The following is a 556,087-nucleotide window of genomic DNA, read 5'->3' on the forward strand; positions in this document are numbered from 1 at the left end:
TAAAAGCCTTTCCTTGTCTCTGCATACATCTCTGTAAATGCACACATAAAATGCTAAAACAAATAACAGTGTGTATTGTATTTTACTAAACTTCTGTTTGACTTGTTTTCATTTAGGCGATAGAAATCTTTTATAGTATGACTCATGAGAGGAAGGTAATCACAGGCAATGATGCAGGGCAAGCCCCGTTGTGGAGGAATACCCTTTATAAAGTCTACACCGTCTGAAAACGACTGCTCATATAGGTGTTGGGATCGCCCTGGTCTCATAGCAAATCCCAAAAGTCGTTTCATACTTTCTAAGTGACGCTCTCCAATGAGCGTTTGCGTTACATCAGCTACTTAGACACCATTGGTGCAGCCAGAACAGGGGGCGTAATTTACTTGCTCCAACAGCACCATCTCTGGCAGGTGGTGACTGCTTTAAAATCATATTGTAGGCTAATGTTTAGTACGGTAGATAGGTAGGTGTAGGGAAATAAACACACTTTAGGTTGCTCATTTGTCGTTTTTGGGTGATACGTTTGCGTAACGTTCCATTACGTTTCCTTTAAAGCCACCGGAATCGCAGTGAGTGAGAAGAACGTCGGGGTTCCCCTCTTTGAGCAAGACACTTTGTGCTTTACGGTCAGTGGTGAATTAGACAACTGCTCCTTCATCATGCAGCTTCTGAAAAAAGACGGAGAGGATCTATATTTTGACTATATTTCACCGCCGGTTTAAGTGTGAATGAGCGAAAACCTTCCGGTCAAGGCTGCCAAGGTCTACCCTGGCGCTGCCTCACTTCATCCGCCGGTGTTGCATACAATATGATATGTTGATGACATTTTTTGGAAGTGGTTGTGCCTTTGTTTTCATTTCAGGATATGTGATATGCGGATCTGTAAACGCAACGAAACGCAAATGAGCGGACGTTTTTTTCTGCTTTGAAAATGAGGAAGCGTTTTCACAAAGACCCAGAAAATGGCAAGAAGGTCTCATCGTCTGTGGGCCCGGATTTGACTAAAATGAGAAGGAAAGGAGCAAATGCAACGGCAGCATGAAAAATTTCCTTCACAATGACACCGAAGGAGGTAAAACGGTGGAGGTAGACGAGACGCAGCATCAATGAAGGCGATCTGGACAAGTTTTGAATCGCTCATAATGAACAGATATACTTTGCAGCTCGATAGCGGATCGTTTCCACGAAATTGAAAGATTTTTCGGCTCTGGGAAATTTTGTAATTTCACCAGTGATTTCTTTTCGCATTGCATTTGTTGTGATTATCATTAAATATTTGCTTTTTTATATTTTTGATCCGGATCCAGCCCCGACTATTCAATGGAAGTATGTTATCAGCTGCCGGTTTTGCCTCTAGACAGGCCGGTTCCCAAGCATGTCCTTAGCCGGAGGGGAGCCATTAGTTTCAGCTCCAGCTCTTCGCTCTTTGGGGCTCCAGACCCAAGACAGCTGTCACAGGTAAAAAAAAAAAATTCTAAACATCTTTTCTCAAACCTAATTCTTATAGTTTAGTAACAGAAAATTTGGGACTAGGGATTGCAGCGGCTCCAAAACCATCATCCTTTTAACAAATTATGATTATTGCACAGGACTCTTGCAGGTGGTTGTTGGATACATAGGCCCTAATACACCAAGTGAACAGTTACATGCAGAGACGCACAAAACATTTTCTTAACGCTTATCTCTAGACCTAAAACACACACCAGCTAGCCATCTCTCAAAACCACTTTGCATTTGTTTATGTTGCCCACAGATAAAGGCCCACTAGGCTTACACTACAACCAGCACTGACAGCGTGATGCCTGCACTTCAGTGCAAAACTTTGCATCCCCTTACTTTGAAATGGCAAACATAGTTGTTGTTTTCTTAATCAACATCGTATGTAATGCACATTCAGCAAGTAAAATGTTTTTAATCATCAGAAGTAATAAACATGGGCAAGGAACTTATAAGAAATGGTAAAATGGTGAAAATTATATAATTGCAAAAGTTTGCATTCCCCTGTATGAAATTGTCACACTTTGTATGTCCTCCCTTTGCATCTGTTAACTCCTCCAGTCTCTGAGTAGCTTCTGGACACTGTTTGCATCTTTTCAGGTGTCCCTTTCTTTATGATATAATTGATCCAAGTCTACCAAATTGCTTCGTTGACTGCCATGTACAGCCTTCTTTAAATGTATTCACAGGTTTTCAATTGATATTTCAGTCTGCAGACCTGAAAAACATTCACCTTATGGCAAAACATATACCTTATTCTTTTTAAACTTATTCCTAGTTGACTTTTCTTTGTGCTTTGGGTCATTGTCTTGTTGAAGGAACCACTGTCTTTGATTTCATCTTTTTCACTGATGGTAGGAGCCTTTGCTTTAACATCTTCTGATGTTGGCCTGCATTCATTCTTATTTTCACTCTGTGTAGAGCTCTGATGAAGACATACACCCCCAAAACATCAGAGAGCTTCCAACATGATTGGCTGTGGGAATGGTGTTCCTGTCTTCATGGCACCTTCAAACACCAGCAGTTTGTTTTGGATTCTTACATAGCTCTCCAACAATTTTCCTTGTACTTCTTTCAGTTACTTTTCTTGGTGAACAACTTCTAAGAAGAGTCTTAGTGTGTCCATGTTTTTGGATTGGAGTCTACACCTAGTGCTGGTATAACAAAAGCTTGAGAGATGGATTATCTCTCAAGCTTTATGAAAGTTGACCAGTTTTTATTTTCAGGTCTTCTGAAAGCTGCTTTCTGATTCCACTGTTACCCTGGAGACCTACCCACTAGCAGTTTTAAAGTGCAGGCCCAATTTAACACACTTGGTGCCACTCATCATGCAAAAAGTGTGTCCAACCAGATACCTGATTTTACATTAAAAGGTTAATTACCTGGAGGATTTATCAAGGGATTTATCATTGACTCTTTTTTTTTTTTTTTTTAAACTTCTGATAATGACGGGACACTTGAATGTTCATTAAACTTGCTGGGAAAAAAATAATTCTTTGTTTTACTAGTTTTGCCATTATAAAGTATATGGATGCAAACTTTGCACTCAACTGTAAGGATGTGCTACATTTAGAAGTAAGGGATTAACATCCCTTTGATAATTTGACAAAGAAATCATTGAGTCATGCTTGAACTTCCTGCTTTCTCAGTGTTTTGAACCCTTGAAAAGTGAGGCCACAGAAAGCCTTTCTTTATTTTTGCTCTGCGGTAACAGAAAAGGTAAGCCACTAAAGCAGTCTTTTATTTGACTCTCGGGTATACAGAAAAACTGACATAGTACTACAGTACATCTGCAATGCATTAGCTAAAAACGAAGTCATTGTGGTGTATGAGCTTGTGTGTCAGATGATAAATCATCAGTTAAGCTGTTGTCCAGTACACTTGCTTAACTAAGTGTAACACATGCAAAATCAAATGTCAGCTCAGAGAAAAGTGGCACATCAAGTCTTGAGACAGTGAACTCATTCCCAATACTGTTACATTTCCTTTTGCTGCAGTAGTTTCGCACGAGAGTGCAATGTATAAACATGTCTTTGGGTCATAACCCACTAGTTACTCGCGAGCCAATACTCCCACAGCATTGCATGGCATCTGCCAACAAATTAACTACTGTAAGCATGAAGTCACTATGTTTGAGTGTGTGAGCATCCTCTTCAATGGGCTGCCCATTAGTGCTTTGTGCAGGATCGTGCTCCACATAACCAGCCATGTGTGTCCGCTTTGAACTTGTCACGGGCAGCTCCCTCAAAAGACTAATGCATAACCTTGGCTATCAGCAACTCATTCAGTGTTGCTCAACCCTACTGGGTGTTTTTAACGGATGTGATAACATGTTGGATGAGTAAGATAGATAGTGTCTCTGTCCATCAGTTAAGGTTCATGTCCATCCATTTACTACATACTTGCATTCATTATTCTACCACTTTGTGATCACCATCATCCAGGGCATTAGTTGAAAAGAAAATTAATCCAAGGGCCTGGAATTGTGTTATGGTGTGGTGGTTGCTTGCTTGTCACACTGCAGTCCAAACAAGTGATACATGAAGGGGTCCCATACCTTGAAAAGAAGTCTGTCCCAGGATAATGCTAGATGGTTCATTTTCTTCATGTTGTAAAGGTATTGTGCTTCTTGGTCTTGTTCACCAGTTGACTTGTATGGCCCAGAGTTTTCAACCAGCTAGTGGGAGATGTTCAGTTATTGTGCTTCTTTGTAGTGAAACTTTGGGTAATTTATAACAAGGTAGTCTTTTATAGTGTTCAGTAATTAAAAAGATCCAGTGAGTCCAGTAATTAAAACTCTGCATTTTATTTTTATAGAGATATTCTTAATTCATACAGGGTTTACAAACACTTTAATTCTTTGTCGTGAGACAGTGAGAGATTCTGTATTTCAGCACAAAAATCTATTGACATCGTCTATTTGCCTCCTTTTTAATATTGGCAGAATTTGGTGAACATGCATGCCTGCATTTGGCATTGCCACTGAGCCTTTATCATAGAGCAATTACACTTGTACAAATATTGTGTTTTTGGGCGCTATTTATGACCATAAGGGTGCCTTTGTCCTTGGTGGCCGCTGTGTTTTTGTGTGTGGTTCCACAGGCCTGTTGTTTGTGGAAGCAGGGCTGGACTACCATTGCAGAAAGAGGCAGTTAGGCATGTGCTTGGGCTCTGTGGGCAGTGGTTTGGCATGCTGCCAGACTCACAGATGGCCAGAGACTCTTTTCTTTCTCTGGCTATCTTGTTCCGCTCACGCACAAGCTCCCTCTTTCTTTCTCATTCTCCTTTACCCCCCCCCCCCCCCCCCTTCTCTCTCCTCCCCTTACAGATAAAGACATTTCCTCTTGTAAACAGGGGACAAAAGAGTAGGGTTGAAGACAACAGAGTCTCAGTAGAATATGTCACTCTGTGGTTGTGGAATGCTTATGATTGGGTGTAAATATTCTATTGGAGAGGCGTTAAACAGCAATGGAATTATGTAAATAGGATTGTTTATCCAACGCGACGCCTCTTTTGTTTTTATTACAATGTATGTTAGCTGCCTGTTGGTTAATTCCTGCAAATGAGGTGGAAGATGATTTGACTTTTGTTTGTATGTAGTGAAGCATTCTGCTCCATAACATTGTATATGAGTTTGTTTCATAATTAAAGGGATAGGAGTACAAGATGAGGTAATGAAATAGCAAAAACTAATGTGGTCTGAAATACAAAGAATACATAAGGTACCTTGGCTTGTTTGCACACATCTCAGATTCGGTGGGCTGTCATATTTTGGTGCTTGTAACACAGTCACACGGTTCAGACTATGCTGTGTAACTTTAAAAAAAGAGCTCTAGCAGTGATACAGTGATCAATAAACAGATGTGGATATTGATGCATTCTAAGCAGACACAGGGTGGTCGATTTTATAAAGGTAGGAAAGGAGCTTAGACTGGAAACACTGATCTGTTGTCAGTTCAGTTCATATCACAGGAACAGAGATTAATCAAGAAAATGTTAGCCACCAAAGCCAAACCTAAATCAACTCCCTCTTACTTTAGATTTTTAGGCATGGAAGATGGTGATAGGACTCTGCATAAGTGTGTGTGAGATGGCGTTTCTTGTTTCATCAACTCTATGGATGTTGCTGTGCAGAGCATGATAAGGGAATGCTTCTTTCTGAAGGGAGCTACTTTGTTGATTTTAACTACTGATAATGTTTTCTGTGCAGTGCCATCAGATTGACGTCTTTTCAGGATGTGGTAAGAATGCTGAAGGAGCCGTTCAGACTCTGAGCCTGGTGTTTCACAACCTTTTACGCAAAAGTTAACCCTTGCACAGCCAAATGTTACTTTATTTTTTTCAAAGGCATGTGAAAAAGCAAAAAAAGCATGCATTTTGGTGAATAAGGCGGTTTATTATTTGGTATATAAATAGTAGTCCAACCTTACATTCTATCATTATTTTAACATACTCACTTTGTTTTTAAGTGCTGTAGTGACAAATGCAGTCTGCTATGAAAATGTCGGCCCACACATAAACATGCTGACACAAAATCAAGAACCAACTGTTCATGGTAATCATGTATTATATTTACTGTATCCCTACAGAAACATGAATTGATCTTATGCAGGATTGCGGTCCAAAGACAGATTTGTTGGAGATGTGTGGTTTTTTTTTTTGCTTCGTTCAGAAAGCTAGAACTTCTGAGGTGGAGGAGGATTAAGTAGGCCCAGAGAAGCAAATAGAGCCTGGGGATGATGTTTGAAGTTGGTGACATTCCTTTGCAGGGTAACATATGAGAATCCTTCCCCACCCCTTGTTTTATAGAGCACAGTTAAAACCACATTTATACAAGGCCCTCTGTATAAAGAGAGCGCAAATAATTTTCTGACACTTTACCTGCCTGTTTAAATAAGGAACACTGGTTGCAGCTGTATTACAGTGCAATGAGCAAGTTGCTCCGTTCTTTTGTTATAACACTGGCCTTTCATTGCGAGCTAACGATGCATACAGAATAATACACAGAAAAAAATAGTTTGTAGTAGGTGAGCTGTCGCAAATTTGTAGTTCTGTGGGTGTGTTGAGTCGATCATGTTTATTTACATGCTCTGCTTTGACAGGGTGTTTGTTGACTGACCTATCTGCCACTGACAGACACGCCTATGGTGTTAGTGATTTGTCGTACTCTTTACTGTAATGGTGAGTTAAATTTTGTAACGTGTTAACAACACATTGTAAATAATTGAGAAGCTGCGCAATTGCAGCAGTCAGCTTACGGTCTTGTCTGAAATTCCTTCACCTGGGATAATACACTGACTCTCTGCTTTAATTTGCACATGAATCAGGATGCTTCTGAGTGGCTCTTGTCCATCTGTAGCTGAACTTAATCATAGGATTTTTGTAAAAAGCTGATTGTTCCCTCGTCTGGTAGCTGGGTTCCTGTTAATCTGCTGTAATTTGTAGGGTATTCCCAGTGGCAAACCAACAATGCATTTACATGCACTTAAGTAACCAGGTTATAGTCAGCTTTCTAGGGAAAGCTGATTGGTTAACTGTTATTGTTAAAACCTGATTTCAATAATTGGGGTAGGGGATTAGGAAAACTGAATTTCCCAATGAATGCTGATTTTCTGCCATGTATATGCATAATTAGGTGTCTAATCAGCTTTCTACAACAGCACATGTGCATAAACAAAAGGCTCCCGACAGTACAAGCATCACATTAAAACTCTAAACAAAAAGAGTGCTCCTTAACAGAGGGATGCCTCTTCGTTTGTAAATCCAAGTCGACCCAATGTCCGACTGAAAATTAAACAAACACAATGTAGCAAGTACAAAACTAAATAAGGTGTTTATCAAACAGTTTTTACTATTTATCAGTTGTGCTACTCTCTCCTTTTTTTTCCCCGATTCTACAGAAACACCAACACAAAGCAACAGGTCAAACAGACATCAGTCAAAGGCAGAAATCAGGGAGAAATCAGATAACTTGTCAGCAGCATGCATATAAACATTTCCAGTAACCAGGTTTGTTATGTGCATTTTAAATTCTTTCCCCCATTACCTGAGAGATATGATTTCTCTGAGTAATCTTGTTAAGTGTATGTACACACAGTAAATGAGTGAGTGCCTGTCACTGACCAAGGCCTTTGGGAGGGGGGGCTTGTGGAGCTCGTCCACAACTACCTGGATCTACATACCTTCCATTAATTTTCTTTGCTGTAATCTCAACATTATCTCTTAAAGTGTTGCCATGGCTTCTGTTTAGATTTATGGTCATCAGAGATGATTACCTAAAAGTGTACCCTCCTGTAGCTAACTGTTGAAGCCTTGAACAAAGTTCACAAGAAAGTATGCCAACAGTGACATCAGTGATGCTACTGTCTACATATTTGCATTGGTAAACGGCGAGTCTGCCTGAGTCCTAAAGCTTTGGGCTAATGCACTCCATTGCTTTAGCTGCATTGGGCTGAATTGACCAATCCTCTCTGCATCCAGCAGCCCTCTCACTAAAACGCATTGCAGCTGGAGTGTCAGAGTGGGCAGTGTTGTAAAAGTTATTTACTGACAACAGGTAGAATCAATTTAGGTCTTTTGAGTACGCAGTGGCTACTGCAGAAACACATACTCACTACAAACCTGTTCGTGTTTAGCACTCAGTTACAGGAATGTGCCGCCCCATACAGCACAGCACTGCAAGAGGTCATATCTCAGAAGGAAGCTTTCATTTTATGAAACCATGCTGAGTCCAGCTGCTTTTATCTCGGGAATTTAAGTTTGTGTGTGTGGTGTGCGTGTGAACACTGCTTTGTTTCTGATATGTCAGTTTATAGGAATACTGCTGGCTTCCTCATTTGCTTGTCTCCAACCGACTTACTGTGAAACAGGCCTCTCTACAGCAAAAACCTAATTTTAAAACTAAAATTAAATAAAGGCAGGTTCGAAACAAGGAAGTACAAGAATGCTGCACCAGACTGCTGAACACCATTCATAGGACAATACACTGCTGTATAAGCGCAATCACCATGCTATGATAAGAAAAGAGTATGTGTGAATGAGCCACTGAGCTATATTTGAATTTGAGTTTGCAACCCAGTCAAAAGCTTTTGGTTTATACATGCACATGCAATTTGTTTGCTTTGAGGAAACCTAACCATAACTATAAAAATGGCTATTAATGGACATACAAGCAGATATTTTACACACCTTTTTGTAGCCTAAAAATAACCGTATCACTTAAGTCCACATCTTTGAAACTTTTTGCAAAGTTGTCAGCATTTATTTAACAGTGGGAGGTGAAAAACTCATGCATTGAGCCCTGGGGTTACTCACACAGTCAGAAGTTTAGACCTTATGTGTCCTCCTGACCTCAGTAGTGTGCCCCCAGGCAGAAACTAAGCTGCGATAAGAAACACAGCCAAATGTAAATGAGCTTACGTAGACTTGCAGGGAGCACAATGAGCAGACTGTTGTGCTAGTAGTAAACTCCAAACAAAACAGGGTTTGGCTTGTTCTCTGCTGTGAGCAAACACCAACTAACTGCATCTATAGGTGTTCAGTTAAGGGCAAAATATGTTAAAAACATGTTTTCTTTAATCAAATAGGTGCTTTCTGTAGTAAATGACATCTTTTTTTTCTTTTTTTTTATACCCCCAGTTAGGGCGTAGTCATTAGGTGGTGGGTTCAATTCCTGGTTAGGGCGTGGTCAATATCCAGTGTGGGCCCTTGGCAAGGCTCTTAATGCTACCTGCCTACCTCGTCGCTAATGAGGGTTCCAAAGAGGTGGATGTAGCCCAGGCCAACAAGTCAGCGATAGGAGTTTGGGAACCAGGGAAACCTGATCAGAAGCTACTGGAACAACAACAAGACATTCATAGACAAGAGATGAGAATAGGGAGCTATTTGACTGCGACTATACAAGTAACTCTAGTGAGAGGGGTTACATGCAGAGGATGTGGGATTTATTGATACTTTAAAACCTAACATCTAGACTAACTTAAACAAATAGTATATCAGTGTCCTAATATCTGCTAGAAATACCTGCTATCACAACTTGAGATTGAAAGGACGACATAAATGCTACGACAAAGGGAGCCAGGACAACAGGTCAGGGGGGAGATACTGTACCATCACCCCCACAATCAGAGATGGTGTTCCAAGCCCCAATAACAACAGACAAGCTTGATGCAAGAGCAGCTGACTTCAGATTGAAAATAGTGGCTATGATGAACACCTGGAACCTCAGTGGCCGGTTACTAAGAATAAGTGAACTGCCTTCTGAAAGTGTACTAGAGGATGTGAACGCAGCACTATGAAAAATCCCAACTAAGAACATCACTGAGACCAACAAGCTGATATACGCCACGGCATTGGTGATCCTTTAGATGCTTGACTATAATATCAACATAAGCCATAAGGAACAGTATCCTCCATGGAAACAGAGATTGGAATCTAAGATCAAGGCATGATGATGAAGAGGTAAAACCTACCTAAGAAGTACAACAAACTGTCTATACCTGAGTCCTTGGAGACTGCAAAGCAAAGGATCACAGCCCTGGCTACCTGACTGAAGTGGTACACCAGAGAAGTTGAGACCAAGAGAATAAACAGGATCATCTCCACTGAGCCATTCAAGGTGTACTCCCAGTGGCAGAGTAATAACATGAAAGAAGACCAACTAAGCCCGCAGACTGAAGAATAATGGAAAAGCAAATGAGAAGAAGGCCTCGCATAACAGCAATGCCCAGTGGCTGGTGGACTTGAGAGCAGACCACAGAAACCTTCTTAAACAAGATCCAGTAACAATCACAATAACAGACATGTAAGTGAGGGTTTCAAGAATGAAGAGTTGGACAGCACCAGACCCTGACATGATCCATGTCTAGAGGTTAAATACTCACTCTATGAGCACCTGGCAGCACAAATGACAACTTACTAGTGGATAGAACCCACCCTGAATGGTTAACTAAAGGCTTCACAGTCCTGATCCTGAAGGACCCCCAAAAGGGAGCAGTCCCATCCAACTACCACCCAAAAACCTGCCTCTGCAATGCTTGAAACTATCCAAGATCAACAGGTCTCTAAGAGCTTTCATTGAGAACTCAATGGGGAAGTGGGAAAACAACCCTGGAGGCCAAATTCAAGCCCCACATGTTAACATCCAGTGCGGCATATACCAACCCCTCAGCCAGTTAATCACCAAGAATGGTTACAGATATTGACTACAGAATGGAGCGACCATCAGCCACCTCCTCTACATGGATGACATCAAGCTGTATGCCAGTAGTGAACGAGATCGACTCACTGATCCCCATTTTTGTTTTTTTTATCCTTTCGGCTTATCCCTTGAGTTCAGGGTCGCCACATCGGATCATTGTACGCATGTTGATTTGACACAGTTGAAAAATAAATCAGAGCAGACTTTTCACCGCTGGAGAACATTCCTAATGTTTTATTCGATCGAAATCTGTGATAAGCAATCACCCATGACAAGACCATATGGGTGTGTTGGTATTACCAGTAAAGGGTGTGCGTTGTGGGCTGGCCATTTCAAGGGTAAAATGTGACTTTCCCCCCTGTTCACAGTGTGAATGTGACATTGACAAAGTGTTAGCCCTGCCGCCTCCTTCTTACCAGCTTGCACGGGAGCACATGCCAGTTTCCACTTAAGTGCCAACTGGTGCCTGGTCCTGTATAAGTGTGTGTGTGTGTGTGTGTGGGTTTGGGTGTGCAGGGGCATGTGTACATGTACTGTATTTGTTTGTGTTGCAGCGCTGGACAAAAGGTTAATTCGGTAAAGTGTAGCTGGTCACTCTTCCTTTCCCAAGGCTAGAGACAGCACTATACATTGCCCATGCATGATACAGCAGACATCAAAACCCTTAAACACACGAGGCAGACACCCACAGTCCATCCATGCATACATACAGATAATCTATAATGCTCACACTAAAGAGCAGTGCTGTGTGTAAACATAGAGGCCTGTTGACACTAAAATACAGCTTTGCAAATTACCCACCCTGAGTCAAGCTGTTTGCTAGCCAGTAAAATATTAGCTTTGGATTGCTGGCTGTCATGAGCTTAGAGGACAGACAGTGTCAGGTTTGTATGTGTGTGTGAAGGAGATTCACAGTAATGCAAAGGACATGAAGTAATGAGTATACAAGCACGTACATTTGTGTGTTGCATGTGTTTGTGTTTGTGGTGTGACCAGATGACTCTCTCATTAAATAGTCTCAGGCATGTTGATAGATATAGTATCTGCATCACTGTGCTCCAATTTAGTCTCTAAATTGATGGTTCATTACACTGACGCAATCGCGTTTTTACCAGTTTATTCATTATTTTTAGCTTCGCCAAAATACTTTTTAAGTTTTAAAAAGTAGGTGGGTAGAGTGATATACAGAGAGAGGGATACATACATACTTACTTTGTTCCTCCCAATGGGAAATTCACATTAAAGTATGCTGAGAAATTACTTCACAACGTTTTGGTTTTCTGCGAATAGTCAGGGTTCTCCTGCAGGATGATTGACTGTGAGTGTGGCCAGATGTCATCATCTCTCCATCCAGACTGTCACGTCAAATCTGTGCTTTGTTCATCCTTTTTATTATCTTTTTTGTTCTTTCAGCAAAAGTTTCGGATTTGCTTAACTGTCTAGTGGATTCATGAGAATTTAACTGTCCAGCAACTCATGCTAGAAGCAAAACAGTTTAGTACTCAGTAAGTACTTTGTATACTCAAATCTAAGTACTTGTACTAAGTCTGCATAAAAAAAGTGCTATCAGGACAATCCCTATTACCTAGCAAATCAGCACGCTATCAGTGGAGCAAAAATTAGCCTATTTTGAAAGGTCTCTGTACGTAGACAGCCATTTCAACTGTCTGGTGGTGAGTCAGCCAATGACCCAATCGGGCAGTCATGCAGTCCCAGTAGTGTAACTCTAGAGGAGGATAGCCAAAATAAAAATTGGAGAGTTGGATGTGTGTAGTACAAGGAGTTAGCCAGCACCTCAGTCCAGAGCAGCTGATAGAGCAAATATGCAGTTACCATAGTCATACTTTGTACAACTACCATCGTGCGTTTGACTGCTGCTGCAGCTGTGAATTTGTGAAGATTGCTGTTGCTCTGGATGATGTAGCACACAAGTAGTTAACATACAACATATCAAATTATTTGCGGGGGGTTTTAACCATATGTTTTCAACTTGTTCCCTTTTGTGAGGTTAACAGAAGCACTATTATTCAAACCAGATATCAGTGTTTTTATTTCACAGGAGGTAAGTGGTACCAGGGGTCTAGAAATTGAAAGAATTTTTTAAAATTTTCTTTTTTTTGATTTTTGTCAGTCCTCATGAGCCTTGTTTGTAAATCATATGTCTGAAATGGTTAATGCACCACTGGAAACACTGCTTTATATTTTTTTATGTTCTTTTTGACTGTTCCACAAGCTGGCCATCTTACATTTACATTTGGTCATTTTGCAGACTCTTCTATCTAAAGGAACTTACAAATGAAGTAAAAAGACACTTCAGCCACTTCTTTATATTTTGGTGTTTTCTGTGTAGCAATGAAAATGTAGCAAGAAAAAATAAATGAACTATATTCATATAAAAGCATTTTTTGAGTAAACAGTTTGTAGATAGTTACTAATCATTCTGGATTAATAAACATTTCCTGCAAATATTTTTGTTTTTTAGAAAAAAGGCTTTGTGTGATGCTCCCAGAAGTGTTGGCTTAAGATTAAGATGATATCAAACTATTTCAATTAATACTTTTTTAAAAACCAATTTATTTACATAAATTTATTGACCTGCTGTGTTATTGCTTATAATAAAACATCTATCAGTTTTACTAATGTTCATCAGAAAAAGATGAAATCACAGTTTATTTATCGACTTTAGATTGGGGAAGATAAGAAATTCAATACACTATATTCTATACTTTTACTCTACTTTTAATTTTTGAATTGTATTTTGAGCCATACTTATTAAGAGAAGGAAACATATCAAATATTATTGGGTGGGAGCAAATTCACTTCGAAGGGACCCAGCATAATTTGTACTTCTGGGAATTGCTGAGTGTGTGTATGTGTGTCCACATAACACGTGTGGGTCTCACATGACTGATAGCACCATATCAGGGCTGTATCAGCTCCATGATATGGAGCTGGAACATGTCTATCAGTGTAAGAGTTTACATAAACACACACAGCAGATTAAAACTCATTACACCACTCTCCGCTTTGTAGGAAGGTCTGTGTATGTTTTTTGAGGGTGTGTGTCATTTTTTAAAATTGTTTTATTTTTTATAAACAATATGGGTTTGTTATATTATCAGCATTAGTTTTGGGCATGAACAACCACGATGGAACTGTTTACATTCCAGTAATGTTGTAAATACGTAATTATATTTTCATAAAACTTAGGACAGCTGTTGATATTTCTTTTTGTTTGCTCAGAGACGAGGGGCCATCTCCTACGACAGCTCTGATCAGACAGCACTGTACATTCGTATGCTAGGTAAGTATTTCCCCATCACTGCATGCATCCAAGTATACATATTCAATAGGTAAACATGCACACACTTTCCAGACATCTGTAGGTCCATTTCTTAATATACAGGGGCTTAAAAAAAGAGATGGGAATTTAATATATCAGAATTTAAAAGGGTGATGCAGAGATTAGGAAGAGATGGGAATCCACTAGAGTGCATCCAGACTCTACTCAGTCCCTGGCCTTTGGTAATCTTTCTGTCACAATAGGCTAGATGTTTGTAGTATTGAGTGTTTTTAAAGTTTTATCAGATTTGTACAGGATTTCACTGGAACCCTAAACAGACTAAAGGTTCAGTTGCAGTGTGTGTATTTGTCTTTATGTACATATGTCTGTGTGTGTCTACTTGCCCAGTACTTCCCTAAGTGACCCTAAACAGAATAAGCAGTTTAGAAAATGGTTAGGAAGATGCAGAGCTTGTAGTTCTACAGTGCAAATGGAGTCTGATGCATCTATGTAGGAAGACCAGTCTCAGTTTGCTAATCAATAGGGTTCCTGTAGGTAGAGACTGGGTTTACCTTCGACAGCTGTTTAACATGCACAAATATGTCATCACGTGCAACTTTTGCCACCGAATTCATGGATCTGATGCTTTTGACTGAAAGCAACCAGCAAGAAAGGAGAATTACTCATGGTGTCATCCTGTCAGTCTCATTCTTAGATGTTGGCTGCCACTGTGAAGTGTAGTGAGTAAAAAGTGTGCATTAAACCTAACGGTAAATTTGGACATCACCCTGTTTGTTGTGGTTTTAACATAATATTGCTATACTTTGCTTCTCTCCCGTTCCCATGAGTTGACTGCTGTCACGTTTCTAGTCACAGTAACAGTAATTTATTGAGCTGACTGAAGGAGCTTTAGCCTTTTAATCACTTTTCTTGGCTAAGTATGATTGCAGTCTCATACGTCACTGGCATAAAGCATCTGTCCTTTTAGATTTTATATTAAATTGAGTGTGATGAGAGGCAGGCTAATGCAGACTAGTGTTTGCCTGGGCCTGGGGTCAGTCTGCCAAGTTAATACTGATGTGCTTTCAAATAGCAGGACTCAGAGCTTTCGCCACATCAGTTATAATGACATGACCTACATCTACCCCAGAGTGCCAGCACTAATGCACCACAGGGGGAACATGGACCCTGTGACTCTAAAAACACACTAATCACAAAAGCACACACACAAGTGCTGAACCCAACACATGTGTCTGCAGATGTGACAGATGTACTTTGTATAGATGTGGGCAAACACTCACTGCTTGAACTATAATGTTTTTGGTTATACTTTTGTTGTGCATGTGAAATTCCACTGATGTGGATTCATTCTCTTCTGTACATTCATACCAGCAACATTACAAACATCTTTTGAAAACATTGTTGAACATTATTATGGCTTGATTTGTAATTCCTAGTTTTTGGTATTTTGAGCTTGTGTAGTATTCAAACAGCTGTTTGCCAGTAAGTAACATTCTGATTGGGAAAGCACACGTGTGACTGCTTTGAATTTAATTCTAATGCACAGTCAAAGTGCCATCCAGGAAACATATTATTTTACTGTTTAGCACCTAGCATCAGTATTCTTCTGTACATAGTGTTGCCTGAAAAGCAACAATGGCATTTTACTGCATCGGTGTCTTAACCGCCATCTTGTCATCTCACTATGCTCTCACTGCTCCTGACTGCAGTCCATAAGCAGGCTGGCCTATCTGGCCTGTCCCTGTTCCTCTGTCTGACTACTAACAGTGTCATAGATGTACTATGGATCACTTTCAGTGGTTCTGAGTACTAATGGTAGAGCAGACTGTCCTGACATGGCATCACATGCTCAGCTGTTCAATTGAGTTGTCTGTCCACCGAATGTTCTCTTCTGGGATGAGGGAGTGTGTGTGCTTGTGTGGGAATGTGCCCACACATGAACAGTATACACCACACTGGGGTCAAATAGTATTTACAAAATTACATCCTTGCTGTTCTTTAGTTTGTTGTATCAAAAGAGTGGGTTTTACCACACTGAGACACGAGAGAGTAGAAGTCCTGTTTCACATTTAAAGCTTGGAGTAAAGATATATTATTTTCCAATTATGAAATATGATTGTGGTAGCTACCCACACTCCAAGTTACAACATACACAAATCCACTACCATATTAACTACATAATTGACACTTTGTCATTTTAAGATCAAAGCCCACACTTCCCCTGAAGATTTTTTTAAAAACCCATAAGATATATAACATTACTGAATTCAACTAAACGTCTGACTTGAATGACTTCATAATGTTTAGTTCCTCAAATTATAATAAGCTGGTTAATGTAAGCACGCAAAGATTTATTCACATAGCACTGCAGTAAGAGTTTTATACTAAACTGCTTCATACTAAACACATTTGCAAACCTATCAGCTTTATAGACTGGTAACAAACACAAAAGCAAATTTAGCACAAACAGTTTATATATAGAAATAACATTAGTAAAACTGGAAAATCAGTTCACTGAGGTCAATCTTAGGAGAGTAATACATTTACCATCTATCTTACAATATTACCAGAGTCATTTTAAGCTTTTTAGACGGATGAATAATATAAATATTCTCTGATGTAAAAAATGAATTGTCAGGCTAAGGCCACTTAAACAGGCTTTAAGAGGGGAAGTGTTTCAACTATTGGTGATTTCAAATAGACTTGCATTATACTGCTTTGTTCATTGTCTTTTGGTAAAGACCAGATTTGTGGCACTTAACCATGATAAATTCTTGTATGTAAAAACTGTAAATACTACTTTATCTAGCACTTTCAGACACTTTTATTTTCAGGCAAAATGAATCTTGAGGAAATAAGTGCTGATTTCTTCTAGGAGATGTGAGAGTCAGAAGTCAGGTTGGGTTTGAACCAGAACGAAGAAGCTCCCATCCATACCTGTGCATCGACTTCCGAACTCTCCACAGTGAGTATGAATCACAGCTGTGTGCATTGACTCACCAAACTGTAGTGCTACACACAGTTTATTCCTCTCCAGCAAGATTGGCTGGTCCTTGTTCACTGATTTTCTACACTATTTCACATGAGGATAAAGACCAAGGTGTGTCTTCGTGTAAACAGTGAAAGAGGCTTTTTGTCAAAGCTTTGTAAATAGGTGTATAATAATATACCCACTTTTACACTCACTGAAATAGTTCGAGAAGACCTGTGTGTGTGTGTGTGTGTGTGTGTGTGTGTGTGTTGACATCATGACCTAAAACTAATCCTACCTCTTGCTGACATGTTTCCGAATTGCAGCCATGGTTTATTCAGACATAGTGCTTTTGTGTGTGAGTGTGAGTGCATGTGTAAGAGACCACTGACAAAGCATGTCTGCTGTGTGATCCCAGACGACAGGCTTATGAGTGGGTGGCTGTGTCAGCAGCGACTGTTTGTATATCACTGTGGTGGTGTCAGATCGCCACAGAGTTTGCGTGAACTAAATGACTCCCTGAGCCTAATGAGCTATTGAAATAATTGTAAAAGTACAAATTTAACTACTGTCTTTTTTTTTTTACACATCACACTTTTTCATAAAATATTTGTGTTTGAATGTGTGTGTGTCTGTGTATACAGCACGAATAGGCTTTGGGTCCACATCAGCCAGTTCTGCTCCTGAAAGGAGGATCCACAGACTGCTCAGCTTCCAGAGGTACCTGCACTCATCCCGTCTGCTGCGAGGAGTCCCCCAGCAGATCCCTCTCCACATCCTCGATGAGGACTACACTGGACAGGCCAGAGTATGAAATCTAAGCTTTTTATAATGATACCACTTTAGGAAAAAGACATATGGAAAACAATATGATTCCCTGATCGCTAATTCTGTGCTTCTCTTTCTACTTCTCTTGTAGTGCATGCTGGAAAAAGTTGGGAACTGGAATTTTGATATTTTCCTTTTTGATAGGTTGACAAATGGTAGGTAAATACTTTATAATCTGAATGGCTTTTGATTAAAACAAAACAAAACAATGCAGCACTAACTGGGGAATCAATTCTCACTCAGGTTTTAGATTGTATGTGTTGGCAATAGTGCCATCTGTTGGATGACGAAAACAGAGGATGTACTAAATGAAAACAAACTGTTACTGAATCACTGCACATGACTTGGCAAAAGGAAAAAAGCCTGAATTTATTTCTCTCGAAACCTAGAAAGCATGAAAATGACAATAACCAAGAGACTGTATTTTGTGATTCAAAATTGTGCAAGTATAAGGCAGAATTGCGCCTTCTTCTGTGGTCTTGTCCAGGAAACAGCTTGATCACCCTGACATTTCACCTGCTGAACCAGTATGGCTTGGTGGAGCTCTTCCAGCTGGACATGGTCAAACTCTGGAGATTCCTGGTCATGGTTCAGGAGGACTACCACAGTGACAACCCCTATCACAATGCTGTCCATGCTGCTGATGTCACACAGGCCATGTATTGCTACTTGCAGGAACCTATGGTAAAATATGCAAATGACATTTTGGCATTTTTGGCTTGTGACATTTTAAACACGGCATTATGCTTCTCTGTGGATGCACATAAATGTCTATGCGGACCTCTGCAGAGATGGAAATTATGGGTAACCGCAGGTCACAGAAGCTAAGCAAATGCCCTAATCTCAATAAACATTGTGGAGAGATTAACATTACTGAGCTTGGTTAACATCATGAAGTCTTGACACAGGATTGAAACAAAAAGGAAATGATAACAAAAAAAAAAGAAGAAACAGAAAGATGCACCAGCTAGAGTAGCAGACGAGGTTCGAGTATATAAACACAACTTGCCCGTTTTGCACTTGTTTTCTTTATTCAACAATTTAGTGTAGTAATTTGTTTACGCTGGAGTAACTTAACTTTCCGCTTTAATTCTCCTTCTTCACTAAATAGTGGTTTGCTAATGGTGACAGTGCTCCGTTGTGGGCACGCTCATCTGCAGTGCAACTATAATAGAAACGCATATGCTAACGTCTTCGAATGTAATGCACATATCTTTTCATAAGTGTGGAACACAGAAGCATGAATCCAGCTTAAGTATAACTCGAATGTTAGCCAGCAGTCTTCTGTTATGCAAAACCTTATGCTTCAGCAGTAGGCAAATCACAATACAGAGTGTCTGTATATAATTTCAATATGTGACAGTTGTTTACAGGATCCTCTTCACAAGGTAGCAGTGAGCAAATGCCGTGTGCAGGTAGTGCTCATAGTAGTTATAGTATCACATTGCATTGGTTTCAGATGGCTTTTGAGACTTAAACGTTGGTGGGGCATGTGTTCATGTCAATCCCTGTTAACAGTGCCTCCGTGTAGGAGTACTTGCATTTGATTAATTAGTGATTGTTATTTTTGTGCCACTGTCCTTTTGTGAGTGCAGCTTGCAAAGTCTCTGACCTCCTATGACATTCTGCTGGGACTGCTAGCAGCTGCCACTCATGATCTGGACCATCCTGGCGTCAACCAGCCTTTCCTCATCAAGACTGACCACTATCTAGCTACACTCTATAGGGTAAAACCACCTAGCTGGCACTCTTTAGCCTGCCAAAACGTACATTTACATTAAAATTCATAAGTATGTGCACAATTTCTCATTTTTCCTAACTCACAGAATACCTCAGTTCTGGAAAATCACCACTGGAAGTCAGCAGTGGGCCTCCTCAGAGAGACTGGGTTGTTTTCCCACTTGCCTGCTGAGGACAGGTTAGTCTGTCCCTTTTATGTGCACTAAGAAAACTTTAAAATTGCAATCAACCTATAATCTCTAATTCATAATGACATTTCTTGTTTTTCCTGAAAAATCCTCTTCAACTTTATTAGACTCTTCTTATGAAAAAATAAAGAAAACAAAATGCACCTGACTACATTTTGTTCTTCCACAGCAAAGCTAAATACTTGTTGTAAATGACAGGTTTCAGTTTCTGATTGTTAGTAAACTGTCTTTTCTAAAAACATGAGTTATTGAGTGAGTGTCACGAATCAGCGTTTCCATTTTAAAACTGCTTTTATTATAAACTCTACAACACAAAGTTAAAAGGTGAAGGGGAAAAAACGCTAAGCAACTGTTGAGTACCTGTACTTCATGACCCCTTAGCCTTAACATGGAGAGGGAGTTGGGCTCCTTGATCCTGGCCACGGACATAAGCAGACAGAATGATTACCTGAGCAGGTTTCGAATGCACCTGGACCAGGAAAACCTGTGCTTGAGCAATGCCAGCCACCGACACTTCATCCTGCAGGTCAGTTACCTTCTTTGCTATCCAGACACTAGTTCTCCATCTTTAGCAAAACTTTGGGCTCTTATTTTATTTTTTTATTGCCAACCTGTGCAGATGGCTCTGAAATGTGCAGACATCTGTAACCCCTGCAGACCGTGGGAGCTGAGCAAACAGTGGAGTGAGAAAGTCACAGAGGAGTTCTTCCAGCAAGGTTAACTTGAATTTTGCTCTTTTAACTTGTCCCAATTACGTACCTCCTCCATTCCATATATTAATTGTACATGTGCAATTTAATTTGCTTGTGTAGGAGACATTGAGAAGAAGTACAGACTTGAAGTCAGTCCCCTTTGTGACAGAGAGACGAACACAGTTGGCAACATTCAAATAGGTAAGTAGCTGTGATGCATTATTGGTGCATTCACCTTTCACTTACAGAACATGTTGTATTTAATATTTATTCCTCAGTCTTTCTCTTCCTCTTCTCCCCCTTCAGGCTTTATGACGTATGTGGCAGAACCCCTGTTTGCAGAGTGGGCTCGTTTCTCTGACACACGTCTGTCTCAGGCCATGCTGGGCCACATGGGCCTCAACAAGGCCAGCTGGGGCGGACTACAGCAGGAACAAACCTCTGTATCAGAGGAGACAGAACCTGGCACAGCTGGCAATGACCCAGAAGACGTTGCGCCTCAAGGAGATGGAGCCAGCGCTACATCCGCAGGAGGAGCCAGCTCCAAAGAAACACCTCAGGGAAGCAGAGAATCCTGACACTACTAATGTGCCCTTTCACCTCAACCTCCTGACTCATGACCCCGGCCTCAGGGCCTCACCCCACTGGGGGCAGGCAGGGCATCCAACAGTCTGCAGCTCTGCTGCTGCCCTGTCTGATCTGAACATCTTGTTTATTTTTTAATTTTTGCCTCCCATCTTGATTAACCACTGATTTTATTTAATTTATTTAAATTTTACATTTTTTTTTTTGGCATAGAGCAATACATAGATACCTCATTTGGCTACTGCTGTATTTTCTTTTATTTGCTTTATTTATTTGTCCACTGTAGTTTTGGCATTACTGACTGAACACACCACTTTTGTGAACTTTAAGGAGAAAGCAGTATGAGAACTGAAAATGACATTTTTCTGGTATTTTGAAGTGCCATTTGATAACAAAGATTTTAAGAATGATCTGAACTGAATTGACTGAGACAACTGGAGTATTCCGCTCTGAGACCCTCCTAAGACTTTATAGTAATGCCGTGTTGCATTTGTATTGATGATTCTTCCTTATGTAACAACAAAAAATGTGACAAGCCCAGTCCTTTTGCTGCCTCTATGAAGACTGTTTACACATCTCCTTGTTGTCTCTTTCCCTTGAACTGAAGTGAATCATGTCAGCTACACGGTTTGCCTTCAAAGCACAGATGTGAAGAACCATTGTTTGAACTATCATCCCACTGTTGAAGCCATGAGCAGAACCTTATCAAACACACCAGATGCCATAAGTAACTCCACCTGTGCTAAAATGTGTTCATGCACTCCCAAATAATGATGGTGTTGGATGTGCAGCTTCATCTCTTTGACATCTTCAAGACACCATGTAAAGGTATTATAGAAATTAGCCCTTTTCTGATCTTTCTGATTCTTCCAGTGTTGGTTGAACTCAGAGTAGCTTCCCTCCCAGACTGGAGATCAGTTACTCACTGCACATGCATCTCACCTGGAACTCAACACGACTCGCTCAGGGTTTTGTCAGTTTCTTATGAAGAGGGGGAGGAGGTGACTAGGGGTGAGGCAAAGTTGTCTTTTATTCTGGCTAGAATCTACTGAAGGGGACTCTCCCTCTATGCAGAATGTCTCTCATAGCCACATGCAACCTAAAGGACTGCTCAATTGATGCCTTATAACTATGCACAAACTATGCTAAGTGACCAAACCTACTCCTGTTCTCATCAAGTGCATGGTGTGCTTGTCTTTGAATGCACTGTCCAATACCTTTTGCTTTTTTTGTTGTGAGGAACAACTCCAGCTGTCCTTTTTGTTTTTCCTTTTTTTTTTTCTTTTTGTACGGAAACAAAAGTCGAGTGACTTTGAACATTCCATTTCCTTGTTTGGTTTGTCTACTTTGATTCTGTATAGTGGCACAAATTGTGTTTGTGTTTAAACATTTTGAACGATAACAGGTGCTTTTCTTACTTTAGCTGATTTGTATTTTGCTGTAAGTGCTGTAAGACTGTTGATAAAATTGTTTACAATTTGTTGCAACAGCCATTTTGGGAAGACTTAAGTGTCGAGCCAGATTTTGTAAAGGCTTTGCTGTATTGACCTTTTTATACATGCCTGTTGCAGTTACAATTTGAATAATAAAACCTGTTGTTGCCAAATGTTTGTTATTCACACTGTTAATTTCAATAATAGCAGAACATACTAAGTCAAAGCAGAAAGGATTTTTTTTTTCCTTAATGTCCTTATCCTTTCAAAATTGTATCACTAATTGTCTACATTTTGGTTGAGTAAACAGATCCCATAAAAAGACTAAAGCTAAATTGCTTGCAGTAGAAGATACAACCTGAATTTAGGCTGTTTGTGCAATAGATTTTGTTGTCCAAAACCTTTAGAATCACAAATGTGAACTTCACTACGTGACGTCGTATAAATGTAACTCGTGTTTTTAAAAAAAGGCCCAAAGGCAAAGAATATAACTTTATACAGTCTCTGAAACGGATTTCCCCAAAAATCAAAGAGTGGTGCTTGTTGGCCTTTGAGCTCTAACATGTCGCCCAGTGCAGCAGCATTATTGTTTTTGACCAATGGAAGCCTGTGACGCACATCAATAAGCTAAAGTCAGGTTTTGGATTCAATCTTTACAATGAGTAGATGCAATAAATTGATTTTAATCTTTAGGTAAATAAAATTCCCTGCCTTACCCTAAAGGGCAGTTGACATTCACAAGAATGTTGAATTTTAACATACAACATTTGACATAAAAACAAGCCAATCCTTCCAGACAAACTTATTTATTTAAAATTTAAATATTTGACAATCCAATTAATTTAAATATACTACAAAATATTAAATAAAAATAAAAAAAGGGGTTTAACTTAAAATTATTACTGAAAATCTAGTCCACCTTGCCTTTTAAAAATGTTAGCAACTGTCAATACAGAGATAACTACAACAATGCAAGATTCCCTTTTTGATAAAATTTAAGACCAAGTTTCAATTCAGGGAACAATGAGATGAAAAGCAAATTTTATCCAAGGAGAAACTGGTGAGACAGCAAAATACTGTACACGTACCATCAGTGATCTAAAATTTGAACTTGCAGATACAGTAGGTTAATCTCACCTTTAAAGCAACATACTATGAGGAAAATAAACTTAAAAAAAAAAAAGTTTTCCAGTGAAAGGCAGAATTTTGCAAACCATCACTGGAATGTCTTTGGTTCAAGTGTGAGAGAAAAAAAAACTACAACCGGGGTCCATATGTTTGGAACTGCAAAACACAAAAAAATTGTAAGACTGGCAACTGGGATTTGACTTAAGACAGGCTCAAGAGAGCCAAACAATGAATAAATCCAAGACGTAATTAACTGTTAAAAACAAATTCATCTACAAAGCATAAAGATATGGATTGCAAACATAAATGAGTCTACAAGTCTGTTTTAGTGTTCCTTTAACATGCACTATTGTGACAGTTTAACACGCTCAAGACTGTGATGATCAGTTTTTAACAAAAAACATTTAGCTAAAGGAAAGAGAAAGTAATTTTCTATATTGTTATTGAAAAATTCCATAAAGAACAAACAATGAATTGCATCGACAGACAATAATATCTATATAGTTTAATACTTTTTAGATCTATAACACATACGAATACGCTAAAATCCATTGTTGGTTTTCATCTCCTTATACGATCTGTTAACATTAACAAATACAGAAAATCACCAGCTTCTTCCTTTAAACAATAAATGATTTCTAACACAGAAAGCTGACCGTATAATTCATAAAAGTGCAAAAACAGAATGTCAACATGATCACTGAACCAAACAAAATGAGATGAGTGGTACTTATAGCAGCGCATCACCTAACTTAGGCAGAGTCCCATGTCCTTCTGCAGAAACCACTGATAAAAGAAAGGTCAATAAGACACTTCAGAGTGTACACAGTGCATCTGAGTTGAGTTCTGAATCGACTGCTCAGAGCAGTTTTTTCTTCCCGGTTGATTTCAACATGTGCTGCCCAAACTGTAAAAACAGAAAAATTATAGACTCATTTTATATTTGCTTGATTCCAAAGATGAGACAAAGTCAGGTGAGAATAGACAGTGAAATTCTAACTTAAAATCTTATATGCTGTAAAGATGAATTAATGGCTAGGTTTGTGGTGACTGAAGATTTTTTTCCCCCCACACCTTTTGCTGAGAAAAAAAGTACAACAAGCATCTCTCACCAAAGGGGTTTCAGTTTGAGGTTTCACGTTTGGAACGGGAAGCTTAGGATCCCCCTTGTCCTCTTGTCCACTGTTGTGTCGATAACGATGGGCAAACTTGCGTTTCAGAGCCTCAGCAATGAGAGCTGCAGCATCTGCAGGCTTGCTAGAATTAGCTTTGGCATCAGCTTCTACGAAACGACTACAAAAAACAAAAACAAGGGCATTCACAAATTCTGATAATTACAATTTCATTACCTGCGCCATGTACAAACATATTTGTTCATTTATAGAATCTCCTTATAGAGATTCAAAAGTACATTTCTTGTTTTGAGCATGTTAAGTTAGCAACAGCACAAGTATATAAAGTCAAAGAAAGAAAACTCTTTCAAATGCAAATTAAAGCCCCAATATCTAACATTTTTCCAATGTTAAAATAGCATTTTCTAAATTATTGTGAGGATACAGTGACTAGTAACAAGGCAAATCGGATCCCTACTACTGCAACAGGGCACATGGACTGCCAGATAATCCTCTATGTCCCATCTCATGAAAACTACATATCACTTTGCAGCACAGCTAGTACGATGGTAACTCAGTATTCTCATAATACAATCATCTGCAGCAAGTAGAGAATGGATAAGAAAAATAATGAATCCATCAACAAGATCAACATCACACTCAACTTAATATTTTTTTTGTCTGAGTTTACTTGGTAAATGGTAAATGGTAAATAGTCGCTTATATAGTTACTTACCATATATAATCTGTAAGTCTGTATCAGTGTGTGAATTCACTTCTAAAATCAACGCCTACCTTTTGACTGATCGCAGCTTTACTTTGTTCATGTCTTTCAGGACGTCAAGCATGTTGGGGATTTCAGCTGGCCTTGAGTCCAAAATAGTCTGGCTCTCTGTCTTCTTTCCTCTGCGCTCTTTTATCAAATCAATGGCTGAAAATGTCCGCTGGAGACATGGAGGAAGAGGTGGTGGTGGAGGAGGAGGTGGTGGTGGTGGAGGAGGGGTAGAAAAAGGTACCCTTGTGGTAGCAACTGAGTCAACACAAGGGAAAAAGAAAAAGAAAATTAGAACTGATGAGCTGATGATCATCTGCTGCCATCTAGAGGACAGTTTACAAAATGAAGCAAAGTGAGAAAAACAAATCACTGAGCACTGACCAGGGTAAGTGTATGTTTTGTGTTAAGCAATACCTGGCTTTGCATGCTTTTCCTGAGCCAGTACAATCTGTGCTATCTGATCTCTAAGTTTGGCAAGTTCAGTCTCCAAGGCACTGATCTTCTGAATGGCCTCATCGTTGGCAATTGTTGGTCCCTGGGGATCCGGACCATCTTGATGCAAGCTGGGTAGAGATCTCTGGCGAGGTAAGGTTTTTCTCCGAGGATGAGGCTGGCAGGCACGAAAAATGAATCCAGGTGGTATAGCTGGCCTGTTTTATAAAGGCCTTTCATTATTACAGATAGTCAACATATTCAGAATTTTCAAGGCCACTACTAAATTATATACTGTAAATAAATTAAACATGACTTAATGCAGATATTTATATCCTTTTTACCTGGGCATGTCAAAGTATTCATTGTCATCCTCATCCCTGTCAATCCAGGCAATATCAGCCAGAGAGGCCACCAGACCGTTCTGCCTCCTGCTGCCAATCAAGACACCAGTGCCCTCAGTGTATGGATATAGCTGTTAGAAAGGCCAGTCAGGTTTATCATTTAGACAAAAAAAGCCCCACACAAACATGAGGAAAACATGCAAGAGGAGAACACACAAGGGCATAAATTACAACACTGCATTTGAAAAACTAAGACTTATTTGAAAGTTAAAATATAACTATAAATTAGTAAACTAGGTTTAAAAAAAAGGGGCTGTTTGGAAGGAGAAGGGCAAAGAGGGGCTGTTGGTAATGATAAATTCAGGTAGGTCAGAAACACTTTAATCAGCGCATGTTTGTTGAAAGTTGCTAAACAAACTGACCTAAAGCATACTGCATTCCTCATAGCTAGGGAGGGTAGCTGGAGACAGAAGAGAAGAGAAAGCACAGCACTGAAGGAGACAGGAAAGAAAAGCAGATCAAACCAGTTGTTTAACTTACACACCACTAATCTAAATAATACCAAAGATTGATTTTTGTTCTTTAAATATTAAGATCATCTGACAACAGTCAGTGTTGTGATGATGAGGGAATCTGTCTGTTCCAAAGACTTCATCCATTTTGTTTATGGTTCATAAATGAAAACAGACAAGCAGAAGTTATTTGGATATAAAATGTGAAAAACTACTGGTACACCTCCCTCACCTGAAAATGAACCCTGGGGCAAGGTTTAAGAGGAAGACCAGTAGCTATCCTTCTCACAATACTTCTGGAGGACCCATAGGGCTTGGATGATCCAAAAGCCTGCAAAATTACAGATGTAACTCATAAATAACATGACATCTTGAAAACCTAGCAAACTTAATGAGTTGAATTGATGAAAACTTGTAGATCTTGAGACTATAAACCCTAAATAATGGGAATCAGGTGAGAGTAGAAAGTGACAATGTGATGGTGTTTCATGGTTGTGTGGGACCACAAATCCAAAAATGAAAAGCACAGAAGCAGGAACTGTGTTTAGGATATGTATAAGGAGTTAGACATAAACTCCAACTCTCACGTACCAAGTCCATGTTGATGGGTGCATAGTCTTTACTCATTGCTGTCTATGTGTTTCATAAGGACAGATGAATACATGTTTCCCAACAGCAAGGGGATCATCACCAAAACATCTAGAAGCAACACAAAACAACTGTGAGGATTTCAGGTTCAATGACTTTGAAACAAAACAAGAACATAAGCCAATACAATATACGGTCATACTTTCTATATCATTCTCCAGTGGTAATGGCACTTTAACTTCCAAATTGTTGCCGATATTTGTAAGAACAGATAATATCTAATACAGCTATAGCCAATACAGTTTTCTAACAAAAAGGCCATGGAGCTATGAAAGCAGAAACTAGTAAATAAATAACATATTTATTAGATAAATTGCCCATAACGCTAAATAAAAGAATAAAGCGTCTTATTGTTACTATTTATGGCAATGGCACTGGATGCAAAACCCTCACTGTGCAAAACAAAAACAAAACAAAAAAAAAACACAGCAGGATGCTGGTCAAAGTCAGTTTTTAGCAACCGCTATCTGAGGCTAACAGCTACTGGCGTTTTAATCACGGCGGGCAAAGTTTTCCAGCTAATCCGTACTACTGCTTATTTATTCACAGTTTACAAACGTATAGAAGGACAAGCCGAACGAGTAACGTTATTGGGTCAGTCAAACTAGTGTTACTGACAGATGCTGGCACATTAGCCGCTCGTAATCATATGCGCTATGATACATTCAACTGGATGCTAACTGATGCTAAGAGCGGGCTGGCTAACTCGAACTAACTCTTAACAGAAGTTTCTTAAGAAGGGTCAAGGACGTTACGCTGTTACGTGCTAGCAACTAGCATTACAGGTGTTGACGTTGTAGATAAAAAAAAGAGAGATCGGCAATGTTGGTAACTTTGATAACAACTTACCGAACTTTATGATAACGCTAGCTGACAAATTCCTAAATATTCCCACTCGGAATCCGTTGGAACATTCGCTGTTCACAAGGTGAATACTGTGGCAACACGCATGGAACATTTTTGAGCCAATTGAATTACATGTGTCACTATGCTGCACCGACATTGGCTACCCAGAGTGATTGACAGACATAGTCACCAATTATATATAACATTAAACTAATTTAACCATATGATTGGATTTTATACGAGTCAATCAAAGTACACCGCCCAATCATGGGCCTCGGAGTTTGTGCGTTTGTTTTATATACCAACACTTTCCGGTGTAGTTTGTCTGTTTTAAACTGCAGGATCTTTATGGAAAACTGGGATATCCTAAGTAACAAAACAGCTGTACCCAATGATGTGCGATAAAACCCAAACAAGCACAGTAAAGAAAGCGGTGCAGGCCTAATGTTAGTGAAATAATTTTGTTAGATTTGTTTTTTAAAGTGGCATCGGAACGTAACGTTAGCATTTTCTTACTACGTCGTTTTTGCATTTGTTGTGACAGAAGTCTGTCGCCGTTGTCCCATGATTTTACGGAAAACTGAGAAAAAGGTATGCTATTATTGTCAAGCAACATTAGCTAGCATAGCCTAGCTTAGCTACCGAACAGCCCGTGCACCCAGGACGTGATTTGAGGTGAAGTTGGGGGTCGTAGGGAGTGTCTTTGACAAAAAAATGAGCAGTTATGTTTTTGCTTATGAAAATCACTTCAATCTGTTGCTCTTAAAATATGGAATTTGAGCGCATGCGTTTCAACATTACTTGCCAAAGCATGCTAAGCTTTTTGTTCTGCTTTATATGACAACTGACGCTACAGTTCTACTTAGTCTAAACAGTAAAACGTTACTCCGTAACATTAACGTTTTTTGATTTACAAATAACTCCGATTTTATAACAGTGGCACCAATATTAGAGGTTACTGCTGGTTTAAACACCAGAAACTTTAAATCTGGAAAACATAACCATAATTTAATAGTAATATTTTAACTTTGTCAGTTGCTAACATTTACGCTTTTGTGTTAACGTTAATGTATTAGTTGAGTTACAGAAACATTTGTTCATAATTGTAACAATTAATATATACATCATTCATAATAAAATGATCCCAAACATTCAATGTTTCAGTAATTTAAAATGTGAAGATTTGCAAAACTTTAATTTTGCAAATAGAGCTTTTGAATGTTTAAAAAAAAAAGAATTTGAAGGTGTCACTTTGGACTATGGGAAATTGTGATAATCTTTTTTTAAACTACTTTTTTGATTGTTAGTTTAGACAACTTAATAAAAGTTTGAGGTCACATTGACCTCAAATGCCCTGATTTGCAAGCTCCTTGATTTACCTCATTCTTTCAATTTCAGTAGATTGAAGAGGTTGGTTTGATGTGTGTTGCATCAAGACAAGTGGCACTATGAGTGCAGAGGTGGATGCACTGACTGTGGTGAACCAGCTGCGAGATCTTGCTGCAGACCCCCTGAACAGAAGAGCCATAGTTGAAGACCAAGGCTGTCTGCCAGGTCTCATTCTGTTTTTGGACCACCCCAACCCACAGGTCGTTTACTCTGCGCTATTGGTAAGCAGTATGCATCTACACAATGATGTTAAGATTCTGCAAAGTACAAATTGTAATTGTTGCATAAAGTAAACAAAGTTGGAATATACAGTAAATAAATTATGTCAGCATTCCAGCTGTAGAAATATTTATTGCAAAACAAAAACTGGATTAGAAATCTGTTGCTTTAATTGTTGAATTCCCTGCTGGGTCTGTAGCTCATGTCATAATTTGTCTAATCTGTGTCTAATTTGTCACCAGTGCCCCAATCTCACAGTTTCTTTTTTTTTTTTTTTTTTTTTGCATATGCACACATATTTTAAAAGCTTACACCATGTAATATCACAGTGGTTCTGTCTTCGTTTAGAGTTGGATAGATAACAATTGCCCTTGTCCCTGCAGGCTGTTCGCTACCTGGCAGAATGTCGAGCGAACAGGGAGAAGATGAAGGCCGAGCTGGGCATGATGCTGAGTTTGCAGAATGTCATGCAGAAGCAAGTCCCTGTCACCACTACACACACACACACACACACACACACACACACACACGCTCACTGAGCACTTTCTTTACATAAAACTGTAACCTAGGATTTCTTTAGTTTTGCATGTTCAGTATGTGCATGTCTGCAAATTTTCCAGACAGAATGATGTCCTTCCATTTGACATGTTGGGTGAAAATGATTAAAGTTGAAGTAGAACAGGGTGGTAACTGGTTAAATAGCTTTTTCTGCATGTCATGGATTTTAATGCATCCTGCCCCCCCTCTACAGTTTCTGTCTCCAAGTCCAATTGCAATTTTTTTCTTGTGTGGGGTTATATTTGCTCTTCTTTTTTAGTGGAGTTGCCAGGTTGTGCATATGGTATATGTAAGAATTTTCCTCTATTGCACTGGGTTTAGTATAATGTACATTGTTGGCTTTTGTAGAAACACTGCACGTTGTGTAATATTTGTAAAAGAACAAGCTAAACCCATTTTGGGCACACACAGATAGGAAGTGTTGTCCTACAGATCATAGGTATTACCGAGGGGTTGGTGCAGTTTATTAAGTGACTGCTGTTAATCATTAGCACCCTGAAAGGAATAGACCTATGTTGAAATGATTTGTTTATCTCCACCTTCCCGTCCTGGGGTAAAGCTGTTCCTTACCCTGGAGAAAGCTCGTCACTTAAGCTAATAAGGGAGGTCATCATGAAGAGCCCTTCAGTAACTGCATCAGCTTTCCCTGCTCACAGTTCAGTCAACAGTTTTTGTGTAGAGGTCAAACATAGCTGGGCTCAATGGAAACACATACCTGAGGGAAAAGATCCAGCATAGTTTCACGAAGCAAGTGTGAATAACATTTTTATTCCTTCGACTTATTACGAGCTCAAGCTCAAGACGACATTGCTTCTTGTTTAGGGCTTGAAGTGATGAGTTGTCAAACAAAGCAATTTAAGACAATGCTAGATTGGCTAATAGACTGATAGCCAGAGTAGGAATGCATTTTACAGTCTTGAGCATCAGGTTCCAGAGGGCAGCTACCTCAGACAGCAGAACAAACGATAAAAGCTTTGTTTTTTTTTGGTACATGACATGGCTGAAACATTATTAACATTAAATGAACTCAAAGATTTATGGTATTTTTGACATTTATAATTAAGAGTTTGCAAAATGGGAGATTCACTTACTTCAGTGTCAGACATGAACTACACTTTTTATCAGAAGTATTTCACAGTAAAATGGATATTTACAAGTGCCCAAGATTCAATTAACGCATTCATACCTGCACTTAACTGCAATCTACCTTTTAATATTGTTACACATTAACTTACACTATTTTTGCACATCAGAATATTTTTAACTGAGTAGCACTCAACACGTGTTAAGTAAAATGCCTTAAAAAGAAAGCTTACTTGGGACATTAATTATAGTAATATTCTCTTCCCTTCTTTTTTCTCTCCCACCCTGAAGGAGTACATCACCTGGGGAGACCAAGTTGCTGGCCTCTGAGATCTATGAGATTCTGCAGTCAGCGGGTAAGGAAGAGGCCGAACAGGCAGAGGCAGCCGCTGCCTCCTGCCGGCGTAAAGCTCAGTTCTTCCTGGGTTCCAACAACAAGAGGGCCAAAACTGTGGTGCTGCACATTGATGGACTGGATGACTCTGTAAGTGTGCAAAGTGTGCAGACAGAAATCAGAGCAACACATGCCCAAAAATCTCCTTTTGGGGCATTGCTGCTGTCATAATCTCGGTACATCATAAGAGTGTCTATCTGGTACAGGATTGGAGGGTGGAGGGGCACGTTGTAAATGTCAGACATTGAACTGCAGGATTCAGATTCAACCTGAATGCTGCTCTGCAGGAAGCTTACACCTAGCCAGATTACATTACAGCAGACAGACAGCCTCTGCTGGGCTGCATTGCTATCATTAGAGCAGAAACACACGTCACTGTGGCAGCTGGGAACAGGAGCCATGTAAACTGTAATACTGAATAATATTTTGTATATAGCAGTTACATGTTTTCAATATTACATATCTGTCATGTCTTAGCTTAGGACATATCGGCCTTATTTCACACATCACATTAATACCCTTCACTCGGTTCATGTATGTTGTCAGACTCGAAGGAGTCTTTGTGAGGAGGCGTTGCTAAAGATCCGAGGGGTCATCAGCTTCACCTTCCAGATGGCTGTCAAGAGATGTGTGGTCAGGATCCGCTCTGACCTTAAAGCTGAGGTACGTCTCTGTCCAGATGCAGAAAACCACCCAGGAATTTAGGGGTAGACTCTATATATTTCTTACCATTTCATTATGGAAATTTTCCGAATAACCATTGCTTCATCGTGTGTCCAATTTCAGTTCTCCAGAAAAAAACACAGATTTATCAGTACTTGTCCTATCTGATAAAGAAAATATGCCTGTAATGTATTGGAAGTGGGTAAATCTGCTTCCTTCAGTCATTGTGTAGGTTTTAAAATGAAATATTTTAGTTAGCCTTTAAGAGATGAGAATGCCTGTTCAGCTCATCTCAATACTAAAACAAAAATTGCTCCACAGAAGTTGATGAAACGCCATTGTCTTCCATGCAGCTTGTGATGATTAACTGTCATTTTGAAATCAAAATGCTTTCTTTATGTTGGAGTTGAAGACATATGGTGATTTTCATGAATCAAAATGCAAGTCACTTTTTTTTCCATCAGGCATTGGGCACAGCGATCAACTCAACCAAAGTAATGAAGGCTCAGCAAGTGGTGAAGACAGAGGATGGAGAAGAGGTAAGGCTGTATACTTGTAACTGCTGTAACATAAAGAGAAAATCTCGGTACGTCATGTATTTGTGTTTGTAAAAGGTTTAGTCTGCTTAATGTAGCTGAGACATGCTAGTTGATTTTTCTTTTTTTTTTTTTTAATTGGCAACTTGCAGCAGATTTTAACTAAATGTAAGATTATTTTCTAATAATCTTCAAGAAATTCTAATAGTTGTTTCTCAAATAATTCAAAGTAACTGGCAAAGTTTGCAGTAGTAGCCATATACAGTGTCGCCAGCAGGGGTCAGGCTGGACAAAGTCATGAAGTTTTAAGTGTTTTATATTATTCCTGGAATCATAAATTGGTGTTGCATGCTCCATGGTGAAAATAACAGGTTATCGTCTTTGCTGATTTATTTTTAAATGCCTCGTGTGTCTTTGCAGCTGGTGGTGCCATTCCAGGAAGACTCCCAGGTGCTGGTAGAGGAGAACACAGACATCCCAGACTACCTGCCAGAGGAAGAGAGTCCGTCCCAGGAGCAGGACAAGGCAGTCACACGTGTAGGCTCTATCACAGATGGCATGGGCTGGCTCAGCACAGCTGCCAACTTCCTGTCCCGCTCCTTTTACTGGTGACCACTTCCTTTCTTTTTTTTCTCTGCTCCCTATTTACCTACAAAGTACCATCCAGCTGCAGCCTTAGCATCTCTCAGCCTGATTCCAGATGAAACCCAGTCTCTCAGCCCCACAGTCTATTGTTCCCTCTGAAAAGCTCACAGAGCCTGGTTACATGTACGCAAGTGTTGAACGGCCAAGCAGAACCTACAGTAACTTTATCGTGTGCATATAATGCGCTACAGATCCCACTACTGCCTATTTCTGGTCTATATAGTAGCTGCATACATGTCTCAACAAACATAGCCAGAGGACTTTTAATCAGCCAAAACCAAATAGCAGTCTGGAAGTGGTTATCATTGTGAGTTAGACTTGACATGTGGCAGGATAACTTTATGAACGTTGGAAATTGGGAGTTCTTTTATTGTGCATGACTTTCCTCCTGGTATTTTTCTCAATCATGGCCATTTTACTATAAATATTTCATATTTTTCATTATATAATTTGTTTATTAAGATTTTTTCTTCTCACTGGAGTTTTGTTTTTTTTAGCATGCTGCAGATCCTTTGTGCCAATCTCAGTTATGGTTATTGTGTGTGCCTTTTATGATATTTCACTGTAATTGTTATTTATTTTGCATTTATTCAAATGATTTGAGAGCTCCAAGCATGTCAAAAGTAACGTTTGTGCTTCCCTAGCTGCAGCAGGCAACCCACTTAGCTTTTTTGCTTGCTGGGGGATGTTACTTCAGTAGAAGTGGTAAACTAGACACCAGCGAGAGCCAGCAACCCAATTCAGCCACAGGACTCACAAGCAAATGATTATCATTCAGTCCTTCACTGCTATTAGTTGATTCTGCCACAAATCAGGCCTCCTCTGATGGCACTATATTGCAGGAAAAGATAAATTGTGAATCCTGCAGCGGCAGTGAATTGACTGACCGCTAATGTGTCAATTGCACAGACGTTTAGGCTACCTCTGCTTTCAGTTTCTGTCTCACATGAGCATCATTGTCTTCTGTAGTTTTAGTAAAAACCTACATCTGCATGGTGAAGACAAACTTTTTAGCTGCCTGCTTGTATATCTGGACTCCCACTGACAATTTTACAGTATTGTAGCCACACTTCTTCAGTGTAATTTTCAGTTTAGCCAGCAGTGTCCTTAAAGCAAAGATCATTTTGGTGTGCGCTTACACATACACTCACATATAGTGGATTGCTAATGCTCATATATGAACAGTAGTGCTAAACTGCAACAAGGGTGTGCATATGTACATTTTGTAAATGGTGCTTGATTCCCTAAGATCTCAGACCTGACATGTAAAGAATTGTTTTCTTATGATACCAATTTGCATTTTATGTTCATAAGTAACAATTAGGATAAGAATTTGTAGCAGCTATTGCAAACAGGCTTACTGACTTTTTTTCCTTATTATTTTAGCCCCTACAATTCTGTGACTCGCACGGAGTTTAATCATCTTAAATATTGTGTGTGAGTGTCATTATTAATTATTATATCCGATGGTGGCCAAGCAATTTTTCATGGTCGCAGTTGGTTGAGGTCAGTCCAATAGAGGAATGGCACTGAATAGCCTGAAAAACCTAATGTCATTGTGGCTATTCGTTGGAAAAGCAATAATACGTTTTTGCATGAAATGTAGTGGCTGTTGTTCAGCAACAGCCTTCAAAATAATGATTATTAACTAAAGTTATAATTATCACCAGTATTAAACATTTGTTTGTGTCCATTTTGCACAGAAATATTTACAGTGTTACATCATGTAATTTAATTTTATTATTTGATTTCTCGGCTCATTCTGCAGAGAATAAATACTTGAACTTTTTTTAGAACTGTGCTCATGTGTTGATCAAATAAATACATTTACCACATCTTTAAGGTTGACTAAGAATCACAATCTAGGTTCTCACAAATGTAACTTCATGTGTACAGACTCCATCTGTCATCAAATGTAATATACTGTAATGCAGAATTTAAAATGTAAATTCCCGTAAACGGTTAATCGAAAATTATAAGCCTAAAATCCAAAATTGTCTTGCAATGTTTTTTTTGTTCTTTTTTGATTCTCAGAATATTTTGTGCGCTGGTTTCTAGGGAATTGAGTAAGGATTGGCGTATGTCTTTAAAGTCATTAAACTCACTAACCTTCAAAGCATGTGCATTGGTCCCACCAGTTCTTCAGACCGCACTTTGTCATATCAAATTGCTGGGGGCAGCAGCCATTCTTAGCAGAGAGATATGGGAAATCCAGTTTTCTATTGGTGTAAGAGTGAGGTGCCCCAGGGCAATCCTTTGGCCTGACCACCACCTCCCCAGCCCCAGTGCTGGTAGGCAAGTAGAGGCAGCAACCGACCCCAGCTGGAGGCCCTGGAGCCACTGCTGCTGTTGCTGCTGTGCCTCCGCCTCCAAAGGGATGCTGTGCCAAGCTGGAGAGGCCTTCACTGCCCTGCTGCATCATCTGGGAGGATAGTGATTGAAAAAAAGATGTAAATTTTACACAACAGCTTTAAATTTGACCAGGCCATTTAAAATTAAACTTTTACATATGTCCTGCAAAGAAACATGAAATACATACCTCAAAAATAAATAGCTCACATATTTTATGTAGACTCTTGAGACAATGAATTTGAAATAATATGTCTACTTTAGGTAAAGTTTCTAAAGAAACAAGAATGGCAAGTGTTAGCAGCTCAGGCATACTTTAACTAGAGATTACAGTGAAACAACAATTTTGTTCACTTTGGAGACAATCATGTTAGTGTTACAAATCTCACCACACGGTCTGTTCAGTAACATGGCCATATACCTCAGTGGTCAACTTTAAGGACTTCTCTTACATTTTGCCTTTAAACCTCGCATTTAGCTTTATATGTAAGGACAGAGCTTTGTAAGGTTTTCTGTCGAGGCTTTAACAAGTACAGTAGGAATATCCCTAAAATAAATGTAACAGACTGAACACTATACATTCATATGTATCCAGTCAAACAGCTTTGTAGACCAATATCCACTTTTGTGCGTGTGTGTGGCCTGTGAGGCCTCTGAGCTATTATTTCTCACAAATCACCACTAGAGAGAGACAGTTAGCCTGACAAAGTGAACCAATGAAGACGTGTGAGGTCCAGAGTATAATGTCATAAACTTATGATGAAAACACTTGTTTGTAATTACATGGACTCAGATTCCTAAACCCATAGAGCTGTGCTGAAAACAAAAATTTCATCTTGTCTGAGTTTAGCTTGAACCACTCACCTTAACCATTAACATACTGAACCCATTAATTTGCCTTGTTTACCTCAGATTATGTCTAATGCAGCCATACAGTTGTTTTTACTAGTTAATATAGTGTGCACCTATATGCACAAGGCCTAAGCACTAATGTTATGTAATTTTTGTTTTAAATTATTTTCTTCAAGGGGTCATATGCTGACGTCATATTACTTTTTTCAGAAGTTTTTGCAAATTTGAAGATATCCTCCAGAGAACATAAAGTAGCACTCACCTCTCAATTTCAAATTAAAGCCACAGATAATTTCACTTTGACTCCTTCTTGAGTTATTTGGATAAGCCACCTGACAATTTCCTTTTGTTTTAAACCCCATCAGATAAAACATAATCAGACTGCTTCGTGCACAGTTTTCCTCCCCTCATGGCCATATCTGCCCAGATGCATACATGTGCATAAATGTGTTGTCAGTATCACCCTCCCACCTGTGCGTATTTGCATGGTTAATCTGCACAGGAGGAGAGGGCCTGATGGAGGGTAGATAGGTGCGTCTCATGGCCCTGTGGGCTCTTGAAGAATTTTATTGGAGGTTTAGCTCCCAGTCAATGGGATCAGCTGTAAATCCCGCTCAGAATGTGGCAGGAAATGATGTGACTCTTGCAATTTATGTCAAATAACTTTTGAGGATGTGTGAGTCTGGCGATCAGCGCTACAGTGGCAGCGATAACTCTTTGGCAGGGGGCCCCGGTGAAGATTTAATTGAGACATTTTTCTTTATCTGGAATGAAACACCAGAGCTGTGTTGTTGTGTAACGAGATCTAATGTCTCTCTTTATACGGGGGTCAACATCCAAGATGAGGGAAGGTCAGGGACTGACTGTTTGAGCATCCAATTTGCTCTGGTAATACGCAGGGAGCTGAGTATAGACACTGAGTATTAAGTTACACAGTCTACATATCACAGACAGACACAGGGCTCTGTAATACATCTGTGTAGGTTCATGTGTAGCCTGTACTGAAAGACGTAGGTATGGCAACAAACTTCAAGCCTTAGAAGGCACCCTTGAAACATTGTAGCTAGTTTTAGTAACACTAAAAATACATACTGATTTTTCATAAATAAGTTATCAGCCATTATTAATATATTTTCAAGGTGAATTTTAACTATTGGTGGAGAAAATATTAATTCTATCACATTTTATAAGCTGAATATGCGACCAATATATGACCACCTGTGCAATTTAATGCAATTCAATATAGTGGCTTTCACAAATTCTACTTTTACAAGGTTATAATTTCTCAGTTTTTAGGTTGAAACTGTCAAAAAGGTGTTCATTCTACAACCCCAATTCCAAAAAAGTTAGGGAGATTTGTAAAACATAAATAAAAACAGAATGCAATGATTTGCAAATCTCATCAACTCATATTTTATTGTAAATAAAACATAAACAACATATCAGATGAAACAGTAATTTTAACATTTCATGGAAAATTTTAGCTCATTTTGAATTTGATGGCAGCAACACATCTCAACAAAGTTGGAACAGGGTGATGTTTACCATTGTGTAGCATCCCCTCTACTTTTAACAATTGTCTGTAAATGTCTGGGAAGTGAGGAGTGTCGCTTTAGTTTAGGAGTGGAAGGTTGTCCCATTCTAATCTGATGCAGGATTCTAGCTGCTCAAAAGTCCTGGGCCTTTTATTGCCAGATCTTTCATTTTATGATGCGCCAAATGTTTTCTATTAGTGAAAGGTCTGGACTGCAGGCAGGCTAGTTCAGTACCAGGCTCTTCTCCTGTGAAGCCATGCTGTTGTGATGGATGCAGCATGTGGTTTAGCATTGTCTTGGTGAAATATGCAAAGCCTTCCTTGAAAGAGATGTTATCTGGATGGGAGCATATTTTGCTCTTAAACCTCCATGTACTTTTCAGCAGTGATGGTTTCCTTTCCACATGTGTAAGCTGCACTCGCCATAGGCACTAATGCAGCTCCATACCATCAGAGATGCAGGCTTTTGAACTGTCCACTGTCCTCTTTAGTCCACAGGACACGGCATCCATGATTTCCAAAACGAATTTCAAATTTTGATTCATCTGACCACAGAACAGTTTTCCGTTTTGCCTCAGACTATTTTAAAGAAACTTTGGCCCAGAGAACACGGCAGCATTTCTGGATCATGTTCACATATGGCATGTTCACAAATTACATTTGTGGACTGCACGACGAACCATGTTCACAGACAGTGATTTCTGGAAGTGTTCCTGAGCCCATGCAGTGATGTCCAGTAGAGAATCATGTCTGTTTTTAATGTAGTGCTGCCTGAGGGGCCAAAAGATCACATGCATCCAGTTTTGACCTTTGGCCTTGTCCCTTGTGCACAGAGATTCGTTCTGATTCTCTGAATGTTTTGATGGTATTATGTACTGTAGAATTATGTTCTGTAGAAGGTGGGATTTGCAAAGTCTTTGCAATTTTATGTTGAGGAACATTTTTCTGAAATTCTTTTGGTTTTTGGATCCAGTTTGTCTCAGATTGGTGAACCTCTGCCCATCTTTACATTTGAGAGGCTCATGTTATTTTGCTAATTAATGTCATCATGTCATCATGCTAATCAACCTAATTAGTTGTCAAATGGTGCTGAATTTGTTTTTAATTTGCAGCAATTACTTTTTTCAACTTTTTGTTGCCCCTCTTCCAACTTTTTTGAGATGTGTTGCTACCATCAAACTCAAAATGAGCTAATATTTTCCATGTTATAATATTTTCTATAGTGAATAAAATATGGGTTGATGATATTTGCACATCATTGCATTCAGTGTTTATTTACGTTGTCATATCTTCCCAAAATTTTTAGAATTGGGGTTGTACTATGTGTTTATTATTGAGGTCAAAGTGCGTAGTGGAGCCATACTGGAGTGCAATATAAGAAGAGGTGATTCTAATGTTTTGGCTACTCTATTTAAAATGAGGCAGCCAAAACATTATAACCTTGTAAAAGTAGAATTCACTGTAATGGATTAAATTAAATTGCAGAGGTGGTCACAATGTTATACCTGATCAGTGTATGGTTTGAGTCTACAATATTACTTTGCATGGAGTAAGAAAAGGATCCACTGTGATGTTCAAAGGACAATTGTAAAAAGTATTTAATTATGTAAGTAAAAGTGGATAAACATTTTTTCTTAGACGTATTTAATGTTTATGCACTTTTACTTGTAATTTAATGAACATTAGGCAATATTATTAAATATTCATTAACATATTCAGCAGTTTAATGTTGAAAGTTTAGACTATATTTATCCAATAAATGTGCAGTATTTCCAATTTAAGTGTATGGTGCATCCCTCAAGCAACATTAAAGAAGTAGTAAAAAGTAGCCTTCTCCAGCAAGCGATGTACTCAGTTACAATACCAACGGCCAAACAAGTCTGAGTAAAATGCACAGAGCCTACTTCAGTGGACATTGTATAAGGCCAAACAAGAGCATTATGTTTTATTATGTAAATTAAATCTTTGATGTATATTTCTTGCATTGTATATCCATATGTGTGCTCCTCCTTTTTTCTGCAGCAGCTTGCATGGGGCCTTAATCAGATGCATGCACACACAGGCAGCTCATAATTGTGGCCATAGCTCATTACTGTCTCCCCGGATGATTTGGATCCTCAGGGGGGGAGCCTCGTCCTCTGACACCGCCACGTCCGCTCACCGACAACGACTCTAGGCACTGATTGGTGGGATGAAATATTGCTGGCGAAAATTAAAAGGTCCTAGTGTCAAAATAATTCATGATATGCATATCTTCCCGGCTTGATGAAATCGCTGATATCTGGATTAAGAAGATAATAAAAGCGATCAGGCTGCAGTTAAACAGTTTCCTCAGCAGCAGCAGAGGGAGGAGGAGGTGGCTTCTTTATGTATCACGAGAGGTCAAGACACAACAGGTGTGTGTAGATGTGCACACCAATTGTTGGTCTATCCCTGTCAGACTATGTGTGGTACCACACACACACACACACAAACCTGTGATTTGAATATCTGCTGTAATTGTCCCAAAACGGCTCATCAGTGGATCTGCCTGCTGCCATTAGGGTCCAACAATATGGTGTGACATTCAAATTCCCCTCAATGACAGGTTATTAGGAGCCCCAAGCAGCCTGCACATAATTAAGCACCGTAACGTTGACCTGTAATATGAAGTGATGGCTCAGTCTTAGTGGGCAAAGATGAAATAGGTGCTTTGTTAAAACACTGGAGAACTGGAGGCTTTTTCACACATGGAACAAAGCGATCCTAAAAAGACGAAAAATTATAGCGGCAAATACCACAGACGAGGATTTTATAACTGGTAAAAAGCTACATTGCAGCTGCCATGAAAACTGCTGACAGATTAAGGAGTGAGATAATGTCACTAGGTAGGCTACTGTTAAATACCACCAAGTTTGAGGACTCTTTGCCTGAGTTATGTGCTGCCACAAGATCATGTTTGTCGTATATGTTCTCCAACTTTTTTGTAGTCCATTTTTATCCACAAGGATGTTGAGCAGTGTGAACAAATTTTCCAGTCCAAAAAAAGGGAAAACGACTTGAGAGAAAAAAAAAAATCCATGTGCGATTTTCATTTGTGACACTAAAAAAGCCTATTACACAACTTAAGGCATGCTGTCTGAGGCCCCCGCTTTCCCCTTCAGAACAAGTGGACATTGTGATGAGCAATGGACCCATCTGCTGTGCCCTCTCCTCCAACTGGTGTGTGAATATGATGTAGTCTGTAGGTGCCGTTTCCAAGTTGGAACATAAAAAAATATGATACAAAATCATATAGTTTGATCTGAACATGCTGAGTCGAACAGCTTTCATCAACCTGTGTGCAGCATTAAAGATGGGAATAATGTAAAACAACAATAAGTTCACAAGTTTTATGGAACATTTCAGTTTTTCTTTTTCAATGGACCCTAAACTCACCTCCAGATACTGGGGCAAAGCAAGTCTGCATGTTAGGCCAGAGGCCTGTGTAATGGTGGGTTTGTGGCAGCGTTGTTGAACAGAAGGTCTGCACTTCCCTCCTCTCTCCCTCCTTTCCTCCCTCCATCTCTCTCCCTTTCTCTCTCTATCTCTCTGCTATCCCCCCCACCCCCCACCCCCCACACACAGCCCCCACCCCCCCCTTTCATAACAGTGGCAGATGGCTGCAGATGAATCCCTCATAATCATGTCAGGACGGCTCCTCCGATCCCAGTTCATCTCTTTAAACACATTTCATCAGACGGAGAATTACACAAAGATAAAGGCGGCCGGCAGACAACAAAAGCACACAAAGATTGTCCTTGCAAACAAGTGTTCTTAGTCCCTAACACCGCTTAATCATTTGTGCTCCTGTTATTGCTCCTCAACCCCTGTGCAATCAACTCAACCCCATTTTCCTCCTGTGTCTCACTCTTTATTTATGCTTTTCCATACCATTAATTGTCTCTATCCGCTGCCACTGTCTGTCCTTATTAAGCATAAATCTTTTTAACAAGCTTTCCTTTCACCCCTGTCGTTATTCCCTTTTTTTTTAAGACAGGTGTATAAAATCCTCTCCTCTCCTCACTGACTCTCAGATTCTGATGGCTGCCTTTTTTGGAGGGGTAATAATTTGCCACAAAGTGAATTTGTGATCCCCCCACCTCCCATCCTTCCCCTCCCATACTGTGACCCTGTGTCACCCCTTCGCATTATGCCGTTAATTGTGGATCAGGTGAAGTTTGTCTCACCTCATTTCAGGGCCATGCTCTGCTAGGGCCATTCTCCCCACTCAAAGGCCACATAATTTCACAGCCTCCTACTTCTCATTAATCCCTCTTGAGTGGCTGCTCTCTGAGTTCCAGATCACAGATTTGTTTTGCTCTTGTTTTCTGACTTGCTGCCCTCTCTGCCCCACCCACTCCTGTTCTCCGCCTTCCTATTATCCCCTTTAGTGGGACCCCTCCCAGCTCTCCAGTGTGCCAGTTTTCACTGTACACTCATTCTCAGATTTCCTCCAACTCCTCTCTCCTGTAATTTATTTATTTATTTTTACATTTTACCAGTGTTTAACAGCCAGTTTCCCTCATTTATTTACTTTTCTCACATTCTCTCCCTTCCAAGGCCTCTTAGTTCTCTACCTTTAAGACAAAAGCTTCTAAAATTCTGCGTTTAAAAAAATAAAATAAAGTAGATATGAAAAGACATTTGTGGTGTCTCCTTGTGATGCCAGTATCACCTCTCCTTCCAAAACAGCTCTACAGCCGGCTGCATTGTACATCTCCTCATAAATATCAAGTGATAAATTGAACCAAACAATAGTAACTGGAGGAAAGCTGCGTGATTGTGTGTCTCTGCACATGTGCGTGATTTCCTCAATCCTTCCCCACTAAACTTTTTTGTTGATTCATAAATTATTCATGAGAAAAAGCTGAAGATCTCTCATTAACATAAAATAACAATTTGCTAATTTATGGAAACTCCTAATTACTTGCCTTATTTGCCATGACCATATTAAATATTCATAAATATGTGATTATTTCTTTGATTTGACTGTCGTTGAGTTTAATCTACTTTTTTGCTCGACAATAGCAGCGTGCCATGTGTGTGTGATGCGTATAACAAACCAGAACATAAACCCAGGAGAGTGCAATAAACAATACTGAGCATTCATAGCAGAAGCCTTTCATACCAATTCACCTTCATTTTACATTATTCAGGTACTAATTTGATGCAGTTACAGTCCTTGATGATTTTAAACCCATATGTAGGGGGGGTCTGTAGCTGCTAATGACACTGGTCAGATTGTGAACTGAATCTTCTTCAGAGCAGTGAATGTGCAAAAAACAAGGTAGGGACATTCAGTTCCGCTGTTAATTTAATAAACTTTATTTTTGGAATGATTTGCACACATTTGACCTAAAGAGGCTCAGTGACAGATTTTCCTCAAAGGAAAAGCTGATATTTGCCAGGCTGTGTGAACAGCAGCAAGTTGTGTGACCTACCAAATGTACTTACAAATAAAGTATGTATAGTAAACTGTTATTTTTTAATAGCCCAGACATGTTACGGAGGAGCCCAAAATCAGACTATACAAGCTTGTAAATTGTGTGGCTGCAACTTCCTTGCAAGTCAAAATCAAAAATGCATTCATTCATTTGGCTTCCATCCAGAACTAATCATGTCATTTTCCGTTCTGTAGCCTGGAAGTCAGTTTTCACTCCAGTTCATTTTGATTTTCTCAAAATTGAAAAAAAAAAAAGGAGAGGAAGCAGTGCAGGAAAAGATGAGTCTATCTTTGTATATCTCCTCTTATCTTTATAGAAACAAACAGTTGTTAGAAGAAATCTCAGCCAAGTTCTTGGGAGAACACAGAGTCTTGGATCCCATCTGGAACGGCTAGATGAGGTCTCTTGCTGTCATCGCGTCTGTTGTCAAGGCTGCGTTTAACCTCAAATTTATGACTTTGTTATATCAGAATTAATTACAGATATTTCCCCCCAAAGTGAGTGACGTTGACAAAAACGCTAAGCACAGGCAATTTAGCTCTATTTGCAGATTAATTTGGGCCCACCTGTGATGCTTGGTGTGCTAAGTAGGTACATCAGTTTTAATTACAGACCTCGCAGAGTGGGTTTAGTTAAATTACAGTATTAATTATCACATTTACCAGATATCAGAGTGACAAACGGTTTTGGAGAAGCACTTCCCTCAAACCTCCTGTTTCTCCAGACGATGGCTTCACTTCTGTCCTTTAAACAACCTTCAGACAGGTGCATATGATGGAAGACTTTGTTTCTGAAAGAGAAGCATCGATTAACAACCTCCCACTGACTGCCAAAGATGTCACTTCTGGAGCTCAAAACTAAAATGCAATGATGTAATGGGTTTTGACATTTCGTGCATCGAAACAGAGCATAGACTAATGAAAAGTTTTCTTGCCACAATGTAAAATTAAGCAGAATATGTGAAAAACACAACACAGAAATCAAAGGGAAAATAAGTGGCCTTGGTCTACATCATTACCCTCTTCATTCAGTCAGCTTCAAGGATAATATGATTCATGCTTGACTGCCATCTGAAAGAGAAAATAGTAACCTTTGGCCCATGGGATCATTACAAATGAAAGCACGAGTGCTCATTTTCTGACATAAATCTCCTACATGTGGGGTTGACATAACAGTTGACAATGCAAAAATGAAAAAAGATGCAGCTTTTGGAGATGGATTTAGTCATATCAGTTTATTAAAGACAAAAAAATATTGACCCCTTTCATCAAAATGATAGGGAAGCTACAGTATACGTATGTTTGTAATTTAAGAGAAGCTCTTCATTCTGAGGAATCTGCTTATTTCTTGGGGAGTATTAGATTCCAAGATTAATACCACTCTCATCTAAAAGTTGTTTTCCCATAACATTAAACTATTCCTTTAAAAATGACTTAGGCAAAGTAAAGCACATGCTATTCAGTAATTTCCACATTTACTATCTAAGCTAAGAGACAGCCACAGCTGTTCAGAGGTCCAAAGCAGAGCTGAAATGTGTCCAGGCCGGGATCTGGAGAGAGAGGGTCCTCATTTAGCCCTTGGCTGATGTTCACTCCCGCCAAAGTACTGTATTAATCATAATCACGCAACACCATTAGACTATGTCATTCTATTAAAGAAATCACATTATCATACATTTCATTAATTAAACTCAAACCCAGTCCATCCACTCTGAAGAGCTTCTCAACTTGTAAGACGGAGGTGGGCTAGGAAGAAGGAGGAGGGGTAGGGGTAGGGGTGAGGGGTGGCCGAGGGCAGGACACTTCACCAAAATTAGGGGACAGATTTGCATGGGCTCCTGGGATGGGGCAGAACTTTGACAATAGCAACTGATGATGGAGGTGAAGTGGGGAGTCTGGAAAGCAGAAAAATCACACGATGGAGAAAAGCAGGAGGAGGAGATGGAGAACATGAGAGGCAGTACTGACTCCGTCCCTAAATGTTCATCACTGGCTGGGTCATTGGGTGATGATGAGCATGCAGAAGATCTGGTGCCTGCTCCCTGGTTCAAACACACGTCAAGTGGCTGTGAAGAGACACTAGTGTTACTGATACGGTACCTCTTGGAGAAGAAAAGTGCACTTCATGTCTAGAATATAATATTAAAAAATTTTTTTCACCCACTGCAAATAAAATCTAATTTTACTCATAAACATGTACAATTAGGTCGTAATTAAACAAAGTTACTGTAATGAGAGATACCTCACCTAGATGTGTCTTAGTGCAGAAGTTGAAGTCGATCATATAATAAACATAACCACTTTAAATAGACAGAGATCCTTTGTTAAGTAAATTCATGAATTTTAATTTTATTAAAATGTTATTGTATAAGTTTGCTGCAAACAAAACAGTTCTTTGAACAAAGTGCACTCCCCTTCTCAAAGTCACTCTAAATGTGCAGATTTTACTAAACACAAATAAGTCAGCCAGATGAACTGTCATATTTCTGCCCCTCTTTTCCTCCTATTTATATGATGTTTTTTTATCTCTAAGTCTGTTTTGTTTATTTTCACTTTCTCGGGATCCCAGTGACTCTTCATATTCCATCTCTCCATCCCTCCCTCCACCTGCCCGTCTCTCCCGCTCCCTCTCTTCGTCTCTGTGGGTCTGATTAGCATGTGTAGTGTATGTTCCGTCATGCTGTAGTGTTGACCTGTGCTGTCATCTCCGTGATTACCTCCCTGATTCACTTTCCTTTTTTAGTAATGTGCAATCAATCATAATCAATTAGCCAAAATGTTGAATCATTAAAACCATTATCATTAATTAAAATAATTATCACTTTCTGCCAATGCTTCATTACCAGTGTTGTCTAACGTGTCTGCCACACACCAGACTTTCCTGCTTTTTTTCCCCTCAGAAGTCAATTTCATAAAGTTCTTTTAAAAGCTCTGTTGATGATGTGTCCATGCAAACAATCACTGATTGCCTTACTTTGGTTAATAATAATTATTGTACATTTTTTTCTAATATACACATTTGAAAAAGTGGTAAATGATTAGTAGCTGATCCAAAAGAAAAAAAACATTATGTCATAAAAGTTTTGATTGTAAAATATATAGGAGGATTTCTGAGATTCTGAAACTCCCCATCAGTACATAAGCAGCTCCTCTTGTCTTTTGTCACTGTCTGTAGGATTTGCTGCCTAATCTGCAGCACTGCTTTCCTTCCCTCACGCTTGGCCAGAAACTGTCTTTTCTTCCACCTCAGACCCTTGTTCTTTAAAGGACAGAGCAGAGATGAGACAGGGGCACCTTAATGATGTGTAAACATCCAGGGAGAGACAAAGTGCTTGTCTAAAAAGCCCTGGGGGAGAAAAAGAGAGGCAGACAGACATGCAGCTCACTTAGTCCGGCACACTGCCTCAGCCCGCGTGGTAATTCCAGGCGATTGTCAACCCACTTCTCTTCTGTGCGCCTGTTGAAACCTGGAATAGACCTGTCACTCCTTAACCCTCAATAATTGCTCACGCCAAAATTTACTTGAAAGCGGGCTGGACCCCCACCCCCCCACCCCCCCACCCCCCGAGGGTGTGAAGGGTGCAACTGAGTGCATGTGTGCGCAAGAGATGTGTGAGTCTGTGTGGGCGTCTGTTTTTCCAGCCCAACCCACTGGGCAAAGAAGGGTCTCCTCGCTCCCATGCCCCCACACTGTGGAGAAACATTGCTCACTGCCACCTGGGGAAAGCAGACGTCTCATTGGGGTCATGCCACCCCAGTGGAATGTGAGTCAAAAGGAAATGGGCCTGAACATTGCACAGTATCCCCAGTCTGAGCACCATTAAGCTAGGCATCCTCGCTCAAGAATGGATGTCCATTATTACGGAGAGCACAAGGACCATTCATTGGGCTCATAGTCACTCTGCATCACTACACTAAGGCTAGAGATGAGAATAATAAACTTCTAGCTAGGCATATTTGGGCAAATACAAATTGTTAAACCAATATATCTCAAACACTTATTTTTAGGTTTTATCCATATGAGATCTGGCAATGCATATCTTAATATGTAGAAGATTGTGGAGCCTTATAGAAATACAAAAGTATTTTGGGAAATTAGATCTAACACTGAAATCAGGATGAAACTACATTTACATGTTTAGAATTTGGTTTTCCACGATTGCCTCGATGTAAGCACTAAGCACTGTACATGACAATTGATGAAAGAGTTTTGTAAGAACAAGTGTCCGGAATAAGGGAAACAACCATCCCACTCAGTTCTGGTTGCCTCCACCTCTGCCTGTTTATGATGAAGGACTCTTTTTGGTATTAGAGTGAAAGAGACAGGCAGGGCTGGCTGTCATGTCATAAAGGATGCAGTCAGAGAGAGCAGACATGATTTCATGGCTAATGATTCCCACACTGATATCAGTGAGGGCTGCAGAGGGGATAACCAAGTTGAGCTGTCTTAGCTCAAATGATTCAATTAGGCCAGCTGTCCCTATTTGTCATGGCTCAACTGGCTTCTAGATTACCTTTCCAGAGTGCACACGTGGCTCTGCATTGAACTTACCAGCTCAACAGTTTCAGAAAAAAAAAAAAACACAGAGAAAAGGAAAGAAATGGAATGAAATGAAGAATCAGTGGATGGGAAGAAATGAAACAAAGAATGCAGTAATAACTGCATTATCCACTTAAGTGCTGAAGCCAATTACAGGGATAAATGTGACTTTTTGTTGGTGAAATCAGAGGAAAGCCTCGGAGCGTACTAAAGTGACTGCGGAGACGCTAAACATGGAAATCTGATCAGTAAAACGGCATAAAAGACAACAGCAGAGGAAATGTGAAGGTCAAGAAATAAACAGGCAGTGAAAAGAGAAGAGAATAGAAAATAAAGACTGCATGAATAATGTCACTGTAATTATTTACTTGCCTTTCTCTGTTTTTTACTCTGACATAATGTCTGGACATGTGGCATTATTCTTAAGTTGTATCAATTATAAAAAACATGAAAATTGAAGAAGAAATCCTGTCCACACATTCCTCCTGCTTCTTCAACGTCCCTTGTTCGGGCTTCAATTAAGTGTGTGATCAGTATTAAATTCAAGAAAGTGTTAGAGTCATTAGTGTTGATTGAGTTGATGACTCCAAGGGCAGTGTCTTCTTCCTTTCACTTTAATGTGGTTAAAGGTAGATTTGTGTCAACTAACCTCATCAGATCTAATTAACACAATTGTCAGTTTTGGGTCAGGGAGTACAAGATGGGGATTGGCACATTAAAATGGCTAAATATCTCATTTATTATAGATAATTAGTTATTATAGCACTTTTAGTGCTGTCAGTTTTACATTAGCACCTGTAAAGTAAGTTAATTGTATCTCTGTGTAATGCCAGGAATAGCTCAATTAGATATGTCTTCTAACAGCCCAAATAACAACATCCCATTAAAATCGGGAACATAACATGCTTTGTGGACAGTGGCCTCCATGTTTAGGTGACCGTAGAAACACAAATGATGTTTTATTTTTCACTCACGGCCAAACATCAACACATTACTGCACTCCACACGAGCCAACATTAATACCAGAAATAAAAGGCTTTATTGACAAGTGAGAAGCCTAATGGGGCAATTTCCCTTAAAGATGCTCCGTGTACTGCTGATAGTCTAATAACAATGTGAGAGGAGATAATGACATGACTCTGATATCAGGGCAGCTTCTCATCCCCGAAACGTAAATGATGTGGTTCATTCATAGAAAAACAAGGCACACTGCCCAATGTCATATCATAACTAAAAATATTTAGTTATTTATTTTTTATATATATATATATATATATATATATATATATATATATATATATGAAATGGATTTGAAGTTTGAATAACTTTATTCTAGATGTCTACTGTTACCAATATATGTTTATCCCTTTTATAGTCTGATATATTTTTGTGTTTTATTGAAACGAATGTACAGATGACAGCTGTTTGATTAAGTCTAGAGTCCAAATATGCAGCTAAAATGTTTCCCATGCTATGTGCTTAACGTTGTTTTGTCGATTCTAGTCTTGTTCGCCTGTGAAAAAAAAGAAAAAATTTTGATCTTTCAGCTATGTTCAGTATATTCAAATTTATGTTACGGTTACTTTTTTCAATGATGCTGCTCATGGCTGTTTAATTTTCACTTTAAAAAAAAACAAATTAAATACACAAAGTGCTTGTATACAGCCAATGGTGCATTCAAACATAAACGAAAGATCTGTGTTTGTCAGTCCAGTCACTTTGTTTCCTCTTGTGCCAAAATGAGCACTGTGTAGAACGAGGGCAGCCTCATCTCTGAGCTGTCAAAGCTCTGACTGGGATCACTGTTATTACAATGATTGAGAGAAAAGGCCGCTGCAACAGAGAAAAAAAAACATCCAAAAGGACTTTAAAGGTTCACACATTTGTCTTCATTAATACAATTCTCTTGTGTTTTGTCAGTTTTGCTACCAAACAGTTATACAGTCGTATAGTCAGTGAGGAGATAAAAGAATCAGATATTTACAGAGGTCAGAGAATCAATACTCTAAATTGCAATGCTTCATGGGGCAGTCTGTCTTGTTAGCTAAGAAGCTCCACAGGCTGTGGAGTGTGATAATAGTGACATGTAATGCAATCAATCACCCACTAATCACTGCAGAAACAGTGAGCATTTTTGTGTTTTTGCCATAGCACAGCATTCGTGAGCTGAAACACACTTTATCTATTATCTGCTTAACCTTCAAATAGTAGATTGAGAAATTGTCAGGATGCTAATGTACAGTACTGTATTTGGCGTTGAGATCTTTAACACCTGGGCCAAATAGTGACTAACACCCAGACTTGACAGGCCCAGGAATACAGAACGTCATTACTGCCTTATCTTTAGAGATGGAGGGAGGTGTCAATGACACTTCTGCTGCATGCAAGCAGCAGCTGAGCTGTGAGATTTCCTGGCACACAGCACTGTCTTCCTGGCCAGAGCTTTGTCGTTGAACACAGAATCTTTACCTTTTAATTACAGGAATATTTATTGCTTATTGAATCTACATATAATGTGGAATCGTTTTATTATCACATTATTGAGAGTTTAGCGCAAAAAAACCTGTCCAGACAGCACTTTCTTATTTCTTAAAAGAAGAGCAAAAACTAAACATTTCCTGCAAAAGTAAAGTCGTAAAGTAACTAATGGCTAAGGCTGGTTATTAAATGTAAAGTAGTAAAAGTGAAATATTATTGTAGTACAACTACATTTAATTATTTCACAGAAACTCTGGTTTTTACTGTAATTTTTGCATGCAATCATGGCACCTCTTAAGTTTCTAACACACAGTCAGAAAAAAGGAAACAAGTGTGATTCCCAAAATGTATTACTTTCTTAAAGATGATCTGGTTCTGACCAGTGACTAAACTCACATTACTTACAATAGTTTTAATTGGCTAATAATTCAAAAACTATTTAGCCAACTTAACTAGCTCAGGAATAGTTGTACATGAATCACATTTTTTAAATCAAAACATCACTTGTGCCACATTGCTACCAAACTTTTCATGTGTTGTTAAGGAAGAATGAAGCACCAGATGTTGCAACTTCATACCATTAATCTTACAACAACAGGTGTTATTATATTATTTTTGTCTCCTCCTTGTTCACACAGTGTGTATGCTCTCCCAGTATTCATCCACTGTCAGAGTGCTGTGCCTGGTTGGAGAGCAGAGAGACAGAGGGCTCATAGAAAACCTCTTCACCTGCTACCTTCGCCCTTCCTCTGCTCCTCCATGTGTACCTGCAACACTGGGCTGCACTGCATCATGGGTGCAGCTGAGGCCATGCCAAAACACAATTTGGAACGTGTCCAGCACTTCATTGGAAAGTAATGGTTTTCACTGAACTGAGTTATGACCAGCTGTTTGCAGACAGTCTGTGACATACTGATGGAGCAGAACACCGTATGTTGCTTTCCAAATCAAATGATACAAGGAGTGTGACAGTGTGGAGAAACATCTGTCATTAGCAATTTTCAGCACGCTCCACTAATTCTGGACAAAATACGCCTAATGAAGTTACTGCAGGAAACTTCAAATATTGTCAGTGCAACGAGGCCATAAGAAGCCAATGCTCACCAAGGCCTGTAATCTGATTCATTTGTTGTGAGAAAAATACAGAAGGAGGAGGGTAATTGCTTTTGATCAGGATTTTTTAAAATGCAAATCACAAATGTTCGTCTTTAATCCAAGAACAAAACCCCAAGAAATCAAGGACGAGAGTGTGACTGGCTCTTCTTTATTGATGTCCCCTCCCTTGTAGTGGTGCTTCATGGATGGAGTTTCCGTGGGAGATGCAGGCTTTGATGGGCCTTGTTATCAGGTTCAATCACCACATATACATGAGACTGATAACGTGTCTTGAATTCTGTTGTCTGCGGGTGAAACCCATCTGTTCACACTACAGAGGATCTAGTTTTGACATCTTACAGGTTGTTCCTTCAGGTAACTCAAAATCACGATTGGAATAACCTCATATTTACTATATAATAATAGGTAACCATATTTTGGGGGTTTTGCACTAAATAGCATTGCTTTGTCAGTACCTTTATTTAAATATGGACTATAAGTCTAACACTAATAATATTCATTTGGCTACTCTGTGTTTGTAATCTGCCAGCTTCCAGGAACTGTCCTCAATTTATTCAGACTCTGCTGTTGAAGATGAGAGGGTTTGTGACAGGCAGCTCTGCTGAAAGTGGTTCTCTCCTCCAGAACAGTTGTTGTAGTGAGAAGTGTTAGAGACGGGTGGGCGTCTGGACCCAAGTATCCTGCTCAAACACAAGGCCTGTGTCTATCTGGCAGCCATCTCCAGGCGGCAGAAGGGCCATAAACCCGTCTGTGTTAATTCTGCCGTAATTATCATGGGTGCCACATGTTATGCAGGATGTCCTACCACTGCAGATCCACTTAAAAGTTTGCAGTGAAATCCTTCCACACTGCTGCTTAAAGCTGTGGCATACAAGTGTGTGCAGAGGGTGACAGTTGGCCATTGTGATTAGAAAGGGCTGCTCCTGGAGCCCTGCCCCACGTCTCATTTCCTGTCGTGGTCCTTTGTAATGATGTGTTTTATGCAGTGCATGTTGGTGAATAACTGGCTTCACTGAGATGACAATAATCACCCATAATGCCCCTAGGGAGGGGCGGCCGCTCTCAGGGACAACAGTAGTCATAAATATGTAAAACGGCTGCTGTCCTAACTGTGTGCAATTCCACAAACACACTTTGTCTCAGTTCAAGGTTGCTCAGACTATATAGTTAAATTTGTTTTATTTTTTAAAGTAATTTATGAATTTGATGCAAAACGACACCCTTCAAGCATTTGTGCCTTACGCTTAAACCAGACATCCTTTTAAAAAGATGCACAAAACTAAACCAAGCTCAAGCAGAATTAGAATGTTTACTTGGTTGAGCAATTTATCATTTGCCCTATAATCCATCCGCTCATAAAGCTGTAATATTACTATTAACCGTCAGTCTCAGTCGTCCTGTTGCTATCAGGGCTAATACGCAGTCTTCTCTACTGCCTAATCTTGAGTTTCGGTTTCCCACAGGAGAGCCACATGCAGCCCCTCTTAGCCTGGCTTTGCCGTGCTTTGGCAGGACTTCTCAGTTTAGCACCCTGAGAAATTGTACACTCTCTCCCAATCAGTGTGGAAGGCTTTGTGTGTCTCCCTTCTTGACCTTCTCCCACTCCTGCGCGCCTGTCCTCCATCTGTCGGAGAATGCTTTCTTCCTGTTGTCCTGTGATTTTGACAAGATCACCCACAAGCTCCCTTCTTGTTGTCTGTTCACAGTGAGACAAACTGTACACACAGACATTGCTTCTTACACTATGTAGTAAACTGATTGTCAGCATTCTTTCACAAATTTGCACACACATACACACATGAATATATGCACACAATCATACCTGTGCGGAAATGTGATACTGTACATCCTGAACTATCTATTTTGGTAAAACCAAACCGCTGCATTACAGTCCTCTCACCAGTATTAGCATGCCCTCCTGTTTCGTGGGTTCTAGGCAGTTAGAGCAGGACACTGACATCTCAACATGTCTGTCAGGTTAGTGGATGTCTCCCTGCTTAAATCTGCTGAAGTTGATTTGTGAGCATAATGCCTGATTATAGGATGGGTGACAGATAAATTTTATCAAAATTAAGGCACAATTAAACATTTCATCTCCACTAATTACTGGCTGTAGATTTGGCATGATGACCATGTGCTGTAGGAAATCAGCAACCATAACACATTTTAATGGGACACAGCTGTCTTACAGCTTGGTAATATTTGCACAGTGCACCAGAACTGTAATTTATGAGACAGAAAGAGAGAGAAAATCCGCACTAGATTGAGTGCCAGAATAGATTTTGAATTTATATTCTTTAATGAGGTTTAGATTTGTTGCTGGTGGTTGCTCCTTATTAAAGATCACTGTGGATGTTATGGTGTCTTGGTGCATCTGGAAAGAGATTGCTATTGTTTGTATGTGTGTGCAGTTTTTGTAAATGTTTGCTAAACTAATGTTAACATTTTATCTTATATCATCGCACACTGCATTTCTTTGAGAGGCTCGTTGCACGAAGACAGAGGGAATAGTAGTTGTTTTTTTTTTTTGTGAGCGTGCACGCTCTGCAGGCACTGGGCAGACTTGATGGGTTCATGCTAAAGTAATCAGCCCCAGTATCCACTTGTGCCAAGGAATAAGCCTGGGAAATTCACCAAAATGTGGCAACAGCTTGGGAACAGATTGATGCAGAAGGGTGAAAAAGGCTGAGGGAGAGTGTATGTGTGTGCTGAAATGACTGTGTATGTGTGTGTGTGCTCTCAGAGCTAATTCCAAGCCAAACAAGAGGAAGCTTCTTCTTAGTAACTCAGCTCTGGTGTGCTCTGATGGTATGTCTCTGGTGGGGTCTAGCATAGCCTCTTCATTTATATGGAAGTTTGGCCACCAAATCCACTTTAAAACAGACGCACTGTGAAGAATGTGAATTTTATCTTTCTTTCCTTTTTGACTGGATCCTATTTAACTAACAACGGCGATTACTGGATCTTTTAGGCACAAATTATAAACGTCAACATGGCTTGGTAAAATAATAAAGGTGACCTCTGAAGTAGACTGTGCAGTCTTGTTGAAGTTCTCTTGAGAAGCATTGTGACTGATTAAAAACATTAATGCTGCTAAAGCTTGTCCTCACCCTGTACTCAAACTCTCAACAATATACCCATATGCAAATGAACCAGCACACACTTTTCGTTGGATGCTGATAGGTGGGCTTCCAAAACCAAATAATGTGACCAACTAAGATATTTTCAGACTCATTCTATATTATACCAAGTTTGCTGTACTGATATCATCCCAGCATTATTTCAGCATTGCGTCAGTGGACCGGGCAGAAGAGAAAAAGGGCTTGGTTGGACTGTGCACACAGGCTGAAGGCTATGTTTTGTTGGAGCCCATCGAGGTTAATTTAACTGCTGTTTTCTGGGTGACACCTTCAGTCTGTGACAGGTCTGTGAGGGCTTGGTGCTTGTGGCACTTTGCATGATACCCCACCAGCCTGCAGTTGGGTCCGGTTCAGGTGCAGCTCAGTACAGTACACCCCCTGAAGGTCCTGTTGACCTTCTTTCATGAGTGGTTATGTTCTTGTTTATTATGGACACATTATGATCACTACGCTAAACATGAATGTCTGACAGACGCAGGTCATGGTTGCTGTTTATTTTGAGCTTTTTGTTAAACTGCAACAGCTCATTACTAAGACTAAAACAGAGAAGAAATAATTAAAAATCTAGATCCTCTCGATGATACGCACATCTTTAGGTGAAGCAACACTTGTCTTTTTAAACCTTATTTATCTACATGTATTTGCTGTGGTTGTTCAGGTTGCCTTGGCTGAGTTTGACTACACTGATGCTGCAGTCTGTGGCCACAGAGCGTTTCCGCTTTGCCCTGAAAACAAATGTGACCACAGGCTGGCGTACAGTATGTCAGTTTGTGCACCGTGCTGGAGACTGACGTGGGGGCTCACCCTCGCAGATAGCAGGCTGTTGTCCTAAAAGTGCAGCACATTGCTGTATCACCCCGGGATAGAAAATCAGGGACAGTAAAGGACAATAGAGTGCATACTGAATCCTGGCATCCAACCTCTCTTTTAGCAAACAAGCAGCAATTTAATAGGTTTCTGGTACATACACAAGACATTTTTTTCTATTGGTTAAGCTACAGTGAAGGTTTTGAGACATTAATTATGCAAGCAAGTGTTTCTTCACTCATTAGGTCAGCTATGCGCTTGAATAGTGCATCTTTGCTGAGGGAGTCCAAACATTAGTTTAGTTGTAATTGAGAGAAATTAAGCCACGCTTCAAGCAGTTAAGCTCTTTGCATTAAAGTGTGCACTGCAATGCTCTTTGTTAATCTCTGATCAAGTGGGATATTACCTCTCATCACCAGCTTAATAAATGCCCATTAAAGCGATGCACCGTAAATGCCTGAAAAATTATGGATTCCATTTCGCCTCCCTATAAAATAATACAGTTTACCAAACAGTGAACAGCATCAAAGACAATGAACTTTAGCATTTTAAAGGAACATGACAAATGTGTGGCGACGTTACACATGTCAGTTTTTAATCCTGAACATACTCTTCACCCTCCTGGTCATGCAGTGCATATGTCATGGAGAGGGACAACAGCCTCCTGCCAATGTTTCATACCAGGCTGAATCTGTTTGAATCAGACTCTGCATGAATGGATGTTTGTGCTTTTTAAAATGTATTGGGATGTTCTAATGATTTTATCATGACATTTTATAGGCAAATACACTGAAGGAACTTATTAGTTTCGCTCAATGAGCCAATGGAGGCTGTCAACATATTTTAAGGTGTGACACTGAAAGCAAAAATTAATAATCCCAGATGTCACATATGAAAACACGATGACTATGTTTACAGAGACAATAAATATCACTACCATCTATGCCTGGTGAACATTTTGCCACTAAATTCCTCATATTTCAGGAAAAGAAACAGGTGTTAATGTATGCGTTTGCATGTGTAGATGTATTAACAGAACCGTCACAAGCCCTGTGTAGATCTGTGTTTGATTTTTGACAAGTGGTCCTGTGTGCTTTGTGTGCGCCTGTCTGTGTATTGTAGTAGGCCAGTGACAGAAGAAGAGGACTGTATTTGTGGAGGAACAGCATGGCTGCAGAGAGGAGTGGAGATCCTGAGGGAGGCCTAATGGTTCCACTCCTTCCTGCACAGAGATAAAGACTCATAATAAGCATGTATGCTCACCATCTGGCCCTGTGCATGTGGCCCTTATGGAGGCGAAAGCAGCGCAATCTGTAAACGATCAGGAGCCATGGCGCTCCCCCTAGAGAGGCCGCCATGCAATCAAGGTGACAGATGGCAGCACCACTGCTGTGGCCTCATGGAGGAGATCAAAATCACCTTCAATAAACTCTGACTGGAATGGGCACAGGCCCCTCAAAAAGTCAGTTTGTCAGTCAAACTGTGGCAGCTTGCTGAAACAGGGGGAACACACAGCGGTCCATCCGTGCACCGCCCGATTTCCATATTTTCCGACTGACTGAGCCTGAACTGTGATCTTTCTCCAGTTGTCCTCTCGACTCATGCCGGCGTGGGTGAGCTGGCTGCCAGGACTAGCAATGCTACTGGGGGGAAAATTGAGAACATGATGCTGCTAATGTGGGGCAATAGGAGCGGATGGTGGTAGAGGGACATTAAATAACTGACTGGTATTCCACGTTTGATACGACAGGACCCCCATGATTCTCCATGTTTATTAAATTACACACAGTCACATACAACCAAACACGACATCATCATCATTATACATTAAATAATTCAACTTATCGCCAAAATATAGCTTTACATTCAGTACTTATTTCCTTGCCTCTGATATTTTTTTGTTTTAACATCTGATGGAGCAGCATGGTTCGGCCTCCGCACCGTGTCTGTATCGGAGTGTTTGTGTCCCGAGCATGGAGACAGAAATGCTTGGGAATGCTATTTCACACATCCCCTTCATCTGATGCGCAGCTTCTGTCACTGATGTGAGAAAAACAGCCTGACTCTCCAAGATTTTTTTTTTTGCACCAGTGCAAAAGTTCAAAATTGAAACGCCATCTGTTCAATAAAACTAATCTAGGCAGGGAGAGCTGCTTCCAAGGCTGTCCTGATTGGATATGTTATTTGTCTTTGAACTCTGCCACAAGGTTCAGAATCAGCCCAGGATATTGTCATTTGCAAGAGAAGATTTGTGTTGGCATTGGCCAAAAGCAACCCAATCAGTGTTTCCAAAAGTTGTAAATATTTTCATTTTATATTTCATGTTTCCAAGTTGTGCTTTTAAAATATTAATTCTGCTGCAGACACTTTTATCGTACATTGTATATCTGAATTCAGCCTCTTGACCATCTACACCCTAAAGTTGTAATGAAATGAGAGGCAAAGAGTACTTTCAGGGAAAATCAACCCTTGTGCACTAATTTAGGTAATTGCAACACTTCTTTGATTAATTGGACTAAGTCCTATTGTAGTGTCTTATTTCCTCCCACGTTTTATAGAGGTGTCCTGTAGTGCTCTTAATCATCCACTTTTAAACATTCTTACAAATGTTAAATATGTGCACTTTAACTAATAATTAGATCAATTACATTAATTAGTATCATAAGGGAAATTAAAAACAATAAAGTGGCTTTTAGGTTTCATATCTATATTGAGCTGTCGTTTTTTACTCTAGTCTTAAATCTGAGACAAGTGGCTGCTGAGATGTACTACAAGGACACCGGAGCTCAGGTCATTCTTCTTAAGGTTAAAATAATAATACTTAAAAATTCAGCCAAATTAAACTTGTTTTGTTTGATCAACATGCTAACTGAACAGGGACAAACATTTAAATCCATGATTTAAGCTTTAAATAGTCCATTATAGTTCATAATCAAACATCCATTAGAGATGTGTTATTCAACTGTTAGGTCCTAAATGTTTGTGTTATTAAGAGAATATGCTTTTTTAGTGTTTTTAGTGTTTAGTTATTTAAATATACAAATTAAATAATGTATTTGTTGTGAAGCCATGGTGATTTCTTTCTAAATACACTGATCAGCCATAATTTATGACCACCTGTGCAATTTAATGCAATCCAATACAGTAGCTCTGCCATGAATTCTACTTTTACAAGGTTATAATTTCTCAGTTTTTAGGTTGAAACTGTCAGAAAATCATTCTACTACCTGTTTACTATTGAGGTCAAAGTGGGTAATGGAGTCGTACTGGAGTGCATTATAGGAAGAGGTGCTAATGTTTTGGCCACCTCACTCATTTCAAATAGGATGCTTTTGGCTGTGTTCAAAATCATGCTCTGCTCAACATATAGCATACTGTATTTAGTGTCTGGCCATTTTTTAGTAGTGCCCAGCTGCTGAGTGTGTAAATTTATCCACCATATAGTGCACTCCCACAATGTATTGCTGCCTGTTTTAGACATGAGAAATGTACTATTACTGCAGCTATATGTCATAACAAACAGCGGCTGGTGATGCAATTGGACAATAGTTAGCAAGTGTGGGAAATCTCTATTGATTTGTCATCGAGTAAACTACTTAGTATGCATTATATAGGGAGTAGTGAGTCAGTGAATACAGAGGGATTTCAAACATTCACCCTCAAGGACCCCTGCCGTGCTTGTTGTCCAACTACACTATAAAAAACAAAAATAAAAAAATGTTCAAATGACTGCAGCAGCTGCCGAACTAAAACCATAAAATTAAAGCAAAATATCCTAATTTAAGTGAATTGCAAAACCCAAAGGTTTACAGAAAACTTTCTTCAATAATTTATAGTTCACTAGCAAAATGCTGTTATTTTACAGATTTTTCTTATATCATTACGATTAAACGCCTTCAGTAAAGTTCAAAAAGTTCAGAGGCAAAACATTGTTTTACAGATTTATAAGATTACAATCAAACACCTTCAATCAAATTTTAACACATGCTCAAGATTTTAAAATAAACAGATGAAAATCATGCCAGACTTTAAACTTCACTAAATACATAATGCTAAAAAAAAAACAAAACAATAAACATGCAATGTTTTCAACTTAAAACAAAATGTAATTATTCTGTTTTTGTAGAATTAGAGCACAACATTGTATATTTAAACTAACAGTAATTAACAGTAGAAATTCTCATATTCTCATAACATGAATTTTAAAAATGCTGTGAGATATCCTGAACTGAAAACATCCAGAAGAACTAGAAAATAAATTGATCTACAAGATTTTTATTCTTTCAATTGAAGTGGTGTGGGAAGCTTATATGCAAATAAAGAACACACCACTAGGTTCTAAAGCTGTGTCACCACAGAAAGCGTAACATCAGCAGCACATTCAGAAAGCAACAGGAGTCTCCAAGTGTGTCTACACAGGAGATGTTCGGCTCCAATACAAAGTGAAGTTCACTCACATTTTAGAAGCACTCAGACCTCAATACACCATCACTTGCTACATGCATAAACACAGGCAAAGTACTACAGGTTGTGTGTAAGCATGTTTGGTTGCGTAAGATAGACATGACACAAAGTTGAAAGGAAAGACAAAGCACGGCATTTTTACAGTCCCCTTCAAAAGTACTGGGACTACAAAGCCAATTAATTTGTATTTGCTGTAAAATAAAGACATTAAGGACATACAGTATAGCGAGAAATGCATGGTATTGTTCCAATAGTTTTATGCATATAAAATGTGATTCATTTGATAATAAAAAAGGTGCTATCTTCTATTCTGTTAAACATATTAAGGTATAAATATATTTTTCAATTATTTTTGCCATCAGGAGACATTTTGGCATCACGCTACCGGGGAAAAAAATCTTACAAATACACTTATCAATAAAGCACTGAAAGGAGTCACACCTTATACGACAGTAAAAAGTTTACACGGTAGTCAATTTGCTTTTAAAATGAACTAAACCTATACTGCAGTTGAGATTTACTAGTGATGGAGCTGGCTCTCTGTTGGGTGCCTGTTGTCCCTTATAAACTTTGTTCCACTGTTTGATCTAAAAATATAGTCAAGACTTTTGTCATTAGCACTTATCAAGAACAAGTACACAATAGTTTTCTCAGTCAAATACTCATTCCAGAGCTGTCTTACTTATCATTTTAAGTTTGTTTGTGTTTTAGGCTAACATTAGCCGACTGGCTAACTATTAAGCTCATGTTAACATAAACACAAGCTAGCAACCAACTGTAACTGTAACTTCCAAGAAACAAACTGTCACATGTTAGGAGCTGCAATCTGAGGATTTTAAACATTTTGAATTTAAATCTTCTTAAAATTTGTAGTCCAACAACTGACTAATGTGTCAGTCCCAGCATAAATTAAGTTATCTACTTCTTCTTCTATAGGAAATAAATCATTTTACTGTGGTGCAGTATTTGTGTCTCAATAGTGTTGTTTACACTTGTTATAACCCGCTCATTTCTTTGGTTTGACATAGTTTTAAATGTGTACTTTTTAGGCATTTAGGTGAAAATGTATTTTGTGGCTTTACTGTCTGATTATGGTTTTGAACTGTAATCTAGAAATATTCATTAATAATTCTAAATTGTCCACTGTTTAATTGGTTCCTTACTGCCCACTCGAAGGAACAAGTAGCCTGTCACTGTAAAAGTTCATGCAGAAATTTGCAGGCAAAGCAATGTTTGATGAAATGTGAGGAACGTTCTTTCAGAGCAGACAAGTTGAGTATGAGTGAAAAACAAGAGCGATAAAGTGAAGATCTGGTGTAGGGTTAGGATGACATGAGATGATCTGATGATCATTTGGTTTCTTTGACCTTGTTGAAATTCACACTGGTCTGATGAGGTGGGAGAAAAAAAAAACATGATGATAAGTTCAAACACAGTTGAACCTCAGTAGCAAATGTTCTCTTTAAACCTTAATGAAGGAAATGTTAAGAAGGACAATTAGGTTGATCCTGAGTGGAAATTTTGGCTTTGGGGTCTTCTATGATTGGATTAAATCATACTGATTCATGAGTGAGCTCACACAGTTCCCATTGCTTTGTCAGATGAGGATTTTAATTTGAGCCTCACCTGATGGATGCTGGTAATTTATGCTGATTAGAAATAAAGCATCATATTTTCCTTCGTCTTCTCTCACCCATCTGAACAGAGCAAGATTCTTCTAGAAGGGTATAAGGAGTAGAGTTGATTAGTTGTAATGTGAGCGCACTACCCCACAGGCTTAAATTTATGTCCTCGTTTTGAACTGTGGCTGCGTGTGCTGTATACATCAGGTTTGTTAATGAAATTTGTCGCCAGGAGGGAGTCGGTGGCTGCGGTCGTTCAGCACCTTGACACATAATTGTGTGAAATCTAACCTTTCAAACTTGAAGTCAGCACTACTTTAATTTAATTATTATTCCCCACATCACAACATAATACATTGTGTTTCTTTATGGATTATTGCTTGCTCAGACTGTTGGAAAACTATTAGAAATAATGAAATTACAAGAGTTTTTATTTAATTATTGTGAATATTGTCTTCCCATTGTAAATGTATGGTAAACAAACAGGTAGGTGTGTGTGTGTGTGTGTGGGGGGTGGGGGGTGGGGGTGGGGGGTGGGGGGGGGGGGGGGGGTACGCTGACTTCAGTGCTTTTCTGCAGTAACATGTGGAGCTGTGTATGCTGCTGTCCTCTCATTCCCATCTGAAAGAATGACTGACAGGTGTCAGGCTTGTCATGGTTTCCCAGGCTGCTGTGGGTGAAATGTGTGGGGACAGGAAGAGATGAAGGAGAGGGATGGTGCAAGAGTCTGTCATTTCATTCAGGCTTTTCTCTTTCTGACATGCATCCTCACCCCCGTATTGTCTATCAGCATCAGCAGATGACTGACAAAGGCACTGCTCAGATGCAGACAGGTCCACATCAGGCCCGCGTGTGTGTCTTTTAACACGTAAAATTATGCTGGCCACTAGTTTGCTTTGATCAGCACATCCTCTAGTGATGATAAGACTCTTATCCAGACCTTGCAGCATGAGCATACAACACAGTATAACTAAGCTTGGTGCCTCCTCTCTACCCTCTTCCCACTACACCAACTGTTTGACTCAACTCTGGCTATCAAATGCTGACTGCTTTCCAAAAACTTGATTTTACAAATGAAAAAACAGCATCTGCTTTCCTACAGCTTCACATATGGCAGCCATAGTAGATGCTCATATGAACTGAAGCAGGTAAGCAGGGTCAGGGGTTGGCCCCTGGGGACCTCGAACAGAGGGCCTGGCCCTGGGGACTCTGCTGTGCCACTCTGCAGCGAGGGCCACGCTGTCCCATGCCAGATGAAGCTGCATATGAAATGAGGACACAGAGCCCAGAGAGAGGGGGACCATGAACACGGAAAAAAAATCATGCATTTGTTATGTAATTTTTGCTCGTGAAAGTAGCTTTGGTAATATTCCCCCCTTCTTTCTTAATAAAAACAAAGTAAGGACTGACAAACTGACAAACCTGTTAAGTTAACTTTTTGTTATGTTTTAGGGCATTTAAAAAATGAATCCAAGTGCCTCTTTAAAAGCTTTCTTAACACTGTATGGTGGAATTTTCAAACATTTTAACTTAAATTATTTACTAATTGTATAGAAAAAGTTTAAAGGTCTCACTGCGTCTATCCGTAATGGTGTATCCACAAAGTTGACTTCTTAGTGACTTCTGCTCCCTGAGTTGTAACTTTTTCTTTTTTAGATGTGGTCATGTTGTTGTTCGTTTTATGATCTCTCCTCTCTCATTCCTCTGGTCTCACTCACCTAGTGGTGTTACCAGTGATCACTGTGACAGACCGTCCTTCGGAAGCCAGCAGCTTCATTTACAGTTCTTTTAGAATCAGCACCTTCTCTCGGCTCCAATTTCCACCTCCCTCCTCTAACTCTCTCATTTGCCCTGCCCTTGTCCCTGGACATACATGCCTGTTATGCACTATTACACAGCGGGGAAGATGGGTCAGAGCGAATGTTGGCAGACAAATACACTGTTAGCCCAGAATTTTAACCTTAATGTGATATGTAGTCTTTTAAACAAACATACAGATGTGCATGCGCACAGATCTGCATAAATTAGATCAACCATCAGTTAGTTAAGTCATTACCAATAACCGCCTGTAGGCAACCCAGATTAGAAATGTGTAATGACTGCTAATTGCCTTGTTAGTATGAAAACAAAGCAGTGTTTTTTTCCTGTGCTGAAGGGCTAAATTACCAGGAAACAAACAAGTGGAGGGGAACATGTGAATAAGGATGTTTTTACATGAGCATCTGTGAGTACAGCTGCTGCTCACTCTGACCATCCTGCCTTCTCGTCTCTGTTTCTTTCAGACTCAAACAAGCAAAGCCAAGCAAGACAGTAGCCTCATGTGCAAGCGTTATCATCTACAGGCCCAGTTGTTCGTGACATCAGTTCAGTTCAGACAGTTCACACAACTTAAGCATTCACGCTGATTATTAAACCCACACTCATTTGTTTCCTTTATCTTTTACTCCATCTCCTCCTCAAGCCCCCCTCTTCATCCCCAGAGAGATGTGTTTACCTCAGCAGTCACCCGCCACTGTAGGAGCCAGAATGAAATTCAGGGGCCTTTTGTCCCAATCAGCTTTTTCTATCAGACTAAATGCTCTCTGGAGAAGGGGCTTATTACATGACACGATCCTCAGAGTAGATAAATGGCCATCCATGTCACAAGCCAGACCCCACTTGTGGGGGGGTTGAAGGGGGTGAGGAAACAGACAGCTTGGGGCCCAAGAGATGAAAGGAGCCCACACCCTTACTGACGTTTTAATCAAAAACAGTTAGCACTGAATCAGTCTGTTTGCAGGCAGAGATGCAGGAAGGTTTTTCATCTGTGCCTATTGAAAATATGCAAAGATTGAAATACAGACATTTTTGACATATAATTTACCAGCTGTCATGGGCCTGTTTTATTACAGGTACTTGTTGTGGACCCCCCACGCCCCCATCACACACACACACACACACACACACACACACACACCATGCACCTGTTACACTCCTTTGTCAAACTCTCAGGTACGTATTGAAAATTGTGAAAAGCAATATATGCTGGTAATCAAAGGTTAAATTTAAAAGAATAGTCTTTTGCGGCAAGAAGTCCATATGTCCCTAGCCTCTCATGTGACCCTTCCGGCCATGATACACCAAGCCAGTGGCAAAGTAGTAGTGCTGATGAAGACCAACTGCTGTGTTGGCTCACGTTACCTTCTTCTGGGCTGACAAGTGGTGCTTGAACACACAGCAAACACAAGAGCCAAATGAGCATGAAGTGCTGCACATTCTGGACTCTGCATGAGAGGAAGAGAAAGAAGACGATGTGAGACAATGTATGTACAAACTGTAAACAAAGCAGCATTACCTTTCCATTTTCACCCCACTCTGGCTCACCTCAGAAAGTTTTTGACTGCGCCTAACCCAGGATGTGTCTGATAACAAGTTACAAATTGTAACAAATTGTAACAATTCACAATAGTCCAAAAAGGTGGGGTCTGAGGAGTGCCGATGGTGTGGGACACACTGCAAAGACATGGCCAGTGATAACAATGATAACCACAGTTTCAATAGGAACCATCATGTTTTGGTTGCATAAACAGTTTGGTTATATTTAGGCATAAAAACTACTTGGATACATTTTGTAAAAAGATAATAGGTTGACTTTAAATATGTACTTTATTATGTTACATGACCTTTGTCATAATAATAAACAAGCTGTGTGGAAAGGTCATCCATAAAGTACAACATTCCACACTGTAATAAAATGTCCATTTCCTCCGGGAAAGTCCCTTTTTGGGGGGGGGGGGTAGCCTATCCTTTTACTTCTAATATAAAATGTGTCTCTCACACTCCATGCTGCTTTTCACGCCTTCATGACATACAGTCTTCTTTTTAATTATAAAGAGTGTTTAATTTCAGGGGAGATGTCATGTTCACGAGAAGAGCATAGACAGACATACAACCAAAAAACCTCTCAATACCTAAAATTTATTTTTATTCAGATGTGGCATGAGCTACTTAGACTCAGGGACAACCTGAGTTGACGGTCAAAGATCAACGTCACTATGACCTCCCGTCTACCCCATTCTTTTGAACATATCTAAAGGGACTCCTTTCTTCTTTGGCACCGATTGAGCCACTTTGTTTCAAGAATGAACTGATTAACTTTTGTTGCTAATGATCCTGATTAGACCATGGGTGTGCCCAGACATGCAGCTTGACTGGTTGGCGGAGGCACAGATTGAATATTATAGTTTCCATTTTAACGTGTGATGGCAGCTAGGTGAGAGCTTCAAACACTAACAGGGTACATTGTTTAAAGTCAAATTCAGAATGGGATTATAGTAAACCAAAGATTGTTAGCAGTGTTTGGATGTATGGATGATAATGTGCTGTATATATTTCATGTGCATTGTATGTTTATTTTATAGTACATATTCGATTTCTCTCTCTGTATTAGAATGTTAAGAAAATGTAATTCTGTGGGAATTACAAACATGAGCATTTCTGTTAAGTTATTCATTTTACATGCTTTAATCTGAGTCTGGGAAAGCAAACTATTTTCAACACTCAGAGCTACACAACTAATTGTTAACCACACTCCACTGGGTTTTAAAGATCTTGTCACAGACCTTTCATCAAACATTAATGCGTGGTATCAATGATTTCATGCAGTTCATTCTTAACTTGCGTTAATGATGCTTTGGGAAAAAAAAATAGGCAGTAAAAATAATCATAAATTACAAAACGAGAATGGGAGGTGGGAGAGAGAAAAAAGGCTCCCTCCTTCCTCCCCAATGGTCATAAGTTGATCATCTTAAGCTGGGAGCCGCAGGTAGGCGATGACAGCTGCTTAATTTGGTTTTGTCGCCGGGGTGACTTAATCCTGTAACGGGCCCCAGTGACAGCAGCCTCACAGACGACTGAGAGACGGAATAGCACTCTGGTTGCCCGTTTGCAGATGCAGCAATAGAAACCAAGGTCACTTTAATTTACTGCCAAATTACAATTTAAACGATAATACTAATCACTCACTTTTGCGGTAGCAAGAAGCTACTAGCTGTCATGTTAATTTAAAGCTGTGGGGGAAATGGATGTTTCCACCTCTGCCTCACAGTAGGGTCTGAGTCTGTGCTGCCCTGTTTTCATTACTGCTGCACCCTACCACTTTCACCAATTGGTGTTCTCACTGTTTTCTACAGTTTTTCTTTAACATAGATTCGTTCTCCATCCCAGCCAAATCACCTTCTCTATCTGTCAGTGTGTGTTTTCCCTCCCATTGTATTCTCTCTCCTCTTCTTCACTTTTGTTGAAGCATTTCAATTACATGCCACTAATGCGTTTGTCTGTGTGTATTCCCTGTAGATGGGCTGTAGAGACAAAAGGACCTTCTTTCTCCTCTTCTCTGTTAAGTGTTTTACATTGAAATGAATGAGCTCTAAAACCTACAGAGACAAGCTAATGCTGAAAATCTTTTATTTCTTATTTTTTTCAAAGCCTGCAAGCTGCATGCATGACATATTCTGACACCTGTCGATCAAGAACAACATGGAATTTTTGCCATGCTGACCGTCCACAACCACATTAAAACCACTAAGTGATATTACTGTTGTGGCTAATTGATGTAAATGCCTAACTATAATTTTTTTTAGTGGGTAGTACCACAGAAAAGGCTTGGATGGCAACTATCATTTTTGATGTGGACCTTAAGGTTTTGATTAGTGCAGTCATCGGAATTTTTTTAAATCTATATTTTTAAGATCAATAGTGAACAAAACCCACAGCTGCAATTATCAGTCAATCAGCTTAAATGTACTGAATTATTTGAAATAATTTTTTAAGCAAAACAGATAGAGATTTCTAAATTGCAGCATCTCATTTGTGAGGATTGGTAATGCAATGCATATACAATGCAATGTTTTTTGTTTGTTTTTTGTTCACCCAACTGTCCAAAAACCAAAGACACTTTATCATTTGCTCTCATTGTGGACACCTAGAAGCACGAACCAATAAATGGTTTAAGGAATTAGTTAAAAAGATAAACTCACATCACAAACATTTCATTTTCCCCTTTTTTGACTAATTGCTTAATTGACTGGTAGTTTCTACTATGCGCTTCCCGCTTTGATTCGTGGATGTTAACCTTTCTTTTGTTATGGACTCTGTCATGGAGCCTAGTTGGACGCTGCAGAGGATAAGTTCCAGACCATGGGATATTTATTCAAGCCAACCTCCACCCCATTATAGTTACTGCCCATCTGCCACTGCTGCCACTCGGAGCCCTCCTAAAGGTTACTCATTTACATATGCAGGGAAAAAAGCATCCACTGATGACAGTGCTTCAATCAATCAATGCTTCATGATTAGTCTCATGTAAAATCCCTGCAGTTAGTTAAAACTCTGCTTTCTTGCCTCGTTGCCACTTTTAAAATGAGGTCCTGTCATGCCCTGACAACTATCTGGAAACAACTGAATGGAAAAACTGAAAAACAAAATCACAATTTCTCATATAAATTATGACTGGGTGCCTAAATTGATTTATTGTTGTGATCATTAGCCATATGGCACAGACTGCCTTCCCCCACCTAACATTCAAAAATCTGTGATTACAGGGCTAGGTCAGTACAACCTTTACCACTGTATAAATGAATCAGTCTAATGGGCAGTAAAGGACAACAAAGAAATTGCCATGTATTTGTTAAAGATACTTTCACAGAGTAACAATGGGTATATAAATAAGAGACATACTCTACGTGGGGTCTTGATAAGTCCTAATGATGGGGATAACACAATCTTGGTATTTTTCTGATCTTTGTAACCTGAATGAACCATTTGAGGAAAAACATTCATGACCAGTACTGTAGCATCTCTTCTAGTCACACAGTCGCTCTCAGGAGATGGATATCGCAGTTGTTAGGGAATTTGGGTCAAATATATATACGCATTTTTAATACATGCATTTAAGGTCCATTAAATTGTCGTGGGATTTCTTCTACAGAAGGAGATCCCGATCAGGGTGGCTGGAGCTGGAACCTATCCCAACTGTTATTGGGCGAGAGGCAGTGTACCACCTGGGAGAGATTGCCAGTCTGTCTCAGAGATGTTGTCAGAAATCATCAAACTAAAACAACAAATTTACCAGAGTCAGCAAGTTGCAGTAGGAGACTCTAAACATTTAGGAAATGTTAACCTGTCAGTGACATGTGGTCCTGGCAGCACTGTACTGTGGCAGAAATACAATGGGAATTTCTCAGGAGCAAGAAATTATATGCTATAAGCATCTTTCCAAAGCAAAGTTTTTCATGACTTATATGCAATGCAGTCAAGGGGATGTCAATCATAGAGAATTGTCCAGCTCTAGTAATTGATGTAAAACTATTGAGTGAACATCAGAGGACACGGACCTGCATTAAAACTTCCTCTGCATTTTAAAGCTACATTACAACATTTTTCATGTATATTTAGAACACAAAGTTAAGCTCTAACTAATTTCTGATTGATTGAGGTGTTTATTAACATTCTTATTTGGTGGAGCCAAGCATAGCTGTTTCAGAGCAGAGAGGGAGGACCACGCCGAGTACATTTGAGCGTTTAAATTCAAAATTCCCACTACATGTTTAAAGGGATGCCAAACCAAAGTATGTCCACATGAAATAGAGACACATCAAGTCAAGGCAGCTGAAAGTTACTGTCCTACTGTACCTATCTACTGTAGCTTCACTGCCATCAGTGCAACTGGTGAATATAGTTTACAGTCATTTTATAGCTGTGTTCGTTCTGCCTTTTTAAACCATGTTTTCAGGATCTAATAAATAACGAGAGATCTTTGTTTTTGTTTTCTCTTATCTAAAGCTTTCCTATAAGATCCTCTCTGTGCTCTTTGTAAACAAATAGTGCTCCCAGTGCAGGAGTGAACATGTGCCTGGTATAGACACAAAAATTAGGTTCATGCAAGATCCCCAGTTTGTGTGTAGACACAGTGTTAGTTTAACTGCTCATCACCAGATCAACCCCCTAACCACAATATGTTACAATTATAGTAGGATGTAAATTTCTCACTTCCATAAAAATACTAAGAAAGAAGACTTTGAAATGAGAATTCAGACTGACAACTTTCTACATGTTCTTTCTCTTTATAAGGGGATGAATGGACAACCTTACATGAAAGTTCATTAATGCATTTCTTTTGGTATTGTCATAGACTGTCTTTACAGCAATATGCCCTCTTGAGCATTTGCACCTATTTCATATTGCACAAGCAATTATAGCAAAACTTAAATCTTTAGGAGGAAATATACTATTTGTAATTATTTTCATGTGCCCTGCCAACATTTACATTACATTCTCTGTCTCATAATAATTGCCTGGTCCTCCCATTGGCTCAGGGCAGTGTTGTTAGATTGTAATCTCCAACACTGTTTCCTGACACAAACTTGATGTGTCACTGTGATTGGCACAGAGGAGATGACATGACAGAGCTGGTTTTGGGGGAATGACAGATAGTTGGCAGGTTAAGGCTCCCCTATTGGGTGCTGCACTGCCTCAGGACAGTCACCTGTCAACTCAGGTGAAGGCTCGTCATAGCTGATGACCAGGAGCAGCAGAGTGGATATAATGGGACGAGCAGACTGACATGGACGTAGTGCAGGACTCCCTTTGTCTGTGGGCAAAAGAGTAGACCTTGCTTTAGTCAAGTGTGCCGTCATGCTGAATAAAGAGCATAAAGAGTTTTTAGGACTGTGAGTGATGTGCTTGCATTTCTATTGGACGCCACAATTGATCAAGTAGTGGTCACGCTTGTGATCAAATATTTTTCAGCTGCTGTTCACTTTAACTAACTATACAGTTAGTGTAGTATATATGACTTTTCTTTGCATGTGATATGAAACATAATATCCATAAAGACCGTACTATATTTTTGAATTTTTTTAAATGAATAAATGTTTATTTATTTAGGACAGTTAGACATATCACATACGCAATAATTACCCAAGGCACCCAGATGCTTGCTGCATAAGATATTATCCCCAAAGGATTCAGCTTTGTCACGAGTTCAGAGTTCATTATTAAAATAAATGTCTGTGCATGTGTGTTTGTGCATGGAAGTACTCTGTGGATTTGTTTGTTAAGTGGGCTCTGGGGGCATTGGGGTGTGTCGACCCAATCACTGTTGCCATTTTTGTTAAGTTTCCTCAAAAGAAAGTCCTGCCAAGCACAGAGAGAGCATGTGTCTATCAAAGTCAGGCTGATATGAGGCGTGAGGGCTGAGTCCTGCTCAAGAGATGGAAGGGTGGGGACTGACTCACAGAGTAGCTCGGGAATCAGCATGTCACTCTGAACATTCAGTAACACACTGCCACAGTACATCAATACACTGACTTTATTGAGATGCTTCAAGCAACTGGATCATATTCAGACACAATATGGAGCAAGGAATGATGAGCAGGAGAATTTTTTTATTTCAAACAATGAGGTTGACTTTTCTTAAAAAAAGAGTTTTTGCCTTGCCATTGATCAATAAAGGGTCGTATGATAAGGGAAAAATTTAAACAGTTTAAACAGCTCCTTTTTTCAGCTCTGTGATGATAATTTTAGATCGTAACCCATAATCATGTGATTCATTCAGCTTATGAATTATGGATTGTTTCACTCTGAAAGATTAGTTTGGGTGGGTGTACTGTTGGTAGTAGACACAGTGGACTGACATTAATGATGTGCCACTATTTTGAGATGTGAGTACAGGTGTTATCTGTAAGCAATGACTCAGAAAAGTCTTTTTGAGTGAGCTTTTACTGGTGCTCACAGATCTTTTTAATGCAGCAGTAACTAAAAATGGCTGTAATGAAAGTCATCCCTGAATTACTTTTTTCTTGTTTTCATCTTGTCTGAGTACTGCAGGTACTTTCTAGCCCCACTTTCTGCATCTGTGTTTTAAAATTTCACAGATATATTTTCTTTATTTGGATATTATTTTATTTGCTATTTCATCTGCAACAAGGCCTCAGCAAACATAAGCGAACAGAAAAATGATGGATGTGTGTAGTGTACATTCCTTCAAATGAGCGTGTGGTTGAGAAGACCTCTCATTAAGTAAGCATGGGCATTTAAGATACTAAATTCTTGCAGGTTGAGAACTAAAAAGTGAAATCATGGTCATCACTTGTCGCCTCAACCCTGCATTGAGAACATGTTTTCTTTTTCATCTTGATTGCAGGCCCAACTGGGGGCATCTTAATTCTCTAAATGACTTTTTAAGTAGTGCCTCTGCTCTGCGTGACCCTGCTGAGTGACAGGCCATTCTAATCCTTTTTCACAAGGGGAAGCAGTCTTTATTGCAGTCTCTGGTCAGTTTGTTGTGCCCTAGCCCACAACATACGGCATTTAACACTCTCATAATTAAGTAGCTGAAGCCAAAGTGCTCTGCCCAATCTGAGAACATTAGCTGGTGCTGATTGACAGATTAGAGGGAGAGTTGAAGTCCTCCTAACATTATAAATTGTCTTCTTATTTTGTGTGTGTGCAGAGAGAGAGTGAAAGAGAGAGAGAGAGAGAGAAAGATTATACATATAATAATACATATAAGATTGGGCAGAGCACTATGGCTTCAGCTACTTAATTATGAGGGTGTTAAATCTCATGAAATCTCATGAACCCTTTTCTGATAGGACTTTGCTTTGATGTTTTCTCCTTGACTTTTGTTTGCCTCCTACCTCACTTGTAAGTCGCTTTGGATAAAAGCGTCTGCTAAATGACTAAATGTAAATGTAAGATTTATTAAAACAGGTGCAGACAATCCTGCAATGGCTGACAATTCTATGTAAAAACCTTTTTATTTACATTGCAGTTTTTATCAAACAGTAAAAATTAATCTATTTGACAAAGATGAGCTCTTGAACACAAAATTACATGCAATATTGGGAACTCCTGACAGCGTTCCTGCTTGCCGTTTATCCTGGTCTTTTCTAGCCAAATGGGTGAAGGATACTCTGCCGGTTTCCCCACCCAAACTCTAGGTCCCATCTGCTCAGAGAAAGGCACAACATTTGTCAAAGTAGACTGGATAATGGCTTTGGCATCCTTATTATAATCTCAGCATAATCTTCATTTGTCCACTTTTGGCATCGGGACACTTCTGGTTTTGGAAAATTGGTCAGGACTCTTTAAGTTTCCTTGTTTCTTTTCCATTAGCTCAAATCTATGCATGAAAGCTCATTTAATTCCAATTTAAAACATGATGGTTCTGTGTTTTTAGAGGCACACAGAGAGCCGCGGTTGTTTCCATCCTGCTACGATTAGCCTAAATACAATTCCCCAAATTAAAGCAGCTGTAGAAGTAAAGCCTTATCAATCTGTGAGTCTGACTATACTTCATGTTGAATGGTTGTGCGTTCTAAATCAGGCTTCTCTCTGACACATTTTCGGCATCTAGTGTAACATGAGGTGTTAGATTAAAATCAGATTCCTTCATCATTAATAATTATTGCAACAGGAACTAGTACAGGGGTCATGGCGACCCTGGAAAATGTTCCTGTTATCAGTTTAATTATTAGTGAATAATCATTGAACGGTACAAAGAGAAATGGAATACAAGCTAAAAATTTAGTTATACAGACATTATCTTTTGCTTTGAGCATGTAAAGGCAATAAAGGGACAAACTTGTTATCATCCCTGTTAGCCATTATGGTTGTGGCTCTCAGTTGACTACTGCTCCCCCTGTATGTGGGTCACACACACCGTTACCAGCTGTGCAGCCCAGTCAGCTGTGCCTTTTGCCATGCCTGCCAACATCTGCTCCACAAAAACAATATCCAGCTTTTAGCACTCAAATGGAGGTTACACCATATGCCAGCAAGCCACTTAGTTTCTGCCAGGGGAGCTGGGGCCTGGCTGTACTCATCGAGGTAACAACGAAGGAGAGCGGCGCTGGGATGTGAAGGAGAGCTCATATTCCTACTTTTTCTTTCTTTTCTCTTTTAATTGTAGTGCTTATTTTTGTTCTTACTCCAGAGTTTGAATATGATCTTCTTTGTATTTTTTTAAATGTATTTTTACTTTCCTTGTTCCAATCTCTCACGTGCACCATTTTCTCTGCAGCTCTTCATTCGGGCCATCGAAGTGTGCCAGTGTGCATCTGCTCAAGGTGCTTTGGCGGCCTCACCTTTTGAATATTAATGCAGCACCTAAACAACAATTTATTTGCAAGATCTGCCACAGGGTCTGGTGAAGTGTGTGAACACACTTTAATGTTTGAGAATTTGCTGTAACAATAGAACTATTCAGTGTAAATTTTGCAGATGAAAAGAATCATTGCACTACTTGCATCTTTTTTTTTTAACAGCTTTTAGAGAACTGGGAGACTGATTGCATGAAATGCCATTTAGGAATTTAAGACCAATTAAGGGTGCAGATCTGGACGGTCTGGGCTCAAGTGCTGCTCACTATGCTGAGAGGTGATAATGGATTTTTAATTAAATATGGGAACCAAAGGTCCCAAAATGGAACTTACAGCTAACCAAGCAGTAGCCATTTGGTGACTGTACAGACAAGGTCCATTATTGTCTCTTTGGCCTTGAATCTCTCTTCACTTTTCAGTGGTCCAGCCACTGTCTGGCCCCTCCTAGCTGTCACAACAGCTCTTTGTTATTAAGAAGAAGTGTACAGTGAAAGACAATGAGGATTTAATGAGACAATCTACGATTATAAAATATAACTGGGAAATATTTTTACAAGATAGTGGTTTGTTAATTGTCTTGATTTTTAAAGTCTGATGCAGTATTTCAGGAGAAAAACTATTCACTGTTACACACAAACCTCCACTTTGAAATACAGCACCAGTGAGGATCTTAATCCTGTGCTAAAAGTTCTTGTCTTTGTTTGATATTTGGGCATGGGAGAGTGGAGAGCCACATGTTTGGGGGTGGGTCCGCTGAGATTCTCTCGGCTGACAGGGCGGGGCTGCCTATTGCAGGTCATGGTTTCACTTGTGGGTATTAATTTGGGTGAGACTAGCTCACAGCTGTGTGATGTGTGTGTGTGTGCGTGTGTGTGTGTGTATTAGTGTGATGGCCACGGTGAGAGAAGAGAGAAATCACCTTGACAGGGTCTGTACTGTATATCAAACTGGGATGTTATGCCACTCATGAATGCTGATTAGAGTCTACAGGGAGTCTAATTACTTTCTGCTTAGTTGCTGTTGCTGTTAAGTCTCACCGAGATGCTTAGTTTATCAGTGAGCTGTACAGTTTTTTTTTGTTTTGTTTTTTTGGCTTGAAAACAACTTTAAGTACCATCTAGTTACCAGCTGGTTGAGCTTAAAATTACAACACCACTAAAAATCTAACCAAAAAGCTATGCTGGCAACAGAAATATATTTTTACTGTTGAAAGATAATTTTGTTTGTAACATAGCAACACGCAGTTATTTTCCAAGTTGTTTATACCCACCTCTAGCTTGTATTTATTTAATCCGATTGCTATTTTTTGCCTTAATTCACACATTTGTCACATGTATTTGATCAGATCACATCCGTCTCAGAGTCACTGCTTGTGTCGTAGAAATGCCAGTGCTTTTGGCAACGGCAGCAGATTTCTGTCAGCATCTATCTTTGAACACCTCCCACATCATGTTCTGAGGAAGTGATTGCTGTCTGTTGCCAAAGGGTGTGCAGTCCAACAACAAATGGCACTGGATAGGGGGCTGGAGCAGGATGGGATGGGTGCTCTCATCCACAGACTCTGCACTCTAATAAATACTAAAACTAATCTTGAAGTCATCTTTGCTTTGGAGGATGAAATAATGTGATGCACTGACGAGGAGTAGATGCATTGCTCAATTGATTCTATACACTTCCCTGGACAGTCAGAGGAGGGCAGTGCTTAAGTGGAAACAAAGCAGAAGCTGTCAGGCTACAGTCAGCTTCATACTTATGTTTGTGTGAAGCTGTGTGTGTCTGCACGCACAAAGGTGTCGCGTGTGTTTATACTCTGCGTGGATCTCTAAAGGTCAATAAGACTGTCTTGTTTGCTGTTATCTGAAATGGCTAATATGCTGTTGGGTGTCTCTGTTGTGTTATAAATTACAGTAAGTAACACAGACAAAGTAGCACAGAAATTATGCTAATGATGACAATGATTATGTTAATTTGACTGTATCAGTCCAGTACAATAATGCTGAGCTTACATTATTATTAATAAGATCACAACATGTTGGGTCACATAATGATTCAGATATGGTTGCAGTCTTAATGTGAAATATGAATGTTATCATTTTATTGAAGATGTGAAAAATTCAGCATTGTCAAAGATATAATTGCATTTTTGCTGGTGGAATGAGTATTCATTTTCATCAATCTGTTACAGATTATGTTTTGATTTAGATATTTTTAGATGTTTTAGCAAACTTTACCTCCTGATGAATTTACAACTTGTGTCTCTGTCACTTTTACATATGAAGTAAGTAGCTTTTATCTCTGCTCCAGCTGTGATGATGTTTTAAGACAACCTCTTAGAGCTGTTGCATGACTACTCAGAATGAGAGTGAGACCTCAACAAATGCATTCAGTCAGCTACCACATCTGGGTGTGATGCATCATGAAGACCTGTCAAAAAACTCCTGATCAGTGTGAAAAGTGTAGACAAGGATGTAATATTGAACGTCCAGATGGTTTCCAAGCAGAGACAGATGTGCAGTGGCTTGGCGTTATTTTTAATTCATATCTGCTCAGCCGTTCTTCCTCCATTGTTAGGCCCTGTCTCTGAGCACTGAGAGATGTGCAACTAATTTAATATGGGGGAACAAACAAACTAAGTTTAGTCAGTGTCACTATGGCTGGCACTCCAGTTAATTTGTATGAACAGTATTGTGTATGATATAGTGCAACGTGGTGAATGCTTTCTCGTACAATTGGAAATGACTTTTTTGGGGTGTGTTGCCAACAGCTTGATGATGATGCTCTGAAGCCCAGTATGGTTCACGCCTCACTGCTTCAAAGCAACTGCTAAGCTCTTTTTACTGATATGACACACACCATTATTGTGGTTGACTTGGTCTCATATACCTATTTATGTTTTGTTTAATTACATTATTAATATCACTTCTTTATTTTTAACACAGAATAATGTTTTGAAAATATAGTTTCCACCATGTATATTTTATAACTTAAAATTAAAGGCCTCATATATAAGTGATACAACTTTGTACACCCAGGAGAGAGAGACCCTAAGTGGACAAGGGCCAGGGCGTTCCCACCTCCTCTGGTCCCTGATTTAATGATTTTGATCATTAAGGGATCATTAAGAGTAGACGTGATGAAAGATTTAGATAGATCCACTCATCTGCTGTCAGATATGGTCTGTGATTGAGAGAGAGACACTGTTATTGACACTTGATAGTCCCAAAAACAGCAAAGCACTATTCAACATGTAGATTGGTGCAAAATCCTGACCAAATATATTCTAGTTGCATGTTGTAACATGTCCTAATTGAATTATTAAGGGTTTTATTAGTAAAAAATATTGATACAGTATACTGATATAGTATACTTATTCGCCTAATTTTCTCTTAGGTTTACGATTTTTTTGCCAATATTGATCAGATGTTGAGAGTTCTTTCCTTAGAGGCTCATTGGCTTCCAAAATTCAATGCATCTGCTTTTCAGAAGCAACTGACAAATGTATGTTAATGTGTTGGCAGGATTTAAAAAGTGAAATGAGGCAGCCCATCTTTTCAGATCAGTCATGTGTCACAGAGCCAGAGCCTCAGCTCTTTCCTCTCTCCTCCTTGGGACCAGGGTGACCTCAATAATTAAGGGACAATTTTAAAATGCATTTCTAATTTTCCATCAGACTGAAAAGCTTTATTATGGAATAGCTGACAAAAACCCTCCCCTTGAATAGGGGTGACTCCTGGGCTTCCACTAAACTGGTCATGAATGCACAAACCATCTGTTTTTCTGGCCGTTTGTCAGTGTGAGCGTGGCGGAGGCAGCTGTCGGAGTGGCCCCGGTTTGAATGATGGAGCACACAACCTTTGTTTCGCTCTGCAGTGGCTTTGTGAGCCCTGGCTCGTCCCGCTCATGCTGCCCTGCACCGGAATAAGGCAGGAGACGGTTTCTGTTGTCGGCCCACCAGTCACCACCAAGTTGCCAGAAAAAGCGGTGAGAGATAGACTTGGAGGAGAGCTTGAGGAAATTAAATGAACGAAGAGAATGAATGAGAGGGAAAGAAAAATGAGAAATGGACAGAAGGGATGTGTTAAGAGTGTTACAGAGAAGGGAAGGTGTACGGCCGGTGACTGCATTGTGTTGGTGAATGAGGATCTGGGGCATTGTGTGCTGGCCAATCTGTAGCTCAGTGGGTGAGGTTGTCAGGAGCTAGAGCCAAGGATGAGGGCCAGAGGGCCAGGAGAGAGAGGTGAGAGTAGCCAGCCGGGCTGAGGTACTGAAAGTGTGGAAAAAAAATGTGACAGCAACAATGTTGGCTGATGGAGTTAAAAGGAGCAGAAAAATGTACATTTTCTTTGTTTTCGTATTAATGGCATACATTCTGGAGAAATTCTAGCTTAAACTGTAAAAAAAAAAACGAAAAAAAAAAACCACTGAATGCAAATTGAGGTTCACAAGGGGATGGGTGTTGGGGACAGTGTCGGAAAGGGGCCTTCAGGTTATTACGCAGTTAAAATATAATTTACTGGCCACCCTAAGCTTTTGTGTTCCCAATTTAAGAACCAGCACTGGGTAAGCACAGCATATTGGAGGATAATTAAATTCCTATAATACACTGCATGTGATCATGTTCTCTCTCTTTTTTTTTCAAATTTAATTCAAAACAACTTTATTAATCCCTTTAGGAGCAATTTGTTTGGAGCAGCTCATAATACTGTACACACACGGAATACATGCAGAACCATGAAGCTGGAATAAAAACAATTAAAGAGTAAAAAATAGAATAAATACCTAAAAACGCAAAATAGAATAAGAACATAAGAAAACATTAAACAGTATGTGCTACAGAGATCTACTTAGAATTTAACAGTGGAAGTGCAGTGAGGATAAAATTCATTGTTCAATAGATTTTACGAGCAGTTCGAACATGGTAACAGCAAATTACTTTGCTTAAATATGTCTATGTCCATGAGAAAACAAATCTCGCTCTTTAAATCCAGTAATTTTTTATAACAAATGTTAAAATATTGTTCATTGTTCTTTTACCATGAGGCTATAAAACCAGCAGATAAAAGACTAACAAAGACTCTGAATAAATAACTGATGAAATGAAACAAAAAAGCAGGACTGACAAAAAAAAGAACTGCGTTTACAAAGAACTGTTATCCCTGTCTCACAAAAGCATCTGTGTTCATGTCAAATTTAAAATGATCTATGCCAAATTCAATAAACCTTCCTTGGCTTTAGATGCATATAAATTCAAAAAATTCTTGCTCCACCAAATATATAAAGTCAAGAGCATTCTGCCGTGATTTGGTTGAGGCCCCTGAAGAAGGGACAGCGGTGCAGAATGAAAAAATTAGTATAGATAGTTTCCCCTTTTTAGAGCTCCAGCATCTATCAGTAATAAAAAGTAAGGGTGAAACGGTGCAGCCTTGTGGGGAGTCAGTGGATATGATTATGGTGTCTAAGAAGAAACCATTTACAAAGACTATTTGTAAATGAAAAAGACTGTTCTATGTCAGTCTTAAAATCCAGAATCCATATTACAAGCTGATAAGACAAATACAATTTCTGTGCAGTCAAAAGTTGAGGCTGCATTATTTAAATGCTGAGGAATATCTGCAAACAAAAGACTTGTGTGAGCACTCTGCCTGTAAAGACTATTAAGTAGAAGAAGCATCTTTTTCATCAATAGGGGCAAAGGTCGCAAAGGTCTTCAAAATCCATTGTCTTATTTATTATCAAAATTCTGTTAGACAGTTTTACTCCTTCTGCCCTGATAGAATTTTACTTTTATTTAATACTGACAATGACTGTTATCCTGTGAGTGGGTCACAGTGGCCAACATGACCTAATTGCATACATTTGCCTGGCTGATGCACTTGACCGGAACAGAGAGGCTGCGATTTTTAGGATACAGGGTCATCTCGTGGGGGGAGTCGACAATGTGCAATGTGTGTGTCTTATATTACCCGACACCAGACCAACTTTGATAAACTGAAGAAAAAACCAGAGCTGAAAAATATAATGAATGATTCCACACAGGTCAACTAACATCCAAATGTACTCTTTGGCTGTGCTCATGGTTTCTGAATTTGGATCAAAATTCCAAAAACCTTAAAAACATAAACATACCTTAAAACCTTAAACATAGAGATCATCAATGGTGCACCAATGAAGGGAACTTCAATGACAAAATGCTCAACTGGCTAACAACTTGATAAGTGAAGAAAACCGAAGAGGTGACCTCAGGTGACTCTGAATGTCAATGCAGGGTGCGATCAAACCGTGTCATCAAGAACAGTGTGTCGACAGTTGCGTAGAGGTTTATAGTAGGGTTGCGGTGCATAAACCTCTCATTATGAAGATGAATACACATTTGAGTGCTCAATGGAACAAAAACCACAGGCACTGCTCTACAGAGATTTTAGGAAAAGCCCATGTTCACATGAGTCGTACTTCACCATGTTCTTGAAGTGGGTGAGTGACTGTGTGGCATCCACAGAGGAGGGTTAAGGCCTGAATGCTTGACATCAGAAGTGAGGGATCCAGCGGATTTGTTGTGGTTTAGGTTAACTTGTGATCCGAGAGGGAAGGGTCACTGCAAATCAAAACAAAGTTATAACCTTTATCTTGTGATGAATCATTTCTACCCTGATGGGAGGGGTCTCTTCCAGGATGTTGATGCCCCCATTAATAGGACATGAAGGGTCACTCAATGGTTTTAGTGGGAATCTTATGCGATGCCCTTGCAGTTAGCTAAGCATTTAGGAGATGTTGAAACAACATTTTAGACGACGCTCCCCAATACAGACATCAAATCACTAAAAGAGAAGATATTGTTTTTGTTTTGCATTTGTTTTATTTTTACATTGTGCTTCATCCCTGGAGACTTGTAGAATCCCACTGAAGTTGTACTGGTGGCATGTGGTGGTGCACAAGGACACTTCATGTGGGGTTATTACTTAATTTGCACCCTAGTGGATGTTTTTTCCCGTAGAGATTTTGTGTAAAGACTGATGTTGCATTAACTATCACTAAGCTGCATCATGTTGGCAAATTTAAAAGACTTTATTTTCTTCTACAAAAGATTTTCTATTAAACTTGTGAAACATCAAGCTATTGTCAGTGAGTTAATAACAATAGTTGCTGGGAGGCTCAAAGCCAGCTCTTGTGTAATGCCCTATAGCTGAATGGGCAAGGGGCTGATGTGGCCTGTTCTTTGTGTCACAATGCAAAACTTTTTTTTCACATGATTTGCTGTTTTATTCACAACATTATATTGCCTGTGTGGTTAAAAAGACTTTTATTGCTGCAAATAGTTTATTAAAGTGGCATCAGTTAGCCTTTATAGTGCATTTCTATTTCTAACAACAGATGGACAGTTAAGAAAGTTTTGTACATATGGCAATCAGTTGAAAACGTTTTTTTTTTATTTTATTGGATTGAAACACAACAGTTTGAAAAACAATATGTTGGTATGACAAAAAAAAAAAGATCAAACATCTTACAATGAAATTATTGCAGTGCTGAGTGTTTAAATCCAGTTGTCTGTATATACACAGTAATTAAAACCATTCCTTTTCTGCTCTAACATGATATTTGCTTGTTCGGCCCAGTGATGGTGGCTGTTGTCTGGTAGAGCTTATGGTGGTAAAGCAGAGCTTAGCAGTAAGCAGTTGTGCTCTCTCACACGGCAGTCTGAGCATGGCGTTTTTCTGTAGCCCCAGGGCGATCGAGCAGGCAGGCACCCAACTCCAGGACTGCCCATGCCCAGCCCCTCCCTATCTGTGTGTCACAAGTCAGATCTCATTAGGGATGATGGGTCTCTGAGGTGGACAAATTCTCACTAAGCGGGGACCTTGAGACTGAGAGACATAGATTTGAATACTTTGAGGGTAGCGATTGTGAGGGGAAATGCATGTTCAGAGGAGGCCATCAGAGATAGTGGAGGGGTAATCCTGAGGCCTACTGCATGAGGTTAAGGCTGGGTAGGTAGGTGCATTCTCTGTAAGACAGCAGGGGAAAAAAGACTCAAAAATCCTTTATGTCCTTAGCACCATAATGAGTTTCTTCCCTTTCAGAAATCTTGAGAATCAGTGGGCCAATTGCTTTTATTTAATGGGGCAAACAAAGTGACTGCTTTCTCTTTTAAAATGCCCGATTGAATTGCATCAGGTGCAGGTCCTCAGTTTAATTGTGTGGATGGAAACCTCCAATAGACTGCCAACCACTCATTCATGATCTCACACTTTTGTTTCCCAACCTCAAAGTCCCACAATAGGCAGTGTAGTGACAGAATGGCCCCTTTTTTGATGGTTAACGGGCCAAAAAAAGACCGAGCATCAACGCCAGTCTTTGAGCGTAGGTTGGAGAAGCATATGGGGCTCTAAATAAAATTCAGATCAAGCACAATGATAGCCGAGGTCTGCTTTGTGTCAGGGCGGCATGGTGAAAAAAGGGGGTGGAGTGGAAAGTTAGATCACCATAATAAGCTTGTGAAGCATGAGCAAATGAATGTAAGACTCTACAATGTGGCGTGGTTTTGAATCAAAATTTTAGCAGCAGTGTTACTGTCAGGGACAAATTCTTCAAGCTCGGTCCTTTATTACTCTTCAACCGTTGGCTTTAATGAAGCCTCATCATCCGCCCAGAGTTCTGCTCCATATCAATGACACTGACAGTTGACAGATTTTCCAGGCTTGCAGTCTTTGTTAGAGACTGATGACCCGAAAGGGCTTGGGTGGTAGGGCAATGAATAAGATGTTTAAAGCCAATAAATAAACCCTGCAATAGCTGCGCTGGTGCGTGTTTCTGTGTGTCTATTGCAGTATAATGGGTGTGGGGGGGAGTTTTTTTTTCTCTTTTTCGCTTTTCCTTTTTTCCTCCCTCTTTTTCACACTTGCAGAATCTGCGGCCTTTGAAGGACTTGTGAAGCCGAAGGCGTCCCATTGCTCAATCAAACAGATTAAGTCAGTCAGACAAGCAGCGATCTGTCCTATTCGATAAAGTTAGTTTTGTCATGCTGGATCTCAGAGGCCCTCATATATGCATAACACCAGGCATGGACATGTCACTATTTTATTACACTGTGCGTAGGCTTTGACTCAATTTTTCTACCTGCATTACATTACTGTACATTTAAATATATATTTATATATTTTTGTATCACTGATTTTATAGTAAATAATATGTTATTTTTACACCCTGTACCACTAACCTGCTCCAAAGATTTAACATGAAACATGAAATGCATTTTGTAATGTTTTTAAATCCTCTGATCTGCAAAAAATGGTTAATGGGTTCTAAAATCTAAAAAGCAGTTCTAAATCACGGACAACCCACTAATGAGGACATCTGTTTTCATATGGTCCTTGACACGCAGCACCAGAAATTTGATGTCATCCTGTCCAAACTGGTACATGGCTGGCAGACAGCATGGCATCCTGTGATTGGTTCTGACAAGCCAGTGACAGCTCTGGAGGTGAGGAGGGTGCATGACAAAGGGCAAGCAGTAGATGGGGGGGAACGGCTATAGGTCTGTTTATCTGTCTGCCTTTCTTTCTGCCCCCCCCAACCAAATCTCCATCTTTCAAAATATAACATGCTACCACTCTCAAACCAATCAAAGCCGTAGCTATAGCTTCTTAGCTTCATTTTATATGGAAATGTATTGCATGTTTATGTTTTATCAATTGATATGTCATGTGTACTTAGTCTTTACTGTTTAATTAGAGCTTGTCAGTATTTGGACCCAAAGTGGAGCAGTGCCAGATGTAACATTCTCTTATCAGTCATGTTAGTAAATGTGCCAGCCACTGTGGTTTATGGCTACTATTGTATGTAGATCTCTTATTTAAAGATGGCCACCTGCCATTATGAAAATGAGGGGCCGCTATGGTTCTGCACACAGCTGAGCACCGTGTGAGCCAATGAAGCCTCCTTGACATTGAGTGTACAACAGATTTTTGGCAGTGATATCCCTTTATCATTTTCTCTTCTCCCAGACATAAAAGGGAATCCTCTGTTTAATAGAAGTGATATTTATTAGAGCAGCTAATGGAAAAAAAAGGCCCTGTTTAACATACTGACATTTTATTGCAGGGCATGATGACTACATCAGTAGTTTGTCTGTGTTGGGCTCACGCGGCAAATGGGATGGCTGCTTTCTCCTCATGTGGCCACTCTCCAGTGTGACCTTGCATTAGTGCATATGCTCACAGCAGGGTCACTGGTTGAGGGCATGATCTGTCAGCCTTTGTTTATGAAAGGCAGACAGCACAGGCCTGTAAGATAACATATTCAGTGCAATTAGTGGACTGCTGTACTGCATTACCATTTCTGTTTAACTGCGGTAAACAGTATCGATTAAAGTGTTTTTTTGTTGTTGTGTGTGTTCATAGCTAATGCTACAGCTGTGTTTCCTTTAAAAGTCCTTCTCTTTAAAGAGAATTCTCAAAGCACCAACTATATCTTGCATGGAATTTACACAAATCTGTAGTATAAACAAAATGTAGTTGCATTTAATGATTCTTTTCATTAACATTAAATCTACAGATTGTTTTTAGAGTTGATTAGTCATTTGGTCTTGAGAATATAAACCAGAGCATTTTGTAGTTTAGTAAATTACTTAAAATATTTTTTTGCAGATTCTCTGGACTTCTTATTAACATTATTGTGTTGTGTGTCATCAATCTCACACTAACTATTGTAGCTCTGCTTGCCACGGCTTAGATCCTTTGAAAATGTCATTTTTAGACATCAACCATATGTTGGCGTTATGGAAGCAATAATGACTCGGTGCTCTGCATGCAGTTTGGATCCTTCTACTTCCTGGATGAGTTTGTTGTTCACACGATAGAAATGTTTTTGATATGATAGAGAGAGGTTGACGGAGTCAGCAGTGGCTCTGACAACAAGCGCCCTCTGACAGTGGCTCTATAAGGCTTGGTAACCAGCCTTTTTCCTCAGAGGTGTTTACTGTCACTGTGTGTTGCGGGTGCCTGGCAGCAGTATTTCTCCAGGCTGTCAATCTCCACAGACACTAACCTGCCATGTTAGATTTGACCTCCACAGGGGAGATTACTGTCTCCAAGCTTTGGAGGCATCCTTCATTTTTCCTCTGCTCTGTAGGGATACCTGTGAAAGATGAGACAGGGTTGCACGCAATACCCACACAATTTAGATGAGACGAAAAAAATATAATTTGAAAATAATCTCATCACTACTACATAGTTATTTGATTTACCACATGTTTAATTTTAGCTTTAATGAACACAGTTTTATAAAGAATATATCCGAGAATACATTTCAGTAACATTCATTAGGCTACATGTTATGGGACTATTGCTTGTATAGTTGCTCTACATATCCTTGTTTTTGATGAACAGAGATGAGTTTTGGATAAAGACACTGGCTGTGATTTAGATGCAGTATGTGTGTGGGAGGTCTTAGAAATGCCTGTTAATTAATGGTGTTACATGATTACTCTCAGCACAACCAGACTGAATTAACCATCACTAGATAGTATTTTGGGATTTGTTTTTTTTTTATTTTGTATGTAACTCTTTTATGTTTATATTTGTAAGATGTGGGGGAAGTTTCAAATAATGGTGTCAAATCTACAAAAATAAGAACGATAAATTCTTAATTCTGTAACTATCTATGTTGCTGCTGAGGAGATTTGTGGTTTTTACCTTGGATTTAAGATTTGAGATTGCCCTGATCTGCCAGGTGATCAGTGTAATGCCGATTTTAATAGTGCTGTGAATTGCATATCCATAGGCTGACACAGCATGTACCAATTAAAGTGATTAAAATATAGTGTGGATTTGAGATTTGTTGTGTTGCAGGGCAGTGAGAACAGTAAAAATGTCAATACCACCTCCATGTCTGCCTGGTAAATATAAAGCTATCTCCACTGTCCAGATTACTTTTTCTTAGCATAATGGCCATACGCCATGCATGTTTTTTATTTTAAAGAAATAGCCAATGCACCGTTTCAAAATGGCACCACAATCCATCTTTTATTTTATTTTCCAGACTTTTGGCGACTTCCTGCAGCTGAGCTCCCTCACTTCCTGTATATAATAATTAGATGTCACAGCTCTGGTGCCTTGTGTAACGTTTGGTGTTGTATTATTGAGCACTGAATTTTTGAACATCCTCTTTAAGTAGAGTGTCTAGAATGTCTGTGGGCACAACTGTCCTATCTGTGGTTAGTTTGGCACATAATGATGTTGTTTGAGATGGTCCATCACACATAAATTTACAGCTTTCTCTATTCTTATCATAAATTGACTGGTGCACTAAGATCAGGTAGTTATACACTCACATAAAACCTCCAGTTATGGCCTGTGTTCTGTTTAGCCGTTGACATAAACGCGGCGTTGATTCCTGGTGTATTTCTGACCATGAAAATTATAATATGGAACAAAGATTAGAATGAAATTATCGTGGCTGGAAGGCATTTACCCACCATGCTGAGACACACTACGCAGGGTTAGGGGATGGAAAAAAAACCCTGGTCCCCAAGAATAATGATAATACATTAGGCTGTGAGCACGCTGGTATTATTGCTGTACATTATGTATGTTCCATTTATACTACCTCACACAGCCCAACCGCTGCTTGACAGATAGGTCATTACTCCCCGCACCGATGAACACTTATCAGGCCCCACTGCTGTTTATGGCCAGAATGAAGAGCACTTGTCAGTCAAGGTCACTGCTTTGTGTGTCCTCTTTAATAGTTCCTTCTTCACAGTTGTTGAACTTTGTATGCTAGCTCGGGCCCCCTATCCTAAGTGGTGATGGAGATGAGCCGCTTGCTTTAAAGGGAAGATTCCGCTTTTTACACACTGTAGAGAGATGACCCTGCTGCTACTGTGACTAGTTATTGTGTGTGCCCAGTGGAGATTTAGGAAAGGTTTCAGTGGCCTGAGGAGGGTCATAATACCTTTCCTGTGTTAGTGAGTAGCATTCGTGCTTGTGTGTGTGCTTCAGAGATGAGAAGAGACTTAGATAGAAAGAGCTCAGTTTGTTCTGTGATGATCTGTGCATGCTCGCTGCAGAAAATCAGATACTTTTTACATCTTTGCATTTTTTTCAAGCATGTGTCTAGGCGTGTGTGTATGTGTGTAGGAGTATATGGTAAGTTTGGGTGACAGTATCCTAAGAGCCTGCTCTAACTGGAGGGCCAATGCTAATGCATGGCTGGTTGCGTTACACCAGCTAGTACTGAAATCAGAAGTGGCCCACAGTGCAGTTCAGGGTTTGACCCTGGGACAAAAACAGATTTCGGTTGCCTTGGATTCTTTTTAGCTTCAAGCCTCGAATATTTGTCATCGCTGCACAAGTCTTATCTGCGTATCTTACAGCACTGTAGGACACACAATGTTGTTTATCTAGACTGCTTAGGTAAAAAGGCTTTGCCCATGGTAACTGTCGATGTTATTTTGTGTTAAGCTCTTGGCGCGTTTTTGCTTACCATATTTGTTTAGTTTGGCACAAAAAACCATTACATGTTCATCTTATTTAGAAATCCCTTTTAATTTGTAGTGTCATATCTGCAGCAGACATTAAATCATTAAAAATTTCTTTACCTCAGAAGATATGAGATGAAATCACAGGTGTTGCCACTGTGTTGCACCATGCAGGCAACAGTGCTACTGGCAGAGTCACAGTCTCACGTGAGGTGCGTGTGAACCTCGTTGGCTTATGTGTAAAGAAAGTCGATTTCTGAAAAACAATCGCTTATCTTTGTCTCAGAAGTCTCAGTTCAACTTCACCCTCTGTCACAGTCTTATTTTGACTCTGCTGTCATAAATCTAAAAGAGTGATGGTTGACAATTTCCTTCTAATTGTCATCATTTTGCCTGCTATTTGCCCAGTATAATTTACGACGCCCACCTTCTCAGCCTGTTTCCCCAGAACACCCCCTCACACAGTCCCACTCTCTGCTGTAAAAATGAACAGTTCCCGTTTCTCGGCTTTGATGCGATGCTGACAGGAGTCACTTTAATATACTTGGTAGTATGAAATTTCGATCCGTCCTGTTTCTTTCTTTCCCTCCCGAGGCTTCATCTTTGCAGACATTGGGAGCTGTCATTGCTCGACACCCTGTGATGTCGGTGACACTCAGCCAATATGACAAGTGCTGGACAGCAAACACACTCCCAGGCAAGCTGGCAATATTTCTTCAGGTAAAGGGTTGAAATGTGTAAACGAATTATCACAGTAAATTTTAAAAAGGAAATCTCCAATAAAATACCACAAGTTTAAAATTCTTCTTTGTTAAACACTCAGAAATCCTTTAAACAACATGGCATTTACAATAACTGCGTTTGAATTGTTGGCTTCTGTTACCATTTGCAAATATTGGAATACTAAATAATGCAGCCTATTTCAACACCTGTAATATAACTAATACTAACTAATACAAGCATTAGAACAGACAAAGACATTTAAAATGTACAATACAAGTGCAAATATTCACTTCGGTACCTATGCAGAGATAACAGCCATTTCTTTATGTAGCATTGTCTCTGTTTAACTGCAAAATCAATTAATTTGCTCTCAGATGCAGATGTAAAATGTTGATGCAAATTAAGCTACATTTTAAACTTCTGTGCCATCACTATAAAGAAACAGACTTGTTGACGGAAAAGATTTGCAGTGTGTTTTGGGGTGTAGGCTTTGCAAAGCTCTGTGGGAGCCTTCACAGCATTTCTTGGATTAGACACCTTGGTATGGCCTGTGGAGAGATGTTCATAGTCCACTGTTCACACAGTGTGTCTGCTACAGCTGAGCTGCCCTTTGCCAACAGGCCTAGAAACAGGACAGACAGATTTAGATCCACATGTCACAGTTCTGTTTTGGAGAAGCTCACCATAATTTAATAGTTATGCTGCTGTAGAGGAGGGTAATTATTATGACAAATAGAGAGATCTTATATATTTGCTTATGAATGAGTCTTGGAATTTGCAGTCCACCACAATGTTTATATAACCATTTTTTCAGTAACTAATTACAACAAGGGAGTGTTAGTCCATCTGTGTGAGGCCATGTACTGTGTACCACAGTCTGTTAAAAAGCAGTGTTTCAGAAGGCACTACACTACTTCTGTTTGTTTGTGCACATATGAGTACATATAAAATCTAACTTTATGAAATGTTTATTATTTGCAAGCAAGTTACTGCTGCCTATATGTTTGTGGATTGGTTACTGAATAACCTGGCTGTTTGGTTTATAATAGCACAATTACACACACACACACACACACACACACACACACACACACATGATGACATGCTCATCTGTCACTAGGAAAACCGTCACAGGCTGTGGCCTTGGCACAAAGACATTCTCTGAGCTGAGTGACAGTGCTTGGAGCCAAGATGCACCCAGTCAAAATGTTAAGATTTTCAGTTGCCAGAATAGACAAGTGCATCCACTGATTTGAAGAGAAATGATGTTAAGCAACTGCATCATAGTAGATATATATTTCCATTATGCTTTGTTTTAGTCTTTTGTTATAACTCCAAAAAGAAAGAAAAGTATTAATTGTTGCATGTTTACTTTTCTATGATTGCACTTGGAGCGCAAATACAATTTTAAATTAGTACTTTTACTTTGACAATGCCTGCCAGAAACACTCTCAGTCTCTAAAATTAAATTTCCAAAAGAGCTACAGCAATGTAGAGCTAATGAGACACCCATGTGCACAGGGTGTGGGCAAGAAGGGTTGTTTACTTCTAAGCAGGAACTGTAAGTAGGCATTATTATCATTATTTTGCATCTGCATCCATTCAAGAAACAGCTGTTGAATTTTGAGCGAGATTTAAAGTGGCAGGGCCTGGAGTTGTTCTTGTTCATTCAGCTAACTTAGCTGTGACACGATGGCTCCTGGCAGAGTTTTATGCTGAACTCAACATCTGTGACAACCGTCAGCACCACTGACCAGTGCTCCCTCCCTCTCTCTGTCTCTATTTCTTTTCTGTGTTTATATCTTTATCTTCGTCCATCGTCCATCTTTCCCTGCCTTCCAGGATTGCCCAGTTTTGGGGGTAATGACCAACACAGAAAAAAGTGGGAAAAATGAGGACCTTGATGTCACCAGATCAGTTTCTTCTGCCAGTGCCCATCTCCATCACTGCCACATCAGCTGGTCCCAAGGTTGTGAGGTCATTTGAACATCTGGACCCTCCGCCATGTTTTCTGAGGTCAGTGCATAGCATCTGTTTATAAACCCGGCCACCTTCAGTGTCTCTGACAAAGAGGATGATGCTGAGAGAACTAGACAAAATGATTTGATCAGACATAAATGTTGCCAGAACCTGCACTGCCATACCTCTATATATGGTCTAGAAGCTAGAGCAACACTTTTTTTTCTTTATGTACAAAATCCTACTACAAAAATTAGTAATCAATTTTTTCATGATGTCAGGAAATCCCTAGACAACACAAAAACCGGATGTCATCGATTATTGCATATGTAGCTGCTGTCTGATATCTTAATCTTCTGTGCCACAGAGCTTCAGTGTTGCCCAAAAACTGTTAAAAACACTCTTGACATGTACAGTCATTAACATGGGCACTGTAGTTTGTTTTGAATCAATCTCACACACACCATCCGGCTGCTGTAAATATTCATTTTGTGCGCCAACTGTTTATTAATCCACAGCTGAAAAAAGTCCCCAACACTATTTCCTCTTGTTTAAGTGAATTTCAATGAAAAGGACAGTGCTCAAGAAATTGATAGTCTCCGTGTTTGTGACCCATTGAGAGATGGATTTTGAGATCTGTTGGCAGAAAATATTATCATTGAAAATCCGGGGGTCCTAAATATTAAATCACAATAGCAAATACTGCTCCTGAGGTAAGTAATATTAGTTCAATACCATTTTAAATGATACCTCTACAGATTGAGCTTATGTCACTTGACATTTCGGTTGTTTGTTGAAATCTTTTGTACATTAAACACAACAATTTTGCAGATATTTACAAAAACTCAGCAACATTGAATTGCATGATTTATAATGTAAGTGATGATAGAATATCTTGCAGCATTGACTTGGCATCAACAAAACCACTGATCTACTGCACGTAGGTGGAGCAGGTTTGTGAGCCTGATGATTTAGTAGTGGGCACCTGTCCCTTTGTGTCTGGTCCCAGTGGATTTTGAGCAGCCACCGGTGCTGTGATGTTGGTGACTCTTGGGGGTCAAGAAAGGAATTTTTGAACAGAGGGTGGCTGACAGAGGGAGCTGGCACAGTGACCAAACAGATGTTGCAATCATAAAAAAAATACACAACCTCTGAATAAAATATGAACTGTGGAGGGAGCAGGAAAGGAGGGTGGTCTGGACTTTGTATTTGCCTCTTGGCTTGCATTAGTTGTGAGCATGAGCACCACAGATTGGTCAGACAGTGTGATGAGAACCAGGTGAATTGTCGAAAATGTTTGCTGGTTTCTTAGTGTGATGCCACCATAAACCTTCTTTTGCAAGAATAGAAAGGAAAAAACTTCTTGCAAGAAGACAGCTGTTGGGAACATACTGTAGATTAATTATTCACAAGCAGAGGGTCTCCGGACGCAGCATGTTATGTCAAAGTGTTTTAAAGCATTTACGCCACAGCGGCTTAGTGATGAAATCTGTAAAAAAAGACAGGAATCTGACAGAATGTCCTCAGAACATTGTTTTACCACAAGTGTTTTGTTTCCCAGTCATTTTACAGGGCTTTTCTCTCAGAAGGAATTACAAGTCTGAATATTTGATGGAAGAAAAATCCTGTGTTTACTGAAAGACTTTAAAGTTAAAGTAAATGTTAAAGCAAAATGTCTGATGATAAAACAATTTCACAGAGCTGCTACTCACTATTTGTGTTTATTTCTATTAGTCAGCTGAATTAGCCCCAGTCCCATGGTGGAATCTTCTAAAACTCATCTGTCTTCTGTACACTACAACACAGAGACAGCAAATATTCATATTTTTGAACCCGGAGTCCTTTTTCATTTAAAAAGACTTTACGATGTGCCAGCTCCTTAAGTTGCTGCTGTTATGACAAATGAAATCACCAATCCCAAGTCTGAACTTTAATCATGTTCAACCCTGAGATTGTTCATGGTTCCTTTGTTTTTACACTGAAAATGTTGTCACCCAACAGCAGTTGGTTTAGAAACATGATGTATCTGAGCTTTAAATCCACTGCTGCATATCTCTGTCTGCTTATCTCTAAAATGAATAGCCCTGTGGATATGGCAGTGTCAACACTGAAAATCACCCAGGGGGGTGATGTAAGTATTGATACACTCCTTGAAACTTTGTCACCTCCAGAGATGCTGCAGCAACACAATAACTGGAAGATGATTGTGAATTCTTGGCAGGGGGTTGAGGGACGCCATTAAAAAGGCAAATGTGATGAATTTTTAGTGAGAATGCCCTCATTGTTGCGATTGTCAGCGAGGATGGGCTAAAGGGATGTGACACAGAAATTACTCTTCCTCCTGGCATCTAATCTAACTCGTCACTCTGACGAAATATCTGGGAGACAGTGAAACTGACAAAGTGCTCTCATCTAATAGACTGTTTGTCCAGGGCTCATGCAGCACCAGTCTGGCTCAGCAGCGCTAAGTGACCTATTGCTTGAACACCATAGATCACTCATGATTCAATGCAAAAAATTGCTTTTTATCTCAAATCATCACTGAGACCTTGATCACATCAGTTTGAATGAGGGGAAAAAAAGCCATATAAAACGAACAGGAAGGCATAAAATAAAGATACATTCTTGTCATCATGATACTTAGCCCCCCCACGGAGTGACATTTTCCAGGCATCACAGTAGCACAGGCCACACTTTATCCTCACCCAGTCATAAACACGGCAGGGCTGCCTCTGACTCCCCTGTAGAAGTGCTAACGACAGAAGACAGCACACAGGTCGCACTAAAGGTTATGTCTTTATCTATTTCGTGCAGTTTCATTTTTTTTTCATTAAACAATTGAAACGTATAATTACCAGTATATGTTTGCTACTTACTATACTTAACGCGTAGCTTTAAGGAAGAGACATTTTCAATTATTTTTCAGCCCATTGAGTGACCACTTTTCTTTCTTTTTTTTCTTCCCCCCACTGGTGCATCCCTCCGTGGCATTAGTATATAACTGATAGTAAAATCCTTTTTAAAATTCCCAACCACTTAATTATTACTAGAAATTAGTGCTAAATCAATTATAAATTATAATCCTTCAGAGATGGATGTGTCTTAATCCCATCTTTCTTCTGTGGTTTATACTGTATCTTCTCCTCAGGAAATAACTAGCCCGCTGCTACAGACTGGCAGGACAGGCTACTCCACACATTGCTGTAGTCTATTTACCTGGAAAACTGCTCACGTTCTTGTATCCCATTACCATGACCACCTTCAGATAAATAGCTCTTTCCCCCCTCTGCCATAAGGTTTTATATCAAACGACATGTGTTGAGCATCTGACTGCAGGTTATATTGTTTCAGCAGAAATAAAACAATCACTTCTGGAGCTATTTCAGGGCGCTTGCCTGCAGTGTTTAACTGCTAGTCAACCTATACACACAGTGTTTATAGATGTAAGGAGGAGGACAGTGGCAGGTGACAGGTTAACTCTGCTGTGTAAATTCCTGGGCCGTGTATGATGTAGCCTGTGATCCCGCGGTCCTTGATTAGATCTGAGCTAGTAAATATCCTGTGATTAATCAAAAAGGCTTGTTCTGCGTGTAGCATCCCAGTGTCACCTTCACAGCTGGGCAGCAGGGCTGCCTTGTTTACCACACCTCCGTCTCCTCAGACCCCATCTTCATTTCATCGCAGCTCACAGAGGGCTTCTTTAAAGGGTCCTGTTAACCTACTGCTCTCGCCATCAGTGGGATTATAAACTGAGATTAAAAGGATAATTGATGTTGTGTCAGAATTTTAGTTTATATTGAAGCAAAATAATGACCCAATAGAAAATATTAAATAGAAATTATTTTCTCACTTTTGGTAGTTTGTACCAAAATCTCTTTTTGGTGTTTTTAAATAAATGATTCTTCCAAACCCTGATGTGCTTAGGATAGAACCAGTGCATTTCTGTTTTAAATTTTTGTATTGTTCATTTAGTTTTGGGGTGGTCTTTATGGATTATGTTTCAATGCAACATACAGTATGTTTTGAATAAATGAACCACTTAACTTATTAATCGAACTGGAGCAGTGTGGGCCAGATGCCCCCGCAACAATGCAGACTACAGCTCAACCTTAACCACATGCTTAAAATAACCATAACAAACCCTAATAATAAACCCTAGAGTTACTGGAACCTGATGTTTTAGAGCAGAATATTGAAAAAAACATCTGGGAAACATGTGACTTCCCAATTCTGTTAATTGTCAATATACCTTCATTAACTTAAGAGAAACATTCTATGCATTACTATAGAGTAGATACAGTTCTAATGCATTTCAGTTCTAATGTTGGATGTTAGTTAGTTTCGATTGGCATGGTTGAATTAACAAAGGTATCGTTTTGGAGGCAATGTCACAAATAGCATTTGTCTGCTGCGAATACTCGATGTGTATTAATACATGGCTGAAAATATTACTAAATAAAAGCACAGTTTATGCCAGTTTGTGTTTAATTTGTAGTAAAAACAAAATGTCAACAAAAAGTTTTACAACAGAAGTAGCTGGAAGAGTTCCTTTGATAAAGCCCATTGTTTTGCAGTTCATGTGAGGGCTGCATGTTCAGCTGTTTATGAACTGTGGAGCTTCTTCAAAAAAGAAATCATATTTGTTAGACTTTTCAAAGCTTTAACTTCATTAGGAGCAAAGGTGTTTTATGCGATAGAGAGGAAAGGGATTAGACCTTTTAAGGCAAGTTTTGGTGTTTTTATAGGATTTGTTGACAACCAGAGATGTGGAATAACAGCAGCCCTATCCTTTAATTACAAAAATAATTAGCACTCAGACAGAGAGTGTCCCCTGGAAACAGCATTGCTACAGGCTTGTTACATTCATGAAACATGTTAAAATGAAGGCCAACATGATAATGGGTGATTATAGTAATTAATAGACTGAACTAATTACTTTAGCCAGTTGAGATTAATTTAATGAAGAGTAAGCGGTGTGTGTTTGAGCTGAGCTTGTTCGACTGAAACTGACTCATTTCTAATTAAACATTCTGCTCTGCTTCCTTACAGTAGACATGACTGGTGTCATTTCACTGTTCACTGTTACAAAATGCTCTATGTAATATTATATTTTTTTAATAGTTTTTTTTAATCCAGTTCACTTGGAAAATGCATTGTGATGTGCTAAATTGTCAACAAAGTCTTGTCCGCACATTATGATTTCACTAATTGTTGGATCTTTTTTCATAATCATCCTTTGATTGTCATTTGAATAAGGTGTAAGGGACATGGTTGTCATGTTAATAAAGACATTTAACTGCATGTATTTCTCCAGTATAGTACAAAGTCTAAACCTGTCTTGGAATATAGATCTCTAATTGCTTTTGTGTGGTGGTGCAGCAGAATTGGGCTTCCCAGATGTCACCTTTGCCAAACACCAGTGCACGTCACTGTCAACAGGCCTGAGAAATCTCCCTAACAAGCTTGTGATTACATAAATCTATAGCTGCACTGGCACCAGATCGGAACAACTTTCAAGGAGACTTCATTTTTGATGTTCAAGGGCTTGATTGTGCTTTGTAAAAAAAAGAAAGAAAGAAAGAAGTCCACTGTACTGCTGTCCAAACAGTCTAGTGCTGCTAATTTTGTCAGAGTCAATTTTGCAGTGCGGCCATGAGAACGGGCATCAATGGAATGAAGTTCCTGAATGCTTTGCAGAGGGGCGTGAGTGGCTTTGACAGGCCCAGTGAAATATGCTCCGCTCTACCTTTTTTCATTACACCAGCAGGGACCAAAAATGCAAATCTGTGTTCGTATCTCGAGAGGTCATTAGAAAAGTGACATATCACACAAATGGCTTCAAGTGGCAGACCAAATCTTACATTAGTGCTACATCAGTGTTTTCTTATTTTAATTTCTGATATGATTGCTGTGGCTTTTCAAACTTATTCTTTCAATAGAGCACTGTTTCAATTTGGGCAGCTCTCTATTGTGTTACATGGCCTCAGCATTCACTTCATGTTTAATATGGCAGAAATCCTTGATCATCAGAATGGTAACCACATCATAAAGAGAGTGGCTGATAGACTGGATCTGTCTCATGGCCTTCTCTGAAGAGGTGATGAATTGGGTTAATGGTGAGTAGACCACAGAGCCATGCTGAGGGGGAGCCAGAGGGGGCATTAAATGACATGGTTTTATAGCCTATCAGCACAGGCCTGTAATTTTAGCCTCTTTTTTTTCTGCACAATAAGGCAGGTTGAATGTTAGGCCCTAAGCTCCGTTAAACACACAACTCTGTCATTGCTGGTGCCTCATGGTGCCATGTGTCACCCACAAAGCAGGTTTACAAACTGTCATGAGAACTACATGAGAACTGACTGTCAAAGATGTAGCCAATTAGTATTTTAACTTTCTTGTTGTAATGATTTTTAGATGCATGCAAATTTATACATACATTCATTCATAGTTCCCAGATTAGAAATGCACCATAATCAGGTCAAATTGTATTTTTTTTTTATTTTGATCGTGATCAGATACTGTACCTAATTTATAAACTACTAAAACACTAATAGAAACAAGTAGCCTTTTGTCTCGGCTATGCTTTATCAGTGCAGGCAAATGACGGAAATTTGATGAAGTACAAGCTTAACATCACCAGCATGTAAGCCTTAAAGTTGACTGATAGTTAGCCAAATGGTTCAAGCAATGAGATTTCTACATGTAAACTGTGAAGATGCAGATAATACAGTCATGTTTATATAAATCTGCTCCTGTATGCACACCTGAAGCCATAAACAGTGGCAGCCATTAGGCTGATTTTTACCAGCCTGTTATCAACACAACTCATTATTTGTGATAAATTAGCAGGATGATTATAGGGATATGCTTTAATTTGTAAATGAGTAGGATGCACCTGTCAGTAAGACTCATTTGCTAATAGCTGTTTTTCACTGAATAAGTAACTACCTTTCAAATTTCAGTTGACTCCTCAGCCATAGATTATTATTATTCTGCCATTTAGTTTTGTTGCATATTGACTCCTTCTTTTATTCTGTTTCTAGTCAGACCTTAAACTACTGATGGATTTATTGGTTGTTTGACAGACATAACTAGTAATAGTTATAGTTAGAAGTAATAGTTAACTATTTTTAAACTGATAGATGTAATAGGTTATAAGCAGATACCATCAATTTCCTGGTTCCAGTATTTCAAATATGAGGACTTGCTGTTTTTTTTTTAAAATAAGCTCAATGTCCTTGGAATTTGAGAAACAAATGTCCAATAAATGAGAAAGAAATTCTTTATGCCTGAGAGTTATTTGACCAAAATTTTATATTCTTCCATCCCAAACATTAAAACTGTGGAAATAATTAAACCTGAGGGAACAGAAGGAGAGCAGGAGCAGTGGGGGTGAATAAGTGGTTTCACATTAAAAGAAATTGCCCAGACTTATTGTAATACAAGTCAAAGGGGGTATGTGACCTTCAGCCATTGCACCATCCTGTTAATTGTCTAATAATAAAATGTTTTTATTGTGCAAAATCCCTTTAGTATAATTGAATTTGTCTTTGCTTTTGCTCATCTTATTTTTATTTCTCTCTCTTTGCTGAGGCTGCGAATCCTCACAATTACTGGTTATAATGATGGTATGGGATTGGTTTTTCAGGATTGCTTCTCCATCCCCACATACAGCCACCAACCTGCCCACTCTTCTCCCTGCAAACTTTACATTTTAACCGCTCTCATTACGGCACAGATTATAGAGGCCTATTGGTCCTCATTAGCGCCCACTGATCCTTGGCTAGGCCCATGTCCTAACATCTTTTAATTAGCATTCTGGAAATCCAATCAATGTAATAACTCTGATTAATCTTCTCTTTTGCACTTATTTTCACCCACTCTTTTGTTCCAGGATGTTCTTGGCTTGAAGGCTCAAAGGCTGACAGAACGTGGGCTGTTTTCCGATCCTGCCAGGTAAGTGACATGAGAGGTGAGGAGACCTTGAAGTGCTCGTAGTTGAAGGGCAAACTGGAACACTGGGCGGGCTTGACTGCACTCGATGAACAGTAGTCAAAGTAATTAGTTCTACATTGCAAAATGTACTGTGCCTGTATAGTGCAGTAATATTTAAACATAACTTCAAAAATATGAGTTTTGGAAAAACACAAAACCTTCATATACCTGCTAGTGACAGATGTTGACAGAGGGCTGCACATTTTTTTTTCTCTAAATGCCCTGTAAAGCTTTCAGCTCACAGCCAGGCCCTGCGGGGTGATATGAAGTGAAAGCCAAGGCGGGGCTTGGCACTGGACGGCCATTTTGTGTCTGGTCTGATGCATTGTTTCACTGTGTGTCACTTTGGCTACATATCAGAGTCAGTGGTGGTGGCGAGCGAAGCAGGTCTCATTAGAGCATGTTTACTGCAACTGGATGAGCTAAGAAACCAGGACTATATACAAAAGACGTTTACAGAGGTGATTGGGCAAAATTAATTTTAGTTTATTAAATGCTATTGCTCCGATGATAGGTGCAATATCTTGAAAGGACAGACACCAGCATCCATATGTCCACTTGTGATAAAGTGTGTAAGGACAGCTGCTATTAAGCCATGGTAACTAGCATCCATGGGAGAGAAATCTAGTTTCTGCCAGCTCAATATTTCTACACCTTTGAGTACAGTACAGCACTGTGTCTATGCCAGGTATCCAGGGCAGACATTTTGGCACAGCTTCGGCACTAAAGACAAAGACGCCAGGGTGTGTGATGGGATACAGACCTGCCATTCCCCACCAGCATTGGCATGTCTTGCACTGTACAATGATGAATGATTGCACATGCATGCCACATATTTGTTCCTGCACATGTAAAAAACACACAATCACAACTCTCGTTTACACACATTCACACACTTGCAAAACATACAACCTGCCTGGTCAGGTCAACCAGGCTTTAGCATTGCATCACAGACACAGACAGGCGTTCTTACTGTAGCGCTGCAATATTATACAGAGCCAGGTGTAGGAAGAAGGGGGAATAAGGTTGTGTTTATTAGCTGCTCCCTTGGTGTTCTCCAAATTGCTTTGTTTGCTCTGCACAAGCACACAAACAGATGCTGTCCTCTCTGCTCTGGGTAATTCTCAGGGTCTCTGGGTATTTAGTGAAAGGCCTACCATACCCCACGCATGGGCTCGTTTCTCAGCAACACAATTTCACTCCTATTAAAAAAATCTGCATTTAGGAGGGACCAATGCTATCAGTTGAAATTAATCTGTTTTGACTGATCCCTAATGTGACCACAGTCATTGAGTAATTATTGTCTGGATGGCTGTGCACCACCCTCATAACCACTCTTCACCTCCACCCCCACCCCTCAAAATGGGCTAGTCTTGGTGTGTGAATCTCTCTGCAGCCGGGTGGTTACAGTGGGTATGGCAGACATGTCATTTAGCGCTTGATCAGTGAGTCGTGATTAGCCTGCCCTGTATTATTGTGATTAACGTCCACTCGGTGGACGACTGTCCTGTTGTCACCAGTGATACCATTTGAGATCTTGAGACTCTGGGCTGAGGGCCAGTGGAAGAACCCGCTAGTATGGCGACACAACACTGCTCACCGCTATGATGTCTACTTCTGTAAAATGCACACACACACACACACACACACACACACACACACACAGACACAAGCACACACACTTCCACTTCTTTACCGTCAGTCACAAAATCTAATGCATGTAACGAGCACAGTGCTCTTTCCCTGTGCAGCTATTTTTTGTCTTTCTGTCTGCTCTGATTAGTTAACCTACTCCCTCCTTATGCAGCTTGCATGTTGTGTAGTATTTCCATCAGGCTGTGTGCCTTGTGTCTTCCTATGCAGTGAAATCTACAACCTCATCTTTCTACAGTGCACCATTTCCCCGCTTTCATCTCACACCTCCTCGATCAACAAAGTCGACTTGACCAAGGCTGATTATAGTAACAAAGACAGTCCAAGAGAATATGCACATTCTCACTCTACGTCAAATTAAATCACAGCAAGGGAGGGATGCCGTGCACTGACCCCCGTCTCTTCTCCTCAGACAATTGGTCGCGTACACAGAGGGAGACTTTGAAAACAGGCCTGAGAACCAAACTGTGGTTGATGGCTCACTGCTGTAACACAGTCCAAAAACAATATCCAGAGGAAATTAAGACCATGTCATTAAATATAAAACTTGATCCTAATGTATGTTGTGGAGAAAAGAGGACCTACTGTACTTTGAGAGGACAAATTTCAAATTTTAAAAACAGAGAAGGCACCATTTGTCTCTGTTTTTCACATCTAAACTTATATCAATTTCTTGCTCTACAATATCTTGATACTTCATCCTGCAGATCAAAGTTTGTTTTATCAAAAGTATTTTTTATTCAGAAAGCTTTTTGGCACTATTTTCTGAATGTGTATATCATTCCTTTGTAATTACCCGGCTAAACTCCGACCCCCTTCCCGCGGCTCTTGTGCATCCGCCGGTGGAAAAGAGTCAGTTTTGATTACAAAATAAACGCTGCAGCATCAGACGGGGGGTTACATGCTGATATGCATTCTATCAGGATGATTTATGCAAATTATGCACATTATTCCCACAGGAATCTCTCCTCTGAAAGTGCCAGGATAAATTGCCGGAAATTAGCCATAAAATTCACTGTGCAGGGAGTGTGAGGTGAAGGCCGCTGAGGAGCCAAGGACATTGGGCCGCCGTGGTTACGCTTGGCCTGGCCTGCCTCCCCCATTCTTGGCATTCATGGCTGTTAAAGACCTCTGCTCAGACAGATACACTGAAGGCTTCAAGTATCGCTCAACACATCAGGAAGATCAGCCAAGCAAGTGTTACACTAACGGCCGGGGTGTCATGCTCTGTAGCAGAGATTGAGAGTAACAGATTATCTGTTTTTTTTCTTTTCCACATTTTGGATTGAAATTCACTTTATAAATTCTTCCACATTCCTTGAATGGATGCAGTTGATTGTAATCCAGTCAATAACCTCAGTGTTTTGACTGCTTTTATGACTTTGTTTACTGTACAGTTGACCTTGTTTATAGTACATCTTAATCTTCAGATTACACTTTAATCAGAAACCTGTCCAGCAATGAGGTAATGAATAGTTGTTTGAACAACGCATAAACAAGTAGCTGTCAGCACCACAATACACAGATCAGGCTGAATTTGACAGTAGCTTCTTTATAGCTTTACCAACAACTGTCCAATGGTCAAATCTTTCATCTGCCTCAAGGTGTGTTTGTGAAAGTGTTTGTGTGTGTGTGTGTGAGTGAAATGAGCAGTGAGTGATCTGCACTGTTATTGTGTCATCCTCATGTCTATAATGTAGAAGCCAGAGTTAATGAATATCAGAGACTGGAGATGAAATCCACCTTGCCTTGGCTTTAATGAACCTTGAGAGGATCAGGATCTGCATGTTGATCAGGACAAGTGATCGCTCAAACACTGTGTACAGGCACATTCACAGCAGATAGCAAGTTCAAATTCACCTTAAATTGTGTTTGTTTAAGTGTAGTGTAGTGATTATTGCTGAGTATTGTGTTGTTTACATGATTCGTTGAGGGTGCTGGGTGACTGTGAGCTGTGCATCCACTCTAATCAAACAGTAGCACATAATGCGAATGAAATGTCCACAGTAAATGAAAGTTCATAGCTGTTTGAGAAGCTTAACATGAAATACAATCATAAGTTATTTTTGTGTTGTTGTGACTTTAAAAATATAATGTAAACAAACAATTTACGATGTAATAAAAGTGTGATCATTCTCAAATCTCTGTGTTTGATCTAAGTGAGTGATCAACTAAGCAAGTTCTCAACACACTAATTTCCAATTTAAGAAACCAAATATAGGCAACAGGATCATGAAAGTACAGCAAATCAAGCGAATTGTCTCCCGACAGCATTCATAATTTGATTTATTTGCCACAAATTTTTCCACAATGAGAGCACATTACTCCATTGCACCTGTTTTTGTTTGCTCAAATCCAGAGAGAGATGTTGTGGACTGTAGGGCAACAAAGCCTGCTCTGTCCACAACACCACCACAAATTACTGTGCTCTGTCATGACATGTTTTAATCCCTGGGAAATAAAAGAACATCAGATTATGGCACAAAGACTCAGCCATCGGTAAACAGGGATTAGGGGATTTGGGACTTTAATCTGATTATTATGGAGGCAGTTTGAATATTAGAGATGTTACTCGACAATTGTATTTCAGATGAGAAGATAATCGCACATTACTATGTCATTTATTGTACCCTGTTAGAGTTTTCAGAGCTGAACGCACCACCATATGTTTACCTGACCTCAATGCTGCCTGAGAGGAAAAAAAGCAAAACATTGCCATTATAATGAATTAGCAAGCTCATTAGGCAACTAATAAAACATACAGTTAGAAATGTCATTGATTGTTGTTGTTAGTATTCATGGGAAATTGTACTGAATAAGTGAACTGATAGAAGCAGTTCAAGACATACAGTGATCAGAGCACTGTATCTCAAAACACACTTAAAACTTTAAATTAAAAGTACTGTGTAACTTCCTTCAAACCCCACTTGGAAATGATTAAATTAAGTATTTAATCGTTTTTCTTACAGCTGAAAATGAGAATTAAAAAGTTTACTTAACAAAACCAGGATCGACCACTTGAGCTGTATACTTCTATTGGTCTACATTTTTATGTTCACATCACTATGCATTGTTATCGGTGCCCTGACAAAAATGAATTACCACCCAGTAGTTGATTTGATGCCTCAGCCAGTGCAGCACATATATCTTCTAACGGAGTCCAGAATCCATTGTCAGTTTTGCGTGTTACTGATATGAAGGGGGCATTTCAATTCAACACGCTTATGTATATTTTGACTTTTCATGTTTATCATACTTAGCATACATCACATCCACGTTATGAATAGGCACCCTGCTGGCCCTTGATATGGTAAATTGGACATTTTATGGTTTATGAAAAGAGGTGTTTTTTATCTTCCATTTTTATTCATGAACCCCGAATCTCTGTGTAAATGCCTTTAAGACAGATTCAGCTTTATTAGACTCATGAATAAAAACGATGATGCCTATTATGACTAGCTTGAGCCTCCTGGTTTTCACTTTCATGAGACTTCTGAGTGCTCTGTTTTGGCACAGTACAGTACATGACATTTCACCAGCTTGCAACAATGGCAAAAATACCACACTGAGTTTCTAGCAATTCCCAAAGCAAGAGGACTGTGATGGCTTTTGATCCTGGACACAAAAATATTGTTTTCCCCTCAGTAGTTGTAAAATTTGCTCTGCCTTTGAACAGATTTTTGTGTTGTTCTCTGCTTTGCTTTGGATGCTGTGTTCTGTTTTCCACACACATATGGCTCTGTCTCACCCCTGGGGAATTTACTCTTCTAGGCTAATGTGAATATTAGTATGGGTTAAATGGTCCAGTCATTTGTGCATTAATGCATATTGCATAATTAATGTTTTTTAAAGTCTCGATTTCTAACAGCAGGAGAAAAAAGCACGTCTGTTTTGTGATACAACATAAAATATCTCAATTAAATCCTGATATGAGATGATATCCAACATGAAGTACTGAGATGACTTGAATTCACAAGTCAGAAGGGTTGTGATGTCTTCTGGTTATATTCCATTCTTGAATAAGAGTTGGTCTGTGAAGATTCAAGGCATTCCAGAGTATGATGGGATTAAATGGGACACTGTAATGACCCTGTTGTCTGATATACAGACACAAAGCTGAACTTGGAAACTAGTGAAAATCATGGACCACAGTTGAAACTAACACTGTTGGTCACTTTCCCAAGGAAAACAAGATCAAGTTTTTTAATTACTCAAAAGAAGCTTTTATCAAATGTTGAATTTATTTATCAAAATACTGCTTTTTGCATGTACAGATATCATCTTAAACCCAGTTTAAATCACTGAAATCATTTAAGTGTTTTGTATTCCACATTATATTCAATAAAGGAATGCTATAAGGGTATAAGATATTAGCTGATAATCATTTTGGCTTCAGAAAGTGCCATAATGCACCCCCTCAATACAATTATTTTTTAGATATTCACTGCACACAGTAAAGCTATTTACTGGTTCAAAATGTACAAAAAATTAGCAGTAAATGATCTTTATTTCTTCTGGTGGGAAGAAAAAAGTGTATATTTCCTTTAAATTCTGCCGCCTCTGTCCATGGTGCTGAAATCGCAGAGAAGCGCAAACATGGGCTTCACTTTTTATGGTACAAAGTGTGAGTAAGTAGTAGTGAGTAACAATGCAATATATCTTATACAAACATCACTTAGATTGTGTTTTACCACGTTGTCCAGCTTTCGTGCGTAAATTAAAATACAGTGTTGTTATTTTTCGGCCTAAGTGTTTCAAGCTTACATCCAAAGCAAAATGTCCAAATTCACCTTTTCTTGAAATTTAGAAGATTAAACTGAATGTTGAAAAGATCCCTTTACAGATTGTGATAATGTGAGATGTTAATTTTTTTCAGACTTCTGATGTTTGGTGGTCATTAACATTTTTGATATGGACAGCAGAGTGAGGAAGACAAAGGGTGAGTCGATGGGAGTGCAGCTGATGGCTGCGTTGTGATTAAAGACACCAAATTACGGCAATGAACAGTGTCGTAATTACATTGCTTAATCACATTCTGGAGGTCTAATTGCCTTAACGATGTGTTCCATTATGTGAAGCCAGGTATTACAGTCGACATTTTTCATACACACTTGTTTTCGAATTAACATATACCCACACCGCTATGAAAATTGTTTTAATAATCAAAATAAAGGTCGTCAGTTTTTGGTTTTTTTCCTTAGTTGTTCTTTCCGTGGAGAACAAACATCTTCTTACTGCCTTTGGCCAATAATCGCCTTTTGGCCTTCACTTGCTGGAAAAGCAAAACAGATTTTTTTCTTTGTACTTGACACCTGATGGAAATCCGAGACTTCCAAATAACAGCTACAACACCCCCAGACAAGACGGTCTTATTTTTAAAAAGGACAAAAAAAAACATCATTAAAATGTAAAATTTATATTGAAAAAATTGGGATAGCAAACAGAAGTTAAAGGGGGTTCACTCTGATTCCTCTACACTTCACATTAGAATAATCGGAAGCGTTTCTGTTGTTCAAAATATTTTAATAAAGCTTTTCAACACTGAAATACATACAAATGGCCCTCTTTGCTCTTATAATAACTAAGGTATCTACAATAATCCACAACCTGGCCTGACAACGCGATTAACTGAAGACCTCGATCACTGTGTGAGAGATAAAACGTAACAAATACAACAACTAAAAAAGGACAACAATGTGCAATGCAAGCAAAATATCCGATTAAAATATCCAAATTAATACATTACAGAAGACACATGGAAACGCCTGGTAATGCTTGATTTACGTTGTCAATTTTTTATTCTAAATTCTTATGTCACAACCCCCCTTGATAGAACTGTAGGCGTGCACAACTATTACCAACTGTCTGGATGAGCACACAAGTATCTGAACGATTGAACTACTTAACTAATAATCTATTTCATTTAACTTTTGCGTGTTTATGACACCGTGTGATCAATAGAGAGCTCAAGAATGCCGGCCTACACCAGGAAGCAATCTGCAAAAAAAAAAAAAAAGTCTCTTAGGTGAATCGACGAAAACCCGCAAATCAATGGGGAAGCAGCAGAAAGAGAGGCTGGACTAACGCTCCAGGAAGGTGTCCATCTATTCAAGTCAAAAGGTCGCAGGTTGTCAGGTCACCAAAACCTCCAAAAGGGTCCATAACAGAGCAAGTGATCAACAACTCACTCAGCACTTGCAGCCACTCACACAGGCCTACTGTACTTGTGTTTGGTCTTCACTGCCATTCATACCAGCACTTTAAGGATGATTTTATATACACAATCAAGTATTGTTTGAACAAAAAAACGTGTTTTGAATGCATTTAGTAAATATTATAAAAGTATTCATCGGCATTACTTCATTGTCTCTAGCCTACTGACCGAAACAACAGTAGCTTCACAGGTTTTTCCTCCCGAAAGTGTCCCTAAAAGTGGTGTCTGTTCACTCATGTGCTTCTTTTAAGTCTTTGTCAGACGCAGTTAAGGCTTGTCAGTGCACTGTTTGCAGAGGCTGGAGGTGGCGTTGTTGAATAGGGCACATTTATCGGGGCAGGAGGACGCAGCCACTCCGGTGGGGAAGGGATATCCAGGCGGTTGCTCGTACGCGCCCAAGCCCGGAGCAGCAAGGGCTGTAGTGGCCGGTATCGACGCCGCAGAGATGGCTTGGCCCTGGTTGAGATACGCCACTAGCCTCCTCATCTCTTCCAGTGCCTGTGCCTGCATGAGGATGTAGTTTTTGGCGAGCAGCAAAGTGGCAATTTTGGAGAGTTTCCGTACTGACGGGCTGTGCGCGTAGGGGATGACCGCCCTGAGCTCATCCAGCGCGTCGTTTAGATCGTGCATCCGTCGTCTTTCTCTGGCATTGATGTTTAGCCTCAGTAATTTCTGCTCTTTGGTTTTCTTACCTCCCTCTCCTTTCCCCGCGGGCACCGTCCGTCCGTCTGTCAGAAGGACCATGTCGCACCTGCCGTCACTGTCATCGTCGGGACTTTGCTCTCCGCCGCTGCTTTCCGCTGCCGAGGTCCTGCTGGCGCTTTCTCCGTACTTGACGCACAAAGATCCGGTCGGCAGACCCAGTGGTCCCCCTCTAACTCCTGCCAGTCCTCCTGGCTGAATGGGGTCTGGGTCGTTCTGGTCAAAACAGCTGATTGGTGACTGACGGTCTCTGGCTGGTAGTTCGATGCCGGCCGACGATCTGAAAGGGTCCATTTTTTTAGTAGACACGGCGCTGAGAGTTTTGTGAAAAATGTCCCCTGCGCCGTTCAAGTTCATCCTCCTGTCCATAACCGTGTGGATTGCGCGTTATTGTAGGCTATGGCACCTTGTGAAAACTCTTGAAGCGTCTCTGCGAGTTTCTTCCTCTGTTTGTCCTGACGGGTTTAGTTGTGTGTCAGCGGCGAAGTTGCAGCCTCGCTCGATTTGTCAGCTGAGGTGTGGAGACGAGGAGGAGACTCATGTAATAAGCGCTGCTCTCTCCTGCCTCTCTCTCTCTCTTTCGGTCTGTGGTTCACCTTCACCGGATCTCCACGATGATCCTCGTTACGCACAAGACGCCAGAGTCTTTTTACATCATTATCTCGAGGCGAGTTATTAAAAAGGATTCGCCCATTGGGACAGAGACGCCCTCTCCCCCTCTCTATCCAATCAGGTTAACTGTTTAATTAATGACATTTAAACGATGACAAGGAATACCGAGAGCACGCTGTCTGTTCCTGTTTCACCATGAGGATCCTCTTTATACCGGTGTTTTCACAAAGCTCTGTGATGAAGAAATTACCTGCTGCAGTATCTTTGCGCTTGTGCGTGTTTAAAGAGAAAAGTTGATATTCAAAGTAACATTTGTCTTGAACCAAACTCTTATTTCATATTGGAGCATTTTATTGCAATTGTCACAGGTCAAATCATAGAGATTATTTGTTTAGCGTGTTTGGGAATCTTCACGCAGCCACTATTGGTCAGTATTTAGATGGCTCTATTTTTTATGCGTGACACCAAAACCAGTTTGATTCTGAAAAAGCCCAAACTTTCAAAGCTGACATGACAGACTTTCAGTTATTTCTGAAACCACCCATAGTGAATACCATCTTCTACTGCCTGCATGCACCTCTTCAGTCTGACGATTGTTGCTCCAAATGAACATTAATTTTATTTTCACTGTTGTTGTATCCATCTCAGTTTGTCAGGTTAGCACATGACAATTCTGTGCTCTGACAAACATTTACTTGTGCTCATACTGCCATCTACTGGGTTGTGTAGTATAATACAACCCGAATGAAAGTCACCAAGACCAGCAATTTTCCATAACTTCCCTATTACTGTTCTTTCTTTAACACTATGAACTCCTTTGGCAAACTATCGTTAGGAAACACATGTTATGGAATTAATAAAGTTAAGTTTCTGTTTGATTCCAGTCGACACTCTAAGACTTGCTGTTTCTGAATGTGGCAAACATTTAAGATAAATCTTAATTTTTCTATAATGAAGTGACCAGAAACAACAGTAGGTTCGAATATTTTATTCGATATTGTCTGTACACCGCCATCTTCGGGACCCTCCCCAGATTTACAATGGAATTTAAGTCTCGGTTTTAACTAGGCCACTTAGGGACCGTCAATGACTTATCCTGAAGCCACTCTTGCATTGTCTTGGCTGTGTGCTTTAGGATTTGTTGTGCTGAAAGGTGAAGTGTCACCATTTCATGCACTCTGGAGCAGGCTTTTGGTGTCTATTTGGCTGCTTTCATCCTTTGCTCAATACTGACCAGTCTCCCTGTCACCGTTGCTGAGATGCACTCACATAGTATGATGCTTCTACCACCATGTGCACGTGTCACCGTAGGGATGACATTAGTCCGGTGATGATCAGTGCATGGTGTTCGCCAGACAGTATTTGGAGGTCTGCTTAAAGAGATTGCTATGCGAGACTGGAAGAGTCCAGTGAAAAATGTATTAATTTAGCCTGTATTTCTTTAGACTATTCATTTTTTTATTTTCATAATCCATCTCTTCTATGTTCCTCTAAGTCTCTCAGTACAGCTCTGAATTATGGGAAAACAAGCATTAGAGAATTACGAAAGATTTGTGGGCTATTTGGTTGAACGAGGGGGGGTAGGCAATGAGCAGTGGAGTTGTCCATGGTGCTGAACACATTGATGGCTGTTTATGCCTGAACTATTTTCTCTTCCAGACAGGTTATGTCACCCAGGCATCAACACAGTGTATTTTACCAACTCTTGAACAGAGAAAGCATTGTTTTTCACCTCAACATTTTGTACGAAAAATGTAGCACATGCTCCGCCACCAAACATATTTGTAGTTGCTCCGCATTAAGGTCCAAATCTCCCTCTACTTCATCTGAGGTTACCATGGCAAGTCACCATAGTGTGTGTGCTGCCTTTACTGGTGATTACAATTAACCTCTGCATTTGAAACCAGAGTGAAGTGGTGGATTTTTGTCAAACTCTGAATTGGTACCTTGGCACCTACATTTGGTTTTGTTTGAATTATTTTTTGTAAAGAATACTCTGGTCTGTGCACTCCAATGCATCAGCAACAAGACAGTTGTCTTGTTCAGAATCAGTATATCTTTTAATCATATAGAGAAAGTGAGTTTACAGAACGAACATGTATCAGTAGAAATATTCACTAAGTTATTATGCTATTTTAGCATGAGGAGTTAAATAACTGTTGGCCATGATCAGTTTATGTGTTTGTAAGTTTTTGCTTAACATTTCACCATGCTGTCATGATTTTTTACTTCCTATGGTTCAAAAAGAAAAATTCAACTCCCTGGAGAATGACAAGTCCTTCCCGTGGAAAATTAAAATGTAGCCATATCAAAAACACCCACAACCATATTGATTTCTAGCAGTGATTTAATATCCCCTTTTTGGTAAGTACCATCAGTGCTAAATTTTAACATTAGATATATTTGACAGTAAGATTTAAGCTGCTTGTTGTATTGTTAAAAGAATAAATGTAGAACGTGCATCAACTTTTGCCTGTAATGACCTTAATTTCTACATGAAATGTGTTAATTAAGTGGTAAATTTTGAGGTTTTCTTTTATACCAGTATAAATAACAAATAAAACTATTTGTATCATTTAAAGTATGGGGTACCTTAAAATCTAGGTGGTGTAATCTTAGTAATCATTTGTAGTTGCATCTTAAACATTCAAGACCAACACTTTGTTCCACACCCTCAAGGTCAATGTTTTTCCCCTTTTCTAGCATATTTCAATTAACGTATGTTCAGGCTCCCTGCTCTGGCTCAATAAGAGGCCATCAGGGGCAGGATACCTGAAGAGTTATGATGTAAGGAGTGGCAGAGACAGACTCTTTATCCTGAGACAGCAAAAGAACACCTTCATGGCCAATCGGGTCCAACTAATGAGACAAGATGGGGCAGGAGGGTGCCACAGCCATTACAGCTACAGACCGTCAGCAATTTGGTAATGAAGAGACCACAAAGACAAAACTGTGTAAGAAAAGAGAACAAGCATCACTTTAAACCAAGATGGAACACGGTGTAACTTAAATGTTGTGAACTCTTGCATATTTTCTACATTTGTTAATGAATATGACATACAATGTAATCAGATTTTTACACAGGATCTTAAACTAGCTAAAAAGAAACAATATGTATATTAATAAAGTTTGTGAACCTCTAGGAATATTACATTTGTTTGGAGGGGAAATTAAGTCATGTGGGATAATAATATGGTGTGAGTCTAAAGTCTGATCTGGACAAGTTTGTAAAAATGTGTCGAAACTCAAAAAGAGGACACTTCTCAAGACCTTTAGAAGAAGAGTGTTGGACCTATGCTGTATAAGGGTTATAGAACAACTTCTGAAAAGTTTAGACTCCACCAGTCGACTGTCGGGCAGATTAGGGCAAATGCAGATTAATAAAAACCACTGTTACCCTCACCCTTAGAGGTCCACTGACATGAATCTAACCAAGACCAAAGTGTGTAATAGTCCAAGAGGTCACAAGGAACCCCAGGTTTAAATTTAGGAAACCAATACCACTGACATCAGATCAGATCAGTGAAAATTCACAAGAGGTTCAAAAATTCCACTGTACGCAGGAGCCTGACAGAAAGTACAATAACCACGAATTAAACTTGCAAAACACAACTGGATTTATTGACTTAAAAAATATATAAATGTGAAACTGCTATTAATTAAAAAAGTAAAAAATATATTGTACTTTATTCATTTTGCAAGTTGTAAGTCAAACAGAATTAAATAATCACAGTGTAATTTACCTGAATGTTTCCACATTCCCACCTTGCATCCACCCTCGTCTTTCTGCTTTTTACCACAAGAGGACAGTCAATGTTTTCTGATGTGAAAACTCAGAGCAGGAGCATGATGAACATGCTCTATGCCTTGCAGATTTCATTCAACTTTGAAGATTTTGGTTATCAGTGGAAACCAGACTGTAAGGCTGTGGAGTCCTGATATGACATTTTCAATTTTGTCATGTGGGTCCCTCCCTCGATCAAGACACACCAATGTATAACATTCATGACATGGCATGCACCCTTCTCTATTTTTTTTTCTAAATGCTGCCAAGTTGTAGTTTTATCTTTGAAAAGTCGGCCACAACCTGATAGTAAGATGTTAGGTTTTTGGATCATGCTTGTAGTTTTTTGGACAAGGTGTGAATAATTTTATTTACTTACTTTAGGAAAACGGTTGGGGCTGGATTGTTTTTTCCACTGTATTTGGATTATATAAAGACTTAAAACACTGAGGAGTTGCTGATATTATTGGATAAGGCAGAACTTCTGCCCCTACCCTCACCCGATCCCTTTTTTTTATCCATCCTAACGTTATATATGCAGATCGGATTGTCTGCTGTAAACTGTGCAAGATGGAACACGAGTCTTTATGCAAAAAACAAACAAACAAACAAACAAAAATATTGCAGCGATTAAAAACCATTTGAGCTTAGATATTTTTATTCGTACAAATATATTTAAAAATTCTGTTCGTCAGGCCAAGAGGAGGCATTAGTGTTCATCGGGGCTTGGTGTTGAGTGCGGCGCCGCTGAACACCACTAGGCGACAGACTAAGATGAGAAGATTTTTATTTCATCCGGCGTAAATGCCAGAAGTCTTTTTCAGCCACTGGGCTTTGTTCAACGTTTCAAAACCTCTGAATTTTCATTTATTTGGACGCTCAAATTCGTCTCCATATGGTCCTCTGTTTTCAAAGCGTGCACCGTGCTTATCGAAATTAAAAGGTGCAGCTGCACTAAATCATAGTTTAATATCCTTGTCATGCAGTGGCTTTTAGGATTATTGCAGGAAGGCGAACGTGGACCTGCTTCACCACGAAAAATGACCATTTCAAAAAGTTATTTTGTCACAACTGGAAGACAAAAACATCCAGGACCCTGCGTTCACTTTTTTTTAGACGAGATCTGCTCCACTGGTCTTTCAAATCAAGCCAGTGATTTAGATGTAATTGGTGAAATCTTGATCACATTAATTATTTTGATTTGTTTTTGTAGAAATACGTGAAACAGGCTCAACCGCAGCAGAAAAATGTGACACAAATGTCACTGAGTTTGCAAATGATCTCCACGTTAATCTTAGAAATAAAGTTTTGGTCTAAATACAATTAGGATTTTTGAAAAAAACTTTTGTTTTTGTGTGTATCTTTCTGAGTGAACACAATTTGTACGGTATGTCGCCTGCACCAGTGCTGCATCCTTGTACCACAGTAAAATAGCTGGACTATCTCCGCTTCTGCACGGCAGGCTACTGGAACAAAAGACTGATGGGTACTGCGCAGATTTCAGCACCACTGAAGGTGGACAGCGCTCTCAGGCAGCCTGTGTGTTTGTGTATGGACAGCTCCCACCGACACACACACTCTCTCACACACGTCAACACTTCAGCATAAACAAGAACCGTGTTCACATAAAGAGAAAATCGTTTTGTTGTATGAATTTTATTTTCTTAAATAAAGAAAACAAACATTACAGGATTATTGCATTACAGTCTGAGAAACAGAAGCAAACCCTCACTTTAGTTTTTCTTGAGCAGTGTAAGTAGTAGAAAAATCAGTTTCTTCACTGCAGACATCAGAAGAATGAATTATCATCTCTTGGCATTCACCGCGTGCCTTAATTGTAAGACATTAAATCAAGGTCCGCTGTGAACACGGAGAGACACAACCCGGTCGTCTGTGTGTGTGTGTGTCCGTCCACCAGCTGCATTCGCTCTACTGTAGGAAATGTAGGGCAGACAACTCGAATCTTTCCTTAATTAAAAATGTTATCAAATTAATTTGCAGCCTTTCAGGCCTTTCTAGTGCGTCTAAAAACGGCATCTGTATGTCAAAGGATCAAAAAAGGGTTAAAAAAAAAAAACTCCCAAGCATCACCCACAGGTCCAGAGATCAAATCCTCTTCTGGTCGTTGTGCAGGCCTACCTTAAATTGTACAAAAATAAAAATAAAATCAGTTGGAGAAAAAGGGTGTTAGAGGATTGATTTAAACTCAAAACAGCCAGCAGGTAGGTTAACAAGCGAAACGAATATACATCCCACGTCGTTTAGGGCGAAAAAGGACTCTGTTTGATGCGTTTCCGTTGACTGCTTTTTCCAAAACTGCAGAAAGCGTAAAAGTCCTCCATTGTCCCATAATGCACCTACAAGAAAGGAAAACAAAATGCGTCATGAACTTCAGAATTGCAGACGTCAAAATCCGATATTCCACATTGACCTATTTAAAAAGGTTTTGCTGGTATCCATAAAACTGAAAAAAGGCAGTGTCCATGTCCAGAAAATTGATTTCCTAGTCACATAACGCTGGCATATTTTCTCCCAGCACTCACACACAAACCTGCAGACTCTACTTGCGGGGTCACACGTTAAAACTGCCGCAAATTACATACAGGGAAGCAGAAGAGCCTTGGTAACTGCGGGTGTCCTAAACACAGCAGTATGTGTGTGCGTCCATGCGCGCGTCTCTCCTAACAGCAAACTGACCGGGACACCGTGCAGCACCGACACCGCCTAAATGGGACTGATCTCTCTCCGTCCGGTCTTTTTCTCTGACTTTGGGATTAATGGTGCTCCAGCCAAACAAATGAGGCATCTGCCTTCGGCACAAGAGGATTGGGATGAGGGGGGGTTGGGAAGGGGGGGGGGGGGGGGGTGTTGACGTCACCGGGCAAACAGATGTTCCTCTGAATTACCCAGCGTCCTCCTCACCACTACCCTGTGTCCTTGAAACTGGGAGGATTATTGACGACTTCCCATTCGTAGTATTAACGTTTATCACCGAGATGTGTTAATAGCAATTGGTCGTTGTGCTGCGTGTGTCCGTGTTTGCGCGTTGCGCGTGTGTGTACGGGCCGGCAGAGGAAATGCCAACAATGGTCCCGCAAACTGTGAAGCCCTAAATCTGGAATTGGCTGTGAACGGTTATGCAACACTGCACTGTTAAAAATGAGAACACACGTGTACGTACACACACGCAGACTCACACTCATGTACAAGCATGCGCACATGCACTCTAATGCAGACACACACATGCACAGGGATGAGGGAGGGATGCTCGTATCATCTAGTGTTTGGTGTGAGTTTAGTTTAGTTTAACAAATGCTCGATGAGATGAGAAGCAGCCTGTTTGTTAGATTTAAAATTCGACTTCAAATCTATGACACTCAACAAACTGATTGTCATGATGGGATTATATAACCAGCACACACTCTGTAATGGGAACACTACATTCTAAATTTAGATATGCATATTGCATATTTTAGGTTACATTACTTTCATGGTGAATACCCTGTTAAATGGGCGGGTAACCCATTCCCACATCCATGAAATTATGATCCTGTTTAATCTGCAGTGAGGCAGACTAGTGAGAGCCTATTGATTTGCATATATGGCTGAATTTAAATGATGTCAGTGCTGTCTGATCACAGTCAGGAGGCGCATACCTGCCTTCCAATCTGAGCTTGTCTGAGCTCCTCACCATATCTGGGACCAATTGTACACATGACAGCGACTGTTTTACCATGAAAGAACAAAGCCTGCTGTGTAAAACACGCAGCGTAGTGAAGATGAGGAAGCGTAGGCTCGCAGATATGGTAATTGGAATGCATAGCCTCCCGACTGGAATAGAGAGGAGAGGGATGCAGAAACAAAGGGAATCGCCATTTTAGACGGAAACGTCCCCAATCCCCAGTAAACCGGGCGACTCTCGCGGCTGCCATCGTTTGGAGCTTCCTCGGCACGTTATCACATTTCCAGTCCCTCTGTTTCTGTCTGGACACCGACCGGAACACGACCCTATTGTCCCTAAGCACCGCGCAGTGAGCAAACGCTGTGGCTCAGAAACCCACCGACGTCTTTATGCTTCTTATTGATAATGCGACCGTCGACATAAAATGCACCATTCGCGGGCTGTGTGGTGTGTGTTGTCGCTTTTTGTTGTTAGCTCTCTTCCTAAAGTGGTTTATTCCCTAAAGCCCGCAATAACAATGGCAAGTGCGACGTGCACGGGGAAGCGTACTGGACCGCTGTGTGTTTACAGATGCAGCCTCCCTCTTCAGTGTCTTCAAATATCAGGTTTTACCCACGAATTAGCCAAAATACACTTTGGCTCTAACAACATATGTGCAAAGGCTCGAACCTGGAGCAAACTAAGGCAATTAGATACTCACCCTAATACGGTGCACGCCATATGGTGGATCCTAGCACACAGCTGCTAATATTTATCCGCACTCTGCTGTTTTCACTTCATTTTAGCTTCGTCGCTGCACCGGAGATCTTTACATGATGCAGCCAGTCGCTTGTATTCCCGGTTCTATTCTGTGCAGCGGCGGAGAAGCAGACTCCGTTAGGGCAGAAGCTGATAGTACCAATGAGGGAGAAGCTGTAGCCTCTGCAAAGCATGGCTGCGCTCTCTCTCTCTCTCTCTCTCTCTCTCTCTCTCTCTCTCTCTCTCTCTCTGTCTCTTTTTTTTTCAAAAAAGGGCAGGTCGTTCTGTGCATTACAATGAGTAAAATATCTCTCTCTCACACACACACACGCTCTCTCTCCTCTCACGTGCACACCCGCGCACTGGCTTTTATACATGCAAATGTGCGCTCCCTTATACTGACACGAAAATGTATCACGCGCGCGCTCGAGAAACCGCTATATGTTGTAAATGTGTGATTTATTATTATTTTCATGCATGTTGTGGTCGTGTAACTGATTCTCCGTGTTCAGTAGAGCACTATATATACTACAGATCTGTTGTGGTTTATATGTGCAGCAATAAGTATTCTATAATCTAGGAAAGCTCTACACTGGGAGTGTGTATACTCAGATCTTTGCCTTGCCGGCCACAATTAATCACTTTTAATGCCGTTTGTCTTGAGAGGTCCATTAGTGCGCTGCAGTTTCACGCATCATGCCGCTGGATTGCAACTCTATTTCTATAGGCTATGTTAGTCCAGTTGTGTGTGAAGCTTGCCCATATCAACCGAGGAGTCTTTTACACCAATAACTGTGTTTCTGTCCGGTTTACAATGCACCATAGACCTGACAATGCAAATGTTTAAACACAGGGAAGGGTCAGTTGAAAATGAAATGTTTGTGTGATTTTTTGGCTCTTTCTGTACCACCAGCTCCGTAGTCTAAAGAGTCTTGGTCATTTAACACTAAGGCAGTAATTGATTAAAGCAAGTGGCCGCCCTGCACTTGTTTCTACCCCCTTTGCTTCCTGCCGTGATTGACTCCCAGGCAAAGATCCAATCGAAACCAGGGACCCATGGATGATGTCATTTGAGTAGCCTCACTAACCCTGTAGCCAAGGCGGAACGCAGAGGCCTGCTAATGCTCCTACCTCCAGTCTATTAATATAGGCTGTATCTGATTCCAGCATTCGGAATAGCCTGTAGGTGTTATTCACGGTCTATTTCTTCGAGTTCTCTCCTTCTGTCATCTCATCCTCAGTACATCCATTCTCCTTTTTCACAGTTACACGCAGTTACTGTTTTATTGTTTCACTCGCTTACAGCTTTGGCCTTTGACGGCTGCAAGAACCCAGTCAGTGCAGTGATGCAACACTGGCGTGTGATGCAACATGGGTGAACATACTACTAACAGCCTTAACGTTTTGTCAACATTTTTATTCTTTATTTCAAGAGAGGAGACGTCAGGCGGGACTTGCATCAGGCTACCTATAGAGGGAAGTTTGAAAGCTGCTTTTTCTCTAACAGAGAGGGGGGTGAAGCTATTGTTCCCGCTGAAACAATGGGAGCTGCGGGGCGACATGCAGCGGTGCTCGCATGAATGGCAGGGCTCTGGGATGTGTGTGGGTCAGTGGCCTGGGGTCTCCGTCCAAAAGCCTTTCCCAGCCCCTCACAATGAACCTGCACAAGGTCGGGGCTCCTAGGGGTCACAGGCCACCCGCTTTTGTCCCGCACTTCAAAACACAAAAACATTTATTAATCAAGAGGCAGGCAGTGGGCCCGCTGTTGGGGAAAAGGGGGTGAAAGAGGGGCGGGAAAGGGGAAAAGTAGTCGGAGAGGAAAAAGAAAAAGAAACAAGTAGTTGCCGCAGAAGCAAATTCCAGCATTTGGACAGTGGTGGAACTTTGAAAAAGTTGGAGCCTGATTGTGGAAGTTGTGGTCAATGCAGTACTCAGTCGGCGGATGGAAACACCCGGCCAAGTAGAGCTGGATTTGGAGTTATTATTAAAGCATACCGCGGCCATGTGTTTCACTCCTCTGGATATGCGTTCACGCTCTCTGAAGTGGGATTTCTGCTGTTCTCCACACCAGACGACTCAAAGGACAAAAGGGGGTATAACCGGCTGCACAGCACTGAACCGATCTGACGAAATTGCATAAAATAATGTAGTCAGGGGCAGTGCACTATCATAGCGAAAACTCGTGGTTTGCATCAAAACACTCGGAGACTGCAGGATCGAAGCGACGTGCATATGCACAGATTTCTGCACAGGGAATCCATGTAAACAAGTACAATCCTACAACTGTAGGCGACATGTTGTCGAAATGTTGTTTTGTGTCTACCAAAGATATTTTGTTTTTTTTGTTTTTTTTTGGCATGGCATTAAAAAGAAGGCCTCCCTCAGCAGCATGGCCACATGATACGCAATACTTCAATATTGACTTATATTCAACATTAAATAACACTTAGAACCGGGCCAAAATAACCTGGATTAATTTCACTTATGGGCTTAAAAGCTTCCTAATCGGCAACGATGTTTTTTCAGAAGCAACATAACGAATTGGGAACCAAATGGGAACGAAAATGTTTCTGTCGGTGGGAAAATGTCCGGGCAGCTGCAGACTGTGCTCTGCAGAAGCAAACGCTGTAGTTGCATGAATTTCAGCACCGGGATGTCTTTAATTAACGCTATGTTGATCATTTATTTTGCTTTTTAAGCTGATCAGTAATTAGTTAAAAAAAGGTAGTATGGTTATTCTATAATTAGCATGTTAATTTTTTTTAAATTTCTGATTATTGGGTATTTGATTTGAATCAATAATAACAATAGTTCATTTGATATTGGGTTTGTTTTTGCTTTGTAATAATTATTATTAATATTGTTTTCCTTTCAAATCTGTAAAAATGCCTTGCTGATAGCGGTGAAGTAGCAACTTAGAAATATTAGTACCCAAAATATTCCCTAAGGTCTAATGCATTTTTTGTTTTCTTTTGTTGACATACTTAAGCTTAAAAGCGGTTTGATGAAGCTCTGTCAATAGTAAAAAATCATGTTGGAAGTTTCAAATAAGTAATTTGATAAAATCAAAACATGCTATGTTTATAGATCCCGAACGCAGACAGGAAGCACCTGCAACTTCCTCAGAAAGAAGGGGAATACTAGATATTTCCAAAGATTTTTACATTTTATTTTAGAAAATTTTATTATAGAATTGTGTCCCCAAAATAATCAGAATGTGATGCTGTTATTTTACTTCCACATCCAGATTATGCCAGTGTAACTTCAACATGTATCATCTGCTCCCTGTTTGTGCTGACAGTGATTCCTATTCCTAAGAATTAAACTGATTAGAAATTAAATGTATTCATTCTGTTAGTATTGTCATGTTTTCTATTTTAGAACCCCAAATTAATTTGAAACATACATCAATTTGTAAAAACATTAAAGGTTGCTTGTATAGCAAAGCCTATGTGGTTGTTATGGAAACCATGATGGTACAGTATCATTAAATCTGCCATCAATAGGTTGGTATGAAAGTAAGTATGAGTTTTTTATTTTTTATTTTATTTTTTTCATCTCAAGTCATTGTATTTCACTCCTTTCTGTAAACATGCAACATGTTTTCTAAAATCTCTACATAAAAAAGCATCTGGAATATCAGTTTTTAGGCATCCAATATTAAGATGAGCTCTTGTGTAATCTTGATTTCTAAAACAGATAATTATGTGGGCTACAGTGCACTGTGTTGACTTGCAATGGATAGACGCCAGAATTTGAGATCAACATAGTAGATGTAGATCCTGCTTTGTTTCGGGACATGACCTCATTTAATTTTTTTCCTTTCTGTTTTTTTCCCCAAACAAATCCTGACGGTAACATGTGCCTGCATAGCTCGAGCAGGGACAGTACGCTCCCCAAGCTAACATCAAACACCAAACAGCAGTTGTTATTTTATGGTTGCGTGCAAGCAGAACCAGGTCATCTGCACTGGGTTACAGGCCTGCTGGCTGTGTTTGTAGTGTCCTCCAAAGTCTGCATCTTCCTTTATTCTACAGACATTGTGTTCTTCACTCAGTATAAACTCCTTTTTTGTTTAATACAGCTTTGCCTTATTGGTGTTAAAATATATACATTTAAAAATGTTTGTATTGTCAGAGGAGATATTTTTAGAGCTTTAGTGCACTTTTTTATCTCTAGTGTATCAAAAAGGAATCTCTGGAGATGTCATTTTGTGTAGGCAGTATTTTGTCTTAGTTACGGTACATTTAAAAGACATTGCAAACACAATGTCACATGATTTTTTTGAGCTACCTAGCATATATTGGCCACATATTTTGCAGTGAAGACCTTAAAAAAGGATTTACAGTATGATATCTTGGATGGATTTAACCTCTCTCCACATAAAGATTTCTAACAGGAAACTGAATCCTGCCAGTAATTACTAATACTTTGTACTATGTGCCCTTGTGGTGTTTTGTTTGAGTGAAACGAGGATGGGTGTGTGGGGCCTTCCCCCTCTGACATTAGCAGGGGGTCAAATGTGCTTGTAGGGCACCTGGCTCTCCACCTCCCCTCTCCCTGTGATGTTAAATGTCAACCAGCAGCATCCAGAGAAAGCAAGGTGAGCTTCCATTCTAATACTTACGCTAGGAGACATCACATCTGACTCCTAAAGCCATGTCTCCCTTCTATAGGCCAATTAAAGGGAAAACTAACTGAATCATTAACTCAAGATTTTCTTTTGAGTGAAGATTTTCCCCTGAGGGTTGGTGTGCTGAAAGGAGAAACTTGGGCTTTAACATAAATTTAAAAAAGGAAGCATCATCTTGATATATTTCAGGAAGATACATGTTTTTAAATTCATACTCTGAACACTGCTGAAGCATTAATCACATTAAATAAGTGGATACATTTAATCTGGACACAGATGCCCATGCTTCTGGAAATTGTGTTGCTCTATTTACTTGTTTTCCAGCACTGTTGCCTTGCAAAGCTTTGCCAGATGCAGCAGGAGTGATTTGATCAGATCACTGATTTTACAAGGGCCAGTGTAGATTAATGTATAGTTCAATAACTGCATTCCACGCTTATCCAATTGTCTCTCTAATTTGAGATACAGTTTAGCACTGTCGTCTCACTCAAGATGCACAAGAGGTTAGATGTAAATCTGCACCATCAGTTAGAGAAGCATCCTTGCTCAGAAATGGCAGTAGTCAGGACCTTCCGCTGCACTTCCACTAATAGAGAGCCTATTGAGGCCCAATCAGCAGGTCTGTTGCAGCCTTGTAAGTGGATTTCTCCCATACCCCCAAGGTTTGTGAAATGGGGGTCAATGGGTCTGTTATTGTTTTTCTCTGTCTCTTTATCCCCACATAGCTCTGTGTTGTCAACAGTGAAGTGACAGAGAGAGCTGGGCCCTGCACGGAAAAAAATGCAGAGAGGAAATAGCTACTTTATGATTTCTGTACATGTCTACTCTCAGCAGGACTGCAATTGTTCCAGTGGGCATGGACGCATGCCCGCATGAAGAATGGGAAGAGGTAAATATCACTTATCCCCCAACAGGTTGAAATGAAACGGCAGCAGCTAACAAAGAGCTACTGAAAATATTGAGGTTAGTCTGAAAATCCTCACCAAGCATAACCCTTCCCGTCTCAGATTGTGCATAGTGTCCAATACAGTGTCAAATGTGCAATTTTTATATGCTGTGCATGCATTTCACAGCAGGGACACTGTGTTTTTCTTAATAACATTTACAAAAGCAAAGTATGAGTAGCTTTTCACATTTTGTCCCCTTGATGCTTTCAAAGAAAAATAGAATATTCAATATCTAATCTGTAATGTGACTCTAAATAGAAGCATTTTTTAACAGATACGTTTATGTCAGAGACAAAATGACATTGTTTTCAATTGTGTTACAGCCTGCTGCCATTTATTAAATGAAAGTGGGGATCTGTGATGAGGTGGAATTTTATGCCTCAGCCTGCAATGTGATCATTGCACCAAAGCACAGCCATAAATTTCTTTTAGATATAATTGTATTAATGCAGCGAGTAATGGATGAGCATATGTTTCACACAGATTACTATCCCTCTCTGACTGTGTGTCCTAGTTGCCTTCCCATTGCCTGACTATCGGAATGAGAATATGTGCCTTGAGTTAATGCTGATTGCAGCAGCTGCCAACACATGAATCTCCATGGCAACAATAATGGTTGCCAGGCAACCATGCTCTTTTTAGGGACACTGAAAGGAGCCCAAAGGCTTACTAAAAATATATATGGGTATAGTACTTCCTCAATGCCTCAACCATATGCACCTTATGCACGGAGCGACAAGCAGGTAAATGCTTAAATCCCTGCGTGGTATTTCTTCCTATTTAGCTGCAGCGTGCGGTTACCCTGATGCTACCCTACTTTGGCATGAGCCTTCAGCTCTAGATGGCAGCCACAAATACCAATACCATTTATGACATTACCACACAGAACCATGACAGAGAAATCAACGCTTCTGTAGGTTTATGCAGTGTAGCTGAGGCCAGTGAAAGGCTGGCTCAATGAGATAGTGATGTTTTTTTTATTTTTTATTTTTTTTAATCTTTTAAAAAATGGGGCAACTGTCAGCCATCTTGGCTTCCGCATCGAGCTTCCCCTCGCAGCTCGCACAGACCCAGGTGGCATGCGCACACGCTGTGGAACAAAGCATTCCATCAGCACAAGTGACATCACTGCAGTCAGCTCAGCTGTTTCTGCCTGCGCTATAAATAGTGAGGCGGAAAGAACGGATTGCCTATGCAGAAAATATTTAACTCCTGACCCCAAGCCTAGGGAGAAATAGATTTTTTCCCCTCTATGGATGTGGTGGACTGGATCTTTGCCAGTGCATCAAAGATGACATATGGGTGTTTGTTTCTGCTTCGGTTATGGTTGTATGTCTAAGTTCATTTCTTGTGCTCTGTGTTGAATTTATAAGCACTGACTCACTAAGCCTCAAAATAGAGGGATAGGCATTTGGTGAGATACAATAAAAAATGGCTCAGTGTATTTTCAGATACAGCAATGTTAAACATAAGATTAGAACATAAGATGGTTTTGTGTGACACTGAATTGATAGTTTATTGTATTTATTGTGTACATTACTTAATTGCTCTTTTACATTGTGTTTTTTTTATATCAAAGATTTTCCACTTAGTTTCAGCCAAAAGCAAAGTAAAACAAAATACTACATGTGTTTACTTATAATGAAAATCTTTTGTATTTCAAAGAAATATATATTCGTTAAAGCTCGATAAAGCTTCTAGTTGTTAGCATAAAATTGCACAGAGCAGTGACATTTGAAAACCTTATTAAACAGGTGGGTCCTTAATAAAGTGGTGTGTATCAGAGCAAGGGATCATCCTTTTGTTGTTGCAGCCTAGAGTTACTGCATTTCATTTACTGTGTATCAGACTGAGTACCTTTTGGTCAGGCCAGCTGTTGTGTTTGAGAATGTATTATAGGTTTAGCTTTGTTGCTGTAAGTTGTTTGAAAAAAAGGTGGTTTCCTTGGACAGTGAAGAATATTCAGGTAAAGCCTGAAGGCAAATGCAAAGATAAAGTGAGGAAGAAAGCAGAGGAGATGCTCAGGCACACACATCCCTAGGAGCAGGAGAACCAGTTGCAGTCATCGATAATGCAGCATGTCCGCTGGCTTCCTGCAGTGGCTCTTGCGTACGATTTCCTCCCTTCAAAACACACACACACTCATACACACACTGACATACACTAGGCTGCAGCTGGTGAAGTTCTTCTTCATCCCAACTCTTGCCCCAGCAGCCTGCGAGTCCAGCCAGCCACGCTGAGGGTCGTGGTGTGGCTGGCTGGCCGCCAGGACGTGTGCAGGTGGCTATATGCCATGGTGTTGGCCTTCGTAGGTTGGCAGCATTGAGGAGCGTAAAGGCATTCAGTAGCGTGAATGTCCCTTTGTCTCAGAGCAGCATGCCAGGCTAGCTCTAATGAGGCAGCTCTTTGTGGCAGGCCTCTCAACATCAAGTGGGCTGGTGGACTCATTAACCTGACTACTGCAAATAAAGCAGGCAGGCACAAGAGACGCCTATGATAGCACACTTAAGGCCCCCACTGAATCCCCCTCCGCTGCCACCATCCCTCCACCTCCTACCTCTCTGCTTTTCCCTGTAGTCTCCCAGGCTTCCCAGGGCTCCTCTGATAGGAGGAAATCAGCCTCTGGCCTATTTCAGGTGTCCCAAATAAGGGATGGGGGGTGATTTCCACGTTCCTTATTCTGTCTCCTTCATACCATGAGCTTTAATCAGTTTTGGCTCTGTACTGTAACCTGGATTGTGCTGAAAAATGAATGAACGGGGTGTGCTCACTTCTGTGTAACAGATGTAGTCAGTTGGTGCAAGTGACTACATACAAAGTGTTTCAGAAAATGCGGTGCCACTTCACATATTTATTTATGACAACGTTTCTTTGTGTTAGATAGATATATCGCAGTAAATTGGTTGAACCTTTTCTGTTGTGGTAGAGAACAAATACTTCCTGTTTGCCTATAAATTATGTGTTAAAGGCTTGGATAGAGTTAAAGAATGCAGCTAATGTGCAGACCTTTGGACGTGCTTGATGTTATGTCCAAAAATATTTTGGGAGCTTAAATGCAAGTCAGTATGCATTTGTATGTTAGTCACAATGTCCTCCCAACAGTCTATTATTGTTTGTTGCACTGGGTCAACATTTAATTGGTGTTCATTTAGTTTTATGAGTAACAGGAGCACAGCCTGACAAACCACTGTATAATCTGTGCTTTCTTTTTTTCACAAAAGGAAAAGAAAGATACTAATAAAAGAGAAAGTGACATATAAGAAGAAATACAATATGTCTATCTGCCTTTTAATTATCGTATATATATATATATATATATATATATATATATATATATATATATATATATATATGTGTGTGTGTGTGTGTGTGTGTGTGTGTGTGTTTGTAGTTTTCTATTCTTCTTGATCTGTGATTTCATTTTTGATTGATGTGTTTTAGGTGAAATATTTCTCCCTAAAAACATTTCAGCTGTCAAGGTACTCTCTTGCTGTTATATTACTTTCTGTATTAGCTGTCAGTCTGATTTTAGTTTCATGTTTAATGAGTCAGGTCTTTTTATACCATCTTAAATCTTTTAAACTTATCAACTTGGGTAATGCGTTGATCAACTTGACTTATTTAGGTCACTAAAGCCTTTATGAGTTGTTCTGCCAACTAATGAAGCAGCTGTAATGTTGAAACCAGGGATTGTATGTGATTCTGCTGAAATAGATTCATAAACTGTTTTGATGAATATTTTTATGATAGTTCAGAAGTTGTATGGCTCCACACTGAATTATGTATCCATATAAAATTGGGTCATGAGCAGCTGTTCTCTGCACGTTGACAAGGACAGGTCAGGTATTCATCTCATGTTATAATGGTATGTTGTTTTATATTTTTCCTTATTATTTATCTCTCATATCTCTGCTGGTTATTAACACTCAGTGTTATTGCTTATGGGTGTGGACCTCCCTGATTTTGATCCGATGTTAATGTCATGTACTGTTTGATATATAGGCTTTGAAATTGCTCAAGCATTTGATCAGGTTGCTTGTATGTAGATTAGATTCATTAGATATTCCACTCTCTATTTTTCATGATGGTTCCGCACATTCATTTTACGGCCCCTCATTGTCCTCCCTGCGCAGTAAATGATTTTAATCTGGTGATGCCGGGTAACTCTTGATAAGCTCCGCTCACATACTGGCTGCAGCGCAGAAGGAAGGAAGGAAGGAAGGGTCTGACACTGCAATAAGCACTAATGGTGCGAGAGCCTCATTTTCTGAAAAGGAATATTCATAGAAACATCAAAGGGGTTAGCACTCCTGACTCTGACAAATTGCAGATGAGGTTTCATTAATTAAGTAGGCCACTAATGTTTATTTAAATGAAATTTACGATTGCATTATTGATTTGCCAGCACAAAATTATCTGACAGGACGAACAAGCAGTGTCTCTTCGCAGGCACAAACAGACAGCAGCAGTGTGAAGCGGGATGGATGGAAATTCAAAGAGGGTCTAGGTAAGATTGAAGCCTAAAGATTAAGAAGGGAAAGGGAGTGTGTTTAAGAGTCTTTATATTTGCCTGCATGAAGATTCCCTTATTCAGTATATCCTGGGAATGAAGCCAGAGCCTGTGGAGCAAAGTATGTTTTTGTTTGCAATTAACCTGCAGAGAATTTGAACGTAAAGCACAAGAATGAAGAGGAATCGCTGCTACGAGTTTTTCTTTATTTTATTTATTTTTTTAGAACGTGTGGCAAATGAAGGAGTACACATCGAATTGACTTGAGATAATGGGAGTAGATAATAATAATAATAATCTCCTGCCACACATCAGTGGTGACTTGTCACATTTAAATCATTTAAATTTTCTATAATTTACTAATGATATAAAAGAAGTCGACACCGCGTCTTTTAAGAAAATACAAACATTTAGGAAATCTTTAAGATGAAGCAAACAGTCCTCAGTGTCTGTATTTCTAAAACATTTCCATACACTTTTCCCCCATTGTTTTCGAGGCCAGGATCAAGGAGACAAGTCCAACCAATGTGGGTGTGTTTCTACACGCGCGCCCGGTGCTGTTTGTCAACACAACACGTGCAGACGAATAGCTATTGACAAGTATACACAATACACCAAGGACTACTGAGAAGACTCAATAAAATTGAAGGATAGGCTTGTTGAGATCCAAGGCCTTTCTAATTTCCTGTAATAGACTCCTCCATGCTTTGAAATGTGATTTAGGCGGGAGTAGTGGGTTTTGGTAGTCTGTTAGCCACTCTATCCATCGCTCCTCCTTATAATAGACAGCATCAGAGTTACAGGCAGGTTTTTACCAGCCAGAGACACACACCGCAGCAGTCCTGCAGTAACCACAGCCTCCTGTCTAACCCACAGTGAAACATTTGACTAAACAAATCAATCATAATTAGATTGCATGAAATTAATCCAGGTGTCAGAGTTCAGGCTGATACTAATAAACCAAAGTGTCGGCTCCTTGGATTTGCAACGTGATTTATTTGGGGCACTAAACAAAATAATGTTACAACAATTCCTGCACATAAGTAATGTCATGGTGTGAATAGTCAAATGTAGGTTTGACTCATTCTTTTAATCTCTCAGTGCTATCATACAGTGTAAACTGGTTTATTTTACAGACTACAGAATGGTAGAGTAGCTGTGCAGTCAATGTTCACATACATATATTATACAAACATGTGCTCTCCTGTGGTTTTTTATTTATTCAATGCTTTAACACAGATAAGAATAGACACACATGCTCATTTCAGGATCCATACGGCGTGTGTTTAATGTAGAAGCAGCTCTTCTGTGTGTGTGTGTGTGTGTGTGTGTGTGTGTGTGTGTGTGTGTGTGTGTGAGAGAGAGAGAGAGAGAGAGAGAGAGAGAGAGAGAGAGAGAGTGCAAGTGTCTTCTCTTCCTCTCGGGCAGTGCTCTGATGGCAGGTCCAACGGGATGACTGCCTGCCATCTGTCCAGGTATCCTGCTTCGCATGCCTTCGCCCCACAGCCCTGACGAAGTGTCAGAATTTATGTGCAAGCCTATGTGTGTCTGCTTATCCATGCTTTATGTTTTGTTTTTGTATCTGTGCCTTCTGTTTTCAGAAATATAACGCAGTGACACCCAAGTGAGCCTAACTTCTTTCCACAATTATGGCTTTCACTTTTTTCTTAATTATTTGGTATGTCGATAAGGATGTACAGCACTAGTTGTTCACAGAGTTACCCTATAGCATACACTCAGTACTGAGGGTGTTTGTGTGTGTGGCAGGTGGTAAATGACATTGCGAGCCAACAGGCTGAGGTCAACCTTACTGGGCATAAGACCAAGTTACATTATCAACTGGGTAGCTGGCAGCTTGCTCTGCAGTACTGATGCTACTGCCCACACCCACCTAGTTGATCACACACACACACACACACACACACACACACACACACACACACACACACAGACAAGTTGCTAAAATATAGATTTTTAACGGTATGAAATTCAAAAGAAATGTAACAGTTTTATTGGTGGTAGCAGCAGCATTGCATTCCAACTGTAGCACCAATTTAAACACTAAAAACTGCTCTGAAAATGTCAATATGTTCTCTCCATTTGATTTGTGTGGATATTTAGAGATAAAGGCTAACCAGGAGATGAGTTTCCTTTTTTTTTATTGTGGCATTTAAATTTTCAAAAGTAACAAACTGTATGTTACCTCTGTATATCTCGTGGCGTGTCAAATACATAAGATGGATACATGATTATTGTTTTCATCGAACGTTGATGCAAAAACTTGCTATCATACAATATAGTGTAAAAACAGAAAGAAATAAAAATTACAATTAAATTGCTTTTTTTATGATCCCGTATCTACATCAGCCTTTTTCTCATTTTTTCTTCTTTTTTTGCAGCAAGTCATGCTTCATCAGAGTTGTGTGCTGTTTGACCCACTTTACTCTCACATTGTATCCTCTGTTGTCTTGAAAGAAAACCAAATGCCACACTGCATTTACAGTGGACAGGAAAGGACAGTTAACAAAACAGTAAATAGCTACATAAGTACATTTATTTTAAAAGATATATTTATTACTTGACTTCTTTTTAGTTGCATGATAATTCAGGATCCTTACTCAGATATTTGCCATTGGACATGAGGAAATATGTGTGTTGCGTGTGATAAAATACTTCCATCATGGCAATGATAAAGGAAGATACAGGAGTAAATATAGGTAGAAGGTGGTCACAAAGTGTGACATTTTGCGATTTAGTTTTTTAACCCCTGCTGACATCTCTTCTGTACATACCAATGGCTTGTTGGCCAGAGGAAATATCCCGATTTTACATCTTAGGTTAGGAGGCAGGGATGGATAGAGAGATGCTGAGGAGAGGGGGGAAGGGGTGGGATGGAGAGAGAGAGAGAGGATGGGAGGGGGGGCACAGCAGCTGGCTCCTTTTTTTTTCTGTCAATATCCCTGGTCACTGTTTTAGTCAGCCCCATTTGATGAAAGTCAAATAATACACTAGCTCTGATTATGTGACAACTGGAATTCACCTACTTAGTTAATGCTGCGTCGGGGTTTAGATTTCAATTAATTTCTCTGTGGTTGCTCTATTCTCCCAAGGGGTGTTGAGAGCAGCGTGGGGGAGGGGAGCCTGCTGTGTGGGTGAGGAGGATACAGTATGAAGGAGAAGGTGGGGGGAGGGGTAGCCAGAAATGGAGGACAGTGATGGCAAAAATGCCTGCACAGCACATTCAGATATGCCACACATGGCAAAGAGATACCTTTCTGATTTCCTTACTTTAACTGTAGATTCAGGAAGCCATCAGCTGGACATTTTTAGAGCTGTTTCTCTCTTTGGAATGGAGTCATGGCGTGTGTATGCCTGCTCATAAATGTCTGTGTATACACGCACGGCATTCAGTGAGATGTCGAATTTATCTACATGCGGCGTGTTCTCTGCTTTTGTTCACGTCTGCCTGTCTGAATCCGAGCACCCGTAACTCACATTTCAGAGCATGTATTTACATCTGTGTTTCGCACAAAAACGCTGCATATTAATCAGGTCTCAGAGGCCCTTTAGAGGATCAAACCCCCCAGGTTGTGATTTTCCGCCATTAGTCTTACGAGGCTGAGGGGACTGGGACTGTTTAGGCCAGCTGAGCCTGCTGCGCTGAGGGAACAATGCTACTGTAGCTCCTGTCTCCTTCCCTCTCCTCCTCTTGTTGTCTTCTCCCTTTTCTTAGTGTCTGACATTCCTTGACATTCTGATGAAGGTTTGAATTATAGCCTCCTGGCCTTGTCGCCATAGTAAATCTTTCGCCATATGGCGTCCAGTCACAGTGAGCGTCTGTGATGGGGGAGGGAGGCAGAGTGCCTGGTGTGATGCTGCCGCACATCCATTTAAGAAATAAGCAGGTAAACCTCAAAATGCAATATGGGCTGAATCTGCTGCCTGTGTGGGTTTATGAGAATGTGTGTTTAAAAGGAAAATACTGATTCCAGTTTTCTGTTAAATTAAATATTATGTTAAAACAGCAGCAATAAATGGATGGGATTTAACATACCTTTTTACTTATTCCATTAATTTGTTTGAATAAAGTCTTTGGTATACGATACAAGTGCCAATCTTAAATTATTTCAGGTTTACAGTTTATTCACCTGTTTAAAACAACCAACACAGCATTTTGCTTTGAGTATGTGAAATGTTGTTAGTTTTCCCTAGTACTTACTGACATAATTCACAACGCTCTTTACAAAAAGGCTAGATGTGAATAATTTAAAAGACTCTGCTCAAAATGCAAGAACTTTTTAAATTTTTTATGTATTTATTTTATTATTTTAACTGATTCCACATAAACAACATAGTTTTATTTCAGACTCTTAAACTCTGTTAGAAAGCCCATGAAACCGTTGTCCAAAAGTCAGTTAATATTCTGCTAATGCGTGTGTTACAGCAGCCTTTAATACTGAATTTTAATCTTTTTACTACAGTCAAGTCTCAGAAACTTGCTAAGTGTGTTCTGCTCATCCTTCACAAACACATTTCTTTTCATGCCATTATTTTATTCTTTCTAACCAACACTTAATTTCATCTGTAGTGTAAAGAAGAAGCTATTTGTTATTTTTCGTATTTAATGGCATCACAAAGGATCCAAGCAGTTTTCCAGGACCCTCTGCTAATGTGAGATCTAATGGCAAAGCTAATGAGAAAGCTAATGTGAGGAGGAGGAGGTGGTGGGGTGGTGGGGTGGTGGTGGCTGCTGGAGATAATGCCATGTAGAGCTCTTGCAGGAAGTCCTTGTCTCATTAATAGAGATGGTGTTGTGGTGTGAAAGGAGGCTGACCCTTAATACACTGCCAACTGGCTGTAATCTTCTTTTACCAGCACAACTCGACACTGTAGGTGGAGAGTTAACCGCCTCTCCTTACCTTACCTCCACTGGGGCTACATCTATCCTTAAGCTGTCCAATCCCTGTGCAGTTCTGTTCTGATGTGTCCTCCATGCCAAGCTGAAGACCTCAAAACAGTGCATGCTGGGACACTAATGGTGCTTGGCATCCAACCTCACTAACAACATCTCTAGACTATGGAGGATATCAGTGTAAAAAAGCAGAACCACTATGGCACATGAAGCCAAAGTAAAATGAGGACATTAACAGTACATCCTGAAAACATACTTTCCATATTCTCATATTCTTTTTATTTTGGCTCCAGGCACCAGTATCATCTCAGTCCATTAAATACAAAAGAAAAACTGGGAGAAAATTTGCTTAGCTTAGCACAAGCACAGGAAAGTGAAGAAACTGCTAGGTTGACTCTGTCTAAAAGTAAATGCAATGCAAAGCTCCTCATCTCTCAGCTGTAGTGTGAGCCCTGAGAGCAGTATTTAGCTCCGCATCAAACTCTCACCAAGAAGGCAAATATGTAGATCTCTTAAAAAAGATGTCAAACTGCACCTTTAATGTGTGCACATTTGGGTACTTGAAAGGAAAACTTACAGACACAACAACAAACATTGTGTGTGGAGTGTATATATGTCTTTGACGTATACATTATTTTCATGGCTCTGTAATGGCTGCCATCATCTTTCTCTCTAACACACCCCTTTCATCCCCCCCATGGCTGCAGCTCTGTGGATCCTGTGCCCAGGCATGCTGTACTGAACATGAATGGCAGCATGTCTCCTCCTGTAGCTAGTTTCCTCCTGCACCATTCATCTCCGTATTTCAAGGAAAGTGCAACCTTTGCCTTGGGCCTTAATTATGTTCAATTTGCCAAGCTGGGCCTGAAACCATTGGGGGGTGGAAAAGCTCTCTGACCTATTTATCAATGCAGCGTTTTCCTTCTACTGACAGACCGAACCAAAAAGACGTAGAGACAGGCGGAGAAAGAGAGAGTGAGAGAGAGAGAGAGAGAGAGAGAGAGAGAGAGAGAGAGAGAGAGAGGCAGAGAGAGACAGAGAGTGGGAGACTTTAATTCACATAAGCAGATACATGACTAGCATGGAAAAAAAAACTGTTAACAATTGTACAATGTATATTTATTTGCCATATTCATAAATGGTGAGTGCTCATTGTGTCTACTGTGCCTGTCACTCTGCTCTTACTCTTTTTTGCCTTTCTTACCCTTTAGATTAACACGCTTCACAGCACTGTACAGTCTGATTGGTTGAGCTTTTATTTTTACTTCCTAATAATTAATACTCAAGTCAAACCAAATATTTTCCTTGGTTTACAAAAAAATGTCTGTTAGTGTTTGTGTCACCTGCAGACCTCAGTGCTGTGCTATCTCCCAATCAGACAACTGCTTTTTCAATAGAGACTGAAGAAGATTCTTCAGACCACATTATTGGAGGTAAACACTGAGGAGGCCATTGACCTTTCATTATAGCTTCTGATAAGGCCAACTATCTCCCCTTTCTACACACTGCCCTAAATGTCAAGTCACTGTATGTGTTATAATTACCTTGAGTTGTTATTTTCCTCCTCTTTATGTTTCAATGCATGGAGCAAACCACTAGTTGAGGTTGGTTGAGGACATGTCAAACTACAGAAGTGTGCGGTTAATTTAGCTGTTCATGGTACAATACATTTCCTGTCTTTTTCCAACGTAGCATTTCGAGAAGATGGAAGGTATTCCTAACGCTTAGAATTTACATCCCCAGAGTCAAGAGCTTGTTAATACATTCTCATTAGGAGGTTTTATGCATGGACAAACAAACAAATGCTAATAAACTCCTAATTATTTTGTTATAGCAAATTCAAGGGATTTGAATATTCAAGTTTGACCAAAAAGTTGTCACATTATTTTCCTTTGCCTGAATTTTTCCAAGAGTAGTAGCAGTTTTTGAAAAGGCTTGTTTATGGAACAAGTTGAGAGTAATTTATTTCAAGAAGCAAGACAAAGAGGTAACTCTTGAAGTCACGAGTTGTATGTTTAACAAAGACAACTGAGCAGCTGTTGAAAGAATATTTTTATTATCAAACTGAAGAATAGATTCCAAGATCAGACCGTGCTTTTCTTGCAATTTATATTTAATTGGTCGATTATAAAATTTTTATTCCTGCAAATTATTACTGTCAAGTTTCGGGCCTGCAGCAGTATTGTTGACTTCATTCTGTTGTGAAAGATAATGTCAGAGTCCTGCAGTATTTTCCAACAATAGAGGAGGGCCCTCCAAACATTGACTCAGTACAATGCACCATATTTCCGTTCTATTGTGATATTTTGTCCTGGGAAAACATTGTGCATCACTAATACAATTTGACTTGCCGGTGCAATTGTGTGGAAGAAGGTAGGCCCATTTCACTGAGTGTCAAGAAAGGCTTTTAAACTGTCACCTCACTCTCTCCTGCCTTCATACAGAAACTTTTTAGAGGTCCTCTTTGCTGTCCTCTTGGACAATGGAGTGTGAACGTTGTTCCCCATTTAAATTTGTGTTGGAGAGATTTTCAGTAGTCTAATAGCTGAATGGTTTTTGGAAATGACGTCAGTTTTCAAAGGTGTTTGTCAGTGTCTGTATGCATATGAGCATGGTGGGTTTTGACATCACTCAAGCAATTTGGCCTATACAGAAATACCATATCAGGAGTCCAAGTCTGGCCTAGCAAACTGCCATGATTCAAGATGGCACCTGTCTCACTGATGTCTTTACTGCTGCTGCCCTGTGCCCTCTGCAGCTGTAGCCCTCTCTGAGTCCTCACTGGCATGAAAACCTATGGAGAAGTAGAGACAATGTCGTTGTAAACATTAACAAGCACGGTGTTCAGCACTATATTTAAAAACGGCACGGTGTTAAAGAGTCAGACTCATTCCACGCGGTGGTTCGCTACATACTTTTAACAAGTGCAGCCATCACTTGCACCTGGCAGAAAATGAAGTGAGGAGAAAATGAAATAATGATTTGCATGACAAAACTGAGAAGTGTGCGTGCTACCACAAAAAGCTGCAACAACTGATGAATAATGCATGGTTGCCGTGGGCTATAGATTAAGTGTGAATATTCATTAATTTGCTTGCCCTTTGGGAGGTGCAAATTCTTGCAAAGGCATGTTGGGAACTGGGTTATCCACCACTCATATGAGTAAATAAGGCTAACTATGAATGGCACTGGTTATTTCTCTGAAAAGATCTAAGCTGCATGCAAACTGAAGGACAGCACCTGATCCGTTAAGAAGTTTTAAGAGGGTTTTTCCTGAAGTAGTGACCCCCCACAGCTCTTAAGTGCGAAGTCACTAGAGCAGGGAAAGCCCATTAACATAAAGAAGGTGGGGGAAGGCAAGAGTTTGAGTGATTAGGCTGATTGGATATAGCAGCACTAGGTTGCTCAGGTCAAGACTAATCAGCTTCAGAATAGAAGGAAGGTCCCTTATGAGTAAACCAGAGAAGATGGAGCGATGTGACTGCTGTCCAGTGTAAAGAGGATTTTAGTCTCACACACACAAACACTAACACTTATATTATAGAGCTCCAAGCAAGCACAGTGCACTTACTGAGTCAGCATGGAGAAAGATAATCCACCGATGAAAATAGAATAAAATAAGTAATATTATTGTTTTCTGTGGACATTCCCATTTAGGCTTTTTAGTCCAAATCAGATTTTGTTCAAACCTCCTGAAAATATAGAAAGACTAGATAAAGTTGGGTCTGCAGGTGTTCAGTCTACACCAGGCAGTTTTCACTGAAAAGCCATTTCAAACACAAAGTAACAACTGCACTAGTACATTTGTAAATTTTGCCTGGAACAACCAACAACAGTCGCATCGCTCCATTTTCCTGCTTCTGTGGCACATAGATGCTCGTCACTGACAGTGTATTCTAATCATTTACCACAGACTTTACTTGCACAGTGTTTGGTTCTCGTTTCTCCTCTATACTCACTGTCTCAAGCATAAAAAAAATGAATGTGCAGGATAAATAGATTTTTTTTAGGGGATCATTTGCACATTTATTCACTGTGTATCGAGGATTTCAGCATGTGTACTGCCCCAGCAGCACGGCACTGATTGGATGAAGAGCAGGGATTGGATGGAGATAAACGACTCATTAAGCCCAAATTGATCATGAGCTACACACTTGTGAGGACATTTGATCATTAATATTTCACCTTAATTATTTGTGTGCGTGTTTTGACTCTGAGGTCCTAATTTACACGTCGCTATATGATGTATGAATTATTATAATTAACAATATTTGAGCAGTTATTTCTTCCCTCTGCCACCATTTTTCTTTTTCCCGTCCTCTTTATACTCACCATCCCTTTCTCTCTTTCTCTTTCTTCCCCCCCGATATATCTCTATGTGCAGAAATAATTTAGCCTAGTGGTAAACCTATGTAGAGGGGGCTTAAAATTTAACGTTTGTCACTTATAAATCAGACTCGACCGGCTGAGGGAATTCTGCTACAGTACATACAGACGTCTCTCTGAACTGCTGCCAAAAAGTTTCTGATTTATTCAATGCTCAAAAGCATTTTTGGTGCGGAGGAACACTTTTGAGAAATCCTGTCAGCAGAGATTGAATTTCTTATGAGTGGCAAAACATTTTCATGAAGTTTTGTGTTCTTCTCGCCTGAGCTGGTTCCTGTTGTCCCCACTTTAAGTCTGCATGACATGCAGTAGCATGGTGATTGGCTATCCCATAGAGGTAGACTGTCTACCTTGCTTTGTTTACCTCCCTCTCTTATGTCCCAGTCATTTGTGCTCAGACAAATAGCAACGACAGAGAGAGACTTTCATTTCCGCTAACTCATTGCCTTCAGTGCGTTGACAATTTAGAGCATTCGCACACCACAACACATCCTGTACACATGCACTACAATAACAACCATCTACAGCCAGACAGCAGTTGAGCTCTGAATCGCTGAGAGTAATTCACCAGCACCTTTAACCAAACATCTCATTTCAAATGTCAGTTAATAAAATTTAATGGGTAAGGTTTGAGGTTTAGAGAAGCCAGATTGAGAGGTTTGGGGATTGGATGTGAATGCAAACCTGTACATCAGCATGTCTTAATCCCAGAGATCCATAATCTGGGATTAGTGCTCTTCTTTTCACTGGATCCAGATTATAGCATCCGCTCATACAGCAGGATCTGCACTAACAGCTGGCACAACCTCCTCAAGCCCTATGGGAGGAGTCACAGCAGCCGTGGTGCTCCCTGATTGGAGGACACTCAGGATAAAATATGCGGTGACAGGGGTTGCCAGGGCGATCACGCTGGCTTTGTGATGATTGGTTGTGTCAGAGCTAAGGATGGGTGGCTGTCCTAGTGCTTGCATTAGATCACTTGTCAGAGAGGCACTTTAATGCATCTACATCCACACATACATACTGTTGACATGTATGTAAACTGAATGATTGAAAGCTTTTCACTCTGCATACCAACAAATTTTACAAATACTCATTAATGAGGAATTGATTTATGGATGTAAAAGTGGACAGTGCAAGCAATATATCACGTGTGTGTGTGTGTGTGTGTGTGTGTGTGTGTGTGTGTGTGTGTATGTGTGTGTGGGGGTACATATCTTTAAATACATGTACATTTGAACATATTGTAGTTCAGTACGATTGTGCAATTATGAAGATTTGGCCAATCCTCAGGTATTTAAAGGACTGTGTGATCGTTTTATAGTTCAGGCTAGAATTAGGCATTTAACAGTGTAGGTTAAGTGGTTAGGGAATGGATTGTGACCTCACAACTATGGTAAAACAAGTGAGTGTGAGTTGGTAGGTGGATGTGTGCTGTCAGATATTAGTAATACACACACAGGAGCAGCAGCACACACAGGTCAATCTCATCACCCTGCTCACTGGCACATGGTGGGACCATAATCCTAAAGGTCAGAGGTCAGTTTCATGCTGCTTGCCCAGCTAAAAGGGCAGATGGGACACACACGCATGCACATGCACACACAGGTCAGCCTCATGCTGCCGGTTTGGTTTGAAGGGCGGATGGGTGTCATTATGGCAGCCAGGCTACAGCTTATGGGGGCAGCCATATTGTCATTGAGAGGACACACACTGGGGCAGGTGTACAGATGCAGACACTAAAAGTACCTGCAGGTCTTGTAAATACCATTTTTTACCATTTTTTTTCTTTCTCTTTTGGTCAATGTGCATGAGCCTCTTTATTTTAAAGCCATTAATGGTAACTGATTTAGACTATGTGCTTGAAGCCTGTAAGGCAGAAGCTGTTGTGTGGCTATTTTCATGTTCTCAGTTGGAGGCAATCCACCCAAGGGTTTTTATGAGATGGAGAAAACTGTAAGCAGGAAAGAAAACAACAGAAATGGCAAAATGATACACTGATTTGAAAAGTAAAGTTGAGTAAAGTTGGAAAGTACAGGTCAGCAGTCTTTGGAGTCACTATTTTTTCTCTACCTTTACAGTGGATGGGCATGTTTTTCTTACTTTCTATAAATATCTAAATATAACAATGTAGCAATATCTCTTTAAAAACGTAATTTACATGCTTCATTTTGTCTCAATCCCTTTGTTGCGTCAGAAACACAGTTTTTGTTTTGTAAGCAGCTTCCATTGCATTTCCACTGCAAATGTGGTATTAAAATACTGCAGTTTTAAGGAATTTAATACATGTATAATCTCCTTTTGCCGGATTAGGCTCCCACATTAGAACAAATCAGGAAGACACAAAGGGCAGGGACTGGGGCGCTAAATATATTCCTTTTTATCTGTCACTGCATCAACCCCATTTTTGCGAGAAGCGCCTCTGATGATGAGCACTGGTACTTTGCTTTTACGTGAGAAGCATTAGTGTCTCTAAAATAGGCGGTTCTGTCATTTCACTGTGTTTCTATAAAACATTCTAGTGCCCTGATATCGTAAAAGGCCATGTGGAGGTAATAGATGTTAAAATACATATATCGAGACTTGTTGAGTAGAATAAAATTGAAGTCATTTCAGTGTACAGGACATTGTAATCATGCCTGTCATCTTGGCAGATTTAAATTCTACTGTACTTCCCAAAAGACTAATTTGCAGCATAGTGTCAATTTGGGTATGTAGGGAACCTGCAGGAAGAAGCCAAAAGACTCTTCAAAATTGTCGCACCTTTCTCTGCCAGTCTCTTTAGATCAGTTATTAAAATAATATTGATTACTCTGTGTATTTACTGGAATCCCGGGAACCACATTCTGGATGTGTGAGATATGCTCTCTCTCCAACCTTCAATATTAATCTCTAAGTGCTAAGGCTAACAGGTTAACATTATATTGGCAATTGTTTATATTGATTCCTTTTGAGATTGTGATCACAGTATCCTGGTTATTTTTAGACAGAGTCCAGTATCCCAGGCTTAGAGATGCAATGTTTAATATGGCATCCATTCTGATTCATGCATCAGAAATTAAAAATGCAAAAATGTGTATGACTCATTTATGACATGACTTATGACATGAATGTTTTCGTTGTACAATTGTAATTTATGCAAGCAAAATGTTTGCAACCATGGAAAAACAACCATGGAGGTGGGTCGCCAGTATAACATCATAACATTGCACCCCTTCACCCCCTGGCGCCTGCTCCACATGTTTGCTGCTGTCAAGCCAGCACAGATGTGCCAGTTTCACTGCTTCTGTGTGAGCAAAGTGCAGGGTCAACAATGCTCTGCCCAATCCCTTTATACACCAAAATTCCATCACCCTCCTTGAACCTGTAGTGTAAACAGGAGGCCTCCTAATATTCATCCCTGCGTGTGTTTGTGTGAACTTCCAGCTGGCCTTCCTAAAATTAATGGATGACAATTAACTTCTATCGGGAGATTTAATTATCTATTCACAGAGCTCTGTCAATGGCAGGCCAAGTATGTATGCTACCCAAGTCCTCAGCCTTGGTCTTAGACTTGAAACCCTCAATGTCTTTGTCTAATTCAGCTATTGTTGAGGCTAAGCCAGTCTCGCCAGGTACTGGGGATAATCCGCCCCTGTCTGGTGATGTATGTGACCTGGCCTTGTTTGGGCCATACACAAATTATAAAAATAAATGGCCTAAAGAACAAACCAAGCCTTGGACTTTTTTGAATATTTAGTTGCTAAGATATAATGTTCCACCAGATAGTACTTAGCTACTTTAGTAGCTTAAGTTGGCTCAACTCTACTCTGCTTGCTTTTGGTACCGGACAGTACCCTTCAATGAAGCTGGTTGTTATAGTGATGCCACATAAAAACACAGTGATATCATTGTCAACACTATGCAGGCTCTTGAACAAAGGCTGATATCGAAGGATTGTTGGTCTTGATTCTCAGTGTGTGGCTGTTTCTTGCAAGGAGACAATTTTTGTTTAAACAGAGACCAAAAACAGCAAGACAAAAAAACTACTGAAAAAAATTAAGAAAGTTCTTTTTCGGAGTACAGCAGACAGGATGACAGTGGACTGCATCATTTCCACTCAACTATTGAGTATCACCTCAGCTCACTTAAAACCTCAACAAAGGTGATACCAAAAAAGTACCATGTACCAGGTACTATCTAAAAATTTTTAAATGGAAAACTGAGTGGAGTCAGGCTGGTACTCTGTGGTAGAGAGGTGCTCTAGGGAAAGGGATGGATGGGCGGATGGACCGAGTGTTAAGCTACCTACACCTTCATTCCCAAAAGTGTATATTGTGTGTATAACTCTAAAGGCACCAACAAAGGTCCAGTCATTTTCCAAAGCAGTCACCCTAGTTTTTTGTTTGGAGAATGCTTTTCTTCATCTCTCCTGTTTTCAGCCCAGTCACTTTCTGTGACAAATTTAATTTTCTCTCCAGCTTATCTGGTCGACTTCCTCCAATGACTTCTTTAACTGCTCAGAGTTTTGCAGAGAAGAACATCCAGGAGACACATGCAGTTACCAACACATGTGCAGCCCATTGCTTTAACAGACCTTTACATCGGGACTGTCCACAGTGCTTGTGGTGGCCACCTCCAGGGTACTTTACACTGAGATGGACAAAGCCCACACCTTCTACAGGAGTGTCTGATGAAGTCTCAGCTATTCAACTGCTATAAAACATAACCATAACTTCACTGAAGTTGTGCAAGCAGGAACAAATGTTATTAAAGATCTGCAGACAGAGAAGGGTTGAATTGAGATCACGATGGTCTACTTGACTTTGATAAGCAAAGTACAACTTCCAACTTCCTTTGCTTACACCAGCTACATACAGTGTCTGGCTCAGTCTCTACTGCTGAATTGGAGGGATTCCCTATGACAGTCTTCAACAGGCCACTTCTGTTCAGATGTGATGGTCCACCCCAGTTATGCTGGATTACAATGCTTGGCAATACATTTTGTTCTAATAATTACTTTTGGGTGTACTGAGGATCTTTGATGGCAGGACGGTAGTTGAATGGTTAGAGCTGCCACCTCACAGGCAGAAGGTTTTTGGTTTGAATCTACCTACTGGCTGCAGCCTTTCTATGTGGAGTTTGTATGTTCTCCCGATGCTTGTGTGGGTTTCTTCTGGGTACTATGGTTTCCTCCCACAGTCGTTATTGTTGACTCTAATTTGCTTGCAGGTGTAAATGTGAGTGTGAAGAGTTGTCTGCCTGTGTATGTCTCTTTGGGTTGGCCCTGAGATAGACTGGAGACCTGTCCAGGGTGGACACCTCCTCTCACCCAGTGACAGCTGGGACAAGCTTCAGTTCCCCGTGGCCCTGAACAGTATAAACGGTTAAGGTAATGCATGGATGAATGGCTGAGTCCTTTTAACATGGTAGACTTTAGCTCCCATTCTCTGTCTGATCCTACTGGTTGCCCACAATGTCTTACCAAACTAGAAGCACCCCAGCGTCTTTTGGGCCGTTACAAAAATTCTAGACATAAAATTTTAATATTTAGAGCAAGAAGACCGTATGATGTTGTGAAAAATTCTGGATCACTTTTAGGAAATGTTAAATGAGCAACAAGAAGGTGTAGTTTGCGTCACATGCCAAAAATACACCAACCATGCTTTCATCTTCAAAACAATCACTAAAATAAAACCCATGTTCTCTTCCTTACCTGTTAAAATGTATCCAAATGAGCATCTTCTCTAGGTCACATTATTGTCACCCATTACTTGTAGGAATCAGCAAAAACCTTGTTTGTTCAAAATTATTTTGTTATTATTTTTGATAGATGTGCTTATGTAATGTTTTCTTTTATGGTTTTGTTTTAGCACCTATCATTTTAATTTTTCTTAGATATTCTCTTTACCTCATTATTTTAAATATTGTCTTTTGTTTTAATGCTTTAAGTAAAACATTGTATTCAATCACATATGTACTTATTATGTATTTTGCTTATTATGTATTTATTTATTTTTCACATTTCAGTGAAAAGTGCTATTTAAAAGTTATATTTATTATTTAGTCTCAAGCTTGTGTGTGCATATTACTGTACGTGCATGTGTGAATAAAACAAGCTAGAAATGGGTGTTGTGTGCTATGAGAGAAGTGTGCAGAAGGTGACAGCCTTCAGTTCGGTCTGTCAGACCTGGGACTCTGCAGGCTGTCAGTCCCAGGAATAGCAAAGAGAAAATGGAAAACACTTTATCCCTGGTCTCTTGCAGGTCAACTGTGACAGGGTTGCCCCTCAATTACTGAGTATCAGCACCTCTTCTCTCCTCCCCTCTTTCCTTTTTTTTCCTCTTTTTCTCCTGCTCACTGCTGTATGTCTGCATGTGCTCTGCAAGAAGCATGCAGAGAAGAAAAATAGAGAGGATGAGTGGGGGCAGGGTACCAAGTGCCTACAATACAATAGGCTTCCTGGAGATTGCCTAGAGCACAATGAATTTCCAGAGGCGTTTATCCTTCAGTTTATTGTTTGAATATATCACCTCAACTACACCAAAAATTTGTTTGCTATCAAGCAAAATAATGATAGAGGTTTTGGTTTGATAGTGCAGTGAATACTAAGCATCCCCTTAGCTGTCACAGCTATATTTGCCGTCGACAGTCATCCCCTTTAAGTGAATCACATATCTAATCATCCTAAACATGTCTTTTTGTTTTTGCCCTAAAGATATAGAATGAACCTTTGCTAGACATACGCCCCAACATTACTGCCAGAAGTGCGGAGATGTTTGCTTCAAAAAAGTTAAGTGAAGCTTGTCCCAACCCAACCAGACAATTTTAAGCATTTCAGTTTGATTATTAAACTTTGGAATATTCTCATTTATTCTAATTATGTAAAATACAAATACTACCAAAAAGGCTTGTCAGAGTGATATGGAGTGAGGGAAGGCTGGGCGGAGCAGCGTGGATTGATTTTGAGTTTTGTGGTAGCTAAAGTTGCACATTGCATCTTGAAGTGATGTGCTCAATGAGCAGTGAAACGGCTGACAATAATCTATACATTTAAATGCTGCTGCCGAACAATGGACACGTGCCGAACACAGTAGTAGAGATGTGGAATCAGTCAATGAGAAGGTAGTGTGACCAGCTGGAGCCCTCTACCCCCTGACCCTGAGGTCACCAACTGCTACCGTTCTCTTTTATCCACCCCTCGTGGCCGTCTCATGAAAATGCAAAGAATAGGAAAGTTGCTTTGTCATACAGATAACCCTGACGCGTTGTGGTCTTAAAGGGCATCATTATGAAATCACTTCCCATTATTTGCAGGGGGTGATTGCTCAGAGTCCCGTTGACATGTCATCATCTGTGTGTTTCTGATGGAAAGCAAGGTGTGACCTTAAGCACATGGACTTTGTTGTGCCGAAAGGTTGAACAGTACAACTGGGACCCCTCACTTTATCTGGACCACATAAAAACCCAGTCTTCATTTTTAAGTAAGCATTAGAAACGAGGTGGCGACACCCATAAAGCAGACCAGCCTTAAAACTTTCTACTATTCTCTTTTTTCCAGGCCTCTGAAAAACTGCATGCAAAACAGGAAGCGGCTCTAACTGGTTCTGTGTGTATCAGTCCCTTTCAAAGCAGCGACTTACATTTTGTGTTGGGAAACTAAAGAGCTCTCTTGTACCCCTCTGTCCTCTTTAGCAACATGGCGAACAGACCTCACCGCCTCCAGCGCTCAGCTTGGAAACCAAACAGTGAAACAATCCAACCTGCACAGCAACTGATCTGCTACCCTTGTCCCTCTGCACTATAATGGCTATGTGACCCATTAGCAGATGGGCCTGTCACAGACTTTGGGCCTTGAAGCTTTTGAGTACAGGGGCACACTGTCAGCCTGGAAGGAGTGAGGTTGTTAACAGTAGAGGTGAAAGCTTGAACCTAAATTTAGACTCCACTTAGGTGGCCCCTGACAGGTGTATGAGCCTGCTCCAATCTTTTATTTTATTTGTGTTTCTTGAGCAGTGATCAGGTTTGACATGAAAAGCTTTTGAATGCAAGTTAAACCATCACTTTCAACAAGCATGTCAGGAGATGTCAGTGTAGACTTTGTTGGCTTTGTGTTTGATTGTACTGAAACCAGTGCCTACAACAGAAATATTGAGTTTTCCCAGCACTGAATTTAACGTTTGTCTTTTCAATCAAGCTTCAGGTCTATAAAGTTCAGCCTTAGTATTAACTAAGTATTGTCAGATAATTGAGAGAGCACAGGTTTGCTCACACTTCAATGAAAGAGACAGAGACAAGGGAAAGGTACAGATAACCAACCCAAACATCCATGGATATCTCTGTGCCCGACTTTCCTGGTCTTATATTTCCAGGGATAAAAATCAATAGGGCTACTGCTGATGAAATTTGCCGCATGACTGCACACTGAGGTCTGCAAAGTAGACATGGACCAAGGCATTTCTCTGCACCCACTCTTCTTCACTTTTGTTCCATTCTGTTTTTAAATGCAAAGGGGATTTCATTTCATTCTCCTTTTGCCATTTTTCCTATTTTTTCTCTAAATCCATCTTTTGGAAGGCCCAGGGGCTGAGTAAATGTGATCGATTTCTAGAGAGTGTGTCATCTAGGCCGCCTTTTTAGGAGTGATTTTGTAACAGAGGCACAAAGGCGCGTGGAGCCATCATTCAGCTGGCTCTTCCATTGTTCACTTAATTCATGCTAAGGATTCAGGTCAGGCCAGCAAGCACCCTTCACAGGTTAGAAGTCAGCGCGCCTCTCCCATAAACCACGGGCAGGAACAAAACCACAGGTCCAGGGGCGTGATGTATTATTATCCCCTAGATATATATTTCCACAGCTGTTTCTCTTGTATTTATAATGTGACTGTGTAACTAATGAGAACAGAATATGTCTAAAATTATATTTTCTCATCAGGGTTTGCAGAACAAAGCGCTGACGAGATGAGATAGGATGAGAACATCAAGCATGGTTATTAGTTTGACTGTTCACTGGAGGAGCTGATTTTAGATGATTTGGGAGCTGCACTGGCCTATTTGTCTAACACGGTTGTCTTTTGTGAGATGAGGATAATACCAACTTGAGTCAGTCTGAATTAACCGTAGCAGCATGCCATTACTGTATGTTAGATATGGACATAGCTATTTTATCTAGCTATTCTCTCTTTCACAAAGTATCCTCCAGCCTGGCTAAGTCTATAACAATGAGCTCCTCCCGTCTTAGAATTTCCAAAAGAAGCTATCTTTTCTCCGTCACTGAGGAAAGAATGGACATGGCAGCTATGCAGCCGGGCTCTCCTGTGAAGGAGAATTAATCTTCTCCAAACAACCTTTTATTTTCTCTACACAACTACTTGTCAGCCTCCACTAAAAGCAATTTGTTTTTGGCCCGGTTCTTCAGGCTCATGTTGCAGGACTGAGAGAGCAGTGTGGCATGTTGTTTCAAAAAGGAGAAGAGGGGGGGAAATAGTGTTTTAATCTGATTAGACCTGGCTAAAATCCCAAACCGGGGCTGAAGTGCAGTGCTTGTGGTTTCTGAACGGCTTACGCTAAGTCTGTACCATGGAAATAATCTACTCTTAAAACCCAGGAAACAAATCCACTATGGTAAGGACATAAGTCACTGTCATTACAGAATCATTAGGAGGAACATATTCATACAGCATGCAAGCCAGTAGTGTTGACAGAAGGGGTCAGTGTATGTGTGTGTCTGTGTGTGTGTGCCTCTGTGATCATGTCAAATGTGTCTCTTCATGTTTTAAACGTACAATGTAAGATTGATGCTTATTCATATTTGAATGAATTTCTGCATTGTACAAAGAACCTGTTTGTGTGTTTGCACACACTTTCTGCGCAGCGCTATCTTCAGTCCATGTCTATATGTATGCGTATGCCTGTTTCTCTGTGCTGCTGTGGGATTGCAGGACGACTTCTCGGGTGCTGAATAATGAATCAAAGCATTGGAGAGGAGCAAAGTCACACTGCAGCAGCTTGTCTCTTTCAGCTTTAACTTCAGCAGAGCTAGATGACTGGAGTCTGAAAGGAGCTCTCTCTAAAAGGGCCAAGACACTGCTATCACCTCCAGAACCATGCAGCGTTAAGCCACCATACTCTCTTTGATATGCGCTTAAACACAAGCTAGGTCACAAACTCCAGATCGTCAATGAATATTTATAGGAGAAATATTACCATTTGTTTTATAAGTAGTATTTGTTGATCGAAAATATATTCAGTACAACAAGACAAAGAGGCCTTTTAGGAAGATCAGTAGAAAAGCCTCATAAACATGCATGCCAACTCTATTGATATATAGAATTAATAGAAGCAGTTAGTGATCAATAATTTTACCTTTTAAACTTGGAGGGTTACAAAATATACCATGTTATCAGCCACAGTATTTTATTGTCTTAACACAGTTTGCGCTCATTATCCCTCTTCTCTGATATCGTTTCATTTTGCATGGACTAAATTAAATGTAAAAACCATAATGCAATTTTGCTGGAGGAGAACATGGCGGCTAATTGCATTAAGCTAAACTGTGGGTGGCATCTGCAGCAGCAAGGCTCACATCACTCTCCTGCAATTAGCGCTGGATACTCCCCTCATCAGCAAGGTGCCAGCACTCCAGCCGATTACCTAAGCCATGCTCTCCATCCATATAGGTTACCGCATCACCACAGCTCTGTGCAAATACTCTGAAAGCCACAATTGCATTACTATAGAGCCCAAGGATACAGATGGTGGGCTACATACACCACTCGGTCACACTAGAAGCAGGGAAGGCTGCTGAGTTGCAGAAAGACCACTATGATGCTGTCATGTTGTAGGTGGAGTGGCCTGGTTACCTGCAACCTTTGGCTTTAAAGGGGTTTTGGTGTAATGACATGAGAAACCATGCAGGAGGATGAAGTAGAGAAGGTGATAGAGGCTAAGAGCAGTAGTATCGGCAAAGAAAACACACACACACACACACACACACACACACACACACACACACGCTAAGCATGAGGTTGGCAGCAATCCAACAGACTCTGAGAGCATTTGGCCTAACCAAATTATAGATTTACAAGGACTAAATTACATAGCTGGTGTACACACATACTGTCACATCAGAGACACAGCCACAGGCATATATGCACTCCATCTTCTCTGCCTGTTTCCCTTCTCCCTCACATACACAGATATACACACCTGCACACACACTAGGGACACAGAGACAGCCAGCCTCAAACAACTGAACTTGAACTTTGGACAGGTAAGTGAAGGTCCTGTGCATGAGATGACTGAAAAAGTACAAGTGGGGAAGTCCACAGTTTTTTTGATTCCTCTTCATTCACTGGTGATTCTAACATCAAATTTACAACATTAAATAGTTAGTGTTAGTTATGGGAGTTTCTCTTGGCGTTTTTCCATGTCAGGTAGTAATGAACACTTGATCACTAAAGCTGGATTCATACTTGAAGCAAGGAGTTACCAGCACTTGCATTATAGATACTTATGGCGTGGGCTTTGATTTATAGTTCAGCGTCAGATTTCACCCACTGATAACGACACTGCGACACTGTACATCATACATGAATAGATCATATTGTGCTTTGTTTGATGTGTTTTATGTGCCGCACAGAAAGTTTGTGTTTACATACTCCCCTCATTTGGTGGTAAGAGCAAGGAGGGAAGTACTTTTTATTATTCATTTTAGTGTGAGAAAGTTGTGATTGCAGCAAGCTATTGGTTTACAATGCAACAAAAATTCTTCAAAATAACTGTACAATCTTCGAACCAATTTGGAAAACTACCTTACATCCAACGATTACTGAATGTTTACTAAAAGGGCAATCCCACAACCAGGCTATCACATCATTTAATTTCCCAGGTTTCCAAACTTTAAGTCCAAAGCAAACCATAACAAACCAAACCAAATGGACAATTGTAATTTGGGCTGTTTGTTATGTTTGATCCTCATTACTGACACCCAGAAAGGTGTTGTTCTGGCTGGCACAGTGGTCGTGCTGTGCCATTGCTCTCAGCCTCCAGCATTAAAGAGACACTGCATTGTAGCCATGACTCACTCATTGAATTCCCCCACTCACTGCATCTCGAATCCACCAGAGACATTACGTAAGTTAGAGGCAACTTCACTTAATCTATTAGAAGAGGAAATAAAATGAATAGCGTTTTTAATCGCTGTCAATTTTCATTCCGCCCCTTCACAGAGCGGTGCTTTTACATTTAGGGTGTTTTTTTGTTTTGTTTTCTTTTTTTTTTCCCTTTTTTGAATTTTTTTTTGGAGAATTAAATGTTACCCTGGAATCTCTGAATCACTCCAAGTACCAACATTAGCAGCAGGCCACACAGTTCAAGAATGGCCCTGCCACGCCTGCTGCCAATTACCAAGAGAACAAGAACAGTAGAGCAAACATACAAACACTTCCACATAGTGTGCACACTTCCACAAATATACACACACCTTCTTTCTTTCCCCACTCTTTCTTTCTTTCCCTCTTTGTGGTCTAAGCAGTGAGCACAAAGAGCCAATTGACTCCCCCAAGTCCCATTAAGTCTGCAGGCTGTTTGTGAAGATCACTGGCATTAGGTTAGATGTTAGTGAGCCACAATGTGAAGCCCTGAACTTGTCAATTCTGAATGGGATACACTGACTCCAAGTCAAACATTAAAGTAACATATGTAAGTGTACTTCACTATTTGTTACACAAACTTTAGCAGTCATCAGAATGTTTTTTTTTCTTAGCAATATAATAAATAAAAAGATCATAAAGTAAAACACTTTATGATAAAAACATTTTTCCAAAACTTAAGTTTAATAGAAAAAAACTTCAAATATATTCTTTACAATTCCTAACACCAATCTCTCCAGTTAAAAATCCAAAATGGCCGTAGTCTAAACTTGCCCTTTTCATGTTGTTTGGCCTATTTTGATGGAAATATTGTGATCGTCAGAGCACACATCCTTGGAAACAATGTGTACTCACCTCTCCCATACGTAACTGCCATTCACGATACTCCAAGTAAAGCACCCCCTCCCCTGTATCAATCCTCAGCCAATTTACATCTTATTATGTCTATCTGTAGTCAGACCTAGTATCTCAAATAGAGAGAAAATTACTCTCCATTTCTGGGGGAAATGGTGACTCATTCTAGTCGCCCCAGCGTTGATGCTTCCTGTCACTGTGTCAGAGGTGCCTGCGAAGACATTGTATAAATTCGGACCATGCTCTGTGGCCATCGCTCCATATTCTCCCTCTATTATTAAAAACCTGATGTCATTATTAACTCCTCCTATAAATGGATGGTTTCCAATGTAACGAAATGATCCAGGCTGAATTTGACTAACACATTCAAAAACCTGCATTCAAATTGCCGTAGGTATGTTAATGTAAATATTTAACTCTAATTTGCTTGGCTATATTTGATTCTGTGCTGAGATTGCACATTAAATTTGTGAAGTTGTGTGGGGGGGGGGGGGCTCTCTCTTTTATTGTAATAAAGTATAAAAAATTAAAGTGCACTCACATGCATAATGTCAGGTAATTATCTCTGCACTACATTTTCACAACAGTGTTTGCATTTACTCTCAGAAAATATTGACATCCTTTTGATTTTTCCATCCTTTATTTGGCGTAGCTTTAATTTAAACTAATACAATTGCAATTTTTACCTGTCAGTCTATAACCAGTAACTCAAGATTCCAAACTAAAAAATATGGTTTAAATTTATTTTTAATTTTATTTTTGAATGGTAGGCCAGTCAGATTATATTTGAATGTCTGTATAACTTAGCCTACCTGTGGCAAATTGAGTCCAAAGAACTCTCTGTAGAGATCCATCATAGGAGATGCACAGATCAGGGCAAAGGGCTTAAAACCATCAGGCCAAACCTATTATTAACTGGGCAAGAAGAGCCTTGGGTCAGAGAGGTGACTAAGAACCCAACAGTCACTCCTACAGAGCTTCAGAAGTCCTCTGCAGAGATGGGACAACGTGCCACCTCCATCAGAACTTTAAGGTAGAGCAAAGCCACTTTGTGTAAAGGGGATGTATAAGAGGTTTCTCAAACAGTATTTGAGAATATTAGGAGACATTCTCAGCTCTGTTGAGACAAAACGTTAACTTCTTGGGCAGAAATCCAAGTACTATGGGTCATCACCTGCTAATGACATTATCTACACCTATAACGAAGCACAGTGGAGGCAGCATCATGCTATGAGGGCACTTCTTAACAGTGGGGACTGATCACACTGTGAAAGGCTACACCTAAAACTCACAGGACTTCGGTGATGAGTAATTACTGTCAAAGTAACCTCTGCAAAACATTCAATTTATGATTTTTTATACATTTGCAAGCATTTCTGTTTTCATATTGTCAGTATGAGCTACTGAATGTAGTATTTTGGGCAGAAATAGCAGTTTTATCTAATGGAAAGTAAACCCACAACTGTACAAAGTTTAAAGAAGGTGATGGTGGCTGAATACTCTCTAAAACAATCATGCTTTATGTTTTTCAAAAACAAATAAAATTTGTCATACATTTAATTACTCTTATCATTGTATAGCATGTGTTAGCTGAATGCGCACACAGAAAAAAAAACTTCCACATGTTAACATTTGCCTCTTTGTAGGTGTCTAAATAAACAGCGATCATGTAAAGGTATTTGTAGATGAGTTAGATCTATCACTGTTTGATTTTTAAATCCTGCTTCATCCTGTGATGTTTAAATCCTGTGATGAAGTGCTATTCTAAAAACCTGTCTGAGAGAGGAAACACCCTGTGATTGCACAATTATTTTTGTTATAAGCAGCCTGCATATGGGAGGACAGCCTCATCCCCTAGATTTTCATTTACCAGTAGTGAGTGACAAAGCCTATCTATTACAGCAGCTACAATTTTGCCAGCGTTCACAATCGATTCTCTGCCCTGTGCAGCCTATAAAATAATGCATGGTAATGAGCGGGTGAGCCTTTGATGAATGACAGATGATGTCTAAGTGGCATCTCAAAGTTGTTGGCTGTTTCCATTTGATTATCAATTTTAGTCGTCCCCCCTTCCAAACAAATTCATTGATTTATAAATCCATCTAAATATAATTTACATCAAACTGCTGTGTACACATGACTGTCAGTGACATCTCAGTGTTTTAAGGCTGACATTGTGTTGAAGTAAAGGTTTCTGACAACGTGATTATAAACATTAGAACATAAACACATAAATCAGGCGGAGATCATAACATATAGGAGACAGAAGAGCGGATAGAGAATTTAGACATTTTGAAGGTTGCAGTGGCACCAACTGTGATCATTAAAATGGTGATTAATGGACATACAGTAAGTACACATTTGAGTATTTTGGCCTTGTTCTCATTCATCTGAATTCATCCCAACCACAAATGTCCTTTAATAGTTTTCTGTTGAAATTGAATCTGTGAAAAAAAACATACTGTAGCTGTGTTGACTTTATAGGGAGCCCTTACATTGGATGTATTCACTCTGTCTCTGCCCCATCTACATGTTGACACACACACACACACACACACACACACACACACACACACACACACACACACACACACACACACACACACACACACACACACACACACACACACACAGAAAGTGGTGGTGAGACGGGATCCTCTGATTCAGCAAATCAAAGGCCTCTCCTCCTGTCCATATTATCGATGCTGCTGGAGGGCCGTAGAGGATGCCGGGGCATAAGGCAGGGTGGGGGTGGGAAGAGCTGGCGGATCTGTGGGGGGCAGGGCAGGCAGGGCAGGAGCTGCAGATTATTCTGGAAATTGCCAGCTGCAGTGTCTGCAATCAGGATCAAACCGGTTCCGGGTGGGGGAGGAGGAAGTCACTGTCGATTTTTGTCAAGCCAGCCTGTGCCCGCGTGTCTCCCGGCTGAGTGGGATGACACTCGAGAGGGCGACGGTAGAAATGTCCCACCACCTCATCCTCTCCTTAATAATTCATCTGCCTGCCTGGGATCTCGGCAGGTCTGTGGCTGTGCCCGTGCTGCTTGCCTTTTAATGGAGCCAGTGATTACCAACACTGACATCTTAACATTTAAATAATACACAGACACTGGGCTGGAGCACAATCAATAGCACATAGAACGAGTGTAATGAAGAGGATAGTACATCCAGCAGCCATCTTGCCTACTACACGATATATATCAGGCACTTCTTGCTCTGCACATCACCTCCCCCACATTGTTCCCAATAATACTAAAGGGTCTTCCTCTCTTCTCGTTATACTTATTCTTCCTTCCCTAAACCATCCCTCTTTTGCACTTCTTCTACTTGTTTCTTCCTCTCTCTCTAGCTCAGCTTCCTCTAGTCTCTGAGGATGGTAAGGGCTCCTGAGGCAAGCAGCAGAGCCTTGGGACAGACCCTGATTAAAACAGCCTGTTAATGACAGAGACCCCAGCACTGCAGCTCACACTCTAATCCTAATCTGTATGCATCCGCAGCCGCACATATTTCCTCTCTTGCTGAGTCCTCTGACACCAGACAAATGGAAACACCGAGGCAGCCATTTTGGTACAGCTGCGTAGAGCTTCATGTAATGGAGGTGCTCTGCCTGGGACAACAACAGGGACAAAACCGTTCTCACAAAACCAGTTGTATTTGTCCGTGACCATCTTATGCTCTTCTCATCCTTGCTGGTCTATATGGGCAACATATAGCTCACTATAACAAGGTGCATAATGCGAGCCTGCAGTTTTTAGCTAAAAACAAAATTTTCAGTTGTTTAAATTCAAGTAAATTAAATGAAACCTTGAGATGACATTTTATTTGTGCAGATTTTAAATAATCCACAGGGGAAGTTTACAAGCAAAGGTGAAGCAGCCTGCTCACCTGAAAGCAAAACTGAGGGCTAATAATGCAAGGGGAAGGTGAGCAGTTTATTTCAGAGGTGACGGGGTGGGGGGTTAGTCTGCATCTCTCCAGTGATGCGGGGGTGATTTCTTTCGGCAGGCCTGCAAGTGCCCCGAGGTGAGAGGGATAAGGGCCGTACAGGAGAGAGGAATAGAGAGAATCAGGCCTGGAGAGACTTTGCAACATGAGTGCACTGGAGCCATTAAAATATAACAAGAGATGAGTGCAACAGTGTATATTTAGCTGCAGAGAAAGAGCCTGCTAAAATGCACTGTGAGCTTCTGCACTGGTCGCCGGTATCTTTTGGTCACTGCTGGAGCTCAAAATCAAAGTAGGAATACAGAGAAAGATGAAAAACCTTTAAGAAGCAAACTGAGGTGCTTATCAGTTTTTGTTGCTGCTGCTGCTGTGTATAAAAGGACAACACATCTGTGCAGCAACCACTTTCAGTGTGTGATAAACAATGGAGTTTTAAAATGAACAAGCGGATTGGTTCAGTTCTTGGAATTATGGATGCTGTGAAAAGATGTAGAGAGCGGATTATGAATTTTGGCAAATCAGAGAAAACTCTGTGGAGGAATGTCCCTGTCCCTCCCTTCTTCTTCAGTCCCCCACCTCATCTTTCTATCATCACATGTTTTTCTATTAATTGTGCCTGTAGCTACCCTGTGCACCCTTCCTTTATTGTCTAAATTGCTTGCAGAACTGAACTGTATAAGCAGCTTTTTAAGACATCATCATAGCAGAGGTGCACATTTTTTCAAACTTTCTGATAATGATATTTAATTAAGTTTTTATTTATGTATTGTCCTTCAACCACTATAATCAGATCCCTAACATCCACTGAGCATTTGTTCTCTTCTTTTATTTTGACATTTGTAGAAATATAAACATTTGCTTTTATGAAAAGATTATATATGAGAAGAATAATAAAACTCCCATAACCTTAGCTGATGATTTGTTTAATAGAATAGAATAGAACTGTCAGGGAGCACAACAAAATTGTTGGTACTCTGCCCAACAATAGAGCATTATAAGTAAATAAATTTAACAAAATGCAGTAAGGTAAAACTGATGAAAAATAATTAGCACAACCATAGCTCATTAATTAACATATGTTTTTTCATAACCCGATAACCTGAACCTGTAGAGTTATGAACACTGTAAGGGCTAATGAATGTCAAAGAGCAGTGACAAAGTATGTTGTGAAATCCCTACAACACAGTATTATGTCCATGGTTAAGGTCTAATTACTGTAGTTTCTGTTGGTGTCAGTGTCATGCTTGTTTTGTAATTGGTCCCTAAATCCCATTTAAAATTATTAATTGTAAAAATGATGTGTAGAGACTAGATTGATCAAGTGTCAGTGAGAGCAAGTTGATCAAGTTTCTTGATATGTCCCTCCAAAATTAAATAACCCCCTTTTGGATTATAAAGCTAAGGTCTACACTTTCAAGGGAAATTGTTTTGTGCTCTATAAATTGTTTGGTGATCTAGAAAGGAGGTGAAAAAAATGAAAGAGTATAGCATCTCTAATCCATGCCATTAGCAACCTCTGCACAAGTGTTTGGAGAATTGAGCAGGTTGGGTTGAAGTAAAAGACATGTTACTGTGTCAGCCAACACAAGCCGGGATCTTACTCTCAGATTTGGCAAAGAGGCTCAGTAAGTGAGAAAAGCTTTTGCCATGAACCATGTAGTAGTTTAACCCATTTAATCCCAAATTTTCCCAGGCATGAAAATGTTCTATAACCATTCTATGAACACAAGTTGAATAAATGCTAATGCCTCTATCAATACAAGGCCCCCCTTAAAAATGATTTGTACCAAAATGTCCCATTTATTTTTTTTTTTTGGCGCTTAGGTATAGCCGTCCTTATATTGCACTTTGGAAATAAACAGCTCTCATCATATGACAATTTCAACTAAGAAAGTGATATTACATATGTGTCATTGAGAGCCTTTGTTATTTCAATACTTGCTCAAAATGCAGTGATTCATCATTCAGTAGCATAACATAAAACCCTAATAACTACGTTTTTTATAGTCATTATTGTGGCCGATGAGATTAGTGTGTGGAGCACGACATATTCGCTAAAAGGAAGACTTCTTACTCTAAGAGCTAAAGTATTCCGCTCACTTAAATGAAGCTAATGGTTGTCCTTGCAATCTTTCCCTGCTCATCACTAAAATTACTCGACAGTTAGCACCGTAATAATACAAGGGACTTTAGTGCATACTGGAATCTCCATTTTACAACAAAGCACAAGTGGATCTCCAGTCCACCTCTTAACAGCAATAGTGGAAACATCAAACAATGAACTTGATAATTTGGTGTTCAAATGACATGAACTTTTAGGTGACAACAGACGACAAGCCCTCATGCCTACCTCTTCATGTATAATTTAAATCAGTGGTCGCCATTCTCTGACTCTCAATTTGCAATCAAGAATGAGGGTTGTGAAATATTTTCAGCTCAAACCTGTCCATTTGAATATGAATAATACGCAAGGTAGAGTGCATTATGATAATAGCCTTCAATTACAAGAGATATATGCATATCTATTTCCTTTACTTCTTGAACGCTGTGAAGAGGAGAATTAAACCTGTGACTACACTCTGTCCATGAGAACAGCATGAATGTTGGGTCGACATGTCTCTCCTGCCTCTTATGGCTTCTCGCTTAATATCAACATTCAGAGCTCACTTTAATCGATATCAATTAATTATCACAAGTACTCCAAAATGATAAATCCTTTTAATCTATCTGTTTACAAATCAGTGGCTTCACTGTTGCCGTGCTAACATTTCTCTCATCATCCAGTTCGATCAATTGAAAAGTCGCAGTGGACAATTTACATTCAAGATGTAGAATGAAGGGGAATCAATATTATTAGTGGTGTGAGTGAAGAGGAGTGAGATATCTGGGTCAAAGAATTCAAACCAAATTATAATACAAACAACTGTCACACAGCATCACAGTAGATGAAAAATAGTGACCTGTATTGATTACAATACACCAAGTCCATCCATATCTTCTGTACTGCCGTAAATCAGAGCTACTCAAATTCTTAGACTTAGTTCAGGTAAAGCATCTGACTGGATGTTAAGTCAGAGGTTAATCTTTACACGCTGGCCATGTTTTCCTGTCATGGAGTGGTTGTAGCTCATCTCGAAAGGAGTCTCCACACCACGAATCCAGTGACCTGTTGTGGATGGTGTCTGACCCCTGAGGTCAGGGTGTACAGGGTGAGTGTGACAGGCGACGCCTCTCCTTGACGATATACTGCTGACCCTTGACACTAGTTTGAAAGCATGGCTTTTAGAGTAGCTGCATAAATCTTTAGAAGAGATGCTAACATTCACTCTAACATACAGTATAATCTTTGCCTTGATTTGATAAGAAGGAGCATTGCCCAAGTTAATTATTTTTGTGCATGGATGTTTATGGATGTACCATAAGCAAATGAGTATGTTTAAAATGTCACCCATCGGCTCAAGTATAGTCTGTTCCTTGTTTTTAGGTAAAAGCACCAACACAACAATGTCAAAATGCAACTAAAAAGTAGTCCTTTATTTACAGGTATTTAAAAGCCCATTAGTCAAAAAAACAGTACAAAAATAAAGGTATTTCTTTAGCAGGTTGTACAGAAAAATAAATCTGTTATTAATTAAATGTGACAATTATTGATTGTTATATTTGTGTTTATTATTGTTTTTAGCTAGTATCTGAGAGAGGGTTACTTTAGCCCAGTGATCCCAAGCTAGGGGTTGTGTCTACAATTCACTTAAGATGAATTTGAGGAGGTGATGAGATGATTAATAATGTAGGAAAGAAAAAAGAAATCATTTTACAAGACCTTTTTTTATTTATATTTTGCACCTTTCTTCTCTAATCTCGTCCTTCTCTAATATGTGTTCCTTTATATATTATATATACATTATATATATAATATTTCTACTAAAGAAATATTTCTACTATGTTTTAATTCATCTGAAACTACTAACAGGTGCGAGCTATATATATCTTATTTTGTATTTATTTATAGATAATTTTATTTATGTAAAAGCAATTGTTTTGTTTCTACGCATCTAGAGGAATAAACCAGAGAAAAAAATGTCCAGCGTGACACAGATCCATTTAACATTGTTACACTATCATTTTGATCACTTTGATGTTAAGATCTTTATTTGGTCTGCACAGTGCTGTGATTTAGAACAGTTTAAAGTTTAGTTTCATTAAGAAAAAAATTTAAGAGAACAAAAAATGAGACACACATAAATATATATGTATCAAATATAGCATGTGATGAGGAAGGTTTTTTATAATTAACCCTTCTATTGTATTTTTCCCTCTTACTTTAGGATCTTTAGAGAAGAACAGCACTCCATCCTCATAAGAAAATTAAATGTCATTACACCTGGAGGTGCAAAACATTTCCCTTTTTACTTTTAATGTCAAGAGCAGAGGTGTTTTTACACTTTCATTGACAGAGCATGTTAAGGTCTCTGTGCCTATTTACTTAATTTGGACAGAAGAGATTGTTCACAGTGGTCTAATTACCATATACAGGTTTCTATGGAAACCCACAAGTCCAGGTTTGATTCATTACGTTTTACTTTCCAGACAGTTTTAATTGTTGTAATGCAAGATAAAAAATGGCTGTTGGCATTTTCAAATCAACCCCACAATTGGCTTTTAATAGCTGCCTCAAAGTTTAACTTTGTGTTGGCCAGAGCCTTGTTCGCTGCACACTGTAACACCCACACACCTGTCGAGGAAGCAGTTGGTTGTGTTTCCAGCAGCAGGGAGGATGTAAACTTCACTTGAAGGTATTTAACTTTGTGATGAAACCTTCATTTCAACAACGTTTGATTAAGGTAAATGCTACTGATGTGATGATGGGCAAATATATAATATGTTTACCATTGTCCAAATTAAATATAAATTGTTTTCATTATATGCTCCATATATATAATTTAACTGAAGCTTTGTGGTACATGAAATGTTCTTTTTTGAAGCTATAATGCCAGAGTAGCCTTGGTAATAAAGTCACCAAGCCTTGATATCTTTTGAAATAATTAAAATGTAACAAGAATGAACTATGTTTCCAGTTATAGCAGTTTTGTATTGAAATTGGAAAAAAAGTCATTTGAAATGGTCAAATTGAAAATATATCTCCATTCTGCATAATAATTGTTTGTGTTCCTGAACTTTCTGCAAAAGTAATCACACCATGTGACTCCCAAGCGCTTTCCATCACAGAACTGCACTGATTTTTCTGCCTGTAGGTCCACAGAGGACACGATTCAAAAATCAAACATCTAAGACAACAGATCTCAATCAGTCATGGTCGCTGGAGTTTGGTTCTGGACACGTCCCTCGCTATTACAGCACTATTGATCGTTTAATTACACAATATGGGTCAAATTTCCCATGACAGATAGATGACACTATATGAGAGAAATAATAAGGGAGTGAGGCAAAACCATTAAATAGCAGGAGAGATTTAGAGGCGAAGTGGAGACCATATAGAGTATAATAATGTGTTATTGTAAAAACGTATTGGTTGTTGATTTAGTAACGCATCTTATCTGGGCAATATTAAATATGTTACATGAAAAATGTGATACTATATCTTTAAAATTTGGAATTCCCTGCATTTAATATTAATACAATTCACCAACAATAAAATTTACCAAATTGCAAATTTTATTTTAGTATAAAACAGACATTTGTGATACCATGCAGCAAATACCACATGACTTTCAAATATAATGGATGCATCCAGTAATGTGATGAGTAAACAAATGTAACTTTGTGTAATGTTACTGCTCTGCAACTCATCAAGCTTATTATGTAAACCCCTGTCTGTTTGTGTGTGTGTGTGTGTGTGTGTGTGTGTGTGTGTGTTTGTGTGTGTGTGTGTGTGTGTGTGTGTGTGTGTGTGTGTGTGTGTGTGTGTGTGTGTGTGTGTGTGTGTGCTGGAATCACTGTAGGCCTTCACAGACCACGCTCCAAAGCCCTTATCATGTGGACTGCTGGTGAAAGGCTTTCGAGCAGAACAAATTTGTGGTTACTCTGCACAGTGTGCTACCCGTTAAGTTAATGTGACGGAGTATGAAGAGAATAGTGAAATCCTAGCTGTGTTATTTACTTGCTCTGTCTCTCTTTCTACCTAAGCTGTGCTATTTTCTGCTCTCCCTCGCACAGGCAGGCTCAGGCTCCCAGCTCTAATTCTGCGCCACTCGCTGACGTCCTTCAGTTGACCTTGGCGCACCATGTTGCCCTTTGTCACCGTGCAGCAAGCTTCGCCATGCCCCCTGTGGCTCACCAACGCATCATTACAGACACACACACACATATTGCCATAATCAATAGTGCATTGGGCTCTGGGTCAACAGAGGGAATTAACTGAGCGTGCCCAATCACCTACCGGGGGCCTGTGGGAAAAATCACTGGGTTTGCAGCATTAAAACTGGTCACACATGTAGGGAGACATGTATGCGGGCCCATGTGTGCTTATATCTGCTTGTGCTTCAGTAAAGAGTTGGGTGCAAAGGCTAAAAGCAGTCTTTCGATGATGATTTGGTGCCGCACAGGGTTGTGTTTGTGTATGTGGGTTGTTTGATCATATGCAGAGTTTGCTGAGTGTGTTAGCACTATGTAGGCTCCTAAGCCATCTCTACAGAGGTTACACTTGTATCGTCTCGTCCTCCCCCTCCACCTCGCTTTGCCATTCTGCTGAAAAGGGGCACTTAACACCCATGTGTGTGTTTCTACCTACCTTAACTGCAAAAACAAAACCACCTTTTCTTTGCTGTGACTCAAAACTTTGGGAAGCTGCCTGCAACATTGCACTCTGGTTATTTCTGTCTTTTCAAGAATTAACACCCTCTCATACTTAAATAGTATAAGTCTTTGCCTCTGTACTGGCAGTTATAGTAGATAGAATCATAATTTTTTTTTTATTTTCTTGTGCATTAAATTTTGCTTGTCAAGCTGCATTAATCTGTTGTAATGCTTGTTTGATTGTAGAAAGTACCCATACTTCCATGTACACGGATGCAGCCAGTTATGCAGAGCATTAAAATGTGGGAGATTAATGTAAAAGAACATGAGTCTACATTTTAACAGTACTCATCCTAGACCTGGATTTTTATAAAAGGCTGACCACTGAGATAGAAAAGACCGTGTGGCATTCTGCTCTATATCTACTGCTCCATTCCACTCATCTGTCCCCAGGGCCAGAGTCAGAGCGGCGGGATCAAAAGTAAAATCAGAGCGGAGAGCTGTATCCAATCATGTCAGTCGGAGAGGTCTCTCCCTCTACTGTAGTCTGGCAACGTCCAGGGCTGAGGGCACTGATCTCTATCAACGAGGATAAATTCAGTCAAGCCTCTAAAATTTGTGGCGGTGGACCTCAAGTGATTTAAATCATTAAAATGAGGCAGCTGCATCATGCACTCAGAGCACGCAGTGGGGGCATCCAGCAGGCTGGTACAGAGAGAAGAGTGCCATCATCTGGCCCCCGCTGATACATCCATCCCACTGCAGAGAGCCTGTGTATCGAGAGATGCAACAGCAGATCTGTGTGTGGTTCTGTGTAGGTATTTCCGCGTGTGAATGGACATAAAACAGTGAGTCCAGAATGACATTGTTGACAATCTTGAGCCATTTAGACCTGCCTCAAAGGTACAATCCACATCTCAGATGTGGAAACTTGTAATGTGTACAGTGCTGCACAATAAAGAATATACCTCTGTCGACAAAGTGTTTGCTTTTTCATGTCTGTACATTCCTTGTAATCTGTGTAATAACATGATTGTGTGTGCGAGTTGAGTGTGGACTTGGTGTTTTGGAGAAAAGGCATAACAGCCTCACGGTATCTTAAGGACGAATCACAGCTTTTACCAGAGACAGACAACAATCACATGTCAACCATTCTATTTCACAAATAATAGAGAAGTGTCTCTTGCAATCATAATATGGGCCTATGGGAGTGAGTGCCTGGGTACCTTGTATAATTGTAGAGTTATAGGCATACAGTATGTTTGTATTCATTCTGCTCACTGTAAAAAGGTTGGAAGGTGCTTATTTACCTTTCAGCATATAATTGAAAAAGAAAATAATTTCAAATCACTCATGTATGTGATCTTAAGAAAAAAAGTGTTTTGGGGAAGTGAAATCACTTGCATTAGTTTTTTTATTCAGCTTTATCAGACTTTTGTGCCCATGGTTGACATTCACTATGAAGCTGCAGGACCTTTATGAAATGTAAAATGATTTTGACTTATACATATACATACTCAAATTTTTAATTTATAAAACATTAGAGTGTGATTAAGGTGGAATATGTTCTGAAATAGCAAAAACCTTCAGAATCACATTCTTTGGTTTCATGAAATGCTAGCGAAACCTGATTTTCCACTAAAATAAACGGGTGGAATTATCTGTGAAACATTCCAGGAAGAAAAAAACACACAGTGGCATCTCAGTCAATCACTAATCACACCTGTACCAGCATAAACACACCTATTATAAACGCCAAGCTATGTCAATGTAAACAATGCAGAACAATATGCTCTGCATTTCTAGCTGCAGTGGCTCCTCTGATTGGCTGTATTGATCGTCAGAGGCATTTGATGTTATAGGAGGAGAGGCAAGGCTTATTGATCGGAGGATAATCAGAGTCAAGCTAGCATGGTCCTCTTCAATAATTCAAAGGAAGGATTTGGGGTGAAATTCCCTTAGATCGGAGGTGTGATGTACATTTCATAGCCTGAGAGCTGGAGAGGGAGGGGAGTGTGTGTGTGTATGTGTGTGTGAATGGGCGGGGTAAGGTGGCGAGGGCTGTCATGTGGCTTTAAACATGAGACACCTTTAAACAAATTTGCACCATAAGTAGCATTAAAATAATGCTGCTCCCTTTACAAAAACCACAGAAACAACCAAAAACATTGTGAAAATACTATTAATAGGTTGCTTGTTATGTCATGTACTGTATATGTGTGTGTGGGTGTGTGTGTGTGCGTGTGTGTGTGTGTTCGTGCATGTTCATGTACTTCACGCACATACTTCCCTGATTGGAGGCTTTTTGCAACATTTCTGAGCCAGACACTATAGCAAACTGTGTTTACCTCACCCAGAGGAACTTACACTGCAATCCACCCATTGATTTTCCTCTAACACCTTCATCTCTGTGTATGTGACTAAACCATTTTTACCAGCTGTGACACTGCCCTGAAAGAACAGAACAAGCATAAACATTTTACCATCTTTCTTTCTATCTTCACTACCTTCACTATCTTTATCTTCACTGTCTTTTGAACCTGAATGGAATTATTGTTGAACTTGTTAGTACATTGGTTCTCTACAGATCAGGGAGCATCTTGAGTGAAATAAACTTGGTCTGACTCTTTTCATGTGACGTTTGGTGATTTAGTCACTGTGGTACTTTGATTAAGTCATACAATGATTCTGACAACTTTCTGTTGAGTCAGGTTGAGTCTGTCTGTCTGTGTCTGCAATACACTACAAAATAAGTTTAAAGAAATGTCCATTGAATTGTCTCCTGTGCATTAAAATGTCATCAGTGTTTTTTCATGATAAAACATGTGTTACCTTGTTACTCTCTGTTTAAACTGTATTGTACATCACTACAGTACAATCACATGCATTGGGTTTTAATTTTTATGCTGTAATGTACACAACTGTGCCCAGATTAAATGTTAAAATAATTCTAACCAAATCCAGAATGCAATGCAGCATAACTCATTTAAACATCTCAAAGTTTTCCCAAATTTTAAACCTGCATGTTTACGGTAAAATTCCTAAATCAATAATAAAATCTGTACCATGAATTCACAATAATGGTGGGGAAATTAGCAAATTATCTTTTTCACTTTTCCTTCTTTTCCAGGCTTTTGAGACAACTGTAACATTTACATTTCACTTAATTAATTTCAATGATAGCTTGTGACTCATGGCTAAATGCCTAACCTATGACCTATTTATTAGATTATAATCAAGGTAAATTGCAGATACAATGTGAATTGTTATAATCCCATAATGTGATCACACTGCGTATTACTATGCACAAATACAGCATTTAGCGTAACACAATAAACATACAACATTAAAAACAAGAAGCATATTTTCCCAGCAGCCACTGTGTGGATTAATGTGAAACCAAGTAGAAGATTCTGGGAGAGAGTTGACCCTATAAAGAACAGACATGATTTATGGAAAATAAAATTTAGGGTGGGTTGATAACACCTATGTTTAAACTGTGGACCACCCTCTTCTAAGATTCTTGCAAATATCAGGCTTGTGTCCCAATATGGTTGTAAAAATACCAGTTTCATACTGCTACTTGCAGATGCCTATTGAAAGGCAAGCCAAAGGTACTGTTTGAGGTGTGGGCCTGCAGAGACTGTGGATGCATATTTTATACCACCATGACCTGCAGTGTGTGGATCTATGTGGTGCATCTCATACGTGTCTGGAATGAGACTGCAGCACTCGTTCTGCAGCCTGGCAAAAGGTCACACAGGGGGCTCCCTGCAAAACACGTGGTTTTCAACGGACACTGGTCTTCTTATTTTGATCTTCACAATTACCACACCACCTAGAAAGAAGTGTTGTAGTATTTGTATCCCACTGCAGTTAAAGACAATGCTGACTGAAGATGTGGAATCTAGATAGAGTAGCTGCTACCATCATCACCTCATCTTAAACATTCTCATCATGATCTTGTTCATGCGTCTCACTCACTGTTTCTGTCTTCCTCACTTACTCAAAATGAAGCAAACAAACAGAAGAACTGCTGCATCAGGTCATCTGTCAGTGTCTCCATACTGCACCACACCCTATACACTAAGATGCTCCCTTAAGTGTATTGAGCTGTTGAGCTTATGCACTAATATGTTATGTCTACCCTTTACTCTTCATCCCTCCTCTTTACTGTGCATTTTATGACAACTACTAAGTGTAGAATTCTGTGTTCTTCTCATGTGAAAATGTTTAATCTATACTGGATTCTACTCCTGCTGCTGCGTCTTTTTCAGTCTCTGACACTAGTTCTAATCCATTTGCTATTTGACAACAGGAGGTGAACATGAAGCTAAACGTCCTCTCCCATGCTCTCTGTCACCTCCTACCTAGAATCACATATCCATACACACTCTAATTATCCTACTTGATGAGAAATGGAGCTTCTCCAATGCGCCTGCCGATGCTGCACCAGAGCAGTCTTTAGCTTTAGCAGGTACATGCAGGGCTTCTTTCCCACTCATTAGTACTGCAGGAGATACCTGGCTAATTTTAGCACAGTGCTGCTGTAATATAGACAGACCTGGATACCAGGGTGACTGGGAGGAGCACACATTGGTGGAGAAGAAGTATTTCAAAGCGAGAGGATTAACAAAGACAACTGACTGCTTTTCAGACTGTGTATGAGGCATAAGATCCACAACAAAATAGAATTTAGTGAAGGAAGCATTTTACTGTCATTTGTAGACTGTACATTTATCTTTCCCAAAAAAATGTTTTTTGGCAGTTTATTTTTCTATATTATTTGCAATAAAATATAAAATATGTTCCATCTGTGTGAAGTAAAAATTCCAAAGTAGCATCCATAGCTTTTGGATGGAAGACGTTGTGTCCAATATTGGCTTCAGCATTTCTCTATTCCAGCCTACACAGAGCAAAGCATCTCTGTTTAATATAGCTTGACCTTGATCAGAAAGCTGTAGGTGAGCTGTACAACAAGCACAACACACACACTGCACAGTGTGTGTCTATGGGATTGTGTGTGTGTACATCCTCTCTGACCCAGCATGTCCTCTTTCCATCAATTCCACTTTTTTTTTCTCCCATCATCGTAATGGTTCTCTGTGCCGCCTCTTTCGTTTTATACAGCATCATTCACAAACATCATCCAGTCCTTCTCCTCATCCTTCCCCTCGCTCATGCTCCTGTCCTCTTGTTCTTTTGAAGTCCTTGATTCACGTATATTCTGCTGAAGAGCTCCTATATGTCAGCCAACCAGCCAGCGAGACAAAGACAGGCCTGAGTTAATTACATATCATTTAGAGCAGATGGCTGCAGATGATATGTAAATGGATGTGCGTGTATGTGAATGCACATAAAAATGTGTGTGTATCTGTTTGTGTGTGTATGTGTTTATGTGTGAGTATGGCTGCATGTGTGTCTATGTTTGCATTTACAATACATTTGTCAATCTTTTATTGTTGTGTACCAAAAACATATATTCACACTCATGGACGGGGAGGCATAAAGATTTCTTTAAAGCAATTTACAATTTAAACTGTGATATGAATAGTTTTATTCCACCCATGCAAAGTGTTAATGACTGAGATGATAATTATGGGTTGCACTTTTTCTGCAATTACTTGCAGCCTCCTTTAGGCTGCCTGCATATTCATTGAAATGTATGTTTAACAACCTGTTTCTTCATCTCAGAATTAAACTATTCTGTTGTAAAGTACCCTCTTTTACATACAACAGATAAAACTCAATTTTTTTAGCAACTATGTGCTCTGAATTCCTTTGCTTAGAGCCAACAGAGCAGAAAGTTGAATCTAGGCCATAGTAAGTCAATAGAGACATTAGTTTTTTAGTCTGTGTTTGTTTGATGGCTTCTCAAAAGTATCCTCTCAAAGTCTAAAGAGATATTTTTTGAGAAGCTCACTTGACGCCAAACATAAGCTGGTGTGTTCTGTTTCTTACCATGAAGCAAGAGGCACGGTAAATCAATGATGAATGTGCAATGAATCCAAGATATATGTTACAGTGCACTCCATGACACAGGAAGAAACGTAACCACAGAGGGAGGGCATGGGGGGAGAGTGGCGGTGGTGGTGAGGGGCGGTGAGGATGAGCAGCCAGATCAATAGTACTGCTAGAAAGACCTGTCCATTTTTGAATTCACACTGTAAATTAAGCCTTCTCTCTGCCAACATCTTCTCGGCAGCAAATGTGTGAACTACACTGTATATGCAAGCTATGCACCGTTTTGTGCATTGTAGTGTAGCTGCAGTAATGTGTGTGAAATAATATGTGTATGTTTATTCTCCACCAACACACCCAGCAGGAGTCTGTGAATATAGTCAGCATGTGCAACTGTAAATTTGCAATGCCACAGATGGAGACCCACTAATTTACTCATTATGGTGATTTAATATGAGAGAATGCTGCAATGATCAGATGTAACTAATACACAGAATCATCATTCAGTGTTTTTCATTTTGTCATTCAATTTGAGCTTGATTTGTATTCAGATCCCTCCGCACTTTGCTACATTTCACTTATTTTATTCAATTCCAAATGGCAAAAATTAAATATATCTTTTTTTTAACACAAATTTATTTTTTATGCTCAGGCATGAGACAAGTGGAGTAACAGCAGCATCAAATGGAGCCAATTTATATTATCGTTAGTGTCCTGTTGACTCCGCTGTGAGCAAAACCCTTTCACAGCTGTGAGAAGTTAACACTGCTTCAGGCATTTTATGGCATGACGATAAATAGGGCAGTTTGAATATATACATAATGATTCAGTTTCTATGTCAGCAAGTATTCACCTTGTGGATTATGTTCCATTACACTCTCATGTTAAACTAAATTATACTAAGATTTAGCAGAAGATGCTTCATTAGGACAAGATAATTCTGTAAATATGAATTGCCTTAAATTACATTAATTCAGAGGCATTGAATCAGTGTTGTCTCTGCTCAGGAATCAAATCAGTGTGTGGATGCTAGAAAATGGAACCGACCAGCTCGGAGCTTTATGTTATAACAACAAGGCCCTCTACTGGTAACAAGGGTCTCTGCATCAGTACCAACATGACATGGGAAATAAGAGCAGGGTCCCCTCTGTTCTTTTCACTGGTTTTCTTTAAGAGGTTTTTTGTTTTAGTTTAGTTTAGTTTTAGCCCAAGCCATTGTAATCAAGTAGAACAAAGGGTGAAGAAAACACTGGTGCAATTTAAATGTTACTTTCTGGAGACATTCCATTGTGGTTGTGCACCACTGCTGAATGAATTCAGAGGAAACACTGGGAAACACCCAGGACGCTCCGGTAATTAGCAGCATCATTTAATCTTAATATATCTGCTCCAGAATAAAATGTCCTATTGTGTTAAAATTATGGCGACCTCATTAACCAAATAATAGGAGCATAAAATGAGATAAAAGAAGAGTGTGATTAACCTTTGTAACTAACTTTGTGTGCTAGCCAGCAAGCTACTATTTACAGAGTTTTCTGTCATAATTTGTTGTTACATTCTCTGTGTTATAGCACACAGGATCTCTATCATCCTCCTGCAGTAAGAAGTGTGTGCACCTTTGATCTGGTCTTGCTTCTGTTCTATACATCTCCTGAAGCAGAAAGCCATTACATGCACTGTGTGCCCAGATACACTTGTCATGCAATGGCAAATTAGATCCCAGGGAATCAAAGGTGTGGGTGATGCCTCCAGAATCTCTATTTGGTGTGAGAGCGGGAGCTGCCCTATGATGTAATTGCAGTAGCGGCAAAGGACAGTGCCTTTACTCAATCTGTGCACAATATCAAAGCTGAGATGTACACACTCCACTTAGGTTTCTTTACGGTAATGTCCATGCATTTTTGAAGACGGAGGATAGCATTGCTCATAGATGTGTGCAAATAGATAAAAATGTGCTTCTAATTGTGTTATTGCCTGGGTATTTTTTTATGTTCTCAGGGGTCTGAGTCTCACATTACAATGCTGCATTTTCGTGTTCTCTCCTTGGACACGCATCACAGTGAGCCCTTCAACCAGGGAGTAAAGCTGTTAACAAGCCTCCCATCTACCGCTGTGGTCTTATTCTGAAGACCTATACCTTTTTACTCATACTCCAGCTTGGCTCTGGTCTGTCCCTAACAATTCAGCTGTATATCAGAGTAAGACATTCAATTGTTTAATGAGAGAAAAAAATCTGTTTCTTAAATATACTGAAGATCCCTTGCTACATTATTAAGTATATAATATGCATTAAAAGTGAAATCCAGCATGTTTGCCTTTGTAGCGAGTGATTCATTCTTTGGTGACTTGATGTACTTTCAGTTGTTCTCTCTGTATTGTTTCCTTGTTGTTTTGGGTCCTGTGAATCCCTCACTGCCGCAGCTGATTGATAGAACCAGGACAGAGAACAACTCCTATTGCAGCTGTGACTGCTCTCAGACCCAATTCTGTCACTACATATATACATCCGCCACAACATTAAAACCACACAGTGTTTTTAATGTTGTGCTCAGGGGTCAGCATTGGGCACTCTGACCAATGTGCAGCTACCTACCCACATACACAGGAAGTTGCAACATACTGTTTGTTCCGCAACCAGCCAACAATATCCATTCATTAATTTCTCCCCTGTCCACTAAAACATTGAACCCACCAGGTAGAAATTATATTGATGCTAATCAGTGCATTGCTTGCCTTAAAAAATAACGATATGTATTATAGTATTTACAATGAAATAAAAGTTGTCCTTGAAGCATTTAATAAGTTTGGCTCCATCTCAAAAACATATTGAAAAATACTCTATAAAGCCCAAATCTTCATTTGATGGCCACCATAAAACAGTACCCAGCTGTAGCTCTGGACTCAAATATGTTTGGTGCAAACTTTTATCTACATTTTTTTCTTGTGTGCCAAATCAGTTATAGCAGAGGCCTAACACCAGGACTAGAGAGTCTACAGCTTTGCAAGCCACATTGTAAAGCTGTACATAAACTAAACTGAAATAAAACTAAACACTCGTGCCAACTTGCTTATTAGCATCATTTTGCTTATAAATTTATATTATTCATTTTGTGGCAATATATCCTATAATTATCAATGTATTCCACTGAAAAGGTAGAAAGGTTTACTTACACATGGGAGGAAAGGAAAAGTAGACACAAAATCCAAACCTACAGTTGTCAAAATATTTGAGTCTAGATAAAATGATGGACCAACTTGCCCAATGCCATACAAATGCTAGTTTGGCTAATAATGTCACCCACAAACATTCGAAGTGCCAGAGGGTTCTAAGATAAGGAGTTTCTGAGAGGGAACATTGTGACTGCCTCCTGGCTCCTATGCTCATTTAAACCAGTCATGATAATAGGTTGCCAGTTATGTGAGAATTCCTTGCATTAGCAGCATAGTTGGACACTTCATGTACAGTAGAAACCAAGAAGATTTCCATGAGCCTCTGTCAATGCTAATAATCACAGGGGTCTCACAGAGAGCTCCCCCAGGGCTATTTGACTGTGCAAGCAATGGGAGGGGGTGTTGTTCAGAGCGGTGGGCGTCGGGAGGGTTTTAGCTGATGCCTCTCAGACTGTCTCCACTCATTTAGCTCTTTGGGGCACAGCTGATCCACGATCATGTAGAAATAAGGTTCATCATAACCCCGCTGTGTTTGAGGATGACTGGAGCTGGTGAGAGCACATGAGAAAGGAATGGGTAAAATGCACCAGCGAACAATGAGGTTGAAAGAGAGAAAAGGGAAAACTACAGGCACATACACAACCAAATATTAAGAAGCTTTCCATGCGGGGGTACTCAGGCCTTCTGGGCATGCCCCAGTGCTGACATCAGCAGAGGAAGGGACAACCCAACAGAGAAATTTGAACCACAAAAGGTGGGCGAGTCGAAGAACAGCATGCTGGTACAACACTTGGAATCGGATCATTGGCTACAGTGGTTAAGTCGATGTGATCAATGGAAACTGCACATGCAGCAGAGAGCCTTTAATGGCCCTTAATCGCCATCAGACCCAAACAGGAGGGTGGAAGTGGAAGTCACAGGAGCAAAGGCAGCCTGCATCACATTTCACATTCAACCTATATATGATGCTGCCACATATATATATACAGTTGAATATAGAATCCCAACTGGTGGCTCCAGGCCTCAGCAGCCAGCATGTCATATTTCATTCCTTGGCGCCCTGTCATTTCATTTCAAATGCATTACATTTCAGACCTTTCCATTCTGAGCTACCCCCTGTGATGCAAAACCTTGGCTTGAACACATCATCCCAGCACAGGACACATTCCAACCTTTGAATTCAATAAGCAGCCTGGCTGCAGCTAGTGTGTCTACAGTCATCAACTCTGCAGTACAAAAGAGGTTGTGATCCTGTTATGAAGTATAGATGTGGTACAAAAGCTCTAGAATTCTCCCATTGCTCACCTTTTTTACTCATCGGCTCCATAGATTAAAGATTCATATTTATGATACCAGCTGGTGAGTGTAGCCAAGTGTCCTAAAAAGGCAGTGCACGGTAATAAACATACAGATAGAAATTAGTGAAAAAAAACACAGCATCGGTTCTCTCAGTCTTCTTGTACTATCCCTCGCTCTAATGTTTTTTGTTACTTAATATTTGTCTCTTCCTCTTTTTGCCCTTTCTTCCTTCTCGCTGCTCTCACTTACCCATGAATTAAAGAGTGGACTGACAATAACCTGAAACCTCAGGGCAGAAGCAGGACCATGAATGTAAAATGAATAATGATGGCCTAGATATGCTCAGATGATCTCAGATAAGAGACCTTTGGAATCTGCACTAGGTATAGTTTCTTTTGTTTGCCTTCTCTCATGTCTTTGCCATGAGCATGCACACTCCAGTAGATTATAAAGCATCCTTTTTTTTTATGTGTGTACTTTTTAGATCTCTGAAGGACAGCAGAAAATGTGGTATTTTAACTGTTGTGTGACACACATGGACTCCTCTTTACACCCATTCACAGCCAGACTTGTATTTTACTGATAAACAGAGAAAATTATTTCTTGTACAATGAATTGCATCAGTGAAGATTTGATGTTTCTTGTTGCCAGGGAACATTTGAACAGATTAATGACCATAGGCCTTGAATTATTCCCCATTGCTTTGAATGCTGCATATACATTACATAAACATTTCATTTGACCAACAAATACAGAGTGCTCTTACAGATTGCTGACTAACACACTGCATTAGTTTTTCCTACTACAGGAGTAGCTTCATAAATCATTTGGAGATAATGGACTTGGAAGGTGAACAGTTGCCATGTATTTACAGCATCAGTAGAAATTTTAATAAATATCAGCCTTAACCACGTTCATAATATCGTGTACCCATGTGTGCCACAGAGTAATGCTAACAATCATTACCCAAATATAGTTTAAGGGCTCTACATTCTATCTATTTTTAGAATAAAACATTTTTCATTAGTAAAGTTCAGGTGCAGTACATTCATACTATAGTGAAGCTTTATTATTAATGGGACTTAATCCACATAAGGAATGAATTATGATGTCGCTACATGAGTTCAATTTGACCTTTTCTTTAAGGAGTATTCGACAGGTTTTACCGATGAAAATCTGTTTATTCAAGTGAGAAATGTAACCCTGATGCTCTCACAGCAGGGTAAGCCTCTATTAAAAGATGCAATTCAGTTCATCAGTGAATAGAATATTGTGTTTTGGGGGCCTGTGCACATTTTGAGCGAAAGCTTGAGAATGACTCGGTATCTGTTGCTTTCAATGTTCTATGTTTTATTCTATCATTAGTACGCCAAATAATAGAAGTGTAAATTCCTAGATTTCCCCTTTAAGTGAAAATTAGCTTGCCACCTGGTACTTGCCAGCTTTATTTCTAGTTTCTTACATTTCCAAAGTTGAAGAAAATAGCGAAGTAAAGGTGTTGCCAAAAATGGTGAATTCCTTCATTGTTGTTGGGGTATAAGCTGCACATTTATTTGACAGAATCCAAATGTGTGGAGAGGTACATCTACATGTTACAGTAAGACTTTGTAGGAGTCGGTTTTAATCTTGTGTGTAAGTGTGGTACACTCCACATTTATTATGGTAACCATGACGATGAAGGTCCGGCACATGATAATGGCTCACTGAGCTGACAAGGAGGTGGAGTAGGGGCCTGGTAGCCCACATCTATGACAAACTGGTAACAGCCATTTAATGGGGTAATAACATTTGACGTGGGTGTCATACCATTGTGTTTAGCAAAATGCTCAGCCTCTACTTTCAATTCACAGATAATGATATAACCATGGCAACAGAGACACCTTAGTAAAAGGGCAGGAAGAAAACTTCGAGCTTTTCAAATGAAAAATAAAACTGCTGATTATTTTACTTGACTTGTTGAATAACACCTTGAATCTTTAAAGTGACTTTGAATCCCGGACTCGGTGAATAGTTCTGTCACATTTATTATTGTTTATGCCTTCTTATTTGTTGCCTTTTGCTCACCTTCCACTGGCAGCATCAAACACTGCTAATGAGAAAAGTGGAAATTTATAATCAGAAGAATTTCATGTTCCTCTGATCAACCAGATGTCAGTTAACATAGTCATCAGTAGGACTAATGTTCTGTGAGGACGTATAGAGTGACACGCCATGGCCCAGAGTGTGAAAACCTTCAAAACATCGAGGCAGTGCCAACCCTTAGACTTGCCCTAACCTTGCCTTGAGCCATGTGTTGATGAGTGTTCAGTGGGACTGAAACTTCAAAGGCATTTTAGCTCACTAAGCAGAGGATGCTAGTCCTCTCTTATCTTCACTCACCCGAATCCCTCCTCAAGAAGGACATTCTGATAGTTCCTAAAAAAGAAAAGTTTGCTTGGCACTTTCTTGGAACGGCTTTGACCACTGTGGATTGGGTGGCAGAAAAACTGGCTGGCTAAGTCATTAGTCAGTTAGTTTGATCCCTAAATCATGAAAACAACATGACAGGCCAATGAAACTGGAGGAAGGCAGGGAGTGGGTTTGCAGTGCATACTACCCTGAGTGCACTTCTTACGAAACGGTAAAAAGACTTGAGATTAAATGTTATCATACTTTTTATTGGTTCAATAAACAAGGTTAAAACAACATCACATTTGAGATTTTTTACATCTCAGCACCATCAAGCACAACCAGTAATTGTGAGGGCATTGTGAGGTGAATAAATAGCTTAGTTTGTCTGTTGTGTTTACAGAAACATGGAGGCAGAAAGAGTGTGGTCTTTTCAAAGGCTGCCTGCGAAAACCCGATGGATGCACAAATTAACACACAGAGGAGATAAGTTGCAATCCACAGCCTCCAATGTTATAATTATAGGTGTTTCTTCCTCCTTGACGAATATAAAGGGGGAATTTTCTCACTCTGCGCTCTCATCTTCTTTCTCCCTCTCATCCCCACCTCTCACTGCACAGCTTTGCGAGCTGGCATTAATTGCTCCAAGAAGCTGTGGAAGCACAACAAGTGCTTGGTATAATTGTGTCTGTTAGTGTTGGAGGGCTTGAGAAGGAGAAGGGCTTTGCTGCTTCCAGTAAAGACTTTGTAGTACATCTTGGGAGCTGAGGACATTTGACAGAAAGTGATATAATGGCGCACTCTGGTGGTCAGGCAATGAAAAGAGTGACTTACATCAGGGGGAAATAACTATACAAATAAATTATTGTAAATAACAATAATAATAAATAACCAAAAATAAATGACATACATTTTATCCACAATGACATAAAGTTTATAATGATGTCAATTTAGGTGCAGAAAATCAGTAATTATATGAGACCATTATTTCAGGGATGTTAAATTATGTTTTTTTTTGTATATTAAGAAAATATAAGAAAATATTTAACAAAATATTTATACAAAATAAAGGGGAATTCCTAGAAACAGACACCATAAATTGTCTATAGAGATGAACATGTGAACCGCCTGTAAAACCCATAATTGAAATTTATTTATTGTAATTGAAATCTTCTTATTTCTTTTTTGTGGTCATTTCGTATGAATATATATTCATTTTCTAGCTCTGCATGATGGTTTGCTTCTCTTTATGGTCATTTTGTCTGGGACTTTCAATCAAGTAAATATTAACACTCACTTCATAAACTCTCTCTGGCTCAGTCATAGGCCACTGCGCTTGTGCCCTGTAGGCTTGATCATTAATCCATCCATGTTGTGAAATTATAGTACCTGTAGACTTGTCAAAAACCTGGTCATTATTTATAGATGTATTCACATTCTCTGTGTAATTGAAGAGGTCCACAATCTCAATACTCATGTAAAAGAGTAAATATTGGCCTACAAATATTCCCCAATGCAAGAATCACTTCGAATTGTTCACTCAAGTAAAAGTACTTTGGATTTTCTAAATTCTACCTAAAACATAAAAAATTAAAAGTACCTTACAAAAGAAACAATGTATATTAAACAATATGGATTTTGGTGATAATGGCAAAACCTGTTATTAATATAAAAAAGTAAGGGTCTATGATCACTGTTGGTAAAGATGGAGCCCACTTTAACCACTTTATGTGTTAATGTATAGTGGCTGATCAGTTTATGTTCTCTGGTTTCCACATTTTTAATTTATGCTAAAACAAACATTTTTGGTTGTTCAGTAGATTTATTGTCTATTTCAAAGTCTGTAAATTATTGTGAGTGTATTGCAATGGAAGAATTAATAAAATAGTGGTGGTAAGGCTAACATTTGAATTATCAATTTTGTAAGTGCATCAGTGCATGGATAACGCCCTAAAGTTATTCTGTCTTGTAGCAGCCAAGGGAATGACTTATAGCTGACAGTTGCTTGTACCATTCCTAATAATTTTTGCAGTATGAAATCAGGGTTTCCCTTACTGATCTGTGTTGTGACCTTGAACAATAGAAGTAGATTATTGCTTATTTGCTAAATAAAATATTAAAGGGAAATGTTTTCTTATGCAGAATTACATCTGCAAATTACATTAAAGTATTATAAATGGCATTAGTATATCAGGATGTTAGTATATCAATATGTAATCTGCATTTGGGTCAACTACTTTCTATATACAAGATAAATATTAAATAATGTAATACTACTTAACCTATTTGACAGGTATAGAGTATAGGGTATTTGCTTGTGAATTGTAGCACAGCAGAAACAAAAACAAATTACCAAAATAAAGTATTTAAGTACAAACATTTTTGTTCTAATTGTGTAATTGGGCTTTGTTACTTTCCACCTCTGTCTGCATGGTCATGTCCTTAATGTTATACTCCCTACAAACAGTAACATGTGCACTGCCTTATCAACTGTATTTACAGTATTGTATTCACTTACACTGCCTCCACAAAGCAGACGTCACTAATTATTCTCAGAAAGATGCTGAAATGCTAAGCAAATGTGAAAAGTGTTGTTACTACTCTAAATAAATTACAGTATCCATACACACAGAGGCACACATAAATAAGAAGGAGAATCTTCTTGTGCTATACAATAAGAGTTTATGTGTTTATTATCACCACCTGTGTGCCATATTGTGATGTGAAGCATCATAGTAATCCAAGCATTAAAAGGTAAAACTAGGAGTAAAAACACAAAACAACATTTGCGCTAAACATGGGTAATTTTTATTTATCTAGTGAGTTACCTAGAGGAGAAAACTGCCACATCCTTTCAGTTGATGTCTCGCTGTTTTGGGGAATCCCAGTTGCCAAGCAGAAGGCGTGATGTGTGTGTATGTGTTTGTGGGGGGGGGTGTCCCAAAAGTGCTAAGTTTTTGAGGACAGAGTCTCACTGAGCCTGAGGTACAGTACAGTACAGTACATCAACATCAGAGCAAAAACAGTCACCCCCAGGACCCAAGTAGGCCACTGCTAGTTCTACGAGAGCAGCAGGTTTCTCCTCAGACAAATGCACTTCAGAATGACAGAACCACAAGAGAGAGAAGAAGAAGAAGAAGAAGAAAAAAACTAAGATGTGCACTCCCTGGCACTTGTCAACCTGCCGCATAACTGTAATCTTTTGGTACACAGAAACAGATGCAGAAATAAAGGGAACAAGTAGAGGAAAGATACATCCAATGATTGGCATGATTGTGGCTGTTTCCCAATTATTTCACCCCTCCTGTCAATCATCCGCAGCCTCTGTCTGAGGAGGTTCAGATGACTGAATACAGATTCAAGTACAAGATCAATTCATACATATAATCTTTAATTCTCTTCAGGAGCTGATTGAGCTTAACAATTTCCCAAACATTTGAGGCATTACAAAATTACAAATAAGCCCAGTGAAATCTTCTGACTACTGTGGTCAGTCAGTTAGTTGCTCACAAACAAAAATCAAAGAACACAGTTAGAGAGTTAAGGGTATTGGTAGAGGCTGTTTAGAAGGACTGAAAGTGCTTTAGAGATTTTTCAAAGTGGGTTATGCTCTTTTATTTGTGAGTCGGGAACACAGGGTTTGATGCACCAGTCAACGCATACAGATGAGTCTATTGTCATGTTCAAGTGTTCAGATACATTGTCATCTTCTGCGAAAGATTGAGAGCCTTTCCTCTTTGTGGTTAGGCAAATTTCATTTAAGGTCCTACATCATTAGTGTTGCAGTTCTAGCAGAGTGCTTGCTTGAAGGCTACTGTTTATTTCGATTACGTTCCTGGAAAAAGAAAAAAAGAAACAACAGAAAGAGATAGTCAGTGGATGGTGTCAGCTCTCTGTTGGTAGCTGAAATAAATTCAGACAGCAAGAGCAAATCTTCTGTAAGAAGACAGAGGGAAAGTTATTTAGTAGAGCTCAGGTAGCAATAGTACAAATGAAAATGTTTCTTGTTTTGTTCATGCTAGAGACATGAGACCACTACACTCAGTTTTTGGTAGCAAGTCTCACTTGGCCATGAATAAGCAGAAGATTGTCAGTATCCATAATCAAAAACATGAGTTATCACAACACACCAAAAACATCAAATATTCCAGGGTGTGTCAGGGATTACAAAAAAAGAGGAATAGTGGAAAACAGTAAGGTCATTATTAAAGATACAGTGATGCGGTTATAATCCTAGAGGGGAAAAAAAGACACCTGGAAGACAAATAACCAGGCATCTTCATTGGCTAGGTTTCAGGTTCACTCTTTGAGTCATTCACGTGAAACTGTGTCCTCTTTGAAGAGTGGGCAGGAGTGGTTATGAAATAAGCCCTGTGAGACCCAAGCCCCCAGTGTAACTCAATCCCCCTGGGGCTGAGGCACTGAGAACAGAAGCCTTCACAGAAGTCTGTCTGTATGAGACTCTACAACTTAACAAGACATTTAAACAATTTCATTAAGTAATCCTGAGACTTTTAACCAAAGTATTATAACCCTAAAGGCGATGTCATAATGAAAGAAATATGTATTTCCTGATTTTCAGGTAATAAAACCTCGTGCCAAAAATCCACCTAATTAATATTTTCTGTAGACTGTTGTTCACTCAGCTTTGCCACCATTTTCCGTATTATTATACAAGGGGATAACCTCTATGTATTAATTGTCTGTACTTATAAAGTCCTGCAACAACATTTATATCCAAAGTTATTAAAAAAAAACGCACTGGGATGGTGTTATAGTGGAAGTAGCTGTGCTGGTTTGACACCTCTCAAAGTTCAGGAAGGACAGGCCAAACAATAGAGAACAATTAACCTTGTCAGGCGATGGAGGATGAGGCCTCCGTCGGGCCGATCCTGTCATGTAGGAGGTCATGGCTACAAAAGCAGCACAGTGCAACGTCTGCACAGCACAGGATGAAACAGGCTTTCAACTGACAGGTTGTTTTCAGAAGCCTGAAAACACTGACTTGAAATATTTATGAGAAAGTAACCCAGCGCATATTAACAAGGTCGGCATCGAGGAGTCAATATAGCCTCAATGGAGCACCAGCAGTGGGAGAGTGGGAGAAAAGAAGGGAGTCATGGAGGTTTTCTAAATGCAATTAGATTAGCATACTGTGGAATCTAAGAATGGATGCAGCAGAATGCTACCAATGATAACATGTTATTCACTTCTGGTTGCTATTTTTCCACAGCGGTAGCATCCCACAGAGCTTTTACTACTTAGACTAACACTGGTGGAACACCACTGTTATTACCACTGCAACATATTTTAGTTTTTCCTCTTAGAGCATACGATTACACAGTGTATGTGCACAGATAATATCATCATGTATTTTTATCATGTAGTGTGCTGGGAAAACCTTTTCTTTTCGTTTTTTTTCTACAACATCTCAGGCGAACATTGCTAACTCTGAGGCACATTGCAGCCAGTTTGCAGGCCAGGGGCTTATATTAAAGACTAATAAAGCATGAGGAGCCTGTGGAGAGCAGAGTGGCTTGGCATTCAAAGAGAGATCAGAGCCTACATCTGCCTTTGTCTGGGAGAAGGAATGTCAGGAATGTTGGCTATTTCAGGAAACCTCTATGCATCTAACTCCACTTGGCCAGATCAACACAGTCTCGACTGGAGAAGATGGCTGATAAAACAAAAAAAATTAATAAAATCGCATTTCCTGAACCTGCTCACCATTAATGGTAATATGTCAAATCGGCTGTCATTCAGGATGTTCATTCATCAAGATTTTCAAACCTCAGCATGTAGCAGTTACTCAGAGAAAGTTTGCCTCCATTTGAATCAGAGGGAGACTAAACTATACTGTGTCGTGCATACTAGTTATTTATAGAAGACAGGGCTCTTTAAACATGTGTTTCTCTCACCTTCCTTAGAGCCTCTTCTTCTTCCTGACGTTTCTCATAATGTGCAAAGTCATCAAAGATTGAGGTGGTATGCTTATAAGTGGCGATAATTTTAAGCACTTGTTTGGCCTTCTCCAGAGGCACTTCCTGAGTGTCCCTGGAGTTGGTCACTGGCTTGTTGTCATTGTTCTCCAGCCGAATGTGTCGCAGCTGGTTGTTGGGCACGTCTTTGATGAAAACCCACTTTACCTCAAACTTGCCCTTCCACTTATCCTGAGACCAGACGCCTGCATAGGCATTGTAGTCCACTGGTGAGCGCATCTCGGCCATGCCACAGAAGTGGCCACTGCCGTTGACACTAAACAACAGGTACAGGGGTCCCTTGTTGCCCAGAGACCGGTAGGCGCCATCCAGGCGCTTGTTGCCATGTTCTGTACTGCACCAGATAGAATACTTGATTGATCGGTGGATGTCATCTTCTGAATAGCTCTTGATAATGAAAATACGTCCATTTTTCAAGTTCCAGTCAAAGTCTTTGGGGTTGTAGTTGTTGAGCGCACGAAGTTTCTCCAGCACTGGATGCACTTCTCCAGAGCAAGGGGAGGCACTGAGTGGGATTCCCCCACCCAGACCGAAGCCCTCACCCCGATTCCTGGGAGCCACCCAACGGTTGGGAGGAGGGCCAGGCTGCTGGGGTTGTTGCTGATGAAGGGGCTGTGGGGGGCCAGGTTGGGAAGGGAGGTGCAGATGCAAAGGGCCAGGGGGCAGAGGTTGGGGGTGCTGGGGGGACTGTAGCTGGAAGGGTTGGTGTTGGTGCTGGGGCTGGTGCTGGTGCTGGTGTTGAGGCTGAGGGGGCAAAGGGTTCTGCAGTAAGGGCTGAGGCTGAGCAAGGAGAGGCTGCTGCACCAGAGGCTGTGGGGGCATCATAGTCTGAGCTAATGGGGGCTTGTTCAGAGAGCCCTTATCGTCCCAAGTACCAATGTTCATATTGTGCTTTATGGGGGGTGGAGGAATGGTGGCTCCTCCACCCATCACCATGTTGGCTTTGGGTTTGACCTTGGGCTGTGGCTTGGCTGGCTTCTTGGCAATGGCTGCCCAGGAGGCAGGTTTAGGTGCGGACGAGCTGACAGACGGAGGAAAGCTATTGGCTGCCATACTGCTCATACCTGCTGTGCCTCCTAAGGGTGAGCCCACAGTTTTAGTGACAGCTGCCACCATGTCTGTACCCAATTTTAACCCTGTCATTCCTTGCTCTATGCTGTTCAGTACCGGCACCTTACTGAGCTGGGTGTCGCTTCCAAAGCCTGCTTGTCCATCCGCAATAGCCCGACCCAGTGAGCTGGGGGCATACCCATAGCTGTTGCTGTAGACTGAGCTCTGTGTGGACTGTCCCTGAGAGACACTCGTACCCCAGGTGGAAAAGTCAGCATTGCCAGGGAAGAAGTTAAAACCATGTTGGCTTAGGAAGGGAGGGGTATTTCCCAGGGCACCTGGCTGGCTGAACACACCATCAGGGATGAAGTGGGGCTCGCCATTGCTCATCTGTCCGTAGGTAGTTAGGTAGGGCATAGGAGGGTCTCCTCCTGTGGACCAAGCAGCCTCTCCCAGAGAGTAAGGGAAACCAATAGATGGAGCATAGTAGCTGGGCATGTAGGGGTCAGACATTGGTGGATAGCTGTTACTCTGTATGGAACAGAAGGACATGCTGTTACTGTACTGTACACAATTGCAGGCAGTAATAGAAATCGGCAACATAGTTTAAGAACATCTAAAATCATAAGGATCTGCCAAGAAGTGCTCAAGTAAACTGGAATAAAATTAGCAATATATTAGATGACTGAGGCAACTAACTTGCCTATAGCAAGAGGCAATCCTCTGAGTACTGACTATAACTACAAACAGGCACTCTGAACAGGCTACATCATATAGTGTTACCTGATTTGTCTGGCCGCTTAAGTAAGGCTCAAAATCATCATCATTCACACCATCCTTTTGATGCATTGATCCGTTTTGCACTGAGGGTGGAAAGAGAGCAAACTGATTCACTATTATAGTATTTTATTGTGATTGTCAAGTGGATGAAATTCAACATGTCGGGTTGTAACATTTGACACATAAATGAAGAAGTCTAAACATGACAAGATCTCATGAGGTGAATAATAATAATAAAAACCACAAAAAGCAATAACAAATTCAGAAATATGCACAGTTAACAATACCAATATAAGCAACTGTATACAAGATGTAGATTCAGTTTAGGCTACACTATCAGTAAGTAACTGATAGCATGTTAGCCAATTATAACTGACAGCTATAACGTTAGATTTCAGAAAGGTGGACGTCTGCACCTTTTAAGATGGACTGTTAGCATCCTTACCTTTATTTCCTTGTCCTTTGGGTCTCTGAAATAACGTGCAGCAAGGGAAAAAGAGATGAGACTGTTGTCATATCACGACAGGAAATAAGATTCATACAGATCCTACATGGCTAGTTAAATACAACAGCCGAGCGTAAAGTAGTAACCTGAGGCTGAAGCTAAGGAGCCCGGATGTTAACATTTACAGGTTGCTTCGCGCTATTGACCGGATGTCAAACGCTGTGACATCCAGTAAACGGTGCCGCATTGGCAACCGGCTACAGCTACAGTTGTCGGCCTATCGCTACATTAACGTTACAGCTAATAGCTATCAAATATCAGACAACTTTAGCCTGTTTGATCCCACGTACCAAACCAGACAAAACTATTGTCGGCAAAGTTTTAATTTGCCGCACATCTAACGTGTGACACCATTTAGCTGTCAATGCACGGACCTGATCGACTGTGGTCGCAGACATCCTCCAGGAACCGAAACTGATGGCTGTTTTAGAGACTGTCCACGACTTCCCCCTGCCTCTCTCTGCACTTCGGTGCTTTCCTGGCTCGTCTCTCGGTTTGTCCAAACACTCTGTTAACGTTACAAGGCGACGTTTTCCTCCTGCGGTTGGTTCTCTACGACGATCTGGATCTTTCGGCTGCTACAAACGGCGACTGTGTGTCCGCGGAGAAGGTGTCAGTGAATGTGTGCGATCCTGCCACAGATGGTTTTTATCAGTCAATCTGAAACTGACTAGCGTCTTACTGGAATATCCCTAAGCATATTCCACAATGGCGGACAGGCTTTTCACTCCCGCTTCCGTTCCGTTCTGCTGCTCCGTGACCTTCCGCCTGTGACGCTCTGAGTCATGTTAAAAACCAACACTTCACATGATGCTCACATACACACAAGTGCCTTACTTATTCCTCACCTATTTTGATACAAGACTGATATCAAAATAAGTGTCACCACCAAGTTGTGAATCCCACCTGTCAGACCCAGTAATGATGGACGACTGTATTTCCATAATACACAGTAGAAATAATACAGCGTAAAAATAGTACAATCGGTACAGTTAGATTAGCTGAAGCTGTTTGTAGGCAACTTCATTTTCTACTGCGTATATGGTTCTTTTTTCAGAGGAAAATGATAATACAAAATTCTACTAAAACAGATGAAATCCTGATGAATGATTATCATGGTGGATTATTACAGTTCTTAGTATCAACAATGTCAACAATGTCAACACATAGAAACTGTAATTGTACTTTGCTATTCAATTTTATATATAGACCACATTGCTGCCCTTGTCGGAAAGATGCATAGGGGTTTGTTTTGCTGATCATCTGAGATCATATGTTTCATACAAAGCATAGGGTTAAGACTTGAAATTGATATGTTTCTACTCCGTCATGTTGATAATTTTATACTACATAAAATACCAGAATACTTGACACACTGCTCCACAGCTCTGTACTGTGTATTTGTGATGTAAACTCGGGAGGACTACAACTGTTGTGCACTGAGAGTAACGAGATAAACTGCTGCTACTCTCGCGATACTTCCTCAGTGGTTCAGTAGCAGTATGGCAGCCGTCTCGCTGAGGTTCTGCCGCAGAGGACTTTCACAGATTTTAAGTAATGGAGGGCTCGCAACTTTGTCTTCGAAGCGTCTGGAAGGTTTGTTTTAGTGTTCGCAGTTGGCGGAGTCTGTCTGACAACGCTGGTGTTTTATACAACGTTATTTAAACGGAGGAGGGGGGTGTGGTGCGCACATTTTGCGCCGTCGTAAAACTGTAGACATGTAAACCGCAGCGTTTGCGCCTCCGAGTATTCTATTGGAATTGAAAAACGTTGATTAACTTAATTTGTGTCTTTAAATATGTTACCGTTTTGTGTATAACTTATTCGCTTATTCAGCGAACTTCTGATGTTCTGAACATTGAGTCACTTGCATGTTTTTACAAAGGAATATATTCTGTTTTTTTTATTGTTCCAGGAGAAAAAAGACACAAGTCCACAGTGCAGTTTGCTTCACGACCAGACCTTCCAAAGTTGGCCTACAGAGCAGTGAAGGGGAAAAGCCCAGGTGTGGTCTACCTCCCAGGGTATGGCTCCAACATGAATGGGCAGAAGGCTGAGGCTTTGGAAGAATTCTGTAGGTCACTAGGCCACTCGTACCTCAGGTAAGACATTTTGATTCTTCATGTTCAGTTACATCACGTCAATATAAATGTTGTTTTAAGTAAATTTATGGTAGTAAAACGTTCTTCTATATTTAGCAAGTGTAAATATTGGTTAAACTGTAGACACATTAACACAATATAAAACCGTAGACCAATGGTTGAGACTAAATAACAAAATGTAATTTATTTATACTGTTTTTAAAAACACATGTGTGTATTAAAATAGAGAAGGCAGCGGGTTCAACTCCCACCCAACCTTGTTTGAGAGTTTTGTTAGTTTGTTGAATTTATTCATCCAGATGAGATCTGGAAGGTTCTTCACAACACAGCAGAGATAGATCAATCTATCTCTGTGTAACATAGAGATAAATAAATTGATATGGAGAGAGAGAGATATTTTTTAAATACACACCTATTCATTAAAATATATGCATAATTTTGTAGTATGGGCTTTCATTATTAAAAAAATGTGAGACACCTGGAAAAAAAACACAGTTTGAACACATCAGTAAATCTAATTTAACTTTATTTATATCTACACAAAACCTAGTATGGCTCTTCTAAAGTGTGTCGCAAGGTTACAAAGAGCAAAAGTAAAATACATAAAGTAGAAAGGGTGCATGCACTAACCACAGTTACACTGCTATCAGTCAAAGGAAAAAGTCAAGCACAAGTTGCAGGTAAGTCATTTGTTTTATTGAATGACTGAAATAATAGAATAGGATATTAATTTTATAGGACAGCAACTGAAGGATGATAGGGTTAAATGGAGGCAGATTATTCACTGTGGTGACCCCTGAAAAGGAACATTCGAAAGGAAAAGCAGGACAGCAACTGAAAAGGCCTTGTCACTTTAGGATGAAGATTTAGTTTTACTTATCCATAATTAAACATCAAAAGATGTGACCAAACAAATACAGACAAGAAAGGGTTGTGTATCATTTGATGTGCTACACACATAATTGTAAAAAGAAAAAGAAAAAATAGCCTTGTCTGTGGCTTCTCATGGCTTGTGGCCATGTTTTACCCTGTGATACTCGTGTCCTTGGACTTTAATGTTTATGTTTTCCCAGGTTTGACTACACAGGACACGGGGCCTCTGAAGGGGTGCTGGCAGAAGGAACTATTGGTACCTGGAAAAAAGATGTCCTTTTTGTGTTGGATGAGTTAGCAGAGGGGCCACAGGTAAATATTTCTCGTGTTTGTGTTTGTATGCGTGGCTGCCCCACCCTCCATTATACAGAGAAGCAGACAACGGAGAAATTGCATCAGAAATACCAGGACACTAACTTCACGTGTAATAATCTAAATCTGTGAAATCTTCAAGTGCAAGTATAATGCAAAGAGTCGGTCACCATTGCTACTTGGACTCATTCTCACTGTCGAACCCTGTACCAGTGAGGCAATGAGGTATAGCAGTACTTGCATTAACTGCTTTAAAAATCTATGCAATTAAAAAGAATTTATATTAACATGTTAACAATGACGACCCTACTGCAAACATCCTGATTTGGACTTAGCATTGTAGTTCCACACCAGCAATGAATTGTTATAGAAATTAAGCACTATACATAAAATTAACACTTCTATCTCTGTTTGACTTTAAAAAAAAAAATCAAAGAAGGTATTGGTAAGCATGTCACTAAAGTAATGCATTCATCAGTACAGAGTAACCGATACAGAATTTGATCCAAAATCTTTTCAGCTTTCCACATTATTTTGTGTATTCTACCATTTTTCCAGAAGGTGGCATAATGTTACCACATTTATTGTTGTTTTTTTCCCCCACCACTATGATATAAAGTTTTGCTTTTTTAAATTGATTTCTTAATCAGTTGAATTTCATTTCTTTTCTTTTTTTTTAAACTTGTAGATATTGGTGGGTTCCAGTATAGGTGGCTGGCTCATGCTGTTGGCAGCCATTGCAAGACCAGAGAAGACCGCTGCCTTAGTGGGCATATCCACTGCTGCTGACCACATCGTTACATCTTTCAACTCTCTTCCTCTGGAGGTGTGAACATTTAATATTAACATGTACATCTAACAGCGTATGTACTTTATTTATAAGATTGAAGGAATTTTCATTGTCTGATTTGTACCCTGTTAATATTTATAGGCACGTAAGGAGTTTGAGGAAAAGGGGGAGTGGGCAATACCCACCAAACACTCAGAGGAAGGTGTTTACAAGTTTAGCATGGACTTTTTGCGTGAGGCGGAAAATCACTGCGTTCTCCAGAGTCCCATTCCCATCACCTGTCCTGTACGGCTCATTCATGGGCTTAAAGACCAGGACGTCCCCTGGCACATCTCTATGCAGGTTGCAGAACGCATCCTCAGCCCTGATGTGGATGTCATCCTACGGCGTCATGGCCAGCACCGTATGTCTGACAAAGATGACATCAAGCTCATGGTCTACACTATTGACGATCTCATAGACAAGTTGACTACTTTGGTTTGAGTAAGGGCAGGGGGAGTGAGGTTGAGAGATTGCTGAGATAATTACTGAAAAGCCAACCCTGAGTAAAGTTTCCAAACAATGGCATGCTTCTCTGCCAAATATGAACCTTTACCCATCTTTGCCTTGTTCCCATTATATCATATGTAATTTCAACATTTTGTAATGAAAGGGAGCTCTTCCCCTAGTTCTTCCCTTATAACTTCAGGTTGCATTTGTGTGTTCAAAGTTATATCGTTTTTTTATGTTGGTCAGTTATTGTTAGGTCTGCCATTGCTGCTGTCTCTGCCTCTGTCCTTACTGTTTCACTCTGTCCTCTTCCTCTTTAAATAGATGTATAGTTTTCCCGTGCCTTTTTTATTCACTTTTCAGCCATTTTGGCCAATAAAACCTCTGCACATAACACTTTTCTGTTACCATACATAACACAATGTGATCAGCTGTCTCTCAGCAATTACAGTAGAGTGCAGTTGATACAGATGAAATGCTGGGCTAAATATATAAAATTACAGTTGTATTACAAAAATGTTAACTACCATTTGGAAAATGTCAACAGAAAATGGTTGTATAGTCAAAGTCATTAAGGGCTGTAGATTACAGCATTGTGACGTTTATTTTTTGTTAGCAGAGCAATACGTTATGAGTCCTTATACCTGTTGGCCTTTAGAAATAGTGTGGACTGCTGAATGGAGCCATTGGACTGTTGATTATTAACATGTAATTGCCCACTAGCTGCACTATGCTCAATGGGGCAAGACCAACCACTTCACTCTCATGTCTGCTGAACTGCAGCTATGACCTTTAACTGGAGCTGTGTAGGCAGTCATTTTTGGTATCAAAACTAAGGTCAAACATATTTATGGCATCAAGAGCATGTAAATATATGCAGAAGAGGCAATGCTATATGTTCTTTTTTGCTATAGTTTTGGATAGAGTAAATCTCTTAAACTCCCATCTTTTTTACTGGGAAAAGTATCCCACATTTTTTAGTTGCTTAAAATAAAGCAACATGCCTTCTCTGCTTAGCCACAGCACTCTGCAATCCCCAGAACATTTATCCACCACATAAAAACTAATGAAGAGAAATGGTTGTCATAAACTAAGAGACAGATGGTGTAACAAATACCAATCCTCATTCTGTGATAAATCAGGAAGGAGCCTGACTGGTAAAAGCAACTATTACAGTAGCACAACATGCAACCTTGGTCCCCACTCCATTCCACAAGTTACCAGTGTGAGGGAAAAAGGAGACCTTTATATTATGCAGTAGATTAATGTCCAGGAGCTTCAGATTCGAGTATCAAAAGCAATTAAATTTATTTGGCACCATGTGGGATTATTGCATATTGCCTTTAGATGAGTGTGCACTATGTTGCCCGCTATCCGGGAGCGGTGTCAGGTCGCATTCTGCGTTAAGAGTCTCTCTGTACCCCTCCCGGAGGAACTGGCATATAAAACGAGTCACTCGCCCCTCCCGGACAAAGTGAGATTCAGTCTGGCCTGACGCCCCTGTGCTGCGCTTCATGGATGCTTCAGCAGTTCAGCATCCTCAGCCCTGCCCAGCTCAGCGGAATTAATACTGAGACGGGACGAATCTTAGCGCTGTCTTTGCTTTGGTAAGTGCACGTACTCTTTTTTTTTTTATTTGTTTGTTTGTTTGTTTTTGTTTTTAAATAAAACTGCTTTTAGTCTCTGACATATTGGGTATAATGTTTGTGTAGTCGTTTCAGTGGCAAGGTAGGTGTGTGAGCTTTGCGTAGTTGCTTTGGGGTTTGTAAAATGTTAAAGCTGCAAAGTGCGTGGCGATGTGGTGTCATAACATTAGATGGCGGCACTTTATTTGAATTACGTGAATTTTGCTTGCAGATATGCGCCCTGCAAGACAAACAACTGAAAAATAACGCAAAGCTTTTATATGCGGCAAAACTGACGTAATTTAATTAAAATGCGCTGCAGGCTAAATATAGACTGCATCCTAAATGCATGTTTTGTATGAGGGCATACGGTTTGAAAATCCATGTGATTATTTAATTGCGTCATCATGGCAGCCTCCTGGAGGTCATAGTTGGACCATCATCCGCTACAGCCCATCAATGCACTGAGCGTGCCGGAAACGGGTTTGATTGTTACCATAGTGATGGGTTATCCCTGTGCGGGACAGCTGCCAGCGACCACACCCTTCCCTGCTACAGCATCCAGAAAAGCAAGAGTTGGACTGCTGAGCTGTCCTGCTAAGGACAGAAAAATCTGTCTTTTTGGGTTCTCTTCAAGAACTAATATGGTTTATTATGTTTTAATGCTACAGAATTGTATTGTGGTCAACAGGAAACAATTTCATAAAATATAACACAACTCATTTAAAACTCAGAATTATACTAAAACAAGTTACACATGATGTGTTTTGTTTGTTTCTCTTCAGGTTAAGACAACATACAGACTACTAGAGTGTTGAAATAGCTGCCATGGCAAACAGAGGGCCCAGCTATGGACTTAGCCGGGAGGTGCAGGAGAAGATTGAGCAGAAGTATGACCCAGACCTGGAGCAGAAGTTGGTGGACTGGATATTTGCACAGTGTGGAGGGAACCTGGACAGGCCGCAGCCAGGCAAACAGAACTTCCAGAAATGGCTGATGGATGGAACAGTGAGTGACTGCAGCACTTAAAATAGAAGTCAACAATGAATTATTTAAGCAACGACAAAACAGAGACATTTAAAGAAAAATAGACTATTTAAAATGGTTTGACTTACGTGTATTGCTCTAGAAGTATAGCAATTACATTTGGCTATTGCAATTAGTAAACCAGTGATGGGTGCAACTAATGAGTAGCCTATGGTTTAATGCCATGGTGGCTTAAGACTACTTGTTTTGTGCACACTTTGTTGTGTTGTAGATTGTGTATTAAAATTATACATAATGACATGAATACATGTTTTTGGAAATGTGCTGATCAATGTAGCCTTGCATTGGTCTAAAGTGGATTTCACTTTGAAAGAAGCCTTCTCACCCAAAGTATTTGGTTCCTTAACACCTAATTAACATCCAAATATAATGTCCACTTGCTTGACATTCCAGCTGAATCAAATGTTAAAAATCATTTAGAGTAAGGCGACATATAAGGCAGTGACATGTGTTTCAGCACTCGCAATTAACTCAACAGAGAGGAATGCAATGGAGTAAAAAGACATTGGATTTTCATTACAAACTGACTCACACATTTTGTCAATTAGAAAAACCCAGCATTTACAACTAACTGCAGATGCATTTTGTTACCCCTCTCTAGAGAAACGCCACAACAGTAATACTTAAAATGTTAATCTAAGCACATCAAAAAGCAGTGTTAGAAAGAACTATTCCCTTGAGAACCTGGTTACTTCACAATTGTATTCAACCAAGCCAGTTTTCTGATCTCCTTTGTCCCAGATCCTTTGTAGACTCATCAACAGCCTTTATCCACGGGGGAAGGAGCCCATCAAGAAGATTCCAGAGACACAGATGGCCTTTAAACAAATGGAGAAGATCTCCCAGTTCCTGCAAGCAGCAGAAGCATATGGAGTGACAACCACTGACATCTTTCAAACTGTGGACCTCTGGGAAGGTAAAAGTGTCTCCTATACCAAGATGGTTCCTACTGTTTCTGATATTATTATTTTGTGTTCCATTTACTGCTTGGAATATATTAGCGTATGTCTGTCTTTGCAAGTGGTTGTCTTAATAAAATGACTCTGTTGTTTTTGGCAACAGGAAAGGATATGGCAGCAGTACAAAGGACCCTAATGGCACTGGGGAGTGTGGCTATAACTAAGGATGACGGTCATTACAAAGGTGACCATGAGTGGTTCCACAGGTAAAGAGAAAGATCACTGTCACACCATATCAGGATTTTATAATATTCTTGAAAGATGTGTACTCTTACCATTTCCATATAACTTTTTATGTTTGTAGGAAAGCCCAGGGGTATCGACGAGAGTTTACTGAAGAGCAGCTACGCCAAGGCCAGAGTCTAATCGGCTTGCAAATGGGCAGCAACCGAGGTGCTTCCCAGGCTGGTATGACGGGCTATGGTATGCACCGTCAGATCATGTAGACCACTTAATACCTAATCCATTCCTGATCTGACCTCCAGATCCTATTTTCTACTAATACTAGAAATGTCATAGCCCCTTCCTGTCCTTTGTAGAACCTGCTTAACCTCAATCTCCCTGGAGCTGCTGCTTTTCCCAGAAAGAGTGTAAAAAATGATGTCAAATGCTGGAAATCGCTCTTCCCTTTTACCATGTGCTGTTCCCTCCCTAGCTTTATTAATTCAGTTTTCATATTATCAATGTCTCAATGATGATTTAATATGGAACTTCAAGTCATTCATCATTAATTTAGTCTGATAAAGAAGTAAAGATTGAAATCTCTATTTAAAACGTGACATCAGTGTTACATAAAGTTTACATCTGAAATACTGTACACCACTGTTAAAGCATGTTGTGTGTTATTTATTTGTATGAATGTGTCCTTTCAACTACAGTTATCATCAGTAATTGTTTTAGGAGGCTCCGTGACTGTGTAATTATTTAGCCTTAAGCCTAATGGAAGTCAGCAGCACATGCGTCTGCTCTGTTCTCTGAATACTTGTTGCAGAATCATCTGTAACCAAATTGTGCCTGGGTATGGGAGTGCAGAGAGATGAGTCCTGATATACTGGCCTCAAATTATAACTGAGTTTCATACCTTCTAGACTATGTCTTTGTTATTTGTTTGCTACATCTTTGTCAGTTTGTTCATATTGTGTTAAAGAAAGTAAATGTGCAGTATCCATTATGGAATGTGTAAAAGTGAAGTTTCCATTTTTGGTGCAAGGTGAAGACATTGTTCAAATGTCCACTATTACGTGCTGTCATGTTTATTTTTTTAAATGTATTTATATCTGGAGGCTTACCAGAAGAATTATTGAAAATAAAAAATGTCAATATATGTTGGTGTCTGTGTAACACACAAGCTGTGTATCTTGATAGCTAAGAAATTAAGGGTGTTTGCAGTGTTTATCTTCATTTAAGTTCCTCCCTTGGACCCAGCCCTCCTGATCTCCTCACTGTACACAATGTGACAGTGGGGAAAAGGGGGCGGCTTAACAGCATATTGGTGGTTCCTCTGCCAGATGGTTTTAATTAAAACCTAGTTTAAAAAAATGAAGAGTCACTAAAACTAACATAAAATGTTTCGAGAGTTGGGTGTGAATCATTTTCTTTTATGTTTTTAAGTGATTAGTATGCATGCCCTGCACAGGGTTAACACGCGGATATAAAATCTATATAGCATCTAGCTGGTGAATGTGGAGAAAAATAATTGTCTTAGGTGATCTAGTGATGACATTCTAGTGGTGATAGACTTTGGACTACTAAAGGTCACATTTGATGTCTGTTATCTAGTTTGAGGGGTCAGTTGTTATTAACTGTTGCCATATTAAAAAGCACATTTGAAAAAAAGCATGCATGACTTAACATTTTAGTCTTTTATTAGAAACCAGTGACTAGAGTCCATTAAAGTGAAGATAAACCTTTATTTGTCCCACAGTGGGGAAATTTCCAGAGTGCTGTCCTTTAAATCAAGGATAATCACATACCAGCTTTCACTGTTCTAAAGTGTCAATTTCTATCATTGGCTAATTAAATATAAGACACATACCCCACTAAAATGTGTAATGACACAATGTAATCACTTTCCAACATTTATGATTCTGTTTACCTTACCTGTATAGGCGGGTTGTTCATGTGGAATGGTGGCATACCTGGCCCTCACATACTCTGAGTAAGTTTATCATTAGCCTCAACTAAACTGGTGACACATCTAGAGGGGGAGGTGATGTCTAAGAGACTCAATAAGTAAGCCAAAAACACAGTCCGACCAATGAAATTACTTTGACATGACTGAAGTCACTTGTGTCAAAGTTCCTGTTTTGTGTTTTCCCTGGTTGCTGTCCTGTCGTTTGTTCTACTGTGCTCTTGTTACATATACTTCTTTGCAGACAGTTTGAAGAGTCTTGCTTCATGTGTACACGTACATTGGACTTGTGCTTATGAGACTAACTGTGCACTTACTTGAATGTCTTTAAGTCTAAAAGGGTCTGCATTGTGGGATATTCCCTTTTGGAGACAGGTGCATTAAAGATAATGTTTCAGTTGGGGTTAAAGGTTACTTTTTTGCTCCTTCTATTGGCGGTCAGGTGTGTTGCACTGGAAGAAACCCCAACTAAAGGCTGTGTTTGTGGATACCCTGGAATACCAGGCGACCCTGGGCACAATGGAACCCCTGGCAGAGATGGCAGAGATGGACTTCGAGGGGACAAAGGTGATCGAGGTAAGTTTAAAAGAAAAACTCCTACAGATTGCCTCCATGCCAATCTCCCTTTATGTTTTAAGCTTAAACTTCACAATCTGTAATGACATTATCATTTGTCAATCGTTTATGAAAAGGTGAAATTGGCCCTGTTGGAGCAACAGGTAATGATGGCCACAAAGGAGTCAGAGGGGATCCTGGTATGTACTTTTTTGAGTAAAACACTAAAAACAAACATATTTAGAATAAAATGTTTGAGAACATTCACCCATTTTTACCAGCTTTATATCCAAATTGATTTATTTGTATTTGCAACCTCTCTGGCTGGCACACAGAAACATATATGTACTGAAAAGTAAACACTAAGTATACAAAGACAGGGAAGTTTATCGTGTGGTTGTCATCTACAGGTGCTGTTGGCCCTGCAGGGCTAAAAGGTAAAAGGGGAGATAATGGAGAACGAGGGCCTCCTGGCAAAATGGGGCCCCAAGGAGTCCAAGGGCCCTTAGGCTTAAAAGGAAATAAGGGAGAGCTTGGGATCCCTGGACCCAAAGGACCTAAAGGTGATTTAGGGCTTCCTGGACCAGATGGTCCTAAGGGGGAAATTGGTCTTCAAGGTGACAGAGGCATTCAAGGACCAATGGGACCCCCTGGCAGGCCAGGCCCAAAGGGGGACATTGGTGTTCCAGGTCACAAAGGCAACATTGGTTATCGTGGAGACAAAGGAACTCGGGGAGAGAAGGGTGAGAGGGGTGAGAAGGGAGATGGACTTATTATCTCTAAAAGCGCCTTCTCTGTTGGACTCACAGCACTAACAAAAATTCCAGCAACCAATGCACCTATCCGGTTTGACAAGATTATTTACAATCAACAGAATCACTACGATCAACAAACAGGCAGATTCACTTGCGCTGTAGCAGGAGCCTATTTCTTCACCTACCATATCACTGTCTTCTCCAGAAACGTCAAAGTTGTTCTCATGAAGAATGGCGAAAAGATCATTCACACAATGGACAACTATCAAAGCAGTGAGGACCAGGCAGCAGGGGGCACTGTGCTGCACCTGGAAGTGGGGGATAAGGTGTGGCTGCAGGTGGCTGGAGGAGAGCTCTTCAATGGGCTCTACGCTGATGAAGATGATGACACCACTTTCTCTGGATTCCTAATCTTTGAAGCTTGATTTTGACATCATTATTTTATTATGACTGGTATTAGAAACAGTAAAATACTTAAATAAATCAGTCAGCAGAAAAACTAAAATATAACTAAAACTAAACTCTACTCTATTTTGAATTAAAAAAATATACTATTTACTCCTACTCCTAGTAATTGCTGTAATACATTGTATTTTGTTAAATACACATTGCTAATAAAAGTCTTCAAATGGGGTCATCTTGTAATTTGTACTCCTTTTCTGTTATCTCATCTCTCTTCTAAATCATTTTTTTTGTTGTTTTTTTCGGGGGGGGGGGGCGGCATATAGTTTAACATGTAGTGGAACAAGTATATTAGCCTTTGAAAAACGTATATTTTTAGCTGTTCTGTTTTCCTTGTTCCCGGTTATTGTCTAACAACGCAGAGCAGCATTCTCTAAGTCATTATGTTTTGTTTTGTGGTATGTGGGGATAGGTACACACAACAGAAATACCACAGAGCATCAATTGTCTTGGCATGATACATAGACATGACAGTAAAACAACAACTGGGAGGTTCAGTATTTTTTTTTTTTCTTCTGTCTTCAAACAGCCTTAGGATATAAAAGGGCAACGTTGTCTTTCCTCGTTTTTTTCAATGAAGCGCGTTCCACGGTGGGCGTGTCCTTGTGGTCTGGGACTCTTGTTCTGATTTATGATTGGCTGTCAGCAGGACGGTTACGCTGCGGTCAACCATTAGCCGCCATCGTAACCTCTCGAAGCCCCGCCCTCTGCAAACACTGCAACAAGTGCAATAATGTGATTCTAGGCAGCTCAAGCCTCAAAGAAAGCCCACTTGTAACTGGAATTATCACCGAAAAAAATCGGTCTTTATGCTGCAACTTCCGAGGATATTTTATAATTGAGCATCTATCTTCTGCTTGTACTTGACTGATAACAAGTTTTGCCGGTTGCTAAAAGGGAGTGTGTAAATCGGAGAGGTTGCGCAATTTAGAAGAAGTTTATCAAGTGAGCCTGTGTGCTAGCTTAAGTTGCTAACCTAAGAAGTCAGTCAGCCATTCGTCCAAAAATGTTGCAGGGTAGCTAGTGAGCAACACTTATCGTGCCTTTTGTATCCGACATGTTTTCTGTGTGAGGATAAGGAGTGCCAGGCGGAAAACCTATTTGTCCTCCGAGAAACTACTTCACTATGGATAAACAGCTGCTGTGTTGATGTGAGTAAAAGGTCAGGAGGACCACACCAGCGACTATGAACAGGGTGAGCAAAAGGTTTTTTTTTTTGTTTTGTTTTGTTTTTTTTTCTGTTATCAAATTCACAGCCCATATAGGTGATCAAACAGTTTCCTTTAAACGAAGTGTAGTGTTCGTGATACACACGACAGTTGCTCTGATTTTGTCCGTTGGGTTTTTGGCTAAAATGGGACCGGAGGGGGTTATTGTAGTGCATTACAGCCGTGGTTGTTATAGTGATCTGGGAGATGCCAGTTTGTGCAGAGGGTGGGTGAAGGAGGGGTTGGGAGTGCAGCAACTACAAAGAGCTTTATGCTCAAAGAAAGTTAATTAATGCAGAAATAAATAAGCAGTTTGGCCCCGACTTCTTTATAGGTTTAGAAACCTACTCAGCATAATCCCCTTTCATACCTCCTTCTTTTCATTTTATTCTTAGCAGGTACTAACTCAGCTACATTTCTTGTAGGAGTCTGCAGTCCCCAGTACAGTTTACTCCCAATTAATTAACTTGGTTCTTCTATGCTGGAGTTAAAATGTATTCTCCAGATCCTTCAATGTCAAATACTCATCTACAGGTCAGAGTCCTCTGCTTTATACTGCCCACAAACTTTTGACATGATTATTTGTTACAACAGGACTAAGCAACTGCTATATAACTGTTTTCATGTATAGCTGTAATAATTTGTCATGGGAAATTTAACTCTGAGATCCTTAATGTGATTTAGTTTTCTTTCTTTTTAAAAAACAAAATTATTTGCAATTTCAACCAACAATTTTCAGTGTGGTGACTCAGTGAAGTGAATAGGGGCATATGCACTAGGGAGGGAATACTGTGTTCATGATTTGAAAAGTGCTTTTAGATGTGGAGCATAAACTTTTTTTCTAATTTTTCTAAGATCACAGGCCAATGAGGAACACATTGTATCAGATTCCTACATCATATTGGGTTGATTTGAACTCTTTCGAAACTTTTGTTTTTATGGTCTTTGAATGTTTATGGAGCAATATGTTGGCAATTGATATACCACTGTCAGGTTACACTGTTGACTGTTGACAACGGGGCTCTGTGGTGTTTTGTCCTTGTAAAGCCTTGTACACTGTGTGGTATTAAATTTCTGGTTGTCTGTCTCTATGACAGCAGATCAGGTGAGTAAGTAGCTGCCTGTGTCTGAATGGTGACACTCCCTAGTTTGCCTGTACCTGTACTTCCCACGCCCAATAGAAATTGTTCTCCTTTTTCTTCTGCCATACCAAAAAATGAGGAACTAGGGCATGCCTAAATATGAGACTTTAACCAGGAAACTAAACTAATAGTTTGTCTGCTTGTTGATGCTACACAAGATATTCTGTGCAAACCTATGTCATAAAGAACCATAAAGATAGTTAATTGTTTTTATTTGATGCTAGAAGACATGGTGTCCTCCTTATAAGCACTTTTCAGGACTTTATTCTCTTGTTTTTGTCTTTAAATCATAGAACACATCTAGATGATGGTACCCCTGACGTCAATTCGTGGTGGGCTTTTTACAAGCCTTTGAGTGTCACTCAGTCAGATGTGAATAGCCTACTTGTCTTCCTGATTACACTATAATGTGTAGATGAAACCAGTCCTGAACACAGACTGGTAAAGCTCCTCTAATCAGATTATTACTGGGATGGAAGAGGAATAAGCTATACACACAAATATACACTCTCACACACTGTTCTCTCATAAAGTACTTTTTCTTCAGCTTGCTGGAGCTTTTCGTCTTTGCTTGGAGACAGGCTGTAAGGTTGGCTTAAGGCCAAAAAGATTTTTGAAATAGATTGAAATATTTAAAACAGATTACTGTTAAGTGTTGCATAATCTTGACAGAAGCTTATACAACCAAAAACATGAACTTAATTGAAGGACAAAATACAGTGAACATTTTCCTATAATATTTAGCATATGTTCAGCTTAGGTTTTAAACAACCCTAGTGTGATTACAATTACACTAATCAGCCAATCTGTTCTTTAAAACACTATGGTCTTGTATTAGGACAACCTAAACATGCTTCATCCTCACATTTTTTCATATGTTTGGTCATAACAAATAGATGACCAGTAAAATGATGATGCTGCTCAAAGACTGTTATGTCTGTCTCAAAGTTAAACCAGACTGGAAAAAAATAAAATCTTACTTTCTCTTCATAATCCCTGTCTGGTTCTTTTAATGCTCTGTTCATTTTGGTCTAAAGAGTTTTATCCTAGCCTCAGGAAGGACATACCTTTGCAGAGGTAAACTATGGGCTGTAGGTCGGTCATCACTATGCATTTATGACTCTTATGTAACCTGCTGGGTTTGCTAGCCAAACAGGATGGGAGTCAATAATTTAAGGTCTTTCCTCCCTAGTCATTTCTGAACATCCGTGTATGTGAGTGCACATGCTCACACACAGAGAAGGGATGTGCACTATGTGAAAGGATGCCCAAACTAATTGTGGATGTGTTTTTGAAGACCATGCTTTTAGCTATTGTGTACATGTTTATGTATCTTGCTGTGAGTTCATCCTTGTTTTTGAGTCTAATCTAAGGCTGGCTCCAGCTGGCTGCCATGTGTGTGGGGGGGACTCCTCCCTGAGCTCTTAATTAACTCTGGACCAGGGCCCCAGTGTGCCGCTCCCATCGACAGCTTAGCAGGAGGAAGCTGAAGAGCGGCAGTGATCTTGGTGCAAAGGCAACGCAAAGACTATACAGGAAAGTTTACCATAGTAAAAGTGATCTACATTTACAGAGAGTAGGGTGTGATATTATCGTATACGTAAGTAATCTTTTTCTGGATGCTGCAATATTCACAGCTGTAGACATGTTAATAGTTGTATTTACACATTACTTGCTTTCTTGTGTCATTTTAGAAACTTTAAAAAAAAGTAAATGCCGTGTTTAAAAAAATGTTAACTTTTGATCTTTTGAGACAGTGGAAGAAAATGTAAGGTTTTGTTAGAAGTGCGTTGCAGTAAAATGAACCTCGTAAAATAAAAATAAAATAGAGGAACTGCAGTTGCCAGCGTTGATTTTATTTTGTAAAATTGGCAGCTAACGGGTCAGTTGAACAAGTGTGTCAACCATGAACCGGAAAGCTGTTGACAATTTGGCTCGTAAATCTGTAGCTAAGAGTAATTGAATCACAAATATAGTGAAGTTGTTAGCATATAAATAATTATCCATCATGTAAGTCGTTGATGATATCTATCAGTGTTGCATTTGTTTAAATAGAGTGGTAACCACCTGTATCAGCTTGGTTCAGAATTAAATCACTGCCAAGTATTAGTATACAGCACCTGGCGTGTGACAGTTGGCACCAAGTGTGGGGTAAAGACAGAAAGCTGTTGAAGGATAGTTCTACAGTTGATGGAACAAGAGATATCAAAATGTTATTGTAATATTCAAAACAAAATCAAGCTACCCAAAAAGCAGACACATTTCCTCCTATATTTCTGCTTTAAAACTAGATGAAATGCTTTATCCTATTTTCCTAGTTGCTACTCAAAGTTATTCCTACATAACTGAGCACGAGAAACTACAAGAGGACAATTCAGCATTGCCTTGAAAGCAGCACATTGTTATGAGGCGTGTTTACTGTCTGTCAGCAGCGGTGCTTGGCAGCGGTGGCTCTGTGTATACATAAGTGTTTAGTGTGATGGAGCGAGCTGGTTCAAGTGAAAGCAGATTCCATAGAGAGTTTGACTGAGAAAGCCCATCTGCTGCTGAACATGCATGGTGACGGGAGGTGTGGGAGCATTCCAGGATCACTGCAACTCCCTGTAGAGTATATGAACATGGCAGTTGCCCAACCTAAAAATGCATTCAGTCTGTGTTGGGACTGAATGTTACTGATAAAATCACAGTATTCCAATTGAATACCTGAATAATATAAACAATGTTTCTGTGGTGGCCATGGTGTTAAGAAACATTTCCTGGACAAAATGTTATAACCCTTTATTTAAGCATAATGTCATTTGTGATGGATTTGTAAGCAGATGTTTTTTATTGATGATGCCAAATGAATATGTGGACAAATGATCCACAGTGGCGACCCTGAAACAACAACTTCTTTATAGTTATATGATAAAGGTGGCATGGGTAAAAATGTATTACTGTGAATTGAAGTGTTCTGTTACTAGCCCTTAAACAATATGAAAAAGCTTAGAAAATTAAAAACCAAAATGTCAATGTCTGGTTGAATACCCCGATCCTATTATTACAAGCCTATATTATCTATGACAGAGGCAGGTAGAGTAGATACATATTCAGCAAACTTGTGGGAAGCAAAATAGAAAAGTAGTTAGACTATGTACTGTATGTCTCTTGATGCAGGGGCATCATGATGGTAAACTTGCATGTAAACCATGTACGTAATTCCTTAATTTCTTTGAGGGTGTGTAAAGTGTGGAAAACAGAATTTTAGAAGGTACATTCAACTGATGAATTATGTGCATTGTCCCTATATATATATATATATATATATATATATATATATATATATATATATATATATATATATATATATATATATATATATATATATATATATATATATATATATATATATATATATATATATATATATATATATATATATATATACATACACACACACACACACACACACACACACACACACACACACACACACACTGTCTCTAGCCATTTTTTGGTAAAGGTTGTGTTGGCTTATTGTTATTTAAGACTATTTGTACATCCATTTCCAACTATAAAATAGATAAGGTGTGTCACTGTGTAGCCTTTTGAACACATAACAAAAGTCAATTCCAGTAATAATAAAGATCTAAAGGAGATTTAACTTTTTGAACTACACAATGGGCTCAGCAGACACTTGTGACACTAATATGTCACTGTAGGGAAAACACAGGTAGAAATATTAAATTGGAATAGTAACTTCAGTTTCTGGGTCTGGGATCTGTCTATGCTGGCTCACTGTCACACTTTCATCGCTCACTGGGACACTTGAATAGAACAGAGCCATCATTAATTTAAGTAACACCTTTAATGTCATCTTAAAAATGTTTGCAGTGAAAAGTACCTGTTTGAAGCAATTCCTTAAAATAAGACAATGACAACTGTCGCTGTATTACAGTAAACGGTTGAACAGTGTCATTGTTTGAGGACAAAACAAGCCTCCCCCTCACCATCACCTCATCCTCGACGTAATCTGGAGAAAAATGGGCAATTTGTTGCATTAATCACAATGGATTAGCAAGTTTCATTGCTTAGTCACGCTCACAAGGCCCCACTTCAAAGACTCAGCTGCATTAGCTACCCTGAATCACACACACACAGAGCTGAACTTAGTACAGCTCCACCCCAACCTGGGCCTCAGCTCTCCTTGGACGTTAAAATAAGGCACCCAGGACTGGTTTCAGTAAAAGATGTCTCCTCTGGACCCTAAGCACACTGATGGATCCAATTTGTTTATCTGTGTCCCCATCTTTTCTTACCTCTATTCCTCCTCTTAGTTACTAATGCGGAGGACACTACTGTAAACACACACATGCTTTTCATGCTTATGTTCTGCTCAGCAATTAAATTTCACAGCCTTTCTTAAAAAAAGGATCAGTCTTGAATTTGTAGCAAATTCAGCTGCTCCATTTCAACCTTTGAATGGGACCATTAATCGTGACATGGAAAGACCCATAACATGATTCTCTGTTTTGTTTTGCAGGCAGAACAAAAGGACAGAGTCTTGTCCACAAGTGAAGACTCTCTCGCGTACCACAACTGCTCTAATGCAGACCCATTAATCAGGAGCCGACCCCTCAGTGATATCTACCCTTTTTCAAGTCAGAGTGATAGAACTGCAGTCCCATATCTGCTGTCTGCTTGCAGTGCACAGGTACAGCCAAGGATTTTAGGCCCTGATGAGAGCCGATTGAATGGCATCAACTCCTCTGCGTGGTCCAACGGTGTTATAGTTCACCCTGAAGGAAACCATCAGTCATCACGGATAATGCGGCTTTTTTCTAACTCGAGGAAGGGACCCATCCCGGCTCATAGTCCATCCACAGATAGTCCCACCTCAGTCCAAAGCAACAACAGCAACAATGGCCCCCAGTCCTGGTCAGGACTTTCAGGACTGGGTGTGGTGGATTCCTTTAAAAAGCTCCGCTCTTCGGTCCTTCAGAGCATTCAGAATAGAAACCAAGATGGAGCACATGTCCCTTCATCATATCAGGAAATGGCTAATGGCAAAATTGTGGCCAACTCTGACCTTGGCATAGATGATACAACAAATCACTTAAATATTGCAGAGGCGCATCATGTGTCTAATGGAAATTCTACTGACCAGACGTTAGCAATGATTGGCCAGCGTAGCTCAGATACTGAGGACTACGATGATGAGGAAAATGATGGAGATGGTCTCACTCGAAACTCACGATTCTCAAGAAGCATCAGAAGAGCTTATGGAGCAGGACGCATCTCATTACTTGACTTAGGCAATGGGAGAATTACAGGAGACAATGGAAATGAATCAAAAGATACTCAAAGACCAGATCAGACATCCAGGGTCAGTGGCCAATCAGAACATATAATTGAGAGCACGCATGTGAAGGTCCCTAGCAGACTAAGCAGAAGTGCAGAAAATCTAAATATTTTTAAAGCACCTTTCAGACGCAAAGCCCCATCTCCAGGTACTACTTCTCCACAGGAAGGACCCCAGAAGACTAGCACATCGACCAGGGAGCCGAACATCCAGAGAACAGCCAGTGCCTCTTCAGTGGACCTCCAGGGCCACAAGAAATCCCCTGTGAAGACCAAGAGACCAATGCTGAAGCTAGTAGGCAGTATGACGGATCTTACTGTCAGACGAAGGCGAAGTCCCCCCCGTAGCCCCACCTCTCCATCTCCGATGTCACCCCTAAGCCTTCTCCATGACGACTACTCCAGACGTGTGCCTTGCCTACAAACCAATGAACGAAAGCGCCGGCCATCGCCTGTCAGAGCCAGGGTTATGTCTGTTGAACATACCCCTCTTGTTCATCACCAGCCTGTATACGACATCAGCTCACAGCAGCATCAGGTCCTTATCAGCCCAGCTTTTCTGGATCCCCCAGAGAGAGCAGAACAAACCTCACCTGGAATTTCTGCTCATTATAAATCACAAACTGTAGCCACAGCAAGTGGACAGCAGACAGCAGAATCCCATACATCTACACTCATCCAAAAAGAGCCTTTACAAAAACAAGAACAGACTGAGATCAAGTCACTAACTAATGAGGTAAGGGAGTAAGTTGGCAAAGGATGTGCTCAAATAAATAAAAGGAGTCTTAACTAATTTAAACTAATAAATCTTTCCCTTTTTTGGCACATACAATATTGCAGCAGTATTGCACCACATGCATTGGCTCAGATGTTCTGACAGACCACCATCAAGTTAGGTTATTGTCATCTTATTCAGCTGACCTGTTTAGTTTTTACTGCCTACAGAGGCATTAAGTATACAACAACTAAGATCTAGCAAAGCTGCAATATGCTTCCCACTTTGACAGACCAGAAGCTCTTTTTATCATTAAAAGAGACATTTGGTCTAAAATAAGCATATTGTCCTTAATCACCAAACAGACTCCACTCATGTTTGGTTAGTAGCATGTCACCCAGTGGAGTGGTGTGTTTGGCTAATGTGATTTTAATAGTTATTATAGAAGAGAATCCAGGCTGCCGACTGACAAACACTTAACATGAGTAGAGAAGATTAGTGTTTTTAGTTAGTTTTATACATCTGTATGCTGACTGGAGACAATTATTACAATTGCAATTAATTAAAAAAATGACATCATGAGGTTACATGTTATACATATTTCAACTTTCAAAGAGAAAGGAAGTACGGAGACAGGTTTGAAAATACAGCGTCACAATTATGTTGGTTTGGATGCTGATATTCCAGCTGTCTTAGGAAATCAAACTTCACTCTTTTCAATCGTGATTTTATGAAGTGATCTTTGAGTCTGGCACCATCCTAATCCACTGAGATAAGTTCTTGTGTCAGCGTGATACTTGTCAGTATGGTGCTCGTATGCCAAAAAACAAACAAACTGAGCTCCAAAGTCCGCATTAGTGACAAACTGATAATGACATAGGCATTACGTTGCTTCACCCTATTTTTCTGGTCAGTTGTGTTTAATATGCTGACTTCTGCTGCAGCAGGATCACATGCCAAAGCCAGCTGTTCTGTGCTACCAGGTACACTAAAGGAGCAGGCTGAGTTAATAATTAGGCTTTATTTATGATTACTGGCCCTTGCGCAAAACAGCTCCATAGTCCTTTTTGCTGTGGGTGGGTAGGCAGCTATGAGTGCCTCACTTCTCTGCCTTCCTTTAAGCTGCAGTCCAGTGGATCAAAGTCCAGCACCATGAACACTAGGCCTGTGGCTGATAGCAGCACCACTGGTTAGACCAAACACATTTCATTATAGAAGTGTCTTTATGGTGTTGAGAGTAAAATATTACCTTTGAAGATGAACAAGTAAAATCAGATTTGTTTACTTAAGAAAAACAATAGAGACTTGGCCAGGGAGACAAAGGGTAGTCTGTGTGTTTGTATTTTTTCCACAATGATGCTAGTGACCTGTGTGCCTTTCCACTGTTTATGCTGGGGATCAGAACCTGATCAAGAAAACCATGAGGTGAGATTTAAAATCACTGGGTGACTAACTGACAGCGGTATGCAAAATGAGTAATCGTTTGGTAATATTTAATAATTTGTACTTTCTAACAAACCTACAGTTTGATAGCATTTACTTGCGAAATATTTGTGCTATTTCTGTTGCAGTTTTTGTTTGAACTTGATAAGCATGGGGGTCTATTGTGTTCCGTATGTGGAGCCAATCACTGTGTGAATTCTTTCATGTGATAATCAACTTTCTTACAAGAATCCCGATAACAGTGATAGCATTATTTCTTGTGCCTCCACTCTGGAGTTTTTAGTTTGGTATTTTATGACTTTTAATACCATCTTACTTGGCTTCTGATTAACAGATGTTCTCCCCAGCAGACATTACGTCTCTGTTCATTGCAAGTCATTGTACAAGAGAAAGTCAGTATCATCACTTATGTCTTGTTCTGAACACTTTTGTCCAGGAGATAGCAGAACAATTGAGTGAAGTGCTACTCCAAACACAGGAGGTCTCTCCCACAACCAGCAGCAGCACATCTCCAGTCTCCCCAACATGCCCCTCTGTATCATCCTCATCGCCTACATCACCTACAGATGCAGCTGTCACTCCCACAGAAACTTCTTCTGTCAAGCATAGACGAAGGACTGGCCGCCCAAGACCTCGGCCCATCTCTGACTATGGGCAACTAATTTCCAGGAAGCACTCCATTCCTGAAGAAGTGTCAGAACTGCATGTTGAGGACGGGACAGGAAATACACCATTGCATAATGGCTACAGTAATAATAACACATATGGGAATGAAGAGAGCCCCCCAACTTCCAGCATGAATGGCGATGTTCAGGGCAGGAGGCAGAGGCCCATTTCAGTGATAGGAGGCATGGATCTTTTTCCTCCTGATTCTGAGCAGAAAGAAGAATGTCGTCCTTCTGTAAGCTTCTATGTGCAGATTAATCCCAGTAATACTATACTGTATACTACATAATTACATTTCCAAGTGTATTTGTTTTTCATCACAATTTATCTGGATATTTTAAAAAAGCATTTTAAACAGTTTTTGTCTGTATTTAATTAGCTGTTCCTTCTACAAAAAGCATGATTTGTAAGGGGGATAATTGAGGAAGTGCAGTAGAAGAACACAAATCTTGTACAATGTATAGTATATGTAAAGTATAAAGTTATGCTATTTATAGTAGTAGCATAATTTGATTTGACCCAAATAAATACTGAAGTAAAAAAATTAAGGGGAAAAAAAAGATCTCAGAGGTTAAAGATGTCAATAATCTGTAATACAGGTTTAAAATATCCAGAGAAGCATTTTACAAAGAAAAATGAGCACTACATAAGCAGTTCTAAATGCATCTGTTGCATTCCTCTGTGATATAGAGTCATCGAGTAGGTAGAAAGCCAGCTCTTTATAAATCCCAGGATGTTTTCTTTTGTCTTTCCTTCAGCTCCTGTCACGGCCACCCATCCCCTCTCATCAAGTGCCCCCCTACAGAGCAGTGTCTGCCAGGTTTCGCCCCACCGCCCTCTCCCAGAGCACCCCCATCGGACTCGACCGTGTGGGAAGGCGAAAACTCCACAGAGTGCTCAGTGGTAAGAACTGGAGTTGTTGCTGTGTGAGAAGAGATCACAAATTTTAGTCTGTGGGTAAAGTGGAGTCTGGGAAATGTTAGTGTGTTGAAACAAAATGTTGGTATAAAGCCAGGTGTGGGGTGTGCCTCCATCTTTCTCTGGGCATTTTTACAACGTAGTGAGGAGAATTTTAGCTCCTCGCAGTTCTTTAACGTCTGTATATATGTTATAGATGGTGTGTCTGAGTGCTCAGCGGCACTTGATGACAGCGTGAGTGAGGAGGATGAGAGCAGCTTTGATGAGCTCACTGATGTCACGCCCTACCTCCAGCCAGGGGTGGAGATCTCCGTGCTCAACGAGGTGAGGCTGAGGACGTTACTTATAACACTCACAAGCATCTTCAAAAATGTGAATTTAATGTAAAATGCTGAATTTATCTTATTGTATATTCGCCTTGGGTCTACTTCTGAACTGAGTTGTGTGTTTAAGATGTTTGGCCACAGTTCAGCACCACAAACAGTCTTAATATAATCTTGAATGTCCAACATAGGTTTGGCCTGCATGTAATTGTATTTCTATGATCTGTGTGTGTGTATACTCAGTGGATAAGCTCAGGGCACACAGTGTATGCTGAAGCTCTTTGGGACCATGTGACTATGGAGGAGCAGGAGCTGGCCTTCAAGGCTGGAGATGTTATCCATGTCCTGGATGCTTCCCATAATGACTGGTGGTGGGGCAGGGGTGCTGACAAGGAGGCCTGGTTCCCCTCCAGCTTTGTGAGAGTAAGTAGACTTCCTGACCTGTGTGTGTGATGCTTGTTTGCATAACAGCGGCAGAGAAAAGACTGGCAAACTGGCTTAGCTCCAAACAAACTTCATCAGCCCTGGTAACAGTGTGAGTGGAAGAGTTCAACTGGTTTCTAAGGTGACCAGTGCTGATTGTTCAGTCTTAATTAGGTGGCTGTGGTAACCATGGTGAAGTTATTTGATTGGCAGATGGGCATCTGCTCTGTGAATGCTTGTAGCTGAATCAGTGTTGCTCAATAGGAGCTTGTTAAACTTGGGCATGTTATTTCTATTATCATGTCTACTAGGTCATATTTATTTTAGGTAGTTATTGTAATTTCACAAAACATTTCTCAAACATCGCAAACTATGTTTTGGAAATCTAATCCTGACTTTGTGTTACACTTAAGCAAATATAAATGTTTTCTTGGTTTAAACTCTACTCAGAAGGTGCCATTGTGAATGTGTCTCAGGTGCGAGTGAACCAGGAGGACTCAAGTGCAGAGAGTGTGGAGAGTGTAGCCGACCAGGAAGATCCAACTCCCAGGGATACACACGGTGCTCAGCACAGGGAGCAGATGAGAACCAATGTGGTTCAAGAAATCATGAATACAGAATGCATCTACATCAAGCACTTGAAAGACATCTGTGAGGTACTTTTGCAGACCAGGGACATTAAGGGTAGAGCTGCTGCTGGTTTATTCTGCATATGCATTATTCATACCTCTGCTAAGATGCTAAGCAGTTCATCATAGTACCACTTGAAAACAAAAGCGTATGTCCATCACCCCCTATTGGCCAGTTTTATAAAATGAACTATATTCTGTCTATTTTGTGTATCTTTCAGGGTTACATCCGCCAGTGCCGTAAACACCCAGACATGTTTACTGAGCCGCAGTTGCAGACCATCTTTAGTAACATAGAAGACATCTACAGATTTCAAAGGCAGTTTCTTAAAGATCTGGAAAAGAAGTACAACAAAGAACAACCACATCTCAGTGAAATAGGCTCGTGTTTTCTTTTACAGGTAACCATACATTGTCTTCAGTGGACCACTCTTTTGTTTTTATTTTATTTTTCCCGTATATACTGGTTTCATTGAAACAGATTTTTTGGGTCTAAATGATGATTCTGTACCTATTTTTCACCAGGGGGAGGGCTTCTCTATCTACTCAGAGTACTGTAACACTCATCCAGCAGCCTGTACTGAGCTGCAGCGCCTCATGAAGTTTGGCAAATACAAACATTTTTTTGAAGCATGCCGACTCCTCCAGCAGATGATTGACATCTCTATCGCTGGTTTCTTGCTCACACCCGTCCAGAAGATCTGTAAATATCCCCTGCAGCTGGGAGAACTGCTAAAGTACACCCCTAAGGACCACAGGTACATTTAGAACTTTTTATTACACTATTTGGCCTTTCTTGTCTCTTTAGCTAGACTTGACATTGGGTGCTCATTAAAAGCTATAAGCAAGGAGGTGCTTGATATTTCTCAATGTAGCCTAACATCAACTACTCTTAACTATAAATTGTTCATTGGTCTGCATGATGTTCAACCATTTTGTGTTGAAAAAACAAACAATTCCTACAGGTTTTATTAGTTCATTTTTTCATTTATAAATGACGAAGTGTGTATATACAAATGTCCTTTCTTATAATTTTGTATAGGTAGGCCGTGTTTTCACCATTTCTTTGCTGAATTTTTGCAGTGACTACTCCGGAGTGAGCAAAGCATACGAGGCTATGAAGAATGTGGCCAGTCTGATAAATGAAAGGAAGAGACGGCTGGAGAGTATTGATACAATTGCTCACTGGCAGGTCGCAATTCTCCATTGGGAGGTAAGAATGATTATTGAATATTAATCAGGTTTTTATTTTGATTGTTAATTATAGGTTGTACGTGTGCTTTGCCAGCCTCACGTACAGAATGTTTCTATTTAATCATGTGTAACATGACAGTGTCCTCCTTTGTGTTACTGTAGGGACCTGATGTGCTGGAACGCAGCTCAGAGCTGATCCACTCTGGTGAGCTAACTCGAATCATCCGACAAGGCAAAATGCAGCAACGCAGCTTCTTCCTGTTTGACCACCAGTTGGTCTTCTGTAAAAAAGACGTCCTACGCAGAGACCTGCTCCACTACCGTGGTCGACTGGATATGGACCAGACCGAGGTGGTGGACTTGCAGGATGGGCGGGACCCAGACCTGGGCTTAACCCTGAGGAATGGTCTGCGTCTGCGCCACGCCTCCACTTTGGAGTTTGTGTGTGTGCTATGCTGCAAGAAGACCCAGGACAAGCAGAGGTGGTTAGAGGCTTTTGCCAAAGAGAGACACAGAGTCAAGGAAGACCAAGAGATGGGTGAGTTGAGCTGGATTCTTTGCACTGATTATATAAAACTGTGGGCAGTTGTCTAATAAAAGGTGCTCAGAATACAAAATTGTTAAAGATGGGGGATTTGGAAATATTTTGACCTGAAGGTGCAGTGTCTTTGTTTCTTGGCAGGAATGGAGATCAGTAAAGAACAAAGAAAACAAGCAATTTTAAATGCCAGAAGAGTCAAACAGGGGAAGATTAAACGTATGGAAAATGTATTTCTAAATACTATAAATGTCTCTTTATTTTCAATCAAGTTGAATCCACATTTGTAATTTTTATTTGTGTTTTGCCCTTTTCACCTTTTAGCCAGTGGTTACTCTGGTTCTGTCCCTCTCCACCACCAAAACCTTCACCCACTTCACCAGCGTCACATCACCATTCCCACCAGCGTGCCTCAGCAGCAGGTCTTTTCACTCGCCGAGCCCCCAAAGCGAAAGCCTTATCACCTGTTATACAGTATCACCCGCAATGCCTTTTTTAGGAAATGAGGCTACTCACCTTCAGCCCTGTTTTTTTCCCCTCTGTACGTTGGATGAGCGGTACGCATCCTATCGGTGCTGAAGTCTCAAAGAACAGTTTATTTTCCTGTTTGATTTCCTGTGAATGTACTGAAGTTTTGTTTTGTACCACATGTGTCTTTCTTTATGTATCTGTTTTTGTTGCATAATGAAGTTCAATGCCTACATTCAGAAAGGGCATGTCAAAAGTGTTAAAATAGTGACTCTGTCCATTTTGTTGGTTTGTTAAAGATGCTGCTCACTAAAGCTTATGAAACCCCACCCCTTTGTCTTATTAATTCCAGTTATGTTTTTGTTTTTCATTTTAAATACGACTAAATGTATATTCTGCTATTATGTTGACAAACATAGTTTCAGTTTATTTCATAAAGGCTGGACCCTTTTTGCTGAGCACAAAGCAGCCAGAGGATAAATTAACTGGCCCATTCATTAGCTCTGTTAACACTGTAAATAAACCTTGCACAAACATACAAAATGAGAAGTTGTCACAAATAAGTGTTTGCTTATGAAACTGGCCACTAACAAATTCACTTTGTGGCTGTTAGCTAATGTTTCACTCATTAACTATAGAACCGGAGGAGGTACACTACCATCAGAGATCTCCCTGTTTCTCCACTGCTCACCTGTGCTGAAGGATCTGGTTTCACACACCTGTGTTTTGTGCTTGCAAACAGTGTGCTGTGTGGATCTACACTGTGCCTGTGTCTGCTGCTCTTCTTATAAGACAGTTTTTGTTCTAAAGAAAAATAAAATGGATCTTAAAAACCAGGAATCAGGAGCTCGATGATAGAGTCTTGAAGAGATGCCTGTGTCATGGGCACAGAAGACGAGGAGAACGAGCAGAAGAGCGGAGATGATGATTCATCTCAGCAAGACTATGCTAGTGTAAGTAAGATCCTTAATGTAATAATTGTCTACAGGCTCAGAGACTTATCATTTGAATCATTAAGCTAATTTTAGAGCAAGAGTCCCAGGATGTTAAACCAAGATGATGTGTTTTCATGACGTTTTTAAGCCTGCTGCAATGTTATTTCATTAAATATGTGCAATATATTAAAATGTTTTTTATCATATTTATTTTCTGTGAGCATCTATACCCTACGACCTGCGCCGTATGGGATGACACTAAATGAATAATACATGTGCACTGGGTAACTCTATGAGGGCCAAGTGTTACATCTGATGGAGCCTACTGGGTTTCCTTCACAAGCCGAAGTGACCAGTAATGGAGCTTGATTACCAGTTGTTTGACATCAGATGTTAAATGTTAAATCCTCTGTTAAATCCTCCAAAAGAGCCAATGTGGCTCTCTGGTGTCCCTTTATCCCAGCGTTGAGTCCTAAGAGCTCTAACAGACTTGCTGAGGGAAATAACAGTATGAAGACACTTCACATTCACATAATTTCAGCATCATTGACCTCATCCCAACAGGAGCCAATATGGCAGGACTGACATATATGTCAATATGTCAGGACTGACATATTGGAGTAACTATTTGAAAGGGCGAGTGAAATTTAGTGCTTGTGTGATGGCACTTAACATGAATAGGAATGTGTCCAACTCCCTGGCTGCAGATTGCAGATGTGTCTGTGGAGGTGGCCACAGTGGACCACACTCTGCAAAAGCTCCGCAGGAAGTACAGAAAGACTAGACGGAAGCCCAAGGGTCTCAAGAGGCTGTGGGCGTATCTGTTGAACATCCCATACCTTGCTGTCATCATCGCAGCGGTGGTGTTTGTGCTGGTTGTGGTCATATGGTCACTGCTGTGGGTCTTCATATGTAAGTGGAAGCAATCTCTCATCCCAAAAATGCAATTCTTGGATATCCTTGAAGAGTGTTTATTAATAAAGTTATATAAACCATTTAGCAGATTTGCTTAATCCTGTCTATTCAGATTTACTTTTAATCAAATTTTAACTTAATTTACCTAGTCCACAGAGAAAGCAACAGTGGAGTGTATTTTGCCGGGATGTTCCGTGTTGCAAATGTGGAGTTTATCCCTGAGTACCGCCAGGAAGACTCCACTGAGTTTGTGACCATGGCAAACAAAATACAAGATGTTGTATGTATCAGTTTAACCATGTTATTTACACAATGGTTAGTGCTGATCTAAGGGAGTCCAGTGCTTAATTACTGCTGTGTTGTAGGTGAGCAATGTGTACATGATGTCCTCAGTAGCCAAACTCTACAAGCAAGCTGTCATTTCAGACCTCAGGTACAGTGGGCCTGCTTGTCAAAATATAACAGGGATATCAAATGCTGGGCCTTGAGACCCACAGCCCGGTTTGTTTTTCAACTATCCCTGCACAACCATTTTCTGCCAGCTTCTGGTTGATTGAAAACATCAGATAAAGGTATTCAATTGGAAAATGAACAGGCTGCGGCCCTCAAGGCACCGCTGTCCTATAGCAATAAGTGGTTCAGCTGATTATTATGATTCATTGTATTTTGTGTTCGGGTTTATTTTTTTAAATTTTTTTAATATTTAAATTTTTTTGTCTCTCGCAGTACCAACAATAAGGGTGGGGTGTTGGTGCATTTATGGATGGTGTTTGTGGTCCCTCATCTAAAGAGTCCAGCAATGTGTGAGGAGTGTATAGGAGCCATTTTAAGAGACTCTGTGTACACAAGGAACAGGTCCTCAGTAGGCTACTTGCTGGATCTCCCTGTTGACATCGACTCAATCCTCATCAACAGTATGTATTTGTATTTGTAGTTGCATCCAATCTTTTTAAATCAGTGCAGAGACTGATGAGTGTGTCCTCCTGCAGCTGTTCAGCGCTCAGATTATACATCAAATGTAGCAGGTATTTCAAAACAAATAAGATGGATATAAATTACTGTATATTGTATGTCGTATTGTGCTTCCCTAAGTTCTTTGTGTTTCCAGGCTCACAGTGTGTAGATAAGATGTATGCCAACCTTCAAGGGGCAAAGGTCCCTTTAAACATCTTCTCAGCATGGGGTGGTGTGAGCTGCCACGTAAAGCTCACTGCTGCTCCTGGATCCTTGATCCGTCTGACTGTAACCTCATTCCACATCGAGCCCAGCGACTGTGTGAATGATGCTCTGATTGTGTATGATGCTCTGCTGCCCATGAGAGGGCGCATTCTGCACAGGTGTGTTGTGTGCACTTTGCTCCTCTTTAGTTGTCTACAAGAATACTCAATGTTTCAGCACCTAGTATATCTGCCAAAAATGGCATTTATCTAAGTCATCTCACATAACCATTACATGTTATGAAGTACAGTGTACCTCTGTGCTGCAGGCTGTGTGAGCCAGTGTTCAGCACCTTTTCCCTTGTCTCTACCTCCAATGTCATGTTGCTGTCGTTTACAATGACGAATGACAAGAGCTTCAGAGGACACTTTGAGGCAATAGCTGAAGAAGGTATGGCACACTTACCTGGCTATTTTGTATGTCAGTGGTTCCCAAAATTTATAGTATGTCTCTACATAAAAGCAAGCAACGTTGATGAGCCGTGTACAATTCAAAGTCATTGTCATTATTTTTTTATAACATATATAGACTCCTTGGCAATTTTTGATACTTCTAACAAAAGAACACTTGTACTATTTAAATTTTTATTAAATATGACGTTGATGAAAACAATTCTCTGTTTTACTCTTTTTGCCCTTGTGTCTCTGCCAGTGTGTATGTCTCAAATAAAGATTCCCTTAGAGCCTGACATCACCCATCAGATATTTAGTCCTTTCTACCCCAGCCTGCTGCCGCCTCAGTGTTCCTGCACCTGGACGTTTGTGGTAGAGCTCACACTTACAGTACATATACACTTGTTAGCCAGTGTGTGTGTGAGTTTGTCTTAAAATAGATCTTATTGATTGTATACTGTGTTTATATTTTATTCTAGGCCCCTACCAAAGCTTTAGGAGTTGCTCTGCAGTTTCAGAGCTATGTACTAAAACCAAAAGACATGAAGGGGTGTGAAAACGGCTGGTGGAAGGTCAATGAAATCACGTATGTGTGTACAGCAACGTGCTAAAGTGTTGCAACATTTATAGATATCTAAGTACAACCATAAATAAACTGGGAAAACATGGATTCTTCACATTCTATTAAATTATTAGGTTATTTTTACTTTGTATTCTATTACGCATTTACTCCTCACACAACATCCTGTGATGTTTGCTCATGATTTCCTTCCACAGATTCTGTGGCAGCTACGTGGGACACAGCACAGTGTTTCGGATCGCCGACCACAGCCCAGAGGTGGAGTTTCGCTGCAGCTCACGCACCTCAGCTCAGCCATTTCAAGCTTCTTACAGCAGCTATAATATCAGTCAACGTAAGCAATGCAAGGGTAGAGCATGACTCATTATAGCAGCCAGGATGCAGTGTAGGACATGACTGATCATTGATGTCCATTGTATTTATCTGTGGATGTAAGTTAATGAGTTTGCTTTGAAGCAAATTCTCTGTAAGTCAATTTTTTTCATTTTCTTTCTTTTTTTTAGCAGCACATTTAGCAGCTAAAAAAGTTCAAATATAATCTGTTTTAGATTTAAAATACAGTAAAAAGGAAACAGGAAGCCAATCTTTTGTTAATGCACTTTAATTCAAATGATTTAGGTCTGTTCTCATGTTGCTTCTTTAAGCCTGTCCAGGGAGCCACTTCCTGTGCTCCACTGGACTATGTGTGGAGAAAAGTCGACGCTGTGACGGCTTGGATGACTGCCAAGATGAGAGTGACGAAGTGTTTTGCTGTAAGCTGTTCTTCAAGTTAAAATCGGGTTGAGGTTATCTGTGTTTTTTTTACCATTTGATTAGTGTTGTCTGATTTTCTGCTTTTTAACAAGTAGCGCTATAAGAAAAACTTTGGATTGTAGTCAACAGTTTCAGAATATTTGCCTGAAGAATCATTTACACATTGTGAAATTGTTGCATATTCTTACAGCGAGGCCCACAATGAACTGTGGTGGTAACAGCCCTCTGCATCCTTTGTTTGTGTGCAACGGAGAGACAGATTGCACTGATGGAAAAGACGAGATCAACTGCACTCAGGGTATGCATTTTTTAAATTTCTTTTTCTACACTACTGAATGTGTGTGTGCCCTTTAACCCTTTGGCCACTAATACTGACAGTATTGTCTCTGCTTTTGCTAGAAATAACCTGCTCTGCAATCAGGTATCAGTGCAGCAGTGGCTCCTGCATCCTGAAAAAGAACGCAAAGTGTGACGGTGTTCATGACTGTGAGGACCACAGTGATGAGGTGGACTGTGGTGAGAATAACAGACTTTTTCAAACTTTCCCCCTTTTATAACTTGCATATATATAGCATGTTGTAACATTGTTGCCATTCTCTACCAGAATATTCCAAATGTTAAAGATTTATTTCAAAACTGTAGATTTCTATGACAATTAATAATTCTTTTCAAATGAAGCCACTTAATGACTTTGATTTGCTAAGCATTATTCCACATTTGCAGATCCTGACATATTCTCAGTTTATCCCATAAAGTTATTTATTTCCTTGAACTAAACTATGATCACACTACCTGCCTGAGTTGTTTTCCAAAGAAAACAATTGGCACATAGAGATCATGATGCCACTACTTTGCCAATTCTCTGTCAGATTCTTAATGATTTCATGAAACCTGCTGAACTGCAGCAGATGGGCTGAACTCACGGTAAAAGCTCTCTGTGTTTGTTATTTTATCTCTTGAGATGGTGGGAACAGGACTGTCTTTGATCACACATGTACACTTGTGCGTGTGCGTGCACATAAACTCACGCTACAGCTCTAACTTTTAATAAGATGGCAACAGATTTGAGTGCTATGTTGATGAGTCAGCGTTTCAGGTTAGTGTAGGTGGAGAACACACTCCTACTGTGCTCATACTCCCACTTTGCAAAACTAACCTCTTAGCTGTACACAGTGTAGCATGCAATGTTTTATCTCTCACTGTGGTACATGTCATTAGTGGCAGTCATTTCCTGCATTTTAACTGAAGATATGCGATATACTGTCCCACTTTTTCATTTATTTTGAACAACCTTCAAGCCCAGCAGGAGCTTTTTCTACATGCACAAACTGTATGCTCCTCTACTTAAAAAAATATAACCAGTATAACAAGAAAATCAATCACTATGTGCTCCTCAGCCTGTGGTCGTCCCTCCCCGGTGAAGAAGGTGGGTTCATCCACAGGCCAGGAACGTATCATAGGTGGAGTTAACTCTGTGGAGGGGGAGTGGCCGTGGCAGGTCAGCCTCCACTTCTCTGGCAACCTGTACTGTGGTGCTTCTATCCTTTCCTCTGATTGGCTCATCTCAGCTGCACACTGCTTCAGCAAGGAAAGGTTAGTCAACTTGAATATGAACTGTTATGGCAACTGGCCTGCAGCTACTGATAATAGAGTGGCTCACTGTATTTCTGACTTACACCCCCATTAAAACAACCAGTATCTTTGTTTAAATGGCTAGTTTAAGTCGTGACGATTCCAACCAAAGAGGCTGCTGTGCTACACACCGTTTCATTTTAATGGTTTTCAGAGAATTTCAAAGTCTGCAATATTTCCAAAGGAAAAAGAAACATAATTTTGTGTAACAGAAATACATTTTTTTTTCATTCATTTTCTGACCCCTCAAGTTTGTATTGACTTTATAAATAGGTTATGTTATGTAATATAACGCCATTAAGTTAAAATTGTACATGTTAAATCTCACTTAGCAGAAAAAGTAATAAAATCCGTTTTTGCATTGCCTAAATACTCAAATAATTATGTATATTGTTATACCCGATAATCTGATACATTTAATGGTCCTAATTTATAACCTCACATTTATGTGCGTTACACTTAATATCATAACCACCAGTAATAATGAGGTATTGATTATTTGGTAATTTATTACATGAAGAATTATTTATCAGATCTATTTGTACTATTGTATTGTGCTATGACAAGCTATTGCTTTACTAATCAATCATAATCACAGACTGGAGAAGAAAGACTATTATCTTATATGTTAACATATTCTGACTCATATTGATTTTATGAACAAACTATCACTTACTGTAAATATGATCTTGCATGTTTTCAAGTTATATTACAGTTGGATCCATGAAAGTCATTGACCTCTGACTCTGCAGGCTGTCTGACCCCCGCTACTGGAACGCTCACCTCGGCATGTTGACGCAGGGCAGAGCCAAATATGTGGCAGAGATCCAGCGGATAGTGGTGCACGAGTACTATAACGTGTACACATTTGACTATGACATTGCCCTGTTGCGGCTCAAGAAGCCCTGGCCTTCCTCCCTCATTCCACTGGTCCAGCCTGTGTGCCTCCCACCCTTCTCCCACACTGTCACCAACAGCCACCACTGCTGGGTCACTGGATGGGGATACCGCTCTGAGGAGGGTACGTAATATCTCACATAGAACTCAGAGACTTTTATACTTTAATATAACTTTAATAAATTTGAGGAGATCGCTAATCCTTATAAATTAAAGCTGTATTATACTGTATATTTGACTTGCAGACAAGGTATTGCCCTCAGTGCTGCAGAAAGCAGAGGTTTCCATACTGAGCCAGACTGAGTGTAAGAAGAGCTATGGCCCTGTCTCACCTCGCATGCTCTGTGCCGGGGTCCCTTCTGGAGAACGAGATGCTTGTAGAGTGAGTTCATCTGACTCGATCATCTGTATTTTGATTAAGTGTAAGTAGGAGTAAAAGATACCTTGTGTTATTTCTGTGTCAGCTGTAGTCTTTCTTTTGCAGGGGGATTCAGGGGGTCCATTGTCCTGTCAGGCACCAGGAGGAGGTCGCTGGTTCCTAATTGGCATTGTCAGCTGGGGTTCAGGCTGCGGCAGACCAAACCTGCCTGGGGTCTACACCAGGGTCAACAAGTTCACCTCCTGGATCTACAGCCATATCAGCTGACAGTAAACTGTCAGTAACCCATTGCCAGCTGATGATAAAATCTTCCAAATAAACAAATCCCTTAAGACACTGTAACGTGTGTTGTGCTGTGTTTTATTTATTTATTAAACAAAATGCCTTATCGTGACATTAGGTTGCAATTAAGTGTGACTTGATATATTTGTATTTCTCCTACACTCCCTCTTCAAAGACTGACACTGTAACAAAATATGCTAACAAAGTACAAGTTTCATGCCAGATGTAATTGCAGGTTGTGTCTTGCGTTGCGCTCCGTGGATCCCCCAAGAGCGCAGCAGCCAAGCTTCATTTGTAGGACCTCGCACACGTTTCCCTCAAACGCCTTTTTGTCCCTTCAGGCTAAACTCCCACATACACAGCAAGCACGTTTGATCACTGAATCTGTCGCACGGGTGGTTGTGCGGATTGTACCCTTTTATAGTGCTTCCATTGTCCCCGCATTGCATCATGGTCCGTGTGACACCTGCTGCCCAGTTCAGGTAAACGGGAGGCGGAGAATGTCCGCCGCATCCGAGCCGCTCAGGTCGGATTTCTGTGCTTTTTTTCAAAGGGAGCGACAGTGGGGGTTTCCTTTCTCCCCATCGTTTTTATGCCTGGGGTAGTGTTGCATATCGCCGATCCTGAGCTAAACGGGACATTGCTATGAGGACTCTCTCCAAAAGCCAAACTTGCGAAGTATACTGCGTCTCGGGGCATGGACACTCAGGCTGCTCCCCTGCACAGGTAAGCCACCACTGTGCTCTTGTCTTCGCGCGTAAAAGACTGTGCCAAAATTTACGCTGCTTTCTGCAAAACGGTTGCAAACTCAAAATCTATTTATTGAACTTTTACATGCACCAAGTGCAGACTTAATCATCAAATCTTGTCATCCATGGTTCATCTTAATAGCAAAATCTGTCTCCAGGAATTTTGGATGTGTTTCTCATGAATGTCTATGCCAGTTGATTAAGTATTGACACTGCAGAGTTAGGCCGTGGGAAAGCAGACCCCTCCAGCCACGCTTTGTCTGCTCCCCCGGGGATCCTGCCAAACCCCTTACATGTTTTAGGAGCTCTTTTCAGCTCAAAGATGTTCACCGTTGCTCCCAGTAAATCAGTGTTTGCTCAGCCATAAAATCAGTGTCTCATTGATTTTGGTGTATAGGCTGCATTTCCTTTGGTCACATGACAATAAACTCCTAACAATCGCCTCAACCCAGTCAGAAGCAACTTAAGCAGATACATAAAAAGCCAGTATGATATTTTAGTCATGTTCTTGTTTTTGGAAGGGAGAGGGGGAGTTAAAGGAGCCCACCCATTCATTGAGCCCCCCCAAGACGCTTGAGGATCAGGCCCAGCAGAGAGCGGAGGGGGGACGAGTTCCTACCAGTGGCTCCTGGAGGAGGTGGATGTTGGGGCTCTTATCTTTGTTTCCCTTAACTGCAGCCATTGCACTGACTCTTCACTACTTAACATGTGAGTACAGACCTACTTTGGTCTTTTAGATTGTTGTTAGAACTGTGTCTTTGTGTTTATTTTGACTTTCACAGTCATAAACTGCATCTGTCTAAAACCTCTACTCCATCCTCCTCCTCCCCAGCTCCACCTTCCTCAGTGTTCTTCCTCGGAGGCAGCGTGGAGTTCCCAAACTTGAGCTTCTCCTCAGAGCTGACTGATCCCACCTCCCCACGGTTCCGCTTGCAGGCTCAGGCGTTGAACCATTATGTAAGGTGCAACGGTGGACTTGTCAGTCACTGCCCTCCGTCTGCATGACATTTTAGAGCGCTGCTCGAACTTCTTAAGATCTTGCTGCTCAGACTTTTATCAGTTCAATACAGCAGACTAGTAGTGTAAATGTCACTGCTCTTTTCTCTTTTGTTTTCTGTCTTTGCACTTTGATTTGTTTGACTTTTCCTACTTTGTCCTCTTTTCTTACTTTGTTTTTTTTTTTTTTTTGTCTGCACACCACTTACCTCTCTTCTGTCCCTCTCTGTGGTGGTGTTAAATGTAAAGCTGAAACAGGAACCGGGCACAGTGTGTGTGTGAGTTCTCCAGACCCCGAGGGACAGGCCCCTTTCAGGGCTGAGGACAAGTCCGGCATTTGTGAGCCCAGCTACACCTAAGCAGCAAGAGTGAGAGGAAGAGCAGGCCTTCAATAAAAACATTGTCTCTTTAGCTTTCACATAATCAGCCACTCTATGCAGAGGAGAACCTTAGTTTGATGCTGGGACTGGGAGCTAGAGAGAGGGCACTAGGGCAGGCTGAGATGAGAGAAGGATTGGAGCTGGGCCGAGATATGAGAGGGGGAATTTGGAGTTTTGGAGCGAAAGGTTAAATGCAGGCTCTTTGGTCTTGTTCGGTGCTGAAGGGATAAAGAGAAAGGTCTAATAATCTGCAGTGACATGGTCTGATGTCTTTGTAATCAACTGTGAGGGTCAGGTAGCACTTATAAGTAAACTTATGAGTTTAAGTGCTCATACTATCTGTCCTGCCATCTCTTCGTTAAGGAACAGGTGAACCCCATATCAGGAGTCCATACCACTGATGGTCCTACCTGTATACTGATGGCAGGTAGAGCCACAATGGAGCTCTGTGCTGCTCACAGCCAATACACACATGCAGAGTTTGATACACACACACACACACACACACACACACACACACACACACACACACACACACACAAGCAAAAACAAGGCTTTTGTTGGATTCCAGCTGCATGGTCACCCAGGTGTTTTCATGTGTCGCTTACTCAGGAACAGTGACCTTTCTTGCCCTGCTTTGATGTCATGGTCAGCCATCTTTGTCCTTTTCTGTTTTGAAACAGTTCTCAGATCTCTATGAGTCCGATCCATGGAGCTCCTACTACCTGTGCTCAGGAATTACTGCCTTCAGGTATGAAACACTAGCACAGCACACAGATAAGAGAAATAAGAGAAATATGAGAAATAAATATGCAGCTCATACGTATAAATAATATCCTGACAAAAACACACTCAGCTGTATGTCCCCTGCAGAATAGCAACATTGTAAACCTTTCATCTGACAGTGAAGGATCCAAAGGGCTCAATGTCTTCTACTGGAGTAAATTCTCCTCTCCGGACAACGTTGCCATGGCTATCAGGAAGTCCATCCCAGAGAGGCTGCAGCGCAGGCTACCCGGCAGCAACAAGGTGCAGCGGGAGAGCTGCAACGAGGAGCGCTACTACATTGAGGAAGATGACGATATGCTCCACCTACTGGGTAGAGAGTGTAACTGTTGTCTGCGCACATACAATACATGCACATTATCTCCACATGTGTACTTATATACTGTAATTTCTTCTGTCTAACAGTTCTACAGTTTCAGCAATATGCAGCTGTTACCATTATACATACACATTATTGCATTTTAAGTAGAAACATCTAATTTAGCAACTATAATTAATAACCGGTCCTTTGTAAATGCTTTATGAATATTTTACCCCACTTTGCTAAAATATTGCTAAATAAGTGTATACTGGATCTCATAAAGTATTTTGACATGGTTTTACATGTTCTTAGGTTTAGACCCTAATGACTTTGAATCTGAAGAAAAAAATGACAAAATAAAAAATCCAAATAGTATCCAGAGTGGGAAATGGCAGCTTGGCTTCCAAGGTGAGAACATCGCCCCTAAGAGTTGAATCTTTCTCAAATTTCCTTGAATTCATGTTAGAAGCAGGCCCTTCATGCTTTGACTGATGTCTGTACAACTGACTGTGAAGAGTCAGTGTGGTTCATTTGGTTCACGTGTGGTTCATATTAAATTTTCTTCAGACTGTAATTCAATCTCTTCCTCTGTGTAGCAATATCTTTTGACCTGTATGCCAAGTATGGCAGCAATCGTACCCTGAGTCTTGTTAATCCCAAGAAGCCTTATTACCAGTGGCGTCTCCGCGTGCCGTCGGGTCACGTGGTTCGACTGGTCATCCTCACCCTACATGGTGCCACACCAGGAAGCTGCACTTCCCACAAACTCTCAGCTTACGACTTCCTGCTTCCATTACAGAACAAGATAATTGCCAGGTAAAGACATTATGTGACTTTCTGTTGTTTTCACTTGTTTTAATAGCTATAACTAACCTTCTTTAGGAGTCAGAGGGAAGGACATTTTATGGCTGTCTCAGTGCAAAGCAGAATGTTTTTCATGTTCTCACATGAAAACATACAAATTTGATTTATATGTTTATATGTGGGTATCCTTGCATGTACCTCTCTCAGGTGGTGTGGTCTTCCTGTCTCAGGCTCTTCTCCAGTCATGAAGCTGACATCCTCTGGGAATGTGATGTTGGTCACTTTCTCCTTCAGCAGACAGAGGGAGGGGGCGATCTTCAAAGCATATTTCCAGGCCATCCCAAAAGCAGGTAGTGATTGAACAAAACATATAATATTACCTCTTTCTGCTACTCATGTGTCATATATCCAACTCACTGCCTTCTTTGCACAAGCAAAACAAAGTTGGTTTAGGGTTATTTTGTGATCTATGTCAACATGTCCCCAACCAGTTTGTGGAGGGTCAATTTCTTCCTGGAATGGCTCTATCACCTCACCCTACTACCCTTCCTATTACCCTCCTAACATAGACTGCACCTGGACAATACAGGTGAGCCACAAGGTCGTGTACAGTGTGTGGGTGTGTGTTAGTGACAGTGGAATAAGAAAGAGATAAATACTCAGCAACAGAATGAAAATGTGAATCACCTGTTTGTTATTTAGTCTGTCCACATTCCTGCATGTGAACTCTTTCCTTAGTCATATTCGGTTTCTTTATCAGGTGCCGTTGCCAGGATACTTGATCTCCATGACGATTGTGACAATGGACATTCAGGATTCCTCGTCATCAGACAGCTGTGAGAAAGACTGGCTGGACATTGGAGGGGTCAAGTAAGTCATGAAACTCAACCGGTTTTCCACCAACCAAGGTCCAAGGTTGCCCATAAGCAAGTGTTAGCGCTAGCATTTCATTGCATTTCTTTACTTAAAAAAATGTATTTTAAAAAATGTCACTGTGTCCTAGCTCATAGTTGTTTGAGACATCCAAAGTATTTGTGCATGCATGACAGTTTGACCTTTTCTGCTCTAGACTGTGTAACCCAGTGTCAGACAGCAGCAAAAAGCGAGTCTACTCCTCTCCTCTCACTCTTCACTTCCACTCTGATGAGTCTCTCACTCACAAGGGCTTCTACTTGCTCTACCGAGCCTTCTCCCCTGAGGGAAGTAAGTAAGATCAGATGTTTTCACTTCACCGTGATGATTTTGCAGTGAAAGTGAAGGTGTTGTGAAATTTTCAAAGAGACAAACAGAGTCTTCAGAAAATTAGAATTTTCTCTTGCTGCTACCTGCTTGCTTGCTCTTTACCTCTAGCTTGTCCTCGCCAATTTCGCTGTGGAGATGGACGCTGCATCCCTCTACGGAAAGTTTGTGATGGAGTTAAGGATTGCTCTGATGGACGGGATGAGGCAAAATGCAGTAAGAGCTGTACAGATCTATGAAATGTTGTGTTTTGTAAATCTCTCTTTTTTCCCGGTAAATTGATTTTAAACGCATACTTACATACTTTGCGTGAGACTCAGATTTGTGAACGTTTTGTGTTTCTGTGTGCATGTTTATGCACATGTATGTAAAACATGTAGCATCCTGCAGGCCAGGGGAAGTGTTGTGTGGCAACGGTCAGTGCAAACCTCAAAGCAGCCAGTGTGTGAGTCAGAGCACCTGTGCTGACAGCGGTGAAGAGGGCAAATGTGGTAAGTATGACTGACTCATTGTCAACATACTACCACATATTTTTGTAGGTATTTGAATCATGCATTTAATTGGAAATTCTGTTTCAGGAGGTAAATGCTACCACGTGTGTCCTAACAAGGTGTGTTTGCCAAAGTCTTCTGTGTGTGATGGCGTCATTGACTGTAAAGATCGCAGTGATGAACTCAACTGTACCAGAGCATGTGAGCAGTCATTTTCAGTCATGTTTGTATAATGTTGTATATGTATTAAGTTGTTTATTTATATTCTTAAATCCGCTTTAATTGTTTTCGGCTAAGAATGTATTTAATTCTCTTTAGACCTTAAAGGCTGCTCCTTGTCCACCTACAAATGTGCCAATGGAAAGTGTGTTAGTAAGGTAAACCCTGAGTGTGATGGAATGAAAGACTGCTTTGATGGCTCCGATGAACTGCGCTGTGGTAAATGCTCCCAATAGTGAACCTCAGACTGCTGTACACTTTAACTGGAGACAAAATGAAACTCCTACAACTCTTCAAATTGGAATGTCATGTTGTTCTGTCTCTTTATCTGTCTCCATAATAGTAATAATTATAACAAATATAATTAAGAATTTTATGTATACAGAGCTTCTAAAGGCACTGAGAGATGCTTTAAAAATATTAATGATCAGCAAAATAGTTTACAAGTTGGAAATGCTGTCTGGGCACATACTGGAATAGACAAAACATGTCTCATTTGTCAAAATCACACACAGTCTCTCTCTCTCTCTCTCTCTCTCTCTCTCTCTTTCTCTCTCTCTCTCTCACACACACACATACACACAAACACACATTTGTATGCTAATCAAAGTGAGGGCATTCATAGCCCCTAACCCTACCCTAAATCTAATTCCTACCCCAACCCTAAAATCAAAAAGGCAGTGAGAATGTATTGTTCTTACTTAGTCAAAATGTCCTCACTTCAATGGGAAAAAATTCAAACTGGTCCTCACTCTTCTGTTCATATAAACCTGCACACACAACACACAGGAACAGGTGACTGAAAAGGAACAAATACAGTAAAAAAGAAAGAGATCATATAGGTAATTTCCATCTCTTTCTCCAAGGTTGTGGCACCAGGCCCAAGAAGCGTACTAAAATAGTGGGTGGCTCTGATGCTGGAGCGGGGTCATGGCCATGGCAGGTCAGCCTCCAGATGGATCGCTACGGCCACGTTTGTGGAGCCACATTGATCTCGAGTCGCTGGCTCATCTCTGCAGCTCACTGCTTCCAGGACTCTGATGCCATTAAGTAAGAAAGATGCCTGACAACCTCATGTTTATAGTCTTAATCCATATGGACATACTGTGTTCATGCATAGTGCATCTGCAGATACTCAGATTCTCGGGCATGGCGGGCCTACATGGGAATGCGCGTGATGACCACGGGGAACAATGGAGGAGCCATGAGACCAATTCGGCGGATTGTCCTCCACCCACAATATGACCAGTTCACCTCTGACTACGACATCGCCCTTCTCGAGCTCAGCGCTCCCGTCTTCTTCAATGAATTGGTGCAACCAGTGTGCATCCCTGCGTCGTCTCACACCTTCACCACAGGGACCAGCTGCTATGTCACAGGCTGGGGCGTCCTGATTGAGGATGGTAGGAGTATCTATCGCAAAAAGGACACTTTAATGCAAAGCAGGGTGTTGCTAAAATTTGAAAACTATCTTAGGACAGTTCATTATCAAGGAGGGTCAGATATTTCCTAATCACTTACAATATCCCCATGTTTGTTGCATCTCTAGGTGAGCTGGCCTCTCGTTTACAAGAGGCCTCAGTAAAGATCATCAACAGAAATACCTGTAACAAGCTGTATGATGATGCCGTCACTCCCAGGATGCTGTGTGCTGGGAATCTGCAGGGAGGCGTTGACGCCTGCCAGGTGCGATTGTTTATATAAGCATTGCTGTAATTTTGCAAAGGTATGAATTTTACAGTAAAAAAGCAAATAATGTTAACACTTATTCCCAGAATTATTGTGTAATTAAATGTTGTAATTTACCTTTAGTCACAACCACACAATGCACAGCTACCCTCTTTAAAATGCCTGTCAGTTAGCTTGGTCACACAGATTTTTATCTAAACCACAACACATGTTCTGATTAACCATCATTTTGTGCAGAAACCTTAACACATTTCCACTAAAGGTTGAAGACAGGTGGGGGTGGTGATTTTAGAGGTTTTTAACTGAAAGCATTGTGAAACAGTGAAACAGTATTGTACAAATACCACTAAAAATGATAAGTTTCCATAGAAAATAGTTACACTAAATATGTAAAAACAAAAATTAGTACAAAAACCATGGACCAGTAAGATGTAGTTAGTGAACATGTTCCTCATGCTGGGATGAAACAAAATATCACCAGTGAAAATATTTTTTTCTTAAAGCCAGTATAACAAAGCCACTTATCTAATAATATATATACATAGAGTTATGAATAGTAAACAGTAACTCAGGTGACAGATCTGACAAAATGTTCTAAGAGAGTAAAATATGCAACTGAAGTAAAGCTGTGTCCAAAATCCCTCTTCTTTATTATAGTGTACTACTGTGTGTCCACTGTCCACACACACAAGTGATGTGTGATAAAATATAGAACATATAACATAACAAAATGATAACATAAAATGTGAGAATAATAGTGTTGAGCAGCTCTACAGCAACCAATGCTGACTACTGTCTGTGGTGACCGTCATGTGATAAAACCTCCCTCTCACTCCTGTGAGAATATTTTCTCAAGATATGAAGTCAACTTATGGTGAATCATCCAGAGCTGCCAACAGATGTAGCCAAAGTTTTCAAAAGAAAATCAGGGTTTGCATGCATCTTCATTATGAGTTCAAGTTTTCTGACTATCAGTGTATACGCCTGTGCTCTCAGGGTGACTCAGGAGGTCCGTTGATGTGTCTGGAACGTGGGAAACGGTGGTTCCTGGCAGGGATCGTAAGCTGGGGCGAAGGCTGTGCAAGGCAGAATCGTCCTGGCGTCTACACACAGGTGGTTAAGTTCACTGACTGGATCCATCAGCAGACTAAAGGACAGGTGTGACTGAACACCAGACTGACATGAGCAAAATGACAGACATAACACACAGAAGGAAGCTTTGAGACCTGGAGTCTATCTTCAAACTATTGTCATGACTGCATGACAATATGTTGAGTCAGTTTTTGGAAGCGTGTCAGTGTCAACAGGCTAGCGGGGTAAATATCCCTGCTCCACGCCAGCTTCCTCGTAACTTTCTCTAGCTCAGATTTGGTCTTAAAACATGAGAATTGAATACGTATAAAAAATTAGCACGTAACCAGATATTAAAATTAACTTTGTTGTACTGCAGTTACTGCATTTGTTTGGAATGTCTAAAAAAAAAAAATGACAAAATGACCAAAATATGATGCAAGACTTGCTCCACAATTACACAGGATCCAGTAGCTGCTCAAAAATAAAATTTTGCCACAATTACAAAAACAGGCCAAGAAGGAGTACTCTACTTGTATGCCCTTTAGTCTAGTTTATTCTACTCTCGTCTTTTATGTTTTGGTTTTCACTGTTTGCACACATGTAGATTAACCTGTTGGTCAATATTTAGTGGATTCAGAGCAAATATTGGTTAAGTGATACCAATCTGTTTTTTCCAAACATTGTTCTTCCTCTTCGTTAGATAAACTTTACTTGGCATTTAATGTTCAAAGAAATTGGAATCAAAAAAATGATCATATTTAAGACTGGCGTGAGGATCCGGTGCTTTGAATGACTCATAAATGCTTAAGCAACGGGTTATTTCCGTTTCTGCGTGTGCTCGCTCTTAACTTTGTGTTAAGTTTTTATCCCTCATTTTACACACGGCACAACTCTCCTCCAATGTACCGAACTTTATCTGCTAAATGTTTTTTTTGGCAGATGAAGTTTGCCTTCATCAAGGTGGCGTCTTGAGGTCGTTTCTGGTTTCCTTGTACACAATAATGTAATAAACATGTTGGCATAGGCGCCGTGCTTTGGAATCAACCCCCTAGGAAGACAACTCAGACTGGGTGTATATTAACAGCAACTATGTTAAAGCTGTTGTCTTACAATAAAAGTTCTGGTCAATTGAACACGCTTAAACAACTTCCTCTCTTTGCTGAGAAAATGTTATTGTTAATGTGTCATTTCTTTATACTCACACACCCAATTAGGTGGTTTGAATAACCCAACAATAGTTTCTCAGAGATACTGTGGACATGAAACGTTACCCTTAAATCAGTCAGTTCAGGAAATGGCTCACTGAGTGTAAAGGTTCATTGACCAACCTATTTATAATTTTTAAGGACACCGATCTTCAACCAGAGGAATTTAATCAGTTCTTTATTTAAAACAATTGACAGCTTATCTTATAGTCAACACCCATGAGAGTAATAGATCCTTGGATTGTCTTCTTTTTGTTAGCATGTCTTTCAGGAAAATGACATATAGGAAAATCACCAGAGGGAACTAAGAAGAAGAGATCTGTATAGTTGCATCAGATTTGATTGAAATGAATCATCTCGTCTCTTCCCAGAAATATGTGGTAGCTAAGAATGTACTTGCATTATTTGTCAAAGGGAGTGGGAGATTTAGAGAAGTGGCTTCTGAAGTCAGAGGCTCTACAGATTTTTAATGTCACTGTACACTAAGAGCAATTAACAGGGTTCCTCATTTAACCTCAAGGAGGGTGATACACACAGTAACTTATCTGAGTATAGTGGAGGTTAAAAATGTGCATAAAATAATACTTAACCTGTTTTTACTACAGAAGGATAAATGAGTATTGTAATTGTGTTAAGCACACCATGGATATATATGTATTGTACACTAACGTTATCAAATATTTTAACATACTTGTAATGTCTGGAGTCAGTGATGTAATGCTTTCCACAAGGTATATCACCTAATTGGAATTAAGGAAGCTGGAAATTATGTTGCCACACTGACCCGGCCAAAGGTGAACACATTTGGTGTAAAGTATGCACTGGAGAAGAGTTGTGCAACATTCTTTAATAAATAAATTGCTCTGCCTTAAAAAATAATTATTGTCCACAACCTTGACAGAGCATTAGATTGTTTACATTTTCTGCACCAAAGATCAGCTGATGGCAGATGGATTGGTCAATACCCACTATCATCTGTAGACATCAGGCTTTAGGATGAATTTTAAGTTGGCCAAATCAAAGTCACTCCCCAGGTTATACTATGCATGCCAAGTACTTCCTGTTTTCCTAAAGTTTCTACCTTTTCGTCTTTTTCCTGTCAGAGCCACGTTGTTCACAACTGAATTTGTGACCATGTTGCCAACAACAGTCTGATCCTTTTTATTGTAGAAAGTGTTCTCTACCCAAGCATTTAAAGCTGTGTTGTTGTTTTTCCCCTCATCTACATTTGTCTATGTACTGTATATGTGTGTTCATGACTCACTGTATGTGTTGGTTTTGTGCTGTGCATGTGTATATCATGTGTTTACCAGATTCATAGCCTTATGTTACATATATTCAACAGTGGAGTGAATAATCCCTCAGTAGGAGGTGATAATATATTCTGCATTTTATTTTTACTGTGAGTTTTAATATATCTTTATGGTGCCTCCTTTTTACTTAATGCTCCGCAAAAAGCATAATCCCAACTCCTCTTTAAACCATATGCAGATGATGCTGGTTTACGGTAAAATACGATTCTCAGTTTTCTCAATTATCTCAATCCTCCTGCTCTTGCTTCTCATTCAGCTCACATTCACCACCAAGTGGACAATCTGTACTATTACTGTGCCTGGAGAAATGCACCTTGCGCTCAAAAGATTAACACACACAAAACGAAGTTAGAAAACGTGGAATTTGTATCATTGTTGAATGGCCTGTGATTATATCCGTTAATATTAAATGCACCATGTCCAAAGCAGCAGGTCACACACGTGGTCCTCGACAAGTGGTTTACTAAATGCTGTGGCCTGATTTAACGAGGCAATTGACCTGTTTGTTAACTTGTGGTTGGGAAGCCTCTCGTGTTGTACTTTATTGCACTTCTCTCTTAAATAATCTGGTGGTGTTGTGGATGATAGATTGAGCAATGGGTTATCCATAAGCGCGTTTGATCACTATTTTAGTTATGGAATGTGTGACATGCTTTATGAGCAGTTGTTTATTCTTTGAAGAACGAATGCCAGTTTGAAATGTGAAAAACGCGACTGCCAAGTTGACACCACCCGTTTCCCCGGTGCCTACGTGCGGATCATCCCGTACTAATCCAGAGTACAACATCTGAGAACAGTGCTGTTATGTGCGCATCAACCGTGACACTGAGTAGGGTTGTGTAGCCATAGCTTATGAGATAGCTGACTTTTTAATGATTTGGGAAGGACATTTTCATGTATAAAATATTTTTAAAGGATTTTTAAAAAGAGTTATTTTTGATAGTACAACATTCCCTCATTAAGACTTAGCGGGTGAATTGGTTGGTCATTTGGAAGAACTGGAGGGGGGCAGCTGTTACGCGTCTTGGGTGTGTCGATGGACGTCACGGAAGTCCGCTATCCGGTGGCCACACTGTGGGAATTGTATAAATCAGCTCCACTATCCAACAGGATGGGAAAAGTTGCTCTGGAGTTCAAGCTCGTGGTCCTGGTGCGTGATCTCCCGCAGCTGTCCTCAGGAACCTCGCCATCACTGGCTGATCATCAGCTCTGAGTGCGCTGTGCTGTCTGTAGTCTACGCTTTGGACAAACTGCAGGAATAAGTCTCTTATTGTATATTCGAAAACCTTTTGCTGCATCGGAGTCGCCAGACATGATGAACTATATTCTCATCTGCATGCTTTGTGGATTGTATGGTGTTCATGCAAAAGGTGAGTAACAGGTTTGCTATTGTTTCAGTACCACTGCAGGGTGCAGCGTGCACCTGCTGCAATTATCGGGGCTTATGTTCGCGTATTTAATAACCTGTTTGTGCATTTAAGAGCTCTGTTCTCACAGCGCACGTTTTATTTAACAGTTTTAGTGGTATGTACCGAAGAGAAAAACTATTTGTACAAGTTGTAGCCTGTAGGAAACGTATTTTACGCACAAGCTTTATTAGACTAAAGAATATTTCTGATCACTTCGAACTTCTGTTTGCGTTGCTGCTTTTTCGCGCAGGTAAAAAAGGGATTCCCATCTCTAACTAGACAGAACAATCATACGCTGGAAGAAAACAAAAGATCACTGTACCTCACCTGTCTGCGATGTTTGCGCTCATTTGTCGGCAAGGTAAAGTTGCGGCCGTGTCAATGAAGGTGTAGAGTTTGTAAACCTTCATAGCACCGGGGGCAGTGAAGGAGACAGGCGCTATCCTTCGGGATACTTGTTTGGATAAAGTAGAGCTCTGTGGCCGGGCTCCTTGTGCCCTTGGCTCCTGTTGAATGGACACACGCAGGGCGTTGTTTCCTGAGGCTGATGAGTTCGTCAAATGGAACTTCTATAATAAACGGACGAGGGGTCATGACCAAGCTGAAGGAAAATATCTGCTGAGCGGGACCCATTGTTAATCTGTGCTTATTGGTAAAACAGGCAGCAAGTTGCTGAGTGGGCTCCGCTGATCTGTGGCGTTACTGGTCATTTGTTGCTCAGAAAGAGACGAGTTTCGTTTTCACTGCAAAATTAAACAAGCACATGACTTTTTATTTATTTATTAGGTAATTTTTACATTCAAAACCTTTTAATGCAAAAAAGATGTTAGTACTTGTGCCAACATTGGCTGAACTCAAACTAAAGTTATTTACCTAATAGTTTAAAAAGAATTGTTTTGGTTGTGTTGTTTTAACACATTTTTCCTCTTATAGTTTACAAAAAGTGGCTGAATTAGCTCGTCCTGGTTATATAATTAGGGCTGTACTGATGAAGAATTTCTCTCTATATTTTTTAACAATGCTGCCACGTTATAACAAATAAAATAAATTGCAATATAAATATGAGAAATTAGTAAACCTACAATAAATATGTCTTGGAAACGGAGCGTTTTTATATGTAATCCAGATCATTAATGCACATTATGCCTATAGGCATTTATACATGTAGTAAATTCTATTCCAGTGTCACTATCAAACATCTTATAAGTAACGTTATCATAATAAAATCACATTTCTAAGATAAGTAATTGATTGTCTTTATTTTGTTCATCAGATAACAAATTCCATAAACATACACTGTCAATTCCATAATATATTATAGCTTGTTTGTTTGTTGCTTTCCAGTAATGGAATACCATTGGTATTTCATTCCTGGAGAACTGATGGTATTTCATTACTGATGAACTAAAGTGGTAGAATTACACAAACTCAATACTCATATGTGTGAGTGTTTGCCTAAAAAGAACTCCCTTCATGTTGAAGTAACACTTCACATTCTTTTCCCAAGTTGAAGCACTAACCATACAAACTAAACTGAAGATCAAAAGAAGATCAAGTATTTCAGAAAGAAAACTATACTATAAGCAGTGTGTTCATGCTCTTTATAGCATATTTTTGAAAGTCTTGTCCAGGTTGGTTCAGCAGTATTTTAAACGTAAAATGTATGACAAAGAACACTTCATTCAGAAACGTGGTTAAGATGATGTACTTTATTCATTTATTAGTTTATGTTCATTTCCTTTGAGATTCTACATCTTAAAAGTCATTACAGCTGTCAAATAAATATAATGAACAAAAAATAACAAATTCTCCCTCTACTGTAATGGAGTATAAGTAAACTAGTATAAACGTACTCTATTGAAGTACAAGTACTTCACTGTGCTTAAGACAAAATTGCACTTAATCACTATACTTAAATAAATGGGGTTAATTATCATGTCTGCTGATGGAAATTGAGCATATCACGTATGAACACTTGTTGCCAAATGTTTCTTCCGAATTTCCTGATTTGCCACTTCAAGGGATTTTCCTGGGGAATGAAAGTATGTGGAAGTATGTGGAAACCTGCCATGAAAATACAACTATCCACATGATGAGTGTTTTACTTTTCTATGATTGGCACTGTGACATTCAGAACGCATAAACAAGAACTGTCTAGTGTGGATGAAATAGAAGAAACAATGTACTGAAGAATTTGGCATGTGGGCTTTTAGCCATTTCACAGCCCCACAAGGCCTGAGGAGATTCCTTACTTCCCCTCGTCTTCCCGTTCCCTCCATGTGTGTGTTTCTCGCCTATTCACAAACGGTGAAATCCAAGGAAATAGTATAGGAAGTGCTAGCAGTGTGAGTAATGCTAGATCTACTCAATGGGGCATCTACTGGGAACAATGATGCTGACAGCAAATGGTAATAATGGTCTAGTGAAAAACTCACTAACTGCCTTACATGTGATTTAACTACACAGAGCAGTAGGATGGATGTTAACCAATGTTTTGAGCTGTGTAGTTTACACTGTGTGTAATAACAAAGCAATCAGAGTGAAGGACAGACTTCCCTGAATGATGTTTCCACTGTGGTTGTGAGGAAGGAAGGGTGGACAGACAGCCGTCTTTATCGCTCATTAATAAACCTCAGCGATGGAGTGGAGAAATGCCTGTATCTAATAAACAAGAGGGACACTGCTTACGCATTTCCACTCAAGTTGTCAAGTGGCCTGAGTGAGGAGAAGGGTCAAAGATACAGATGGATGGAGGACAAGCTATGGAGCTGGGACTCATCCAGAACAGTCCTGCAATCAGTAAAAAGTCTGGTTTTATTTGCTGTAGTTAAAACTGGTCTCAGCTGGGTCAAATTGCATTATGTCAACCGAATAAGTCCCAGTCAAGTAGTATATACATTCAAAGATACATCGTCACTGTGTAACGATGTTGGTTCATTGACAGACAAGACTTTGTCCTAGAATTACTGTTAGACGACCTGGACAAACACATTTTCAATGCACTTGCTTAGCGAAGTTGTTTGTGTTCTCATCCTCTCGTCTGTTTCTGCAGATAAAGAACCAAAGGGGAAGTACAGCGTTCCTTTGCTGGATGTGAAAACTCAGCAATTAGTCCTGCATACCAACCAGCCGTTACTGCTCAGCTGCAGGTGAGTGACTCCTAACCGGACTGGAGCTGTGGTGGGATGAGCGAGTGACAAACCTAGAAAAACCCATGTTTAAGTAGCACTTTTTTGTTTTGATACTGTTTTCTGTCTATTTATTGTCCATGCAAGATAAAAAAGAATACAATATCAGAAACAGAATCCAAAAGACATTTTTAAAATTAAAAAAATGGCATTTATAGCACCCTCAGTTGGCCACTCAGTAAAGTACATTTTAATGAAGCTTAACTTTTTTTTCCTTCTTCCTTCATGTGATGAGACAGTAAGAGTTTCACCAACACAGTAAAAAGACACAGATTCAGTGATGAAAGCAGTGAATGTGCAGGCAAACTTTTAACCCACTGTGTCTGCTGAACAGGGGCCGAAAGGAGCTCAAATGGGTGCTCCCATCAGGTTTGGCCACAGATCAGGTGCAAGTGGAGGAATCTCGCTGTGGGAAGAAGAACCAGCAGTACTGCAGCCACATAACGGTCAACAACAGCCAGGCTGAGCACACCGGATCGTTCCGCTGCCGGTACCGGCATCGCCCCCAAAATCAAACCTCAGTTTATGTGTATGTCACAGGTAAGACACTACAGGACATTTTTCATCCTTTTTCTGTCTTTTTACTCTCTCCCACTCATCAAGAAGGCGCCCTCTTCTTCACCCCATCACGCTTATTGTTTGTATCCACAGGTCAAACTGCATTCACTGGATGCTAAATACAGACCAATGCCACAGAGCCAATTATATCTAAACACCACTTTTCCCAACAACACATCCTTCTAGATGACTCTGGCACAGTTTCACCTCCTCACCCTCCACACACACACACACACACACACACCTCTCTGTTCTCAGTGCTGGCCTACCTCCCTGCTGTCTATATTTAAAACCTTTTTTACTTTCGTTTACGTGCGACCTCGGGGACAGGAATAGCCCAGCTGCTGAAAGGCTCAGGCCCGGGCAGAGTTTCCCAGGGCATCAGCCTTATCTGCTCTGCTCAGCCTTGCTCAAAGCATCCTGTGCTTGGGGGAGGAGGGGAAGGGCTTGAAGGGGGTGTGCTGAGAGGGGATGTCGCTGTCTCTCTGCAAGGTGGTGGTGGGAGGTGTGTGGATGTCTGTGTATGTGTGTGTAAGGGAGCTGAGAAGAATAAGATGAACACCTGCGGCTCAGTGGGCAGAGAAGGCACGTCGTCTGCCCACCCAGTCCCTCCTTGTCCTTGAGGGTGCGGCTGTTTGGGCTGGGCTGTCCCGGGCATGGAGCTGGGCTGGAGGCCAGGGTCACAGGGCATGCTACTGTATGGCCAACAGGACCCTCGGGGGCCATCAATCGCTCAGGTTGCCATGTTCATTAAGCATCAGACTTGGCCTGCAGCTCTGCTCAGACTTTGCCTTCCTCCCTGAGTCTTCTATTAGGAATCAAAGCAAGAGAAGGAAACCCTCAGTCCGCTAGTCCTTGGGGTACTTTTGTTCGAATGTTCAGAGATTTGCTTTCCTAGAATAACACCCTACTGCAACAAACAATACAGAGAGCAACACCCACACCTTTGAATGGCACAGAACTTTAACAGTAGTTGAGCTGGGAGGAGAAAGCACAGAGAGCTTGTTTGATTGCGTCTAAACAATCTGTGTGTTTATTGTTGACTGCAGGCAGTCATTTGCTGAATGGGTATTCAATGAATGGGTGTGGGGGGCAGTGTATGTTTAGGAGTGTGTGTCTGTTTGTTTTTGTTTATAGTTGAGATTGATACTTGGAAGTGTGTGTGTTTGTGCATATAGGCAAGTGATTGTTTTCTTTCCTTTCTATGCATACATGAAATTAAAGGGTCAGCTCACAGTGGAGATGCATAAAACGTTCAGTTGAAATACTCTCTGCTGAAGAAATATTTCATGTGCACAATTTGTGGATTATTAACCAGGACTCACTTTCCATAACATATGTTCCTGCTGAGTGTTTTTGGGGTTTTTTTGTTACTTCCATCCCTTTTCAAGCCAATATGTCTTGATATTTGCTGCTCACTTTTTTATATCATTTATCATTTGATATCTTTGTTGCTCTTCCAACATCCCAACTCTGAGAAGCTTCTTTTACATTGATTTGACATTGCATAGCAGAAGCTGTTTCTTGAAAATTAAATTAGGTTATCATGAATTGCAACTCAAGTATAATGTACTTATATATACTTAAAGAGCAGGAAAATATGTCTCTTATTTGAGTGAATACAGTTGAATAATCTGAATTCTGTAATTTCTATTGAAAGAAAGAAAGGATTTTGCATTTATATTGCATGCTTATTATCTGTACCATATGTGTCCCTGACCGCAGTGTTTGGGTTTCAGACAGCCAGCGGCCATTTGTGGAAGATCCAGGTAAGAGCCCAGATGTGTTGTACCTGAAGAAGAACCAGCCCCTGGTCATCCCCTGCCGGGTTACACACCCCAATGTCACCACCACACTAGAAAAGGTCAGTAGAAACTATATATTCATGAAATGACTGTGCCTTTTTATTCATGTCTGGGTGCAGAAATCTGCTCTCCCTCATGAATCACACCGTTTTTCTTCACTCAACCACACCACACTCACAATTTCTACACATCATCGCTTGTCCTAGTTTTTCCTTCAAGGCTCACAAATGCACACAATACATCTTCCCGTTATTTTTCCCGTCCTTCTCCAGATCACTTGCCACATTGTTCTTATCTTGGCAACCATTCCACTGTGGTGTGTGTGTGTGCCAGTGTGTGTGTGTGTACATTTGTTTGTGTCCACTTGCGGATATGTGTGAAAGTGTTTGCGGATGTGTTTGTGAGTGTTAGTGCATGAGTGCTAGGTGAGTGCTAAGGAGCAGAGCGTACAGAGTTATTAAGAGGAGCTGTAGAGTGCTCGCTGTCTGCATGTGGGTGTGTGTTTGCATGACTTCACACATGTCTGCTGTACATTCCCTTGTAAGTTAGAAAAGGTTGTGTCTGTTTGTTCATGTCTTCAACACCTAGAAATCAAAGATGACCCTTTCTTTACAATTGAGCTGCACCCACTACGTCCTGCATTGTCTTAACCTTAGACATGGGGGTCTGGAGTGGCACCCAGCCAGCACTGCTTCCCACATCTCACCCTCAACCTTCTCTAGGAGAAATCCTAGCTGCCTACTTCCCTCAACTGATGCTTTAAACAGCTGGTTTACGTGGTGGAGGAAGCAGAAGTAGTTATTGATCAAAGACCAACAAGTTCTCTCTAATCAGCAATGCCGATCATTAATATCAAGTCTTGTGCGTCATTGTAAGAGTGTTGCCGTGGTAAAATAGAGCAGTTATAAAACGCTCAGAAGACGCTGAACCAGACATTTCAATCAAAGAATGAGAAGTAGGTGCTGCTTAAAGTTGTGTTTTGTTTTTTCACGTTTTCTCTTTAGAAATTTTGAAAACATAAAGAATAAAGTGAATTAAAGGGAAACTTGCAAGAGACAGAAAAGAGACACAAAACTAAAAACTGTTGCAGCTAGAAATGTCCTGACTTTTATTGCAAAGGTATTATGACAGGAGACAACAAATGTCTACATCAAATTCAATGGAAATTCAACCAAACATTACTGAGATTATTTACTCTGTAGCCAAGTGACCAGGACATTGCCACCCAGAGGAAAGAAATAAAAGAGAAGTCTTATTAATGGAAATTCCCAGGAATTGGGATCTGGGAGGAGCACAAGAGGTGAAGATTTGGCTCTGCATGTCATAACAACAACTTCTCAAAAACTACAAATCAAATCCTGAAAGAGACATTGCTGGAAACCAACTCACATGTGTTTTTCTAGTGCTTCCATCACTTCAAAGATACTTGGAACCAATGATGTAACTACTCTAAAAATAGCTCTCCTCCTCTTCCTTCGTCTCCCTTTCCCTATTCGAAACATGCGCTGACCGGTCTAAACCAGGAATTCACTAACAGCCTCACCGAAACCTCTGGAGTGTTTTTTTCCTGGAAGGTCCGTGCACTTTGCTTGGATCTTTAATATGACCCTTGTCAATGGGGAAAAATACCCAGGAGGCTCTGCTCTCTCTCACTCCAGCTGTGAAAGTGAGTAGCAGATGCCGGAGGTCTGGGATGACAAGGTCGACCTAAGGTTCTAGTCAAAATGTCTATATCCTGTAGTAACAGGATGCGAAGAGATGGACTGGAGTCACGTTTCTCATATCCTGACGCCTCTTACTTCTTCGCTCCTCCTCCTGTCTCTCTAACTCCATTTCTACCTTGTCTCTATGTACAGTTAAAGGGTGGGGTTAAGAGCAGGACAGGGCACTCAAATGGGGCGACAGTGAGTTCAGGAGGAGTGAAGGGTGGGAAGCATCTGAGAGTGGACTGAGAGTGGAGGGGGAGCTCACTGGTGTCTCAGAGGGTCACCTCACTCTGGGAGGGGGAGTATCAGCCAGTTCACAGTGGGGGTGCAGAAGTGGGGGGAAATGTGTATGTAATGTTGGTGGTGGTCTACCTGTTCCCTTGAGAGTGGGTGGGAGGCCTCCACTGTCTCATAGATTTTCAGTAAACATTTCCTTGAGGCTGGCTCCAAGAAAACAACACAACTAGGGTAGACAGTTACACAAGTGTTCTTGTAGAGATCATAAAACCGTCACTGTGAAAACATTCGTGTTGACTTTCAACTTATCTTATTTGTAGAACACACTATTTTTAATTATTACTATTTTAATGTGGCCAAACCTTGGACCATTACCCAAAAGTACTTTTTTCTTTGTTTCCCTTTCTTAATACTTAAAATGTAAAAGAAAAAAACATTTATGTGTTAAAAATTAAAAAACATTCACGTATCATAAATCTGTAATATAGCAATTATCCTGTTATAGGGATAGGGATGATATAGGGATGATACATCTTTTTGATACAGTAACCTGTGGTCTAGAATGTTCCATCCATCCATCCATAATCTCAACTGCTTATCCTGTTCAGGGTCACAGGGGCAGGAGCCTATCCCTGCTGTCTTGGGGAGAGAGGCAGGGTCCACCCTGGACAGGTCACCAGTCTATCTCAGGGACAACACAGAGAGACATACAGAGACAGACAAGCATTCAGTCTCATGTTCACACCTTTAGATTCACCACTTATCCTAACATGCATGTCTTTGTGCTATGGGAGGGAAAAGGAGTAACCAGAGGAAACCCATTCAAGCATGAGGAGAACAAGCAAACCTCACACAGAAAGGGCACAGCTGGCTGGTAGATTCAAATTAGGGACCTTCTATCCATAAGGTGGCAGCGCTAACCACTCCACCACCCTGCTGCCCCTAGAATGATTTCATTATATTTATCATGATATGTAATAAGCAGTAAAAGAGCATAAGTTAAACCAGAATCAATTCCTGACATGGGCAGTAGCTCTAAGGGGTGTGAAGTCGCATGATAATGAGTCTTTTTTTTTCTGTGAATTTCTACTGTTTTCACAGAATTATTAGTGTTCCTTAGCAAGAATTCACTGATTTAGGGCTTGTTGGTTTAGGTTTTAGTTTTGAAAACTGAGAAAATCTTTTTTTTTTCAGTTTAAGGAGTAGTATTTGTGTTAATTCACATGATACAATTTCCATTTTTCTGGTGTGTTTTATCAGGGTGTATGCCTTTGCAGCTGACCACATTCCTGCCTTATTCACTTCCAGAGATTTAGTTTTATTACTGCTTGTCCCATTTCTGCAGTACAGTAAAACATTTCATGTTGTGTTGTCCTCTCCTCCCTTTTTCAGCAGTTCCCAAACCAAAGCTTGAAACCAGACCAGAGGAACATTATCTGGAACAGCAAGCGTGGATTCATTATCCGAGCTCCCACCCTTTTTGACACCGGCCTCTTCTGCTGCCAGACTATCAGGCATGGTGTCACGTACATGTCACCTAAATACTTTGTTTACAGACCAGGTCAGCAGGCTCTTTGTAGCTGCACATACATCACATGCAAATCACATTTAAACATGTATGTTTATCTAAGTGATTTCTCTATGTTTTGGCACAGTGAATAACATCATGGAGGTGCGTCTGAACGTCAGTGGACCAGTGCAGGCTCTAAAAGGACAGAGACTTGTCCTGAACTGCACTGCATCTGCGGAGTTGAACACCAGAGTGAACTTCACCTGGGACTACCCCGGAAAGGTCCGACCGATTTTCAGATGACAGATGATCATTGACAGAATCTATTAGCACATTAAAATGAAATGAGCTGGCAAGTAAACAGACTGGTGCCTTAATTTGAAGCTCCAGACTTGACAAATAATACCAAGGACAGACTTTTTCTCTTATGTATTGAGTGAGTTAACAATAAATGTGATTTCTGGGTTTCTCAATGACTAATAGACAAATCTTGAGTTAAATTAAATAAAATGAAAAGCATTAAGACTAATGAATTCTCCAAAACAAACAATTATTTTAATCATGTAACAAGAAGTATCTCCAGTATATAAACACGGTGCTGCTACTAACTGAATGAAGAAATTCTAAATTCTGTGTTTACTAAGTTTTAAAGACCAGTTGAGAGTCAGTGTAACTTCTGTGGCTTTTCTCCCTCCCATCCTTCAGATTGTCAACACTGGCTCCTTTACCAATAGGCTTCTGAAACACCAGACGCACATGTTTTTCTACAGTATTCTGACACTCCCCAAGCTCCAGCGGTCAGACCGAGGCATATACACATGCCGTGTTGCCAGCGGTGAACAAACCAAACAGCAGAGAGTCACAGTTACTGTCTATGGTGGGTGCCTTCCTATGAATTATGATTACTCAATGTGTTTTCATAGTGAAAGTAAGTTTCATTATGTATTTTTCTGTGTGATTCTCTCTCTGACTCACAAGGGTGTTGTCACAACAATTATTATACTTTACATTCCAAAATCTGACATGAATGTGTTTATATGAATTTTAGACCGTCCATTTATCCGTCTGAAGCCCAGGCATGGTTCTGTGATGGAGGTGCAGGCAGGACAGAAATCCTATCGAATCTCTCCTAAACTAAAAGCATTTCCTGTCCCTGAAGTGCTCTGGTAAGAGATCCTGAGATGATCCTGTGCTCTCAGGTGCCTCTGAATTAACACCAAATCACTACTGTTTTTAGAGTTTTCTCTTTATTGTCAGTATTGAAATGACATTAACTCTGTAACTGCAAATTCCACTAATTTTTCTCTTTAAAACTCTCACTAATGTTAACAGTCACTAAAACTGAGCTGACGCAATGTTTTTCTGACAGGTTGAAGGATGGCATGAAGGCAGCAGACCAGTGCTCCCGATACGTCATGGATGGGAATTCCCTAGTCATCCGGGATGTTGCAGAGGAGGATGCTGGGCAATACACTGTCCTTGTACGAATCCAGGAACACAGACTCTACCAGAATCTCACACTTACACTTACAGTCAATGGTGAGAAAACAGAGATATATTTTTCACCCAACAGCCAGCAGTATGTAGGTTTGACTGGGTGCCACATTCGGTGACTAAACATTCCTCTGTGTGTTTGTGTTTGTGTGCGCCTTGTGCTGGCAGTGAGTCCTCAGATAGGGGAGAAAGAGGTGTCGTTGCAGGACCCAGGCACTGTCCCACAGGGCAGCAGAAAAACCATTCATTGCACATCCCATGGAGTCCCTCCTCCACACATCCAATGGCTCTGGCATGCCTGTCCACCAAAAGGCCCGTAAGTAGCCCAGAAAATACAAACACTGCACTTCAGTGTGCAAACCAAACATTTAGCCTCCGAAATGTGCAGTTAAAATCTGAAAAAGCTGATATCATGCATTTTGGAAAGCACCAGTTTATTTCACTATTTAATAGTAAAATTTTCAACAAAAAAAGCACATTTCTAATTTTTTGCAATATGCAAAAAGAGCAAAAAATATGTTCATTTAAAAAAGGTAGAGTACAAAGAGACAACTGTTTTATGTATTTTCAGGTGTGTGTGTGTGTGTGTGTGTGTGTGTGTGTGTGTGTGTGTGTGTGTGTGTGTGTGACATTTTAAAAACGAGACATGTTTTGTCTAATCCAGTATGTACTCAGACAGCGTTTCCTTCTTGTAACCAGAACAGATGCCTTTAGGGGCCTTTCATGTGCAGGAATGTGTGAAAATGTATCTTTGTTTATTTGTGTGTGTATGCTTATATGTGTGTGTGTGTGTGTGTGGGGGGGGGGGGGTCTGTGTAACTCTGGTTGTGTGATGTGTTGTCCTAATGTCCATGTGTCTTTCTCCATATTTGTAAATGCATGCCGATGTACAGCCTGTGTGTGTGTGTATGTGTGTGTGTGTGTGTGTGCCTGGTACAATCACAGACACAGTACACAGTGTATCTCAGACTTGAAAGGACAGAGAAAAAACACACTTCAATGGAACCCAGTTCCGTGCTCTCAGTCACGATTTGTTGGTTTCCAAATCAAAAGCTATGATTTAATGAATTTCCTGTCCAGGACACAGGGTGAGAGGCCTGTTTATTATTGTGATTGCACACTGCATCCTGTGATGCTTTTTCTAATATCTGACACACACACACATACACACACTATGTATAAAGTTCTCATGAGAAATTGCCCAACCCAGAGATGCAGAGGGACAGTCATCTCACACACATTCAAACTCACATGAGTATTTAAGCACTTGGCAGAAACATTGACTAAGGTGTTCTTAGAGGTCAGACACTCATTGTGTTGCTTATGACCAAGTCAGGAAGGTTAAGTATTACCTGAGAGCAGTGAACCATATTCTATTCCCCCTGTGAGACACACTGACATCATGAGCGTACTTGACCGTTAACCCTGGCACTCTCACATGGCGCCATGGCGCGGTGCCTCCTGTGTGATTTCATACGCCTGTCTCTGCCAAATGTCATTTACATAATGTACATAAGCATGTTCTGGACCCACTGCCACTTTACACTGTAACTGGACAGAACTATAAAAACTGTTCATCCTGAACAAAGTTACCCTTTTTCCCAGAACATCAGCTGCATATTCAAACAATACATGTAGATCTCATACTAAAATGAGTTTTTGTATCTCAGCACTCTATTGATAAGTGCACATAGTCTAAGGTCTATGAGCGTAGATTTGATCATAATTATGATGAAAATGATTTTTGCAACAAATCCATATAACAGGAAACACATCATCAATTTCTGCAAACGTTTAAGGTGAAGCTGCAATTTCTTGCACTTATTCTTAAAAAATGTATGTGTAAGTGCACAATTATGTCTGAGCAGATTAAATTTGGCTGACAAGAATATTTTACTTTAGGTCCCCTCGTTTAGCATTCAGAAGCAGAATATAAACGTTTAATAAATGATTTAAAATACAGCATATTGTAGCTGTAATCTGAAATGTTTATTAATACTCATGGCAACTATACCTCCTCATGTGCTATACCTCCTAAAATATTTAGACGTAAACATGCCCCTATAACTGTGTACAACTACAAGATGGTGCTTTAGAAACCATGTGCAAAAGGTTTACATTCTGCTCATTAATGCTAAACATTGTCTGACCTCAGGTAAAGTGTCACCCTGACAGACTTATGGTCTTTGGTAAAGCTCTGTTCTGGTTCTGCTTCAGTGTCTATATTGAGTGTGTTTCATTAGACCAGTTTTTGGCTGGATCCTCACTAGGCCCTTGTTCTTTGCAGCCCGGCTGCACCACAGGCCTGACGCCATGCTGGAGGGAGCTCAGGGACAGTGGACCAGGCTGGGCCAGGGTGATGGGGGGCCTCACGCCTGGGTCCTGGGTCCACTCCTGGGTCTGGCCCTGGGAACCACTGCGCTCTTATCTGGCCCAGGCAGGAGGCGCACTGGGCTTCCTGTGCGAAAATCAGAGCGCTTTTCCTCTCGTTGTTTGGCTTCCTCTCCGATGCGAGACGCTTCCCAGCAGCGTGATTGTCCCTTCGTCTTCAAACGTGGCACAGTCCACTTCCTCAAGAGCTTGATCTATTCTGGAGAGCCCCCTCCCTACCCCAGCACACCCCACACCTCTCTCCCCACTCACAAATCACTCCAACCCCTTCCCTCATCAGCTTTGCCCTCCACCCAAACACAGTATCCTCCACCTTTACAGAAGCACAACTCCTCATCACCTCCCACCCTGGAGTCCAGACCCTCCACCATCACCTCCACACACTCATCAGTGCTTCTACACAGCAGCCAGACCCCTCAGTGGCATTTCCAGTGATCCTAAGTGGTAAACCAGTGCTTTCTCAACTGGTGTGGAAAGTGACAGAACACTGCTGAGCAGTGAAGACGCAGGACCCAATGAGGAATATTAGCCACATCACTGAGGATATAAAGACACCTGCTTTACTGATTATTTATTTATTTCCTTAATTTTCCCAGTTTCACTCCTCTGCCCCACAATCAGCCTTCCTCTAGTATGCTTTTTCACAGACATTTTGAGCCAGAATAAGTGCAATTCCATCTATCCACCAGCCATATTTCTGGAGCTGCTTTGCTTGTTTTTGTGTCCTAGAGTGGTACTATAATGGGTGCATGAACCCTGCCTGTCCCAAGCCCTGATCTGCTTCTGACATCCACAAAAGCTGTGAGTTTCTGTAGCGATTTTTAGTCACTGATAAAAGGTCAAATGTGCTCACGAAGGACGGGCGAAACTAGACAGAGGAAAGGTTTTGTGTTGTTCACTATGGGATGCCTACAGTTCTCTCTTAACAGACTGAAGGTCAGGAGATGCCTACCATGTAGGAAGTCTCCACAGACAAGAGACTATGACCGCCCTCTGTCATATTATGTCATTCTGTGTCGTCCAGTGTCGTGCCATGTCAAAATGTCTTCTGTCTGTTTGTCATAGCTCTTGTGTCTTTGTATTAAAAGTTAACGAAAATGTAAATGTATGTGTGACACTACAAGTCATTGTAAGAGAATGAATGCTATAAGTCCTTATGTGTGTGTAAAGCAAGTGTAAGAGTGCACGCTTGTGCAGTGCTTGTGTGTGGGCGTTTGTGTGCGTCTGTGTATGTGTGTGTGTGTGTGTCCCATTCTACGGGTGTCTCCCAATGTGATTTATTCCTTGTATACAGATGTTCTATGAGTAATATATGAATCTAATATTTAATAATTTTATACAACTAACTTACATATGACGAAGGACAATATTTGCCATCTTTGTATGAATCTGTAAAAATGTATTGAAGTGTTATATGAGTTGTTTGTGTTTTTTGCATTAAACTTTACTTATATTTGTGTATTGCTTCATGCGGCTCTGGTTATTGTGGGGTTGAGACGGGAACGGTCAGGGTAGTAGGCAACAAAATAGGGCAGGAAGAATTGTTAGCAGAAAACATCCACTGATGCACAACTTGGAAAAGCTTATTCATATTTCCAGGCAGCTACTCACCCTGTTTGCAGGCACACACTGTGTGAATGTGGTATGACTGCATAGGTGCATGTGTTCATCTTCTGTTTCTAACCACATTTATTTCCGCACATCTGTCTTATTAATCATATTTGTTTGTCACTTTGAGAAAGCTTTTCCTGATAAACCCGGGGAGCTTTAGCTTGTTTAATTTGTGCCTCTGTGTACGTATGTTATACATACATATACATTATGTGCATTTCTGCAACTTGGGTGTGTGTCAGACTCAGGAGTGTCATGCACAGGGCGGGTCACACATTTTCTAGATACCCAGAGGAAGAGCAATCAAGAGCAGAGAGGAACCGACCTCAGGAAGGAGCTCAGGACAGACAAGGAAGGATGACGGCAGACAGACAGAGACAGGGAACAGAAAGGACCCGTCACACATCCATAAACAGGCAGAGGATCAATGGACTCTGTGAAAATGATATTTGAGAAAAAAAGGATAGAGATATAGGGAGATTATACATCGTATTCCAATAGTATGATATACACGTATTTATAAAATGAAACCACTTAGTTGTGACAGTATTTTGTAGAGAAGGATGCTACATTTTCTTAAGCAATACGACTTCTTCTAGCACTGTATACTGAACACAGTGACAAAACACAAAATAACCTATAACCTGAAGTACAAATTTAAAAAAAAAGGATCTGCAACCTCAGTCATCATCAGGCTAAAATTAACCGTAGCTTACTTTACACATGCTGAGTTAATCTGTTAAAGGTATAGTGCTCTTTACCCAGCATAGAAGTTTGTTTGTTTTTTCAGAAATAAAAAGGCCATCAGGAAGCTGAAACAAAAAGCTAGTTAATAATTAGCTTTTCCATTATGAAGATGTAGGTTTCTATTTTACATCACTGTCAATTAAATATATTGCAGGGTTTTGGACTGTTGACGGGACAAAACACTAGACCATTCCTTTGACTTATATATTTACTGCCAAGAATAAAATAATTTACTATTTACAAATAACACATGCTAATTATCTGTTGCAGCCCTCTCTCGAGCTTCTAAATTAAATGTATTAAACAATAGGCTATTAAGCAACTAATTCTCAGTGTTTTTTGCAATAATTATTGTTGTGAAAGTGTGTTAGACCGGCAAGACCTGATGCTGTTTGATAGCTGTAGTCCTTGTTGCAATCCTGGATCTCTTTAAACAATGTCCAGATCAAAAATTAAAAAAATAGAGTATGTTAATCTAGTCGACATTTGAAAAGTGACCCGAGAAAAAAAGAACACAATACTTTATATAACATGATATTTCAATTAACCCAGTGATATGTCACACAAGTAAAGTCTGCACCAATGTGTCGTCTATGGTTGTTGACATTATCGGGCTAATTTTAAACAGAGTAGTGCCACTTGTGGTCAGGTGCATCCTATATGCTTTAATGTTATATACTTTAGTTTCAATGAGGCTGCCTGGGTCAGAATGGCAGACTGTACTGAGACTACATCAGGTCTGTCTAATGTATCGACCATGTGTATCGAGTTGGGGTTCTAAGACTGGCCATGCAGCATTATGGAGTCAAACAGGGGCCATTTAAATAGACAAAACATATGGCCCTGATATGGCTCCATACAGCACCAACATCCAACCCACACTGACATTTTACTTCTGTATGGTGTTAGTAATCTTGATTCACTTGCGATCTAACCAATAAATATCAGAATTTGTGAAATGTTTTGATTTGCACTTCAGGCCGCACTAAAGACATTAAGAAACCGGACTACATTATTGTGATTTTTGTTCTATACCCGGACGTACTTATTATTTGGTTTAGATGTGAAGAGAGCAGTGAAATTCCCCCATTTGAAATGTCATATATGGAATAAAGGTTCATAAACTTAACTAACTGGACATATTAAAACAAAAACCTATTACATTTTAAATATTTTAATGTTTTTCTCAAAGCTATGGATGTGCCCCCTTAAATTTTTTTAATGGTTTAAAACAGTGAAATACACTAAAGATAATTTTACAGCATGTGTAACAAAACTCAGTTTTACTTTCCTGCTGCAATCAACACATTGGGGTATTTGACATCAAATGCAACCCTACCTTTTCCATTGTTTTATTATCAAACAAGCATGACAAAAAGCATGACAAAAATAATGTAATTAATTTATTCAAACATTTACTCCGCAGCGTTGCATAAGCTCCTGTTCCGACAGGGTGTGTGATCTATTGGTTCAGACTTGCGAGAGTCATTGACTGTGACAGGAACAGTTCTGTAAATGTTGGATGATTTGCTAAGAATGGAAGGAAGCTGATCCACAGGATGACAATGCCACCTCTGCATCCTTCATACTTGAACAATCCAGCATTGCACTCCAAAGATCCGCTATTGTCAGCCTGCAGGACAGGGAAAGGATGTGATGCTGTTATAAAAATGGTTTGATGATGATTATAATAATCATGTGAATCACACTAAAGACAACATCAGACAGTTACAATCAAGGCGTTTCTCTGATGTTCCAATCTTCCTCCTGCTGAGCACGGCTGCAAAAAACACACACACACGCAGCTGGAATCAACGTAAAATGACTTGTGTCAACACAGCTGAGTCCATGTCCTCCTCCTCCTCCTTCAAGGTGTGTGTGTCCGTCATCCTCCTCGCTATGGATCCCTGTGACAGCGAGTCTTCCACCCACATCCACATACAACCACATCCTGAGTGTTACTCACAGAGAGGAAGTGCTTCAGGGGAAGAAAAAGGTATGTGAAAGACACTGTGTAACCGCATTCGGATATGGATCAACTCAAATGTGCAACTGCAATACAAATTGCACATTCTGAACATAAGTTGGGTCATACAACTTTCTCAACATCTATATTAATACTTATCAATTGCTAGCTTGTTAAGCTGCCCACTGGGTTGGAAGTGGGCAGGAGGGATGTGTCAGGGACTGCTCACTGGGCCAATGGAAAGTATGATTCCTGCCATCAGTGGCAGAGGTAATGAGCCTGACCCTTATGACTATCTGTGATATCTGAGTGTGTGTGTGTGTGTGTGTGTGTGTGTGTGTGTGTGTGTGTGTGTGTGTGTGTGTGTGTGTGTGTGTGTGTGTGTGTGTGTGTTTTAGTGTGCTAAGTGCCTGTTTGTTCATGCGGATGTTTTTTTTTTCTCCACAGACTGTGGGGGTCCTGACTGTGGCTGAGGCCTTTGTGTCTGGAGTGTATCGCTGTGTTGCCTCCAACCTTGCAGGCACTGACCAGCTAGACATCCACTTCTACATAACAGGTGATTGCAAAAAGACATCTTCCCTTATACTTTATGACTCATAGGCTTTTTTTTTCTTCTGGAAATTGTTGCCAAACATTTTAACACAAATTAATGTGAAATATCTATTTAGAGTTACTGAGTCAAACTTTCTCTTCTCCTTTTCATTCACTGGAATTCCACTACTTAAAATAACTTTTTTTTTTGCCATCTCTGTGTCACTTTCACAACATACAGTATGATAACTAGAACAACAAATGAGGCAGTAAAAATAAGCTCCATCGGACGGAGCTACAACATTAAAGGAATTAACATTTCAATTCATCAATAATTATAATCCGATGAGATAATGTTCTGTATAGCTAGTACTTTTGATACTATAAGTATTCTGTATTAGGCTTTAGAAAGTAAACACTTTTCTACACTTGAGGAACATTTTGAATGCAGAACTTCTACTTGTAACAATATTTCTACACTGTAGCAATTAAACTGTATTTATTAATAATAATAATAATAGTGTTTGTATTACTATTATTTTTATTGTTATTTTAGGTAGTTATCCAGAATAAACAGTATTTTTAAAATGTACTTGATAAACACTTCATATTTCACGTAATACTTTAAGAATATATTTTTAAAAATAGATATGCTCAAACTTCCCCAGAGAAGTACCCCTGCAGCACTGACAAGGGGAAAACTGTCCGATTTAAATACTCCATGACATTGCAGCATGTCATCAGTTTATCATTCATCTTATCATTTGCTGTAACACACGAATACATTTTTATACGCTTATTGGTGCAAAGACGCATTATTTTTCCATTGTTTATTTCAATCATATTTCACAGACTGAACATACTGCTTTATTATCATATGTGATGTTGCTCAAAGAAAGGGCCCTTTCAGCAATGTCGACAAAAAGTGAAGAAGTTATCTTGGATTTAAATACTAATATGAGAAAGAGAAGAAGAAAGACAAAAGGCTAAAGGAAAAGGATGAGAAAAGATTTTTCAAGCTTATAGGAGAGTCATGGGTACCTGTATGTAAAGCTAATTTTACTATGAGGGAGACAGTGTGAAAGAATATAGAGATGCTGCAGAAATGCTACTGTACTGCTGTGACATCATTTCAGAGTGACAGAGAAGGAGCCCCAACTGAATTATATTAAGGAATTGCAAATTTATTCAAAGAGAAATTTGTTTTGTTGGAGCTGTTTTGACACTATTTGTTTCCAAATTTGATCATTATATTGAGGATAGATGAGTAGTACTAAATGGGTCATCAGCTACAATACTAGAACGAAACTGAATGTTTTTGAATGTTGTATGATGATAATATAATATAAAGTTTCTGCACATACATAATGAAAAAACTGTACCGAGAAATATAAAGGGATTGTGCATGCAAATGGACTCACACACATTAATGGAGGTTGAAATACTTGGCAGAGCAAGGTAGTGTACGTGTGCACTTAATGTATCTTGCAGTTGTGTGCGTGTGATGAGGGGTTGGATGTGTTACCAAGCGTACAGGTTACAAGTTTTTTAAGTGTATGTGTTTTTAAACATATGCACAAGGCCGCACTGAGCTGTTAGGGTGTGAGCAAGAGCGAAACAGGAACCTGAAGCTCTTATCGGTCCACTTCCCTGTGCGGTCCACTTCCTTGGACTGGCAGGTCCGCTTTATTTTGGGAGGCCTTGGGGTGTTCAGGAAAGATAAACACTATCTGCCATCAGGAAACTCTCGAGCCATTTCCACAGGAAGTTTCAAATGGCTAAAGTAAATAAAAAGCATTTTTACTGTATTCCACTCGTTGCCTTTACCCACAATAGCCATTCAACATTATCATCAAAGCTTACACAAATGGAGGTTTGGTGGAATCAGCTCCAAAAGTGTATATTTCAGGCATCAGGTTCCTGACTCACATTTTAAGAAATGGAGAAGGCATATCAGCAGATAGGAGGTTTATATTTTGTTCTATACTTCCGCTTTTCTCTCAGTGCATCTTTACACCTCTTCTGTGTTTCCATCAGACATACCAAGGGGCTTTAGCATAAAGCAGCAGGAGGAACCTAGAGAAGGCGGGAACCTCCATCTCACCTGTATAGCCAATAGGTACCTTTACACTTTGTTGTCATGGCAACGTGTGAACAACACAGAGAACGCCTCAGTGTGGAGCCCTTCCATGAGCGATCAGCAACTCATATCAGGGGAGTTCTCCAACTCTCTGGTCCTGTTGCTAAGCAACCTGACAGCCAGAGACTCTGGAGCCTACCGATGCTCTGCCCACCACCCATTCACTGGACAGAAAACCCACCTGGACACACACGTGGCTGTCACAAGTGAGTAGCCTCGACTTTATAATCTCTTTATAAACTGAATATTGAACACTACTAAAGAAAGGTACTTTAAACATTAAATGAAAAACTTAAATATAATTAATAATATGGTTTGAAATAAAACCATTTAGCACAAAATATCAAAAAGAATGATTTACAGTAACATTATGTCAATTACGGGTCAGTGGTTCGATCCCCGGTCACAGTTATGTGTCAAAATGTCCCTGGGCAAGACACTGAACCCCCAACAGCCCATTCCCCTTCCCAGCTGAGCGGTCCAAGCCCAGTAGAAATTGGGGAGGGTTGCGTCAGGAACAGCATCCAGCGTAAAAACTGTGCCAAACCAACATGCGGACAATGATCCGCTGTGACGACTCTGAACTCACAGTGTAAGCCGAAAGGACAAAAATAAATTTAAAAAATAAATTAAAAATAATCTATGAGTTTAGTAAAACATATAAAATGAATAAACTTTAGAATGTAATTTAAATCAGCAAAATTCAGATGAACTGCTATTTAAATATTATTAAAGACATTAAATTAAAGACATTAAAATGTCTTTAATTCTGACACTGTTTTGCCTCCATATTTATCCTGGTACGCAATCACTTGATGTTTCTAGCGATTGAATGAATCAGATGACCCTGTGCTAAACAGGGTCCCTGAATGAAGCCACAGACTGGTGATATTTATTGTCTGGGAGCCCCACGTTTTTTGTTGTTGGTTGTTGTGAATGTGTAGATGTGTATGCACACATTCACATAGCTTATTTCAGAACCTGTTTTCTTCCTAATATCGACCTTTAAAAGCAAGTTAAACACACCATACTCGTGTTTTCTGTGCCCATACATGCAAACAAACAAACATACACCTACACTTTCTCACCAAGGTCTTGTTGCTTGGGAATTGGGTCCCCTTGACATCCTGGGGCCCCACCCCGCCTTTGCTCCTACACTCCAGCTCAGCACCTCTTTCACGTGGGAAGAACACACAATGGCACTTCCCACAATGCCACATTTACAGGCCCCTACACGGGGCCAGAGGAACAATCAGCCAATCAGACATTGTCAGGCACCAGCTCCTGCAGACAATCATCAATTGTTGTCCAGGAGGAAGATAGGGGAAACAACAATCAGTCCCCTTGGTTAAGTGACATTTCTTCGTGTGTTTTACTGCTGTTCTTAATACAATCAGGGTTTAACACATCAGCTTCCTCCCTGAGGACCCCCAGATAATAATTACTAGAGAAAGCAAGGAGGAATAAGAGAGTTTGCAAAGAGATGACAAAACAGGGGAGAATGGACCAAAATCGGGGAACAATGAGTCATCTGCTGTAATCATAGTGCATGAGAATCTTAGTGTAATTATAGCGCAAAAGAAGGAAACAAAAAAAAAAGGAACTCATTGTGTGCACACATAAGTCAAAACTGTCCAATTGATGAAATACTACATTGTTGTAGCTCTTTATAATTGGAATTGCATTGTGCGGTGTCATGGTGAGTAAGTGGCCCAGGAGAACTTAAATGCCAGCTGACTCACAGGTTGAAACCAAGGCCAATCGTTTGCAGAAATGTGTAACTACCAGCGCACAGTTATTGTCCAAATGTGGCACTCGTCCAACAGACTGCGGCAGAAAATAGCACTGGTTTCACTTCAACCAAAACCTGCTGTAGTAATAAAAATAAAACTGCACTGAGATAAAGGGGAAAACTGATATGTTATGGATCATTTCCAGTGGTTATAGATTATTATAAAAAAACAAAAATTAAAAGTGGAGCTACCCCAATGGATGTATTATGTGAGGTAATATTATTTTTTTATATTGGATCAAATTTGTAATGCGATACTGTTATGACACAAATACACACAACAAACCACTGCTCATAGTGACTTTGCATCTCTCCCTACAGTTCTCAAGCCTCCAGTGCTGCTTAATAATTTGACAGATTGTACCGTCAACATTAGCAGCTCAGTGACGCTCAGCTGTACTTCTGATGGCGTCCCTCCCCCAGTCATCACATGGTACAAAGACGAACGTGCTTTGTCACAGGGATCAGGTAAAAAAAAAGGCTATAAACATGGAAATATTAGATATAAACAGGTGTCTAAATGTTTTTTTTTCCTTTTGCTACATCTTTAGGTGTTGTCATATCACCAGAAGATGGGATGCTCCATATTGACCGGATCACGGAAGAGGACCAGGGTCTATATACATGCCAGGCTACCAATGAGAGGGGATCTGCAGAGAGCTCTGCATATATAAAGGTCAACAGTAAGTATTTGTCAAATATTTTTATTTTTCAAGCATCTCTGCTATTAATTGGCTGTGTTTACCTCAGAGATGAGAACTGAACACCGTATGTCTAATTGTCCATTGTTTCCAATTCTGTAAATAGAAATATTTCCTGGATGTACAGATGTGTAGTTTATTAAATTGTTTTTCTTTTATGGATGTAGTATTTGTACTGTATTAATGGAAGATGATTAATGTGTTTTTTGAGTAATCATGAAACGCAATCACAGCGTAGGGCCCACTCAGCCTTTTGTTCAGTTTTCCTCATTCACACACCCACACACATTCATGTCCGGTGGTGACAGAGGCAGCAGGTCCCATAGGGTTCTGCTACCCTAAACTTTAAGCACTGTTCCCTGGCTGCCGTGTTGGACGCACTTCCCAGTCCGGTTCTGCAGAGGGGAGTGGTTAAGTGCGTGTTGTTGTGTTCTGATCAGTCAGGAAGGAAACCGTCTCCCATTTTGATTTCCTCCAGAAAGGCCTGGCCTGCATCTCAGAGAGGCTCTGTGCAGCAGTGAGCAGCGCATTCTTACATCTTTTCATTAAAAAAATAAATAAATCAACTTTGGATTTAATGAGCAGGATGGATATGTGTTTAGGGACCATGGTGTAACCGTGTCAATGGAGTGCCCCCATTTGGAGGCATGGAGAAAGTTTGATCAACTATATTTTTTGTGAAATATCTGAAGTATTTCTCATTTTCTTTGTAATTTCCATATTGGTATCATATGTGTATCGTGGAATAAAATGTCATAGATAAATGAAAAAAAAATTAATTAACCATATCTAATAAAATATTAAAGTTAATTCTGGTTTAATGAGTGAGCTTGTTGTTTGTATATGTGCGTTTTTCTGCAGGTACTTCAAAGGCTTCATTTCTGGAAGTTCCTACTCTCACCTGCACCTGTGTGGTGGCCACTCTCTTCTGGCTTTTGTTGACGCTCTTCATACGGAAACTGAAGCAGGTGAGAGAAAACCAGAACAAGTTATTTTGTGGTTTGAAACAAATTTTCCATTTGCCATTTCCATGGCAAACTTTCCATTTTTTGACTGTTAGGCATTCCAGCTTTTATTTGAACTAATAACAAAAGTTTTTTCAAGGTGGTGCTAGACGTTTGCAATTTGCCACATATATACTTTGTTTAACATGACCTAGAATAATTATTATGGAAATCATAATAATGATAACTGTAAATAATTCAGGATATGAGGCTTAAAACATTTTATTACACACATATTTGCTTTGTCTCATAATTAAAATAAAAAAAATTAAGTAAGATAATTTAAAATCTTTTTTAGCAAATGTTGCACTCTACTAATGGTGTATTTTTCATGTTATGCTCATTGATGGCAGCTGCAGCTCAGTGGGAGCAGCTGTAGCTCAGTTGGTAAAGACAGTCGTCCACGGACCACAGGGTCAGTGGTTTGATCCCCCGGTCCCGGCTATATGTCGAAGTGTCTCTGGGCAAGAGACTAACTAACAGCCCATTCCCCTCCCCAGCTGTGCAGTGCCGGTCCAAGCCGGGTAGAAACTGGGGAGGGTTGCGTGAGGAAGGGAACTGGTGAACAATGATCTGCTGTAGTGACCCTGAACTCACGGGATAAGCCGAAAGGACAAACAAAATAAATAAAAATAAAAATACAGTGCTTGCCATACAATCTTCTACTATTTACTTATTTCTATACTCTTGCTTCTCTGAAGCCCAACACTCAGAACACCAAGCCGAAGTACCTGTCAATCATTCTGGACACAGGAGAGAGGCCGATAGAGGAGCAGTGTAAAAGGCTACAATATGACCCCAACCGATGGGAGTTTCCTCGAGAGCGTCTCAAACTAGGTAATTTTCTATTCCTGCAAAAAATTTGTGTTAATAGCATAGACTAACACAAGATATGAAGGATTTCTGGGAATGTAAGGCTAATGATGGGAGAGACACGAGGTGTTTAAGATCACATAATAGATACAAGGACTTTCTCATAGCTCTTATCAAACTTCATTCCATTAATCAGACTTTGTGTCTGTGTTTGTCAGTGGGGAGCTAATCAGCTCCAGCAGGGGGTGTGTAAACTGTGTTTACTGGAACTAATCAGCTCTCACTCTCATCAGAGTGGGATATTGTTAGATGAACTGTTGATGTGATCCTCTCTTATCAAAATCTCATGTCTGGGATGGATGATGATAGTAATTTTAAAAAGTTGTTCAATTACTTAATTTGACTTAAAAAAAAAAACACTCTTCACCACCCTCTTTCTTTCAGGGAAGCCTCTGGGCCGTGGAGCCTTTGGAAAAGTGATGCAGGCATCTGCTTTTGGTATAGACAACACCACTACCTGCAGGACTGTGGCCGTTAAGATGCTCAAAGGTACAAAATTAGGCTACTGTGGGTGCCTGGTGTTCTGATAGAAAATACAGTTACAATGATTTGCAAGAGAATCTGCAACCTGCTTTTTTCTGCATTTCGTCCACCAGAGGGAGCTACAGCCAGCGAACACAAAGCCCTGATGACTGAGCTGAAGATCCTCAGCCACATTGGACACCATCTGAATGTTGTGAACCTCCTGGGAGCCTGCACCAAGCCGGGAGGTGTGCACATTTCCATGCCTTGGGTGCTCTAAACATGCTTGTTCATATATGCGCCAGATAATGTGCAAGCATGTACAGACATACCGTGAGAGTTTCAGTGGTTATGACGCTGGTGCTTTTATAGCTGTTACCCACAACACTAAAAGCCCTGGTGGTTTTGAAGTTGTGGCAAGCCATGGTCAGATTGGGATAAATATAAAGCTGACCATGTATGACAGGGTTCAGAGCACTCGGTGCATCACAGCTGAGTAGCTCCAGACTGTTCAGACCCCTGCACCCTATAACACCACCTGGTGGTTTTAAAGTTGTGGCTCATCATTGTTTATATATCATACTTCTAACATGCAATTGTGTTTTCTGTTTGTGCAGGACCACTTATGGTCATTGTCGAGTACTGTTGCTATGGAAATCTCTCCAACTTCCTAAAAAGCAAGAGAGAAGTGTTCGAGCACAACAAGGTGATCTCAGCAGCTAAAACAGTTGTCTACAAGTGCAGTTAAAGATGGAGTCATGATATTCATATTTCACAGTAAACCACGCAGAAACATTTCACACAACACTGTTTACCCAAGCTACAGCTCGTGCTTGAGATAAACAACATCACCTTTTTGTGCTACAGACAATTACAAAACCATACATTCATAAACTCACTTCTGCAATCTGTCTGAGTTTCAACGATGTTATCAGTTCTTCAGCAGGACGTTTACTTCCTTATTTTCAAGCTTGCACATAACTAAAGTCTGCGGCCTCAAAAGCCATTTACACAGAAACTTCTGACATTCTCTCTTTTAGCAATCAACATATCAACCTAAATTACATTTAAGCAAATCCCATTTGACAAGAAAAGAATTTATTAACCAGTGTGCATCTGTCCATTACCTTTCACTGGCATTTTCATTCTCCTTCATAACATATTAATAAAATCTTTCCCTGTCTTAGTTATCCAGAGATGAGGGGCTGAGTTGTGTCAGCAGCATGTCTGACAACCACAGCAAAAGGACAGAGGTTGATCATAGAGGCAAGAAAGAGAAAGGCTTTGGTAAGAAAGGAGCTTACAGAACATTTTCCAACATTTTCTAAACAGCTGCTTTTGAATCCTTCTCTCTATTTATTCTTCTAGATCCCAACTCTGCTTCCAACTCTCCTTTATTTTTGGAGGATCTTATCTCTTTCAGCTTCCAGGTAGCACGAGGAATGGAGTTTCTGGCCTCTCGCAAGGTCTGGTAGTTCTCTGCAAACATGCACTTGTGCGTGTTTTAATTACGTTGTTAACCATGTTGTCTCTGTGCCTCCATCAGTGTATCCACAGAGATCTGGCAGCCAGGAATGTTTTGCTCTCTGACAATAAAGTGGTCAAGATCTGTGACTTTGGCCTGGCCCGAGATATCTACAAAGACCCAGACTACGTCCGCAAAGGAGATGTGTGTATACATAAAAACACCGACTCTGAACATTTTACAAGTGACACATATTTGAGGGATGTTCCAACAAAAATGACACTAAAAGATGTGACTGTAATTAAACGTACGAGGAAAAATGTTCTTACTTAATATGTTAATTTTCAATATTTGAATCCATGATTGGTCCTTGGGTCCTTTAGCTTCAATAGCAATTCATAATACTACTAAAAACGTCTTGATAAGAACTTTTTAACAATTTATACTTGCTACACTAAGTACTTTTACTAAATTAATAATCTTTGCAGATACTCTCAATACAGGGAAAGAGTATAATTTCTAGTTTTATTGAAACCCCTGTGCGAATGTTAAAATATGTCGCTACACCCTATGTTGTGACTGAAAGAGACAAACTGAAATTAAAGAAACCACTGTGAACCACAGTTCAGGTCAAACACTTTTAGGTGTAGAGCCTGAGGAAGTCTGAGGAATTGCTTCTTGTCACTGTCAGTTTGTGATTTAGCGACATTAAGCAACCTGGGATCAACTTTACAAATATATATATATATATATATGACATTTTTTAATCCCAGTTCTTGTTCTCTGATTCTGCAACAGGCCCGACTCCCTCTGAAGTGGATGTCTCCTGAGTCCATCTTTGACAAGGTGTTTACCACCCAGAGTGACGTGTGGTCCTACGGCATCCTGCTGTGGGAGATCTTCTCTTTGGGTAACAGCCAGCTTATTTTTGTCCTAAAAATATACCATCATGGATAAAAGTAAGTACCTTCTCTTTTTGTTCTATATAATTTATCTAAAAACAGAAAAACAAAATCAACTCATTGTAGCGGGTCTTAGTCTTACAAATACAACCTTAGATGAACAACAACATATCATTTGTTAAAAATTTTCAATTATTTGTGCAACAAAACTGTGGGCAATACGAAATACCCGCCTATTGGTTCCATAGGATTTAAGAGAGCAAGTTTCAGCCAGGTGCTGCTAATCATCAGCCTTTGATCAATTGATCATCAGCAGGTCTGCAGACATCTATAAAAGCAGAAGTTTTGGCAACTGGTCTGGAGCATTGTGGTATGTGTTAACACAATTCCAAGAAGGAAGAAATTTGCAACTGCTACTGCACATCAAAATTGTAAAAGGTTAGAAAACCAGTTCCAAACGATTTAGTTGTGCTACAATGAGAACAATTATTCACAAGTGGAAAACATTCAAGAAACTTGCCAATCTTCCCAGGAGTGGACGTCCCACCAGGTTTACACAAAGGTCAGACTGTGCAATGCCCAGAGAAATACAATACAACCTAAGAGCTACATCTCAGACCCTACAGGCCGCACTCAGCATGATAAATGTTAACATCCATGGCAGCACAATTAAAAAAAACACTGAGCATGTACGGTTTGGAAGGGTGTTTTGTTTAAAAAGAACATGAAAGGATGACTGAGGTTTGCACAACTGCATCTGAACAAACCATAAGACTAAGACATAAGATAAGCTGTGCATAAGCAAATGCCCAAAAACCTCAATGAATTATAGCAATGCTGTAAAGAAAAATGGGCCAAAATTCCTCAGTAATGATGTGAGTGACTGACAGTCATACAGGAAATGATAACTTCAAGTTTTTACTGCTAAGGGTGGATGTAAAAGCTATTGAATCATGGGGGGTACTTAGTATTGCCCACTCATTTTGGATGTTGTTCTTCGGAGTTTGTAATTTCCTTATACTAAGGTGATGATTTTGTTTTTATCCCAAAAAGGGGGGGGGGGTACTTATTTTTTAACATGACTGTGCAGAGGTTGGACAAAATGTGAAAAACACCTCACATTAAATTGCCGCCCAATGAAAAAGCTGTTGTTTGTCCAACAGGAGCCTCCCCATACCCTGGTCTTCAAATAGATGAGGAGTTCTGCCACAGACTGAAGGGAGGAACAAGGATGCGAGCGCCAGAGTACAGCACACCTGAGATGTAGGTCGATTTATTTTCATAAAAACAATGTAAGACACAGCCAGAAACAAAAGGATGCTGTGATGAGGGGCCCTCAGATTTAACTTCATTCACAAACCAAAAGAAACCTCCCTTACAGCCAAAAATCCGACCCAGAAAACTATATTGTAGGTCACCTGCAAGTGGAGGAGGACCTTGAAATGTTTATTTTTTTTTTACATTATTAGTGACACCTTTGCAGACTGTAAATAATACACCTGGATGTGTGTGTACAGTTACAGCACGATGCTGGCATGTTGGGAGGCCAGTCCCTCAGACCGACCCACCTTCACTAACCTGGTGGAGACACTGGGAGACCTGCTGCAATCCAGGGTTCAGCAGGTCATTTTTTTTATAGATCTTACTTCTTCACACTTGTGATTTGACTGAGAAACACAAATATAGGTGTTACAAGTATCCTATATTGTTCCATCATTCTGGCAGGAGGGGAAACATTATATTCCTCTGGGATCTTTCATAACTGGAGACAGAAATCACAGTGAGACCTTCAAAGAAAATCCACTTGCAGTCACAAACCTGAGGTAAGAGGGCATGAAAAAACAAAGCATTATGTAAAGCATTATCTTTTCTTATTTAGTGCACAGCATGGGGAGTCAGGGCACGTTGATTTGAGATGATCACCAGTGGTAGGAAAAAGAATGACATAGTTGTGATAGTGATGGAAGAGAGCCTAAACTAACCTAAAACTAGCCTAAACTAACTGAAACTATTTACAGAAACATAAATCAGGTTGCGAAAGTAGAGAAATTTCCTACTTTTGCTTTGACTCTATATCTAACAGTTACATGAGGGGTATGGCCACTCTTCAGACATTTGAGGAACTGCCCTGCAAGGAGACAGACAAGCGTGATGTAAGCAAACACCTTCACTTCTGCTTGCACAAACACACACACACACACACACACACACACAAGCTATAAGATAAAAATGAATCCTTATTTTTGTCAGAATTAAATCATTGTAGAGAAAGCAGTAACTCTCAGATTTTTGAATCCTCTCTGCTTCAGGATGAGCAAAGTGACAGCGGCATGGTCCTTCCATCTGAGGAGATGAAACATGTGACTTGGAATAACAGCATTAACAACAAAAAACTCAGCAGGTGGTGACCTTTAATTTCCAACTTTATAAACCCGTGATTTAGGAATGTAAGTCGCTCCCATGACAAGGTCTTTAAGACCCAGCGTGACATGTCAGACGACCATCACTGTGATTGTGTTGATGTATTGTAGAAAAACGTCACTTCATTAAATCCAGCCCCCTTCATTCTGGAAAATATTTAGTATACAGACATCTTGTGAAAAAGATGAGTGAACACTTTTGTATATCTGCGATTTTATAAACAATCATTTCATGCACTAATACAGATTGTTTCCTTATTGCAAAATAAATTTGATTATTCTTAATCTGTAGATATTTTTATTCTTAGATTCTTTACCACCAAGTGCCGGGACAACCAGATGCCCTTCCTGTGCAATGATGAAGTGCCTTCTTATCTGCCATGCGATTGTGAGTCTGATGATTGTGGCTCGCCACCTCCAGACTACAGCTCTGCCTTCCTCTATCCCTCCATTTAGCATCTGCTCTTCTCTCTTTAAACAGGGTAAATGCCGTATATACAGTGCTTTCCTGCTCATCATTCAAAACATATTACTCTTTTTTTAAATGCTTGCTGTTTGCATCTGCTACCTCACAATAATACTTTCAGGTGTTTTCTGTCCTCCTCTGACATCAACTCTAATTTAGATTCACCTAACTGATACTCATCAGCTTCCAAAGTTACGTTGTTGTACAACAAAGTTTTTTCACAATTATCAAGTACCCCTTCCAAGAGCAGCTAAGTATTACCTGACAGTACTTATCACATGCAACTATGCAGAATGTATTTAGCAACCTATTAAAGCTTATATATTGGTACCTCATGCTCTGAGCTTCGTGAAGAGGAATACTGCTGTAGGAAATAACCGTTCCTCTTACACAGCAACTATATGCTGGAAAAAGTTACTATTCATTGAATTTTAGTATGTGCTAGACAGAATGTATCTATATTTATTTTAATGCTGTAATCATGTAATGGGTAAATATCTTCTTAATTCTGTGCCTTAAATTTCACGTTTGTATCTGACCTGTGGTGAATGTAAATTACACTCATTTAAAAGTTTATCAGGTAACCCCAGCTAGATTTATTAAATTCACACACATCCCTTTGATAAAATAATTCATGAATGTTACACTGTTATTGAAAGCTGCTGATTAATTATGCAATTTAATAAACAAACCCAGTATAAATTAATGCAGCTGCCAAATAAGTTAGAATCATCACTTCTATTGTTTCAACACAAACACAATGTGGACACAGGATCAATGCTGGACTGACCTAACAAACTTGCACCTGAGTCTATATTCAGGTATATATGAAGTATACTTTGATACAAAACAAAACAGAATTTATTCTGTGTATTTTTTTTTTAAATGGTGAAGATATGAAGATTAATTTTGTCATATGTAGTGTTTATCCCCTCCATCCATGTATTCTCCCTTGAAGCGAAAAGGATTAGTTGATTGAACATTTATTGGCTGTTTAATTACTTTTAAAAGCAACTAAAACCAAACATTCCCTCTTTCCAACTTCTAAGTTGCAAAGACTTTTTGTTATTTATAGTACTGCCTTTTACATGTCAGTAAAACTACTAATCTATAACATTTTCAATAGATAAACCTATAATGAAAATAATTGTTGTTGTACCCCAGAACCAAAAGGGATGCCCACTTCAACTTTGGAATTTAACCTAGTATTACAAAAATATTTGCTTGTATTAAAAAAAAAATAAAATCTTTAAAAAGAAATGTTATTGTTCATATAGTAAAATCCACATTTGTGTTCTTGTATAAATATGGTGTGAAATATTTGAAATTTAGATTTGCAGTTGTTACAGTTTTTATTATGAACATGAACACAACATCCCTCATGTATCAGTCTTGTATTCTTTATTAAAATACTGCTGTACAGACAAATATTGCAAAATTGAGACAATGAACACAAGAGGGGCGTAAAACATACTAAGATGGTGATTGTAGATGTGATGATGTGGGAGCGAGAAGAACATTATCACTAATATTAACTGGAGTGTGTGCATGTGTGTTTTTGTGATGTGTTAGATGATATGAGCACTGACATTGTGTAGACTGAGTTTGGGGCATATGTGTGTTGAGGGATTTCTAAAGCACCACATTCACCAAAAATGTTTTTGTCTGTTCCTTTCACTAAAACAGAGGAAGTAGTACATGATCTAACAAAGACAGCTCCCTGCAGGTTTGTTGCCCCAAAGAACAGATTGACAGCTTCGAGGTTTAGTTAAACCCGGCTGCAGACCAGAAACTGTGCTCGATTTTGTTGTTCACCTTGACCTGTCTTACATTAAAATGTGTGATTTGCTGCTCAAAATGTCTGGCATTTGTGCACATTTAGCAACAGTTACCAAGAACAAATGAAATCAGTGAACTCAAGAACAGCAGTTTGACAGAGATTCGATTGTGGGGGGGGGGGTTAAAGCAGGTTTGCACCAAATGAATTAGTCAAAATCTTCAATTTAAACTGTCAACAGCATATTACTGTACTTAGGGGCAACATGAAATCCCTCACTAAATGATATCCACAAAGCTATTAACTTACTAAAACCGCCATCTGAAGACGCCCCGCCCACTCCACTGTAGCTCATCTATCTGACTGGACAAGGGGTGGCCAATGACAGCCTAAACACATTCAGTCATTGGGTCCCTCCAGCTGTTTGTCATCCTGAGAGAAATCCAAGCCATCCGAATGAGTGCAACAACCAAAGCCACCGCTCTGTCTCCAGCACATTTGTATTTCATGATCTTAAAAATGTAAAACAGAAACTGCCCTGTTCCGTTCCCTTCCCCTGCTGGAATTGGTCCACAGAATAATAAACTGAGGCAAAAATGAACTGCCCTCCCATTTCCCATCATGTATTCCTGCACAAAAGCTGAGCAAAGAGAAAAAAACTGCTAGAAAAATCACAAAAAAGCATCACTTTTTTTTCTCAAATATTGAGGGGCCCAGACCCCCTGAGGGGAAGGGAGATTTGGGATAAAAGGAGGTAGAAGAGGGAAGAGTAAAAGAGAGACAGAAAAGGGGGTGTAGGGGGTGGGAGGACAAGTGGGGGACAAATAAGAACATTCCACAAAGAGGCAGCTGTGGCTCCACCTCAACAGAAGCCCCACCTACAGGCTACACCCAAGTGCTGGACAGTTAATCCAAAATAACCTTTCCATGGGTTTTTCATGTCATTGTCCATTAACCAATGGGTGTTTCTGCATATGTAACAAAGACTTAGGTGGCAACAGGAGAAGACACCCCTTCCTCAGTGCCTACAGAAACCAGAGTCAATACCCCAAAACCCCAATCCATGCTAGCCCACCTGCCCACCCACACATCCTGATCCATTGATTTTTTCCAGTTTTAAGAACCCTTCCCATCCACGCAAGTGGTCTGTCCTGTATGTGTTGGGGTGATTCCAACATCCAAGGCTATGGTAAACTTGCCCATTTTACTGAAAAGGTGCCATCCTTCCCAACAAAAGCCTCGAGTGGTGTGTCCCATCTCCTAGTGCGTCACAATGAAGGGGTGTAATCTCCAGGTGGAAGAGAGATACAGTCAATGGAAAGCTGGATTTCTTTTTTGTTGTTTTTTAATTATGAGTCTGCTCTGATGTTTATGTCCGTGTGTGTGACTTTACCTCCCTCTGTACACCCTGTAGGCCACTCACACATATTGATAAAAAACAAAAATTAACAAAAAAATTAAAATCTTAGTGCATTCTCCTCAGAAAAATAAACCCCGACTGTAGAAATAAACAATAAAAGCAGGAAAAAAGTTCAAACCTCATGGTTTGTTTTCAGGTTGTTCCCCAAATCTAAAAAAATGTCATACTTGTTTGTCACAGCTTCCATATTTGTCTTTTTTTCCTTATGTTTTTGATTTTCAGCTGCGGGGTTTACAAAACTTAAAAAAAAAAGAAAAGAAAAGAAAAGAAAAAATACACTTTAGAAAAAGCCTTCCTGGTGGACAGGGTCAGTGTATGTGACTGAGATTCACGAAGCCCTGCCCCGCTGTCTTCGCTAGCTGATGTCATCTCCATGATCCTGGTCCTCCTCTGTAGTGCAATAGTATGCTTCAGGTCCGGGCAGTCCCACCCCAGGCCCGAAGTGGGCGCTACAGAGAGCCAGAGGCAGCAGCCAGCAGCTCCTGGAAGGTACTGTCAAAACAGCGCTTCAGGTCTGAGTAGGTCACAACCAGGACGCTTTTCTCATCCCGAGACACTAGGCTGATCTTCTCAGGAATGCCTGCGTCCAGCTGAGGAAGATACACAATAAACCCAGTAAATGTACATTACATGAACAAGACATTTTAGGAAGTTAATACTTAGATGAACATTAAGACTTAATGCTTCTCTGTATTCCGGTGCACCCAGATAAACTTGTACTTCAAAGCATGTGTGCATTCATTAAGAGTGTGAAGTTGTATACTGTAGATATTAATATATTTCTGTCAAAGGCTTGTGAAGTAAAAAAAAAAAAGGCACAGTTTCAACTAAATTTAAAACCGTAAAAAAAAAAAAGGAACAAGAGAAGTGAGAAAAGAAAAAAAACTGAGATGCCTTTAAGAACGTTAAGCCGGGGATTGATAAGAGGTACTGTTACTTCTGCAAAGCAAGTAGAAAGTCACCTAACAAACTTGGTCAAAAATGTTTAAAGAGCAGCATCATCGCTACTTTTAAAATATCCTTTCTGTAATCTGTTTAAGTTTAGTGCATATGAAACATTTAAAAAATGCAAGTTCAATTAAGGGGCAGGGTACACCCTGGTCAGGTCACTAGTCTGTCTTGGAGAGACAGGCACTTCTGAACTCCTTACAGTGTCCACATGGTCTGGAGTTGTTGGTTGTTGTTTCACACATGCAACAGACAGAAGAACACTGTCTGAGTCAAACACGTGTCACATTTCATTGAAACACTGCTCAATTTTAGCAAGGGAAGAAAAAAGCTGCGGGGAAACAACTATGTTTACAAGTTCCCTTTTGCACACATTTTAATCTGACACTCACACCAACTTTTGTTTTTTTATTTTTACAAGCAAAGCCTAAATAACAAGCATTTTTTCCTCTCATTATTGTATGAAAAATGAACCCAACCATGACTTCAAAACTGAAACGGAAAATAAATCGTAACAGAAAGCTCACTGACTTTGTTGAGGCAGGAAACAATGTGACTGAGGTCGATCCAGGGTGTCCCAGCTTCAGTGACCTGGTGAAACAGGTGATCTCGGAAAAGCTTCAAAAGGTAGCGGTCACCTGTCTCTGACCATGTTGGGTCCTTTTGAAACCTGATTCACACAACACAAGGTCAAAAGAGGAAGACACAAATCCCACACTTAACGATCTTTACACAAGTGTGACTTACTCTGGCCGCTCGTTGATAGTGCCCAGTTTGGCCAACAGACGGAAGAGACGGCCATTTTGCACCTCCTGGAATTGTGCAATATATACATTAGAGCGAGTTTTTTTAAGAGTTTGCGCAGGATTAATACTGGTACAACTAAAAGATAAAAGCAAAGCAACACGCAAAGAATTTAACAGTGGTTTTGGGTTGTTGGGCCGATTGTTGCAGCCATACAGCACAAGAGGGAATGGAGACAGAGAGAAATGGCAATACCGTGAAAAGCATAGGTGTAACGTGACAATGCCTTTCCTACATACAGTGTGCCCTTATAATAAAGGAGAGTACTCAATCTTGCAAGGAACTGAGTCAGAAACCAAAACCCCTTGACTTTCTGTCCACACTCACTACTGGACGCTGTTTTTTCAGAGGTTCCATAAAACACTTCCTCCTTACTAAGTGTCAAGCATGCGAAGCTGCATTTTCTTCTCAGTACACCTTTTTTCTGCTGATATAACTTACTCCTGCCTCTCTTTTCTCTTCCACATTTTGGTTTTGCCTCACCCTGTCAAATACTTACAGCACTTTTAGACAAAGTGAAAATGATAGCAAACTAAACATCAGATCACACCAGTGTCCTCCAATGTGTATTCAGGAATGTACCTTCTTAACTCTTGTGGCTACAACCACAGTGGTTGCAAATTAGTTATACACTAAACAATGTTCATTAGTGTAGGAACAAATGTTCTTTAGGGTTTCAATCTTTTTTACTCTTCCTGCATATACGATTTGGGGAGGAAAAAAAATGAAAATTAAGTTTTGACCCCACCACCTAGCCGTATTTTACAATATGTAGATGTATTTTAATCAATAAATTTCTTTGGAAAGTTTAAGTTTTCTTACTATTGAGAATTAAGGGGAAAAAAACAACCTAAATACTAAACTGCCCACCACAGCCTATAGCTTGACACAACCATGGTTATGTAATGGCATAGCTACACAGATATGCAAACACAGATGCAGGCATGGCAAGAAAAACAGGAAACAATTTACACACACACACACACACACACACACACACCCATAGTTATGGTTGGCCAGAAATGCTGCATTTTCTTAAAATGATGTTTTCTTGCTTTACATCTACAGTTTTTTTGTGAACTTATATTGCTAAAATCTTCCCATTTGAATTAAGCATTTGTACTATATTGTAGAATGCACTTTTTGACCTGAATTTAATAAAGTCAATCTGCACTTTGAAGTGACAATTAACACTAACTTTTGGATTGGTTGATGTTTAGAGGCCAGATGTAAAGGAGAAGTTGGGGTATGAATGAGAAAGAAAGATGAGGTGAGGGCTGGTTGTTTCACACATTCACACTCTAACATGAGGAAACTAAATTCAAGCCGAGACGGCAAAGCCTAAATGGTTCAACACACATTCTGCACACAACTTCCCTTTGGTGAAACCAATGTCCTACTTGTGACCACCACCCAACAATATCAGCCTGAAATGAACAAGACTGAAACATACATACTCACACATGGCTTCTGTTTATGCGTTTTCTAAAAGCTTCTGAGCATAAACGTAACACATTTCACTTACCTTGGCCAGGTCCTCCTCAATGACATCATTCCTCATCTGCGATGCATCCAGTTGTGTGTAGAACCGGGCTCCAATCATTGGCATAATGTCATTGACGCTCCGCAGGCGCGACTGTTCAGTGAGCAGATACCTTCATGTATACAAAACAAGTCAATGTACCTTCAGATTAATTAGAAAAGTCAGATACAGTTGAGAAAAGTCAATGTACAAAAGGCAATGATATAAACTCCAGACCACAATTCAAATCCAAACCACCTTCAGAGTAAGTAAAAAGTATATGCCAATGCCATCAAGCAATTTAGGTAAATTCTCAGCTCCTTTTCTGCAGTATCTAAAAATGCAAAGCCAAAAGCACCTAAACGTCCTATATTTATAATTTAACAATTTTGACAAATCCAGAAAGAAACCTAATTTGACAAGACAGAAAATTAGATAATGGACGTAGAGCACAGATGTTTTTGTACTGACTGATTCCTATTAAGTCCTTTCTTTTTGCATTAGTGCAGTGAGCAACTAATCATGGGTATCAGCTTCATCATCACGAAATGCCAGAAAAAGTTAGTACAGTTAGTTTATCAAGGTAACCCACAGGATATTAGGGTCACTGTCTGCAAACTGAAGCTCAGAAAAATCTGGGTGATGGAACAGGACAATGAGCCTAAATATTGATGTAAATCTACACAGTGGCTTCAGAGACAGCACCTTTTTAAGTGGCTCAGTGTTTGCTCAGACCTCAGCACAATAGAGATGCTATGGAAAGACCAAGCTGTTCACACAAGGATAGGAACGGCACTAGAAATGCGGTTCAACCAGTTATTAAAACACTGTTGGCAATACCATTTTCAGCATCACCTAGTATGCTTGATGCGTGTGTTCAATAAATACATAGAAAGACTGTTTCTGTTTAATCAGCTCTGAAATGCTGTTTGTTCAAATTTGTGACTTTGGTAAAAATCAGATCACATTTCAGGACGAATTTATGTACAAAGCCAGAAAATGGCAAACTGCCAAGCTTTTCTTGTGACCGTATTTAGCTTGGCTACAATAAATTTTGATTAAGAATTTATCAGGTACACCTTTTTTAGAAGCTACTTGATCCAAATAGTTGAGGCCCCGGTTCAAAAATAGTAAGTTTATAAGCCGACATTACTGAAATAAATCCCAGAATGACTGAGGGAATGTGACTTTTTTGACTATCAAGACAAAATCTGAGCGGAATCCCTGCTGGATCTTCTAGAGCTCTGGAGAAACAACTTTTTGTCTGACATACAATCTTCGTTTGGCTTCATAGCTCTGTGAAGACACCAGCTACAGAAATCCTGTTGAACCAGAACTTACTGACATGCATTACTGACAACTGAAAAAAACCTGCTGCTGTTAGTGACATTTGTAATTTTAATGAGTACAGCTAAAGAAAAATGGAAGCTGCCAGCTGAACGAATAAACACTGCCATTTCCTAATGACTGGGTAACTGGTATCAAAGTTTATCTAATTATTTTTGTTGAATTTTCTGCCACGTTGCCAACTTGTTGCTCTTTAAAGTCAGCATGTCTGTTGGCAAAGTGATTTGCAAAGTTTGATATGTTGCCTGTCATGGTTTGCAATGGTTTAAAACACACTGTTTAAAAAACCTTTCACAGGTTTTGTGGTGTCTGTGGGCTTCCCGACTGTCAGCTACACAAACAAAATAAAGCTATAGTTGCTTTGCGAGGCAACTTTGTCATGTATAGTAAAGAAGGGCTCTAACACACACACACACACACTCACACACACTGTTTTTTTTTTTTTTTTCAAAAAAAGGCATGCCAACAAACAAAGTGGACATGTTGCTCACACAAAACCAAAATAAGACACAACTCAGGCTTTTCGTTCTATAACAAACACTAATAAAACAGTATAGTTTTTTTTAACAGCAGGGTACTGTGTATTGCAGTATTTGTATACAATGCAACACCAGTAAGGACTTTGATTTCCCCTGAACACAGTGAAATCATTTCAATCCATTCATGGATTTATACTGGCTGCAATACATCACATGAACAATAGAGCTGCGGTCAGCTAGAACATTTTTGCTACACAACTACTATCACATACAATGTGGATGGCAACATGGTTCAATCAAACACTGATATCAGTCTTTACTTATTCTTACTTAAGAATGCTTAAGTTCTTAAGTCACTATTCTTGAGAAATCTTGGTCTAAAACCTTTCCTCTCAGATATCATCTTGAGGTGACATCTCAGAGGCATGAGATAATTTGTGGCAAAGTTACTGCCACGAGATGGAATGACAGCCATGCAAACTTGGGACTATATCTTGTGGCCAGAAGAGAAGTTTGTCCATAGGCAAAAAGGATAAATTATGTCTTCAAACAGCAACAAGAGAAAATGGGGGAGCTAGCAAAACATTGTTGTTACTAATAAAAGGTTGCTGTCTAAACCATAAGCTATATTCTAACTTCTTTATGGGATGTGTCCAACTTTATTTACGGTAAGAGCATGCAACTTTACCAGAACAAAACAGAAGTGTGATTTTTACATGTCGCTTTGTGCCACACCCCCTCCCTTTCTTACAGAATGAGGTTCTTGAGGTCTGAAGAGTAGTTGATAGACACCAGCTCCATAGCCTTCTGCAGATTCTCCCTTTGAATTCCAGCCAGGGAGTTACATGCCAGTGCCAGCACCACCTTGCCCAGGGACACTAGGTCTGCTTGCTACACAACAAAACACAAACAATACAAAATTAAACCTATTTTTAAAAGAAGTTCAGCCATACACAACCACAAGCAAGCAACATCAGAATGAGTACCTGGTATTGTGGCATTAGAGCAAGATGATTGGTCTGGCTGTTATCAAAGGTTAAGACGTCAAACACCCCAACACAGTTCACCCGTAACCTGCAGAAATAAGTCAACATTAGGGCAAGTTTCTATGCATTGCACACGTGAGCACATACACATGGTCGTGAAAAGGAAGCAACGCTGAAAATACTTACCTGCTTTTATGGTTATGTATTTATGGTTAAGTTATATCTACATCTAATGATCTAGAAACTGTTTCTGTTCTGTACACCTCCATTTATGGTCATGAAGGAAAAAAGATTTGATTACACATATAAATGTATCCTGAATAATGAATTCAAGTGTGTGTGTATACCTGGTCTTGCCAGTAATGAGAATCTTGCTGGGGTCCATGACACGACAGGCCAGTCCAGCTGTGTGGATAGTGCGCAAGGCTGAGCTGAGCTGGACAATGTAGGCCCAGATAAGAGACTCAGGGAGCAAACCTGCATGCTGCCGTGGTGGAGGAGGCTCATGTTGTCCTGTACACAGACAGAGATGCTTTATCAAACAAGCACTGCCTGAAGGGTTAGAATTATAAACTAACCTCAAACTGCCAACAACTTCCTCAGCATTCTAATCTTTCATCTAAATGTTTCAAAGTTGTAATGTCAAACATCATAACAGCAATTGTAATGAAAAATACTGTGAAGGGCTTATTAGATTTTCTAATAACTAAAGTATTCAGTTTACAAACATAAAAAAACCCTCAGACTGAGAAGCTGGGTCATTGGAACACTGCTTAAAAAAAACACAACAAAACAAATTAAAACAAAACAAATAAAAACAAAACACATAATAAAAACAAATACATTAAATATTTGGTCATCATTTCAGTTGATCATTAGTCAAATCACTAGTCAAATCCGGAAATGTATCTTACTGTTCCTGTAACTGTTTACTGTCTGTGCAGAGCCTTGTATTTTTTGTTGCAGGCTTTCATGCTTACCATTTACAAAGGTAATTCTAGAGAGATACGTGTTGGATATTTGGTCCAGTTCATTTGTGTAATATTTAGTATGTTATACCGGACAACAGCATTACATAAATGCTTTTTAATGCAGTTCCTACATTATGGTCTGAATAGTTTTGATTCTGTTTTTGCATTCTTGTAAGCAGGACACCTGCCCTAGGATCAGTTTCAGCCACAGTTTCCTTTAAGTACCTATGTCTTTCTTATACAGATCATACATGCTAACTGTCCAACACTTTAAGGAGTGCACACGTGAATTCTCGTTGAGGCTTAAATGCACAAGAGAGTCGCTTCAGAGTTTTATGCTTCTTTTAAACAGTGACTATTTTAAATCAAGTGAGTGGTTTGATATGTATGCTGCGCATAAGAACAACCGCATATACTGCTAACATGCACATCCAAAATAGACCAAGGCTAGTGACCTCATTGCTAAACAAGTAAACAAACTCAAAATGTGTGAAGTGTGTGGGTGGGGTAATGTTCAGTCTATGTAAATGTCAAGGAATCAGCAAGGAAGACTAACTCACCCCACTTCCTTTTGGTAAAATACGAGTCTGCTGCTGGGTCATTGAAATGTCTGCTGAACATGGTTTCTGCACCCGCATGGAAGTCATAAGAAAACACCAATGCTAGGGCAAAGAGGTCAAGAATTAGAGCTCAAAACAATGATGCATATTTATATTCATCCAAATATTGCCAGTATACTACACTATTCACAAAAAGTAAGGGATATTTGACTTTCGGGTGAAATTTCAAAATGCACCTAAAATGCACTATAACCTTTACAGGTGAACTTAATTTGGCATTCTCTGAACTTTTGAATGCATACATCCAGCTGTTCAACATTTCAGTCTTTATGGCATAACATGATGTTCTGTAATAAGGTGATAAACCGCAAAAATCACAACGTAATTCATGGATCATGTCTGAGCTGTTCACATCCTGAGACCAAGACAACACCTAACAATTGAAAGAAAAAGTTATCTAGACATTGACATTTTGTGATATACCCAGCACTGTCATTTGCTTTTATTTCAATAACATTTTGGAAATTAAGAAATTACAATTGCATGCTTCTACTTAAATGCCCTACTTTAATGATAGAATATCACTGTTGCATGAATGTTTTACATTTTCCATAAATTTCACTCAAACGCATATCCTTAACTTTTTCTGAGTAGTGTATACTGCTTAAATAGTTTTTCTTCGAGAGACCATCAAATGTGAGAAATAAGAAATCTGTCTGTAGCTCGTATGAAAAAGTAAAGATAGTAGGAGTGGGGCGATGCATCGGCGTAATCGACAAATTGTCGACTTATATAATTAATCAACTAATGTAAGATGCCTTTATTCGTCGTAAATAGGAAGTAAGATGGCTGTATCTGGAATGTTGAGCATACTGCGTCTGATGAGTGTGCTGCCCCATATTCATAGTGAAATAGGCACAACTTACATTCACAGATTGCCTTCAAATTATTCATCCCCAAAACCGTTATTTCAGTGGCTACACCGTCATCATAGGGAACGCACAACATTAGTTGGCTGTAACAGATGAGAATTGTTCTACCACCAAGTTAAGTTGTGCATTATTCTCAGCGGTTTTGACTGGTTTACAGGATCACTGAAAGCACAATCCTTGTCAAAGATGCTTGTTCTTAAATCAGTTTATATCACGTGAGCTTTTCTGCTTTCTAACAGGGTATAGTTTGTTCAGTTTGGTTCTGGATAGACTGGTGCGATTTTGAAATACTTCAGGTGATTATGTCTTTGCCCCACGGGTGACCCAGTAATGGGTGGGAAAATAATCTATAGATTAAATTGACAAATAATAAAATAAAAAAACCATTAGGTGCTGCCCTAAAAGATACATATCTATCTTAATCTATTGTAAAAACACCTATAATCATAAATTTAGGGAAAAGGTAGAAAATTTAATCGGAAATGTAATTTAATTCTAGGTCTGAGAAGTGTTTTCACAAAAAAGACAAACTAACCATATATAAGAAACAAAACAAATTCAAATAAAATAATGTACACACTCACAGTGGTCTCCAAAGGCCTTCGTGGTGAAGACCTCCCTCAGTGTTACACAGTTTGAATGTTGGATCTTCTTCCACATGTCAACAAGCATCATGCACTTGGTGTTAACAAGGCGGAAAGCTGGACATATTTCAAAAATAAACAACACATATAGGCATTTAGACATAATTAATATATTTTATGCTCACACAACTTTGTGTGTCAACTTTAGCAAGGCCATAACAAAAGCATTTCACGTCAATCCTAAGGAAGGTGAGAAGACAGCACACCTGCACTGCCTACACCAAACAACAAATAAGAGCTAGAATTAATTTTGTGTTATGTTATTGAAACATTTTGTGCTGCTTGAAAGCCAGAAATTATCTCAGTGAGCTGGTTATTTTTGTTATTCCTTAACATTCAACACAATTACAGTACTTGCCAAAGTCGCTATTTTTGTTTTTTGTTTTTCTGGGTTATGCGTCTTTGAAAAATAATTTATCATCACCGTGTATCCTCCTCAGGCAGTAAGGCAGGTCATCCTTGCTGTTGACAGCCTTGTAGCAGGAGGTGATGTAACTGAAGTTGCTGGTCTTCTGCATGCGATTTGGTGGGAGGAGAGGCTCAAGGGGGAACAGGCTGTGGTAGCTATCCACTTCAGATGGTACATCTGACAAAAAGAGAAGCAGTTTCACCAACTTTATTTTTATATATATTTTTTAAACATCCAACCACTTTAAATAGGTTCTAGGTCACAGTCTCTAAAAACAGTAACTTCTCGAGTCAAACTAAATCATAACTTTAATAATATTTATAATTTGTTTTCACGCTTGTAACATTATGTAATTTGATGGTTCACATTTTTAGACTTCATAACTAGAAGCTAAACCCACAGAGGCTACAAAAAATATTTCAACACACTAAAATTATGAAATCAACTTCACAACATAATTGAAATTTGTTTAGCAAACTTTGCTGGTTTGTGTGCTTGTGAACATCAACAAGTGAACACTGAAATGGTCTCTTGGTCAAATATACACATATTTAATGCAACCCCTCCTAATCGGTAAATTACCCCATTAATAACAGTTTGTTGTGACAAAGTACCCTCTACCTGGGTTCTCTGAGTGGTCAATCTGGGCCATGGTTATGAGATGTCTGTTTATCAACTCCTAAAAGCAAGACAAAAGAACATCAGATCAGACAAGAACACAGCAGGGATAATTGGCAAAAAAAACATAAGGACTGCTTGATACCTGTCGGAGTTCATCAGCCATGAAGAAGGATGGGGCATTAGCTTTCGGCTGCATGTAAGCCACATGGGGTACAGTAGGAGGATAGATATGGTAGGTAGGAAACACCTGCAATGAAACCAAAAAAAATAAAGCTTCCTATTTATTGAGAAATGAAAACTAGTGTGATACAACTATTATTCGTTCACCTTGTAGTCTATTGGATAAAGCTTTTATCGGGGTCTGAAGGTTTAGGTGGGTAACAATGCCATTAAAAGCCAAATAAATGACTTAACCCTTAACAACTGTTTTTAAGATTATGGGATGTCGTATCACAGCATAAGAGGGTTGTGCAAGAACTGCTCCACGAAGAACCTCAAATCTAAAGGCAGTTTTGCTTGTTTACAAACAGGGCAGGGGTACCCGAGGACCAGGATTGAGAACCACTTTTCTAGTGCATTGCCAACTCTACTAGAGAAGCACATACCATCCCAGCCATTGGTGCTGGGGTGTTATCTGTGTAGAAGTAGGTGGTCCCTCCTACAGTCTCTTTCTGGATAATGTGTGTCCCCTGGTCGGAAGCAGGGTTGGGCACCATGTAGTTGGCAGGGTTTGGGGTGTGACTGCGCCGACGAGGAGCAGGTGAGGTGTGTGGTGTAATTTTTGGGGAGTGGAGAGGAGAAGAACCTGCAGATAAAGACATCCCTTCGAAAAGAAAAAGTAAATTTCTTTTAAAAATTAACTTTAACTTTTAAAAATACATATTACTTAAAAGAAAATGCTCCTAGCATTTACTCCCTGAAATTATATAAAATGTCTGATCACTAAAGCAAAAGAGACCTGCTTTAGTTAAAACAGTAGCACAAGACAATTCCCAAAATTGCTGAAATAAGCAAATTTAAAGCTAAAGATGGAAAACAAAACTGAGCAATGTAGAAAAATTGATCAAAGTAGATATAACAGTGGTTGTTCACTTGTTCTCACCCACCTGGAGCAAGTGCAGCAGCTGTAGAGCTGCTGAGGCCAGGATGTGGGCAGAGAGGCAAGGGGAAGGCCTGGACAGTGGACTGAGCCATGGTTGCCATACGTGGAGCTCCCTTAGGGATAAACTCACTTGCTGCTGGGTTAGGAGTCTGGTGACACACAGGGGAAAATGTGAAAAAAGTCTGTCTACCGCTTCACCTCTCCACCACTGTCTACCACTTCTATAAGAAGTGATAAAGACAAACATACATTTAGCCTTCTTTAGTTTCAAGCGACCGCTTATACAAAACATGTCATTAAAAGTTCTAAAAAAAATCCAAAGCACTGGACAAGAGAACTGTGTGCTCACCTTCCTCCTTTGGGAAATGCTAAGAGCACCAAAATCACTGAACAATGAGGATGTTGGGGAGTTCACTGGATCTGCAGAGGATCGGAGTATAGAATGTTAACAGTGGTGCTTTCAGTATGTTGTGGAGTAACTATTGCTCCATAGAGCTTTTAAGGAGTCTTACCATGAGTGCTGTGGCTGAAGTTCTTGGCACCATCATTGAGGAGACTGGGAGAGCTGCTGCTGGTTGTCATTCGCTAATAAGAGTGGCATCAAGAACAGAAGACACAATATTGTGCACATAACTGTCAATAAATATGAACCAAATATTATTGTGCTAAAATATAGCTAATGTGTGGACTCACTTAAACACATTAAGCTACTTACTAACTAACCACATGTAAAACCTTTACATACATATTGTAGTTTTTTCTGCAAAAAGCAATGAAAACACAAAAATCAATAAATAAGAGTTCTTTTTGCCACCTATGATGACAATATATCTACATTCATCCTTTTTTACCTGCATCATTGAATATTTAGACTCAGCTGGGCTCCCAAACCCATTGACTCCAATAAAGCTGCTGCTGAAGTAAGAGTTGGTAAGAGTGGCATCGCTCATGCTTGCGCCCTCCATCCCCGGGACTGCGGATGACAGAAATTAAAGTCTATTAAATACTCCCCAACCTAATATAACAAACATGTCCTAAGGGAGGCCAGAAAGAAAAGTTACATTAATAGTGCTAACGTTAACTCGATTAAGAGTTTGCTGGGCCAATCAAACATGTAATAAGACGGCATGCAAACAGTTTCTCAACTGCTTAGTGAAATTAATTTCTTTCGATAACTAATGTCGGACGAAAATGAGCAATCTCCTGTGTTGCATGGAACACTGCTTATGTATGTAGCTTAAGTTGTGTGTGAATGCTAGTGATTTACAGTTTGTTTACGTCGGGGAAACGCGACAACGCAAAGCAAAACAATGCCCCGTGAACAGTTAGCCTAGCTAAGTTAATGTTAGCAAACAAAACCACCAAACAACGCTACTTTTGAGATAAACAACATTTGAGTGAAGTAAAGCTAACGGAATGGATACTAAACCAGGTAATGCTTCTCCGAAGGCAAAGCGATGCGCCTTAATGTTTGTAAAGTAAGTTAATTTAGTGTTGTTTCAGCCAAACGTTAGCTGGCTAATGGCGGCACTAGCTAATATTATTGGTGGGTCGCGCATTTCTGCCCACTCACAGCTGTCATACAATAACAGGCTTCCTCCGTGAAAGCTGCACACCGTGGCTCATATATGTTGTCAACATGCACGTCTAACAACCACCTGAAGATAAGACTTTTCAAAGTATAGCTAAAGAGAATACGTTGCAGCTACGTGCGGCGAGGTTTGGATCATGTTTGGCATTTGACCGTTTCCCACGTTGTTTTGAGGCAATAAGGCCTTGGTGAATCCTCGGGCTAAATTTTAACAAAGCCACGCTAGGCCCAAAAGTAAAGTCATAATCTGCCACTCCGTGTGAGGCCTTGCGTTACTTTATTTTTTACTCACTGGCTAACAGCTGCCCATCAAGAGACGTGCCGGCAGGCCCCAGTGTTTCGCTCTTCTTGGGCACACCGGTCCCCGTGCCTCCCGGGCAGGCCGCCGCCGAGCCACCGAGAGAATACACCGCTGGCGTCCCGCCACCCCCGGCCATGGACAACGGGACGGGACTACCACCGCCGTGCAGCGGCAGGCTTGCCATGGACGGATCCTCATGCAGGAACTGACACTCGTCTCCATAAAAGCACGTTTTGTCTTTCGCGTAATACCGGCAAAACTTCGCCTTGGGTATTCCGGCACCCCCGAGCGGAGCGGCTGAAGCTGGGAGTCCACTGTTCATGGCACCGCTGCTGCCGCCGCCGCTGCCGGAAGACTCTCAAACATAGATACACAGATAGCTAGCCAGCTAGCTTGCAAATACTTTCCCCTTAAAGCAACGGATTACTATCACATCAGCTGGTGAAGAACAAAAAAGACGCCACAGTAGTTACATTATAAGGCTAGGGTGCATTTTGGTTTAAGAAAATATCATTGCATGTATGAAATCCTGGTCCTCGTTGTTGTCGCTATCCATGCAGCTGCCTTCCTGACAAAGTAGCCTGTTGTTTTTTCAGGCTGCTCTGCTAGGGACGAGCTAGCATAGCTTTGCATTGTGGGTACAGCGTTTGGGTTTACCTGCTTGCAAATACAAGCTGCAAAGTGAACTTGCAGCCTTTGGAGATTCTGAATGCACACACATAGTGTAGCTGTAGGAGCAAAGGTCGTTTGAGTCAGGCTTGTCGGATCAGTGCCGTTCAGTGTTGTTCTGCTTTCAGCTGTCAACCGGGTCAACATTAAACTACACAGTTGCCCCCGAAGCAGAATATTGAAATATAAAAGTAAAAGTTGCCCCACTAATAAATATGTTTGAAATGAAAAATGAAAAAATAATAACCAATAAATACAACACTTTATTTCTTTATCAGAAGCGTTTGATTTTAAATATTTGAGACGTGAAATGTAAAAATTTAACTTCAGTATATAAAGCACATTTCTCTGATGTGCTATCAGAATACTTCTTTATATCTAATATGAATGTGTAAAATGTGAAAATACACACCAGATAAATTAATTAACCAGGTACATGCCAGGTTCATCTGGGCTTCCCTGGTACCGAAGTTGCACGAATAGATGCGCAACATCTCCAACAGACGGTCGACTTCAGCGGTGTCGTCACAATGCACATCCCTCCTCCGTTTAAAAGGTTTTTGCTCTTTGCTGTACATCAATGTGTGGCAGTCTGATCTGGAAATGAGTACTATGTGTCGCTAAACAAAAGAGCGTCGACGCACAGGCAGAGAAATATGATTGTCGGTAGGCTGTTTTTGTTCTTGACTGTTAGAATAAATGGCGCTGCAGAACCATTTGTCAAAATGACAAATTTAAATGTTTGTAAGCGAGTCTTCGCGTGTGTCTTACAATTTTGCCAAGCATGCGCCAATATAGCCAAGTGTTTTATAATTTCTATGAATTTTATTTTTTATTGTTTAAAATGTTTTAATAATATTTCTCACTTCCGGTTATTCTGAAACCATTCAAACATTTCAAATAAAGTTTAAATTTTTAATTTTAAGGTCTTCTCCTGCTGGGAGCTGTTGGGGTGCTCCGTTCCCCCGGGGCGGTAGCAGAGAATCACTCTTGTGTACCCAGTCATGAGGTAAAAGCTGTTTTATGCTTTATATATATATATATATATATATATATATATATATATATATATATATATATATATATATATATATATATATATATATATATATATATATGTGTGTATGTGTGTTTGTGTGTGTATATATTGCGGTTTTTAGTAGTGTGTGTGTGTGTATGTATATATATGTATATGTGTGTGTATATATATATTATATATATATATTGCGGTTTTTATTAATATGTGTGTATGTGTGCGTTTAGTGAAACGTTGGGCAAACGGTAAATTTTGACTGTAGGCTTTACAAAATATACTGCTATTTTAGGCTTAAGTCTGTTGTGAAAGCACATGTTGTATACACAATAAACAGGGTAGGGCAGCAAGTTGTTGTGAAACATCATACTAAGAAATAACACAAATTTTGATTAGTTTCATTCCTGTTTATCAGATAATCTGTCTGCTGGTGTGTTATTTTAGTCTAACATATGAAAAGAAAAAAGAAAGATTATAATTTTGCCCAAATTTAAAGCACATAAAGTTTATAGCGACGGACATGAGTTTTAAGCTACCATGTAATATGTCACAGTAGGGAAAACACAGGTGTAGACAATATAATTATTGCCAACTTAATTCCATTTATTTTACATTAGTTTCAAGATTCTGGTATATTGTTCATGCCGTCAGCGGAGGTTGCACCATCGTAACATCACCAAAGCTTTATTATAGTCATCAGTAAAACGTGTGCTTTTGTTGTTTTTTTAAAGGTAAAATGCCTGTTTAAAATATTAAATACGACAACATCTGCTGAACAGTTGGTTAGCATTAATAGAAAATGTGAAGTTTCTCATAAATTAAATATTGAAAATACAGTTTACCTGTGGATATTTTTATTCACCACTGATGTAAAATTCTTCATCATGGGTATGTGCTTTTATTAAGTAGAAAATGGTTCGAACAATGACGTGCTACCACACTGAATGCTACTTAATGTGAAAGATTAAATTGTTATCTCTGTCTATCAGGTGGCTTGTTTTATGCCAGCCAAGTATGTAAATGCATCGAAACCAGTCAGCGTAGAGGTGACTGTCCATAAGAAACTCTTTATCTCCCTGGAGGGCCTCAGTGGATACCCTGTCTGTCACTGGATCAGGGGAAAAGACATAATAATGACAATGTAAGTAAATATCATTACATGTACTGCATGTGTGTTTCCTCTTTTTATGCACATATGATTGACATATAAGGGCCGTTTTGCTTTAAACTTTGCCAGAAAAGGGAATCGCTCCGTAGAGCTACTGCCACCTTCTCAAACAGATTCTGGCGAGTATGTGATGAACTGTGAAACTAGCAGTGGGAACAGATCCTTTATGAATGTGTCTCTTCATGTAATTAGTGAGTAACAGCACATGCCATCTCCTCTCTACAAAGTGCAGTGCACAATTAAAATGGCTTTGTCATGCAATTTCACAAAATCTGTATTTTGTATTTTTGCCAGAGCGTCCCACAAAACCACATTTGATGCTGACAGGTGGTACTGTGAGGTCATCTCCCAAATTTAAATGCATTTCAGATGGCAACCCAAGTCCAGTGATTACATTGCATATGTAAGATGTTATCTATTACACTTGTATGCAAATTCCTGTATGATTATCTGGTAACAGCATAGTTTGCTGACACTAACATTACTAAAACAGCATTTCATTAAAGTCCAATTTTTTGGAATAGAGACGTTTCTCTTCCTTTTAAACAGAAAGAATGACATGAATACCTACAGTGGAGATGGTACATTATCAAGTTCAAGATGCTATGACAAAGGACTGATGTGCTGCGCGACTAACAGTGACGGAGAAGAATGTTCTCAACTGTATGACTATGGTAATTCCACATTTCAACAAATCACTTAAATACACTGTGCAGGCAATTTGTTTAATTTTGGATATTCGAGAAAAAGTAGTTGTAGCACTGTATTCAAACATTCTTCTACTTCCTCCTGATAAAAAGGAGCATAATGACCAAAACTTAACTCTCTGTAGCATAAGAAACTAAATGGCAACATCAGAACGTAAACAAATTCCTTCAGAAGATGTCATCTGGAGGGTATTTCAGCGAGAAGCTGTGGTATATTTTAATACATGGAAGGCATAAGGGAGTGTAAAACCATACATAAACATGCACTTCTAACTAGAATTAACAGGATGCCCTGAAAATCCGTGATGTAGCCCACTAATCCTACCATAGAAAACATTTCAACTTATTTAAATAGAGTGATTTCTTTTAAAAATGTGTTTCAGACCTAGACAGTAACTTCATGAAAAGTGATGAGGTTTCTAATGTGACCGTGAGCCCTGGTCTGGCTTTACTGCTACGATGCCGATTTGAGCGAAAACCGCCAAAACAAAGCTTTCCGAATCCTGTGTGGAGCAAAGACAATTCCAACATTTTACAATGCAAATCTAATGAGGAGGTACAGTAAATCATATTAAGACACCTCACTTTTTTATTTTAGAATTAAACAAATTTTAATTCTTTTTATTTGTCTTACAACTAACCCACTCTATGTTAATACTACTTATTCTGGGACAGGAATTCCTTTGTTGACCTTCTCGTGCAGGTCATAAAAACACTTTATTTTTCTTACAGATGTGTTTTGTAAATGATCAACATGATAACAGTCGCATGGCCTACCTGGTCATCAAATCAATCAGTGTGAACCACAGTGGCATCTACACCTGCAGGAATCTGAATAAAAACACAACAAAGTCTCTTTACATTCACGTCCAGGGTTAGTAGAGCCAGTTTTCCATATGCAACTGTCGGTCAATAAATAATTTAAAACGATTATTGTTCTTTCTAATATTTACATCTGTTTGTACCAACTGAACATGTAATGTTTTATTCTTGTGTTACTTCAGCTGAAGGTTTCGTCTCTGTCCAGCTGGATAAGAACAAGATTATACCAGAACAGAAAGCATCCAATTCCTGTTTGGAAGCCAGTGTTAACTACCACCCTGTGCTCGAGCTTTGTTCATGGGAGGCCCCTGATAAAACTTTTACTAAATGCGAAAGGGAATCTAGGGTAACAAAACACAGGTATTTCCATGCTCTGGTGTTTCTAAAGTGTTCTTTAAATTAATTTTGATGTCAAAATCTTACTACAAAACAATAGGATATTTTTTGAAGTGATGCAAGTTGTATAATTAAAGATACAAGTCTTTTGGATAGTTTAACATAAAGCTTTCGGTGTAACATTGTTTTTACAGGAGTGTAAAAGTGTGTGGTCAACTCGTGTCAGGAGATTATAAATTACACTTGGAGGCTGGAGGACAAAAGCAAACAAATACTATATCAGTGTGTGTTGCAGGTAAGAGGAATTTAGTGTGTTTCTGCTATTTTATTATGTGCACAGTGGCATCACTTTTACACCTTTTTTTTGGTGATTTTTTTGTTATTGCACAAAACTTATCTAATGGTTTTCTTTCAGGTAAACCACTAGTCAAATTGTCGGCTGATGAAAATACCTTCCTCTTTGAAACTGTGAGTCCTGTGCCAGCATCCTATGAGTGGTTTTCTTGTTCTTCATCCAATAGCAGGTATGATCACTATCAGAGGTGACATTAACATGAAATCACACACAAACTCAGACTGATCTTTCCTTAAGTTTCCACTCTTTTGTCATTGCAGTTGTGAAACAGACTCTGACTATATTAAGATCCCAGGCACCTTTCAAACAGACTCTGATGTCTTTTGTAACAAGACAATCAATGGTTCCCTGAGCAAAGAATTAGTGAATGGGGATAAATTGCAAGTTTGTCTAACAAACTCTGTTGGCTCCTGGTGTTACCAGTTACACTATTTCACCTCAGCCCAGCCCAACAAAGGTATTAGGATCTCCTTTACGTTCCAAAATGACTGAATTAATTTGATATTTTTATGAGATCCATGTGATTAATTACTATTCTCATCCAATACCTTTTTTAGGTCTTTTAAAAAATGAGGACAGCACTGTGGTGCTAAGAATTGGTAGCTTTCTTCTGCTTCTGGCTTTGGCAGTAGTCAGCATGGTGCTTATTTACTTTATCAAAAAGAAGGTATACATTTCACATCACACACACTAATAAAAACTAATACATGCCAGCACAGGCACATTAAGACAACTGCAAGCCTTTGTTTTCAATAGAAACCCCAGTATCAGCCTCAGCTTCAGATGATCCAGATGGTTGGACCTAATGACAATGATTATATCTACATCAACTTCAAAGACTTTGAATATGACCGGAAATGGGAGTTTCCCAGGGAGAATCTAGAGCTGGGTATGAATTACACTGAACATGAGACATTGTGATTTATTAAGATTAACAACACAACAATGTAGAAATAGATCATTACAAGTAAAAACAATGAATTTAAAATAAAAAAGTAAAAGCATAACAGCATTATCAGCTAAAACTAGTTTAACTAGTGGGTCCTAACCAAGGGGCCATTTAAAATTTCACAGGTAAATCTGAAGGGTTCTAAGAATATTGATTGGACAAAAAACATTATTAATTTTTCAGACTTTTCTAATTATTACCCTACAGTTTGTATATTTTATTTTTGTCCTTTTGGCTTATCCGGTGAGTTCAGGGTCGCCACAGCGGATCATTTTCCGCATGTTTTGGCACAGTTTTTATGCCGGATGCCTTTCAAGATGCAACTCTCCCAAATTTCTACCGTGCTTGGACTGGCACTGCACAGCTAGGGAGAGGAATGGGCTGTTGGGGGTTCAGTGTCTTGCCAAAACAATTCGACTTATAGCCGGGACCGGGGATTGAACTACTGACCCTGTGGTCCGTGAGATATCTGAGGATATCTGAAGAGTGACTTTTTGGGAAGGGTGTTTTTTCTAAGGGGTCACAAGCCAACAAATGTTGGGAATCACAATTAAATTAAAAGCGTATTTAAAATTTTAAGACTATAAAAATTTTACTATGGACAGTCTTAATCTCAGTACAAGTACAATCTTAGTACAAGATTAGTAATAATTCTCAAGTGCCTCAAAATACTACCTAAGTATAGTACTTCCAGATCTTTATTGTTTCAGGTTCATTACAATGTGCCAATAAAGCTAGACCTGCCTGTAACGATTAAATTAGCAAAAATCATTGTATAAGCATAATTGGTGTTTTTTCTTCAGGTGAAGAACTGGGCTCTGGGGCTTTTGGCATGGTGGTCCAGGCTACAGCGTATGGAATCCACAAGCCTGGTGTCTTACAACAAGTGGCTGTGAAGATGCTTAAAGGTCAATGTTTACTGTATTTATTCTGCGCAAACTGCAAAATGAAACAGTGGTTATTCAATTCGCTGATGTCATGCTTAACTGTGCAGAAAAACACCAGACAGTGGAGAAGGATGCACTGATGTCAGAGCTCAAAATGCTGACTCACATCGGTCACCACGCTAACATTGTTAACCTGCTTGGAGCATGCACAGAGACAGGTACATCAGCTACTGCTAAGTAAAAAAAATAATAATAATTGTAGTCACTCATTGCAGCTAATTTTGTTGTTGGCTGGTAGCTGCAAGGTTTGGCAATTTTGGTCAGATCCCATGCTTTAGATGAGCTTAACAGTTGACTTAGTGCATCGTACATGTGTTTAAGTTAGGATGTAGTCCCTTTGCAGTGATTAAGTGAATCTTCAGTATTATCTGTTTTCCTCGTGCAGGGCCGATTTACCTGATTTTCCAGTACTGCTGTTATGGAGACCTGCTGAACTACCTAAAAACCAACTGCAAGCGCTATCACAAGTCTGTGACCGACGCTTTCATCAAGGATCGTTTCAGGAGCCTTTACCACAACCTGCAATACAAGAAAAGGTCAGACAACAAATAAAAAAGGAGAACCAAATTGGCAATAGTTGACCAAGAAGACTTCTGTTTTAAGTCTGTTTTAACGTAACCATATAACTCAATGTTTTCTCAGTGAGTCAGAGATAGCAGACAACTATGTGCCCATGTATGGCTCCACCACAAGGGGGCAGGAGGATATTGCGCTTCTTAACCTCAGTTCTTCTGACCTGAACACCTACGAAGGTCAGAAAATAGTGGATCTGTGCGAGCAGAAAACAGCCGATCCTTCTAAGCTGTGTTGATTCTTACTGATTCCAGTTTATCTGCAGAACCAGAAATCTATGAAAACCTAGACAATGAGACTGAAGATGTTCAAGCCTTGACGTTTGATGACCTCCTGAGCTTTGCTTTCCAAGTGGCTAAAGGCATGGAGTTCCTGTCCTCTAAGAATGTAAGAAACAAAAGAGCCACACTGTAGGTCATTTAAATCTGTCAGCTAGTTTTTACCTTATTTTAACGAAAATTAACATCACCCGACATTAAATAACTATTGATTAAAACCTATTTTATATTTTTAATGGATAATATTTTAAGAAGAATGCCAATTGTTTTGCAAGTACATATACTGATGATTGGTCCTGTCTGTCGGCAGTGTATCCACCGGGACCTGGCAGCACGAAATGTGTTAGTGACAAAAGGCAGACTGGTGAAAATTGGTGACTTTGGACTGGCTCGGGACATTGACAATGACTCCAACTATGTTGTGAGAGGAAATGTATGCGAGAGGATGCCACTTAAAATAGCTTACTTTATGCTTTGTTGCTACATCCTGTGTATTTTGTATCTTTTCTCACCCCTCATGTGGGTGGACGTGGCTTTGCTGTCTTCTAGGTTCGTTTACCAGTGAAGTGGATGGCACCAGAGAGCATCTTTCAGGGGATGTACACCATGAAGAGTGATGTCTGGGCTTACGGCATCCTGCTATGGGAAATCTTCTCACTTGGTAGCCGTTACAGACAAGAACTCTCCATGAGTAATAAATTTAAGTCATGCACAATGTTAAAAGTGGTGTCTCTTTTCACTTAGGTGTCACTCCGTATCCAGGGATAAAGGTGGATCACACATTTTATTCAATGATTGAAAGAGGATTTAAGATGGAGTGCCCATACTATGCCAACGAGTCTGTGTAAGTCTTCAGTCTGTATACAAACCCTCTGCTTCTCCTGTAATCGTAAAGTGTTTGAGCAGAAGTTGATAATTTAATAACATGCATAACGATTATAATGAGGGATGATAAGGATGAAAAAACATGAATATAAATATGCAAAGTTTTAGATGCAGATATGTTTTAAAGATGTAGATGTTACCTTTACGTATGTACAGTTTTGAGGTAGTTGAACATTACTCATCTATTACATATTTCTGCGCTGAAATGTTTACTTTACTGCAGGACAAAGAGAAATATTGAACTTTTTGTTGTTGTTCAATTATTTAAGAGCTTTGGCAACATGTTTACTTTTAAACAAAAAATCCACTAAGGAAATATTTCAGCTTGATTTTGAAGCAAACAACTATCAACAATGAACCTAAGACTTTATTCCTTTGAGAGAAAGTTATTTAAACAGGTTTATAGTAATTTGAAAACAGGTCAAACTAAATGCAACTAAGTAATATTTGAACTGTTAGAGACTGAACTGACTAACTATATACAAGTAGTTAAGTATAAGTAGTTAAACTATTTCCACCACCAGATAAAATCATATATCAGCAAGTCATCTAATAACATAACCTTCATATGCAATAACACTGAAATTAACCATTCATAGTACAGTTATCTTTTATTACAGTTGTCTGAAAATCCTTCCAGAGCCATGTAGTATAAATATTAATCTCTGCTCGGCTCATCTTTCTTTTCCAGATATGGGATGATGTGTAAGTGTTGGGCCCTTGATCCCAATGGGCGCCCTTCTTTCTCCAAACTGGTGTCGTTCATGTGTTGCCAGCTGACAGACAGAGCAGAGATGGTAAGCATCTTGACTAGGGTCAACATTCAGTTCTTCAAGTAGTTCATTTCAAGCACAATTTTAGTGTCTCTACACCGTCTACTTGACAGAGAACATACATAAATCTATAAGATCATTCTTTACATATACATGACTTTATTTCTCTTCATGACCAAACTTCCTTTTCAGCTCTACCATAACATGCTCGACCAGACCTCCAGCGACTACCAGAATCCACCAACCATTTTGGACATATCCGCCTTGACAAAGCAGGACGAGAACAAGGCCCAGTCAGCCAACGACTACTGTCAAACCACAGCGACCGAAGTAAGCAAAGCAGAAGTGTGTGACTCAGACAGTGTGGCAGCTGAGGAGAAGCTTCTGAAGCCTTGTGATGGGGAGTAAGCGCTTATTCCTGGAAGCATGTTAACGTTCAATCCATTTTATCTAGAAATTCTGTCATAAGTGTAGTCTCAGAATCTATAGTATGGACGTGCTTTATATCGTATTAAAATATTATAGGTGCTTTTGATTTTATACAGTATGTTGCATACATTCAAAATATTTTTACATTACCTAAGAGCACATCTTTATTATCCACATGGCTGGGATTTAAGCAAACTATAATATTCCAATAAAAATACAGTCTGAATGTAAATATGGTACTATTATATCAGTTGTTATTAAGCAATTAAAAAAGGGAACAAGTTTTGTAAAAAGATCTTAAAAATTCTCAGGACTACACAGTTACATGTAAGTTATATCTTGTAACTTGTTTTTTACATTAGCCAAATGCTGAATCAACTTTTGGTTATACATTTGTTTTGTCATATGGTAACAACTTTTGTCTAAAGATATTTTTTAAATTGCAGTGACATATTTTTCATGTGTTCTTTTTTTATATAAGCAGCTATTAAAAGCTGTTTACGCCTAATGTTTGTATACTTTTTATATTCAAGCTATTTGTATTTTTCAATTAAACTGAAAGTTTTAACAATACTGTGCCTGCAAAAAATTTACTTTACATAACCCATTAAAAACTGGTGATCTCTATATAGCTCCGTCGTTTTCAAACACTTTTTTTTTTTTGGTGACCCCTTTAAATGAAGCCATTAATATATTTTAGCAGTTAACAATTCACCTAAACAATTAATTTTCCCATCTCAGATTGTGTTGAGTAAGAACTACCGAAATAGCTAAAGTTTAAATATGTATAATGTTATTCTTGCTCGGTTGTCTTATCTCCCCTTCGTCGAGTTAAGATTCACTGCTACATAACTGTGGTCTGCAGTACAACTGTAATTACTGTCTTTATGCGCTAGGCGGCGTGAGAGCTCACAGCTTCCACAGTAAATATTCACCTGTAACTCTAATGTGCAGGACGCTAAATTGTTCAATATCCTCCTGTCCTCTGAGCATCCGATGATTGACGGATGACAAATTATTAGGGACAGACAGGCTTTGGATGAGGGTGAGGAGGGAGAGTGGAGGTTGTGTCCACCAGTGCATTAACCCTTGTTGCAGAGTCTTGTCCGAAGGTCAACAGAGTGAGAGTCCCGACTCGAACATGGACATCGGCACAGTAAATGCTCTTCCTTACGAGGATTTTGTGAATATTTTCGGCAATGTGGTGGAGAAATGTCCCATTATAACAGCTCACGTGTGGTCGCGGCGCCCATTTGCGAACTTAGCTGCTTTGGAGGCTGCAATTAGTGACTTCATCGAAGCTTTACCAGATTCAGGTGAAAACAGCTTTGCTTATTGATTTGATCTGATTTATTTATTTTACCAACAAGCAAAGCATGGTGCGATAATTCTGTGTTTAGGTAAAGAGGGGATCCTCAGGTGCCACCCAGACCTCGCGGGCAGGGACCTCCAGAGCGGCATGTTGACTAAGGAGTCCCGCGAGGAGCAGGCACGAGCCGGACCGGACGCGCTGAGCTCCGCGGAGGTCTGGCGCATAACCCGTCTCAACGAGGAGTACAAGAGGCGATTCGGGTCCCGTTTGTCGTCTGTGCTCGGATGAACGACAAGGAGGAAATCTTAAAGCAGCTGTCCGAGCGCTGTGTGAACGAGCCCGCGGTGGAGAAGGCGCGCGGAATCGAGGAAGTGAATACTTAAGTGAATACATAAGATACTGTATGTCGTCTGCGTCTCCAAGGTGTCGTGCTCACTGACGTCCACAACAAGTTATGATTTTTAATAAGCAACGTTTACATAGGTTTTAACCGCCTGGATATAAGGACCCAGAAGCCATTCTTATGACACCTATATGTGCTATGTGCTTCTCCGTCTCTGTCTCCCTCTCTCTGTCCCTTACTGCAGGTGTCCCCGGATTTGGAGCTGTGCGCTTCCAGTGTCCAGCTACTGGTCCTACCAACATGCTCAGTGCTTTTTGTTTCTCTTTTTTTTCTCTGTCTTCACTTTCCACTCACCCCAACCGGTCAAGGCAGATGGCCGTCCAACCTGAGCCTGGTTCTGCGGGGGGGGGGGGGTTTCCGTTAAAGGGAGTTTTTCCTCTCCATTGTTAATTAGGGCTTGTTCGATGGGGATTTGTTGGGTTTCCTCTACATGTCTGTATATTCTTGATTTTGTTATGTTAAGTACCTTGAGATGACTTTGTTGTCAATTGGCGCTATACAAATAAAACTGAATTTAATTGAATATATAAAGTGTGATGTTTTTCTCCAAATTTAATGTGTGTGCTTATCATCCATCATAAAGTATAATGAATATGTCAAGTAATAAACTATGTGCATCATTGATTATAGTTTTAGATCTTACATGATGCAGGCTTAGGCACATCTGATCATACATATTCTGAACTAGTCATCTGCATATGTGACCTTGGGCATCTTGAAATACCCAGCCAATAATAAACGTGTAAATTAGTATATCTTGCACTTTAATGGGTAGTAGTCACTCAATAGTTTTTAGATACCTTCCAACTGCACACTGGGACAAGGCTATTTGATATCAATGTTAGACTAAGTACTGACTCCTCTTCCTGTACCAATATCAATCTTTATTGGCCCCACATCATTTGCACAAACTAACTTTTTGTCATCCAGTAAATCTTCCTTCACTTGTCCATTACTGTCTGTTCACTTCCCTAGAGCATATTATTTGCTCTGAAGCCACCGCACAACACATTTCCTCTATTTTGCCCTTCTACCTCTTCCAGTTTATTCAGCCCTAAATTTTTACATGGATTATAATAGATAATAATCACTTCTTACTCTCTTACCTGTCTTGCCTAAGTGGAAATATACCAAGAGTGAATAAAATGTATCTTAGGCTTTAACAAAATGTCCGGTGTACACAGGATGCCTGTTTTTTCCTACCTACTGGCTGTACATTGTTGCATATCCTGTACATTTGCAATAACACTTCCTGCATTTCACTGAAATGTTGGAATAGCTAATACTAATATCCACACAATATATTTCTTGACAGTACACCTAATTCTTCAGCTCCCTTGACCCAAAAAGGACTCATGTCACACCATAGGTTAAAAACTGTCTTAATATGAACAAGTTCAAATCTCCTCTATATGTTTTAATGAGTACTTGTAAGTTGCCTCCCACAAATTACACCACTGAATCTGAAATCAAAGGCGAAAGTCATGACAGGAAGACACCGAACCAGGCTCAGCCTGCAGCTGAGCCATCTCAGTGCGTAAAATTTAGCCATTAATGCCGGTTTTACTTGACTGAATGATGTTTTTGCCCTTTACACTGGACATTCATTCTTACAGTTCCCTCTTGCTTGTGTCAGTGTTTACTGCAACCAAATGCTTACTATTACCAAATTTTGGACAGCAGTGTCACATAGTACACTTGACCTTACTGGGTTAGGATAAGTATCATTTTTACAGCAAACAGCAATTAAATGAAAGTAACTCTTCCAGGTTACAACATATTCATCATCCAAGACAGTTGCCTTACAAGAGTTTTTACTTTGTGATCATTACTGTAGGTACATGCTCAGGCACTGAATTCTTAAATTGTTCTGAAAACTATCATATCAGATGCTGTACACCAGCTAAAGTGTAGGGCCAAATCACATGGAAAATTCAGTACTACTACTAGCACAAAAATGCAGGCGATGTGCCTCAGGCACCAACTCCTAAATCTTTAACACAGCAGACTCTACCCTTTCGCACGCTTTACTGTCAGCTACACTTAAAGCAGAATAGGCCTCTTGTGTCTTACCAGTTAAAATGCAAAGCAGTAACATAGTTCTGTTTGAAACACCCAAACCTCTAGAATCTGCTATGTGTTTAAACAAAGAAATTAATATGTCTGAATCTGACTCACTAGACTTAGACAGCAAGCAAAGATCCTTATCTGGATCAAATGAATGAACCTTCATGTGTGCTGGTCAAAACCCTTCCCCAGCGCTTCACCCTTCAACATACTTTCCCTTGTTCCAAAAAAGCCAAACAAAACCTGTATTCTTGCCTATATTTTCTGTTTGAATGCTTCTAGTTCCATACTTTATTAATCCAAGCCCCAACTGCTGTTTAAATAGTAACCGCTACAATTCCCTCTGCTGTTTGAAGGTTAAAGGTAAAGCTGGGCCACTGATAGGCTGCACCTAAAGCGCTCCAGCCTCAAACAAGCCCTATTGCAAAACATCTTCAGTCATTTTATTTCTTTTCTGTAAATAAACTATAGTCCTCTACAAGCTTCAGTTCGGTTTTTTAGTGGATGCTTCAAGATGGACTCCAAGGGGATTCTGAATAAAGCTTTCCACAGAAGAATCGGTCATTACAAAACATGCAATGCATTTCACCAAAAGGGGACACAGCCTCTCAAATTCTTGACATGGCTAAAAGTCTACCAAACACATCAAAATGTGGCTCACAAACTGGCTCAAATCTTGTAATAAAGGAGGGGAACAACAAACGTAAATGCCAATCGTAATATTTATTTGGGGGCTCTTTTAGATTGTGGTACTGTGTAAGTATATATACTTTAACATCCTAACATCTAATTCCTTATGGAAAATCTCCACCACTTTTAGTAAGTTTGGCTTAAATCAGTGTCCATTTGTGCCTTCAGATCAGAAATAGGAAAATGGAAAATTAGTTTATGCTTCAATTTTCAATCTCATATACTCAAATACAAAATTTAGAAACGTCATTTTTGCCTATTTACCTATGTGTATACTTGACAAAATGGCATTTCTTCCTGTTGCTAATTTAAAATTACTTTAAATTAGGAGAGAAGGTTTAAAATGGCCGTGCTTATAAATGGGTATGGCTAGGAATTGTTCACAGTAAAAGCTCCCCATTTCAGGATGATAACCCTGGATGTATAAAGGAGAAAATAATTTAGTTCTCAGTTCCCCCTATTAATCATATCGGGCTACTTTCTTTTGTGCTTTTTTTTCTTTTACATTTGTTGCCACTATTGCTTTCTTCTCCCCCAACTCCTAAGCCCCATCCTCACAAACGTCTATACTAATGGTGGAGAAACCGAGGCAAGAAGCACTTAATCAATATGAAGTGTTTTAAAAATGATTTAGTGTTGTTAAGATCTGGTGCCCAAGGTAACCAAGTCATCACAGTATTCAGAGTATTCCAGATGGTACTTTCATCTCCAGATGATTCTTTCACATTTGGGAAGAATATGATGGGTCATATCCCCTTGCACACATTTCAACTCATCAGTCCAAAAGACTTCACTGAGACTGATCCAGTCATCTTAAGTCCAGTGTTTGTGCATCTTGACTTACTGCAACCTTTTCTTCAAATAGGCTATTCTTAGTTTGGGGTTTTTTCTTGGCAACTCTGCCTATGAGGCCAGCTGCAATGACTAACAATGTTCACTATGGAGAAGAGGTTTAGTGGACATTAACTTATTTTAAGATGTTTTGTAAGGGACATACATGATCAATTACAAAGCATCCATACTTGAATTTATGGAAAAACTGATCAGTAGCGTGCCACAGATTTGTCAGGCAGTATTGCTGCAATGTTTTTTTTTTTTTAAATTGAGGTAATGTTTAACCTGGTAATTTGATTAGACCAGTATTTCCGTGCTCAGATGTGTTTAATATGAATTAATTTATTTGTGTTTTGTGATCCCTTTACAACTATTTGATTGGTTTTACAGTAAATCGATGACATTGGATGGTTGATAAAACACAAATCTGAAGGTGTTTTTACAGTTTTACTTTACGTGACTTTGGTATTATGGCTCAACAGCTTTCGGCTTGTCTCTTCAGGGACCGCCACAGCGGAACGTGTTTCATAAATTGTTTTGGTATGAGTTTTTACGCTCGATGCCCTTCCTCCTTCCACAACCCTCCCATTTTATCCAGACTCGGGACTGGCAACAGGGTGGCCCTTGGTGGCTGGGCGGGGCCACACCTGGTAGAGTGGGATTCGAGTCTTCTGCATCCTAACCCAATGCTGTACCAATCAACCACCAGGCCCCCTACCACCAGTACCCCCTGTCACTTCGGTATTGTGGCTACAACAACATTTTGTTTATGCCCACAAATCTCACTGAGAATCGAAATTAGGATTTTTGGTTATAATAATTTTAGGAGAGAGGATTCTAACTTGTTGAGATTAATCTCATTTCGCTCTTAGCCCATTTTCATGTACAGTAAGTCCATATTTAGAAGCAAACCCTCTGCCAGAGACTATATAAAAAGATTATTATTCATATAGTAGTTTGTGTTACTTAACTTTTACTTATATTTCTCTATTTCTTTATGTTTAATATTGTCACTTTTTACAGACTGATTTTTATAATCGTATGTCGGTGTCTAAATAAAGTTTTTTTTCAAATGCGCCACTATCATCCCCGCCTCCTCCGTCATTTTGAGTTCAGTGGAGAATAGAGACAGGAATGTTGAGACCGAGCATACGAACAGATGCGGACCGTCTTGTCTCGAAAAATGATTGATGGTAGGTTATTTTTGTCAGTTATTTAGTCAGTTCTTGCCTTTTGAGTTAATGGCGCTTAATAATTCCAGTGTGACTTTGGTGAATTCACAAAATCTTTGTCTTCCAAGGGCGTAACTGCCCCTGGGATCGGAGGGCGTGTGTCCCCTCTCCCCAAATTAGAAAACATGAAAGTTGTACAGCAGGGTCTGATGTCGTTTGAAACTATATATGGAAAGGGAAAGAGTAACACCTTCGTCTTTGAAACTGAGAGTCATGTCACAGCCATGGCTTAGCCGGTATCTGCGGTTTACATTGCTGTCCAGGGGATTGGCTTTATTATATAACTATATTTCAAAGTAATTTTGTTGTACCAGAAGGGCGGGTTAGTAATTGCACACAGAACTAAAATAAAGTTACATTTTTTCTTCTTTCAAGCTCTTCTCCTGCTGGGTGCTGTTGGGATGCTCTGTTCCCCTGGTGTGGCAGCACAGAATCAGGCTTGTGTACCCAGTCATGAGGTAAAAGCTGCCATGATTATTAATAACCACTACATTAGTTACCTCTAGAATAAAGTATATCAATATTTTCCTAGATTTCAGCACAATTATGAAGAATTTGGAAAAGGAAATTGTTTGTTAGCCTACAGTGCATGTTAAGGAAATGTGCACTTCAAAATTTTAAAAACATTTGATGTGGTTTAGGCAAGTGTTGCACAAATGGTAAATTTTGACTGCTAGCTTTAAAATATACTGCTATTTTATGTGTTAAATATGTTGTGAAAGGCTGACAGCACATATGTACACACAAACAGAAATAGCAAATGTAACTTTTTCATTAAATTAATTTCTGTTTACCAGTTTATCTGTCTGTTAGTGTAATATTTTAGTGTAACATTTAAAAAGATGACAGAATGTAGAAGACTACGCTGCAGAAAGATTATAATTTAGCAAAAAGTAAATGTGGACACAAAGTATATTGTGATGGGCATAAGTTTCAAGTTATTATATAACATGTCACACTAGGAAAAAATTATTGAAAGAAAAAAATTGAACTTTCTCATAAATAAATAATTACTATTAAACAAATGTGGACTGTCACATACGGTTTTCCTGTGGATGATTTTAAATTATTTTTTTTATTCACCACTGATGTAAAATTCTTCATCATGGGTATGTGCTTTTATTAAGTAGAAAATGGTTCGAACAATGACGTGCTACCACACTGAATGCTACTTAATGTGAAAGATTAAATTGTTATCTCTGTCTATCAGGTGGCTTGTTTTATGCCAGCCAAGTATGTAAATGCATCGAAACCAGTCAGCGTAGAGGTGACTGTCCATAAGAAACTCTTTATCTCCCTGGAGGGCCTCAGTGGATACCCTGTCTGTCACTGGATCAGGGGAAAAGACATAATAATGACAATGTAAGTAAATATCATTACATGTACTGCATGTGTGTTTCCTCTTTTTATGCACATATGATTGACATATAAGGGCCGTTTTGCTTTAAACTTTGCCAGAAAAGGGAATCGCTCCGTAGAGCTACTGCCACCTTCTCAAACAGATTCTGGCGAGTATGTGATGAACTGTGAAACTAGCAGTGGGAACAGATCCTTTATGAATGTGTCTCTTCATGTAATTAGTGAGTAACAGCACATGCCATCTCCTCTCTACAAAGTGCAGTGCACAATTAAAATGGCTTTGTCATGCAATTTCACAAAATCTGTATTTTGTATTTTTGCCAGAGCGTCCCACAAAACCACATTTGATGCTGACAGGTGGTACTGTGAGGTCATCTCCCAAATTTAAATGCATTTCAGATGGCAACCCAAGTCCAGTGATTACATTGCATATGTAAGATGTTATCTATTACACTTGTATGCAAATTCCTGTATGATTATCTGGTAACAGCATAGTTTGCTGACACTAACATTACTAAAACAGCATTTCATTAAAGTCCAATTTTTTGGAATAGAGACGTTTCTCTTCCTTTTAAACAGAAAGAATGACATGAATACCTACAGTGGAGATGGTACATTATCAAGTTCAAGATGCTATGACAAAGGACTGATGTGCTGCGCGACTAACAGTGACGGAGAAGAATGTTCTCAACTGTATGACTATGGTAATTCCACATTTCAACAAATCACTTAAATACACTGTGCAGGCAATTTGTTTAATTTTGGATATTCGAGAAAAAGTAGTTGTAGCACTGTATTCAAACATTCTTCTACTTCCTCCTGATAAAAAGGAGCATAATGACCAAAACTTAACTCTCTGTAGCATAAGAAACTAAATGGCAACATCAGAACGTAAACAAATTCCTTCAGAAGATGTCATCTGGAGGGTATTTCAGCGAGAAGCTGTGGTATATTTTAATACATGGAAGGCATAAGGGAGTGTAAAACCATACATAAACATGCACTTCTAACTAGAATTAACAGGATGCCCTGAAAATCCGTGATGTAGCCCACTAATCCTACCATAGAAAACATTTCAACTTATTTAAATAGAGTGATTTCTTTTAAAAATGTGTTTCAGACCTAGACAGTAACTTCATGAAAAGTGATGAGGTTTCTAATGTGACCGTGAGCCCTGGTCTGGCTTTACTGCTACGATGCCGATTTGAGCGAAAACCGCCAAAACAAAGCTTTCCGAATCCTGTGTGGAGCAAAGACAATTCCAACATTTTACAATGCAAATCTAATGAGGAGGTACAGTAAATCATATTAAGACACCTCACTTTTTTATTTTAGAATTAAACAAATTTTAATTCTTTTTATTTGTCTTACAACTAACCCACTCTATGTTAATACTACTTATTCTGGGACAGGAATTCCTTTGTTGACCTTCTCGTGCAGGTCATAAAAACACTTTATTTTTCTTACAGATGTGTTTTGTAAATGATCAACATGATAACAGTCGCATGGCCTACCTGGTCATCAAATCAATCAGTGTGAACCACAGTGGCATCTACACCTGCAGGAATCTGAATAAAAACACAACAAAGTCTCTTTACATTCACGTCCAGGGTTAGTAGAGCCAGTTTTCCATATGCAACTGTCGGTCAATAAATAATTTAAAACGATTATTGTTCTTTCTAATATTTACATCTGTTTGTACCAACTGAACATGTAATGTTTTATTCTTGTGTTACTTCAGCTGAAGGTTTCGTCTCTGTCCAGCTGGATAAGAACAAGATTATACCAGAACAGAAAGCATCCAATTCCTGTTTGGAAGCCAGTGTTAACTACCACCCTGTGCTCGAGCTTTGTTCATGGGAGGCCCCTGATAAAACTTTTACTAAATGCGAAAGGGAATCTAGGGTAACAAAACACAGGTATTTCCATGCTCTGGTGTTTCTAAAGTGTTCTTTAAATTAATTTGGTGTCAACATCTTACTACAAAACAATAGGATCTTTTCTTGAAGTGATGCAAGATGTATAATTAAAGACACAGGTCTTTTGGATAGTTTAACATAAAGCTTTTGGTGTAACATTGTTTTTATAGGAGTGTAAAAGTGTGTGGTCAACTCGTGTCAGGAGATTATAAATTACACTTGGAGGCTGGAGGACAAAAGCAAACAAATACTATATCAGTGTGTGTTGCAGGTAAGAGGAATTTAGTGTGTTTCTGCTATTTTATTATGTGCACAGTAGCATCACTTTTAGAACATTTTTTGGTGATTTTGGCACAAAACCTATCTAATGGTTTTCTTTCAGGCAAACCACTGTTCACATTTGCAGATGATGAAAATACCTTCCTCTTTGAAACTGAGAGTCTTGTGCCAGCATCCTATGAGTGGTTTTCTTGTTCTTTATCCAATAGCAGGTATAATCACTATCAGAGGTGACATTAACATGAATACACACACACACACACTCAGATTGATCTTTCCTTACTTTCCACTCTTTTGTCATTGCAGTTGTGAAACAGACTCTGACTACATTACGATCCCAGGCACCTTTCAAACAGACTCTGATGTCCTGTGTAACAAGACAATCAATGGTTCCCTGAGCAAACAATTAGTGAATGGGGATAAATTGCAAGTTTGTGTAACAAACTCTGTTGGCTCCTGGTGTTACCAGTTAAACAATTTAACCTCAGCCCAGCCCAACAAAGGTAACAGGATCTCTTTACGTTCCAAAATGAATGAATTAATTTGCTTGGCTTTTTTTTAATGACATACATGTCAATAATCACTGTTCTCATCTGTTAATGTTTTCAGGTGCTTTAAGTACTGATGACAACACTTTGGCGCTAAAAATTGGAAAATTGGTTTTCCTCTGCCTATGGCTTTGGCAGTAGTCAGTGTGGTGCTTATTTACTTCCTAAAAATGTGATGGTTGTATCTACAGCCGGACAATGAAAGGATTAAAGTTTCCACACTCATTAACAGCATTATCACATTTGGATTTTTATTCACTTTTTTTTTTGTTTGTTTTTGTATTTTGAACACTTTTTTTTTTACATTGATTAATTTCTCTATGATTTTTGTAGTTACCTGTTTGAGGTTTAACTTGTCAGTCAGCTATATTTCCTTGCTAAGTTATAGTGTTTTTAGTATAGTTTGGTTTTATGGACCTCTTTTATAACCCCTCTATATTTTGTATTGTTGGTTTTTAAATGTTGGGTAAATAAAAACCTCTTTTTTTGAAAATCTACTTGTTGCTCTTCTTGCCTGTTAGCTCAGTCCATTACAAAAAAGAAGGTATATATATTACACATCATACACAAAAAACAAATAACACATGCCAGCCTACGAATATAAAGACAAAAGTGCAACTGTATTTGTTTCCAATAGAAACCCCAGTATCAGCTCTTTGGATGATCCAGAGTTGGACCCAATGACAATGATTATATGTAATTTCAAGGTTTTTGAATATGGGACTGGAAATGTCAGTCTCCCAGGGAGAACCTAGAGTTTGGCATGAATTAGACTGAACGTTATGTATATGGCACCTAAATATACTGTATATACTTTCAGATCTTTTTGTATTATTGTTTTAGGTTCATTATAATGTGCCAGTTAAGCTACAGCTGCCTGTAACTGGGCTCTGGGGCTTTTGGCATGGTGGCCCAGGCTACAGCATATGGAAAAAAAGCCTGGCATCTTAAAGCAGGTGGATGTAAAGATGCTTAAAGGTCAGTGTTTATTGCATTAATTCTGTGAGTAAAAGACAAAACCATGTGACAGTTATTTCATTGGTTGAAGTCATGCTGCAGACAATGGAGAGGGATGCACTGATGTCAGAGACCAAAATGCTGGCTCATATCGGTCTCCACGCCAACATTGTGAACCTGCTTGGAGCGTGCACATAGACAGGTACATCTGCTACTGCTAATAATAAAAATTTGCACGTAATTTTGTCATTAATTAGCCGATAGGTTTGGTTAGATCTTATGCTTTAGGTGATTTTAACAGTGAGTTTAGATCAATGGCTTTCAGCTTGTTCCTTCAGGGGTCATCTCAGCAGAATGTGTTCCACACATTCATCTGGCCGAATGCCCTACCTGCAGCAACCCTAACCTCCATTTTATCTAGGCTCGCGATTGGCACCAAGGTGGATCTTGGTGGTTGGCCTACACCTGGTGAGATGGGATTCATGTATCCATGGCATCCAGAATCTAATAGAACAGTTCTTCAAGTAGATCATTTGAAGCACAATCTTAGTCTTTCTCACCCCCTACTGGACTGACAATATACATAAATCTATAAGATCATTCTTAACATATACATGACTTTATTTCTCTTCATGACCAAACTTCCTTTTCAGCTCTACCATAACATGCTCAACCAGACCTCAAGCGACTACCAGAATCCACCAACCATTTTAGACATATCCGCCTTGACAAAGCAGGACGAGAACAAGAAGACCCAGTCAGCCAACGACTTCTGTCAAACCACAGTGACTGAAGTAAGCAAAGCAGAAGTGTGTGACTCAGACAGTTGTTATTGAGCAACTAAAATTAGGGAAAGTTTTGTAAAAAGATCTTAAAATTTCTCAGTTTATATCTTGTAACTTGTTTTTTTACATTAGACAAATGCTGAATGAACTTTTGGTTATACATTTGGTTTGTTATATGGCAACAACTTTCGTCTAAAGATATTTTTTTGAATTGCAGTGACATATTTTTCATGTGTTCTTTTTTATACAAGCAGCTATTAAAAACTGTTTACGCCTAATGTTTGTATACTTATATTTTTTATAGTCAAGCTATTTGTTTTTTTAATTAAACTGAAAGTTTTAACAATACTGTGGCTGCTAAAAATTTTCTTTACATAACCCATTAAAACCTGGTGATCTCTATATAGCTCCGTCGTTTTCAAACACTTTTTTTTTTGGGTGACCCCTTTAAATGAAGCCATTAATATATTTTAGCAGTTAACAATTTACCTAAAGAATTAATTTTACAACTGTAACTACTGTCGTTATGCACTAGGCGGCGTGAGAGCTCACAGCTTCCACAGTAAATATTCACCTGTAACTCTAATGTGCAGGACGCTAAATTGTTCAATATCCTCCTGTCCTCTGAGCATCCGATGATTGACGGATGACAAATTATTAGGGACAGACAGGCTTTAGATAAGGGTGAGGAGAGAGAGTGGAGGTTGTGTCCACCAGTGCATTAACCCTTGTTGCAGAGTCTTGTCCGAAGGTCAACAGAGTGAGAGTCCCGACTCGAACATGGACATCGGCACAGTAAATGCTCTTCCTTACGAGGATTTTGTGAATATTTTCGGCAATGTGGTGGAGAAATGTCCCATTATAACAGCTGCTGTGTGGTCGCGGCGCCCATTTGCGAACTTAGCTGCTTTGGAGGCTGCAATTAGTGACTTCATCGAAGGTTTACCAGATTCAGGTGAAAACAGCTTTGCTTATTGATTTGATCTGATTTATTTATTTTACCAACAAGCAAAGCATGGTGCGATAATTCTGTGTTTAGGTAAAGAGGGGATCCTCAGGTGCCACCCAGACCTCGCGGGCAGGGACCTCCAGAGCGGCATGTTGACTAAGGAGTCCCGCGAGGAGCAGGCACGAGCCGGACTGGACGCGCTGAGCTCCGCGGAGGCCTGGCGCATAACCCGTCTCAACGAGGAGTACAAGAGGCGATTCGGGTTCCCGTTTGTCGTCTGTGCTCGGATGAACGACAAGGAGGAAATCTTAAAGCAGCTGTCCGAGCGCTGTGTGAACGAGCCCGCGGTGGAGAAGGCGCGAGGAATCGAGGAAGTCAAGAAGATATGTCGTCTTCGTCTCCAAGGTCTCGTGCTCACTGACGCCCACAACAAGTTATGATTTTTAATAAGCAAACATAGTTTTTAACCTCCTGGATATAAGGACACAGAAGCCATTCTTATGAGACCTTCTTAGGTTGTGACGTTTTAGTCCAAATTTATTATGTGTGCTTTTCATCCATCATACAATATAACGAATATCTCAAATAATAAACTATGTGGATCACTGAATATAGTCTTAAACTTTACATTTTTTCAGGCGTATACACCTGACCATCGTAAGTACATATTCTGAAAAGTCATGTGCATATTTACATTCACATGCAGCCCTTCTCACTTCTTTGAGGCGAAAAACTTGCACCCATGTGCCGCTGAATCCATGTTGCTGGGGGAAAAGAACGTGGTCCTCTGTGGTTTGGTTTATTTATCTGGTGCCCAGAAATCTCAGATGCATGGAGAATTAGACCGTTTCAGCCCAGGAACGAGGAGATACTGGTCTGTTATGGAGTTCAAAGAGATGTCTACTTAAAGAAAAACAAGACAGAGCGGCCTGTTTGTTGTAAAGGCCACCGCTTTAAGGAGAAACTATTTTAGCCTAAATCTCTTCTTCCTAATGAGTTTCCATTTCGTAGGATAAAAGTCCGAGTCCAGAGAAAAAATGTTTTCTGCGGGTCTATGCGGACTCTCTGCACCCAGAAGCAGAGAGAGAATGACCATGTAGCGGGGATACAGGCGGTGTACTGGTATGAGGTCCATTTGTGGATGAGACCCCCCCTGCGGCTTCCCCCTGGTCTCCAGAGGAGATGGAGGAGTCCTGATCAGGTTCGCCCCCCCTGGCCCTCCTCCGGTCCTCCTCCTTCTTCCACTTCATGCGCCGGTTCTGAAACCAGATCTTGATGTGGCGCTCGGTGAGACTCAGGGTCAGCGCCAGCTCCACGCGGCGCGGCCTCGAGATGTAGCGGTTGAACAGGAACTCCTTCTCGAGCTCCAGCAGCTGGGCGCGCGTGTAGGCAGTCCTCGTGCGTTTGTTTTCCTCACTCTCAGCCATCATATATGGCCCTGAAGACAGAGATTTAGTAGCATTTGAGACACGTCATTTTAAGTCTTTGATTATTCTAATAAGTTGGACTAAATCTTTTAGTCCCTGTTTTAATTGGGCCTGTTGTGATAAAAAATAAAATGACCTACTGGGCTTTATTTTTTATTAGACAGGGCATATATATAAATTGAAATATTCACTTCACATATTTACAATCATAATACCACTGCAAATCTGGGAAGCAGCAGTTACTATGGGGATTCTTTAAAGCTTCAGCCTATTAGGTTCTTAGAAAAATATATTATTTTCAAATAATTAAATTTAGGTTTAATGGCTACACTAATGCCTCACAAATTATTTGGCTGGATTGCTGATACGTTTATAGAGGTCAAAGGTCAGAGACAGTAACATCAAATAATCAAATAAATAAATGAATATTTAATTGGATTCCTTCCTGCAGGAAGGACCAAATGCAGTTTAGTGAAAAGAGTCAGATCAGGAATTACCTCGTGTTGCTTACCGCTACAGAACATGTACAAATGTCAAATCAGTAAACTGCTCTCACTACCACTGCAATTTTATTTCATTTAAATATTCAGTTATCTATCAAATTATATGTGACACTGAATATTTTTCCCTCTAGAAGTCGGTTTTTTTTTTATTCAAAGAGAAAACAGGACTATGTGTAGACTACACTGTATTTTGAATTGTCACATCTAAGTGAATAACTAAATAACGTTTTATGCAAATGAAAGAATCGGTGACGGTTCGCATTAACTTCTTGCTATTTGCATTTTTTATTTATTACTTTTCACCAACTTCGTTTTCACAACAGCATCTATATCTATCTATTTTAATGTCCTCTTATGTGCTTCATAAATTCTCAGCTTTTTTGCTAAAACTACTTCAACTAATACTAATTAACAGAACCTATAGTGTGTGCTATAATTATCATAACATTTTAACACAAAAGTCGTGGGGAAAAGTCAACCAAATGCAAATGTCACGGATTAGATGTTCCTAATCTAAAGAGACAAGTAATAACATGTTCGATTTTTAATACGTTTCTCAGATGTAAAAAAAAAAAAAAAAAAAAGTCTAAGAACTAGTTTATGGGTTTATTTTAGTAGGGAAAAAAGATTACGGTACTTATCTCTCTGCTCGTTACTATACATTTGTTAAATAGATAATTTTCATTAACAATAAATACATTTAATACATTACATTTAACAATAAATACATTTAATTAACAATAGACAGAATAGAAACAGAAAAAAATGTATTCTGAAAATTAATTTGATCTCCAAACTTGTGACAATTACTGTTAATATAAAACCGGCACTGAAATATTTTTTCATGTCGAAAACCCGCGTCAATAAATGGCAACGTTTTTAACCGTCCTACTATACCCTACATGATCCAGCCGTTGATGAATAGAAATGGATATCTGTGAAAATGTTTTGTACAGACAAAACCCCACTTTTCTGACGATAACATTTGATAAAAGCCGAGGTTGCCCTTCCGGGCCTTTTACAAATTGAGTGACAAGGTAAACTGAAACACCCAGGATCATATTGTTGGGAGCATGGGCCATTGTGTCCTAGAATTATTGTTTGAAACACATTCGCTAGTGCTATGACTACAAGTAGGTAAATATTGTAAACAAAACTGTATTTTAATTTGAAGCCTTGTTTGATAACTACTTACAATGGAAATCAATGGAAGACCGGCACTGAGAAATCTCCTATTCAGATTGAGTTGGTCTCCATTCAGTGATTCTTTTTGTTATCGTGAGCATGAACAAATTGCATTTGCTGTAGCGGTTTGTGGTTTACCTGTCCACTGTCCCTTCCAGGTGTGCGAGTGAGATTTAGTGGTTTTCATCCAAGGGAAAGGGAGGTGATATCTGCTCTGCTCTCCCGTTTCTCCATACCCTGTGCTGGGTTGGAGAGGCTGCTGGAGACCCTGTGGGTGATGGAGTTGAGGCACAGCTGGATCCTCCCGCATGCTGGGTAGACTATAAGTGGTTACAATGTCAGGAAGGCTGGCCTGCTCCAAGGCACCAATGGACGGTGGTGTGTAGACTGAATGAACCTGTCTGTTCATGTAGAGGCAGGGCGGCGGGCTGTGGTTGTAGTCCTCACCCTGTGACCTCTGGTAGGCACAAGAGTCTTTAAAAACCGGAGAGGCGTAGTACTGTTCTTCACGATTCATGGCTGCAGAGGTCCCGAGGCTGCGGGGCCGTTTGCGCGCACATGCACCGTACCTACGGCCTGCCTCGGCGTGGATCTTTTACTCTACCTGCCTCTGGCGCTACTGCGAAGTCCCTCACGGCTCCACGCAGGTGTGTCACTCTGTCACCATGTGACTCTGGAGCGCTCAAGGTATTGGTTTCACTGTTTGCTCAAAACGCCAGACCTGTAGCCCCTCAGTTTCCAGGATATATTACAGCGTGTGGGGCTTTTCAGCAAACTGAACAGAACACCATCCAGTGCGTAAATCAATGCCACTCTGTAAATACCGCTACGTTTGAGCGATCTGGCACGCAGCTGTGTTTACGCCCACAGCAGCAGATAGGTGTGCAGGTGAATCTGTGGGACTCTGCCTTCAGACAAAGGATAAAGGAGAAACGTTTTTCTCGCATAGGACCTGTAGAGTTGTTCTCAAACAATGCAGCCATCGACAAGTTATCCGGATATATCTCTGTCTGCACTTTGTGGCTGACAGATCGATATGTATGGGCGCAAACATTGGTTGACCTGCCAGATAAGAGACCTGGATGGAAAGGGAGTCGTCTTGGAAACTCGAGAGAAATGCCTCAGACACGAGACCCATTTCCACAAGCTTTTTTTTTTTTTTCCAAAGGCCTACACTTTTCTGAGTTTAAAAATGTACCCATTACACTTCTGTAAATGCATCATTTAACACCATTTAGCGCGTGTGGGCCCTCTTTCCCTGTACGAAGGGCCCTTGATGATGACAAACACAGAGCCGCTGCACTCTCACGGTGTTTGCTGCCCATTAGCCTTTAGCGGGTGGGTGTTCGCCCCATTAAACAGCAGCTCTCGTGGTAAACTAATTAGGTTGGAGTGACCAACACAACTCAATTAACCTGCGAGGTGTAGAGCTTCTCTCCACACTCACACGAGCCTTTATGCAACATTTTCAGCCTCTGCTATATGATAGGTGTGATTTACCTATTTTCCATGTAAATTGTACAGGGCGACGGGGCTTTTACCTTGATAGTGTGTATCAATAGACTATTTGCCTTGAGTTCTTCAAAAGCAATTATGGCCCTTTACACGGTATCTTAATGGGGCACTCAGCAATGCAATAAAGTTCAAGTAAACCAATTCTATACAAATCACCCCCTGTACTATGGCTTAATGGTGTTTATATTTGATCACCGTTTTAAAGAGGAAGGAAACAGTTAACCGAAGCCATTCGTGGATACGGACAATGTGATTTATGAAGCATGAGGGGCGTTAAACGCACTTTAGCAGAGTTTCCAGGCAGAATTTCTAGCGTAATGGCTTAAACGAAGAGTACAGCAGGTCAAGTTTGCTTTAATAGACAAATGGGTTATGGTGACCAAAGAGACTGACAGCTGCCATGTATATTAAAACGACCTGACTGGGTGCGGAACAATAAAAAGAGTGCAAGCTTAAAGACACAGAGCCGGACCAAATGGATAGGAAAGGTATAAACAGGACTACGACGTTTTCAACGCTTGAGCAAATGTCCATCTGTTGTCCCACATCTCCAACAGTTCCGCAGACACACGTGAAAAGGCTAAAGAGTTATACACGGTTTTAGCCATGTGTTTATCATTCGTTATTGTTACCGCAGCCTTAATGTGTTGCTCGTTGTAGACAACGTAATTCAGAGACAAGGAGTGTCAGGAAAACGCGTTTTTCTCCTTTGACAAATAAAACTGTTTCTGATTACCGGGGTATACATGTCAAAAGTTGGAAACGCGATAAAACGTGCTTACCTAGTGGCGACAGCCGCATGGCTTATGTAAATATTATGACCACTGAATAATGACAGAGGAAAGGTGAGGACATTACCTCCTGTACAAAACCATGAGTCATGTGAGAGGTGGGGGGGGGGGGGGGGGGGCATACAAATGTTTTTAAAAATCTATAAAGATAATTTTTGAAAAGTTTTAATAAGCTAGTGGCTGTTATAATGGCCACTCGATAGTTTAAAAAGTCCAGTTTTTGTTAGTTCACAGTTAACTTACATAAGATATCTTGTCTCTGTGTGTGGGAAAAAACAGTCGTATATATCACCAGACATTAAAGGATAGATCAGGGTTTCTTCTGGCTCCTTGGAGGTATGTTGGCTGCTCAGAAGGCAGTTTTAGAAATGTCCTCACCTGTGCTCCTATCCAGGTAGCACAGGTGTGGAAAAGTGGCGTTATTCATGAAGTCTGCCTGTTTTTTTCTCTATCCTGTTTATCTTCTTCACGTGTCCGCTGTCTCTTGTTGCTGTGGCTGTAATTCCTTTCTTTATCTCCATCATGTCTCTTGTATTTGTTATTGCGACTTTCCCTGTGATGGTGTTTATGGTGCATGGGGTCTCCAGGACTCCTACGACCTCTGGAAGATGTTCTGCTGCGGTCGCGGCTTCTGTCTGGGGACTCGCTCCTCAGGCGCCCTCTTGTGGGCGATGACTCTGCGGCTCTGGGCTCTCCGCTGCGCCGCTGCAAGCCGGTAGAGCGCAGAGTGTTGAGGAGGAAGCGCTTGTTAGTGGTCTGGAGGGGACATTTCAACCTGTAAGAGAAGTGAGCGGATACAGTTTTTAACTGACATCTGACACACCAGGTTACATTCGAGGGACCAAGAAATGTGATCACATGTATCAGTATATTATGCTAAGTTGCCAAGATTTAAGTATTTTTCTGGAAATCTGTGGTTGAACCAAACTAAGCTACAGAATTAGTCTCTTTACCCTATGGTGCACACGCATGACTCATGCACCCGATCGGTAAAAACACTCACAGAGGTGTTTTTGATATATCTAGAGTGGTGTCATAATCTTATAGACCTTAACAAACCCATCAATGGTCCTCCAAAAGAGCTCAAGCATAATTCAGTTCTGACATATTAACTCCAATAAAACATGTTTTATTATAATGCCAAGTTTATTTACAGAAAATTGGCTTAGCTAAATATTTTGGTTTTGTTTCTTAAAAATATTATGAATTGTTTATCTTCTTTGAGAGGTGACAGTAGTCAGTATGGAATTGTTTTTAGTTATCTGTGTTTTGGTCAATAGTATATATTATTTTAGTTTAGATTATATTATTATGTGGATCATTGTGGTATAGCAAAAAAATTAATGTGGAGGCAACTGTGGCACAGGAAGGTAGAGGGGTTGTCCACCAATCTCACAGTTGTTGGTTCAATCCCCGCCTCCTCTGGTCACATGTCGAATTGTCCTTGAGCAAGACACTGAACCTGACACTGAATTCCGGTGAGTGTTGGCCAGCTGCATAGCAGCTCCCTCATCAGTGTATGTGAGTGCGTGTGGTTGTGAGTGCGAATGGGTGATTGAGAAGCAGTGTAAAGCGCTTTGAGAGCCAATAGGTAGAAAAGTGCTATATAAGTGCAGATCTTTTACCATTTACTTATACTGTAATGGGACAGACTACTTGTGATTAAAGGACGCCTTCACTGATTTTGAATGCATTTCTTTTAGTTCTAGTTTTGGTAGTACATGTACCTAAATGCAATAAAATTCACCTTTGACTTCACTATATTAAAATATCTATCTACTTCTAGCTGAAAAATGCCTCCAGGTGACATCACTTGGAAGAACCATCACTTGAGTTTATTATATTACTTCATTGCTCATACTTTTGCATGATGCTCAACCTGCGTTTACAGATCTACCCCAGATGACATCACTCTTAATGATAAAAAAACTCCTCTGGGGGATGTCATCTGGAGGAGTAGTTCAGCTAGAAGTGGATCAATATTTTAATATAGGAAAGAGAGAAGTTTATAAGCATTTATGTACATTTACATCCTGAAAGAATACCATAAAAGGCAAGTTGAAAATTGGTGAAGTCGCCTTTTAGAGCATACATACAACACAGACTGAACCTAAACACACCCAACATCGTCTCTATAGAATAATCTGTCCCAATGCAAGTACAGCAGACGTAATAAGTATCAGTTAAATAATAGTTGTTTGCAGGATGATACAGGTGGGATTTTAAAGATATTGCTCACCATCCTGTAGGGCCCATGGTCTCTGCTCTCACCCGAGCCCTGTCCGTCTCTCTGAGTAGCTCCTCTATCGCGCGCCTAGACCGATAAATCAAGAAAAATGTCAACATGAGTCATGTAAAACGAAGGAAATGAGCAGGGGTTGAGGACAAAGACGCACAAACCTAAATGGGAAGAATAATTTCATTAGGGGAAACAGAGTGACTGGGGGAGCAGGAGGAGAAATGAATCATTACTGAGTGAATGAGAAGGAGCAGTAATGTCCTGGTTTGACCCGAGCTTCTGAATCCGCTCAGTCCCAACAGAGGGAACTCGCTGATTTAGCTGACATTTAACGACACATCACTGAACAGCTGAAGGCATCTTCTATCGCGGCAACGTTTCCTTACAAGCAATACACACAATAAATATGTAACAGCTGACATCCATAAATATCACCCTTCTGATGAATGGGTGGAAAACTAGCGTTGTGTGCAACAGTAACTTAGCTGAGTATAAATAACAAGATAGTGACATACTTTTCCAGTTCATTGTCTTCTGCCATCGCGTCTTATTAAAGTATGAATTATAGCAAAATATAATTTAACTAAACACAGTGATTACAAGTTAATTAATGTAACATCTTTTTTGTTTACTTGGCTTTTAGGTCCTACAACCGTGGACCCCGGGTTTTGGGCTGTCCTTGGTGATGCCTAATTCAATTTGAGACAAAACCATGCCTGAAAATCCATGCACAGTATGGATAAGGCTAAAACGCTTTAAAATATACTTCAAAACTTTAGTTAAAAAAAATTATATTAGTATCCCTAAACTTTACAGTTTATTAGAAATTGAGAAAGTGGGAATTCAAGAATTTATGGCCATTTGTGACTATACTCATAATAACTCACCAACTGCAGGGATGTTTTTACATTTTCAACACACAGATAAATCCACTGAAAGAGTAGTATGGAAACATGTAATGAGCTGAGACTCCTGAATATATGATATTTGCTTTGATTAGAATTTAAATGGGTTCCAGCTTAAACAAAAGTTCATAATTTACTGAGCAGTTAGAAAATACGTTTGCCTACACTATGTTTTAGTATAAGACTTGAAGTAAGACTTGTTGACCTACAAAATAACTTTAAAAAATTATTATATTAATTTCAAAAAGATTACTTTCTTTTTAACCTGGCTGTTACGAGGCCATCCATGCTTCTTCTCCTGATTGACTTCCCCTGGCCCCGCCTCTTCAGTTGACGGACAGCAGTGGGCGGGGCCTAGTCCGCCAAAGGCACGGGGACGTTTTCGTGCGGGTTTGCGGAACAGTCTTTTGCGTGATTGAGGCTCAGCAGCAGATAATCGTCCCCGTTTTTGGGGCCGGAGTGCACGGCGCGGAAGAGCAGCCGGAAAAGGTAACAATGCATCTGCATATATCAGTGTGTGGCTGGATTTGCATTGATATTACCATAGTAGTCTGCCCTAGCTTTTCCCCTTGTGGAGGGTGGGATGGAGTCAGACAGATGGGGCAATAATTAAAAATGATATTGTTTTGTCAAATGCTTACGGGATAATAGATCATGACACTGCAATCTTGACTATTGTAATAGAAAAATGTCATTTTCTGTTAAATCTGTCAGTTTTTGTAGCTTGTCTTTTTGACTGTTGTGATGTGTGAACAGACTCTGCAGAATAGAAGCAGGCCTATTTTATCAGGTGGCTAACAGCCTTTTCTGGATTTATAAGTTAGGAAATAATGAGGTAGGGTTTTGTGAAAATGTAGGCTAAGCTGTCAGTGCTTTTTATATTTATTGTAAAATTTAATTTCTAAAAGGGAGGTATTATTCTTTAGATAAGACTGTCATCTCTGCAAAATAAAAATTAGCACAGACAGGTGCAGGGTCAAGACTGTTTAGTAATACAGAATGTAGTGTGATTAAATAACAGCATGGCCTTGGACTCTCACACTGACACATAGTGGGATTAAAAAGAGAGCTATTTCACAAGCAATTGTGTGCATTTGACATGTGCAGAGGAATCTTTTGCTACAAGTGCTTTTCATTAATGAGCCTGTGAACTGCTGCCACTGTGAAAATCGGAAGACTTGTTGAAAATTTGCAAAATCTGTTACCCAAAAGATAATGTGCATGATGTAGGTGTGGATGTGTTTGTGCATGTTTACGTGTGTGTGTGTGATGTGGTGATGTCACAGCTTTGTTATACAAACAGAGAAGCCTTGTGTCCTAATGATTAATTCATGTCCAGCTGCGGGATAGAGACAGACGCAGCCAGTCACACACAGACAGGAGCAAATACTTAAAGGAGGCAGAAATAAGTAACTATCAGTCCGGTAGCCAAGGAGACAAGAGACAGGTTGTCACAGAAATGGGTAACCATGGAGACCAGACGAAAAAAGCAGCAAAAAAAAAACAACAAAAAAAGGGGTGGCTCTAATGATCGTCGCTGTCTGACAAGCTTTCAGGCTGTACCAGGGAGGAGCAGAGCATCCTGCTGAGAGAAGTGCATCTGTTGTGTGGCTTCTCTGCATCTTTCTCCGACTACACTCTGAATGTCAAGCCCCACTGAACAGAACAGGCTCCAGGTCGTCATGGAGACAGGAGCAGACTCTGGCTGGAACAGAGGCAGGTAGTTACTGTGGCTTGGCTGGCCTGCTCTGTGCTGAGGCACGCCCTCTGCTGTTTGCTGATTGCATCAGGCTGACTTGGCCCCAGTTAATAGAGCGGCTGAAGGTCTGAGTGCCATTGGAGGTGAAACACAGTGGAAATGATCAGCACATACTCTGAGAACACACTCTGCACACCTCCACAGAGTGGAGTGCTATATTTTTAAGATATTGCTTTAGGCATGTTCTGTTTCTGTTGAAGAAGAGGCTGAGTACATCTGCCGTACATGACCCGATCCAAAAATATCAAGTTTGCTGTGGGGAACATTTACAGAAATGCTACTTTCTTGTGTCTTTGTTTTCATCTCTTTCATAGGCTTTACCCCCTTTCTACCCTTTCACATTATTTCTCCAATCTCATTTTTCTTGTTCTGTGCCTTTTTAGGTTATTTGTGTCATTAATTTCTTCCACCTCACTTCCTTTTGCATTCTTTTCTTCTTCACTTTGTCCCTGCACTTTTTACCTCTTGCTGGCACTGCTTTCCCTCTCTGTTGGCTTCACAATCCCACTTCCTCTGATCTGTGTCCTCTCTCTGCCTCAATCCCAGATAATTCCCTCTCTGTGGAATTGGAAGATTGCAGCAGGCGAGAGCAAAAGAGAGATTATACTGACAGATTAGAGGACAGGAGCAGCAATACATAATCTCAGCACACTAACTGGCACACACCCAGACACAGTGCCACTCTCGATCTCATGCAGACACGTGGGCTCACGTGCACAAAGCATTTGCCACATGAATAAATGCACAAGCACATAAACAGACACTTGTTTTTATAAAACAACCCCCTTGCTGTGCCCTCTGACCTGCAGGGTGATGTGCCATCAACCACTTTGGGGCATCTGTCCTCTCTACCACCTATTCATCCTCTGAAGCTTATGGGATAGGAGTGTGTGTGCCCCTTCCCTACACTGCAGCCCCTCTGGAGTCATTTGTGCCAAATTCGCGTTGCTTTAAAGAAGCAGAGATGGGCAGCCCAGGCTGTGAGGTGAGTGTAGCTGTGCCAGTGGAGCCAGCACTGGAGTCTCTGTGTCCCGAGTGTGGCCAGATCCACCGCAGCTGGGAGAACCACCTTTACAACTATCGTCTTGAAGTAGATGATGACCTGGTGTGCCACATCTGCCTGCAACCACTGGTGCAGCCTCTCGACACACCATGCGGACACACCTTCTGCGCCCGTTGCCTTCGTAGCTTCCTGCAGGAGAGGGACTTCTGCCCACTGGACAGGACGCGCCTGCAGCTGCAAGCGTGCCGCAGATCCAGCATACTGGTTCACAAGCTGCTGGACAAGCTGTCTGTGTCCTGCCCTTTAACGCCAGTCTGCTCCCTCAGCATGCCACGATGTGACCTGGAGGCACATCTCAAACATAGGTAATATATGCTCACATATAGAAATAACACATAAATGTTTGCATGGGAGAGTAAACTGTGGGCAAACACAGGTCAAACACTATGCATGACAAGTTAAATTTTACACATGTAATCCATCTTTATTGGGCCAAAATGATTATAGAAAAAGGGTTATTTACAGTACATTACAAGTGTATACATAATCTATCACAAATTCTATACATTCACTGCTTTGGAGTTTGCAGGAGTGAATATCTGCTGGCATATTTTGTTCTTTACAGCTGTACACTAATACAGCTAATTTTGAATGGTTGGTCAGACTTTGGAAGCAATTTGAAGACATCACTTTGTCATCAGGGAAAGTGTAAAACATGTATTCTCATTTTTCTGACTATTTATAGACTAAACTATTAATATTTTCAATGGAAAATGTAATTCTTAAATATAAAAAATAATGAGACTAACTCTTGGTTGCAAACCTAGTTGCATTTGTATAGCTTTTAAATACCGATTATACCCGTTATAGTTGGCTCGTTTCTGGTAAGAATATTAGGAGATGTCCTGAGTCAGATGATTGGACTTTCCCCGCCATCCTTAACTTTAAATATTTCCTCCGCCCACACGCTTTGGCTTGAGGCCCATTTGGACCGGGTGCTGTGAGATCCTGAAGGGATTATTTGGCTGTAGGTCATGTGACGGGGGATTAGTGATTCCCTTCTACAGTCATGGGTTGGCTGACCAGGAGCTCCATGTTCTCATTCTGCAATAATGCTGAGCAACTTCAACACCAGGGATCTTTTCAACCATTTCTTCTGTGAGACAGCCAAGGGCAACCCTGGCTTGTGGTGAGTCAAAAATGGTGATGTGTGAGGTCATCGTAACTTGGGATGGCAAAAGGGCAAGTTTCTGCCTCTAATATCCTCGAGCTTTCCTTCTCACTGCCTTTCAATTTTGTGCACTTTCTTTCGTGCTCCCTCTTTCTTCTTCTGTCACATACAATTGTAATGTAGTATGTGTGTTTATGGAAACTAGAAAAGGATGTTGTTGGTGGTGGTTATTTGAAAATTTAACACTATTTGGAGTGTTTACATTGTAGAACTGTTTTCTTTGCTATAGTGAAATATTTGGTCAGAGCAAAGCTGTCTCATGGAATCAGGAGCAGACAGCTACATGACGGAATTCTTTAAGACGGTTAGGGATCCTCCCACTGGTGTTTTGACACTTGCTTATTGACTGGTTGTCCACTGACCACCTCATTTAAGTTGAGGGGATTTTCTTTAACAAGCTCACACTGACAAGCTTCTGCTAACAAGCTTTTCTCAGTTAGCTGTTTATACAGGGGGCTTTAGTCATAGATGGTCAATTTGATGCCTTTAAGGCAAGACCAGGTAACTTTTGCTTATCATTTGAACTTTTCGTTTATGAATAAAAAAATACTATTGCATCTTCCAAATTTACACAAATGTGCTTTAAATGTAGTAAAACAAACAAAAAAAGATGGAAAGTTCCTGAGTTCCCTTGTATCCTTTCTCAGACGGTTCAGGATTTCACAGCTGCAAACTATTTATACTGTACAGTCTCCCTATCAATCACTGCAATAGAGAGAGACATCTCAGCAAATGTTGCACATATCAGATCATGTCAAGTAAACAATAAAACTTGACAGATCACACAAGGTCATATTGAGGACTAACGTGATATTCCTCTGTAAAGATTAAACCTTCGGCCCCCATCGGCTCGCCGCACCCTTGCCCTGTAGACTTGGGTCTAAGATAGTTACAAGTGCCAAAAGTCGGCTGTCGCTGTGTCAGTCAACCTTCTTTATGAGATTAGGACACACTGGACACTAGATTTACAGAGGAAAGTTCTGTAACAACTATGTACCGCGCAGATTGATAGTGAAATTACAGCTATATATTGTTACAGCACCTGTAGTTAAATGCAGAAAATTGTACAATGTTTGAAAAGTGATGGGGGTTTGAATACTTTTAGAAGCCACCATTCGTGTCTCACTTCTGAAGCATACAGATGCATGGAGTGCACACAATATAATACACAAATACATTTACTTTTATTCCTTTATTGTCCTCTTGTATTTTCTCTCTAATCAGTGAGAGATTAGAGTTGGGAGCTCCTTTTTCACCAAATCCCTCCCAACTACATGGGACTCTCCATTCTGAGCTCCTTTAAGAAGGAGACAAACAAAATGACAAAATGTCCTAATGGGATCAGTTGCATCACATTCCTTGAACTGATGCTGAACCTGGTTTTCTTTATACGTCAGATGGACTAACAAACTGACGCCTGTTGCTTGGTGAAAGGTGTCCTGGAATGCGGTGTCAGCAGATGAGTGTGGATGCACTGAGATGTGAGAGTGGGGATGAGCGAGCGATGGTGACTAGCCCCCCCAGGTCACCCCACTCCCCACAGACCGACTTGAGAGACCGCACACCTTCGCCGCCCCCTGGACCTAACAATGCCTGCAGCAATGGGCCTGTATGGACAGATGACGCCGGCCTCGATAACCCTGCTTTTGAGGAGAGCACGGAGGAAGACAGTGAGTCCATCTACTGGTGTTGTGCAATGTGAAGAGATTTTAGAAGAAGAGATAAAAGTGTTGTTCATCTCCTCATGTCCCTCTGTCTTTTAAGGTGTGGTAGGGTTGGAGTGTGTGGTCCCCAGAGTGAAGCGGCCCCTGAGTAATCCCTGCATCCACCTCCTCCGCTCTTTTAGCTCCACATCCTCTGGTTGGGACTGCCCTGAGTCCCCACCTCTCTCTGCTGAAGAGGGTATGACATCACTTCCTCCATCAAAAGGCTGAACACTAAAGACATGAGATATGAATTACTGCAGATTATTTGTGTAATGGGATTTGTGTGTCCATTAGGCTGTGTCAAGTTACCCTCCCTTCCTGAAGGCGAGATAACTGCCATAGAGGTTCACCGGGCCAACCCATATATTGAGCTGGGCATCAGCATTGTTGGAGGAAACGAGACGCCTCTCATCAACATTGTGATTCAGGAAGTGTACCGGGACGGGGTCATTGCACGAGATGGGAGGCTCCTGGCTGGAGATCAAATACTGCAGGCAAGAGCCTTAGCCATTTCAGGGAGGATTTGTTGATAACAATATTTTAAAAACATTTTAGATTCTTTTTCCTCATAGTTTTGGTTTGGCCCGCATCGTTACTGTTTCGATTCACTGTCGCAGCTGCTGTTTCCAGCAGTAGCATCTGGCAGCTGTTTTTAGAGAGAAAGTTCTTTAAAATGCACACAAATACACATAAACAAAGTTAACTAATAGCCGGCAACGAAAGCGTAGCATTTACCAGCTAAATAGACTCCTTTGTCTTAGGAGTTGGTAGAGACCAAAACAGAACACAAAAGGGAATAAATGTTAGACTTCCATTTGTCAAATGGCCAGACATATGGTAAATGGTAAATGGCCACTTATATGACTAAAAGTTATACAAATGAAACTTAATGTTGCTCTGTGTCACCTGGACATGAAAATATGCAGCTCATATTAATGCATCATAGCAATATGCATCATAGCAATATTATAAGTCTATAGTAGGTCATTGTTGTATTTACAGGTGCCCAACATGGCCAAAAACGTTTTAAAAGTTTTTTAAACTGTAATTACCTTTTGCTTTTTTCTCTTTTAAGGTGAACAATGTGGACATCAGTAATGTCCCCCACAGTTTTGCCCGCTCTACACTGGCTCGTCCCTGCACCACCCTGCAGCTGACTGTGCTGAGGGAGCGTCGCTGTGCGTCCCGGGCTCCTCCCTCTTCCTCTTCCACCCCAGCTGTGCCCCATGCCCCCTGCTCCACCCCTGAGGCCACCCCATCCAGCCCAGCCACCCTAAGAATCACCCTGCACAAGCGCGACTCGACAGAGCAGCTCGGCATCAAGCTGGTACGAAGAACGGATGAGTCAGGAGTGTTTGTGTTGGATCTGTTGGAGCGAGGCCTAGCAGCAAAGGATGGCAGACTGCGGAGTAATGACCGCGTTTTAGCAGTCAACGACCAGGACCTGCGCCATGGCACCCCCGAGCAGGCTGCACAGATCATACAGGTTCATTCATACTACATATCATTTATTAATATTTGCATTTGGATTAGGAAATAGGCTAAAAAATATCAATCCAAATGTGTTTCTAAAGCACTGACTATGACTTTCTAGGCTAGTGGAGAACGAGTCCACCTTTTGATTGGCCGGTCCAGCAAACCAACTCCACCCCCACCACCAAAATCAAGCTCCACCAGAGACCTCTATTGCCTTGATCACTTCCTGCCTAACCATAGCTCTACACTGAGTCCTGTGCCCATACACCTGTCCCGCACCAGCAACCACAGAGTAAGGAGAAAACTCTATTGGTGTGTTTGCAGAGATGGGTTGAATTCTCTGTGCAGGTGCATTTGAACATTTTCAGTGTGTATTTGGATCCTCACTGTGCATGTGCTCAGTCCTATTTGCAATAAAAGTATACAGTACGACAATTACTTTTTTTTTATTCAACAGGTGAAAATAAAGGATGTTTATTTTGCATACTTTTCTATCAATGGAGACATTTTTCAAGCTATTTAGCTACAGTAACACCGTGTGTGAAGTTGCAGTCTAGGTGACATTTGTTTATATTTATCTCTTGTTTTTAAAAGTCCTTTTCTTGGAGGGGTCAGAATCATAAATTAGACATTTTTGACTGTTGGTTGTTGACACAAAGAGAGAGTGGACTGACTGTGTGTTTTTGTGGGTGTTTGCTCTATTCCCAGGACCTTTCCCAATGTGTGAGCTGTAAAGAGAAAACTATTACAGTGAAGAAGGAACCCCATGAGTCTCTGGGCATGACTGTTGCAGGAGGGAGGGGCAGTAAAAGCGGCGAGCTGCCGATTTTTGTGACCAGCGTGCAACCGCATGGCTGCTTGTCGAGGGATGGACGAATCAAACGAGGTGAGTTCTTCCCTAGAAACGACAACAATAGTGCCAGTTCAGTTAACCCAACACCTTACATCAGAAACTACTGAATTGTCACCCTTCACTCCTCAGGTGATGTCCTGCTGAGCATCAATGGGCAGGACTTGACATACCTAAGTCACAGTGAAGCTGTCGGCACCTTGAAGGCCAGTGCTGCTTCACCCTCAGTCCAGCTCCGAGTGCTTGAGGTCACCATGGTGGAAGAACATGACCACGACGAGTTGCTGCCTCATACTCATGACAGCGATTTTGATGCCAACTGGTCGCCCTCGTGGGTGATGTGGCTGGGTTTACCCAGGTAGGTTCACAGAGAAGAAAAACAAAAATCACATAAAGAAACCACCTTAGATGTATGATGAGCTATGAAAATGATGCTGTGCTAAATCTGCGAATACTTTTGCAAACCAGTTCTGAAAAGTAACCAAGTACACCAAGTTTGAGGTGTCTGTCATTTACTTCAGTGATTCTATTTTCTTCTACATCTTACTAAATATCTTAATTTACTCTACTACATTTTTTTCATTACTTAGGTTTCTAGTTACTTTTCAGATTCAGATTAATAAAAAAATACAGGAATTCCAGAATATTTACAATATCCTGTACAATAATTACAGGACTAGATTGCCAGGGTGACATATTGTTATTAGTAATGAATGATGTATCAATAATTATGATCCAATAATATAATCGATGTAAAACTAGTCCCTTTGTGTTATTAGCAGGATTAACTAAAATGCTACTTTAAATCAACTGATTTTTTAGGTAATTATAACAGTAGGAATAACTTTAATTTTTATGTTGATTTATTTGTTTTTCATAGTTAATACTTTGGTTCTGTCTAAGTCCACAGTGTTACTAGATTGGAAGTTGGTGAAAATGATTGAAAAAGATAACTGTAGTTATTTAGAAGTACAAATGTTTAGAGGTATTAAATATATTTTGGTAAGTGGGAAAGTAAGTAATTAATTTCTTGTATCTACTTTCTATACACTGTTGAAAAAAACACTTTCATCACATTCAATTCAAGTTTTGTGAAAGTGATTATTAATGTATATTGTGTGTTTTGCTCAGTTTTTGCTCAGAAGAGTTGTATTCAAAATCAGACTGTAAATCAAAGTGAATTTCAGAAGACACTGGCTCAATCAAGCTGCATGAATTTCAGCACAGCAACTGTGACTCAGAAGTGTGTCTCTGAGGATTTCATCCCAGTCATCACAGCAGCAAGGATATCGTCAGCGGACTTTTTAATGCCTGTCACATGTGTTTCCCTAATTGTTTTGAGTAGTGTATCTTTCCAGCCCTCCTTCATACTGCTCCTTTCCCTGCAGCTATCTGCACAGTAGTCATGAGATTGTACTGCGGAGGAGCCACCCCGGCAGTTGGGGCTTCAGCATAGTTGGGGGATACGAGGAGAGCCATGGGAACCAGGCATTCTTTATCAAGACCATTGTCCTCGGCACACCTGCATACTATGACGGCCGCCTCAAGTGAGTGATCCGTTGTTCCTGACTCTCTGTGGTTTACGTTAACAGTTGCATAGTGGTAAAATTACAAGGTAGATAATCTCTGACCTCCAGCTGGTGATAGATAAGTGGTGAAATGATGGATCACACATACCGAGCCTTGTACAAGAAGATAAACAAAACATTTTCACTTCACTTTTGTTTTAGAAACCATATATTAATTTAAATTTAATGTAGGGAATTTTCCACATCCCTTTAAATAAGAACATTCAGGCTAGAGACTTTTTACTCGAGCATGTTGAGACTTTAAGTCTTGCCATTTTGCATGTCAATGGGAATTGTTGTATGTACATTACATACTTAATTTGTGTGTGTCCTGTTAATATTTATACCAAACTTAATAGGCCTGGGCTTTTTTTGCTGCTTCAACACTATCTTATCTATGACCATGATGCAACCAACTACCAGTAAATCACAATCAATTCTGTTTGGCCACATCTTACACATAAATTGGAAAGAATTCAAAAGTAATGCTGGAAAACTAATTTAATAGACATCTCTGCTATCTGGAGAATTCATCTGAAATCTTCAGACTATGTTCTGAAGATACGCTTTCTATTCAGTTTAATTTCCACAACTCTTTAAAGTTTAAAAAATTAAAGAATAGATCTTGTGGTATTATAGAAATTTCCTTTTGGCAACAAATCAAGTGCTAAGACCACCAATAAAGTGATCATTGTAAAATGTATTATCTTTGTAGCCAAAGCCTGATCATCCTGTGTGTCATAGAGCCCCATCGGTGTCTGAAAACCTTTAAAACACCAGTGAGTCACATCATTTGATTATGATTGGATATGTTGCTTCATCAAGATGACATGTTAGTATGAGTTCATTTTGCCTGGAATGTCTGCTGCTATTAAAACAGATATCAAATGTTTAATAATGCATTTCTGAAAACAGTTCCCAACAGAACTGTTTAATTTTCTGCAATTTTCAGTTGTAACTGAATATTAAGATTTTTAGTTACTATGCCACCAAGAAAACCAGCGAAAGAAGCAACTGATCATTTCGGCTCTAGGATTGCTCTTCTCATGATAATTTCCATTACCATTTTTACAGTCTATGTAAATCTCTGAGACACTCCAAGCCGTCAGCTCTTCTTTACGTTCCAGGTGTGGAGACATGATCGTGGCAGTCAATGGCCTTTCGACAGCAGGAATGAGCCACTCTGCTCTGGTGCCCATGCTGAAAGAGCAGCGCAGCCAGGTGGCTCTCACTGTGGTCTCCTGGCCTGGCAGCCTAGTATAACTGGGCCAGATCATAAGCAGGCTGCGCACCACACCGAGTCCTCCTAGAATGTTCTATATTGGGAATGACCTTGACCAAAGTGAAGTGGTACACACTACTGTACATCGCTCCATACCAGGCTTAAACCAGGACCAAAAGCACTCAGAACTGTAGTATACACAGCAGGCCCAAGTCTGTCCTGACCAGATGGGAACTGATCCAGATTGTGCCACGTCACTCGACAGTCTGCACTCAAACCCACTGCTGTGTTCATATGGTCATGTTGTCTTCACTCCTGCAGGAAGAATTTTACTGCAACTGTTAACAGGCAATCTGTGCTGTATTTACCACACCAGGCAGTTGTAGATTCCAGGGCTGTATTCAGGTGGATGCATCGATGCAGGCAGATAGAGTATTTAAAAGGAAAAAAAATAAAAAGTAGCCTATGATCCTCCTGTCATTTAGGATAATGACCTGTTATCACTTTAAATCAATATGTTCTGCAACACCAGCGCTGTATCCAGCTGAATAAGCCTCAGGCCTTATTAGAAATCCTGCCGCACCCTGGGGGCTCAACTGCCCTTAGGCCTCATCACTATGACAAACAGCTGTCCCATCAGCTGGAGTTTTATACATGGGTGAATGCGTGTTTTGTTTGTATAATAAACATTTCTGTCAAAGATTGGGTCGATAGACTGCTTTTTCATATTAACACAAACTTAAATGCAGTTTAGTACAAATTATAATTGAGCGTACAGAGTCAGCAGAAACAGCTGGTGAAAGACTGCAGGTATAGTGCTGTTTCAATGAGGCTTTATTTTGCATTTACATAAAAAGAAAGTAACAGAAATGTGATGTTTCATTATGAACACACCCAAGCAGATATTTATATAATGTTGCCTCAAGATTTGTTCTCCTCTAAAGTTGTGTTGCGTAGCTTTGCAGCAAGATTGTTGGTTTCAGTTTGAGCAGCTACAGCTGCCACGGCAACCTGCTGTGCCTTTCTCCAGGGTCGATACTTTTTAGCATGGAGTTTCTTGAAGGAAAGAGATAAATACACATAGGGACAAGACAGTCAAGTTAAATTTAATTGAAAAAGAAAAAAAAAAAAAGTTAATGCATATTACCTTTAGCTTTCCCTTTGATGGGTCATGCACCACTCCGTGTCGCCACAGGCTTTCCTGATTAAGAATTAGGCCAGTGAGTAGCTATACTATAAGTTTCAGTATTAAAAAAAAAAAGGCTCAGAAACAGCTGCCTCTTTGCATAGAAAGACAATGTAACACTTAGTTCTGTCATCATGTTTCCCCTCCATAAGCCTCAATAGAAGGGATAAGCATAATCTTTAAATTATATAAATATCTAAACTAAAAATAAATTTTTAAAAAAGCCAGAATCTTAGAAGTTATGATTTATAAAAAGAAACTTTTGTCTCTGAAGTTTTAATTTTAGTATCAGATTTACATAAAAAATATTAAAGATTTCAATTAACCTTGCCACGGACCATGCACAAAATGCTGAAAACATGATAATGGAAAGTTAAAATTAGTGCCAAGTTAAAGTACTTTGAGTGTAGTTTTACCTTCATGGCAAAGCTCTTCCCACAGCCAGCATAGGCACAGCTGAAAGGCTTCTTGCCTTCATGGTCTCCCAGTAAATGACTCTCCAAGTTGAAGCGACGAGTAAACTTCTTATCACACCCTTCTCTGGGGCACGAAAACATCCTCTTCTCCCCAGAGTGGACATGCAGCTTATGCTGATGTAAGAACCAGGTGTTGCTGAACTGCTTCTTACACTCTCCGCATGGCAACTTCACTGCAGACACACAAGTCAAAAGCAATGGAACACATTTATATGTAGTTTACTACACAACAAATGCAGGGAATTGATGCCCCTAAAGTCATACCTTTGTGTTCTTTTCTGTGCTTCAGATATTCTGTCCATGTTTTTCCCTGGAAAGGACATGCTTCAGTCTTACAAGGGTATCCTGCAGCAGAGACCCAAACAAGTTTTGTTTTAGTAAAAAATTACGAAATCTAAAAAAGTAAAAAGCTTAGCAACCAACCTTCATGCACTTTTTCATGATGCTTCAATTTTCCCTCAGAGGGAAATTCTTTTGTGCAGCCACTGAAAGTACAACTATGAAAAGGATATAGTTTAGACATGAGTTTGCCAGGAATCTCGAAAACAAAAAGAAACAGTCTTATTCCATATTTACAGCCACTTACTGAAAAGCCAAAAGCTGCTGGTGCTCATACTTATGGGTTTTAAGTTGGTTCTTCTTACTGAAATCCTTTCCACAGCCCTGGTGATTGCACTGAAAAAAAAAAAAAAAAACAAGAGTCAAGGCAAAAACAGTGAACCGCTACATACTAATTACAAAATAAGATAAGAAATTTTAAGATCACTCCACTTGATATCGCTTCCCCTGGTGGAGATGCACCCGAGCCATGTGGTTCTTCATGCTGGCATGTGTAACAAAGGCCTCAGAGCACCCATCAGCCAGACACCTGCAGTGACAGTTCGGAGCATTCAAAAGCAGCCAGAGAAACAGTCAGATTACGGATCACAATCGCTGATTTCAACGGGTCTTACTTGTGTGGCTTTTCCCCACTGTGACTGAACTCATGTCTGGTGAGTTGGTAGCGAGTGCAGAAGCTCTTACTGCAGTTCTCACACGAGAATGGTTTCTGATGTTAGGGAAACAAGTCATTTGCAGTCAAGCAAACAGTATCAGTTGTTATTTGTTACTTGTTCTTGATCATCTTTTCCAGCAGTTTAGAGCCACTTACCAATCCTGTGTGTTCACAAAGATGAGCCTCTAGCTTCCATGATTTACTGAATGTAGCCTTACAGTCAAAGAAAGAGCAAACATAGCTTTTTTGACTTTGCAACCTCTCCCCCATCTTTAATTGTATATGTCAGATGCAGTTTTTGTGGTCACAGACAAACTTTACATCAAAGGCAGGACACTGACCTACCACTGTCTGCTCACCTGTGCCCAATTTATTTTATTGGAATGAACCAATTGAAGGCACAATGGGGGGGTCCTATCTCTTTGGAATTGGAAATAAAACTGTAAAAAAACATTCTTTAACAAAACAAAACATTTAAAAACCATTTTACTACAACAAATTAAAACCTTTTTAAAACCTTGCACACTTATATAATCAACCACTGCTTATATTGCTATGCTCAGAGGCCAGCTGAACTTTGCAGGATTGAATATGATCCAGCATGAAAGATAGAAAAGTTAGAAAATTATTTTGGTCCCCGTGTTTAATAATAATTCCACTTATACTTAAACTATAAATGTCCATGACTTTTACTACCAATTGATTGATACAGGCTTTAAAAATGTCACCCAGGCTCCATGCAGTATGTGTCCCTATCTGCTGATCTGCTGTGTGTGTGTGCGTGCGTGTGTGTGTGTGTGTGTGTGTGTGTGTGTGTCACGGTAGAGAGGCGTCTGTCTGTCTCTATTAATCACACACACATAGAATTTACTGCTCTAATCTTAATCTTATCAACCCTCCAATATTGTTTTCTGATAGGCATGATTTATTGTTGTCAGAAAGTAGTCTTCCGTGAGATCCTACAAACCAGAAACTAATTTTTTATCAGCCTTTAAGGGCTGCAATTTAACTAAATGTGGCATTAAGTGACATTGCAGCAACAGACTGTTGTTCAGCCAAGGCTGCATTTTGAAGCTATAGACGAATTTTAACTGAACATTTACACATATAAACATCATTGTAGGAGAACAAAAATATTGTTTTAAATAAATCTCATATAGTCTCTATTTAAGGGGATATACAGAGACTCTGCCAAACCAACAACACTATCTGCTTGTCCAAACATGAGAGATCACCCTCAGTGCCCATGCCGTGCTCTTATGTGAAACCTTTGACTGACTTTTGTGAATAAGGCCTATTGAGAGCCTGTTGGGTGTTACTTCAGTGCCCTCCCACGCTTCAGGTGAGCAAGCAGGTCACTGTTGTCAGACTCCTCCTCCTCTTCTCATCCGGTGCCCCTCTCAGCCTTCTCTTTAGCTGTCAGGGCCAGGATCAATACAGCTGGCCCAATATCCACATATAGCACCATACCTCCGCCCCATCTCTGATAACCACACGCACTCTATCACCCCACTAATCACACACAGAGGTACAGCATGCACCCTGTTTGGCCTGACGAGGGATTTCCCTGTGGCCTTGTCAAACCCTTAGGCCTACGCAGATCATGTAGACGAACACTGTCACACCCATATATTTATACCTTATACCTTATAGGGCCTTTTTTTTTGAGAAGTGTGTGTGTAGGTGGTAATGACGCATTTAAAGGATAGATTCACCATTTTTCACCTCTAATCTTCTCTTTTAAACTGGGTATGAATTGGCCCTTGTCTAAAGGCCTTTTGGATAGATAGATAGATAAATAGATAGATAGATAGATAGATAGATAGATAGATAGATAGATAGATAGATAGGTAGGTACAGTTCTATACAAAGATACTCTGAAGTGTTAATCTAAAGGTAACAAGTTAATTTTTTTTGCATAAAATTGTTTTCTTATATTATATTTAAATAAACATTTAAATTCTTTTGCATGGACTATGAATTGTGTCCCCCGTCACTTACATAGGAAGCATCTCATGCACAGATACAGGCTTCAATAGCCTGTATTAAATGGAGTAACCATTAAAGCAAGTCAGATCTGTTTCGTTGTTCATGTAGACCCCTGACACATTTAAAAACATTGTAAACATATGCGCGGATGTTTTAACATAGTTTCACAGAAAAATCCTGTCTTTTACTCAATGCAGTATAATTGTTAAATATAACACACTAAAAGGATAAAGTTGTTAGAACAGTTTTTTCTTTTAATAGTTTTGTCGCTTTATTCACATACAAGTTTTAAATGCATTACTTTACACTAATCACTTTTTTCACTTTTAACCCTTTTAATCAATTTTATATGTCTGTCTTTATTACACACATTATATAACTTATACAGGATTGACATATCAAAGTCCATATCCATCATTGACTTTATTAGAGAATTACACTTGGATGCATATTGAACCATCTAGAAAAACATAAAAAATGTAAATGTACAGGGGTGTGCAGTGCTACTCCAAATTAAGTGACGTGAGGCTGCAAATAATTCTGAAATTTCCTATTGCACATTTCCTCACATGACTCCTCTTGCATCAGTGGTGCAAGCCCATGTATGTCCATATCTAATTATCTACTGTTTGTGTATGTGTGTGTATGTGGTTAATATGTAACGCCACAGGTCGATACAGCTGCTCTGAGCTGCTGGCTGTGCTGACAGACTCAATCTGTGTGTGTCAAACATGTGTGATTAAGGAGTTCATAGTGCTCCACAGCTTTTATCCGCAAGCCTCGTCTTTCTGCCCTCCTCCCTCTCTGTTTGCTTTTTGTTCCTTCAATCAGTAACTTCCATGAGTCAGTGCCACACAAGGGACTGTGGTGTATCTGTGAGAACACATGCACAAAGGACCTACTGTAGGTGGTATGGATATCATGGCATATTATAGGGAGAAAGCTTCCATCAGTGTGCAGTAGATTCAGAAAAATTATAAAATCCTAAAGGGGAGAGAAAGAACAAGGAATGCACCATGAATGATTTTCAAAACCCATTTGTTCAACCAACAAGCAGCCTTGGGAAAAGCTACAAAAGAACAAACATAGACACCATTTCCCTTGTCCAACTACTACAAGAAAAATCTAGATCTTGCCAAACAATACCAAAAGCTTGGCTGCCGACCTCCTCAATGATTTGACTGTGCTGTATTCTGTATCCATTCTTCTTGGTTTTATCTCTTCAGGCTGTTGCATATTAATTCCTCTGTTGTGTTTAGACCTGCGTCTGAATTCCCTGACCTCAGGCCTATAGGGTTGTAAAGGTGAGGAAAGACAATCTTCACAGGTTTAAGCCACTGCAGTCTATTCTTGGTTTATCACACCTAATTCTACCTAATATTCTATTACAGGAAAGTTTAAATGATGCACTTACAGAAATAACATTTAATCCTTGCACTGATTTGTTGTCTGATCTCCTGATCTCTCTCACACACACACTTAATCCTTTCCTCCTGTGCCCCTATCTCTGTAAACTGGTACTAATTCGTGTAAATATTAGGTAAAGTACTAAGGTGGGATGAGATAACCTATTTGTCACATAACCAGTCAGCCATTCAGCCTCCACTGATTAAACAGCACACATCAAGTGCTACAAAGACAGATATACAAAATTACCAAAATGTGTCGTGTGTGTGTGTATATACATACATACATACATACATATATATATATATATATATATATATATATATATATATAGTATAATATATAAAAGTGAACCGCTATAAACCTAAAAAAAATAAAATCATTGATTCTGTGTTCATGCAGCCACTATATCACTTTAGACAAAAAAGTTTACTCAGACATTCCTGTGCTGCTTGTAACAGTTAATTGTAGCCAATTTTTTAATTGAAGCACTTAAATACAAAAAATACTGTTGTATTTCGCCTTGTTAGAAGGCAGAAGGATTTTGAGCATGTATATCCAAAACTTCAAACACTAAAAAATGTACCACTCTGTTTAAAGGTATTTATTTCTAATACTCATCAAAGAAAATATCGATCAACCAAATTTCTTTATCTCAGCAAGACAGTGCTTACAACAGTACAAGTATGAACACATTTTAACTGAATGCCCGATTGAGTCAGTCTGACATCAGAACATATCATGGTGCACTCTGCCACCTACTGCACTTACACAGTAGACTACAGAGTAGCACCCTGTATGCAAGCACACAAAAAACCACCTGACTGCTGATATACTTTGACACGTTGCTCACATCAAGCAAAATACTATTTTTGGCTGCACCTTGCTAAAATTGTAAGATTATAAACGTCTTGCACATTTTATCAGACAGGTCTCCATAAGTTTAAATGTGCAACATGGTAAACACCCTGTACTACCACACATGTATCAGAAGTTACTTTAAATAATTATAGCTCCGTCTGCTTCTGCAGCATTGTGAAACACACGCAGCCAACACTCATTTGATTTGTCAAAAATAAAGTTGTACTGTCATTTAAGATATCACAAATGTTTATTACAAAGACCAACATGGAGCAATATAACCATTGCAGTCAAGTCTAACTGGAAATTTAAAGTGAAAATATCAGTGCATACTTTTAAGCAGTGGAGAGGACTCAATGACCCTGGAACTAACTAATCACGAACAATGCTACTTTAATAATAATTAGGTATAGGTGCATAGATGTGAAATGCTTGTGACATGTGTGCCAGTCACTCTCAGTTCGCCGGTGAAATGAAGTGCTTTTTATTTCATCTTAAGCAATCAAAGGAGGAGAATCATCACTGAGTGACAGCACATCATGATACAAACTCACTGTATTGTTAAAGATTGTATAGATAGATTGTTTGAACAAATGACAACATGACAAGCAGCATGTGTACAAACAACTTTATTTTGGTGAGCACTTTATGCAATGAACTCGTAGGGGATGGGCTCCAGCAGCTGTGGCTCATTTTTCTTGGTGCTGACAAAGTGAGCATCACGAGGAGGGGCAGGCTGAAGAGACAAGCAAAACATTTATTAGTGCAATAAAGAGAAGAGAAACCTAAATAAAAGGTAAAATAATGCATATTTTTGTACCAAGGATATGAAATGTTAAGTTTTAAAATACTATTTGGATTTAATGTGATGTGTAACAGATGCATTGGTAAGATCATTTATTTAATGCGTGGTAAACATTTCTATTCTCTTTATTTAAAATTTATAACAAAAATTCATTATGAACCAGTTTATACCTGACGCTTCAGTTCCACCCAGGCGCCTTTCTGCTTGGCCTCCAGCTTCTTGCTTTCATTCGCTTTGACACGCTGCAGGAAACTGTCTCTGCTCTTTGAGTGCTTTACATGCTCAATGCGCACATTTATCCTCTTAGCCAGGATCTTGCCCCTGTGAGAGCCAAATGTATGGATGAGTTCAAAGCAAAAATACATAAATCTGAGCATTTTGTTTTAGCAATGCTAATTCAATATTTTGATCCATCCATTTATTGTCTCCTTAATAACAACCCCAGGCCAAACAGGAGTTAGGCTAGGGTTCTCAAGGATTAAATATTTTTCCCCACTTGAATGACCACTGAAGACATTATGAATCCTAGTGGTAAAGTGAAGATGGGGCGACATCTTTCCTTCTACATTAACTCTATAACTAAAAGCAAAAACCAAAAATTGATGCCAGGTTCAAGATAACACCTCAATATTTAAATATAAATGCTTTATGATCAAGTCCTAAACTATCAAAAACTTAAACATTAAAAGTTCCACTTTAAGACATAATAGTTAACACCTTTCAGTTCCTGGTCATGACACATCACATGTATGTGACTTTACAGGGTTCAACAACTGATGTACAATTCAATAAGTTTATAAACACTGGACACCATTAGCTTTGGTGAGTTTAGGTTAATTTAGTATGTGATCCCACCCAAACTTTAATAGGCATAGAAATCACACTTACTTGACCTGCTTGTTGACAATAATGCCAACAGCATGTTGGGTTACATTGTAGACACGTCCTGTCTTGCCGTGGTAGCATTTATGAGGCATACCTTTCTGAATGGTACCTGTGCCCTGAAAACAAATGAAATTTTTTTTTATGACATTCTCACTATTAGTTGCCAAAGCATGAAACCAACAAGCACATAATTTTTTCTCCCACTGGCTCAAGTCTGACAATACAAAGAGATTTTTTTTCCTACAAAACAATACCATGTTTACTTTTTAAATCAGTTGCCTAGAATTTGCTCTGGTAAAGCCCAGTGTATGTTCAACATTGTAGTTTAACATTTTATCAGCAATTTGACTAAAATTTGGATACAGCAATAATCTATGATTGAAAGAAAATAAATACATTTTTGGGGATGTACATTATGCAAAGATGAATACTGAAGCATACTTGTACCGCATCTTACCTTGATATCAACTATGTCCCCCTTTTTGTAGATGCGCATGTATGTTGACAGGGGAACTGGGCCTGTGAAGTAAATGCAGCCGATTAATTCATGTTATACTGCACAAAACTGACAGTGGTTCCAGACACCATAAGACCAAATGCACTGAATACCACTAAAAAGATGAATCTGTTTAAAGTGTGATATTAAGCACTCCATTTAAAAATTTGCACCCACCATGTTTGCGGAATGGTCTGCTGAACATGTACCGCGTCCCCCTCCTCTTGCCTCTGGTGTTCGTCATGATGCCCTATTACTGACAGAAAAAGGTAATTTAATAATGATAGACTGAAGACCTTTTCCCCTACAAAGGAAGCATGTATAACCTCAACCTAGAAAATTAAGAGAGAAAATTACATCTCGATTTAGGGCTGCTTTATTTCCATTTCACTGTGGCATGAGATAGTGGGAGTTAGTAATAATTTTCACAAGTTATTCACAAACACTAAAGATGTCCTACTGTGAAGATTTAAAATAATAGTCAAATGATCTGACAGCAATGGCATCTATTAAATGCCAATCGGCCGATCAAACTATGATGGTTTACTAATTCAATCTAAACATCCAAGTGAGTGACAGTGTTTTTTTAGTTTGAAATCCAACAACAACTTCTGTAAAATACTGTAAGTCATGTCCTTTTGAAGAATAGAACTGAACATAGTTCAACTGCAGATTTCACTGACCATTTTGTTCATAAGCAGATATGCTAACGTTATTATTAGCAAAACACAAGGTAAAGCAGAACCCTATAGGTAATAGTATAGTGCCTTGATTTGTAAACGAAACAGTAGCTATGAAAAAACCGCAGATTAAGCCCATATAACACCAAAAGGTGACAAAAGGTGTCAAAGTAAAAAAACAGTTTTGTACTGATCGTGTCTCGCTGCCGGGCCCACATGGAAAGCCACGCTGCGGATCCTGCTCCCTTTTAACACTAAAGTCTGTCTTTTGCCAGTGTTTACAGCTCACATTACCTCACTGGCGTGTAAGAAAATATTTAACATGCGCGTATGATCGTGATTACAAATAAACGATTCGCTATTAACGTAAAAAATATTATTTAATGAGGAGAACCACTTACCCCAAGTCTCTACAAGATGGCGGGTACGGCGGAAAGAGAGATTGAAGGACCCTAAACTCCGCCTTGTACAAAAAAAAAAAAAAAAAAAAAAAAAAAAAAAAAAAAAGGGCAGGCCGCGATATTGCCTGAATTAAAGGATTGCGGAGGGCTGGTCAGCACCTGACTCAGGGTCAACAAATCCACAGATCACAGAAGAAACAAGGTTCTGTTTCATCAACGGGTACTAGATCTGATATAATCAGTAATGTCTTATCGCTGTACATAATGCAACCGCAAGGGGACACAAGCCAGTCTCTTCTTGTGCCAGTCCCAAGTCTGGTTAAATGTAGAGGATTGTGTCAGGAAGGGCATCCGACGTAAAAAAACTATGAGCTGGAGGTAGCAGAGCTTAAGATGTTGAGGTTCTCTTTGGGAGTGACGAGGATGGACAGGATCAGGAATGAGGACATCAGAGGGACAGCTCATGTTAGATGTTTTGGAGATAAAGTCAGAGAGGCCAGATTGAGGTGGTATGGACATGTTCAGAGGACAGACTGGGAATATATCGGTAGAAGGATGCTGAGGTTGGAGCTGCCAGGCAGGGGGTCTAGAGGAAAACCAAAGAGGAGATTTACGGATGTAGTGAGAGAGGACATGAAGTTAGTTGGTGTGAGAGAAGAGGATGCAGAGGACAGTGTTAGATGGAGGCACATGATTCGCTGTGGCGACCCCTGAAAGGGAACAGTCGAAAGGAGAAGAAGAAGTCTTATCCCTGTACATAAACCACAGCTTACCCTTTACTGTTTTTGAAAGAAATATAGATTTTAACATATTTTTATACTTTTAAAGATGATGTAAATATGGACATGAATGTATGCCTTTTTGATTTATTTAAATAAAAGCTCTACATGTTTTTATTTTCTAACTTTTTTGTTGACTAATCTTTGTTGTCCCTTCTTGCTGTGTGTATTCATTCTAGTGAAGAATGTATTGTACAATAGAATTAGTTACTGTTTAATTGTTTTTTGATTAGACAATAACTCCAAAATCATGTATGTATATTGTTTGTGTGCATTTAGTTTACATTTACATTTACATTTAGTCATTTAGCAGACGCTTTTATCCAAAGCAACTTACAAGTGAGGTACAAGGCAAGCAAAAACGTTTACCATGCAATTTATTTAGGTTTGTGGTCATGCAAACAACATGACATTACCACATATGCTGTGTTAATGTCATGTGTTAATGTCCACATTTACAGCAGTTGTAGGTTATCTAATACAATTTAAAGGCATGTTTGGAGTTTGTCTATTAAAGTGAGTTTATTTATATGGCACATTTAAAAAACAATCATTGACCAAGGTGCTTAGCAGACACATAAAAACACTAGATCATTGTTATTATAAGACCATTAAAGAAACACTACATTTCTGTAGGGAAAACTATTAAAAGGCAAAGAAAAGAGGCTCTTAAGATGAGCACCGAAACAGAAAATGCTCGATCAACTGATAATTTGAATAGGATAGCAAACTTCACTACTACTTTGCAGGTTACCACTAGAAGAGGTGGTGTCTGTTTTTGGTGCCTATATTGCTGCATTTTAAACAAGCTAGAGGCAAGATACTTAACAATATAATGTATGTATTGATTTTGTTACCCCCCTGTGTGTATGTATTAGTCATATTTTTCAGCATTATTGTGCTCTTTTTCTCAATGTGTACTCTCTTGAAAAATCTACAGAGCCTAACTATATTGAGAGCCTAGAAACCAGTTACAAATACTTTGTATATGTAAATGTATTTAATTAGTTGATTCTGAAACATGCAACTCAGCTCTTGTGATAATACATTAGAGGTGCCAGAAGTAGCAAACACAAATGCACATGCTCGCCTAAAAACTCTAATACTGCAAATCCATTAAAATTCTTCTTTTAAGTTGAATTAGCATGCTCTAAAATGTAATCAAGTAAAAACAGATTTTTCTCATTATCGGTCCAACTAAGTATTTAAACACGTTACAAAAAGAATTTCAAACACAAACTTGATGCTGATGACAACATGTTTAAGTCTAGTTCTGATTTGTCCCACACCTGCCTGATAAATATAATTTCTGCAGGAATGTAAAAGTTTAATTAAAAACGGGAAAAGATCTTTGTTACAACAGCTGGTAAATGTAGAGCTAATTTTGCCTACTTTATGTAACAACAGGTGGTTCCATATTAATGTATTATAATTTATTAGTAGATCATGTTTTCTAATAAGAATCTGCTACAGAACAAGTAGACTAAAATTAAACCTGTAAATCTAGGGGAGAAGACATAAAAGCAACTGAAAGTAATGAAATTTATATACTCAAGTAAAATAGTGACATTCCCAGAATTGTAAGTACAGTACTAATGGAAATGCTGCTGACCAACGCTGTTATACGCATACGCCAAACGTTGCGAAACGTTATATTGTTAGAGGATTTTAAAGTATTAATGTGTTTATCTGAATTTCACAACTAAACCTTTTAGAGAGCTGGGAGGGTCAGAAAACGTGACATCCAAATCCAAAACGAAGCGTGATTAAGCGAAGACGGAAGCAACGTGCGGTGAATGCTCTCGTGTTCCAGAGCGGTTGGACGTTCTGTCGCGAGCTCGACAGAACCTACCCTCACGCGGGGAGCCAGCCCAGTCTTGTCAGCGCACGGCGGTGTGGTGGAAGATGGCGCTAGCCGAATGGAAATCCTAATGACAGTCTCCAAATTTGCCTCTTTTTGTACCATGGTGAGTGTACGGCAGTGTCATTCTGGCATTAGTGAGGCTATAGGTTGGTACAAAAACAGTGACTGCACTGTTGTTGGCCCTTAATTCGCGGAATCCTAAATAAAAGCTCTGAATTTTGGTCTCTGTGCTAACCAAGCAGGTTTCCGATCACAGCAGAGCGAGCAGCCACCCACTGCCTTCTCCGCTCTGCTCTTTTTGCTAATGCAAAAATATGGACACTCTTGGCCATGCTAGTATCAACGGTAGCAGTTTTTAAGTCCTATCTTGACAAGTTAGTCGCTTAATATTTAGCACGTAATTTTTGAGCTTCGTGGCAAATGCACCTGCTGCAGCTGGGGTTCACAGCTAACTAGCTAACATTGTAACTAAGGTTATAGCTAAACCAGTTACCGCTTGCCAGCAACTGGAACGCAGCTGGATAATGAATGACTTCAGACTAAGAGATGACTAATCTGCACTATGTGTATGGAAGCCACGAAAAAGGCAAAGTTGACGAGTTGGCCTTTGACAAACTACCAGATATTAACGCAAAGGCAATGACGACATGGTTTAACATTAGCTGCGCAGCTGTGGACCCGTTCCAGGTTCATGTCCACTCTGCACAGCTTGCTGTTGTCTACATATCGCACAGTACCGTATTAGGCCTTGCTAAGTCATACTATAGGCAATGTGCATTTTCCTGTGCTCAAACAAATATCAGCACTTAAATATTTTTTGTTTTGACACAGGCAATCTGGTGATCTTCGTGTAAGCACAGGCCGTGAACAGCCCAACTTTACTGTCAGTAAAAAATGATAGATGCTTTTAGCTCTAATGGGATAAAAGGCCACAGTGTGTGTAATTTCGGGAAAGTGCAAAGTCTTGGAGTTTTGCCTGTTATTGCTTTTATCCCACCAACAAATGACCTTGAAAATGCCAAGCTGCCAATTGCCATCTAATTTGGCATTTGCTTGCTGTGGTATACACAGTGCTTCTTTAATTTAATTAATCTATTTATTTATTTATTGTCACTGTTCCATTCAGAATAAAGATGAGCTTACAATCTGTCTTGCTTCAAGAAATTAAAAGATGTTTAAGATTATTTAGGTAGGTTCTTTGCATTTACAGGGCGCCAATGCCTCTGCTCTGGAGAAAGAGATTGGATCTGAGCAGTTTCCAGTTAATGAGCACTACTTTGGCCTTGTCAATGTAAGTCAGCAGATTCAGTGCTTTGAATACATCTACACCCGAATCAAAAGACACTTATTCTTCTGTATGTCATATGTGATTTTTAGTTTGGCAACACCTGCTACTGCAACTCGGTGCTGCAGGCGCTGTACTTCTGCCGGCCGTTCCGGGAGAAGATCTTGGCATATCGCAGTCAGCCTAGGCGAAAGGAGAACTTGCTCACCTGCCTGGCTGACTTGTTTCATAGTATTGCCAACCAGAAGAGGAAAGTGGGCGTCATACCACCCAAAAAGTTCATCACACGACTACGCAAGGAGAATGGTGACACAGAACTAATAAGCTTAGAGAGATTTAAAATGTTTTTATATTTCTGATGTTTTTATTCGTTGACCCTTGCAGCCTCTGAAGTTAGCAGAGTGGAAAGAAAACACTGAAGTACCTGCTGAACACATGGACTCAAAAACATCTCTCTCTACTTTTTACTCAGAGCTGTTTGACAACTACATGCAGCAGGATGCACATGAGTTCTTGAATTACTTGCTCAACACGATTGCTGACCTGCTCCAGGAGGAGCGGAAGCAGGAGAAGACCAACGGCCGCCTTGCCAATGGCACTTTAGATTCCCAGAACAACAACAGCAATGCCACACCTGCTCCCACCTGGGTCCATGAGATCTTCCAAGGAACTCTGACCAATGAGACACGCTGCCTGACCTGTGAAACGGTAATACTCCTCACAACTCATTTGAGGAAGAAATCTGCATGGGCATATACCATATGTCTTTTAACGGAAACCTAAAAGGCACAAAGTTATAGTACAGCCAAGACTTTGTGTGCTATAGTTTCTTTCAACATATGTGCAAACGTATAATATTTTTATTACCATATGGCCCCAGCCATCATAGCATGGTAGTAAAGCATTCCAGGAGGTTTTCAATCTAATCAAGCCTCCTTTTTTAATGTCCTTCTATCTCTTTAGATAAGCAGCAAAGATGAGGACTTTCTGGACCTTTCTGTGGATGTAGAACAGAATACCTCCATTACCCACTGCCTCAGGTAAATTAACATTTTAACAGCAAAAGAAGAATGATTTTGAATCAGGTATTTAGGACCCAGCATTAGCAGTAACAGAAAATCAATATAAATTGCTGGCTTTTATTTACATATATTATAATAAACTGAATTTCTGATGATTGATCAGAAAAGGAAATTAATTAATAATGAAAGATTTGCATCACAACACTATTCGCTGCTATGCATTGTTGGGGCTTTAATTTGAGCCTTTGATGCATTTGAGCCTAAACTGTTTTTCACTGGCATGCATGAGGAGAATTCCATATTTTTACAATTTATTTTTACTTTTTAGATGACAAAACTGTTAATGTGGACTTTCGATTGACCAGTTTTTTCTATGTTCTCTCAGGGGTTTCAGTAACACAGAGACACTGTGCAGTGAATATAAATACTACTGTGAAGAATGTAGAAGCAAGCAGGAGGCACACAAGAGGTCAGTGCAAAAGTTAATTCTTTCTATATTAATTTTTTTTTTTTTTTAAATGCACTTCTCTATGTGGTTGGGCATTGAGATCCTGCATTTGACTGTATTTGTGTGATGTAGAATGCGTGTAAAGAAGTTGCCGATGATCCTGGCTCTGCACCTGAAGCGCTTTAAGTACATGGAGCAGCTGCAGCGCTACACCAAACTGTCCTATCGCGTTGTCTTCCCCCTGGAGCTCCGCCTCTTCAACACCTCTGGGGATGCCACAAATCCCGAGAGGCTCTACGACTTGGTCGCTGTGGTGGTGCATTGTGGAAGGTGTGTAGATGAACACACGTAGCCTGAATTCGACAAAAGGCAGTGTAGCCTCAAGTGACACAAGTTTCAGTGGACTGGGGAACAGTGATGAGTATATTTGCCCCCGAAAAAACCCAATTAGTCTATTTGCCCCCCAAAAAACCCAATCTAATTCCATGTAAACCCATGTCACAGTAGAAGACAAAGTCTATCATTGATAGACTGTGTATCATTTTTTTTTTTTATCTTTCACTAAGAACGAGTGCAAGTTAGCTTGTCTGTGTTTATGTAGGGCACAGTACATACTTACAGACTCCAGCCCTTAAAGACTGATAGGAATAGTGATTTAAGTAAAAATAATTTAGTCAAATGTGTCTGGAGATAAGCAAGTGAGTCCTATAAATGTGAATGCTACTGTATCTGTTTGATCTCTTTGCCCTCTGGGCTAAATTCACCTTTAAACTCTTCTTTGCTATGGTTATTTTCAGACTAGGGAGCTACATCATGCAATGAATTGGCATATATACAGCATTGTGTGGTATTGCAGTTATTATAATGTTATGATATTAAATCCAGGAAACCAAATTTTATTTTATAAAGGTCCATTGGTTACTCATTAGCATTTTCCCCACAGAGTGCAAATGAATCACAGCTAAAAACACTGAATCAGCAACATTGTTCTATTGATTTTGTCAGTGTTGCTCAGTTTTGATATCACCTGTCAGATTCAGCAAATCCAATGCAAAAATAGGCCTCATTCCAGTATTGGTCAAACTTGATTCTATTTTATTGTAAACATGTTTCCTGTTTGGTTAATAGCTGCATGGGTTGACACTTGTTCTGAGTCATTTAACATCTGTTCCAAGTCGAAGTTAACATAATATAAACATACCATGACAAAATTTGAATTTGCACCTGAAGCACCTGAAAAGTAGAATTTCCCCCACTTAAATAGGTGTACAGTACTGTTTATGTTAGGAAAATCTAATTTGTAATAAGCATTTGTCAATATCCAAGTTGTAATTATAACTAAAACATGTTTCTGAAAGCTTCTATAGATCGTATTTGACACTTGGCAGCACAGAAGTGCCTGAAAATCTAATAAAAATGGGTTGGGGTAATATCAGCTGGATGTTGTTATTTAGTATAATGTTTTACAATCCCACATGATCCAGAGTAAAAAAAAATAATTGGGGACAATAAGAGAAACAGGCAACATATGTGAAAGGCTTTGAAGATCAGGCTAATGGAAGGGCTTGCAGTTACCTAACAATGTTTTCTTTTCTTTCAGTGGTCCAAATAGGGGGCACTACATTGCCATTGTGAAAAGTCACGATTTCTGGCTGCTGTTTGATGATGATATTGTAGAGGTGAGTTGGTTTATTTGTAATAGATTTAGTATTTACAGTTGCAAATGTTTCTGCATAATACTTTTTTCTCCTTTTCTTCCATCCTGCTGCATGTCACGTGTTTACTCTTTTAGAAAATCGACGCACAGGCCATAGAAGAATTTTACGGTCTCACCTCTGAAATTTCCAAGAACTCTGAGTCGGGCTATATCCTCTTCTACCAGTCCAGAGACTAAATGTGGACGTGAGCGCTTCACCACAGAAACCAGGAGAAAAAAACTCCGTTCCCTCTTTGTGGGGAGCAGTGGACCATAAATACACCACAGCAGCCCACATGGCTTCATACCTGTTCGCACAGCTGTAATTCCTACCTGTGCTTTCACGCAGTTGGAATTGAAGCTCAGCCATGGAACTCCCCCTTGTGTACCAGCTGTCCCTCCTGGCCTCCATGTATTTTCTGGCCCCACTATCCTTTTCACACTGGTTGGACACTGCTGCTGCAGGGACAATGAGACGATAATGAATGATAACTGTGTCAAGGTGTTTTCTTTTTGTTTTTGTTTTTTTAAGAAGACATTGAATGAGGGTTGTACAGATGTCATTGGTTGTATGTGTGGCGTATAGTTCTTTGCTTTGGGGTTGAATGGGTGTTTAATCATTCATATGATGTAATATTGGCATTGTGTCTTCACCCCCCTGTTATTCTGTACTGAGATGTACTGACAGTGGATCATGTTTTTGATCGTGGATGAAAAGGAGAATGGGGGGGGGTCCCTTTCATGGGGAACACTTGGTTGTGTATTTCTACAGTGTACAGAATGGTATTTGTATAAATATTACAAGAAGATAATATTATTATTGGAAAATGTCAGATGAAAAGATGTATTAACACTATGGTGCACTTTTGATACCGTTTTGTAGGTGTTAGCAAGTTTAATGTGAGGGTTTCGCTTAAAGGCCTGTTGTGAAGCGATCATTTTCTGTTTTAAAGAAAAAGAAATAAAGCCAGTAAAATCGAATCTGGCCTTCAGGTGCGCACTGATGACTCATATGATCTCGACGTCGCCCCTTAGCGGCAACAAGGTGGTAGTTCTTCTCACCCACTGCAACATGGGCTATTTTAATCCATTCAAACCCAAAAGCCAGGCGCTTTGAAATAACGCCGACGCCCACGGGCGACATAACGCTTGGTCAGCTAACTGTGCTGTGCTAAGTATTTAATATATGCACATCAACAACTCCATCAGATCCTCATCAGCCAAGCTGCCTTGGAGGCTGGGCCGCAAGGCTGGGGAGATGAGGGAGAGAAGATGGAGAGGGGGGGGCATAGGTGACACACATCAGGGTTGCTGTTAATAGCACAGACAGGCCCAGAATAGCAGTGCGTCGAAGGAGGAAAGCGAGTCCCTGTATACAGCATCTTCTCTGTTACTTGAGAAGGGCACAAATCTCAGAAACTAATCAGAGTGCACTGTTCCAAGAGAGGTTTCCTAATATGACCAGCTGAGCAGAATTCAACTTTATTAGCTAGATGATAAGTTTTGCAACATGAACTTATGTCTAAGGGAAGAGAATCATTTTGACCGTAACTCTAAAGTGCTACAGGTATAAGAAAACACCGGGATGCTGCCCGTACATTTGCATCTGTCGTAAGCCAACACAAACATTACGCTGTTTAACGGACTTTAACTGGTCTAGGGAGTCTGACCCATTTGGGACTCCTCCTTCTTCACCGACCCCATACACATCCCCCCTCCTCTCTTCCACATCTCGCAGCAGCTCCCTACACAGTCGCAGTTCACGGCGACGCGCCGTTAACGGCAGAGCCGCTAAGCGCTCTCCTTTCTTCTCCTCCTCCTCCTCCTCCTTCCATCATTCCCGCTTTGAGGCAGAGAGGAACAGCATCCCCCCCACCGGGCTGCGCCGCACTATCCTTAACAGTAAGATGGAAATACAAGGTTGTTCTTCCATCTAGACGGGAACTCTCACCTCGCAGAGTCAAGGTAGGTTGGGTGGCGGCGAATTTGGATTATTGAGCATCCTTGACGTGCATGGAAAAAAAAAATCCTGTTTTTTTCCCACTCTAGCATCTTTTTGCTGACGTGGAGCAGCCACGGTGTTTCTAGGATGCAAGGTGCACAGGGTAAACCAGCACCATCTCGTCGCTATGGCGTTGGAGGGGGGCTATAGCCCGAATCCACGACGGGAGCGTTATCTCCTGTTGTGGAGCGCGGCACTTGGTCTCTGACATCTGTGTGAATTATTGCTGGTGCCAGTGAAGGGTAAATGATAACCACTGTCGGCAGACGTGGCCTGAATTTTGCCGTAAAACGTATTTTCCTCTCACATTTTACACGTTGATAATTGCTGTTCACGTGTGGACGTATATAGGCCTTTCTTGTAATAGGCTCAACAGTCACTGGGTTTTTCATAGGTTACCTGTTAACTGCTTTGGACAATTGAAATGTACATATATATATTTGTGTTATTATTGATTAAGTGAGAAGTGGAATGAAAGAAGCTGGGTGTTGGTGTAAGTTCATTCCAGGTTGTATATCAGCTATGGTTAGTGTGTGCTCCTGCATATTGTGCATTCACAAACCTACAGACACACCTTGACTGTCCCTGTGTTCGTGTTGTAGAATGAGTCACAAAAGTGCGGAAGCAGTCTCCTTTTTTTGTCTTTAGTGCATGAAACTATAAACCAAAAACACTCACTAACAGTGATATTTATCATCCTTCATGTCCTCTGTCACTGAAACTGTGGACACCACCAGTGTTTTTCAAAACTCAACTGTGTGTGTGTGTGTGTGTCCCTTTCAGACGGGGGGCACAATGAGTGAAGAGCCACCGGTTACCTCCAGTTGGCTGACCCCTGACCCCACAGCATGGGCTAGCGGAGGCGGGGGACCCATGGACAACAGCACCAGCCTGGGGATATTTCCACCAGAAGACCCCCTTCCACCCAGTGAGCTGCCCCTGCTAGTGAACCCCTGGGATATTGTGCTGTGCTCATCAGGGACTCTGATAGCCTGTGAAAATGCCCTGGTCGTGTTGGTGATCTGGCAGAACCCGGCGCTCAGAGCCCCCATGTTCCTGCTGATCGGCAGCCTGGCGCTGGCTGACCTGCTGGCCGGCCTAGGCCTTGTGCTTCACTTCACCTGTGCCTACATGCTTCACTCTGACTCAGCCCAGCTGCTGACCGTGGGCCTAGTGGTGGCCTCCTTCTCTGCCTCTGTCTTCAGCCTGCTGGCCATCACAATCGATCGCTACCTGTCGCTCTATTATGCCCTCACCTACAACTCAGAGCGAACTGCGGCCTTCACTTACTCCATGCTTGTGCTGCTGTGGGGCCTCTCCCTGTGTCTGGGCCTGCTGCCAGTCACAGGGGTTAACTGCCTTGCAGAAGAGGCTACATGCAGCGTGGTGCGGCCGCTGACAAAGAACAACATTGCCGTGCTCTCCGTCTCCTTCTTGCTGCTCTTTGGCCTCATGCTGCAGCTCTACGTCCAGATCTGCAAGATTGTGATGCGCCATGCTCACCAGATCGCCCTCCAGCACCACTTCCTGGCTGCCACACCACACTACGTCACAACACGGAAGGGTGTGTCAACGCTGGCCATCATCCTGGGTACCTTTGCTGCCTGCTGGATGCCGTTCACTGTCTACTCCCTCATTGCTGACTACACCTACCCTCCACTCTACACCTATGCCACCCTGGTGCCTGCCACCTACAACTCTGTCATCAACCCAGTCATCTATGCCTTTAGGAACCAGGAGATCCAGAAGGCGCTGTGGCTGGTGTGCTGTGGCTGTGTGCCTGCCAGTGTAGCCCAGCGTGCACGGACCCCTAGTGATGTCTGACAGAGCAGACCCAGGTGGAAAGAGAGAGGCACCCTGGGTCAGCTCTGCTCCTCACTGCATCTGTCCAGTGTCACATCTGTCCAGAGCAGCAGTAGGAAAAGTCAGGGGAACAGGCAGGCGGCTGTGGATTCAGTTATAGCTGGAGATGGCAAAGGCAGTATGGTTCATCGACAGCCCACCTGGATGGGTGGCGTTTTCTTTGTTACACACACCATAAGGCAAGGGATCTCACAGTCTTCCCCAGTAAATGCGACCACTGCGCGGGCTGCATCCCGCCCCCTGTTGTTCGACCAGGGCCACGCCCTTCTTCTGTTCTGCGGAAAGCGCTGAGTGCATCACATACCAGAGGCAGCAGCTGTATATAGACTGTGCGTACAGTTCACTGCATCGGAGATTTGGTTGACACTGCTTTTTTTCTTCTTAGGAAGGGATTATAGTTTGCGTGCGTAAAAACTGCAGATTAACAAAGCTGTGTGCATGTGTGCGTGCGTGTGGGCGGGGAAGTTGTACAGGAGAGAGCAGCAGCGGCTAAATATGCAGGCCGTCTGGAGCAGCATCCCGGCGCTGTGCTGCTTCACCCTGGACGTGCGACGAAAGCTAAACAGCCGCGAAGAGCTAAAAATAGAGCCGGCGCTTTCTGATCCGCGCTGTGCGTCCTCCACGGACGCCAAGAATGAAAACGAGTCGCTCCGTCTTTCTCCTCGCCGCTCTCATTTTTCTGTCTTCTTTTCTCTTCGGTCTGTGCGTGAATGTGTTTAAGTTTAGCTCACGTCTGGGAAGCGCAAGACAAACACCCAAGAGACCCCCCCACTCCATTTTTTTAACCTAACCAAACCTAACCAAGTATAGGCCTGTTGGATTATGTAACCACCTGATATCGCCCCTATTTAATGTTTTTCAATCAAAATTCCACTTTAAGCACCACGAATTAATGTGACATCTCAAAAATAGAAGACAATTATTAAATTATAAGGAATCCTGGGAGTTGAAATTGACCTAACTATGATCAAGTGTAGACAAAAGCTCAAGTTGCTAAATCATGTGTGGTTTCTGTAATATGGCCCAATCTACATGTTCCCAAGGCTTTGATCTTTCTTTGCTCCTAAAAAGCATCACACAGACCCCATAATACATTATCTGCATGTTAGACCTCAGTGTAATTTGCATGCACCCACAGATCCCCCTGCATCCCAATAATTCAGTGTGACAGGTCACATAGGGCACAGCAGGATGTGTTATTCCAATCTAACAATCTTATGTACAAGGTACCACAGTGTACCTCACATGGATTACGGTGAAAAAGTAGCAGTCTCCACAGGGTTGTCACAGGATTTGATCATTTTTTTTGTATTTTAATTTTTATTTTGCTGTGCAGTGTATCTAAGGTTTGAGTTCATAGATTCTATGCTGCAATTTGTATTTTGAAATACCAACATCTATCAGCTGTCCTTAAATTCTTAAATTATTATAATTTTTTGTTTCTCAGTTAGTCTGCAGGCCCCCGTGTATGCTGATTCTCATTCATACAGATCATGTCAGCAATAAGTAGGCTATGAAGCAGGCTATAGTTATTTTATAGATGTAAAGCAATACCCAGAGAGCAATAACATCCACGTCAACAACATGACTTCTTCCTGCAGAGTTAAAAAACGCACCATAATGGCTGCTTGGATGGGGATGTGTAGTAGTAACAGGCTAAGTGATCTGCAAGTGAGACTTCAGAGATGCATTTTCACAAAGGTAGAAATGTAATCATGCCCGTGCTGGAAAAAAGTGGACACAATCAAACAACGCATTTGTCAGTGACACCACTGCTTCATTTCTCCACAATGTTTTTGTTTGGAACCAAAATATCGGGGCTTGATCATTTCTGTAACAGCAGAAAAGAACTGTTACTTTTTTTGTGCCTCTGCCTTTTGTGAGCATAGAGTGTCCTGAGTATTGTAACCTCAAGTGTCAGTGCGTGATTTGAGTGTTTCTGTGCATATGGTATGATTTGCATGGCCTCTGGGTGTGTGCATGTGTTTGTGTGTGTGTATGTTTGTGATAAAGCAGCTCAGCAGTACATAATCTGTCTCTTAGTGTTGTCAAGTGGGAGTAAAACAGGTGTGAGGAATATAAATTCCTGTTCACTCCCTGACCTTTGAGGTAATGCTGCCAGTCTTCCTGTCAAGAGAAGTGGCCTCGTTACACGTTTGTAGAGCTTTTTTAGTGGAGACAAGACTAGGACGTGGGCACTCCAGCACTTCAAGCCAAAGTGAAAGGGACTGTGAATGAACTGGGATCCTAGTCCAGCTCTGTGTTTTCTGTCTCCTCTACAGTATATTGCAAATATTCTACTTTTGTTCTGGTCAAGGCTGGTGTCCATTAAGTGACCTCTGAATGATTCTATGAGCTAAAAAGGGCTGCTTCCAAATACAAGATAATGTTTTTTCCTTACTTCCTTGCTGCCTTCCCTTTTTATGAGCCTGACAACAGGCAAGAGGAATTTAAGGCACTCTCAGTCTTCGTCTTTCCTGCCTCTGATCAGCTACATTACATATTAAAAAAGGAGGGAGGGTCAGTGAGGGAAGTTAAAGAATAGCATTTCTAAGCTTTGGAGTCTAGCCTATGTGTAAACTTGTGCACAGTGTCAGACTGAACCTTGTAGTTATTGGACGAGCACCAACAGGTGAAGCTGGCACATCAGAAACCATCACAAACTCTTGCTCCTTTACCTTTGGAGAAAAGTCTATTTTGTTATATTCATTGAAAAGTTCTATTTTTTTCCACTTAGTCTGGCCTGAATTCTTTCAGATTCCGATGTTGTATGATATTAATGGCGCTGTAAAGCCTTTTTCTGAATGTAGTAATAATCACATTGTTTAACTGAAACCCCTTCTCTTGACTCATTTGTTTGTGTAAATAAGGCATGCGTAAGCGGAGGGACGTTATACCACCATGCATGGTGCTACCAAAGTCAGTTCAACTAGGGGAGTTGGGTCGCACCATTTTTTGAATGAAATTTGTCCACCTCACCTGTTAAAGTATCTTCCACTTTCCTCACTTCAGTATGCACCAGTTCATAAAGGCTGGTTAATGGGAAAATGGGAAAAGTTGGGTGGTAAACAACATTCTCTAATTGGTGGATATTTTCCTCGTGGGCAGACATTAGTATTGTTGGGATTTTCATGCTTGAGCAGGTGTGAACAAGGGCTTTGTATCCAAGAATAGTAAAAGACTGTGATGTTGGATGTAATGCTTTTCTGTATACACACACCTAGTAATCTACCGATCTGTTCTACTAAATCTACTTATTAGTGTAACAGTATACAAAGCTACTTTTTTTTTTTTTGAAAAAGTGTAGCCATGATGGGTTGTGCAAAGGATAATGTGTCTGTCTGATTCTAACCAATCTAGAGCTAAATATCAATACACTCAAGAGCCTGTGAGTGTGTGTATGTGTGTCTGTTTTGGGGTGGGAGTTGAAGATGGGGGGATGATACTGTAACAGCATCTTGTGTAGACGTATGCGTAGTTTTCAATTTAAAATGCACTTTATTTTTTGGGATGAAAATGGCACAACAAATTAAGTATCTGCAAAATGAAACGTATAAATGATAATCAACATGCACTAACTTAACTGAGATATTGTAAATACATGTGTGTGAACGTGGTGTCTATTTTTCCAAGGTGTTAGTTGTACTTTTTATTGCTTTGGTTAGTTCACTCTACTGAGAGATCTTGTTAATTTTGTATTAAAAACAAACATGTGCTGTGCATTAAACTCTTGTCCTGACTTATTTGGTCCTCTTAGTGTTGGATCCATGCCCCCCCCCTTTTTTTGGACCCTTCTGTCTCCCTGGCAATTTCCTTCTTAGCTGTACAGTTGCCATGGAAACTAAAATCTGAGAGCTGGGTATGTGTTGTCTCTATGGTGACAGTGGAACAGTAAAGAGACATGGTAGCCCAGCCATCATCCTTCATTCATCATTTTATTTTTCTCAGAGGTTACAGAGCTCACACTAGCACATATACAACCCCCACCTTCCATCCCATCCCACGCAGCAGTGCAGATGGCAGAACCAATTATCATACTTATAACAAATAAGACTTTTACATATCACCCTCTCAGCCGTCTGTACCACAGCATTTTGAAAACTCTTCCCAGTCAGTTCCGTTGTGGCCTGGGTATATCACTCACAGCAGCTACTATGGAGCTCATCCATCTTACAACTACACATTAAAAACTTGATCTATGCAAGTGTTTGAGTAAAAATATTTTAAAAAAGACAAGTACATCGGTTAGCTCAAGAGGAAAATTTCTAATTCTTCTAACTCTCTCAGGCTTTGACTATACTTAAAATCAGCATCTCCACTGTGTGTCTATAGTGTTATAATAGGTTGAGAAACATCCACAGGGGTGTATTCACAATGCTTTGAAATGTAATCATCCAACTAAATGTTAGTGTTTTACAGACTGTCACCATTACAGTATATTACTAGTCTCTTTACAGTGTCTCTTTACATCTTGAATGCAGCCCCCAATTTCCAGTTTTGGACCATTTAGCTTATGTCAACCTTCAGCACGTGATTTTGTGTAAGTGTAGTTTCTGTGTGTGTGTGTGTGTGTGTGTTTTTAACAAAGTCTGTGACGACCTGCAAGTATGTTACAGTGGACATTCTTTCAAATGAGTGTGCAATCACATAATCGTGTGCCTTCTTATAGTGTGTGTATCTTCAGTGGTGATCCCATTTTTCCGTATGTGTTAATCCGACCAATCATTTTCCTCCAACTCCGAGTCATCCTCAGAGTCGGAGTATTCCACAGCAATGCGCCGTGACAGTATGGTGGCCACGTCATTCCCGACTGGCTCCCTCTTTGCCTGCTGCTCCTGTTGCTCCTGCACCTTCTTCAGCTGAATGCCTGCAGCAAAGTGTAAAGTTAAAATCCACTTTTTTCACTTATATAAGCATTGAGTGGCGTGTACAGATTATAGGGAAACCGGTCAAAATCAAGGTAGCTTCACTTAAGTGTTACTTCTTTGGTTAGACTTTCTATTCTTCAAAAATCATCAAAAATGAGGTAATTTTTGGCAAACTGTGTATCAAAACACATTTTACTATTTGATTTGAATATCAAGGACAGTAACTGTAAATTCGCTGTAAATACCCTAAAATATGAATGATGATACAATGATATCTGTGTTTTATTAGTTAAAACTTAATGTAACCTAAATGAAGATCCGATCATACTGTAAGACAGGTTTATGCATAGGCATTAATTAAAAGTTTTTCTGCAATGTAATTTTCTTTTGCAATACCATTAACCTTCTTCAAAATACCACAGAACTAGTCTGCCAAATCAACATGTGGACAAATGATCTGCTGTGGTGACCCTGAACTCACGGGATAAGCCGAAAGGAGAGTAGATACAGAACTAGTCTGCTTATGGCAGTTCTGTAAAATCTGGCACATTTTAAAATGTATATCACAAAATTACTTTTATAATAGATTTCCCATGTCTTGCTTATTTTGTTTTATTTTGTTGTATTTAGTATGGATAAACAATTCTATTTTGCTAAATGTGTGGAAGTGTTTCATGTTTATTCTATTAAGTTTTTATATTCAGGTGTTATAAAGAGATCTTACATTGTTATGTAGACAGGTAAAAATATTGTTCTAAAGAATATACACAGATGCATAAGATGTGTTTTTATAAGAACATAGCATGACAACGCTTACCCATACGTATAGCAGCCAGCAAATCACTGCGGGCATCGTTGATGACTGTTGTCTCAGCAGGTGCAGAGGACATCTTGTGGGTTGTAGAGTGGGAGGCACCAGCTGGAATGGGAGGAGGTGGAGGACCAGGAGGAGGTGGAGCTGTCTGGGCTCCAGATACAGGTGGCACAGGCGGAGTATAGCCGCCTGCGCCAGCCATTGGCCCAGGAGCCATAGGACCTCCGGGTGGTGAGGCGAAGGCAGTCTGGGAAGAAGGAATAAGAGGGGCTGGAGGAGGGGGAGGAGGACCAGTGTTGGCATAACCATCCATACTGTGAGAGAGAAAGAAAAGCAATGAGCAGAGTTAACAAAAATCCCAGCAGACAATACTTAGTTTTGTCATTACAAACAGTCATCAGAGTTTAAGATAGGGAAACTGATCCACTAGGTGGCAGCATTAGCACAGAGTTTATTCTTAACAATTGCTTTGTTTGCCAGTTCTAATACTTTGATCATCTAAATGTTGTCTTGATTTGTCCTGGGTCAGAGTTAAGCCTGAATCTTTCTAAATTTACAGTTGGCAAATATCAAGCAAAAGCAAACACAGCACCTTTTGAAACATTTGTGTTTCTGGCAGTAACATTTTCAAAGTAATTGTAAAATACATTAATAAGCCTGCAATCAATTTACAATTAAAAGAGTAAATGTACAAAAATAAACTCAGGACACATGTAAAAAATGAGAGAGTAAATTGCGGTAACTTACAGGCTAAATATTGACTATATGATGGGCTTAAAAAAGTAAACATTTTGGTCACTATCTCCCCTTCTGGCCCAGACACCTGATTGGGTTTTACTGTGTGATGTTTGCTTCTATATACACTATATCTTTATTTAAAAAACATAACACTAAATACACAATTTATAAAAAAATGCTATTTTAATAAAACTAAGTATGAATATAGAACATAAACTTTAAATTAGGTGACAGTGTGGTAAAAGCTTTATTTATGTTACATGAAGTTAATTGTGCTTGCATTGCATTTAGCTTGTATATATACCTATAGTCAACTGGTGGAAATGACATGGAGCCACCGTTTAATGCCTCAGTGGGTGGAGGAGGCAACGGCACTTGATGTTGATAAGAACGGCCCAGTGTCCCACCCTGATAGGCCATCATAGCCCGGCTTCTGTTGTCATGTTCACCTCCTCCACGGGCTGCATGTCCTGCCACCATCTGAGCGGCCAAAACACTTGGCGGAGGGCCAGAGTAGGTATGGGCGTGGCCAGCATGGTTCATGGTGTTGGGGTATTGGTGCTGATCGGTACCGTGACCCCTAATAAATGCAGAATGATAAAGCACATTACATCATGAGTGTCATCAGACAGGTATTTGCTGTACAAAAAATACAGTGAAAAAACACACTAGTGTTTTTGTTCACCTACCTATTCTCTGGGGACATTGAGCCCTCAGAGGACGTGCCTCTGTCCCGGTGTATGGTGTGTCTATGATCCGGCCTCAACTCTTTATCCAGAGCCATCATGTTCCACTCTTGTCGACGGTTCCTTGCCTTGCGAACCTTCTTCACCTCCCTCTGTAATGTCCCATCCACACAGCGCCGCTGTTCCTAAATGAACGAGAAAGGAAAATAATTTAAAAAGCTACACAAAGGGATGTTGAAAATGCTTTATTTTTCCATGTTCTTAAAATGCCCTATTAAATATTACTGGTGGCCTGATGACTGGCCCTGATGACAACAATATTTAGTTATTACATTGACTTGGTTAATAATTCAAAGTTACTCTAAAGATCTAGAAAGTTGTAGCACCGGAAACAGTTTGACTGCAAGTAAAATGTTAATCTTCTTTTCCTTTGGGCTGTTCCCTTTCAGGGGTCCTCACAGCGAATCATGTGCCTCCATCTAACACTGTCCTTTACATCCTCTTCTCTCACACCAACTAACTTCATGTCCTCTCTCACTAAATCCATAAATCTCCTCTTTGGTCTTTCTCTAGACCTCCTGCCTGGCAGCTCCAACCTCAGCATCCTTCTACCAATATATTCACGGTTTGTCCTATGAACGTGTCCAAACCACCTCAATCTGGCCTCTCTGACTTTATCTCCAAAACATCTAACATGAGCTGTCCCTCTGATGTCCTCATTCCTGATTCTGTCCATCCTCGTCATTCCCAAAGAGAACCTCAACATCTTAAGCTCTGCTACCTCTAGCTCGCCCTCCGGTCTTTTCTAAACCAAGTAAAATCTTAATATTTGACCAAAAAAAAAACTGTCATCCTGGAATAATAAACCATAGCTGATCTGTCAGATCATTATGACAGAACTGTACCTTCTGCTTTCTCTTTTCTTTTCTCTTGTCCTCTGTATCTTGCAGCATCTTTTCCTTCCACAGGTCAAAGAAGTAAGAGGGGTCGGTGTAGAACTTAAGTGCTTCTTTGTGGTCATCCCTATAAAGATAAAGGTCAAACAGGCTCAGACATGTCTTTGTACCAAAAGTTCTATGAGTAGTTCAGTATCTTTGTGGGAAGATGAAGGACTCAAGGATAAAACAAGTAAGGCTATGAATATTACAAAAGAAGAGCAGGCTGGTGAAAGAGCAAGGCCTGAAATTATGAGTATGTAATCCTACATTCTTATCACATTGGAAATGACAGGATGAAAAGTGGAATAGCAGAGACATAGACTGGAGAAAAAGAGAAGTGTGCTGCTGTAGACAAGGTTTGGGAGATGGATTCCCACTGGAGCCAGCCACACTAAATATGTAATGCACCCAAAGTAATGGAAAACATGCTGTATAAAAGCAGCTACCACCCAGCTGTAGGAAATCTGCTGCTTCACTGTGAATGTAGGTCAGAAACCAAGAAATCAAAAACTTTATTCTGCATGGTTCACCGAGTTAAATATAAGCATTTTAACACATTTTTGTTTACCGCTGTAAAAGTTAAGGTATGATGGATAACCTGCACTGACAGATTAGAATTTAAACTATTATATCTCATAGTCTATACAGTACAAATAATTCTTCATAGTATGATTGATTAAATGTCTGCAGTTTAGGTAAGCCACAAAAATGCATAAATGCATTAACCCTTTAAAAGAAGGTTAATTTAATATTTTGCTAAAACTGAGAAAATATTAATATTTAATTTATTTGTGTAAACTAAGTAGCAGATTTTGTTTAGTTTAGTAAACTACTTAAAAGTTTAAATGTTAGTGGAAAGCCAGAAGCAGAAATGAATGACAAAACATGTATCTAGTCTATTTTTTTTTTTTTTTTTTTTTTTACACAAAACTGATATTTGCTTTATACCTTTTTGTTACAAATGTGACTCTACACACCCTTAAGTTAACCCTAAAAATGTGGAAAGTATTACACTGAAAGGACACACAGGAGGTTTGAGTGTGCATGCGTCAAATGCACCAACCTGTATGATGAGAGGATGCTGAGTGGCGGAGGCTTGTCACTCAGATTGTACATCTCTCGGACAGGAGTGGGCACGCTGCTTTTGGATACCACCTGCTGGTCCTGGGTGGTAGAACTCTTGAAGGCTTTCCTCATGTTGATATCTTGCAGAGAAACTGAAATCACAAAAGGAGGATAAATAAACTATTGGTTTACCTGTGATCACAAAATTACTATATGATTTGGCTATAGTGATGATTTGAAACATAAGATAAGAACAAAACCAACAGATGAAAGAAGACACTAGATTGAAACAAAATGCAGAATAAATGAGAGAGACAGCACTGATGATCTGCTGTGTCTTTAACCTCTAACCCACCTTCCTCCACGGTGGAGTCTAGCTGTGTGACCTTGACAGCCAGTCGGTCTATGCGGTCCTGGAGAGAATTGGCACGCAGGTAGAAGGTGTTGGCCTCATTAAATAGCTCACCAAATATGTCCTCTGCATGTTTACCTGGAGATGAACAATACAAAGAGAAAAGAAAACTGAGAGAAAAACAGAGACTTCTTATCTGGGGCCAAGTAAATCTCAACAGTAAATCTCCAAAGTTGAATCAATCCAAAGGTAATGTGACACAATGTAAAACTAGGAAATGGTGCCTCATATGACTCAACATCGCAACATTCCTTGTGACTGAATTAAAATGAGCTCAAAATCTAGTAATCTTTGTTTAGACACTTTTGACCTAAGACCAGCCTTTTCAAAACTACAGATACAAATGTTGCTAAAGATCATACAATTTAGTCTTAGACCTGCTGTCAATGTGCCATAAAGCAATAATCTCATTATTCAATTCACCTGCTTAGGGACTAAAAGTAGAACCTTGAAAGAAAAGATGTAAATTTAAAGACATTCATAGTATTTAACCCAGTTTAAAAAACGTGTTTAAAGATACAGATTTAAAAACTTGAGACATGCCAGTCATTGTGAACTGAACCCCTACTGGCTACAGCAACGAAAAGATTGGAAAGTTGCCTGTAGCATGAATCTACTTTCTGAGGAAAAGGGAGCTAAATGGTCAATGTCTGTGACTGAATCTGTGCCAACCCACTGTACCGTGAGTGTTTCTTGCCTGAGGTTGAACAGTTTCTATACCAGACTATGCTGCAGTTAGTGAGGACCCTGTAAATTGTGCGCTGTCATTCAAGTCAAGCACTGAAAACTGGGGACTTGTTTAACCTCAGTGCAGTTAATTGGTCAAATGAGTGGTGATGATGGTGCTCTTGAAGTCACCAATGGGCTCTTTCGTCTACATCTTCTCTAATGGGCAACCTGACTTAACAGTTAATTCTATGGTACTAGAGGTACCAGGCAGTGGACTTTTCCTTCAGGTATGACAGAGTGGTGGATGCTGCATCATCTGTCAGCATGGTTAGTGCACTGGTACAGTAGTGTATGACCTTTTGAACTCGAATGTAGAGCTGCTAAGTGTTTTTTTGTTTTTAAAACAATGACAATAAAGAAAAAGATTTTTTTTTAATGTGAGATTTTTACACACCATTAGCCCATGGTCAACAGTGCCCCAAGCTCCAAGCTCCAGAAATCTTTACCTGCAAAATTACTTTACTATCAGGACTGCAAATGCTGCAGTGTTGGACATATTGAAAAGAGAATGACTTAAAAATATCCTAGACTGGAAGCCAGTGGGTTAAAAACCAGCTAGAATAGTTTCAGCACTTCTCTCTAATAACAGAGTTTAGGTATAAAACACTGAGTGTAAAAAAGTATTATGGCTAACTCACACAAACATAGGTTAAGGGCTATTTCTGTCCCTCCCGCTGACAGGATGGGCTGCAGGAAAAATATTTAGAGGAAGGAAGAATCTCAGATCCGGCACACTGAGCCCCATCAACTTTGACCTCTCTTGGGGTTTGTTGTGGTCCACTTATACATATATATGTGCTTGCAGACATGCACTGTGTTGACATACTCTGTCAGGCTTGTGCAAGAATTTATATTTAACCCCACACAACTGCTGCTGAAAGGCCCACTCCCAGTGCAGGAAGTTCACACAATAAGGGACATGAATTGACCAGAAGGGTTAACAGCAAGAAGGGTTGGTTTAAATTTGTGTTGTTGTTGTTGCATAGTACAAATGGTCAACAAAATTAGTGTGGTTTCAACTGAGGGTATGTGTGACATTGGTAACAGTGAAATAACAACACATAGCGCACTGCTGACAGGTTATTACTGTCGATAGATTCTCTTGGTGATTAATTGTTTTTATTTGATACATTTACAGTCTGCATACCAATCAATATTATATTATTCTATAATATTAGTTCTCCCCCTCAAATATAGTTAACAACATATCCCAACATGCATAGAAAAGCACCCAGATATTAACATCCTCAAATACACACCAACACACATAGAGTATTATCTGCTGTGACACTTGCACACAGCTGACCACATACAATCATTTTTGCAGAGCTATCTAAAAGGATTACATTTCAAACCTCCATGATCAAGTGTGAGGTCACTATAAGCCCTCTGCAAGCCCAGTGACCCCAGGCATTGTAACTATGACAACACCCAAATCAATCACAGCTTCAGGATTAATAATGAAGGCATGTGATTTTTTCCGGCTACAAAGACGCTACACATAGTGTACAGTGTATTGCTGAAGTTAGTTGGATTACAGCCTGAGGATATTGAACTTGTTGTTCTTAACATTACGCAAAAATGTTTTGTATACTTTATACAGTTTGAGTCGTATAGTTTTTTTTTTTTCAAATGGTACTTTGTGTGTGTCTGTCTTACTTAGGCTGCTGAGCTGTCGGATGATAGCAGAGAGTGTGTTGTTCATCACACACTCCAGCTCACTGCCGATGCCCTCGGGGAGCTGCCCTCGGCAGAGGTGACGGGGCTCTATGTTCCTCTTCACCAGTGGCATGGCGAAGCCTTACACCAACATAAGCTGTAGGGAAACACCAGAAACAAATTCACACTGGTTAGGCAGACTATCTGAGACGGAGAAACCAGCAGACCAGATGCTGGCCAACCCCCTAGCAAACTGTGAACTTACACGTGACTGTACACATGTACCACAGATGTGTAAGATCGCTGGTCTATTCATAATAAATATTGGGATAACAGGTTAGCTATTGATGAAGGTTGGAACATTTGTTATTATGAAATAATATTATTATTTAAATACTAGTATTTACTATTACTACTCAGTAATCAATCATTTGATCAAAACATGTAAGTAATGATCATTGCATTCTTTCTTCTAGTGGTATTCTTCTTTTTTTCCCAACCAACTCAATATGCCAATTACATTTCTGAACTAATCATTTCAGTCTGAAATACAGTAATTTTCCAATTTTATTTGACATATATGGGGATACATTTGACTTGTTTACCAGTTTGTATACATTTTGTAGAAAATATAATTACATGCTAATCCAAAGAAGTGAGCAAAAAAAAAAAACAAACCCTTTTTATTTGTCTTTAGCTTGCTTTAGTTCACAATGAAGTGATTTGCAAGGAAGTAGGTTATAACCTAAAAAAATAATCCTGCTATACTTATGACTTCCTTAGGACTTCCTATGAATTCCTAAGAACATAAATGTGAGTGCATATCTTAAAGCAGCATTGCTGTTAGGGATTACATTTTATTGTGAGGTCTTTTTATTATTTTGGTAATTTTCTGTGTATTTTACTGAATGCACACACAAATGAATTGGAGAACCAGCAGTGATGATCAACAGTGTCTCTAGAGCAAGAAGACTTGTGGCGACCAGCAGAGAGATTAAGGCATTAGGGATAGGAAGATACAGTGTGCCAGCTAATCCCAGGCCAGCTTGGCCACTGGCTGAGCTGGAATCCTGGCACAAAAAGATATTCATGTATGTAGTCATGGCCAAACACGCAGAAAATTATGGACCACATCACAGTCAAATTGGAGTTTTCATAACTAAATTTAGAATTAAAAGCCCAAAAATTCCAACAGAGCAACACCTGCTGCATCATTTCTCCACAGAATGCAAAGTCAGAAACTGTGTACAGCCCACACCCACAAACAAAGTAACTCTGAACTTAACTGTCTAAATAAAACCTTGAGTGGCTTTGATAAGACACTCTGAACTGAAGTTCATGTTCATGATGTTAGGGTGCATCAGAGCAGCCATCTTATCTGCAGTTATTCCTGCTTCCTGTTTTTGAGATCTGAGTCTAGCTCCTGTTTCCTGGTCCTCCCTGTGTCACATCTCTCCTTCCTGTCCAAACACTTGGCCAGAACAATACTGCAATGTCTCAAGAACCATTGGAAAGGATGAACAGACACATGCAAACACCCTTTCCTTATGAACGCTTTCATGGAAAGTTTTAAGCTTTCCCAATCAAATGATTCACACGTTTTAGATTTGCTGTGCAGAGACTCCAAAAAACATTTCAGAGAGAAGCAGATTGGTGAGACACAGGAGCTCTGGCAGTCTGACAGATAACTAAAAATAGCTGACAGGTATTAGAAATACAACCCTTGTTTTTTTTGCCTTGCAGGTATCATTAGTGAATGTGAATATGCATTGCAAATACAATTTTAGTCCACTACAAGTAACAAATATTGGCTCTGTAAATGACTTAAATATAAATATTTTTATTTTTGTTCATCTTAATAAAATGGTGAAATTCTATCCTCGATACAATAAATCACTAACAAAGCAAGAAGCAATACTGTGCTATCAGCGTCCCAGCAGGAAACTACTGTGATTACAAATCGTGTCATTACAGCTGTCCATGACAGAAAAAGAGACACTTCTATTCACCATGGCCAATTCCCAGCAGCTGATTTCTCGTCTGGCTATGTTTTCTCAGCTAGTGGCCCCCTGCAAACCCCAACAGCCTCACGTCAATAAGGGAAAACAAAAGGGTAAAATTACACCATCATGTGATGACACAAAGGCCACTGAATGCAGGCCCCGTTTGGAGCAAAAGCACAGCTTTGGTTTAACATTCTGCATAAACATTTTGGAAACATTGTTCATCTTAATGCTTAGGAAGGAGGTGATGCAGATGAGAAGATTGCATGTTTCTGTTTTTACTTTCTGGCTGGCATGACAATCACACCAATGAGGCAAAATAATGAGTGACTGGGGGGCGAGCGGGAGGAGGGATGGCCTTCTTCTGCTTTGAGAAATGAGGGGAAAGCAGAGGCAAAGAAGGGTGCATGTGGGAAGACAGCAAGTGGAATACATGCAGTCCATGACAGAAACAAGGAAATGAATGAGACATGAAGCGAAAGACTTTACGTGTACCACTAAGATGTGGACAAAGCATGTGTGTGTATGTTTACATGTTTGAGGAAGAACGGGTGTAGAAGGGGGGAGGGTAAGAACATGGACCTCTGAGAAGCCACTGAAAGGTTCCCGGGACAATAGAGCTGCGTTCACACGGCAACAGCACTAGCTCTCCCATGCATCCTCCCCCTCCTCCTCCTCTTGAACCTTCATTATGGCCCCCTGTACTCTAGCAATGAAAGTGAAGCTAGCAAGCACTCCACCACCACTCTCTCAGGGAGAAAGACAAAGGTGGGAAAGGACGGGTAAAGCATGGCACGGCAACATCACCTCAAACGTCATTAGATTATTCTTTTAAGCACAGATTCTCACTTCCATGCTTTATATCCTCACTCCTCCTTTTTGCCATGTGTTTGGATGCTTAAATTTTCACAGCCCGATGTGCACACACCAGGTAGTGTCTCAAATGTCTTATTAGCAGCATCTTAACAGTCCCATCCACGGCAGATGCCCACATCTCTACAACAAACCACTGACATAGAAAAGGACATTACTACAGATGTGACAACTCCTGAAAGAGGAGTCATTCCAAATGTATGAGCTGAGTACAGCTTCTTATTGTTGCATGCCATTTTGCTTGTTCTCATGAATAATGAAGCCTGGATTACGTCAGGTCACAATGCCCTAAATATGATGTAAAAAAAAGTTCTGCTGTCACACTGCCTGTCCAGGAATGTCTTTTCCTTCCAATTATACTCAGAGTGAAACACTTATGGTAAAGCACCTGAGTGGGCAAAAGTGTCTACTGAGTTAATTCTAGTGTAGTAGTTGTTTTTTATAGTTAAAAAATATAGGGCAGCAATTTAAATAAATAGTTTGACTGTCTGCAAAGTCATTTATCATCTGCAATTCATATATCATTAGTTTAATGATATTATCATCTAATTTCATCATTAATCACATTTTTTTTTTAAATTAATGATTCCTAGCACTGTGACATAATTTATTACCTGAGAGTCTGTTGTCTGTTGAGTCTATGAATAGTTTGATCAATGTTTAAAACAAAAATAAATAATAATAATAAATAAATTGTTATTCATTGTGATTTTGCATACTTTGACCATTTTGTGACATTATAATTCATATCTGTTCAGTGGTGTACATTTACAGACTTATTCTTACACATTTACCTGTATTTTGTCATAATGCCACGGGTAAAATATATTTGGTATTTGGTAACTATAAGCACTCCTCAAGTTGAGATGCACGTTGCAAATGTTTTGTATTCATTTTGCCATTTTATGGATTACTGTACATTACTCCAAAGTGCAGATACATTGATTTCGTTGCATTTGTTGTGTGTGTCTAGCAATATCTATACTATGTATATAATTATTCACCAGTTATTACAATCTGTAATATGTGTAGCGAACTAAGTTATTAAAATGTCATAATTCGACACTTTATTTAGCTTTTAGGCTGACTATTTCTAAATGGCATCAGACGAATGACAAATGAAAGTTATTACCATGTACTATTTTGATGCCTTAACTCCCCAATTATCCACACGCACACACACGCGCTGAGCTAGAGGCAAACGCGATCAATCACTGTTCCGCACCGTCGCTTCCCGTTACTGATCGACTGACCCACATCTGTTCATCCACCCTGTATCCCGTGAATTAACGTTACTGCCAGCTTGAATCCTGAATTTAAACAGCCATACTTGAATAGCACAGCGGTGAACAACCAATAACAATTATTTGTTCCCGACATACGTCGTGGTTACCCACTAACGGGTAAAACATTTAATTTTGTAGCCAGAATTTGGCTACGACGGGTCAGTTTCATATCCACCAGCCGGGTGCAGCTCCAACTGACCACTCGGTTAGCTAGCTTATGTCCAGGAGTCGACTACATAGTTTGGACAAATTATACTACAGTTAACAGAAATATAAACACACATTTTAGCACTGTCATAAAGGGTTTTCTCAGTCTTTGTAAAAAGTATCAAGACCCTCACCAGCACTTGAAATATTAGAAGAAACCAGTCCGTCCGTGTGTCCCGTTAGATACTCCTACTAGCTCTGCCATCCTGTGTCCCCCCAGCCCGTGTGACTACTCCGGGGGAAAGAAGTCCTTTGAGGATGGGGATACGCCCACCAACCATATAAACCTATCGGATCTCAAAGCTGGGGATTTAACATGGGATGGATATTCCAATCAACCAATAATGTTTCTCAAAGAAACTGAGTGACAGGGAGACTCCCCTGCTCGAATGAACTGGTGGTAATGGGAGGGGCGGGGCTAAGGCTGGGGCGTTGCTGACAAGCTTAATATTGTGTAGCTTGTCAAAATAAAAATGACAAAATTCATTTTTGGGACCTGAGAGGAGTGTTACACACATGAGGAAATACTTAAATCACAAGAAATCGTAGAGATTTGTAACATGTCCCAGGCTGTGATGAGAATGAGCTTCTGATAATATGGTGTGAGAGATTGGAATAGCTAGGCCAGCATCCTGCAGGAAGAGGTTCAATGGGAGGACTTACTATACACAAATATACGCAATATGCCTGGACAAGGGAGTGAGCCACAACCTGCGTTTGTATTACAACTATCAGGTTATCAATTATAATTAATTTAACCATGAATATTAAAAGCACAGCCTTCATTGAAGTACTTTATACAGGAAATGCTCTTTGCATACTTACTTTGCAGCAAATGTATGACTTTTCTGTTTCCATGTAAAAAAAAAACATGCCAAATATTCTTTCAATCAAGCTCAGTGCCCTTTTTGGTTTTATATTTACTGTAAATATAAATTGTTGGGGTTTCAACTGCTGATTGGATACCAATTTACACCATGGGAAATTAACTTACAATAGTAATTCTAGTCTATATTTTCTGCTTGAACATCAAGAGTCACACTCATGTGAACATGAACATCAAGGATGAACTATTTTCTGTCAGACTGAAAGAGGAATCAGCTAATTGCGCATTGCATGATATAGCTGCATGAACACACTACCAAAATATCAACAATATACATGTTTCCACTTTTATTGTCAGGATACTTGCTTCTTGTAAAATATTTCAATATAATACAGTACAATGTATGTTCCATCCGCCATCCTCCATGCGATTGGTTGGTTTTGTAATCATGTTGTAAGGCTTGCCCACAGCATACAGCAGCTGAGCGCTAAGCTAGCACAAGTTGTTTTGCCACTTTTGCCATGAAAACAAAACCATGAAAACAGATTAAATTATAAACTACTAAAATCTTTTTTTGTCATCTTTTGTCCTTTTGGAACAAAACCCCTCAACGCCATGGCTGTGGGGGGTCCACATCATCCAAGCATGCTTCACAGCAGCTCAGTTCAGTCCTCAGCTGAGGCCCTTACAGAGCCACACACACACACACACAAAAAAACTAAACAGACAGACAGGAGGATAGACGAACAGGGGACCTGTCGACGCTGGCAGTCACATAGCAGCTTTCAGTCTTATCCATGAATCAAAAGGAAGGGGGTAACTTGCTGGGGTAGGTTGCACGTAGAGGTGTCGAGACAGGTGAAGAAGAAGAAGAGAGGAGGAGGTGACACAGCAGATTAACAATGTTCCCCTGATCCAAGTCATCTTCTCTTGGCTGGTTTAATTACATCTCAGTAACTACTAGGGTGGACTCAAACAGTATCCATTCTTCTCATCCTCCCACCTTGTGTTTCACCCATCAGGTTTTACTCAATGTCGGTGTTTCTAATACTGGGGTTAAGGTGTGTTATCTTGAAGAAGTGAATAATGTTATTATTCTGGCCTGGACAGCTGCAGAGAAAGTGCCCTCTGTGGGGCAGGGGTGGGTGGGGGGTGTTTGCCTTCAACATCCCCACGTCGCTCAGTACATTCGTTCAGGTGGGCGTGGTGAAGGCAGTGTCTGTGTCTGTGTGTGTGTGTGTGTGTGTGTGTGTGTGTGTGTGTGTGTGTGTGTGTGTGTGTGTGTGTGTGTGTGTGTGTGTCTGTGTGTGTAAGAGAGAGAATGTGTGTACATATATGTGTGGGGGGGGGGTTCAGTAACGGTGGGTCTGGTGGGAGTACTGGGGTGGCTGTTGGGAGGTAGAGGAATATCCCATGCTGCTTTGGGGCAGTGATGTGCTTGGTCCAGGGTTCTGGTAGGCAGCATGTGGATTGGAGCGCTGCAGGGACAAAGGAGGAGGTCATTTATTAAATTCTGTGATTGTCTAGGTTCTGCTCCAAATTTTAGCGTTAGAAAATAGGTAACTAACCTAAAATGTAAGATTACGACAGATGTGACACGTTGACAGAGAGAAACACAGGAGCTATATTTACATCCAGCAGTCAATAATGTTTTGTTCAAATATTTCTGATGGTGCACATGAAAGATGAAATGAATTTGTATTCAGAAGTTCAAACACCTTGTAGGTGGTAGAAGTCCACAACTACATTTGATGAAGCTAAAGAAAACTATTATATCTAAGTAATGTACCAAACATTAGCCAACAAAGTTAGAGTTATGCATAATTCATGCTTTTTAGAGAGTGATGAATGTGAATGAAACTGCTAAACACCCAAAGTAGATGCGGTACCATAACTATTCCTATGAATACAATGATAATTAACAAAAACGGAATTAACTTGAGCCACAGTCTCTGAGAGTGAGTAATCGGAAAGCGGAAAAAAAACAGAGACAGAGATAGATCTACCTGGTAATCTGAGGTCATGATGAGGCCGCCTGAGGTAGTGGTGGGCGGGACAACTCGCACTTTTTTCAGCGGTGGGCCCTGGGCGTGGCTGTTGTCAGGATTGCCAGTATGCCCTGCCCCATTTGTGTGGTTGTTGCCCTGTTGCTGCTGCTGGTTTTTCTACAAATCGAAACATTTTAATTAAACGTCTGCACCTTTGCATATTGTCAGTACTAAAGACATATTTTGATCAGAATTACTGTGAATTTCCTTTCTCATTATTGTTCATCACTCACCTCCATATAATTATAAAAAGAGCTCTATGACTTTATTTAGAAACTACATGTCACTGGAAAATATGAAGAAAACAATGCTTTACTTTCTTTTTCATATGAGTCAATATTACTAATTATCACTATAATTCTGACAAACCCTTTATAACTGAAGTTTGGTGTTGCTGCTACTCTTAACTTCTGCCACAACCTGCTCCATATGTTAGAGGTTTTTTTTGTGTTTGTAGTGGTGTGATTCAATGTCTTTCCTTTCCTCCATGGTTTTGGTTTCTGACACAAGTTGCAAATCATGGATGTTTGATTCACATCAGCAACAAATTTGTCGCAGAGGTATTTCCTAATAAGAAATGTTCTTTTGTCTGGAATGTCCTATTCTTTGAACTTTTCCTGGGTGTGTGCTTGGCATTCCAGCACAGTTGTTCTATTTGTAGGCCCATGTGCAGATTACTACATTAACTGTACAGATGCAAACATATGGTTACACAGCTATACAGTATATGTATAGATGATTTATTCATGTGGACGAATTACTGATGGTATTAATGATATTTATATATAATTTGACAATACAATATGGCAGACCTAAACATGATGCGTGCATTTCTTACTTTGTCTGCTTTGTCCTCAGGCTCCTCCTCTGTAAGGAACTCTCTCTTGGGGTAGGGAATCTGGCAGCCAGCAAACACACTGGAGGAAAAAAACAATTGAAAAACGCTTGTCAACTTCAAACATTTATTCGCATGACTTAAGGCTAATTAGTCAGTTAAGTTAATTCGCTTGAGCAATGTGACTCAAGCTAAGGAGCAGCAAAAAATAAACAAACTAAACTTTATGTATGTCGGTGACTCACTCAGAGGTGGGTAGGGGCTCCTCCAAAAAATAAGGGTCCTGCATGGCCTGCTCAGAGGTGATTCTACGGATGGGGTCCATGGTCAACAACTTCTGGAGCTTTAATGAAGTGCACACAATGTTAGCCACATATAAAAAAATCTCTAATAGAAGTGGGATGTTGATAAATCATGCTTTATTTATCATGCAATTATAATTGTACTATATTTAATGTCATGTATATCATACTAAAACCTCTATGACTAAGGCATTTTAACTTACCAAGTGGAATGCTTTGCTGTCTGGTTTGACTTTATGTTTTTCCATGTACTTTATAAGGCTGCAGTTTGTGTATCTGTAAAAGAAAAGGAGCAAATTATATTAATATGATGGCTTCAGGGCAAGTTTTTACACAGAGATCATGTGCAACACTCAAATGTATTTTAGCCAGCAGACAGTGTGTATCTTCTTTAAGAAAACTGGGACAGCGGTGCTGAGCAGACTCACGTGTTCCTTCTGAAATCTTTCATCAGCGTGGAGTGTTCTGGCATCTTTTTGATGTCCTCCCAGTCTTTATCTGTAAGATGAGGGAAAGACAATATTATACCACCTGACAACATCCCATCCTTCATGTTGTCTGCATTTTAATCGTTTTGAGCACAAATGGTCAGAATTTTACACAGCAGCCTGTTGTTACAACAGCATACTGTATTAAGGTTGTAAATAAAATATATATATATAAAAATGAGCAGGGTGAGCAAATAAGGAAGGTCTGTTTTATGTAATTTTACGTTCACGTTTTGACAGTTTCTCTTCAAATATTTCTCAACTCTCCCCCAATGGAAAATTTGTAAGGCTTGATTTCCAGCTGAATCAAAACAAAACCCATCAACCGGTGACTTACACAACTAGAATAGCAGAGAAGATAAGAGGGAACTTAAGTGAACTGGAAAATATAGGCTCAAATGTAGCCCTGCAAGTAAAAGTCCCCTTGATAGGGAGTTGGCCTCATCTATCGTGTTACTGAATTTATGTTTGGAGCACACAGACCACTTTGCTGCCTAAAGAAAAGGAGCAGGAAAGACCAATAAAATAATCTGCCTCTGCTAAGAACACAACATACTTTAGATTCCACAACACTCATCCACTGAAAAGGGAACAAAGTAGCTATAAAACTTTGTTAGAGCTTAACTTCAATGAATATACATATATTCTTTGTTAAGTAACCCATTTTCCTTATTGTCACTAGCATGACAACACACATCAGTATATTTATTTTAAATGGTGTGAATTTTTCTGAATGTTTTAATCAAAAGGACAGCAGTGAACTCTGACCAGCAGGGAAACCCATGACATTAAAGATGCGATCCAGTTGGTCATGGTGGTAAGGATTACTGGTCTTTATATCCTCCTGGCGACAGTGGAATATGGGCTCAGATGTCAGCAGCTCTGCAAAAATGCAGCCAATAGCCCAGATGTCTAAAAGGAAGCAGAGCAGATACTAGCGTAAGCTGCCACTAAAGTCACCAGAACTGGCTGCATATGTTTACACACAAGCAGCTGCATAGACAGACAGTGTTGCATGGCTCTCACCAATAGCTTTGGTGTAGTGCCGAGCCCCCAGCAGCAGTTCAGGTGCTCTGTACCAGAAGGTGACCACCACAGGGTCGAGATCGGCTAAAGGCTTTAGTGGTGAATTGAAGAGACGAGCAAACCCCATGTCCGCTGCAGAACAAAGATGTATGTCAATAAAGTGATAACAAACTTAAAAACAACATTAAACAAATAATATCAATTTAAAAAGAGCCAGTATACATACCAATCTTTACTCTACCCCTTTCTGGCCCTTCTCCCATCACTAAAATGTTAGCTGGTTTCTGACAGAGATAAGAGACGAGCACAATTCAAATATTTTAGAAAACAACAGCAAATGTACTGAGATTAATGTAGCTTTAAGTAGCTCAGCTGTTGAACTACAGTCTTGCATGCGCCATGTGATCAAAACTAAGTTGCTGCCCTCTAGTGGACACAACAGTGCAGCCGTAATGAGATTTCAATCTCACCATTCTCAAGCAGTAACGAATGAACATAGATAGATAGATATAGTTAGATAGATATAGATAAATAGAGACAGATGTTTAGATTGTTGCATAGAAAACTGTACCACTAGAATAGATTTAAAAGTGTGTTAATTTATGTCTTGTACAATGTACAACCAATGATCAAACTGCAGCATGCTAATCTTTGTCAACTTAAACTCGTTCACCAAGTGTTAGCAAAACATGTGAAATTGCTGTTATGAATCATGAATAAACACAGGCGGATCATAACTGATAGGCCTTCACAGCCCTTTAACTGATTTTCTACACAACAATCCAATCTTTCACCAACTGTTACATTGTTTTCCCTTCTACCTAAATGTTTTCTCTCTCCCCCCCGCCCTCCATGCCTCCTATTCCCTTCCCCTCTCAGGCCTCCCCAATCCTCTTACAAGGTCTCTATGGAGGACCCAGTTGGCGTGGAGGTAATGGATGCCATCCAGGATCTGGTAGAGCAAAGACTTGACCATTCCTCTAGGCAGCTGAAGTGGCTTCTTGTTAGCCTTGGACGCTCTGTGGAACTTAATAATGTGCTGTGGAAAGACAAAATAATGCTAATAATTGTCATGTGCCTGTATATGTTACTAAAATGCATAATTTTTTGTGTGTTCTTTTCTGCATTTACTCACAAATTTAAGTTTATTCTACAGGCAAGATGAGTAAGGGTGATATTTGTGGCATGTGGTTCTACTTCCTTACAGAGGGAATGTGAGTGTTGCAGCTTTGTGGCAGAGATTGGCATTTTAATTAAGTTTTGGTACCCTGCCAGTTTGCAGAGTTTGAACTACCAAATGTTGATGATTTCTTTGTTTATGTGAGTGCTTTAATGAGACTTAGCAAGGCATAATTAGCACCATTTTGTGTCTCTTTCCTTACAACTGCCTGCTGGCGAATGGGAGTGTATTTGCATGAGCAGTATGTGCATATCTGCGTTTTTGAATGTTCGTGCATTTGTCTCTCATTTAGAGAAGTGAGATGTTCACACAAGTGCAAAACAAACACCAGGCATTAAAAAAATGTAAATTGTTTTCACGTACTTTCAGCTGGTAGTTTGTTACATACGCCCAGCTAAAAGTAATGCAGTTTCAACCAAAATGAACATAATCACATTTCTAAAGGGCAGATTTATGACAGGGATCATTGCATCAGACTGAAATAGTGTAGCCTGGCCAATTAAATTATTGTGTGAGCACATTGACAGTCTGCTCTGTCAATGTGCTCACATAAATGGATTATTAGCTGGACCACGTGCATGTGTTTAACTTATTGGATTTAAAAAAAAAATCAAATATGCAGAACAATATCCACATGCACATTATCCCAATCATATTTTGTAATCAATAGAAAACAAATGTGATAAGTTCAATAACTTGTGACATGCATGTCCGGTGTGTGTTCTGTTCTGTCTGTATGCATTTTACCCAGAGATCATGTTCGGCGTAGTCGAAGAGCAGCCATACTTTACGGTCTGCATGTGACAGGAAAACCTTCTGCAGTGAGATGACATTGGGGTGCTTCAGCTCTCGCAACAGCTACAATATATAAACCCAATCAGAGAAACAAGCAAACAGAATTTTTGCAGAAACTGTGAATAATAACAGGAAATATATACTATCAAAAACATGTATAAACTGTGAAACATGAAAAAGCTACTGCACTTTAAAACCTTACAGATTGGGATAACCATAATAAACACGTGTAAAGTTAAATGCAATTAGAGTAAAAAGCCCTGCAGCAAATAAAACCTTGTAAATGTAATTTACAATGTAAATGTAGGTTTAGTTATGCATTATATTCATGTCCGTTTTCTTCTTCCGTGATTCTTTGTAGCATTTCTATTCTGTCTATTGCTGTCTATTGCTGCCGATTTAATAAGAGCTACTCTGTGAAGGTTATTCAGATATTATATAAACCACTTAGCAATGGTATGAAGGTGTTTAACAGAGACGAAATAAGAGAAACAGTAAACTATGCAGCTCTTACTGCGATCTCTCTGCAGGCTGACATGGAGATGCCAGTGCCTTCAATCTGCTTGAGGGCGTAGTCCTTATCATCCTTCCTACAAACACAGAAAGATGCAGAACATTAACACCAGACCAAAATGCAGGCCCCCTGAGAGATGTCTGCATAGAAACATAAAGGGGGGCACTTGGCAGCTGGCACAGGGACTCTGAGAAGAGGCCGCATTGCATTACCTCCAGATTTGTGTAATCAAGCTCACCTCTGAGGCTCAAAACAATAGAAGGGGAGAGGAAACAGGCCCTTTCTGGCAGCTGGTGTGGGACAAACAGAGCACTGGGACTGGCTCTCACTTGAATCAATCTGTTACAACCCCTCCTTCTCCCTGGCCTAAATCATCTCATAAACCCATGCTTTGTGCCTCCACAGGCCTTGTTCAACTGCTGCCGCACAAATTAGCTCACCAAGTCTCATAAACAGCAGTTTGCTAAAGTGAACACAAACATCTTTAAACAGTTTAGGGCACTTTTGTGATGTTCTGTATGTCCGTGGCATAATAATGGGCCTGATAGCATAAGCTACTTTAAGCTCATTCCAGTTCTGGTCCAGACACAGTTGAAGTTGTTTTAGGGGTCAGATTAGGAAAGTAGAAAACTAGAAAATGGAAGAAGAAAAAGGGCATATGGACAAAGGTGGGTAGTAGTAAGTAGTCTAGTGCTTTGCAGGTGCTAACTATAGTGTATGTCATTCACCATTACGCTTATTTCATTTCATCCCTCTACTATTGACTCTTACATAATGTCTACAAAAAACTTGACTGAGGTTAAATGTGAAAAGGGAAAATAAAAAGAGTAGTAAAACGTATGATAACAATTTTAATATGTTAGGTCATGTTGCAAATAACTAGCTTTGCTTACCTACTTTTCCAACAATGCAAAGAATAGAGTACAGAATTTTTCTTCTCTTCAAATGGTACATTTTTAATTATTTCCACAAATAATTTGGTATGATAGCACATTATCTACCTGCTCTTTCATATTTTCACGACATGACCTAAAAGTGTTCTTCATTTTACTAAATAAAGCAATGCCTGCTGTTTAATAAATGCTTCTGAAAGGCCTTAACGCAGCTTTTTCAACTTTAGCATCCCTTCTACAGGAACAGAAAGTCACAGTCATGGTAAAGCATAAGCCAGTGCTTTATTACACAACAGAAAGCTTCATCAGCATCCTGAAAGTACAGGCAGTTTCCACGCACAGCCCTTTACATTTTCTTCCTATTTATTTGCATAAATGTGTAACAACATGCCTTTTCTGCCAGTGGCCTTGCAGGGAAAACATTAAAAGAGAAATTAAAATGTATTTGGGAGAAGGGGGGTGGCGCAGGGTTCATTGGGTAGAGGCCTTGCTGGTCATGAACTCACCCATCTTTTCTTTTCGCCTTGTATACATGACCGTAGGTGCCTCTTCCCACTTTGCATCCTTCGTATTCAAACAGGTCTTCGACACGCTCTCTTTCGCCGGTCAGCTTCACTTTAAAATCATAGTCCATTTTCACCTCTGTTTGGGCTAAATGTGTTCACTCCTTCCTTTTTTTTTTTTTTTTAAAGCGTCGCTTGGGAGGCAACTAGGCTACTCCAACGAGCTCGGTTTGGTAAATCAGCTAGTTGCCTTCCCCAGCGTGACCCTTTCCTCCCTCAGCCCAGCTTAAACATCGAGTTTTCAGGTCAAATTTAATGTACCGGGGGAGATGCGCAGTGTTCGGAGTTAGTCCAGGTGGAACACGATCCCGAAATATATTCCTTTCTCTTGTTGCTGCGTTTCGCTCAGCCGGTATCTGCTCCAAAGAGACGCACTTCACTCGGTAACGATGGCGTATTGGCGCACGGCACTGTCGCAAAACGTCGTGAAGATGGCCCTGCAACAGAGAAAGAACTAAAAGAAAATGGGCAGAATACACCACGTGGAAATCTTAAATCCTAAAAATTAAAGCTGTTTAAGGAATTGAATTGTTTGCAACATCCGTATAATGAAGACAGTTTTACCTTTTTAGTCATAATGTAGCATGAAATAATTTATTTGTTTTTGTCTGTCATTTTTTTAATAAAATGAAATACTTCTAGTCTAATTATATTGAATTTGCTTAAAGCGAACTAGTAGATTATATATTGCTGCATAAAACACAATAGGCTAAGTAGATTATTCCTAAAGGTGTGGCAATGTTTAAGCACAGATTCAGTTAAATTGCTTTGCACGGCAAATGCACCACAACAACAAGCAATACATTGAAAATGTAAATCTATTTAAATAAAATTACATAAAATATGGTATGATATAATTAAATGTCACGGTGCAGCAATACGTAGACAACTTTAAGAAAGGAAATAAAAATTAAGAAGATATAAATGTTTGTAGGAAAAGCTATAAGAAAACATTTTTTATCAATCATCTAGAGTTTATAAAATAGACAAAATCTCATAATCTTAAGGAATTTCATTGTAAAATTTCAGTAGTGATTTTTCATTAGGAAAAGTTCATGAAAGAATAGCCATATTATAAAAAGAGGTTTATTTGGCCATGGGTGGGTGAGAAAACAATTCTAAAGCCAACAGTGTTTGGAGAAGACGGTCAACACTAATAGATATTTCTATATTATCTTCACTAATAGATAATATAGACGTAATATAAACAATCGAGTATATTATCAGATTCTAAAGATATATTTAGTAAAAGAAGGTTATTTCTATAATATGTTAGCATTACGTTTGAAACTGCAAAAAGTGAAATGTAGCGGGGGGAAAGAACAGTTTCACAAACTAGAAATAATTACTTCGATAGTTTAAGAAACTTGGAAACTATGGCGCAGGGATGTGCATTAATGGACAAAAGAGTTCAGGAGATGTTGTGTTATTGTGGAACTAATGTTGGCAGGAGGTTGTTTTTGACGGACCGTGTAATGTAGTACCACTGGTCCCATCTTGGTTTGAGAGAGAAGGGAGAGGAAAGTAAACCGTCCATATTACAGCTGCTTTGTCAGGTACTAAATTCCGTTTAATACCATTGTAACCTCCTATATTACCGTCCCATAGTTGAATTTTAAGCTGTGCACACATTAACTAGTTGATAAAACTATTTGTTTATTTAATATGTGAGAAGTTATTAAGCCTCGAAGCTCGCTAACACAGGTGTCGATGGACTTACACTCGATAATGTTAGTTGGGCTAACTTGCTAGCGCTCAGTTAGCTTTTATAGCGTTGCGCATTCAAAATGACACTTCTTTGTCTCAAAATGTCCACAAAACGGACTATTGTGTTTGGGCGGCAACGCAGTTAATCACTGCCACGCATTAACGTATTCTTTATCTAATTAGTAAATAACGCTGACAAGCTTCATTCCTTCTGTGCCCTGCGTTTGCATGGAAGAGACCTCCGTTTAGACGATCTGGTCCCGCCTCTGCAGAGCAGCGATTGGAAATTTGCCGTGTCTGTCATTAAGAATAGGGTGGTGATTGGTGGCTAACAGGATGACAACGCCAGTTTTGTTGCTTTATTCCTCTGTCTACAACATGGCCTTCCACTTGGCTAATATTAGCTCACAGGACGACTACGTGGTTAATAAGGTGTCTTTTGTGTATTCGTTGCAGTGATTGACTCGAGCATGTTCGTTTATTCTTCGGGTTAAGTGTTAGCAAGCATAGCAAGATTACTGCAGCCTTTAATTTGTTTTGCCGGTATTGTCTTTCGATCGAATACGGATGGCGTTGTCTTAAGTATCGTCCTTGGCTAAAGATTAGTCATTGTAAAGCTAAGGTACTATAACTTAGACTGCGTTTTGGTCTAGTAACCCATGAAGACCCGTAATGGTAGCTGAGCAAAACGTTTGGTCTACTTAAAAGAAAATCGGACAGCTATTAACTCATGTTGCTATAGTGAAATATATTGTCATGCCAAATGAGAAAGCCCTTTTTAAATAGTGATGTTGGTGAGACTGTGCTTGTGACTTTAGCCCTTATTCTTTGATTGTTTGACATAAAGCTATGGTGGGTAGCTTCAAATGGCATTTCATCCTTGACTGACACCCTAACTCATCTACTGTATCTGCCAGCACTTTTCATTGTGATGGACCCTCCTGGTGGGGGAGACGAGCGGCGGAGGCAGGCAGAACGTCTTCGACGGGAGGAGGCATACTATCACTTCATCAATGAACTGAGTGAGGAGGAGTATCGCCTAATGAGAGACAGCAACCTGCTGGGTACTCCAGGTACGGAGGAATCCATTTTGCTATGCCTGGTACTGACAGCATAGCCATTTATGTGTGTCACAGTCACAATATATTATATACTGATAATCTGCCTCAGTATATGAGCTTTTTGTTCTACTGTTAATGACAGGACACAACATTCTCCATATTTTTATGTTTAAAAGGGGAAGTGACTGCTGAGGAGCTGCGGCAGCGTCTTGATGGCGCAAAGGAGCGTGTTTCAACTCAGCCCAATGCTGAGCAGCACTCACAGACTGCTGATCCTGGAGAACAACAGAGCAGTAGCATTGAAGGAGAGGAGAGAGGGGCAGGAGGGAGACGAGCAGCAGGTAGGGAGGAGGGGCCCTTGTTCTCTTTCCAAATGTTATTTTCATTAATCATGATATTTTATCACTATTCACAAATGCTTTATGACTAGATTTTGAGAACACTACGACATATGACAAATGTACGCCAGCTTTTATAAGGTTTAAACAAAGTTGGAACTATGGGCAAAAAATAAAGTGGAATCCAGGCTTTGAATAACATACCACAAGACTTAGCTAACACAATCAGTGTTGTGAGTATATCCATGACAATGTTGTTATTAGGGTTTTCTTGTTCAAGAGAACTGATATTTGGGGTTGTGGGTTTACAGTCTTAACTGTTATGTTTTTTGTTTTGTTTTTCCTTTCATTTTTTTGTTTTATTACAGGGGGTACTGAGCCTGGATCAGAAACTTCTAATGGTGACTCATTACTGGAGTGGCTGAACACTTTCAGGCGCACCGGTAATGCTACACGCAGTGGGCAGAGTGGCAATCAGACGTGGCGTGCCGTCAGCCGGACCAACCCTAACAGTGGAGAATTCCGCTTTAGCCTCGAGATTAACATCAACCATGATCAGCCAGAGCCAGGGGAACATAATGACACTGTGGATGCTGGAGAGCTGCCATTGACTGCCCCAAACACAGCTTCACCCTCTATACGCACTCCTTCCACCTTCTCTAACCCTCGTCCCTCGACCATACCAAGGTCAGCCCCATACCCCTCACCCCGTCCAGCACTCAGTAGGAGGATGCAGACACGGCGTACACGCAGCAGCACTACCACTCTTTCCATGAGCCCTCCTGCTCTTCCTGCGCCAGTGCCAATCCCAACCCTGGTCCAAGTCCCAGACCCACTCCCAGCTCCAGCTGCTGCTCAAAGGGGTGGTACAACCTGGCATTCTTTAGCACCACCTCCCCCTGTTCCCAGTCCTCCTCTTGATCAAACTACACCTCCACAGCATCAAGCCACCAATGTGGAGCATGAGCAGGGTCATAATGATATGTCTACTTCTTTAGACTGTCCCCGAGTATCATCTCAGTCAGTGTCTCAGGACACAACAGTAGGACATGAATCACGGGGCAGTAGGACTCGATCGCGTGGTCGTGTACGCAGGGCCGCAGGAGGGGGTTGGGTTTCGTCCCGCTTGTCACGGAGAAGCCGTTCCCCATTGCACCGAATACCTGTTGCCAGTAGCATTCCTTCACCCAGCAGTGGTGTCAGTGGCTCTAGTATCAACATCATTGAGCCAGGCAGTGGCACAAACTCTTTTTCTGTGGTGTCAGGGGAGGCTGTGGCAGAACCTACAGCTTTAGTAGCACCAGCTGTTGAGGTAGAACGTGAGAGTGAATCACATGCAACAGGAACAGGAAGTTCAGCGGTGCGACGGCACCCAACTATTATGTTGGACCTCCAGGTGAGAAGAATTCGACCTGGCGAAAACCGTGACCGGGACAGCATTGCCAGCAGAACGCGTTCTCGTGCACGTGTTGCTGAGAATACTGTCACATTTGAAAGTGACAGCGGTGGATTTAGACGCACCATATCCCGTTCTGAGCGAGCTGGGATCCGCACTTATGTGAGCACTATCCGGATTCCACTGAGGCGCATCAGTGAGACAGGCCTGGGGGAGCCCAATTCTACCGCCCTGCGTTCCATCTTGCGCCAGATTATGACTGGATTTGGGGAGCTGAGCTCATTAATGGAGACGGAGGCTGATTCTGAAGCTGTTTCACCTAGCCTCACAGATCCTAGTGGCACAAATAGTAACACCAGCCCAGCCAATCGTCTGCATACAACTGAGGGTACGCTTGGCCAGGTTGGTACAGGTGGAGTAGATCAGGACCGGGTGGTTGGAAGTGAGGACGATCAGGGTGGGCAGGCCAGACTTGCAGGAGGAGGAGGGCTAGTGAGCACCACAGAGGGAAGGGCAACAAGCAGAGACACCAACAATCTCGTAGAAAATGGTACTTTACCCATCCTGCGGCTGGCACATTTTTTCTTGCTCAATGATGAGGAAGATGATGAACACCCTAGGGGCCTGACCAAAGAGCAGATTGACAATCTATCTACTCGCACCTATGGTCAGGCCAACCTGGAGGGGGAAATGGGTCATGCATGCAGTGTTTGCATCAATGAGTATGCCCAGGGCAACAAGCTGCGCCGTCTGCCCTGCTCTCATGAATTCCACATCCACTGTATTGATCGCTGGCTCTCTGAAAACAACACCTGTCCCATCTGCAGACAGCCCATACTTACAGTGCATCATGACTGACCTTATTCCTTGCAAATACATCTATGTTGTTGGCTGGCTGAACTGAGCAGACCCAAGTGGGCTTTGCATGTACATAGCGCTTTCATGGTTTAATTTCTTTTAAAATATCCATTGTGTTGAAGTTGAAGAAGGTTGAACCAGAAGTGCGGGAAAAAAACTATAAATGCAGAGAATTAACAAATTTATTTTTTTAGATTGTTTCTTTTCAGTAACTTATTGATGTATTTTCTTCTTCCTGTGACCTGTTTTGCTGGTCTCTGTCACAAAGCTTCAGAGGCTGATGTCATTAGATGGCATTAATTCTTACAGAGCTCCTGTAGCCAATGCCAACTAGTCTAATTTGAACTCTTATACACGTGACATCTCTTTGTCACAAATGGACTACACAAATCACATCTAGACTTGATTAATTCAGTATAAACTGTAAATAAGTCACCACTGCTAGCATTTAAGGGATTTGAAGCACGCTCCTCATATGCCATCTGTTTAAAACTGAAACGAATGCCTTTTTTTTTTATTTCACCCTTTTAAAGTTTTAACATCCATTTTAAAGTGTTTTTTTTACACTTTGTTAAAAAATGTACGATTTATTTAAATGTGTAGGAGCTATACATTTAAGTTCAATGCTGCACCCCAAATAGTATTTAGTTTGGCTCATTCCCCACATCTGCGTCACGTACACGATTTATTCATAAGGCACCCAATAAAATTACCAACTTAGAATTCATTTACTTTATTGGTATGAGCAGCACAATTCAAATGAATTGCAAAAGCCGTGTCGTTATCAGGAATTCTGAGTTGTAATTTAGTAATGAATTGTGCAATATTCAAAGAAAAGACAGTATTGGTTGCTTTTGCTCTTCTTTGTTGTTTACATTTTAATGCCTCATCATCTCCACTTGAAACAAATTATTGTTAACCCTGAAATCAGAGTTTCCCTTGGTTCCAGTTGCTATTCAGGATCTTTCCCTTACATAGTGGTGGTCAGCCTAATAAAAGTGCAAATCTGGAGAACTTTAAAAAAAAAAAAAAAAAAGATATATTTTCATGCCATTTTACTAGTTGTCTAGAGAACTCAGAATTCCTTCTATAACAGATAGGTGCTAGGGAAGCATTGACGTTTGGGAATGTACTGCAGCACCAGCTCCAAAACTACTTTTACTGCTAACGAGAATGTGTTAAAGACACGTATTGTCGAAATTGGGTCAATCACAGTACAATGTTTAGCCTGTTGTTAGGATCAGTATAACATCTGAATACGGCAGTGTTGGTAAGATATTCTTTTAATGTAATGTATACTCCATATGGTTTGTTTTTACATTACATGCACAAATATTGACATTTCTAGTATGGAACAGGTGCATTATTTATCTGAACCACCCATCAGTGTGTTCCCATGATGGTCACTTTAAACTTCAACAACGACAGTAACAGTACACAGGAGCTATTACTTCTTTGCAGTTAACAAGTCACAAAGAAGACTAGGAATGCTGCAGTATAGTATGTCAGAATGGGTGAGAGTGGGCTAAGTGTGTGTTTCATTGTGTGTGTGTGTATTGCGGGGTATCCTTAAGGAGTAGTTTGGTGTTTCAATAAACCTGGTTCTCAAAAGATGTCCGTTCAATGAATGTCCTTGGAGATTTCGAGAGGATCATGGCCGACTCGGTGCAGGAGTGAATATTTATTCTGTTCCTATTTAATGAGATGGAAATCAGCTTTCAGAAATATGAATATGTATTGTGTTACAATGTGATGAGTAAATAAAACAGTTATGAATATGTTACTATGTAATTAAATGAAGAAATTCTTTTTCTTTCTGCTTCTTAACAATGGAATAAAATACAGATTTGTTATGCCTGGAGATCTGGTGTATATGGGGATCTGCTTGTATGTTTTGAGCAACAACTGTTTTAAAAACATAATTAAGGAGAAATTGATTATGTTCCAGACTAAACGTTTCAGGAAAGGTTAGAAATCATGATATTTTTAAATAGGCGGTATATTGTATTTAGGTCACTTGCTTGGTTTGTTATCTTATAGCTATATTGAAAATATAGACAATGGCAATTGTCAAATAGAAATATATATTTAACCCCCATTACTCAACAACGTAAGTTTTACACGTTTTAACATTTACTCTTTAAATGTTTTCCGTTGGTCTGGACCGGGCGAGCAAACATATTATTTTATAATAAAATAGGCAAAAACGTTCACGAGTCTTGTAAAGTTTAAATATTTAAAGACTGTCTAGAGAATTGTTGTAAAAATGTATCAGGTTGTATCTTATTTTGTGTTCAGATGCAGGGTGCGCGTACGCATCTTGTCATTGGATGCGCGTCCCCGTGACAAACCCAACCAAGCTAAATGAGATGGGAACAGAAATTGTCTTTCAAAATAAAGCTCTAAAAATATTTTCTCACCGGATTGGAGTTGGACCCTTGTTTCCCGTGCGGCTCCAACTAAAGTTTATTTTAATCACCGAGTGGTTTATTTATTCAGGTAAGTTCAGAGTGAGACTTTGAAAACAGACCAGGTCTGAACATATCACACATTCATATTGAATCGGTGTCACCGAGTACTAATTTGGGTTTAATAAAAATTAGAAAGACTGAACGGACAATTAGGAACATGAAAACTTAACCGTCAGTTGATGATCTAAGATGATATAATAGTAAATGTTCACCAAATGAAACAGTAGCACCCGAGAACTATAATTCAATAGTGTAGATATGGTAGTAAATAAAAGTTTGTAAATTTATTTAAATCATTGAAGATTGCAGATCGAAGATCGATTACTTTATTTTGAATTCAATGTTATGAGCGGAAGTAGAAAGTTTTGAATTCTGTTTGACGCTGGTTGTCGCTGTCCCCTCCAACGTTACCTCCGCCGTCCAGCCGAGAAATAATGATCCGTGATCAGCAGCAGGAGCAGCGGCCGCAGTCCGGACTTGTCGGTGAGCCATGAGCATGCCAGCGCTGCGGCGTCGACCTCCCAGCATCTCCGTCGCTCGTTCACCACCAGCAAGATGTATTTCAACCGGAGAGCCAAGAAAATACACAGCGAGGGAGGTAAGATTAAAACAAAACATGTATTTAATTTTCCTTTTCTCCGTCCGAACCAGGTTCCGCCCGTCGCTTTATTCGTGACCTTTCAGTGTAAACTCGTTTACCTGATAGTTTAAAATAGGCCTGTCTTGATCAGGAATAAAGAGGCCTGCTTATAGCCAATCGTGCGTATTGGATGTGTGCTTCGCATAATAACGGAGGTCGGTATTTTCCGGGACTGCGGCATGCATGGGCTGATTTGCTGTACAAGTATTTATCCTCCAGCCTCCAGTCTTTTTTTTTTTTTTTGGCACCGGATGGGGATGCAAGGGCAAACAGACTGCAGGCAGGTGCCTCCTTCAGGTAGCACCTATGATGAACGTGAGTCTGCTGTGTGACACTGTTCACAGAAAGTTTATAGAATTTTGCACCATTGTCTTGTATTTTGACAAGATGATGATCTCTTGAGGCGCCTGATGTGGGATATACTGAAATGGGTTAATATGCCTCCTTAGTAAACACCTAAATATTAGTAATTAATATGCTGGTTTTCATTTCTAACGTCCAACCAAAGCTCTTATAGATCAGTCCAAGAACAGCCTATTACTTCACCTACTTAAAAAACCACGTGACTGTTAAAGAGACCTCCTTATTCTGAGGTGACTCTCACTCAACATCACATCCAGTGCAAGGGGATAATTGGGGCTACTGTGTTTGCTGTTTTCTGTATGAATCAAGGGTATGTACTTTACTTTAACGTGTTAACATGAGGCTCCCTCAGATGCGTTCACACATGGCAAACAGGCACTGGATTGGATTGTCCTGGAAGGGACAATCATTTGTTTGGGTCATCCAGTGGCTTTTCATAGTGACTGGCATATGTTATGGGGCTGCACAACTGTTGTGTGTGGAGTTGCATGCCTCATGTAGCTTCCAGAAATAGAAAGCAGGGCATATTGTGAGCAGAGATGAGCACCAACTGGGCAACACAGACTTCAGGCCAGAGGTTCCCAGAATATTTTCCAGATTGTTTGTTGGTTCGACACTGAGGCAGCATATTTTGTCTACAAGAAAGGTTAAATGGTTTCTGCACTAGTTTCAAAAGGTAGAAACATATCTTTGACAGTATAGTGGCAAATGGACACTACTCTAGTGTTTACCCAATTACTTTTGTAACCTAAATGGAATATCAGAAGAGTCACATATTTGTTTTTCAAGTCTGTTGTGTGATACTAATCAAGCTCTACAGCAGGATACTTATGTCTTAGGTAAAATTAGGGTGTAAAGGTTGTATGTTGAGCACTGCCACATTTAAATCTTAAATTGAAGCAAAGTGTGCAAGCATCATTCTGTATATACATGTGTTCCCTCCTGGATTCTCCATGTCGCCTTTGCTTTAATCTCTTGGGGCCTGACCTCTTGATTCTTTGCTCCAATTAGCAGCTACATCCCTGGTAATGACGTCCGCAGCTAACAATCTGTCACATTTACTTACACACACATTGGCACACAGAGTAATTTGTTTGTATAAAACCATAAAAAACTGGGTGCTGCAAATTCTAATCATGTTTGTCATACCACCTTTTACACAAAGATAAAAATACATAAATCAATTCTTGCAGTGGTTGAGAAAGCACATTAAAGAAGTATTCTAGAATTTTAATGTAAAACACATGTAATTAAGATGTCTTACAGATTGTTTTGTGTAACCAAGATGATTTGTATTTAAATGTAAGGACACTGCTTGTCCAATTGTTGATAGGTCTAGTGTATGTGAGTCATTCGGTTGAACCAAGTGTCAACAGTATGTCTGTTTTGGGAAGATAATGGCTGGTCGTCATGGCTGCCCAGCTACTGAAGATGCCATTTGGGAGATAGAGAGGAGGCCTAACAATTGCAACAGCAAGGTATTGACATAAACTGGACACATGGGGGCACTCCTGGGTAAGCTTCAAGGTTTTGCTCAACTCCATATCTGTGTGTACCTATCAGGCCTACTGTTGCCTATATTGTTTTCATATGCAGGAATTATTCTAATCACTAATTAGTTCTTCCATTGACAGGCACATACAGAGACATTAACACTGCACTTCTTGGCTCATAGATGGGTTATGTGTGGTATGTGTATATTTACTTGTTGTCTTGTGTTGTTTTCTCCTGCCGCGGCCTCTGTGGCACCCACAGAGCAGTTAGTGTTGACCACCATTAGGCAGGAGGCTTCTGAACTGCCGGACCCAGGCCAGGGCGCCGGCTCTACCATGTGTGCCCGCCTCACAGACAGGTTTGACAAAAGTGAGTTTGCTCAATTAGACTGGATGACGCCCCATTTGTGTCCAGAGTCCCAAGGTGCATGTGGCTATGCCATGCGGACCAGCTAGAAGCAGCTGTTTTCCAACCCCTGGCCCTCAAGAGCTACAATGTCTAGTTACTGAGCATCTCTTGTTCTTGTATGAAAAGGTTAAAACATGATATTACTGCTGTGGACCCTGAAGAATCTGTAGCTCCTTGGGGCCTGGAGTAATGCTGAACAGGAATACACCCTCTTACTGCATGTGCTTCTAGAGAGTGGGATGATCTTTTATGTCAGATGATACTGATAAAGTCAGACTGATATGTAATGGGGTCTTTAAGCAAAACCTTTTAATATCAATACTTCTGCATGCTGTAGAACACCATCACATGCATGTTTGGACATGTCGTGCCTCAATAGACATGTGCACAAACACCGTTGCATGCATTTATGACACATTAATGATGTGAGTTGGATTTAGAGAGTGGACAGGGGAATAGCAGCATGTTGGGCCTTTGCATGTTTTCTGTTTTCTTCCTTTAAAATATGAATGTCCATCTGTGTATGTGAGAGTGTGTCAATAATACCGTATCTCTGCCTGTGTGCATATGCATATTTGTTAGTGTAATGTGTGTTGGAATCTCACCTGTAGGATTAGCAGGTTATGGATTAACATAAGGTGAAGTTGCAGAGTAGACAAAGAAGGGATTATCCCGCTCACTTGTCCCGTAGGAGGCTTTCTTGCTGCACTTCCTTCTTCCCTACGGGTGCGATGGGAATGCTTGAGACCAGGTGAACCTGGACCTGCAAATAGGTCCCGCAGCAGACCACAATGGCCATGGGACCTAGGGGTCATGCAAACAGTCGGCGCTCTGTTGGTAATGTTGACCACACAGCTGGATTTTAGAGGCATGAGGGCGAAGATGTTCAATAATTTTTAATTTGAGTAATTGATGTAAGTGAGGAGGTCGTGATTTAGTGTTTCCCTCAAGAACACTTTCGCAGGGTCCTTTGTAGGATTAGAGGAAGATTAAAACCTGAGACACTGCTGCTAAGAAGCAGTGTTTCCAAAAAAATTTGCCACTAAGTTTTTAAGACAATGAGACAAAACATGTTGGGATGAAATATGCATACTCTGACTTGCATACTCTTGATGTGTATTGAGCTGCCCAAGTGCAAATCCATTCAAAAGGTTTCTGACAGGTTTCCAACTAATAAAGATGCAAAAACAGCCAGAGTATTAGTCCTTAGTGTGTCTTGTAGGGCTGGGATTGCCTCCACAGCTGGACATAGATGTAGATATATTCTACTATCCCTGCTGTTTTCATTGGTAGCTATTTCCTTTCTACAGCTAATTTAATCTCTGGAGTGGGTGTTTGAAACAGTAATGATTTGATTAATTAAACAGAAATGATTGGATTAAATGTGCAAAGGTCTCAAAAGCTGTGTTTGTGTTGCCATTCAAAACACTATTCTGGCAGTTGTGGTGATTGACACGGCCACTGAGAGAGACACGGTGATAGTGGATGACGTGAGTTGTCTCTCAAGACTGGGCACAGCAACAAGCCATTGTGTCTGGTGAAATATGCTCTTCCATACTGGAAAACGTAGATCAATTATGCAGCCTTTCTCAATCCATTATTCAGTAGCTTAGCCTGCTTTTTAAAAGTAGAAGTACGGCACCAGGCCAGGGCACCTTGGGTCCAGCCCAAAACGCAAACACATGATGCCGGTGATGAGTGACATTGTCTTCAAATTACACGATTGATGGACTTGGAGTATATATATATTTTCCCACTTCTGTTCTGCTTACTGGTCATTTATCTGCCCACTGTAAAATATGTTTGGTTTGGCTTCTAATGACACAGGAATTCATATGGGAGAGATGATTAAAAAGGCTGTTAAGCTTCTCTGCATAATAAATGGTAGTTTGGCTATTGTTTTTAAGAAAGAGGACACTCCTTGATTGAGTCTGCTCTTATCTTACTTGAGGGTACGAGGTCAGGATGTTTGTTGAGAGAGGATCACTAGGCTTCAGTTGTTCTGGCCACAGGTTATCAGTACCTGTCTGACTAGCCTGGGTACCTCATGTGTAATTGACCTGGCTGTGCTCTACTGGAGTTTTTTGCTGACTCATCAGTGGGGCATCAGTAATGAGTTATGGAGGCAACTATGCCTCTACTCCATTGGAGATGAGTAACTGAGTCATTGATCTCCTCAGAAATGAATGAGAGGCGTAATGGGCTGCTGAGAATGCCATTATTGATCTGCTCGAAAGGTAGGATATACAGGGGTTCAAAAGAGCAGGTGGGGTTAGTGTATAGTTCTGGAAGCACAGAAATGTAAGACAATGTATTGAAAAGTAGATAATTTGTAATAAGGAGTAAAGGCAAATGAAGGAAAATAGGGTTAGTAACAGGAAAGAAGATAACAGCATAGCTAATGTGCAGTGCTCTTCAGTACATTTAAACGTTAATCATCGTTAATCATTTCCTCACAACCACTTTCTATCTTGATTAACCCCAGTGCTGTGTGCAGGGCCGAGTGCAGGGCTGTGGCTTGTGACTTATATATCGGTTAGGTCCGGAGGTAATAGTCTGACCAGAGATCTACAGATAAGAGATAGGGTGCTTATTATCATTTTGCATACATAGACTTTGACCATAGTTCTCTGCAGTGTGCAGACAGTTTATAGGCTGGTGTGGCATAGCAATATTCAAAGGTTCAACAGTGTTCAAGCTCTCATGGTCCCAAGATGATTGTAAACTGAAAATCTACCTGTAATAATATGAAAAACAACATATGCATCTCCTTCAAATAACATAGAATTAATAGCTGTTAGACAATTGTAGTGCTGCAGAAATTTAATCTCAGGATTGCAGAAATTCAATCTTATCAACCCTGCCATTGTTTATTGTTTTCTAATTTATTTATGCAATTAGTCATTTATACAACTATGCCAAACTATTCACATAGCCTAATAAATCATGGAGCAAATGAATGCTTGAGGGAATAAGACTCCCATAGTAATGCTCACTTTGAGTTACCTCTACAGATGCAGCTACAAGGTTTTGTGGGAATAACATTATCAGCGTATCAGGGTTTTAGGAATGGCTTACCTGTAGTTTACCAGATGCATATATTTTTTTAGCTTTACTGGAGATGTAGAACATCCTGCATGTACCAGCAGGAAAGATGTGAGAGCAAGAACCTGCGTGTGCGGTCACTGCTGTTGCACAGGCATCACAGTAGTAGCGACATGAAGTGATCTCCTGATGGATGGTTTCTGCTTCACGGATGTCATTTGACCCATCTGAGCCCGACCACAAGACCTTAAAGCGATATCGGGCTTCTGGCCCTTTAAAAAAAAAGAAAGCGGAGCCCCGTCTTTGCCCCTCCGCAGACCTGAATGAGCTCCGTATGGCTTCATGCCGTTGTCTTAGACGTTGGTCGCCGTGAGCTGCTCAGCATCAAATCGGAGAGAGGAGATTGTCCAATACAGAGACTTCCCGAGGCTGCAGGTGGCCAGATGACCCGGCAGCGGAGCTTGGCGGGCCAGTATCTGTCACCAGGGCTGGGAGCTCTCCCTTCAGCGCGGTCGAAGGAGGAGAGAGGAGGGACGTGTGTGTTGCTGCATCTGTCCTCGCCCAGGTTCGCCGTTGTTGTACATCAGCTGAGTAAACTGTGGCATCCAGCCCGTATTGCATTGCTTTTACTTTCCCATAGTTTCCCCGTAGAGCCGCACTCTGCCGCCGCTGTGCGTAGTCGAGGATGAATAATGTCCTGCTCCTGGAGCTCATGCGGGGGTGAATGAGCGGAGATCACGACGCTTTAAAATGGTTGGAGATGACAAAGCCAGGCGGACGGGAAGGCAGGGAGTCAGGGGAACAAGCGTGTTGCATCCCCTTTTGCCACTTTATTTGGGGGGGGGAGTAATTTGTGGCCTTTGCGCCGGGGCTTCTGTGTTGTGTGTGTGTGGTCAAGTTGAAGTGCTGATAAAACAGACGAACCCGGTGTGTTTGTTCGCCATTGTGCATCCCTCAGCACATCCATTATACAGGGGGGGTCCCGTGGGCGTCGAAAAACGCGCGTGTGTGCATTGAGTGTACCTGCATAATAATACAGAAATACATGGGGTGTGCTGTTTATAACGGGAAACGTCATTGAATCGACCCCACAAGCTTTCAGCATTGATCAGCAAACAGCAGCCTCTGGTACTAATTGGACGCCTTCGCTTTTGAACTGTAAACCACGTCTCCCGTCTATGTCTCTGTCTCTCTCTCTCTCTTTCTCCCTCCTTGTCTCTCTATCTCTGTCCCTCTGCTTCTCATTCGCACTCACTCAGCCTCGCCTCTCTCCCATCAAACCAACGGTGCAGGACCTGCTTGCTCGTCTGCCGGTTACCGCAAGGCAGATGATGAGATGTCCGGGACCACTTCTCAGGCAGAACCAGTAGACGCCACGGCGCGGACGGTGCCGCTCAATCGGCCACAGAATACCAAGTTCTGCGACAACCACGTCAGGTAGGTGGCACTCTGAGCTTTTATCAACTGCACCTTTTGGCTATAATGGATGTTGTGTGGCTTTAAATGCAATAGGAGTAGACTCAGAGTCTGAACCAATAGTAGTCTACTTGATGAGCTTCCAGCGGTGTAATTTAGATTAAAGTGAATGTCATATTTTGATGATGACTCCATATCAAACCAACAAATTATTTTATTGCCTGCAGCCTTTTTTTCTATGTGTGCATGCTATAGGGCTTCGATGTATTACCAAAGGACCCTTCAGCTTGTGTGTGGTTATTTGCTCACAGGGGGCACTACACTCTTGTTGTCAAGTTGAAGGACGTTACACTCGCAACAAGTAAACTTTGGACAGCTGATGTTTTGTTTGTTTTCCGTAAACCTATATGTTAATTTCAATCTCAGTACCATAAATACTCTTATTTCGTTTTGCATACAAAACTCTTTTGATAAGATGGTTAATAACTCATCTATTAAGTGAGGTTCATGTATATCACTGCCTGAAGTCCACTTGTGAATCTCGGTGGAAAAGTGCTTGGCTTAACAACTTAACAATACCGTTTTGCTCAATCAATCCCTCCTCATGAATATTTAAGATTGTCAATAAAAGCAAAATAACTACATTTACAAGTGTGAACATAAATTATGGAATGTGCCATAGCTGCATATTCTCTGTTTGAGATTTTGTGAGCGGTCAGTGTAGACAGAGTGGCTGTGGCGGATAAAAGCTGTCTGATCTGATTCCTCTGGACTCAGTGAAGGAGGTGTGATTCTCTTTGTTATGACCTTCTGTGATTTGAGCAGTATTGGCAGAAAGAAAACAGCTTTAAATCACTGACCATACTTTATAGGAGTATTATTTCACAAATTCTGCTGGTGTGTCTTGGTGCCTGTGATCCATCCGTGAAGATCAGCACAAATTTGTTGCTTGTATTTAGTCATCTGTCAAAGGCAGGTCCAAATGACGCATACAAGAGTGAAGAATGTCTTTTACCAGCATCGTTCCAACTGATGTTATGGGTTTGACTGGGGCCGTATATACTAGGTCGCCGTCGGACAGTTTGATTCAGACAGACAATGTAATTTGTCCCTTGTCTTTACCTTTTATCATTCTATTTGTATGTACTAACTGTGGCTGGCGCCATAGCAGCACTGGCCTCATGCTCTGTGGGCGGAAGGCTTCTCATTTGTCAGGTTGCATTTAGTGGATCTTGCCATTGTTCTCAGGAGATTCAATTTCGCTTTTAGAAGAGCCTGTTTCAGTATACAAATAAGATTACAGCAGGTATTCCCTCACTCATTTGATTGGATCATGTGTAGTGTCGCCTCCCCCGCTGCATGCTGATTGGACACTTAGAAGCACTCTGGGTCCAGAGGTGTGCCCTTTGATGTCCCTGTGTTCCTGTAACTCTCAAGTTTATTTTTTAAAGGTTCAATAGCCCTATTGATTTTCTGAGATTAAAGCCTTTTAGCTTTTATATGTATGCTCAGCTCACATCCTCTCCATTTCTAAAGATCCATATATCAATGTATGTAGTTGTTTTTATAGAACATGAACATTAGTGGTGCTGTCCTGTATACAAATGCAGTAAAGTACTATGCTCATTATTAAATGAGAATGTTTTTCGAAAGACAGCATAATACAAATCTACCTGTCTATGTTCCTCCGCTTAGAGGGCTGATTCCTCTCTAACTTCAGGCAAGTGTTTTCTTTTGGCCTCTCAACGTATGAAGGACACTGAACCTTTTCGTTAAAACATGACAAAGCTGCACAGCAGCAGGAGTTCATCACCCCTGCAGCTAACAGCTGCTAACAGCACCAGCATGTTGGCTACAGTATGAAAAACACAGCCAGATGTTTTTGCCTTTTTTCCTGGTCCATTGAAGTGTGTGTGTGTGTGTGTGTGTGGAGTCTGGTATCACTTGTCTTTGATTAGATTAAGGCAGCTTTATCTGCTGGATCACAGGTGTAGTATCACTACTCTCCGGACATTGCCTGTGTCTGTGAAAGATGAACGGCCGTTTCTACTCAGTTATGTGTGTAATGTCCTGCTCTTTGCTCTTTGGGTTTCAGTGTCTGTGTGAGTGTGGAAAAAGTGCTTGTTGGTTCGTCTCTAGAGATATTATGAACTTCGATGGAGGGCTGTGTTTTGCCATTCAGTGCATGCACTTGGTGCACTCCAATACAAACACACACAGGCTCACTGTCCATTAAAAAGAGAGATATTGCAGAATCTTCTACTTTTCACTCAGGCCACACAGAAATAGACAGTCCTTGACTTTTGTATTTTTAGCCTCTCTAAAAGCTTTTACTGTAGCTCCACACTACAATAGGGCTGATCAATACAGTTGATTGACAGATAGTTTGAGGTTGCCAAGGTTTGTTGCCAAATTTTCTGCGGTTCTGGCCCTAAATTTAGTTTGCTGGATTCAAACTATTGGTCTATTAATAGGGCTGATGTGTGTGCAGTCTGTAATGCTCTTTTGTCCCTCTCTCAGTACAATTGAGTGTTTCTCTAATAGATTTTCAAGTGCTAAAATATTAAAACCCAAATGGAGTCTGTTGTTTATTTAATGTAATGATGTTAGTTAAAAAATCGTTAGCACACAATTTATGCTTGAATTCCTCCTTTTGCTAATGCACTGCCTGGCTTTGCCTTTATCGTTTGGAATGTAAAGAGAATGTAAACTTTGCTTTCTCCCTGTCTTCTCCTGCAGTACCACCAAGTATGGGATTCTCACATTTCTGCCCCGGTTTCTCTATGAGCAGATCAGGCGAGCTGCTAACGCCTTTTTCTTGTTCATCGCACTCATGCAGGTAAACTCCACGCACAAAACAGACAGTAACTCAGAAAGAGCTGCCAGCACTGATGTTTGCTGTTTGTTTGGGCTCACTTTGATTCTGTGGCCAGCAACAGGCTTTCTTAACATGATACAGTAGATCCTTAAAGGTCTGTTAAAACATTATAGGCCCAGCTATTTATTAATTGTTTTCTTGACTGCAAAAAAATTTAATGAGGAAAATGTTCAAAATAAAAGTCATTTTCATCATAATTCTAGTTTAAAAAATGAATAAATGCTCTACACATTTAAGAAATAATATCACTGTGGTGGTCCATGATAGATGGATCACTGAATGCTTTCTATCAGCAGTGATTTTTGACTGCTGTCTTTCTTGACTCTTATCAGCAAATCCCTGACGTATCACCGACCGGTCGCTACACCACACTGGTCCCACTCATCTTTATCCTCACCGTAGCTGGGATCAAAGAGATCATAGAGGACTATGTGAGTACAACAGCAGCAACATGGTCAGAACCTAAGTGAAAGAAAATTAATGTATCTTCGTCTGTATCTTTACAGAAAAGACACAAAGCAGACAACACAGTCAACAAGAAGAAGACAACAGGTATCAAGTATCTGTTAATGTGCATCGACTGTCTGTGCCATTTTCCATGAGTGTGCTCGTTTCTATTTGTGGGGTTTTGTTTTCACGGCCGATTGAATGACTCTTGTCTGTCACCCGCTATAGTGCATGCCACGCAAGCCCAGACAAATGTTCAGTTTCTGTGAATACTGTATGAGAAGTGCTCTGTAGGCTGATGAAAGCTGTGTTGTCCTTGTCTCTCAGTGCTGCGGAACGGAGCCTGGCAAACGATCATTTGGAAACAGGTATAGCTGTCGTCACACTTTGTTGTTTGTCACTTGTCAACCTAATTAAAAGCTGAGCAGAATTTTTTTTTTGAACATTGCCCAGAATCATGCACCCCCCCCCCCCCCCCCCCCCCCCTGCCTTGTCCTTGGGAAAATAAGGGAACAAGCCACCTGAAGACCTGATCAACTAGTTTAGGCAGTGTCTGATGTAGTCCACCAGCTGTGTTTAAGCTTGTTTTACTCCTGACACAATCTGTGCTTTCCTACAGTTATTTCTGATGCTATTGTATAGTCCTTTATTTGTAATTAATCCAGAGAATGGTTTTGTCTTTTAAAGGATTTAAAAATTTTTCTCAGACATGTAGTTCATGAAAAATGTGCAGTGACAATTTCTCCCAGTTTTGGAAAATAGCTTTTCCTTTTCACCTGTTTTGCTAAATGTGTAAGACACTGTGCCATGTCTCCTTAAACAGAGTTGATCTGAGGACATCTCAGTTCTCTTCTTCTCCTCTTTGTGTCTTTTATCTACATGTGTGTAATCTTTTTATCATATTTTTCTCTGCCCCTTTTGCAGCACGCTCCAGCTATGTATTGCGATTCATAGTGATTTTTAGGTCTTTCTCTCCATTTGCTGCCTCTTGGCTGGTAATTCATTAACCTGCCTGTTGTTTCCCCTCTCTGTCTTCTTTCCTTGCCCTTCCCATTGCACCTTACCCTCTGCCCTAACGCCCCTCTCTATCCTTTTCCCCCACTTTTTGTCTGCATTTGCGTTGTTGCATTGCTGCACCCCGGCCACAAGGTGGCAGTAGGAGACATAGTGAAGGTGACCAATGGCCAACACCTTCCAGCTGACATGGTTATAGTATCCTCCAGGTTAGACTTGTATGAATGTGTGTTTGTGTGTGGTCATGCATATGCACTTATCTGTTTAATGTGTGTCTCCCATTAACGTATTTTAATCATTTGTTGTGTCTTATACTAATCATGAGGGCTGCTACTAATGATTTTTTGTTATCAGTCAATGTGTTTACTTTTTCAAATAATCTGTAAAATGGTTTGTACAACAAGATAATAATAAAATAATGATGAATCTTGAGTTTAAATTACTGGACCCTTAAAGGGCAGCTTCAACAATTTCCTCCAGAATGCCATAATCTGAAGGATGCCCAATTCTCCAGATTATTTCATCTGGAGGAGTTTTTCGGTTTTGTTCAGAGATATACTTTCTCAATAGTACAATATTATGTAAACTAAGCAAATAATGCTATTTACGAAGCTGTAACCATTAATATTTAAACACTGATTTAATATTCATCTTTGTCATTGACGGATTTCCTGTCAATTGATGAATTAATCATTTTAAACACGTGTGTATCGGTGTAACTCTGCCTCCTCTCCACAGCGAACCGCAGGCCATGTGTTACACTGAGACCTCCAACCTGGATGGAGAAACCAACCTTAAGATCAGACAGGTACAACATAAGTCATAATTTTTCAGTGTAAGGAACATGGTCTTCCCTGTATCTGTGTGTGTGTGTGTGTGTGTGTGTGTGTGTGTGTATATATATATATATATATATATATATATATATATATGTATATGTATATATACCATTACAAATCCTATTAGACAATTGGGTTGTGGTTTGGTATGTGTCCACTGTGATGGGTCACCAACGTCGCAGAGGTGTTAAGACTTTGTGCTGTTTGCGTAACATAACTTATTGTCTTACTGTTTTGACTAAACTGTAAAAATTAATTAAAGATGTAAAATGTTGGCATTAGCTTTCAGGGCTGTGTATTAATTAAAACTTTATTTCCTCTCAGTACTCACACTTCAGACACAGCCTGGTCATCTTTCTTGTTGTATTCTTGTCTTTTTGTCTTTGCTTCTAGTTGGCTTTTTTGGAAGTACAATGTAAAAAGTGCTTCCTGAATAAACTTTCCTTGATTTGTTATGGTAATTTTTTTTCTAGGGTCTCTCACTCACTGCTGGTTTTCAGACCCTGGAAGATTTGATAGCGCTCTCTGGTTGTTTGGAGTGCGAAGGGCCCAACAGGCACCTGTATGACTTTACTGGCACACTGCGGCTGGAGAACCAGAAGTGAGACCTACACACCTTTTTTCCTTATTAATTGATAATAGTATCAGTTCGATATGTATAATTGGATAAACGTTTACAGTAAGTCATAGATTTAACAATTATCACTCACACTCAAGTCAAACAGGAATGTGCATCCTATTCTAGTAACATCCTAAGCACCCTCCATGAATTAGAACTGGCAAAGTGTTATATCAAATAAAAGGTAACAAATTGACTTGAAAGAAAAATATAATAGTACATACAATAAATTCCTTCTTAATATATCACATGTAGTAACTTGTGACATGCAGATTGCCTGAAATATGCATTTCTTTATCAGGATTTGTGCTTTTCACCTTTCTTATATTTCTACTTTAGTCCAGTGCCTCTGGGTCCAGACCAGGTGTTGCTGCGTGGTGCCCAGATCAGGAACACACAGTGGGTTGTGGGAATTGTTGTCTACACTGGCCATGACTCCAAACTGATGCAGGTAAACCCAGTGTCTCGTCTGATGTCAGGTAATTGTTTAGAATGAGTGGGGAATCTTGGCTCTTTCCAGTAAGAGTGAATCGTTTTCAAGTTAAATTCGGTTTTTATTTTAATAACTAGACTGTTTCTTCCTTTTGATCTTTATAGCACCAGCTGAGATCTTTTAATTAACTGTGTGATGCATTCAGCATAACTGGGTGCCCATCCAAGTCGAGAAGTACTTTAAATCTCCAGCTTCAGGGTTTCAAGTGGGCACATATTTATACCAACAAAGTATAAAAAAAAAAATTTAACATTAGTTTTGTGTTTTTATATTACACATTTTATTAATTAAAGTGTTCATCAGGTATTCTTTCCACTACTGTAACTCAGTACAACTGTCTGTATTTGTGTCTTTCTCACTATTGTTGTTCTAGAACTCCACCAAGGCACCACTGAAGCGCTCTAATGTAGAGCGGGTGACAAACATGCAGATCCTAGTCTTGTTTGGTATTCTGCTGGTCATGGCTCTGGTCAGTTCTATTGGCGCTGCCATCTGGAACAAAGAACACACTGACGAGGCCTGCTGGTACCTGTCCCGGGCTGGTGAGAACATACTTCTTACAATGATGAAGAATTCAGATTAATGCACAGGTTTAGGGTCAACGAATGAGGGGATATTATGTGTCTGTGCAGGTGACATCTCTACTAACTTTGCATATAACCTGCTGACATTCATCATCCTGTACAACAACCTGATCCCCATCAGCCTGCTGGTCACTCTGGAGGTGGTCAAGTTCACACAGGCCCTTTTCATCAACTGGGTATAACTCATATGTGTTTTGTAATGCATGTTCCCAAATATATTAACATAATTGGTCAGATATTTTGAATCAGTTTACTTGTGTGTACTTTTCCTCAGGATGTGGAGATGTATTACTCAGAGACAGACACACCAGCCATGGCTCGAACATCTAATCTTAATGAAGAGCTGGGCCAGGTTAGTTCTTCCCCCTCCTCGTCATGAGTGGTTACAGGGCAGAAAGTTAAAATACCACAGTCAGTCATTATTTCTGTACATGGTGATTCTCAGTTATTACAGGCCTGTTTAAACATACTGTTTACTTTCATTACCTATGATCTCTTTGACTTTTTCAGGTGAAGTATCTGTTTTCCGACAAGACGGGAACTCTTACTTGCAACATCATGCACTTTAAGAAGTGTACCATAGCTGGAATAACCTATGGGTCAGTCATCTCCTCTCATAAAAAATGTTTTTTCTTCTTTTCCTACTTAAAGAAATTAAGCTGAGAATGTCGGGACTTCTTAAATCTCTAATTCCTAATTTACTAATTTAGGTTACAGACTAACTTGCTTCTTTTTTATTTGATGACTGAACTCTTGCATGCTTGCACAAATTAAATAATCAACTTATCAACTGATCTAAACTGATTCCTTTTGCAAAACAACCTCATCCGGCACTGCAGCCACTTCCCTGATCTAGACTGTGATCGTTCAATGGAGGACTTCAGGTGAGTGATTTCTGTCCTTTTGCCCTTCTGTTTTCCTTTCATGTTTTTTACTCCTACTTTACTTTAACTCAGCATGTTTTGAAAAATAAATGTAGTCTGTGCTGTAATCAAAAAAATTAAAAAAAATTCAACCTGCAATGACATAAATGCCAAAATATGTATTTTGTTCTATCTTATAACTAAAATAATTTGTCTTGTAGCAATCTGCCATCCAGTAGCCATAACTCTACAGAGTTTGATGACCCAACTCTCATCCAAAACATTGAGAAGAATCATGTAGGTGTCTCTGAAGCATAATTGTGCCCAACATGAATTAGACCCTGCTGTTTATATCTGGGCCTGGTCTGATTGTGTGTGTTTGCAGCCTACATCTCCTCAGATCTGTGAATTCCTGACAATGATGGCAGTGTGCCACACTGTGGTCCCAGAGAGAGAAGGAGAGCAGATCATCTACCAGGCTTCTTCGCCAGATGAAGGAGCGCTGGTCAAAGGGGCCAAAGGACTCGGTTTTGTCTTCACTGCAAGGACGCCACATTCAGTTATTATTGAAGCTGTAAGTGTGTTTCTGTGGACTTTATTACAAGGAGCTTTTTGAAACTGCAGGAGGTTACATGTGTATGTGTATTTCAGAGAGGAACGGAGCTGAGCTATGAGTTGCTGAACGTCCTGGAGTTTTCCAGGTAATACTCCCAAACATGTTCTCTGACAGTAAACAACTTTGTGATATCAGATGGTGGTGATTTTGTAACTAAACCCACTTTTTCCTTTTTAGTAATCGCAAACGCATGTCTGTGGTGGTCAGGACTCCCCATGGAAAGTTAAGACTGTACTGCAAAGGAGCTGTATGTTTATGTTATTATCAGTGTCTTTCAATAAAAAGGCCTCCAAAGCATTTTGCTTTTATCTTGAGTTAGTTGTTTTGTGTTTTTGCAGGATAATGTCATATTTGAACGTCTCACTGAAGCATCCCAGTACAAAGAATTAACCGTTGCTCATCTGGAACAGTTTGCCACTGAAGGTGAGTTGGAGAGGGAGGGAGCTGAAGCCATATTCCATTCTCTTTTCACTGAAAGTCTATTGTCTCTGCGTTATTATTGTTACGGTCTGTCTTTGATGTCCAGAGGAAAAGTCACATTAAGCGCACGTTTGGTGGCATCAGGCCTAATTTAGCAAAATAAAAAAAAATTAGCTGTTGGACTTTATTTTTTAAACACAGTGTCTCATGACTTAGCTTGTATTTGAGGCTTATGTTTGAAAAGACCTAAAAGACGCGGTTACAGTTTTAAAGTGGCATTAAATACGAAGAAGAATACATCCAGTACATGGCTTGTTTAGAACTCAAAAGTCAGATTAGAGGAGATTTGATCACTTTTGTAGTTTAAGGCTACATCGGAACTATCAGCCCTGAGTTTCCTCCGAATTGTTTGTGTTTCACTTAAAAACACAATCTTTTTTTGGTTCGGTGACAACAGTAATTGATCAACTTATCCACCGCTCATCCACATAGGCCTGAGGACTTTGTGTTTTGCTTATGTGGACCTGGAAGAAGGCACCTACCAGGAGTGGCTGAAGGAATACAATCGGGTCAGCACCATACTCAAAGACCGTGCTCAGAAATTAGAGGAGTGTTATGAACTACTGGAGAAGGTAAATACACCATCTCTTTCTTTGTAGTGTAACTTTGGAGTGTAGTCTCAAAAAGTACATCAGCACTGAAACTTCAAAAAGCAGAGACTTAAAGAACATAAAACTCTTCAAAACACATAAGCACACCATTCATGACTACCAGCAGGTGGCAGAGTGGCTACAGCGATCACAGACTGACACAGTCTGCTAAAGGACCACCGGTCATACTTACTCCAGTACACACTCACGTATTTATGCTTGTGTTTGTTTATGTTATCAATATGAACATTGGACTTGACTTTAAGTTTGATAAATATGGAAGGTGTATGTTGGGTGTAACAGGTTTCAGTGAAGATGATGTTCAGTGGTTAAAACCTAGGATTTTAAGGAGAGAGTCAAAATGAGAAAGGAAGTAAGGAGCAAAAAAAAAAAAGGGGGAGAGAAAGCTGCAGGAGGAGGGGGACACAGACTGGTAGACCACAAGGGCAATTACCTGTGCCTGCCTGCCAAAAGCTCCATAAAACTGGAGTCAACACTACAGTAGTATTAACTTACCTTGAGTGTTTGTGTGTGTGTCTGCATGCGTTTAATGAGGGTACTTGTGCATTTAAATGCTGAACAAATTAAAGCAAAGGGGGGGACAAGATGATGGGTAACTTCATGGCGCATTGACACAAAATGGTGCAGACATCCGAAATGAGCGGCTTCAACAAAAGAGCTCACTGGTGTCTCTACCCATGTTAAATTAGAGATCGGTGATGATCTTGAGAGAAAGAACCCGGATGTACAGGCAGAATTTGTCTGGCTTTGTCTTATTGTTTGCTCTCTTTCTCTGCTTTTCCACCAACAGAACTTAATGCTGCTGGGGGCCACAGCCATAGAGGACCGACTTCAGGCTGGTGTGCCAGAGACCATCGCTACTCTGATGAGGGCAGAGATCAAGATCTGGGTCCTCACTGGTGACAAGCAGGAAACTGCCATCAACATAGGTGAGAGGAAAACATTAAAAATAAATATTACAGATGACAATTGTGATTTATGCAAGTTGAGTGATAATGTAGAAGTCCTGCTGTTGCTGCTGCTTGACATGCAACAGTCCAGGAGACTGTATGTATTGTAGAGTTAATTAAGGCTGAAAGAATAGCAGGCATTATGTGGGCTGTTATATGCCAGACATGTCTCCAATCTCTTAAGTAAAATGTCTCAAGCAGCCAGTGCTCCTGTGGTTGACGGGACTCCAGTGACAGTGGCGCATTTGATTCCTCTTGGCAGTCGGGGAGGAAGTGGAGGCAGATGTCCAGAAAAGCAGGACTCTAACAAAAACAAAACAAGATCTTCTGAGTAGACACCTGTCAATCTTAGTTTAAAAGTTTGGACGTTCTCAGAGACTGAGCAGTGCAAATCTTCTTTTATTTTTTCAATTACAATGACATTTTGAAAACCCAACACCCTGATTTTCTACTTATGTTGGTATTAGAAATAACTGTTTACTCAGAGCGCAGTGGCTTTGTGTGTAACACTGTAGTTGTACATGACATCAGTTTTTCACCTGTGTTTTGGGTTTGAGTAAATCTGATCTCCTTCCCATCCCCCATTCTCTACCCACCACTGTCTGTCTCCATTTCTCAGGTTACTCCTGTCGCCTGGTGACACATGGCATGTCTCTCATTATCGTCAACGAGGATTCCCTAGATGTGAGTAGACCCTCTTTATCCTCTAGAGTTCATCTCTGTGCACTTTTTACAGCATTTGGACTTTCTGGGTGTTTGTGTGTTAATAGCTGGGGTAGGGTGGTCTTAGGAGGCTTACAGTGGGAACCAGGGTGTGGTCCACACACAGATTGGTGGGTGGGGTTCATTGTGTGCTCACAGGTGCAGGTAATTAAAGTCTCTAGTGTCCCTTTTAGAGAAAGGAATGAAAGGAGACGGGCAGTGAACTGTCACTTCATTCCCCTTTCTTTTTCTTTACCTCGTACTGAGTCTCTTTCACAAACATCCACATACAGTACTTCCCACAGTAAACTTACACTAATCATTTGCTCCTAGTCAGATGTGTTTGTAGGTAAATACCTGCATAATATAGAAAATGTATGTAGATTAGTTGTTTATGTTCCTATTGACACATTTTTATTTCTAGATTAGATTTTATACCTTACTTATCTATTCTTTGTATTAAGGCTTTACGTGTGGCAGCTTTACCCACACTGTCCCAGATGCCCACGTTCAAACACCTTTATTTTTGCACACATACATAATCATAACGTCTTCACTTTTACAGTTTGTTTATACGTGATGTGGAAGACGTAAAAGATCATGGCTCATAATTTAAAATGTGTGTCTGCCAGTTTGTATTTGTTTATAGGCATGTGTGATTCTCAGTCTGTGGTCCCAAAGTGTGTGCTCAACCTTGATGGAGAGACACTTATGTTTACATTCATAATTTTCTTGGTAAATTAAATTACAGATGGTGGGTGCCCTGACTGTGATTTTTAAATTTTTTTTTAATTTATAGACTATATTGTAATGAGCATGGTATTAGTGGCATCTTTGTGACTGAAATCCACTGAAAAAAGTTTTTTTTTAGTCTGCCATAACCACCACCTTTAACCATCTTAATTTTTTTAAGGTAACGCTTAGTAAAATAAATGTGTCAAAGAGTTTTCTAGACATTCACAGACTTTAGAAACTGCTCATCCAGACAGTATGGTAAGTCACTTCGACAAAGTAAATTGAATTGTGCAGGATAAAGATGTAATGTGGGGATAATAGAAGTACTTTAGGCTGAGGATGGAGTATACAATTAGCACAACAGAGTGAAAGCCTATACAGTTATCACAGTAAGTGGATCATTCTTAATATGGTTTGGAAGATTATATTTGACCACATACTGTAGTGTTCCGATAAACTGTTGAAAGTCTGATTGCTGTCTGGTTTGGATGATGTAATGTTTTTGATTTTTATGCACTGCCATTAAACATATTTGAAATATTTTTCTAAGGGAAAATCTTCTTCCCTAAGGGAAATTCCTAAGTGTAAAAGCCGTGTAAAAGGTTTTTCACTGATAAAGGCGCAGCTACTGGTCCTACCAACATTACCAATGTTTTGTTGTCGCTTTTTGTTGCTCTTTTCTTTTCTCTCTTCACTTTCCTCTCACCCCAACTGGTCAAGGCACATGGCCGCCCACCCTGAGAGTGGTTCTGCTGGAGGTTTCTTCCGTTAAAGGGAGTTTTTCCTCTCCACTTTTGCCTTAGGGCTTGCTCAAAGGGGAATTGTTGTTTTCTCTATACATCTCTATAGTCTTGGACTTATCCTGTGAGGTGCCTTGACATGACTTTGTTGTGAATTGGCGATGTATAAATAAAGTTGAATTGAATTGAATTATTGCTAAGATAATTTTTCTAATTTAAAAATTATGCTCAAGTGTCCAAAAACTAAAAGATTATTACCGTTTTTTTCAGTGTTAACAAACATAATCGGGTCTTTTAAGATCAGATATGTGCTACATACATATGTTGTCATAGATCTAACTCATATCTGATCTATGGCTCTGCAGCTGCTGTCAGAGCTGTCATAATCAAACCGATCAGAATTTAAGTGTGTGTGTCTGTACGTTTACATTCCACATCTGACTACATGCGTGTAATGTCTGTCAGTCATGAGTCAGTGTCAGCACCTCACAGTTTAGTAAAAATAAACATACAGGAGGTCAACAACAGAAACGGGAGTAAATGGAGAGATGAGAATGTTTCAAATTTGCTAGACAATTTTGGTGAAGCTTCTGTTTGAGCTAAACTGGAAGGAAAATATTGTAAAGTAGCAGTTTTCAAGGAAGATGCACGATTTGACTTAAATAAATAAATTATATTGTTGTAAGTCTAGTTTGCATGCAGCTCACAGTAACAGTAATGCATGTGCATTAGGTTAGGAGCTGGATACATGTCATTTACAAACATGAATATGAACCATCAACACAGATTAAAATATGAAAATTGATTATCTTTTTGTAGGTGATACTGATTTTACTGTGGAGGTGCGCTTCATTAAAGCAAAAGTCTCCTTTTGCAAAGAATAAAACGCTACTCTGTTATTATTGTTAAGATGTTTAAGATAAAAAGTGAGAGGTTCAAAGGGTTCTTTTGTTAAGTAGTTGTACTAACACATTTCTGTTTGGCGCAGAGAGGCAGAAGAGAGAGACAGCTGTTTGACAAGAAATATAAACCATGGACTTTCATCTGATGAGTGCAGTATGCTTATACAGTAAGCTCTGGGCCTTTAGAGCACGCTTTCAAGTGGGTGTAAACGCAGCACGGCAAACATGAAACAGAGTAAACAACTTGACAAACTGTTGCAACAAAACCTAATAAAGAGCAGAGATGGAAATGCTGAAGCACATCCCTTAAAAAAGCAATTAACATCCTACAGACACACAGGTATTTGATCAGATTCAAGATATCCTCGCCTCCATGAACATCTTATTAATAGACTGATTAGACGGCTCAAGTTTAGATTCTCATTGTGGTGTGTAAGAGATGAAACATTTCTGTTTTATATATGGAAGTGATGTACTTGTGTATACATATCGTGTCAAAGTGAACGACTGTCAGTCGAGGCAGCTTCAGTGAACTCTGGTTGTGACTGGTGGTCTAATGGATGAAAGCGACACAGTGTTCAGTGCAATACTTACCTCACACTTAAAATAACTCCACCAGCTCTGCTTCTTTATACTTGTGGACCTGTTAGAAAGTATAACATGCATGTGAGCAAAAACAGAAGCTGCTTATCAGAATCTCACTTTAAGGTTAACCTCTCACCCCTGTTTTTTAAAAATTGTCCCACATCTATCGCACCTAGTGTTATCATGTGTGAAGACAGATCTGTGTGGTGGATTACATCGGTGCAGTTGCCAGTCTTGGCGGCAGATGCAGCTCCCACACATCTTGTTCTCCATGTCTCCTTCACACTACTAGCTCCGCATCTGTCAGCACCCTCTCTACGCACAGGAAGTGACTGCACAGCTGCAGTGGTGTGTAACAGGAAAACTCTGTGTGTGAGTGAGTGTATGTGTGTGTGTGTGTGTGTGTGTGTTAGGGATGAATTTGAGGGAGAGCAGGAACAAGCAACAAAAAAGTGTGTTTATCCTAGTGGATACACAGGAGTGTTTGGTAATAAAGCAGGAAAGTATGTATTATACTTCATGAATGATACAGACAATCTGGATAAAGGAAGACAGAAGGAGAAGAAGGGGGAGATTTCTCTGAGGCATGTGATGGCAAAGAGTGAGTGGTAATGTGATCTCCTTTTGGTGCTCCTCCTCATCAAAACAAACCATGTGAGCAATGCCTCCTGGGTAAACGGTTTGTGACTGCTGAAGCTGTGACAAGTGCCATCTGTCAACTTCAGATCACATGCCACACACAGACTGACACAAATCTGTGTCAAGCCTCCTCCTGTTGAGTTAACATGTGAATGAAAGTTTCCATTTAACCTTCGTACTTATGTCTCCTAGTCTGGCTCTAACACACATGCTTGTTCTTTTTCTGTAGTTAACCTTAACTCTTAAACCTCAGCCAGTACTTTCTGAGGACCTGCCATAATCTCCCAACAATTGATGGTATTTGTCCATGCTTCTATAGCAAGACATGTAAACACAGTTTGCCCTAGACGCAGTGAGACATGATCACCTTGATCAGCATGATAATTCCGAATGTACATTGCATCCAACTTTCCAACAATGTGCCCTCTCCCCGTCACGCTGCCCACAGCTCAACATTTAAACCAACATCATCTCTCTTCTGCTCATTAATCATCTTTATGCACCCACGCGGTCACATTTTGTAGTACCTCTACTTGCATGTACTATTGTTCTGTCTTGTAATAGTTTTTGCACAACAGGTCTCCACTGTTAAAGTTCACATGTGTGTCTGGTTTTTGTGTTTCAGGCTCAAGCAGCAAAGAATGTGGGTGTTTGCACAGATGCACAGTTTGATAATTAAATGGTGTCTTAAATCTCACTGGTGACAGAATCCACAGTTCAGATATGTGCTTGTCTTTCTCTGCCTTCTTCTCACTCAGCGCCTTTGTCTTGCTCTCTCTTTCTCTCTGATTCAGTCTTTTCCCCAGACCAGTTTAGTTCACACTACTTGTCCTTCGTTGTTCTCCTACTCTTTGAACCTTTTCCCATTTATCTTGCTTAGTGCTTATCTGTATGTTTTGTACTCTGTTTAGGTACATTTGTCATAATGGCACCAGCGATTGAGCTCTCTTTGAATGGAGAAGGTGGCCTGGAATGGATCAGCATTTGGCTTTTCACATCTTCACTGTATTCACACTGTGTGTTCATAAACTCACACACACACACACACACACACACACACACACATATATATATATGTATGTGTGTGTGTGTGTGTGTATGTATACATATATGTATATGTGTGTGTGTGTGTGTGTGTGTGTATATATATATATATACACACACACACACACACACACATACCTGCAATATTATGTATATTTATGTGTGTATGTGTGTGTGTGTCTGTGTCTGTGTGTGTGTTCTTATGCATTTTATGGTAAAGTATGCACTGAGCGAAGGTGACCTGCAAAATCTCTAAACCCCCATGCCTCCATACCCTGATCATTTTGTGATCCAAATATAAACCCGATAAAATTCCAGGCAGAAGGGCTTGTGACCACGGTTTACAAAGAGCGTGTGTGTGTTAAGAGAGTTTCTGCCCTCTTTGGGCTGAGTTGCACATGAAAAATAAACATTTAGCTTGGAACCTGAAAATGCTAGTTAATGAGATCTGTCATATTGCAATCAAGGAATTAAGCTATTTTTCCTCTGAGGTCTCCAAAAATAGTGAGGAATGTAGCGTGAGAAAGAGAAAAACTCCACAGTAATGCATTTTAGGTTTGATCTCATGTTTGTTCTCTTCGGCAAAGTGCTAACAGATTACTGTGGACCAATGTGAGCTGTTTCTTTTCATCTTAATACATTGTTCTTTTGTCGGGAGGAGACAGTTGGGTCTAGACTAGCCTCTTAGCTTTAGGAGTTAACTAGTGTTTGTACATTAGTTACCTTTTTTAATCTTCTATAACTCCCTGCAGGTTATTATCGCAGGTTATCTCAACTGCTCCTAAAGCTTTTACTGGACCTGCTGTGACAAGTTACTGTGGTGTATTCATACCTCACTGCATTCACACAGCGAGTTGACCAATAAATGTGACCCGATAATTAGGTTCATTCTGTGGTAAAAATCTGACAAAACTAAACATTTAGCCCATTTTATGTTCTCTAAATAAAATGGTAGATCATGAATTTGTAGTCGTCCCCTAACACTCCACTTAATATCATTTTGAAAAGAGCTTCAACGAATCGGCGCCCTGCATTAAGCAGTGCGACAACCATTAAGCATCAACACCTTCTGCCCAGAACATGTATCATTAATTGTGTTTTCTTACAATATCATACATACATCATACATCCTCAGTTGTTTTCACTGTTTACTTTGAATTATGCTGCTGAGGCTATTTCTCTGTGATGAAGTGACAATTAGCAGGGAAAAGGAGGTTTTGTGAGAATCACATCTCACGTACATGAACAACATGTGTACACATACAGACACAAACACAATCCCCTGTGCACTTATATGCAAACACACACACTCATACCTGCATACATGTGTTTTACTCCTCTATTTAAACACATGCACAGTCCTCTCTTTCTCTCTCTCTCTTTCTCTCTCTCTCACACACACACACATATGCTTTGAGTTTCAGACCTGACAACCTGTAATCTCCTTTAATCCTTTCATTATGTTTTTGTTTTCCTTTCCCCCTGTTTGGGGAAAAAGGTGAATGCAAACAGGAATTCCGGCATACAAAGAAAAACACACAGCCTCAGGCTGAGAAAACAAGAGCGGGGAATTTTTGGGAAGAGGAGGGACACTTATGTGTGGAGGGAACGCATGTGTGCATCTCTGTTTGGCAAGAAACTGAGAGGCTGCATTGTTCATTTGATTGTGTTACCTACATGTGTATATGTGTGCGGTTGCTGCGTTGTCTCTTACACATGCCGATCAGAAGAAAGAGTGGTCATGTCTCTTTGGGTCATTAGACTCTCTCAGGCCTGATGGCCGCCAATAACCCGCTGTGAGAGACTGGGCAGATTCTTAACGGCGCCAATTTTTTAAATGTTTGTGGACCTTTGTGTCTAGAGTTTGGTCTTTTCCAGCGGATTTCTGTCTGTTTAGTTGTATTACCCATGTTTCCCCAAACAGTTGCAGCTATAGGGCATTTCATTTTGCATCTTTCTTTGTTTATTATGTGTGTAAGCTGAATAGTTCTGCTAGTTGTATATAAACTGTAGCTACACTGTAGAGTTATTGAGCTTCAACACATAAAAACACTAGTTCTGTCTGTTTAGTGTTGGTTTGGAGATCTCCTTAAAGTTTATACTCATCTCAATCATAGTCTTCTTGTTGTTTAATGAATTCATAATTGAAATCTAAATTATTTACCTTTTTTATTTTTCATTGGTTAATCTAAGGTACATATGAACCACACCAGGGGGATTTTGAACCTTGAAATGTTAAGGCTGTGTAACATTGGAATCCCATGGACCTCATCATTTCAGTCATTAGAAATAAAAAAAAAACATCTTTGTGTATGTGCGTGTGCGTGTGCTTGACTGGTAGCTTGTATCGTGCCTGCTCCTCCACATGGAATTCATTACATCTTTGCAGGATGTTTATTTTCTCCATTAATTCATGTCCCTCTATTATCAAGAGCTCTATTAAAAGCGCCCCAAACTACTGCCCTTCAGACAAGCTGGCATTTACAGACACACATACACACAGACATACACTTTCCTGTTTTTAAATGACTGATGCATTTGTCACCACAGTAATCCAACTCATTTATCTTTTGAACTTTTTTTTTTTCTGCTTCTGTGTCATTGTCCCTCTTTGCAATTTTTCTCTCCACTGTAGTTTACTGCTTCTTTGTAATCAAAAGATGTAAGACGTGCGGCAGTGATTGAGGATGCCTTCTGGACCTCATAGCATCAGCGTGTTGTGCTCATGTCTAGAAAAACGGGACTTTATTTTGGCTTTCTTAATTATTTAGTTTACACAGAAGCAAATTCTTTCCCCAGATGAAAGCAGCCCCATGCAACCCGGAGCATATGTCTTACATTTACCACCAGTGGGTTTGACCTTTCAACAAATTGGTTTGCATGTTTTGATGTGTGTGATTTGTGTTTTCTTTACTTTTGAGGCCACAATATCCCCAGAAAAACATAAAGCCTGAAAATGTGGCCAAATGAAAAAGAGGGTGCAGATTAGGTTTTTTAGTAGTTAGTGGTGAGGTTTGCTGTTGACTTAAACCAACAAGAAGAAAAGATTTTGGGTTTGGGGATAGACACTTGTCAGGAAAAACATGTTGTCAAACTGTGAAACTGTCTCAGTATTTACATAGTGAAGGAGAAAAGAAGAATTTCTAGTCTTTCTTCTTTACACTCTCTCTAATTTTGTAGGCTACACGTGCGACATTGACGGCTCACTGTTCGTCCCTGGGTGACTCTCTGAGGAAGGAAAATGAGCTGGCACTGATCATCGATGGTCAGACTCTGAAATATGCCCTGTCCTTCGAGCTCCGCCAGGCCTTTCTTGACTTGGCCTTGTCTTGCAAAGCTGTCATCTGCTGCCGGTAGGGAAGCCTTGTTTATTTCACACACACACACACAGGAACATACACTTGGTACATACATAAAATGTATTTTGGGCTTTGTCTTATTACCTTGCTCTCAAATTGTGTGTTGAAAATGCAGAAAATATACCTGCAAATATACCTGTCTTACCAGTTTTCTTAATTTCTTCAATCATTAACCTTCAAGGTCTGTCCCTCATTTACACGAGTAAAAATAAAGAAAACTTCCTTGTATGAATGGGGAAAAAAGTATCAAATGTCCATGAGTAAGAGCCAGATCAAAATAATTGGCACCCTCAACCATCTCCTACACACCAGTATACGTTTGACCTCTAATGCTCTTCGGGTTAAGTTGAGGTTTTGCACTCTGAAGACACATTAGACAGCATATTTTGTACAAATCAATTTTTGATATTTGTTAAAACATCAATGAATTAGTCCAGTGTTCTAGAGTTTTATTAGGTTTCAAATCACCAAACTGCTCTTTTTGAATAAAGAAACTAAGTCACTAACTAGAGGCACCTACCAAGGAAAAAAAGCACACAAATGTTCAAGAGAAAGTTCCGTTGAGTCTCACCACAAATAGATTAACTCTTACTGTGTTGTGTATACAATACATAGAGAAAGTATCAGTGTGTGAGGCCATTCACAGACCTGCCATGTGTTTGTAAAGGTTGTCGGTTGCCCACGGTCAGCAAATGAATAAGGGTAATTAAAGGCGATCCGGCTGCACAGCAGGAGTAATGTACTACAGTACGGTGCATGGAAATGTTAAAGTTATGACTCATTGAGTGCAACAACACACACAGAGGCGGCATTGCCATTATACATTTCCATTGATACAAAGTGCACTCTGTTCATAGGGTGTTTACTACATGTTCCCTTTTTTGGTCATGTTCCACTCCACCAGCACCAGCTGTGATGTTACACAAAAGAGTTCCCACTAGGCTTTTGTCCGTGTGTGCACAACATGTGTGTACATGTGTGAGTGCAGCCAGGAGGGAAGTAATTGACTCTCCATTGCATATCCAGCCCATATCCGGACTCAAACTGCAAACAGCCTCCAGTTCCTTTCACTCTACCTCCCCTCCATCCCTCTCTCCTTATCCTGACTACAGCTGGTTATCAAACATCAGTTCTTTCTACATGTAAACATGAAACAAGAAAGAAAATATTGAAATCACGCAAAGTACTAGATCGATGTCTGAAGGTTTCAGCTCTTTCTTAGGTTTGTTAAGCAGATCCGGTTGCTTTCCAGTCGTCTTATACAATTTACATTTTTTAGATCATATTTTGTTTTAGTTTATGTACAGCTGCTTGCATGTAAAGATTATTTTACTAAACAATAAAATACTCTAATAGATCATTTTATTTTCATTTTTTTAAATCAGTGGGCCTTAGTCTCTTTTGCATATACAACCCCTTGATACAAAGTTTTTCTTTACAAATTACATTTAGGCTCAACGCTTCAAACAAACCGTTGAGTTGCATAGACAGGGCAAAAAGAGAAAAGAGATTAAAGAAAAGTTGCCATAGATTTATCTTGTAAACCAATGGGAGGTCCTGACCCCCTTGCTGGGAACATCTACTGTACATTTAATTATTAATGTGTGTGTACAGCCAGGGAACATTATAAAGGTGTCTGGAGCTTTAGGTTTGACTTGTAGGCATAGAGATGAATGTGGGTTAACGTCTCACCTACTGTATTGGTGTGATAGGTCACAGTTTGTGAATTTGTGTCTCTCAGGGGCTCGATTCATTCGTACGCATGGGTTCCTGACTTAACTGTGCGTTTGTTTATAGGACTTAGTAGCGGCTTATTTTCTGCTCATTTCCACCATGAAGAGCACTGGGAGCCTTTCATCTCTTCAATGCCACTTTACACAAACCGAGACACTGTTAGCAGTGTTTAGAGGAAAGGTAGAGCGAGACAGAGGCAAAGATAAAGAGAGATTTGTGATCTGAGGCCCAGTGATACGCAAGCAGACGCACTCACACACACTTAAGACGCAAAAACAGGAAAAACAAAGACTCGATCTTGATCCCATCCTTCAGCATAGACTACACAGGCCAAGACTCTGTCTGATGTTAGAAATATCCTGCAGCATGTGGTGGTGGGGAACAGGAGGTGTGTGTGTGTGTGTGTGTGTGTGTGTGTGTGTGTGTGTGTGTGTGTGTGTGTGTGTGTGTGTGTGTGTGTGTATTTGTGTGTTTGTGAATGTGTGTAAATTATGTATGAATATTAATCAGACCACCCAGTCCTGTGATTTCAGCTTGACCGGGACTTGATCCTTCTACCATATTCATAGAAGACAGACCATCTTTATGGCCTGTTGGCTCCAGCCGCTGCTCATCTTGTTTACTGTGTCTTTTTCAAAGCACCACGTTGTTTTCTGTTTGCACGTGATAGCTCGTGCAGCTGCACATAACTTAATTTATCATGAATTTGATTTTGTAATAGCATTATCAGAGGATTAAAAAAATTTGGTAGACACTGAATGTTTAAAAGTTAAATCTGATACAAACACAGAAACAGTCATTGTGAAAGGTTTAGCCTCACGTGTAGTGGGTAGTCCAGTGTTGATTCTTAAGTAACATTACCATGGCTTATTACATCACAGAGGCTCAAATAATTAGTGTAATTAAGGAAATGTATTTAAGATCCAATTTAATAATTGGATTTGGTTAATGCATATAACTGTAGTCAGTAGTAGCGCATTGTTAATTATCTGCTTTATGCTACCTTATCGCTAAACATTAAAGCTAGAGTATCTGATTTTGCAGAAAAGAAATCTGTTCCATCCTTGCTGACTGTTTCTCCAAATGATGTAGAAAACATTTGAATTTGTGTTAAATCAACACCACATTGTATACTAAATGCAAAAGTCATACATTAGGATTATGAAAAATGTGTTTGTCACTCACAATGCACATGACCTACTACAGGGTGAGGAGTACAACGTTTATTTTTTGTACAGGTTTAATCCCAAACCTAGTATCAGTTTTCTCCCATGCCTTCCTCCTTTTTAGATGTATTTGCTTTCACTGTACAGGTTGCAGGTAATAAGGAAAAGACTTACCTAACCTGTGCACATATGAATGACAGGCTGCAGGAACACCTCCTCATACAAGGGTTGTTTTGAAAACAGAGATGAAGACAGACTCAATCATAGTCCCTGGGTCCAGAATCCACCATTGAATGAATGTAAACAGTTTGTGGAGCTGAAATGTTCTCACACAGTCTTTGCCTAAGATCACTACTAGTTAAGCCTTATAATTCCCTGATATATCCCAAAAAATGTAATAATAGCACCATTATCTAAAGCGCAATGGTGACCTATTCAAATGAAAAGCTAGTATAATAATGCACATGGAAAGCAGGATAATGTGTGTTATGGGCTTAGTGCTCTTCACAAACATTTGTGCAGTGTTGATATGATCAGATAAAAAGCTCCAGAAAGTTATTAAATGGGGAAAAAGTATCAAATGTCCATGTGTAAGAGCCAGATCAAAATGATTGGCACCCTCAACCATCTCCTACACACCAATATAAAAACCTTTCGCAAGTTCTTCCCCTGGCAGACGGTGGATTAAATAATGAGGAGGAAACACCACATCCAAAACCTCTTTAATAAAGCCAAACAGAGAACCAACTCAGGAGAGGGAACACCATGTCATGGAGCTTTCCATTTCACAGATGCAACCCATGACTCCATAAAATTAAACATATTCCTAGTACTTGAACTAATGCAGCGTGACACTTCACCATCGTGTCTCAGTGGCCCCGAGGCGAAGCGTCTGTAATCCAGCCTCCCTGTCTCCATTGTCAGCGAAGAGACAGAACCGGTTATAGACACAGGATCAGTGGTACAGGTCAAGAGGGTGGAGCACCACTGGAAGCTCCCCAAACACACACACACACACACACACACACACACACACACACACACACACTCTCTGAAGCAGAGTCACACACATGTAAACGCATAAACATGAGCTACACAGAGTCTTGACAGTGAATCATTGTTTCCTAATACCTGGTGAAGAGCAGTAAACAGAGCTGTGTGTGCTCCTTCCAGCCTCTAATCAATCTTTCTCTTTCCCCTTTAAACTGTTTCCCACAGTTAGTTTCACAAGATGTAGTCCTTCTTTTTCAATTGCTGGTCTTATTTCACATTTAATAGGAAGCTACCATATTTACCATTCTTCCTATTTGTGCTCTGCAGAGTGTCTCCCCTGCAGAAGTCAGAGATTGTGGACATGGTGAAAAAGCATGTGAAAGCCATCACGCTAGCAATAGGGGATGGTGCAAATGACGTGGGAATGATACAAACAGCTCACGTCGGAGTGGGCATAAGTGGCAACGAAGGAATGCAGGCCACCAACTCTTCTGACTACTCTATAGCACAGGTGGGATGCAGACACACAGAACATATACATTCATGCGTGGTCAGGGTTAATACGGTTACAGGCTTTAAATAAATACATATAATGGATACACATGTGCATATTTAGGCAGAGCACTAAGTCCTTACCTGCTCATTTTTCAGTTGATACTGACCTTTGACCTCGCTTTAGGGGAAAACTGAAGAAGAATTTACTCACAGGGGTCACTCAAGTATCATGTTGTCAGTGCAAAGTCACAGCTCAACACAAGTGGTTAAAATGTTAATCTAAAAGTCACCAAGCATGTGCATATATTGTATTTTTACGTCTTGGCAGCATGAGAAAATCCCCTCTTTGCATTGATATTTGTAGGCAACGTTTCGCATCTTTTGGGCTCTTGTTTGAGTTAGTTATTGCACAGCCCCTGTACATCTAATTGTTCAACATATCGTATCAACTTATCATTTTCCTTAACTCTCTCTCTTCTCCCCATCACATTGTCAACATCCTTTTTCATCTTTTTTTGTCTCGATTAGTCAAGTCAGAAATGATTCAGTCTTTTTTTCTTTAAATACCTCAGTCTTTTCTCTCTTTCTCTTTCTGATGGTAGTTCTCCTACTTGGAGAAGCTGCTGTTGGTCCATGGGGCCTGGAGCTACAACCGTGTCACCAAGTGCATCCTTTATTGTTTCTATAAGAATGTGGTCCTCTATATTATAGAGGTAAGAGCTTTGGCACTATACCCTCACTGCATACACACGCTTGCACACACATGCACAGTTACATTAACTGAGACGTTTTGCAGCTGTTTGTCGACATGGCTGACAGTGATAGATGAGGCGCCCTTCTGGTGTCTGCTTTCTGTCTCTTTTACGTACACACACACAAAGGCACACGCATACACTTGCGCAGAAAGAACGCGTGTTTACATCAGCAGTGGCGAGACCTTGGCTCCAAGGGTCGACAGCTTTATGTATGTGTGTTGAAGGGGCACACTGCAGCCCTGGCCTGCCTGTTATGACGAGTATTTGTCAGCTGTGCTCTTTCCTTCTCCCCACCCTCTGTCTCACATTAAGGATGCCAGCAGGTGCAGGTCCTCATGGGAGCTGTAGCCTGTAGCCTACTGTCCCACTCACACCAGCGCTGTGTGTGTACAGTATGTGTGTGTTACCATGATTATCTCACACAACTGGCCTCCTGCAGGGCACTGTAGGCCAAAGGTTAGGCACTGTCTCTGTTCACTTTGTGCTGACAGAATAAGGGGGATGGGTGTGTTTTCTGTTTATCTGACCTAACCCTTAGGCCTTATGCTCCACTGGATGTGCCAGGAATGCCACAACTCCTATCATTGTCAATCCCAAACTTTTTTCTCTATCTGCCCTCAGATCAGCCTGTGTCTGCTGTGTGTGTGTGTGTGTGTGTGTGTGTGTGTGTGTGTGTGTGTGTGTGTGTGTGTGTGTGTGTGTGTGTGTGTGTGTGTGTGCGAGTATGTGTGTAAGGCGCTAATAAAGGCTTCCCCTGGGCCAGAGTTACATTTAGAGGCTGTTTTGGTAAATGAATTTCTACAAAGTAAGAAAGTGGCTTAGGAGCCAACCACAACCTACGTGAGGAATGCATCCAAATCCTGGTGCCGAATGGTTTAATGGAGTTACAGGAAGTGAAAAGACTATACTAACATACTTTATATTGAAATTTTAAATTTTATTATCAGATGAATCAAGACTCTGTTTCAGCCAGTGGTATTGTTTCCAGAGCTCAAGCACTTTCTGAAATTAAAAGCCTAATTCCAGTGAAACCTTCTACTTTCTGATGCAGCCATGATGATTACACCTTTTCTGAAAAGTGTTTCCTGAAGAGATGGAAATGGATTTCCCATTAACTTATTATGCTGTTTTTCCATTGAAGATTGAAAGACAATCTTGAAAGCCCCATCTCAGTTTGCTCTTTAATCACAGTGGGTGTCTACGGTTATTGCACACCACATGGTCTTAAACTCTTGTTCAGGTCAAGCAAATTTAGAACTTCTCCCACAGTTTTATTGAACAAATTGTTTTGGCCATTTGTTCGTAAATTTTACAAAAAATAAAACAATTCCTGGAAAATAGTGGATAAAAATGTTTGTATCCACCAGGAGTCAATGTTGCATTGTGTAAGTTTGGTGACTAAAGCTCACACTGGTATGCATCTTGCTGTATGCACTTTGACAATTTGTAAAGATCAACACTTTGCTGGATTTCAGATTTTTTCATTATGCATTATGCTGCAGTAACACTGACAAAGACCACAAGCTGAGACATGTTGCTCTAGCAGTAAGTTGTTCTTTATATGCTAGGGTTGTTAGTTCTCTTTTCACATTTTATCGTGTTTTGTATAAAATGCACTATGCACAGCCATCACGTTCTACTGGTTTATTCTGCTATGTGTAATATGAACATAGGCCTAAATTTGGCCATCTCCCTACCTGCTGTTTCCACTATCAGTACCTCCCTAAGGCAGATTTACTCTCTGCTATTGTTGCTCTCATCCCTTCTCATCCCTCTCTTTGTGTCCCAGCTCTGGTTTGCCTTTGTGAACGGGTTCTCTGGCCAGATCCTTTTTGAGCGCTGGTGTATAGGTCTCTACAACGTGGTGAGTATCTGCCTTCACAAACAATCTGTTTTTTGTTTTTTGTTTTTCCCATTTTTCCAACGTCTACCATCAGACTCCCGTCCCTGTTTAACTGAGTTGAGGCTAAGTGCTCCCTTTTGCTTTCTACATTGGGTCAATCAATCTCTTTGTTGTCTTATCACCGATGTTTCTAAATGCCACAGATGTTTGTATGCACGCATGTGTTTTTAATGTGTGTTTCCATGTGTTTTGGTGATCACTGTGTGTACTTTTAGATCTGAGTACAAACCTTCAGGCTTTCCATTTTTAAGACATTACTAAATTCCATTAATGTGGTCACTCTGATATAAACAGATTGTCCAGCTAATCAAAGTGTATGTGTATATGTATACAATTTGTGACATCATTAAATTAATGGTTCTATGTGTATCTTATGTGCAATCCAGATATTTACAGCACTGCCCCCTTTCACTCTGGGGATATTTGACCGTCCATGCAGCCAGCAGAACATGATCAGATTCCCACAGCTCTACCGGATCACCCAGAATGCAGAGGGCTTTAACACCAAGGTACACGCACACACATTTATAATCCGCAAACAGACACACTCCGCACATGCTAAAATCAAAGCTTAATAAGTAATTTCTGCACGCTGCGTGCAACTCCACATGCCTTGTGGTTCCTCTGCGGATTGATGAGTGATGCCTACTGTTTGTTTGGGACACCAGCGAGTAAACAAGAGTGGCATGAAGACTGGGGTGTTTCTATGGCAACCCCTAATGAGATTCATAGGCCAGAATAAGGAAGTCTTTCATTTTATCCTACTGACCTACTGTATGTGTGTTAATGTGTGTGTACAGTAAGGGGGGGCACTTTGATGGCAGAAGTTGTATGTTTCTGAAGTTGTGTATTGCCGTTTTTGTAATTTTTTTATGTGTTAGGGAGTTCGGAGGCATGTTTATGCTTTGGCATTAGTTTGCACTGACTTGTTTTCCACTCTCGTCTTCTCGTTCTGTCTTGCAGGTATTTTGGGGACACTGTATCAACGCACTGATCCATTCAATTATTCTCTTTTGGTTTCCTCTTAAAATTTTAGAGCATGGTAAGTTACTATCCTCAGTAACTCATCTACACTCAACTTATTATGGGTGTTAAGACTGTTAAGACATTTATATGTATCTGTGTGTGTGTGTGTGTGTGCGTGTGTGTGTTCACCACAGACTCTCCCTTCAGTAATGGTCAGGGAAATGACTACTTGTTTGTTGGAAATATGGTCTACACAGTAAGTATCTTATTTGTATTTTATGTGTGTTTATGTGTCTTTGTTTATATCCTGTATGTAATTCTGTATATTTTAGCATCCATTTTTTTCTGCAGAGTATTTGTGTACACAGCAGTACTGTGCAGTGTCCTCAGACCTGTTACAAGTCTCAAGTCAATCTAGTCTCATCTAGGCAGTGTGTCTCCTCTTGCCCTCGTCTGTCTCTTCTCTCTGTTCACTTCTCTTGCTATCATTTTACTCCCGGCTATCTCCTGTCAGTCTCTGTTCTGTTTATTTGTTGTGCTATGTGTGTGCAGGCTGCAGAAAGCTTTGGGGGTCCTGAGTATTTTAACAGACATTGCTGAGCTCACTATAAAACATTAATGTTTATTATCTCCACAGTTGCCAGTGAATTAATCCTGTTTTCTGTATTTTTATTTGCCCTCCCTCTCCCCTGTGTTTGTGTAGTATGTGGTTGTTACAGTATGTCTGAAAGCAGGAATGGAGACCACCGCTTGGACCAAGGTAGGAACATTAACACACTCTCAGTATACCACACCACATGTCCTGTGTGTTACTCAACTGTTAATAAATAAAGAGAATTTTAGTGGGAGCGTTTTCATACGACCTGGGCTAAAAGTTTCAAAGCCAGTGGAGGCAGAGGAAGAGATGTGGCTCACCTTGGTCTTGTGGTAGAGGCCTCTTAAACTGCAGTCACTTGCCCTGCTTTTTCCAACCAGGACACATGTGGCTGCGATTTTTTTTCCATTGCAGTGTTAAAAACTTATCCACTTACAGAAAATCTGTACTTATGTCAGTCAAACACATTGACCATGAAGCAGCTTTGGGAAGTGTTGCAGCTGCAGGGATTGGCCGTCATGACATGTTTAGACAAGATGCAGATCAGAAAACAGCGACCTAACCGTGTGTCAGATGGATCCAATATAAAGAATCATTTTAGCAGAACACTTTTGATTAAACAAAACGAAGCCCAAAGTTCTTTCTCAAGAATGTTCTCATGAGAAATATAAAAAAGTGTTGTTGTCACTATTTAGAATTCAAAACTAGAAACAAGTCATTTATATTACTGACACTTGTCTGCATCCAGAATTTCAATACTACGTGTTACTGCAGTTATGTACTAAAGAGTAGTGGGAATCCCAGGAAGAAGCAGCAGCAACTAGTATAATTAACACTTATTACATCAATTGGCAGTTGTATGTCTCTCAGATTAGGAGCAGCAAATCCCTCACAAGCAATGTTATCATACATGAAAGTAGTGCAGCACACTGTCAAACTGTACCAGATAATAGATGTGGGACCGATGCATTATTGTGTTAGAAAAAACTGCAGTGTGCTCACAAAACTTGAACATGATTTACATGAACTTGTTCACAGAATGATTTGAACAAGGAAATGACCGATTAAAGAATAAACCAACTTTTGGTACAGGAACGACATAAGCAAACGTGGATGCAGAGTTTAAGAGAGCACTAGCTGACATCATACACACTGTAGGAGATAGATTATCAGGATGCACAGAAAGTCGAGCGCCGACACCTTTGTCCGTTCATCTGTCCACACAACAGCCTGTCAGTAATCAAGCAGGGTCCCACTGGAATTCACACAGTGTCTTGCTGTGGTGGATCACAAAGTGGGGAGAAGACTAGGGGAGAGGGGAAGGAAAGGTTGTCTATATTGGGTATGAGCTGAATGTAAACTATTTGACCTCACACTGTCTTTCTTTTCTGTCTCTTAATCTCCATCCTCCCTTTGGCTCTTCCTTGTATCCCTTTTTGTGTTTGTTGTAGTTTTCTCACCTGGCAGTATGGGGAAGCATGGCCCTCTGGATGGTCTTCTTTGCAGTCTACTCTGCCATTTGGCCCACCATCCCCATCGCCCCCGACATGCTGGGCCAGGCAAGTTGCTCTCTATAAACATCTGTCACTCATGTAAGTAAGAGATGGTGATGGGGGTTAAAATAGCCCTTCCCTCTAAATCTCTTTTCTGCAGCCTACAACACCTGCCACTCCCGTCCTCACGGTTGCCAATATATGGCGCCTTTGAGACTCACCTCTTGGGTGTTCACAGCAGTACTGCTGCAGCGCCAGGGGGAGATTTATGCTCCACCAACCGCTCTCACCAGGCTTCCTGCACCTGCTGCGTGTCACCCGAGCCCCTATCTTTTACTGCCCTCTGTGGAGGTGTTGATTCAAGAGGGTGGGCTGCTGCTAGTAGTGATGATGGTGTATGCTAGGGAGCCCTTGATTGAGAGACTCAATTTAGAGTCTGGGGATGAAGACAGGGGTGAAGTGAGGTGGCCCACTGAGTGAGTAGGGGAAGGGAATAGGGCCATCTCAACTGCCCTCAGCCCATTAATTCAATTTGTGTCAGAAATCAGGAATGCGGTCAAATTTCTCTGCAGCTGCTCAGTCTAAGTGGGGAATGGTCAGGGACAGTCAACCACCACCCCCCAAACCTCCATTGCGCCCTCCTAACTACCCTATTACCTCTCCTATTTCCCCTGCTGTTGTTATCTATATTTCCATCCATGGGGAAACAAAATGGAAAAGAGCCGTATGATTTTGAAACTTTGTGCGTGTCAGAGGGGCACTACATGTGATTTGTGTCGAAGTAGTGGAGAGCAACTGTCTGTTTCTATGGATATAACAAAGCAAATAAAATCATTTAGCATTCCTCTATCCTCCAAGTGTATGAAGACCATGTGAAATAGAGTGTGTCCCATGCTGTAAAAATGAAATGTGTGTATCGGTGTGTAGGTGTTTGTCACTGACAGGAGGATGTGTGAGCCCATTTGGATTGTCTGTGGTTGGTTGTGTTTCCAGCTGCTGGAGAATATAATTCTTAATGGTTTCCCGGTTATTTTTTCCTCTTGCCTGTCCCTCTGCAAAGCGAATTGTCTTTAAATCTCGGGATCAAACACACGACACAGAAAATGCGTGATATAGGAAGTAAGGTGGTAGACATTAAAGGCAACATAGTGCATTAAGTGTATGTGACTGCAGACTTAAATGTTCAAACATAGAAACATTTACTTCAGTTTGTGAAAAACTGCAGAGCTCTTGCAGATAACCAACAGGGAGATGTTGGGTAATAATGTTGGGGGATTTATAAAAACAGGTGAGGACAAGCAGCAGAAGATTTAGTCACTAATATTGAAAGGAAATTGTGAAAGAGTGAGATTTGGAGGGAACCACAGGAGAAAGAGATGTGTGGGAGTAAGAAGCAGGGAGACCAACAGACAAATTGAGACAGTGGTTAGGCATATGATTAATCCCTGGAGACGGACTAAAGATAAGGGTCAAAGGTCAACGAGGCTGGCTACAGCTGGACTGCAGAGACTGCAGTGGGGGGATCTGTGGTTACTCCCTAGCATTTTTATCTTTATCATCATAGGAACATTCAGCTGTGGCAATACTCTGTTAAATCTAGTTTGTGGTGTAGATACAGTGTGAGAAAGCTGTTAAATATGTCTGACTAACAATAGGGGTTTTCAGCTTTGGCTAACTCTGATTCCCCAATGTTCTGTAGGACTTTCACTTTACTTTGTGGAACACGTTTTCTGTGGGGGTTACTGAGAAAAATAACATAATACTCCGTTTGAATTGAATTGAATATACAAGTAAAATTGATGGAGCCCGTGTGTTGTCATTGCAGGCTGGCAGGGTGATGCAGTGTTGGCACTTCTGGCTGGGTCTGGTCCTAGTGCCTACTGCATGTTTACTCAAAGACTTTGCTTGGACTGCGTAAGTAGAACACATTAAATAGAAATACATGGAAAACTATTTGCCTTAACTGAAGCATTTACATAACCCATATTGAGTCTATGTCAACACTTACGCACACTTCATATTAGGAATCACACGTGTGTGCAAAGTAACACATTCAAACTTTCCTTAATTTGTGTGATGAGATTATTTCTGCTTTACAGCACACGCCGCTCTGTGAGGAAGTCTCTTCTAGAGGAGGTGCAGGAGTTGGAGGCACGAGCCGTTGACCCGGGGGCAGCTGTACTTAGGGATGCCAGTGGCCGCAGGTATATAACATGCTCCTCTGGAAGCATTGTGAGATCTCGCTTGCATTTATGTCTAGTTTTATTTATTGGCAGTTTTTTCTGTTGATTTCTGATGAGTGTTTTTATGTTTAAATTTTTTTGATGATGAGTTTTTTCAGACAAGCCTGCATATAATTTTTAAGAACATGTACGGATTCAGTATTAAATTATGTTTGTGTACGTGTGAAACCATCACTGCCTGGTAGCAGTGTCCACAGGACTGAAGCCAAGGCTGTGGTCCCATAGAGCCAGAGCTGTCACATGGTCACAAAGGTAGTTTCTGGTTTTGAACTGTCTCACTGTGTGAACTGTGGCCTCATATGACCTTTGTCCTCAACTGCAAGCTGCTTTAATGAGTTTGCCCTTTTATAAATAATACTCTTAATACTAGTGTATTTTTTAAATTTTATTTTTCTTCTGTGTCCATTTTTCAAATCTTCCTTTCTTGGATTTCTTCATAGATGGATCAGTTTGAACTGCTATACAGACCTGGTGTGTTTTGTAGATTTGTCTATAGTTCTCTCTTTTTCAGCCTTGTGTGTGGTGTCACTAGAGTTGTGTTAGACGAAGTAAATTGTTGCTTTTGTCATACATTTGTGTTTATTGTCATGGTTTCACAATTTGGTAGCAGTGGTAGAAAGGACCTAAGTACATACTCCTGCTTTATGTAATTACAGTGTTGAGGTACTTGTAGTTTGTTTTCATTTTCTGTTAATTGATTTTATATTTATGGTACTTACAGCTTTAGTGACAAATTGCTTTGTTGGTTCAGTTGGTTCAGTTTACAGAAACAAAAATCCAAAATGGTAAAAACTACCCAATTACAATTTGGTAAAATTAGCCTCATGTTGGGTGTGTCTGCAATTGGGTGTGATTGTACTATATAAGTACTTTTGATTAAATGAAGGATCCAGGTACTTTTTCCACCGCAGTTGGTTAAGGATGTTAGTATGGATTAGATAGACTTGTCTAATACTCTGACATTATGACTTCCAAGTAAGTAAGTCACCAAGACAAGCTTCTTTCTCACAGCAGCGAAGAAGTCTGAGGCTTGTTTTCAGGTTGAAGAGAGATTAGTGGGTAACCACACTGCTCCTCCTGACCCCCTGCTCAGGGCCCCACCCTGAACTGACCCTGCTTTTAAACCCAAGATCCGTGAATCCTCTCCAGTTAGCATTAGAGAAGCAAAGTAAGGGTGGACAGAGAGGCAATGGAGCAAAATGGAAAAGAGAACATCTGTGTTTGTAGTTCCTGGGGAGGTCCAGGGATGGACATAGGAAAGGGGTGGAAAGGCAGAGTACAGGAGCACCTCATGGGAAGAGTTCAAAAAGAGCACATCCTTGGGCCTTTTTGAATCAGAAGGTATTCAAAATGACACATCGCTGCAGGAGAAAGGACAACTTGAGTCATACTACTGCATGAGCCTTTAATTATTCTTTTTTTTATCATTCAGGCAGCACTGTCATCTCTCTAACATTTCTCTAACTTTTTTGTGCCAAAGACTTCTTGAGCACACAGAGCCCCTCATTTGTTTCTTAGATTTTTTTTTACAAACAGTCCAGTGAAAGGTTGCCAACACTCTCATACAGTATTAAACATTTGCTAGCTGATTTTAACCTTGGAAGGGCTAGCTGCAATCCACTGGTGATCATCACTGCTGTAAATTACCCTTGTGCTTCGTTGGCAAAAAAAAAGTAGAAAATTTACGCATTCAAATAAAACTGGCAAATGTTGATTTCTTGACGTTGATATAAATGTGTTTCCTTTTCCATCCAGCATTTCTGTCTACTGACTTTAATGGCCATAATGATGATGTTGAGACAGGAAAGAGGTGTACAAAATGAACAAGTGTGCTTGCTTGCATTTGTGTGCAAAACCTGGAAGGTGTTTAGTTATTTTTGGTCACGGGAGGAGAGGAGCCGTGACGGCGTGTGGTCTCAGAACAGAGGATCCAGTCTTCTTATTGAAAAGGGGGGAGTTAAGAGGAGAGGAGAGAGGTGTGGGAAGTGATGAGGGAGGGTGAGGAATAGTTTACTGTGGATGTCCCGTTACTGTGCATGCAGTTTATGATTTACTGTGGGGTTAAATTGAATGTTAGAGGCAGTCAATGTCAAATCCGCTTCCTACCAACTTTCTGGTCTTAAATCTACTTTAATTGAACTAAGTGTTTTTACTATGTGTTGATACCTGAAGTTGAAATTTGTATTTGCTGCATTTATTCTGTAAAGTAAAAATAACACTAATAAGTATGTGGTTCAACATATTTCCCAATAGCTAGTGATGGTGTTGTGAAGTAGAGTGAATGTTGAAGATACTCTTTTAAATCATCTTTTATCAAGTGGTTATGTGCAATGACTGTAACCATTCTGCCTTTCTATTCTCTCCAGTCTAAACGAACGAGCCCATCTGCTGACAAGAGTCTTTAGGAAAACGCCTTCAAGTGTAGGACGCTCAAACTCAGTGCAGCAGACTGTGTCACGTGAGTTTTCAAAATACTACAACATTATTGTAAACCTACTGTAGGACTACTTTAACAAAGTTCATATCATATCAATTGAAAAATTAATCAGAAGTTTATTTCTTTGGGAAAATGTGTTATTGAGTTGTGTCTGACAGATTTTAATTGAATGTTCTGTTCATTTTTATGATGAAAATCGTGCTATAGAGTTGAGTCTGTGTTTCCTGCTTATGTGTTGCTCTGCAGATTCCATTTTTAAACAAGATCACAGAAAAGTTTTAATTTTCTGCTCCTCTGTTGCTCTGCAGATGGTTATGCCTTTTCTCAGGAGGAGCACGGTGTGGTGTCACAATCCCAGGTGGTGCGGTCCTACACCACAACCCGCGAACGCCCCAGCCTCTAACCCTACCCCTGACCAAGGCTTGGGCTCACCATAGCAACGGGTGTCATGATGACAGTGGAGAGAGACTTATGTGTCACCCTCATGCTGGGTGACCAACCCTTGCTGTGGGCTTACTGGAACTATGGCCTGACCCCTCACGGTCATGGTCGGGCATGGAGGCCCCTGCTAGTGCACAGAGGGACTGACTTAAGAAAAGGGACCAGGCTGAATTTTTGAAATAAACATTCGCCAAACTCACACAAGCTGCACAGGCATGAGCAATCATATCCACGCACCCGACCAGTCAAACTCAGAGACTGCTTATATTATCTGTATACTCCTTCAGAGTGGGTTTGGTTCATGCCACTGTGTTATTGTTTTTGAGTGTGTGTGTGTGTTTGAGAGATTTGAGAGAGTTTGTGTGCATTCCAGTTTGTCAATACCTGCCCATGCATGTATGTCTGCATGCATTGGCGCTCATGTGTAAGTGTGCATGTGTGTGTCTGTCCATGTGTGTGTTAGCTTCCACAGTTCCCTCTCATTTGGCTCTAATGAGGTCAGTTAGCTCTTCTGTCCGGGGGGGGGGGGGGGGGGGGCATCCCAAAAAAAACAAAATGAACACACTCACATACACACAAACACTCATGTGCTAATGAATTCCTTATAAAGGGAGGGAGGGAAGCATAGACCAAGGATCACTGCATCCCTGCAACCTCAGCTACAGGCCCACTTCCCATACCCTTGCATTGCCAAGCTGCACTGCCAAACACAACAGAGATGCCACTGAGGAAGAACTCTCACCCCAAAGTGGAACAGACCGCCCACCCCCCAACCCTTCAACCCCTCTGACCCCAATGGGACCTCTCTACTCTCACTTCTTATCTCTACATCTCCCCACTGCTTCGCACCTTCAGCGTCTCTCCTCTGCTGTCCATCTCGTCATTCTGGCCAGTTCAAACACCCACTTTCTTTTTCCTGTTTTAAGCTGCTCCTGCGATTCCTGAGACCGCCTGTTAAGCATTGTCAGCTGATGTAGAAACAGTAAGCCTGTCATTAGCGCTTTCGTCTTAAGTTCTGTTGGTAGACTGTTTCTTCTTTTTTTTATTGAAGTGTACTATAATGTATATGTGCTATTATTATTTTTCATTAATGCCTGTTTTTGTACTCATAATGTGTTATAGGGAACATTATACTTGAACTAGCACTAATAGGCATCCAAACAGAAAGGATCTGATTGAGACACTCTCTTGGATCATGTTCCTGAATGTAGAGTCCATTGTGTGTGTGCTCTGCATGGAGGACACTCTGGCTCAGGAATGCTAGACTGACAGGGTGGGAGAGGGGGGTTGTCCATCTGAGTTCTTGATTAAATCTAATCAATCCATTGCCTGACTAAATGTCTCCATTTGTTGTCTGCTTATCAGCGTTGCCGGGTTTATTAAGTCAACCTATGGCTACAGTGAAGCCAGCATTTGCCCAAAATTGGTCAAAAAGTGTGTCAGAATTTCAACCTCTCCCACGCTTCTTCTCTAAGCTCAGGAGAGTTGGTGCAGACAGACCATTAGCCGATTAATAAAACTTCCAAGCCTTTGGACACTGGAGATCACTTTCCCACCCACCTTCCTGGATGTGGCTCAGCCATGAGCGACTGCAGCTGCTAAAGTATGGAGAATCCATCGGGCCGGCGCTGAGCAGGAACCAGAGAGCCATTTGTGCTTTTCAACTCCTCCCCAGTGACTCCCCAGTGAACAGTCTGCTCCGCTTTCCACATTACTGTAGCTGAGTTTCTGGATGATCATGCCAAAACTACACCTCCAATCCATCATAGTTTTGAACTGTCAATTGTTGCGGTTTAATGTTCACTCTCTGTGTCGGCAGATGTGACAGGTATTCAGTCTGTCCTCTGTGGGTGGTAGAGCCATCTGCAAATGTGTGTAATTAGTGTTTCTAATAGCTTAAGTATGTGTTTGTGTTTCAAGAGGATTAAGAATTTGAGATAGTTCTGTGCAAACCTCATTTCACCTTACAGGTTTGTTTTTTGTTAAGCAAGCCTTGTCTCCAAGTGTGTGTGTGTGTGTGTGTGTGTGTGTTTAAATGCCACTCACCCAGAGAGGCAACAGGAATCAGGAACACAAAATTTTCCCTTCAGGGTTTGAAAACACAGAACATTGCTTGTTTAATAGAAGGTGATAAAAACTCAAAACTCAAGTCTCAAAATGCTTCTTTTGGGTTTAAAAATTGTTTATTTTTATAGAATACATAGGAGAAATGTCACTCCTGCACCAGATCACTTTCACAGAGAGAGCAAATATATTGGCCCAATTTTCATCCACCATTTTCAGGATACACTTATTTTATCTCACACAAGCTGCCTACTGTATCTTACAGACGTTCTTGGAGTACAGATGAGGTACACAGACACAGAAGTTCCAGTACTACTACACGGGACATCTCAGGCTGCAGACTCAGTGGAGCAGCACATTCCTCAAGCTGCATGTTATTGAGTTACCAGTAACCCAGCTGCACAACAGTATTCAGAACGACTACAAAATTAGTTTCTTTTAACGGTCATTTCTATGCCTTTCTCAAGTGGAAAATGATGACTAAAAGCTGCCCTGGAGCTGCCTGTGCCCTCTGCTAAGGCACTGACCTGTGGGAGTGCTAAATGCACACATGCACCCACACACTTACATGCACACACCTCTCAAAGGAGAGAAGTGAAGGGGGCATTTGGCAGAGGTTTCACTGTATAATTAACTCTTTAATCTTCTGAGAACGGACTCTCGCTCCTCTGTCACATGCTCATGCTTCTTAGGTACATTAACTGCCAGCCTTGCATAAATTTGCTCATCTTTTGTACCTGCATGTGTTTCCATTCAGGACAGTTGGGGTATACATTTTTGTGGGTTTTTTTTTTTTCTTTTTGGGTGGCAGCAGGGCGATTGTATAATAGGGCGGAGCGTCACAGTCTGTGTCCTGTGCTCACTTCATTAGAGTTTAAATGGTCTACAGGGACATTGCAACTGCCTTTCACATCACACCACCTGCATTTCCCATTACACACTGTTCACTCACGGTTAACTCATACAACCACATCCCTCCACACCTCACAAATTCTCCCAAACTCACACATATACAGTACAATTATCTTTTCACATGCTGTCTTTCCTCATACTTTCAACACAAACAAACATAATGAATTGTAAAAACTGCTCGCAACCATTAACAAGTGCATATGTGCACATGGCTTTAACACAGCATGTGGTCATAAGTTTTTTGCTTGAAAATCAACTTTTCATACAGTCTATTGCTATAAATCACCCAGTCATCAGTCATCCCTGCACATACAAGCCAGCACATCTTTTTTCCTCACTTTCACATACACATACATGCAAACCTAAACACATGCACAGTTTGCTTTGTGCTGTGCATTATCACCATCTGGGCTATATAACCCTCCAATATGCAGTTTTGTCTTTGCCCCAAGACAGAAAATTGTTTATGCATCCATCGTACCCCATTATAGGTCGAGCTTAGCTCATTTCAACTTGCCAAGAGATCATATGACATGCTACACAGACACACACTGCATACAATAGCAGGACAGGCCCTGCTGCCAACAACAGCTTTATGAGTCCTTCATGACAATTTAACTCCATGTCTTTTTTCCACTCTGGCAGCATCCCCAAAACTCTCTTGAACAGCCCTCACAGGTTAAGCATCAGAAGTTAGTCCTCACAACAATGTGGCAGAGTGGTCTGCATGTTGGCCCCACATCACACTGTCACTGCAGGGTATTTCTGGTCACTGGTGACACTGGACCCAGTAGTTGGAGGAGGGCAAGGGGACTGAAGGGGTCTGCATCCTCCCTGGGTAGGATCAATGAAGGTCGGAGCAGGGGACACAGGGTGGGCATAGCCAATGTACTGTGGGTGTAGGAATTGTCCCTGATGAGGCATGATTTGGGTGGCTTGCTGGCAGCTGAGTATGGAGAAGTTTGTGGGCATGTTAACAAAGACGCTGGCATCAGGTGTCAGGCAGCAGGAGGCCTGAGCCCGTATCATAGGGGGTGGAGCAGGGCGAGGGGCAGCAGGTGGAGCAGAGGAGCTGGATGAAGTGGCTGTGCTGGACTGTCGGGACGATGAGCCTCTGGAGGTGCTGGCCATCATAGGGATTGTTTCCAAGAGGCGTCCACCACTCGCTGTGCCTCCTGTCCCACCACCTGATGACAGTTCTTGTTTGGGCCGGAGGCAGCGGCAACAACACACAGCAACCACAGAGCCCATCAGGATGAAAGCCACAAACACTGAACCCACAATCAGGAACGGAACATAAATGGGCACTAAGGAGAAAGACAGAAAGACACATTCGTATTAAATAGCAGCTAATGTACCCAATTGGTGACATATTTACTGTGGTCACATTAAACTTCAAAGAAATACCGACTCACACGCTCATGACTTGCTTCTTCAGGCAAGCACAGCTCCTACATGTGAGCTGAGATTGAGTAAGACAGTGAAACAAAAGACTGAGCCGAGGGGAGTGTTTGAACTAACGTAGAAGAATGAAAGGTACACTGGTATTGGGTCCCCAGGGAGCCCCAGGCTCTCATTAGCAGTTATTAAATTTGTTTTGATCTGTTTTAATCCTTCGCACCCTGCTGTGTCTCCAGCCTCTTCAACTCTGTAGACCCGTTTTCATGGGTCACATTCTTAAGTCCGACTGCCAGGACATATTTGTGACCCTTTTTTCAGCTATTTATCTCTGAACCTTTTCAAATAAGTTACTCAAGTTGAACAATAGCACTTGGCTTCTGCTTAAAGGGGATAAGCTGACTGATTTAATGTAGATGTGTTAAAGGTTATTCAGCTCTTCTAAGTCAAATGAGTAAGACACTTCCTTCTCACTGACCTTTAGTTCCCTTTGAACAGCAAATCAGACTCAACAGTTTACTGGTACCTCTCAGCAGAGTATCATTTACTGGGTCAAATGGTAGAAGAAGAGTTATTAAACAGATAAGAATTTTTTTTACGTGTTACAATTTCAGGTTTAGTCTCTACTTTTTGTGAGCATGAGACACTCCAGCAGCAACTCTGAAACATGATCAACCAAGCTTTCCTTGACAAAATCACACTGTTTTTCGAACTGTACCTTAATAGCCAAATAGCACAGAGGGAATGTTTTTGGCAGAAACCAGACGACAAGAAGGATTAGGTGTTTTCCTGAAATCGCTCATTCCCATGTTCACTTGCACAAACACCTTGGAAACACAATGATGGCCATGTTACTTTATAAGTGATTAGTTGTGTTTTATTGTTCCCACAGGGTGTACTTATTTGATGCTTTGAATGTGCCCATGTGTTATGAGGTGTAACTGTAGGCCAGAAAGAGAGAGAGAAAGGTGGCAACTGGCTCCAGTTTCCTTTTGTCTCTGAGCTCTTTGAAATACATCCATACGGCCTTGAGAAACGTTTCAAAATGCTCATCAAAAGTTGCACGGTATTAAAGAGATTACTGCATGAGCCCTGTAAATAGCTGAGGAACACTCACTAGTTGAGGCCCTAGGTCCAGGTGACAAAAGACACAGACCAGTAGCACAAGAAACCCAGTGACATGAAACAATCTAGGACCTTGACCCATTTCCCTTTGACAAAAAGCGGTGTCGACTTCAGAGGATAATGTACCTCCCAGCTTCACGCCTTCCTGTAAACAGGTTTGAACAGCAACTCTGTTATGGTAACACATGCAAGCTACACAGAGGAAATGTTCCAGAGAGCCACTCACTGTCATCTTTTCCTGCACTAATATGGCCTCCACCTCGACATCTCTGCTTCCACTCCCTTGACTGATTAGAATTAGTTATCACCAAAACTTTCATCTTGTGTTGATTCACACTTCACCTGGCAGAGTCCAGTAATTCAGTGAAGAGAAAGTCAAAAGAAACATTAAACAATCAGTGAACTCAGGATTATTTCTCTTCTGAGTCATTAATGTGTAAGCAGCATCTTACTCATCTTTGCTTACTTTGTATACTTTCAGCCACTTTACTTCAGTAGTTACCCATCTAGAATTTTAGGCCTTTTAAAGGTGTCACTAGATAAATCTAAGAGGTTGTTATTTAAGGGTAGGAGAATGGAAATGGAAGTCTGCCGTCATGCTGGCAGCTCTGTGACACTGTTTCTTTGACCCGCAATGTTTGCAAACTGTCACAATGGCAATACTGATATGCTAATCTACAGTGCAGTTATAATGTGTACCATGATAGAGCTGAGGAAAATGGGAATGTCAGTAGTTTTAGACATAAACCAAAGGGTAACTAAACCTCACAATGGTGATAGTGTTAGTTGGGGGATCACTGAAGTCAGTATATTTCCTTCTTTAGGCACCACAGATGTCTGTACAAAGTATCATGGCAATCAGTCCTGTGGGTCCAAAGTGCTGGATCAATGTCTAACGGACTAGCATGGCAAAATGCTGAATCTTCCTTGTGTGGTCACAAGTCAAATAGGATAGAAACTAATGATTTAATATTGATCACTTTATTGTTTTTGTGCAATGTGCTAGTGTGTTTGTCCATGTAAAGTAGTTTTTTGTCTTGTTATTTTTTTCATCTGCTGTACTCAGATCTCCTTTGAACAAGAGCTCACACTAGAAAACACTTGCCAAAGCAATTTGTCTGACTGAAATGTTGTGGAATGGTATTAGGCAACATAAAGAAGAAATATTTAACTAAAGTACAATATATTAAAACATGTACAAGAACAATATACTTAACTTTCTACCACCACACAAGCAAATGTTACATCTTACTTAATCAGCTTCAATACTTGACTAATTTGCATTACCTCTTATTTGCTGTGATTCTTGTGAACATGTTCGTCAAGACCCTCCCTGTCACTCCTCCACACCTGTTGGAGCAGTTGATCTGTGGCAGCCATGCTGCAGTAATAGCAGCCCCCCTCGCCTAAGCTTTTGTTTTGGGCACAGTCTTTTGGGCGTCTGGCTGCTGGACTCTCCCTCATCTCTCTAGGCTGTGTTGTGGGCTTTCTCCTAATCCTGAATACCATATGTTGCTTCATTTTGAGCACAATAACAATTTTCTGCCTGTCATCAATCAACACAACAATCTGTGTCTTTCCTGGATGATTAAATAGCTGCAAACATATGAAAAATGAATTAAATGCACAAACTGGACTGAGCTTTGCATGAAAAAAGCACTTCTTTTTGTGAGGAAAAAGGTGCTTTTAGGAAATAGGTGCCAAAAGTTATTTTGGCTGAAGGCCACTGAATGAAATGCATATTCCTCTTCCTGTAGTGATATGGCATACTAGTCTTAGACAATGAGCTGGAGGTCCAAAAGAGGGTATAATATCCTCCAAAAAAACGTAAAATAACTATGTGCCTTTGGAGTGCTGTTATTTACTTCTTCATCTTGCATTAAGGTAGATTAATGAATGAGAATGCAATGATGAGAGGGGAGTCAGGGTGGGGAATGGTTAGATTGTCACCTAATCCACTATATAAGTTGACAAATATAGGTTACAGTATATGTTGCTCTTCGTTTTAGTAATCTGGCCTCACTTAAATGCAATTTAATGTGTGTGAATGTCTTGAAAGCCAAGAGACACCAGAGACTCTGCAGTTGGGGGATTACAGGAGAAACTTAACGATGGGAAAGGGGCTCCACCAGCCTAGTAGGAAATGATACATAACGCGATTTGTGTTTTTTATGAACAGGGCTGTCAGCGCCTTCTGGTGAGCCACTGTCCAAGATCCGGTCAAGTCCAAACTTGATCCCCGTGGGGACAGGGTGATCTGAGCCGAGTCCCCCTTGCACTGTTACAGGCTAGAACAAACACAGCTATTTATAAAGTGCAGAAGCACGCCACAGTTTGCCATTTGTGAGTGCTGTTAACTGGTATTGGAGGAGTCGGCTGTTGTCTCCAGTGCAGCTGTCGTTGCCTACCGGGACAACAAGTGGACGAACCTCTTAACAGGGATATACTGTGAGGTTTATTAGAGGAAACCAAAGCTTATAATGGGTCTGCAAATTACAATATCAAATAGAAAACCTCCTGTGCATGTGCCTATTGGGCATATCAGCACACTTACCATTTGAAGCTGGCCTTCAGAACATTTACTTACATTTCTAAGGGATCTAAATAAGAAATCACCAGACTTTGAAACAATCCTCCAACGCATTCAGGGCAACAGAATCACATTCAACGTCTTGAACAGAAAAGCCGTTACTGTAATCGTTAATATAATATTTGAAGCAATAGCTGTCTTTGCACCAGTAGCAGTAAAAAGCGGTATAAGTCATGGCATAATACCTGCACCGGAGTCCTTGTTCTCCTTACTCTCTGTACCGGGCTCCTGAGCCTGCCGGTCGTTATCGCAGCTCCCCTGATCCAGGCGTGCGTCCGTGCTGGAGCAGCAGTAGCGCAGCTCGCATTTCCCGCAGCAGATGATGGCGTCCTCTGCGTCGATCTTCTCCGGGCACAGGAACCCCTCTTTCCACACGTTTTGAGAGTCATGCCAACCATGGCAATACTCCCCACTGGCTTTCACGTCTATAATGACCAGGAGTAAAGTCATAATCGCGGTGACAGACATCGGGAATCCTCCTGACCACATCCTCGGCCAGGTGGCCCGCGGCCGAATGCTTGGCGCACCGAACGAGATAGAGAGGTACTCGCTACCCGCGTCTGGTAGCCTGGTGAGGGAGGAGATACGGCCTGTCAGTGAGATGTAGAGAGCTGAGGGGATGATGTAGGATAGCAGCAAACCCTTTAGAAGCTGTCATTTGTTTGAGGAATCTCGTGCGTAATGGAAATCTAAGTGTCTTCCTCGTTTTGCTGAAGTCCAGAAAAGTAAATTATTCTGCTGAAGGTAAAACTCACAAAAATGTTAAAGATCTTTAGATTCCAGCTGCAAATCATCCAAAGTCTGATAAATCCAGCAACGAAAGACAATTGAATCTCCTATGGCACTGCAACGAAGCTGGTCAAGTCTTCTCCTCGTTGTTTCAAATGACTTTCCACGGCGCTGCAGTGAAACCAACACTTGCAGCCTGATCCATGAGCGCACAGCTGTTGTCAGTCCCGAGTTCCCTCACCTCCAGCCCCGTGCGTAAAGATAACTTTTGAAACTTCTGTGGCTCCGTTTGCATTGTTGGGCGTCAGAACTCAGAGTGGGTCAGGTTGGCCGCATTGTACTAAAGCGCAGAGTGTATCCCACTTTACGCGAGAGTGAGAGGGGCGTGTAAGTTAGATGCAAATACATACATCTACACAACAAGTTATATTGAATAACTTCCTGTGAAATAATTTAAAATAAAATCCAAAACCCACCTTACAGTATCCATTCTGCAACTATAGTGTACCTTTGTTCTGCACAAAACGTATGATGTGAAAAAATAAAAACGTTTTAATAATCTGAGTAAAAAGTTTTTTTACTCAGATCTGCTTTATTGGCAGTTTTTATTTGTTAGACTACTTTCCCGTAATTATTTGCTTTAACATATTGCAATCGCTGCCATTTGTCATTATCCATGCCATTCACGTCATCTATCTCGGCAATCACTACCAAAACGTTCAACACACTCGGGCTTTTAATTTGAAGGTAAGACCATTTCTTTCCGGCCACATAGTCTTCCAATATTTAAATACAGGTATTTATTTGGAGCAGATTTCCCCAAAGTTCCGTTAAACTTTCTCTTTCTCTCTTCCCTGAGCTTTTTCATAAAATAAACTAGTCATGTTTATCCAGGTGAAAAGCAGCTGAGGCTTTAGGGAGTTTAGCAATGCTTTGGATTCTGTGGAGTAAGACGGCTATCGAAAAAAGGCATGCGTTTGCATAAGCATGCTTGCATAGTAATCTGAAGTTGTGCATAAATTAACGAAATGTACACAAAATTGAGATTTTGTAAATTTAAAGACAAATCCTATATAAGATGGGTAGTGTGTGTTTGTCTGTGAGAGTACAACTCAAAAAGTTACAACTCAAAAGAAAATACAATTTTAAATTTGGTCTTCATTATAAAATCTGATTGATAACCGCGACGCAACTGTCAAAATAATGTATGTCAGTATTAAACGGACTTTGATTGCATGCGCAATGTAGTGAATCCATTTATCTTCTGCTCGACACATAATGCCTGTGACCCCGTGGCGTATTTTTGACCATTGCGTCGCGGTTGTCAATAAGTAGTCATAATTCATAAAAACGTAAAATTGCGCTTCATATTTGTATTTTTTCTTAGATTGTACCTTTTTGAGTTTTATTCTCACAGAAAAACACACACTACGTATCTGTATTCTTATACATGAATTTACAAAATCTCAACTTTGTATACATTTCGTTGATTTATGCAAAACTTCAGATTATTATGCACACATGCTTATGCGCACACGCACGTCTCTTTGATAGCCGTCCTACTCCATTTGTAAGAATGTGCATGGTGACATTGCCATCTAGTGGAGATGACAGATGGCTGCTTTTTAGTAAGCATTAAGGCAACACCATCGATGGATAAAAAGACAATCAACAATATATTTACGTTTCATAATGTTATGGGTGGATGGTGTTTTATTGTTAAGACCTGTTAGTTCTGGGGAAACAGTCTCATACACCTAATATACTAATAGACCTAATAGACATGTGTTTAGTAGCGGTATCCATCCTTGTTTGTCTTTGAGTATCAACTTGAAGGTTATTGGAATTGCTTTTAAGTACATGAAGATCCGCTAGAATCGCTATTTAAAATGAAAGAGGTGGCCGAAACATTAGAACTTCCTCTTCGTATAATGCACTTCAGTAAGACTCCACTAACCATTATGAACTCAAAAATAAACAGAGAGTACAATGATCACCTTTCTGGCAGTTTCAAATTATATTATTATAAAAACACAATTCATGGAAGAGCTGCTGTATTTGGATTGCAGTATTGTACAGGCGTACCTAATAAAGTGGCCGGTGAGTTTACATTTTATATCCATTTCACCTATAGCCTAGTTAATAATAAAGCGTTATATTTTATAGTTCCTTCGTGTGTCTCACAAACTAACTTATAACAGTAGTCTTAAAAGGGATGTAGTGGAGTAGATGTATAATCTATAGCTGAATCTATATTTTGTGGAGTACGTTGCATTAAAAATAGCGTAAAAAAAGACTGCTTCTTATTTTCCCACCAACAGCACTTCATTTCCCATCATGCTCCGCTGAAAAGCGGTGTCCCGTGGCAACAACACAGGAAGTGGCGCGCAACAGTTGAAAAACTGTCACGCAACAAACTAAAGGAGATTGTTTACTGTTCGAAATTGAAGCGACGGAGTCAACAGCAACCTGAAGCGCTGTTTTGATAACTAACCGTAAGTGCTTGTTCAGAATCTGGCTACATATTTTTGCTATCGATTCGCAGAGCTTCGCGTCCGATCTCCGTATTACCTTAAATTAAGTTAGCTAACAGCTAAAGTGAGTGGTGCTCTAACTTGTAATTCTTGGGAAGGAGACCTAATATCTGTCTTAACTTGTCAGACAGATAAATTAAAGGTTAACGTAATAGCTATATTCAAAAACATTATTCTTCTCTGTGAATTATGTACCGTCTTTTTGCCTGCGAACAGATGTCTTTGAGAGTGGGGCGTCAACAGCACCACAGCAAAGGAAAAAGGCCTCTTCGCCCAAAGAAAGCAGCAACTACCAAAAGAGAGTGGGTGGTGAGTACATACAACTGTCCGACTTGTTGTAAGCACACCACAAGATAATTATTGTACATTTGTGGGTTTCCCATTAAGCTATATAGCTTAAGCACTATCTGAAATATTGACATATTTATTTTTTATAATAAAAATATATCAGTTTCTGAGAGCATCACCTAGGTGCAGAGATGTCCATGATGAGCAGAGCAGAGGAGTTGTTTTTTTTAACTCTGCTGGTGAAATCTTTGGTATAGGTTGCTAGTACTAGAATGCTAGTACACTTTCACCCCTGCATAAATGACTTTGTTTGTGATGAAGTAATCAGGCCTCACATTTATCTTGGGTTTTACTTAAAAGGTATTTTCTAAATACAAATAGCCGCTGAGCATTGAAGAAATGCTGGCTGTCTGTTGTTGGTTTCAGAGCACTGTCAATGACCTGTCTGTGCACAAGCTGACACCGGCAGAGCTGGTAAGTGTCTGTGTGCTTGTTAAATAAATGGATTTTATGTTTGTTGTATGTCTGTTTAATTTAGCAACATGTGGCAGTAAGATGTGTCAAAAATATTTAAGTTTTGCAGTTTTTGTCAAATGTCTTTTAAAAATGTTGACATGAAATTAGTGTCACCACCCATATCTGATTGCTCTCTTCTGGTTCAGAGTCATCGGCATGAGATTCATAAGTCCCACAACAAGGCTGCGGCTCAGTGGGAGCTGAGAGAGAAATCTCTGAAACGTCGTTTAAGACATGGGGGAAATCCAGCACCTATGGACCAGGCCAGCCTCAGCATCATCAGAGAGGTGAGTGTGATAATGATCTCCTTGTTCATTTTGGTGTCTTCTGTGCTGACTTGATGTTGTTTGTTTAAGAAGGACTGTAGTTTAGATTCTTCAACAGAAACAAAATATTTGATTTGGAAATGCTAAACAACAACTTCTCAGAGTTTAACACAATGACCATGGTGTGTTGTATCGCTCCAGGTTTTTTCTGACCAGCTGCTGCTGCAAGATGTCTTGGCACGCTCTGACAGAGCCATGGCTGTGGTAAAGGACCTTTTTGGAGATGCTCCACGCAGACAAACTGGTAACAAACAACTTTCATAGTTAGAGGCAATGTTTAAGTACAATCCAGTACAATTTAGTTCTGCTTGTAGACTTTAATTCACACATTTGCTTGAAAATTAGATTTTGAAAGGTTAAGTTTATATGCAGCTATTTTTATATGTTAATAAAGCTCTTCTGTGGTTGTATTATCAATCTTACAAGTATATGTTTATTTTTACAGGGCATCCCAGTGTAACCATGGCTCCAAACTGTGACTCTGACTCAGAACTGCCTGTTCTTCAGAGACCAGATCCTCCAACTCAGCTGTCACTACTTAGCCAGTCTATGATGGACCATAAGGTTGGTTTGTGCGTGTGTGTGCGCATGTGTTAAAGTGAGTGAGAGACATTTTCATCAGAACATTTCATCCATTTATGTACATTATACCATGTTTTAATAATAATTATTTACCGAAATTTCTATAGTAGTTTTATACAGTATCTTTTGCATTATACTTTTGCTTGGCATTAATGTGTTTGCATGTGAAAAATTGTTCCTTTCAGGCTCTTAATGAATTAAAAGCTTCAGAGGAAGACCTCAGTAATAAAGATGCCTGTTCTTCAGGCAGTTCAGAGTATCATGTAATCCGAAGGTACTGAGCAGTACACACCAGCACATGCACAGTTAAGAAGCCAAGTGTTTTAATTTGGGAGAAAATATAGTAATAGTTGAAGTTTATACTGATTATTAATAGTAGTAGTTTCAAAACGTGCTGCAATGCTCATGAGAATGTTTGTTTGTTTTTATTGCAGAGCCAATATACGAAAAATGAAGCCACACTCTCATGTTAGAGTGGTACAGCAACAGAAAGATGACCACCCCAACTATCACCAAGCAGACAGAGATAATGTTCTTGTTACCCCCAGCACATCAGTCAGAGCACCAGACCAAACAGGTAAAATGGACATGGAGGTTCCTCGAAGAGTGTAGATTAAATTTGAAGGAAAACACGTTCATATTTATTTTAAGCAGTCAGTCCACAGTGATGCATATAATTCTGTATATATCAAATGTAACAGTTTCACAAAGAAATTTCTTTCAGCTCTGAATGCCACAGTAGCAGTTCAGCGTGTTCGGTCCAGACAAAGCCAGTCAGAAGAAGCATGGGAGAAACCCTCTGTCCTGGTTTCTCAGGTCCTGAACCCTGATGTGCCTCCCAACCAATCAGGTACTGTCCTGAAGAGTTGTGGTTCTTTATGATTTGCAACAATGTGTTAAAATGTCATCATATGAGCTGCTAAATGGTTCAATAAATTGAATAAATCAGCAGCAATTTTCTGAATTTTTCTGTTTGTGTAAATGGTTTGCATATGTGTTTCTTAGGAAAGATCCCTAGTCAAACCAACAGGACTAGGAAGTGTGTTTCTCAGGGTTCAGAGCTGGATGGCTCCTTTGTTGGCTCTCTTAATGGTGACCAGTCCAGTCTGGGCCTGCTGCAGGCCATGCTGGGTCAAGTGGAGGCAGACTTGGATACTCTGAGTCCTGACACAGCATCAGTTCAGAGTCCAAAACCACACAGAACACAAGGCCTCACTGGGTTCTCTGTCGCTTTGGTCTCAATACTCGGACGCTTAGTGCATCTCCTCAAGCAGGTACAGCAGTAGGTCAATAAAGTTGATATTACAGACTCTTATAGATAAATGGAAAAAACTATGTTCAACACATGAGGACAGGATAGGAAAATAAGGAGTTAGGACAATAATGAGTTTGCTCATAAAAGTTTTGCTAATTTTTCCACCACTTATTACATTTTATATTTTTAATAATTAGCTTATTTCTGGGCAGACATGTCTGTTTCTATCAAATGTAGTTATTCGTGGCTACACCTTACAATTGATGCACAGAGATTCAGTTTAGGTTTTCCAAATATGTTGGTGGCTTTAGCACAGTTGGTAAGGCAGTCATCATCGGACCACAGGGTCAGTGGGGTTAATTCCCGTTCCCTACCGGCTATGTTTCGAAGTGTCTTTGGGAAAGACGCTGAAACCCAAATTGCTCACGGTGTGTCAGGTGAACACTCTGCATGGCAGCCACCATCATTGATGTGTGAGTTTGGTTGTGAATGGGTAAATGAGAAGCAACATTGTGAAGCGCTTTAGATAAGAGCGTTATGCAAGCGTCAAGGACACTTCAACATGAGACCGAAAAAACCGGGGATCGAACCAACTACTGGGATTGATGGAGGACTGCGCTACCTCCTGTGCAACAGTCACCCACCTTTGCACTTTAATAGTTGTTTTTTAACATTTTACCTTTTTCAATAAATTTGACAACCATCAAAGCAGGCATTTTGATCAGTGGTGGAAAATAAATTCAAGCAAGTTTTAAGTTAGAGCATTATGTCTGACCTTGTCCTTGATTTTGTCTTAATATGTCGTTCTCCAACTGTGTTAGAAGGAAGAGGAAGATCAGAATGAGGCTCAGGAGAGGAGAAGACTGGAGGGGGAGCTGAGAGAGCAGCAAGGGCTGATTGATGCTCTCACTGCTGAGACTATGACTCTAAGAGAAGAAGCCGCCACCCTGCAAGTGAGACATCTCATTGTCTGACACCAGTCAATTACTCTGATTGATAAATAAATAAAACTGTATTGATAAATCCTGTTTATTTTTGGTTTGTTTTTTTAGACATTGTTACAGAGGCAGACAACCGAGATGGAGCAGAAGTTGGACACAATCGTGTTGCTGATGGGGGGACTAGGATTACTGGAGGCACAAACACAAGAGTCTGATGTCAAAGCTGCAGGTCCATACAGTGTCTGTCTGTCTGTCTTTTTATGGACATGTAGTAAATAATTTGTTTACATTGTGGTGAATTTTTTTTGGTGTACAGTTTGCCAGTCCGCACCAGTTGTTGAGCAGCTTCCTGAACGAATGCAATCTGCTGTTTCTCCAGTCGTCCTGCTCTCCCCACCTCGACAGAGAGACAATTTGTTGCACATTCCTAGTAGCAGTTTTACTCTTTTCACTTATCTAATGCAATTATTTTACCCTAATGTAATTTTCACTCTGTGGGATCTAAAAAGCCTTATTTTTGTACTCCTTCTGCAGTGGGTCATCCTGTACTGTCACACCAGCAGCTGTCTCCTGTTGATAACTACCACACTACCATACCACAGGAGCTCAAGGCTCACAGCTCAGCCTCAAGCCTCACCAGTCTGCCCCTTGCCAGCCTGCCCTCTACTTCCTCACTATCACTGACCTCTGACCCTTTCAGCTCACAGCTTTCTCCAGAGGCCGTGCTGAGCCAACAAAACTACCTGATCAAGGCCCAGCGGAGCCAGGCCCAAGGCCTTGGGTCAGTGGTTAGAGTATCGCCTCCTGGTAGCAGTGTGGAAGGGAAGTTGAGCCCCTGTAGCACAGGAGGAAATACATCTCAAGGGGTGGAACTGCAAAGGAGTTCGGGGTCCAGCAGCACAGGGAGTCAGAACATTGAGGCTGATAGACTGGTTCATCGGGTAAGAATTAGTGTATTTATATTTTTACAAATGTTGGGGTAAATGGTCAGAGTTTTTTCGCGAAGTATAAAAACTACATATCTGTAGTTATTCTAACTAAAGTTATTCTTTAAAAGGTATGGCACAGGCCACTACAATACCCCAATGATGTGTGTGTGTGTGTTTCGTTGCCTGCTTAGGAAGTGTCTTCTAATCCCCTCAGTGTGAGCAGTGTGGAACAGCGCCTCCTTGAGCTTAATCGACAGAGTGCAGCTGCTAGGGGTCGACTGCTGGAGCTAATTGAACAGCAAAAGCAAAGTGTTTTGTCAAAAGTCTCGACCTCTGCTTCCCCTGAGCCTCACTCTGCCCTCAGCCCACATACACCAGGTACAGAGGGTCAAACTGACATGTCTCTGCCTGTTTGTCATTGCCTATCACTGTAAAAAAAAAAAAAAAGGAAGAAAAATTGTATCATATAATTTTTAGTTGGAGAAAGAAGCCCAGAAGTGTCGTTGATGCTGCCTGCGCAGGAGCTTTTGTCACAAAGGGGAATTGGTGAGAAACGGTGAGTCTCTGTTGAATGAGAGAGATGTTTCGTGAGGAGAAATAGAAATTATTTTTTGCCTTGCCGTGTTGTACATGCTAATCAGCTGTTTATTAAAAGGCTAAGAACTAATTCAAGCATACCAATTGCATGTTAAATGATTTCTGGGTGATCTGCAAATATTATATGTAAAGATGGATCACTTACTTTTTTGCTGCAGACCTGTGGGTTCTGAAGTGTCTTCTCTTACTTTCGGAGGGGAAAGCAGGGATGGCAAAACACAGGTACTCAAACGCACGCAAACACACACACAAACAAACAGAAGTTTAGATGGATTTACTCAGATATAACACAGTTTTAACCTAAATATAATAATTTGAATAATATTTTTTTTCCTACAACAGACAGAGAAGCAGAGAGCCTGGGAAGGATGGTTTGCCCTGTCTGCTCATGTGAGATGACAAGAAGAGGAGATATGAACCTGGGAGCATTTTATTAAACCTGCTTTAGTATTTTATGTATTATTTTATTGGTAAATAAACACTTTTGTTTTGTTTTGTTTTTAAATTTCAGTGGACTGTTATTTGTCTTTGGTTTGTACCACTCATTTCAATTAAAAAAAAAATCTGAAAACCTGTTGAGTGATTAAATATAAAGTGTACATGTATCTCATCACATAGCCAGAATAACGTTCTAAAATTTGTGGGTTTTAATGGGAAGATGTATGTCCAGCAAACCACTAAGCAATCAGCCTTTAATAAATACGAGGGTTCTGTGGTCATTAATTTAAGTTTAATTTGCTCACAAAGTCTCAGTTATTACAGATGTATTTGTTTAATGTGCCTGCCTGTCTTACTTGTCTGCAATTCATTTACAATTTTAAAAAGTGGAAAGCATTATTTGTGGACCAGTAACCTTTTGTGTGTATAGTTTACATGTGTGGAGTTGCTGCTCTAAAAACAAGCTGATCATTTGTGTGTGTCTGTGATTCAGTCTCCAGACCCAGAGGCCCAGCAGTGCTGTCTGCACTGACCCCTAAACATGCCTCATCAAATCCACATTGAGCTCCAGACTGTGTGTCTGTCCAGCTGTCTTTTAGTTTCTGAGACTGTGGTTTGATTTAGTTATGGTCTGTTTCCATGTCTCTGAAACATGTTTGATATGCCTTGGTTTTGGTTTCAGTGTCTTTGTATTTAATTTGGAGCTGCGTGTCTAAAAGCCATGAAGAGAGAGTGAGAGGAGTAAACACGATTGTTTCAACCTAGTTGGTTCTTTCCACTGTCGCTCCAACTAAAGTTTAGCCTCTCGTTAATTTTTGATATACAAAGATTTGTTCATTTCCCTAATTCTGTCAACTGTTGGCCTCTGTGGCTCCTGGTTTAGTTTTTTTTCTGCTCATTCAATTCTCCGTCTTTTACAATACCTTTTTAATTGATGCAGACAGTTGGTTTAACAGTTCAGTGATGGTACATTAACCACACTATATCAAAAGAACTGCAGGAGTCACTGATAACTTAACTCCTGTCTAACTATTCTCTAGAACTGAGGCTGTGACTCATCTTGTCCTACTTTACTATTAACAAGCCATTAAATCTCCTTACCTTTTTTCCTGTCTTGTATCTCTTCAGATCACAGCCTGGTCACATGAAAAACTTGCAGGGTGGACACCAGTAGAGCAGACACCGAGAACAATTGTAGGCTGATACTGGTAGGTGATGGGACCAGAACATCATCACAATCTTTTCCCCTTTATACTTACCCCTTATAATTTCATATAAGTCACATGACCAAAAATGTGGACCAAAATAAACAGATATCTGGTACTTTTGAGACTGTACCAGGTAAAGTACCACTGTCTTTAAAATTGCCATCTGAAAACCAATTTTAATAGTCCTGAACATAAGTCAGAGCAAAGTGGTGTCATCTTTTTAAATAACAAACATACAACCTTTGGCTTTAGCTCAAATATTTTTAATTTCCAATTTTCTTACTGAACTATAACATTCCCATGGATTTCGTCCATGGGAGTCAACTGTGTTGATGTGTTGGTGAATTTGTAGGACATTTTATTAAATAAAATAAATCTTTTCAATCTTGTTCCATTTTTTTTTTACCAGCAAAAGTCCATTGTATTGACCTATAATGTATTAGCACCATGTTTGCATCTATTGCATATGATGCATATTTAGCCCTCAATTTTACTGTTATATTTTTTTAATTTCTAAATATCCTTACGCTTTCATTATTGTTTTCAGTTTTTCCTATTTATTTTTATTGTTATATCTTGCTATGATACATCGACTCTAGATTGATGTAGTGTGAGATAATTTTATCTAATCTGGATTTGTTTTGTTTCTTACTGTCTATTTTAATTTAGTCTTTCCTGGATAGTTAACAGTGACAACACACACAGGAAACACATGGGGAGAGTGGGGCATAATAAAAACAGCTGGAATCTAGCCAACTAACCACCATTATAACCATTTAACCACTGGGCTACCAATACACATTTAACAGGACTTCGACTGCTGCTCTTTTGTGCAGCTCTTAAATCAAAAAGTCATAAATTACTGGCTTCAAGCTGACTTATTTCCACTTCAGGTAGTGTTTGCTGTAGGTTTTAAGACCTCAGGGGTGATGCAGGAGTAGGAATGAGAGCACTTGATATTTCCAATCAGTCAGGAGTGCCGTGTGAGTGACGACAATGGCCAGCAGGGAAATCAAAAGGAGTAAATATTGCAGATAATAACAGAATGGAGGCATAAAGGAGCTGGGGACAGCAGCTGTAAATGTGGGGTCAGAGGCCACCATGGAGACGCAGGGGGAGGCGGGCGGGGCTTATTGTGCCCGGCCCGGCTGAGTGAAGGATGGGGTGAATGGGGATTAACCCTACCCCAGTGCCTCTCAATGCCCCCTCTCCACACAGGGCCTGGGGAAGGTTCCCATGTGACCGCAATATATCGCACTACCACTTTTATCTGGGCCTCATGTCAGCTTCACCACTCTCATAACCGCTCATACACACTTATGCACATGCATCATGCCTTTTATAGTGAAGGTAAAGAACTGATATTATTTTATTTAGGTCTTTTTTCCGTTTTGTGTGAAGAAAGACGTTTGCAATGAGACATAAAAGGAGCTAAAGGTTTCATACATGTACAATTACGTGGGTGAGAAGGGGAAGGGGGTAGTTTTCTTTACTCATTTAAATCTGCCCCCACTTCACCTCAGTGAAGGAGGCTGAGGTCACTAAGAATAATACACACACTAAAACTTGTGCACACACTCAAACCCTGGGTCCTACTGTTGCCTTTGATAGTGTCCAAAGTTACACAGATGTTGTAGTTGGTAGTCTAGGCTCAAAAGCAGCTGGAGCGGGAACTAGTTTATTTCCAGAAAGATAAAAGTAATAATAATTCTCATTTCCTTTTATTGTCTTAAGCATTGGAATACATTTTTTTAAGTTGTAATTGAATAGATTTAGCATGAAAATGTCTGGATATATCTTGTTTTTCTGAAAAGCGGTTTGAAACTGTTGTATAGGAGATGCGCTTTGACCAACAATCCAAATAACCTTAGCATAAAACGCAATCCCCTTGGGCTGCAGAGTGGTTTTGATGCCACTAGAGGGCAACATTAATGTGTTGCAGCAGCTAAAGTGGGGTCTAGAGGAGATTGTGTAGGATTATTTTCCCAACTTTCTTTTTTAATAACCGTTTTACTAATTTTTCAAACAGATATGAGAAGATAAAATAACAAAACACCAACAATCTAAAAAACAATAAATGGTTTTAAGGCAGAATAAAAAAGGCAAAAACAAATGGTGGCACAATTGGGCTACTTTTACTGTAGTCCAATTGATGGCAATTCAATTTGCTCCTACTTTAAAAAGGGCTATGACAAACAAAGTACACAAAATAATAAAATACTAATCAAAATTATTTAATAATCACTATTTTTGTTCTGCAGTAGGGGTTTATTTACCACATCCCAGTGCATTAACACACTGCTGGACCTAAGATCTGAAAGCTAGTTTGTTTTGATGCAGATAACATTTGTTGTCATGTGTGGAAACCTTTCTTTTATTTATTTCCTACCAAAGATTTTTGGCCTCAGCATGGAGTGTCATATGTGTGATGAGGAAAATGTGTTTATAGTGTGTGTTTATGTGTGAATACATGTGAGTGGGTGCCCATGTGTGTAGGAGTGTACTCCACAGCTTTGAGAGAGACTGATCTGAGGCAGGCTATTGCTTGCTGTGAAAATATTATTGCAAGTGTTTATTATTGCTTCAGTGTGAAACAGTGGGAGTGTTGTGTGTGCTGCACAGGCTGGTGGAGTATGGAGTGTGTGTGATGGGGATAGTTGTGGTAGTAGTGGTGTGTGTGTGTGTGTGTGTGTGTGTGTCTGTGTGTAGGGGGAGGGGGTCCGTTCTCCTCCTCTCTGTTTCACACCGGCCAGTCCCCGGCCTGTGGCCCATTGCACCCTGGGTAATAGGGAGGCCTATTGGAGTTGATTAGTTCCGGATGGATCCAAGATAGAGTTCTGACAGGCAGGAGAAACGAGCTCTCAGCGTGACCCCCCACTTCCCCCACAAACCCCTGTCTCAGGCACAATGGGTTAGGCTGGGGAAGGGCTTTTTAAACAACTGCAGCTTCGCTCTACTCCACTCATCCCCTAGGCCAAAAACTTGGCCATTACTACAAAAAACACATGTTACTTTTTCTACTAGTGTCCATCCACACTTAGTTAAAGTGCTAGCAAAGGACATGTGTGCATTTTGTAACTTTTAGTCCTTCTCCAGTCAACTCTATCAACATAAAACAAATTCAAGTCCTTTGGACCTTTTATGAATGATACAGATCAAGATAAATGTAAATGATAGTTCATGCTCAGTGTGTTGCCTAAAGAATTGGATGCATACATCAGGGTCAGCCACAGTGCATCGTATTTTACTTGACAACCCATCGCATCCACCGCATCGGACACCTGTGGCAAGAACTGACGTCCATTAGGCACATTCCTCAGCAGAGCAGCATCATTCACACACTTTTCCCTCTGTAGCTTCATCCTCTCTATCGCCTTTATTTCCCACTATGCTCCCCCCACCTTTTTCTTTTCTCTCTCTCTCTCTTTCTCCACACATAATTGATTAAGAGCCGTTTTCATAAATCAATTTGGGACGCACATCAGTCAGCCCTGAATAGAGAACCCCCCCTCTGAGGAGTGGTATTAATCTACCTCAGCATGCCCTGCCACTCTCACTTACACACACACACACGCTCCATGCACACAGATTTGAAGTAGCTTGTTTTCTTTACTTTAGGTTTTGGCTGTTTCAGGTTGCCAAACATGAAATATGCAAATGTTTTTCAGCAGTTTTGCAGACACTCCGACCTGGAACAGGCTATTTGACAGACACGTACTGTAGGCTCCACACAGTTTCCACCGAGTCTGAACAATGCTCGCTGTTATGAAGAAATTGGAAGGGAAGCCTGTATTTGGGGGGTAATGGATTAGAAAGGGTGACAAAGGCAGAGGCAAACAAAATAAAAAGTGGAGTGTTTTTATGGAAGTGAAAGAAGTCCAATCAATTCCATATGTCTTTACTGTACATCTCCAAACAAAAATGTTGTTTGTGCACTCAGCAGTCTGTTTCCAAGACTGCTGTTTATAATTACAGTGATTTGATTGTCGTTATTATTAAGTGACTTAACCTCTCTTTCTTTCCCTCTCTGTGTGTCTCCTTCTCCATTTGTTGTTTTGGATGTTTTGATATGAATGTTACTATGACACCGCCCTTTCTTATTAGAAAAATCGTGCCAAGTTGCAGGGAATTCTGGGAACATGAGCCTGCAACAGCTGCAAGTGATATGCCTGACTTTCCCCTTTCCCCCTAAGTCTGGATTTTCTTACACTCTGCCCTTTTTCCTCTCTAATTTTTTCCTCCACCTTGATCTTTTGTTCTTTTTTTCAGTACCTCCTTCATGCCCCTGTTGCTCCAGCTCCTGCTTGTGTCTTAGCTATTCTTTAACCTCCCCTTCTGTTTTCCCTCTCACCTCGCCGCCTCTCTACATGCTCCAGGGTGTTGGCTTTAGTGGTAGTGAAAGCTGCTTTGCCTTTTAAAACAGTTTGTCTTAATGAGAAGGGGGCAGGCAGGAGAGAGAGGGCCGAGAGTCACAGCTGAAGCCAATTGCATCCCTTTCCTGTCTGAGGTGCTGCGGGCCCGGGTCAAGCTCAGGGTCGCGCTGGCCCGTCACTCCGGCTGGTTCCTGGTGCCGGTTCTGAATTGCCGCCAGCGTGTGTGTGTGCATGTGTGTGTACACAACGTATCTGTTTCTGTGTGAGTTATAAGAAAGGAGCAGGAGGCACATCTGTTTCTGATCCCCCGTAAAGCCTCGCTCTCCGGACCTGGAGGTGCTGGCGTGCTTGTGGAGGACTGAGAGGGGGGGAGAACAGGGCGAGTGAGCAGTCACACGCACACAGTATGTGTTGGGTACGATGTGGGGCGATGTGGCCTGTTTTACAATCATCTCCTCCTTCACTTCCTTCTACTTCTTCCACCTTCACGTTTACATTTTCAGGATGTAGTCCAAAGAATATCTAAAATAAAAGACATAACGGGTTTTTCACTTGAGTCAAATAAAATATTTGAAGCCTTACATTCTCTTTCAAAAGTCTTAAATAAACACTTTAGTAAAAAACACCTAGTCCTCATTCCTGCTTAGTGTTATTTTAGGCTGTTTTCCCTAAATTGAGCCTCAGTTAGCAGAAAACTTAGCTTAGGACAAAGTGTGAAAATAATTTCAGCTACAGCTTAAAGGCTGTTGTTGTCTAGTGACTTCGCAATGGTTACAGAACCGGACATTTTTACTCTTCAGAAGTTTTCTTTCAGTTGTTGTTTTATTTTCAGTCTTTTTCTACGCTGACCAACTGCTGGATCCAACTACATGTTTATCTTGTTACTATGAGAGTGTTAGTGATATGAAATGTGGTAGTCAATTTGTTTTACTGTTACTTAGTCGTGTTTCACATTGCCTTCCCTTTTTGTTTTACTTTTTAGTTTTACTTAACATCATCCAGCTCTTATTTGAAGCTGTGGGTGAAAAATTCAAATCAATTGTAACATGTTTTTTGTTGGAACGCAAATGGAAATTTTCTAATAGTGCATGATATTATAAACATCTCTCCAAATTCCATCCTATATATTGTATTTTGGTAAATTTTTTAATCTCAGCAAAATTTTAAAGCAAAGTTTAAAGCAGGGCTTGAAATCCTGCAGGGTTGGACAACAGGCCTGTTTTTTATCCTACAATTATTTAAGATGTCAGCAGCTGCTTTCTGTTTCTTATTTACAACCTCAATTCAAAAGAAGTTGGGATGATGTGTAAAATGTAAATAATAACACAATGCAATGACTTGCAAATCAACCCATATTTTATTCACAATAGAACATAAAGCACATATCAGATGTGGAAACTTAGATATTTTACCATTTCATGGAAAATATTAGAATTTTGAATTTGATGGCAGCAACACATCTCAAAAAAACAGGGTGATGTTTACCATTGTGTAGCATCCCCTCTTCTTTTAACAATTGTCTGTAAACATCTGGGAAGAGAGGAGACCAGTTGGGGGAGTTTTGGGATTGGGAGCATATATGGCTCTGACCTTTTCAGCGTTGATTGTGTCTTTCAAGATGTGTAAGCTGCTCTCGCCATAGGCACTAATGCACCTCCCATACCATCAGAGAGGCTTTTGAACTGTCCACTGATAACAAGCTGGATCGTCCCTCTCCCCTTTAGTCCATATAAAACAAATTTTGATTCATCTGACCATAGAACAGTTTTCCATTTTGCCTCAGACCATTTTAAATGAGCTTTGGCCCAAAGAACAGAGAACTGGATAGTGTTGAACTTAAGCTTCTTCTTTCCATGATACAGATTTAACTTACATTTGTGAATTGCACTGCGAACCATGTTCACAGACAGTGATTTCTGGAAGTGTTCCTGAGCCCATGCAGTGATGTCCAGTAGAGAATCATGTCTGTTTTTAATGCAGTGCTCCCTGAGGGCCCGAATATCATGCATATCCAGTTTTGACCTGTGGCCTTGTCCCTTGTGCGCAGAGATTCGTCCTGATTCTCATAATCTTTTGATGATATTATATACTGTAGATGGTGAGATTTTCAAAGTCTTCACAATTTTATGTTGAGGAACATTTTTCTGAAAGTGTTACACAATTTTTAGGCACAATTTGTCACAGATTGGTGAAGCTCTGCCCATCTTTACATTCGAGAGGCTCTGCCGCTTCGAAATGCTCCTTTTATATCCAGTCATGTTACTGATATGTTTGACATGTTTTTTGAGATGTTTTGCTGCCATCAAATTCAAAATGAGCTAATAGTTTCCATGAAATGGTGATATGTCTCAGTTTCAACATCTGATATGTTGTTTAAGTTCTATTGTGAATAAAATATGGGTTGATGAGATTTGCACATTATTGCGTTTTGTTTTTTGTTTACATTTTACACATCATCCCAACTTTTTTGAATTTGAGTTGTATATTAATTTTATGTTCCATTCTTATTGCCATTAAGAGGATCTCAAAAATGTTTTGTTTAAGATGATGTCAATTGCAGGTTCACAGAAGGCTATTTTCTTCTCCCTTTGTGTTCACTTATTGTCTGTCTCCTTCTTCCCTCCCGACTTCCTCCTCCCTTTACAACAGCATCTGACCTCTTTCTGAGCTCTCTGAGCTTTCTTTCCTGTGCCTGATCTTTCTTTTCTCATTTATGTTGCCACTGTAAAATAACAGACACATTATGTTCTCCCTCCAGGTTTATGGTCTACAACCTTACCGAACTATCTAACTATCTATTCTTTCTCTCAGCCTATACCTTGTCTCCCCCCTTCCTCCTCCTTCTCCTCCTCCTCTCATCTGTCTTTGTCTGTGTGGAGAAGGTAAGGATGAGATGAAACACCACTTCAGTCTTTGAACAGAGCCCATAAAACACGTGCATATTAACAAGCATGACTAACAAGCTGCAGGACCTGCAGAGCTCCATCACACTGCACACACACACACACACACACACACACACACACACACACACACACACACACACACACACACACACACACACACACACACACACACACACACACACACACACACACACACATACACACACACACATTTACATTATGTCTCCTTGATGTCATAATTTTTTTCTCCCATTTGTGTCTGTTTTTGCATCTCAGTTGCAGCTTTTCTCCATTTTCCACACAATATGTCATGCATGATATACAGCAGAGGTGTCTATGTTAAATATCAGGTTTTGTTGTAGTTGGGTCTTTAGACACCAGCTTTTGCAAGAATGGATTTTTTCCTTTAAAGATGAAAGAATATGTGAAAGGACAATTCATGCATATTTAATTCGGCCAAAGTGTCTATTGGTTATGATAAAATTATAAATTATTCACCACAGAAATCACTGAGATCTGGGGATAGAAAGGAAACAGTTAAGTCTTTGAAGAAACACCTAAAAAAATTACAAATTCATAAAGAACATAAAATAAGTTATTATGTAAAGCACATTTTTGGAATCTAAAACTAAAAGAGAACTATGTATTGTTAATTCTCACTGAACTGTGAAACATTGGATGAAGGTTGAACTGAAATTGTGATAAATAATCACCAGTTACACCAGACTTTCCAAACCCATTTCCTAACTTTTACACATTTGAGAACAAGTCTCAAAGTGTAAAGCCAAGTCTTGAAGTGAGACCATGCAACTAAATATTGAGATTGTATAACTAATAAAAGAGGAAACAGGAAAGTGATCGGTTTCTTAAAAATAAAAACCTGTGTTTGAACACCTCAGCACATTCAGTTTTACTGCTATAGCCTTATTTACTGGCAGGAGCAGCAGCTTGTGGTGACAAATGAAACTTAACAACTCATAAAAATTGCTGATGTCCATGTTATGCGCACACGTTCGACATTTTGGGGAGTAAACTTGCTTTCTAACTAAAAGGCTACAGCCAGATCCTGTTTAGCTAAGACTTGGAACCAGGTGAAAGAGCTAAGTGATAAAAATCCACAAACCATTTCTTCAGAGTGAATATTTTGTGAGAACATTTTGTGATTTGTAAAGGACTGCTTGTTGATTTCTAGCTGAGATAAATATCATTCTCGCATCTGTAAATATGAGGTTACAGCCAACACCAATTAGTTTAACTTAGCAGTGAGAAACAGCTACTATAAGTAACTGTGAAATACTCACACTAAATAAACCACAAATTACAAACTTTGTGTTGATTTACTAATCAATTAAACAGGGGGTGGCTCTAGCTCAGTTGGTAAAGGCAGTTGTCCACCAACCGCAGACAATAATCCACTGTGGTGACCCTGAACTCGCAGGATAAGCCGAAAGGACAAAAAAAAGTCATTGATTAAACAAAAAATATGTAATTTGTTACTTTTGGAGTGTTTAAGGTTCCTGTGGGTGTTTTTTATTCCCTGACTGTAGTTTCTTATTTATCCGACACCACTTTAATGCAGTTATTCCTTTATGCTTGGTCCTTCTATTCCTTCCTTTCTCGTGCTACATGCTCACACACACACACACACAGCTCACTACAGTATGTCATACACAATTATATGCCCCCAGTCAACGCGTCACAGTTTCAGACTCTCTGCTCGATACACCTGAGCCAATAAAGTGGAACATTTTTGCCAGGAAAAGCATTCTGTCTCTGCCCTCCCCCTACAATCCCTTCATTTCAGTCCCTGAGGCCCTGAAAAATGACTGCGCACTTAACTTTTCCCAAAACTCCTAAACACCACCATGTCCACAACTGGGCCCCCAACCTTTCTCCTGTTCTCCATCTCATCTCGATGCATGTAACTCCTCTTCCCCCCACATCCCTTTTCCCCTTCTGTATCCCCCTCCAGGGCGCTCCAGAGAGGTTCTTTACAGCCCTGTCATCCCTGCCAGGGCAGTAAAAAACACATCTGGAATCACACTCTATGCTCTACACTCTCACACCATGTTTAAGAAGAACCCACCACCCCGCCCTTCTCTGCCTCCCCCCTCCCGTTCCCCTCACTCCTCACAAACGAGCACAGGCTCATGGTGAGGACCAAAAAAACTCCTAAAACAAGCTACAAACACTGAAATAACACTGTTGCCCTAAGTGAGATGTTTCTAATGATGGTTGGAGAGGAGCATGACAGAGAAGCACACACACGGGGTGGAGAGCATGGGGTGGGACTCAGTGAGACAAGACACAGGCATTTTGGATTTGACGATGTTCAACCGCCCACACAGGCTGAGTCCATTTTGGATCTTGGTCAAGCTTCAGTTTCCCTCCCAGTCTGTGCTTGTATTCTTTCATAGTTTGTTGTACGACCCCGTGTTCGCTCCTTATGGCTTTTGTGTGAGAAAGTGTCTCCCGGTCTCAAGCGTGACTATATATACATTTAATAAGGGCCTGTGTGGTGTAGTAATGGGCGGTTGGGCTCGGCTATGGCATGGGGAGGAAATGTCAGCAACAGATAGAGAGCTATGTAAGCAGAGAGAAAACAAATTGATTCCCTGAAATTGCCACCTCATCTGCTGATGAGACTTGTATGAGCAAAGTTTGTTACACAGTTTTTATGTTCAGCGTGTGTATGTGTGTGTTTTAAAAGTTGTGTTTATGCATTTGAATCACTTTACTGTCTCTGTGAGAAAGTCTGAGCTATTGTTCCTCTCCCTTGCTTGCAGCTTTCCCAAACTGGCTCCAGTGATGAGTAATAAAGGTTCCTGAAATCCTCTGTTTTACTCTCTTTTTTTTAGTGTCCAACTTAATCAGGATGAGTTAAAAGAAGCAGAAAAAAGAGGAAGAAAATAAGAAAATGATTAAAGGAACTGTGGGGAAATAATAACTCCTCCTCTTTCACATTTTCTGAAATTGAGTTTTAGAAATGAGAGGAATAACTCCACGACAGATTGGGTTTCATTTGGAGCCCAGAACCCTTTAACCAAAAACATGTGCCACTTTTTGGCTGGCTTGTGTATATGTATGTATATTCGTGTGAGTGTGTGTGCTTCAGAAAGAGACAGGAGGTCAGGTTTCCTTGCTGAGGGGAGGTGCTCGTGGCTGTAAGGGAGAGAGAGCCGGCTGCGGTAGGTAAATATGGCCCTGACCCAGGCCTGCCAGTGGAACACTCTCTTCTCCCTCTGCCAGAATCTTTTTTGTTTTGTTTTTGTGTTTTTCTTCTTCTTCTCCTTCTGCAAGACTCAGGGGGTGAGGTAGGGTGAGATGGAGGGGTGAGGTTCAGATGGAAGAGGAATGTGTGGGGGGGCTGGCTATTAATGAGCACCATCGTTTTTGTAATTAGTGCTTTGGGGAATATTTTTTTAGGGACTGTCGACCCTCCCTGCAGAGCTTTTAGGGAGAGAGTTGCATGTGTGTGTGTGCAGCTGTGTGTGCACGTACATCTGTGTCTCAGCTTTTGCATGTGTGTACAGTAGGTGTGTGTACCACTGTTTTCATTCTGCCTTTATGGGCAGTATCTTTGAAACTGACTTCTTTCTTAGTACAGTATTATTTATTTATGAATTTTCTAAATTTGCAGACACCTTTGTCACATACTGAAGGTATGGATGAACACATGCACACCACCACACAGACACACACACTACTCTGCCAGTTCATTAAATCGAGGGGTTTCAGATCCTCTCTCCTTCCTGTATTCTCAGAACTCAAGAGCAAAGGAAATTTTCCTTTCTCTTTTCTTCTTTCTCAAAACTTTCTTTTCTCTTTTCTGCCCTCTTCTGCTGTTTCTTTTCATCGAGTCTGCAGCTCTCGTCCTCTCTTTGATCCCCTCTCCTCTACCCCGTCCACCCCTCCTACCCCTCCCAGGGCCTCCAGCCAGCTCAGCGGAGCAGTTTCCTGAGTCTGCCCAGATTAATGAGTGTAAGTTAGTATGTGTGTGTGTGTGTGTGTGTGTGTGTGTGTGTGTGTGCAAGGGAGAAGAGGGGAGAAAGAATGCCTCAGTGTACCACAAATTGCGAGTGTGTGAGTTTGCATACTGTACAAACCTTTTTGTGTGTGTATGTGTTTGATCTGTGGTTTCCAAACCAAACTTTATTTTGTGGAATTTTTTCAAAGATCATCAAAGTGAGTGATTCCACAGAGATGGCTTTCGTATTGCATCTGGGCCGTTGTAAAGAATTCCCAAATCAGGAGGCTGATGGCATGTGATTACAATCAAGCGGCAGGCGTCTGCGAAAAAAGCCAAAATGACCCAAATGCTCCCAGACTCGCCTTTGTGGCGGAGAAGGGGGTCAGTTTGTAGAGCAGGGCCTACAACTTTATTCACATACTCAGCCTGAGTGTAAAACTGAAAACAATCACAATACAACAGATTAGAATTCCTCCATGAAACGTGCTAAAAATAATCCCCTGATTGGAGACATGTGTTGAATTTGGGGTAGTGGGTGTGTGTGTGAGTGTGCTGCGGTGGGTCGCAGAGAAAGGGAGGAGGCAGCAGAGGGTGGTATGAATCAAACCAGAGTGAAAAAACAGTTTGTCTTTTCTCTGAGCTCTGATAATAACGCCACGTGAGTCCCTGCTGCACTGCGTTTATTTACTCTCACAACTCACAGTGTACACACTTTCGCTCTCACACACATACACAAGTAGACACACTCTGTCGTCAGCACTGCAGACACACACAGGCACCTTCCATTAGACGTACAAATATGGACATAAACATGTAATCACAACCATGCATGGTCCACTAACGGCACAGTTTTTCACTCCTCTCTCCCCCTCTCACATACACACACTCTCACAGATGGGAGGAGAGCTGGGGGAGAAGAAAGGCCTTCTAATGGCCAGGTGGTTTTAGTTCATGTACTCTCCACCTGAGAGTCTACGGGGGAAAAAACTGAAAGAATTATTTAATTTTCTTGGCCAGGTACATTTCCAAGAAATTCAGCTTGTGTGGTTCTTGTCTGTTGACATTAAATTGAAAAATAAAAATGCTGAAACACTTGTAGAGTGTAAGTTTGAAATTTAAAAAAATGAATACTACCACTGACACACAATCATAGTTTTTAGAAATCTGCTACAGAGGATGGTACACATTTGTTTTCACTCCTCACTAGAAGAAAGACTACATAAAATATATATGTCCTTTTTGACATACAGTTCTTTCCTTTTGCTTTGCATAATGTACCAATAAGATAGCGGAGGTCACCTGAAACCGCCTGAAACTGTATTTTCTACAATAACTTATTTTAGTTCTTTGCTGATACTATACAACATTTGATATGTCAAATATTTAAGATAATTTACTTTCAATAATTATGATTTTTTTTTACATAGTTTCTGACATCATAACAGAACAGCATACAAAATGAGCTTTAGAGTATGGTGAGATTGTTTTGTTAACGTTCCAAGTTCAATAATTAAAGTTAAAACTGAAGTATTGAATGTTGAGTTTGAATATTTCAATCCTAGCGTAACTTGTTTAAAGCTGCTGCATACTAGCTGTGATAGGGATACTGGGGGAAGTTGTGTTCAAGTGGTCAAAGACAAAACAGCTAAACTACAAGAGATTCATTCATCCAGTGTGTTTGTGTGTATGGCCGGAGTACATTTCAAGTTCAAGTTAATTCACTCAAGGGTGTGCAGTGACTCGCCAGGCCCATATCGTCTTAAAAAGCCCCTATTGTGGGAGCCACCATTGGCGCTTATCTCTCTGTCATAACTGTGGGGGTTTCCGTGGCAACAGGAAGACAACACTGTGTCATCTATCACATCTGCTCTTTGTTGAGTGTCTGAGTATCTTTGAGGGCATGCTGTAAATCCTGGATAGATGGAGCACTGCTGCTGCTCCAAAATAATATCTGTGAAGCATGTTGGCCTGCGTGAGCAGTGGATTGGCTCACCACGCTTCACTGAGCACATGCCGTTTGATACATTAAAGGAGATGGAGACATTTTAGCAAGATTGCTGCCACCGCTATCAGGATCTCTCTGTAGATGCTGTTGTTGACACGGACGCTGATGTGAGTGGCTCATGTTGCTGTCAATCATCAAGAAGAAGCAGAGGCCTTACTGTGTGTGCACTATGACAGCCTCTAGGAAAGTAGGCGGGATATCCTCTGGGAGCGCGTGGTTGGACAGCAGGCTTGGAGGCAGCGTCTGCTTATTTGATAAGAAGTCGTCCGTCAGGAAGAAAAATAAACAGCTGAGCATGCTGCTACTGCAGAGCCAGAGGAAGGAGCTGTTACTAGAGCACAACACAATATTTACACTGCTGGACTGACACACATCCACACAGACACACACTTACACTTGCCAGCACATATACCTGCACACATTTAGGGGCGAACAAACACATGTGCGTGGACAGAGAGAAAACAGGTGCTAGTATTTAAAAAATTCAATTTTAGCTGTACAAACAACATTGTGTTGATTGCAGGTTTTTATTATACATGAGTGCATTTCAGTTTATTCACTGCATGTCCAAATATACATGTGTAGATCTAAATCTACCATGGGAAGTAGCACTAGCAGGCCCAATTCTGGTCATTATTAGATTCAGAATAAATTCACAAATGTATATTTTTGGCGTTAACACATCCTTCCAGTGCAGTTTTTAAAATTAAGTCTTATTCAAACTCAGAAAATTAAGTGAAAATAAAGAGATTTAGATGAAACCTATCTGAGGCAAAACTGGTTCAGTTAGAAAAGTTCATGATTGTCCAGTTGTGCTTTTGTGATGCATTTGTTTTACATGTTTTAGCTTCACCGCATACATAGATATTATCTTAAAGCTTAACATGCTGTCGTGTTTTTGAAACTGGAGTGTGTTTTTGCAATGATTTCTATTTCTTTCTTCTTTTATAATGTGAAGATTGCGAAGAAAAACATTCATGGCTTGTGTAATACATCAAAGGGAACATTTATTTTTGCGTTATGTATGAGGCAATGCTGTAATTTAATATCCATCTGCACTTACACTGAGTTCCTGCAGCTCCAGCAATGTAATGCAGACTTGACGTTCACTGTGACGGATTGCACAAGAAAGAACCAATAACCCAGAGAAATAAGAAACTAAATCTGTACGACACACATTTAAAAATAGTGCATGTGCTTCATAGAGCTAAAACCTTTAAGGACAATTGCTTAGTAATTTAGTAATAACTTTCCACTACTCCCAAACTATAGCAAAAAAAATCAAACCTAGTTAATTTTGAGATTATTGGCATTATCATCCAGCTAGTAGGATAAGTAAATATATTAGTTATTTTTTCTCAGTCATTACATATGTGACCACACAACCTGATCAACAGGTTACTTCATATCGTATTGCTGCACTGCAATACTTTGTAATGTGTTTATCTTATTGTGTCCACCATTTGTGTTCATATTGTAAGAGCATCTTGAGGATGAGCATCTTGTTTGTTTGTTTGTATGGATAAGGAGGAGCTGAGGGACCTTGAGAGTCCTGACCTCCTGGTTTCGAGCCCCCGCCCTCTAGCTGTGACTGACAGATAGCATCAGTGCAACTCCTTATCAGCTCCCTGCTCCCTGCTCACTGATCTAGGATCTGCCTCCTAGCACTCCAAGGAGGAGGATTGAGCGGGTGGGTGGGTGGGTGAGGGGGCGAAGGGGATGTGCCAAGGCAAGAGGGCACAGAAGACATTCATATATGGACACATATGGTCATGTGAAGAAAAGGCTGTTCTGTTTTGATGTAGCACTTAAGGATTTATTTGGTTATTTTTCTCCCACATATGTAAGTCAGACTCAACAGAGCAATAAATAAATTAAAAACACTTGAGTTTCCATTTAAGTATAAGGCAGATTCTTTCTTTACTTTCCACTGCCTTCTAGTCTGAATAAGTCATAACGAGATTTACTTATATATGGGTGTGTGTAGTAGATATTTGGGAATATCTGTAAGTCATTTGGTGTGTCTTTGAGTGAGGGCGATATCATGCTACGCTGCTGACACTGAACATAAAGACGCATTGAGTAGAATGTGGACCATAGGCCAAGTTTGGAGGTATGGGGGAAACAGGGATCTCCCTATGCACAGCCGCACACACGCATGCACGCACGCACACACACACTCTTTCTCTTTCTTAGGCCAGTGAGTGTGGAGGGCTCCCAAGGGCCAGTGGGACTATCATTTTCCTGTTAATTATGACCGTCTGGCAGGCTGGAAAGCAGGAAGTTAGAGAGGGAGAAATGGAAAGAGGGCGAAATGGTAGATAGATGATAGGAGTTAGAGGGAGGAGAAGGGAAAGAGGGATTTTGGTGGTGGTGGGGGGTGAGGGTGAAAAAGCGAGTCAAAATAATGGAGGAATAGTGAAAGTCAAGATGGATGATGGGAAGAAAAGAGGTAAACATATGAGAGAAGAATCTGAGGCAAGCAAGGGGAGTGATAGAGACAGATCCAAATAAAACCATATGCAGGGAGGGTTTCTATGACAAAACCAGGTGCTTGATAAAAGGTGGAATGCCTAACTATGAGCCACATCAGGTTTTTGCTTTCTCCTGCTTCCACCTCCCTGTCTTCTGGCGTTCACTCCCTGACTTCTGATATACAACTTATACTCCCTGACCTCAACTTTAGTTCAAACTTCTGACCCATTTCAGTCGTCCTGACTTGTGCCTATAACCTAACTTTACAGTCCAAACTTTTGCACAGTTCAGTTCCTCTGATGGACAATTCATCAGACTCTCCCGAGAGCAAAACAAAAAAGACAATGATGTTTGTTGTTGAAAAAGTGAAGCGCTGTTAGGACAGTTTAAGCCGAACCCCGGGCCAAGCAGCTATATGAGCTGAGCCGAGCATAACGGGTCTGAGATTTAACTGGCTCCAGGTCCAATTATGACTGTCTGCCACATCTGGACACAGTTAACTTTAGAGTCAAAACTCACACTTCACTCCAGTAAGGATATAAAGTCACAACATTTAGACTACAGGCCAGTTAGGCTTTAATACCACATAGAGCTGAGAATATTTACTGCTCTGCTCCAGTCATAGCATGGCTGTGCTGATAAAACCTAAAGGCAGAGAGAGATGCAGTGAGGCTGGCGTGCTGCTGTCAGATTGTGTCAATAAGAGGATTTTTTCCATGTTGCAACATAGTAGTTATGTTTGAGGGTTTTGCTGAGGGCAAACAATCACTGGAAAAATTGCAAGAACAAAATCTCTACACTAACAATGTTCTGAGTCGTTTCTTAAGCAGCTATAAAGTGTGCAGATTGAGGCCAAGAGGCATAGATATGTTTGATATACAATCTTTATATTCGTCCCTAATTTAAAAGGGATTTTTGTGTCAAGTTTTGGTTTTAGGGCTAGGGTTAGGCATTTAAATGGGATGGTTAGGGTTAGGGTAAGAGATTAGGGAATGCAATATGTTAATGAATGTCCTCATTTTGATTGCTGTACAATTGTGTGTGAGTTTGAGTTGTTGTATTGTAAAAAAGAAGTACAGAGTGATGACATGTAAGTGGATAGTGAGGACAGTGAGGGAATTTTGGTTGGTTTTTACAACTTTTAGAGCTGTTTCAGGGTTAAAAGTTCAAATATGTGTGCGCAAGTGTGTATGCACATGTTTTCCTGAGAGGTCCTTATAACTTAAAAAGGGCTCATTTAGGGTGAAAAATAAGGTTCAAATATATGTTAATATTATAAGGTGTCAAGCTTAGAATGAGGTTAGTTGACGTAAGTTAAAAAATGTATTATGTCAATAAGTGTCCATTTTCCATTTTTGGCAGAGGTTTTTTTTTTATTTATCTTTTGCATAGTTTAGTGCTTTTTTTTTAACAAACCCGAGTTGGTTCCAGACAGTGATAAAATAAATCATATTTCATTCATATTTTAATCCGTTTGTATGGCTTTGAATGAGCTGCTTCTAAGCCACAAGTAACATTTTAAGGATAGTGGTCAATGCTTAGACATAGAGTGAAATTGTCAGGGGGAATGGAGGAACTGTAAAATCAGAAAACTGACACATTAATGTCAATTAGAGCATGATATCTACCTTAAAGCAAAGCTGAGTAACTTTATTTGAACACCACAACTGTGACAAATGCAGAATAATACAAAATGCTAAATGTAGTGTAAAAGTAGGACAAGTTTAGTTTAAGTTTAGTATTGTGCATGTAAAACTTTTTATCAAGAATTATCATGGTGGATATGTTGCTAATATTAGCCTTAATAACTACTGGTCAGACAAAGTAAATCTGCAGCAGAATCCTGATTCTAGTGTATTGAACTAATATCCAATTTATTAGTAATGAAATAAACTTTACAATATTGTTATTATACTGTGTTATTTCAAAAGTTAGAATGTCACACTGTCTTCTGTGTTCCTGCATTTACACTTATTTCAATATTCAGTGCTCTTATACTGTACAGTAAACCTGTGCTGAACTTGTTGATTTGTTCATGAACAACATCTCATTTTTCTCCTGCGTGGCTTTTATTTATCTAATTTAATCTGATTAATCTTGTTCTAAGAGAAGAAGCAAGGACACTAAATAGAAACCATAGAAACAGTTTAAAGAATGGAAATGGATTCAAGCAGAAGTGGAAAGTTACAGATTTCAGCTTAAACCAGCGACGTTGACCCACTTTGACGTAGTGGTTAGACGTCAAGTTGCAAAATTCCTGGAACAAACAAGTAAACACTGTAAATAAAATAAACCAGATCAATCTAAACAAACAAATGCCATCACTGCTGCTTAGGTACAAGAACACCCTATGCAATGAAAAACAGTTGCAGAAAATTACATCCCATAGTCTCTGGGGAGATATGATTTACCTCAGAGCAGAAAAGCAACATCTAATCAGAACAGTCACACAGCACATTCCTCATCATGACACACACAGTAACTCACCCTGAGGTCCGACCCCACCTGAGCCTGGATCACCGTCTCAACAGCACAATCACACTGGAATGAAAACCAATAACAGCCTATTACCCTCCATATCCCTGCAACACACACACACACACACGCACTGTGAGCTTGACATCAGTGAGAATGAAAAGGAACAATAAAATCTCCGGATATGAAAAGCTCCCGAGGCAACGATGCACAGTACACATACAAGATGGTCCTATTTTGTGTGCGCGCGCGCGTGTGTGTGTGTGTGTGTGTTTGTGTGTGTATTGGAGACATATGAAAAGAAAAAGATGCCATAAATCACTTCTCCTTGAGTTGTATGAAGAATTTGGACGGTGTGTGTGCATGTGGAGGCCCAAGGCACAGTTCAGCTTGTATCCGGATCTGTAAAACCTAAACAAGCTAAGAAACAGGAATATATATATACTGTAATAGTGTACAGTTACTTTATTATTATTATTACGTAACTATTTGTAGATTTCCAGTAATAGCACAGTAATAGCAACTTGTTAGTATTGTAGGAGGATACTGTAATCAGGAAGGCTAAGAAAAGAATAGGACTAAAAGTAAGAAGGAATAGCTCTACGCGATGCCCATTCAATGAGTCTGGAAATACAGAATCTTCTGACTGCACTTCTCCACATTAAAATTCATACTGGGACATGTTTCTACCAAAGTGTTCAATAAAGTGTCATACTCTCTCAGTATTGAGTGCCAATGCTGTTTGGAGCAATAAATGTTTTAGTTACTATATGCTAACACTTACAGTCATCTCCTTATGACTGAGCCCTTGGCCAGGAGACAGTGTCATCAGGTAGTGTTATAACTTTCCTTGGATGTTTTGACCCTAAAACGTCCTCTAGCTGGTAGGTCAGAAGTGATGGCCAGTTGCTGCAAATCTTCTGCTGACTTCCAGTTCACCTCCTCCCTCCCGTTCGTGGGCCAACAACGGGCTCTTTCCACTGCATCCTCCAACCTGTGGGCAGCTGTCTTCCATTTCCTTCTCATTATTCCCGGAGCTGTGAGCATCTGAAATAACCAGGCCTGACAGCCTTTGTTCCTACGTTGTTGGATGAGGTCCTAGTATTTGGTGACCAACCTCTCGAAGGCCTCTTCACATCATCTTCCCACGGGACCATCAGCTCAGTCAGGATGACCCAGTTTGGCCCCTCAGACCATTTGACAGGCATCAGGGATGTTTGGACAACCTGGGTAAAGTGAAGTTTTCTCAGGTCCACCCTAATTTCCTGTGATTGTTCCATCTACTCTTGTTTGGGGAGGGTGGGTTTTCCCCTCTCTCTTGGACAAATTGGATTAATGGGGTTGGTCTTATAAGGGACTGATGCATTTTTCATCTCTGCTCCAGGATGTCAGCAAGTGCCCCAAGGGCCTTATCATGGCACCATTTGTATCTCCCCTGACTAAAGGTTACTTTAATCAGTGTGTGCGACACTTCATTATCATAAAGGTCTTATAAAGGAAGTACATATGTTGACCTACAGATATCTATAAGTAAACAATTTCATAATGATTGACACTGGTTGTTGCTCATTTATTTCGTCGTTACCTGATTATAAGTTTTTTCCAAATGTTTATAAAGTGCAAACTGTGTTTATAACACTACCTGAAGAAAAAAAAAGATTTCTCAGATATATTTATGGTCAAATCAACGGCTTTAGGCTTGTCCGTTTAGGAGTCGCCACAGCGGAACATGAACCGCACATTGATTCTGCATGAGTTTTTTCGCTGGATGCCCTTCCTACACGGATCTTCTTTAAAATGTGGGAACATAATGGGGGTAGATTTCAATTTTAGTTAGTTAGTTATTTAAAAATTTATAGATTTGTGTTCTTTCTCCCTCTTTCCCATATAAAATGTATATGAAGTCACAGTTCAGAGATTGTGAAACACAAAGGGACATTTTCACATTAAAACCATCTGTATGTTTAAAATGACTTTAACTATGCAAGTGAATAAAGGGAAAAATCATGACTCCAGTTTCTGTTTGAAATGCTCGGCTGTCTCTGACATGTGTCTATGACAATAGTTCACAAGCATCCAATTTTAGGTTCTTTATCTAGATACTGTGATGGTATCATGTGTCCGGCCTAACAAGATGACACTGGACTGGTATAGAAACACCTGTTGTTTAAACGTCTGGGTTATTGTAAGGATGCGAACCATGACTGAGGATGTTTGTGCAGCGACCAGCAGCAATGTAGATGAACCCTGAAACTCTCCCTGAGCTTTCGGTCCTGGCTGTCACTGAAATATTGTGCTTCTATTATTTCAAACATATCTTAATACAATACACAGGAATGTAGCAAAATCAATTAAGGTAAACTTTAAAAATCCATTTTTTTCTTGCTCTGTTCAATAACATGTATTTAATTATGAAATGCAATTTTAGATTATTTTAGATTATAGAATTATCAATAAATAAAAGTATATGCGTGGAATAAACAGAGGGTTCAGGTGTTCTGCCTTTCTCAACGTGAGAGTGAAAGTCCACTCATTTAGTGCACCTATGCACCACAAAGCACAAGTGTGTGTGTGTGTGTGTGTGTGTCTGTGTGTTCATTCTTGTTTTGTCACACTGAGGAAGTGACGCAACTGCTAAGGTCAGCGGGATACAGCGAGAGAGAGAGAGAGAGAGAGAGAGAGAGAGAGAGAGAGAGAGAGAGAGAGAGAGAGAGAGAGAGAGAGAGAAAGAGACCATGTCGTTGTCATGGTGCTCAGCTTAACAATCAAGTTTGGAGGTTAAGGAAGAGGCAGCATCACATGGCTGGAGGAGAGATCACCTCATACGATACACACATAAACACAGATGAACAATACACCCTTCACTTATGAAACACACAAGAACGAATTCACACCTGACAGGCGACATCTAAAACTCACTCCAACTACTTCAGTCTTTGTTGGTAAAACGCACAAATCACCCCACATGCTCACACACTGCTGACACCCCCTTCTGGCCTTCTCACTCTTCACTACTTTCATAACAACATTTATAATCATCTTCATGACAAACTTTGCGGGGCTCTATAGTGAAGCTCTGAGGTGACGAGGGTTACTGCTGAAGGGAAGCAGTGCATTCTGGGATTGCGGCCTGCTGAGAAAGTGGCATTCTGGGAGGCGGTGTCCTGCAGGCAGGGCCTCTGGGGGATGCAGTATGGTTAATAGGCCTTTCATGGCCAGCCCACAAAGCCTTTTGTCCCAGGCTAATTCATCCTGCCCAGCATGGAGAGATGGAGGGGGGAAGGGTTCCATGGAGGCTATTTTTTGGGGTTGGGAGTCCCCCTTTTTTTTTCCCTCTCTCTACGCTGCAGTGTAGTGTAGGGTGGCGCTAGTGTGAGAGAGCCACATACAAACAGAGCCCTGCTCAGTAGCAACAACACCAAAACATTGGCAGAGGCCGCAAAGTGCTGGCAAACTGAAGCACAACACTGGAAAACAGCCATGATTAATGGATCCACTGAAAACATCTTGAATCTGGCTTAGCCTGCTGGGTATGACGTCCAATGTCTGGGATGGGGACATTATAATGTTGAAAATAGCTGCAGCACAAGTCCAAAATACACCGGCTCTGTGTGATTGAGTCTGCACACTGATGGAGTCTCTCCTGAACAACAGCAACAGGTGTCATGAAGTACACAGCTTGTCAGTAAACAAGTAAATGACCCCTCAGGTGCATCGTGGTGGGAGATCCTGCATTCAGAGAGGAGAGACACGGTCGGTTTCCCACCAACAGACCCCCCACCACCACCATCAAGACCCATGATCTGGGAATAGTCAGTTATTAATGAACTGGACAGGAGCGGCTCCCTTGGTTTCAAAGTGTGCTGATTGAAGTGGAGGAGAATTCCTGAGTGAGCTGGGGGGGGGGGGGTTCGAGCTGTGATCATTGTGGTATGAGAGTGTGCACGTGTGTGTGTGTGTTTGTGTATTGCACAGTTCTGACTGGTCCTGTCCTGTCCACAACCACACAACACAACACAGCACTGCACAGCTGCACTAGAGGGCCTGCAGGCCTCAATGGACGGGGGTCAATACAAACTCTGTGGGGACCAACGCATACCAAATCAGGGGAACACGGAAGGAGGAGGGGGAGGGGGATCACTCTTCTCCTCCAGGACACCGTAGTTCTTAAGAAATGAACTTTGTATTAGTTTATCATCATAGTGATACATGTCCGTTCATTATAAACAATGCTCCGCGTTGTAGTTTTACGCACAGCCTCTGGAAAGTCCTCAGTGGTGGTGAGTGAGGATCTGTGATCTGCAGAAACCGCGGTGTAGTACCCAGGTCTGGGATTTTCGGAGCCAGTCCCCTATTGTTCAGATCCCTCCTCCTGCTTTGGGAAATGGGAGGACCCGAAAAGGCGTTGCAAAAGGAAGAATTGTTTGAGAGCTCAGTCATCCAAAAACGGCTTTTCAATGTGAGAAGTTGGGGAGCCGAAGAAAATGTCGGTGGCATCGCAGTAAATTACTAAAGCAGCGAGACTTTAGAGGGGAAAGAAAAGTAAAAACTGTTGTTTTTTTGGGGACTTAAACCGCACAACAGAGTCGAAGAGGAGATCGCTTGGGAAAAACGAGGTGTGAGCACCAAGTAGAGCAGTTTTGGTAAGTTTTATCACATCGTGCGGTCAATGTTTTTGCAGTGTTATGCTGACTATCAACTTGTAGGCAGTTACAAAGTTAAAGACAAATCTATAAGTTTTGTGCGTGTTTGCAGCCTGACGGAGCTATTTCTTAAGTCACACGTTACTTTATTTATAAAGAAAGTTGGGATTCGGGTGGTAGAGGATCAGTTCGTGCTGAAGACCACTTTGGTAGCCACATTTGTTTTTGGATTTTCTGCTTACTGATGCAAAATTAAACTGCGCCGCAAACGTTGTGTATCACGGATCTTCTTTATTCAGATGGATGCGCACGTCCCGGCTCTCGTTCGTTAACTTTCTTCTCGTCAGAAACGTTAACTTTGCTTTCGGACTTAGCCTGTTGTTGACTGGGCGAGTTGTGCGTCCACATACCACAAACTTCCCCGTGGTTTTCTGCCTCGACCCGACACTTATTGCACTACGATTCATTTATGTGGAAAGGTTTAAGACATTCCTGACACGTTGCAAAGATTCATAGCTGCGTTTAGTGACACACGAGTGTTTTTTGGGGTGAAATCGCGTCTGCCTTTTGCAGGCCGCAGCCTATAGTCGCTCCCATAGGGTAAGAGAAAACAGACATGGTGAGAGCCCTGATTTACCCCATATTATCAATGGGGAGCGCAGCAGTGTAGCGGGACATGGATAAGGTGTCAAACTGTCTTAAAGTTAATGACTGGTGTTCGTAAAACCACAAAATCAATGCTGAATTCGTGGAAAACCTTGGTGTTTTATGATGAGACCTAGTGAATTAATGTCTTAAAGATTTGTCACATTACGAAGCTGACATTGTTCGTCGGCTGTTTAGTGCAGTTGAAGCTCTGCTCTACATCACTTTTCATTATCACTCTGTGCGCATATTTTCGTGTTGGCACAGAACAAACCATATCAACTATACCTGGGTGCTTCTATAGCCTCCTCCTAAAGCTGATCCAGTTGTCAGAATAGCCTCATTAAAGCCTCTAATAATCTGACAGCTGCTCAGTGCAGCCCTACAGGAATGCAGCGCCCTACCCGGTTGTCAGGAGAGCCTCTCCTAATATCATCCCCTCATTCAGGTCTGATTTAATGAGAAAATGTTTGTCTTAATCCCCGGCCTGCTAATGAGTGTTGGCCGGGGTGTCGTTCACCGTGGGAGACGATGGAGAGGCAGGGGAAGCGGGGGCACACTGACACGGAGGAGGAGGTCTTCGGGAACAGCCGCAGGGCTTCAAGTTTCCAACCCCAGGTGTCGTTTTGTTGTTTGGATTACATTTAGCCTCCACTGCCTCGCATGGAGGAACATCGGCGATTCAGTGACGGACATGGCATCAGACAAGAGGGCCCGATTGTTCCCTCTGAATCAATGTCACTTGGATTAAAAGTCGAAACGAATGGCCTGGCCTCCTCCAATTAGGCGCACAGCCTATAAGGGAATTAATTGGTCTCAGTAAAAAGGAGGCTCTTGTTGGGTTTGTTGTTGTTGTTGATTATCTCTGGTAGTCGGGTAGATCAAAGTTGAACTAATTGATTCCAGTCTGATTATCTGCCTGTTTCTCACACTGGTTCTTTGGCACTGCTTCATGGAGAATGGAAAAGGGGAAAAAAAACATAATTATGAATTTTGAAGTGAGTATTATCACATCATACAAAATAATCATGCAGACTGTAGTGATGGTACAGAGAATAAACTACAATAAAACTGTCTCATTTAATAACTATAGATCATTCAAGTCCTTGTTTTAATAAATAATATATAGATTAAGTAATAGATTTCAAGCTGATGAACCATTACTTATTGCGTGGACTTACAAAGGTGGTACTGTTCATTGTTAAACCAAAGCTGTAATTGTCATTTGGCCAAAGGGCAGAAAAATAATCTACAGCATATTTGTTTTCAGGCAAAAATATCAATGTTTCTGTGTCCCAAGCCTTTGGTTTTTTTTCCAACAAATTTTTAGATGTCATTTGTTCTCTGCTTTTCAAAGGAGCGTGACCTTTAAAGAAATCGTATAATGAAACAATATATCCAGGTAGTTGCACCCACAGACAACCAAAAAGTTAACTCAGTCACCACTGCACAACAAGCAAACGTAAGGTCCCTGTTGGAGAGTTATGCCAATGTTTTTCTTTTTACACAGGATATTGTGATGAATAAGCTTCAAATCCAGGTTATCTGTTAGATTTGAAGTGAGAGAAAATGACCCTAATGATGTTTAAAACAGAGATCTGTAGGTTTAGGACAGGAAGAGGCCGATGTGACCATTGCGAGAGCATTACATTAAAATGCAATTTGAATATATATTTGATCACGATTACTTGCAAAACAAACATGTAGTGGAGAGAAAAGCTGACAGTTTTCCATTAGTTGGTCCTAAGCTGAGTTTTCAAGTGTATTTTGGCTAATAAAAGAAAAGTTACAGTGTAAGTTTAGGTATACAGCCAATATAGGTACGGTTTCTTGCTCATATCCAGGTGTAGCTTCACCATTTACCCTGCCATATTGCAGACAATCTACCACCCTGAAATACGATGTAAGATACCAGTGGACGGATAGGATTTAACATGTTTGACTCTTAGATTGTACAGCTTGGTTTGTTTTACGTCTGTATGTAGATGGTAGTGGATTTCAAGATGCATTTGGAGATTACAGCCAGCATTTCAACCAGTACTTCTGCTCCAAACTCATGTTTTTGAGGGAAAAGTTTGAGTTTCAGTGCTGGAAAGCAACATTGTTATTGTAGAGGGTGTAACATTGGCGTTAATTGACAAAGGAGAAAAAAAAAGTCCTTCCTGAGGGCATGCTTTCATCTCTATGACAGTGGGTACACTCATGCAGTCACAACAGCCTGCAGGAAGGTGGGTGGGTGGGTGTGTGTGGGTGAGAGAGTGTGGGTGAGAGAGAGATGGATCCAATCAGGATTATCTCTTTGCCCTGGAATGTATCACTTTATGGTCATTAACTGGCCTCACCTGCATAGTTGTTTGTGATTACTAAAAAGAAAAAGAACTGGATGCGAGTGTGTGTGTGTGTATATGGGAGAGAAGAGGGTTTATAATATCAGTGAGTGAAGATTTTTTCTGTGCTAATGTACTTTTCAAAAAGTAGGGAAGAACACACACATCACCAAATAAGGCCGCCTCATTTCCCAGAGTTGGACATTATTGGCATGTTGACATACGGTGCATTAGCCCTCCAGATTGTAGGCTCCAGCTTTAGCCTCACGTCCCCAGGAGGGTTTCTGTGTCCAGTCAGAGACTGGATAACTAGAGAGGGACACCTGGACCGGCAGGTGGCCGGGCTCCAGGCCCCTCCCTGGGGGCTGCATACCTCTGTCCTCCTGATCTTTCTTGTCAGCCAGGACCACAGAGAGAGGGAGGAATGCTAGGTTGAAAAAAAGGAGGGGCCGAGGAGGTGTAAAGGAGAAAGTTGTGACAGAAAGTTGGCTAATTAAACAGAGTGAGATTATTGAGGAAGAGTTGAAGATAAGTTGGAGGAAAGTAGAGACAGAAGAAAAAAGCTCCAGAAAGTTTTGCAAGAGAAACAAACTTTTCATAGACCAGTGTGCAACTTTTAAAACAACCTTCAAAAACTACCTGGATGATCATTTTCAGCTTATATGTTGCATAAACAAAAACAGGCTTTCACTCGTCATCTCAAGTGCCCTAATAGAGATCATCGACAGCATTTAGACTAGTTGAATTGATTTCTTCCACTAAATGTTTAAAGTAAAAGTTAAGAAGCTCTTGATTGGATAATGACCAAGCCAAATACTCTCTCTCACTCTGTCTCTTTGACACACACTTACACGTGGAACCACACACACACACATTGTGAGTGCGGTGTGCGAGTGCTGTTAGATCATTGATCAACTCCAGACTTGGGTAAGGTGTGTGTGTGTGTGTGTGTGTGTGGACAAATAGCCAAGTGTGTGCTAAGCAGATATTTGGACAAAGATTAGGGGGGTGTTATTACGGGCCAAAAGCAACTCAGACACTCTAATAGATTATTCAAAAACAGGCACGAGATTGTACTCTGAGTCGGATTGCTCACTTTAAGCCTCGGCCTTCACTGCTCCCCCTCGTTTTTGTCTCTATCACACACGCATGTTTAAAAAAATGATCTAATTTCAGTTGATTTTCTTTTTCTTTTTTTTTTTTTTACTGTTTATTCTGGATCTTCGAGTCAATCTGAACACACTTTCAGCCGCGTATCCTTTCATATGCTGAAATATTCATTGCTCTCCGTGTTTCCACCACGACCGCATGTGAACGAAACAATAAAAGTACAAATAAGACAAAAACGTCAAGCAATCTGGGTTGTGTTCCAGGGCTTTAACCAATAATCAGATTTAAAGTGTTGCCCCAGAGAGAAAAACTCATCATTGAAGAATGCCAAACTGGCAGGAGAAGACATGATCCAACAGAATAAATCACTGGGCACCAGATTAGTTAGTTATTTGGCCCCTGAGGTTATCACAAGTGGAATTTTCCATTGACAGCGTTGCTTTGTACTGTCCAAAGTTTATGTCTGTTGGATTTTTGTTTTTTATGATATTTCTTCCTGAAGGATAATGCACATGAGTGTCTCTGAGTGACAGGATAAATAGTAGCTCTGCTTCACCACGACTCTGTCTCACACATATGTAGCCAGCTCCTGAAACTGAGAGCTCTTTTTGAAACAAGCCTCATCCAGCTGTTTCTCCTCTTAAGAAACTCATTGAGACTCTGCAGCGTATACTTCATAACCGTAGAGGAAGCAGTCAGAGTTGGTTGCACCATCTCAAACTCGGCCTACTCTCTCGCTTTCTCTTCAATTTCCTGCCTCCTGTCTGTTTTCCTATTTGTCCACATACAGTATGTTTTTTCTCTAACTTTCTCCTCAAATTGTTTCATTTAACTTTATAGCATTTCTCCATTCGCTCATCTCTCCTTTTCCTCTCCCCCCTTTTTTCTGCCTTGTCTCAGTTTCCTAATGCATCTTCATATCTGCTTTATATATAATATTTCACTCTCTCTCTGCCTTTCCCTACCGTCTTTCATCTCCCAACGTGAAACGTAGGACCAGGCAGTTTCTCTCGCTCCCCCCCCTCCTTTTTTTCCCCTCCTGGATCCTGCTGAATAATGGGGAGAAATTGCTCTTGATTTATAATTGGTTCCATTCATCTGATGCATGAGCTGCCAAAGAAGCTGGGGGCCCTTTTCCCCCCTCTCACATACTTCCTCCCTCCCTCCTGATGATGCAGGAACACACAAGGAGCAGGCAGCAGTCATGTACACTTATGAGTCTTATATTAGCATGCATGAAGCTTCAGCTTATATGTAGTTTATCTCAGGCAGAGGATACGTGTTTTTTTTTTTGTTTTTTTTCCCCTCATGTTGACATTTGGTTCTGGAAAAACTTCCTGAGGTCTGCATATTTATGTGCCTGTGTGAGTATACTTTTACCATGTAATGGGAGTTGGTGTGATTGCTTGCTTATGTGTCATTAAGTGTGTGTGTGTTGAGAGAGGACATCCAGGGAAAGAATGGTTGTGGGTAAACGAAGTATGTAACTGTGTTTGTGTGATGAGTACTATGAAATCCTGGGTATTAGTTATTTTTCCCTGTACTGTATGGAAATGTGTGTGTGTGTGTCTGATATGGTTCTGTGTGCTAACTTGAAGCATATCTGGACAGTATGAAAATCACAAATGTATTTATATTCAACCACATCATTGTAAATAACTTGTTGAGGCCAAACTACAACCCAAACTCAAAACTATTCACTTTATATTACTAAACAGTGGCTTTTACATATGCTGACAATAGAGAAACTGAGACTTACTGACTTTTTGCAAGATTAAATGACTTGAATGATAATTAGTAGTGATGTTTTCCATCTTTCCCTTCTTCCATCAAACTTTCTTTATTCTATCCATTTTTACTTTCTTTGTTTCATCTTCTATCTGTCCCTCTCCCTTGCATCTTCCTTTCTTCCTTCCTTCTCATTATCATTCATTCTTTCTTTGCTTTGTTACACCTATTATTTTCACTCTTTCCCTCCTTCTTTGATTTAATCCATTTTCCTTTTTTCCATCGTTCTATTTACATTTCCGTGTTTCTCAAGTCTATTCCCTTCTATCCATTCTTCCTTGAGTGATCTGTATGTTTCCTTCGTTCGATCCTTATTTTCTTAACTATCTTCAATCAAATAATTTAAAAAAAAAATGTTTTCCGCTTGTCGATCCATCCGTCTCTTCATACATACATTGTGTTTAATGTTACCTTCGTGGCAGTTTGTTGAGCCGTGATGATCCAATCCTGTTCCCATGGCCTTGGTGGGCACGCTGGCATCCCACACCAGCCAGAGGAATGTGGGTGGGTGTGTTCACCATAGCACCGTAATTAGCTCTCCGTGGTTAATTCAGCTTCGTTATCTAAATTATGCAAATGCCACATTGCCTAATTGATTAGAAAGGTTCCCTTCTCTACAGTGCAGGGGCTGTCCAGATCGCTCTTGTTAATCCTCTAGACGCTCTGTTGCTCATTAGTGTCTGTTTTTTGGGGGGGGTGAAGGAAGGATTGGCTGGGCATATAGCTTGTTAATACTTTGTGAAGCCTGTGTGTGTGTGTGTGTGTGTGTGTGTGTGTGCGTGTGTACGCACTGGAATAGCTGTAGGCCTTCACAGACCATGCTCCAAATCCCTCGTCATTTGGACTACTGTTGAGTATGCGTATGCGTGTGCGAGCGTGCGTGTGTTCTCAACCTCGTTAGCGATGCTTAGATGCTTTTGATGTGTGATTTTATGGCATGGGAACGAGTGATATCTCGAGTGAAGGATTTGGACTGGCCCCCTCTCCACCTGTTGGGAGTTTAGTTTTCATGCCAAGATAAGACTCCAGAAGGTTTTCTTCTTGTCCAAGAAAGCCTGCCTTGGGGCAATGGAGAGAGAGATGGGAATAGATTTGGGATTTGTTCTCTGCCAAGTTTTTGGTTTTGTGAAAAAGAATATTAGAAGTTTGGACATTCTCTACCTCAGTTTGCATTATCTGTGGTACTTTGAAGTAGAGAGCAGCAGCATGTACCCACGGTAGAAATATCATGTAACATTATGTTGGTCTCAGTTGTTTTGACATGGCATATAAGATATAATTAAATTTTAAAATAAGTTTCTGAGGGATACCAGACTCACGCTGAGACTTCATTCATCACGTCTTTCGATTCAGATCAATAAAAATTACTATTTTGAATAATTTATCAACACCACTTTAACACAACCACACAGCTGATCAATGAGATGTACACAGACTCAAATAATAACACACACACACTGTAAAACAGTACTTACAAATAAATAATAAAAATAAAATAACAATAAAAACTACTTTAAAAACATCAAGCGGAAATGGTAAATATTTGATAGTTGTAGTTTCTCAAACATGAGTTTTGCTGTTATTTCTGTTGTTCAAAACATGTGGCTCAAGCACTAATTTGCAACTATTTGGATGAATGTAGAATCATCATTTTAAAGGTTAATATTTCAGTAAATCTCTCATTAATATTTTGCTATACAAGTTTGACTGTTTTTTCACAAGAATTAGTCACTAGATGGAGTCTATCCTTATGGATGGTCACCTTTTGGCTATATAAACATATTATCTGAGCCCTTATATTTACATTTGGCAGATGGTTTTAGCCAAACCGACTGACAAGTGAGGTGCAAATCAAGTAAAACAGTTATGTCAGGGAAAACTGTTAGGCTAAACAAACAGCTTCCCTAACATCTTCCTTTTGTTGTTGTATTGTTGCTCTTTTTTTCCTGCATTCTGATGGTCTGATGGTCTGAGGTAAACCTGGTGTGTTTTTGGTTTGTTAACCAATCTCCGGACCCGCTCTGTCATCCTCAGCTCAGAGCAAACCTGAGCCAAACAGAGAGGCAAGCAAACACATTGACGGAGTGAGAGGAAAATATGTTGGGACATTCAGAAACGCTCTCACAAACACACCCTCTTATTGTTGAGACCCTGCTCTCTACTCCTGCTCGCCTGCCAGTTGACATCCTCTCTATTAATTTAATTCGTCGTTCTGCTTTCTCAGTCAACCTCTCCACCCTCCCATCACCACTGCCATAAACCCCCTTCACCCATCTCACATCAATCCATAAAGGCCCTGAACCCCTCACCACTACCTTCCTGCCTCCCCTAAGTCTCCACACACTACTCTTAAACCTCTTGGTCATTGAGCCCCCACCCCTCCTTCTCTTTGGTCATTGAGCAGCGCCCATCAGCTCTTCCCTGGGCCCTTCAGAGTAGCGTCTCCCCTTTCTCCAGGGGTCTGCAGGGTCTTTGTCCGTGCACCGGCTCACTGCTTTACAATGACTCTCCACTCTATTAAGGTGCGTTCTGCCTGTTAGCGTCGCCAGGGGCAACAGGCCTCCCGCATGGCAGCTATGCAGCATGGCATTGTGGGCCATGGTCCAGAGTGGGGCAATTGAACCCCCGCCACTCCTCACACTTGACACCGCATGTGTTTATCTAAAGGGGGGGGCTTTGTGGTGTTTGGAGAACCTCAAGGGAGGGTGGGGTGGGGGGTGGTAAAAAGACGTAAAATGGGGGAGGAGGGAGGGCAGGAGCGGAGTTTGGGGAGGTGATAAATATTCAACAGCTCAGGTCCTCAGTTACCGCTGCCCCTCCATAACCTCCTCCCCTCCTGTGTGTCCTCTCCATGCCAGAAAGCAGATGGAATGTGAGAGCTCAGGGAGGAGGCTCCAGTCTGGTTTTATCCAATTAGCAGGGTTGTCAAAATGAATTTATCCAAGAAGGCTGGTGGACAATGAGACCGACAGTGGCCCTGGAGAACAGGGTCCCGGGTGTCTTTACACCGCACGCTTAGTGACTCTCTCACGACGACATATAAGGCACTCGCGTACCTACACTCATGATGCATGCCTGCACACCGATGCCTAAACACATTCTGTGACATGACCCAGATGTGCTCCACAGATGTTGCACAGGCACTCACAAACAGAATTTTTTTTTTTTATAAGTCAACCTGTTGTTGTTTTTACTCCTGGATTTTACAAAATCAAAATGTAAAACTTGTTTTAAATAAGCTGAAGTCAGATTGGAGTCAAATATCAGTTGCCCAACTTCACTGCAGAAATAGTTCTAGTCTCCTATAATCATACTTCTCCACAGTTACTGGCAGATTTGAGTTCACACAGTTCTTCCCTGCACTCTCACTAAAATATGTTTTAATACCACAAAGCTGCTCACATTGAGCTGTTCATCACTGGTAAGGCTATAACTAAACAGTAACACACACATGCGTGCACACACACACTCTCAGTTCTTAATTTAGTGGAAGTGTCTGTGTGTATGGTCTGGCTTTTATCAGTCTCCCGGACATGTAGGACGCTCATCTCCTGCTCTATGTCTGTGACTTCTCAGGGAAGGATTGATGGAAAAAGTTGGACATAGATGTCAGACCAACTTTTCATCTTGTGGCAGGGTATCCACTAAGCAAACACAGGAACCAGCTGACTAATTATTCACACAGACAGCTCGGGGGAGTAACGCGTTTTTTTTTTTTTTTTCCCTTAGAGAGAGTGATGATGTATGAGTGACTTTCTTAAACTGCTCTTTTAACACATCTTTACCTCTGTTTTTGTCAGTGCTCATGTCTCTACTCATTTTGAAAAGGTAGAAACTGGACAGGTAAAAGGCCTCTTTTGTGAGGTAGCTTGCTCGGCTGTGCATTTGGCAGGCTGACTGCAAGGTTTACGGCTAGTGACTCTTACAGTAGGCACAGGTGCTTGATGCAGATGCGTGTCTCTTTTTATGGGCAGCTGCCTTGCTTGTGTCCATATAGCAACTGGCCACAGAAGCCACAGGCCTTCAGCGTTGCTCTCTCCTGATCCCACAGTAGTTTGCTGTTTGTTTACCAAGTCAGCCCACTACTGATGGGCCACTCTGAGTGGACCAGTGAGTAAATGAAGCTACTGTACATGTATGTAGGACTGCTACTAAGGATCATTTCCATTACTGAAAAGGCTTGTCACAACAGTGGGACTTCACAAGAAACAAATGCATTTACACATGAAGGTGAAAATGGCTAAATTTAATTACAGATTCAGCCAATGTTTAGAATTATTTGCTAAATCAATATTTTTTACATTAACAAACCCAGGACTTCTTGTATGTGAAGAGGTCCAAAGAAAGTAAAAAGGAGAGTGAATATGAGTTACTCCTGTTCTAGGCGATTAAACATGCAAAAACAGGCAAATTGAAACGTTAAGGGTACAGCTCTTCATTGCTTTTGTACAAGTTAAACAGGAATTATCTACTGCTGTTGTGAGAATATTCTAAAATTGCTTTCACACTTTGCACAATTTGCAGTTGAAATGCAGCAGAGTATTGTGTGGCCTAGTGTGGCAATTGGTTTAGTAATACCAGCTGTTTTTCCATTAGCATGCTGCTCTGCTCATTTTCAGCATATGTGCCAGGCAGCTGAACATGTTCATTGCTGCCATTAAATGATGAAGGTGCGAGTAAGAGTTTCCACTTTCTTACACTTCTGCTTTGGCCACTGGAGTGTGTGTGTGTGTGTGTGTCCTGTCTGTGAGCTTCATTAATCATCTGTTCTGCCATAATAAGCTGAGGCCAAATATGTGTAAGAAAGCCACTTGCTGCTTTTGTTTTTACTAAAGTGACCCAGGACAGTGTATGCCTATTCAGTTGGCAGTTTATTAAATAGACTTTAAAATAGAAGTTCAAGATAATACAGTCTAGTACACATGTCAATACACTGCAATAAACCCTAAAGGTTACAGTTGGTGCTGCTTTTATCAAGTTTAGGCACAAACTACATCTTCAGAAATGATCGTACATTTCAATCAGGACTTCTTTAAGAGTTTGACCGTGTTCAGGAGAGGGAGGTTTTGTTGCTTGGAAGTTGTGCTACACCAGAGTTTTAGCTTGGTGTACCTAATAGACAGCCAACTGAGTGCGTGCATATGACAGAAGGAGAAAGGGAGATTCAGTTTTGCAGGACCACCCTCCTCATCTTGACGGGAAGTTGTTAGTTTAACCTGACAGGAAAGAATTTGGGAAAGTTGGCAGCAAGTAACAAGGGAGAGAGGAAAGCTCCCTCTCTACATTAAATGTTAAAACACTGACCATTCTATCGTCTTCACTTTCCTTCCAAGACGTGTAGCCAGGAAGTACAAAAGAAGCCACCGCTCCTCTATCTCACATGCATGGACTTTCCTGTGATATATATTTCCCTCCCGCCCCCTCCCTGTCCTGTCTCTCATTAGTTGTTCTTTGTCCTGACTCCTGAATGCAGCCAGTGTTTGTTTTTTTTGGGTTTTTTTTTTCCCTCTGCTCCACTCCCCTTCCCCCCCTTCTTCCTCCTGGATCCTCTACCTGTATCGGTTACACCTGAGCGGGAAGGTGGAGGGGTTGGATTACGGCCCGCAGAATGAGGGCGCCCCTTTGAATTCAAGCTGGATGGCTGCGGGTATAAGCGCAGGAGATGGGGTCAGCGGTGAGATGGGGGCTGACGGAGAAGAAAGGCTTTATTTGTGTCTGGAGGTTGGCTGCTGAGGGTACTGCAGAGTGTACCACCTCTCCTGGGTTTTGTTTCATTACTGGGCTGTGTGTGTATACAAGTAAGGTAGAGAGAGCAGTTTAGGCATGAAGAGAGAATGGATGATGTATGTTTCCAACAAGCATTTTGGTGGTGCACTTTTGTCTATGTATAATGTTTTTTTTTCAGTCTAAAGAAAGCGGCTAATGCTGTTTGTTTTAAGTGTGGCAACTTTGTAAACCATTTTGTGTGTGTGTGTGTGTTTCAGGGGGTAGTGTATGGAAGATGTCTGGAAAGCGCGACTGGACTCGGTGGATGAAAAAGAGAAGGGCTCCAGTGTTGTGTTACCTGGGTGCAGTACTACTGTGCTGCCTGCAGAGTGGCGCCTCTGTCCCCGGTGAGTCAAAGACAAATGTTTTTTTTATATTACTGTGTCAATCTATGGGTAGTTTTTGACTGCATTTACATTAATTTTTCCAAACACCTGGTGGAGGATAAGTATTGCCAGCGCCAAAATAATTTAGCTGACACGGAGGGCTGGTTGTACGTGTCTGGCAACAGCTGTTGAAGAAGTAGGCAGCGTGGACGAGCTGTACAAGCCGCCATGATTGCACTGAAGAAAAACTGAATTGTAACTTGGAGCGCAGATCAAAATATAATTTTCCATCATTTTTGTTGATGTTATTTATCATTTTGCTAATAATGAATTGTTTAGATCATTATTCATGAAGAAATATTTGAATGCTCCACATTCTTAGATGTAAGAATCGTAATTTGCAGAACGTACAAAAATGTGAGATTGGTGCTTTTTCTGATATTTAATTATTTTTTTTTTTTAGATGATGTTCCAGTATTCACTGAAGAACCCATGTCTGTAGTTCAGAAGTTGGGAGGCAGCGTGGCCCTGCGCTGCAGTGCCCGACCCGCCTCAGCCAACATCAGTTGGCACCTCAATGGCCAGGAGTTGGTGCATGGAGATTTGGGTGTAATTCTACAACCCAGCACTCTATTCATCCCCGTACTCTCCAACGTGACACTAGGCAGATACCAGTGTGTGGTCAGCACCGACGCTGGAGCCCTGGCTAGTGTGCCCGCTAACGTCACCGCTGCCAGTGAGTAGCCACCCACACAAAGCTGTGACAAATAAACAGAAACACACAGGCTCCTTTTGGCTTCTTTTTGGTTTGTCAGAGTATCCAAAGGATCCCTTTGACTTAATTTTTCTTCTAGTAGAACAAAAACACTGAAGGGGTGGTGTTTGTTTGCTTAAAATCTTCACCAATACAACACTGTAAACCTTGTACTTTTCCACTGCTTGTGGCTAGACTGAGTCTTATGCTTACAAAGGTCCAACTACAGTTCTTCGCTTATAGTGGTGAACTATTGCACAGCACTGATTAGTGGTAATAACTCTGAATAGTCAAGCAGTATTTATTCTGTAGACAATAACAGCTGCTTTTAAGCAGTGTCATATTGATCTAATGGAGTTAAAGTGAATTATTCTCCATGTTGACGTTTTTAGTGTTTTGCCGGTCTGGGTGTGTGGTGTAATATTTGATATGTGTCATGGGACTGAGAAGGGGCCTGGATCTGTGTAACCTGAGCTGGATGAATAGAGGGGGCACAGAAGCCGGGGGGTCGGTCAGAGCAGTGAGATGGGATCAGGACTCAGTTTTGGGGCCCCTTCATTGGTCCCTCTGCTCCTCACAGCACCACATTCCTCTCCACAGGACCTGACAGCAGGGCTTGCCTGAAATTATGGCCCTGTAATTGGGTAGGGGGCTGGGTGGAGATAAAGGGGTTTGTGTGTGTGTCATGCCATTAGATAAAACCTCTCAAGTCTCTATAAACCATATTCTGTAGTGATGTGATGTATAATGCTACCGTAGCTGGATCGACTGGAGGTGTTTTGGCCAGTCATGACAAGATCACATGTCATTTCACTCTTCACCCTTCACTTTCTCTCACTTCTAGCCTTTCATTATCTTCTACTTTGCCTCCTCCTTTGTTACTGTCACCTTGTGTTTTTTATCATTCCTTTCTTTTTTTTTTTGCAGACTGCTTTTTTTTTGTCAAGCTGACATATGAACAAGTGTGTAGCACATGTACAAAGGCATTAAGTTATTGATAGCTCCAGTAATGGATGTATCGTGTTGAGATAACATGTGGAGCCAGACTGCTTGCCCCACCTCCCTCCAAATTTCCATTAATTTAATAACGGTCTCTCCTCGGCCACCCCCAAACCGCCTAAGGAATTGCTCCGTTGGGATTTTGTATGTGTCTGCCTTTCCATTTGAACCCCTTAGTTGTGTGCATATGTTTTTGGATCAGAATAGGTTGATTCCAGACCCTCCATGATATCCCCCTCTGAAGAATCTGTGCTGTTTTGGCATAACTTAAGTTTCTCGCTTGAATTCTTGTGCAGACAATCGCCCTCCCTTTTTGCTGCACAAAAAGGAGACATGTATCTGCACAACATGAACACACAACACGTTGCACAAACATGCTATGCAGACACACATACGCAAGCCTCCTGCTGCTACACATAAAGATGATGAATTCACTGTCTCTCCAGAAATATTTGAGTCGGCCTTGCCAAGCAGCCCTGGTGCGGGAGGTCTGCTTCGCTTTATGAATGCCATCAATCCTCCATCCCTCCAGGATGCACACACAAATACACATGCACACCTGAGAAGCACCCATACGGGATTGCTCCGTGAAGAATGCAGGGGGTGGGGGGGTTAAAAGGTGTAACTGGAGGAATTTAGAAAAAGCAGGCAGGAAAAGAAGGTAGGATGGCTAGATATCAAGAGGGGCACAGAAAGGGGGAGGTGCTGGTGGCTGTAAAAACATCACCTGATTGATTTAGCAAATGGAGCGACACACAGTCTCTTTAAGGCTCCCCAACCCCCCAACCCCTCCATCCCAACATGCACACAGCACTTAGTTTGACATGTCCTGGCTGGGATTCTCATCTTAAAGAATAAGAGTTGGTGTGTGTGTGTGTGTGTGTGTGTGTGTGTGTGTGTGTGTGTGTGTGTCTACCCCATTTCTCCTATTAAAGCTCCATCAGATGCAGACAGAAGGACAGATCCAGCATGCATGGTGAATAAATCAGTAGCCTGCAGTGAAGGTGTTTGTTCAATGCTTTGAGTAAATCACTGTGATGTCCCTATCAGTTGACACCTCGGCCTTAACTAAACTTTGCTTATTGAATTACGGCTGTATACAATGCCTCATCAGCTGAGTGTATATGCTAGCAGCTTGGTCTTTTTGCCAGAGTGTGTGGCTGGTCCAACAAAAACACACCAGTTATAGCACCTCTGGAACGAATGGAGAGAGGCTGTGTTTGTTAGAATGAATCAACAAAGGCTGGAAGACGTTTAATTAAGTTCCTGGAGAAGTTTTATTTATCTTTCATTTCATTGCTAGAGTCCTTCATGACAAATTTCTCCAGTTGTTGCTTTCTTTTTTCACCCCTTTTGCTGCTTACTTCCTTTTTATTTTTCTTCTGCATCAAATCTATAAAATGGCAGAGTATATCCCCAATAGGAGTTTTTTTTTTTCTGGTTTTCTAAAAACAAAGTTGTTTCCTCCCCAGTCCCAAACTAGATATCTTTCTCTGAAACTCTATAGGAAGAACAGGACTCACCTCTGACCCTGTGGCCAGGCCTCTGGGCTGCTCAGGTGGGGGTTTAGGAGGTCAAAGGTCAGATGAGTGTCTGTGCCGTGCAGACTGTGTGTCTGTGGGACACAGTCGCCGCTCATGGCCTCAGTAATCCCGCTCTCCCATTTCCCACAGAACTGTTCCAGCTTTAGTCTCAGTATGACGTTTGACAGGATTAATGACACCTCCTCGAATGTTACAGACACCACTTTCAGGCATTGGCCTTTTCCAGAGCGACATGACATGAGTAAAACTGTAAAATTAGCTAGAGTGCTTTTTAAAAAATGTCCATAACGTCAGCAGTCAGGTCATGTTAAGGGAAGCGCTGGAAAACAAATTGCTAAATGCAGAATGAAAAGGTCTTTCTTTCAAAGGGTGAGCACATAAGATAGTTTGTGGGAATATGGTTATGGTACAATAGGGACAAGCTCATTAAAGACGCACCAAATACAGGAACAGCACACTTATTATAGAGTTTGTTATTACTCAGAGTATTGTGGTTTTCTGCTAAGGCTGAGGACTGACTGTATACATGTGCAGTTAGATGTGATTTACACAGTGTATTAGGATGATGAAAGATGGTCATCTGTGTTGCAGCGATGTGACGGCACTGAGTTTTGTTTTGTTTCCCCTTGTGTTTTTCAGAGCTGCGGGACTTTGAGCCTGATGATCAGCAGGAGATCGAGGTCGATGAAGGCAACACAGCTGTTATTGAATGTCACCTCCCAGAAAGCCAGCCCAAGGCTCAGGTCCGCTACAGTGTCAAACAGGAGTGGCTGGAGACATCCAAAGGTTCTGAGCTCCTTCAGTTCTTTACATTTTCCATAAGATTTACTGCCTCTACCAACATCCCTTTTAATTCTCATACTATCTTCATGATTTACTGGAATGGTATAATCTTCCTGTCTTACTAATCATAAAACTGGTGATAAGAGTACTATCTGAAGAATGTTGAAACATAGGAATGCAGTTGTTTATTTGTCAAACTATTTATTTCTAAGTTGGCTGGAACAAAAAGCTCCAGTGATTTGTGGCTGGTATGCTGATGATGCCTGGGGGCTCTAGGTACTAGTATCTGAAGCTTATCTGTGAGGAAATGAATACCACATTGACAGGCATTGGTTGCCTGTTCTTTGTCAGACAGTAGATCGCCACCTTGTGGCTGCTCCAGTCATGCACTGGCATGGCACACAGGACTCATGTTACCCACAGTGTTTCACAACATGGACTTGATTTGTCTGTGGTTTCTCTTTGTCTTAGTCATTTTCTTGTGTTTTCTTTTATGAATTCCCTCCAGTATCCCTGCTTTAAAGTTACACAATTAGTTTGTAACACTTGCACGTGACCTTTGTTGCACATCACGTTTTTGCTCCTAGTTTGTGTCTGCCTTTAAACTGTCTGCTATCAAATAGGGAATATGGGGAAAAAACAAAACAAAAAACAGTCTGTATTTCGCCATTCATAAGAGCCTACGCTGACATCTTTTCTTTTGCTGCAGGGAACTACCTCATCATGCCGTCAGGGAACCTGCAGATAGCCAACGCAACGCAGGATGACGAGGGGCCGTATAAGTGCGCTGCCTACAACCCCGTCACTCAGGAGGTCAAAACATCTATCTCTGCTGACCGCCTGCGCATACGCCGTAAGTCACCATCTTTGACACCCGGATGCTACGAAAATCCTTTTTTGTTTTGTTTTGTTTTTTTGTTTTCTTTTTTATGACAAGTTATTCTAATACATTTGTTAAATGACTAGCAATAGAATCATAGTAAAGAAATTTAGTGCTGATTTAATAAGAAATTGTATCTGAAAAAAACTTGACAGTATTAATGTTTGTGACTCTTACTGTAGGAACATGTGGTGCACATGTGTCTCACATCATTCCCTTTTGCCAGGACACATTTAGTCACAGATGATGACATGCTAAAGACAGTTCATGCTTTTACATTTTCAAAGGCAGAGATGAAATTGTTTAGACTTCATACTGCAGTTCTCCATATTCTGGATACAATTTCAACCACAGCACACATACAAGTAATTTAAAGAAACAGAGCAGGGTGGGAAACAATGCAGTGAGATTTGTTTTTTGTTATTTTAACCTCAAACTCACAGTACTCTCACAAGTATTTGCATTCTGCCTGTCCTCATCCTTTCCAGGGTCCATGTCAGAGGCAGCTCGTATTATTTATCCGCCTGCATCCCGTTCCATCATGGTGACCAAGGGTCAGCGGCTGGTTTTGGAGTGTGTGGCCAGTGGCATCCCTACTCCGCAAGTCACATGGGTAAAAGATGGACAGGACCTGCGTTTCCATAACAACACCCAGTTTCTGCTTAGCAACCTGTTGATCGATGCAGTCGCAGAGGGCGACTCTGGAACATACGCTTGCCGGGCCGACAACGGCATTGTCTCAGCCCGCTCTGCGACCGTGCTCTATGACGTCCAGGTGTTTGGTAAGTGAACTAGATTTGTTTTGTCATGTTCTATTTCTGCTCACATGCTTTCTCTTCCTCATTTATTGCATTTGTATAATTTTGTTTTCTTCTTTTATAATTATATATATATATATATATATATATATATTTATTTATTAATTTATTAATTTATTATTATTATTATAAACTGTTATTGTGCATGTGTTTATAAATGCTTTGGATGCATTTGTTTCTGAAAGAGCGTTTTTATTTTTTTTTCAGTTTTGACTTTCTCATGGATTTAATAATTAGACAGACTCCTGTTTGGTGGAAAAAGAAAACAGGGTCTGTATGTGTGCATGCACTCGAGTGTGAGAAGCATGTAAGCCTGGGCGGTGTTGAGTTAGGAGTTGATGGAGACAGAGCTCTCTGTTCTGCAGCAGGACTTGATTGAGTGTGTCTAGGTTATGGATGACTGTTTTTACAGTGATTTTCTCTGTGTGCGTGTGTGTGTGTGTTGTGGGCTTGCTTGTCTCTCTGCAGCTGGCTATAATTAAAGCCAGAGAGCTGCTCTAGCTGTAATGAGCTCTTCTCTTTTCCCTGATTCACAAGCAGCCAACCATCAACCAGTTTGCCTAGCCTGCCTGGCTCTACAAGGGATTCTGTCAAATAGCCTTTACACACACACTTATGTTTTTAATCTCACTCACTCACACACACACACACACACTCTCTCTCTCTCTCTCACACACACACACACACACACACACACACACACACACACACACACACACACACACACACACACACACACACACACACACACACACACACACACACACACACACACACACACAGAGAGCTGAATTTGTGTGTTGACAGAAAACGAATCCACCAAAACCAACTAACTTCACATTATCCATATTTTACTATTTTCTGACATTTTAGACGACATATCTAATCAAGAAGTAATCGGCTAATCAAGTTATAATGTTAATAATTAGCATTTGTACCTCTAGGCATTGTGCTTGCCCACACACATAAACATTCAAGCTGCTCATAAGTGTTTTAAACAGCTTTCCCACACTGTTGCTGTTTCTTACACACTCTGTTTTCTGTCTCCCGCAGAGCCTCCTCAGGTGAAAGTGGAGCTGCAGCAGCAGGAGGTTATGTACGGGGAGACTGCGCGCTTCACATGCCAGGTCCGTGGTAAACCCACTCCCTCAGTGATGTGGCTTCACAATGCCCGGCCCCTCGCCTCATCTAATCGCCACCGTGTGACCTCCCGCGTTTTGCGCGTCTCCAACGTGGGCCCTCAAGATGACGGACTGTACCAGTGCATGGCTGAGAACGGGGTGGGCAGCTCACAGGCATCCGCTCACCTCATCATAATATCAACTGGTAAGTGAGGTGGATAAGTGATATGGCACAGATTTCTCTATTGCACCTCACAGCATTTAGATTTAATTAATTACGTCTCTCTAGGGATTTCATCCAGAGGGAAGCTGCCCTCCATTTATCGGCCACTCAGCCCAGACAAGGTCCTGAGAGAGCAACCTCCTGTTAAGCCGGGGGCATCTGGTGCCATGTTGCCTCTGGACTGCTCTGAACTGCCGGGACAGATCCTGCCAGCAGAAGCCCCCATCATCCTTAGCCAGCCACGCACAGGCAAGGCTGACTATTATGAACTGACCTGGAGGCCACGGCACGAGCGAGGAGCGCGCGTGGTCGAGTACATGATCAAGTACAGAAAGGTACTGCGGGGAGCTTATTCTCAGATTAAAAGAAATTGTGTTTTGCGCAACCCTTCTTTCATAAATGCATCCAAATTTTGCTTTGGTAACTGATGGCTGTGTCTCTGTCAGGTGGGAGACCCTCTAGCAGAGTGGACCTCCAGCAGTATCTCAGGCTCTCTCAACAAGTTGACCTTGGCTAAGCTGCAGCCAGATAGCCTGTATGAGGTGGAGATGGCTGCCAAGAACTGTGCAGGTCTAGGACAGCCAGCGATGATGACCTTTAGGACCGGTAAAGGTACAACCTTGTTTTTTTTTTAATTCTAATTTAGTTGATTTGTTTATTTGACAGGGACAGTGCACAGTAATAAACATTGCTGTAAATGTGACAGAATTAGCCAACAAGCTGTTTTTCAAATATAAACATAAACCATTCAGCAGTGTCATTGCCAGTCATAATAATTCCCTGCAGTTTGTCATTTATCTATTATATAAGTACTTTTTTTTATAAATTCTGAATGCTTCAATTGTATTAACAAGTGTTGTCTGAACCACAAAGCTCCTTTTTGTAAAAAAATAAAATTCAAAGTGCAGGGCCACTTTGAATTTTATTTTGATGAGGACAGTGACATACAGAATGTCCTTTACTATGCTGTACATAGGAATTGTAGTTAATTTGTACTTTACATACACCCTCCTGAACACACAATGTGAGTTAAATCAAAGTCGAAAAATTGTCCCCAACAAATTTATGATCTCAAGTCAGGTGGCTTTTATGGTCGTTTCTACTATACAGAGTGGTACACAGTACACAGTGGAAACGAGATAACGTTCCTCCAGAACCAAGGTGCTACAAAACAACAGAAGCTATGTAAAGTGCATCAAGTGCAAACAGTGCAGACAAAAAACACAAAATTACACAATCTACTCTTGTTTTAAGCAGTGTTCAAGAGAGAGAATCTACACTTCCCAGCTGTTTTTAGAAAATTATTCAGTATTTTTTTTTTTTATTCGTGACACATGTTTAAAGATTTAAGCTGTCAGAAGGAACAATTGGACTTGAGTGCCACGGACAGAAAGTATTGGGTTCTGGTTTTCTCTTGGCAGTTGCTGACAATAACAAAAGTGCAGAACATTGACAGTCTAATCTTTTTAAACATGGCTCATTTCTTAATTTAAACTCTGATGTAACAATCCATTTTTTTCCTTCAGGCCGCAGAGGTCCCGATCCACCAAAAACTCCTGCGGTTCCCTCACCAAGCCTTTCCCGTAAGCTCTCACTATTCCCATAACAACTGAGATTCTCTTCCAATTAACAATACTAATGATAAATATTACCTCTACAATTATAACTCTACCCAGATACTGTTTTACAGCAGGATCTTCAACTGCTAACCATTCTTCTTATGACTAACATTTCTCAACCTCTTTCCTTTTTGTCACTGAAGGATGACCTCTCAGTAAGTGTTCAATGTGAAGTTTTGTTTATCTTTTTGTTTGTTATAATTACACATGTATGTGAGTTTATGTCTGTTGTCCTTCATCTGACACCACTTCTCCTCCTCTTCAGCTCCCGAAGCCCCTGACAAGCCAACAGTCTCTACAGCAACAGAAACATCAGCATACGTGACTTGGATTCCTCGCGGTAATCGCGGCTTCCCCATCCAGTCTTTTCGGGTGGAGTACAAGAAGGTGAAGAAGGCAGGAGAGGACTGGGTGACTGCAGTTGAAAACATCCCCCCATCGCGGCTTTCTGTGGAGATCATAGGCCTGGAGAAAGGTCGGCCATCTACACAGGCACTTTAAAACAGTGTTGTTATTATTCACATCAATATGTTCTTATTCTGACTTAGTGGAGGTGGGGGGAGTAGTAGGTTTCGTACCGTATAATTACAGTGATGATGTCCTGCGTAATTATAATCCCACGCCCCGTAAATTCATCAGCATAATGAGTGGTATTACAGACATTTCAGTAATTATTGCCATCTATCAAAACCATAATTGAATTGCAATCAACATTGCATTTGTGTTGAAAAAGAAAACATGAAGTAATGTGAAAACAAATGTTAGTAAGCACTCAATGTGGAGCTTCATTCGGTACAGCTTGCAGCCTCTAAAGACAGATTAGTGACTATTAGCCCTCTTCATGTAGGTACGTCTTACAAGTTTCGTGTGGTGGCTGTGAATGTGATTGGCTCCAGTCCCCCCAGCGCCCCTTCAAAGGCGTACACAGTGGTGGGTGGGAGAACCCACGAGCGCCCTGTTGATGGACCTTATATCACCTACAATGAAGCCATCAATGACACTACCATCATTCTCAAATGGACGGTAAGTGTCCGGAGAAGGAACTTGAAGAGGGTGTATTCTTTTGAGTTCACAGTGATTGTAACACAATTTATTTCTATCTCAACAGTACACTCCTGTAAACAACACGCCCATCTACGGTTTCTACATCTACTACCGACCAACAGACAGCGATAATGACAGTGACTATAAGAAGGATGTGGTGGAAGGAGACAGATATTGGCACTCGATCACTGACCTGCAGCCCGAGACCGCCTATGACATCAAGATGCAGAGCTTCAACGAGAAGGGAGAGAGCGAGTTTGGCAATGTAGTGATCCTTGAAACAAAGGGTGAGGTTGTTCAAGAATTTGACTGTTTTGTAGATCTAGTTAGAGGATGTATATTGGGCCCAACATTCAGAGTACCTGCTTCTTAAAATCTGAGCTAAGCTATTCCCCCCTTTTGTCTCATCAGCTCGACCCAATCACCACCGACCTCCTCCATCACAGACCACAGACGAGGTTTTCACTGGAGGACCGGTGCCTCGGCCCGGTGACCTCCCCTACCTCATAGTTGGTATTGTCTTAGGAGCCTTCGTGTTCATCATTGTTGCCTTCATACCCTTCTGCCTCTGGAGGGCGTGGGCCAAGCAGAGTGAGTGCCCCTTACAGTTCCTCCAGTGATTGCAGGATTCAAAGTGTTAACCGCTACAACATTATTCTCTATTTGTGCTCATTTCAGAGCAAACATCAGACTTGTGTTTCCCTCCTGTTGCTGCCCCTGTGTCGTCTTGCCAGTACACCATGGTCCCCCTTCAGGGCCTTGCTCTGGTTGGCCATTGCCCACTGGACGGCCACATGACGACTCCACATGGTGTCTACCCCGCTAATGGAGAATACACGCCGAATGGCAAACCTCACCATGCCACACAGTGCCTGCCACGGCTGCAGCAGGTAAAAAGCAGTCTATACAGGTTGATGCATGTTGTTAACAAGCTATCCTTGGTAAACTTTGAAATCGCTGTTGAATATATTATCTAAACCTGCTGGATTGTGCAGGATGAGGTGGATATGGAGTGTGAAACATTGTTGCCACAGACGGTGTCAAATGGACATCTTCCTGTCTACCATTACACCAGGTACCTTTCATCTATAACACACACATTTGTTCATTATTTAAAATATACCTAAGTAAAAATACTATAATCTAATGTGTAAAAGCTATTAGAAAACTCACATCGTTTACTGTTCTGTTTTTTTATTGGAAAAAAAACAACCTTGTTTTCTTTAGTGATGCAGATCATCATGAACATTTGTGCACTCCTGATGACTCCACTCTTCAGCTCCTTGATGCTTCCTACCAGCATGTTAGTTCACTGGAACTGGGAGGTGAGGGCAACTTCTCCAGTGGAGAAAAAGCAGAGGACATCACTCAGAGTATGTGTACATTTTTTTTCAATACAATATACTGATGGCTGAAATATTTGAATAGTTGGTCAATAGTCTGTCTGTTCTCCAAAAAAACAAAAAACAAAGAAACGCTCCAAGGAAACTAATATATTCAATTTTGAATATTTTATGTGTGACAAAATAATCTCAACTCAGTGTCTCAGCGCATGCTACGTTCAAGCTCTTTAGAGCTTGTAAATTCATCTAGCAGCCTTTCTAAGTGAATGAAAATGGCTTAGTTGTGACATGACGCAACTGTGAAACATCAGTCTTATAAGTGATACTATGTGGAGAAGGAGTTCTCCTGCAATTTGTTTAAAGATTTTAAGCTTCCTTTTTAAGCTTTCCTTTTGGAGATGATTTAATTTAAGATGTGACTAAATATGTAAGTAGAGTAATTTTGTTGCACATTCTGAATAAAGCCGAAATTTAATTTGGAGGTCATTTTGTCCATGACAGTAGATTTTTGAAAACATTGTAGTATCATTTATACACTGCATGATGCACAAAATCAGGCTTACAGTTTCTGAGCAGTGTTTTTGTCTTTCAGCAGAGCCTGCATCTTTCCCTCTTCTATCTCTAGAAGATGACAGGATTTTTACCACATCTGCGTCAAAAGCAACAACACCGCTGTCCAATAATACAATACAGGAAGAGAACATCCTCCCAAATGAAGCCTTCCCAGAGGACCACGGGACTACCAACACATCAGATGCATAGGACTGTTAAACAAATAAAAGCAGACAAGAGAAAATATTTATTTTTATATAAAAATATTTATATATTTATGCTTTTGTACATAAGTGTCTGATTATACTGTATATAAGGTTATTTTCATATTGAAAGAACTATTCATACATCTGCCTCTTACTGTGTCATGGACAAAGGGAGTACCTTGTTGTGATGCGGTCTGCCTTGCGTGATGAGGGAAAACCTGTTTAAGAAGATGATCAGGAGCTTCTTTTCAGTTCAGCACCTCATGTTTAGATCGTCATTCCTTGTAGACCTCCAACCTAAATGTTGGGACCCTAATTACTTAGCTTTACATGCAAAGGGATCATTAGTCAGAAGCTGTAATTATGAGGTGCTTCAACGCTGTGCAGCTGTTGCTTTATCATATTGTCATGATACAACTGTCAGTCTGTCATTTTGTATAGTATTAACATGTATTATGCATTTTTGTCATTAACAAATTATTAACTGTATGCAATATGAATCATTGTGTTTTGGTAGTGTTCAAGAGATTATATATTGTATAGCTATTTATTTTTCTTTGATTTTGTTTATAAGTCACTGAATGGGAGAGTTTCTGGAAAATATCTTTTAACTCAGTCATTGATAAGCTGAACTTTAAACTGCAACCACTTTGGTGTTTACTCAATTGCTGGTTACCAAATGACAGCCCAGTGAGGGAGCTGTGTGACAGCTGTGTCAGTATTATTCCTCCCTCACAGGTCAGTGCATAAGTATTAGTGTTTGCCAGAGACCTCTGCAATCAAAATGAAGGAGAGCCTGAATCTACTCCCTCTTTCACGTGTAGCCATATTGTGGTTGCACATGCTGGAGCACTATTGCATGTAAATAAAAGCTTATAAAACTGAACAGTGTGTTTAATGTTTCTGTTCATTCTTAGGACAGTTCTTTGTGCTAATTTGAGTCTGCAGTCACTCACTGTAATTGTTATTTTCTGTGCTTTGCTGTTTTATAGTAAAAACCTAATTTGCTTTGGAAGCTTAATTTAAAATTCACACTTGCTGGAAAAAAAGCACCACTAGTTTTCATTGTTTCTCACCACTTCTGGAGTTTACAACCATCTTTAGAACTAGAAATATAAAACTGGGTAATTTCATAGCCACCTAGTGGGGGATGAGAGTATAGAAAATGCACAATTCTCCAGATGTCAAATACAAAGGTCTCCATATAAACTTTATTCAATTTTGTATTTACAAATACATAATCTATCAATTCTGATATGAAACACTGGTATTTACAAAATAGCTCTGGAAAACAGATTCTGTACAATACAACCTGATATAAGTTAGTAAATTACATTTGTAGTTAACTGCGGGTTTCGTAATGATCCAAAATACATTAAACTCAAGTTCTAAACCTAAATCCAATTTGTTTTTCTATCAATCCATTGGTTTGACCAACACTTTAAATAGCTTTAAAAAGGACTACATTTCCATGTCCCCATATAAGGTTTCTTGAACTATTACAAGTTATATCTATGACATCATACATATGCCAAAATGGACATATGAGAGTGAAATTGTCTGAACATGTAAACAACACAATTCATAATCAGATGGATGTTCCTCAGGTACTTCACTACCCCTTTCTGAACCTGAACATTAAAACATTCCAAAGAGAAAATGAAACTTTTCACTTAGGACAAGTTCATCAGACTACAGCAGGAGCTCAGGAGCTCAAAACTCACACAGCTGAGCTGCCATCATGACCCAGAATGTGGCTGATGTTGTGGGCAGGACGGTTGGGCTGCTTGCCTGAGTCGGCAGACGAGGTGTTGGAGAGAGACAGCAGGGGAGACATTGGCATGGCCGAGCCGTCAGTAGGCATACCTGTGGCAATCTCAGGAAACAGAGAGGTGAGACTGAAATTGGATATGTGAGGGGTAATTCCAGATGAGTTTGCAATGGGCATAGGGGGCATATCTGGAAGTAAAGGGAAGCTGGGCTGGCCAAAACCAACTGGGCGAGGTGGGGAAAGGATAGACCCAAAGCGGTTGTTAAGTGGAGGAGCGCTGCCCTTGTCGGCACTTGGGCTGGTAAACATTTGGTTGGGAAAGTATTGGAGAGTGACATCACTGGGAAGGCTCGGGTGGGCAGCTGGAGAATATGAAGGATAGAAAGAAGGTAACGTGTTCTGGGGCTCCACAGGCAAAATGGAGGGTGTACGAGAGGCACTGGGCTGGCTGACTGGAGGCATGAATGTAGAGTTAGCATTGATGGGAGGATTCATCCCTCCGTCAGGAATAAAGGAAAAACCAAAGTTCTGTGTTATGTGTTGGTCAGGAACTAGGTTGTTTTCATTAGGAACCTGAGCACTATCGGTCATGAAGCGAACGATAGTGCTACGCCGTGCATCTCCCCCCGACTGTGGTCGGCTAAGCAGCACCCCTCCTCCAGATGGCAGAGGCAGGTGGCCCTCAGGCTCAAAGGGGTTGCTTGGTCTTAGAGCACCCGATCGGGGCCTGTCACCGGGTCTCAGCTTGGTGGGTTGAGTATCCCGGGCAATGTGACGAGAGTGCTGGCTAACAGCAGTAGGAGGCCTAGAGGGAGCCGATGAGCGACTAGGCTCAGAATTGCTGTGTGGGGGCGGAGGGTGGGGGAGACCTGCTCGCACACCTGGGCCTCCATGCATGTTACTGCTGACCTGAGAAATATGGCCTTTGTTGCCCTCAACCCGCATAGTGGGAGGCTTCTGTGTCTGGGGCACACTGGGGCTGGAGGCCTTGGCCTGGATGTCTCCTAAAGAGCTTCCAGGCATACAGCTGTACTCCATGCTGACTGGAGGACAACATTGCACTGCTCGCTGGTGGTTGCTTTGCTCAGTATGGTGTGGGGAAAGGAGGCTTTGCATAAAACTCTGGTGACAACCATCCTGCTCCCGGGGCACTCCTGGTCCAACCTGCACTCCCTGTGAGCCAGGATGAGTTACATTGTAACCACCACGGGTTCTGCCATCTCCTGGTGGGACAGCAGCCATCCTGAACCCTCCCTGCTGTTGCCCTTGAGGTCCTCTCTGAGATGGAGGCACTGACTTGGTTGTCATGTCACTCCCACGAGACACTTGAGCCTCAAAGCCACTGAGTTGATGTCCACCTCCTCCTCCACCCATTGCCTTGAAGGGTGGACACTCTGAGACCCGTTGAACATCAGCAGATCCTGGATGATCTGAAGGCAGGCGGCTCTGTGGGTTGTGTGCAATATTGGCCTTTCCTCGAGATGTGTCTAGGTAACCACGGAGGTCTGCCTGCTCCTGTGTGGCACCACGGCCAGGTTGAAGGTGAAGACCCATGCGCTGCTGCTGTTCACCACTAGTGGGGCTTTTACCAATGAGTGCCTCCGCAGAGTAGTTAGAAACACGGTGGCGTGATGGAGCGCAGGCCAGATCAGATGACCGTGACACAGGATTGCTGGGAGGAGAGATGAGTTGCTGTTCCAGCGTCCTAGAGCTGATCATCCTCTGCATAGCATTGTGGTCCTGACCAGGCTGAGGGAGAGAAAAACAACCTGGTTATTTTTAAACACAAGTTTTATGGACAAATCAGTTAGTCAATATCATCAATCTACGCATTTAGCTGAGATACTCTAAAACAATAGAACTAGCTATTGTGTACAAAGTCATTCAACTGTGAATGATGCTGCATCCACCCACAAACATAAATTAAACATTCTTTCCTGACAGTTCCCAGACATTTATAGTCCTACCATTTAAATTAAGAAGACTGTCAACTGGTGAGATTTTACAATAATTTAATTTTACTGGAAATGACTTATAACCTTAAATTGACATTTCTATGTTCTAACAGTGGCAAAGAAGGCAGGGCCGCTTTTTCACTGTGAGGCTAGAACAAAAAAAGGTTAAAGCCAAGCATTTTCTTTATATGGTTGAGTAAATGTGGACTGCTGTGGTAGATTGCTACAGCTACATCTGCCAAATGACTTAATGTAAATATAGAACAATTTCCAACCTGTTTTACTGCATTGACAGAAGTGTCACATCTTAGGGAGGGGTTATTTTCTTTTAAAATTAAGTTATCATTGTAAGAGTAATACTTTAAAAAATCTTTCAGAACTAGTATTTAACAAGAATAAAAAACAAAAATCAAGCCAGTTTTAAATTTTTTTAAAAATTTCAATTAATAAGTTAAGTTTTTAGCTGTCCACTTGATGATAACATTGACCACTATTCAGAAGTAAATAAAAAGACATATTCTAACCTAAATACCACACCAGATATACTAATCATTGTGCTCTCCTGTCCCCCATGTCCCACTGACTACCTTGAGGTGTTCCTGCTGGGTCAGATGACTCCCATGGCGGCCCCTGGATCCTCCTGACTGTGCTTCACAGCTCTTTTCCTGGTGTCTAAAGTGCTGCTGCTGGATCTGCTGCTGAAGATGCTGCTGGTGTCTAGTGTGGGAACTCTGCTGCTGCTGCTGCTGCTGCTGCTGTTGTTGTTGTTGTTGTTGTTGTTGATGTTGTTGATGCTGCGTCTGGGGCTGCTGTGGATGTGTCTGCTGTGGATGCTGTTGGTGTTGAGACTGCTGATGTTGTGTTGGTTGTTGATGCTGCTGTGATTGTTGGTGTGACTGTTGCTGATGCTGCTGGGACTGCTGCTGCTGCGTGTGCTGTTGATGTTGTGTCTGTTGTTGATGAGAATGCTGCTGCTGCTGCTGCTGGACTCCAGACTTTTCCAGATGATGCTGCTTCTGTTGGAGGCCAGCAGGTGAAACAGTCTGACTGCCTCTGACAAGTTCACGCTTCTTCTGGGCATGTTGCTGCTGTTGCTCTTGTTGCTGCTGCTGAAGCGCCCTCTGGTGTAGTGAGTGGCGTTGTGCAGGGTCAGGCTGTGTGAGGTGGTGCTGCAAATGATATAGATGGTGTCTCTGTTGCTCTTGTTGCTGTTTCATGTAAAGGTTCCCTCCCAGATGCTGACCAGGCTGTGTTAACGCATGCTGTGGATGGCACTGGGGGAGATGAAGCACCCCAGGCTGGTTCTGCTCAGGAGGACCTTGAGGAGGGCAGTGGCCGTCTGTGGGCCGAACTACTTGGCTCATAAAAGAATTTGTGGAGAAGAGAGGGCCTCCACCTTCTGAATTTATTCTAGTCATGACAGTAGAGGAGGTGGGCGCCAGCTGCCCCACCATCATCTGGCTGTGATCTGGTGTTTTGACATCCATATGACTAATAGTGCTAGCTGAGGGGGGGCAAGGTTTGGGTCGTTTTCCAGTGTTCAGCATTACCTCTTCTGGTGCCTGCCGCTTAGAGATGATTTTCACTTGTCGCTCGCCAACACCAACTCCAGTCTGAGCCCTCATTAATGCAGTCTTTAAGGGGGTGTATTCATTTGGCTGGGTTGCACCTGAGCAGGGTGACAGGGTATTATTTGGAGGTTGGGGTATATGGGTTGAGGTGCCCACAGGTGAGGGAACCGAGTGCTGATGGCCAGTCAGACTGGGAGAGCCAGGAAAGGGCTGCTGAGTCGAGCTGGGCCTGATAAGGTTATTGACACTGAGGCTAGCTACTGTGCCACTCTGTGAGCTCTGAGACTGGATCTGGGGGAGAGTCTGAGACTGGGAATAGGAGATGTTTTGGGGATGTCTGCTTCCATTAGGTCCACTTATAGACCCTTCCCCAGCCTGTCCTCTAACAGATACCTGGACAGTGGGTTTAACCGCTACTACATCCATAGGCTTATTCACTTTGGCCTGCTGTCCAGTTGAGGCCCTTTCTTTACTGCTAGACACTGATGGGGTTTGGGGTGGCTCCCATGTGGCTGTGCTGGGGTTTGCTGAAGCAGTGTTCTCCCCAGAGCAACTCCCATTCCTCCTTCCATGGCTATCCTGTTCAAGCATGGCCAAGGCCAGCATCTCTGCCTGCTCAGAGGTGAAAGTAAATGTTGCGAAGGAGCCTGATGAAGCACTAGTACTGTGGCCCTGGGGAAGCATAGATGCCACGGAAAAACCCCTGCCTCCTCCAGCCCCTGAAGACATGGGAGAATCTGTCTGTCTACTAGATGTCACTGAGTGCTCCACAGTTTGATTGTCAGGGTTAGTGTAGATCGGTTGAGATAGGGAAAAGTCCTTTCTAGTGGAAGTTTCAGTAGTGGTTGCCAACAAGCCCTCTTTCTCTGCTTCTGTGGAAAGGTTCTCTTCCTGAGGCGCTTTGTCTTGCCCCTGGGGATGGGGTGATTTGACTTCCGCTTGATGTAAGGGAAGTTTGGACACGTTTATTTCAGTCTCTTGTGTTGGAGCTCTACTTGCAGTCATCCTTTTCCTGAATTCTGAACTTGCAGGGGTTGTAACAGCACTACGCGGTGAAAATGTTGATGTGGGTGGAGTGAGAGCCAGAGTTGTAGAGGCTGAAGTGGTGGGCTGAGGCTCACGTTTATTATTGGACAGAGAATCTTGGGTGTTCGTTTCCTGAGGATGAAATACCGAAATTGGTTTGGTAGCCTGATTTAATGCTTGTGGTAAGGACGCGGAGACACTGCTTTTGCAGACTGGAGTCAGACATGGAGTAGAAATAGTGGAAGATGTGTATTGAGCTTCAGTGTCACACGCAGAACTGACCATAGGTCTGCTCTGTCTAGAAACAGGAGTGGTGGACTTACTTTGTGTTGTGCTAATTTCTGTACTGGTAGCTGGTTGCTTAATTTCTGGAACTGAGATTTTGGTTACAGTTGAGTTGTTGCCAGTAACTACAGCTGGTTTGATTTCAGTGGCCACAGTTACACTAACTGATGGCTTCAGAGACACAGCACTAACAGTTGTAACCGTAGCTGCCATACCACCAGTGTTAGTGTGACTGCTGAATATAGCATCACTCTGAGATGCACTGCCAGAGGTTTTGCTCTGTGGATGAGACGGGTTAAATGCAGGTGGCTCACTAGATGAATTACAAGCAGTAATGTTGTGTGTGTTTTGAGTAGAAGACATATTTTCTATAGCTTTATTGGTGTCTGCAGCTGTGACAGCTGTCGTACAGGTGGAGGGAATGTCTATGGCTTTTACAGTCGAGGACTGTAAAACTTGAGATACTGTAACTTGAACTATCTCACGCTCTCCTGTAGCAGCCATGGGCTTGGCGGAAACAGCAACGGTTGCATGTGCCTGACTGAGCTCTTTTTTCCTGGAAGGTTTAGTCCTTTTATTTTTTGCTCTCTTTGTAGTTAAAGTTGTTTGGATTCTCTTTCCTGTTGGCTTAGAAGTGTTAACTACCAATCTCGATATGGCAGGGCTCAAACAAGGGGTCTGGAGCTGGCGGGCAGGTAAAACAAATGTAGTACCAGGGACTGATGCAGAAGCAGGAGGCTGCTGCTGCTGGAGTACTGATGACGGAGGAATTTGAGAATTACCATTGTAATCGAGAGATTGAGAGATGCTCTGGTTGAGACTGCTAAGTGCCCCTAAACTTTTCAGGGCCACATTGGTAGTTGGTTCCTCAGTTGTTGTGGGCTGGACCAGCTGAAGTGTACTCTGGCCCTGGGAGCTGGATTTGTCAGAGGTCTTCATGGGCTGCAAGGCAAATACCTGGCCATTCACAGTGATAGTCTGTGGGGTTGGAGGAACTGGTGGGGAAGAGGATACCTGGGTGACCTGAAGGGGACTGTTTACTTGAGCCTGAACAGGGCGTGGGAGAATGTGCACCAGCTGCTTCCCCCCAACACTCTGCAAGGATGTGGCAGAAACTGAACTGCCAGTTGTGGGTATTTGAGTGGACACTGCAGGTACTGCAGCAGGTACCACGCCAATCTGAGGGTTCTGAGGGGCAGGTGCAGGCTGATTGGGGGCCTGGATGATTACAATATGCTGACAGGGTGTCTGATTGGTAATCTCCTCCCTTACAATAGACGGAGCTGGGCAGGCACTAGCCTGCTGCAAAATGACCACACTTGGGTTGCTAGTACTCTGTGGTGATGTTATACCTGAGGCTGTTGGTCTGGTTGGATTGACCTGCAGCACCTGCATGGTCTGCAGAAGGGGTAGCACAGCAGCCTGTGGTTGAGGTACCAGGGCTGGCTGTGGCTGAGGAATGAGAGCTGTTGGAGGATGTGGAACTAGTGGTGCTGGCTGAAGTACAGCAGGCTGGGATTGTGACACGGCAGCAGGCTGGGCCACCACAGCTGGCTGGGGGAGAACAGCACACTGTGGCTGGGGGGCTAAGACAGACTGAGCCTGTACCTGGTTCAGGACTGCTGGCTGTAGCTGAGGTGGTTTCTGAAACGGCTTCCCATGAATGTGAGCTGTAATGGGTGCTTGCTGTACTGGCACACGTGGTTGCATCTGTATTTGAATGGGCTGAACTGAAGATCTGTTGCCTATTGGACACACAGTAACCTGTTGAACAGCCTGGGTGCCGTTGCTAACATCTGGTGTGGAGATACTCTGACAGACTGGCTGCACTGTGTTACCTGCCATCTGCAGTGTTGTCCAAGTTGTCTGTGTGCTCCCTGCTGCCCCACCTCTAAGAAGTGCTTGGCTGTCAGAAATAGCAGTGTAACTCGCAGTCCTGATGGCAGTGTCCTGTGTAACCCAAGAACAAACTTCAGTGCCCGTTTCTCTGGTTACACTTTGGGATGATGTAAGGAGATTGGACAAAGATGAAGCAACGTTTTCAGTGGGGGGTTGTGAAGCTGAAGTGGGTGCTGTGATAAGGGCCTGCGTTGGGACAAGAGGCTGTGGTTGCTGGGGCAGGGCAGTGGTGTCTGTAGGGATCTGAAGGGTTATGTAAGACACCGAGGGTGGCAGAGTGGTGGCTGCAGCTTGCGTAGACTGGGTGGGTGTGACTGTGGACCCAGGGAGAAGTGCAGGAGTAGAATTTGAAGTATTAACTTGCAGCAAGCTTCCATTAACCCTTAATCTGCCACTAATGTCAGATGATGGTTGAAAAATTAATGTTTCTGAAGGCAGTTTTCCTGGACTGCTTTCCTTCCCCGCTGGGCACATCACATTGCCGCTTGGATAGACGATGATCCCCTTTGGAAGTTGGTGAGTGGGAGGCACTTTTGCCACCTTGGCACAGCGCTGTTTTCCTTTCCAATGGATAGTGGGGTCCTCTAGAAGATTAATATCATGGGCTTTGAGAAGCTCGATGTAATGAGCGCTCTCTCTCCTCAGCTCCTCCAACTGACGCCGCAGCCGAAGGATCTCCTCCGCTGCAGAGATCAAGCACATATAACATCAATGATCTTATATTTAATTATACTGTAATCATTAAACCACATACTGAAATTTAACTGAGGATATAGCGCATGAGGTGTACAAATGAAATTTAAATTTCACCTTGGACTTTATCTCCTCCTTCCAAAAGCATTGTATCATTTTGTTTCTTCAGTTCAGTAATGTAGCGAAAAGCCTGATCCAAGATCATGTTCTTACTCTAAAGATAAGGGGATAAGGGTTTCATATAAAACATGGCACATAAGTTAACTGGCCTCCATGAACCTTAACCTGACCACAAGAATAATTTCAGATTTCGTCCTACCTGTTTAAGAGCCTGAGAACATGGAAGAAGATTTCCGATGCGGTTAATTCCAGCATTAATTTTCTCTTTCCTGTGTCTCTCAACTAAATAAAGAAGAGACTAAACTTTACTATGAAGTTACATTTAGTCTGGTAAAGAAAGTCTCAACAAATAATTAATGTTTACCAAGCAGCAAGGTTTGAACAGAAACATGGCAGGAGAGTTTATTTTACCTGCATTATGAGATTCTTTGTTTTTCTTTTTTCTGCCAAACAATGAAATAAGGCAACGTTTTCATTAAACTATCCACATATTTATTTAAACTATTTTCTTGATAATTTAAAACAAAAACAACAAGGAGCAGATAATCTCGAAAATACTTACTTGGGTTTACGACCAGGTGTCTGGGTTTCAGTCATCTCTGGCATCCTGCCTGAACAGTTGCCTGTGTGATATGGTCCCAGTCAACACATTTAACAGCTGGACCTTAACTACCTTCCGTGCGTGTCCTGCAATTAAAACATAAAGCATTCGGACAGTGTCTGAATTATGAATAAGCTCCAACCAGCCATATAACACCAAAAATAAAAAGGCTTTCGGTTTAGTCGTTCAGAAGCAACATTGTCATACATACAATTGGCTGCAGCAATAGATAAATAAAAACCGTGTTAAGCTTCTACTACCAACTGATATTAGATGCTAACAAGCTGATGGATTTTAACCTAGCTTTACAGCTAACCATATTGATTTTTATATCCCCATCACAGCAAAGTTGTTATGTTTAATGGACTGCACAGACAGTTGCGATGAGTGAGTTCTTGTTTAAATAAACGTTTACATAATTATCCCGTAACTTGACCAGAAAGAAACAAGCAAACTGAACAAGTACCTATTGAGCTAGCTTACTCTTAGCGAGTTGGCTACTAGCTATCTTGGCTTACCGTTACCGACATAAAAATTGAGCTAATTAATAATAGATTTCTTGGCATCGCCGATGGTGGATGGATGCTAGGTTATTGGAAGGTATCGCCAACTAACCTGTAGACTCGGCATTTTGGAGACTGTCTGTCCCTCTGAGAACTTTAACAATATAAGCTAACTGTTAGCTAGTAAAGCATTCAGCTCAACTCATCTCTCAAAACAATTTAGATCTTCCTAACCCTGTTCAAAAAGGGGAGGGCTCTGGCTAAGATGACAACCAATGGCATTCCAGATATGATAGGATTTAGCCAATTACAGCGTGAAAGGGGGATCCCGGGGTTTAGCGAAAGCACATATAAGTGTATGCCGCACACCTTTCCATTAAGTATTCAAACATTAAATTATAGCTCTGTGTGTTTTAGCTAAGATTCTTAGTGTACCACGAAGCAGAATAACACAGCTGTTTTACTGCAAATAGTAATTTATTTAGACGTTAAAAAGTCTTACAATATAGAGCTCCAGAAAAGATAAAATTCTTCAAAGAAAGGAAAAACATGCTTATACTACAATGGAGAGGACACAACTCTCCTTGCATGCAGAGGGGACAGAGCTTCCTCTGGGTAATACACTTTAAGACAAACCAAAACTTTCAAAACCAAGTAAAGGCGTGTATAACAACAGACACTGTCTGAGGCAGGAAGTTTGAGAAGACCATTTCTGCAAAGTGGCGACTTAAGGTGCCAAAGATGTTTAAGGTAAAACTTTTGAAACACTTCCATGTGTTTTGAGACACATATCCTCACACACCTTTATTATACTACTGAAATTAATACCCAAATCCAAACTGCATGGTCTGCAATAGCCAGTCTGTTATTGGGACATCCCCCATAAAACTGCAGAGTGTCCTCTGAAAGACATTCAATGTAATTATATTTAATTTGTTTTTCATCAGTTAATGTTTTAACTCTTAGATGTTAACCCAGGAGAACCTCTGAAACATTTGCCATCTCGCTGTAAAAAAAACAAACAAACAAAAAAAAACATTTGAAGGGGAATTAAATTACTAGGCTAGAATATTTTGCAGGAATTAGGGGTGATCGCTTATTCCCATCACCTCAAAACCATTGAGCCTTCCAAGAAACCGTCCTGAGGATATACATTTCTGCTTTCCTCTCTAGACATGATATATCACCATACTGTTCAGACTCATTTTGCATGAACCCCAGAGTTCAGGTGGTGAGGTAATAGAGTTGTTTGTTCCATGTAACAACTCAAAGCATCACACGAAGCTGACCAGCTGGGAATTTGTGTCAGTGATGATCTTTCAAACTGTTTTCTTTTGCTCAACAGTATAGATATGTCCCCTGTAACTTTATAACCGCAATAAAACAACTCAAACACAAAAGTATGATTTGCAAACACCACACCCTCCCCATTTCACCAAGTCTAAAACCGTCTGAATTTGGCAACTTTGTCAATAGGAGCACTTTTGGGTACTAAGCTTTTTGTCATTTTCAATTATGTGTATGAAGAAAGGGTCTCCATAAGATCTGCAAAAACCAAAGGGGACACCTTTGCAAAAAAACTGCAGCAATTTTTGTACTTTAAATTTGTTTTTTCTTTTTAGCGTCCTTTGAAGAAAGTGTTGAATGTGTCAACCCTGGGGCATATTCACAGTTCTGTTTCTGTGTTAGCGGGCACGTGTACTTTTTCCATGATGTGCCCCTACTCTGCCTTTTGAAGCTCTCCGGTTGGGGGTGCACATGGGCTGCGCAGACTCTTCTGCAACACGTGAGCATCTGCAGGCTCTATCCTCTTATAGTAATTCTTTTTTGTTTCGATGATCTCAAACCCAAACTTCTGGTAAAAGTCAATGGCTGACTCATTGCTGATCTGCACATGACTGAGGTGAAGGGGGGAAAAAAAGAAGAAAGAAAAAAGAAATCTAGTTAATGACAGAGCAGAAGATTTGATCAAAAAGTAACACTTGACAACACAGTAAACTGATCTATTTTTTGACTAGGGCTAGAAGAATAAGTCGATTTGTTCAGCGTTAGTAAAAAAGATCTGATATTCTAGATTAAAAATATATATAGACTTACAGGTAAATGTTGTCAAAAGTGCCATCCTTCTCACAGATGTTTAGCACGTGATTCAGCATCTTTGTACCTGGAGAGGGACACAAATGTAATGCTGTTAAAATAAATCACAATGTGTACAACAGCATCTTCTGAGATTCAAAGCTTCTTACCAATTCCAAGTCTACGGTAAGGTGCTAGACAACCAAGTGTCATGATATACAGTCTCTTTTGGTTCTGAGAGTGGTCCACTCTGCAGCACACAGCTCCCACTGCAATGTCATTGAAGTATGCTGCAAGACAAATTGGAGGCAACACTTTAACAACACCTACACTTTGGGAATGCATAATGTCTTTAACATACTGAAAAGGTTCTTGACTTCACAGAAAAATGTGAGAATTTGCTGAGAGTACAAACTCTCATATTAAAATCATTTACAGCAAAGCCAGTTTTTGCATTGCCTTGGTTTTCACATAATGCATTTCTAATATTTAATAGTAATAAAACATACCTCTGCAGACCAATTTTTAAATGTATGTGCAGAAATCAAGACATTTGAAAATAATATATTCCAATTATGGAGTTATTTTTTCGACACAGTCCGCAAAGACTTTTTTCTGCACACATTCTAAAAAGGGGATTTGTTTGATGTTATTTGAGACTTAGCTACATGACTTATGTCTCTTACCTAGTTTTGCGAGCTCTCCAACTTCCAGTACATCTTTGTAAAACTTGTCATTGTAGCTGACAGGAAAGATGACCTGGTTCAGGCGTTTCAGCTGCTTAATGTTGTGGGGTGTAACATCCCCCAGCTCGATCCGGCTACTGGAACAAGAGCAAAACGGTCAAAAGGCTGACAAAAGGTACAAAATAGCTGTATATTCAGTGTATGAGCCAGCAAGGGTATCCTCTATTTTTGTTCACGTTGTGTTTTCTATGGTTAGTTAGATTAAGAAGTTTATGTATAAGTGTTGGTACTACAAGGTAATGGGGGAACACCACAAGGTAGTAGTGGAAAGTTTGAGTGTGTAGCTGTGGAGGTACACGGTTTCTTACCGTGTTCTGTAGATTTAGGAATTACTTTGAGAAACTTGTTCTGTGGAATTGATTTGAGAAACTTGTTCTGTGGAATTACTTTATCAGCTCAATTGGAACGTGGGACTCAATAAATATTCAATGTTTTTCATACAAGGATCTCTGGAGTGGATAATTTTTGGACCATCAGACATGAGTAAGGTCGCCTCTACATTCAGGATGCAATCAATCTGTGCAAATGTAAAGGAACAGAAAAAAACAAAACAAAATGGAGGCAGAAGCATCTTGATTATTAAGAGGTGTAGCTTTACACTACTGAGGACCAAACATCTGGATGCAGTTGCCTTATAAACATTGGTAGTTGTACATCTGAAAGTTAGATCATTACTTAACAACATATTTACTAGCATTTGTTTTGATGAGAGATAAATAATTTAAGTGTGTTTTCATGCTAAAATGTTAAACACTATGGACCACAACTTCTAAATTGTGAGGATTTACTAATTTTCTCTATTATGCAACAGTATACAGAAAGCCTATAGGTTTAGGATTATTAGGCAAAATAAGTTATCCGAAAACAGTTATACAGGATGTTCTTCAGATCAAACAATTAGTCAGAAAAATACAGCTGCCTCAAATTAATTAACTGCAACCAATTATAATTAATGTCTACCAATCCTGACTCTGTTGGCCCATAATGCAATTGAGCAACTGTCACACACAATCCACCTTAAAAGACATTTTCAACATAGGAGCAACAGAAGCTAATATATTTTAAACTCTCCCCTACAAAGAAAGCGGTGTGTCACAGCTTCATAAATCAATAAAACATGAAAATAAGGGTGGATGTGTATGTTAGTATGACCCAAACACAACCTGTGATTTGCCTTACGAAGGTGTTTAGTGTGGTATGTTTAGGATGACTACACATCTAAAAGCAGCTGTCACGTGTTATTAATCATGCTGTTCAGTGCCAGCATCTTTGCACACATCAGAGAAATATATGGAATCTTAGCTTGACAATTAACATTTTGCAACATTAAAGGTGTTCATGTCATCTGAGAAAGCAGATCAGAGCCAAAAATGTGAGTCAACACTCGCAGCATCCCTACCACTGTGCTACTTAGACAGATCAAGTTGCACCAAACTCCTAACTTGATGTCGGGTGTGCTCTTGAGTTCATAAGTTGAACACAATTTATGTGTTCACCTGTGCAGTAATATGTCCAATAACTAAGTGAAATGACTTAATGGCCTTCCTCCAACTGAAGCTCGGCTGAGTTGTTGTCGACTTTAACACAAATCATCCGAGATCCAGTTCCTACCTAATGTAGCTTAGCTGAACTAGGCTTTCTGACTCAGCTGCCCAGTAGCAGCTAGCTAGTTAGCCTTGCTTGTTGACGAACTAAACAAACCGACAACTGGATTAACTCAGCAAGAATACACGTGACAAAACTGCTTCGGTAACCATGCTGTTTGCTTTTTCTTTCCTAAACCCGGATAAAAGTAGCTTAGCAAGCTAGCTAGTCCCGCCGTCTCCTCCCCGCCTCCCCTTGTAGAAAAAACACAGAGATGAAAAACTTTACTCGTGCTAAGCTACTTATTTGTGACTCGAAAGCTTACACTCACCCCTTCATTGTAAATAGATAGTATCCCTTATTTTCGATTAATTTGAACTTTACAGTTGCTTTGGGTAAAAACGAAAAATCTTGACAGAGTTAGGGCCGGGGATGCCTCCCGTTTTACCCTCCACATGTAGCTAGTTGCGATGGTTGCACTTAGCTTAGCTGCTACACTCCTTCCACGACTGTGTGGAGACTGTCAACCTTGACCCCCGCATGCGCACAAGCGCTACTAGTGGTGGTACGTCTTAATGCTTCTTTGACCTGCGTTATGTCTCTCAGGTTCAGTGGTAGAAGCACAGACGTATGTTCACTTCTTATTTATGAGGGATTTTTGGAATCTAAAATATGTCCGTTATCTTTTAAAGAATATCAAGCAGTTATCAATGTGTGGAGTGTTATTGAAATTCCCAGTGGAATTTCACAGCTATCAAAATGCTATTCTGAATGTCAAATGCCAAAATAAATAAATAAATAAAAAAATCACCATTTCCGTTTATGGCAAAAACATTTAAAGTAAAAAATACACCAATAAACACATAAGGAAATATCTGTAAAGTAAAAGCAAAATTACTCCTTCCCTTTTTATCAATATTCAATGGGGCAAAAAGCTTGGTTTCTAATTTACAAATGTATTGTTTGTAATAAGATTTTACATAATACATACCCTACTAATTCCTATATGTCAAGTAGTACTAATTAGTAAATATTGGCACAGCCTGTGAGTTTGGTAAAAATTAAGGAGAAAATATTAAAAATCTTTTTTTGAATGGTCTTGGACATGTCCATCAATGCGGGTTTATTAGTGTAAGTCTAGGGAAAAGAATAATACAACATTAAGCAACAGAATACTAAATGACATACTGATTCTCTTTTTTCTATTTATTTACTTCATATTTTCCAATACTTTTCAACAACTATTTAAATTACAATCTGACCAGTCCGCTGCCAAATATTTGATGTAAGGATGTCTTATCAAATCCATGAGAATTCCATCATGAAAAGGCATAATACTTTAATTCCATTTTATACAGTTAAATTAACCACAGGACTGCAGGAGAGGCAATAAAATTAGATATTAAAGACATTATTTTATACTATAATAGATTGTTAAGTTATTTATCATGTTCCCATTTATCTCAAATGTTCAAAATCCTTCACATCCTTTATATTTTCTTTTACAAAACAAAACCAATTATCCAATAATTGACCTTTTTGAAGAGATATTTAGCTAAACTTAGTCTTCATGTGTCTACAATATTAAGTCATTAATGTACATGTTGTAATTATTTATTTAATTGTCTATTTTTTCTCTTGTAGATTCCTTTGACAATCCATTGATGTTTCCAAGAACATATTACTTTTTCTATTCAAATGTAATCTCTTGTTTATATGTTTGTATAGTCCATGTACAAATACACAATACTTTCAGATATCACAATACTTACTACTACTACTTGACCATGGAGAATAAATGTCAATAAAGAATTTTAAAAAATCACAGACGTATGTTTTCAATTAGGCTATGTTGTCCATTTACAGAGCATTACTGTACCCATACAGAATACTTAGTACTTAGTACTTAATACTAGTATATGTGTGTTTGTGTTATGCATACACCTGAGAAACGTAATTTAGAGTTAGAGTGCCATTGGGATGATGTTTAGACAATCACACGTAAAAATGTGGTTGTGTCTGTGAGCCCTTGATCAGGGTAAACATACTTTATTCACTTAAATTGTTGTATGACTGAATCAGTTTTTGTAGTACCTAATATTTGTCTTTGCAGGTCTTTTTGAGACCAATCCATGATACTCAAAATAAAAAACCCAACAACATTATAATAAAATAAAAAATTAAATACAATCATTTATTTTAGTAAATATATAGGTAACATTTATAAGAAACTGAGAGACTGAACACACTTAGAATAATGATTACAGGGATTTATGATACCGCCTCCATTTTGGCTCTAACGTTGCCGCAAAGATTTTCATCACATGAGAGATAGATTTCTCATGGCCGATTACGCTACTCCTCAGTACTAATGTACATTCTTTCCTAACTCTATATATACTGATGTTCTAAAGTATGGGGATTATCTTATTTCACCAAAGAAAAAATAAAATAAATACATTCAGCAAAAATAAATAAAAAAATTTAGTCTTGCTTATTTTCCGAATCATGATTTCATAACTGAAGATCTGTAGATGTTTGAAGTTACAATAAAGTTCTCGTGGCTAGGGCAATATTAAGGACTAAATTGTAAATTAAATTTAATATGCACTGAATGAAGATAGAATCCCCTCCCTCTGTTAGATCTTGCAGTACTTGCTGCAGACGAATACTGGGCTAGAGCGGTCGATCGCCACTGTTCATAACTTGAAAATCTTTGCGGCAGGGTCAGGGCGGATCCAAAATGGCGGCAGTTTCAGGGCCCCGTCAGTAAAAACGAGCAGCGAGTGAATGAAGTCAGCTGATCTCCGTCTGCTGTCACGCATCACAGCAACCACCATAGCTCTCTCGAGGCAAGACAGTAAACATCCAGGTGGTAAATATTATGCTTTTTTTGCCTAGTGTTGTGTATCTTTGACATTATAAGCCGATTGTTCGTTTGGATCGGATAATGAAACCGTTTCCCTTTGCCGTTGCGCAAAAACGGTGGAGCCAGCGGTTTTCAGGCAGGCCGAGAGACCAGTCTTGCTAGCGTTTTCCTAATACTGAACTGCCTATAAGGTTAGCTGACGTTGTTGTCGCTATGTTGACCGTGAAGTCGAGTGGAAATTACAAAAGGGTTTATATGAGTTCAATCGGCTGGATTTTAGACTCTCCTTGCTGCGGCACTAAGGCAATTTTAAGGAAAGCTGTTAGAGGATCTTTCTCTGAGATCAGATTCAAAGCCAAGGCACAGAGCCGTGCTAGATAGCATACGAAGAACGCTACATGGTAATTGTAGCGTTAAGTCACTACTGGAACGATTGTCTGGATTTGGAAAATATATTGTAACAGTTTTTTATTCAGTCAGCTAGTGGCACTGAAGGGGTTTGTAAATTAACGTCAGAGTGTCTGCGTTGTCATGTCACTTACATGTAACATTTCTGAGCCTATTTCTGCGCAGGCACCATGTAGCTACATAACTCCGTGTTAATCCCATTGGCTGAAATAATGAGCACAGACAGACGTAAGGCTGAAAAACAAAAAAGAGAAGACACAGGTGCAGGATGTGTTTCTTTGCTATTGCTTTTGAAATTCATGACATTAGAAGATGCTTCTCTTTACGTTTATAACAAATTAGGCAACATAACCTCTGATGTCCACAATTTAAGGTAAAGGTATTTGTCACCCCCTTGCCCATTTTTAGAGGAGGTTTGTATTGAGGAGGGCTTCACAGTGTTTCCACACACATATAATTTGTACTTCCCAGCTTTGCACCATGCTACTTTTCCACTTCCTTAAAGAACCTCATATAGTCAAGGAGTCATGTGCCAGCATCATATGATCAAGTGTCATGTCTGTTTATAAATCTGGAAGTAAAGAACAAAGGTTGTATTTTTGTATTCAAGATTTGAGCATAACTATGAAAAGAAAGCAAGGAGCCTATAACAAATACTTTAATATGATGTCGTAAAAGTCTTTTAGTTTATTTTTTTTTTATCTAATCCTAGTTTGATTTGTACAATTAGCATTCAGCAACTTGATAGAAAGTTGTCTGTGATACTAAATAAACTAATCAATAGAACAATAGGCCTTATCTGTTGATTGTATACTGCTCTCTGGAGGCGTAATAAAAACAGGTGATGTAGGCATACTTGTGAATGTTCCTGTTGGCCACTTTGACTTTGAGATAAACACACACAAAACACAATCTATTCACAATAGGGGAATTTTCTATTTATTTGTAGTTTGCTTGTGTTCGCACCAGCAATTTTCCTAGATCATATTGATGCCATACCTGCATTGACCTATTGGTGGAGCTGCTTTATCCTTGCACAGATGGTTTAAGCAGCCTAGCATAAACGGGAAGATCAGTGCATCAGTGGGAAGGACAAGAAAAGGGCACAGATCTAGCATGGTGCGTCGAATGTGGTTGTCAGATGGAGCATGAAAAATTAGGAAAACAAACTGTGTTTGATTGGCTCTTCTGTGCCTGATGTACAGTGTAGGAGGGTACAGTATATCACAGATAAAGGGACTGTTCAATGTGTGCACAACATCTGCAGTCAGCTTTCTGTGAGGGTGGGTTTATGTCACGACTGATGGCAGCCTATGTTTGTTTAACTTATGCATGTAGCTTAAATGTGTGCTACAGTGTCACACATGATTGATATGTGAAAGAAAAATGACAGAAAATAAAAATAAAGGATGTAAAGGTTTATTTATATATTTTACATATGAATGGAGGACAGACGAACATGCTACTCTGTGAGATTCCCCTTTAATTCTATTCTATAGTGCTGGACCTGAGCTAGGTGCAACTGAGGAGGAGGGTGGTCGAGGTCAGAGTCAGTAACGCTGAGCAATTTGGAAACGTGAGCAGTGATGTAGCTGAATTTTCTTTGTGGTTTCCTTGGTTATGGTAGGAGATGCCATGATCAAGGTACCAGCACACTGTTTAGGAAGTATTTGTTTATGGATTAGTGAATTCTTATTATAATAGCTTTCATTTTTAGTGAACTTTAATCTATTATCATGTTGTGTTTAATCATTTACATTATGTTTTGAAAATTTATATGGAACATTTAGTTTTAAATGTCATGCTAAAAGTGACTGTTGCAGTAGATAAGCTTTGCTAGAGCACAGAGAAATTGCAGTTAAAATGTTTATTATTTGAGGGAAATAGTTTTTATGTTCTTCATTTTAGGCATATCAAATTGGCTGCTTGCACTGTGTGGGGTCATATGAATTGTTAAAAAAGTAGAATTAAAGGTTATGTTCCTGAAATTGACCATGGAGAAGTGCCTCTCCTGCAGTCCTCTGGTTGATTTTGCTGTATGAGATGGAATTAAAATATTATGCCTTTTCATGATGGATTTCTCATGGATTTGATACCCTTACATCAAATATTTGGCAGCGGACTGATCAGATTGTAATTTAAATAGTTGTTGGAAATTATTTGAAAATATGAAGTAAATAAATAGAAAAAAAGAGAATCAGCATGTCATTTAGTATTCTGTTGCCTAATGTTGTATTATTCTTTTCCCTAGAATTACACTAATAAACCCGCAAAGATGGACATGTCCAAGCTTCCCAAGATCAGTGATGAGGAGAGAGAGAGCCAGTTTGGCTACGTTCATGGAGTCTCAGGACCAGGTTGGCCAAAACAAATGCAAGAACATTATCAACACTATGCAAGTCTCTGCCTACTTTGGTCTTAAACAACACAAGATTATTATATGAGACTTACATTTGCAGCAGTTAAGACCCAGAGGGTTGCTGTAGTTGAAGTGTGTGCTTAGTACAAACTAACCAAATATTAGAAAACTGTTCACGATAGAAAGTTGATGTTTGCACTCAGTGTAGGCAGATGTTATTTTAAGCATGGATCAACTGTTGCTCTTTGTCTGATTGTTTGTATCTCTAGTGGTAACAGCTACGGCCATGGCTGGAGCAGCCATGTATGAGCTTGTCCGTGTCGGCCACAGTGAACTTGTAGGAGAGATTATCAGGTTGGAGGGTGACATGGCCACTATCCAGGTCTACGAGGAGACATGTATCCTTTTGTCTGTCAAGCTGTGTTCATTTGCTGCTTTTCTCAAATCAATACAACCCCCAACTTTTTGTCCGTCATTTAATCATTTGCTAAAAGTATTTTCATTTGGAGTGATGTGCTGAAAGTACAGTACTTTGAGTAAATGTACATAGTTACTTTCTACCACTGCTTCTCTGTGTAAGTTTATATAAGAAACAGTTCTAGTCTACTGTCCAAACTCTTCAGTGTTTTCCTGAGCTGCAGCAAAGCCGGTGTGTCTGTTGGAGATCCTGTGCTGCGGACGGGAAAACCCCTCTCTGTGGAGTTGGGTCCAGGGATCATGGGGTCCATCTTTGATGGTATCCAGCGACCCCTAAAGGACATCAATGACCTCACACAAAGTATCTACATCCCAAGAGGTGTAAACATTGGAGCCCTCAATCGAGACATCAAATGGGAGTTTTCTCCCAACAAGAACTTGCGGGTATGAGTGTATGCCAGCATTACATTACTGGCATTACTTCTACATACTTGTGTAGTCTGGACTTTATTCTGTAAAGTGCCTTGAGATGACTTTGTTGTAAATTGGCGCTATATAAATAAAGTTGAATTGAATTGAATTGAATTACATCTTCTTCTTTATGTGTTAGAATGTTCATGTTAATCTGATTTACAGTATACTCTTCTTTTCTCCCTGTTAGGTTGGCAGTCACATCACAGGAGGTGACATCTATGCGATGGTGTTTGAGAACTCTCTCATCAAGCACAAGATCATGCTGCCTCCCAGAAACCGAGGCACCGTGACCTACGTGGCTCCACCTGGAAACTACGACGTCACAGTGAGTTGGGCATAGTCCAGCTACAGTCGAGCTTTATAGGTGAATGTTCGGTGTTGATGGTGTGAGTTTGTCTTTGTTTTAGGATGTGGTCATGGAGCTGGAGTTTGAAGGTGTAAAAGAGAAGTTCACCATGGTGCAGGTGTGGCCTGTCAGACAAGTGCGGCCCGTCACAGAGAAGCTGCCTGCCAATCACCCGCTGCTGACTGGACAGAGAGTGCTGGATGCCCTTTTCCCGTGAGCACCACGTCCTCCTTTTTACATATTTAATCAAGTCTGACAATGGTTTACTCATTAGCAGTTTTCCTCTGTTGTAAAGCTGTGTACAGGGAGGAACCACAGCCATCCCAGGAGCCTTTGGTTGTGGCAAGACTGTCATTTCCCAGTCCCTGTCCAAGTACTCCAACAGCGATGTCATCATTTACGTAGGCTGTGGGGAGCGTGGTAACGAGATGTCCGAAGTACTGCGAGACTTCCCCGAGGTGCGTATTGGTATTGTTATCATAATATCTTAATGCGAGTGACTTAAATCAGTATTCGCTGTGACTGACAATGTCTTCTGGCCAACAGCTGACTATGGAAGTTGATGGAAAGACAGAAAGCATCATGAAGAGAACAGCACTTGTGGCCAACACCTCCAACATGCCTGTAGCTGCAAGAGAAGCTTCCATCTACACAGGTGACTCTCAACAACAGCCATCCCCAGCGGGAAAACAATTGCCATACTTGACGGCTGACTTACCCACTCTTCTTCAGTAGAGTAGCTCAGATGCAGAATGCGCAATGACTGTTTGTTAAATTGTTTTGGCAGGAATCACACTGTCTGAATACTTCAGAGACATGGGATACAATGTGAGCATGATGGCCGACTCCACCTCTCGTTGGGCTGAGGCTCTCAGGGAAATTTCCGGCCGTCTGGCTGAAATGCCTGCTGGTAAGTTGAGAGTTTATTTAAGATTATTCTTGGAGTGGGAAGTGAGCAACATTACTTTGCACAGTGGGTTTTTTCTTTTTGACCGGTTTTTGGAAGGAAAGAAAAGTAGTAAACCCATGAATTTCATTTATATTATTACTGAATTTTCAGTAATATTATAAAAAATATAACATATAGGAAAATCAATTTTCAATCTAATAATTACAGTAATAATTTAAAGACTGTTTCTAAAATCCAACAGATTAAAGCATCAAATGCTACAAGGTGGTATAATCTTCTAAATGTAGATACAATTATTGGACAATTCATAAGTTCATGAGTTTATCAAAAGTGATAAACTTTTTGGATAACAGATTTAATCTTTAAGTTTTTTATAAGACAAGGGTATTCAGTTTCTTAAATGTGAAAACTTTATTAAGTCTTGGGGGGAGGGGTGGACAAGTAATTTAAAGACAAACAACTAGTAATAGTTTTTTTTTTTTTCCTTTCACAGTTTATTGACTGAGCGATTAATAATAATCTGCACAGTAATTGGTGAAAATAGATGCAGCCTCATATCCAGCTGTGTTTTTGAATGCACTGTGGTAAATTGCATTGAAAGCAACGAAGCTCAGTGTTTCTGGTTAAAATGACAATTTAAATTTCATAGTCTGGTTCATCAGACTATTGTAAATCACAAATCTGTGCTAAAATATCAGCTAAATGCACCACTCAGCTCTTGTAGGTTTGAAATTTATAACACTTGAATTTCCCAGAAAGAGCTACAATGCTTATTGTTTATCTCTTTTTTTTTATTGGAACCCAATAGAAAGCAGCAGTGATTTGACCTTTGTGTAAAAATAAAGTATGTTCTGTTTCTGCCTACAGATAGCGGTTATCCTGCCTACCTGGGCGCCCGTCTCGCTTCCTTTTACGAGCGTGCCGGTAGGGTGAAGTGTCTGGGCAACCCTGAGAGGGAGGGCAGCGTCAGTATTGTAGGAGCGTGAGTACAGCCTTGTGGCAATAGAGGGAATATCACACTGTACAAGTTTTTACTGTGTAACTTGTAGTTATTGAAAATGTTTGTTTCTCAGTGTGTCGCCTCCTGGTGGTGACTTCTCTGACCCTGTTACTTCAGCCACACTTGGTATTGTACAGGTAAATTTTAAATGTCATCCCACTCTCACTTTAATTAGGAAGGAATGTTGAACAAAGCGATTTTATTGTGTGCCTGTTGTTTCCTCTCTCAGGTGTTCTGGGGTCTGGACAAGAAGCTGGCTCAGAGGAAGCACTTCCCTTCTGTGAACTGGCTTATCAGCTACAGTAAATACACTCGTGCTCTAGATGAATATTATGACAAGCACTTCACTGAGTTTGTGCCCCTGCGTACCAAGGCTAAGGAGATCCTGCAGGAGGAAGAGGACCTGGCTGAGATTGTGCAGCTCGTCGGAAAGGTAATTTAGCAGTGGTTTGTTCTTTGAATGGACACAAGATTTTATCCTTAGAATTGAATGCAAGAAGGTATAAAATTGTGCGAAAAACACTTTTTTCCTATGCTGTGAGTTCTGTATCTGCTTGTTCAAACGTTATCCTTTTTAACATTTCCCAAACCTGATTATCATTTTAACAGGCATCACTGGCAGAGACGGATAAAATCACCCTGGAAGTAGCCAAACTGATCAAAGATGACTTCCTGCAGCAGAACGGTTACACTCCTTATGACCGGTAAGATAATACTATCCTCACTAACAAATAACCATAATTATAGTCCATACTTCAAATAAAGACAATGTAAGGGTGAAGCTCTTCTGTTATAAAAATGTAATTTGCTGATTTTTGACTTGCTTGTGTCTCTTTAGGTTCTGTCCCTTTTATAAGACAGTGGGCATTCTGTCCAACATGATTGCTTTTTACGACATGGCGAGGCACGCGGTGGAGACCACAGCTCAGAGTGATAACAAGATCACCTGGGCTATGATCAAGGAGCACATGGGAGAAATACTCTATAGGATTAGCTCAATGAAATTCAAGGTGTGTGTGTGTGTGTGTGTGTGTGTGTGAATGTGTTTACTGGTAAAAACCTTATGTGTGTGTTTTATGTCTCTTTTTTTTTATATTAAGTGGTCCAAAAACAAATTATTGAATAGGAAAAATATAATGCTTTTAGGTTTCTTTGTTATTATCTTTTGGCTTTATTTATCAAGTTAAAGTCTCTTATTCAGGAGACATTAAGTCTTGGGTTGCATAGAAACACTTTTACAACAATAAGTACAAACAAAATCATTGGGCTTGTGTGACTCATCACATGCTTCAAAAACTTATTATGCGTATTAGTTCCGAATTATTGAATAGGAAAAATATAATGCTATTAGGTTTCTTTATTATTATCTTTTGGCTGTATTTACATAGTTAAAGCCTTTTATTTAGGAGACACTCAGTCTTGGGTTGCATAGAAACACTTTTACAACAATAAGTACAAACAAAATCATTGGCTTGTGTGACTCATCACATGCTCCAAAAACGTATTATGCGTATTAGTTCTGAGTTTCCAAAGCAAGTTTCAAAACAATGAAAAGGTAATCAGCGCTAATAATTTCTTAATAAAGCCTTTCTGTAAATCTTCCAATGATGAAGGGACAGTGTATTTACTGTAAAAACATTTTCACCCAAGCTCCTCCGAGCTTGTTGAGAATACATTTTAAGCATCACAGATCATGCACAATTTCCTCAGGTCTCTTGTTTTCCATCCATTGTAAGAGTGTGTTTCTATGTCTGTACAGGACCCAGTGAAGGAGGGTGAGGCTAAAATCAAGGCAGAGTACACTCAGCTGTTGGAGGACATGCAGAACGCCTTCCGTACATTGGAGGAATAGGCTCCTGCCTCTCACAACCTTTCCAGTTTTCATCTCTGACACCTCCACTGCAAAATCACATTCCACCTTACCGTGTTCCCAAAACTTGTGTGCTCCCTGTGCTTTTTTGTGGGTGATGTGCGTTTACGAAATTTTCATGTGGAGGGAAAAGAGAAAGATGTACTGTATTCATTAGTATTCGTTGCCTCATAAAGGCTAACTCTGGATCCCCTCTTCATGTTCATTGAATGTGTGTCAGTGTGTGCGCGCGCATGTGTGTATGAAAGAGAGATCTCTTCATCCCATCTCTTTTCCATTTCCGTGTGTAGCCGTGTTGCTTTTCCTGTTAAGGATTGTTCAGTTGATGTATTGTAATTCATAGACCATCTGTACAGAAGAGAATCGAATATAAATTTAATAAGGACAGTATATTTATTGCCAGCATTATGATGTAAAGGCTTTCTTCTTTTTGTTTTTATGGTTGTGCTTCATGCTGTGCAGTGTTGTGTACTTTGCTGTGTGAATGTGTAAGAGTCGCTGCTCTGCTGTCCAATAAGTTTCACCCAAAGAATAAAATCATGGGGGAAAAAGCCTGTGTGCTTTACCTGTTTGACCTCATAGTTTCTGATGATGCTGTTGAACTGGTTCTTCGGCATATCACTCATTCTCTAGACTCTCCTGTACCCTGCCCTCAAGACGCTTCTTTATTAAAAAAAAAAAAAAGGCGAGAACTTAATTTGGTGCTGGCAAATAATGAGAAGAGATGTGTCTGAGTATAATTAATAAATCTGGTTCTATGTAAGACACCATACCACTGCCTTAGCTCACCTGGTCACGTGAAACCAGAAGTACATGCTATAATTAGGATCAACCTCTTCAGGAGGACTATTAAATAAATGAAAGCAGAGGTCATTTTGGAGGCCTTAACTAGTTACGTGAAGACCAATGAGCGTCACCAATAAGACGCCAACTCCCTTTAGGTATGCTTCCCCTGGCTGAATGAGATGCACCTGTAGCAAGGCGGGGAAAGGACACACTCAGCAGAGTTTCAGCGGTGTGTCAGACAAACTCAACGTTTTTTTTCTCTAACTTCGTTGCACACAAACAACAGGAATCCTGGGTCCTCTTCGTGTCAGGTAAGTGATTGAAAACAATTTGATTTCAGATAACCAGCGTATGGAAACATGGAAAAACGTTCCGTCCACCTGTACGTTTATGGTGCGTAAAAGTATTGAGGCTTCCTTACTTATCAGATTTAAAAAAAAATCCTGGTTAATAAGACGTGACATCCTTGTCCACTGCTAGTTCATATCAGTCAACAAAACCTAACAGCGAACAGAAAGACGATGTGATATGCAAAATGTTTTACCTTTTACAAATCCCCTAACTTGCCACATGTAAAGACGTCTAAAAGAGATCTTAAAGCGCATAAAAGTTTTTGTTTACAGGCAGTGTCCCAGTCCCATCCCAGTCAAACCAGTTATTTAATGACTTCCCCTGTGCTGCTACTGGATGTCCCTGTTGGATGTCATTTACCGCCGAGGATTACACTCAAAAGACCCACGGGTTTTGTTTTGTTCCACCGGTTTGTCCTTTGGAACAATGGAAAGAATATAGTTTAAAGTTAACCCGTCAGTCTGCAGCAAAGTTAGAGTGATCACATGATTTTTATTTATTAATTTTTGATTTGAGCAGTGCAACAGAGGAGATGGACCAGGTATCAAACCGGTCTGGAGTGGCCAGTGAGGATATTACAGATGAGACAACATCCCTGGTGGATTTCAGGTGGAGCACTGATGAAGAAGAGGTAAAACGGCTAAACACTAAGACTTCTCTCTTCACATGAAGCTGCTGCTTAAAGACAATTGCCTTTTAAAATGACATTTGGACTATTAAACATCTGATATAATTAATTTAAAGCAAGCATTGGTAGTTTAACTTAGAATGAAGTTTACAATGGAAAACCTTTGACCGCCCTCTTGTGGCTCAGCTTCATTACACCATGTTTTATCATTAGGGTTTCTGTTGGCTCCCTGATGCAAAGCCCACATGGCTGTTGATGCTGTTTATCATCTGCTCAGACTCACTGGAGAGCTCCTTATTTCTTGTTTCTCTGTCTTTATTTGTTTTGTTCGAGACAGAACAAGTAACATGGTAACTATATAAAGCATTATAGTATTAATGTCTCCATTTCATTAATGTTCACCTGTGCTTCGTCAGAGCTCTGATCCTCAGGGACAGTGTCTTGCAACACCTCAAACCCCTGTTACAAGCTACAAACAAAGGTTTGACGAGTTTAAGAAGTTGTTCAAAGAACTGCCTGCATCAGAGAGACTCTTAGTAGGTGAGTTACAAATGGAGCTTTTCATAGTAATTTAATTAGTAAGAGTGTGGTGCCATGATCCAGATATTAATTTTTTTTGTTTTGTTTTTTAGAGTAAGTTCATGAGAACAGTTTATAAATAATCAAATTGTCCTTTTTTCATACTAAATTTAAATCTTCCAAAGAACAGTAATCATTGTAGAAGGACAAAAATGTAGAAGTAGAAGAAATAACATCAAGGTGCAGAGCTATTAAAAAAACAAAACTCAGAATTAATTTCTATGTTACAAAACAAGCAAAATAATAAAATGTGCAAACTATATAAAATCATTGTGTTTTTTTGGTTTCTGATCCAGTCTGATGACCATTGCAAACATTTACAGTAAAGTTTTATGCTCCCAAAGTTCCCTTTTGATATATTTTAAAAGATCTTAAAAACATTTTTTGCCACAGCCTGATACAGTATATTTTCTTTACCGGTCTCTTTCAGTGTACACACTAAAACAAAGTTTAATTTGAGGCCCCATGTTTATATGGCTGCACTGTTGCTTTAAAATAAAAGGATTAAATCAGCCTGTAGCTAAGCTGATTTATGAAATAACCATCTTTCAGTTTAGCAACAACCAGCTGCACAATAAATCTCTCGGATTAGATTGATATAGAAAATAATGGTACTTTTAAAAGACGTAGGTGAAAATAAATCCCATACTATTCAAATTAACATTTTATTAGATATGATCAGTATTTGTACACAATTATGAGTACTCAAAAAAAAAAAAAAAAACATCACGACATAGCAGTATCTTACTGCAGTGACCCTCTAAGACACAGTCATTTGTATGGATTATATACCAGCTTCAGCATACACATCATTTCTCCTCAGACTACCCATGTGCCCTCCAGCGGGACATCCTCCTCCAGGGACGCCTGTACCTCTCAGAGAACTGGATATGTTTCTACAGCAATGTGTTTCGGGGAACAAAGGTGATAGGATGGTTGGGGAGGATTGTGGGCAGGAGGAGATTCATAGTGTAAATATGTGTACTGTAAATATGTGGACACAACGACTAAATGCAGAAAAATGTTTTCCGTTATGCAAAATATAGAGTTGCTTTGGAAAGTAGTCTGACCCCCCCCCCCCCCCCCCTAGTTTTTGCACATTTTGTGTTTTTAAATTTTAAATGACTAGATGGGCAAAATCTGTTAATCTATTAAAATGATTTTTTTTTTTTTTAGCATTATTGTGTACAATCATTTAAGAGGTGTTAATACTTTGTGAAGCGACTTTAGGCCAAATGTCATAGTGTTACATCCCCCAGAAAACTGTATGATAATGCAACAATGACTGACTAATGCATCACTGTGAGCAGCAAGTTCATGCCTCCTCTTGGGATTTGTTAAGTCACTACAAAATGTCAGCACTAAATTATTTCTGACTGTAGGAGGATTTATCTGACAGTGTAATGGATTTTTTTCCCCTTTTGATTTAGCATGTGCACATTAAATACTGTTAACATCTTACTTTTTTTTAACTTTGACCTTTTTTATTTTAATAGATTACAGTGGCTCTCAAAGACATTGTGACCATGACCAGAGAGAAAACCGCTCGGCTGATTCCCAATGCCATCCAGTTCAGCACAACCACAGAGAGGGTGCATTTTGTTGGAAGTCAATCAGTGTATACTTCCCATTTCATGAACACACAATTTTTTTACTTTTGATATCTTTGTCATCTCTTGCAGTTCTTCTTCACTTCCTTCTCGGCAAGAGAAAAAAGTTACCTGGGTATTTTCCGCATGTGGCAAAACACACTTCTGGACAAGGTAAGGCCCTGCTCCACTCACTTCTTCTAACCTTATACTGTCTCCTCCATGTAGGAGTAACTATTGCTCTAGGTACAACAGTAATCCTTGCTTATGTCAGCATTATAGACTTTGCTGTTGTTTAATAGTGATAAAATTACAGGAGGTCTGTGACTTTACCCTGTTGTGTAGCACTTATCTAATCAGTGTGAGGTTATCTTTACTGCTCTGCTGTTCCATGTAGGGTAAAGATCTGGACACAACAAATGCAAATACGTGTTGCACTCGATTGAACAAATTCAGTACCTCAATATTCAGAATATTTTATTTCTATTTTTATTTTAAGTAGTATACTGGGACATGTACTAAGGAATACATGCATTTTTCAGGAATATAGTAAAAATAAACCTTAAACATTTTACCCATTGCTTTGTAGACATTTCCTGGTGAAGGTGTTATGTGAAGATACTGTAAATGGATTAAAAGGTGGTAATTTTCCATTAGGTTTTGTATACAAGCTGATGGTGAAGCACTTAAAAGGTCTGAAGTTAATGGACCAAAAGCATCTGAAATCAGTTTTAAGTGTAATTGCTGAAAACCTTGCTGAAGCATAAACTTAAACATTGAGTGTTAAGAGGACGCAGCTGAAAAAAGCCATGGAACCTGCATTAATCTTAAAGCAGCAGAACAGTCATTTAGAAGTTGAAAGAAACTAAAATGTATGTTCAACTGTAAATGACAGCAACTGAAAATGTACTTAAAGTAGCTATTGTGAAATGACGTGTTAGTTGCTATGTAAGTAAAATGTAAAAAACTCCAAGTACCTAAATAATCTACTACTTAATCTCACAAAATAAGTATTAGACTTACTCAAAGTAAGACTGTATTTTTATAAATGGTGGTAAAATAATGTTTGATACTGTAAGTGCATTTTTCTGTCATAGATATTCTAAAGGATCCAAATACTTCCAGTATGTCAGTGTTATTGTACAATTCAAACAAACCCAACAGATCTATTTTTGCCATCTTTTAGTGGTTACAAAGAAGAACTTTGTAAAAAGAAATACAATGTGTATGGATTATATTAATAGCAATTTATTTAATCGATGATTATGTTATGATTATAAGCTGCATGTGGTTTTGGCCTACTTCCTTTTTTTATTGTGATCTCTGTAGCTGCTTACATTATACCATTATAGACGTGCACAGTGGCAGCCTACCCACTGGGGTGTAGGTCTGCTGGGGTCTGGAGCGAAAAAAACATCAGCGGCAGAAGTTCATTGACCTATGCAGGTGTGGCCATGTGAATTCATTTGCATTGGTGATTTAACCGCTTGTGTCAGAGCTGAAACTATGAACCACGGAACCACAAAAACACGAAAACCAAGGTGCCTCTCGGGTTTCCTGTAGCTGCCAGCGAATCAAACTTTCAACTGGTATAACGAGTTTCTGTTTACCTTTTATCTCGGAGTAAATGTGGGCGGCGCGTCTTTTCGCCCCAGCAGTCGCCCAAACGTAGGACTTCCTGAATGTGAGTGCGCGGTGTGTCCAGGTTAGAGATCAGTAGCCTGACAGTCAGTTAAAGCTCCCAGCTGCGGGGAAATGTCCTCTGACATGTAAGTAAAGCCTCTAAAGTGTCTTCCACTTTATCTACGATGTTGGTAGTAAGCTAACCGAACACCGTATGCGGTTCGGTACAGCAAAAACGCTATTAAATACCCGCCTGAACAAACAGTTTTAGCTCCACTCTTCTGATTTGCGCTGCTTTTGTTAGTTTTGTTTCGCATCACAACCTACTGTCAACTGCAGATGCATGATTTGTATACATGTGCATTGTATTTGATATTTGTGAGACTGCTCGCAGCTGTCACATGTTAACTGAATAATCTAGGATCAGTATTTAGGGCTCAGAGACAAAGTTTACAGGTTGTTTTTTACGCGTGGTGATAAGGCTGTAAATGATACTGCGTGGAGGCTACGTATCCAGGTTACCTGCAACCATATATGTTCATATTATTGTGTTTGTGGCTGCCAAAGCAGACAGAAAGAGATAAATACAGGGTGGTTTCCACGTCCTTGTGACCTCTGCTCCTTCTTTTATTTATTCATTTATTTATCTATCTATCTTTTCCTCTTTCAGCCTTTGACCAGCTTGGAGTTGTGGCAGATGGTTAAACAGCATTATGGGCAAGACCTGGGTCTGAGCCATGAAGAGATGGAAAGCTTACAGATATCAGCAGAATCAAGCATGCAGACCAGGTGAGCACAATCGCACATGCCCTCCCACAGTCACACACATGGACATATAGTTGGGTAATGTCTGTTTATTTTGTTTGTTTACAGCCTCACTGTCAGGCCTGGTGGTGATGATGGTTTAGGAAAGGTGGAGCGAATCCCTTCCCTTCGCCTGCCTGTGGTGGAGCATGGGCCCCTGGAGACCTCCACGCCTCAAGGAGAGGACCTGGTGTCTCCTGTCGGCTCACAGAACTCAACAAACACAGTATTACATTAGCCTTTTTCTTTCACTGCTTTACTTATGTGCTTCGAAGCATTTTTACAGCTTTTTTCCCCCCCTCAATCTCCTGTAGGATGACTCTCGCAACACACCATCGCAGAAGCGTAGTCCTGCCCCCTCTCTGGACCGCTTCACATCAGAAGGGATTTCCAAGCACTCCTCACTTACTCTTGACCTCAATGCCAACGAGAACGGCGTGTCTGGGCAGAGTGGTTCAGAAAGCCTCGAGGAAGGTAAGAGGACGCAACCAAGCTGCTGGTGAAAGCTACAAACTTCACTTTGTTTCATGTTTCTGTGCTTTTAAAATTTCCTCCTCCTCTGCCTTTTTGCCTTTTATCAGTGGAGGAGCGAGTGGGTGGGTCCCAGGGGCAGGGTCGACTCTACTTAAACAAGGTTTTCCACATCAGTGCTAACAAAATGTTTGAGATGCTCTTCACAGACTCTGGTTTCATCCGAAGATTTATGAACGTCAGGAAGATGACCAGTAAGACCGGTTATTTTCTGCTATTCCCAAAATATCTTCATTCATTCACTATTTATAATTAAACCTGTTGTTGTTGTTGCTTGTATTATCAGACACCAGCTTTACTGCTTGGCAAAAAGACTCCTCGGGAAATATGAAACGGAGTCTGAACTACACAATAACCATCAGCAACCCTCTTATTGGCAAATTCTCCACAGCTACGGAGAACCAGGTGTGTTTAATAGTGTGTGCACACTTAAATTAATAAACAAACATGTTTTTTGTGGAATTGTCGCTTGATGCTTATTTGCCCTTCATCTATCTCTCAGACGCTGTACAAAGAATCCAGGGATGGTCAATATTATCTTGTGGACTCTGAGGTCTACACGCATGACGTGCCCTATCACGATTACTTCTACACACAGAACCGATACTACATCATAAGTAACTCGAAGCGGAAGTGTCGACTAAGGTAAGGCATAAATCAGTTTATCTGTTGACCTTATTTATTTTGGAAGTGACCGGTACATAAAACGCCTGATGTGCTCCCAGGGTTTTCACCGATGTGAAGTATAAGAAGCAGCCATGGGGTCTGGTGAAGTCCTTTATTACCAAAAACTCCTGGAGCGGTATAGAAGATTATTTCAGACAGCTGGGTGAGTAGAACACCCTGCCTGCACATTAAAGAGTACTCCTGTCTTCTTTCCTCAGCCTTTGGTTTATTTAATCTGTGATCTGATAAGAATTGTTTCCTCCAACATGCATCACACTCTGCTGCAGTCAGTCTTATTGCAGCTGCATTCTAAAGGAAGGAGAAATGTTTAGCAATAAGGAATATGGCCTGCACTGGCCTTAGGTTTTTCTTATGCCCTTTTAAGTGCACTAAGCTTGAGGAGGAAATCCTCATCGATTTATGTACATTTTGAAAAGGGTTCCTGGTTTTTATTTATTTACCATTAAAGCAGACAGTGCCTACCTACATAAGTGCCTTTTGACTTAGGAAGCACGTGATATTTTTACTGCTTTATATTATCTAATTCAGTCTCATTAGTATTTGACTTTTTGTGATGACACCACAGAAGCAGAGCTGGTGGAGGAGGAAGCGGAGATGAATCAAGGAGGTGGTGATAGTGGGAAGATGGGTGGGCTTCGGCGAAGGAGACGAACCTACAGTCGGACTATGCCGGAGCATTTGAAACCCAACAAGCAGTATGGGCAAGACCCTGAGCAGCACAGAGATGGCAACATGGGTACATACAACTTTAACGAATGGCTCGGCCTAACTGAGTTGTAATATTCTAACATTAGAGATGCTGATTGATTAATTTTAGTTTCATAAGGGTAAAGTGAGGCTGGCTGTTTCCCCATCTCCAGTCTTCATACCAAGCTAAGCAGATTGATTACTGGCTGTAGCTTTGTCTGACAGATAACCAATGCTCTTATCTAATTATTGACAAAATAGTGAATCCAGATGGTATTCAGAAGTTTTTCCACATTTTCTTATGTTACAGCCTAAAATCATAAATGGATCAAATTCATTATTTTCCTCAAACTCTACAAACAATACACCATAATGACAACATGAAAGAATTTTGTTTAAGATCTTTGCAAATTTATAAAAAAAAAAATCACATGTACATAAGTATTCTCTTAGGCACAGCCTTCACCATGAAACTCAAAATGTATTATTTTGAGTTTATTCCATTGATCATCCTTGAGATGTTTCTACAACTTGATTGGAGTCCACCTGTGGGAAATTCAGTTCATTGGAAATGATTTGGAAAAGCACACACCTGTTTATATAAGGTAACCGTGCAGGTCAGAGCACAAACCAAGCCATTAAATCCACGGAATTGCCTGTAGACCTACGACACAGAATTCTATCGAGGCACAGATCTGGGGACAGAATTGTACAGAGAACTTTCTCCAGCATTGAAGGTATTGATGAGCAGTGACCTCTATCATTTAAATGGTTTGGGACCACCAAGACACTTCCTCAAGCAGGCCGACCGGCACGTTGCAGTATGCCTGGAGTTTGCCAAAAGGCATCCGAAGGACTCTCAGACCATGAGAAACAAAATTCTCTGGTCTCTTTGGCCTGAATGCCAAGTGTCATGTCTGGAGGAAACCAGGCACCGCTCACCACCTGGCCAATACCATCCCTAGAGTAAAGCATAGTGCTGGCAGCATCATGCTGTTGGGATGTTTTTCAGTGGCCGGAACTCGTAGACTAGTCAGGATCAAGGGACTGATAAATGCAGCAATGTACAGAGACATCCTTGATGACAACCTGTCCAGAGTGCTCTGGACCTCAGACTGAGGTGACTCTTTATCTTTTAAAAGGACGACAACAACCACAAGCACATAGCTGAGATAACAAAGGAGTGGCTACAGGACAACTCTGTGAATGTCCTTAAGTGGCCCAGCCAGAGCCCATAATTGCACCTGACCGAACATCTCTGGAGAAATCTGAAAATGTGCACCACCGCTCCCCATCCAACCTGATGGAGCTTGTAACATAACAAAATGTGGAAAAGGTTCAGTGTGAATAATTTCTGGACGCACTGTATTTAGTTGCTGTGCACTTGTCACAGTTGCTTCTATTGTAGCGAACATGCCAAGAGGACTGACGAAGCTAACAGCTATTGCTGTAGCTGCTGAAAAGCAGAAGCATTATCATTGAGGAGCGGAATAACATGTCATCATATTCTCCGGTCACACTCTTTAACACACCCAGAAACCACCAGCATTTAGTTGTTGCAAAATCTTATTTGTAAGCAGAAACATGTTGCAAACCAGTGTAAAAAAGTCTGTGTGTTAACCAGCACTTAAGTAAGCATGTTACAGTGCTACATGTTACTTTCTCTCAGTTCAGTTTCTTCACACACACACACACACACACACACACACACACACACACACACACACCAAAACCATCAAGCACTACTTGCATATGGTTAAACTGATTTATGCTTCCACATTAAATCTCGAGAAGAGGAGAATTCTGATTACTCCTGCTGCATCTTGTGGATTTTTAGTAAGCACCATTCTTAAGTAAACACAATTATTGAGTGCAACTTAACAACCTACATGTCTCACAAAAATAATTTCTTCTGTCCTGCTGTATTTCAGGCCCCTTAGAAAGGAATGGCCCATACAGATGGAACATTACTACGATAGTAGCCGGGATGAGTGTAATGTAAGTTTTAGAAATGCAGACACACCTGTGAAACGGTGTGGTGTTTAAATGTGGGCCTTTATTTTGAAACTACTGAGAGTTGGCTGTGTATGTGGATGCTCTAAAGGTATCTCCTATTTTGTTATTCTGCACACTGGTTGAAAACTTTGCATCTTTTTCAGTTTGCTGATTCTGACCGTGCTAAATCTGGGCTTATTTTTCAAGTTGTGGGCCATGGAGGACGTGGCCCACCGCTTGTACCTGAGCACTAAGCATCGGCTGAGGGAGAGGAGTGAGGCCAGGTCAGAATACTCTCTTCTTTTGCAACATGCATATTGTTTCGTACACAATAACTATCAGTGGTTGCCATAGTTGCTAAGAAAGCAAAGTCTTGGTGTGGGTGGAGAAGGAGTCTTCCTCCACCTTTTATGTCTGGGGCATTTAAGCAGCCCACATATAAAAGAGCTCTTGTTCTAATGACTCAGTGTTGAAACTGTCAGCTGCTGTAAATTTAGTTATGTAAGTGACACTTGTAGACCTTTTCTGCTTGTCTTCTGCTTCCTTCAACAGCTTAGCCCACGAGTATGGTCCCAAACAGGAACCTGGGTTCAGGACAAGAGAGGAGATGCACCTTCTGAAAACCGTACTGCAGGACTCCATCAACCTTTTAGAACAGGTGGGTCACGCAGTTCTTGATCTGATTGCTAAATTATGGATGTTATTGTGGAGATGTGTCATTGTATAATTTAAAAATAGTGTCTTAGTGGTAGGGATTTAACTCATTGTTAATCCTCTGTAATTGTAAATATGAATTAATCACTCGTGGCTGATTTGGTTTTTACTTGGTTAACATAGTGTGTGTTATTACTACAGTAACCATGCCTTGAGCAGCTACTTTGACAGAAACAGAGCTTATATTGGCATCTGAATACAGCCCCAGACCAAAATTAACAGATAATGTTTAGTGAGATAAAAACTGAATGTAAATACATTTAGTGGTTATTGTAGAACATTTCTGGCTGCAAACTGGGTCTGCTTATATTTCTACTTTTTTAAAAATAGTGCCAAATTTATTAAGCATGGATTTGTTGTGGTCAGCTTCTGATTAACTTAGAAATCAACAAAGATTCATAAACAACTATATTGTGTCTAATAAAACTGAAATGTTAGGCTTAATGACTTGTCATTACTTTCTTAAAAAGGCAATGATTTAAACTGCTTATTTTTCTGTTATACCACTGAAGCCTATGTTAAAAATGTCCTCACAGCTCCGCAGCTCTTTGATGGTGCTGCAGCACAACTTTGCGTTGGCCAATCGGACGGCGACCGTAGCAGCAGCACCACCACAGTGACGTGCCACACCTGTTGACGACCCCTTGGAGGAAAGAAGGCGCTGCCGCAGTGATGCGCCTCTGAGGAAATTTCTGCCATGTGTTACCATGGTTACATGTCCCAAAGCAAGTGGTGGGGCATCAGGTGCAGGATGTGTTAAAGGCTACAGACTGAGAGAGCAAAGTTACATCAGTCACCCACAAAGTGGGGGCAGTGGGTTTAGATGTAAGGAAGGGGCTACTGTCAGCTCCTATTGCTGGCTTGTTTTTCACTCTTTTCCTTAAATAGTGGCATTAGGAAGGAGTTTTCTGAGTCTGGCTCTCTTAGCTGCGTGCCACATCAAATGAACTAGTGTAAATACTTTGACTTTTGTTTTATCCTTGACGATAATTATTATTTAAAATTTTATCTATTCACATGTTTGCACATATTTAATGCACAAGTGCATTATAAATAAGGCTGTGTTTTAGATGTTTTTTTTTTTTATTATTATTTTTTAAATAAAATCAGGATGAGTAACTTTAAATTCAAGAGGTTGTGTTCTGTTTGGTTATTATCGTTTTCTATATGTAAACCTCAGGACTGTCTCCAACTTTAAATGTATATGAAATTGCAAACAGAAGAATAACTTTATTTTTATAATAGTGTATGTGAACAAAATGTACTTTTCAAACCACATATTTAACAATTATTCCCTTCATTAAGCTCTTTCTTCATTGAGAATTGATTAAAGGAAGTGCTGTGAAGCTGAAATCCACAAAATGTGGACATGCCTGTTTTATCGCTATGTACTGTACATGTCCATGTATCTTAATTTTCTTGTTTTAAGTTCTGTTCTGAGCCATGTTTTTTAATGAAATGGTTTACTATAACTTTAAACACGTTATTTTATTCAAGATGTCGATCTGCAGGACAGTCTCAGGTTACCGCTGTCCTGTGCACTCACTCTCAACACAAGTTAATGGTCTCTATGATGCTCTGAGAAGTGACCTAAATAAAATTCAATGAAAATATCATGCTCTGTTATAATAAAATATTTGTTACCAGATGTCCTATTTGTGCTAACATTTTAAGGTACAACATGTTAAAAAGTCAGACTTGTGACTTTGTTTGTTTTGATAAACATCTTTAATTTTTATTCATCCAATTAGTGTTTCACCACAAATCTAGTTTATTTTTCACTCTTGCATTTGAACTAGTTTTGCATCATAAAAAAAAGAAAGTACTTACTAGTTGTCTGCTAACATCAATGAATGAATACATATGAAACCAGATTTGAAGTGGGAACCTTCAGCTTACCAGATGGCTGATGTACCTCCTGAAATACATCCACTCTAAAAAATGTATTACAGTAAAAATGTAAACTGTATAGATACTTTCAATACAAAATCAACAGTTGCAATTCGGTGTTGAATGCTGCATGTTTATTGGCTCACTGATGCTCAGGAGATTCAGGTAGTGAAATCTCAAGTCATTTTTTTAACACTATAGTATGGAGGCAATTAAGTCAGTGCCATGACAGTAATACACTCTGAAGTTTAGTACCCAGCCCTAATTGGTACTAAGTGCTGTTTGTATTCCACACCAAGTCTGGGTAACGGATATCTGATTTTTATTAATTACTAGAAATTTTTACTTATTTTTCCTTTTTGTACTAACTTAGTATGTGAACTGTGATTACTGGATAGTAACTTGATAACTTGTTTGTTAATGTTAGAACTGGTAAGATAGAGAGAATTTCAACCACTTTATGTACTGACAAGTGGTCAATCCATAATAATATTCATTATTAATATACATATGTCTGGAACTTAAAAAGCCAAACACGTAGAAGTACACAAACTTAATACACGTAATAGTGCAAGGACTTTTGTATAAAATGTGGAAGTACGACTTTAAATACTTAATACTTTAAATACTTAACTCAATTTGAAGTACCAAGTAAACCTTGAATAACAAAATTACTCCACAATACAGTTTAAACAGTAGACGATTGTATTTGCTGCTGTTTGCTGATAATACAAATGTATAGGTCTATCCCAGATTTAATCATCAAACTTTAAAAGATGAAAAACAGGACAAAAAAATGTTGTTTATTAATGTAGGAAATTAAAAAAATAAGTACACAAATACGTTTCTACCTCTGGTAAAAGTGCAGTATTACTAGAGTAAATGTAAAATTGACGTAGAGAAGCAACTGTACAGTACAAGTAGCCTCTAAACTACAGTACTTGTGTAACTGTACTTAGTTTGTGTCCTGTCTTATCTCTGGGCGGGGAGAGTCCACCTCATTTAACGTCAGAAGGGAAACCGTCTTCAGGACTTCTCCCTCCCTACACACACACACACACACACACACACACACACACACTGACTCCAAACCCGAACCCCGCTGGACTGCTCTCTATCGACCCACCTTCGAATCACGATCCACGGCCGCAGCGTTCTGGTCATTTCCACGGCGCACTGAGCTCTGCACCGGATACGACAGGCGTCCCCGGCAGAAGGACTTCCGCTGAGAAGCCGGCGGAGGGAAATGGCTTTGGTCGATATTTCGTTACTCGAAAGCGTCGTCATGTTGCGGCTCCGTGTTCAGGTATGTTAATGTTTTTATTTTCGTCCAGACTCCGCGTCTTGCGGACCGTGGCGAAGCCTCTTTCTGACGCATTGTACCGCTCCAGTCTGACGGCGGCTGGAAATCTGACCTCCAGTCGGTGGTTAATAGTCTGTCAGAAGTGTGGCAAACAAAACTGAACATCAACTCTGAAAAAGCGCCATAAAGGAGACAAAGACTCTTATTTTTGCATTGGGAAACACAAAAATAAGTACATACGAGAAATGCGTTCTGCAATCCTAATCAGGAAGTCAAAAGCCGATATTAATTTAGTTTTACCAATACACATTAAAGCGGTCTGTTTAATTTCCAAAATAAAAATAAATGAGTTTTTGCTTACAGTCATAACTATAAAAGAAAAGGTTTATTGCAAGTAGTGTTTGTGTCATAATAACAGGGGTGTGTCTAGGAAATTTAGGCCCCCTTAAAATACTTTAGGCTACACTTGGACCCTATTAACTTCTTTGAAAAATGTAATTTTTTAAATGCCTACAATCCTTCATTCTGTTTATTGGTATTAATGTTAGCTTGTCTCAGCACTGTTTGGTGGTTGTGGGTTTGTTGGTCTTGACTCAGTGGTCTTCAATTGGATTTGGATTGACACCTGTTTGGAACTTACACATCAGCGATTGTGTTCTTTGCTGGTTATCTGGCAACATTACAGGGATGACAAGACTCCAGAAAGTCTGGGAAGAAAAAGGAAAAGACATACATAACTCTTACACATAACCCCTTGCTTTGACACCTGGCTATTGGTCTACAGATCAAGCAAAAAAAAAGTTATTCTTTTAAATATTAATATCCACCTTAGCATCAGGCCGGCTGTCATGACATGAGGGTCATTCAGAAACAACTTTTACAGCAGTGTTTTTGCTCTGAATTTGCCATATATAGGTAATTAAGAGTTTGTCTATTTGATCATATTAAAAATATATTTGTTAACAATCACAATTTCCTGAACTCAATGGGATGTCTTTAGTCTGCTTGCTTTGTCTATAAAATGTTTAGAAACCCAAATTTAATATAGTATCAAATAAAAGAAATGTGCACAGCTGCAAAATAATCAAAGTAATTGCCGATCTTTCTATCGACTAAACCAATGACCTGTGCTTCAATTTCACTTAGTCACAATAACGCATCACTCAAAGAGCCACAACCATCCTACAAAATATTCTACAAGGATAAAAACATTTTGTTTTGAAGAGCTTTTTAATGTCTTATAGAAAATTCAGGTTAAAAGAAAACTTCTTGTTACAACAGAACCATGAACATCTGAGCACCACAGTCGTGCAGTGAATCCCTTCCTTTGTGAGAACAGATGAGCTGTGGGTTGTTTCTTCACATCCATTAATCACTACATGTATGTAACACGATCTGACTTTTCCTTAGAGCCTTAAAGATGTCATCAGTTAGATGCTGGGGAGTTCTGTGAACCCTGGCGTTGTTTTTACAGTGTTTGATCAGTGGCCGACTAATAATAATAATTATCCACACAATGATATTACTCTGATTTATTGCTAACCAAAGCTTCACCGAGGTCCAGAGTCAGATCCCCCCAGAGAGAGGTTTAACAGCGCTGAAGGATTAATTCAACTTAGTTACTCTCTGGGCCATCATCATAATTTTCTGTGATCGGGGAGTGAGACTGAAAAGTTGTTGTTTGATTGTTATAAATACTACCACTGCCTCACTTTAGCCCAAATCAGCTTGTGCCATCTATACGAGCCAGCAGACTACAGTGGTGGGGCTGTTCACTTGCTGTAAATCACTAAAGCATGACAGATTAGTGACAGATGTAAGGGTTGGAGGTCGACTGGGTAGGGTCAAATGAGCAGGGTCTGCTTTGCAGTGTTGTGTGGTGGAATTCTGGAAATAGCCGGTAAGCTGCTGTACGCAAAGGTCATTTGATTTAAGTGAGCTTTTACAAGTACTTTCAGATATTGTATTTAATTTCCTGTCTCCCATCTGCCAGTTTCTTCTGACCTGTCTTTCTCATCTGTAATACAAAGTTAATCATTGTACATTCGTTGACATCTGATTGGCTCTAAGGCATCGTCATGAAAAAGCGAGCAAACAAGGTTCAAGACGAGGAGGCAGCGTTGTGCTGCTGCGAGTATGTGAACAGACACGGAGAGCGCAGCCATGTAGCAGCTTGCTGCTGTGACTGTGAGGACCTGGATGACGCCTGTGACAGGTGAAGGACATTGTTGTCATCAACTGACTTAACACTGGGGCTGCAAATATTTCCATTGCTATTTAATGCGTTTGACTGTATTTTTAAAATTGACGGGTTCGTCTATAAATTTCCAATAAATTGTGAAAAAAATTGCACAACAGACCATTATTCTTTAACTTAGAGATGAATTGATTCAGAAGCTTGGAAGCTCCAGAAAGAATTAGTAAATGAATCTTGAGTCAAGATGAAGCTATTAAAAGTAATGAAAATAGAATATTTTTAATCACACAAATATGTTTTGAGTTTTGTTAGGAATTCTTTTGTCAACTGTCTCAGTCATGTACATGCAGAATATCAGGACCCTGTAACTGAAGCGGTCCGTAGCGATATAATGCTTTTCCTGCTAAGGCATGTCAAAATATAAAATATGAAAATATGATTTATTTGGGTTCTTTAAAACCAGCTGAATGCAGCATGTTTGTACATTTCTGGATTTTTGCCAGCAAACTAAAATAAAATATTTCACTTTTCAATTTAGGTTTCTGAAGAGGGAACCTCAGAAACCTGAATCACTGTCACAGGTAGCCACAGTTATCACAGATCGGATTCGTGTTCCCTGGCTGTGGGGGGGAGCTCGACAAGTGGACCTGTCTGTTATTCCACCTCTTATTCTTCTTCCTGTCTTGCTGAACTTGGCAGCTCTGCACTTCCTGCTTGGCATGGTGGTCCTGACAGCTCTGCCTGGCCTGGTGCTGTGGTACTATTACTTCACCCATCACAAGAAAGGACGTACACTCTTCTTTCTCAGCCTGGCACTCTTCTCCCTGGGGTACATGTACTACTTGTTCATCACAGAGGTCTTTCCCCGTGGGGATGTTAGCCTGGTCCACCTAGTGGTGGTAACTGTTGGGGTCGTCCTTACTCTACTAGCCCTTATTCACACCAAGAGAGACCCTGGCATTGTGCGGCCAAACCAAGATGCCATCCACAGCACAGTTACTTATTACAGCCCAATGGCAGACAGAGACCCCATCCTCAACGGGGCACGGCAGGATGTGATGATGACTGTAACCAATCGGGCGGGGATGCTGGATGCAGAGGTGGATCTGAATGAAAGTAGCCGAAAGAACTGGTGTTCGGTGTGCAGGGTGGTGCGGCCCCCAAGGGCGGGACATTGCCGGATCTGTGGTGTCTGCGTGCTGCGTCTCGACCACCACTGTGTCTGGTGGGTTCCATTAAAAAGCCTCTCATTCTGCCCATCATCCCTGTCTCTTCCACTTTGTTTTACATTTAAAATACTGGAGATTTCAACCATTTAAAATTCAATCCTGTCCCTTAAGTAAGTGACGGTTTGTCGTTTGAGGATTTGTAATGAGCTCAGTGTTTTTCCATGTTCACACCTGCTATGTCTTCCCTGACCATACTTCTATGTTGAGTTGAACGTCACACACATTCTAAATAGAGCAACATTTACCTGTTAACGTCTGTTCCGACAGTTATGTGTATTCCTGCATGTGTGTGGTCTAGTGTAACCCTTGGGTCTCAGTACAATGTTTTGTCTGCCTGTCTGTGTACTTGTGTCCGTGTACCCCCCCTTGATGCGGCATGGGTAGGATAAACAGCTGTGTGGGGCAGGACAATCATCGCTGCTTCCTGCTTACACTCGTCCTCTTCCTCCTGACGTCTCTGTATGGAATCAGTCTGGTGCTTCAGAGTGTGTGTCCAAAAGAGAATCTCCTCACTGCTCTGCTCTACTGCCCGGGGGTCTACAACCAGTACAGGTACTGAAATCACAGAACTAACCCTTTAATGTCATATTGTCTTTTCCTTATTAAAAATAAAAAACATTTTAACTATTCTATTTAAAGACAGGGTCAGAAATTCTAACTTTTTTCTTCTCTGCAAATGTATAAAAATTATATAAGCTACACAATTTGCTGATCTGTACAAATCTTAGTTGCAGTTACTGTATTTACTAACCAATTTGAAAAAAATTATTGTTATATGCTTATGTAAAAAATAGATGATAAATAAATAAATGTTTCCTACTCTTAGAGGTCTTTTTATATATACTGTGAATTTATCTTGATGAATACTTTAAAAATAATACTGCTCTTCTGACACAGTCATGATAAATACTTTTATCACAGATTCTGAGAAATACGATCCCTCAACTATTGAATAGTTTATTCTAACTTGTTCCAAAAAAAGCTTCTCAGCTTGATTGTGCCATGTGCAGTATTTGCATTTGCATAAGTGTAATAGGTTTAAACATAAACGTATACACATAGTGCTGATGGGAACAAGAAATGGGGTGGCTATAGCTCAGTTGGTAAGGCAGTTGACCATGGACCACAGGGTCAGTGGTTCAATCCCAGCTCCTGGCTACATGTCAAAGTGTCCTTGGGCAAGACACTGAAGAGTGAAGGTGTATCAGGTGAGCACCTTGCATGGCAGCCTCTGTCATCGGTGTGTGAATGGGAATCAACATTGTGAAAATATAAAAAAAATTTATAAATACACTGTATGACTATATAAGAGACTATTTACCAAATGGCACATGTGATTTTAGCAAAAAAAACTTTTTTTTTTAAATAACTCAAAATTACGCAGTATTTTTATATTTTCACTAGAATTCAACATGAAATGAAGATAAAATTGTGTTTCTTTCAATGCAGTGTTAAATCATTTTCACAGAGCATTTCAGAGTGTTTCCTCTCAAGCTCTAGAGAGAAATACACTGTTGTTGCTCAGAGCCATACGTTTGACTGTGTTAAAGAGTCTGGCCTGGCACTGTAGGTGTTGCACACTTAAAAATAGGTCTTCAGAAGAACCGTTTCAACCTCGGATCATTGAACAGACAACCTTTCATGGCATGAATTAGACTCCCCTCTAAAAGTATTGGAACAGTGAGGCCAGTTCCTTTATTTTTACTATACACTGAAAACATTTGGGTTTGACATCAAATGATGAATATGAGACAAGAGATCAACATTTCAGCTTTTGTTTTCAGGTATTTACATCTGGATCGGACACACAGCTTAGAAGGTACCACCTTTTCTTTGAACCCACCCATTATTCATGTGAGCAAAGGTACTGGAACGTGTGGGTGACAGGTGTATTTTGTTGGCCAGGTGACATTGTGTAACCAACATGAAAACCAGAGAGCTGTCTATGGGTGATAAACAAGCAATTGTTGAAGCTAAGAGAAAAAGGAAAAGCAATCAGAGCCATTAGACATTGGCCCCAGCCAATACAACCATTTGGAATGTCCTGAAGAAGAAACAAACCACTGGTGTACCAACTAACAGATGTAGACCAAGTAAAACAACAGCAGTGATAACAGAAACATTGTGAGAGCTGCAAAGACCCTAAAACAAGTGTTAATGACATCAGCAAGAACCTCCAGAGGGCAGGAGCGAAGGTTTTACAATCAACTGTTCGCAGTAGACTTCATGAACAAAAGTACAGAGGCTCGATGCAAACCACTCATGAGCAAGTATAGGAAGGCCAGGCTGGAATTTACCAAAAAGTACAGAGATGAGCCTCAAAAATTCTGGGACAATGGTTTATGGACTGATGAGACAAAGATTAACCTTTGTCAATACTTTTGCTCACATGAAAAATTAATGGGTTCAAAAAAAAGATGCCATCTTCTAAGCTGTGTATCTGATCCAGATGTAAATAAATGCTGTAATGTTGATCTCTTGTCTCATATTCATGTTTTCATTTTTACAACTAAAATAAAGGAACTGGCCTCACTGTTCCAATACTTTTAGAGGGGAGTCTAATTCATGCCATGAAAGGTTGTCTGTTTAATGATCTGAGGTTGAGACGGTCCTTCTGAAGAGCTATTTTTAAGTGTGCAACACCTACAGAAGTGCCAGGCCCAGACCCATTTGAACTTTTTCACATCCAAACTTATGGCTCTGTGCAACAACAGTGTATTTCTCTCAAGAGCTTGAGAGGAAACACTCTGAAATGCTCTGTGAAACTGATTCAACACTGCAGTGATTATATGAAAACAATGGTGCTTTCAACTCATCTGTCCACTAATATCTTTTGAACTGGTTACAATAAACATACATTGTGTGTTCCATTTACACTGACTAAAGACTTTGTAATGTAGTAATGAGATAAGTAGTATGATATCTGTATGATTTTATTATTTACACAAGTTTAATACCATTTAAAATTTTCTCTTGGCCTGTGTTCCAGTACTGCACTTTGCTTCACCTGTGCGTGGTACAGCAGCATTGTGACTGGTGGACTCCTCCACCTGCTGCTGGTGCAGGTTATTAACATCAGCTACAACACGACAGAGCGCGAGGCACGCATCGCCCTACGAGATAAAACTGCACACACTGCCTACTGGGGCCTCATTGTGGACCCTGGCGTGTACTCTCGAGGTTTTCGCAGCAACTGGGCTGAGTTTATGACAATGGGCGACAAATTGTATCCTCCCTCTCATGTCCCAGAGGCCCTGGTGTAAGAGACTGTCACAGAGCATGATTCTAAAAATGAGTCTGGTTACTATTGCTACTGTTCTCTTTATGTCCACTGGATGGCAACATGGCTCTTTTCACTCTTATCTTCACTGGCTTTCAGGTGTTGGCAGCAAACGTAAAAAGCTGCCGGGACTGTTATCTCAGCTATTGCCTCCTGCGTTGCCATCACTTTATCACAAAGCAATAACTACAAACCCAGTAGGATACATTCACTTCCATTAATGTCAGTGACATCTACTCTATGCATCTGTATCCAATCACCTTTTATATCTTCTCCTACAGCTGCCTCACTCCACCTTTCATCAGTCTTTCTGACAAACTATTAACTATTATTATTGACTAAATATTATTTATATATATTAATAATTATATCTCTTTCACACTGGCCATCTTCCTTGGACTTGAACGGTGTCTTTTGTTTCTCCTCTACGTTCTAGTGCCTTGCTGGGAGTCTGCAAACAGGATAAATGTGAGAAAGATTTTGAATCCTTGTAGGGACGTTCGAGCACAGCTACTTAATGATGCCTCTGAAGCTGGACAGTCCTGCGCAAATTAGCTGAAGATCATACCAACGATAGTCTCTGCACACTCCGTCTCCTTTCCCTCCACGAACTGTTATCTGTTAAATGTCTCGCGGATGTCAATCAGAGATAAAAAACATTTAAGCACAAGATAATTAGTCTAAATTAAGTTTCATGGACTGCCATTGCATTAAACTTAATGAATGATTGCTTGGTTATGAATATTTAAAAGTTACTTTTACTCTTAAAGTAGTTAAAATTGACTCTTGGATAAAGAACTTTGAAAAAAGGAAAAATAAAATAGATAAAAACATATACAGTAAATGTGTTCTTTGGAAGTAAAGCTGACTTAGTCCCAAAATGGATTCAATTCATTCCTATCATAAAAATGTTATGGCTCCAGTTGTGTGTTTTATCATATAATTTTTTTTAATTAAATGAATATCAGCAGTGTGCATGTGTATTCACTTGTTGTATAGGTCCTTGTTTAGAGTTGAGATGTCTCTGTGTTCTTTGTGGTTTTTGCAGTTTATCTCCCACAGCAACTGTTGCTCCCAGGGATTTTACAGTGGATTTGAGAAGAAATCGGTCAGAACCTCAGCCACTTTTCGTCCCAGCTTCTCCCGCCGCTTGTCTCTTTCCCTTTCCTTGCGCAGCAGCCATGGAAGCTTCCTCCAGGCAAGAAAACATTGCTGTAACACCCGTCTGAAGTGCAGGCAGATGGAGGGACAGAAGCAAGCAGAGCAAATGAGCAATAAGGAACTGAATTATAGGAACATCTGGGTTGACAACACCTAATGAGTTATTGCATGATGTTGCAGGGTTACATTGACAATAGCAGCTGGGCAGCTGGTGGGAATTCATTCACAGGCTCATTTATTCAACCATACTGGAAGAACCTGCACATCATATACACTCACATGCTTGTGACAATGACAGTAAAACCATTACGTAAGTCTAGAGCTAAAACAAAAAATAAGCATTAAGCATCTTGAAAACCCAAATGCAACCGTTAATTTAAAATATATTTTGCAGAAACCAACACTGCAAAATAAGTTCAGTGCAAATTTCACATTCTAAATGAACTTCAGATGGTTTCCAAGTGAAACACCATAGCAACTATAGGATGAATTGCCAAGAAATGTTACACTAATGTTTAGCCAATGTATCCTACTGACTTTAGTGATCTTTAAAGTTTCATCTGTTGCCATCGTTAGGTTGATGTGCAATTTTGAATTAAATGATTCAAAATCTCCTGAATATTTAGTACATTCGTGTCCCCTTGGGGTGATTGTGGTGGTGTCAACCTCCGCTATACTTTGTGTTTAGGAATAATAAGCAAGTGTTGGGATGCTAACACCATAAATGCACATATTGAACATTATAAACACTAGTTTATCATTTTGCTTGTAACAATGTTGGCATGCTAACATGAGCACTTAGTTCAAAGCACTGATGTGTGTAATAAGTAAAGCCTCGCAGAACTGCTAGCATGGCAATAGACTTTGAACTGTTTATTACTTGCAGTCACAAAATTAATTGAGCAAAGAAAGAGAATTATTGCAGCAAACACTCTACCTCCAGTTAAGCAGGCATACGCTGAAGAACAACTATGCCATGCCACCTAATTTAGTTTCTACCTGAAGCAAGACACCCCAACTAACTCCATTCATCATAAAGAAATATTTTCAGCTAACCGCAACTAATTGACTGTACTAAAGTTAATAAGATGATGGTGTAATTTATAAGCTGATGCACAGACAGTTGCAGTGGAATGCTAAAGCTCCCTATATTTCACACCGGGAAATGTTCACTAATTGCTCGTGCAATGCATGTTCCAGATTATTTCCTTTTTTATCATCTGTACTACTTACTCACAAATCAAGCTTATTTGTAAATAATGTTTTGCTTGAAAAGGTCTAAAAATACTGTATCTTAAAAGGCCTTGAAAGCATTACAGTTTACTGGTGCACTGTATCCAAATTGGCTTAATATTAGCATGTATTTACAGTAAATACCATGGAGGTTTTTCAAAACAGTTATGGTTCTGTTACTAGGAGGACACATTGCAGCATCATTACAGTGAACATATGGCATAGTCACATGTTGCAGACCTCTTATTGTGCTCCTGAGCCAGCTCTAGATGGTCCCACTCCACCAGCCTCTGGTCAGTAACATGGTCCAGCCACGCCAGCAGAAAGCTTCTTAGAGTGTGAGAGCGATAGAAATGCTTGGCTCGCTCCCCCTGAATCATCTGCCAATCATTCAGCTGTAACAGACAGCACTCATTTAGAAAAGGTGTATCATTGACCTGTAGTAAAAAGACTGAAACATTTATAATATAAAAATGATTATACAATGAAAAAAAGAATAATAAAGATACCCAGCCTACATACAGAACACACCATTAAAATAATATAGGATAGAAAAGATATGATAGAATTAAAAATACATAAATAAATACATACATACATATGGTGTCTTAATGCTCCACCTGCTTAAAATCATGTGTTTTGAGTTCTCATTTAAAAGACATTAAATCTGGGGCCAGATGCAGTGGAAGACCATCCCACCGAATAGATGCCACTATCGAAAACTAAGGATTTATCCTTTTGGAAATATTTTTTTTTATATTAAAGATGTGAATGCTCATAGTAAACAGCTGATATTTTAGAAGTAAAATCCACAAGAAAACAAAAACTTATAGTAAAGTGAAGTGATGGGAAGGGCGCTGACTTAAACAAGAAAATAATTCAAAAAAAAAAAAAAAGGTGAAATTGTTTTCTCCTTAAGACCGAGCTTCTGAAAACATAACAGAGTTCAAGGAGAAAAGGAAATTAGAAAAAAGGTATTGCCCCAAAGTCAGTGCTGACTGCAATTCAGATTGAGTAAGTGTGTGTGTGTGTGTGTGCAGTTGTATACACACTCTTTTCCAGCAGCTTAAGCTCCTCCGAAGCAAAAAGTGCTGGTGCAGTTGGTCAGCAGAAGCTTCTTTCTCAGATACAGACTGTCTTGCTGATTGCTGCCAGCCTAGTGTGCAACGCCTCAGAAGGATGAGATTGTAATGACTCTCGGCCAGCTGGCGGGGATTGAAAAGCAAAATGCAAATGCACCCTTATGAATGCATCCAAACTCTAAAACATGTGCCAGGTAGAAGTAATGGGGTTGTAGGTGCAACATTCTTTGAGTGCAACACTATGAAGGAAGAGGACACATATGCACAATATTTTCTTCCATACTTGTGATGCTGTACAAAGACATGGAGATTTGGAAGTTGAAATGATGAAACTGTCTAGGGAATGCAGCTAGAAAGTTGTATCTCGTGATTCTGTTATTTTGTGCCTTGTTTAACTGTGTGTTTAGGCTTTATGTGTGTAGTTGAGTGGTCGATATATCTGTATATATCTGTAGCTTTGCCTTTGGCTCCAAGTGTTTATTATTGCGGCGAGTGACTATTTTTACTAGAACAGTTTGCTCATGCCTCACAATTATCAATATATTTAATGTGTTAGAGTGGGTTGCCTGTGGATACACAATGTGTGGTTTGTAGTACTTTATAATTATAATAAATTGTTCATGCACATCACAATACCAAGAGATGAACAATGATTAAAAAAAAAAAAGACATCCAGTGATTAGATTGAATAAAAAAATACAGAAATGACTGACAGCAAAGGCAAAATACATAAACAGAAAAGCTGTTTGGTAATAACAAAGTTTTAGTAGTGTTACTCTTGATTTAAAAAGCTTGTTATTCATTGATCCACAATGTTCTGCCTCTTCAGTTAAGTTGATTGCAATGCAGTAATCAAGACAACAATAACATCATAATCCTTGTTGTATTGCTAAAATTTAAGACAATTTCATCCTTGCAATCTCCTTCAAAGGAAACGGAGTAGAAATTTTGAGTAGGAGAAAACTGGAAAGCATTTCTCCCATGAGTGGTCCATGTACAATAACACATTTAAGCTAGTTGTGAATTATACAGAAGATTTAGGAGCCTGTACTGTTGTCTGTGAGCACATTGCCTCTAAAGCAGCTGAACATATGGTACTGTATGTGTTTTTTTTAAACAAGCTAGTCAATAAGCAGGGAGGCTTTTTATTATTTTTGGCATGGGATTTTTGAGTAGCATTCACTTTTGGACATCAAAATAATTCCCTTATTGTAATTCTGTACGGATAATGTGTGTCATAATGAAAAGCCTTCTTGCACGGTTTCCTGTTTAAATAAGGCTTTAGTATGCTCTTCTGTGCTGGACAATGGATTTACCTGTTTGTTGCCTTGTCTGAGCTGAGTGAAGCGTTTCCATGGCACTAGGCCTCGCCGTAGCAACAAGGTTCTGTGATAGTGTTTACGGGCCAGTTTCAGGAGCTCCTGTTGCCTTTTCTGTTCCTTTTGTTTTTCCTCTTCCTTCTGCACAAGCGTAGAAGATAATACAAGAATACAGTTCCGCTGCATTACTCAGTATTAATCACAGGGCAGGACTGCTTCGTGCATTCTGGCTCTTATCTTTGTCCATAAAATATGAAACTCACCTCTTTTTCCAACCTTTTCTCCTCTCTCCTCTTTTCTGCCGCTTTGCGTTTCTCCTCCTCTTCCTCTCTCTGTCTCTGCTCCTCAGCAGCTTTCAACTCAGCCTGAAAATTTGGGCTCTTTAGTTAAAAGTAGGTTTTTTGAAAACCGTGTTACACAAATACAAATATAATTATACACAAAGCAGTTTGGCGAACCAGAACAGTCTCTTACCAGTTTTGCCTCTTCCTTCTTTTTCTTGAGTTCCTCAATTTCCTTTTTTCTCTCTGCACGTTGATGTGCACGAGCCTCCATGGCTTCAGAGAGAGTGATAAGGATGTGTTGAATATTAGGTATTCTACAATATTTTCTGGCATGGGTAGAAGTTACTGGAAGGTAAGTGCTGCTGTTGGATAACCTATAGGTTTTCATGTTAGGCAAAGAACCAAAACACTGCTGCCACATGTTTGGAAGAAGATACAGTATGTTCTGCTGTGTATGTTTGTGTGTACATGACACACAAACATTGTGTGGTTTGTCCTCTGCTATTATTAATTCGGGGAACTTGCAGACTGACCTGTGATGATTGGATGGGGGCATGTCTGATGTGTGACAGCTTTCCTCGGAGGTGTATGGAGACTGTCAGGTTCTCCAGTAACACACTCTGCCCTGCAACTGTAGCAATCATAGCCAGAAGCACAGAAACAAAGGCCTGTCATAAATCTGTCTGTCTGCACATTCACATCCTTCTAATCCTTTCCCGGGAAATTTTATTCAGACATGTATTGACTAAAGGCAAACTTATCCGCTGTACATCAGACTGTCCATAAATATATAGATGAATTTCAATGAAGTGCAAACTTTTTGTTTTTTTACATTTTAAATCTCTTTTGTGGACAGTAGACTTATAGGATATTGTTTCCCTATAATATACAGTAGTAACTTTTGCACAGTCTCATGTCTCCATGTTACAGCTTTTCCTCCATTTACACTGCTGTAGTTAAAATAAATGTTTTTTCAATTTAATTTTGGTTTATTAATCTCATGCACTTTTATGTGCCCAGCCAACATGAGCTTACAAAACACTATAGATAGTTGGTATCTGCCCTATTGCCTATAAACTTAACCACGAGCATAACAATATTATATTACAATAAGTAAAATTTATTAATTCCTAAAAACAAACACCTTTCACTTCATATTTAATCAATAACATGTCCACAAATACATATTACAGTAACTTTTGCTATTAGTTTCTACTGCACAGACTAAAGCAATTATTAATTATCTTGAAAGATTTAAAGCTTACAACACATTTGAGGCAGTGACACATTCTGAGCCTGGAAGCCTCACATTTTGGTGAAGTGCAGTGAGCCTACCTCTTCCCTTTGTAGTTGACATTGTGACTGTTTGGTCTTGAAGCGTTTAATAGCTGGGCAAGCTGGGCAGTTTTTTCCATCTCCATCTCTAAACCCATCATGCTCTGTTCATCCTTCAGCCGAGCAATTTGCTCTTGCTGCTCCTTCAGCAGCTTCCTCTGCTGTGTGATGATCTGCTGCTGGACAGCATGTCTGTTTTCAAACCTGCCACCAGGTGACGCACTGCGTTTTGAACATTTGAATCCACTGCCTTCACCCCTCTGCCATTCCTTGTAAACCTCAGCAGGAGTAGGTGCTACATGCTTTTTGTTCACCTGCCATGGCTGAGTGGGCTGGGTCACAGTAATCACAGAGGCCTTATCCAAATGAGGTGCAGATGTGCCAGGGGCTGAAGTGCCTGACCTTTGGTCACCTTCCTACAGAAAACAAAAACAAAACAGGAATAAGAACATGGCTTTATGCTAAAATCAAATACTGCCTTTAGGCCTGGGTCTACAACGGTCAAGAGGGCATCGCAGAAACAGTGTTATGCTCTTATATGTACCTAGGGGCAATTTAATTGTTACTGAGCCTTTGGAATCCATATGTATATATATACAGCAGAAGCCTGATAACAAGTCTGACCTCTTTACCAATTCTTTCTGCAACTTCATCTTCTGCTGTGTTTTGGTTTTCCGCAGAGCTCTGTTCCACTATCCTACACCTCATATTTCTCTCATTCATTTTTAAAGTTTTCTTCTCTGCTGTACGCCTTCCCATCTTCTATATTTCCATGTCTCCTTTTTTTCTATTCTCTCAATCTCCAGATTTATAAACAATTTATTGAGGTTTTCACTGGCTTATATACTAAAAAAGGTTTGTGGGACAACCATGCGCAGAAAGGGTTTGCAAGAGTTTTGGTTTAGTGCCCAAACAGTAATTAGCAACTTCTCTTAATGGTAGATCTGAGGTTTTAGTCATGATTTTACTCACTGTCCTAATATTTAAATCACTTGAAATGTTTTGAATGTCAGGATTTAATTTAATCCCTGCATGTTGTTGTTGATGATTTGAGGATTTGCATGTGCACATCTCACCTCCCCTGTGGTCTCTGGTAGGTTAGGGGCCACAGGAGGGGCCCTTACTGGCTGAGAAACTTTAGCTCCTGTAGCCTTATATTTGCCTGTTGATACAGCATTGATTAAGGCAGCCATCTTGTGTCGAGTTTCCTGCTGCTGGGCCAGAAGTTCTCGATGTTCCCGTTCCATCCTACACCATAGATGCCAGTCATTCAGACATCGCCGTAGCAACCTTCTTCGGTCACTCTCTGCAGCAAGCTGACACTGTCTAGTGGAGGTAACACATATATTCTTTTAAACTTTGATCTATACCCTATAAAGATAGAGTTGATTAATAGTCAGATTTTGATTTAGGCATTATTTGGTAAAAGGCCATATTTATACAATGAAAGGTTAATAAAATTTTCTGGTTCTTGCCTGTTTTCAGCTTGCAGGTCCTTTTCTGTTCTTGCCACCTCTCGCTGCTTTTGTGTGGCCCACACCACTGCTCGCCACGCTCGCCATGCCCTCAGCTGCCTCTTCCAGTCACAGATAGCCATGATCTTACCCAACTGTAACCTTTGGTTCAACACCACTAAATACCATCCAGAGAAATGCCTCTGCAAACACTAAAACATGCACACAAATACAGGTGTACTCGTGAGCACATTTCCTGTACCAAACTGCAACTGCACCCACCCAACCACACTCACAGATATTATATTAATATTAATATATATATTAATATTCGCACCGACCTTGAGGTTGCTCATTTGAACCATGGTTTGAATTTTTTGTTCTTTAAGGAGCTGCTCTGTGCCCTGCTGCTCCTGCTTTGTGGGAAGTGTTTGAGTGGATGGGAGGCTTCTGGCTGCCCTTTGCTCTTCCTCTTTCTCCCGCTCTCTGTGACATAAACATGCAGTTAAAACAGTCTACCAGTGCTCCAAGAACAGCATAGCACAGCATGGTAGTGAAAATGCAAAAAAAAAAGTGTTTGGAAGAGTATTTGGTTTGTAACTTTATGCTACAACTGAGTAATTCACAAAACAATCACACTATTCATGATTTAAACCATCACATAAACACTGGTGAGAGCTGGGTACACAATCACAATTTCATCATGTTGGCTATGTACCCTTCACAGGGACTCATCTGCATTAGTTGTTTAAGTCAGGGAGCCTGCTCCTTAACAACTTACCATTCATCAATTCTATCCCCAGTAAGAAGGTGAAGCAGGCAGAACCACAGACAATTCAAATTCAAAACAAGTTCAATTAGGCGGGAAGCTGTGGGTCCTTTCAGATAAAGGGGCATTGTTGGAACCACTTTGGGAGAGTCTAGCAGTTACCAAAGACACCCTACCTCTGTCTAGCCAGCTGTTTCAGGGCTCTCCTCTCCTCCATCTGGCGTCGCAGTCTCACCATCTCCTGTTGAATTAGCTCCTCCTGCCTACGTGCCTCCTGCTTCTTTCTCATCTCCTCCTCTCGCTCATTCCTCTTTGCCTCCTCTCTGGCACCCAGATGAGCCTCCCTCTCTCTCTGCTGCCTCTGCCGCTCTGCCTCCCGCCGGGCCCTGTTCTCTCGCACCTTCAGTGGCAATCAGTAGCAATTAGCGTAAATGAGAACACAACTTGGTCGCCCATTATTCCAGCTCATTCGCTCTGTGCTACTCACTGTGATCGTTTTCCAACCCACAACATTCAGAGCTTTTCTGAAACTTGAAGAACTAGAGAGACTTACTTTGGTCACATACCTGTTGGTGTCGTGCTTCCATAGTGACAATCGGGTTTCTGAATTTCTTCCTTGTTTCTCCAACATTCAGTGCCAGCTGCTCCAGCATCCCAAAGTCCAGCACCTCTTGCTCCATGAGGTTTTGGAGGAAGCTGTCAACTGCACTGTGCTCTTCCTCCTCAGTCAGACATTTGTAGAGGTCTGAGTATTACATCACAAATGAGAAGAATTTAACGGTCTGTATCCCTTATTTCATATGTTTTAACCCATTAACTTGAAATCATTTCTACTTAATATTACTGTTTTCATTAATTTTCTTCTCTCTGGGCATGTACCAGATGCACTTAAATTTCACCATGATTTGCACATAACTGTGCAGAGACTTAACACATGCTTGATATTGATAATGATGGAGCATTCACAGTAATGATATCCTAATCTTTATTATTGATATTATCATTATTTGTTTTTAAATTATTATTCTGATTTCCGTGTTCCTTAGAGGTTTGGCACTTACCTACTTCAGCCTACTTTCAATTAGAAATACCGTTCAAACTTCAAAACATTCAGCTTGAATGTTTTTGAAGGACATGAGTGCACCTTTTGAATATCTTTTATTCTTTAAAAATATTCAGCCTTTTTTAGCAATTATTTCTCATTTCAATTAATGGAGAGACTCTTCAGGAGGAATTCTTCAGAATTCTTTAGGGTTTAAAGTTCTCCATTCCTTTGAAGTAACCAACTGAGGCTAAATGTTTTCTGCACTGTCTTGTTTCTACACTATTATTTAAAAAGTTAATAACATGCTTGCTGTGATTAATTTCAAAAGAATTAAGTTTTACTTTGTAGTAAAATTTTATTCAAACCTATTAGTGTTTGGAAAGCTGGAAATAAATTATTAGTATTTGTAAAAACTGTAACAGGTTTAAGGTGCAAAATTCTTTAGGGTGATTTATTCCTTTACAGGTCTCCTGCTCTAGCCTTTCAAGTAATCATTTAACTATAATCTCTATTTTGTACACTAATGCCTATATTCATTTTGGCCACTGATGTCAAATGTGAACATCCAAGTTAACTGAGTAGGTAGTTTTCTTACCATCAAAGTTGTCACAGTTTAGGGTGGAAGGAAGAGAACCAGTAGACGCAGCAGGCCTTCTACGCTCAACAAAGCCAGTCAGGTCATCTTCCTCCTCCATCTCCAGCTCCAACCGCAATTTACTGTTCAGCCAATCACCAAGAAGAGCCTGAGCTGCGAGGAGGAAAAACCCAAATATCCATGTTTAGCATGCTGCTGCACAGGCTTGGATCTCTGTTATATTGGTAAGACTTCTCTAGAGACACCTTTATTATTTTTTAATGAGCCGACCTACCTTCACTGTAAGCATTATCATGATCCCTTAACTGGTCAGAGCTTTGCAATGCTACAGAAAGGCTGATGGTTCCTGAATGGGGTTTCTTGTGGGAGAAGGCTTCAGATACAGCAAACTCTGAAGCCTTCTCCACTCGCTGATGACAATGAAACACACAAATAAATGGACTGAAAGACACAATTGTTTTTAATATCAAGTCAAATGATTCATATTTTTATTTAATTTTTATTATGAAAATATAAGAAAATACTAAAAAAGCTACGGTGACCGATTCAGATGAATTGTCCCAATCCCAAAGATATTACATTTAAATTATATAAAAGCTTCCAAGAAGAAAATACACAGATATACACACAGCTGTACCAACACATATTCCTCTCACCTTTCTCCACCGATCAATATCACTATCCTTCATATGCATCTGTTATTGAAAGAAAGAATTGTTTCAGGTTCAATATTTTTGTAATCAAGAAATCCTAGTCTCACTATCGCCTTTGCCTGCTTCAAAATGCTTAGATAAACTCACAGAAACCTTGAGCTGCTGGCATGGTCTACAAATTGGGGCTTGAGCCAGAGCCTGATGTCTGCAAAGTATTTTACGGAAAAGCTTAGCCATTGCCTCAAATCTTCAGATGATTTTAGAATAATTCCCCAGACTTTCAAAAGTCTTTTGCTTTACTAGCAGCAATTCAGCTATCTTGGCCTCCAGCTGCGAGCATGTGAGTATTTGAGAAAGGCCATCTGGATGACATTTCTAAACCGTCTTATGACATGAGCCACCAGTCCATATAGTATTAACACTGATGTGCTTTAACTTCATTCATGACTCCAAGGGGCCACTTTTAGAGTAATATTTTACAACTCCAGGGGATTTGATAATTCTGGGGACAAGTTACAAGTTTTACCTTTAGATAAAAGAATGTGATAAAACCATTGGGTGAATGTTATTGTTTCAAACAGACAGCCATAGTTTAAATACTTTAAATAATAAAGTTTGAGCATATGATTACAAAAACAATGGAGATCTTAGTTAACATTAGTCAGTATCCTAAAGACTAGCTTTACCTTGTTTGCAGATGCACTCTTGACACGCGACTTCCAACTAAACAGGTGAGCATTGTGACCTGGGAACGTCATCATCTGTTTGGTTATTACCTCGTAGGTTATATTGTAATCGAAATCATCACTACATTGATGAGCTATATTAAAACTACATCAACATAAAATGTTAAGAAGTAACTGCAAAGGGACATCGAAAAGCGCTGAAATTGTGCGCATAACTGTCATCAATGTGGATCCCATAGGCTTTTGGGTAATGTAGTAAATGAATAAATTTGATAGGCAAGTAACAGGCTAATTGTTGCTAGATAAAACCAGTTTGGGACTACGTGTCCCACTAAACTTTGCCTCTAGTTCAGGTGGCTCTCAGGTATCCAAAGCAACTTCGTTACATACTTACATTAGCGAATTAATAGTGTTTCTACGGCAAATAAACAACAACCTAAGGTGCATTGCATTCACCAAAGAAAAAAAAAATGTAGAGACCTTATCTCGTAATTACGGTATACAGATCTCGTATTTGCAAGATCCGGATCTCATACATAGGACTTGGGATCTCATAAATATGATAACGTTTAAGAAACTGCCTTAGAAAGATAAAAAAAAAAATCTCTTCAGTATCACAATAGTTCAGTTACAGTTTTCAGTACGTCCTAAACACTATAGTGAAACAGAATTGTCGATAATTTGGTGGCAATAGGCCAAAAATCGAGCTTCGCTTTAGGCTACAAAGCGAGATGTCGGGACAAGATTCTCAGTCATCCAGGTTTGGTTATCCGAAGATTTAATCATGTCAACTGGACTTCTTTCTTCTTAGTTAGAAACGTTTTGCTACTTATCCAAGCAGCTTCTTCAGTCTTTATAAAGTGGCTAGAGAACCCAGTTATATCCTTCATTATAGGCCTTTGTTGACAGTGTGAATATCCGTATCCATGGCCACACGATGCTTCCTGTGTCTCGTAGAAGTTGGTCGCACGAGTGGATTCTTTAACTTTTAATGTGACATTTTCTAAAATACTATGTCGGAAATGAAACACGCAAATTTATATTTAAGATCGTGTTCAGTAAGTCTTTAAATCGCCTAAATAAAATTGAGAATTAGGAATTAAATTAGGTTATCCTAAACCATGATGCCATTGTCCTCTCAAATAGCGACAAATTGATGTCCGCTATAACTTTTTTCTACACATTTTGGTCTTCGGGGCTTAAGAAATTATTAAACATCAAAACCTAAAAGTGTTCCTGCTCGTGAGAAGAGAAACAGGAAGTGTTGTGTTACCATAGATACAGCAAGTTGCACTGTGGGCTTCAGATTGGCCTTGATTTTAGCCTATATGTTTACATTTACCAACATTAAATATGCAAAATTGGCTATTAACGGTTCATTTTCGCTTTGTATCATTGAACGTACGGATAATTCAGTGGTTTCCTTGAAACTTGAAAACGTGATGATTCTCAGGCAAGTTCTGAGGTGTAGCTTTCAAATCCCTGCCTCAGAAGAAACATACAGCTTTATACTATATGTTGCAAATTAAATCTCGCTTTATAGCCTATTTGTTGACATTTTGGAAAGCTAAGTCCACCGAATTATTTATCGACAGTTCTGTTTTACTATAGAGTTTTGGAGGTATTAATAAAAGGTCACTTAAGTATTGTGATACTGAAGTCATCTTAAAAAACTGATTATTTTAAGGCAGATCCTGAAACATTCTCATATAAGTCATAATTCGTAAGTAGGAGATCTGTATATCGTAATTACAAGATAAGGTCTCTTTTTTTTTCTTTGGTGAATGCAATACACAGAATAATAAGCAGAATTAAAAGGCAAAATAAATACTAAATAGAAGTCATTTTACTGAATAATTTTAAATGCGGATTCGTAGTACAGCATCACGCACAACGCTTTTTTGTAGTTTTCTACCCTCCGCCGCCCGTCTGATGACGACATATTTCTGCGACGTATAGTGCCTAAAGTGGGTTAGCGGATGAACGATGCTTTCAAATTACAAGCTGTAATTGGTGCCACCTGGGGTCTTAGATACTACAAAAAGTATTGAGTTTAAGCGGGTATAATTATAAACGTAAAGATTTGCTTAAAGCGCGTCACCTTAGAGCAGTAACTGGGCTTTGAAATCGTTAAAGGCTTGTTGTGGCTCATAACACGTTATTGGGCGGTTAGCTACGTGGCTAATTCACATGCTCTGTGATATCGTAGCTAACGTTACGTTATAGACGCTAAAGTGGTCGCTTATATGGCTGGCGGCAGAATGAAACTGGAACTGTCCCGGGTGGTTAAGGGAAGTCGGCTGGGTGTGCTGAAGGGTCTCGGCAGGATGGGACAACATTCTCTAGAGGTCCCGGGGTGTCTGGTGTACACACACTTTGGGACAGTACCCCACCTAACCCAGGACACACTGCGCACCCTTAAGAACCTCCCCTCCGTCACGCAGGTCACCCTGTCTGATATGTAAGCCAAACTTTTCACACACACAGACATTGAAGCCTTTCTGAAATCCTAACTTGTACTTCACCACTTTCTCTCTCAAGAGCAGAGCACCAGGAAGTGTTGGAGGAGTTTAGGGATGGATTCAGGAAGTTTGCAGGTACAAAACTACATTTTAAACATTGTTTCCTTTGTTGTACCACTTGTAGAGAGTAATCTGCAGTGGATGGGAGAAGAAGATGCATTTAGGTGGACCAAACAACATTGATTAGACATTAATTATGATGACCCAATCCAATGCTATTCAGATGGATTCACTGTTGATTAAAAGTAATCCATCATCTAAAAATTAATCATTATTGTTCCACTGATATTAATGCAGTGCAGCTTCATTTGCAGCCACTAAATAAAGGCACTGATCACTGTGTTATAGCATGTGTAGGTCAACAGCTAATTAGTTTGAATTAGTTAATATTGGTTAATATTGTGGAGATCTGATACTGGACATCTGATATTGGTCAAAGTACTTGACTCGTGGTAAAACATATTTATAACTTTATAAATTGAATTGGGTTGGGATGCCGAAGGCTGCGAGTTTGAATCCCTCCCCACCAGGTGGTGCCCTGCCACCAAGGGTAACCTTTGTGCCGGTCCTGAGCCCGGATACAAATGGGAGGGTAGCGGCATGAAGGGCATCTGGCATAAAAACGCAAGCCAAAGCAACGTGCGGAACATGTTCCCCTTTGGCGAGCCCTGAAAGGACAAGCCGAAAGCAGTTGATCTTTGGTTGTTTAGCTGTGACAAAGTTTAGTTGTATTGTCATTGAAATAAATAAATAAACCTCTCTCTCGCAACCCTGTATTATTGTGACAAGTTGATTGATGTGAATGTCACGCACACATGATACATACATTTATTCTGAAGAGCTTAGGGAATATGAACATTATTTCTACTGGCTTAATTAGACTGGAACAGCTTTTGATGCTCCTACATATATAGTTCACTATTAAAAAGCTGATTAGCTCCATGAGCCTGACTCAAAAGTAGTGCTGCGCTGAACGTAATTTATATAAATGCCATGAACAGTGACCTCATTTGGGTTTGCTGTGTGACTGTAGCTGTTGTACTTTGCTTTACCCAGTCTTAGGTTGCCTTTGGCATCCAAATTTGAATTTAGAAATGTAATCACTGTAGCCTTGCTTTTTGTAAACTGTTGGGGGCTTTTTACAATGTTGACTTGAAATTCCCAGTAAGGAAGAGCAGTGATTTAATAAATACAAATAATAACAACATTTACAGCTATTAATGCTTTTGTTTATTCATCTTTTGCTTTTCTTCTGCACCTGGGTTTTCTGATAAGGCCACACTTCATTCCTCTCTCCAAATTTGTTATGTTAACATGCAGTAATTGGCAGGATCTTTGTCTGTCACCTTGTTTCGTACGCAGCCTTAACTGAGTGCAACTAGTCTGGTTTTGTTCTCTGTGGAATACATATAAATGTTTTGTTATGTGGTTTCTGCAGGTCTTCCTGACACAGTGTTGTACTGCTCGCTGCATGACCCTGCAGCCACCTCACCAACAGGATATACTACAAACAAGGTGAGTTTAACTTCTGCTTAAAGGATTAATTTTCTTAGTTTGGGAATTATTCACTTTCTAGAAGATAAACACTTTTTGGATATAATTATTCATTCATGTGTACAATAAATATATAGCCAGAGTCAGCAGCTGGTTAGCCTACATTTCCATAAAAACTAAAAACCAAAGGGGGAGCATAGTGGTGGAGATGTTAGCTCTGCCACCTCACAGCTAGAAGGTGTTTGCATAGGTTACCTCTGGTTTTAGGTACTCTTTCCTCACATAGTCCAAAGACGTGTATGTTAGGTTAATTGGTGACACTAAATTGGCCGTAGGTGTGAATGTGAGTGTGAATGCTTGTCTGTCTGTGTATGTCTCTCTGTGTTGGGGCTGAGATAGATTGTTGGAGATTATTCAACTCCATATCCAATGACAGCTGGGATATGCTGCTGCCACCAAAGACCCTGAGCAGAATAAGCAGTTAAAAAGATGGATGGATAAAAACAGCTAACCTGTCTCTGCAAAATGTAAACAAAACATACAAAAAAACTTAAGCATTAGAGTTTGAAAGAGGTGAACTGTGTTACCATTAGATAGAGCCAAACTACTTGTTTTCTGAGGTCTTTGATAAGGTTAAATTGTTTTACTGTTGTATCTTTTCATGTAACTTTCAGGAACAAATTCTACATTTAGTGCAGTCTTACAGAATATCATTACCTCTGATCTCCAGAATCAGAGATCAGAGGTAAAGAATAAACATTTATAAATCTGGTGAGAAATGAGAGAAAATGGATGCTTATTGTAGTTTCAGAACTTGCTTAAGGATTATCACATTTGAAAGATTTTGTTAGCATCAGTATCAATGTAGCACACCTGAAATCACTGCTCTTCTTACATCTATATAAGTGTAAATGCTCTCTCTTGCTTATTAGACTGTGTCGGTGTGGGGCAGTGGTGGGCGGATTGAGCTGACAGTGGCCAAGTTCATGGCTCTCCAAAAAACTGTGCAGCCAGACTGGTACCAGAGCATGGCAGACGGAGAGACGTGGCAGAACAACACCTCTCGCAAACGGGTCAGAAAGTCTGTGGATCGAACTCTGGCTCACTTGGACGAGTGTCTGCTGGTGCACCAAAACTCACAGGTGTGTGCACACACTGGAAACAGTGAGATTAGAAGGAATGAGTTATTAGTGGGTGTGTAAAGGACATCAGTCATGATTTATGAAAAATGTATTTCATTTCATGAGAGTGAAAAGGATTCATTTACAGAATCGCAGTTGATGCAGAATTGTCATGAAGAATAAAGCTATGATTTAGATGAGATGTTTTTTACAGTATTGTTTTACATGGTTCACAGCTTTATAATTAATTTTGTAGTTTGAACATGTTTTTATATGATTCTGTATGTTTTACCTCGAACTCCTTTCCTGAGGGCTGCTAAAATTTCCTTGCTCTTTTATTGCTTAGTTAAAAACAAAATTTCCACTGAGACAATAAATGTCCAGAAAGATGTGAAGCAGACAAGACTCAAACCCAACTTGACAGCATATTGCAGGTGATAATTGACATTAATATTGTGCTGAGGGAGCTACTTGATTGCAGTCACTCATTACACCCTACTTTGTCCTTTCTCCTAGTGCAGTGCATTTATGTCTGAAAGGCCACTTTGGACAATGTCCTAGGCTGAATTCTCCTAACATTGTACAGAGTTGATATGTGAAACAGGCTGTGGACTTAAGTAACTAGGTTACAGTCATCTTCTCTGAAAGCTGATATCTTAACTTATTCAATTCCATTTAATTCAACTTTATTTATATAGCACCAATTCACAACAACGTAATCTCAAGGCACTTTACGTAATAAAGTCAAGACATTACAAGTATGTAGAGGAAACCTAACAAATCCCCCTTGAGCAAGCCCTAGGCAACAGTGGAGAGGGAAAAAAAACCCTTTATCGGAAGGAACCTCCAGCAGAAAAACAACAGTCAGAAAGCAATGCTCTCTGTCAGTTAAAATCTGTGGGCCAGTCTTCCAAAATAGGTCAGGGGCAGAGGAGAAACCGGGTTACTCTTCTGCTGCTAGATACAAGGGTTTCCAGTAATCAGGGTTCTTAAGTGCATGTAAATGATGTTCCCCGATTACCCGAGAAAGCAGATTTTTCAGAATACCCTGCTTACTTAAGTGCATGTAAATGCAGTCATGGGGTACAGCTACTTTCATGTTGAGTCATCCAAATCCAGATTCACTTTGCCCATCATCATCCACCATGCTGGGGCTTGAATATTACACTCTATTTTGGCATGTTTCCTTTCTTGATACATTATTTGTTTTGTCCAGCTTTTTCCTCTTTGTGACTTTTTCTGTAAGCTTTTAATCACAAAGCTGTCCATCATTTTCAGGAGCTGGAGGGAGTAGAGGTGTTTGGCATGGTGGAGGGAGGAGATATCCTGGAAGAAAGGATACGTTCAGCCAGAGAGACGGCGAAGAGGCCTGTGGCAGGATTTTGCCTGGATGGCCTCCAGACGGGCTCCTTGCAGCAGGACCTGAGGACCCAACTCACCGCTGCTGTGACAAAGGAGCTGCCTGAGAACAAACCCAGGTCAGGGCCCCTTCTGATGTGTGTCTGAGTGTGAGAAATCTGTGTATTCATTTGTGTTTTCAAGGTATTTTCCTCACTAGTTATACAGTCTTTCCCAGTGTTTATTTGAAAAGGAATTGATATTGACAATCAGTCAAGTACAACCAGCCAAAGAACCAACAAAACATTAGCTAGTGGGCAGGCAAACAAACAGTTGTTGTGTGTCTCTCTTATTACATATTTTGACATCAATAAGAATTGTTGCCTTGTAGTTTAACACGCATCTTTAGTTATTTTGTATTCGTATAGAAACCAAATAAATGTTGCTGCAGGGCTACAGCTGATTATTACTTTACAAAAAAAATTACATTTATTTAAACTGAGTGGTTTAGTGTGAGCAAACTCAACAATTAGACAAAAAATAAGGATGCAATTACGAAAGGAAAAAAATGCAGCCTTAAATAAAAGCTGAAGACAATAATAGGCAAGTACAGCAATATTCAGAGAAGGATTTTCCAATCTGCCTTTGAAAAGCCTTTGATTCAACTATAAATCCTGCAAATATAAATCCTTTTTGGTTGAGCTCTGTTTTGAATTTTGGAAAATCCAGATTAAGATACTCTGGGATCTATTGTTTATTACTTCCATACTTTATTGTGTTTAGGCTAAAATGACTAAATGTTTAATCTCTAATTCAATGAATAACATAAAATTGGAAGCAACTGAATCTACGTGTTTATTACTCAATAATCATTTCTCCTCATTTAACATTTGAATTAGACAATTCTTTGAAACTGATAGATGGATAGATAAATCAACTATTCATACATTGGATTTCCTTTAATTTAACACCTTGTAAATGTACAAACTAGTGCTGTGGCTTTGTTTAAATTGATTCATCTGTCTGTGTGCAGAAACATGACTGAGCGTGCTCAGTTGGCGGGTCTGCTCAATCAATTCATTACCCAGCTCGATTGATTACAAGTGAAAACCCAGCAGCTCTGCTGTGCTTTATATGAGGGCAATTCTTATTCTTACAAGTTTTGTGAGTTTAAAAGTTAAAAGAAAAACTTGCTAAACTTGCAAAAGAAAAGATTTTAACCAGCAAAAGTTTTTGACTTGCAAAAAAATACTTAAAACTGTTTTTTGGTTGCAAGTAGCAAAGTTTTGCTCTCATGTATTTGTCTATTTATTTCTTTTCATAATTAGTTTACATTTCTGACATTAATAATTATTTTTAAACACAGCATGTAAAATACATAATTCTCTGGATCTAGTTTTAAAATACAATGCAATTATAACGAAAAAGTTTTAAGACATTATATTGGGCTCTGGGAGCTCATGGGGAGGCCTTACTTACTTTTGTGTGACACTTTAGATAAACAAAACAATTATTCTAATAATTGTAATCTAATGGAATGATTAGTTTCAGCCTTGAGCGTAAATGAAATTTAAAAACCCCCACTCAACTCACACATTTAGGCATAATAATAAAACATAAACTTGTATATTTTGAATCCTGTGAAAGTTGTTTGTCATACTTAAGAGTATTATGTAATATGTAATTGCTTTTTTTGAAGATATTACAAAAAGCAATATTGGCTCCAACTAGACTGAATAAACGCAAAAAATAGAATTATTTGTTGGCTTATTTTTGATATATCAAGCTAAAACTAATGTAGTCTAATACAATACATTATGCTTCATGAAGGTAAAGTGGTGTATTATCCCAGCTGTTTTATCCAGGTGTTGATTTAGCTGTAATATTATTTTTGAAGCTTTGGTTTTAAATTTACTGCATTATACAGAGACAAGTTTCTGTTATTGGGCCTGGGCTCACTGATAAATGTGGGTAGGTTAGAAAATGGAAAGACCTGTCAGTGCTGGACTGTTTTAATCTGTGTTAGTTTTATCTTGGCAATATACTCCTAACTGAGTGAGCTCCTCTTTACAAAGACAAGGAAGAGCTCACCCAAAAGGTTCTTGGTTAACCCAACCAATTGAGCTTATCAGTGGCTTCTCCTTGAAAACTCTTCACATCAGTGCTCTTCTCCTGGAGGTGATGGATGAGCTGTGGCTGTGAGTTTGAGAGAAAGGACTTGTGAGAGGAGCAGTAATCTGTATCCCTGAGCTCCCTGTGAGCTTCACTACACTTGTAAACAGGCTCATCTGGAAAACCTTCCCGCTGCTTGTTCGGGCTGTTAGGAGCTGCTGGTTCCTCCTGGAAAGTAGAGTGGAGTCATTATCGTGTGCTAAATTAGGCTTGACCTTGACGCCTGCAGGAAGAGTCAGAGCAAGCCAGTTAACTGAATGCCCAGGAGGAGTGAAAGCACAAGCACACAGGATGCTCATGATGTTACATGGAAGAGGAAGAATGCTGTTGTTTGCCTCATGTCTAGCAGTAATATGTTGTAGTTGATTGTGTGTTAAATTGTTCATGATTTATTAAATTTTTAACTTGTGCGTGTGACTGCCTGCAGACTGCTTCAGGGTGTGGGACGACCTGATGAGGTGCTGGCCTGTGTGGAGGCCGGTGTAGACCTGTTTGAGGGTTTCTTCCCCTTTCAGGTGACAGAGCGAGGCTGTGCTCTGTGCTTCAGCTTTGACATCTCTCCCGACTCGGAGCGTGCAGGTAGTGTGCCCCATGCGGGTGTGGTGAATTGTGTGAACTTGCATTATTCGGAAACTAAATGAATATTTTCTACAAAATTAAACTAGTAGTGATAAAAAGTAAAAATTTAATTTTAGAGCTCTATTAATATATTAATCATATGCATGATCCCAGATTGTCAAAGTAGATGGAGAAAATAGGCTATCTTATTAATAATTACATTTTTATTCTAACTCTTTTTTTTTTTTTTTTTATGTCCGACTCATTTTGATATAGATCAAGCTTGTTAAGTTTCATCTGCTCTCACTTTCCCATCTGAGTAGCATCAGTTTTCCCCTTATAAATGCACTGTTTCCTACTCTGCTTATAATCTTTCTGGCAGAATAGCTTTTTTTCTTCTTCGTCTCAAGCAATGGCCTATGTAACTCTCATTTTCAGACATGTAGCACTATAATCAGAATGCATAGAGGTTTAATATCAAATTTAAAAGGAGACAATGGAGTCAATGGAGACAATGGAAGATAACTCTATTGCTTCAAAATTAATTAGCTTTTGTCAAACCAGATGACCTTTTGGGTAAAGAATCATTGCCCAGAGCCACAAATTGAAAAAAGCAAATGTGATGAAGAAAATTGCTCCAAGAAAATGGATAACTTATTTCAGTTTAAGAACTTACAGCATGTATGTATAGAAAATGAGAATGATGATAGTAAAGCCTGGATAAAATGTTATAGTGGTTGAATATATTATTATTATTATTATTACCGTAATAATTCCCCCATGATTTCTGTGCATAAAAATGATGTAGAACAACTTATTAGAATCAAGCTCTTGGTGTAAGTGAGCTGAAATGTCATGAACACAGATGAATGTTCTGAATAAAAAAAAAACAAAATCAGGAAGATGGCCCATAATGAGCCTGTTCTTTATTTCCATATGAGGAGCCTACAGTTGGATATGCTTGAATTTCAAATACTTGGTGTTATGTTCCTGGTCCAATTTTAATGGGCCATTCATCTCACAGTTGTGTGGAAAATTTTCTCTACTCACTCTGTTTTTCATCAGACTTAAATTGTTCAGTGTAAAAGAGTGTCTCCAGTAAATGAACAGTCCTTCATCTACTTTTAATTTGGTGAGCAACAAGCCATAGTCTGCCTACTGTATGAGATGGTCTTCAGTTAATGAATAAAAAAGAAGTGGGCCTGTTTCTATGCATGGGGCGATCAGGTCGACTGACTGCTAGTGTGTAATTTCTAGTCCGAGCTCAGTCGGAATAATTGGACAGAGAAAAATTCAGGTGGGGAAATTAAATCCGCAATATAACAGTGCGGTAACAGTGAAGTCCGAGCCCGCTCTTCTGGTTGTTGTCCTAAGTGAAAAGCTACACCAAGTGTTCTGGGTTAATAAAGGGCTGTTGCAAGAGTTGTGCAAATATACTGACTCGGCCCACTGCAGACTTTAAATTTCATTAAGAAGTTGTGTTAAAATCTTGTGACAGACAGAGGGAAGTTTGGTATCTGGCAGCATCTAGTGTCAGACGGCACTAATTGATTCTGCACAGGGAGTGTAATGGAGTTCAGGGGAGTTGAGAATAATACCTGAACAGAACATCTAATACCCCACTTGGCCAATTACACAGGCCTGTGTGGGGGTAGATGGATAGGGGGGTCAGAGCCTCTTTGACAAAGCAGATCATATATCTTAAATTACCCCTTCCTACCTTCTCACCCTCTAGAAGCTTCCCTCGCTTCATTTATGGACCTTCCCCTTCTCAGCATTTACTTTATTTTCTCCCCCTTATTGCCCATAGTTTACAAATTCTTCTCTTTAAACACGTGTACTAGTCCTTCTGAAACTAATCTACAGTATTAAAGATTGGTTTATTAAAATTGCTAATTAGTTTAAAAACTAAAAAGGCCATTTTCTGTTTGATGATGTTTCTTTCAAGCAGCCTTTAGATTTCCGAAAATCAACTTCATCAGGTCGCCTGTTGTCACCTGTTCTTCATCTTTTATCATGTGGATCACCATGGACTGTGTTCTGCCTTTTTTACTTCCCCTCCTCCTCTGTATATCTTTTATACAACTCTTATATCTGTAGTATATCTGACTGGAAAGCCTGGTGTGTCCTCCTGTGAACAACAGCAAACTGCACAAGAGACCATCCATTGTTAGCTCTTGTTACTTTCCTATATTCTCATTAAAATAAGTGAAGTCACCTTGCATTGAAACCCCCACCTGTGTAAAACAGGTGCTGGTAGTTAGAACATTGCAAGTACGTAATTATACTATAATGGTGGAGAGGATGAGATACAGCAGTGTTTAATGGGGGTCAAGCTACATAATGTGCTGTGTTTGATTTTAGCTGCCAGGCTGATAAGTCACACGGTTCTGTGTATAGAGCCTTATTTTCCAAGAAAGAATGAGATTAAAATGTGAATAGCTTGTGGTGTGCTGGAATTAATGGGATGTGTGTATGTTTCCTCAGTGCTGGAGCTGAATGAAGAGAGGGACGCAGCAGGGGATTTGCAGCAGAATGGAGATCTTGATGAACCAACAAAAATGACATACTTTGAGATGAATCTTAAAGACAAGAGGTTTGTAGCAGCTTTTTCAGGACTCCAAAGGCAGCCATTCTGCTTTGTGTCTTTGCTTTGTGTCTGTGCTTGTTGAACACCTAATTTACATTTAGTTGAGCATGTTCATGAATTTTCTTTTCTTTAAACTTCTGTCCAGGTACCAGGGTGACTTCAGGCCCCTTGTGGAGGGGTGTGGCTGCTACTGCTGTAAGAACCACCAGAGGGCATACCTGCACCACCTGTTGGTGACCAATGAGCTGCTGGCCGGAGTCCTGCTCATGATCCACAACACATCCCATTATCATAGTTTCTTTGGCGCCCTGAGGGAAGCATTGGCCAATGACAAACTGGACCTCCTTAAACGACGGGTACTTGGGAGACCTGGGCAGACAGAAAGAAAGGAATAAGGCTGATAAATCAGATAGGAGAGGGTTTGATTTTGCCCCTTTTCTTGAGGATGACCAGACTGTCAGTCAAATCTCTATCTCGCTCTGCACCTTGAGATCACCTCACTACATGTTGCTAAAATCATGTCTCTCATTTGAAAGGGGGCAAGGGAGGATGATAAGAGAGCAGATAAAGACTGTCGTGTTCTGGTTTCACATGCAGAGAACTGCTTTTTACATGCTCCTGTATTGATCTGAGCAGATAGTCAGTCAGGGAATGGAGAGGGAAAGAAGCTGGATAGGAGGTCAAGCTGAATTTACATTAAGAAAGAAACATGGGGATGAAACATGATGGACTGTGACTGAATCTGTGTGTGCCTGAGGCCTGATTGCAGTTCAGCAGGTGAACTCATTGACATGGCAGCAGGGACCACTGTCAGAACCAACAAGTGTGACAGTTATTACCAGAAACCATGACCAATATAGATTCAGCTTTTCACCTGGTACACATATGATGATGGGATTTCCTTAAGGCTTTGTTTTAATTGTTATTTTACACATTACAGATGTCTTTCCATCATGCACTTGTCTTTTGTTCATGTACTCAGTCAATACTTTTTTCAGATGAATACATCTATTAAGAGTTTTTGACCTTATTGTTGTATTAAACATGTCCTATGTAGGCTCCTGATATGCAGATGTGTTTTCATAAGTGCTTTTGGGAGATTTGAGCTGACAGCTCCACCGTTCCTACTGCTGAGAGAGGATAAAGATAGGATAAAGCAATGAGTCTCTACTGCCTCCCATGCAGTGATGAAGAGATGCTTTTTGAAGGTGAGGGGGTATAATTGACTGCCAGACCGTGCAGATGTCTGTGGGGGACAGGGCACAGGCTGAGGGAGAGGGGAGAGTGACATTTATGGAACTGCAATGAGGATTTTTGCTGTTCTTCTGGGCTACTCTAACCACCTCAACCATTAGAAAGAAGTAGGTTGGAGGATATGTTGTCAGCAGTTGGTGGATGCTCTGCATATTTGCCTAAGAAATGTGGCCAATAAATTGGTTGGCAATGATGGAATTTTATTAATGCCCGTGGGAAGAAAGGGGGGAAAAGCTAAAACAAGCAGGGACCTCCAAACTGTTTATTTTAAGGTTTAATGGGATGAAAGTGGACAGAAGCTAGTGTGGAAAAGGTTGTAAAGTCAATCCCCCAGATTAGCTGATAAAAATAGAAGAGGTTATTAAAGGGTTAGGTTATAAAATGGCTATTGTCCTTTCCCTCAATACCTGCTTTGACATTTTGATACAGAAACTGTTCAGTGGAGGTGTTCAGCAGTTTATAGTACAAAATATAGAACAATTTAAAAAAAAAATATTTGGGTTCTCTCCGGCCTTTCCTAAAATGAGGTACCTCTGAAGCTGGAGTCATGGTATAAGACCACTACATTCCAGCTGATTATTCATTTGGATGTATTTTAGTGACCTTCAGCTGCATGATGATGCAGAACATAAGTGATTGCAATAATGTTGAGATACAGCGAAATAAAATGGAATATAAATATTGATGGGGGAAGGTGTTTAACACACCAGCTGATGGATGATTACTAGAATGTGTTAAGTAGAAAAACAAGGGTGTAAAAAGGAATGTGACTTAAAAGCAGAGGATACACCCGCGTGCATATGGTTTACATGAACAGACCCACACAAGGTTTGAATGTTTCCTACAGAATGTACACATGCTAAAATGTGCTGACCCTCATGTACACAAGGTAAAACTACAAATGTGGGTCTCTAACAGTGACATATGCTACAATATACTGTTTACAGAAACAGCTGGTATCTTTAAGCCAGGTGGCTACTTCCACATCCTACCTTCACATTGTTTTGCACAATACTGAGCCCAGAAAATATTTGAAGTTATAGGTGTGATTATAGCATTTTGAAAAGGTGCAAAACATCACCCTGACAGGTGTGTCTGGCTCTAGTCTGAAATTAAAACAATTTTGATTTTGATTGACTAGACTAAATACCCACAGACACATGCTTGCAAGCATATTACAACTTTTCCAGCAAAGCTTTACATTCACAGAATAACAGCAGAAAAATAGCATTTATTTTTAGCTGTGGCCACCTGGCTACTGAATAGCTAATATTCACCCTTCCTTTGGCTCTCTTTATTTCTGAGCAACTACTGGAAAAAAACATCCGGTTTCTCAGCTTCTAAATGCTACGCTGTGTTTTGTAGCTAGTCACTATTTTTGACCGTTTGGTGCTGGGCAGGTAGTGCACACAGTGGTTTTATCAGAGCCTTTTCACAGAAAATAGCTTCCAGTGGCTGGAAATGATGATGAAAGCGATTAGAGTGAACCAAGACATTAAAGATACGACTAGTAGAAAGGCGTGAAAACACTCCACAAATGTGGGGAACCACAGAGCTGGGTGACAATTTTTTGTGGATTTCTCATTATGAGTGCGCTTTTTCACATTTCATATAAAAACTTAATATGAAAATTTTATGAGAATGTTATTGTACAGCTTTAAACTGGCATTAGTGCATAGAATATCAGTTACAAAGACCTTCCCCGGTTTGATGAATAACGCAGTTTTTATTTTGAACTCTGCAAGTATCCAATGCAAAAGTATTATCTCAAAGCTGTGCACAGTTTACACCTTTATTGTGGGGATTAAGTTCCATAATGTACTTCCACTGCTGGATAATTTGAAAGCACAGCTTATGCTAAAAAATCCAAAATACCACTTACAACTGTCTATTAGACTTTGATTGATGCTGTATTTCCAATGAGGAGTTAAACATTTATGAGAAGTAGACCAGAGCTAATCGTTGTACTCATGCTTGTTCTCTGCTGCAGAGTGACATTGGCCACAATTTCCATGTAAAAGAGCTCTGACTGACATAGTCAGCAGGTGGCCCTTAAAGCTCATTTCAAACAATTATACAGATGGAGAGTGCTGATCAGGCTGGATCACTACAAGTTGCCTTTTTTGTCTCCCCACTCTCTTGGACAAGTTTGCTGTGTGAACTGAGCCCCATATGCATCTTGGACTTCAAATGGCAGTTGGATTGTTATTGTGCTAGTACAATATGAAAAAGAATGAGCTAAGCTGCTCCCGCAAAATAACAAGGGTTTTCATAAGGGTGAGGTGCAAGCAGGTGGTAACATGAAAGGAAAGATGGCCAGAGGAAGGTTTTTTTTTTTTATCAGTGAGGGATTGTGTTGTCAGAGCAGCGCATCCAAGTTCTTAACAGGAGTGAGAAAGTGACAACATTTGTCATTTTGATAGGCAAGTGTCCCTGGCACTTTGGCAGCTTTAAAACATCCTGAAATGACGAAGTGTCGCAGTAGCCAAAGCAGTGGGGCATTTGGTAGCCTCTGTTGGATGTAACAGTTTGATGTTCTTTCTTGTTTTAAATTTCTACAAAAAGACAAGAAAGAAGCAAAACAACTATAAAGAGATCTAAACAATCAACAAAGACATGCAAAATGACTCTAAGGCAGCACAAAGCAGCTGCAAAGAGAAATGGAGATGGAAAACAGTCACAAATTCACGCAAGTGCTGTCTGAATGTTTAGCTCTCTCTTTCTTTTAAGGCAGGTGTGTATGCACAGGTGTCGTGATGTTTACGTATGTCTGCGGTCACCTGTTGTCCCGTAATCTGTCCGTGGCTCTTAGTCAACTTCCCTCAGAATATAACGCCATCCTATCCCCACAATTCACTTCCTTTGTTTCATCCAATCAGAAACAATCAGTACACCTTAAACCAAGACAGCGACGACTGTCCCGCTTGCCCATCTGTCCCCATGGTAACTCTTCACCACCAGAGAGGAGCAGCCATGGTTCTTCTCAGTCCACTGGATATAAATGACTGCACACTAATCAGGACGTCAAACGCTTATTATCTCAGTGACGTATTCGTATTTATACGCACAAATCGTCAGCTGATCGTGTTCTAAATCAGCAGAGAGCTTCTTCCTCAGTCTGACTCCCTGAGTGAATATTTTATCAAGGCTGTGACTTTGTATTCTATGAGTGTAGGTTCAACTACTTTGCTGGAATACAGAGAGGGCACAATAAATTAATTCTTTAGACTTACTCGTTAACACACCTCATGGCCCTCTGTCCTGGTGTCGTGTAAATTTTGAAATGTCATAAGAAAGCGGTAAAAGAAGAATGGGAGGTCAAACAACTGTTTGGAGCCAGAGGTTCAGGCAAAGGATTGTATGCCGCGATAATTAAAAAAAATATGACAGCAAAACAGTAGGACACACAACAAGGAACTAAATAAGCATTAACAATGACAGACGAAAAAACACTTGCTCGAACCACCTCAATTGCACAGACACACATCTGCAAAACCATGGGCAATTGTAACACACAGCTGGTAGAGCATCGATCATACTGAGAGGCAATGGGAGATACTCTGAAAACAATCACAGTTTATACAGTTAGATTTTTTTTTTTTTTTGTAGAATATCAGCACACAAGCAAACTCAATCATATCATTACATCAAGAAACAGGAAAAACTTTTTTAAATAAATGAAGGTGTGGAGAGCCAAAGTGTTCATAAGGTATTTTGTTCACCTGTATTAACTGTGATTAACACCTGTATTCACTCTTTGAATATGAAATTAAATTTGCAATATGCAGTCAGCTCAGTATCTACAAACTGCTTCATTTTGACTTGTAAGGCATCACCACAGTACGTTTGAAACAAATCAATCAGGATGTGCATGAAGTGCAGACTGTCAGCTTTAATTTAAGGGTTTGGTCAAAAATATTGGATGAACTGCACACAGAAATTATAGCCATTTTTATTCATAGAGCCCCAGGGGCTGAAATAAATTTGGAGAAACAAATATGATCATAAATGGAATTGTCAGTATTAATTCTTGGTTGCAGTCAATAAAAATAACTAGAGACTGGGTTTTGTCCTCGGTGATGGTCTACTGGGGTTTTACTGGAGCTCTTTGGTTCCTGCTTGTTCTAGTCTCAAAGCACATGTTAATTGTCTATTTCAAATCCACTGTAGAGCTATACAGAGCCAAAATGATGATGGTGTGCCACATATTGACCAGAAGATGGATTCTTAAGGATGTACAGTGTTCAGAATCAATGTTGGCATTTCCTTCTTGTCACAAACTCTGCATCTTGCCTCTGCGCATATACCAAAGTCAATGAAATATACTCACAGATAAGGAAAAAAGTCCTGCAGGCTTTACTTGACAAGAGAGGTTGGCTGAGTTGACCCCAAATCATATTTGACCCAGTGTGTTTTGAATTTTCAGAAAATATTAAAAACAGTTACAGACACTTAAAAACACTGATTGATAGTGATTCTACCTTTAACTTCCAAATGCAGTAATTTTAGGTCCATAAATGTTAGAATTGGCTTGAGTTATATCTAATTCAGCAAGGCTTTACACAGTAGGAAATGTAGACTGTGGGAGATGGGGGAGTGTATGAAGGGCATCCAAAAAGCATTGTTCACAAAACTTCAATCAAGCAAACATCAAAAAAAGTCTGATCCATACTGGCAACATCAGATTAGATGGGGTTCAGCATGTTTAACTTAGAGCACAGTGGCTGCATTATACTCAGGTGGCATTGTACCATGAAACATGCAGGGCAGTTTGTGCTGAGGTGGCCCTGCCTGAGAGCAAAAGGGGTTAGAGGAGATGTAGAGAAAGAAATTCTCAAACACACTGCAAAAGAACTTTCAATGAAGAATAAAGTAAATGATGATGTTGCCATGTGTGCTTCCTAACTTGAAACCAGCAGAGGAGCAGCAGAAAATGTGTAGAATGAGAAAGCATCTCTCCAGAGATTTGTGCAAAAGTGGCATATGACAAATGACATAAAAAATAAAGGTGGAAATCCACTAATAAGATAAAAAGAATGTCACCAATTACGAATTACAGGATTGTGTTGCACTCAGGTCAAATGTTAATGTTAACTATATTCATTAGCTTTGGTCATTTTTCCCTGTCTAAAAACATAAGCCTAAACTAAATTGAGAGGTTTTCTTATTAAAATTTCAGTCATGAGTTTGATTAAAAATGTAATTTCTCTCATGTTTATCATTTAAAGAAATAAACAATCTGTCACAAACCTTCATTTAATTAAAGATTTATTCAAAGGACACCAAATGAGGAATGTGAATTTTCTGTGGATGTGAAAGTTCTGTAGACTTTTCATTTTTATTATTCTGCTGCCATAGAAGTCACATGAAGTTGAGAAAAAGGTCAATTATGTTCAGTTTAGTGGGACAGTGGATGTATGAAAAGGCCACGTAGGCTTTGACCTTTACTGATGAGCATCATCGGATAGCAGGGGAAAATTTCAGATCTGGGCTTTTTGCATAGTGGAAGAAGGGAGCATTATGAAAAATATAAACACTTAAAGTTTTTGTAGCTGCACGTAGGAAAGCATTTCCTTTTTTTCTGGATTTAGCTTGAAGTGATTTGCTGCGCTTGAAGTGTTTACAGCTGAAGGTGTCTCCAAGGATCCCAGTCGCTCCTAGCCAGCGGTCTGAAGACCACCTTCAACAATGATTGATGATTGAAGGATTCATCATCTCCTAAAGGTGTAATGCATGTGTAATATAACCTTCAGGGAGCTTTTAGGGATCTTGAGGGATAATTTGTGATGTACCTTGAAATCGTATTTGATTGCAAACGATGCATGTGACACTTGTTTGAAAGAGGAAAAACAATGCACAGTAAAAAAGGTCCTAATGATCAGTCATTAATCAAGCTGCTTTCATTAATATCCTCTGCAAGTGATCTATGATGCACATGTCAGGAATAATTCAACATGGTGTATTGTTGTTTCAAAATTCATTATTTACAAATTAAAAAAGCAATACCGTCTCATTTGTACATTATAAATTATGATTCATAGTGTTTGGGTCAAGAAAAATTGCCATTATTACTGTCGATGCTGGACGCATGATCAGCAAGTTAATGTGTACTGTCTCACCAGCAGCTGCCCCTCACAGCTTTATGTGCAGAAGTCATTCTGCACCTTATGTTAGTTCAAAGTCTAAGAACAAGTTCACATGATTTGGCCGTTTATCTTTTGTCTGCTAATTCGTTCTCGCAAATGTCCTCACTTGCAGGAGCTCGACATCAATCAGGCAGAAATCAACAGAATGATTGTAATGACCATTCATTGTTCTCCAGAGTGTGACTCAGGAGCTCTATTTGGGTTTACATGCAGAGCCTTAAAGCGATAGCATTCTCGGTTTGGTTGTTCTCCGTACTAATTAAGTGATGCATTGCTGGAGGTTTTTCATCTTTGCCTTCAATAGAAAAACAACGAGCATTGCATAATGTTGCAGTAGCTGCTTTGTGTGTGCCATTGTTTCTTAATTGCGCAAACTTTAAAGCATAGTTCATGGGTCATTTTCTTTCTCTTGGAAAAGCTGTGGAGCATTTTGTTTTCTCCATTTTACAGGGATAGCTGGATATTCACAAAACACTAAAAAACAAGGACATGTGGCAATGAGAGGAAGACAGAGATAAGACACCAGCCTTCGAATATGCAGGCAACCGGTATAGAAAGTAAATTTTTAAGTAGAATAAAATGGCCAGAAAGTCTGTTCATTCCTTGTCTTAAACTGCATTTTCTTCCTTCTCA

The 556,087-nt window shown here is 40.3% G+C and overlaps 37 protein-coding genes, 2 long non-coding RNA genes and 1 pseudogene across 83 annotated transcripts; 24 read left to right on the forward strand and 16 right to left on the reverse strand.

Moving 5' to 3' along the window:
- The first annotated feature begins 400 nt into the window (after positions 1-400).
- pde7a (phosphodiesterase 7A) lies at positions 401-22,610 on the forward strand. 4 transcript variants are annotated; one of them, XM_067485813.1, is made up of 12 exons: positions 401-1,458; positions 13,940-14,000; positions 16,876-16,965; positions 17,616-17,779; positions 17,891-17,954; positions 18,287-18,483; positions 19,395-19,526; positions 19,626-19,717; positions 20,109-20,253; positions 20,347-20,443; positions 20,540-20,620; positions 20,726-22,610. In XM_067485813.1, the coding sequence occupies exons 1-12, from the start codon at positions 1,321-1,323 to the stop codon at positions 20,995-20,997; spliced, it is 1,533 nt and encodes a 510-aa protein (XP_067341914.1). In that variant the 5' UTR covers positions 401-1,320; the 3' UTR covers positions 20,998-22,610. The 4 variants fall into 4 exon arrangements, with proteins under 4 accessions (XP_067341914.1, XP_067341915.1, XP_067341916.1 ...); XM_067485814.1 differs by having other exon boundaries at positions 16,879-16,965; XM_067485815.1 differs by lacking the exon at positions 401-1,458 and adding an exon at positions 7,465-7,506.
- Positions 22,611-23,104: 494 nt separating this feature from the next.
- mtfr1 (mitochondrial fission regulator 1) lies at positions 23,105-28,377 on the reverse strand. The gene is made up of 8 exons (XM_067485817.1): positions 28,238-28,377; positions 27,332-27,439; positions 26,973-27,071; positions 26,229-26,359; positions 25,867-26,102; positions 25,473-25,707; positions 24,678-24,858; positions 23,105-24,472 (listed from the first exon to the last, which is right to left on the reverse strand). The coding sequence occupies exons 2-8, from the start codon at positions 27,365-27,367 to the stop codon at positions 24,425-24,427; spliced, it is 966 nt and encodes a 321-aa protein (XP_067341918.1). The 5' UTR covers positions 27,368-27,439; positions 28,238-28,377; the 3' UTR covers positions 23,105-24,424.
- Positions 28,378-28,582: 205 nt separating this feature from the next.
- Positions 28,583-35,840, forward strand: armc1 (armadillo repeat containing 1). 3 transcript variants are annotated; one of them, XM_067485820.1, is made up of 7 exons: positions 28,583-28,909; positions 29,636-29,844; positions 30,226-30,317; positions 31,775-31,967; positions 32,424-32,540; positions 33,005-33,079; positions 33,497-35,840. In XM_067485820.1, the coding sequence occupies exons 2-7, from the start codon at positions 29,683-29,685 to the stop codon at positions 33,686-33,688; spliced, it is 831 nt and encodes a 276-aa protein (XP_067341921.1). In that variant the 5' UTR covers positions 28,583-28,909; positions 29,636-29,682; the 3' UTR covers positions 33,689-35,840. The 3 variants fall into 3 exon arrangements, with proteins under 3 accessions (XP_067341921.1, XP_067341920.1, XP_067341919.1); XM_067485819.1 differs by having other exon boundaries at positions 28,583-28,825; XM_067485818.1 differs by having other exon boundaries at positions 28,585-28,825; positions 29,633-29,844.
- Positions 35,841-105,536: 69,696 nt separating this feature from the next.
- On the reverse strand, positions 105,537-107,611 carry bhlhe22 (basic helix-loop-helix family, member e22). The gene has a single exon (XM_067486982.1). The coding sequence runs from the start codon at positions 107,317-107,319 to the stop codon at positions 106,516-106,518; it is 804 nt and encodes a 267-aa protein (XP_067343083.1). The 5' UTR covers positions 107,320-107,611; the 3' UTR covers positions 105,537-106,515.
- A 5,375-nt stretch (positions 107,612-112,986) lies between these two features.
- LOC137105090 (uncharacterized) lies at positions 112,987-118,816 on the reverse strand. The gene is made up of 2 exons (XR_010911771.1): positions 115,729-118,816; positions 112,987-113,703 (listed from the first exon to the last, which is right to left on the reverse strand). It is a non-coding gene; the product is annotated as an uncharacterized lncRNA (long non-coding RNA).
- Positions 118,817-174,330: 55,514 nt separating this feature from the next.
- On the reverse strand, positions 174,331-180,829 carry ythdf3 (YTH N6-methyladenosine RNA binding protein F3). Of its 2 annotated transcripts, XM_067486027.1 has the most exons (5): positions 180,364-180,829; positions 179,930-179,954; positions 179,488-179,567; positions 177,574-179,235; positions 174,331-175,490 (listed from the first exon to the last, which is right to left on the reverse strand). In XM_067486027.1, the coding sequence occupies exons 1-5, from the start codon at positions 180,385-180,387 to the stop codon at positions 175,467-175,469; spliced, it is 1,815 nt and encodes a 604-aa protein (XP_067342128.1). In that variant the 5' UTR covers positions 180,388-180,829; the 3' UTR covers positions 174,331-175,466. The 2 variants fall into 2 exon arrangements, with proteins under 2 accessions (XP_067342128.1, XP_067342129.1); XM_067486028.1 differs by lacking the exon at positions 179,930-179,954.
- A 609-nt stretch (positions 180,830-181,438) lies between these two features.
- On the forward strand, positions 181,439-184,951 carry abhd10b (abhydrolase domain containing 10, depalmitoylase b). The gene is made up of 5 exons (XM_067486030.1): positions 181,439-181,585; positions 181,905-182,091; positions 183,165-183,276; positions 183,965-184,102; positions 184,208-184,951. The coding sequence occupies exons 1-5, from the start codon at positions 181,492-181,494 to the stop codon at positions 184,547-184,549; spliced, it is 873 nt and encodes a 290-aa protein (XP_067342131.1). The 5' UTR covers positions 181,439-181,491; the 3' UTR covers positions 184,550-184,951.
- Positions 184,952-185,092: 141 nt separating this feature from the next.
- tagln3b (transgelin 3b) lies at positions 185,093-189,510 on the forward strand. Its single transcript, XM_067486031.1, has 5 exons — positions 185,093-186,162; positions 186,966-187,188; positions 187,969-188,143; positions 188,290-188,392; positions 188,491-189,510. The coding sequence occupies exons 2-5, from the start codon at positions 187,009-187,011 to the stop codon at positions 188,630-188,632; spliced, it is 600 nt and encodes a 199-aa protein (XP_067342132.1). The 5' UTR covers positions 185,093-186,162; positions 186,966-187,008; the 3' UTR covers positions 188,633-189,510.
- Positions 189,511-189,657: 147 nt separating this feature from the next.
- c1qtnf9 (C1q and TNF related 9) lies at positions 189,658-192,254 on the forward strand. Its single transcript, XM_067486029.1, has 3 exons — positions 189,658-190,893; positions 191,010-191,072; positions 191,283-192,254. The coding sequence occupies exons 1-3, from the start codon at positions 190,707-190,709 to the stop codon at positions 192,050-192,052; spliced, it is 1,020 nt and encodes a 339-aa protein (XP_067342130.1). The 5' UTR covers positions 189,658-190,706; the 3' UTR covers positions 192,053-192,254.
- Positions 192,255-192,819: 565 nt separating this feature from the next.
- Positions 192,820-207,425, forward strand: spata13 (spermatogenesis associated 13). 5 transcript variants are annotated; one of them, XM_067485727.1, is made up of 13 exons: positions 192,820-193,284; positions 198,962-200,515; positions 202,374-202,838; positions 203,362-203,506; positions 203,718-203,845; positions 204,088-204,267; positions 204,744-204,923; positions 205,118-205,297; positions 205,422-205,654; positions 205,980-206,109; positions 206,253-206,628; positions 206,773-206,847; positions 206,953-207,425. In XM_067485727.1, exons 1-13 carry the CDS (start codon positions 193,276-193,278, stop codon positions 207,132-207,134), a joined length of 3,837 nt encoding a protein of 1,278 aa, XP_067341828.1. In that variant the 5' UTR covers positions 192,820-193,275; the 3' UTR covers positions 207,135-207,425. The 5 variants fall into 5 exon arrangements, with proteins under 5 accessions (XP_067341828.1, XP_067341829.1, XP_067341832.1 ...); XM_067485729.1 differs by lacking the exon at positions 192,820-193,284 and adding an exon at positions 195,888-196,039; XM_067485728.1 differs by lacking the exon at positions 204,744-204,923.
- A 713-nt stretch (positions 207,426-208,138) lies between these two features.
- On the forward strand, positions 208,139-215,139 carry tmprss7 (transmembrane serine protease 7). Its single transcript, XM_067485738.1, has 17 exons — positions 208,139-208,943; positions 209,096-209,226; positions 209,312-209,379; positions 209,673-209,860; positions 209,936-209,971; positions 210,055-210,283; positions 210,433-210,554; positions 210,816-210,928; positions 211,036-211,142; positions 211,334-211,470; positions 211,781-211,888; positions 212,080-212,187; positions 212,289-212,405; positions 213,287-213,482; positions 214,274-214,542; positions 214,664-214,800; positions 214,903-215,139. Exons 1-17 carry the CDS (start codon positions 208,715-208,717, stop codon positions 215,062-215,064), a joined length of 2,457 nt encoding a protein of 818 aa, XP_067341839.1. The 5' UTR covers positions 208,139-208,714; the 3' UTR covers positions 215,065-215,139.
- A 104-nt stretch (positions 215,140-215,243) lies between these two features.
- On the forward strand, positions 215,244-227,101 carry LOC137104485 (suppressor of tumorigenicity 14 protein homolog). Of its 2 annotated transcripts, XM_067485739.1 has the most exons (19): positions 215,244-215,805; positions 216,350-216,536; positions 216,661-216,785; positions 217,888-217,955; positions 218,110-218,303; positions 218,604-218,699; positions 218,888-219,107; positions 219,303-219,445; positions 219,587-219,684; positions 219,856-219,965; positions 220,165-220,298; positions 220,446-220,550; positions 220,715-220,825; positions 220,913-221,026; positions 221,144-221,263; positions 221,911-222,094; positions 222,176-222,447; positions 222,594-222,730; positions 223,730-227,101. In XM_067485739.1, exons 1-19 carry the CDS (start codon positions 215,725-215,727, stop codon positions 223,895-223,897), a joined length of 2,667 nt encoding a protein of 888 aa, XP_067341840.1. In that variant the 5' UTR covers positions 215,244-215,724; the 3' UTR covers positions 223,898-227,101. The 2 variants fall into 2 exon arrangements, with proteins under 2 accessions (XP_067341840.1, XP_067341841.1); XM_067485740.1 differs by lacking the exon at positions 218,604-218,699.
- A 347-nt stretch (positions 227,102-227,448) lies between these two features.
- Positions 227,449-260,230, forward strand: flt1 (fms related receptor tyrosine kinase 1). Of its 3 annotated transcripts, none has more exons than XM_067485734.1 (30): positions 227,449-227,695; positions 230,787-230,883; positions 231,257-231,462; positions 233,220-233,344; positions 236,624-236,789; positions 236,884-237,020; positions 237,444-237,615; positions 237,787-237,904; positions 238,108-238,277; positions 238,401-238,548; positions 244,854-244,977; positions 245,395-245,503; positions 247,516-247,824; positions 249,732-249,878; positions 249,962-250,093; positions 250,973-251,079; positions 251,817-251,952; positions 252,373-252,477; positions 252,585-252,698; positions 253,068-253,156; positions 253,638-253,737; positions 253,819-253,916; positions 253,997-254,119; positions 254,714-254,825; positions 255,981-256,080; positions 256,335-256,440; positions 256,543-256,640; positions 256,901-256,970; positions 257,127-257,218; positions 257,546-260,230. In XM_067485734.1, the coding sequence occupies exons 1-30, from the start codon at positions 227,638-227,640 to the stop codon at positions 257,691-257,693; spliced, it is 3,816 nt and encodes a 1,271-aa protein (XP_067341835.1). In that variant the 5' UTR covers positions 227,449-227,637; the 3' UTR covers positions 257,694-260,230. The 3 variants fall into 3 exon arrangements, with proteins under 3 accessions (XP_067341835.1, XP_067341834.1, XP_067341836.1); XM_067485733.1 differs by having other exon boundaries at positions 227,450-227,695; positions 236,621-236,789; XM_067485735.1 differs by having other exon boundaries at positions 227,450-227,695; positions 236,621-236,789; positions 257,530-257,650.
- On the reverse strand, positions 241,849-244,847 carry LOC137104488 (uncharacterized). Its single transcript, XR_010911708.1, has 2 exons — positions 244,714-244,847; positions 241,849-244,614 (listed from the first exon to the last, which is right to left on the reverse strand). It is a non-coding gene; the product is annotated as an uncharacterized lncRNA (long non-coding RNA).
- Positions 259,090-274,932, reverse strand: pan3 (poly(A) specific ribonuclease subunit PAN3). Of its 2 annotated transcripts, none has more exons than XM_067485743.1 (18): positions 274,775-274,932; positions 273,077-273,198; positions 272,738-272,810; positions 272,575-272,645; positions 272,230-272,374; positions 271,729-271,946; positions 271,266-271,370; positions 271,124-271,181; positions 270,518-270,679; positions 270,034-270,150; positions 268,518-268,619; positions 267,334-267,499; positions 266,987-267,074; positions 266,752-266,891; positions 264,178-264,307; positions 262,596-262,660; positions 262,380-262,518; positions 259,090-261,490 (listed from the first exon to the last, which is right to left on the reverse strand). In XM_067485743.1, exons 1-18 carry the CDS (start codon positions 274,836-274,838, stop codon positions 261,350-261,352), a joined length of 2,106 nt encoding a protein of 701 aa, XP_067341844.1. In that variant the 5' UTR covers positions 274,839-274,932; the 3' UTR covers positions 259,090-261,349. The 2 variants fall into 2 exon arrangements, with proteins under 2 accessions (XP_067341844.1, XP_067341843.1); XM_067485742.1 differs by lacking the exon at positions 274,775-274,932 and adding an exon at positions 274,109-274,742.
- On the forward strand, positions 273,627-284,668 carry flt3 (fms related receptor tyrosine kinase 3). Of its 2 annotated transcripts, none has more exons than XM_067485736.1 (24): positions 273,627-273,657; positions 275,713-275,795; positions 276,809-276,960; positions 277,057-277,178; positions 277,282-277,390; positions 277,537-277,661; positions 278,078-278,250; positions 278,427-278,568; positions 278,699-278,876; positions 279,047-279,147; positions 279,268-279,376; positions 279,468-279,664; positions 279,765-279,874; positions 279,964-280,096; positions 280,960-281,064; positions 281,151-281,261; positions 281,489-281,639; positions 281,746-281,855; positions 281,942-282,063; positions 282,265-282,387; positions 282,504-282,615; positions 282,699-282,798; positions 283,531-283,636; positions 283,805-284,668. In XM_067485736.1, the coding sequence occupies exons 1-24, from the start codon at positions 273,642-273,644 to the stop codon at positions 284,018-284,020; spliced, it is 3,006 nt and encodes a 1,001-aa protein (XP_067341837.1). In that variant the 5' UTR covers positions 273,627-273,641; the 3' UTR covers positions 284,021-284,668. The 2 variants fall into 2 exon arrangements, with proteins under 2 accessions (XP_067341837.1, XP_067341838.1); XM_067485737.1 differs by having other exon boundaries at positions 282,265-282,375.
- A 129-nt stretch (positions 284,669-284,797) lies between these two features.
- Positions 284,798-286,267, forward strand: LOC137104487 (2-oxo-4-hydroxy-4-carboxy-5-ureidoimidazoline decarboxylase-like; annotated as a pseudogene).
- Positions 286,268-290,429: 4,162 nt separating this feature from the next.
- On the forward strand, positions 290,430-295,181 carry LOC137104489 (receptor-type tyrosine-protein kinase FLT3-like). The gene is made up of 13 exons (XM_067485744.1): positions 290,430-290,540; positions 290,955-291,037; positions 291,790-291,941; positions 292,038-292,159; positions 292,263-292,371; positions 292,518-292,642; positions 293,059-293,231; positions 293,408-293,549; positions 293,680-293,857; positions 294,028-294,128; positions 294,240-294,348; positions 294,443-294,639; positions 294,746-295,181. The coding sequence occupies exons 1-13, from the start codon at positions 290,507-290,509 to the stop codon at positions 294,823-294,825; spliced, it is 1,605 nt and encodes a 534-aa protein (XP_067341845.1). The 5' UTR covers positions 290,430-290,506; the 3' UTR covers positions 294,826-295,181.
- A 1,960-nt stretch (positions 295,182-297,141) lies between these two features.
- On the forward strand, positions 297,142-297,985 carry LOC137104491 (2-oxo-4-hydroxy-4-carboxy-5-ureidoimidazoline decarboxylase-like). Its single transcript, XM_067485746.1, has 2 exons — positions 297,142-297,381; positions 297,466-297,985. Exons 1-2 carry the CDS (start codon positions 297,207-297,209, stop codon positions 297,813-297,815), a joined length of 525 nt encoding a protein of 174 aa, XP_067341847.1. The 5' UTR covers positions 297,142-297,206; the 3' UTR covers positions 297,816-297,985.
- Positions 297,986-298,122: 137 nt separating this feature from the next.
- pdx1 (pancreatic and duodenal homeobox 1) lies at positions 298,123-302,701 on the reverse strand. The gene is made up of 2 exons (XM_067485745.1): positions 300,629-302,701; positions 298,123-298,813 (listed from the first exon to the last, which is right to left on the reverse strand). The coding sequence occupies exons 1-2, from the start codon at positions 301,005-301,007 to the stop codon at positions 298,428-298,430; spliced, it is 765 nt and encodes a 254-aa protein (XP_067341846.1). The 5' UTR covers positions 301,008-302,701; the 3' UTR covers positions 298,123-298,427.
- Positions 302,702-302,887: 186 nt separating this feature from the next.
- Positions 302,888-305,711, reverse strand: si:ch211-140b10.6 (protein POLR1D-like). 2 transcript variants are annotated; one of them, XM_067485749.1, is made up of 3 exons: positions 305,197-305,446; positions 305,036-305,110; positions 302,888-303,571 (listed from the first exon to the last, which is right to left on the reverse strand). In XM_067485749.1, exons 1-3 carry the CDS (start codon positions 305,217-305,219, stop codon positions 303,220-303,222), a joined length of 450 nt encoding a protein of 149 aa, XP_067341850.1. In that variant the 5' UTR covers positions 305,220-305,446; the 3' UTR covers positions 302,888-303,219. The 2 variants fall into 2 exon arrangements, with proteins under 2 accessions (XP_067341850.1, XP_067341848.1); XM_067485747.1 differs by lacking the exon at positions 305,197-305,446 and adding an exon at positions 305,551-305,711 and having other exon boundaries at positions 302,889-303,571.
- A 560-nt stretch (positions 305,712-306,271) lies between these two features.
- Positions 306,272-317,457, forward strand: lnx2a (ligand of numb-protein X 2a). Of its 8 annotated transcripts, none has more exons than XM_067486683.1 (12): positions 306,278-306,429; positions 307,490-307,660; positions 308,509-309,067; positions 311,368-311,603; positions 311,698-311,835; positions 311,934-312,133; positions 312,715-313,125; positions 313,234-313,407; positions 313,824-314,001; positions 314,098-314,323; positions 315,354-315,512; positions 316,661-317,457. In XM_067486683.1, exons 3-12 carry the CDS (start codon positions 308,664-308,666, stop codon positions 316,794-316,796), a joined length of 2,262 nt encoding a protein of 753 aa, XP_067342784.1. In that variant the 5' UTR covers positions 306,278-306,429; positions 307,490-307,660; positions 308,509-308,663; the 3' UTR covers positions 316,797-317,457. The 8 variants fall into 8 exon arrangements, with proteins under 8 accessions (XP_067342783.1, XP_067342784.1, XP_067342785.1 ...); XM_067486684.1 differs by having other exon boundaries at positions 307,490-307,656; XM_067486685.1 differs by having other exon boundaries at positions 306,311-306,429; positions 307,497-307,660.
- Positions 317,458-317,546: 89 nt separating this feature from the next.
- Positions 317,547-320,202, reverse strand: gtf3ab (general transcription factor IIIA, b). The gene is made up of 9 exons (XM_067486529.1): positions 319,568-320,202; positions 319,371-319,465; positions 319,189-319,285; positions 319,004-319,092; positions 318,841-318,914; positions 318,682-318,762; positions 318,358-318,590; positions 317,903-317,956; positions 317,547-317,811 (listed from the first exon to the last, which is right to left on the reverse strand). Exons 1-9 carry the CDS (start codon positions 319,679-319,681, stop codon positions 317,677-317,679), a joined length of 972 nt encoding a protein of 323 aa, XP_067342630.1. The 5' UTR covers positions 319,682-320,202; the 3' UTR covers positions 317,547-317,676.
- A 4,079-nt stretch (positions 320,203-324,281) lies between these two features.
- Positions 324,282-327,039, reverse strand: rpl21 (ribosomal protein L21). The gene is made up of 6 exons (XM_067485762.1): positions 326,936-327,039; positions 326,032-326,110; positions 325,816-325,877; positions 325,362-325,474; positions 324,644-324,794; positions 324,282-324,404 (listed from the first exon to the last, which is right to left on the reverse strand). The coding sequence occupies exons 2-6, from the start codon at positions 326,096-326,098 to the stop codon at positions 324,315-324,317; spliced, it is 483 nt and encodes a 160-aa protein (XP_067341863.1). The 5' UTR covers positions 326,099-326,110; positions 326,936-327,039; the 3' UTR covers positions 324,282-324,314.
- A 2,482-nt stretch (positions 327,040-329,521) lies between these two features.
- usp12a (ubiquitin specific peptidase 12a) lies at positions 329,522-335,010 on the forward strand. 2 transcript variants are annotated; one of them, XM_067485758.1, is made up of 9 exons: positions 329,522-329,681; positions 330,789-330,869; positions 330,956-331,169; positions 331,336-331,571; positions 331,827-331,903; positions 332,271-332,354; positions 332,466-332,663; positions 333,934-334,012; positions 334,126-335,010. In XM_067485758.1, the coding sequence occupies exons 1-9, from the start codon at positions 329,634-329,636 to the stop codon at positions 334,225-334,227; spliced, it is 1,119 nt and encodes a 372-aa protein (XP_067341859.1). In that variant the 5' UTR covers positions 329,522-329,633; the 3' UTR covers positions 334,228-335,010. The 2 variants fall into 2 exon arrangements, with proteins under 2 accessions (XP_067341859.1, XP_067341860.1); XM_067485759.1 differs by lacking the exons at positions 330,789-330,869; positions 330,956-331,169 and having other exon boundaries at positions 329,544-329,681.
- Positions 335,011-335,859: 849 nt separating this feature from the next.
- Positions 335,860-341,621, forward strand: gpr12 (G protein-coupled receptor 12). The gene is made up of 2 exons (XM_067485760.1): positions 335,860-335,994; positions 336,815-341,621. The coding sequence occupies exon 2, from the start codon at positions 336,827-336,829 to the stop codon at positions 337,853-337,855; it is 1,029 nt and encodes a 342-aa protein (XP_067341861.1). The 5' UTR covers positions 335,860-335,994; positions 336,815-336,826; the 3' UTR covers positions 337,856-341,621.
- Positions 341,622-341,808: 187 nt separating this feature from the next.
- On the reverse strand, positions 341,809-354,435 carry wasf3b (WASP family member 3b). 2 transcript variants are annotated; one of them, XM_067485754.1, is made up of 9 exons: positions 354,307-354,435; positions 349,804-349,960; positions 347,359-347,493; positions 347,002-347,155; positions 345,906-346,023; positions 345,004-345,185; positions 344,619-344,894; positions 343,580-343,890; positions 341,809-342,761 (listed from the first exon to the last, which is right to left on the reverse strand). In XM_067485754.1, the coding sequence occupies exons 2-9, from the start codon at positions 349,934-349,936 to the stop codon at positions 342,604-342,606; spliced, it is 1,467 nt and encodes a 488-aa protein (XP_067341855.1). In that variant the 5' UTR covers positions 349,937-349,960; positions 354,307-354,435; the 3' UTR covers positions 341,809-342,603. The 2 variants fall into 2 exon arrangements, with proteins under 2 accessions (XP_067341855.1, XP_067341856.1); XM_067485755.1 differs by lacking the exon at positions 354,307-354,435 and having other exon boundaries at positions 347,359-347,525; positions 349,804-349,937.
- An 895-nt stretch (positions 354,436-355,330) lies between these two features.
- cdk8 (cyclin dependent kinase 8) lies at positions 355,331-364,043 on the reverse strand. Of its 2 annotated transcripts, XM_067485756.1 has the most exons (13): positions 363,586-364,043; positions 362,187-362,262; positions 361,625-361,735; positions 360,596-360,736; positions 359,924-359,981; positions 359,698-359,829; positions 359,440-359,583; positions 358,612-358,681; positions 358,387-358,459; positions 358,127-358,224; positions 357,885-357,963; positions 357,005-357,163; positions 355,331-356,476 (listed from the first exon to the last, which is right to left on the reverse strand). In XM_067485756.1, exons 1-13 carry the CDS (start codon positions 363,711-363,713, stop codon positions 356,351-356,353), a joined length of 1,395 nt encoding a protein of 464 aa, XP_067341857.1. In that variant the 5' UTR covers positions 363,714-364,043; the 3' UTR covers positions 355,331-356,350. The 2 variants fall into 2 exon arrangements, with proteins under 2 accessions (XP_067341857.1, XP_067341858.1); XM_067485757.1 differs by lacking the exon at positions 360,596-360,736.
- A 1,052-nt stretch (positions 364,044-365,095) lies between these two features.
- Positions 365,096-370,861, forward strand: rnf6 (ring finger protein (C3H2C3 type) 6). 2 transcript variants are annotated; one of them, XM_067485324.1, is made up of 4 exons: positions 365,096-365,198; positions 366,267-366,422; positions 366,587-366,751; positions 367,117-370,861. In XM_067485324.1, exons 2-4 carry the CDS (start codon positions 366,281-366,283, stop codon positions 369,000-369,002), a joined length of 2,193 nt encoding a protein of 730 aa, XP_067341425.1. In that variant the 5' UTR covers positions 365,096-365,198; positions 366,267-366,280; the 3' UTR covers positions 369,003-370,861. The 2 variants fall into 2 exon arrangements, with proteins under 2 accessions (XP_067341425.1, XP_067341426.1); XM_067485325.1 differs by lacking the exon at positions 365,096-365,198 and adding an exon at positions 365,205-365,781.
- Positions 370,862-371,868: 1,007 nt separating this feature from the next.
- atp8a2 (ATPase phospholipid transporting 8A2) lies at positions 371,869-414,486 on the forward strand. Of its 10 annotated transcripts, XR_010911677.1 has the most exons (38): positions 371,869-372,071; positions 374,232-374,339; positions 378,683-378,860; positions 381,579-381,678; positions 382,050-382,148; positions 382,224-382,269; positions 382,492-382,532; positions 383,314-383,387; positions 383,917-383,986; positions 384,491-384,618; positions 384,976-385,087; positions 385,503-385,671; positions 385,762-385,889; positions 385,988-386,065; positions 386,224-386,312; positions 386,553-386,597; positions 386,798-386,873; positions 386,962-387,150; positions 387,228-387,277; positions 387,370-387,439; positions 387,531-387,615; positions 388,105-388,244; positions 389,074-389,212; positions 389,853-389,917; positions 397,761-397,933; positions 402,160-402,343; positions 402,930-403,040; positions 404,872-404,946; positions 405,372-405,494; positions 405,949-406,027; positions 406,146-406,207; positions 406,655-406,711; positions 407,998-408,105; positions 409,865-409,953; positions 410,139-410,243; positions 410,468-410,534; positions 412,649-412,740; positions 413,028-413,047. XR_010911677.1 is itself a non-coding variant. In XM_067485314.1 (37 exons), exons 1-37 carry the CDS (start codon positions 372,029-372,031, stop codon positions 413,120-413,122), a joined length of 3,675 nt encoding a protein of 1,224 aa, XP_067341415.1. In that variant the 5' UTR covers positions 371,869-372,028; the 3' UTR covers positions 413,123-414,486. The 10 variants fall into 10 exon arrangements, 9 of the variants coding, with proteins under 9 accessions (XP_067341415.1, XP_067341416.1, XP_067341420.1 ...); XM_067485314.1 differs by lacking the exon at positions 410,468-410,534 and having other exon boundaries at positions 413,028-414,486; XM_067485315.1 differs by lacking the exon at positions 410,468-410,534 and having other exon boundaries at positions 378,716-378,860; positions 413,028-414,486.
- A 1,512-nt stretch (positions 414,487-415,998) lies between these two features.
- Positions 415,999-422,363, reverse strand: LOC137104335 (protein shisa-2). The gene is made up of 2 exons (XM_067485326.1): positions 421,435-422,363; positions 415,999-417,443 (listed from the first exon to the last, which is right to left on the reverse strand). The coding sequence occupies exons 1-2, from the start codon at positions 421,736-421,738 to the stop codon at positions 416,878-416,880; spliced, it is 870 nt and encodes a 289-aa protein (XP_067341427.1). The 5' UTR covers positions 421,739-422,363; the 3' UTR covers positions 415,999-416,877.
- A 1,973-nt stretch (positions 422,364-424,336) lies between these two features.
- On the forward strand, positions 424,337-430,517 carry spice1 (spindle and centriole associated protein 1). 3 transcript variants are annotated; one of them, XM_067486735.1, is made up of 18 exons: positions 424,337-424,473; positions 424,729-424,821; positions 425,227-425,274; positions 425,463-425,603; positions 425,784-425,886; positions 426,088-426,206; positions 426,410-426,498; positions 426,659-426,801; positions 426,949-427,074; positions 427,230-427,498; positions 428,301-428,432; positions 428,532-428,649; positions 428,737-428,850; positions 428,955-429,361; positions 429,541-429,727; positions 429,827-429,905; positions 430,105-430,168; positions 430,289-430,517. In XM_067486735.1, exons 2-18 carry the CDS (start codon positions 424,729-424,731, stop codon positions 430,343-430,345), a joined length of 2,289 nt encoding a protein of 762 aa, XP_067342836.1. In that variant the 5' UTR covers positions 424,337-424,473; the 3' UTR covers positions 430,346-430,517. The 3 variants fall into 3 exon arrangements, with proteins under 3 accessions (XP_067342836.1, XP_067342837.1, XP_067342838.1); XM_067486736.1 differs by having other exon boundaries at positions 428,304-428,432; XM_067486737.1 differs by lacking the exons at positions 429,827-429,905; positions 430,105-430,168; positions 430,289-430,517 and having other exon boundaries at positions 429,564-429,727.
- A 23,679-nt stretch (positions 430,518-454,196) lies between these two features.
- Positions 454,197-479,173, forward strand: boc (BOC cell adhesion associated, oncogene regulated). 3 transcript variants are annotated; one of them, XM_067486283.1, is made up of 18 exons: positions 454,197-454,439; positions 466,294-466,422; positions 466,865-467,137; positions 470,338-470,484; positions 471,191-471,334; positions 471,850-472,143; positions 473,233-473,505; positions 473,590-473,858; positions 473,970-474,135; positions 475,050-475,106; positions 475,408-475,617; positions 475,990-476,165; positions 476,251-476,473; positions 476,598-476,777; positions 476,865-477,076; positions 477,182-477,261; positions 477,414-477,559; positions 478,122-479,173. In XM_067486283.1, the coding sequence occupies exons 2-18, from the start codon at positions 466,311-466,313 to the stop codon at positions 478,289-478,291; spliced, it is 3,132 nt and encodes a 1,043-aa protein (XP_067342384.1). In that variant the 5' UTR covers positions 454,197-454,439; positions 466,294-466,310; the 3' UTR covers positions 478,292-479,173. The 3 variants fall into 3 exon arrangements, with proteins under 3 accessions (XP_067342384.1, XP_067342381.1, XP_067342383.1); XM_067486280.1 differs by lacking the exon at positions 454,197-454,439 and adding an exon at positions 459,759-459,885; XM_067486282.1 differs by lacking the exon at positions 454,197-454,439 and adding an exon at positions 459,763-459,885 and having other exon boundaries at positions 478,125-479,173.
- A 298-nt stretch (positions 479,174-479,471) lies between these two features.
- On the reverse strand, positions 479,472-489,032 carry LOC137104693 (basic helix-loop-helix domain-containing protein USF3). The gene is made up of 7 exons (XM_067486279.1): positions 488,824-489,032; positions 488,170-488,294; positions 488,019-488,050; positions 487,807-487,889; positions 487,605-487,701; positions 482,601-487,477; positions 479,472-481,807 (listed from the first exon to the last, which is right to left on the reverse strand). The coding sequence occupies exons 2-7, from the start codon at positions 488,211-488,213 to the stop codon at positions 480,008-480,010; spliced, it is 6,933 nt and encodes a 2,310-aa protein (XP_067342380.1). The 5' UTR covers positions 488,214-488,294; positions 488,824-489,032; the 3' UTR covers positions 479,472-480,007.
- A 137-nt stretch (positions 489,033-489,169) lies between these two features.
- Positions 489,170-493,648, reverse strand: naa50 (N-alpha-acetyltransferase 50, NatE catalytic subunit). Of its 2 annotated transcripts, none has more exons than XM_067486285.1 (5): positions 493,449-493,648; positions 491,474-491,607; positions 490,958-491,077; positions 490,809-490,875; positions 489,170-490,609 (listed from the first exon to the last, which is right to left on the reverse strand). In XM_067486285.1, the coding sequence occupies exons 1-5, from the start codon at positions 493,454-493,456 to the stop codon at positions 490,432-490,434; spliced, it is 507 nt and encodes a 168-aa protein (XP_067342386.1). In that variant the 5' UTR covers positions 493,457-493,648; the 3' UTR covers positions 489,170-490,431. The 2 variants fall into 2 exon arrangements, with proteins under 2 accessions (XP_067342386.1, XP_067342385.1); XM_067486284.1 differs by having other exon boundaries at positions 491,474-491,610; positions 493,449-493,647.
- Positions 493,649-495,830: 2,182 nt separating this feature from the next.
- On the forward strand, positions 495,831-504,341 carry atp6v1ab (ATPase H+ transporting V1 subunit Ab). 3 transcript variants are annotated; one of them, XM_067486289.1, is made up of 15 exons: positions 495,831-495,989; positions 498,646-498,751; positions 499,023-499,151; positions 499,400-499,614; positions 499,832-499,969; positions 500,052-500,203; positions 500,286-500,448; positions 500,537-500,645; positions 500,778-500,900; positions 501,768-501,882; positions 501,974-502,037; positions 502,130-502,333; positions 502,510-502,604; positions 502,739-502,910; positions 503,660-504,341. In XM_067486289.1, the coding sequence occupies exons 2-15, from the start codon at positions 498,670-498,672 to the stop codon at positions 503,750-503,752; spliced, it is 1,854 nt and encodes a 617-aa protein (XP_067342390.1). In that variant the 5' UTR covers positions 495,831-495,989; positions 498,646-498,669; the 3' UTR covers positions 503,753-504,341. The 3 variants fall into 3 exon arrangements, with proteins under 3 accessions (XP_067342390.1, XP_067342391.1, XP_067342392.1); XM_067486290.1 differs by having other exon boundaries at positions 495,841-495,992; XM_067486291.1 differs by lacking the exon at positions 495,831-495,989 and adding an exon at positions 497,948-497,970.
- Positions 504,342-504,711: 370 nt separating this feature from the next.
- Positions 504,712-516,392, forward strand: gramd1c (GRAM domain containing 1c). The gene is made up of 18 exons (XM_067486288.1): positions 504,712-504,867; positions 505,427-505,538; positions 505,952-506,075; positions 506,938-507,038; positions 507,611-507,706; positions 507,797-507,877; positions 509,997-510,115; positions 510,200-510,356; positions 510,445-510,604; positions 510,712-510,855; positions 510,948-511,066; positions 511,164-511,306; positions 511,387-511,490; positions 511,914-512,084; positions 513,967-514,033; positions 514,195-514,314; positions 514,583-514,688; positions 515,281-516,392. Exons 2-18 carry the CDS (start codon positions 505,440-505,442, stop codon positions 515,362-515,364), a joined length of 1,995 nt encoding a protein of 664 aa, XP_067342389.1. The 5' UTR covers positions 504,712-504,867; positions 505,427-505,439; the 3' UTR covers positions 515,365-516,392.
- A 1,255-nt stretch (positions 516,393-517,647) lies between these two features.
- zdhhc23b (zinc finger DHHC-type palmitoyltransferase 23b) lies at positions 517,648-525,588 on the forward strand. 2 transcript variants are annotated; one of them, XM_067486293.1, is made up of 6 exons: positions 517,648-517,940; positions 519,219-520,152; positions 520,673-521,359; positions 521,748-521,915; positions 524,353-524,622; positions 525,080-525,588. In XM_067486293.1, the coding sequence occupies exons 2-6, from the start codon at positions 520,016-520,018 to the stop codon at positions 525,135-525,137; spliced, it is 1,320 nt and encodes a 439-aa protein (XP_067342394.1). In that variant the 5' UTR covers positions 517,648-517,940; positions 519,219-520,015; the 3' UTR covers positions 525,138-525,588. The 2 variants fall into 2 exon arrangements, with proteins under 2 accessions (XP_067342394.1, XP_067342393.1); XM_067486292.1 differs by having other exon boundaries at positions 520,008-520,152.
- A 128-nt stretch (positions 525,589-525,716) lies between these two features.
- ccdc191 (coiled-coil domain containing 191) lies at positions 525,717-537,503 on the reverse strand. The gene is made up of 17 exons (XM_067486287.1): positions 536,260-537,503; positions 535,577-535,615; positions 535,195-535,330; positions 534,921-535,073; positions 533,847-534,025; positions 533,457-533,680; positions 532,853-532,997; positions 532,533-532,723; positions 532,134-532,383; positions 531,058-531,473; positions 530,256-530,353; positions 529,913-529,995; positions 529,702-529,803; positions 529,436-529,579; positions 528,090-528,242; positions 527,278-527,432; positions 525,717-525,868 (listed from the first exon to the last, which is right to left on the reverse strand). The coding sequence occupies exons 1-17, from the start codon at positions 536,332-536,334 to the stop codon at positions 525,727-525,729; spliced, it is 2,685 nt and encodes an 894-aa protein (XP_067342388.1). The 5' UTR covers positions 536,335-537,503; the 3' UTR covers positions 525,717-525,726.
- Positions 537,504-538,190: 687 nt separating this feature from the next.
- Positions 538,191-549,111, forward strand: qtrt2 (queuine tRNA-ribosyltransferase accessory subunit 2). Its single transcript, XM_067486785.1, has 8 exons — positions 538,191-538,720; positions 538,801-538,856; positions 540,220-540,296; positions 541,208-541,417; positions 542,675-542,874; positions 545,334-545,485; positions 547,952-548,060; positions 548,200-549,111. Exons 1-8 carry the CDS (start codon positions 538,506-538,508, stop codon positions 548,447-548,449), a joined length of 1,269 nt encoding a protein of 422 aa, XP_067342886.1. The 5' UTR covers positions 538,191-538,505; the 3' UTR covers positions 548,450-549,111.
- Positions 549,112-556,087: the final 6,976 nt, after the last annotated feature.

Source organism: Channa argus, chromosome 19, assembly GCF_033026475.1.
Source record: "Channa argus isolate prfri chromosome 19, Channa argus male v1.0, whole genome shotgun sequence".
In the NCBI taxonomy this organism is placed as follows: Eukaryota; Metazoa; Chordata; class Actinopteri; order Anabantiformes; family Channidae; genus Channa; species Channa argus.

Bases quoted from the DNA above. Each gene is read 5' to 3' on its own strand.
- pde7a (XM_067485813.1), top strand. From the start codon at position 1,321: ATGGAAGTATGTTATCAGCTGCCGGTTTTGCCTCTAGACAGGCCGGTT. The intron at 14,001-16,875 runs GTAAGTATTTCC...GATTTCTTCTAG, and splicing joins ACTGTACATTCGTATGCTAG to GAGATGTGAGAGTCAGAAGT. The intron at 20,444-20,539 runs GTTAACTTGAAT...TTGCTTGTGTAG, and splicing joins AGAGGAGTTCTTCCAGCAAG to GAGACATTGAGAAGAAGTAC.
- mtfr1 (XM_067485817.1), bottom strand. From the start codon at position 27,367: ATGAGTAAAGACTATGCACCCATCAACATGGACTTG. The intron at 27,072-27,331 runs GTACGTGAGAGT...GTAATTTTGCAG, and splicing joins CACCCATCAACATGGACTTG to GCTTTTGGATCATCCAAGCC. The intron at 24,859-25,472 runs GTAGGCGTTGAT...TGTTTTTTGTAG, and splicing joins AAGCTGCGATCAGTCAAAAG to TCGTTTCGTAGAAGCTGATG.
- armc1 (XM_067485820.1), top strand. From the start codon at position 29,683: ATGAGTGCAGAGGTGGATGCACTGACTGTGGTGAACCAGCTGCGAGAT. The intron at 29,845-30,225 runs GTAAGCAGTATG...TTGTCCCTGCAG, and splicing joins TCGTTTACTCTGCGCTATTG to GCTGTTCGCTACCTGGCAGA. The intron at 32,541-33,004 runs GTACGTCTCTGT...TTTTTCCATCAG, and splicing joins GCTCTGACCTTAAAGCTGAG to GCATTGGGCACAGCGATCAA.
- bhlhe22 (XM_067486982.1), bottom strand. From the start codon at position 107,319: ATGGACAGGAGGATGAACTTGAACGGCGCAGGGGACATTTTTCACAAA.
- ythdf3 (XM_067486027.1), bottom strand. From the start codon at position 180,387: ATGTCTGCGACCACAGTCGATCAG. The intron at 179,236-179,487 runs GTAACACTATAT...TGTTCCATACAG, and splicing joins TAAGCGGCCAGACAAATCAG to AGTAACAGCTATCCACCAAT. The intron at 175,491-177,573 runs GTGAGAGAAACA...TTCTTTTTCCAG, and splicing joins AAGAAGAGGCTCTAAGGAAG to GAACGTAATCGAAATAAACA.
- abhd10b (XM_067486030.1), top strand. From the start codon at position 181,492: ATGGCAGCCGTCTCGCTGAGGTTCTGCCGCAGAGGACTTTCACAGATT. The intron at 181,586-181,904 runs GTTTGTTTTAGT...TTATTGTTCCAG, and splicing joins GTCTTCGAAGCGTCTGGAAG to GAGAAAAAAGACACAAGTCC. The intron at 183,277-183,964 runs GTAAATATTTCT...TTAAACTTGTAG, and splicing joins AGTTAGCAGAGGGGCCACAG to ATATTGGTGGGTTCCAGTAT.
- tagln3b (XM_067486031.1), top strand. From the start codon at position 187,009: ATGGCAAACAGAGGGCCCAGCTATGGACTTAGCCGGGAGGTGCAGGAG. The intron at 187,189-187,968 runs GTGAGTGACTGC...CCTTTGTCCCAG, and splicing joins AATGGCTGATGGATGGAACA to ATCCTTTGTAGACTCATCAA. The intron at 188,393-188,490 runs GTAAAGAGAAAG...TTATGTTTGTAG, and splicing joins GACCATGAGTGGTTCCACAG to GAAAGCCCAGGGGTATCGAC.
- c1qtnf9 (XM_067486029.1), top strand. From the start codon at position 190,707: ATGTTTCAGTTGGGGTTAAAGGTTACTTTTTTGCTCCTTCTATTGGCG. The intron at 190,894-191,009 runs GTAAGTTTAAAA...GTTTATGAAAAG, and splicing joins AGGGGACAAAGGTGATCGAG to GTGAAATTGGCCCTGTTGGA. The intron at 191,073-191,282 runs GTATGTACTTTT...TGTCATCTACAG, and splicing joins AGGAGTCAGAGGGGATCCTG to GTGCTGTTGGCCCTGCAGGG.
- spata13 (XM_067485727.1), top strand. The intron at 204,268-204,743 runs GTAAGTAGACTT...AATGTGTCTCAG, and splicing joins TCCCCTCCAGCTTTGTGAGA to GTGCGAGTGAACCAGGAGGA. The intron at 206,848-206,952 runs GTATGGAAAATG...TTCACCTTTTAG, and splicing joins CAAACAGGGGAAGATTAAAC to CCAGTGGTTACTCTGGTTCT.
- tmprss7 (XM_067485738.1), top strand. From the start codon at position 208,715: ATGTGTCCAACTCCCTGGCTGCAGATTGCAGATGTGTCTGTGGAGGTG. The intron at 210,555-210,815 runs GTATGGCACACT...TGTCTCTGCCAG, and splicing joins TGAGGCAATAGCTGAAGAAG to TGTGTATGTCTCAAATAAAG. The intron at 211,889-212,079 runs GTAAGCTGTTCT...ATATTCTTACAG, and splicing joins GAGTGACGAAGTGTTTTGCT to CGAGGCCCACAATGAACTGT.
- LOC137104485 (XM_067485739.1), top strand. From the start codon at position 215,725: ATGAGGACTCTCTCCAAAAGCCAAACTTGCGAAGTATACTGCGTCTCG. The intron at 220,826-220,912 runs GTAAGTATGACT...ATTCTGTTTCAG, and splicing joins CGGTGAAGAGGGCAAATGTG to GAGGTAAATGCTACCACGTG. The intron at 222,731-223,729 runs GTGCGATTGTTT...CTGTGCTCTCAG, and splicing joins GAGGCGTTGACGCCTGCCAG to GGTGACTCAGGAGGTCCGTT.
- flt1 (XM_067485733.1), top strand. From the start codon at position 227,638: ATGATGAACTATATTCTCATCTGCATGCTTTGTGGATTGTATGGTGTT. The intron at 227,696-230,786 runs GTGAGTAACAGG...CTGTTTCTGCAG, and splicing joins GTATGGTGTTCATGCAAAAG to ATAAAGAACCAAAGGGGAAG. The intron at 256,081-256,334 runs GTAGGTCGATTT...GTGTGTGTACAG, and splicing joins GAGTACAGCACACCTGAGAT to TTACAGCACGATGCTGGCAT.
- flt3 (XM_067485736.1), top strand. The intron at 278,877-279,046 runs GTATTTCCATGC...TTGTTTTTACAG, and splicing joins TCTAGGGTAACAAAACACAG to GAGTGTAAAAGTGTGTGGTC. The intron at 279,377-279,467 runs GTATGATCACTA...TTGTCATTGCAG, and splicing joins TGTTCTTCATCCAATAGCAG to TTGTGAAACAGACTCTGACT.
- pan3 (XM_067485742.1), bottom strand. From the start codon at position 274,439: ATGAACAGTGGACTCCCAGCTTCAGCCGCTCCGCTCGGGGGTGCCGGA. The intron at 270,680-271,123 runs GTAGAGGGTACT...TCTTTTTGTCAG, and splicing joins TGACCACTCAGAGAACCCAG to ATGTACCATCTGAAGTGGAT. The intron at 262,661-264,177 runs GTAAGTGAAATG...GCACAATTCCAG, and splicing joins TTGAGGAGGACCTGGCCAAG to GAGGTGCAAAATGGCCGTCT.
- LOC137104489 (XM_067485744.1), top strand. From the start codon at position 290,507: ATGCGGACCGTCTTGTCTCGAAAAATGATTGATG. The intron at 290,541-290,954 runs GTAGGTTATTTT...TCTTCTTTCAAG, and splicing joins GTCTCGAAAAATGATTGATG to CTCTTCTCCTGCTGGGTGCT. The intron at 293,858-294,027 runs GTATTTCCATGC...TTGTTTTTATAG, and splicing joins TCTAGGGTAACAAAACACAG to GAGTGTAAAAGTGTGTGGTC.
- LOC137104491 (XM_067485746.1), top strand. From the start codon at position 297,207: ATGGACATCGGCACAGTAAATGCTCTTCCTTACGAGGATTTTGTGAAT. The intron at 297,382-297,465 runs GTGAAAACAGCT...TTCTGTGTTTAG, and splicing joins CGAAGGTTTACCAGATTCAG to GTAAAGAGGGGATCCTCAGG.
- pdx1 (XM_067485745.1), bottom strand. From the start codon at position 301,007: ATGAATCGTGAAGAACAGTACTACGCCTCTCCGGTTTTTAAAGACTCT. The intron at 298,814-300,628 runs GTAAACCACAAA...CTCTGTCTTCAG, and splicing joins CTGGAAGGGACAGTGGACAG to GGCCATATATGATGGCTGAG.
- si:ch211-140b10.6 (XM_067485747.1), bottom strand. From the start codon at position 305,576: ATGGCAGAAGACAATGAACTGGAAAA. The intron at 305,111-305,550 runs GTATGTCACTAT...TTATCGGTCTAG, and splicing joins GAAGACAATGAACTGGAAAA to GCGCGCGATAGAGGAGCTAC. The intron at 303,572-305,035 runs GTGAGCAATATC...CTTCTCTTACAG, and splicing joins ACCATGGGCCCTACAGGATG to GTTGAAATGTCCCCTCCAGA.
- lnx2a (XM_067486682.1), top strand. From the start codon at position 308,664: ATGGGCAGCCCAGGCTGTGAGGTGAGTGTAGCTGTGCCAGTGGAGCCA. The intron at 312,134-312,714 runs GCAAGAGCCTTA...TTCTCTTTTAAG, and splicing joins CTGGAGATCAAATACTGCAG to GTGAACAATGTGGACATCAG. The intron at 315,513-316,660 runs GTGAGTGATCCG...TTTACGTTCCAG, and splicing joins TACTATGACGGCCGCCTCAA to GTGTGGAGACATGATCGTGG.
- gtf3ab (XM_067486529.1), bottom strand. From the start codon at position 319,681: ATGGGGGAGAGGTTGCAAAGTCAAAAAAGCTATGTTTGCTCTTTCTTT. The intron at 319,466-319,567 runs GTAAGTGGCTCT...CCCTAACATCAG, and splicing joins TTTGTGAACACACAGGATTG to AAACCATTCTCGTGTGAGAA. The intron at 318,591-318,681 runs GTATGACTTTAG...GTGTGTCTGCAG, and splicing joins GCACAGAAAAGAACACAAAG to TGAAGTTGCCATGCGGAGAG.
- rpl21 (XM_067485762.1), bottom strand. From the start codon at position 326,098: ATGACGAACACCAGAGGCAAGAGGAGGGGGACGCGGTACATGTTCAGC. The intron at 325,475-325,815 runs GTAAGATGCGGT...ATTTGTTTTCAG, and splicing joins GGGACATAGTTGATATCAAG to GGCACAGGTACCATTCAGAA. The intron at 324,405-324,643 runs GTATAAACTGGT...TTGTCTCTTCAG, and splicing joins GGGTGGAACTGAAGCGTCAG to CCTGCCCCTCCTCGTGATGC.
- usp12a (XM_067485758.1), top strand. From the start codon at position 329,634: ATGGAAATCCTAATGACAGTCTCCAAATTTGCCTCTTTTTGTACCATG. The intron at 331,904-332,270 runs GTAAATTAACAT...ATGTTCTCTCAG, and splicing joins TCCATTACCCACTGCCTCAG to GGGTTTCAGTAACACAGAGA. The intron at 332,355-332,465 runs GTCAGTGCAAAA...TGTGTGATGTAG, and splicing joins AAGCAGGAGGCACACAAGAG to AATGCGTGTAAAGAAGTTGC.
- gpr12 (XM_067485760.1), top strand. From the start codon at position 336,827: ATGAGTGAAGAGCCACCGGTTACCTCCAGTTGGCTGACCCCTGACCCC.
- wasf3b (XM_067485754.1), bottom strand. From the start codon at position 349,936: ATGCCACTGGTGAAGAGGAACATAGAGCCCCGTCACCTCTGCCGAGGG. The intron at 346,024-347,001 runs GTTGGTGCATTT...TTATCTTTATAG, and splicing joins AGCATCCTCTCATCATACAG to GGATGACCACAAAGAAGCAC. The intron at 343,891-344,618 runs GTATATATACAA...TCTCTCTCACAG, and splicing joins TTTCCACCAGTTGACTATAG to TATGGATGGTTATGCCAACA.
- cdk8 (XM_067485756.1), bottom strand. From the start codon at position 363,713: ATGGACTATGATTTTAAAGTGAAGCTGACCGGCGAAAGAGAGCGTGTC. The intron at 358,225-358,386 runs GTAAGTTAAAAT...ACTTCATTAAAG, and splicing joins ACAGCAAAGCATTCCACTTG to CTCCAGAAGTTGTTGACCAT. The intron at 357,164-357,884 runs GTAAGAAATGCA...TTCGATTTGTAG, and splicing joins CTGAGGACAAAGCAGACAAA to AAAAACCAGCAGCAGCAACA.
- rnf6 (XM_067485324.1), top strand. From the start codon at position 366,281: ATGGACCCTCCTGGTGGGGGAGACGAGCGGCGGAGGCAGGCAGAACGT. The intron at 366,423-366,586 runs GTACGGAGGAAT...TATGTTTAAAAG, and splicing joins CAACCTGCTGGGTACTCCAG to GGGAAGTGACTGCTGAGGAG. The intron at 366,752-367,116 runs GTAGGGAGGAGG...GTTTTATTACAG, and splicing joins AGGAGGGAGACGAGCAGCAG to GGGGTACTGAGCCTGGATCA.
- atp8a2 (XM_067485314.1), top strand. From the start codon at position 372,029: ATGTATTTCAACCGGAGAGCCAAGAAAATACACAGCGAGGGAG. The intron at 386,066-386,223 runs GTTAGTTCTTCC...TGACTTTTTCAG, and splicing joins TTAATGAAGAGCTGGGCCAG to GTGAAGTATCTGTTTTCCGA. The intron at 389,918-397,760 runs GTGAGTAGACCC...CTAATTTTGTAG, and splicing joins TCAACGAGGATTCCCTAGAT to GCTACACGTGCGACATTGAC.
- LOC137104335 (XM_067485326.1), bottom strand. From the start codon at position 421,738: ATGTGGTCAGGAGGATTCCCGATGTCTGTCACCGCGATTATGACTTTA. The intron at 417,444-421,434 runs GTATTATGCCAT...CTTTCTCCTTAG, and splicing joins GAACAAGGACTCCGGTGCAG to TGCCCATTTATGTTCCGTTC.
- spice1 (XM_067486735.1), top strand. From the start codon at position 424,729: ATGTCTTTGAGAGTGGGGCGTCAACAGCACCACAGCAAAGGAAAAAGG. The intron at 426,207-426,409 runs GTTGGTTTGTGC...TGTTCCTTTCAG, and splicing joins AGTCTATGATGGACCATAAG to GCTCTTAATGAATTAAAAGC. The intron at 428,433-428,531 runs GTGAGACATCTC...TTGTTTTTTTAG, and splicing joins AAGAAGCCGCCACCCTGCAA to ACATTGTTACAGAGGCAGAC.
- boc (XM_067486280.1), top strand. The intron at 471,335-471,849 runs GTAAGTCACCAT...CATCCTTTCCAG, and splicing joins TGACCGCCTGCGCATACGCC to GGTCCATGTCAGAGGCAGCT. The intron at 477,262-477,413 runs GTACCTTTCATC...TGTTTTCTTTAG, and splicing joins CCTGTCTACCATTACACCAG to TGATGCAGATCATCATGAAC.
- LOC137104693 (XM_067486279.1), bottom strand. From the start codon at position 488,213: ATGCCAGAGATGACTGAAACCCAGACACCTGGTCGTAAACCCAA. The intron at 487,890-488,018 runs GTAAAATAAACT...TTCTTTATTTAG, and splicing joins CAAAGAATCTCATAATGCAG to TTGAGAGACACAGGAAAGAG. The intron at 481,808-482,600 runs GTAGTCAGTGGG...TCTCTCCCTCAG, and splicing joins CCCAGCAGGAACACCTCAAG to CCTGGTCAGGACCACAATGC.
- naa50 (XM_067486284.1), bottom strand. The intron at 490,876-490,957 runs GTAAGAAGCTTT...GTCCCTCTCCAG, and splicing joins TTACCGTAGACTTGGAATTG to GTACAAAGATGCTGAATCAC. The intron at 490,610-490,808 runs GTAAGTCTATAT...CCTTCACCTCAG, and splicing joins ACTTTTGACAACATTTACCT to TCATGTGCAGATCAGCAATG.
- atp6v1ab (XM_067486289.1), top strand. From the start codon at position 498,670: ATGGACATGTCCAAGCTTCCCAAGATCAGTGATGAGGAGAGAGAGAGC. The intron at 498,752-499,022 runs GTTGGCCAAAAC...TTGTATCTCTAG, and splicing joins TCATGGAGTCTCAGGACCAG to TGGTAACAGCTACGGCCATG. The intron at 502,605-502,738 runs GTAAGATAATAC...GTGTCTCTTTAG, and splicing joins GGTTACACTCCTTATGACCG to GTTCTGTCCCTTTTATAAGA.
- gramd1c (XM_067486288.1), top strand. From the start codon at position 505,440: ATGGACCAGGTATCAAACCGGTCTGGAGTGGCCAGTGAGGATATTACA. The intron at 507,039-507,610 runs GTGATAGGATGG...TTATTTTAATAG, and splicing joins ATGTGTTTCGGGGAACAAAG to ATTACAGTGGCTCTCAAAGA. The intron at 511,491-511,913 runs GTGAGTAGAACA...ATGACACCACAG, and splicing joins AGATTATTTCAGACAGCTGG to AAGCAGAGCTGGTGGAGGAG.
- zdhhc23b (XM_067486293.1), top strand. From the start codon at position 520,016: ATGAAAAAGCGAGCAAACAAGGTTCAAGACGAGGAGGCAGCGTTGTGC. The intron at 521,360-521,747 runs GTGGGTTCCATT...CGGCATGGGTAG, and splicing joins CTCGACCACCACTGTGTCTG to GATAAACAGCTGTGTGGGGC. The intron at 524,623-525,079 runs GTAAGAGACTGT...TCTACGTTCTAG, and splicing joins CATGTCCCAGAGGCCCTGGT to TGCCTTGCTGGGAGTCTGCA.
- ccdc191 (XM_067486287.1), bottom strand. From the start codon at position 536,334: ATGATGACGTTCCCAGGTCACAATGCTCACCTGTTTAGTTGGAAGTCG. The intron at 528,243-529,435 runs GTAAATCCATTG...AATCCCCGCCAG, and splicing joins TCAGACAAGGCAACAAACAG to CTGGCCGAGAGTCATTACAA. The intron at 525,869-527,277 runs GTCTGCAACATG...CCTGCACTTCAG, and splicing joins GCTCAGGAGCACAATAAGAG to ACGGGTGTTACAGCAATGTT.
- qtrt2 (XM_067486785.1), top strand. From the start codon at position 538,506: ATGGCTGGCGGCAGAATGAAACTGGAACTGTCCCGGGTGGTTAAGGGA. The intron at 542,875-545,333 runs GTCAGGGCCCCT...GACTGCCTGCAG, and splicing joins CTGCCTGAGAACAAACCCAG to ACTGCTTCAGGGTGTGGGAC. The intron at 545,486-547,951 runs GTAGTGTGCCCC...ATGTTTCCTCAG, and splicing joins TCCCGACTCGGAGCGTGCAG to TGCTGGAGCTGAATGAAGAG.